We start from the raw sequence: 576,716 nt of genomic DNA, 5'->3' as shown, positions 1-576,716 counted from the left end.
GAGGCAGGTCAGGTGGTCTGGTATTCCCATCTCTTTCAGAATTTTCCACAGTTTGTTGTGATCCACACAGTCAACAGTTTTGGCATAATCAGTAAAGCAAAAGTGGATGTTGTTTCTGGAACTCTCTTGCTTTATCAATGATCCAGTGGATGTTGGCAATTTGAACTCTGGTTCCTTTGCCTTTTCTAAATCCAGCTTGAACATCTGGAAGTTCATGGTACATGTACTGTTGAAGCCTGGCTTGAGAATTTTGAGCATTACTTTGCTAGTGTGTGAGATGAGTGCAATTGTGTGGTAGTTTGAGCATTCTTTGGCATTGCCTTTCTTTGGGACTGGAATGAAAACTGAACTTTTCCAGTCCTTTGGCCACTGGTGAGTTTTCCAAATTTGCTGGCATATTGAGTGCAGCACTTTCACAGCATCATCTTTCAGGATTTGAAATAGGTCAACTGGAATTCCATCACCTCCACTAGATTTGTTCATAGTGATGCAACAAAGGTCTGTCTAGTCAAGGCTATGGTTTTCCAGTGGTCAGGTATGGATGTGAGAGTTGGACTGTGAAGAAAGCACTGAAAAATTGATGCTTTTGAACTGTGGTGTTGGAGAAGACCCTTGAGAGCCCCTTGGACTGCAAGGAGATCCAACCAGTCCATCCTAAAGGAGATCAGTCCTGGGTGTTCATTGGAAGGACTGATGCTGAAGCTGAAACTCCAATACTTTGGCCACCTCATGCGAAGGATTGACTCATTGGAAAAGACCCTGATGCTGGGAGGAATTGGGGATAGGAGGAAAAGGGGACGACAGAGGATGAGATGGCTGGATGGCATCACCGACTTGATAGATATGAGTTTGAGTAAACTCTGGGAGTTGGTGATGGACAGGGAGGCCTGGCGTGCTGTGATTCATGGGGTCGCAAAGAGTCAGACATGACTGAGCAACTGAACTGAACTGAACTGATGCTTCCTAAGGCCCACTTGACTTCTCATTCCTGGATGTCTGGTTCTAGGTGAGTGATCACACCATCGTGATTATCTGGATCATGAAGATCTTTTTTGTGTAGTTCTTGTGTGTATTCTTGTCACCTCTTCTTAATGTCTTCTGCTTCTGTTATGTCCATACCGTTTCTGTCCTTTATTGTGCCCATCTTTGCATGAAATATTCCCTTGGTATCTTTAATTTCCTTAAAGAGATCTCTAGTGTTTCCCATTCTATTGTTTTCCTCTATTTCTTTGCATTGATCACTGATGAAGGCTTTCTTATCTCTTCTTGCTATTCTTTGGAACTCTGCATTCAAATGGGTGTATCTTTCCTTTTCTTCTTTGCCTTTTGCTTCTCTTCTTTTCACAGCTATTTTTAAGGCCTCCTCAGACAACCATTTTGCCTTTTTGCATTTCTGTTTCTTGGTGATAGTTTTAATCACTGCTTTCTGTACAATGACATGAACCTCTGTCCATAATTCTTCAGGCACTCTGAGTCTCAGATCTAACCCCTTGAATCTATTTGTCACTTCCACTGTGTAATAGTAAGGGATTTGATTTAAGTCATACCTGAGTGGTCTAGTGGTTTTCCCTACTTTCTTCAATTTACATCTGAATTTGGCAAAAATGAGTTCATGATCTGAGCCACAGTCAGCTCCTGGTCTTGTTTCTGCTGACTCTATAGAGCTTCTCCATCTTTGGCTGCAAAGAATATAATCAATTTGATTTTGGTATTGACTGTCTGTTGATGTCCACATGTAGAGTCTTCTCTTTTGTTGTTGGAAGAGGGTGTTTGCTATGACCAATGTGTTCTCTTGCCAAAATTCTATTAGCCTTTTCCCTGCTTCATTCTGTACTTCAAGGCCAAATTTGCCTGTTACTCCAGGTATTTCTCTTGACTTCCTACTTTTGCATTCCAGTCCCTATAATGAAAAGGACATCTTTTTTGGATGTTAGTTCTAGAAGGTCTTGTACGTCTTTATATAAATGTTCATCTTCAACTTCTTCAGCATTATTGGTTGGGGCGTAGATTTGGATTACTGTGATATTGAATGGTTTGCCTTGGAAACTGATGGATCATTCTAGTCATTTTTGAGATTGCATCCAAGTATTGCATTTCAGACTCTTTTGTTGATTGTGATGGCTACTCCATTTCTTTGAAGGGATTCTTGCCCACAGCAGTAGATATAATGATCATCTGAGTTAAATTCACCTATTCAGTCCATTTTAGTGCACTGATTCCTAAAGTTTCCAGATTAAAAAAAATTTTTTTAACAACCAAGTTAGAATAATTTGATCTGAAATTTGTCTGAATTTATGGCTTAAGGTCATGTAAAGTCCTGGTTTATAGCCTTTTCCAATTTTCCAAAAGAGTTTGGTATTGGTATAAATACAGTAAAAATATTTAATGACAAAATACCCGATGCATCCCCCCCTAAGAATGGAAACAAAGAAAGGATGTTGTGGCTGGAGGGGTAGTACTACATCTCAGAGTGACAACAGCACCTCTTGAGTTTTGTGAGATGCTGAAGAAATGAATGGAAATGTAGATTCTTGTATATTCATGGGACTGTGTCTCCTTTAGATTCCAAAAGGAAACAGATGACACTACCAAGTTAGGATCATTTGATCAGAAATTTATCTGAATTTTTGGCTTAAGGTCATGTAAAGTCCTGGTTTGTAGCCTTTTCCAATTCTCATGATGTAAATATGAGATGATTTCAAATTAAAAATACCAGAGTTGTTTAGATTCCCCAGAATATAACTTTTTTTTCTACCACGTTCTTTTCCTTTCTAGGAGTTTTGGGCTCTTTGGGATTGGGAGAAGGCTGGAGAAACTAATGGGAATGAGGTCATGAGTGGGTAAGTCTAGTCTTCTGCCCTTTCTTCTTCCATTGCCCCATCTAATCTCTAGGACCTGCTGCTATGTCTGGTACAAGGTGCCAGACTTTCTCTTTCATGTTGATGTATTTTGGGGGCCTCCATGTTCTTATCTTGATGCCTGTCTGGCTTTTCTCACATCTTCTCTCCTCACTGATCCTCTCATATAAGTCTGCATATCAAATGCCCAGTTGTGGACAGAGTTGCAGTTGTTTTCTATGAGTCCAGAGAGCAGGGGCTCTCTTTAGGGTGTCTGAATATTCCATAAAGTTTAAGCAGTTTTCCAGTATTATTTGACAGCCTTACCCAACAAGTGGTTTGAGAAATTCTGAGGTCTAGAGAAAGTGTTGCAAGGAGTTCATGGTATCAAAAGGAGTAATTGTGCCTGCTAACATTTATATTAAAGGTCAACAGATAAGGTAATTGAAAAATATCCCTTTAAAAGTGGACATAGAGTTCTTGTGTATGTAGTTAGAGCATATCATGGAGATCAAATGACTGTGTGTGTGACTCAGTCGCTTAGCCAGACACAGTGAATTGAGTATCAACCACAGCCATGATGGACTTGGCCATCAATCAGCTGTAAATTATTTTTATTCATGGTTATAAGAATAAAGTTATTATTAAGGCTAGATAATTATTTAAGACCATGACATAAGGAACACAGAAACTGCTATATATCAAGTTAATGAAGAACATAAAACATGAATAATTCTTAAATTTTCTTCAATATGAGCTTCACCAAATCTGTAAGCTGCATCCACTTGATCAAAATTCTCATGTAGCACATTAGGAAATATAAGAATAATTTAAAAATCATTATTTAAATGGACAATGTTAGAAAACTTCATGTGTGGGAATAAAGGCTATTTTTAACCACAGGTGTTACTATTAGAATTTGTATAAGCAGACAAATGAAGCAAGATATAAAAATACTAATTGGTTTTTTTTGCACATTAATATAAGAATATCAGGCATCCATAATAAAATAGTTTTGAATCTAGTTTATGCTGTAATTCATAGTTAAATTTAAATTTAATTATATTCTTGGCTTCAAAGTATCAAAATAGCATATTTTAAAAATTACATTGTTTTTTACATAATTAATCTACATTTATGGGCTTCCTAGGTGGCGCTAGTGGTAAAGAACCTGCCTGCCAGTGCAGGAGACAAGAGATACAGGTTCAATCCCTGAATTAGAAAGATCCCCTGGAGGAGGGCATGGCAGCCCACTCCACTATTCTTACCTGGAGAATCCTATGGAGAGAGGAGCCTGGTGGGCTACAGTCCATGGGGTCACAAAGAGCTGGACACGACTGAGTGACTTTCACTTTTAGTCTATATTAATTAGCATGTAAAATGTCAAAACTTGTTTCTCTACATGATGGGTATATATTATATGTAAATGTACAAGTTGTTGGAGATTGCATTTAAATGGAATTTATAATGCAATATATTTTCAACCTAAAATCATATCATTATAACATACAATGCAACAAAATGGCAGACCCACTGTCTAAGGGATTGAAGATGTTCTGCTTCTGGACTGTTGAATGTGGTAGCAACCAGCTGCATGCAGTTACTGCAATTTAAATTAAAGTGAAATAAAAAGTTCAGTTTCCTATTTACACTAGCAACATCCCAACTGCTCAGTAGTGTGTGTAATTGGTGGCTATCATTTTGGATGGTGCAGTTGTATAACATTTGCATCATTGTTCACAGAAAAGTCTGTCTGACAGCTTTGAGCTATATCATTGTGAAAGGAATTTGTTAAATAGTAGGAAAGGCTACTTTATGTGTTAAAGTTATCCTTGCTAATGTCTTTGCCATAATAAGAATTTAGAGAGTAGGATTTTTTTTTTGTCTGACCAGGACTGATTCATGCTGAATGCTAAATACATACAAATACACTTATTGTGGGCTTCCCAGGTGGCACTAGAGGTAAAGAACCCACCTGCCAATGCAGGAGACTAAGAGACGTGGGTTCAGTCCCTGGGTCAGGAAGATACCCTGGAGCAGGGCATGGCAACCCACTCCAATATTCTTGCCTGGAGAATCCCATGGACAGAGGAGCCTGGTAGACTATAGTCCACGGGGTTGCAAAGAGTCGGACACAACTTAGAGACTAAACAACAATGTCTATTGACAGTATTATTAGTTATTGATATTACTAGCTAGTGTTTGTTGAACTCTCAATGAATTATATAATTTATCAGAAACCTCTGATTGTATACTACTTCTGCATTTTCCTATTTTACAGATGAGGAAACTGAGGATTGGGGGAGTGAGGCAACTTGCTCAAAAGTCTGATATTTGAACTCAGGAAATCTGTTATGTTTGTAGGTTAGGGGTTAGTTTCATACTCCAGTTATTCTGCTCTAGCTTTAGAATCTGATACAATATAAGCCCACTTAGTAACCTTGTAGTCCCAATTCAACCATCTTGAAAGAAAATTTAACAACTAGTATTGTGTCAAGTAATCCCACAATATACATTATATTAAATGTAGCCAACCTTGAGATGCTGTGTGCTGATGGCATCTTGATGGGACAGACCGAAGCTATTGATCAGAAGAACAGAAGACTCATGCCTCTTTAGAGTCAGCGTTACGTTTGTTTGCAGCTGAAGACAACTATGGATTTCTGCTACAATGGAGCAGACTGACAATATGCTGTCAGCCAAAGACCTGGAAATCGCGTAATTAAACCAGTCTCAACTTGGCATTGATAAGGAATAAAGCTCCAGCTAAAAGCAGATGCCTCTGGAGCCATGAGTGAGGACCTCCAGGTGTTACATCATTTTCAGCCCAACATTTTTTGGTAATTTGCGTGATTCCAACTCTGTGACAAATGTGAAATAAGTTTTCAGAGTTGGGGCAGAAATGATGCTATACAGATGGAGGGCTGATGCTCACTTTGAAGTATTGTCACGTTTGTGTCAATGGCTGAAAAAGTTTCTGCAAGCAGTCAGAATATGTTGCTGCATATCAATCAGATAAAAACTTGCTGAGTTTCAGTAAAATTCTACTGGCCATGAAGGTGAAAACCATATTGTCAGAGTTTTTTTGTCATCTATAAGACAAATACTGGGTTTCTTAAGAAACCCTGTCTGTGTGTAAGACAGAGAAAGAGAGAGAGAAATAGATCCGTAATGCTGTAAGAAAAATAAATTTTGCAAACAGAGGATCGTAAGTCTGTGGGTATATGTGTGTTTTGGCTGTACTTTCTCAGTGGCAAAAATCAGAAGCAGTTCAGGCTGGTTTTAGCAAGAAGCACACAGTGGAATCTACTGATTCCTATAGCTGGTATTCTCAAGAGGTCAAGCTGTATTTAGGCATGGCTGAATTATGAGGTTAGATTGATATTAAAAAGCTTTCTCTTTTTCTTCTTTTTCTAAATCTACATTCCTCTTCTGAATCCATTCTAAGGAAGCCTCTCTTCATACGGCCACAAAACTGTCCTTAACCATGTCGTCTTAAATGGTTCTTGTTGTTCAGTCGCTCAGTTGTATCTGACTCTTTTCGACTCCATGGACTGCAGTGCACTAGGCTTCCCTGTCCTTCACCATCTCCTGATTCTTAACCTCTAGATGGTTCTTAGCCTCTATAGTAGTTTAGAAGAAGTTCCATGGAGGCCTCTGATTAGTCTGATGTGGGTCATCTGATCATCCTGAATCATATTTGAACTAAATTGGAAGGATGGACATTGAGATTGACCAGGCTCGATCATGTGCTCACCTCTGAAAAGAGAAGGTAGAGATCACCCTCCTCATACCACATACTCTGAGAATAGACGAGAGATGTTTCCTAAAATGAAAAATGGGTTTCTTATAGCAGCTGAATAAACAGATGGTCATGACTTGTGTGTATGTGTTGTGTTGTGTTCTATTGTTTAAGACCAAACTCTAGCCAAAGTTTATCTGTGACATTATGAAATTCAGGTACCATTTATAACTTTGTGAGAAAAAATACAAATATCTTTGTGAATTCACATATGACAGCCACTACTAAAGTAAATTATCGTTCATTTTGTACAGCAGTAACTTAAATTATAATAAAATTTAATATATAAATTTAACATTAACTTAATATAATACAATAATAAAAAGCAGAGACATTACTTTGCCAACAAGGTGTGTCTAGTCAAAGCTATGGTTTTTCCAGTAGTCATGTATGGATATGAGAGTTGGACTATAAAGAAAGCTGAGCACCGAAGAATTGATGCTTTTGAACTGTGGAGTTGAAAAGACTCTTGAGAGTCCCTTGGACTGCAAAGACTCTTGAGAGTCCCTTGGACTGCAAGGAGATCAAACTGGTCAATCCTAAAGGAAATCAGTCCTGAATATTCATTGGAGGGACTGATGCTGAAGCTAAAACTCCAATCCTTTGGCCACCTGATGCAAAGAACTGACTCATTGGAAAAGACCCTACTGGGAAAGATTGAAGGCAGGAAGAGAGGGGGAACGACAGAGGATGAGATGATTGGATGGCATCACCAAGCTGATGGATGTGAGTTTGAGCAAGTTGTGGGAGTTAGTGATGGACAGGGAAGCCTGACATGCTGCAATCCATGGGGTTGCAAAGAGTCGGACATGACTGAGTGACTGAACTGAACTGAACTTAAATTATAATAAATTAGTTAACTTTGATAATATTAACATAAGGCCTAGATGGTCAATATTCTTCAGTAAATATTTGTTGACTTGTGAATGAATATATAAATGAAGTCTATTCAGTTTTTCTCTATTATCTCATGCTCTTAAAAGAATTTGATTTTCTTTGTAAAATACTCAATATATTTGCCAGTGTGAAATAAAACTAGACCAATGATGACTAGATAATAAGTGTATTTTATTTGCCTCCCATAGTCTTTCAGTTATTGAGCTCACGAGAAGAAACACTGCTTTTCCAAATAAGAAAGGAATTCTCAGTGAATAGAATTAGGATTCACTTTAATAATAAGATATGAACAAAGATAACTGATGGTGATCTAAATGTCTAATTTTCCTTGAATAAGGACTTATTTTCCAGCATTCTTCAAACTAAATCCATAAAATTTCATGCTAATTATGCTTGGAATGTGAATTTTGATGTGATTTTAGGAACTACTGCATCTTTATTCTGTATCATGCATCTTTCAAATGGCAATCATAAAACCTTGAGAGATTTTCAATGTAGGATCTTATTTCAGAAATCAATAGTATCCAGAACTATGGCTCATTGGAAAAGAAAATTCATATTATGCTACGATTTAGGTTATTGAATTGGAATGAAATAGTGTTCACTTCCCTATTAGAGAAAATAGTGAGTGCACAGCCATAGAATTGTCTTTTAAAAGTTCCTTGTTAAAAGATCATACCACTGTGACCTTCCACATTCCTTTCTATTTATTGCTTTTGATTGTTAATCATAGGATAATTTGCTCCTCAAATTGTCCTATGATCTTTAGTGAGATGAAGTTGCTACTGTGTAAAATTTGGTATCCCAAATAGTAAGTGAGCTGATAAAATAGGCAAATCTTCCAGAAGGTGGATTACATTTTCCCTCTCAGGCAGCATTCCATAGGAGCACTGCACGACTATTTTATTTAGGCACCTTCAAAGGCTGTCCACAGTATTCTTTCTACCTTGATCCTAGCCTGTCATCACACTTGTATATACAAAATCTCAAAATATCAGCTAGGGCGGCCCAGTTCCTTACATAGAGAGTGCTCTGGAATACCTCCATGGTTCCTGCCTCTGATCCTTTCTGGCCTAGGGTCTAATTGTACAATTGCCTCTCTGATTCCATTCTCTTCATTCTTTTCAATGCTTTGCAGCATGCCACTAAAACTGCAGTGGCAGACAGCAGCCTTTGAAATTTATTGATGTCTTTAGGGTATTAAGTATTTTCATCTTAGGCTATTGTAAGGCTATGTCAAAGGCAAGGCAATCAAGGTGCAAGATCTTGAGATACTTAAAAGCTCAAAATTTAGATTAGAATAATAAAGAACTGACAAGAAATGAGGGGGCAGTGGAAGGAGAAAAAGTTTGTATCACAAACCAGGTTTTACAAGTATTAATTCTTTGGAGACTCTCTGATGGCATGGGCAGAATCTGAGTGAAAGTGTCAGTCGCTCAGCCGTGTCTGACTCTGCAACCCCATGGACCGTAGCCCAATCAGGCCCCTCTGTCCATGGAATTCTCCAGGCAAGAATACTGGAGTGGGTTGTCATGCCCTTCTCCAGAGGATCTTCCTGACCCAGGGATCGAACCCAAGTCTCCTGCATTGCAGGTAGATTCTTTACCATCTGGGAGGACACTTCAATTTGCAAGCTGTGCTGAAAGCCAGTGTCAGGAATTAGCAGACAAATGTGATGGGGGTCCCATTGGAGAAGTGCCAAAGGCCATCAGAGCCAGGATGAACTTGGCTCAGAGTGCCAGCCAGGTCGATGTTGGAACTAAGACTCCATCCCAGTTGGTTATTTTTATTTTTTAAATTTTATTTATGTATATTTATTTATTTGACTGTGCTGTGCATCTTTCTGGGTGTTATTTCGCCAACTAGCAATTGAACCCTGGCCCTTGGCAGTGAAAGTGCAGAGTCATAACCACTGGACTGCCAGGGAATTCCCATTCCAGCTGTTTTTAAACTCTGCATTGCATCCACATGTGGTGCAGCCCTTTCTGCCCTCATCTCTTAAGCAAGTGCATATCTGTTCTTTGACAGTGTGATAATTTAACTAGCAACTAATGTACCCAGTTGCAATGGAAGCCAATTAATACTTCTTTGTTCTGTTCATAAGGATATTCAGTTCAGTTCAGTTTAGTTGCTCAGTTGTGTCCTACTCTTTGCGACCCCGTGAATCACAGCACACCAGGCCTCCCTGTCCATCACAAACTCCCAGAGTTTACTCAGACTCATGCCCATCGAGTCGGTGATGCCATCCAGCCATCTCATCCTCTGTCGTCCCCTTCTCCTCCTGCCCTCAATCCCTCCCAGCATCAGGGTCTTTTCCAATGAGTCAACTCTTCACATGAGGTGGCCAAAGTATTGGAGTTTCAGCTTCAGCATCAGTCCTTCCAGTGAACATCCAGGACTTATCTCCTTCAGGATGGACTGGTTGGATCTCCTTGCAGTCCAAGGGACTCTCAAGAGTCTTCTCCAACACCACAGTTCAAAAGCATCAAGTTTTCGGTGCTCAGCTTTCTTCACAGTTCAACTCTCATGTCCATACATGACCACTGGAAGAACCATAGCCTTGACCAGACGGACCTTTGTTGGCAAAGTAATGTCTCTGCTTTTTATTTATTTATTTTTATTTTTTTAAATTTCATTACTTTTTATTTTATTTATTTTTTTCCATTTATTTTTATTAGTTGGAGGCTAATTACTTCACAATATTGTAGTGATTTTTGCCATACATTGACATGAATCAGCCATGATTTGTCTCTGCTTTTTAATATACTATCTAGGTTGGTCATAACTTTCCTTTAAAGGAGTAAGCCTCTTTTAATTTCATGGCTGCAGTCACCATCTGCAGTGATTTTGGAGCCCAAAAAAATAAAGTCTGCCACTGTTTCCACTGTTTCCCCATCTATTTCCCATGAAGTGATGGGACCAGACGCCATGATCTTAGTTTTCTGAATGTTAAGCTTTAAGCCAACTTTTTCACTCTCCTCTTTCACTTTCATCAAGAGGCTCTTTAGTTCCTCTTCACTTTCTGCCATAAGGGTGGTGTCATCTGCATATCTGAAGTTATTGATATTTCTCCCAGAAATCTTGATATTAGGAGAGGCTTTATCAAATACTCTGCTTATCTCCAGAGAGTCCATGCCTCATGTTATCTAACCCAATGTGTTTACTGGTCAGGATGACTTTTTTTGTGTGGAGAACTGATGTTTGTCTCTAGTGATTGCAATGATCAGTTTTATATTGTTGTGTTCTTCTCTGAATACTGGATTTGTTCCATTGTGTGTGTCCCAGCATCTTTTTTACTCTGTGACTCATGAGAGGTTAGTGGAATCAGCTGATTAGCAAATTCAGTATCCATGAATATAATATATCCAGGCTAGAAGATGTAGGTTAATATAATGCAATTGATGTTTCTTTATGATTTATTTATTTGATTTTATTCATATTAAAAATTGGTCCAAGAAGACAAATGGAATATAGGAGCTAAGAAATTCTAAATTAAAAAAAAATGTCATCCAGCATCACTGTATCATTGAACACATAGTGAGCCTATCATTTCTTTCATCTTTGTACTGGGGAAAAAAAAAGATGAAGGAGAGAACCATACCTTTTGTTGAACTTGTCTTCTTTTCAGGTGTTATCAGGTCGTGGGTCTTTAGTCTACCAGGAAGTTGTTTTGTATATCTGAGCCGCCTTAAAGATAAGTACCACTCAAAGAAGTAACTGAAAGAGAGTGAGAATTGCCTTAGAATCAAGGATATTTTGCTGAACTATCACATGTAAACTTTGTTTCTGGAAAAAAGTGGTAATTTATAAGTCCCACTAAATTTAAAACATTAATTAATTGTTTTGAACAATACAGGTTCCCTGTCTCATCTCTTTCCATTATAAGGTAACTAGAAAATCAGGACCCTTGGCTATGTAATCAGCTACATTAAAATTATTGCTATTTTTTTTATAGAAGTACTGGGGCCATTATTGGTACTTAAAATATATTAATAATTTTTTATTTCTTTTAAAAAATTTGTTTTTTATTAAAATTCCTTTATAGAATTTTGCTGTTTTCTGTCAAACCTCAATGTGAATCAGCCATAGGGATATATATATATCAGCCATAGGGATATATACATATATCCCTTCCCTTTTGAACTTTCCTCCCATCTCCCTCCCCATTCCCCACTTCTAGGTTGATACAGACCCCTGGTTGAGTTTCCTGAGCCATACAGCAAATTCCTGTTGGTTATCTGTTTTACATGATTTTTTATTTCTTAGCCATGAGTCAGTCAGGACTAATTTTGTGAGGAAGAAAAAAAAACCCTCAAAGAAGTTAGATATCTGTGTCTGTGTGACAGAGTTTTACAAATTCTGGAAAACAGATATATAAGGTAAATTGTTTGGAAGTGTTAAAGGGTAATCTGAAGCAGTTCTATACCAATTTAAATCAAATACTTAGCTAGTTCCAAAATTCAGAGAGTTAGAACATTTTAGAAAATCTGGAGAAAGGAAACTCATACTACTAGAGATACTACATTCTCTTCTCTGTCTATAGGGTAAAATATATATGCAAAATACATTATGACATGGAAAGGGTGTGTTTCCTGTTTGTGGAGTGCCAGCTTCCCAGATCACTGTGGCACGTGTTCTCCCCGCTGCCGGGAGTGTAGTGTGTTGATGGCACCCAGCTGCCCCTCCCCTGGAGCTGCCTCAAACACAGCCGTCTTTCTTTTTTTTTTTTTTTTAACTTTTTTTTTTTTTAATTATTTGTTGGAGGCTAATTATTTACAACATTGCAGTGGTTTTTGTCATACATTGAAATGAATTAGCCATGGATTTACATGTATTCCCCATCCCGGTCCCCCCTCCCACCTCCCTCTCCACCCCATCCCTCTGGGTCTTCCCAGTGCACCAGGCCTGAGCACTTGTCTCATGCATCCAACCTGGACTGGTGATCTGCTTCACCCTAGATAATATACATGTTTCGATGCTGTTCTCTTGAAACATCCCGCCCTCGCCTTCTCCCACAGAGTCCACAAGTCTGTTCTATACATCTGAGTCTCTTTTTTCTTTTTTTGCATATAAGGTTATCGTTACCATCTTTCTAGATTCCATATATATGTGTTAGTATACTGTAATGGTCTTTATCTTTCTGCACAGCAGTCTTTCTTAAGGTTGTGTCCTCATAGGGGTAACCCACATCCAATGTAGGGTCGGTCATGTGGAGTTACAAAGCCTGCCCCTTGCCTTGTTTTCAGATAACTTTGATGGGCCATCCTCTCTCCAGAGTTCCCTGCGGGTTTAGTGAAGGCTTTGGCTACACCTGCATTTTGCAGCACAGTACGACTTTTCTTGTTAACCAGTCCTCACAGGTGCCGTTCAGGAAATTTCTCTCCAGAAAGCCTCTTACATGCAAATCTTCACTCCAGACTGTATTATCCGGTAACCAGACCTATAGTAGTACAAGAAGTGGTTTTAGGGAGCTGACTCTATAATGCGGTTTTGGAGATGGATGACTTCATAACCCAGACGGGTAGAGTACCAATAACCTCTGGCAGATCAGTATCCTGCCGTCATTAAAATTTTCACTGGTGGTAAAATGGGATGAGATAATATGGGAAAGGAATGCATTAGCTGGTGCAATCTGTCTGGCACTGAGAATTGTGGGAGAAGTTATTACAGGAATTATGAAATTGAAGGTCTGTTGCTGGGTAATATTGATGGTTCAATTTATTTCAGTTTATTTATTGAACAACAGACTGGTTACAACTTGGGAAAGGAATACATCAAGGCTGTATATTGTCACGGTGCTTATTTAACTTCTATGCAGAGTATATCATGAAAAATGCCAGATTGGATGAAGCACAAGCTGGAATCAAGATTGCAGGGAGAAATATTAATAACCTCAGATAAGGAGATGACACCACCCTTATGGCAGAAAGTGAAGAAGAACTAAAGAGCCTCTTGATGAAAGTGAAAGACGAGAGTGAAAAAGTTGGCTTAAAGCTCAACATTCAGAAAACTAAGATCATGGCATCCAGTCCCATCACTTCATGGCAAATAGATGGGGAAACAATGGAAACAGTGTCAGACTTTATTTTGGGGGCTCCAAAATCACTGCAGATGGTGATTGCAGCCATGAAATTAGAAGATGCTTGCTCCTTGGAAGAAAAACTATGACAAACCTAGACAGCATGTTGAAAGGTAGAGACATTACTTTGCTGACACAGGTTTGTATAATCAAAGCTATGGTTTATCCAGTAGTCATGTATGGATGTGAGAGTTGGACCGTAAAGAAAGCTGAGCGCCAAAGAATTGATGCTTTTGAACTGTGTTGTTGAGAAGACTCTTGAGAGTCCCTTGGACTGCAAGGAGATCCAACCAGTCCATCCTAAAGGAAATCAGTCCTGAATATTCATTGAAGGGACTGATGCTAAAGCTGAATGAAGCTCCAGTACTTTGGCCACCTGATGCAAAGAACTGACTCATTTGAAAAGACCCTGATGCTGGGAAAGATTGAAGGCAGGAGGAGAGGGGGACGACAGAGGATGAGATGGTTGGATGGCGTCACCGACGTGATGGACATGAGTTTGAGCAAGCTCCGGGAGTTGGTGATGGACAGGGAAGACTGGCGTGCTGCAGTCCATGGGGTTGAAAAGAGTCAGACATGACTGAGCAACTGAACTGAACTGAATATTGATGCATTGGAGAAGACAATAAAGGGTTGAAAGTTAAGGCAAAATAGGAATATCAGAGGGCCTCCTTGGCAGTATATAAAGAGACTCTATTTTTCTTAGATCTGAAAGAGCAGAGAATTCTGAGAATCAGATCTAACACTTAATTATAAGAGTAGCAGGACTCCAGAGAAATTTGAATTATCTGCTCTAACAAGTCAGCTCTGCCAGAATCAGGGACCTGACCCAAAAGTTGTGGGACTCTGAGATTTGAATGAGGACATACAAATGACTGTACTCTATAAATTTGAAACCTCCGATCCCACTGCACCTTGTGGGACTGCATAAGTGACCCCTCTTTTCTGTTAATGGTGAAAATTACTCTTGCTTAAAGACAAAGTAGAGGCCTCTGCTTGGCAGCTCAATGCATCCTTGTGAAGACATATCCTCCACCCTCATTCCTGATCACCAGATCCAGAGTTAGTACAGAATCTCAACATTCAACTGGAGAATGGTTGGAAAGGAAGTTCAGTTCAGTTCAGTCACTCAGTCACGTCCGGCTCTTTGCGACCCCATGGATCACAGCATGCCAGGCCTCCCTGTCCATCACCGGCTCCCAGAGTTTACCCAAACTCATGTCCATCGAGTCGGTGATGTCATCCAACCATCTCATCCTCTGTCGTCCCCTTCTCCTCCTGCCTTCAATCTTTCCCAGCATCAGGGTCTTTTCAAAAGAGTCAGTTCTTAGCATCAGGTGGCCAAAGAATTGGAGTTTCAGCTTCAGCATCAGTCCCTCCAATGAATATTCAGGACTGATCTCCTTTAGGATGGGCTGGTTTGATCTTGCAGTCCAGGGCACTCTCAAGAGTCTTCTCCAACACCACAGTTCAAAAACAACAATTCTTTGGCACTCAGCTTTCTTTATAGTCACAACCCTTTATAGTCCAACACATCCATACATGACTTCTGGAAAAACCATAGACTTGACTAGTTGGACCTTTGTTGGCAGAGTAATGCCTCTGCTTTTTAATATGCAGTCTAGGTTGGTCATAACTTTCCTTCCAAGGAGTATGCGCCTTTTAATTTCATGGCTGCAGTCACCATCCACAGTGATTTTGGAGTCCCCCCAAAATAAAGTCAGCCCCTGTTTCCACTGTTTCCCCATCTATTTGCCATGAAATGATAGAATCTGATGCCATGATCTTAGTTTTCTGAATGTTGAGCTTTAAGCCAACTTTTTCACTCTCCTCTTTCACTTTCATCAAGAGGCTCTTCAGTTCTTCTTCACTTTCTGCCATAAGGGTGGTGTCATCTGCATATCTGAGGTTATTGATATTTCTCCCGGCAATCTTGATTCCAGCGTGTGCTTCATCCAGCCCAGCATTTCTCATGATGTATTCTGCATATAAGTTAAATAAGCAGGGTGACAATATACAGCCTTGACATTCTCCTTTCCTGATTTGGAACCAATCTGTCCTTCTATGTCCAGTTCTAACTATTGCTTCCTGACCTGCATACAGATTTCTCAAGAGGCAGATCAGGTGGTCTGGTATTCCCATCTCTTAAAGAATTTTCCACAATTTATTGTGATTCACACAGTCAAAGTCTTTGGCATAGTCAATAAAGCAGAAATAGACGTTTTTCTGGAACTCTCTTGCTTTTTCGATGATTCAGTGGATGTTGGCAATTTGATCTCTGCTTCCTCTGCCTTTTCTAAAACCAGCTTGAACATCTGGAAGTTCGCGGTTCACATATTGTTGAAGCCTGGCTTGGAGGATTTTGAGCATTACTTTACTAGTGTTTGAGATGAGTGCGACTGTGTGGTAGTTTGAGCATTCTTTGGGATTGCCTTTCTTTGGAACTGGAATGAAAACTGACCCTTTCCAGTCCTGTGGCCACTGGTGAGTTTTCCAAATTTGCTGGCATATTGAGTGCAGCACCTTCACAGCATCATCTTTCAGGATTTGAAATAGCTCAACTGGAATTCCATCATCTCCACTAGCTTTGTGGTGATTCTTCCTAAGGCCCACTTGACTTTGCATTCCAGGATGTCTGGCTCTAGGTGAGTGATCACACTATCGTGATTATCTGGGTCATGAAGGTCTTTTTTGTACAGTTCTTCTGGGTATTCTTGCCACCTCTTCTTAATATCTTCTGCTTAGAAGAAAAAGGGATCAAATGCTAAATAAAAAAGATGCAGGCTCTAGACAAAATGTGTCAGGGTATTTAGATAAATCTTATTAACTAGCATATTTGGGGACTTCCCTGATGGTCCCGTAGTTAAGACTTTGCCTGCTAATGCAAGGGATGTGATCCCTGGTCTGGAAGCTAAGTCCCATAGGCCTCCTGGACAAAAAAACAAGAACATAAACAACAGAAGCAATGTTGCAACAAATTTAAAAAGACTTTAAAAATGGTTCACATTAAAAAAAATCTTAAAATATTCAGCTCCTCTATAGCTTTGCTTATTTTTTGTTTGCTTGATCTATAGAAAGCTTTCACTAGTGTCTTTTTTGTTGGTTTTTTAATACATTTACAACTGATTTTTCCTTTAAAACTATTTTGAGGCAGCATTGTTTAGCACATAGTTTTATTGTGGATATATAAATTTCCCCTTATATCAGCAGCTTGGAAATGTTGTACATGACCAGCATAGATCTTCTTGATTTAGGTAAGCAGTGAAATCAGCTTTGTGATTTTTATTTCAGGTATTGAGTCATGATCTCACTCTTTAACAATACTTACCCTGACTCATTGGGTTATTGTTAAAGGTTAAAGTGAAAGTAGTAAACATTCAATAAATATTAGCTATTATTTTTTGCATGCTATGTTACTTAATACGTAAGGGTTTAACATAGCTCGAATCTTCTCAGTACAAGATAGGTATTTTCCCCCTTCAGGGCTTTTAATTTCATTTTTGTCTTATATTAGTATTACAAACCTTCCCTCCTTCCTTCTTTCCATTCTGAAATTTCCTGAACAATGTTTTGAGCTTTGCCAATTTGCTTACCTTTAATCCTTTTGTTATTTCTGATCAGAAGAATCTTTGAGGCAGAGAGTCAATTTGACAATTAATATTTGATTTTAATTGAATATTTTGTTGCCACTAGAAAGAGTTATGTATTGTGTTCATGCTTAACTTTAGGTTCTTCTAGGGAGTTAATTCAGTTCACATCATTATTAAAAATCTTCTATATCTCTAAAGCCAGGACCTCAGTATTTTAACTTAGCTATTTAAAATAGGAGGTGGAAATGGGGAGGTGAGAAGTTGACAGTGAATGGAGTAGGAAGCAGGTGAGAGCTGGTGTAGACTCTATAATTATGTGCATGAATTATAATATTCTATAGACCTGGGACCTCACTGACCAGGGCTTTGGAATTTCTCATGTTTGGTTTGAGACGAAATGGGAATACTTTTATAATCTTTTTACCTGAAAGTCGAATAGACCACCCATCCCATTTTTGCTGCTCAGCAAGTGGAGCCTTTTCTCTGTTAAACAGTCTTGCATATGAAACCAACAGAGCTCTGTTAATTACTTGGTAAGTATACAGACTGTGAAATGAGTTAGATGTGCAGATCAAGGCCTGTATAAATCTATAATCATGGTCCAGTTGGACATGCACCTTTCATCCAGGTTTGTATTAATGACATACCTTCCAAGATTCTCTCCCCCAGTTTTCAGTATTTGAAAGTAATCTCTTTTTTTCTGAGTGATATCAAATGACTTCCTATGTCATTATGTGAGCTTTATATGCCTCTAGTGCCTTATGTCGGAGAAGGCAATGGCACCCCACTCCAGTACTCTTGCTTGGAAAATCCCATGGATGGAGGAGCCTGGTAGGCTGCAGTCCATGGGGTCGCGGAGTCGGACACGACTGAGCGACTTCACTTTCACTTTTCACTTTCATGCATTGAAGAAGGAAATGGCAACCCACTCCAGTGTTCTTGCCTGGAGAATCCCAGGGACGGGGAGCCTGGTGGGCTGCCATCTATGGGGTTGCACAGAGTCGGACACGACTGAAGCGACTTAGCAGCAGCAGTGCCTTATGTGAGCTCTTATTTGATGTCAGTAGAGAGAATACTCTTTGTTTCATAATATATATTTGATAGCTATTTTTTAATTAAAAAAAAAAGATAGGCTAGATAAAGGTTTTTCAGCTTCAGCATTCTTGCAGATTGGGCCAGATAAGTCTTTGTTGTTAGGACTGTGACTTAAACTCCTTAACATCAGTTGCTGTCTTATTTTTTTCTAGCATCTCCCCCAATTTAGGAGAAAAGATGCATGTGGTGATTATGTTATGTGAAGAAGTGTCAGAGATGACAGGAAGATTTACAGAAAAGTACAGGAGTCAAAGATATAGTTACCAATCCTTGGGGTTTTTTCTTTTAAGATTTTTTTTAACATGGATTATTTTTAAAAGTCTTTATTGAATTTATTACAATATTGCTTCTGTTTTATATTTTTTGGCCATGAAGCATTTGGGTGGGGTCTTAGTTCCTTGAAGACACACCACACCTCACATTGGAAGGCACATCCCTTCAATGTGATCAGACTCACACCCCCTGCATTGGAAGGCAAAGTCTTAACCACTAGATCACCAGGGAAGTCCCACCAAACCTTGGTTTTAACCCCAGTTTTGCTGTGTGATGCTGGACAAGTATTTAGATTCTTGGTTCTTTTAGTTTATCATCTGTTACATGGTTGATCTCTAAAGTAGCCTCTAGTGGTGTGAATTTATTCATCTTTATGTCCCTGCCTTTATGCCTCATTGACTTGCCAAGATACATGAAAGAAAACAATAGAATCTATATCCATTCCTTCTTTAATAAGCCTACCATGTTACTTTGTAGTATATAGTGAATGTGTTCCAGAAATTGACCTGTGTACACAATCATTGTTCTGTGAATTGTGTTTAATTTGTTAGGAAACAAAGATATTTTCCTTAGAAAAGTATCCTGCTGCAACTCCTTTTGAAATGGGAGTAGCATGCCCCTGGTTTGTTTTGTCTGAGATTTCAAGTTTGGGCATATGTAGCTTTATAGCATAAATTCTCAGTGTTCTCCATGAGCTAGTAATCCTTTTAGATTTGTATTCACTGTAGACTGAGATAAATATGGCTTCTTGGCCTCCCAATGAATTCTGGGAGAATGGAGTTCTTGGTCCCCAGGACTTTTTGTTATAGATATCAAAGCAAGTCAGTATATCACAATGATTAAGGTTACTGGAAGCAGACTGCCTGGGTTCTTGCTCAGCTCTGGTCTTTACCAGCTGTATGGCATTGGGGAACTCTTAACTTTATTGTATCTTAGTTTCCTCATGCACATAGTGGAGGTAAAAATAGTACCTACCTCAAGTTATTATTGTAAGACTTACAGTGCCTGTGCCTTTTATATGATAAGTGGTAAAAATAATTAATTAATCTCTGAAGCCTATTCTAGCATTGATATGCCTGTAGATTGTAAAGGCAGAGCTAGATGAGGGTGTACAAAAGCCTGGGTTATTTTTTTCAATTTACTCAGAACACTGTTCCCAAAGCAGTTATTTAAAATGGGGCTCTCCGTAGTGTTTTTGAGATTCTCTGGTGTATATTTAATTTATTGCTCTTCCTAAGTGCTTCCAATGCACTTAGATGGCTTCACAGTTGAATTTTTCTCTCATCTGTTGTAGAATTCACTAAAGATAGTGTATAACTATAAATAAGCCTACCCATGCAACTGTAACCATGGCAACCACCAGCCTTCAAATGGGGAGAGAGGGGCTCACAAGGCTGGTCTCAACTTCACAACAGCCTGATATGTCCCCTTATAGATTAGACAGCTCAGAATTGTGCTTTGCACAAAACACAATCATTCATTGCTTTCTACAGGGTGTCCATCATTTACTTTTATCTCATGCAATTCATTTCTGACTCTTACACATTCTTTGAAAGCACTGCACTAGGTTCTGGGGGGATAAAAAATGACTTAAACTAAGTCTTTCCACCCCCATACAGTGGCATCTTCCTAACATTTATATATCTTAGGTTACTCCCTCACTAAAACTTCTTCAGTGGCTCCCTGGTGGATATAGAATTTCACTCTTGCTTTCTTTTTAGCTTCACTTCTCACTCTTTCCCATAGCACTGTAAACTTCAGGCTTTGTCTGAAAATTCTATGCCCTCCAATGCTGTTCTCTCTATATGAAATTTTCTCCCAACTCTCTTATTTGCCTTTAAGATCTTTACTTTTCCCCCATCTCAGCTCAAGTACTTCCCATTGTGAAATTTAAGAGTTCACAAGATTTCACAAGGCCTTAAGATTTATTTACATAGAAGTCAATTAATCTCCCTTGCTCATATGTATGAACCAGTGGGATCAAGCACTTATCTTACTAGGTTCCAGCAAAGGAAAAACCAAACAACAAAAAATTCAAAACCTCGTTTATCAAAAAGGGTGGAAAGGGCAAGTGTTATTTAGGCTAGTGTCAACATATAAGATGCTCTTGATCTGATATTCTTCTATAAATGGATATGGCTGGTGAGAGTTGTGAATGCAGGCATTTGGTAAAAGGTGTTGGATGGGCATTGGTGATAGATACTAAAAAAATGAATTCATAGGATCTGACTGATTATAAATGGGAGACTAAAAGAAAGAGGCATAATATTATAATTAGATACTATATTACACATTAACATAGTATATAATTATAATTAATATGTTATAATTATAATTGTATTATTTGTATATGTATATTAAAATATAATAATCATTATTCTCCTTGTCACCTGGACCTTTTATCTTACCTCTTTTAAAAATTATGATATTTATATTTGTAAGTATAATTATAATAATAGTAGTGATATCTCACATTATTGGAACCGGAAACAGAAAAAGACTATATTTGGGGGTGGAGTTACATTTGAGTTTTGACCCATTGCATTTGAGATACCATTAGAATATACTTGTCTAGTACAAGGTCGGAAATTACTACTTAGATCTCAGGAGAAGTCAGAACTAAAGATATAGATTAGAAAACCATCAATATAGATGGAAGTTTAAGACGGTGGCATGAACAGAACCGCTGAAGGAGGGGGTAGACTAAGAGGAAACTCTACATTCAAGGAGACTCAGAAGGAATCACTAAGAGAGACACACTTGGAGTGCAAGGGCCCGGCCAGGTGAGGAGAAGGAGGCAGTCTGCCTGTGAGCCAGGTGGGAGGGAATGGAATTGCATGAGTGTAAGTATAAATATGGGTTTCCCTGGTGGTGCAGACAGTAAAGGATCTGCCTGCAATGCAGGAGACCTGGGTTCGATCCCTGGGTTGGGAAGATCCCCTGGAAGAGGGCATGGCCACCCATTCCAGTATTCTGGCCTGGAAAATCCCCATGGACAGAGGAGGCTGGTGGGCTACAGTCCATGAGGTCATGAAGACTCAGAAGTGACTGAGCGACTACGCACAGCACAATGTTTGTTTTCTGTCTCTATCCCTCCTTTGATATTGAGTTCCCTGAAGACAGGGATCTTTGTTGTGTTGTGGAGTATCCTAAATGAAAGAACGGTGCTCAGCACATAGTAGGAGTTCAATAAATATTTGTTAACTAAAATTAAGATAACTTAAGAAATGTGGGTCTCAGTGAAGGTACATAATGGGTATTAGTTTTTATTGAACCAGAAGCAGAAAACCCATATGAAAACTTCACTTTTCATGGTTACTTTTTGGATTTAATTTGTGACACATTTCTTAAGTTATGAAATTAAATTATCCCCCTTCCTTTTTCAGACACCCACATCTCTATCTCTTTCCATATATAGTTGTAGTTCTAATCTACTCTGATAGATCACTCACATGGAGAATACAATCCTCTCAATATATTAAAATCTCATACAGTCATTTTGCATTTTAAATTTCTGTCTCTCTCATTTACTGATTAAATTAAGAGAGCTGAGTTGGTTCTAGATATCTAGAAAGTCTCTGAAAGTTGGAGGAGATAATATTTTTGGGTGGTGGTCAGGGAAGGACCATGATTGTAGCATAATTAAAAACTGCCTCTTCTTACCTAGAGGTGAAATGGCCCTGTTTTCTACCACACTTCTCAACAGAGTGCTGATACCATAGAAAAAAGATTCTCAATTTTGCCAAATAAATTTTGAGTAACCAAGTAACTCCATTGCGTGAATCAGTGAACTACTTTCATGTTTCATAGTTATTCTATTCATTTACCTAAAAAGTGACTTTGAGATTGTTAGATAATATAATTTGCTTTTCCCCATATTTGAGAATCTTGTGAAAGTGATCAGAATAACTTGAGATCAAAGCGGGTTTCTTACAACTTGAAAAGAGCAGTGACCTCAAATCAGATTGAGAGCTAAGGACTCCGCTTGGGAGAGCACAGTAGGCTTTCCTGCCCTCTGCCAGCAGCGACAGACTTTTCTTACAAAACTTCCAGATCAAGGGAGATTTACCCTCATTCTCTTCTTTACCCTCACACTTAGGTGTGTCTTTACCATGGGGGTAATCTCTTTCAACTCTCTTCTGCTGCCTGTAATCTTTTTCATAAACATTCCATGAAGATCAGGGGAAATGATTTTGTGGGTGAATGCAGACTTCTCTTGTGTCTGGGACTTTCAGGCATGCTCAACCATCTCACCAGCCACAATATACTCCTTAACATTTAACTAAAATCTCAGATGTTTTCTTGGCCATTTATGTGGTGGCTACCTCCTATCTCTGCTGCTCTGAAAAGATATGAGTTTCATTTCTTCATGGAGAGCACTGCCATCCTTTTGGATTTTAGTTTCGTAGCTTACCTGTGGCATCAGCTCTCTGAGAGGCTCAAACATGATTTTTATAGGATATCTGACTTATTCCTATTGTTAGAGTAGGAGCTATGCTCTCCACTTGGTTTCTATACCTAGATGGAAGATATTTTTAATATCGGAAGAATTATTTGGTTCTTTGCCCAATCTCTTCAGTTATTTCTGAATCTATTTCCTATTCACATTTGGAAGCTTTTCTTTTGTTCTTTAAACATATCAGATATAGCAATTTTATATTTTGTGCCTAGTAATACCATTACCTGGGGTCTATGCAGATCTGATTCTGCTGCCTATTGCTTTTGATGTCTCTCAGGGATGGTTCTTTGTGTTTTTGTATGTTTTGGGATGTTAGACTGTGAGCACATGGTTTATTTGAATGTTATTTGTGGGAATTTTTGAAGCCTGGATTGAAGGTGAGTTCCTTTAGAGAGGATTTGCGTTTACTTCTGCATGGAGCATAGCCAACCATTTCATATTAAATTAGTTGATTGAGGTTTTTCTTACCACACTGGTAGCATGAGAGGTAGTTTGTAGTTATGCATTCTTAGGGTGGGTATCCTTTTTCCACCTGTACCCAGCACCAAAGTCAAGACAGTGTGATGTGTGTATCATGCCGTTTGAGAAGGTGGACTTACTTTTCATTCATTATTTTACTTACAAATCAGCTCCTAGAGGTCCCAGCTTTATTTGGGTGGAGTAAAAGTCCCCTCTTCACTCCACCCAAATAAAGCTGGGACCTCTAGGAAAAGACCCTGATGCTGGGAAGGATTGGGGGCAGGAGGAGAAGGGGATGACAGAGGATGAGATGGCTGGATGGCATCACCGACTCGATGGACATGAGTTTGAGTAAACTCCAGGAGTTGGTGATGGACAGGGAGGCCTGGCGTGCTGCGATTCATGGGGTCACAAAGAGTCGACATGAGTGAGTGACTGAACTGAACTGAACTGAGGAGGTCTGTGACGTTTTCTCTCTCCTCCACAACCTGGATAGCCATAAAATAAGAAGATTAACATCTCCACAGAAACTTAATAAAAAGTAAAAAGTCAGCTTTTTTTTTTTTTTTTTTTTTTGCTTATTTTCCTTTTACGTCTTCATTTGATTTCTGTGGGTTCTTTACTTTGTATCTGTTCTGCAAATGCAGTAATTAAAAATGTCTTTTGTCAGCATTTAATTGTGAGGACCATTTGGATATCTAGCATGCTCTTGTTGTTTTAGTCACTAAGTCATGTCAGACTCTCTGCGACCACGTGGACTATATATAGCCTGCCAGGCTCTTCTGTCTACAGGATTTCCCTGGCAAGGCTACTAGAGTGGGTTGCCATTTCTTTCTCCAGGGGATATTCCTGACCCAGGAATCGAACCCTTGTCTCCTGCTTGGCAGGTGGATTCTTTACCACTGAGCCACCTTGGAAACCCCCATTTAATATGTTACACAGACAGAAACAGAATTCCTCTTTTAAAATTTCTTTATTGCCATGTTAGTGAGATCTTAGAAAAGAGAAAAAAGAATTTCTATTTTCTGTCATGTTTTTTAACTTCAGAAACCAAATACTTCAAGGAACGTAGAGTTATTCAAATGGCCATTTACAGGTTTATTTTAGACCAGATAATGTTATTTATACTGAATCTCCAATTTCTTGTTCTTAGAACATCATTCCCTGTAGGTTATTTTGTTACTGATTATAAGTATATGGCTAATTGACATATTCCCAGGCTGACTATTTTCAGGAGATATAGGATTATCAAAGAAGGAAAATTGTCTTGATCTGTGTCCCTAAATTCTAATCTAATTATTTACGTGAACCTGGGATGATGGTTTTGTTGTTTAGTCGCTAAGTCATGTCTGACTCTTTTGCAAACCCCATGGGCTGTAGCCCGTCAGGCCCCTCAGGAAAAAGAAGATTTGATGTTCTATCTTCCTCTTCTTTGAACAATTCAGCATTCTTCCAGACTTCTGATTTATCATTCAGGTTCTACCAGAAAAGTGATGACTGTTTTCTCAGTTTTCCCAAGGATGGTGAACACCACCATCCTACCTGCATAGGAAAGAAGTTAATTCATTATATACAGTAGGTACCTTAGGCTGGCGTTATGGCTTAATCCTCTCTTGGACTCTCACATGAGGATGACTGCTAGACTCTTCTCTTCCTCTTGCCATTTGTCAGGAGACTCCACTTGCAAAGGAAATAAGAAGCTTGGGTTTTTAGAGGGACTGCAGGGAAAGGGAGGAAAAGAGAAGAGAAGGCCTTTCTCTGTAATTCATTGTAGTATTCCATTGCCTTCCATATTTCATTTCAAAATGGGTAGGAGGATTGAAACTATGTATCAGTTCAGTAAAGAGGATGTGATTTTTCTGAATAAGTGATGGTTTTAGAAGTGTCATTTGTTTCCATGGCTCAAGTAGAGTTTTCTTGAAGAAAAATAAGTGAGTCTAATTTTAAAATGTGAGTTTTCATTCCTGCTGTCACCTTTACTCTGTGTAGGGTGAAATTGTCATGACACCAATCAAAGGCTAGTGAATCACTTCAGTTCTGTTAAAACCTAAATGACTGTTAAATTTGTTTTAAATCTCAAGTTTTTGTACTTTGGGATAACAGCTGTGGTATAAAAGTACCCTAGAGAATTAACTTTGAATTAAACTATAAATACCTAACAGTGTGATCTCCTTTGTAGTAGAATGCCATAGAACAAACCACTGGCCAAAGTGAATTCTTTAAATTATTTTAATTAATCCTAAGCCAGTTATTAATCTTCATTCTATCTGTCCCCCCAGAGGGCCATTATTCTACAATTGATCAGATTCTCTTTCACTCTCATACTTGAAAACATTTAAAAGCTCTCTATTACATGATGAATAAAATGGCAGATTATTATTAGGGAACTTGAGATTCAAAATCGAGCTTTTAGGCTAGACACACTGCATATCCTTTGTATTAACATCTCATACCTTTGCTAAAGCTTTTCTTTTACCTGGAGTACCTTTTTTTATGATTTCTCAAATGCTAAACTCTTGTTAATCCCTCAGCCATCAGCTCAACATTACCTTTACTTTTCTTCAATAATAGGAAAGTGGTGTGATTCTCAAACTTGGTTGTGCATGGAATCACACAGGTAACTTTAAAAAAGGAAAGAAAGAAAGGAGGGAGGGAGGGAGGAAGTGAAAAAGGAAGACCAATTATTTCTGTGTCTGAACTCCAGATATTCTGATTTAGTTGGTCTGAAGTGCATCCTAGGGATCAATATTGTTTTAAAAGGTCCCCAGATGACACTAACATTTAGTCAAGTAGAACCCCTCATGGTGTGATTGGTAGCCCAGATGATGTGACTCTTGATCTTACCACTGTCTTACTTTGTTGCTTAACTTGTATTTATTTCAGTTTTCTCATCTGTAAAATCGCAAAAACTAATCATATTTAATTCTTAGGTTTCTTGTGAACATTAGTTTAGATGATACAGGTAAAGACACAGCCTAAAACCAGCTCTAGTACATTTTGGCCACTACCAGTTGGCAAATTAGCTGTTGCCTTCCGTTCTGTAAACATTCCTGAAACAGAGACTTTTTTGGAGAGTGCTTTCAGTAACACTTTTAAAACAGGCTCAAAAATACGATCTCATTCTCTACAAATTCCTGGACGTCCCTGGTGGCTCAGCTGGTAAAGAATCTGCCTATAATGCAAGAGGTGCAAGAGACGTGGGTTTGATACCTGGGTCGGGAAGATCCCCTGGAGAAGGGAATGGCAACCCACTCCAGTATTCTTGCCTGGAGAATTCAATGGACAGAAGAGCCTGGTAGGCATAGTTCATGGGATCACAAAGAGTCGGACACAACTTAGCAACTATCACTTTCACTTTCAGAAGGAAGTTATAAATATTGAGAAAGTGTCAGACAACAAAAATTTATAAATCATGTTTCAGCTACTATAGGCTAAACTGGAAGAGTTTTTGAAGCTTCAGTATTAATACTCTTTTTTTTGTGTGTGTGATTTTATTTTATTTATTTATTTTTTTATTAGTTGGAGGCTAATTAATTTACATCATTACAGTAGTTTTTGTCATACATTGAAATGAATTAGCCATGGATTTACATGTATTCCCCATCCCGGTCCCCCCTCCCACCTCCCTCTCCACCCGATCCCTCTGGGTCTTCCCAGTGCACCAGGCCCGAGCACTTGTCTCATGCACCCAACCTGGGCTGGTGATCTGTTTCACCCTAGATATTATACATGTTTCAAAGCTGTTCTCTTGAAACATCCCACCCTCGCCTTCTCCCAGAGTCCATAAGTCTGTTCTATACATCTGAGTCTCTTTTTCTGTTTTGCATATAGGGTTATCGTTACCATCTTTCTAAATTCCATATATATGTGTTAGTATACTGTAATGGTCTTTATCTTTCTGGCTTGCTTCACTCTGTATAATGGGCTCCAGTTTCATCCATCTCATTAGAACTGATTCAAATGAATTCTTTTTAATGGCTGAGTAATATTCCATGGTGTATGTGTACCACAGCTTCCTCATCCATTCGTCTGCTGATGGGCATCTGGGTTGCTTCCATGTCCTGGCTATTATAAAGAGTGCTGCGATGAAAGAATAAAATACTTAGGAGTATATCTACCTAAAGAAACAAAAGACCTATACATAGAAAACTATAAAACACTGATGAAAGAAATCAAAGAGGACACAAACAGATGGAGAAATATACCGTGTTTATGGATTGGAAGAATCAATATTGTCAAAATGGCTATACTACCCAAAGCAATCTATAGATTCAATGCAATCCCTATCAAACTACCAACGGTATTTTTCACAGAACTAGAACAAATAATTTCACAATTTGTATGGAAATACAAAAAACCTCGAATAGCCAAAGTAATCCTGAGAAAGAAGAATGGAACTGGAGGAATCAATCTGCCTGACTTCAGACTCTACTACAAAGCCACAGTCATCAAGACAGTATGGCCCTGGCACAAAGACAGAAATATAGATCAATGGAACAGAATAGAAAGCCCAGAGATAAACCCACGAACCTATGGTCACCTTATCTTTGACAAAGTAGGCAAGGATATACAATGGAAAAAAGATAACCTCTTTAACAAGTGGTGCTGGGAAAACTGGTCAACCACCTGTAAAAGAATGAAACTAGAACACTTTCTAACACCATACACAAAAATAAACTCAAAATGGATTAAAGATCTAAATGTAAGACCAGAAACTATCAAACTCCTAGAGGAGAACATAGGCAAAACACTCTCCGACATAAATCACAGCAGGATCCTCTATGACCCACATCCCAGAATTTTAGAAACAAAAGCAAAAATAAACAAATGGGACCTAATGAAACTTAAAAGCTTTTGCACAACAAAGGAAACTATAAGTATTAATACTCTTATAATTTCCTAAACTCTTCAATTTGTTGTTCAGTTGCTAAGTCATGTCCGGCTTTGTGACCCTATGGACTGCAGCACCCCATGGACTGCAATAAAATTTTCTAATTCTCTACCCATTACTTCTCCTTCCCAACTCCTTGCATGTTTGCTATTTACCTAAAAAACTATTATGTCATGTCTCAAGATTGGAACACCATAATTGGGTTAATTTCTTACACACAGTATTGGATCATGGTGTTCCTTGGAAAACAGAAATTTGAGAAGGTAAACAGAGATATTAAATTCTCTCTGCTAGAGTGCTGATGAAGAATGCTTCTGGGAATATAATAATAGCCCTGAAAAGAGATATGACTATATAAAGATGCTGAAAAGAAATCTAAATTTAATCTGTGTATTCTTCATGATTAAATGGAAAATTAAAGCCAGTTTAATAGTCATGCTGTTAAGTGTTTTGTGGCATTTTAATAGCATATTTCAAATTTAGTACCAGACTCATTATGAAATATTTCAAATATCAACATTTTACCATACCACAGGACCATTAGAATGTACATTGTTTTCCTGTGGGAATTATATACCGCTTCTTATTTATTAGCCTTGGGGCATATTTCAGAGTACTTAGTACTGCTATTTATTATCCAAAGGAGACAAAATAAAAGTAAACTACAGTCTCAGTTACTTCTAAAATCTAGGTGATATTGTAAGGTTTTTATACTTCTATTTCTGCCTTTGTTTTCTTTAAAAAGAAACAACAAGTATCTTGTTTCTGTTTAGAGAAATAATGTAGGCTAATTAACATTTTGAAAGCAAATGAAAGCAAAACAAAGTAAATGAAAACCTCTAATAAGCTCATGACATGGTGATGATGACCAATGACATTGTTATTTTATACTTTTAGCCCTTTTTCTATTATATATATATATATATATATGCATTTTCTATGATATATATATATATACTGGCATATTTTATATATATATATATATATATATATATGGAAATATCCTAGAGATATTGTTACAAAGCTGCAAGTTCAAATATTAAAAATGTTTCTGCATCTTAATTTTTACATTCATTGGTTGCTTTAGTGAAAGTTGAGGGGAAAGGTATAAGACATGTATTATTCTAGCACCATCTCATTCAGAAATCTTCTATAATGTTATAAACAGATGAATTGAAAATGAGAAGGAACCAGACTGGCTGCCACATAAAAGCTAGGAATACAGGTGAAGATGAGGGGTCAGGCTGGCTAACATGAGTAAGACTGGAATCAGAAGCAGAAAGAAAGGGGAGACTAAAAGTGAGACCCAGAGGCTGGGACAAAATCAGGGCCAGAAAAGCAAATTCTAGACAGATAGGGGAGTCTGAAGGATCTTACATCTTTTTTTTTATTCTGTCCTATTTGACATTAACTGTAAAACAGAACACAAGAGACAAACTGTCACTCTGTTTCTCTGCATAGATTAAAGTGCAAATACTCTAATCACTCACTCCTCATCTCTACTGTGTCTTTATTTCTGAAGGCAGTTTCATTATTTTGACCTCCAAAGAAATAAAGGGATTGAGCACGGGAGAGTCAAACATCCAATCAGGATTAGGAGGAGGTATGAGCTCCACTAGGGCAACTGATACTTGATGCTCTTGCAACTCTCAGGCAAATTGTTGCCTATTTCTTCCTCTGTGTTAATATCCCATCTAACAAACTAGAAATCCTATAAGCGAACCACCATGAGCCTCATTTACATCCAAGGAAAAGGATGTTCAGAGAAGTTAAATCTTCTTCAAATTAATACCTACAATGATTTAAATTCAGGTCTATTGACCGTGAAGGGTGATGTATGATTTTTAAAAACCTTTGAAATCATGGAGAGGAATTCTGGAATAGTAAAATCATGGGAACTCTGCAGGCTTTAAGTGTGTGAACAAAATCCCTTAGTGGGAAGACATCTTTAAAATCATTTACAGGGAACTCATTTACTCAAGATTTGGTGTTATCTAATATCAGTCTGTTATGACCAACCTAGACAGCATATTAAAAAGCAGACACATTACTTTGCCAACAAAGGTCCGTCTAGTCAAGGCTATGGTTTTTCCAGTGGTCATGTATAGATGTGAGAGTTGGACTGTGAAGAAAGCTGAGCGCCGAAAAATTGATGCTTTTGAACTGTGCTGTTGGAGAAGACTCTTGAGAGTCCCTTGGACTGCAAGGAGATCCAACCAGTCCATCCTAAAAGAGATCAGTCCTGGGTGTTCATTGGAAGGACTGATGCTGAAGCTGAAACTCCAATACTTTGGCCACCTGATGCAAAGAGTTGACTCATTGGAAAAGACCCTGCTGCTGGGAGGGATTGGGAGCAGGAGGAGAAGGGGGCGACAGAGGATGAGATGGCTGGATGGCATCATCGACTCGATGGGCATGAGTTTGAGTAAACTCCGGGAGTTAGTGATGGACAGGGAGGCCTGGCATGCTGCGATTCATGGGGTCGCAAAGAGTCGGACATGACTGAGTGACTGAACTGAACTGAACTGAAGATCAATCTGTTTAAGAAAGATTTTCAGAAGTTTGCCATAGGAGAAGTATAGCCATTTGGATACATTTTCAGCTTCTAAGGCTTTGTGTTCTTAGTAGGGAAAAAAGACATTGTCCTCTCACAAAAGTCTCCGTGAGGCGACAAAGTACACCAGGAAAAATGTGAGCCTTGGAGACAAATGAATTGAGGTCCAAGATTCAATAGCACTGTTAATTATTTTTAGATATTAGGCTTCCCTGGTTGTTCAGATGGTAAGAAATCTGCCTGCAGTGCAGGAGACCCGGGTTCGATCCCTGGGTACAGAAGATTCCCTGGTGAAGGGAATGGCAGCCCACTCCAGTATTCTTACCTGGACAATTCCATGGACAGAGGAGCCTGGTGGTCTACAGTCCATGGAGTCACACAAAGAATCGGACATGACTGAGCAACTAACACTTCACTTTTCATTGGGCACATTAATGTTTCTGAGTCTGAATTTCTATATTTGTATAAGGGAATAATAATTCTCTTTCTCATAATCTTGTTATGCTGATTAAATGAGATTATAGATTGTGGAAAGCTGTCTAGAAACATTGGCTGACAACAACTATTACTATACAGTGAAAAAAAAAATCATTCTTCCCCAAAATGCCAAATGTTATTCTTGGTTGTTTTAAAGTACTAAATGTGATTGCATAGTTGGGTGATTGCTTTGTAAGCCAGGTGTGAAAAGAGGCACTTTTCCAGAGAGTTTCAGTAATCCTATCAGCCAGTTCTAGACCAACTCAAGGTGCCATGTGAACCTGGTATCCACCTGTTGTTTCAGTAAATCTAATTCCTATTTGCAGTTAAACAAAACAGGCAAGAACATCTACCATTGCTTATTCACTGACAATTTGTTTGCTCCCTGTATGATTGTAGCATGTCAGTTAATTGTCTAAATCTCAACTTGGAATAGCCTGAAATGAATTTCTTTAACTTTGGCCAAATATTGAAACAGTTAGTAGAAAATACAGATCTACTTTTACCTAGACATTCAATTAACCTTGTATTATATCTGCCTGAACTTCACCTTCCCTCCTCAAATATTCTTGACCTACAGAATAAAATCTAAACTTTCAAAAGTGCATGTCAAGGCATTCACGAATTAATCTCTGCTATTTCCGTCCCATGTTCCTTGCTTCTGTCCATGCTTTCTGCTTTCTAGTCACAATGGCTTCTCAGAGTCCCCAGCTGCCTCCTGCTTTCTCTTTCTTTACTGGCACACCATCTGCAACAGGTCATCCCCCTATTTTCATCCTGGATAAACATCATACCCCAGTGTAGAACCTGGATTCTTGATCAGCTGTCAAGGGGCCTGCTGAGTCAATGGGGAGTAGGGAACCTTAACTGGTGGAAAAGCGGATAGCTACTTTATTTTCCTTCTTCTTCAGTTCAGTTCAGTCACTCAGTCATGTCCGACTCTTTGCAACCTCATGAACTGCAGCACACCAGGCTTCCCTATCCATCACCAACTGCCAGAGTCTACCCAAACCCATGTCCATTGAGCTGGTGATGCCATCCAACCATCTCATCCTCTGTCGTCCCCTTCTCCTCCTTTTTCTTATTTGTGAACTATTTCTGGGGTGGCTCATCTGAAGAGGAACTGAGGGAATGTATTTGCTGAGTGACATGCTCTGTGTCTTTGCTTGTAAAGCTATTGTTATTATAGTTTATAACATCACCTTGTACCATACCACCCCTTGTTTCCTTTCTTTTTCTTTTTTCTTTTGTTACTTTTATAGTCTTGGGCTTGTACCTACCAAATGAAGCATTAATTCCTACATTCTTATTTTAGGTTCTACCTGTCAAGGGACTCAGGTTAAATACTTGTTCAGTCGCTAAGTCCTTTTGGATTCTTTGTGACTCCATGGACTGCAGCACTCCAGGCTTCCTTGACCTTCACTATCTCCTGGAATTTGCTCAGACTCTGTCCATTGAGTAGATGTTGCCATCCAACCACCTCATCCTCTGCCACCCTCTTCTGCTTTTACCTTCAATCTTTCCCAGCATCAGGGTCTTTTCTAAGGTGTCTGCTCTTCACATAAGGTGGCTAAGTATTGGAGCTTCAGCTTTAGCATCAGTCCTTCCAATGAATATTCAGGGTTGTTTTCCTTTAGGATTGACTGGTTGGATCTCCTTGCAGTCCAAGGGACTCCCAAGAGTTTTCTCCAACACCACAGTTCAAAAGCATCAATGCTCTGGTGCTCAGTTTTCTTTAAAGTCCAACTCTCACATCCATACATGACCACTGGAAAATAGTATCTTTGACTATGCAGACCTTTGTTGGCAAGGTAATGTTTCTGATTTTTAATATGTTGTCTAGGCTTGTCATAGCTTTTCTTCCAAGGAGCAAGTGTCTTTTAATTTCATGGCTATAGTCACTATCCACAGTGATTCTGGAGCTGAAGAAAATAAAGTCTGCCACTGTTTCCACTTTTTCCCTTTCAATTTTCCATGAAGTGATGGGACCGGGTGCCATGATCTTCATTTTTTAAATGTTGAGTTTTAAATCAACTTTTTCCCTCTTCTCTTTCACCTTCATCAAGAGGCTCCTTAGTTCCTCTTTGCTTTCTGCCATTAGGATAGTATCATCTGCATATCTGAGGTTGTTGATGTTTCTCCTGGCAATCTTGATTTCAGCTTGTAATTCATCTAGCTTGATATTTTGCATATAAGTGAAATAAGCAGAGTGAAAATATATGGGCTTGATGTACTCCTTTTTGAATTTTGAAACAGTCCACTGTTCCATGTCCAGGTCTAGCTGTTGCTTCTTGACTCACATACAAGTTTCTCAGGAGGCAGGTAATGTGGTCTGGTATTCCCATCTCCTTAAGAATTTTCTACAGTTTGTTGTGATCCACACAGTCAGAGGCTTTAGTGTGGTCAATGAAGCAGAAGTACATGTTTTTTTTTGGAATCCCCTTGTTTTTTCTATGATCCAGCATATGTTGACAACTTGACCTCTGGTTTCTCTGCCCTTTCTAAATCCAGCCTGTACATCTGGAAGTTTATGTACTGCTAAAGCCTTGCTTGAAAGATTTTGAGCATTACCTTGCTTAGCATGTGAAATGAGCGTAATTGTACAGTAGTCTGAACATTCTTTAGCATTGCCCTTCTTTGAGATTGGAATGAAAATGGACTTTTTCCAGTCCTGTGGCCACTGGTGAGATTTCCACATTTCCTGGCATATTGAGCGCAGCACTTTCACAGCATCATCTTTTAGGATTTGAAATAGCTCAGGTGACATTCCATCACCTCCACTAGCTTAGTTTGTAGTAAATCTTCCTAAGGTCCACTTGACTTCACATTCCAGGATGTCTGGTTCTAGGTGAGTGGCCACACCATCGTGTTTATCTGGGTCATTAGAGCCTTTTTTGTACAGTTCTTCTGTGTATTCTTGCCACCTCTTCTTAATACCTTGGCCTCTTTTAGGTCCTTGCTGTGTCTGTCCTTTATTGTGCCCATCTTTGCGTGATATGTTCCCTTGGTAATCCAATTTTCTTGAAGAGATCTCTAGTCTTGCCGGTTCTGTAGTTTTCCTCTATTTCTTTGCATTGTTCACATAAGAAGACTTTCTCCTGTCTCCTTGCTCTTCTCTAGAACTCTGCATTCAGTTGGGGATATCTTTCCCTCTCTCCTTTGTCTTTTGCTTCTCTTCTTTTCTCCTATTTGTGAGGCCTCAGACAACCATTTTGCCTTCTTGAATTTCTTGTTCTTTGGGCTGGTTTTGGTTACTGCCTCCCGTACTGTGTTACAAACCTCCATCCAGAGTTTTCAGGCACTCTGTCCACCAAGTCTAATCCCTAGAACCTATTTGTCACTTCCACTGTATAATCCTAAGGGCTATAAGGCTAAAGCACTGTCATCCCTCAATCTACCATACTCTTCCACACTTCCATGTTTAGTGCATAATCTGCTTGGAGTGTTCTTCCAGTCTCCATATTTCTTAAAGTTTCGGTTCAGTGGCTGGCATCTCTGTGCTTCCAGGATACCTGGAACCTCTACTACTGCTAAAGAATGTTCAAACTATTTTGTATATATGTAATGGTGGACAAGTTTCCCTTGACAGAGTATAATCTTGTTGAGGACAGGACAAATTGTCTAGTTGTTCTCTGTAATTCAGGCATTTAGAATAGTGCTCGTCACCTGTATGGTGCTCTGTAAAGTTGTATAAAGAATGGGACCAATGCAGTTCTGTGCTTTCTTTGGTTTCTCTTAAGCATTAAGGTTTAATGCTTAGATGTTTTAATACCTTGGGCTTTCCAGGTGATAAAGAATCCACCTGCCAATGCAGGAGACATGGGTTTGATCCCTGGGTTGGGAAAATCCCGTAAAGTATTAAATGGCAACCCACTCTAGTATTCTTGCTTGGAAAATTTCATGGACAGAGGAAACTGGTGGGCTACAGTCCGTGAGGATTACAAAGTGTTGGACACAACTGAGCGACTAAGCGCGCGCGCGCACACACACACACACACACACACACACACACAATGTTGTTTTAATATATTAATGTATTTGACTTAAGGTAAAGTAACCTTGAAGTATTTAACTATTTTAATCTAGTTTCTTTGGACAAATTGGTGAAAATGATCAGCTTATCTCTAGGTAGTGTTACCTAAAATCCTTTGTGTTGTGTGCAGTCTTCTGTAATGTCTGACTTCCTAGGATTCCACAGCTAGTCTTAGGATAATACATGGCATAATTAGATCAATGGCTTCAGATGGATTTATGTGATGGATCTGGAGGATAGAAATTTAAGAAGGCTTCAGTGGCATTGGGAAAATATTTTATGTTACTTAGATAAGTATTATGGGTCTTGAATTACAGAAGCTCTAGAATTGGTTAAAGCCTGCCATCTTGAATTTCCTAATCTAATATACAGTGTTCTCTGATGATACCTCCTACTTCTCCATCTTTTCCTATGTTAATATGTAAAATCTATATAATCTGGGTATTTTCCTGTTGATCCAAATACAGTGGACAGGAGAGAAAGCTCTAGTATTTTCTAGTAAACGTCTTCATGAGCAGATGCTAAAGATATGCCAGTAATTAATGGAAAAATGCAGGACACAAACCCCTTAAGACAAAAGGTGAGGATCCATCTCCTCTGTCTCTACTATTTTCCCTCCGTAGTCCTTCCTCTTCTCCTTGCTGTCTCCTTTTGTCTGACCTTCATTTTGTCTTGTGGGCTTTTATTGCAAAATTCATGTCAAAGTCTTTTCATTTGAGTCAAGTTAGTACAGGGAGCACTCCTCAGCTCCCCTAGTATAAGGTACAGCAGTGTCAAAAACCTCCTAAGATTTTTCCAGCCCAATAGTGTTTACCACTTATAGTTTTATATATGACCCATGACCCCTCAAGGGGCATGGATGCAAATAGGAGTGGATTCTGGTAAATGTTGGAACAGGATTTCAGGAAACACTCATGATTCAGAACCAGGAGGGAGAGAGGTATGAACATTCCTTGATTGCTTAAGCACTATTCTAGGTGTGTTATATATGTAATTTTCCCAGTAGCAATATAGTAAAGTAGGCATTATATCTTCATTTTACATGTGAGGAAACTGAGAACCCAGAAGGTTTTAGTAACTTGAGCAGTGCTACACTACCAAGAAAGTGCTAAATAAAAAGGTTGTCATTTATACACCTGCTGGCATCACCCATTCAGATGTGGTAAGGTGAGGGCTCTCTAGGAAGAAGAAAGTTTTGCATTTTAGATGCATTCACACTCTTGCTGCCATCTGTTTCTACTTTTATTGAAATCCTCATTCTCTATTAAACTATTTCAGGCACAAGACAACTTCCTGCAAAGGGAGCCATTTCTCATATAACTCTTCTGGGTGGCTAAGACTGTGAGGATTTAACAGTGGTAGCTGAGGCTGGCAGTTCAACAGTTAACGCCTGATGGTGTAAAGTGTCCTGTGGAGAGGAACGACAGAGTGAGCATTTCAGCATATTGGACTTTGGCAGGCATAGAGAGCAGCAAATGAGCCTCTTGACATAGGAAGGCACCCCTTTTGATTTGTCATCAGTTGAAAAGCCTAAAGAATGTTCTAAACCTTCCCAATCTCTTCTCCTGCAGAGATAATATCACATCATTTCTGAGGAGAGCAGAAAGTTTATTTTGTGCACTTTTCAAATTGAAGAACTCACACATGAGTTTTTATAATTTCAACAATTCAACAGAATGTTCACATGAAAGGTCATGAAAGCTTTTTCTCCCCTTGTTGTCTCTTTTAGTTATTACCGTTGAGAAACCACTTTAAGAGACTTTTCTTTTCTCTTTTCAAGATAAAGACTCAAGCCCCAAGAATCCACCAAAATAAATTATTTCATGTAACAGTTTATTCCCCAAAGAAGCACACATGAATATTTCTTATGCTTCCACAAAGCTCTCCTGCTCCTATAAAAGAATAAAGTATTAAAATGAAATAATAAAGAGTTGGAGCCCAACACATTGTGATTGCTGAGAGAAAAATACAAAAGCAGAGGTTTTCTCCAGGTGGTTCCATTTCAGAGCTCTCTTTTTAATGGAGTTGTTTTTCGTGTCTAGTCTCATGTATTCAAGAGAAGCCTTTCTCCTTATCTACTACCTGTCTGCCATGTTTTGCTTTCTTTTAAAAGTTAACGTGACTGAAATGGGATGCATCTGCCTTATCTGAAAGCCCACTTTAACTCCTGGCCCTCCACCTATTTTTAAAGTACTGATGATATCCTCATGTAATTCAAAGGGCCATCTTGAAGTCCCCTTTTCTGTGAGATTGCCTTTCCAGATCATTACCCTTCTTAACAGCCACTGTGCTGTCATGAACTTTTGCCTTCCCATTCTCCAAGCCATCATGCTCTTTGAGGCCATTCTCATTTTACACATAAATCACTGCCACGGTCTCTTAGTTGACTTCCCCTCATCTGTTCCAACCTCCGCTATTTCTCATCTTCTCCAACCTTCATGGCTTCTTGTAGATTATCCCAAACTCTAATGTTCATTAACTGACCCTGCTGCCTAGGGATTGATCCCTCATTTCTAGCCAGACAGTTTCATTCATGTTCTTCCCCAAAGCATGAGAATTTCCCAGGCACTATTTTAAGTGCTTTTCACATAGCATCTAATTCAGTTCTTACAAGTATATAGTGGACAAGAGTGCTGGCTCGTTGCATTGGGCCTTGAACTTGGGCGGGTAATGTAACTACTCCATGTGTGTGTTTCTTCATCTGTGGAATGAGGTTAATACTAACACCTACCTTACTGAGTTATTGTAGGGATTTAATGCAGACACCTGTTAACAGTGCCTAGTCCATAAGGCATGTTCACTGGATGTTGGCTGTTAGGATCATATCATATAGGAGACACTGAGGAGCAGACAGTTTAAGCTCTTGTCAAAGGGCTGTAACTGTTAGTTCAGTTGGAGTTTGAATAAATCTGACTTCAGAGTGCACCTAAACATTATGTTGTGCAACTTCTCTTGATACCATTTATACCTGAGGTCTCGCCTCAATCTCTTTCCTTTAAGGCAGGGGTCCCTGACATCTGGGGCCTAATGCCTGATGATCTGAGGTGGAGCTGATGTAATAATAACAGGAAAAAAATACACAATAAATGTAATGATCTTGAACCATCCCGAAACCATCCCATTCCCTTGGTCCATGGAAAAATCATCTTCCGCGGAACCAGTCTCTGGTGCCAAAAAGGGCTGGGGATGACTGTTTTTAGGGATAGATTAGACCTTCAGTACCATTAGTAGTTGCCCACCCTCTGCTCTGAGATGCTATGGGAGCCAGGAAGAGGGAGAAGGTAGCCCCATTTGTGTTTCTAGCCACTTCATCTAGAGTCCTGGCCAGGAAGCTGTGGTCACCATCTGCTGATCCCTCCTGTACTCTGAACACTTTGAATGAAAGTGCCTGCTTTGGGCAGAAAGTATAGGTCTCTCTTGAGTAAGGTGCTGGACTGAGGTTCTTGCTGAGGGAAGCAGATCTCTGCATTATTTTTATGTCACAGAAAAGAGCTGTACCCTGTATTTTAGGATGCCAGAGCCGGTGAGAGATCCCGTGCCTACCTAGGGACCATCCTCTGGTGAAAGGAGTCATTTTCGGTGCCTTGGGCATGTTTATTGGCATGAAGATCTCTGTTATTCACATGACTAGTCAATTACAAACCAAGGAAAACCTCTTGGAATTCATAATTATTAATGTAGGACCAGGTTAAGTGGTTTAGGCAGAGAATGATCCCTAGAGTATTGGAGGAAAGAAAAAAGAGGATGAAACTAATATAAGGTTCTCCTCTGTGCCAGACAGTATTCCATACCTTCTCATATATTCAAGAAATCATGTTTAAAATTTTAGTGAGCCCCTTTTATACATCAGGAAGGCACACAATACTTTCTGGGGCTTTGAGATTAATATGGCAGACATACTTCTTGCCCTCATGGAGCTTATAGTTCAGCAGAAGGAAAGATGTAGAGCGAACATTTATTTATCCTCTTCTTCAAGCCCTGAGAAGCAGAAGTGTATTTCCATTTATAAGTGTGGAAATTGAGGCTCAGAGATGTGATCCATCTTGCTTAATATTGCAGGTCCATTCAGTTGAAAAAATGGCCTCCCAGGTGGTACCGTTCTTTATCATGGAAGTTGTAAAGAATCTGCCTGCCAATGCAGGTTTGACCCCTGGGTCAGGAAGACCCCTCAGAGAAGGAAATCACAAACCACTCCAGTATTCCTACCTGGGAAATCCCATGGACGGAGGAGCTTGGTGAGCTACAGTCCTTGGAGTTGCAAAGAGTCAGACACAACTAAGCATGCACGCATGCTCTAGATTAAAGGGAATTTCATGCCCAGTTCTTTGTAGACATTAATTTTGATATCCTCCCATTTGCCATAGAATCTCTTCTGCTATTAACTTTATGGTTAGCTTTGTAGCCAACATTAGGTTAAACAATAAATTTCAGAGGCAAGCTTTTGACTTATATTGAATTGTCCTTCAGGCAATAAGTCAGATCCTTTCATTCAGCCTACAAAAATTTCTCAGCATCAGAGTTTTGAGTATTGACTCTTTTGCATAAGCACTGGGTGTATTATACATAATTATTTTTGAATAACTCAATAACAATAAAAAACTTTCTACCTAATCCTTTAAAAGGCATATACTGATTTCAAGCAAAATTAGGTCCAGGTTAAAAAGTGGCTCAAATGGTACTATTTAATTCTCCTCCTCTCAGCCCCAGAAAATAGCTTCTCACCGAAATTCCTGAAAAGATATAAAAATAAGAGAACATTTTTATAACCACCCTGGAAAACAGGAAAGAATGTGTGATAATCAGAACAAAGTTGAGAAAGCTTCTCTCATGCTTGTCTGCATGTCTGTCATAACAGAAGTTCCTTCCTCAGTCCTCTTCATTGTGTCTTTATTGGAATCTTATCTTCAGATTGGATTTGCAAATTTTCCGAGCCTTCTTCCTCTGATGCTGTATTTTTTCCTTCCGTGTTTTTTTTTTATTCATAGCTTAAAATAATCACCTGCATTATCTTCGAAAAAGGAGGCAAGGATATACAATGGAAAAAAGACAACCTCTTTAACAAGTGGTGCTGGGAAGACTGGTCAACCACCTGTAAAAGAATGAAACTAGAACACTTTCTAACACCATACACAAAAATAAACTCAAAATGGATTAAAGATCTAAATGTAAGACTAGAAACTATAAAACTCCTAGAGGAGAACATAGGCAAAACACTCTCCGACATAAATCACAGCAGGATCCTCTATGACCCACATCCCAGAATTTCAGAAACAAAAGCAAAAATAAACAAATGGGACCTAATGAAACTTAAAAGCTTTTGCACAACAAAGGAAACTATAAGCAAGGTGAAAAGACAGCCCTCAGATTGGGAGAAAATAATAGCAAACGAAGCAACAGACAAAGGATTAATCTCAAAAATATACAAGCAACTCCTCCAGCTCAACTCCAGAAAAATAAATGACCCAATCAAAAAATGGGCCAAAGAACTCAACAGACATTTCTCCAAGGAAGACATACAGATGGCTAACAAACACATGAAAAGATGCTCAACATCACTCATTATCAGAGAAATGCAAATCAAAACCACAATGAGGTACCATTACACGCCAGTCAGGATGGCTGTTATCCAAAAGTCTACAAGCAATAAATGCTGGAGAGGGTGTGGCGAAAAGGGAACCCTCTTACACTGTTGGTGGGAATGCAAATTAGTACAGCCACTATGCAAAACAGTGTGGAGATTTCTTAAAAAGCTAGAAATAGAACTGCCATATGACCCAGCAATCCCACTTCTGGGCATACACACTGAGGAAACCAGATCTGAAAGAGACACGTGCACCCCAGTGTTCATCACAGCACTGTTTATAATAGCCAGGACATGGAAGCAACCTAGATGCCCATCAGCAGACGAATGGATGAGGAAGCTGTGGTACATATACACCATGGAATATTACTCAGCCATTAAAAAGAATTCATTTGAATCAGTTCTAATGAGATGGATGAAACTGGAGCCCATTATACAGAGTGAAGTAAGCCAGAAAGATAAAGACCATTACAGTATACTAACACATATACATGGAATTTAGAAAGATGGTAATGATAACCCTATATGCAAAACAGAAAAAGAGACACAGATGTATAGAACAGACTTGTGGACTCTGTGGGAGAAGGCGAGGGTGGGATGTTTCAAGAGAACAGCATCGGAACATGTATATTATCTAGGGTGAAACAGATCACCAGCCCAGGTTGGATGCATGAGACAAGTGCTCGGGCCTGGTGCACTGGGAAGACCCAGAGGGATCGGGTGGAGAGGGAGGTGGGAGGGGGGATCGGGATGGGGAATACATGTAAATCCATGGCTAATTCATGTCAATGTATGACAAAATCCACTGCAATGATGTAAAGTAATTAGCCTCCAACTAATAAAAATAAATGGAAAAAAAAATAATCTCCTGCCATACTGTAAGTTTCAGTTCAGGTCAGTTTCGTCGTTCAGTGGTGTCCGATTCTTTGCGACCCCATGGACTGCAGCACGCCAGGCTTCCCTCTCTATTACCAACTTCCGCAGCTTGCTCAAAGTCATGTCCATCGAGTGGGTGATACCATCCAACCATTTCATCCTCTGTCGTCCTCTTCTCCTCCTGCCTTCAATCTTTCCCAGCATCAGGGTCTTTTCCAATAAGTCAGTTCTTCATATCAGATGGCCAAAGTATTGGAGCTTTAGCTTCAGCATCAGTCCTTCCAATGACTATTCAGGACTGCTTTCCTTTAGGATTGACTGGTTTGATCTCCTTACAGCACAAGGGATTCTCAAGAGTCTTCTCCAGCACCACAGTTCAAAAGCATCAATTCTTTGGCACTCAGCTTTCTTTATGGTCCAACTCTCACATCCGTACATGACTACTGGAAAAACCACAGCTTTGACTATATGAACCTTTGTTGGCAAAGTGACCTCTGCTTTTTAATATGCTGTCTAGGTTTGTCATAGCTTTTCTTCCAAGGAGCAAGCATCTTTTAATTTCACGGCTGCAGTCACCATCTGCAGTGATTTTGGAGCCCAAGAAAATAAGGTCTGTGACTGTTTCCATTGTTTTCCCATCTATTTGCCATGGAGTGATGGGACCAGATGCCATGATCTTCATTTTTTGACTGTTGAGTTTTCGGCTGAACGTTTAGCTGTTTTTATCTTATTGTCTATCTTCCTGTTTTGTACCACTAGAACATAACCTCTGTGAAGGAAGAGTTTCTTTGTTTTCCAGTGCTGTGTCCCTCTTGTCTAAGATCCTGGTAAGAGTAGTTATTCAGTGCTTCTTGAATGAAGGAATCCCTGTTTCATTGATGAGGAAACTGAGGTTAGAGAATACTGTTCTCTCATTCTGCCTCATTTTATGTTCATCAGTATATTCCTGAGATCGCTCCATGTTGACATTTATAGATCTAATTAAGTCTTCACACAGTATTACATAATTTGGATATGTCAATCTTAGTTTTATTTTCCCCCATGGATGGGCATTTATGTGTTTCCAAAACTAATATAACAGCTCGGTTATATGTATAGGTTGGTTATATATATGGGTGTTGAGTGTTTCCAATTGGCTAAGAAATGCAGAAATAAGCAAAGACCTAAAGGTAAGGACAAAAGGACCTAAGTCCTCCATATTCTATGTGGACAGGACTGTCAGCCACAGCTGCCACCTTCCTCTTTGCAGGGTTTGCCTCTCTCAACTGGATACAAGAAGAGGCATGGGCGAGACGGGGAGGTGGCTTCTTGGTGAGTATTGTGTTCACAGCAAAGCTCTCTCCTTGTCTACCCTTGTGTGTGTGTGTGTGTGTGTGTGTGGCAGGGGGCATGTGTCCATTTCCTGGATCCCAAGGAAGGAGTTCCAGAGTGCCCAAACTGTCATTTCTGTATTTTGAGCTCTAGAACTTCTTTTTTGAGAACTGCTGATGCCCTGAGATGTTGGAGAAGGGTGCAGGAGGATGAAGACAGATCCAAGAGAAAGAATGCCAGGAAAGCAACTTGGATCTCCTTTACTTGATGTGGCAAATCTATGTGCTTTTTCTGTTTTTTTGGGTGATGGGGACATTTGACAGACATTTGACAGTCTTATTTAAAGATTTGAGTTGAAATTTGGTTGTTTCACTATTGGTCTTTCATCTTTCATCATTGACTTGAAAATTGCTTTCTTTCTTCTTATTTTAACCATATTCTCCTAAAAGCCCAATGTTCCAGACAAAAGGGCTTCTGTTAAATGATTTTATGTGTGGCTATATAACTCTTACTATGAAGATACAATGTCTTTAAAATATAAAACGAGAAAATTGTGCTGTATTTAGGAGTTCCAGTTGGACAGGAATAATTTTTGGTTGTATATAACAAAACAGTTCTATGTGAGGGCTTGAATACCTTAGAGTAGACATCTAAATAGAGTAATTTTTAGATATATTAAGAACAGCTGAAAGCGAAAGTGTTAGTTGCTCAGTCACGTCCAACTCTTTGCCACCCCATGGACTGTAGCCCACCAGGCTCCTCTGTCCGTGGAATTCTCTAGGCAAGAATACTGGAGTGGGTTGCAATGCCCTCCTCCAGGGGATCTTCCCAACCCAGGGATCGAACCCAGGGCTCCCGCACTGCAGGCAGATTCTTTACCATCTGAGCCATCACTTTAAAATATCCTGGGTAGGATATATTTTTATAATTAAAGATGGCACAGTGGTAAAGAATCTCTGCCTGCCAATGCAGGAGACACAAGAGTTGTAGGGTTGAACCTTTAATATATACTTGAAGGTATTAAAATAATCAGATAATAATGCATTGTGAAGTGAAGTCGCTCAGTCATGTCCAACTCTTTGTGACCCCATGGAGTGTAGCCCACCAGGCTCCTCCGTCCTTGGAATTTTCTAGGCAAGAGTACTGGAGTGGGTTGCCATTTCCTTCCTCAGGGGATCTTCCGACCCAGGGATCGAACCTGGGGCTCCCGCATTGCAGACAGACGCTTTACTGTCTGAGCCACCAGGCATTATTTATATATGATATAATTAATAAGACATTTCCCATTAAACTTTATTACATGCCTTCTATATATTGGTGGTGCTGCTTATGATTTGATCATATCTTCTACCCAGGGTCTCTCCATGTAGAATATCTTGTCATGATTACATTTTCCTCTAGTGCTGGGACAGTTACTGTTTGTTAAAACATTGATAATTTTTATTAAAGTTATACTGAACTGAAATCATACATTGAAAGACTCTGACTATTCACCCTATGATTTCTTCTCCCTCTTTTCCAGATCTGCTTATTGCATAGTGTGCTCAAATTGGTTTTCATTGCCAAAGTTTTGATTAAGTAAATGCCATCACTAGAAATTAAATTAGAAGCACTTATCAAATTGCAGCCAAGTGATATCGATCTCTAAATGTAACCTATATATTCATTGCAGTGTGCAGGGCGTGGGCTTGCGATCTGTGAAATGAACTGTAGTAATAAATTGGGCATACTACCGTTCCTCATCATGCTTTTAGCATCCATTAACCAATTACTAAAAAGTGTGAGGGGGATGGGCTACAGAATTTTAAATGTATAATATTAGCAACAAAGAGAGGGCTTTGCACTGTTCACTTCTTTGTACTTCCTTCCCAACAGTTCTTTCCTAAAGTGTTTCTCCGTGGCTCATCATCAGATCATTGGGTGTCTCCAGCTTATGTATGCACTCAGTTCTTCTCTGGAGAAATGCTGCTGTGGGCCAAACTCCTGTTACACTACATCTCTTTGGGAGATTTTGTCCAATCACAAGGCATTAGAGGAGTCGCTGCCCATATTCCTCCACCAACCCTCTGCCCATCGCCTTCAATTAGGGAGAACAGGTGTCCCAACAGACAGCTGTAAGCGTGGAGGGGCCCTCTGCAGCTGTCCATGCCAAGATTCTGTAAATGAATGGCCAGAGTGCTGCCTGAGGGCGCTGAGGTTTAGGATTTCCTGTGCAGGGGCAATTACCTCCAGCTCCGGGGTGAGAAAGGCGAGGCTTTCTTCCTTACAGAAGATGCCAGCACACAGCGAAGCCCTGAATTAATTGGATGTCAGCCCTGACTTTGCTGTCAGGAAGACTGCGATAACTGGGTCATTCTTATTTTAATCCCAGCTAAGGAAATTGGGGGATTAAAATAATTGTCTGGGTATTTCTAGAGCAAACTAGACTAGCAGCTGAGGTTCATGGATAAAGCTGCTCTCTTGGCTAAGTCTCATCTTATTCTCACTTCTTTCTCTCTTCTTCCCTCACCAACTCCACCCTTTGCTCCTTTGCGTGCATGCTAAGTCACTTGAGTTGTGTCCAACTCTTTGCAATGTTATGGACTGTTCAGCCCGCCAGGCTTCTTTGTCTATGGGATTCTCCAGGCAAGAATACTGGAATGGGTTGCTAATCCTCTCTCCAGGGGATCTTCCTGACTCAGGGATCGAACCCTGGTCTCCTGCATTGTGGGCACATTCTTTATTGACTGAGCCACTGGTGAAGTCCTTTGCTCCTTTACTTAACTGAAATTTTGGATGGTAGTGAAAAGAGCTTTAGAGTTTGAAAGATTTGGGTCACATTTCCAGTTTTCTGCTTATTCTTAATAGCTGGTGTAACTTTGAATAAATTACTTTATTTCTTGATCCTCCATTTTCTCATCTGCCAAATGGGTTTTTGTGAGAAATTAAATAGAGAGTTAAATGATGCAAACAGTCTTGCACCCGGTACCTCACTGGCATATCATCAAGACTAGCTCTTTTATTTTTCCCAGTATGATTTCTCCATTTTATTCATACTAGAGATTCACAGCACTAGTCTACAAAGCTTGTGCTAATGCTCTGAAAGTACTACAGTCCTCTGCTCTACCAGCTGAACTATCAAAGGAAACACTGTGCTAATGCTCTGAGAACATCTTAGGTTGTTAGAATAATAATCCACACCAAGCTCTGTTCAATTCCAGGTCAAATTAATTTTCTATGGCTATTAAGTCACTTGTTGACTAATTGGTTGATAGATTCATTCACTGAAAAATTATCTCATAAACAACAATGTATTCTGGATGATGGCTGTATGAGGAGGTGGGGAAAAGAAAGTCTTTTCAAGGAGATAAATGAGAATTAAGCCTGGGAAGTTAGAAAAATTTCTCTTAAAAAAGAGAAATGTGCTATGCATATGCAGTACTTTATTTAAGACAAACCCACTCCAGTATTCTTGGACTTCCCTCGTGGCTCAGCTGGTAAAGAATCTGCCTCCAATATGGGAGACCTGGGTTCAGTCCCTGGGTTGGGAAGATCCCCTGGAGAAGGGAAAGGCTATCCACTCCAGTATTCTGGCCTGGAGAATTCCATGGACTATATAGTCCACGGTGTCACAAAGAGTCAGACACAACTGAGCAACTTTCACTTCATGTGAAATAGCAATAATAAAATTGTGCCCCAAATGATTCATTTGGTACTTTGACATTTTCCTCTCTTTGGCTTTCTCAAGGTAGGTATCTGTCTTCATATAGGGTAAGAGGTTCTGAGCACAGTCACACAGACTCCAGTCTAGAACTAGGCTAAGTCACGTACTGGTTACATGACTGTGACTATGGGTAAGTAACTTAGCCTCTCCATGCCTCAGTTTCCTCATCTGTAAAATGGGATCTGGTAACAGATAGTCACCTGATGGGGTTATTGTGACGATTATATGGGCTAGTATTTGTAAAGTATTCAAAACAGACCAGATATACAGCCCTAGAGTATTGATAGTTAGCCTAGAGTTACCCCTAGAGTACTAATAGTTAGCAGTATCAGTTCAGTTCAGTCGCTCAGTCATGTCCGACTGTTTGCGACCCCATGGACTCCAGCACACCAGGCCTCCGTGTCCGTCACCAACTCCCGGAGTATACTCAAACTCATGTCCATTGAGTCGGTGATGCCATCCAACCATCTCATCCTCTGTTGTCCCCTTTTCCTCCCACCTTCAATCTTTCCCAGCATCAGGGTCTTTTCAAATGAGTCAGTTCTTCCCATCAGGTGTATAAAGCAGTGGTTTTAACCTGTGGTTACATTGCATCTTTTCTGTTGTCTCACTAGTCCAGAAGATTTTGTCCAGATTTGCTTTCTTTGATTTGTATTATAAATCAAGAGGATGTAGAATATTTTCTTCTAAACGTTAAGATCCCTATATACCTGCTCTATCCTTCTGGGCTTCCCTGGTGGCTCAGTGGTAAAGAATCTACTGCAGGTTCAATGCCTGGGTCAGAAAGATCCCCTGGAGATGGAAATGGCAACTCATTCTGTTATTCTTTCCTGAAGAATCCCAGGGACAGAGGAGCCTGGTGGGCTATACAGTCTATGGGGTTGCAAAAAAAGTCAGACATGACTTAATGACTAAACAACAGCTCCTTTCTCTAGCTCTCCTCTATTAAGCATCACAAAATAAAATTAGTCAACAGATAATAAATGTTGGATATTTGGTGGGCTGTGGAGGGTAGTTAGTGATATATCTAAAATCTGTAATGAGATGAAATTGGCTGGATTATTCCTGTAAGAATTTTCCTAGGTTAATGAAATGCAGTGGACCCATTTCCCTCTACAGAACACATCTGGTGCAATTTCCCCTTTGGTCATAAATTTCTGCAGCCACAGACAGCTGAGCAATAAATTCTTTTTTTAATTCCTTGTAGCCCCCTGTTGGAAAGAGGTTCCTTCACTTGATTATACTTGATGTGAAAAAGAAATGACAATGTTCCTATTCAGTTTTAATCAGTTTGTTTCTCTCTGTGTTATATATAATGCTTAGGTTACTTTCACACATTTAAGCATAATGGGATAATTAAATAGAGTTCTAAGGGTTTTGATTCTCCCTATCTCTATAAAATTGTATTTCTTTTAATAATGTCGAGTTTGAGAGAATGAAGGCATATATTTTATGCAGTTATCTATTTTTATGATTTGTATTTATGACATTAGGTAGCTCCAACCGCCAGACTCACACATATGCATTAATCATATCTGCAGGTATAATATTGCTTAGAGTCTGAGGGGGGATTTAACTCCTGTGTTGTAGGCTGTCATGTGTTCTTTGAAGACATTCCAGCAACAGGTTAGAGCTGATGGAGTTAATGTTATTCTCCCAGTTCTCTCTCTTCCTTTATGTAGAATTAAAGCTTCCACTCAAAGGCATTTTTCATCAATTTTATTTCATTTTAATAATTTGAATCTATAATGCCTTAATTTTTACAACTTGTTTCACTTAGAATCCTTTATAGTAAGCATGGCTTCCCTGGTGGCTCAGACGGTAAAGCGTCTGCCTACAATGCGGGAGACCCGGGTTCAATCCCTGTGTTGGGAAGATCTCCTGGTATGGTGTGTGTGAATGTGTTAGTTGCTTAGTCATGTCCAACTCTGCAACCCCATGGTCTGTCCATGGAATTCTCTAGGCAAGAATACTGGAGTGGATTGCCATTCCTTTCTCCAGGGGATCTTCCTGACCCAGGGATTGAACCCAGGTCTCCTGCACTGCAGGCAGATGTTTTACTGTCTGAGCTAAATTTTCACAACTTCCAAGTTTCATTTAGAATTCTTTACAGTAAGCATTGCATGGTAGTGCACCAGTAAATGCATCTCTCAGGGGAAATGCCTCGGTATGCAGTGCATGTCCCCACGATATAAATAATTCCATCATGGCTGATCTCAGGATGTCAACATGACATCACTGAATGTGCAGTTAGGAAGAGATGTGTACACTTGGTGCTCGAGAGCCAATGAGCCAGTTTCAGTACACCACTGTCTTTATAATTAACAGCATATTTTAACCAACAAAGTGAATCAGTATTCCAAAATTATTCTCAACTAGTTTAAAGACATTATATATACATATATATAAATGCTAGTTTGTATGTATATACATATATATATATATATAGGTATTCACATTATATGTGTGTGTATATATATGATATATTTTATATCTCTATATCTCTAAACCTTTTCTTTTGTAGCCAGAATTTTAGGCATTTTGATTTCCTTGGCAACCGGGTATCATGTGATTGCAAGTGAAATCCGTATTACAGCTTTACTCCTTTGGATAAAGCCTAAATGAATAAGGATATTAGGTATAAAAACTCTCTAAAATTGGAGAGTTGCCTTCTTCTCAGGTTGCTTTTCTTATAAGCCAGGTGTTCTCAGACTTAAAGAAAAGACTGAGCATTATTCTGTTAACCTGTTTTTAGTTTAACTCTATTTAAATGAATAAGAGGTCTAATCAAAGAGGCATCTCCCTTTATACTTACTGAAAACAGGCATAGATTGCTGTAAATTTTTATTTTTTCTTTCTTTTTTTTTCTTTTTTCTTTCATCATTCAAGTACTGCTCTCTGGGGAACTTCTCTTAGGCTGACTGAGGTTATTCCTGGGATGGTCTCAGCTTGGGAAGCTCACAAGGACCTTGCCAGTTCTGTCTTTATTATCCTGAATGCACTGGAGTTTGGTAACGAAGTTGTGCAGTTTTGTGTCTGACTGCAGATGGTGACCGCAGCCATGAAATTAAAAGACGCTTCCTCCTTGGAAGGAAAGTTATGACCAACTTAGATAGCATATTAAAAAGCAGAGACATTACATTGCCAACAAAGATCCATCTAGTCAAGGCTATGGTTTTTCCAATAGTTATGCATGAATGTGAGAGTTGGACTGTAAAGAAAGCTGAGCACTGAAGAATTGTTGGTTTTGAACTGTGGTGTTGGAGAAGACTCTTGAGAGTCCCTTGGACTTCAAGGAGATCCAACCAGTCCATCCTAAAGGAGATCAGTCCTGGGTGTTCATTGGAAGGACTGATGTTGAAGCTGAACCTTCAATACTTTTGCCATCTGATGCAAAGAGCTGACTCATTTGAAAAGACCCCGATGCTGGAAAGATTGAAGGCAGGAGGAGAAGGGGACGACAGAGATATGATATGGTTGAATGGCACCATCGACTCGATGGACCTGAGTTTGGGTAGGCTCCGGGAGTTGGTGATGAACAGGGAGGCCTTGTGTGTTGCAGTTCATGGGGTCACAGAGAGTTGGACACGACTGAACAACTGAACTGAATAACCTTCCAGTGTAATGGTCCTGTGGACTTCTCTGAAATACGATTTCCCATGTATGCAACCATAGATATAATGGTTAGAGCAGATAAAGTGGCCTATCTGCCCTGAAAAACTAGATCTGATAAAACACTGAGGCTCACTCTGGTTATCAATAGGGATTATGATGTCAGCAAAGCTGACTGCCTGGTTTATGGGACCTAGGGAAAAGTGAAAATTTGGGGACCCTGTTCACATCGTTAATAACTTCGAGGCAGTGACAGCAGAGGTTAAGGCAAGGGTGGGGCTTTTCCAGGTGTGGGTGAGTGACTGAGCTGGTTGTCCAGCTGAGAGGATGTCAGCATGGGTGGCCGCCATCTTCCCACCATCCCATGGAGTCCCCGTAATGACGGAGCTGGACGGCTTCAGGAGGGGCAGTATGTACCGGGGTTACGGAAGCCTCCATCAACCTGGACAAGAAAGTTTCCAGCCTTTAGATTAAGTTGGGAGTCAGCATTTCCTTCCAGAAGACAGCCTAGGCAGAGAATTACAATACACAGCAGCAGATTCATCAGTCAGAAGACATTCAATTAAAAAGGAGTTGCCACGATGTAAGGTCCAAAGGGTAAAACTTGGGGCTTCCTTGGCCGAAAGGAGTCAGAAACCTGAAACAAAAAGACTCAGTGACGATCTGTGTAGCTCACCCTGTAAGCAAGAAGGACTAAGCAGAAAAAACAGGCTCATTTTCTGCTATGATTTCTGCAAAAATAGCACTAAAACAAGACTATAAAATCTGTAAAACCTGCTGCTAACTGACTTGGTGGAGAATGCTTAATTAGCAACATCCAGAGGTTAAAATACAGTTTAGACTCTCTTTTGTTAAAAAAAAAAAAGGAGTCACATTCTCTTATAGCCAATGTGTTAATATTACATAGATCTATTGGGAATGATTTTTGCCAATATAAAAGGATTCTCCATAGCAGAAGTTTGTCTAAAGCCCCACTGTCACTTAAAAATATAAGGAGTTGACAGTTTTTAATTTTTAATTGGAGGATAATTGCTTTACAATTTCCCTGATGGCTCAGCAGTAAAGAATTTTCCTGCAATGCGGGAGACATGGGTTCCTTCTCTGGGTTGGGAAGATCCTCTGGAGAAGGAAATGGCAACCCACTCCAGTATTCTTGTCCGGAAAATGCCATGCACAGAGGAGCCTGGCAGGCTACAGTCCATGGGGTCTCAAAGAGTTGGACATGACTTAGGGACTAAGCAACAACAGTAATAAAATTGCTTTACTATGTTGTGTTAGTTTCTGAGTTATAGCAACGTGAATGAGCCAGAAGTATGCATATATCATCTCCCTCTTGAGCCTCCCTCCCAATCTTGTCCCTCTAGGTTGAAGAGTTGACAGCTCTTGTTTTTCTCCTTTGATATAAATGACTGACTATTGGGACAGCTCTAGGAAATGGAGAGGCAGGAGACTGTAGCTGGCTGAGTCAGAGTCTGGGTGTCAGGGGAGATAAAGTGTGATGAAGCTCATCCAGAGCTGAATAGGGTGTTAAGAAATAATCAGGTCCACTGCAGGTCTTTAGACCTGCTCACAGATAAACTGAGGCATATTAACATTTTTAACAGTTTATTTGGGCAAAACTCAGGATTGGAATCAGGCAGCGCCAAACCAGAAGTGGTTAGGAGTATGCTGCTGATAGGAGCCAGGAGAAAGGCTTATAAAGAGAAATTGTGGTGGGAAAGAAGTTATTTGATTGGCCATAGCTTGAAAGCTTAGTTGTTTGTCCTCGGGGTTTTGATTTTGTAACCCTGAGGCATTTAAGGGCTTAGATTTTTGTTTGCTTACATAGGCCACCGCAAGTGCCATGTCAGTCTAATGGCCTCCTGGTTTAATTAATTTAAGACTGTATTTATTTCACTACATACCATAAGGAATGTAGGGTCTTCTATGGTTTCAGTTGGGTCTTTGAGGCTGAAGATTTACAAAAGTCTCTAGTGTGTGGCTCTTTTCTGAACTGAGGATTCAGACCTCATCCTCGCATGTCCCCAGTCACACTGCTCTTGTGGGTCTCTCACTTCTCCTTGATGTTCCTTCTGCCTATCCTTCCATCTTGGATATTCACCACCAACATTCCCACCCACTGTCTTTCTAGCTTACTAACTGCTTCACATTCTTCTAGGCTCAGTTCAAATGTGGTTCTTCCTGAAAGCCTACCTCATTTCTCTTTCTGATATTCATGTCCTTCCTTCAGCATCCTTCCCCACATACCATGCTTATGGAAAACTGTGGATTAATTAGTCTTCTTTCCCAGAACTAAAACTCCTTAGAGTCAGGACCAATCTCATCATGTTATTGTTATATTTTCAATTCCTTAAAGGTCCAGTGCCTGAAGCAAAGTGTATGTACAATAATTTTACATGTTGGATGAATGAATGAGTAAATAAATAAATGGACACTGTAATTCCAGAGGGGCAAGTGAAGAAGTGATTCCCATATTCTGGGCCCTTTGTCTAAGAAAAATTGTTCTGAAGTGGTTAGCAGAGGGGTGGGAAATGTAAGCATTACTTGAGAGTGAAAGTGTTAGTTGCTCAGTCCTGTGTGATTCTTTGCAACCTATGAATTGTAGTCCACCAGGCTCCGCTGTCCATGGGCTTCTCCAGACAAAAATACTGGGGTAGGTCGCCATTCCCTTCTCCAGGGGATCTTCCTGAACCAGGGATCAAACCTGGGTCTCCTGCATTGCAGGCAGATTCTTTACCAGCTGAGGCACCAGGGAAGCATTACTTACATGTGGCTTAATTAGCTGGTTGCTACTGAGAACATATTTAGGTAGAGTAAATCTGGAGCTTGTTTTCTCACTGCTTCTGTAAGAGGTGATGGGGAGAATTGTTTCATGTTTATATGCTGGCTGTCTATTAATACGGCCTTTTTTCATTCACTCCCTTGCTCCTTCAAAAGTGTGTCTCTCTGCACAACTTGTGACTGTATTCAGGAAATTTCTGGGGTGGCTGAGGGGGTGGAATGGGCTCTTGCTGTCTGCTCTCACCACTCCCAGGGCCATGACTGGGGCTCTGGCAAGCAGTGAGATTGGTGACTGGTTGGATGCTGCTTGCTCGCCTCTCTCCTTCCCAGCTTGACACTGACTTTGGCCACTTAAATTCCTTTGGATGGCCAGGTCCTCAGTGCTGAGTTGACTTCCCAGTGAAACAGCCCCGGAAAACATGGGACCACCTGCCTCAACTGTGCCGTTGCTCTGAAAGGTTGGACCAAGGGACCAAATAGTGGTAGATAAATGAGAAAGTGATGGGGTGGGTTAATTTAAATGACCCGGGAAATCCAAAGGGTCAGGGTCACCTCCTGTGGGAACTCTGGCTTCTTGGTTTCAGCAAGAATATTGGCGGTGGACTTGCGGGTGATTGACAGGTAAGCATTTCTAATTTTCTGGTGTTCTTCCCACAGTGTGTTAGAAAGAAATACACTTAAAAGGAAATAGATTTGTAAATTCCACAAGTTATTGAAGATGTGGGTTATGAAAGTCCTGTGTTGTAGATCCACCAGTAGCACCAAAAACTGTTAGGATGAGAAAGAAATTTGAAGAAAATCCAACCCTTTGATTTCTTAGATAATCATAGTAATTAGCATTTCTTGAGAACTTGCTGTGTACCAGCATAAGTATTATCTTTCTGTTATCTCTGTTAATCCTCAAAATGACTGTGAGAGGTAGGTTTTAGTATTATCATTTTAAAGATGAAGACATTGATGTTCAGAGAAGTGAAATATGTTACTTGATATCATGTAACTAATGGACAGTAAGCCAGAGTTAAGACCCATAAGACCCTCGATTTTGTATCTATAATGATATTGGCTGCTATTTGTTTTTAATATGATAGATACTGGTATGAGCCCTTTACATGCACAAGGTCATTACATCTTCATAACTTTGAGAGAGAAATGTCGTTATATTGACTAGACAAATTAGGAAACTGAGATTCCAAGAGGTTAAGGGGCCTATTCAGGGTCAAGCAGCAGAAATGGACTAGAAATCAGGACTTCTTTCAGGCAAGTGTGACTTCAGTTCTTTCAGGTCATGTCCATGTCTTTAAATTGATAAGGAATTCTTGACAATTTTATTTTCAGATCATAGGAGGAAAAGTGGGGAAATTTGAAGTGCGGGACTGCCTATTGGTATTTAGCACTTTTTCAGCCCACCTATGTTCTCTCTTAGGTATCCCAGAGGTTGGCCCCTTGGTACTACTTTTCTCAGAATCCTTTGCCAGCATCATTCTATTTATTTAATGGATTTCACCCATGAAAGAAATGTGCAGGTTTGGGAAAGGAAGAGGAGCAGCAGTCATCCTACTTCATATTCCATCTCCTACAACTTCCTGTCCCCTCCTTTACTCCACTCTAACCCTCTCATCCTCTTTGCTGTTTCACAGATATCCCAAATGTGAGTGTGCTCAATCTCTAAGTTGTGACCCCATGGGCTATAGCCTACCAGGCTCCTCTGTCCATGGAATTTTCCAGGCAAGAATACTTGAGTGGGTTTGCCATTTACTCCTCCAGGGGATCTTCCCGACCCAGGGATCCATCCCATATCTTCTGTGTTTCCTGCATTGGCAGGTGGATTCTTTACCACTGTGCCACCTGGTAATGCTCCAAGAATGCTACACTTTTAGGCATTCTGCACTTGATCATTCTTCTACCTGATTGTTCTTTCCTAAGATTCCACATGGCTTCCTCCATCACCTCTTTCAGGTCTTTGTTCAAATGTCCCCTACTTACTGAAATCCTCTCTGAGCACTTCATTTAAAATTGTAAAGTCTGTCCTAGAAAATGCTGTCTCTCATTCCTTGCTTCAGTTTCCTTCTTAGCATTTATAATCATCTGATATCTATTTTACTTTTTAGTTTGTTTCAATCAATTTCCACTAGAAGGTAAGCTCTATAAAGGCAACTATTCATATCTGTTAATTACTGATTTCCTAGTAACATAACTGGTTCAAATTAGGCACTGAATAAATATTTCACAAATGATTGGGAATAAATTCTGCCCTGACGGGTGACTGCAGGTGGTGACTCTGTGCGTGGGGCACTGATGCAATACGGAAGTCAGTTGTAAGAATCTCATTTGTTGTTTTGATCCAGAGCCCACCCTTACTTCTGCCTTTACTTCTGCTCTTTCTTGCTACTCTGATCTGTAAGGGCTTCTGTGTTGGATAAAAGGTCCAATTTTCCATAAAAAATGCAGATGGCATTATCAGGAAGGCTCTGCACAGCGGGAAGTGTCACCCTGCCAAGCATTTCTAAAGTCTTTATTGTGGCAGTCAGTGATGCACTGGAGGGGAGGCAGGAGGGCTGTCTGCCCTGGTGGGAAGGAGTATTTCCTTGTTTAGAGTTGCCAGTGCAATTAATAAATAATAAAAATTGATAGTATAATAAATAGTTTTATTTTTATTATGACAATAAAATTGTGATATCACAATAAAATTGTGATAATAAATTTTGTGATAAAAATTGTGATAATAAAAACCTGACTTTTAGCTTTGCTTATAGTCTTTTGCAGAGAATGTACCCATCATTGCCTTCATTGAAATGGACCACTCCCACTCCCCTACCCTTGGTGCATTACAGATAGCAGCATAAAGGTGGCTGAGGGTCCAAAGCTGACTTCTAGCTGGTGCTCATCACCACAATGATTGGGAGCTCACCATAGTAACACCTCTGCCACTGAACACACTGTTCATTTGCAGGGAAGGTCAGTGTGGGCACTAATGTGTGCATACGTGCTAAGTCACTTCAGTCATGTCTGATTCTTTGCGACCCTATGGACTGTAGCCTGCCTGGCTCTTCTGTCCATGGCATTCTCCAGGCAAGGATAATGGAGTGGGTTGCCATGCCCTCCTCCAGTGGGTATTCCCAATCTAGGGACTGAACCCACATCTGTTATGTCTCCTGCATTGGCAGACGGGTTCTCTACTAATAGCGCCCCCTGGGAAGGTGGACACTAAAACAGATCTTGAATTCATGCAGTTCTGTCACTGCTGCCTGATAGCCCGTTCTAATTTCTGCGTCCTGAATTTCCATGTTGATGTGGAGGCTTCTAGATATATTATCTACTGCTTTATAACAAATCATTCTAAAACTTTATGGCTTGAAACGGGACCAGTTATCTCAGAGTTTCTGTGTGCTAGGAGTCCAGGCATTTTAATTGGATATTCTGTTTCAGGGTCTCTGTGGGTGACGGGCCTTCCTGAGACCTTAATTGTTGGAGCCTTGTTAGGATTGTACTAGGGTTCTCAGGAAATGGTGTGGAGTTACTGATAGCAAATGTGTTAATAGAGCCAGATTATGCTAGGCTGCAATCATGGTGGAGGCAGGTCTGCAGTCTCATCTCAAGGTTCAGCTGGGGAAGCATGCACTTTCAAGCTCCCTCACGTGGTTGTTGGAAGAATTCGGGCCTCAGTTTCTCGATGGTTTGCTGGCCAGAGGTTGCCCTCAGTTCCTTGCAATGTGGGCCTTTTCAGAGAGCATCTCACAACATGGTAGAGTGAGCAAGTTAGAGGGTAACAAGAGCACCAGCAGGAAGGAGAGGACTAGCAAGACGGAAGTCACAGTAACCTTATCTTGGAAATGATATTCCATCATTTTTATTGTATTCTATCAGAAGCAGGGCGGACTTCCCTTGTGTCTCAGACAGTAAATAATCTGCCCACAGTGCAGGAGGCCAAAGTTCCATCCCTGGGTTGGGAAGATCCCCCTGGGGAAGGAAATGGCAACCCACTCTAGTACTCTTGCCTGGGAAATCCCATGGACAGAGGAGCCTGGCAGGCTACAGTCCATGGGGGTGCAAAGAATTGGACATGACTAAACAGCTAACACATACAGAAGCAAGTCAGTAGGCTCAGCACACATACATACATGGGAGGAAATTCCACAGATGTGTGAATATAAAAAAACAGGGATTACTGAGAGCCATTTCAGATACTGCCCACTGCATTGGATTTCTTTTTCAACAGTTAGTCAACATATTTTAAATATTCAGTCACTGGACCTCGAGAGTAGTATTTTCTTAAGCCGGGTTCTGTTTTTGCTGTATCTTGTGTAAATTCCTTGAAATTTCTGGCTGATTAATGGGTTTATTTTCTGGGTTACACTGAGGATGAAATTTTTTTCTGCTTTGAAATTTCCAAGGAATCAAATACTACTTTTATATGGAATTTTTTTTTTTACTATTAAAAAAATATGTGCATGGGCAATACAGTTTTTGAGGTCTTGCACATGAAGATGTCTTGCTGCTGTTGTTCAGTCACTATGTCATGTTTAACTCTTTGCAACTGCAACATGCCTTGCTTTCCTGTCCTTCATTGTCTTCTGGAGTTTGCTCAAACACATGTACATTGAGTTGGTGATGCCATCCAATCATCTCATCCTCTGTCATCCTCTTCTCCTCCTGCCCTCAGTCTTTCCCAGCATCAGGGACTTTTCCAATGAGTTGGCTGTTTGCATAGGTGACCAAAATACTGGGGTTTCTGCTTCAGTATCCATCCTTCCGATGAATATTCAGGACTTATTTCCCTAAGGATGGACTGGTTGGATCTCCTTGCAGTCCAAGGGACTCTCAAGAGTCTTCTCCAACACCACAGTTCAAAACCATCAATTCTTTGGTGCTGAGCTTTCTTTATGGTCCAACTCTCACATCCATACATGACTACTGGAAAAACCATAGCTTTGACTTTATGGACCTTTGTTGGCAAAGTGATGTCTCTGCTTTTTAATACACCATCTAGGCTTATCGTAGCTTTTATTCCAAGGAGCAAGCATCTTTAAATTTCGTGGCTGCAGTCACTGTCCACAGTGATTTTGGAGCCCAAGAAAACCCTGGATTGGGTTGCCATTTTCTACTCCAGGGGATCTTCCCAACCCAGGGATTGAACCCACATATCCTGCATTGGCAAGTGGGTTCCTTACCACGGGGCCACCTGGGAAGCCCAAGTAAATATTAATGAGACATTTTTTTTTGAATGAGAACTCTCACCACCACGTGTATTACAAGGGCATAATAGATTTTGTCTAATTAGTTGAACATGATGTATAAGGTTTTGTGATTTTTGTGTTTTAAACTTTACTTGTAAGGTATGTTATTTTTCTGTTATTGGAATAAAACAGCACCTATGACAAATAGCTTTATAATCTTGCTTTGTGTATGCTATAAATGTCTACCTGAAAATTATTTTTGAGGCAACCACCTCAAGTTTAATCTATCTGCCGATCTTGAGGAATATTGCTGTCAAAAATTATGACGAAGTACTCCAAAGTGTACATATTCATGGCTGTTGCTTCATTTCTGTCCTCAATCAAAATTCATGATTACATCTAACATAGTGACAGAAATGCAGGGCAAAAGATCCAAGAAAGCAGAACGTAAGCCATGCAGAATACGTTCCCCATCTTTATCAGGTGTTAAAAACATCACCCTGAGAGTGATTGATGAGCAGGAGGATATCATAAAACCACAAGCTTCTAAAGGCCTTTTTTGATATGCTGAAAATCAAAAAATATGAAAGCCAGACTTCAGTACTCATGTGCTTTCTCATCTGGAGTTTAAACTTTGGCCCTGACCACCTTTGATTAACAGTAGAACTACTAGACTTCTCATGGTATAAATAAACACACCTGTGGACCAGAGATCAAATGTTGCTTAATCTATCGATGAATAGAAAAATCTGCACATTTGTTTACTTTTGGGAATGCACTGGAACAGCTTTTATTTGTTCCAGAGAACCAAATATGTCAGTCTCTTTCAAACTGCATTCAATGACATCACAATGGTAGCCCGAAACTGATCATGTTGGGAGGATTTATGTCATACAAATTGGCAAATGCTACAGTTAGGGCTTTTTTTCCCTCCAGAGACCCAGTTGTTAAACTTTTATCAGCATACCACTGTTATTATGGCCTTTTTAATCCTTTCTTTCTTGGCAATTACATGATTATATTTAGTTTATTTATATTAAACCTGTCAGCTTTCATTATAGGGACTGAGTGGCAAATGACATTGGATTTGAATTTTCATAAATTTGCTTTTACCACAAGAGCAGAAACCCATATCCAAACAGTGATTTTGTACCTTTTTCATAAGGAATTGTTGGTTGTAGTTAAGAATCACAAAGAGGTGACAACTGTAAGCTAGGTCCTCTCTGATTTTTTTTTATTATCATTAGTCTTTCCACTAAAAGATACATTTCTGTTTCAGTTTTTCTTAAGATTTAATGTCAGTTAGAAGTTGAATGCCTCCAATTATATTAATAATGAACTTAATTTCATCTCCCCTAGGGTGTATTTTATAGATGACTGTTCCTAGCTTAGGGTCCTGCTTCCATTTCTGCTCCATCACCTGGAGCGTGGAGGTCCCACCCCCGAGAGCATCGGGGAAAATTGTCTGAGAGGAGCACCCTGAAAAGTAAGGAAGCAGGGGTTCTAGGAAACTGCTGACCTTGACCCTGCTGTCCCCTCCGTCTCTCTTGACTTCCTCAATAGTTCTTTCTTCCTCAATCTTTCCAATCTCTTTTCATCATAATCGAGTTATTTATTGTACTTACTGGGTTGCATTTATATCACTGACTTTAATTTTAAAAGAGAAACAGTTGATGGGAAAGACAACTGTATAGTCATGTAGGTGACCTGGGTGAGAAAGCAATTTATCATCTCCTTAAACGCACATTTTAAAAATGCACTTTTAATATTTATTTGAGGAAGAGGGTCTGTCCGCTCCTGTTAAGAATCCTTTGTTGTTTCAACATGAAAGCACTCTTCTTGTCTGTTCTGCAGGACCAATTTACATGTGGTTAGCTGTGAAAGGATCTGAGGACCCAGGGTGGAGTTAACTGGTACCTTGTTTTCAAGTTAATTCAGTAATATTTTAATGTTCCTTAGAGAAATACTTCTCGACCAATGATGTGCATATCTCTCACCTGGAAATCTTATTAAAAGCAGCTTCAGAGTTCATTGAATTCTGGTTCAGTTTGAGCCCAGCCCTGACTTTCTGCATTCATAACAAGTTCCCAGCATCACTGGTATTACTGGTCCAGGGCCCACACTTTGGCAGCATCCCCTTTTCTCTGGCTTGGATGGAAGGATCTGTATTTCTCTATGAAAAGTGGGTGGGGAGAACAATAAGCTAGTTTTCAATTTAAAACTCATTTTATTTGTTTATATATTTTTACATATGACTCCTTAAAACATTTTTTGGGAGGTGAGTGGTTTACTGGCCCCTTCCCTTAAAAAAAAAAAAAAAAAAAAAGAAAATCCCTGCTTATTTTAGATATCTTGCCGAAAAAGAGGTTTATACTCTTAGGCGAGAATTATATGATTCTATGATTTTGAAATTTACATTTCAAAGTTCCTACTTAGAACATGAGATATAAAAGCTCTGATAGGCTTATACTGTGACAGTTTTTAAAATGATAAGATTTTGATCTACTCAGTAGGAATCCTTGCAAAGAAAATTCTTTTAAAATGAGTAACAAAGGACATGGAAACTGAAAAACACGAAACATAAAGCCCACCCTTTGTGTGGTGATTTAAAGTGAACACCTAGATAGTGATATTTCCGTAAGAACTGTTGTCATGATAAGCAGGTAAATTTGCATCTTTATGTACGAAGGCATTCTGATCTATCACTCCAGGGACACAAAGCTGCCATCCATCAAGCAGATTCCCCACCCTACATGCAGATTTTAAGTCTGTAAATCTGAGCAGACCACATGCTGCCTGTTTGTGTCCTTGCCAGGCTCATACTAGATGCTCAGTAAATAGCTGTTGGATGAATTGAATCCAGAGGAAACTCACATGTGTAAGTTGCTATGCAACTTACAATGCCTGCATCCTGTAAACAACAGTTGCCACAAGCACATGCTTCAGAAATGATTCCTCCCACGCTGACCTCTTAAGACCTGGGAGATGGGCAGTCTTCTTTTGTTGGGCTTTGTGATCTGATACCAGCTGTGTCTACAAAGGTCCCCTCAATCACTTCAGCCAACATTGAGTTTTTCTCATCCAAACACGAACAACAGTTATCCTAGTTCATATTCCTGTCATTTGTACTTGAAAACACTACATCTCCAAAAACCACTGAAATTTCTTTTCTATTAGGTACCTTTTAAAAAAATTATTTATTTTTTAATTGAAGGATAATTGCTTTACAGAATTTTGTTGTTTTTTTGTCAAACATCAACATGAGTCAGCCATGGGTGTACATACGTCCCCTCCCTCCCTTCTCCCTCCTCATCCCACCCCTCTATGTTGATACAGAGCCCCCGTTTTAGTTCCCTGAGACATAAAGAAAATTCCCATCGGCCTGTGTATTTTATATATGGTAATATAAGATAACATGTTGCGCTCTCCATACATCTCACCCTCTTCTCCTTTCTCCCAGTGTAAGTCTGTTTTCTATGTCTGTTTCTCTATTGTTGCCTTGCAAATAAATTTATCAGTACATCTCTCTAGATTCCATATATATGCGTTAGTATAGGATATTTATCTTTCTCTTTCTGATTTACTTCACTCTGTATAATAGGCTCTGGGTTCATCCACCTCATTAGAACTTACTCAAATGTGTTCCTTTTTATGGCTGAGCAATATTCCATTGTGTATATTTACCACAGCTTCTTTACCCCTTCATCTGTCAGTGGGCATCTAGGTTGCTTCCATGTTCCAGCTATTGTAAATACTGCTGCAATGAACAATGGGATACATGTGTCTTTTCCAATTTTGGTTTCCTCAGGGTATATGCCTAGGAATGTGATTGCTGTGACATATGGTGCTTTTATTCCTAGTTTTTTAAGGAATCTCCATACCATCTTCCATAGTGGCTGTATCAATTTACATTCCCACCAACAGTGCAAGAGGGTTCCCTTTTCTCCACACCCTCTCCAGCATTTACTGTTTGTAGACTTTTTGATGATGGCCATTCTGACTGGTGTGAGGTGATATCTCATTGTAGTTTTGATTTGCATTTCTCTAATAATGAGTGATGTTGAGCATCTTTTCATGTGTGTGTTAGCCATCTGTATGTCTTCTTTGGAGAAATGTCTGTTTAAGTCTTTTCCCCACTTTTTGATTGGGTTGTTTGTTTTTCTGGTATTGAGTTGTATGAGCTGCTTGTATATTTTGGAAATTAATCCTTTGTCAGTTGTTTCATTTGCTATTATTTTCTCCCATTCTGAGCATTGTTTTTTCACCCTTTTTATAGTTTCCTTTGCTCTGCAAAAGCTTTTAAATTTAACTAGGTCCCACTTGTATACTTTTGTTTTTATTTCTATTATACTAGGAGGCAGGTCCACTGAAATTCTGAAAAGTAAAGACAGTGTCATATTATTCTTGTGGGTTCCATTCTTCTATCCAGAGCCGGTATTCAATTAAAATTTTTATTAAATTGATTTTCCTGCTTTGATAGGTGCTTGTTGATGACTCTTTATTTGTTACATAACTCTGTCAAATATTTCAGGCAAGGCTGAACTCTTTTCAGACTCAGCCAAACAAAATGTCATTGCTTTAAGAAATTTTCTTATTACTCGGCCTTTGAAACCTCCATAATATATATCTCGACAAAAAAGGCTTAGGTATGTTTCTCCAAGGCTCAGCAAGGCTGGTGGTCTGTGTATTTCCCCAAGGTGGAGTTGAGGAATATTAATTAATGGTTACATTAATAGTTCCATCAGATATTAATGGTTGATGTTTTCTCTCTATTTTTTTTTAAAGGGTCAACTGAGTATGACCTTGGTATGATTATTTCAACCAATCAATCAATACTCTGAGAAAAGCAACCCAGCTAAATTATGAGGAGACATAGGTAAGTATTTTTAAATGCCTGTAATAGCTGATAATCCTGGAAGTTTAATCTAGACTGTATCTTCTTGTAGGTGCTTCAGTGAAAGAGTACCTTATTTTTGCAGCAGCATAGTGAGTTAAGTAATATATTACTTCTAGGTAGAGCGAGAGACTGAGGCTCAGAGAATTAAAGTCACTTTCCCAGTGTCAAGGGGCATGGAAATACGGAGCTAGGACTTGGTCTCAGGCTGTCTCTAAAACTATGTTGTCCAATATAGTAGCCACTAGCCACATGCAACTATTTAAATATATTGTTACATCCAATTAAAAATCCAATTTCTCAGTGACATTGACCACATTGCAAATCATTGCAGAAGTTCTATTGGACAGCTCAACTCTAGTGCCTGAGCCTGCTGGCAGCCTGCTGGTTATGCTGCCTATTAAGAACCTCTCCACAGAAGGGGGAGGGCAGTGTGTGTGTGTGTGTGTGTGTGTGTGTGTGTGTGTGTGTGTGTGTATGTGTGTGTGTGTAGACCTGAGTGGGCTCAGCAGGCACTGAGGCTTCCATGGAATAGATAGTGGAATATCTACTGTGGGGGAGGACCCCCACCTGATTGTTGGGAAGTCTGGGGAGCTACTGTAAAGGCTAAGTGGCTGGGCTAGAGAGAGAGAAAGAAAAAAAGAGGAAGTCTGCAGATCAGCAGCCGGCAATAACCATCCGCCCCTGCCTGGGCCATGTCTGTCCTTGGGGCCCACCCCCTTGAACAGGACTTCCCCCAGGCCCCCGGGGGATGCTGGAGAAGTATGAAAACACAGCACATAACTTGAGAACCTCTGACTGACTGGCCACTTTAGGTCCACTGGGGCTTGGATGGCCAGACGACTGCAGAGTCGTTCCTGACAGACTCTCAGGAGCGGAATTCTGATTGCTTTACACAAGCTGACTAGCATCTCAGCCCAGACTGACTGTCTCAGATACAATGACCACTCCAGGCACGCACTGAAATAAAAATGACAACTATGGCTTACACTCAGCACGTTCCACATTCCAGTACCACGTCTAGGTGTTTTAAGATAATAAGTATAAGCCGTAGTTATTACTTTTGTTTATTTATATTTTACTTATATATTCTGTCAGTTTTTACAACAATTCTATAAGGTATGGATGTTTGTGTATATTACTGTTAGTGTCGTTCTTATTTTATCATGAGGAAACAGCCGCAGAGACTTGATAACACAGCTACAGAGGGGCAGGGTGGCAGGTGAGCCTCGTCAGCTTGGGCCCTTGTCCACCGTCTTAGTCACCACCCTGAGTTTCTCTGTGGGCCCAGTGTGGATGGCACTCTCAGTTCCAGTTGTCCAAGTGCTTTATCTATATACACAATGGGTCTTCAGTGTGGTGTGGTTTTTGTGGTATTATTCCAGCTACAGACAGATACCCACTGAGCTCTGAGAAACTGCTTATTTTGATTTTATAGATACCAACAGTGGTGATAGACATTTAGTAATTGGCAGAATTTTCATCTCTTTTTACATCAGACAAAGAAGCTTTACTCTGTCTGGTGGTAAATACTTTTTACTCGTGAATTTTATACAATGCTTTAGTTAGCATTTATGAATGTATATATTTTTGAGTTTGTCTTAAGGACTAGAGTTTGATTTCAGTGATTTATTGCTATGGTTTTTGTCATCAACAACTGAGTGTTATTCTCTCAACAGCATAATCATTAAGTTCAGGAAGCATTATCTGAGAAAAATAAAAGTAGTAATTAAAAAAATTAAGTACAGCTATTAATATTCCATTAATTGTTATTAATGTAGGCCTTGTCAGTACCACTAATATAAAACACAAAGGGCTAGTGTTTAGAAAATTAGTGCATACAGTTTTATGAACATAAACTAGAAAAACAAAAACCCAGAGGCTGTGTACTGGCCTTCATTAGATTGGTTGAGAAAGCTGAAAGCTATCGGTTAGTTTACTGCATAAATAACACTTGCCAGCAATGTGTTGAAGACCAAAGTATTTGCAAAATGATTAAAAATTGAAGAATGTCTTTTGAGACTGTGGTAGTCATGGCATCAAGTTCAGTTCAGTTCAGTCTCTCAGTTGTGTCTGACTCTTTGTGACCCCATGGAAAACTCTTTTTTCCATGACTACTGGAAAAACTGTAGCTTTGACTAGATGGACCTTTGTCAGCAAAGTAATGTTTCTGCTTTTTAATATGCTGCCTAGGTTTGTCATAGCTTTTCTTCCAAGGAACAAGTGTCTTTTAATTTGATGACTGCAGTCACCATCCAAAGTGATTTTGGAGCCCAAGAAAATAAAGCCTGTCACTGTTTCCATTGTTTCCCCATCTATTTACCATGAAGTGATGCGACCGGATGCCATGATTTTAGTTGTTTGAATGTTGAGTTTTAAGCCAGCCTTTTCACTCTCCTCTTTCATTTTCACTCAACACCAAACACAAGTCTGTTGAGTGGGGGTATTTCTTATGTCTGAGGTGATTGGGAAACTTAGACAACTCTGGAATGCCACATGGGAGGGATTCAGTTCAGTTCAGTCGCTCAGTTGTGTCCGACTCTGCAACCCCAAAGAGTCGCAAAGGTGTGCTTTGGACTGCAGCATGCCAGGCTTCCCTGTCCATTACCAGCTCCTGGAGCCTACTCAGGTCCATCGTGTTGGTGATGCCATCCAACCATTTCATCCTCTGTGGTCCCCTTCTCCTCCCGCCTTCAATCTTTCCCAGCATGGGAGTCTTTTCCAGTGAGTCAGTTCTTCACATCAGGTGGCCAAAATATTGGAGTTTCAGCTTCAGCATCAGTCCTTCCAATGAGTATTCAGGACTGATTTCCTTTAGGATGGACTGGTTTGATCTCTTTGCAGTCCAAGGGACCTCCCTGCCGGTGGGTTGGTTTGAATAATTTAATCCACCTAGCTAGGATGCCAAACTAAACTATAATTTGGGGGAAGTCTATAATTTTCATGGGAAATAGACAGGGAAACAGTGGAAACAGTGTCAGACTTTTTTTTGGGGGGGGGGCTCCAAAATCACTGCAGATGGTGATTGCAGCCATGAAATTAAAAGACGCTTGCTCCTTGGAAGGAAAGCTATGACCAACCTAGATAGCATATTAAAAAGCAGAGACATTACTTTCCCAACAAAGGTCCGTCTAGTCAAGGCTATGGTTTTTCCAGTGGTCATGTGTAGATGTGAGAGTTGGATGGTGAAGAAAGCTGAGTGCTGAAGAATTGATGCTTTTGAACTGTGGTGTTGGAGAAGACTCTTGAGAGCCCCTTGAACTGCAAGGAGATCCAACCAGTCCATCCTAAAGGAGATAAGTCCTGGGTGTTCACTGGAAGGACTGATGCTGAAGCTGAAACTCCAATACTTTGGCCACCTGATGCAGAGAGCTAACTCATTTGAAAAGACCCTGATGCTGGGAGGGATTGGGGGCAGGAGAAGAAGGGGATGACAGAGGATGAGATGGCTGGATGGCATCACCGACTCGATGGACATGAATTTGAGTAAACTACGGGAGCTTGTGATAGACAGGGAGGCCTGGTGTGCTGCACTTCATGGGGTCGCAAAGAGTTGGACATGACTGAGAGACTGAACTGAACTGATAATTTTCACCACTACAAGGACACAACACAGTTGAAGGAGGCCATGTGTGGGGAATAGATTGCAACCATGATAAACCAGCTTGTGCAGCATGGACTCAGATGGGGCTTATCACGAGCAAGCACGGCACTTAAAAGAGCAGCAGAGTTATAGTTTTGAATGAGGCTATTTTGGGTATATATTACTGGGAGAATTCAAAGGCTGAGGGAAGCCTCTGAAAACAGCACTGGTGTTCACAAAACAAATGCAGTCTTCAGCAGTGGTGATGAATCATATGTGACAGCCACACCCGCATGAGCCTTCAGCCTCATTCCTCAAGGGAGGGTATATGAGCTAAAGATGTATAATGACTCGTTTCAGCCTTAAGCATGTGTAACACTTAATGAGGCTGATGGGGTTTATACCTTCAGAACATTAGTCTTTAAATGTGTCTTTTGAGGTACAAGAAACCTAAATGTCTTGGAGGTTGGTTTGTTTTGTGTTTGTTTATTAAGAATCTGGAGAGGCTTAAAACAAGAATATAAATAAATCATTGTAGAATTTAAATAAAGAACATAGGAAGGCAAGAGTAGGCTAAATATAGGCATGCTGGGAAAGACAACAGTGAGATTGTCTCTAGGCTGATGCATTTGTCTCTGTAGTCCTCATACAGTGCAGACCCACCTCCAGTAAAGCCTGTTTGATATTGACAAAGGGTGGTGGGAATGAGTAGGTCACGTGGGTTGTCATTTTTGACTTGAAAGTTCAGAAATTTAAACAATGCCACCCACAGGAGGCAGTAACCAACACTGAACTGCCACACATTTATTTCTTCTTCTTTTTCAGTCACTAAGTCATGTCCGGCTCTTTGTGATCCCATGGACTGCAGCATGCAAGGCTCCTCTGTCCTTCACTATTTCTCAGAGTTTGCTCAGATTCATGTCCATTGAGTCTGTGATGCTATCTAACCATCTCATCCTCTGCCACCCCCTTCTCCTTTTGCCTTTAGTCTTTCCCATCATCAGAGTCTTTTCCAAATAGAGCCATCTAAAAAGTTGTATGCTTTCATATGACTGATTTTATACATGGTAGAAAAAAGTGGCAATGCAGGAAGGAGCCATTCTAAGAGACACCAGAGTACTCTACTCTTAACAAGGCTTGCCCTCAGGAGAAACCAGTCAATAGAGCTAACTTGTGTAGTTGGGGTATTATCAGAGAGTACTAAGCGGAAGGGAAATTCCCAGTTCCAGCCCACTCTAGCCATCCTGTGCTACCTAAGGGGGGTGGGGAAACCCGAGAAACGAGTGTGATGTTCACAGTCCAGAGGTACAGGCTCACTGCTGCTGCTGCTGCGTCACTTCAGTCGTGTCCGACTCTGTGCGACCCCATAGACGGCAGCCCACCAGACTCCCCCGTCCCTGGGATTCTCCAGGCAAGAACACTGGAGTGGGTTGCCATTTCCTTCTCCACTAGAAGAACCTAAAACTGCTCTTTAAAAAAAGTATAAAAGTAATCAAGTGAGTTGTTCTTTTACTACCCAAACCAGAATCCAGCTTTTTTTCCTTCAAAAGGTAATTAAAAATTCCATTAGCAATAATCTGAAACTGAGGGAGTCAGTGGCTTTTCAAATGAAGCCTTTGGAATCAAAACAATACTTGAATGGTTTCGGAATGGGCAAAATGGGCAGTTTGCTTATTTTGATGAATTTGTAACTTCAGAGCCCTGTTCGGGCTTCCCAGGTGGCGCTAATGGTAAAGAACATGTCTGCCAATGCAGGAGACATAAGACATGGGTTCAATCCCTGGGTTGGGAAGATCCCCTGGAGGAGGGCATGGCAACCCATTCCAGTATTCTTGCCTAGAGAGTCCCATGGACAGAGGAGCCTGGAGGGCTACAGTTCATTGGATCACAAAGAGCCAGACGTGGCTAAAGTGACTTAGCACAGCATGAACCCTGTTAGAAAAACTAATTTGTGAAAAACCCAGTTTTTAATACATAGTTGGGAAAATGGTTTATTCTGGTGTCCTACTTAGTTTTTTACTCACACTCTCAACTATTGGTCTACAGTCTCATCATTTCCGTGGTGGCTGTGGGGCTGGGATGCAGGTCCTGGGGGAGAGACTAGAGAGTACAGACCCTCAGAAGTGGGCAACTGGATATAACCTAGGAGGCTGAAGGCAACTGGACTTGTCTTTCTACTCCAGGGCTTTACAACAGCAGACTGCTGGATGAAGTTGGATTAACAGAATGACAGAGAACACTTTCCTGTTTAGTCTGCTCAGCAGTTGTAGTTTTGCATTTGACTGTCCCAAGGTGGGGAATCTAATGAAAACATCTGGAGAGAAATGCGAGTTGCATTTTCCCCCATCCCTGAGTCCCATTCTTATACTACCTGTTCTCCCTGAAGAAACACCCTGGCTATTCAGTGATATATGAGTTGAGATTGGTCTTGGCAACATGTCTTCATGCTCATCTCTCTTCTGGCTTAATGTGTTATAGGAAAAAAAAACATGGCTTCTTTTAATATGTGACTCAGTGGGGATCTGTTTTCATTTTAGGGTCTTCGCATATCTCTCTGAATTCTCTAATGTTGAACGCCATTGCTTGGGCTGAAGGTGATTGGAGTGCCAGAACATACCAGAATATGAAGGTAGCTCATTCATTAATCTATTTATTCATTCAGCATATGTATATTAAGTGCCCATTCTGTGCCAATCACTGTGTTATAGGCAAACTATTAAAAGAAGAAGCTTGGTTAAAAGGATTCTTTGGGTAGAAGATGAACCCATTGTGAGGAATTGTTAGCCTTATGGGTTGTCCACCTAGGTGATGTTCAGTTATATACCTAGACCCCAGACTTCTCGTTTAGATTTGGCAAGTCCTAGGTATGGTTCGTTATCCTCAGAGGTACATGAGGACCATGGTTATGAACTACCAGATTAGTTCTTCCTCAAAGTTTTTAATGTTTTCACTTGGTTTACCATTATTAAATTTCTTGAACAAAGTGTTTTCAAACAAGAGGTCCTACCTTAGAGTTTTACTCAAATATAACATTAGCACGTGTACAATGTAACTTTAATAATACAGAATGGTATTTAAACTAATCTAACAAACACCCCTTGCTTGTAGCTTTACTGAGAAGTCCCATGCATCTAATTTCAACTAGGAACTCTGCTACAAACCCTTACTACCACCCACTGGACCTGTGTTGGGAAATAGATCTGAAGGCCTAGACCAGGTAGTTAGGCAGAATATACAGATTTCTTTATATAATAATGGTAATAAGGATCGATATCATGTATTGTGTATATGCAAAGTGTCATACATATATTATCTTGCCCATTTTTCAAATTTAGGGAGTATAAAGAAGCCAGGAAGCTTTGCCTGTTTGTCTTTCTGTGTGTAGATTTCTTTGATGGTGACACATAGATCTGCTGAAGCAATGTTGTGTTTGGAAAAATAATAGCCAAAGTATCTCAAGATATGCAATAAATACAGCTCTGTTTCCACTGATCAGGAATTGAAAAAGCTGCATTTATTTATCCCTAGTCATTTGCTGTTGTTACTAGTTTTCTTTTTAAACTGCAAGAACTAAAGGAGAATTCCAAATAAAGATTATTGGGTTTAGCAAATCGTGAAGAGCTGATGAAAACTAGAATTCCTCAATTCAGCCATTCCCCTAATAGGAATACAAACCAGAGCTAGTAGGGCTCCTACAAGGACTCCTTGGAGAGCAGATCAGGAATTTCTGCACACTCAAGTCCTTGAATCTGTAGGCTGGGGATTAGAAATGTCCTTTTTTGTTTGTTCAACAGTACCAGCAAGGTAGTCCTTGGTTCAGTTCAGTTCAGTCGCTCAGTCATGTCCAACTCTTCACGACCCCATGAACCCCAGCACACCAGGCCTCCCTGTCTATCACCAACTCCCAGAGCCTACCCAAACTCATGTTCACTGAGTCGGTGATGCCATTCAACCATCTCATCCTCTGTTGTCCCCTTCCCTTCCTGCCTTCAATCTTTCCCAGCATCAGGGTCTTTTTTTTTTTTTTTTTGGTGTTTATTTTTTTATTTTTTTTTCATTTATTTTTATTAGGTGGAGGCTAATTACTTTACAATATTGTAGTGGTTTTTGCCATACATTGACATGAATCAGCCATGGATTTACTTGTGTTCCCCATCCCGATCCCCCCTCCCACCTCCCTCCCCATCCCATCAGGGTCTTTTCAAATGAGTCAGCTCTTCACATCAGGTGGCCAAAGTATTGGAGGTTCAGTTTCAACATCAATCCTTCCACTGACCACTCAGGACTGATCTCCTTTAGGATGGACTGGTTGGGTCTCCTTGCAGTCCAAGGGACTCTCAAGAGTCTTCTCCAACACCACAGTTCAAAACCATCAATTCTTCAGTGCTCAGCTTTCTTTATAGTCCTACTCTCACATCCATACATGACTCCTGGAAAAACCATAGCCTTGACTAGACAGACCTTTGTTGGCAGAATAGTGTTCCTGCTTTTTAATATGCTATCTAGGTTGGTCATAACTTTCCTGCCAGGGAGTAAGTGTCTGTTAATTTCATGGCTGCAGTCACCATCTGCAGTGATTTTTGAGCTCCCCCAAATAAAATCAGACACTGTTTCCACTGTTTCCCCATTTATCTACCATGAAGTGATGGGACCAGATGCCATGATCTTAGTTTTCTGAATGTTGAGCTTTAAGCCAACTTTTTCACTCTCCTCTTTCACTTTCATCAAGAAGTTCTTTAGTTCTTCTTCACTTTCTGCCATAAGGGTGGTGTCATCTGCATATCTGAGGTTATTGATATTTCTCCTGGCAATCTTGATTCCAGCTTGTGCTTCCTCCAACCTGGTGTTTCTCATGGTGTACTCTGCATAGATGTTAAATAAGCAGGGTGACAATATACAGCCTTGACGTACTCCTTTTCCTATTTGGAACCAGCCTGTTTTTCCATGTCCAGTTCTAACCGTTGCTTCCTGACCTGCATACAGATTTCTCTAGAGGCAGGTCAGGTGGTCTGGTATCCCCATCTCTTTCAGAATTTTCCACAGTTTGTTGTGATTCACACAGTCAAAGGCTTTGGCATAGTCAATAAAGCAGAAATAGATGTTTTTCTGGAACTCTCTTGCTTTTTCAATGATCCAGTGGATGTTGGCAATTTGATCTCTGGTTTTTTGTATAGTTCTTCTGTGTATTCTTGCCACCTCTTCTTAATATCTTCTGCTTCTGTTAGGTCCATACCATTTCTGACTTTTATTGAGCCTATCTTTGCATGAAATGTTCCTTTGGTATCTCTGATTTTCTTGAAGGGATCTCTAGTCTTTCCCATTCTATTGTTTTCCTCTATTTCTTTGCACTAATCACTGAGGAAGGCTTTCTTATCTCTCCTTGCTATTCTTTGAAACTCTGCATTCAAATGGGTATATCTTTCCCTTTCTCCTTTGCTTTTTGCTTCTCTTTTCACAGCTTTTTTAAAGGTCTCCTCAGACAGCCATTTTGCTTTTTTGCATTTCTTTTTCTTGTTCCCTGTCTCCTGTGCAATGTCACAAACCTCCATCCATAGTTCATCACGAAATTTGTCTATCAGATCTAGTCCCTGAAGTCTCTTTCTCACTTCCACTGTATAATCGTTAGGGATTTGATTTAGGTCGTACCTGAATGGTCTAATAGTTTTCCCTACCTTCTTCAATTTAAGTCTGAATTTGGCAATAAGGAGTTCATGATCTGAGCCACAGTCAGCTCCCGGTCTTGTTTTTGCTGACTGTATAGAGCTTTTGCATCTTTGCCTACAAAGAATATAATCTCTCTGATTTCAGTGTTGACCATCTGTTGATGTCCACGTGTAGAGTCTTCTCTTGTGTTGTTGGAAGAGTGTGTTTGCTATGACCATAGAGTATATTGCTAATAGCAAGGCAGTTTTAATAAAAACATCACACCAAGATGAAAATGCTAATGATTACTGAAAGAAGTGTTGTGTGTGTAGCATATCTTCACAAATTTATGTGTTCAACTTGAATACTTGCAAGACTTTCTAACTCCTCTGACTTGAGGAAAGGAAAAATTAAGTATTAAGTGATCTTTGTCACCGAGAAGGGATACACTGCTGTAAAATACAGAAACAAAGAACTTTCTGGCATCCTTTCTAAAAACCTAAAATTGTAGGAATCTGTAGAGAACTGTAGGCATAGAGAAAAGATTTGAGAGTTTGGAGAGAGAGAGAGTTTCCTTCCTTGATCTCCTGAACCAGACTAGACAATGGTTCCTGAGAAGAAATGTTGAGGGTATGGAGGAGGAGTGGAGGGGAAATGAAGGGATAGAGGTATTGAGGGTTTGCAGAGAGTGGGCTTGTGCCTGCTCTCAAGGCGGGTCCTGAAGCTGGGACATTCAGTGGATTCTATCTCCTTTGCCATATGGTTCTGGGGTGATTAAGCAGAGTGAATCTTGAGACTCCTGTGAGTAATTCTGTAACAAAGGCTTATTTTGTTCATACTCTCCTTTTAGAGAGTATGATGAACCATTTTTTCAAAAATTATTTTTAGTTGTTTTTAAAAATAATTTTAAATTATTTTTAATGGCTGCACACTCCAGTATTCTTGCCTGGAGAATTTCATGGACAGGGGAACCTGGCAGGCCACAGTCCAAGGGGTCGCAAAGAGTCGAACAGGACTGAGAGGTTAACACTTTGACTTTCGCACCAATTGCTTTACAGTATTTTGTTGGTTTCTGCCGTATAACAATGTAAATCAACCATAAGTATACACAAATCCTCTCCCTCGTAAACCTTCGTCTCATCCTCCCCAATCCCACCTCTCTAGGTCATCACAGAACACCAGGCTGAGCTCCCTGTATTATACAGAAACTTCCCACTCGCTCTCTGTTTTACACGTGGTAATGCTACTCTCTCAGTTTGTGATGGACCATTTTTGTCAGCGTGAGGGAAGCTGCCTTCAGCCCAAAGCTAACTCTCACAAATCAATGAGGCAAGTTCAGCAAAGTCTTGGAGCCCTGATTGATATCAAGAACTGGTGTGGTAAATTGCATGTGAAGCCCACTCTAGCTTAAAGCTTTTCATCTATATAATATAGCTCCTTTATTATTAATTAAGCCAATCTAAATTAGGTACTCTGTTACTTGGAATCAATAGTGTCTAACCTGGTAAGCCAAGTACTATTTTTATGGACACTTTGTGTCCAAAGTGTTAAATATAAACTCTCCGTGCCACCTGGGAAGTGAACATCATTAGCTGCATTTTACAGATCAGAAAGCCAAGACTCAGAATCGTTGTTGAAGGCGGCATAGCAGGAGTTTGGGTCTGGTCCATCCAGACCCAAAGCCTAAACTCTTTCCTCTTTTGTCTTATTACACCCCAATTATGGAGTCCCAGATCCACCTGCATATGTTTCATTAACGTTCTGGGTTTGGTGAGTCACATGCCTTTTCTGACTTCTGTCTGGAACTACTTCCAACAACCAATGTTTTTGAAGTATAGGCCACACAAAAACCCTCCCCCGCCTTTTTCTTCTTACTACTGAATTCCAGATGAGATTTGGGAAATACAAACCAAAGTTATAATAATTAGAATTTATTTTGAAATTGACCCCAATATTTAAGGAACAGAATTGCATGCACTTCTTTTAAAGCCTGCATGAAATGGTAACAGGAAGTAGCAGAAAGTTTTAGATAGATACTTTGGGGTTAGATAGACATGTGTGAAAATTCCAGCTTTAGGGCATGTGGGTTTACAGGGTGATAGATTAGGTGTGCCTAACAGATATGCCACCCAAATCCAAAAGAATATAAAAAAAAATAACAAAACTAACAGTGGCAATGACAATTAAAGAAGAGATTATAGTTCAGAATCTGACCTGCCTTTTCTTAACTGCATTATAGAAGACAAAGAATTGCGAAGCATTTTCCTAGAAGACATACCACATGTTCTACCTAAAATAGTCCCTCCAGAAGGTATCAAAAAACACTAATTGATCTCCTCTCTATGAACATTCATCAGAAGGACTGATGCTGAAGCTAAAGTGCCAATACTTTGGCCAAAGTCAAAGAGCTGACTCATTGGGAAAGACCCTGATGCTGGGAAAGATTGAGGGCAGGAGAAGAGGGCAACAGAGGATCAGATGGTTGGATGGTATCATCAACTCAATAGACTTGAGCTTGAGCAAACTCAGGGAGGTAGTGAAGGACAGGGAAGCCTGGCATGGTTCCTGAGAAGAAGTGTTGAGGGTATGGAGGAGGAGCGGAGGGGAAATGAAGGGATAGAGGTATTGAGGGTTTGCAGAGAGTGGGCTTGTGCCTGCTCTCAAGGCGGGTCCTGAAGCTGGGACATTCAGTGGATTCTATCTCCTTTGCCATATGGTTCTGGGGTGATAAAGCAGAGTGAATCTTGAGACTCCTGTGAGTAATTCTGTAACAAAGGCTTATTTTGTTCATACTCTCCTTTTAGAGAGTATGATGAACCATTTTTTCAAAAATTATTTTTAGTTTTTAAAAATAATTTTTAATTATTTTTAATGGCTGCACACTCCAGTATTCTTGCCTGGAGAATTTCATGGACAGGGGAACCTGGTAGGCTACAGTCCATGGGGTCGCAAAGAGTTGGACACGACTGAGCAACTGAACAACAACAATAACAACTCTATATACTTACCCACTCCGGGATACTGAAGGGTCACGCAGTCATAAGAACTCAGGGCCACTGTATGATTGTGCATGAAATGTCTTCTAAGCCAGACTAAGCTGGCTCCTTAGCTATTCCCCACTCTGACAGTTTCCCAGTCTGTTAACCTTCAAATGGTGACTCTCTCTTATCTGTGGAGTGTATACAACTCCAAAGGCACAATTCTGCAGGAGGGAGACAAGCCTGGAGAAAAGTGCATTGTATGATGTGCTCTGAGAGAAGTCTGTCATGTGGATGTTTTTTTCAGTCAAAGGAATGGAAACAGAGTCATAAATACAGTGGCTGAGAGAAACTACCAGACTGAGGAAGGGAAGATCCAACCTCAGCCTAGTGGATCGTCACTGCAGGAATATCTGCTCGGAATCATAGGTGATGCTGTGGGCTGTGCACAGGCCTTCATGCCCCATATTTAGATGTGTGAAGGAAAGTGGCACTATCTGGATGGGTAGTTAGGGGAGGAGTGACCATTCAGCAAAGCTGCCTCATGACAAACATTGGACTTGGATTGAAAGATGTTGTTTAGTCATTAGTTATGTCTGACTTTTTGTGACCCCGTGGCCTGTAGCCTGCGAGGCTCCTCTGTTCATGGAATTCTCCAGGCAAGAATACTGGAGTGGGTTGCCATTCCATTCTCCATTTGTGAGGCCTATCATCAAACACACACACACAAAAGCTCTTTACAATTAGAAGCTATTTACAATTAATCTTTCTAACAGAACACACAAACAAACCACAGGAGACAATTTAAAAAATATTGACAAGGGAAGGATACTCCATCAGTGTGTGGTGAGATAACATTTCGGGATATTAACCTATTTCCCCCTGCCTACGCTTCACTGTTTCCTATACCTTCTATCCTTATCCCATGCAAGAAGCTGGCAATCCTGTGCTCTTTGCCTGGGGCAGTGATGGGACAGGACAGAAGAAAAAGGAGTGTTAGGAGTTTGTCTGCAAAAGCCTAGGCCTTTAGGTGACTGGAGAAGACTTTCAGCGTGGCCAAAACTTTAGGGTTAAAGAGAAAGAGGTCTACCCTCTCACTCCATCTAGAGGCAGGGGGTGGATTGTTTCAGGGAGATATCCTGCGATATCTATCCTGCTTTCTGGAGGAAGCTTTGGGTTTGGAGTGAAGATAGGTGTGATGAGTTTAGGGGGAATGGGTCTTGGCCAGCTTAGTAGAGATTTTGGTGTCCTAACATGATAGGGAAAGATTAGAATATATTTTGTGCCCATGACTGAAAGGAAATGGGAGAGCCATCAGACCTGAAGGGGGCAGGTGGAGAGAAGCTTGTGATCTTTCAGTGGTGACCTGTGCAGATTAATGACAAACAGAAGAGGTAATAGCTACCTCAGAAGAAGGTAGGATATTGAAGACCAGACTAGAGTCCTACCCCTTTCATCAGATGTCATGGCACTGTGTAAGTTGCTGAAAACTTAGACACAACTCTAAGGCAAGGGGAGGGAACTTCAAATTAACTGAGATTAACTTTCTGCCATCTTGGTGGAATGGGAGATAGGCATTAGGTCAAGGTATTTGTAACTATTATAAATTTATTTATTTGGACATTTGAGATATAAACTGAGGTACATATTAACTGTACTGGCTATAATTATAATTACTTTCAATATCATAACCTTTACGTGAGTCCATTATTTGCTCAACCAAGACAGTCTTTTAAACTAAGGTAAATAAAAACAAATTTTATTGATAATATTATGCCACTTTTTGAGGTAACTGGAGATTCTGACATAGGTTGTGATTTGCTACATAATAAAGACTTCAGACTTAATCTACTTAATTTAGGTGGTTTAACAGTTTGTTAAAAGGACCCAAGGGCCAGAAGAAAAAGTACAAACTTGACTTCATCTTTTCTCATTTCTGTGAGTCAAGTATGTATGCCCAGTGGTGTAAATGAAATACTCTTTCACGTTAGTTACCTGACCTTTGGCTAAATGAGACCTTGGGCTAAACCAGTAGAAAACTCATTTATATAACTAAAAACCGTCTTTAAGAGCAACTAGCTTTTAAGCCGCCTTTAGATCAAAGTGGGTATTTGGAGAGAAGCTGCTTACAGGTTGCTTGAACACTTTGATGTTGGTCATTTTCTCCTTGAGATTGGAGCTAGCCAGCCTCTGAAACCCCATCCCAGCATCTCTACTGTTTAACTTGCAGGTGAATTTTTCAACTAACTTTGTGAGACCGATAATTCATATGATATGTATGACATTTTTTTTTACTGTCTTCTAAAAATAAAAGAGGAGTATATTTGCTACCACAATTTCCAAATGGCTGAAAAAAAAGAAAAAAAATGTATAATCTGTTTCTGATTTTTATTCCATTGTGCTAAAAGCTTCAGAAGAATTGTGTGCTGATCTTTTAAATTGTCTGTATAAAGTATCATTTTGTGTACTCTGGATAGCTTTTCTCATCCTATTTTTCTTTATAAATCCTCACAAATATTTTGCCTGGAAATGTTTTATACAGTTGTTTTTTTTCATCCTGTTATTCTGAGTGCTTCCTACATGCTATGCAGTGTGTTTTAGGCTGACTTCGTAGCAATACTAAAACACAGTCTTTTTCTTCCTCAAGCAGCTCAGAAGTTCTTGGGGGACACAAATGGGTACACAGATCATTACAATTCTGTGATACAAGAATTTTGATAAGGCCTAGGAGTCAGCACACTTTGTGTGTGGAATGGCTTAATGGGAAAAATCTCAAACCATCAGTGTTGGTGAGGATGTGTCGTGACAGGCAGACCATGGGAAGAGGCAGGCCTCGGCTGCCTGTACCCATTTGTAGCTCTGATGTCCTATCAGAGTTACTCTTCTCTCCCAAAGGGATATTTTTCTCTCTCACCCATTCCAGTAGGGCTGGTAAAGATGTGTGCAGTATGCCCAGGGCAGAAGTCAGGACTCAGAGGTCCCAGCCTGGGAGAAGACAGGCAGAGTCCCTGACAGTGCCAGGCAGCAGAGTGAGAGAAGTCATCGCCAGAACCAGGGAGATTTCTGAGAATTTAACCCAGTGGGAGAAATGACCTTGTGTTTGGTTTTTTATTGCTATTCATCAGCAAGAATTGAAAGGCGTGTGGATTACCACCTTAAGGGGTTAATGAAGGCATAGCATGCCTAAGGCCCTGGCTCTCCTCACTTCCAGAAAAGACCAAAAAGTTTTTAAGTAGTCCTTGATGACAGTATCAAGATGTTTCTGGTGGTAATCAGGGGCTGTTAGGGGAAACAAGAAATAAGGACAGACTCGATGTGTTTCAGACCAGCGGTGCCATGTGGCCGTGAGGAGTGACATCAAGTAACCTCCAAGAGAGGCCGAGCTCTCCATCCCAAACTGGAAGTCCCCTGGATCTCACTTCAGGCTCACGGAAGTCCCCAAGGGAAGAGGAGGAAGGGGGAGAGGGTCCCTGTGTGACCATTATTAGATTTTGCATGAATCTTGACAGGCGACTCTCTGAGTTGGATATAAATCAAACTTTCTTGGCCTTGGAACTACTGACATTGTGGGTGAGATAATTACATTTTGCAGGCATTGTTCTGTGTGTTCTAGGACATTGAAGAAGGCTCAAGTTCAAATGGTATCTTTTCCTCATTTTTTCATATTTATTTAATGATTCTCAACCAAAGAATCCTGAGATATTTTGGGCATTGTCTGGTTACAGCTTTGATTATCACCCTGGCAGAGTGCATGCTGCTGGCATCCCATGGGTAAAGGTTAGAGGTGTCCCAGGCAAGGGAAACCAGGCAGGGATTGAAGTGAGGTCAGAAGGAAACTCAGGAGTTAAAGCGGCTTTGTCTTGGAAAGGAAGGAGGATTACACTCTCTCCTTACCTATCAGAATGCTCCTGAATACCTAGAGCATTTGGTGGGCTTCACGGCAGGGTAAACCACAGGAAAAGCTGACCAGTGAGACTGTGATCAGCTCGGCTTGACTGCAAAGCCTCCTTAGGAACTGGAGGATTCCTGTGGGGTAGCTGATGGACTGTGGGGTGCAGAGTGGCAAAGTAGAAAGGGGCAACTCTCATGCTTCTAGGCCATTTTTTTTTATTTCTTTCTTTCTTTTGGTGGAGCACAATGGATTGTCAATTCTGTTAGGGAAATATATGCTTTTGCAATATAATTTAATGGTTGCTCTCAAATTTCTATAGCTTTCATTTGAGTAGTTGATGAAACAGACTACCTGCTGGTTACTTGTGGCAGGGTTATTTTTCTGCCTGGGGGTGATTTTATTCTTAGGGGAAAAGGATGCTATTTCTGTAAATCTAAAACATTACATGCATCAGAGAACTCAAGGAAAAAGCTTTTATTCTCTTGAGACAAGCACAAATAGCTCTAGTTTCTTCTACTTTTTGTTTAAAGTCACCCCATAAAGTGCTATCACAAACACACTCCAAGGATGAATTGTTTAGTGCTGTAGTTTATTTGTGTGCAAAAACACACATATATTGCATTTACACTCCACATGTAGTTATGCTATACTCTCTAAGAGCACTTTAGAAGACTCAACATAGATTTTATTCCTTGGAAAATAATAAATGCAGACAAATAAGAAAGCCACATGTTAAAATGTAAATAAATGATGGATGTAAAAATTTCTACTAAAAGACTGAAATCTAACCATTTGGTCATGGAATACTGATTTCCTACTTGTGCTGTTTTCCCTCCTTAAACCAGATGGTGTTTCTCAAAATTCAGGTTATAAAGGCATAGCATAGCCTGCATTTTTTTCCTTTTTATGTTAAATGGTAAACTTCATATTGGCAAAATGACACCTCTGATGGCCTTCTTACAGGAGAGACTTCTATCCAGTGTGTGTGACTTTGTGGCCATATTCCCTTGCACAAGGGAATTAGGTCACCTACTTCCATCTCCACTTCAAATACCTTTTGTTAAAAGTCTTCCTCCCAAGTGAACTCTTCTTTATTTTTCCTTCATATTTTCTACATAATCTTCCTTTTGAAAGTCTTACAGCTGGAAGTTAGGATTCCATCAGTATCCCAATGATGGGTGGGGATAGAAGTGAGTTTAGGAGAGTTCAATAGGCCTATAAGACCCAAATTGATCAGCAACTTTAAAACTAAGACACTGAGTGTTTTGCATATTCAGAATTGAACCTCACATGGCTACAGAAAATCTACTTTAAGTTCTAGGCCTTGTCTTATTTTCTCTGCTTTATCTCTAGCCCCTAGGAGAGTATTAGGCAGATAGCAGACTTTCACTAAATAATTCTTAAATAAATAGGTGAAGGATCATTCTGATACCTCCAAGAAACAGGCATTTTCAAAGAAATAGATATATTCAATCAATTGTAGGTGACTGATTTTTGTCAGTTTTGTCCATGTTCCAAAGCAAAACATTCCATTATTTGGCACACACATTCTCTGTTACACACACATGCACGCAGACACACAATGAGAACAGTACACAGGTATTCAGAGCTAATAGCTACAACATAGATGTGTGGGCAATTGTGCAGCATCCTCTGTGTTTCAGAGTAGAGCTGATCTAGCTGATGTCTAGAAATTGGAGTACCAAAGCGAGTCACTCAGTCTTCCTGAGGTCACAAGGATTTTTGTTGTCACAGGTTTAGGTAGACATGGTTATATTCTTGCCTGTTCTATAAAAACAGAAGATGAAACAGTGGAAAAATGGCTACATGTATGTGTAGCTGTCCTGGGGTTTGACCTCACTTCAACCGCTAATGTTTCATGTTATAAAACCCTTATAGGGTAGAGAGTTTTCATGTTGGAAGGCATCTTTTGCAAAGATGAAATCATAACTGCCTGAATTGTAACAGGTGTTAGGATGTATGTAGTCAGTATAGAATTTACAGCCTGGAGTACCCAGCAATGGCAGGGTCACAAAAATAAACAAATCCCTTGAATCAGTTCCTGCATCAGTAAATAATTTAACATTCTTTCACTCATTGTCAAAGCTGTGGGATAAATAATATGAAGACCTGCTCCTTCAGCTGACTGTTCAGTATCTTTTAGGATAAAAATAAGAAATCAGCCACAAAAGTATACTAAGAAAGCCTTATCCACCAGAGTTGTCAAACAAATACTCTAATTATCTACTTCATTTGTCAGTGGACATTTGAAATAGCCTTGCAAATGATTGGTGGTATTCCATGATATGAAGAAGTTACTGGGTAGCATAAAATTTGTGGATTTAATTTTGATTTCGACTACTAGTTTAAATGCCTGCTTTGAGGTAACCATTGTGCCACACCGGACCCTATAATAGTATACTTGCTATAGGGCTTGCTTGGCTGGGCAGCTCTGAGGGGAGTCCCTCTGCTTGTCCCCGCCCCCCCCCCCCCCCAGCAGAAGCTCTGAAGCTGTTTGGAGATTCTCAAAATCTCTTGTAAACTACAGCTAAACTGAGGTCAGTGTTAGAAGTGAGGCAATATAGCCAAATGCATTGCATCAGAGCCCCTTGGGCTATGAGGAACCTTTGTGAGTTGACAAGTTTCAAATGGCAATGAATGTGGCTATTGAACAGTCTGTCTAGTTTATTCCCATTTTATCACCATATCTAAAATGCTGCCTAGTTTATAGTTGCTACATATGTTTGTAACACCTATGTGTTGAGTAAATTAATTCAGAGTTGAGCAAACTACAAGGAACATGCAGAAAAGAAGACAACGACTCATCCATTGCCCAAGTAAGTTTGTTTGTTAAATATTCAATAAAGTTCACAGGTTTCCTTTTTTCTCTGGAGCATCTCACATTTTTAGTATGTATTGTGAATCTTCAGGGAAAGGATTTATTTAGCAAAGCAATTTCCCAAGCTCTTCTTTTTTTTATTTGTTTTTGAGTGTAAAACCCTTTGTTCTCAAAGTACTGATTAGCTTCTCTCTGCAATACTAATGCATTTATAAATAATTATGGTATAATAAGCAAAAAAAAAAAAAAACTGAAATGAATTTTGTTTGCTACTTTTAGAAGAACTATGTGTGCCTGTGTGTGCGTGCACACTGGTCACTTGCTGGGCCTCCATGGCTAGAGAATACATAACATTCTTGAAATATTTGAAAGTATATATGACACCTTTACTCTATTCTGATAATGATTGGAGTTATAAATTATTTTATGAGCTCTGAAGTAACATAAACCCTAATTTAATCTGCTTTACAGTTGTGAAATCAAATTATGTGATCCTGGGATTATATAGGGCTTCCCTGATAGCCCAGTTGGTAAAGAATATGCCTGCAATGCAGGAGACCCTTGTTCGATTCCTGTGTTGGGAAGATCTGCTGGAGAAGGGATAGGCTACCCACTCCAGTATTCTTGGGCTTCCCTTGTGGCTCAGCTGGTAAAGAATCTGCCCACAATGTGGGAGACATGGGTGCGATCCTTAGGTTGGTAAGATCCCCTGGAGAAGGGAAAGGCCACCCACTCCAATATTCTGGCCTGGAGAATTCTATGGACTATCTAGTCCATGGGGGTGGAAATTACAAGTACATGGGAGGGGGTGTTTCTTGTGTATCTGCATCCAAAATACTAGGGGGTTTGTTAATTGTTAACTATCACTGGGCCCCATTTCCTTCTCCTGAGTTTCGGGAGACAGAGGTAGGGAGGCCTAGGAACCTGCATTTCAAAGGATCCTAAATGATTCTAAAGCAATTAGGTCAGTGGATAGCAGTCTGAGTAATATTCATATAGACAGTACCACACTATATCATTATGCTGGTCAGATGTATCGCTTTCCTAATCCAGGGTTTCCCTCTTTTGCCAGTTCATACATTTTAAGCACTTAGATCGTCTCTGGTTTTGGAACAGATGGTAGGACTTCTACAATTATGATGCAGAGCTTTTTAGCCTTACAGAAAAAGAAAAGTCTAACTCAGACTTTTCTCTGATAGTTATTTTTAGTAGTTATATTTATCTGTAAGATCTTGTTTTTGCTGGGATTGTTCTTAGAGATTGAGTTGAAAGCTATAGGAATGGTGGGGAGGGGAGGAATCCCATCCAAGCAAAGGAGATTAGGCAGATCCCCTTTGAAACTGGACTCCTTTATACTTATTAAATTGACAAAATGGCAGAGTTAAGATGGTTTCTGTAAAGGCCATAGACCCATACCTGACATATAGTAAGCAGTTAATATTAGTAGTTGTTATCTTGAGTGGCAGTAGCTTACAGCTCCTCCATAATATTTGCCACTGTAATTGAATCCAGTGATAATGGTGATGCTGTCTTTAAAAATAAAACTATACAGCAGTGCTATGGGCTTCCCATGTAGCATTAGTGGTGAAGAATCTGCCTGCCAATGCAGGAGACACAAGAGATGTGGGTTTGATACCTGGGTCAAGAAGATTCCCTGGAGTAGAAAATGGCACCCAACTCCAATATGCTTGCCTGGAAAATTCCATGAGCAGGAAAGCTTGGTGGGCTACAGTCCATGGGGCCACAGAGTCAGACATGACTGAATGACTGAGCATGCACGCACATGTGTAATCTTGTATGGAGCTAAACAAGTTTGAGATTGAATATTAGCTCCATCCCTCAAATTACAAGTTTTCTGAACTTGAACAAGTGATCTAAATCCCGGGAACCTGCTTCCTCACCAGTAAATAGGGATAGAGTACCTAAAAATAAGTGATGGCTGTCATTGCTATTAACTTTGAATTACATTAAACATTTGGCAATTCATTGTCCTCATGAGATCAATTTAAGTGTTCCTGAGTTTTTCTAAACCTCATTTCATTACGTTGAACTCATTGAGAACATTCCTAGACTTTCCCAACAGAAGTGAGAGAACGCCCAGAGCTCAGGGCCAGCTGGGATTCCAGGATCCACCCCAGTCAAGGAAGTAGGGAGAACAGCAGGCAACTGTGAGATGTGAATGGAGAGGAAACAGATTCTAATCTAAGGCATGGATGAGTTCAGGTAGAAAGAGAAGGTCCAAAGTGTCAAGACTAAAGCGGGAATGAGGAGAGAAATTGGTACCTTGAAGCAAAAGTTTGGAAACAGCCATTAAGCATGGCCAGCTGAGTGTGTCGTAGAGGAAAAGACTGGAAGTATTCTCACAGGCAACTCTCTGTCTTGGGAGGAGCCTCTCAGCAAGTGTTAGATGCAACTCTTGGTGGATAAAGAAACTGGTAAGGGAACCATGGCAGTTTGGATGATGCCGAGTAGTATAAAAATTATCATCATATTCTCCATATTATACTGTGAGTTCCTTGAGACCAGGACCTGTGTCTAATCCCTTTTCAAATCCCTGAATTTCTGGAAGTCAGAGAGTAAATGTTTAATATGAATCAGTTCAAAGAGATCAAGGGTCAACCCTAAGTATTCCATTTCCTTCAACATCTAAGCCACTTTTAAAATATCTAGGACTCCTTAAGCTTGATTATTGGTTTTAGAAAAGTTTTTCATATTTTAGTCAACCCAGTATTCTTTGTAATAAGAACACAAATTTATGTACCCGGGATAGTTATTGGGCCAGAATGTATTTCCTACTTAGTAATAATGTGTATATTGTACAACAACAGAAATCTAGGAGCATTTTGGAAACTTCAGTATTTTCCCTAATTTTTTTTTTTTGTCTAACAGAGGCTAATAAAGATCTATGAAAATAAAAAATAGAGAAAGTAATTTTTACTTTTTCAGATAAATTCTGTACTATTAGTTTGATGTGAATTTGCTAAAGTTAAAATTGGGCCCAAATAAGGAAGTACAGTTTTAGATTGCAGTGGCCATGTTCGAGGATTTCTTATAAGTCAACAGATGTGCCATAGAGTGGCATGTATTTGTAAAGAGTCGGACACGACTAAGCGACTGAACTGAACTGATGGAAAATGAGAAAATATATGATACTTAAAAAGAAAGGCAAATAGGAGAAGACATTTCTTACAATTTCATCATTGTCTTAATTTTCAAAGAAAGTAATCACAGAATAATTTAGGAATATTTACATAAAAATTTAAAGAACTGTATTGTATAACAATATCCTTTTTATTTATTTTTTATTTTTTTAACAATCCCTACTTTTATTATTTTTTCTTTTTTTTTGTTCCATCCTAATAGTTTTTTTTTTTTTTTAATTGTAGTGGTTTTTGTCATACATTGACATGAATCAGCCATGGATATACATGTATTCCCCATCCCAATCCCTCCCACCTCCCTCTCCACCCGATCCCTCTGGGTCTTCCCAGTGCACCAGGCCCGACCACTTGTCTCATGCATCCAACTTGGGCTGGAGATCTGTTTCACCATAGATAATATACATGTTTTGATGCTGTTCTCTTGAAACATCCCACCCTCGCCTTCTCCCACAGAGTCCACAAGTCTGTTCTATACATCTGTGTCTCTTTTTCTGCTTTGCATATAGGGTTATCGTTACCATCTTTCTAAATTCCATATATATGTGTTAGTATACTGTAATGGTCTTTATCTTTCTGACTTACTTCACTCTGTATAATGGGCTCCAGTTTCATCCATCTCATTAGAACTGATTCAAATGAATTCTTTTTAATGGCTGAGTAATATTCCATGGTGTATATGTACCACAGCTTCCTTATCCATTCGTCTGCTGATGGGCATCTAGGTTGCTTCCATGTCCTGGCTATTATAAACAGTGCTGTGATGAACATTGGGGTGCACGTGTCTCTTTCAGATCTGGTTTCCTCGGTGTGTATGCCCAGAAGTGGGATTGCTGGGTCATATGCCAGTTCTATTTCTAGCTTTTTAAGAAATCTCCACACTGTTTTCCATAGTGGCTGTACTAGTTTGCATTCCCACCAACAGTGTAAGAGGGTTCCCTTTTCTCCACACCCTCTCCAGCATTTATTGCTTGTAGACTTTTGGATAGCAGCCATCCTGACTGGCATGTAATGGTACCTCATTGTGGTTTTGATTTGCATTTCTCTGATAATGAGTGATGTTGAGCATCTTTTCATGTGTTTTTGTGCCATCTGTATGTCTTCCTTGGAGAAATGTCTGTTGAGTTCTTTGGCCCATTTTTTGATTGGGTCATTTATTTTTCTGGAGTTGAGCTGGAGGAGTTGCTTGTATATTTTTGAGATTAATCCTTTGTCTGTTGCTTCGTTTGCTATTATTTTCTCCCAATCTGAGGCTGTCTTTTCACCTTGCTTATAGTTTCCTTTGTTGTGCAAAAGCTTTTAAGTTTCATTAGGTCCCATTTGTTTATTTTTGCTTTTGTTTCTAATATTCTGGGATGTGGGTCATAGAGGATCCTGCTGTGATTTATGTTGGAGAGTGTTTTGCCTATGTTCTCCTCTAGGAGTTTTATAGTTTCTGTTCTTACATTTAGATCTTTAATCCATTTTGAGTTTATTTTTGCGTATGGTGTTAGAAAGTGTTCTAGTTTCATTCTTTTACAAGTGGTTGACCAGTCTTCCCAGCACCACTTGTTAAAGAGGTTGTCTTTTTTCCATTGTATATCCTTGCCTCCTTTGTCGAAGATAAGGTGCCCATAGGTTCGTGGATTTATCTCTGGGCTTTCTATTCTGTTCCATTGATCTATATTTCTGTCTTTGTGCCAATACCAGACTGTCTTGATGACTATGGCTTGTAGTAGAGTCTGAAGTCAGGCAGGTTGATTCCTCCAGTTCCATTCTTCTTTCTCAAGATTACTTTGGCTATTCGAGGTTTTTTGTATTTCCATACAAATTGTGAAATTATTTGTTCTAGTTCTGTGAAAAATACCGTTGGTAGTTTGATAGGGATTGCATTGAATCTATAGATTGCTTTGGGTAATATAGCCATTTTGACAATATTGATTCTTCCAATCCATGAACACGGTATATTTCTCCATCTGTTTGTGTCCTCTTTGATATCTTTCATCAGTGATTTATAGTTTTCTATGTATAAGTCTTTTGTTTCTTTAGGTAGATATACTGCTAAGTATTTTATTCTTTTTGTTGCAATGGTGAATGGTATTGTTTCCTTAATTTCTCTTTCTGTTTTCTCATTGTTAGTGTATAGGAATGCAAGGGATTTCTGTGTGTTAATTTTATATCCTGCAACTTTACTATATTCATTGATTAGCTCTAGTAATTTTCTGGTAGAGTCTTTAGGGTTTTCTATGTAGAGGATCATGTCATCTGCAAACAGAGAGAGTTTCACTTCTTCTTTTCCTATCTGGATTCCTTTTACTTCTTTTTCTGCCCTGATTGCTGTGGCCAAAACTTCCAAAACTATGTTGAATAGTAGTGGTGAGAGTGGGCACCCTTGTCTTGTTCCTGATTTCAGGGGAAATGCTTTCAATTTTTCACCATTGAGGGTGATGCTTGCTGTGGGTTTGTCATATATAGCTTTTATTATGTTGAGGTATGTTCCTTCTGTTCCTGCTTTCTGGAGAGTTTTAATCATAAATGGATGTTGAATTTTGTCAAAGGCTTTTTCTGCATCTATTGAGATAATCATATGGTTTTTATCTTTCAATTTGTTAATGTGGTGTATTACATTGATTGATTTGCGGATATTAAAGAATCCTTGCATTCCTGGGATAAAGCCCACTTGGTCATGGTGTATGATTTTTTTAATATGTTATTGGATTCTGTTTGCTAGAATTTTGTTAAGGATTTTTGCATCTATGTTCATCAGTGATATTGGCCTGTAGTTTTCTTTTTTTGTGGCATCTTTGTCTGGTTTTGGAATTAGGGTGATGGTGGCCTCATAGAATGAGTTTGGAAGTTTACCTTCTTCTGCAATTTTCTGGAAGAGTTTGAGTAAGATAGGTGTTAGCTCTTCTCTAAAGTTTTGGTAGAATTCAGCTGTGAAGCCATCTGGTCCTGGGCTTTTGTTTGCTGGAAGATTTCTGATTACAGTTTCGATTTCCTTGCTTGTGATGGGTTTGTTAAGATCTTCTATTTCTTCCTGGTTCAGTTTTGGAAAGTTATACTTCTCTAAGAACTTGTCCATTTCTTCCAAGTTGTCCATTTTATTGGCATAGAGCTGCTGGTAGTAGTCTCTTATGATCCTTTGTATTTCAGTGTTGTCTGTTGTGATCTCTCCATTTTCGTTTCTAATTTTGTTAATTTGGTGCTTCTCCCTTTGTTTCTTAATGAGTCTTGCTAATGGTTTGTCAATTTTGTTTATTTTTTCAAAAAACCAGCTTTTAGCTTTGTTGATTTTTGCTATGGTCTCTTTAGTTTCTTTTGCATTTATTTCTGCCCTAATTTTTAAGATTTCTTTCCTTCATCAACATATTTCACAACCTGCGATATCCTTAATCAAAGATTTGTTTCCTTCTCTTAGTTGGGCTGCTGTTGTTGTTCAGTCACTCAGTCATGTCCGATTTTGTGACCTGCATGAACTGCAGCATGCCAGGCCTCCCTGTCCATCACCAACTCCCAGAGTTTACTCAAACTCATGCCCATTGATTTGGTGATGCCATCCAACAATCTCATCCTCTGCCGTCCCCTTCTCCTCCTGCCTTCAATCTTTCCCAGCATCAGGGTCTTTTCAAATGAGTGGCCAAAGTATTGGAGTTTCAGCTTCAGCATCAGTCCTTCCAATGAACACCCAGGACTGATCTCCTTTTGGATGGACTGGTTGGATCTCCTTGCAGTCCAAGGGACTCTCAAGAGGCTTCTCCAATACTACAGTTCAAAAGCATCAATTCTTTGGCATTCAGCTTTCTTTATGGTCCAACTCTGACATCCATACATGACTACTGGAAAAACCATAGCTTTGATTATATGGACATTTGTCGGTAAATTGACATCTTTGCTTTTTAATATGCTGTCTAGGTTTGTCCTAGCTTTTCTTCCAAGGAGCAGGTGTCTTTTAATTTCATGGCTGCAGGCACCATCTGCAGTGATTTTGGTGCCCAATAATAAATAAGCATCACTTAGATGCAGAGGTTTAACTCTTGATAAAGCAAACACTCAAAGATAGAATCTGTGATTAGGAGGTGTCTGAGTCTTGATTTTGAAGGTCAGTTGCTCTGGGCCCACTGTGTTGTAACTGAGGACAGAGAGTGTTCTTGGTTTTGTGGTCTGTCCATAGAATGGAAAGAACTCTTACCATGGTAGTTGCCAGAATGGAGATTGTTGAAGTCACTGAATATTAAATTCTGATATAAAAAGGATCGCATCTTTCTTTCACTCTGTCTTATATTTTTAGCCCTTCTCTATTTTAGAGTACATCATCACCATTGTCCTTTGTTGTTGATGGTTTTCAGTCACTAAGTTGTGTCTGACCATTTGTGACACCATGGACTGCAGCATGCTAGCATCACTGTCTGCATTGATTTTGGAGTCCCGAAAAATAAAATCTGTCACTGTTTCCATTTTTTCCCATCTATTTGCCATGAAGTTATGAGACCAGATGCCATGATCCTAGTTTTTTGAATGTTGAGTATAAAGCCAGATTCTTCACTCTCTTCTTTCTCCTTCATCAAAAGGCTCCTTAGTTCCTCTTTGCTTTCTGCCATTAGAGTTAATCATCTGCATATCTGAAGTTGTTGATATTTGTTCCAGAAATTTTGACTCCAGCTTTTGATTCATCTAGCCTAGCATTTTGCATGATGTATTCGGCATATAAGTTAAACAAGCAAGGTGACAATATACAGCCTTGATGTACTCCTTTCCCAATTTTGTACTAGTCTGTTGTTCCATGTCCAGTTCTAACTGTTGCTTATTCACCTGCATACAGGTTTCAAAGGTAAGGTGGTCTGGTATTCCCATCTCTTTAAGAATTTTCCACAATTTGATGTGATCCACACACTCAAAGACTTTAGTGTAGTCAATGAAGCAGAAGTAGATGTTTTTCTGGAGTTCCTTTGCTTTCTCTTTCATCCAGTGGATGTTGGTAATTTGATCTCTGGCTCCTCTGCCTTGTCTAAATCCAGCTTGTACATCTGGAAGTTCTCAGTTGATGTACTGCTCAAGCCTAGCTTGAAGAATTTTGAGGTTTACCTTGCTAGCGTGTGAACTGTGTGCAATTGTATGGTAGTTTGAACCTTCTTTGGCTTTGCCCTTCTTTGGGACTGGAATGAAAACTGACCTTTTCCAGTCCTGTGGTCAATGAATTTTCCAAACTTGCTGGCATATTGGGTGCAGCACTTTAACAGCATCATCTTTTAGGATTTAAAGCAGCTCAACTGGAATTCCACCATCTCCATTGGGTTTGTTCTTGTAATGCTTCCTAAGGCCCACTTGACTTTGCACTGCAGGATGTCAGGTTCTAGGTGAGTGACCACACCATGGTGGTTATCTGGGTCATTAAGACATTTTTTGTATAGTTCTGTATATTCTTGCCACTTCTTCTTAATTTTGGGTCTTGTCATTTCCGTCCTTCATTGTGCCCATCCTTGCACAAGATGTTCCCTTGGTAGCTCCAATTTTTTTGAAGAGATCTCTAGTCTTTCCTATTCTATTGTTTTCCTCTATTTTTTTTTTTTTTTTGCATTGTTAACATAAGAAGTCTTTCTTATGTCTCCTTGCTTTCTCTGGAACTCTACATTCAGTTGGGTGTATCTTTCCCTTTCACCTTTGCCTTTCACTTCTGTTCTTTCCTCAGCTATTTGTAGGGCCTTCTCAAACAACCCTTTGCCTTCTTGCATTCCTTTTTCTTGGGACTGGTTTTGGTGGTCACCTGTGCAGTGTTATGCACCTCCATCCATATTTCTTCAGACTCTCTCTCTTTTTTCTTTTCTTTTTTTTTTTTTTTGGTTTGTAAGGGTGCATGTGTGCAGTGCAGGCTTTTTTTTCCATTTATTTTTATTAGTTGGAGGCTAATTACTTTACAGTATTATAGTGTTTTTGCCATACATTGACATGAATCAGCCATGGATTTACATGTGTTCCCCATCCCGATCCCCCCTCCCCGCCTCTCTCCCCATCCCATCCCTCTGGGTCTTCCCAGTGCACCAGCCCTGAGCACTTGTCTCATGCATCCAACCTGGGCTGGCGATCTGTTTCACCCTTGATAGTATACTTGTTTCAATGCTGTTCTCTCTGAACATCCCACCCTCGCCTTCTCCCACAGAGTCTAATAGTTCTGTACATCTGTGTCTCTTTTTCTGTTTTGCATATAGAGTTATTGTTACCATCTTTTAAAATTCCATATATATGTGTTAGTATACTGTAATGGTCTTTATTTTTCTGGCTTACTTCACTCTGTATAATGGGCTCCAGTTTCATCCATCTCATTAGAACTGATTCAAATGAATTCTTTTTAATGGCTGAGTAATATTCCATGGTGTATATGTACCACAGCTTCCTCATCCATTCGTCTGCTGATGGGCATCTAGGTTGCTTCCATGTCCTGGCTATTATAAACAGTGCTGCGATGAACATTGGGGTGCACATGTCTCTTTCAGATCTGGTTTCCTTGGTGTGTATGCCCAGAAGTGGGATTGCTGGGTCATATGGCAGTTCTATTTCCAGTGTTTTAAGGAATCTCCACACTGTTCTCCATAGCAGCTGTACTAGTTTGCATTCCCACCAACAGTGTAAGAGGGTTCCCTTTTCTCCACACCCTCTCCAGCATTTATTGCTTGTAGACTTTTGGATAGCAGCCATTCTGACTGGTGCAAACACACTGTCTCCCAGATCTAATCCCTTGAATCTATTTTTCACCTCCACTGTATAATCGTAAGGGATTTGATTTAGGTCATACCTGAATAGCCTAGTGGTTTTCCCTATTTTCTTCAAGTTAAGCCTGAATATTGCAATAAGGAGCTCATGATCTGAGCTACAATCAGCTCCAAGTCTTTTTTTTTTTTTTGCTGACTATGTAGAGTCTCCATTTTTGGCTGCAAGGAATATAATCAATCTGTATTCAGTATTGCCCATCTGGTGATGTCCATGTGTAAAGTTGTCTCTTGTGTTGCTTGAAGAGGGTGTACCATTGTCCTTAACTCACTAAAAATAGAACCTGTTGTGTGCTGAATTTCTATAGTAGTTAGCCCTCAACTTTAGTTCTACTTTTTTTTTTTGCCATTAACTGTAATAATATATATTTAATGACCACTATCATTTACTGAATATTTATTCTGTCTCGAACCTGGTGTTAAATGGCACAGGTGTATTCACCATCACAATCACCTCTTCTGTAGTTGTTCTAAATGTAAATGATTACTACCTATGGTGAAACTGAAAGTAGACATAATCTTTGTTTCTGACTCGGAAGTTTGACGTTTCTCCAAAGCCTTTCCCCCCTGTTCACTGCCTTGTGGTGGTAGTTGCTGAGACCTCTGAAGATGCTGCAGTCAGTTCTCCAAGCCTCTGGTGTTCCTCATCACCTACCGTTTTCCTCCTACCGGGTTTCTCAAGAAACAGAATATCTCTCTGGAGCTTATTCTTGGATCATACTGTTTTTTTCTCCTTTTAGTGGTATTGGTATAATTTTGTTTCTTGTTTAATGTGACAGTTGGGGAGAAAAATATCATCATCATTTTCAGAATAACCAAATTCTTTTGTCTCTTACTGTTGTTATTTAGTGGCTAAGTTGTGTCCTACTCTTTTACGACCCCATGGACTAGAGCCCGCCAGGCTCCTCTCTGTCCATGGGATATCCCAGGCAAGAATACTGGAATGGATTGCTGTTTCCTTTTCCAGGAGGTCTTCCCAACCCAGGAACTGAACCCAGGCTTTCTCCATTGGTAGGCAGGTTCTTTAATGCTGCTGCTGCTAAGTCACTTCAGTCGTGTCCGACTGACTCTGTATGATCCCATAGACGGCAGCCCACCAGGCTCCCCCATCCCTGGGATTCTTCAGGCAAGAATACTGGAGTGGGTTGCCATTTCCTTCTCCAATGCAGGAAAGTGAAAGGGAAGTCGCTCAGTCATCCGACTCCTAAAGACCCCATGGACTGACTGCAGCCCACCAGGCTCCTCCGTCCATGGGATTTTCCAGGCGAGAGTACTGGAGTGGGTTGCCATTGCCTTCTCCTCTTTGCCACTGAGCCACCAGAAAAGCCCTGTTTATCTCTGCAAGCAGGTTATTTTGTCTTTACATGAATGTCAACTTTTCATCTAGTTATTAGATAAGAATATTAATAGTTCTGGGCAAGTACAAAACTAGTTGAACTTCCATGAATATGATTGAATTTAATACAAGCTTGCCTTGTATTTTGTGTCAGGCAGGTATGTTTGGTGACAGTGTTCCTGCTGCCATCAGAGCTATAGCTGAGCACTGGGCTCTTGGCCTTCCATTCCTTTTCTTCTACCACTCCAAGTTTTAGCATTTAATACTTACAAAGTGCTTTAAAGTCACAGAATTCCCTGACATCACCAGGAGCTGATGACTTTATCCCTGACTTTATCAGGAGACTTTCTTTATGAATGAAGGAGGGAGAGCCACACCTCCAAGGGAGCACGGATGCCTTCAGATTCAGAAACAGTGGACGCAGCACCAGGAACAGTTTGTGCAGTTCATCACTCTGGCTGAGGGGGCAGGTGACCAGGCGCCTCTGGGAAGCTACCTTTGAACAGTGAGATACAGAGGTCACGACTCCGCTAGCAGATCTCAGCTGCCTTTGGAATGCATTGTGACTTTTAACACAAATGAGCACTTTTCAGTGTGGCGGCGCTTGTGCACAGCTGAGTGATAGAAACACAAGAGGTGACTGGCCTTAGACTGGGATGATCACATCTTCCAATCAGCTTCAGGAATCTTTGTTTCAATTCTAGACAGCCTCCCTTGATCCCTCCTTGCCCAGGAGAGATGGCACCTCTGGTTTCTCTTCAGCAGACAGTGCTCCGGGTCCTAGAAAATGAATCCATATATTATTATATATATACATATCCCTATATATGTGGTATGTATGTAAATGCATTGAAAAATGCCTGGGAATTATATCCAAGGAGATCTTAAGAGATCCACACATATATACATATGGCTTCCCCAGTAGCTCAGACAGTAAAGAACCTGCCTGCAATGAGGGAGACCCAGGTTCGATCCCTGGGTGAGGAAGATCCCCTGGAGAAGGGAATGGCAATCCACTCCAGTATTCTTGCCTGGGGAATTCCATGGCCAGAGGACCTTGGCAGGCTACAGTCTATATATAACCATACTTATATTATCTTTGTATAATTGAACCATGAAATGCACACTCCTTTCAATACCCTACAAGAAAGCACAGTTAACTAGTGCTTACTCTGGGAAGAATGGAAGCCCTGTATGTCCTGTATATCTTGTTAGCCTCCCGCAATCACAAATGCCCATTTCTACAGCCTTCCAACATTCTTTCATGGAAGAGGGGAATGTAAAGGTGATAGAACTGTGAGACAAGAGCAAAAGCTTTAAGGTCTAAAGACCTTAAAGAAATGGTCCTTGAGATTTTTAAAACTGTGAGACTAAATGTAGTATTATTTAGTCAGAAACTAAAATTTTACAAATCATTTAATGATACACAATAAATCAATTGTGTCTTTGTAATGGAACCAAGTAGCTTGGGGGCAAAAGTAGAAGAATATTCATGAGTACATTTTCAAATCTTTTGAATTATATGAATATATTATCCACTTTTAATTACAATAAGAAATTAAAAATCTTTCCAAAATCTTTTCTGCCAATTATTTTACATTCCCCTGCCAAATAATTAGTATGTGATGTGCTGTGGGGTGGGGCCTCCAAAGCTGAGATTCAGTGTCAGAGCAAAAATTTTAAAATAGTCCTGTTACTATTTCTATGGAATTTTTGAGGATGTCCCATACGATTTTATAAAATATAAGCATAAAGGACTCAGTAAAAAGAAGGAAACTTGTGAAAGATTGTGCAAGAGTTCTCTCCTCTGGTCCTAGATTTTTCTTTTTCCATATTGAGTTTTAGCCAATCTTTTAAATGGGTTCAATTTCAGTTTCAGTTCAGTTGCTCAGTCATGTCTGACTCTTTGCCACCCCATGGACTACAGCACGCCAGGCTTCCCTGTCCATCACCAACTCCTGCACATTGCTCAAACTCATGTCCATTGAGTTGGTGATGTTATCACACCATCTTATCCTCTGTTGTCCCTTCTCCTCCTGCCTCAGTCTTTACCAGCATCAGGGTCTTTTCCAAATGAGTCAGTGCTTCGCATTAGGTGGCCAAAGTATTGGAGTTTCAGCTTCAGCATCAGTCCTTCCAATGAATATTCAGGACTGATCTTTAGGATGGACTGGTTTGATGTCCTTGCAGTCCAAGGGACTCTCAAGAGTCTTCTCCAACACCACAGTTCAAAAGCATCAATTCTTAGGTGCTCAGCTTTCTTTATAGTCCAACTCTCACATCCATACATGACTACTGGAAAAACCATAGCTTTGACTAGATGGACCTTTGTCAGCAAAGTTATGTCTCTGCTTTTCAATATGCTGTCTAGGTTTGTCATAGTTTTTCTTCCAAGGAGCAAGCATCTTTTAATTTCATGGCTGTAGCCTCCATCTGCAGTGATTTTGGAGCCCCCCAAAATAAAGTCTCTCACTGTTTCCATTGTTTCCCCATCTATTTGCCATGAAGTGATGGGACCAGATGCCATTATCTTAGTTTTCTGAATGTTGAATTTTAAGCCTACTTTTTTACTCTCTTCTTTCACTTTCATCAAGAGGTTCTTCAGTTCTTCTTCGCTTTCTGCTATAAGGGTGGTGTCATCTGCATATCTGAGGTGATTGATATTTCTTCCAGAAATCTTGACTCCAACTTGTGCTTCATCTAGCCGAGCGTTTCTCATGATGTACTCTGCATATAAGCTAAATAAGCTGGGTAAGAATATACAGCCTTAACGTACACCTTTCTAGATTTGGAACCAGTCTGTCATTCCATGTCCAGTTCTAACTTTTGTTTCTTGACCTGCATACAGATTTCTTAGGAGGCAGGTCAAGTGGTCTGGGTTAAATGGGTTATTTCTATGCTAGTTAAACTGTTTCTATTTATGGAAAAAGGTGTTCAATCCATTTTAAAGGCTAATTCTGACATCAAAACATGATGAAGACAGCATAAAAAAGGAAAAATGCCTGCCAATTCCCCCCTTTATTTGAACAGCAGAAGTTTTTCACAGCTTCAGTGCCTCACTCTGTGCTTGCCCACTGTCAGGAATGAAATTCAGGAAGGTCTATCAGAGATGCTGTGTGTTCCTGTCTACAGTTTTTACAGATGAAACTTTAGATGCAGAAGTAACTTTAGAAGCCACAAGGGCTTTCCTTGTGGCTCAGCTGGTAAAGAATCTGCCTGCAATGTGGGAGACCCACATTGGATCCCTGGGTTGGGAAGATCCTCTGGAGAAGGGAACGGCTCCCCACTTCAGTATTCTGGCCTGGAGAATTCCATGGACTATAGTCTATGGGGTCGCAAAGAGTCGGACACGACTGAGCGACTTTCGTTTCATTTAGATGAAGATAGGAAGGAAGAACAAAGAGGGTGGGTAGGGGAACTAGATCATCAGCTCTAGCCAAAGATTTGACTTCAATTTTTTAAAACCACTGTTACAAGCTAGATTCCATGGATTCTTCCCTTCAGTACACGTGAGTGTACACACATGCTATACAGACATCACACCACAAGCAAAACCCACTTCTCTGTTTTATTCATTTCTACTTGTCCACATTTCTGTTGTGGTCTTCAGTATTGGTCCTTGGCTGCTGGTCCACAAAATGCTTCTGGTGGTCCATTTCCCACTACCTCCTCTGTCTGCTATTGTCCTCAAACTCTTACCCTCCAAGCTGGGAGCTTTCTTTCATTTGCTTTCCAGGTATGCTACTTCTCAGTAACCCAGCTCATGTCAGTTTTCAATAGGTTCCATCAGTCTGGTTCATTTAGTGCTATTCTCTCCCAGGGACCCATTCCCATTTTCTTATTTATGGATCCTTTTTGTACATTTCCTTGGGAGATTGGGGAAAGGCAGCCTTTGCTACCACCTTATCTGGAAATATCTTTACAGCACTTAATTAAATAATGTACCTGTATGTTTTACTAAAACTGATCCTTAGAGTCTCTGTCTGAAGCATCCCTCTTATCATGAAATGAGAAAATGAGGGCATGAATTTTATCTTTTTAGTGCTTTTTATTGTGAGAACAATGTGATTTTGCTTTGAATGGAATTTCCTTCTTATAGAATTAGAAATAAAGAGAAATATACAGTTCCTCTATTTCTCCCTCGTGTGTCTTAAGTAATGCTGTCTTATATTTGTCTTCCTCTTGCGGTTCAGGCAATACCATTAACTGCCTCTGTACAATTATTCTTGCTCCTGTATAAAGGATTAGCAGTGATTCCCATGCATTTTTGGAATTCTATTTCTTATCTTTTATACCACACTACTCTCTCATAACCAGTTCTAGCTGCGAATCTATTATGAATTATTTTACGGGCAATTTATTCTTTTCTTTCCAAAGTGTAAGTATGATTTTTTTTTCTCCCCCTTATGACAATGTGACAAGTGTTTCAATTTATAATTTCCCAGGAATTCCTTTAATGTCCAAAGTATCTGATAAAATACACACGGGATCGCAGACTTCCATTTGCTTCAGTACATTTTCAATTATAGATAGTGAAGTGCTTGGACCCTGAGTTCCCAGAACATATATAATCTCCCATAACCGCTGCACATCTCCAGCTGCTTCCTTCATCACTCAAACAGGAGGTCTCAGGTGGGTTGGTGTGCAAAATAGTCCACGTGGGATTTTAAACTGTGTTTGTTTAGAATTTCAGATTGATGCTTGCCACCACTGCTTCACAAACACATTCAAGGAGAATAATAAAAGCCCTAGAAGCCTATTTTATTTTCCCATCCACCCCAACATAACTACTGGAGAGGAGACATCACAGTGAAATGGAAATGTTATAAACTCAGAATCAACAGAACTGGACTGAATGCGGTTTTATCGCTTATTACGTGTCTGACTTCAGACAAGGCACTTGACTTTCCTGAGCCTCAGGAAAATAGGGTTGATATTAGAAGCTCCCTCAGAGGCAGGACTCTCCTGAAGATTGATAAGGTAATGGAGGAGCTTATAAATGAGAGCTTTTGAAATAGGGTGAAGTATGACAAGGCTCTGAATTGTGTCGAAGCTTACATAATCAAGATTCTTATGCCCAGGTTTTAAAGGCTCGTGGTGAGGGCAGCTCCCTCCCTCTTCCCCAGTCCCCGCTCCCATCAATCGCTGTCGGTTTCCACTGCCAGCACCTCTCTGGCTTGTGCTTGAGGACAGATTTCTCCTGCAACAGAAAACACATCAGCGTGCCTAGGTTGAGGCCAGAGGTGGGCTTACCCTCAGCACCGCTCTGCTTGGGCCTTGTTAAATTTCAAGGGAAGAAGTCCAGTGGGCAGTTAGATTTAGAAACTGGAAGCTCAGTAAGCTTTAAGTCAACAGTGAGAACTTGAATCAAGGAAATAATCCCCAATGGAGACTAAGCTTTTTGCATTCCTGTGCGTATTATAGTATTCTTCACAAAAGAAGAAAACAATTAAAGGCCTCCTGAACTGGAGGCCAGCCTCTGATAGAGGATTAATTTAGCACAGAGAAAAATCACTTGATGATATTTTATACAATTTTAATGGTTACACTTATGGATACTTTAAACACTTCAGAAAATAGGCTGCAATGCCTAATAACAAAGCAGAATGAAAAACTAAATATAACATTTGACCTCAGTTATGTAAAAAAAAAAAAAGGAAAAATAGTTCAGGTGAAATACACCAACATGTTAACAGTGATTGTCTCTGGGTTGTGAGTTTAAAGTGATTTTGATTTTCTGAATAATCTATAATTTTAGATCTCTAACCATAGCCATAATTTGTATGCGGAAAGGGTGGCTTTGCTAGAAGACAGGATGCAGCTTTATGAAGGGCATTATCTTAGAGGCTGCCTGATCTCGGTCAACCCTTAGGCTGTCACCTTCCGGTGTTATCAGAAGGTCTCTTGCCTCGCCTCGAGTCCAGCAAATGAAGGTGGCTAGTCTTGAGAGATATTTTATCATGGTTTTGGGGAAAGGCAATAAATCACCCCTCCCCACAGCAGAAATCAGCTCCACCGTGAGCAGAAAGCTCGGGCTCCTTGGCCTGGACAGTGCTGAACAAAACACAGGCAACTTCTGGTCTTAGTATTTCCCCTTTTCTTGCATTATGCTGACCCTACTCTTCACATGCAATTAATTAGATTTCAACATACTGAATAGTATACCAATCCAAATTTGTGTCCCCATGTTTATCCCCAATTCATATCTGCTTCTTTCACATGCATTCTTCTGGCTCACTTCCATCATTGAATATTCATATCCATTGTATGTGAATTTTATTTCTAAATTCTTGAAAAACACTTTAATATCATCCTATTGAACTATTAGTGGCTTACATTCATTTCCATAACTAGAAAATAACTTTTGAAAAGGTGCAGAGTCTGGCTTATTTACTTCTTTTTTAAGCACTCCCGTGAATGTGCTTAGATGTATTTACAAAGCGATCATGATGGGGAGAAATACTATTGTCCGTGCCAAAAGCATTCTTGAGTTTATTCTTCTAGGGTGATCATTTGCCAAACTGTCCACATTCAAAAATGAATTTTGATAGTTTCCAAATTACAAATTGATTCTCACAGATCATAAAAGCTGTTCTGAAAAATCTGCAAGAGACTTTGGAGGCAAGGTCCATAGAGGAGACCCTGAGCCTAGAACTGTACATGCAGTGGTGGTTAAATATGGGCATTCCTCAGCCAGAAATATATGCCTTCCCCAGGGACAGACTATCAAATGTGTCTCTTGGGGGTGGACTAAGAACTATATTTAATTATGGAAAATAGCACTGTAAACATTTTATATATGTGTGTGTTTTATATGTCTATGGAAAATAACACTATAAATAAATATATATATAAAATATGAATTTTTTTACATAAGCATCTTTCTCTCTCTCTCTTAGTCACTAAGTCATGTCTGACTCTTTCAACCCCATGGACGGTAGCCTGCCAGGCTTCTCTGTCAGTGGGATTCTCCGGGCAATAATACTGGAGTGGGCTGCCATTTCCTTCTTCAGGGGATCTTCCCAACCCAGGAATCGAACCTGGGCCTCCTGCATTGCAGGCAGATTCTTTACTGACTGAGCTATGATTGGCAACTGGGGCATATTCCTCTCTCAAGACAGTGTTGAGGAGTTGCTGACAGCTTCTCCAGGAACATTTTACTGCTCTTAGCTTAGCTAGTTAGGCTCTGAGAAGTGAATGAGAGCTGTTGGACAGAGAGTACAGATTATAGACTCAGTCCACTTGTAGCATTGAGCATAATGATTCTGACAATAATGAGTGCAAATTGTGAAAATGTTAATTTTTGTGAATTAGAAATTGATGCAGAATTAGGCCATGAAGGTGAAGAGTTCTCTTTGTTTTTATGGATTGTTTTCCTTTTGTGAGCTAAGGCTAATGTTTCCCCAAAGCATCATGGCTTTCACCTACTCCTTTCTCACTCAATCCTCTCTCACATTCAGCATTTAGCCTCGATACAGGAAGATCCCCTGAGGGAGGAAATGGCAACCCACTCCGTATTCTTGCCTGGAAAATCCCATAGACAGAGGAGCCTGTAAGGGACTTCACTCCCATAAAGGTTTTCTTCTGTTTTCTGTGGTGTAATTCTTCTACAGAGTCTACATTTTCTGTTCTCTGTGGACCTGATACTAGAGTCTTTCCTTAGGCAAACAACTTATTGATCTTACTCAGGGTGTGGCTTAACCAGGGAGACCAGGGTGGCCCCTGGGAGTGTGAAAACAGTGTATTCACAGCGCTTATGTTTCTCTGTGACTCTTATTAGGCCACCCCTTTAGAGTCTCAGTTTAAATAAATTTTTGATTCTGGGTAAACCATGCTACTGAGAAAAAAAGTTACTATATACATTGTCAAGAAACAGGGGCCTGTTGGTTCTGACATTAATAAAGTACAGTGATTTTCCAAATTATTTTTGTTATAACTTCAATGAATTCTATTTATGTAGTTCATAGATTGTACAAAGTACTTGGTGCATAAGTGATATCATTTCATCTTTGCCACCACGTGATTTAGGTATTGTTATGCTCATTTTGCTAGCGAGAAAATTTAAACTAAGAAAGATTATAATTTATTTGTCATCACAGAACCATTAAGAGACAAAGCCAAAAGTAGAACTTGGATCTTGCGCACCCAAATCCTGTGTTCTTTCCTAAAGATCATGCTGCTCTTTTGCATAAAGGCTTTATAGTCAAGTAGACCTTCTGATTTTGTCCAGGACATTTTGAATTAGGCAATAAAATAATAAATTAGTCATTGCAATATGCATATTGCCAAGGAGAGAAAAAAGCTAGATTGATTTATATTTTATGAGATCAGCCATTGTTACTTAGAGGTCCCCAAGAGAACATCGATCAACAGGTTTGGGAACAGAAAATAGCTAGCCTAGGGCTTCAAGGGTTTAACCTTATAGACAGTTTATTAGAAACTTCTGTCTGGCTTCTTTAAATACAGCTGAATGGGTGGTTGTAGAGCCAATAAACAGAGGCTATTTGACTCTGTGTGACTCAAACCAAACTCCATGCTTGGTTTGTTGAACACTGACTGTGGGCCAGGCCTTGTGCTAGCTTTTGGGAAGAAAGCCATTGAAGAGAACTGATCTCTCTGCTTCTGGTTTGTTCTCCACCTTTCCTCAGTCCAGTTTATTCTCCACAGGCTCCATAGAGATCCAGAGTGATCTTAAAATGCAATCCTGACCATGTCGTTCCAATGTCACCAGGCTGTACAGAGACAAAGTTCATATCCCACTAGCAAACTTTTCAGAACTGCCCAATTCTCTCCTATTTCATTCTGCTTTTATGCCATCATAGCATGTACCACATGGTAATTAGATTGCCTATTGTCAGTATGTTTCCTGAAATAGTAACTAGAACACGTCAGGCATTAAGATATCTTTAAGAAGACCACTGAGTGAGTGAATAAATGAAGGAATCCTGGACAGTTTGTCAGGAATTTTGTTTTGTTTGTCCCGTGTCTCCAGCATGTATTAATACTACAGTACATGTCTCATAGTGTTCCTGAACTAGGTCTGGCTGCTCACTCTTCAAAACTCAGTATCCAAGAGGCCGTTATTGGTGGAAGGGAAATTAGTTTTAGTCAAAAAGCCAGCAATCAGGGAGGAGGCAGACTTGTGTCCCCCTGAAACAAAATCTGAAGATTCTGCTTGGCCATGAAATTTTTTTTTTAATTTTTGTTTTTAATGGGAGGGTAATTGCTTTACAATTTTCTGTTGGTTTCTACTGTACAGCAACATGAATCAGACATAAGTATACATATATCCCTTTCCTCTAGAAAGCCTCCCTCCCATTGCCTCCCCTGTCGCACCCGTCTAGATCATCACAGAGCCCCTGGTTGAGCTTCCATTGTCATTACAGCAGCTTCCCACTAGTATGTTTTACATGTGTGTAGCATATGTATGTATCAATGCTACTCTCTCAGTTGGCCCCACCCTTTCCTGACTGTGTCCACAAGTCTGGTCTCTGTGTCTGCATTCATGCCCTGCACATGGGTTCATTAGTACCATTTTTCTGGATTCATATATATGCACTAATATACGGTACTTCTTTCTCTCTTTCTGAGTTACTTAACTCTGTGTAACAGGCTTTGCGTTCACCCACTTTACTACAACTGACTCAGTTTTGTTCCTTTTTATGGCTGAGTAACATTCCATTGTATACATGTACAACAACTTCTTTATCTGTTCATTTGTTGATGGACGTCTAGGTTGCTTCCATGTCCTGGCTATTGTAAATAGTCGGCCATGAAAGTCCTAAAGGGCAAAGGGGAAGTAATTTCAGTTCATCACTGGGATATAGGGGGTCAGAGTCATTGCCATCCCCATCTGCATGCATATTTGTCAAATTCTTGTGGTCTTTCTTTAGATGCTATCTTCTTCACACAGTTTGTTCACCAGATTACTGAAGGGCAAGCTAGGGAAGAGATCTGGTTACCTGTTCATTAGTTATTCTTCATTTTTACTTCTTTGATCTATGAAAAGAATCAACAGGTTAGACAACATATTGTGTGATCAAAAGATTTGAAAAGTGTGCTTGGGCCAGAGGTGAGCAGAGCATGAGGGTGCCTGGGTTTTAGTTTAATTACAATGTAGTTTTGCTAAAGTGACAAGGCAAAGGGGTTTCTTGCTGAGGGCAGTCATAATCTCTGTAAAACCACTCAGGAGTGTGCATCGGATAGTGAGTCTGTGACTCTGTGGTCCTAATCATTCACTGCTTGAGCTTTCTCTTTTTTGACTAGGGAGACCTGGAAGATTTCAGATTTACTACAAACAAGAGGCAGGGGACATGGAGGGACCTTTGTACTTGTGGGGCCCTCCAGGTTCCAATAGTAAGTTTACACTGAAAGTTCCCAAATTAGTGCATTAATTTATGAGTGAGAAACAAGGCTTACCCAGATACACACATACATAGAAATATCAGGACAATTGGGTTTTATATTAGAAGAGTTTGACCCAAGGCCACTCTCACGTGGTTGATTGACACTGCCTATTGAATGCCCACTGAGAGTACATCCTGCCTGGTAATGGACAGTTAGGAAATTATAGTGACCAAGTGTTCTCAATAAAGAAGAATGGCTACCACAGTCATGCATTTAAAACAAATCCCTGACTTATCTTGCAGATACCTTTAAATGGCTTCTTTTTGCCCCAGGATGAAATGCAACCTATTTAGCATGGTTAAAACTCCCCCTGATGCTGGGAGGGATTGGGGGCAGGAGGAGAAGGGGACAACAGAGGATGAGATGGCTGGATGGCATCACCGACTCGATGGGCCTGAGTTTGAGTAAACTCTGGGAGTTGGTGATGGACGGGGAGGCCTGGAGTGCTGCGATTCATGGGGTCGCAAAGAGTCGGACACGACTGAGTGACTGAACTGAATGTGCCTTTATGGGCTCAGTGGCTTCCATTCCCCAAACATCATACCTTCCCTGACAACCATGTGAAATCATATGTGATTCTCCAAGCTCACGCTTCTCCACCAGACCCCAGATTTTCAGGTGATCTTCCTTCTTTCTGAAAGGCCTCTTTTCTGTTCTCTGCTTGGAGAACTTTCTCATTCTTTGTGTACACTATTCTGTCCCAAGCAGTTTGCCACTTTATTTTCCTTGCACCCAGAGTAATTTGTCCAGAGTTCTGTAATTAAACCTCCCAAACAGAGTAATAATTGTGAACATGGATGTCTTCATGACTGGATGGTGAGCATCTTGATTGAAGGGATATTTCCTATTTGTCTTTAGGGTACTCAGACCTCTGCACACTGATAGGCACACAATAAAGGTTAATGTAATAGATAGAAGTAGATCTTAACTTCACACTCTTAGTCTGTCCAGGCTACTATAAGATCATGTGTGGGCTTAGTCACTCAGTCGTGTCTGACTCTTTGCAACCCCATTGACTGTAGCCCACCAGGTTTCCCTGTCCATGGGTATTCTCCAGGTGAGAATACTGGAGTGGGTTGCCATGCCCTCCTCCAGGGGATTTTCCCATCCCAGGGATCGAACCCAGGTCTCCCTCATTGCAGGCAGATTCTCTACCATCTGACCACCAGGGAAGCAGCTAAGTACCAAGATTGGCTTAAACAACAGACATTTATTTCTAACGTTTCTGGAGGCTGGGAGGACCTAGATCGAGGTGTCGGTTGATTTGGTTCACAGTGTGAACCCTCTTCTGGTCTTTGCTGTAACCTCACAAGGTGAAGAGAGGAAGCCCTGAGGTATGAGACACTGTACCTTCCTCTTCTTGTCAGGGCACTAATCCCATGATGGGGCTTCTTTGCTCATGCTCTCATCTAAACCTAATTATTGAAAGTGAAAGTTGCTTGTTCATGTCTGACTCTTCGTGACCCTGTGGACTGTAGCCCGCCAGGCTCCTTTGTCCATGGGATTCTCCAGGCAAGAATACCGGCATGGGTTGCCATTTCCTTCTCTAGGGGATCTTCCCAACACAGCGATAAAACCCAGGTCTCTCACACTGCAGGCAGATTCTTTACCATCTGAGCCACAAGGGAAGCCCTCAACCTAATTATTAATTCCACCTAAAAGCCACTTGGGCTTCCCTGATAGCTCAGTTGGTAAAGAATCTGCCTGCAATGCAGGAGACCCCAGTTTGATTCCTGGGTCAGGAAGATCCGCTGGAGAAGGGATAGGCTACCCACTCCAGTTTTCTTGGGCTTCCCTTGTGGCTCAGCTGGTAAAGAATCCACCTGCAATGCAGGAGACCTGGGTCCTATTCCCTGGGAAGATTCCTTGGAGAAGGGAAAAGCTACCCATTCCAGTATTCTGGGCTGGAGAACTACATGGACTATAGCCCATGGGATTGCGAAGAGTCAGACACGACTGAGCGACTTTCACTTCACCTAAAAGCCCCACCTCCTAATGCCACACTGGGAATTTGGGCTCTAACCTATGAATTTGGGGAAGACACAAACATTTGGTCCCTAATGTACCATATTTTTGTCATATTGTAGTTTAATTTATAATATCTCAATGGATAGATCTTAGTCTTTTTTTTTAGTTTAGGTTTCAAGCACTACATGGAATACTAATAATTTCCTCATTAGTATATATCATATCAATAATTCACTAATTTTTTCAATGACATAAACTGGCATGTGCTTGAATCACATGCTTTGGAACTCTGAAATTTTATAGTGTGCAAAATTTGTGTGACCTAGTACATAATCTATAAAATTACCTACCAGTCCATTTAACAAAAAGTTTTAAGTACAGTGTAGTTGTATAGTTTCTAAGAGAAACTATACAGTCCCCAAAAGGGTCAGATTTCAGCCAACATACATGCTCTTTGATAAGTTCTGAGGTTGTCAGCATATAGGGTACTATGTTATTATGAGTGTTAACTGAAAATAATTCATAAGCATTTTGTTTTGCATCACAATCCTTATTTTTACTCTGGTATTTCCATTGTCTACATGTTTCTTTCCTTAATAAGAATCCTATTCTAATGATGACTAATGGTACCACAGAAGTAGAAAATGGAGACACTGAAGGAGGATATATACATTTTATAGCTGTAAAATTTTCACTGAAAAGTTGAATGCTTGAAATAGAGTGCAAATGTAATTGAAAGCTTAAAACTGAATACAACAATAATTAGTGCTAGAATGGATTTGGTTGCCAAAATATACATTTAGTTTAAAAAGTTTGGGCTAGAAATATTAATTGTTGGTTGTGAATTTAAGAATGCATTTAATTTAATTTAATGCATTTAATTACAAGAATCAAATATAAAAAGTATAGTTCAAATAAGGTATAAAAGTTCTACATGTGAATTGAAAGCAAGTATTTTTGATAATGTTTAATAGTTATGCTATAATCAAAATTAATCAAGAAATAAATAACATTCTTTTACAAAATACATTTAGTTAATGGGGTTTAAGAATAAAGTAGAGTTTAAGGGCAAAATGTAATAATTGCAATTGTGAAGTAGACTTAGAATATGAAAAGGAATATATTTACTGTACATGAACCTAGACTAATTTTGAGCTGCCTGAACTGTACTTATGTTTTCACAGATAACCAGTAGGTTGTATCCTAAATTAACAATTTGAAAAAAAGTAAATGGTTGACCTTTAACAAGGATGAGTCTTCAAATTTGGGAAATTTGAATCATTAATTTTAAAGTTACTTTATATCTCACAGTCTACTGAACAAATAATTGTTCCAGATAAGTAGATCAATGGAACAGAATAGAGAGCTCAGAAATAGACCCACATAAACATAGCCAACTGATATTTGACAAAAGAACAAAGGCGACACAATGGAGCAAAGATAGTCTTTTCAACAAATGGTGCTGGAACATCTGGACATGCATACAACAATATAAATCTAGGCATGAACCTTACACCCTTCACAAAAATTAACTCGAAATGGATCACAGGCCTAAATGTAAGATGCAAAACTATAGAACCCCCAAAAGATAACATGGGTGAAAAGCTTAATTAATGACCTTGACTGTGGTGATGACTTTCTAAATACAACACCAAACACATACACATGATTTATGAAAGAAATAATTGATAGATAAGCTAGATTTCTTTAAAATGAAAACTTCTGCCCTGTGAAAGGCAGTGTTAAGAGAATGAGAAGACAAGTCACAGACTGAAAGAAAATATTTGCAAAAGACACATCTGATAAAGGACTATTATCTGAAATATACAAAACGACTTTTAAAACTCCATAATAAGAAAACACATAACCAAACTAAAAAAAACAGGCCAAAGATCTTAATAGAAGCCAAAGAAGATATACAGATGGCAAATGAGCATATGAAAAAAAAATGCTTGGCATTATATGTTATCAGGTTGATACAAACTGTGATACCGCCACATATTCATTAGAATGAATACCCAAAATCTGAAACACCAACCAAATGCTGGTGAAAATGTGGAGTGACTGAAACTAATTCATTGCTTCTTGGAAATGGAAAATGTTGTAGCCGCTTGGAAGACAGTTTGATGGTTTTTTCCGAAGCTAAACATATTCTTACCATAAAATCGAGAAATTGTGCTCCTTGATTTTTATCCCAAGGAGTTTAAAATTTACATCCACACAGAAACCTCACGTGGATGTTTATAGCAACTTTAGCCATAATTGCCAAAACTTGAAAGCAGCACAGATGTTTTTCATTAGGTGAAATGGATAGATAAACAAACTGGTACATCCAGACAATGGAATATTATTCGGTGCTAAAAAGAAATGAGCTATTCTGCCATGAAAAGACATGAAGTAATCTTAAATGCATATTACTAAGTGAAAGAAAGCAATCTGAAAGACTATATATGATTCCAACTGTATGATGTTCTGGGAAAGGCAGAACTATGGAGACAGTAAAAAGATTGGTGGTTTCCAGGGGTTGGGGGTTTAGGAGGGATGAATAGCTAGAGCACAGAGGACTTTCAGGGCAGTGAAAATAGTATGATACTCTAATGGTGGATTCATGTCATTACATGAATACAAACCCATAGAATGTATGACACCAAGAGTGAGCCCCAAGGTAAACTGTGGTCGTTGGGTGATCCCGATGTGTTGATGTTGGTTCGTCAGTTGTCAAATGTAGCATCCTGGTGGAAGATATTGATAATGGGTTGGTTATAGAAGTGTTAGGGCATGTGGTGTAAGGGAAATCTTCATGCACTCCTCTTCATTTTGCTGTGAACCTATGACTGCTCTGAAAATGAAGTGTCTTAAAGAATTATAATCTTATTCCTATGCTCATCCCTGAGTTCTGGTTCTCTGCTTGCCTTCACCCTCAGTTAATATTCTTGCTGTGCAGTAAAATTCTTGCTTTTTCTTAAAATTAAAAGTCATTTTTTATGTTACTCTGTGTTATAGCACAACTGAAAATATGTTCTTCAGCTGTATCTAGTTCATAAGATTTCTTAATATCAAATTTGCAGTGTAGAAAGGTGAGAGATTTTTGTATGTGATGTTTACTTCCGTGGATTCATCTTAAGTCAGAAAAAGATTGTGGCTCAGTTATCCTCAGATCTGAAATGGTATCTCACACAAATACACTGTGTAACATGACACACTGAATAATAGAAGATCTGATCAATAGTACACCAGATCAATAGTAATAATAGTAACTGTGTTCAGATGTCAAGATACCATTCTAAGTTGATTACATCTGCTGACTCATTTAGTCCTCAGAAGGACCTGATGGGGAAGATGGTATCACAGTTGTCTCCCTCACTGCTTTAAAGCAGAGATGATTAGACAGTATCACTGACTCAATGAAGACATGAATCTGAGTAAACTCTGGGAGATAGTGAAGGATAGGGGAACCTGGCATGCCGCAGTCCATGGGGTTGCAAAGAGTTGGATACGACTTAGCGACTAAACAACAACAACTCCTTTAAAGGTGAGGAAAGGGAGGCACAGGGTAGTTAAGTAAATCTCCCAGGATCACAAAACTACCAAGAGCAGAACTCAGAATTCTAAGCTGAGGTAGTCTAGAACTGTAGTCTTATAGTTCTTATGGGGTCTTAACCTGCATGGTGACTGCACCCCGGGACTTAGTCAACTGCAATCACTAGAGAAGGGTGAGCATCTGTATTGACAGACAGCTCTGTAGTTGACTGTGAGGATAGTTTTTTTAAAAAATTTTATGTATGTATGTATGTATTTTTGGCTGCACCGGGTCTTTGATGCTGCATGGGCTTTTCTCTAGTTCTGGCGAATAGGGTCTACTCTCTCGTTGTGGTGTGTGGGATTCTCATTGCGGTGACTTCTCTTGTTGTAGAGCATGGTCTCTAGGTGTGTGGGCTTTAGTACTTGCACACATGTGGGCCATAAAGCCTGGGCTCAGTAGTTGTGGCACATGGTCTTAGTTACCCCATGCATGTGGGATCTTCCCTGATCAGGGATTGAACCTGTGTACCCTGCTTTGGCAGGTGGATTCTTTACCACTGGGTCACCAGGAAAGTGCATGAGTATATTTTTGAGTTGGATAAATTAGGGCTTGAATTCTGACTCCCATATTAACTGGCTGTATGAAATTGGGCAAGTTGTTTAATCTTGTGGAGTCTCAGTTTTCTTGTTAGTAAAATGGGGGAGAGGGGTATTTACTTTATAGCTTTGTGTAAATTAAATGAGTTATCATATGTGAAGTACTGGCGTGGAATACATGCTTAATGAAGAGAAGGTATTGTTATTTTTCTGGAGAGTTTCCCAAATCTTTTTATGCTTAAGTAACATTCTTTGAGATGCATTCTTTGAAAGGTATGTGAATGTAGTGGGGTGTTTGTCCTTAGCCACTGAGTCGTGTCTGACTATAACCTGCCCCTCTGTCCATGGGGATTCTCTAGGCAAAAACACTGGAGTAGGTTGCCATGCCCCCCTCCAGGGGATCTTCCCAACCCAGAGGTTGAACCCAGGTCTCCCGCATTGCAGGTGCATTCTTTACCATCTGAACCACCAGGGAAGCCCCATGAAGTGGGGGGTGTCATTAAATCTGTAGCTTTTTGTTTGTGGTCTGCTTTGGAATTACTCTTGCTCATTAATTCAAGGAGAAATACATGTATAGTCTATATGTTATTATGACTTCCAATAAGTGCCTTGACATGATTTCAGAAAAACTCTTAAAATAGTATCTCACAGAAATATATTGCTTACTTGACTCACCGGATAATAGAGAAAATGGCTCTCTGCCAGTGAGTCCTGGCTCTCTAGTCCCTGTATGAATGGGATGAAATAGCTTAGTGTGTGAGCAAGTCCTTGAGCAGAAGAGATGAAAATCAGAAGGCTGTCACCTCAGTCTGGGCTTTCTGCCTGTTCAGAAAGACTGCAGAGAGCACTGGCTAGTATCTGGAGATAATATATTGGAATATGGCAGTGCACTCATGTCCTATATATCACCCTTCCCTAGTTCTGCTGAGACACTCATTACTTTGAAAATGGTTGGATTATTATGAAAGAGAAATTGTTTAATTTTTGTCTTCCAAATTTGACTCTTGCAATCCAGTTTAGAGAAATAGCTGTGGAAGGCAAAGCTATTGAGCTGTAAGACCCAGGCTCTTTGAGAGGAGAAAAGCATTTCAGAAATGCAAAGGGAAACCCTGTAAGCAGCTGCGCATAAAGTTAGCCTGCCCGCAGTGAAAATGAGGAAGAGGAGAGATGACCAGTCAGAAGTTCCCACCCTGGGGGTTGAAAGGAGAGCAGGGCTGTGGGTAGCCCAGAGAGTGGAGAGACAAGGGGGACTGGGGTGGAGGCCAGTGGGCTCCATGTTTGGAGCATGTTCATGGAAGCATGGGGTCAATGCAATGGAATGCCCGTTCTCTGCCAGATTGAGACTTTCTGTGACCAGGCTTCAGGGCGTGAGCTTCACCGGCAGACTGTCCTTCACAGTTGGAGTGATGGCAGCTGCTGAGGCGCCATGTTAGCACCCTTATTATACCTGTGAGGGCTCCCTACAGACGTGGCCTTCACCCCTCTGGCAGGAGCGATACAGTTTGCCTTGACACTTCACCTGACCCATCTTAAGTAATTTGTGTGACTAATCCTCCATTTCACAGTACAGGACCCTTAACAACATTCCCTTAAACAGAAGAATGGGATGCTGAATCTTCTCTGGGAGTGTTGCCCCCACCCCCCAACTTCTGACCTAAGAAGTTGAACAGAAAAGGCATTTCTTCCTAATTGGGAAAATAGCCAAGCATACTGTTGTTTTTAAAACATATATACAAATTATAGTCATAACTCCCTGTGAGGAATAAACATGATATATTTTGGAAGAATGATATATGTCCTGTTTTTCACATTAAAGCTGGTCACTTTATTAGCTTATGAGTAAATAGTAGGGAAACCATTGAACAGCAGAGACTGTGTTTAATAAGAGGCAGCTGACTCTTAAGTGGGAGGACAAGCAGACATAATAAAAGGGGAGTTATTTGATTTTTCCATTGCGGAAATTATTTTGAGACAAGTGCTGCTTGCAAGGAGATCATCCTTCCTATTTAACTTAGAAAGTTTATTGGGCTTGGTTGTATGGATCATTCAGCTTCAAAGTACCTTCCTTCATCGGTATCATTCCATTTGCTCCTTTTTACACCCTTGTGAAGGAGGAAAGCAGATATTTGTAAATCCTATTTTACAAAGAACAAAGTAGGATTTGTAAGGTGGGGAAATTGAAGAACAAAGGAACTAAGCGATCTTGGGAAAAGCTATTGTCCTGAATCCCTTTTGATACCAAAAGTGTGGTGTTTACAATCATTTGGTAAATGCTTGTATGAAGAAAATGCATATTGTTCTGAAATGAATGTTTTTAGAGTCTTCTGGAAATGCTGCCAAATTTTAATTTCTCCAGGAAACCATATATATATATATATATATATATACACACACACACACATATACATACAGACACTATTCCCATGCAATTTAGGGACTTTGGTAGGAGAACAGCAGCTTTGATTTTATAATGCTCTTAGTTTCTCATTTTCTGAAGGGACTTCAGGGGGAATTTGAATGGCTCTTTCTTCCCAAATCAAAGCTATTATGGTAAATAATTCTTACCTAATACTTCCTAGCAGTAGTCACCAAGTCATTTTTTTGTGTCTTAGAATATTTTATTTTCACCTTCCTTGGCATAGACAGGTAGAATTTAAGTAATTTATATGTGTCTGATTTGCTAATGTTGAATATTTGGAAATGTCTTAGTGCCAAAAAGCAATGAAAGCCAGGATCCGTCTGGAGACCTTTACATGCTCTTTGCTACAAGAGATTGATGAGCAAAGAAGGCAGGACACTCAGGACAAACATCACTGATGTGGGGGTGAAAGTTACATTAGCAGATTCATTCCTCCGTTATTAACCCCAATGTTTATCAGATTGTAGTTGTGGTGATGCTGGTGGAGGTGAATGGCAGTGTGAAAACTAGACTGGAAAAGATTTTAATGGTTGATGTGGATTTTGTGACACATAGCCTAAGTAAACACACACACACACACACCCACCCATTGTGTCTCATAAAATTCTATGGAATAGGTAGGGAAGGTTTTATTATCTCTATTTTATGAATGAGGAAATTGTGGCTCTGGAGGGTAAAATGACTTGCCCAACACCACATACTCAACCATCCGTATTTCTCCCTGTTGGAGAAAATGTAACATTGCACCCAGCATGAGAGTTCCCCAGGAGATAGGAGGTTTTGGTAATAATGTATCTGTAACTCAGTTTCATTGCATGATTATGGGGGAGGTAATACCTGAGGCTTACTCTAATTGCTGGGGCAGTGGGAGTCTCCAGTGATTTTTTGGATTATGAGTGTAAGCAGGAAGGAACCTCAAACTCAAGGTTAGAGACCTGTGTTGCCTAACATTAATGTTAATCTAACATTAATAGTAAATGACCAGACCTCAGCTGGTGCATTTTGACATCAACACGAACACCTGGAACAGACACACTGGATTGGCTGAGGTCCAGGAGGAATGAGGCTCACCTCTGCAGTTTCTGAGCTTGGAGAGAAAAATGGACTCAGCAGGATTTTAGACAGAATTAGGTACAGGAAATCCTCAGGTCTTTGGTTCATTTCTACATCCATCACCTAGCTGGGCTACCAAAATACTTCTTTTGCAAACTCTCCTGAAATGATTTCTGCAGGATTTGCTGTTATAGTGACTCCCCTTGATTAGGGGATATAGTAGGAGAGACTAAACCTGAGGTTGGCAAAGGCTGGGCCATGGGCCAAATCTAGCCCACTGCTTACAATTGTAAATGCAGTTTTATTGGAACCCACAGTCATCCCCATTTGTTTCCATATAGTCTGTGGTTGCTTTTGTACCAGCAATGCGGAGTTGAGTAGATGCAGCAGAGACCATATGGCACACAAAATTAAAAATATTTATTCTCTGGCTCTTTACAGAAAAAGTTTTCTGATCTTTGTTCTGGACTATTTAATAGCAAAATGCTTTAATCTTGAACGTGAATGAATGTGAAGTCGCTCAGTCGTGTCCGACTCTTTGCGACCCCATGGATTGTAGCCTACCAGGCTCCTCTGTCCATGGGATTTTCCAGGCAAGAGTACTGGAGTGGGTTGCCATTTCCTTCTCCAGGAGATCTTTCCGACCCAGGGATTGAACCCGGGTCTCCCACATTGTAGGCAGACGCTTTCCCATCTGAGCCACCAGGGAAGCCTCATGTCAGCTCTAATTAGTCAGGAGTTACTTCCTGGACTTCTGTGTTGAAAACACTGGGATTGCATCACTGGTCATTGAGGAAGAGTGCTGAGCTCGATTAGCAATGTCTGCTATAGACACAAAAGCCAGGGTGGGTGGTGCTTGTGCCAAGTATTTGTCATTCCCTACTGCAAGCTTTTGTTTTCTCTCATGCCTTGAAGTCTGTCCTTAAAAGAAGACAGAGCAGGTGACTTTCACCTTCCGAATAGATTAAGATAACCAGTGATAGATATGACTTGAATGCCATTACTTTGCTCGGTGCTTTACAAATGATTAGTTATAGTTCTAAAAGGTAGATATTTATCTTTATTTTGTGGCTGAGGAAATTAAGATATAAGGAGATTCAGTGATGTTTAGTGTTGAACCCAAAGAAAGAAAAGAAAATGAAGTCGCTCAGTCCTGTCTGACTCTGTGACCTCATGGATTGTAACCCTCCGTCCGTGGGATTTTCCAGGCAAGAGTACTGGAGTGGGTTGCCATTTCCTTCTCCATTGACCCCAAATATAGTTCCAAAGATAGTAATTTCCTATATCTGTTGCATTGAGTTAAATTTGAAAGAGATCACAATGTCATTAGCAGTCTTTCCTGCTACATAATCAAGAGCTGTGTCTCCAAGGGAAATACTTGAAATCAGAGCTGTGTCTCCAAGAGAAATACTCCTAATATCTAAGAAGCTTAAGCTGCAGGGCATTCACATTTTAACATGTAATATCTCAATAAGATCAATTACCTCTTTTTTTTTAAAAAAAAGCTGTGATTTTGAACATTATATTAGGCTTCCCTAATGTCTCAGATGGTAAAGAATCTGCTCGCAGTGCAGGAGACCTGGGTTTGATCCCTGGCTTGGGAAGATCCCCTGGAGGAGGAAATGGCACCCACATTCCAGTATTCTTGCCTGGAGAATCCCATGGACAGAGGAGCCTGGTAGGCTATAGTCCATGGGGTCACAAAGAGTTGGACACAACTGAGCATCTGAGAACATTATGTACAAAAACAGTAGAAAATATTAACTATATAAAAGTTATGAGCTTAAGGTAAACAAATATAAAATATTCTTGCCAAATTGAGAAAAGATTTTTAGGAAACAATACAGATATATTTTAAAATCCTTGCATTTATGAAGCCCAGAAAAAAATAGAACAATACCAAACAATAGACAAAATTGGCAAAGAAGATGAACAGACATTCTAAAAGATATTATCAATACATGCCCAGAAAAAGCATATCATTATTAAGAATTCATGAATACATAGTAAAATAATAACATGCTCTTTCACTTATCAATTAATAAATGCAAGACTTTTTAAAGATTTAAACTAAATGCAGTGGCAGATATAATTTTAAAAGTATTCTAATATCCTGTTATTGAAATGAAAATCAGTATGACCTTTCTTCAAAATAACTTGGTCACATGATTCAAGATTTTTTAAAATATTCTTATATTTTGGCCTAATAATTCCTAAGTTCTAGGAAACTTAAGCAAAGATGATCACAATGATTTAGATACATAGGTGCTAGTCATAGCATTATTTATAACCAGAAAAGCTTGAAAACAACTAAAATGTATGATTGAGGATTGATTAGATACTATATTTATATGATGAGTGCTTCTTATGAATTAAATGTATTTTTTAATAATACTTAATTACATGGATAATGTTTATGAAGTTTTAAGTATGAAGGAAAATAAAACTGAGACTACGATATCACCAAATATTGCAAAACAACCTATGGGTTTGTGTGTGCTTATATATATATATAGATATATAGATACAGATATATATGTGTGCCTGAAAAAAATTCAAGATATTAAACAATAATTGTTTCTAGACTCTCAGATTATGAATATTTTTTCTTTGTTATATGCTTTTGTTGTTATTGTTGGTAGTCTCTCAGTCCTGTCCTATCTTTTGCAACTCCACGGACTTATTGGGGGTTCCCAGGCAAGAATACTGGATGGGTTGCCATTTCCTACTCCAGAGGATCTTCCCAACCCAGGAACTGAACCTCATATCTCCTTGGTATCCTGCATTGCAGGCAGATTCTTTACTGTCTGAGCCACAGGGGAAGCCCATATTCTTTTGTACTTTTTAATTATTTAAATCTTTATTGTGTATTTTTTGATGTCCAGGAAAGTCATCCAGTAACAAATAACATTAAAAATAAGAATGGATAACAAGGTTTTGCAACAGGAGTCATTTTATTTGGAGGCTCAAATGAGTATTCCATGTGTGCATGATGAGATTTAAGAGGAAATAGAGAAATCAGAAGTTTTTACTGCTGATTTTATTAACCATAACACTTCAGCTAAGCAAGTTTACAACCACAAATGCCAGTAAAAACTGAGTAAATGTTTACAAAACTTTTTCTAAAGACAATTTCTAACTTTTTGACAGAGTGGGGTTACACCAGATTTTCAAAAAGCATATTATAAATAAGTTTGTATTTAAAAATAACAACCCACTTACTATGAATTTCACAGTTATTATAATAAATGGATGCACTGCCCTTCAGTCCTGACTCTATCAGAACAAAAGAAATTCTTTCAGGATTGCCCTCCCTCCTTTTCCTGTGTTTGCAAATTATCAAAGTCTTGTTCCTGGGTTAGTGGTATTTCCTTCTGAAAGTCAGAGAAGTCTTTAATTCTAGTCAGTAATCTACTGAAGTCTGTTCTGTGGTTTAATGAGGGCCTGCATTTACAGGGTTGAGTCTCTTCCATTAGCAGGAAGAATGCTTGTTTCTAATTCTCCTGTAGGAGAAAACGAAGGAAGAAAGGAAGGGAGGGGAGGCGGGAGGGAAGGAAGAAGGGGCCCTTAACCTTTGATGCCTGGTATGAAATTCCTTGGAATATAACCAAAAGCAAATATCTGAAATTGATTTCTCATGGTATAGCGCTTAGTATTTTTTGTTTGTTTGTGTTTTGGTTTGATTTTTAACCTTAATGTCTTGGTCTGAGTTTTCCCTAAGTTACCTGAAGGTGCATTGCCAGGGATGCACTGGAGACAACTGAAGCTGAGCAAGCGATGTGTTCCTTGTTGATTTCTAATATGTCACTAGGAGAAGGGAGGATGCATTTACCTTTAAAGTTTAAACCAGCTTCATCACTCATAGGCTGTTCTCTTCACCCTGGAACTCTCTTGTGATCATGTAGAAAATAAATATTACAGATTTTCTATGTCAGTTCTGGAATGAATGGATAATTAGAGATTAACAGGGATATTTGTCATTCAAATTTAACGCTGTCAAAGAGTAGTTCTCAGTTTTCATTCTGAAATAGTTTAAAAATAAATGTAACTTAAAACATGATAATAATTTACAAATTTCTTCTGCATCTCCTATCAATTATTTTTCTTACTGAACCAGTGAAGTAGGTAAAGTTGTTTTATGATTATCATTCTCATTTTATAGAAGAGGAAAGAAGTTCAGTTTGCATTGCTCAAAGTCACATAGTTGAAACTTAGAAGAAAGGATTCAAAGTCAGGCCTTCTGACTGCTTCCACTGTACAACATTATTTATTGGACACCAGAACATCCAAATGCAATTGTGCAAGTAGAAATATCCACTCTTGTAACTCACTAATGGATTCGACTTAGTGACTGAACAATAATGATAATAGTACCTCTTGTAGAAATAATCCTTTACCGTACCGAATCCCCAGATACCACGTCACAAATCAGTAATTCTTAAGAAAAATTTTAATTTATGCCATGAATTTATGTTGATGCCAGTTTGCATTTTAGTGACTCACTTCACAAACCATGTCATCCCTTTGAATCTGGAAAGCCTAAGAATATTTATGAAAAACACAGCTGCATGAAATCAAGGGAATGGGCCAGTCCTGGGTAACAGCACAATGCAATTCTGTATAACTTTTACTGCTAGTAGACCCTGACCTTTAATTCACTGTTCCTAAATAGAGTCCCAGAATGGGAATATAAATATAAAAATAAGTTTCAAGGTAATACAAAAGACAGGGAAGAACAGGATTGAGAAAGAACCTATTCAGGCTTCACCTCTTAAAAGAGATCCAGTCAAAGAAGTTGAGAAGAAATTTTGTACTTCTCCTTCCTTCTGTCTCCTGAGGTAGCGGGCCAGCAGCGAGGCCAGTGAGTCAGGAGGCTTACCATTGTTCGTGATTATGAGTGCTTCTCTGTGAGATGGCTAAAATACTGTACCCCACGGTTGTACATTTACTCAGAAAAAGTAAAAAGTGAGAGATGTAAGAACCTTAGTCCCAGTAAATGCTTTGGAAGGGATTTTTAAATTCTAAATTTTAAATTCTTTCAGTTCAGCATCAGAAAGAATGAAACAGTTGGGATAGGATATTTTGTATAAATAGGGCAAAGATACATCAGAAGATGATGGAAATTACTGGAAAATTTGGCTTGGAATGCAAACTCTGCCTCATTGTGCCCTCTGCTGCTGCTAAGTCACGTTAGTCGTGTCCGACTATTTGTAACCCCATAGATGGCAGCCCACTAGGCTCCCGTCCCTGGGACTCTCCAGGCAAGAACACTGGAGTGGGCTGCCATTTCCATCTCCAGTGCATGAAAGTGAAGAGTGAAAGTGAAGTCGCTCAGTCATGTACTACTCTTAGCGATCCCATGGACTGTAGCCTACCGGGCTCCTCCGTCCATGGGATTTCCCAGGCGAGAGTACTGGAGTGGGTTGCCATTGCCTTCTCCGACTGTGCTTTCTAGTTGAGGATAAATCTGATTAGCAGATTTGTTGAGTTTTGTGTTTTTTTTTTGAGAAGCAGGGCTAGAAGCAACCAATTTATCAAATCTGGATAGACTTTACCTAGTTAGAAGATAAAGAGATAGAAACAAAACTAAATAAATAGGGGCTGTGGTAAATTAATATAAAATAAGGGGAAATAAATTTTATTTTGAAGAGTCAAGGGTAAGTTTATCTGAGACAGTAATTAACTGTAGGATTCAGAAGAGTGTTTCATAAAACCCATCTTGTTCATTAGAAAGCAAGAAAGCATAGTCCTTAAGAGACAGAGTGCAATAAAGAAAGCTATAAAGAAGCTATAAGCAATAAAGAAATCATAAGGTCAACACAAAAGAAAGAACAAGATATAAAGGAATATGAATAATATAATAAGGATTTGGAGACAACAAAAATGCAATAACAAGCACTAAAAATATGTTTTTGGTTATACTGGGCCAGATTGTTTGGATCAGTCTTCTTGCTGAGAACAACTAGGGAAGCTAGATGAAATATAAATAGTATTTATTTGAAGACATTAGATAGCTACTAAAATAGAAAGGGTTTTCAGGAAACAAGTTCTGGAAAGGAAGCAAATTGCTTTCCTCATCAAACTTGCTGATTCTGAAAGTGTTAGTCTAGAGCTTGAGAAATTGATCAGAGTTTATGGCAGATAAACAGGGCTGGTGATGTGAAAAATGAATTTCATTGTCTGCCCAAGTCAGGAGGCCCTGGTCTACATACTTGACTCCTATAATCTAGGAGTAAGAATAAATCAGAGAGAGAAAGAGAGCTGCTTTTTATATTGGGATCTGCACACTTCTCAGGGCCAGATGATACGTATTTTAGACTTTGTGGGCCATATAGTCTTCATTGTCACTCCACTACTCTTCTACTGTAGCATGAAACAGAGACAATATATAAATGAATGGGTGTGACTGTGGGCTCCTATAACATTGTGTTTACAGAAACAGGCATATAATTTTGTTCTTCCTTAGTGCCTGGGATTATGGGTTAGGTACTGGCCGTGACACCAGGGTCAAGAGAGCAGTTGGAGTTAGCCACCTGCTTCCTGGGTGGGAGGGAAGATAAAGAGGGTTTCAGGTAACCTTTGTCCCAGTGTGGGATTACTTGTGTGGTAGGCAAAATAATGTCCTGGCCAAGGAGGTCCCCTTTCTCATCTTCAGATCCTATGAATATACTTTGTTACTGGTGAAGGAAAGTTAAGGTTGCAGATGGAATTGAGATTGCTAACCAGCTAACCTGAAGATAAGGAGAGGACCTTGAGTTAATCCAGTGTAATCACAGGGGTCTTTCAATGTGGAAAAGAAAGGCAGAAGAGGCAGTCAGAGACATGACTGCAGAAGCAGAAATTGGAATTATGCAACGTGAGAAAGAGTTGATTGGCCAATCTGGCTTTAAAGATGGATGGGGGCCACAAGACAAGGAATTCTGGCAGCCTTTAGAAGTTGGAAGATGTAAGAAATTGTATCCTCTGTTAGGTTCTCCCAAAGGAAGGCTTGATTTTACCCAATGAGACCCATTTTGGATTTCTGATGAAAGGACAGATGTGTGTTGTTTCAAGCTACTAAGCCTGTGGCTTAAAGGGCTTTCCTTGTGGCTCAGCTGGTAAAGAATCTGCCTGTGATGCGGGAGACTTGGGTTTGATCCCTGGGTTGGGAAGAACCCCTGGAGAAGATAAAGGCTACCCACTCCAGTATTCTGGCCTGGAGAATTCCATGGACTGTACAGTCCATGGGTTTGCAAAGAGTTGGACATGACTGAGCAGCTTTCACTTCACTTCACTTCCAAGTCTGTGGCAGTTTGTTACGGCATCAATAGGAAATGAGTACACGTCTCATACCTGGGAATGGGGCTGACAGTGGGGCTGACAATGCAAGTCGGGTGAAAGGAATCCCATATATCAGGAGAAGGAGGAATGCAGAGATGGAGAAGGAAGCTGAGACCAGCGTGGCTCATTTCCTTTGCAGGTGAGTTATGCAAACTGATGATATAGAGTTCTCCAAGCTCTATATTCTAAAAATTAAGATCAGGAACAATTACCCAGCTGTGCATAATCCTTCATGATTTAATGTTTCTTTAAAATGAGCAAGTCCATAATTAACTCAGTTACTTGTTTATCCAGCCCCAGTTATTTTCATCCTGCTGTTTGATTAGAACACAACTGATGAGATTATGACATATAAAATTAAAAAATCAATATTCCTTCTATTTAAGAGTCTGTATGTGTGACCTGAAGCTGGATAAGTATTATGACACATAAATTTATTAAGTAGCTATAGTGGTAGGATTTTACCTTTATAGTTACCAGATGGTGACATGATGGATTAGGAGGGGAAACATGAAGGTTACCTTGTAAAACTCCTTCAAAAAAAGATATTAACTTGGGATGTATCCTCTATAGCTTTTGACCAAGGCATTTAGACAGTAGGTAGTATATTCTGAGGTGAGTGGTTTTATAGAACTTGTTAAACAACTCACATATTGAGACTATAAGAGGGGAAGTTTATTGAAGATTACAGAGAATTTTGTGAAAATTTCTTTGTTTAGACCTGATACTTATCTCACCTATAGGGGTAAGGATGCATGGGAGGACTGTATTTCCCTCACCTCAGGTCTCATGAAGGGGAAGATTCTTGCTTTCACTTAGACACTGTGGACTGATGTCTGCTCCATGCCTGAGAATACCAGCCAGACAGATGCTATCTGAAGCTGCTCATGGAGTCAGAGCAGGGCTGCCTTTGAAAGCAGTGCTGCTCCCTTCAGTAGCAGGGTAAAGATCCCAAGATCCCAGGGAGAAGGATGGATTCATGTCCATCATCAGAATGTTGGCCTGGGGTCATTTAAGAAGACTCTGCCCAAAAGAGTATCTGCCAGATATACGGGGGATCTCAGCCGACAGAAGTTGAGGGTAAACCACTAAACGCAGAAGGGCATTTGTGATGGCCAGCTGATGGAGATCCCCTGCCAGGTCAAGAGAACTGTGGTCAGGAAGGTCCAGCAGTAAGCCATCAATAGGTCAGAAAAGCGCCCCAAGAGCTGGAGTCACTTTTGAAGATTTGCCGGGTCCAAGGGAGGCTTTGTGTCCCCCACATGTCATCCCCTGATTGCTTCTCTTGACTCTCGCTGAACTGAACCCAGAGGCCCATGAGAAGACGAGTGACCGCCCCTTAAATCTGATGAGAGAGTCTTCAGGGGGGCCCACAGAGAGCCCGATGTGGCTGGAGGCCGTGGCTGCCTGAAGCAGGTGAGAGGGGGAGGGAGAGGATAACAGGCCAGGCTGGAGCTGGAGCCATACATCTGAAGGTCATGGGATATAGCTGAGTGCATCGGACTGTACAAGATTCCCCAGGGAACCTTCTCCCTCCCACCCCTCCCCCCAAAATGGAAATACAGAGAATGAATCTGTGAGAAACACCAGTTAAATGGTGGAAATTAGAGTAGGGGGGTCTGTTAAATACTAAGAACAGCTCCTCATTGAGCCCTTTTGGTCTAAGGCCCCCGTTTATGAAATCTCTTCCTGATGTTGGGGCTTCAGTCTGTGATACAAGAGGTTGTGGGTAAAAGGTCACCTAGGAATTAAATCCATAAGCTTTATGTTACCAGTCTGTAGAACTAATGAATAGAGTCATTTATTCAGAGATGTAAGGGGGAATAGAGCTACTATGAAATGAATTTCGGATTATTTATTAGACCTTTGAATCACACTCTTATTTGCTCCTATATATGAATACTAATACTGCCAGTAGTGTCTTCTCAAATGCAAGGAAATGATAATAACTTTAGTAGAAATAACTGCGATTTACTGAGCTACACTTTGCCAGGCCCTGACTAGGCCTTTTCTGTACAATGTTGTTAATCTTCCCTGGAACAAAGAAGGGAAGCTGTATTGGCCAAGGACGTGAATTAGGTCATGGCAGAGAATTCTTATTTCCCATGCATAGCATCAGTGACTGGTTTGTTCCAGTCTATTAATTATTTAAATAGTTATTATCTATGTTTGTCCTTCTTGCTTGAAGTGAAAACTGCTGATCTAAGCTTATCTGCATTAGCATCTTGTAGCAATACAGAGTGTATATGGGATCATTTTTAGCAGGGAGGGTGAATTTACTATGGGCCAGGCCACATGCCAGTCATTTTCACATACGTTGAAAGTAAAAGTGAAGGGAAAGTGTTAGTCACTCAGTTGTGTCCGACTCTTTCTGATCCAATGGATTGTAGCCCACCAAGCTCATCTGTCCATAGAATTCTCCAGGCAAGAATACTGGAGTGGGTGGCCATTTCCTTCTCCAGGGGATCTTCCTGACCCAGGAATCGAACTCAGGTCTTCTGCATGGCAGGCAGATGCTTTAACTTCTGAGCCACCTAGAGATAATTAAATAAATAAGAAAATATGGCTCTGAATTGATGCAGAAAACTGCAGCTCAAAACACACAAGAGAAGGAAGACTCACGTGCTTCTGGGTGTACCCCAAGCTTAGAAAGATTGGGTAAAAAAATTGGAGGAGTCCTGGGTGATTGGGAAACAGCATTCAGAGCTACCTAACAGGTTGGTTCCTGCCCTATCACCAGCTTATGTTGGGCAAGATGTATTTATCCATAGACTCAAGCAGGAAATGGGTATCTGGGCTAGAGGACACTGCATCACTCTGGTAGCCAGGTGAACACAAGAGGGATACTGTTGATACACTGCATCCTGAAGTATATCCTTCCTCTTTAACATCATCACAAGAAGCAGGCACTATATGCCAAGTATCCATAGATGAATAAATAGAGATGATCAATGTGAAGCAAACTAACAAGAATCATCAAACATTTGAAGAGAAAAGTACAGTAAAAGTACAGTACAGTAAAAGTTAGGCACTAAATTCAAACAAAGGAACTACTACCAAAGAAACAACAATGGAGAAAATACTTTTACATATATATAATTAATATTTTCATAGAAATACAAGCACAAATAATTATGAAAAGAGTCCAGTTAGAGATCTTAAAAATCAGTAACATACCAAAATTTAAAAGTTAAATCAAAAGTAAAATCAACAGATTGACTGCAGAATGGATTTAGCTAGAGTAAATTATGGAACTGAAAAAGTTGAAACATTCTCCTAGAATATATTATCAAAAGACAAAAAATAGCATAAGAAAGTTAAGTGAAAGAGAATATCATATAGACTTTATATTGAATTTCTAATATGTACTTATTTGAGACAATAGAATGGAGAAGATCAATCAATCAAATAAAGATAAAAGAGCTTTTTATATAACTAAACAAAACATAGACTTTTAAGTAGAGAGGTGGTATTAAGGGGCAAGTGGTATTAAGAATCACCGCTTGTATTCTGTGATTGTGAATTATAGACCTAGAAAACAGACTTATGATTGATTACCAAAAGGGAAAGGAAGGTGGGAAAGAATAAATTAGGAGTATGGAATTAACAGATACAAACTACTACACATAAAATAGATTATTACTGTATAATATAGGGAACTATATTCAGTATCTTGTAATAACCTGTAAATGAAGATAATCTGAAAATATATGTACATACATAACTGAATCACTTTGCTATACCCCTGAAACTAATATAGTAGTGTAAATCAACTGTACTTCAATAATTTTAAAAAAGAATCGTAGCAGGTCTCAGGGCAATAATTTAAAGAAAATACCAGTTTCTTTTTAATTGCCAGGAAATATATTTCCTACAGAAATTGGGCTTATATCAGACTTTTGAGGTTCCAGAAGCCAATGGAAAGTTTCTTGGACAAAATTATTTTTAACCATGAAATAAGAGAATGTGAACAATTATGTCAGTCAATTTGAAATGATAATGAAGTGATATTTCACTATAAATATTTGACCTACTAAAGTTAACATAATAAGAATTAAAAAGTCTAATCTGCCCTTTTATTGCTTTCTTTAGCTTTTTATTGCTTTCTTTGGAAGTAATGTTTTAGAAATGAATCCTCACTGTACAAATTCCACTCATTAAAATTGACAAAATAAGAAGTAAGAAGCCTGAACTGTCCTTGACTGCCTTCTTTAGGAGTATTGTTTATTTTGGAAATGAATTTTCTGACATTATTCTCTCTATGCATGTAGCAGCTCCACAGAGGGGATGACTACTCCTATGGAACCAAGTATGGTTCTTTACAGTGAAAAATTCAAAGCCTTCTTCCTACATTTTCTTTCAAACTATGTTTAAGAAACTTCCCCATTATGCTGTAATGGTGTTGTTCAGTTGCTAAGTCATGTCCGACTCTTTGCAACCTCATGGATTGTACAACACTATGCTCTTCTGTCCTCCACTATCTTCTAGAGTTTGCCCAAATTCATGTCCATTGAATCGATGATGCTATCTAACCATCTCATCTTCTGTCGTCCTTTCTCCTTTTGTTTTCAATCTTTCCCAGCATCACAGTCATTTCCAGTGAGTTAGCTGTTCACGTCAGGTGGCCAAAGTATTGGGGCATCAAGCTTCAGCATCTGTCCTTCCAATGAATATTCAGGGTTGATTTCCTTTAGAATCGACTGATTTGACCTCCTTGCAGTCCAAGGGACTATCAAGGGTCTTCTCCAGCACTGCAGTTCAAAAGCATCACTTATTCAGCTCTCAGCCTTCTTTATGGTCTAACTCTCACATCCATACATGACTACTGGAAAAACCATAGCCTTGATGATATGGATCTTTGTTGGCAAAGTGATGTGTCTGCTTTTGAATACACTTTCTAGGTTTCTCATAACTTTCCTTCCAAGGAGCAAGTGTCTTTTAATTTCATGACTGAGTCAGTCATTGTCTGCAGTGATTTTTGAGCCCAGGAAAATAAAGTCTGTCACTGTTTCCACTTTTTTCCATTCTATTTGCCATGAAATAATGGGACCAGATGCCATGATCTTATTTTTCCTCATGTTGAGTTTCATGCCAACTTTTTCAGTCTCCTCTTTCATCCTGATCAAGAGGTTCTTTAGTTACTCTTCACTTGTGCCATTAGAGTGGTATTGTCTGCATATCTGAGGTTGTTGATATTTTTCCCAGCTATCTTGACTCCAGCTTGTGATTCATCCAGCCTTGCATTTCACATGATGTACTCTGCATAGAAGTTAAATAAACAAGGTGACAATATACAGCCTTGTCATACTCTTTTCCCTATTTTTAACCAATCCATTGATTCATGTCTGGGTTTAACTGTTGCTTCTTGACCCACATACAGGTTTCTTAGGAGACAGGTAAGGTGGTCTGGTATTTCCTTCTGTTTAAGAATTTTCCACAGTTTCTTATGGTCCACACAGTCAAAGGCTTTAGCATAGTCATACCATAATACCTGTGCATAAAGTGGTCATTAATCCCATCCTGCTCCCTCACCTGCATAAATACAAGCTGATTGCAGTTTGTATCCAAACAGTTATATAAACCTTGGATGGAACAAGAGAGAGGAAACATTCATCCCAATAAATACACAGATGTGGTCTTATTCCCGTTTTTCCACAGATTGACACTAAGGCAAAGTCATGACTTTTGAAACACTTTTACAAAAGGAGATCATAGTGATATTTGGTTTTAAACAAAGAAGTTTATCATTCTCTATACTAACACTAAAAGGACTTCACTGGTGGCTCAGAGGTTAAAGCATCTGCCTCCAATGCAGGAGACCTGGGTTCAATCCCTGGGTTCAATCCCTGGGTCGGGAAGATGCCCTGGAGAAGGAAATGGCAACCCACTCCAGTATTCTTGCCTGGAGAATCCCATGGTTGGAGGAGCCTGGTGGGCTACAGTCCACGGGGTCACAAAGAGTCGGACACGACTGAGAGACTTCACTTCATTTCACATACTAACACTGTGTAAAATGTATTTGGCCTACATTTTTTAGATTTTTGTAAGAGTGCTCCTTATTAAATTAATCAATATAACATTATTGACACTGAACAAGCAACTTACATACCTACTTAGTAGGGCATAGATTATAAAAATTTACTAAGAAATAGCTAAGTCAGCAGAAGGTCATCTTGGGGTGTATGAAATCCATACAGGATGGCATGAACCATGCTTCCCACTGTAAGTAGACACTACTGTTTGGCCATTTATTTGACTGTTCATGTAACCATTATTGTCATACATGTAACAGTAATAAATTACAGAATAATAAAATATCAGCCAAAGCTTTATATCTCTGAGAAACTAGTAGACTTCCTATCTTTTCTTCCTATCTTCCTATCTTTTCGTGATCTTTCCATGTTTTGTTTTCTGTTCAGGCAATCAGGAAACATCCAGAAAAGTTTGAAAAAGTTCTCAGTTCCAGAAAGTTCACTAACCCTTGTATCTAACAGATGCCCTTCCTTCTATCTTTAATATTGGTGTTCTCTTTTTGTTTGTATTTTATTAGCTTTTCCGCACAATAACCATTCTTCATTGGAAGGTCCCTCAACATGAATGCATACATGTGTAACACAATAGTCCAAACTGTGGCATTATGGGAGAAAATTTGTAGTAAGAGTCAAATTATTCCTTTTATTTATCCAGATTCTGCATTATATCCCATGGGCCAAAATCCAATGTATTGTTTGATAGGTGTATTAGTTTGCTAGGACTGCCATAACAAAATACCATAAACTGAATGGCTTAGAACAACAGAAGCTTATTGTGTCACAGTTCTGAGGCCAGAAGTCTGAAATCAAGGTGTTAAAATGGCCATATTATATTCATAGCACCTCTGAAGGCTCCGGGGAGAAATCTGTTTCGGGCTTCTCTCTTCGTTTGTTAGTTCCTTGGCTTGTAGCAGTGTATCTCCTGTCTTTTCACATGGTGTCCTCTGTGTGGGTGTCTCTGTGTTTAAATTGCTCCTTTGTATAAGGATATCAGTTCAGTTCAGTCGCTCATTCATGTCCAACTGTTTGTGACCCTATGGACTGCAGCACGCCAGGCTTCCCTGTCCATCACCAACTCCTGGAGCTTACTCAAACTTATGTCCATTGAGTTGGTGATGCCATCCAACGATCTCATTCTCTGTCAAACCCTTCTCCTCTCGCCTTCAATCTTTCCCACCATCAGGGTCTTTTCCAATGAGTCAGTTCTTAGCATAGGTGGCCAAAGTATTGGAGTTTCAGCTTCTGCATCAGTACTTCCAATGAATATTCAAGACTGATTTCCTTTAGGATTGACTGTTTGATATCCTAGTGGTCCAAGGGACTCTCAAGAGTCTTCTCCAACACCACAGTTCAAAAGCATCAGTTTTTTGATGCTCAGCTTTCTTTATAGTCCAACTCTCACATCCATACATGACCACTGGAAAAACCATAGCCTTGACTAGACGGACCTTTGTTAGCAAAGTGATGTCTCTGCTATTTAATATGCTGTCTAGGTTGGTCATAAGGACATCAGTCATAATTAATTAGGGGCCTGCCCTGTTCTAGTATGACTTTTTTTTTTTTTTTTCTGCAAGTTGCTTAGTCATGTCCAACTCTTTGCAACCCCATGGACTATACAGTCCATGGAATTCTCCAGGCCAGAATACTGGAGTGGGTAGCCTTTCCTTTCTCCAGGGGATCTTCCCAACCCAGGAATCGAACCAGGGTCTCCTGCATTGCAGGTGGATTCTTTAACAGCTGAGCTACCAGAGAAGCCCTTATCTTTATTAATTATAATTAATAAACTATGACCTTATATTTATTAATTACATAAAGTATGTATTATTTGTTTATTAATTTAATAAACATTACTATTTATTAAATAAATTTATTTGTTAAATGAATTAGTTAATTAACTAATTAAAGGGAATGGCAAACCACTTCAGTATTCCTGCCTTGAGAACCCCATGAACAGTATGAAAAGGCAAAAAGATAGGACACTGAAAGATGATGTCCCCAGGTCAGTAGGTACCCAAGATGCTACTGGAGATTAGTGGAGAAATAACTCCAGAAAGAATGAAGAGATGGAGCCAAAACAAAAACAACACCCAGCTGTGGATGTGACTGGTGATGGAAGCAAGGTCTGATGCTGTAAAGAGCAATATTGTATAGGAACCCAGAATGTTAAGTCCATGAATCAGTGCAAATTGGAAGTCATCAAACAGGAGATGGAAAGAGTGAACATTGACATTTCAGGAATCAGCAAACTAAAATGGACTGGAATGGGTGAATTTAACTCAGATGACCATTATATCTACTACTGTGGGCAAGAATCCCTTAGAAGAAATGGAGTAGCCATCATAGTCAATAAAACAATCTGAAAGGCAGTACTTGGATGCAGTCTCAAAAATGACAGAATAATCTCTGTTTTTTTTTCCAAGGCAAACCATTCAATATCACAGAAATCCAAGTCTATGCCCTGACCAGTAATGCTGAAGAAGCTGAAGTTGAATGCTTCTATGAAGACCTATAAGACCTTCTAGAATTAACACCCCCAAAAGATGTCCTTTTCATTATAGGGGAGTGGAATGCAAAAGTAGGAAGTCAAGAAACACCTAGAGTAACAGGCAAATTTGGCCTTGGAATAAAGAATGAAGCAGGGCAAAGGCTAATAGAGCTCTGCCAAGAGAACACACTGGTCATAACAAACACCCTCTTCCAAAACACAAGAGAAGACTCTACACATGGATATCACCAGATGTTCAACACCGAAATCAGATTGATTATATTCTTTGCAGCCAAAGATGGAGAAGCTCTATACAGTCAGCAAAAACAAGACTGGGAGCTGACTGTGGCTCAGATCATGAACTCCTTATTGCAAAATTCAGATTAAAATTGAAGAAAGTAGGGGAAAGCACTAGACCATTTAGATATCACCTAAATCAAATCCTTAACAATTATACAGTGAAAGTGAGAAATAGACTTAAGGGACTAGATCTGATAGACAGAGTGCCTGATGGCACTCTGGATGGAGGTTCGTGACATTGTACAGGAGACAGGGAGCAAGACCATCCCCAAGAAAAAGAAATGCAATAAAGCAAAATGGCTGTCTGAGGAGGCCTTACAAATAGCTGTGAAAGGAGAGAAGTAATAAAGTATGACCTTGTCTTTATTAATTACACCTTCAATGACCCTATTTCCAAGTAAAGTCACATTCTGAGGTACTGGGGTTTAGGGTTTCTACAAATCTGAGAGAACACAATTCAATCCATTACCATAGGTTTCCCCCTATTCTTGGAAAGAAGCCTTCCATTAATATGTTACATTGGAGCCTGTAGCCTCTAAAATGGAAGCATACATTTCAATATTTATCAAAACATAGATGGGAAGAAATCTACTATTTCTCACAAAATAATACCTTATCTTTTCATTGGCAACTCCTATAGCTCTTAGCACTATGAGACACAGTCATTCGTGTGTCTGATGAGAGGCCATAGCAAGTGAACACCAGATCAGTTGTTGCCTGTTGAGCTAGTTTTTTCCGCTTGATGAATCCAGATGGCTGGAAGCCAGTAAGGAATTGTCTGTTGTTTTCATCCTTTATTTGCAGACATTTACATGTGTTGCCCATTTTATGATAGATCATCCATGCACCAGTCATTCAAGTAGACTGGCCTTGAAGACTGACAGGAAGTGTGAGTAAATGCATATTGAAATTGACATGTGGACAGGCTGACAAATTCAGAACTGCTCCACGTAGTCTCCATTTCTTCAACCGGAGTTGATCAGACCCCAGATTCACATCAGACTCCTTTGCAAAATGTCATTAAGTGCTTGTTTCTCCATTTTTAAAAAGATCTTGTGCAGGCGGTGGTGAAGTGAAATATGTCAGCTACAATAAAAAATGGTGATAGCCTAATTTTTCTGCTGAGTTTCCCACTATGGAAAGGACTCTATTATTGGCAAAAAGCACTCTACTGAGGAGGTGCCCTGCTGTTCCTCACCCCCACCCCAGTGGAGAATTCTAATGAGAGAAGCTGTGGAAGGTAGCAGTGCAACTGAATTTTCCAAACTAGCCCTCTCAGGCTAATCTCAGTGACCCTTTCTTCATTAGCAATGTGCAAATCTGACCAACCCACCACTGAAGACTTTTGTGAGGCTCTAACACTCTGTTAGGTGCTATGATATGTATGTGAATTGGAAAGTCTATGCCTGCATGGGGCTTAACTTCAGTAATAGAATATACTATTTGCTACATGCTAGGTGCCAAACACAGCTTATTGAATCCTCTGAACTGTCTTACAACAAACAAACAGTATTCCTCTGACTTCCTTTAGTTTGTAATGGTGTATCACATGGGATTACAAGTATAAATGAAAAGATTCTCTTCTCTACAGTTTAGAAACAACCATTTTCCTGTTTAACTCTGGGTGTTGGTGAGGGAAAATCATTACACTAGAAGAGTGAGACTTGACATCACCACTGCTGCTGATAAGCACCATCACTGGCACAGATGCTAATCTTTGTGACAAAACCAGTACACTGAGCCAATGCCGCAGGTGCCACTGAAGCCCCACTGCCCTTGATGCTGCTGATGGTCATTCATGTAGACATGAGAAGGTGCAGCAGCCACTTGCCACGGGAGGGTACCAGGACCACTGAGGTGCCAAAGCAGGGCTGTGTTCCCTGAGGTTCTGCGCACAGTCACGAAGAACTGTCTGGGTAGTGGGCACAGAGCTAAAAGTGATTTAGTTCAGTAAAGGTGGAGGTGCGATGCTCCAGAGTCAAGAGTTCTTTTCTATTAGACCCAGTAACAAGTGGAGGAAAATAGTGGCAAGAGTCTTCCTGCTTCTTCCGTGTTCAGACCAGCACAACCCACATTCCCTTGAAATCAGGCACTCCTATGGATGAGTAGAAGAAAACAGTAGAATTTTTTTTCCTGCAATGAGATACCCCTTAAGAATCAGGCATCTGCTGATGTAGGGAAGCACAGGTACTCATATGTCAGATATTCGCTCAACAAATCTAAGCTAAGCACCTAATATATACCAGGTAAAAGCCATAATTCCCATCTTCAAGTTTGCTCACAGATTATAAAGGGAGTCGCAAATATGAATGATATGAATGTGTAACTACAGTGTGAGAAGAGATGCCCTAGAGGTCAAGTCACGGCACTCCAAGACACAGCGGGAGAACACTTTACTTCCTCCTTCCTGCCTTGGAAATCCAGAGGAGCTTTCTGGATGAGACAAATTAGGGTTAGGCAGACTCGATGGGGAAAGTCAGAAGAGTATGTAAGAGGTAGTGGGGGGAGACACCTGACATACTTGGAATGGTGAAGTGACAAGAAGATTTGGGTGGATTGTGAATAGCAAGTTTTCAGGCTGATAAATATGAAGTCTGTCAAGACCATGAAGGACCTTGACCATCAGGCCAGGGAAAGCCACTGAACAGTTAAGCCAGTGAGTGGCACAATCAGACTACGTTTTAGGTCACTGGGTGCAGAATAAAACACGAGCCTGGGGTGAAGGACCAATAAGAGTATTCCTCTTTCTCTGGAAAGCTGATGCTTGTGGGGGGCTGTGGGAAATGAGGGAACACCCAGCAAGCCAGTCAGATCAGCCTGGCAGCCGGAGGGGTGACAGCTGTTTTGGGCGCTTTCCCTGACAACCCCTGTGGTGCCGGAGCCTCTGGGATAGGGGCTGCTCCATCCTGCCTTAGTGCCTAGGGACACCTGTCCACCCACACAGAGCTGTGACTGGCACATATACCCACCAGGCACTCAGAGTCTCCAACCCCACCGTCATCTTCTGGAGTCCCGGAGAGCTGACAGCCAGGAGAACTCAGACCCGCCTTAGCTGGATATTGACAGCAGTGGTGCTTGTAGAGAAGGGCTGGGCCTGAGGCCAAATGAGTTGGCAGGGTTCGCCTGGCCTCTGCCTTACCCCCCTTAGCTCCATCTGTCTCACAGTGGATGTCAGCCTTGAAGTGTGTTGGCCTTGGAATCTGGTGATTCAGAAAAGGGGAAGAGGACGCACAAGATGTATGCTCATGGGTGGAAAGCTGCCTGAAATGACCAGAGCTTGAATTCAGTCACGGTGTGGCCAGGAGATATCCTTAAAAATTCTTCCCATCTTTTGCTTACCTCCCCTCTTGTTTGTCATTATTACTTAAAGAGATGCCATAATTCATGTATCCATAAAGACATTTTCAGTGGGGCTAGGGAATGAAAATCTAATTTAGAATGCCTTAAGCAAAAATGCATTATTGATTAAGTGACTGAAAAGTCCAGTGATACTTTAAGACATGGCTAGGTTTAGGAATTAAAAGACATGTGAAGGTCTCTCTCCCGGCATTCCTAGACTTAGAACTTTTTAAGTGTTTAGAATCCCCAGTAAAAGGAGACATTTTTCTTTCTTGTCAGCAGAAGTCCTAGGTCTTAATCTAATTTTCCTGATATGGAAATCACTTGCCATTTGCCATCTCTGAGACATCACAAGGCTCGAGCAGTGGGAGATTCTGATTAACTAGGCTGGGCTTCTATGCTCAGGGTTGAAAGTTGGAAAGGTTTTTCACCCCAAACCCCCACATGGATTAGTAATTGAAGAATGGTGATTTCTTACAAGAAATATGGGTAACATTGCTGATCAAAGGGGCAATACTGCAAGACAAAATAACAGATAGTCAGCATCACTGAATCTTTGCTTTACCAAGCAAAGTAAACTAAAGGTGACATTTGGATGGTGATTATCTGCAGATGCTATTGATGGTGATGTTAATTATCACTGACATTTTCAGAAGATATTTTACAGTTTGTGTATAGTTCAGTGATCTTCCTGAATTTTCATAGTCAGAAGAATGATCTAGGCACTTTTCTGGGTTAATGTATTGTTTACCAGTTATAAGGGCTATAGGATAATCCTATAGGAGGACCAAGAGACATACTCTTAAAAAGTCTCATCAAGTGGCTTTATGTCATAACTCATGCCTATATCATAGTTAGATGGTTAAAATAAAATTTTTATGTGATTGTACTATAATATTCCAGTAAGACCTTGGGATTGTTTTTAACTAAGTCCTTGAGGCATTTCCTTTATACCTTTCATGGAGTTGTTATTTAACAAATACATTTGTAATTTGAAAGTTAACATAAATACACAGAATATTAGGTATAATTTCTTCAGAGCACTATCTAGAATTCTTGACATCAAATTTTCTGATTATATTGGCATCAAACATTTAATACATATTGGTTAAATAAATGTAAGAAAGAGTGAATGACTATCTTACCAGGTATGTTATCCAGGTATACACCTAGTATGACATACCCAGGTGTATCAGTTCAGTTCAGTCACTCAGTCATGTCCGACTTTTTGCAGCCCCATGAATCACAGCACGCCAGGGCCCCCTGTCCATCACCAACTCCCAGAGTTTACTCAAACTCATGTCCATCAAGTCGGTGATGCCATCCAGCCATCTCATCCTCTGTCATCCCCTTCTCTTCCTGCCCCCAATCCCTCCCAGCATCAGGGTCCTTTCCAATGAGTCAACTCTTCGCATGAGGTGGCCAAAGTATTGGAGTTTCAGCTTCAGCATCAGTCCTTCCAATGAACACCCAGGACTGATCTTTAGGATAGACTGGTTGGATCTCCTTGCAGTCCAAGGGACTCTCAAGAGTCTTCTTCAACTCCTTAGTTCAAAAGCATCAATTCTTCGGCTCTCAGCTTTCTTTACACTCCAACTCTCACATCCATACATGACCACTGGAAAAACCATAGCCTTGACTAGACAGACCTTTGTTGGCAAAGTGATGTCTCTGCTTTTTAATATGCTATCTAGATTGGTCATAACTTTCCTTCCAAGGAGTAAGCATCTTTTAATTTCATGGCTGCAGTCACCATCTGCAGTGATTTTGGAGCCCCCCAAAAATAAAGTCTGACACTGTTTCCCCATCTATTTCCCATGAGGTGATGAGACCAGAATCCATGATCTTAGTTTTCTGAATGCTGAGCTTTAAGCCAACTTTTTCACTCTCCTCTTTCACTTTCATCAAGAGGCTTTTTAGTTCCTCTTCACTTTCTGCCATAAGGGTGGTGTCATCTGCATATCTGAGGTTATTGATATTTCTCCCAGCAATCTTGATTCCAGCGTGTGCTTCTTCCAGCCCAGTGTTTATCATGATGTACTCTGCATATAAGTTAAATATATGGAGATCAATGGAGAAATAACTCCAGAAAGAATGAAGGGATGGAGCCAAAGCAAAAACAATACCCAGTTGTGGATGTGACTGGTGATAGAAGCAAGGTCCGATGCTGTAAAGAGCAATATTGCACAGGAACCTGGAATGTTAGGTCCATGAATCAAGGCAAATTGGAAGTGGTCAAACAGGAGATGGCAAGAGTGAATGTCAACATTCTAGGAATCAGCAAACTAAATTGGACTGGAATGGGTGAATTTAACTCAGATGACCATTATATCTACTACTGTGGGCAAGAATCCCTTAGAAGAAATGGAGTAGCCATCACGGTCAACAAGAGTCCGAAATGCAGTACTTGGATGCAATCTCAAAAATGACAGAATGATCTCTGTTTTTTCCAAGGCAAATCATTCAATACCACCGTAATCCAAGTCTATGCCCCAAACAGTAACACTGAAGAAGCTGAAGTCGAACGGTTCTATGAAGACCTACAAGACCTTATAGAACTAACACCCAAAAGGGATGTCCTTTTCATCATAGGGGACTGGAATGCAAAAGTAGGAAGTCAAGAAACACCTGGAGTAACAGGCAAATTTGGCCTTGGAATAAAGAATGAAGCAGGGCAGAGGCTAAAGGAGTTTTGCCAAGAGAATGCACTGGTCATAGCAAACACCCTCTTCCAAACACAAGAGAAGACTCTACACATGGACATCACCAGATGGTCAACACCAAAATCAGATTGATTATATTCTTTTCAGCCAAAGATGGAGAAACTCTATATAGTGAGCAAAAACAAGACTGAGAGCTTACTGTGGCTCAGATCATGAACTCCTTATTGCCAAATTCAGACTTAAACTGAAGAAAGTAGGGAAAACCACTAGACCATTCAGGTATGATGTAAATCAAATCCCTTATGACTATACAGTTGAAGTGAGAAATAGATTTAAGGGACTAGATCTGATAGACAGAGAGCCTGATGAACTATGGATGGAGGTTCGTGACATTGTACAAGAGACAGGGAGCAAGACCATCCCCATGGAAAAGAAATGCAAGAAGGCAAAATGGCTGTCTGAGGAGGCCTTACAAATAGCTGTGAGAAGAAGAGAAACGAAAGGCAAAGGAGCAAAGGAAAGATATACCCATTTGAATGCAGAGTTCCAAAGAATAGCAAGGAGAGATAAGAGAGCCTTCCTCAGTGATCAGTGCAAAGAAATAGAGGAAAACAATAGAATGGGAAAAACTAGAGATCTCTTCAAGAAAATTAGAGATACCAAGGGAACATTTCATGCAAAGATGATCTCAGTAAAGGACAGAAATGGTATGGACCTAACAGAAGCAGAAGATATTAAGAAGAGGTGGCAAGAACATACAGAAGGACTATACAAAAAAGATCTTCATGACCCAGATAATCATGATGGTGTGATAACTCACCTAGAGCCAGACATCCTGGAATGTGAAGTCAGGTGGGCCTTAGAAAGCATCACTATGAACAAAGCTAGTGGAGATGATGGAATTCCAGTTGAGCTGATTTCAAATCCTGAAAGATGATGCTATGAAAGTGCTGCACTCAATATGCCAGCAAATTTGGAAAACTCAGCAGTGGCCACAGGACTGGAAAAGGTCAGTTTTTATTCCAATCCTAAACCCAATCCAATCTCAAACCCGGGTATATACCCGAAATGAAATTGTTGGATCATATAATAATTGATATTTTTAATTTTATGAGGACTTGCCATACTGTTTTTCATAGTGGCTGCACCGTGTTATATTCCCACCAGTAGTGCACAAGAGTTCCAATTTCTCCACATCCTTATCACCGGTTGTTAATTTATGCTTTTTTTTTTTCCTTTTGATAATAGCCATCTTAGTGGGTATGATGTGGTATCTTGTGTTTTTTTCCTCTGTGAAAATCACACTGTATTATCTGTTACTTCTTATAACCATTATCTTTATCATTGTGGTTTTGATTTGCATTGCCCAAGTGATTAGCAATGTTGAGTGCCTTTTCATGGGCATATTGGCATATGAAATATTGGTGCATGGGATATTGAATATCTTTTTGGAAGAAACGTCTGTTCAACTCCTTTGCCCACTCTTGAATTGGGTTGTTTTGTTGTTGTTGAACTGTAGGAGTTCTTTATATGTCCTTAATATTAACCTCTTACCAGGTAGTTTTAGATCTTATGTTAGGTCTCTGATTCATTTTGGATTTATTATATACATAGTATAAGGTAAGGGTCCAACTTTTGCATGTCGCTATTCAGTTTTCCCGACACTCTGTTGAAAAGACCACCCTTCCTCATTGAGTAAAGTAGTCTTGATATCCGTATTGAAATCATTTGACCATACATTTGAGGATTTCTGGGCTCACTGTTCTATGATTACTATAACTTTGTAGTTGGTTTTGAAATCAGTAAGTATGGGACCTCCAACTTTGTTCTTTTTCAAGGTTATTTTGGCTATTTGGTGTCCCTTGAGACTCCATATGAATTTTAGGACACATTTTTCTATACCTGCAAAAAGACCACCAGGATTTTGATAGTGTTCTGGCCTGAATTGTGTCACCTAGAAGTTCACATATTGCAATTCTGACTCAACATCCCCGGACCTCTGAACGTGACTGTATTTAGAGATTGGAGCTTAAAGAAGTAATTAATTTAAAATGAGGTTATTAGGGTGGGCCCAAATCCAATAAGACTGTTATTCTTATAAGAAGAGGAAAGTGGGACACAGAAATGTATAGAAGGAGGACAGTGTGAAGCCAAGGAGAAGATGGCCATCTACAAACCAAGGATAAAGGCCTCAGAAGATACCAACACTGCCTATACCTTGATTTTTTAAAGTGTGAGAAAAGAAATTTCAGTTAACCAAGCCCTCCTCCCCCAGTGTGTAGCCCCAGCAAACTAATACAGATGGGGATTGTATTGAATCTGTAGATTGCTTTGGGGGAGTGAAATTTTTAGATAGGCCGAATGTCGTAACTTTGGGCTGAATGTGTGAAAATACTCAGCCAGTAGCCAGATTTTTATAAATTCAACTTAGTAGAGGCATTGCTTCTGTACTGGGACCTACTTAAGAAGGTATTCTGTTTATTGGGGCTGAGTTTTTATCTTTGGAGAGGCAGTTTTCTTAAGGTGCTAGTCTAGTCATAATTAGAATGTATTTACCTGCCCTATTTTCACGGTCAGGAATATTGTGCTCACACTATTATTTTTTTTTTCATTTTCCTTTAAAATATTCCTCTCATTAAATTTCTAGGGCTGCACAAATCAGTTTTAGGCTAAAAATAGTATAGTTGCTATTGCTGCTGCTGTTCCATGTGGAAAACATAGCCAACTGCTTTACAGAAAAGGAAAAAATAATTTTCTAGTGTGTTCTTAAGATAGTGTGAAAGCCACGCTGACAAGGAGCCCCTCAACTGCCAGTGGACTAAGATTTCCTGCACCAGTTTCATGACTTTTATTATTTTCCTACTGGCAGAGCAAGAAGCAGGATTCTTCAGGTTCCTTCTACCCAACACATTGCTTGCAAAGGGCAGAAAATAAAGCATTACACTCTAGGTTGGCAAACTATATCTTGTGGGCCAAATCAGCACACCACCTGTTTTGTTAAAAAAAAAAAAAAAAAAAGAAAGAAAAAAATTGGAACATAACCATTCTCATTCTTAGCACTGTCTGTGGCTGCAGAATGGAATAGTGGTAGCAGAGATCACATGGCCTTCAGATCCTAAAATATATACTATCTGGTTCTTTTCAGAATAAGTTTGTTGACCCCTGAACTAGGCTATTAATACATGATGACCAAGTAATTTATTCAAACCTCTCATTTTAAAGATGAGAAAAATGAAGATGCTAATATTACTGAGATTTAAGGGGTCCATGTTGGCAGTTTAGGACAGACTGAAGAAGAGACTTGCTGGCAGATTAACCTCGCCTGAGTGGGACAGGGTCAGCAGACAGGAATCACTAGAAGTGGAATCTAGACTTTCTGAAGTATTCAAAGGGAGGCAGAGTCATGATTCTAACAGCTCTTGATGAGGAGTAGATAACAAGGGTGTCACCAGGGGTCAAACCAAAGAGTAGGAGGATCGGCAATAGGCACCTCAGTTCTGCTTGTGAGGACATGGATCCTGGGGGCTGGGCCACATGAGGTAGTAACTCAGAATACAAATCAGTGGTTTGGGGGGGAATAAATCAGAGCTGATGAAGTAGCAGCAAGCATTAGGTTTAATGTGGGGGAGCTGTGCTGTGTGCACGCTTCACACTTCAGTCACTTCAGTTCAGTTCAGTTCAGTCGCTCAGTCGTGTCCGACTCCTTGCAACCCCATGAATTACAGCACGCCAGGCCTCGCCGTCTATCACCAACTCCCGGAGTTTACTCAAACTCATGTCCATCGAGTCGGTGATGCCATCCAGCCATCTCATCCTCTGTCGTCCCCCAAGTCAGTCACTTCAGTCGTGTCCAACTCTGTGTGACTCCATAGACTGTAGCCTGCCAGGCTCCTCTTGCCTTGGAGACACCCAAGGCAATGTGGGTTAGATGAGTCCATAAATAGGAAAACAAATTCTTGAAATCTGTATCAGTCAGGGTCCCAGCAAGAATCAGAGGGAATCCCTTAAATGAAGATAATCCGAGGGGAGTAGCTGGGCTTGGCCGTGTGATGGATAAAGTGATGGCGTGTTGCTTCTGAGACTAGATGGTAAAGGACTGCAGCTTCTGTCTTGGGATCTTTCTTTCTGCCTGAGACCATCCTCAGGAAACTCTTACTGGGTATGTGAATGCAAGAGAAAAAACCACTATGACAGCAATCACCTGGTCTCCTATATTCTTCTACCCCTGGCTCAGGAGGGTTGTGATCAGAGCTGAGACCTTTTATTTATAGTTTAGTCTCCCCCTTCCCCACCTGCTTCCCATCCTTAGATACCTATTTATGAAAACAGAGCCAACTACTTGCTGGTTCCTTTCGCTCAAGATAGTAATGATAGAAGTGCTGGGGATGAGTGCCTGGGGGTGGTCCTTTTCACATTTAAAAAAAACTTTTTATTTTGTATTGGGATATAGCTAACAGTGTTGCCTGTTGACATTTTGAATGATTTCTTTTGAAGAGGAGTTCTAAGCACTATTGCCTCAACTATTTCTTTTTTTTTCATTTATTTTTATTAGTTGGAGGCTAATTACTTTACAATATTGTAGTGGGTTTTGTCATACATTGACATGAATCAGCCATGGATTTACATGTATTCCCCATCCCGATCCCCCCTTCCACCTCCCTCTCCACCCAATCCCTCTGGGTCTTCCCAGTGCACCAGGCCAGAGCACTTGTCTCATGCATCCCACCTGGGCTGGTGATCTGTTTCACCCTAGATAATATACGTTTTGATGCTGTTCTCTCGAAACATCCCACCCTCGCCTTCTCCCACAGAGTCCAAAAGTCTGTTCTGTACATCTGTGTCTCTTTTTCTGTTTTGCATGTAGAGTTATCATTACCATCTTTCTAAATTCCATATATATGTGTTAGTATGCTGTAATGGTCTTTATCTTTCTGGCTTACTTCGCTCTGTATAATGGGCTCCAGTTTCATCCATCTCATTAGAACTGATTCAAATGAATTCTTTTTAATGGCTGAGTAATATTCCATGGTGTATATGTACCACAGTTTCCTTATCCATTTGTCTGCTGATGGGCATCTAGGTTGCTTCCATGTCCTGGCTATTATAAACAGTGCTGCGATGAACATTGGGGTGCACGTGTCTCTTTCAGATCTGGTTTCCTCGGTGTGTATGCCCAGAAGTGGGATTGCTGGGTCACATGCCTCAACTATTTCATCCTACTTAGGGGGAAAGTTAAAGTAGAATATTATTCTGGCTGGATTAAGTTCGTCAGCACGAAGCTATCCTTTGAATAACAATGCACTTTGGGCCAAAAATATATCTGTTTCTGAACCAGAAAAATTAGAATGGACTTGGTGTATTGGGTTGGCCAGTATATGTTTCCAAGGGGATAGAAACTATCTCCAGAAAGCTGTTTTGTCTTTATCATTCAACTTTCATTTTTAGATAATCATATACACAAAATCTTAAAAATTTGTGTCTTTTGACTTCATCATCTATGAGGAGTACCAAGTGGCACAGAACTTGCGAGTCTTTTTCCAAAGTCAACGTTTTAGTCACAGAAATTTATTTTTGGCTGCAATTTTATTCATTCACTCTTTAAACATTTGCTGAACATATACCACTTGCTTACTTTCGTGAGGCATCGGGGCATAGAAAAGAATAAACCTCTGCCCTTGAATGGCTCAAACCAACCTAAGTGGGGGCAAGTCAGACATAAAAAAATGACTTGATGTGTTAAGAGTGACAATAAGAGTACTTGGAAAGGGCTATAGGGATAGTTTTATAATAGTTTTTGATGTTCCCAGAAACATTTTGATTCTTATGATAAGCACTAGTTTAGCCCTTAGAGTCATGGCTTAACATTTTTATTGAACCAAAAAAGATTGCTATAAATATGAAATTTCTACAAGAAGAAAAAATTATAACTCTTTTGTCTCATTATGGTGGCATTTGAAAATAACCAAGATTATAGTTAGAACACTATGCAGATACAAATGCTGTGTCTTGTAATTGTTAGATAATATTCAGAGGTGTAAGTGACAACTTATAAACATATTGCATCACCATAGAATTGTTATATTATTTCAGCAATATCTAACTTGATACAATTACTTTCATATGATTTTCTAAGAACTGAGATATCACTATAGCATCCATAGTTTGGAAAAACTTTATGTTCAAACATTGTTTTATTACTGGCTTTTATTAATTTTGAATTTTTGTGCATGTATGTGCTCAGTTGTATCCAGCTCTTTGCAACGCCATGAACTATAGCCTACCAGGTGCCTCTGTCCAAGGAATTTTCCAGGCAAGAATACTGCAGTGGGTTGCCATTTCCTTCTCTGGGGGCTCTTCCCAACCCAGGGCTTGAATCCACATTTCTTACATCTCCTGCATAGGCAAGCAGATTCTTTACCACTGAGCCACTAGGGAAGCAAATATGCATATGAGAATTCTAATTTTTTTAAATTTATTTTTTGGCTGTGCAGCATCTTAGTTTTCTGACCAGGGATCAAACTCGCGACCCCTGCATTGGAAACTTGGATTCTTAACCAGTGGATATTCTGAAGACCTAGTTCTCTTAAAAATTTAATAGCTAGCTCTCAAAAAAAAAAACAGAAAGAAAGAAAGAAAAAAAACATTGTACAAAGCCAGGCAACAATACTGGGTTATTTTGCTGACATAGGAGGTGAGGCCATTAGACTTGTTTGTTGATGCAGAGAGGTGCAAAGTTTAGGAATCGTCCACTAGGTAGGGAGATGAATGCTAAGTCTAAAATCTGAATTTAAGGAGCACTGAAAATACCTGCTGCCTCTGATATTCTGACCATTATTTCTTTCAAAACCATCTGCAGATGTGTGCATATTAATTGGCTCCGGGCATTCTGTTACCTAGGAGGAGTAACACATTAGATAGCTAAAATTAGAAGGAAGGTTAAAAAAAAAAAAGTGAAAATACAATGCCTGGTGATCCACTGTCCATGGGGCTTTATAGCTAGAGACCCTGACTGCCAAGCAGGAGGGGTCCTTAATCCTTGTGAGGTGTGAATGGCAAAAAGTAATGGCGGGGGGGGGGGGGGGCGGGTGTGTGCCTTATTGTACACCCATGCTGTCTCCCACTTAGACCTGAACCTGAGTGTGGAGGGTGAGGGTTAGGGTTACTCACGATTCACATGGCCACACAGCTGTACATCACACTTTTCGTTTCATGGATTTGAATGCATCGGTGCTCAGGGAGATGTGTGAGGGGGAGAAGGAAGTAAGTCACAAAGAAAATTGCAAGGCATTTGGCTTTCATCTATTCTAGTTGTTTAAGCATGCGGGGGTTGGGGGGACTGCCTCAGCTTTATTAAAAAAAATTCCTAATCATGCAAATGTTAACAATCAATTCATAGCAGTTACAAAGAGTTGCTATGCAGTGGGCACTGTGTTAGTGTCTTAGGTACATCATCTTCCTTAGTGGCCCCAGGGGCTTCCCCCACTCTCCACAAGCAGTAAACATCTCCTGGATTGTACTTCACCCTCCTATAGCCGTACCAGAAGGGATTCCGCCTGATTTGCAATTCCAGACTGATAACGTCTCCTTGACCTTGTTGGAGCTTTGAGGTGGTGATGACAATGACCCTGGGCATCAAGGGGGAGAGGCGTCCCTTTGCTCCGCACCCAAGGCCGGGCTCAGACAAAGGAGACAGAGCTCCTTAGTCAGGCAGCCCTGGACGCTCACCGTTGTTGGCGGGAGGGCCTCCGTGCTCTCTTATTGACAGAGCTGTGGGAGTTGAGACCTGCACCCACCCCCACCCCACCTCTCTGTTCCAGGTGCTTGGATTCAGAGCCCTGGTTCCCCTGGGGCTTACACAAGGCCAAGGCAGGGCCCGTTTTCCTGCCTCGGGTCCCTGCCACTGCCAACACCTTGAAATTCTGGTGAACTATTCACTGTTCTGAAGGGAGAGTGGTAACAAGCAGATCTGGCTTGAATGGTTTCCAAGAAGCTTGGTGCCAAGGGGAAGGCCTGAGAAAAACCAGGCTTGGAAGGAGAAGCTCCTAATTCTTTGAAAGCTTCACCCTAAGGACCATGCTGCTTTTCAGAAGAAGCTGATGTCCCCTATCCGGTGGTTAGAGACTCAGACTCACTGTCGCGGCTTTTCAGAAGAAGCTGATGTCCCCTATCTGGTGGTTAGAGACTCAGACTCACTGTCGCGGCTTTTCAGAAGAAGCTGATCTCCCCTTCATTGTGCTTAGAGACTCAGACTCACTGTTCTTCAGGCAAAGCGATGCTGCAGTTCTGCCCTCTTCAAGGGAGCTATGGAGAGAAGGAACCAGTCACTAACATCCAGGGCACTAACATCCAGGACACTTTCACTTTTTTAAACCTTCCTCTTTCTCAGCCTTATTTCCCTTTTTCTGTGTCTTTTCTCCTAAACTTGGCTTTTGTTGGTGGTATTTAGACATGCTATTTTCTCTCCTCCGGGTGTGCTCTAGGGTGTTATCTAATTTCCCTTCTGTTCTAGTGTCACTTGGCATTATTATTGGGAAGATGAATGGGACAGGGGTCAGAGTTCAGCAGGAAGGCATCTGCGAGCCCAGCACTGCATAGTAGAAGTGCTCAGAGGTGCTCTTTAATGAAAGCTTGGAAAAGATTTGCACAGAGAAGGCAGTCTTCTATCCCTGCAGCACTGGAGTGACCAAAAGGTAGTCTTTTTCTGGAGGGACCAAAGCTGAACAAAAAGGAGGTCATAATATCTTTACAGGGAGTTCCCTGCTTGGGATGGCTTTTCTTCTCTTAGGAGAGAAAATGGGGGGAAAGACAAGGTGATCAAACACGGAGGAGGTTGAAAATGGAAGCTCTGGAAAGGGTCGCTGACCACTGTCCTGTTTTGCTCATAGAACTATCTCACCAGAAAGAGTTTCCACTCTATTCGCAAAGCCTCTCAGCCAGTATTTGCCCTGGCCTCAGGTTACTGCGCCGTCGCCTGCGGGCTCAGGTTCTCTTACTGGACTTTGTTCGCTGTGACAGTCCTTCCACTTTACCAAGCAGCCAGAATTCCCACTTGCGAAGAACTGCTTTGGCATTTGAGGCGAGGGGACAATAGCTCTATTGTTCTTTTGGCCTTCTTCAGTAGAGCAAATGTCTCCTCCATCTAACCCTGTCACCACGGGAGGCTAAGCGTGGAGCCCTCCAAGACTCACCTTCCTTCCACGTCCGCTTTGTTCTGGGAAGAGGGTTTCGTGTACCCCAACCCTCGCCCTCCCCTCCAGCGAACCAGTCCTGGGACCCGAGCGGACAGCTGCCTTTTTCCTGCCCTTCACAGGTTGAAAGTTGGGCGAGGGGGAGAAAAAGATGCAGGGGTCAGGAATCCCGTTTTAGTTCGGGTTCGACCAGCTGCGCGTGGTTCCCCCGACTACACGCAGAGCGGTCCACGGGAACCCCGGGCAAGCTCTAAAAACACACGGAGAGGAGAGCCAGGCGTCGCGAGGACTCGGAGCTGAAGCCGTCTCCTAGGGCGGGTCGGGATCCCGCCGCCGGCTTCCCGCACGGCGTGCTCCAGGGAGTCCCCACGCAGGGCGCATCTTTGCGGTTGGGTTTCCCAGGCGCCTTCTGGGAACCCCGCCGAGCCCCCGGCGGCTCCAGAGACGCAGGCGAGCTCGCCTCCGCCGGCCGCCAGCTTGCTCTTCGCGCTCTGGCTGCGCCGGAGAGTGAGTGCTCAGGGTCCCCCTCTGAGCATGCGCAGCCCGGCGCGCCCCCTCCCTGGCCAGCCTTTTACTTCTGCCTTTCATTAAACAAACAGGAGATCCTGAAACCTGGACCCGGTGCAAGCCGCAGCTCAAGGAGGAGGCGGAGGAGTAGGCAGAGCGTGGGATGGGCGCCGCCGAGGGGGATCGGTGATCCCGCGCTCCCCCACCAACCACCCCCCCCCACCCCCGCGCGCGCGCGCGCGCACTCTCGCTCACACACACACTCGCACAAACACACTCGTACACGCCCGCGCCGCGCGCTCGCTGGTTGGATCTCCCACGCAGGCGGAATGCAGCAGAGCCCGGGGAGCAGCGTGTCTCCAGCTGCCTGAATGTGCCTCGCTCGCGGGAGCCGGAGCCGGACGGCCCAGTAGGGCGCAAGGGAGGAGACTCTGCCGGGAGAGGTGAGTGGGGCGCCCGCAGCCGCGGGGCCGCTTCTGGACGTCCATGGGGGCAGATCAGGTTCCTGCCGGACACAGCGGCGCAGGTGGCCCAAGCCCGGCTTGCGGGCATCAAGGTGCAGATGAAGGCAGCTCTGGGGCGGTGCAGGGGGAGAGGGCGATCCCAGAAAGGGTCGTCTCCTGCGAGGTGTCAGATTGACCCAGTGGAAAGCGACATCGTGGCTGCTCATAAACTTTCGTCCCCTGTCATTTGGGGAACGTGGAGACAAAGGGGGCGTGGAGGCTCCCTCCGTCCCGTTGCATCCTCCTGGCTGCATTCTGGGCTGCGCGGGAGCCGGCATGCGGGCGGGGGCGCCCTGCAGGTAGCTGGTGCCAAGTCTTCCCGCCGGGCGGGGTTGGGATTTCTCACCCCTGCTGTAAGCGTTTGTCTTTGATTTTCCCTCAGGCGTGGGCACCTGTCATCCTTTCCTTCTCCCCCATCCCGCACCCTCGGCGCCTCGTATTTGGGCGCGGGGCGGGGGGTGGGGGGGGGTGCGGGAGAGGGAGGCGGTGTCACCTGGAGAATTGGAGGGGCAGCGTTTGGCTTTCTCGTTCAGCACCAATGCCACCGGCGCCGGGGTGAGGCTCGGGTCAGCGCGGGGATGAATGATGAGTTACTAAAAGGCTTGCGGTAATCACCTCCTGGAAGCGCTGGGCGCGAGGATCTCTCCTCCCCGGGGAGAGTGTCTTCACGCACACCCAGGCGGCGGCGCTGGGAGCCGGGCTGGGCTGCTGTGGTGGGGGCTGCAGGCGGGGGAAGCTGGGGCTTTATTTTTGCCCGGGGGTTTTATGACCCACACATGTGGAGTATGTGGAGGATTCTGGGTTATTTTTCTTTGTGGGGATACCATATTCCCTTTTAACCTCTTTCGTGGGAGAGATTCTCTGCAGCCCTTATATCGAACTGGTGGACAGGAGCCCTTCTAAATAATCCCTCCAGTCCCGGGGAACAGGTCCCAGCGAAGGATTCCCTAAAATGCCATTTCCATTGGGGCGGGGTCTCGGAGGGCAGAGCGCCTGCTGGTACCGGGGAAGAGCCTCAAATCTAGTGGTCCTTGGAAACAGGCGAGACTGGTCAGCACACAAGGGGTCCAGGACTGGGACAAAGGGGTTTGCAAGAGGGACAGATGATGGCTATTTGGGAGAGGAGTGACTAGAGGCAGGAAGAGGTCTCCTGGGAAGCGAAGTACCCCTGCTGTCTTCACTGAATTCCTATACCCCTTCTCTCCTGTGGTTGATGGCTTTTATTCATCTGGTGGGACTCTGGAGATTTCCAGAATGTCACATCTGGAGCATAGGAAACTTGACTGTTCCTTAGCTAACCCTGAGCACAACCACAGATTAATTCTGTAAGTCTAGAAAATGTCATGTGCAGTTCTCTATTTTGACATTTTGTTCATACCTGGAAGATGGGATGGATAGACCGGTATATTGCAGTGGGGCGGAACCTCTACTTCAGAGAGCTTGGATTTGTAGAAGAGTGTGTGTTGCGGGGGGAGCCTGGAAGCCAAGCTGATGCTGATAGAAGAAAACACCAGAAGCTCAGATCTAGTTCCTGTGACTGTGGGTTGCCAGAGAGTTCTCTTCACTTTAAGATGAGTTGTAGAGGCTGTCTCTCTGCTGCTTTGGGGACCTTTTAAAATTTTAAGCATTTTGTAACTTCTTTGAAGTGGGAGAAAGCCTGATATACATGAGGTTAATTAAGGAAGTTCACTTATGAGAGCACCTTGGCTCAAAAGTCAATATTGCCAAAGTTGAACTTTTTGAGAAAGGAGGGGAAAAGAGGAATTGGAAATGGATGTGTATTATTAAAACAGCTTCACTTTTATAATTTTTTAAAAAGCATTCAGTAAGATAGAATTCTGAAGTTTTTTTTTTCTTTTTTCAAACAACTAGTGAAGACCTTTCCAGAAATATTTTCAAGTTGAAATTGACATAGTAGGGGTTTAAATATAATTGTCAGCCTAAGTCCCTTTTTATTTTATGGTGAATATTCACATCATTTACATTGTAAATCTTGGCAAGAAAAATTAAGATTATTATTTTTTTTTTGCTTTATACTAGAGCTCTATTTGCTCCCTTTATGATATATTTCCTGTTTGTACATTTGCAAGTTGAACTCATTTTGATTATATTCAGATTATATTTTCTAGTATTTACTGACCACCTATCCCTTATTTAGCATTGGAGGTTATATAAAAATGTATAACATTGTTCTGGCCCTTAAAGCATTTATAATCTAGTTGTCAATACAAGATTAACACACATGAAGTAATTGGAGAGTAAGGTAGGCTTTTACTGTCCTGTGAGCTCTCAACATGCCTGCCATATACTCCATCCTTCCTCCTGGCTTTTCTCAACATTCAGAAAACACACATCAGCACTTATGTGCAGGAGCCTGCAGGAAGAGAAACACATGGAAGTAAAAAATAGTTCCAGCTTTCAAGGATGGGGAAACAGGTATTTAGCTAACTATGATGCAATCTGATTGACTGTTATAGGGTAAATTAAGTAGTAATAGTATAGACATGCAAGTGACTTTTTTTCTTCCTCTATGGAATTTAACCAGATGGTTTTGGAGATATTTTTGAAAAATGGATAGTCTTTACAAGGTAGGGAAGGATGAAAAGGACATCCTGGCAGAGGAAATGTTTGAGTGTGCCTGATGAGTTAGTGAAACACTGAGCCATCCTGTGTGGCTTGAGCATAGGGTGCTGGAGTGTGGATACAGAGAAGAACAGCAGCTAAGTTACAGTAATTAGCAACTGATGCTGTGGAATAAAGGCTTCCCAGGTGGTGATGGTGGTAAAGAACCTGTCTGTCAAAGCAGGAGATGCAGGAGATATGGGTTCAATCCCCTGGGTCAGACAAACCTTGTTTATGTAGCACAGTGGCTAAGAGCACAGACTCTGGAGCTAGACAGGTTCTATTTGAATTTTGGCTCTGTTGTTGTTCAGTCAATAAGTCGTGTCTGACTTTTTGTGACCCCATGGGCTGTAAGTTCCCCTGTCCTTCACTATCTCCTGGAGTTTGCTCAAACTCATGTCCTTTGAGTCGGTGATGCTCTCCAACCATTTTGTTCTCTGTCATTCCCTTCTCCTCCTGGCTTCAGTCTTTTCCGGCATCAGAGTCTTTTCCAATGAGTTGGCTCTGCATCAAGTAGCCAAATTACTGGAGCTTCAGCTTTAGCATCAGTCCTTCCAATGAATATTCAGGATTGATTTCCTTTTGGATTGACTGGTTGGATCTCCTTGCTGTCCAAGGGACTCTCAAGAGCTTTCTCCAGCAGCACAATTCAAAAGCATCAATTCTTCGGTGCTCAGCCTTCTTTATGGTCCAACTCTCACATCTGTCTGTGACTACTGGAAAAACCATAGCTTTGACTAGACAGACCTTTGTTGGCAAAGTGATGTCTCTGCTTTGGGCACACAGTTTACATCTATATGCCTCAAATTACTCTTGCACTTCAGGTGGAGATAACCATCTTAACCCATCACATAGAATTGTGGGGATTATATGAGTTAATATTTGCTAGTGCTCAATAAATGGTAGGTTTTATGTGTGACAACAGTCAGGTTAAAAACAAAGTTTTGACTTTATACTCAGGACTCCAGAGCCTGAGTGCCACAGTGTTTCTTTAACAAATTATTTTGGTTGGTTTATAACTAGCTGGCTGCAATCCTATTTACCTCTCAGTGTAGGAATTAAATCAGCCAACATGAATGTGGCAGGAGCAGACTAGCTCCTAGGTAGAGTAGGTGTCAGCATGTATGCCTGTAACATTTGCCTAGGTGCCTCCTCCTCATGCCTATCTAGGGAAGGTAGAAGTTTGCTTGCCTTTAGGCTGGTCCTCACATTCTTCAGGCTCATAGGCAGCACACAACAGATACTTAGCTGTTTAGGAAATTGTTTTCAGGGAAGTGACTACATGTATTAATTACAGCACTGCTTTGGTACTGGGGGATGTAAACTAAACATGTCAGATGTGAGGTTTTGCATCATTCTTTGGGAATTAAAAGCCTTTTTTCTTCACAGAAAAGTCTGTACTGTGTTCTAAAATAGAATCTCCAGTGGATGTGGAAGCCCTGTCTTCTAGCTAGTTGGCAACAGGGCCGTGACTAGAACTTAGGTCTGACCGCTGCCTGGTGCCCTTTATGTTGTGGTTGTTGTGCTTGTATTCTGTTTAGTTGTGTCAGGCTCTTTGCAACCCCATAGACTGTAGCCCGCCAGACTCCTCTGTCCTTGGAGTTTTCCAGGCAAGGATACTGGAGTGAGTTGCCATTTTCTATTCCAAGAGATCTTCCCAACTCAGGAATGGAACCTGCGCCTCTTGCCAAATATTGTTTTCACTCCATAATCAGACTGATTTTTGTTTTCCTGTTTCATTCATCCTATTTATGTTTCACTCAGATTAAACTTATAGCAGTCACCCAACTGAGATTTTTCTTTTTCACCATCAGGTCTTTGGCTGTGCTTTTCTCTCTTGCTGGAATTTTCTCCCTTACTTTCCCTGCCTAACTCCTTTGCAAGTTAGGGAAGGTTGTCTTGACCTTTTAGCACTAGAATCGGCTTCCCGTCCTACGTATTTCTCTGGTCCTTACCTTTGTATTTTCAGCACCTCACATAGGGCTTGTCACATAGCAATTGATTGGATTGATTTTAATTCATTTTGGATTGAATGAGTGACAGTGAATGAATCTTCACTTCAGTCATTTCTGATGCCCCAGTAATGCAACTTCATGTTAGAGAAAATGATAAAATTTTCAAGTTCAGCAGTTCGCTGGAAATCTTCTAATCAGACTCTTAAGTGAAACAAGATGACATTGAGAACCGGAGAGTTTCAGTGACTTGCCTGAGCTCAGTAGTGTGAGAACCAGGACTAGAACACTCAGCTCCTGATTTCAGATGCAGCGTCTGCCCAGGTCCTAGATCAGGGTGAGCTGCGGGAGGCAGTCATGTAATTTCAGGGTTTGTTCCTGTTTTTATTTCAAAATTTGCAGTCTTGTTCATTATATATTTTTTGCATTAATTTTTAAAAATATTGCACTAAATATTGTTTGTTTACATTACTGAGTTTTTGGACATCCCTTTAAAATTTGTGCCTTCTGTGAGGACCTTTCTGACCTCACCCTAATTCCAACTCTGTTCTTTCCACTTCTGGGCCTTCATTATTGGTGTAAGAATGCAGTTTCACTGTGGAAAGCACAAAAATATCAAAGGAAACATCATTTAACATGGTGGAATGAGCTTTAACAAACATTTCATGACCTGGCTGATCTGCTTATTAGTAAATGTTACATTTATAGCATAAAAGTAAGGCCGAAAGGAAAAAATAAAAATTGAAAGATTCTCTGTCTATTGAATGTCTATTTATCTGTCTCAGAACCAAGGGACAATGTAGAGATTGTCTTCACTTATAAGTTTATGCATGTGGTTGTTTATATATGTCTATATTTCTGAAGTTTCTGAAGACACAAGATGGAAGAAGAAAATTATTCTACTCATCAACTTGGTGAGTCTTGGCTTATGGCACTGTTGGTCTGTTTTGAAGATTTAAGGTTAAAAGGCTAAAAAATTGGCCATTTCTGTCCCCAAAATAGGGAAGGAAGGAAAAGAAACATTAATGTAAAGGAGAAAAAGAGACATTTTGAGGGAGATATCTGCTAAGTACCACCTATACTACTTTCAAGTGTAGAAGGGACTTTACATATATTATTTCAGTCATTTTGACAGCATGCTAAAATAGGTATTCATGTCTCCATGTGACAGCTAAGCAAACCAAGACTCAGAAAAGTGAGTTAGCGTGTCCAAGCTCTTAAGCTAGAGCTGGATTCAAAACCCAGATGTGAGTTCATTGAAGACACTCATCCCACTTCATCCTGCTTCTCCAGGGCTTGGGGTGACAGTCCCCTTATCACCTCCTATCTTCACCGCAGCCTGAGGTTCAGGGCTTTGGCAGTTCATATGGGTTTGCTGGATGGGAAATCAGCAGTCAGCTCCCATCCCTGCTATTATTTCCTCCTTCTATGGTACATTTATCTTTCCCCATTCATCAATAACAACAGAAAGCAGAGATGCATACACATAGGAAATAAGTACCCATCTTTGTGTGAATATCATAAATTTTTACATGACATGAAAGCACACATTTTATTTTACCTCCATTATGTCAGAGAGGGCTTTTTCTTTGGGTATTACAGCATCAAGTGTTCCAGAAATGCTCCCAGACACAGACTGATGAAAAAAGGTGATCATAATTACTGGAGCACATCTGTCACGATGAGGGGTAATGTATTGCACAGCTGACGGTCAAGGGTTTCTGGGGTGCTTTTCTAATCTGTGTTTCTGATGAGTAGCATGGAGCAGTGACCCTCACCCCCCACATTTTAAATTCAATGAAATCCTCAATCAAGTGGAATCTGATATAATTAACAAGAAATAAAATCTGGTTGAGAGTAATGCTGTTCTGTGCGGAACTCTAGGAGCAGAGCATGCTTTATCATTATTCCCATCTCCCCGTCTGCGCTAGCTATCGCTTCCAGGCAAACTCCCACACTCAAATGCTCTAATAATCAGCCCACAGCCTTTTCTCCCGGGGGTCACAGAAACTGAAAAAAAAACAAAACAAAAAACAAATGTAAGACCTTTTCATTCACACTTACATTAACTGGAAAAGAACATTATCTCTTTGGTTTTTTTCCTCAGTGTAAATGTAAGGCAGTATCTCTGTGTTTGAGAGAATCTTCTGGGTTTAGTGTTTTATGTGGGCTGACTCCTAGCATGTGACACAATTCATGACCAGGTTGTTTTGGAGCAATTAGAGTATTTTAGGAATCAAAAAACTAAACCAATTATATATGTACTGCAATGTTATACAAAATGTAAATGTAATGAAATGCATGATGTAGAAAGTAAAGATCAGTCATATTTCTGCCCCAACCTCTTCCCCAGAAAATCACTGTCAGTTGTTTACTGTATGTTCCTCCATTTTTGGTCCAATTACATTTGTATATGTTACTCTTTTTTTTTAAAAAAAAGAAAGGTAGAGTTATACTTTACATATTCTTTTATATTTACTTTTAATTACAATTTCAAATGAAAGCACTTACTTTAGATTAATAGTAGTAGTAAGTAGTAAATGTCGCTCAGTCGTGTCCGACTCTTTAGGACCCCATGGACTGTAGCATACCAGGTTCCTCCATCCATGGGGTTTTCCAGGCAAAAATACTGGAGGGGGTTGCCATTTCCTTCTCCAGATCTTCCCAACCCAGGGATTGAACCCAGGTCTCCTGCATTGTATGCAGACACTTTACCATCTGAGCCACCGGGGAAGTTCGTATTTGGTAAATATTTCTGTTGTATCATTAGGATAAATGCTGCTTTTCATCCTAAAATAGAGCTCAGCTGATCTATCCTATGGTCCTTTGGCGACCTACGTATGCTAAGTCGCTTCAGTTGTGTCTGACTCTTTACAATCCTGTGGACTGTAGCCCACCAGGCTTCTCTGTCTGTGGGATTCTTCAGGCAAGAAAACTGGACTGATGCCCTCCTCTCGAGGGCATGCCCTCCTCCAGGGGATCTTCCCTGACATAGGGATCAAACCCATGTCTCTCATGTGTGCTGCATTGGCAGGTGGATTCTTTACCACTGTACCACCTGGGAAACCTCTCCTCATATGTAATTTTTAGATACAGTCAATGAGCAAATATTGTCTGAGGTCCTTCTGGGAGCCACCAAATATACTATGTGCTTTTCTGGAGCTCACTGTCTATCTAGCAAGAGATAAGATAATGAGGGGACTTCATTTGAACTTTATGAATGGCAGCAGCTATAAACTCTCCTTGATTCACAGAATTGCTGGAAGGGATAGTCTACTTCAATTGTTTTCAGTTTTTCCTGTTGAGAATGCTGAGGTCCATTGGGGTTAAGGGACTCGTCCAAGATCCCACAGCTGATGACTGGAGAGGCTGGGATGACAGGCTGGTTTGTAGCCTATTAAGCCAGTGCTTAATACCTGACAACATCAGTTGTTGTTCAGTCGCTTAGTCATGTCTGACTCTTTGTGACCCCATGGACTGCAGCACACCAGGCTTCTCTGTCCTTCACCATGTCCTGGAGCTTGCTCAAACTCATGTCCATTGAGTCAGTGATGCCATCCAACCATTTCATACTCTGTCATCCCCTTATCCTCCTGCCTTCAATCTTTCCCAGCATCAGAGTCTTTTCTAATGAGTTGGCTCTTCACATCAGGTGGCCAAAGTCACATCAGACCTGACCGCAAAACAACCCTCCCACTGGAAAAGGGAATGCAGGACCTCACTTCACAAACACTAGCTTGACCAGTGAATCTCTAGTAAATTGAAACTCATGCTTTATGTAAATATTGTCACCCTCAAGCTGCTGCAGATACTGCTTCCCCATCCTCACATCCTGCCTGCCTGTCTAGCCCCTGCCTAAGCTCCATCTTCTCCTCTTCAACAGCCTGATCGTCTCCCATTTTAGTAACACTTTGAAGTTAGGTAGCAATCTGACCATATTGAGATGGTGCCCACATTACCTAAAGAGAGTGTTCTCCTATACACATTTTAGCAGAGGTTTAACTTTTAGTTTTGCTTCTTGCCATCTTGAACTTTAAGGAATGAGTTCCAAAATAAGCGCATTTTAACTGCCAACTTTAATCAAGGTATGAATTCTTCCTTTTATTACCTGATGATTTTTCTCCCTGATGGGGGCATGAATTCTCTAGTTAGCCTTCCCTGCTGTGGAGGCAGGGTCACGTGGTGGGTTAGCAGCTTGGACTATGAGGTCAGAGGGACCTGGGTGTTAGTCCCAGCTCTGCCATTCACCAAAGTTGTGATGTCAGGCCAATCCCTTTGTCTCTGTAAATCTCAGCTCTCTTGTCTGTAAGATGGAAATAATAAAAGTACGCCCTCAAAGAGATTTTGTAAGGAATAAATAAATTGCTTGCTTGAACACAGAGTTTAGAACATACTAAGGACTGAGAAAATTGCAGCTACTATTTTTCATTATTTATGATATACAAGACATGTAACTGACATAGCCTTCAGTTAGATATAAAGCTTTATTGGGTTATCACATAACATTTTAATCTTTTTTTTTAAAAGTAAGACTTAAACCAAGCATTTGAAAATATGACTCATTATGCAAGTAACTCCCTAACATTGTCAAGTCTTTGTCAGACTATTACCTTCTGTGGAATTCTGAAGAATAGCAAGAGGTGGGAAAGTTGAGGGATTTGGTTCATACACTGAAGCCCTGCTTTAAAAAAAAGTGTCAGCCCTCTTTGCATTATTCTACTTTCATGGAAATGCTTGAGGACTGATGAAAATGTATGCCTTTCCCAAACATGAAGACTACATTATTTATCAGTCTTGGTTAACTACATATTTTAAGTCTCACTTTCCTTACTTGTACTGGTAGATTATCTAGATGTCGACATGGCTGAATGCTGCATAGACTCATAGAACCTGAGGTGTGGATGGCAAGAATCCAGTCACTCACTCAGTGTTTGGGTCTCCCATTTCACACCATATGATGAAAAGCTGTCCAGCCTTTGCTTTTCAGCACCAGGTCTCCATTCCTTCCCCATGTTGGTGACCATAATGGATGTACTCAGGATAGAAGCTGATCGGATCTGAGCTGTGGTTGGCCAGGATCCTGAGAGCTGAGGCAGAGAATGTAACCTTAATGCGCGTCAAACCCCCAACATACTTTCATCTCAGGATCTTTGCACTTGCTGTTAGCTCAGTCTGAAATGCCTGCTTTGCAGGCTTTCTCTCTATTTTGTCCACCTGCTCATATGCCATCAAATAAGCCTTTCCTGGTCGATTTGTCTAGAATACCCAGCCCATTCATCTCTAACTCTTTATTCTGCTTTATATCTCTTCGTTAGTATTGATCACCACCTTGCTTTTTGTATGTGTTTACTTGTTCATCTGTTTGTAGTCTGTCTCATACTAGAATGTAAGTGCCACAAGATGAGCCATTCTCTACATTTTGTCTATTTTTATATCCCCAGGAGTGCCTGTGACACTCTATAAATTTAATTGAAATTTATTGAATAAATGAATTAAAATATAAAGAATAATTAGCATCTTGAGAGTGGATCTAAGAAACCAGTAGAAATCACCCAGTCCAAAAGGCAGGAGAGTGATAATAACATCTAAAAATGTGAGATGGTCCCAGAAACCCACACCTGGGCAGATCTGGGAATGTTGGTGGGAAGTGAGGCCCAAGTCTGGGGGTGGTTGCAGAGGATTGCTCTGAATAAGGTGAAGGTGTCACAGTTTCTACCACTGACTTTCAGACACAGGGAGCACATGCCATTAAGCTTACTCCTGCAGCAAAGAGATCATTTCACTGAAGACAACTTGAAACATTAAACAGATTGAGCCAAATTCTGCCTCCCTTTAGCTGCATGGGGCCAGATGGCCAGGCTAAGGGGTAGAGCTCATGTGGAAGAAGATGAAATTAAATGATGCCCAAGAAATCCAGCTTGATTTTACATAGAAGGTCATTTGTGTAATGCTCCAACAAAATGAGCAAGCTGGACCACACATCGTATACTTATCAGGAAAATAAATTTGGAAAACTGCAAACATTTAGCATGTGCACCTTCTTACCTCTATATGTGACCCACTATTGAACAAATGTTACTTTTGTGTAGGAAGTCTTTTTATCTTGGCATCTTTAAATGTGAAGTTACTTCTGACTTCAGAAGTGGATTTGGGTCTGGGTGCAATGCTGACAAGTGTTCTACGTGGATTGTTTCATTTGTGTGATCTGGGGTACAGCAGCCAGAGGCAGCTTCATGAGGGACAGGATTGCCCCAAATTTGACCTGGAGTTCTCCTGGAGAAGCTGTAAATGGTGTGACAGCCTTGCCTGAACACTCCAACCCAGGTCTTGATCTCGGTGGATTTCCTTAGAGAACTATTGTTGGATTTATTTTTTTTTTTATAATTCTTTTGCTTTGAGCAGAAGTTTTCACTCACTTAAATATCAACTATATAGAAGAAGCTCACCAAAACTAATCGAAAGGAAATGGAACATCCTTGGAAAGTTTAACTCTGTGAAAGAGGATGGGCTGCAGTCACTCTTACAGGATGTTCTTGTGTGTGAGTCATCAGCGCAAGTCAGTCTTGAGGCCAGTGATAAAAACCTTAAGTCTATACCTTTATACATGGAAAAAATAGAATTTATAGGGAAAAAAATGAAAGAAGAGAAACCTAAACATTCAGAACTGGGTGAACTGATTGCCTAGTGTTATAAGAAGGATGAAGTCTCTGGAGAATAAATCAGAATTTATCACATCACTGGTACCTTTTCTAACAGGGCATCTGGCAGAGAAAATGTCCCAGTTTTTCACCAAGAGGGGATCTTTCCCCTCTCTTCCTCTCACATCTTGCCTTTGCAATAAATCTCTGTTCCTCTGCCTTTTCCTTGAATTCAAGACTCTTTGTTGTTGGTGGATCCAAGGGGACAATTCATGAGACCAGGGCTTATGTTTCCTATTGTTCCCCCACAAAGCATTTTGGGCCACATTTCTGTCTAGGCATTTTTTTCTGGCCCTTCAATAACAACATCCTTCAAGAACAACAACAAACAATATCTACTCACCAAGTTTTTCTGAGTGCCAAAGAATTGATGCTTTTGAACTGTGGTGCTGGAGAAGATTCTTGAGAGTCCCTTGGACAGCAAGGAGATGAAACCAGTCAATCCTAAAGGAAATCAACTCTGAATTGTCATTGGAAGGACTGATGAAGTTCCAATACTTTGGCCACCTGGTGTGAAGAGTTGACTCATTGGAAAAGACCCTGATGCTGGGAAAGATTGAGGGCAGGAGAGAAGGGAATGGCAGAGGATGAGATTGTTGGATGGCATCACTGACTCAATGGACATGAGTTTGAGCAAACTCCAGGTGATAGTGAAGGACAGGGAAACCTGGTGTGCTGTAGTTCATGAGGTGGCAAAAGAGTCAGACATGACTTAGTGATTGAACAACAAAAATTTTCCTCATTTTTGTTTCCCTGGTGTTAGATCCACTCTGTGTGTGTGTTTGTGCTAAGTCACTTCAGTTGTGTCTGACTCTTTGTGACCCTATGGACTGTAGCCTGCCAGGCTCCTCTGTCCATGGAATTCTCCTAAAAATAATGGTAAGTTACCTTTAAGGTAGATTCAACTTTAAAGTAAACTTGTTTCTGAACATCCAGAACCACAGGAAGAGATGAGAACTTTTCTTTTCCTTCAAAAGAATTCTATCTTGGAACTTCCCTTGTGGTCCAGTGGCCTTTAAGACTCTGCACTCCTGGGTGCAGAGAACCTGGGTTTGATCTCTGGTCAGGGAATTAGGTCCCACATGCCACAACTAAGACCCAGGCAGCCAAAATGAATTAATGAATGAATGATTTCTTGATTTGAGTTTAGGAAATGGTTGTAACTTCAGTGATCAAACTTTTGACCAAAAAGAGTTTTATAAAATTATAATTTCCCAGGTAATATTTTATAAATCAGAATGATTTAAATGTTGTTAAAATGTGAATTAAAAAGAATAATTATTCCATTATTTTAGATGAGACATGAACTTCATCTTAACAGTTCTTCCATATTGACTTCACCTGGGATACTTCCTCCTCTGACTGTTTCCTGACAGTTTCCCAGGCTGTGAGTCGTCTTCTCCAGAGCTACCTTTCCATTACAATTGTCTTGTCTACCACCTTTCCCATTAGAGACAGCCCTTGCTGCAGTCTTTACTGCATGACTCCCACTCCCTTCCCCATTCAGCTTTGCAGCCCACCCCATCCCCAGTGCCTGAGAGGCAACGTAAAGATCATTTGGAAATGGTGGAATGTGGCAGAAAGTATGAGATTTCAATCAAAAGTTCTGAGTTTTTAGCCTTGACTACATGACTTTACTTGCTATATAACCTGAGTTTTCTTAATCTCTCTAGATTTAATTGCTTTAAGTAAGGACAAACATAACTCATAAAGAATTGTTTGGGGATAATTTATGAGAAGGTAAACTAAAAAGTTTTGTAAAAAGTGTTCATTTATTAATACATTATTTCTAATTCAGCTCCATCAGCCATGATTTTATTGGTAATGAAGGGAAATGAAGTAACTCTTCCCAGGATGCAGGGTTCAATTTTTCCTATTCATTTGGCAATTGAAAAATCAAAACAGGTAGTATGAATCAGATGGAAATACATGTGCTGGCTGAGGATATAAATTATCCTAAGATCAGATGTGTTTCTCTTTGGTATGACTCAGAAGTGTTTTATTGTAAACAGAATACACATTTGGCATTCATACAGGGAATCACTTCACCTAGTTTAGTCCTAAATTGCTTCCCTAAAACTATTAAGCTTTATGTTTACTGTGTTCCCATTTTAAAATGCAGTGTGTCTGAGATTATCCAGAAGAGTTGAAAAGGTTCTCATCCTTGATTTTTAAAAAGTAGGTGGCTAGAGGGAGGGGCTACTTTCAGAAAAGAAAAATGGAGAGGATAAGGGAAGAGTGGGTCTGAGCTGATCCAGAAGGAATTGGCTATTTCACATGAACCTAAGATGTGAAGCAGAAGCTTTGCTAGATAAGGCTGTGTGATTTGAAAGAATCAGGTTCAATAACAAAGTAAGGGTCATGTGGCCTTTACCACTATAGAGCTGGAGAAACCAAAATCGTTTTGGTGAAAATCACCAGGAAAATTCAATTGGGTGAATAGGTAAGACCTGGACAGGCTGATTGAGGTTTTGGATAACTGGCAACAGCTGAAACTTAACACATTCCTTTTCTTTTGTAAGTAGATGTGTTTGAGTACACAGTACATATTTGATGAAGGGGTGAATAAAATAGAAGAGTAAGTGAATAAGTGAACCAAAAGAGTTGTGAGTGAATGGGACTACCCTGAGCTGAGAGCTGGAAGCTGTTGTCTAATGGAGCAATTTAGTTGGACGTTGGGAAGAGAAAGGATGAGCCAAAAAGTGTGCTGGGTTAGAGATTCCAAATGATGCTCTTGGGAAAGCATATTTTAGCAAGATAGGGTCAGATAAAAGACTTGCCCCAAAGCTGTGTATGTGGTAAGTGATTATGCCGCTTGATTCTTAAAATGTATGGTATCCTTGTACCGCCCCCAGAGACATAGTTTAGTAATGAGTGGAGCATGAAGTCTGGGGTCCAGTAGATGGTTTTCAGTTCTGCTTTTCTGTCTTTGACATGGACAAGATATTTAACCTCCCTGACATTCAATTTCCTCATCTAAAAATGGGCTAATAATACCTATTTCATATGATTACCAAAAGGAGTATCTGAGCTGTCTGTAAATCTTCTGGCATATTGTTCATTCTCAATAAATGTCAATTGCCTTCTCTTATCCTTATTCTTGGACAAAATAGCAGCAGCTCCCGTCAGATTCTGACAAGTTAAAAATGAATGAAGAATCACAGCTCTTGCAACACTGGTTTACTCCTACAATATCTAACATATACATTCTTAAGCATGTTGGTGTTTATACATGCACAGCGTTGACAGCCTGCTACACTCAGACTTCACCTAATCAGTTGCTCCATATGGACCTCACCCAGGAAAGTTTCTCCTCTGACCTTTTCCTGGTCCTCTGTCCCTTTTCTCTGCTGCTTTTCACACATTTCCTTCTATCTACTTCCTTGCCTATGCTATACAACCGCTGCTGCTGATTCCTGACATATGACTCCCAGTCCTCCCCCAGACAACTCTGAAGTGCCTACCCCCACCCAGGGCAGCAGAAGAACCAAGTTCCATTTTTTGTCTTTTCTCTTATCCACTCATATTCGTCAGCTCTCTTATTTTTCTGTGCTCTGTTGCTCAGGCGTGTCCTACTCTTTGTAAACCCATGAACTGTAGCCAACCAGGCTCCTCTGTCCATGAAATTTTTTTCAGGCAAGAATGGGTTGTCATTTCCTCCTCCAGGGGATCTTCTCAACCCAGGAATCAAACCTGTGTCTCCTGCATTGATCTTCTGCATTGTTAGGCAAATTCTTTACCACAGTGCCACCTGGGAAGCCCTGTCTTATTCTTACCAAAACCAATACCCCACCCCCATTTTCTTCCCTAATTTTTTCAATCCTTAGTTCCCTTAGTTTATCCTTGCTGTTACTTTCTTACAAATCCTTGTAATTATTTTATTTTAATGTGTTTATCTTACATATGCATCCCTTTTCATATATGATCTTCAAAACGGAGCTTCTTGAAAACTTGGATAGTCACCCTGGTGTCTCTAAATGGTGATAACTCACCTTTCTTTCCCAAGCTAAATCATTTATAGTTTTCTGAGTCATATCCTTACTCTTGAGACTCCTCTTCTCTCACATATGTATACCTAGTCCTTTAAACCATTTCTAGAGTTTCAGATTAAGGGATTCTGCTCCTCTCTTCTTTGAGATCCTTAGAGTAGTCTTCCTTGGCGATGGTAAACTCTCATGTTCCCCTTTTGAGGCTATTTCGCTTGCTATGCATCACTGTTGATCAGAATAAGTTAGAGTCCACTTAATGAGCTCCTCCATTTCTTTGAGAAATGACATCACAAAGAGAAGGCTAAGCATGTATCTGAGCACTGGGCCAATCAGGTTGTCTTTTGGGCAGTGTGTGGATATTTGTCTTTCATCCTGCTCTGCCTATCCATGGGGTCCATTCCATGGTTTGTATCAGGAACACACCTTTCCTGTCCTTCATCAGGCTTATCAGTCTCCACTTACTCCTATGATGGTGTCAACTTCAGTTTCACTCTCTGTTCTTTTTTAATTGCCATTGTAGATTGTAGCCAACATGAAGCTGCTCTCAAGTCTGAATATGGGATTCCCTCACCATTCAATGTCCAGTACTTGTGCTTTTAAAAAATATATGTTTGTAATGGTCATGCATCTGCCTGGTCCCAGTTGCATCTGACTCTTTGCAACCCCATGGACTGTAGCCTGCCAGGTTCCTCTGTCCTTGGGATTTCCAGGCAAGAATACTGGAGTGGGTTGCCATTTCCTACTCCAGTGGGGTCTTCCAGACCCAGGAATCAAACCGTGTCTCCTGCATTGCAGGTGAATGCTTTACCTCTGTCATGCTGTATGCTAATTCTGTCTCCAAATACATTTGCACTGTAGTTTGTCTTGAAGATTGTACTATCTCGGAGCAGCCCTGCCACTTGTTTTTCTTCTCACTACTTTTAATGACTCTTGTATGTTTCTTTTTCTAAGGCTCCTGGTTTTGACTAAGATGTTACTAAGATCTTTAGGAAGAGAATCTTTCCTGAAGCTTAGGTGAGTCTTGGTAGGTGGGCACCCAGGCTGTTCCATGGAGGAGACTTAGTTAATATCTGTTGACTGACTGAGTGAATCACCTGTCCCTTCATCTTCTTTGCCATTTTCTTGCTCGGGAAGCCATTTGGCCTAGTTTCACTCATTCTTTTTCTGTTTCTCGAGAACTGTGTTGGGAGAAATGGGCCAGAGAAACAGGTCCATAAATAGATCATTACTCACAGGGAGAAGTGCCAGATAGCCTTGTTCTGTGTCCAAGAAAACATCAGGGCTCCTGAAAAGCAAAGTGAAAAATGACAACCGAGCTTACCATTTCATTGAAAAGACAAAATAAGTAGACATGAGATAGCATGATCCTTGATCTAGTGAGTGTCTGAGGTAAGATGCACCAGGGCTACCCTAAGCTAATGGAAAACTGCAGGGATCCTAGAACCTTTGGGGTACACACTCCTTACTGAGTCTGCTATATTCCTATAAAGCATCGGAGAACACAGTGCTTTGGGATGCAAGGCTGTCCTGCATCCCAATGAGTAATGGGGCTCATGATGAGACAATGAATGAACCAGGTATCCCTTTTCAGGAAAAGGTTTATACTTCTTAAAGTAAAGAACAAAGATGATGTGGTGCTATCTCACTTCAGGGAGGTTCTTAGAAACATTGATTATATGATAGGAAGCATGCATATCTCCTAATGCATTTGCACTGAAAGCTCGTACTTCAGTAGCCACAAATCCTCAGAGGCCAGGAAAGATTTTGATTCAGAACCACTGTCTAAAGAGTCACTTTTCTTTAGTACTTGGATGATAAAACCTCGAAAGACAGGAAAATCCTAGTAGTACATATGGCATACAGTGGATAATAAGCATACAGATAAAGAGCACTACAAAATAATAAGAAATAATAGTAAAATGAGCAAAGGGTACAAAGAAGAAAGTCCTAAAAGACACAATGCAAATGGCCAATAACAATATCAAGGGAAGTTCAGTTTCACTAGTTGATGGAGAAAAGCAAGTAAAAATCAAGACAAGATACAATTTTGAAGCCATCAGACTGGTAAAATTTTTAAATATTGTTTTTATTCAGTGGTGGCAAGTATGTGTGTGTGTGTGTGTGTGTGTGTGTGAAAACACTTTGTACACTGCTGATGGTTGTGTGAATGACTACAACAGTTTTAGAACTTAATTGGTAAATATTCTCAAGACTGAAAATGCACACTCCTTGTCACTCAGTAATCTGACTTTGGAGAAGATATCCTAAGGAGAGAAGGGCATGCATTTTTAAGGGTATGTATGTGCAAAAATATAGCGTTTAGTAGATAAAATACAGAAACACATCTGAATGCTTATCAGTGGGGCCTTGAATAAATTATGGAACACTAAACATATTGGAATATGCCATTTTGCCTCTTTGAAAAATGTGGTTTTATGTTTATTCACCTGGAGTAATAGCCTTTATCCTTTTGCAAATAGAAGAAAAAAATTATTAATATTAGCTAAAACATATATATTGTTTACCGTATGCAAGTTACTATTCTGGGTTGCATGTGTAATTTCATTCAAATGTCCTGGTATCCATTTACAGTTGAGAAAATAAAACAGAGAGAGGTTAAAGGACTTCTAAGACATAAACACTTAGTGATAGAGCTAAGATTTAAACTCTAGTGGGTTGGCTCCAAAGTTGGAAATCTTAGAGACCATGGTGTACTTTTTCTCAAATGATGGGTATTATTAATATAAACCCCAATTTTTGTATTAAAAAAATACCATATGTATATATGTACATATTTATGTATATATATTAAAAAGTGATGCTTCTAGTAAGAGTTTTGATTAAGATGTAAGAGACATGGTTTGATATCTGGCTTGGGAATATCCCCTGGAGAAGGAAATGGCAGCCCACTCAAGTATTCTTGCCTGGAGAATCCCATAGAGAGAGGAACCTGGCAGACTACAGTCCATAGGGTCACAAAGAGTCAGACAGGACTGAAGAGACTTGTTATAGCACACATGTATATATGTTAAAAAGTGATGCTTCTCATAAGAATCTTGATTATTTTAAGAAACAAGAGGTCAGTTTGCCTTTGAGTTTATCACACCCAAACAACCAAAATAAGAGCGTCTTAAAGATTTCAGAAAATTCCAGAAATTCCATGATTTCCAAATTGATTTGAATCCTTTTCAATGTCTTTTTTGGCAAAGGACTCATGTACTGAGAGAATTTATGTCTACTCTGCAAGGTGGAAGAAAGTCACGGATCAGGTTGTATTTTAAACACAGTCAAGTCATGAATTTTTAAGATGAAAACTACATGTATTTGAACTCTCCAAGTAAGACTTGGGTCTCATTTTTTATATCCTGATATGTGTGAGGAAGATATTCCAATTGAGTTGGTGCTGGTTTTCTGGAAGGTTCAAGAAAAAACGAATGTGAAGGGGTAGTGTCAGATGGAGGGTGCTGTGAGAATACTTTGAAGTTTGGTGGAGTGGAGTAGAGGAGGGTCTCAGAATGAAGAGAGAGCACGCAGTGGATCTCGCTTCTCTATTGGTAGTACTAAATCAATACGAACATTATGAGTCAAAATTGGTCCAAACTGATGCTTATGAATGGTGATATTGATTGAGTCTCGACAAATTAGACCAATTGCACTTCTAAAATGTGAAATTCGGAAACACCCGTGTGACCACAGCCTCAACCTTTCATCTCACTGTCCATCCATCTGTTACCACTTTCCTGGATGCTTTAGCCTTCTCTTTGTCAATCGGTTTCACTCAAGCCCTACTGTCACTGTGAATTTACTTTGTCTCCTCCCATGGCTTCCTTTCCTGTCCTTTCCTGATTTGTCCTTTTGTCTCCATGGTTTCTTATTTTCAGCCTCCTTTTTAGCTTATCTTACTCGTGTCTTCCCTTAAATGCTGATGTTGATGAACTTCCTTTCTCCGTTTTACATAGTGCTCCTTGCCTCATTTCTGGTTTTACTGTTGTCCTAATTAGAGCTGTCATTATTTTTGCATATACTTTTTCACTCATATCTTAATTGGCCTCTTATCTCCACTCCCTCTAATTCATTGTAAGTACTCATGTCTGATCTGTTGTATATATAATTCATCTCTAGTCATGTCACCCCGTTCCTCAACTGTTTTCAGTAGCTCATCATGAAATCCAGCCCCTTCATTCTGGAACTCAGTATCCTTCAGGGTTAGGCCTGAACTTCTTCCTCAGCTTATCTCCTGCCTGCTCAAGCTGTGTAAGACTTCCTGCATTTCCACAAGCACGCCCTGCACATCCCTTCTCCATGTGTTCAACCTTTTGTGTCCTATGCCCCTGTCATGTAGAACTTTCTAAAATCTTCCTGAACCTTCTCAGATGCTCCCAATCAGAAACAATCATTCTGTACTTAATGTTCTTGTTTTATTCTCTTCTTAAGTGCTCATTTCATTTTTGTTCTTTTGTTGTTGTTCCCCTGTTTTTTCTTTTTTCTTTTAAGTGTGCGCATCTATTTATTTTTATTTGTGTGGCTGTGTTGGGTCTTAGTTGAGACATGTGGGATCTTCTGTTGTGGCACATGGACTTTCTAGTTTTGGCACGCAGGCTTCTCTCTAGTTGTGATGCGTGAACTCCAGAGTGTGTGGGCTTTATAGTTTGCGGCACATGGACTCTCTAGTTTTGGCACGTGGGATCAGTCGTCGCAGCCAGAGGGCTCAGTTGCCCTGCAGCCCATGGGATCTTAGTTCCCTGAGCAGATAGAACCTGCGTCCCCTGCATTGGAAGATGAATTCTTAAGCACTGGACCATCAGGGAGGTCCTTTTGGTTCTTGCTTTATAGTTATTATATACACGCGTTAGTCTTTTCCATTCACTGTGTACCTCCTTGAAGAGAGGTAGGTGTTTAGTTTTTAATTTAGAGTTACAGAAAGAGTAAAAGTAATTCCAGCACCCAGATGGTGATAACTATGATTCATATTTTGGTGTATGTCCTTGCAGGCTTTCTTTATGCCTACTTACAGTACTCCTTATTCTAAAAAGTAAAACAATATCACAGTATACATATTCTTTTATAACCTGTTTTACTACCTAATGAAAAGTCAGAATTGAATGGCTTGGCTCCAAATGGTTGTTAAGCAGTCATACCAGGAAGAGACTGCCTGAGTTAAATCCCTGGTTCATTACTTACTACCTGGGTGAACTTGGGGATAATATTTAACCTTTCTTTACTTCAATTGCCTAAACTGTAAAATACAATTATTAATAAATCCACTACAATTATTAATAAATCCACTTCTTATGCCTATGGAAAGGATTAAATGACATAATCTATGTAAAATATTTACCCAGTACATATGACATAATATATAAGCATATAATAAATGTTGCTTGCTGTTATTATAAAAAACTGTGTCTTGAATATATCCATATGATGATTAGTATAGTCTAGACAAGTGGTGGTTAGTCTAGTCAAAGGGTAGTGACTTTGCCCCCCAGGGGACATTTAGCAATGTCTGGAAATATTTTTGGCAAATACAACAGGGGGTGGAATGGTGCTAATTGTGTTTAGTTGGGTAGAGGCTAGAATTTCTGCTGAACACTGTACAGTGCTTAGGACAGCCCTGCACAGTAAAGAATGACCTGAGCCCAGTTGTCAGTAGTGGCAGAGCTGAGATGGGTGAGGTGACTTGGTGGCTGGGGCTTCTTTCAACATTGTCATTCTTCCTGTAGGAAACTGACTTAAGCTTGTTCACTTGGTAGTGGAAGGTTTCCCAGCAGTGACAGGGCAAACTCCAATGTGGTGCTGAAAATACTTTTCAGTCCTTGTTTATATCACGTTCTCTAACGTCCCATTGGCCAAAACAAGTTCTATGGCCAATTCCAGCTTCTAGGGGTAGATTCTGCTCTATGATGGGAGGAGTTGCAAACCCTTATGGCTTAAAAATAAATCTACTACATGGATGGATACACTGTTAACTGAGACTCATTCTGCTCAGCAGCCCCCCCTCCCAAGAAGACTGTATCAATTGACTTACCCAACAGTTGTTGGTGTTTTATTATCTCACAAAATAGGTATAAGTTGGTGTTAAAAAGATATTAGCACTTAGAGTCTTTGATCATTCAGGTGAAAGTAAAAGGGCAGGATAGAAACAGAACAAAATAAAAACTTTCTATTAATTCATTTTTGATATTTCCCCTCAGATGAGCCCAGATTCTTGTGTTAAACAGCCTGATGGCATCTCAGCTTGGATGTCACATAGTACTTAAACTAGAAGGTATGAAAGAATGTAGTTTCTCCCAGGAAAACCTGCTTTTCCTACACTGCCCTTTTCAGTTAATGGCATCACTATTATCCAATCACTTGACCTACTTCTCCTCTCAGAACCTCCCTCTCCCTCACTTCCCTGACTTTTTGATCAGTCATCTAGCCCTCCATTACTTTACCCCCTAAATGTCTTTCGAATTGACCCCGTGTTTCCCCATCATCATAGGATTAATTTAGGGTGTGGTTATTTTCCTTGCTTGGATTATTACAATATCCTCTGTGTCCACTATCACTTACCCTACCACACCCCATCCACTCTAATGCCCCTAGAGTTATCTTTCCAAGGTAAAAATCAGACCAAGTCAATTCCACAACAAAAATCCCTTGAATTTTTTATGTACATTGTGGAATCTCCATTTCTTTCTGCAGTTAAGCTGATGTAGCAGATCCCTGCTGTAAGCGAAATAATAACACTCTACCCATTTTACAAGCTTGTTTAGGTAAATAAATGAAATTCTCTGTGCATATTGAATAAATGAATGAGTGTGTGAATCAATAAGTGAATCAATGAATACAAAAGAAGTACTTATATCTGGCTGGGGTAAAAGTTTTGGAAATTGTAGTGAAAAGATGCAGATTAAAGGGTCATGAGGGACTTGATTATAAATGCCTGACCAAGAAGACAGAATTTCATTCTAGAAGAAACCAGAAACATATGACAGCTTCTGCTACTTCAGATAATTTCTAGAAAAGGAAGTATCAAACCCTATTTACATTATGCTTCAATAAAAAAAAAAATATTAGTTTCAATGTTCTCATCCATGTTGAATCAAAATTTCCTGATGAAAGTTAATCCTCCTAGTAGCCTGATTTCTATTACCTGGCTTTCACCAAGTCTTCAGCTTCACAAGGTAATTTCTGGAACCCCTTTTCATGCATTCATTTCTTTGGATATAACCTTTGACCTCTTAGAAAATGGTCCCAGTAGCACTCTGAAGTGTGCTGATGATGTAGTCAGTTGGAACAGAATCGACAATGGGTTTGGTTTACTGGAGTCTGGGGTAATATTTTGATTAGGCCCTCCTACCTGTCTTCAGCTACACTTTGCAGAAACCCAGTAGCCCTCTTTTAGACAGGATTTGTTCTTCACAAAGACTTGCTGCTTATTACCCAGTGCCCTGTGATCTCTGAGGGTATTGAAAATTCATTTCTTCCAATGCCTTTCCCTGGTGCCACTGAAATCCTTGACCATCAGTGGATGGAGAGAATTACAGACAAGCATATAAATAAATATTAGGAGCCTTCTTTGTTCCAACTCTCTGACTTCTGCTATGCTGCAGACCTCTTCGTGCGCATTTGCTGTGTCAGCTCAAAGTGAAGCAGACAGAATGGGCACTGAGGAAGGCCATTAGGAGCTGAAACAGCAGGAACCTGGCCCTGCTGTGAGTCTAACGGTGAGATGGCCTGTGGCGGGAGTAGAGCAGAGGCACTTGCTTCTCTGCTTCTTGGTAACAGCATAGCCATTTCATAAGCAAAAGGCTCCACGTGGACTACTTAACCTGAGCTCATCAGTTCAGTCTAGGATTGGGAGTTCCTTTTAGTTGGAACCAACAATTGGACTAAGTGACTGAACTGAACTGAACTGAACAATTGGATAAAGAGGTTATTATTGGAACGGGTCTTTTCACACTCTGAATACGGTCAAGTGCAATCTCCCTTGAAGGATCTGCATTCTGTTACAAGATCATCTTAACATTAGTTTGCTTTTGAGTTTTTATGCTAATAACGAAAAGATCTAAATTTATTAGTCCTTCCTCTTATGCTAATCCAGGAAGCATCCTTTGAATACCTATCTAATAAAGACAGTCTTTGGAAACCAAATAATAGACCTAAATATGTTAGAAGTTCTTATTTCATTCCAGACAGGTGTTACCTTTAACTCTCCAGTTGAGATGGTTGTGTTTGTCTTTATTTTTTTATTTTTTATTTTTTTCTGCTTTCATGCCTGAGCTACTGTGAAAGAACTGACCCTGTAATTCTTGGGAAATAATACACTTTGTGGGATGTTGCGAAGAGGGGCCACTGGAGGCAGAGTAGGCTCTGTGGAACATGTTTATGCATTCTTTTTTAAAAAACTGATTAGTTAATTTTATTTTTAAATTTCATTTTTATTTGCATTCATGCAATGTCACTTCAGTTGTGTCCAACTCTTTGTGATCCTATGGATTGTAGCCCACCAGACTCCTTTGTCCAAGGGATTCTCCAGGTAAGAATACCAGAGTGGGTTCCCTCCTCCAGGGAATCTTCCTGACCCAGGGATGGAGCCCGCATCTCCTGCATTAGCAGGAGGAGGGTTCTTTAGCACCAGCACCACCTGGGAAGCCCATTTTTATTTATTTAACACCAAAAACATTTGGTACTGGGGAATAGTCAATTAACAACATTGTCATGATTTCAGGTGAATGGTGAAAGGATTCAGCCATACATGTACATGTACATGGAACGTGTTTTGCTCCGCTCTGTCCTCCTGCCTGGCACGTTCTCTGTGATCATGGGCAGCGGTGCCTATGGGTGTATTGCTAAGTGGAGGGAGCAGCTGGTCATGCCAGGAAACTAGCAGAATCAGGGAGGGACATGAGCCAAACCTTTTGCTTTCTTTGTTTGTACCTTCAAACTTTTCCTGTTTTATTTTATTTTAATTTCCATTTATTTTTGTTAGTTGGAGGCTAATTACTTTACATCATTGCAGTGGTTTTTGTCATACATTGAAATGAATTAGCCATGGATTTACATGTATTCCCCATCCCGGTCCCCCCTCCCACCTCCCTCTCCACCCCATCCCTCTGGGTCTTCCCAGTGCACCAGGCACTTGTCTCATGCATCCAACCTGGGCTGGTGATCTGTTTCACCCTAGATAATATACATGTTTCGATGCTGTTCTCTTGAAACATCCCACCCTTGCCTTCTCCCACAGAGTCCACAAGTCTGTTCTATACATCTGAGTCTCTTTTTCTGTTTTGCATATAGGGTTATCGTTACCATCTTTCTAAATTCCATATATATGTGTTAGTATACTGTAATGGTCTTTATCTTTCTGGCTTACTTTGCTCTGTATAATGGGCTCCAGTTTCATCCATCTCATTAGAACTGATTCAAATGAATTCTTTTTAATGGCTGAGTAATATTCCATGGTGTATATGTACCACAGCTTCCTCATCCATTCGTCTGCTGATGGGCATCTAGGTTGCTTCCATGTCCTGGCTATTATAAACAGTGCTGCGATGGACATTGGGGTGCACGTGTCTCTTTCAGATCTTGTTTCCTCAGTGTGTATGCCCAGAAGTGGGATTGCTGGGTCATATGGCAGTTCTATTTCCAGCTTTTTAAGAAATCTCCACACTGTTTTCAATAGCAGCTATACTAGTTTGCATTCCCACCAACAGTGTAAGAGGGTTCCTTTTCTCCACACCCTCTCCAGCATTTATTGCTTGTAGACTTTTGGATAGCAGCCATCCTGACTGGCATGTAAGGGTACCTCATTGTGGTTTTGATTTGCATTTCTCTGATAATGAGTGATGTTGAGCATCTTTTCATGTGTTTTTTAGCCATCTGTATGTCTTCCTTGGAGAAATGTCTGTTTAGTTCTTTGGCCCATTTTTTGATTGGGTCATTTATTTTTCTGGAGTTGAGCTGCAGGAGTTGTTTGTATACTTTTGAGATTAATCCTTTGTCTGTTGCTTCGTTTGCTATTATTTTCTCCCAATCTGAGGGCTGTCTTTTCACCTTGCTTATAGTTTCCTTTGTTGTGCAAAAGCTTTTAAGTTTCATTAGGTCCCATTTGTTTATTTTTGCTTTTGTTTCTAAAATTCTGGGATGTGGGTCATAGAGGATACTGCTGTGATTTATGTCAGAGAGTGTTTTGCCTATGTTCTCCTCTAGGAGTTTTATAGTTTCTGGTCTTACATTTAGATCTTTAATCCATTTTGAGTTTATTTTTGTGTATGGTGTTAGAAAGTGTTCTAGTTTCATTCTCTTACAGGTGGTTGACCAGTCTTCCCAGCACCACTTGTTAAAGAGGTTGTCTTTTTTCCATTGTATATCCTTGCCTCCTTTGTCAAAGATAAGGTGCCCATAGGTTCGTGGATTTATCTCTGGGCTTTCTATTCTGTTCCATTGATCTATATTTCTGTCTTTGTGCCAGTACCATACTGTCTTGATGACTGTGGCTTTGTAGTATAGTCTGAAGTCAGGCAGGTTGATTCCTCCAGTTCCATTCTTCTTTCTCAAGGTTACTTTGGCTATTCGAGGTTTTTGTATTTCCATACAAATTGTGAAATTATTTGTTCTAGTTCTGTGAAAAATACTGTTGGTAGTTTGATAGGGATTGCATTGAATCTATAGATTGCTTTGGGTAGTATAGCCATTTTGACAATATTGATTCTTCCAATCCATGAACACGGTATATTTCTCCATCTGTTTGTGTCCTCTTTGATTTCTTTCATCAGTGTTTTATAGTTTTCTATGTATAGGTCTTTTGTTTCTTTAGGTAGATATACTCCTAAGTATTTTATTCTTTTTGTTGCAATGGTGAATGGTATTGTTTCCTTAATTTCTCTTTCTGTTTTCTCATTGTTAGTGTATAGGAATGCAAGTGATTTCTGCGTGTTAATTTTATATCCTGCAACTTGACTGTATTCGTTGATTAGCTCTAGTAATTTTCTGGTAGAGTCTTTAGGGTTTTCTATGTTGAGGATCATGTCATCTGCAAACAGTGAGAGTTTCACTTCTTCTTTTCCTATCTGGATTCCTTTTACTTCTTTTTCTGCCCTGATTGCTGTGGCCAACACTTCCAAAACTATGTTGAATAGTAGTGGTGAGAGTGGGCACCCTTGTCTTGTTCCTGATTTCAGGGGAAATGCTTTCAATTTTTCACCATTGAGGGTGATGCTTGCTGTGGGTTTGTCATATATAGCTTTTATTATGTTGAGGTATGTTCCTTCTATTCCTGCTTTCTGGAGAGTTTTAATCATAAATGGATGTTGAATTTTGTCAAAGGCTTTTTCTGCATCTATTGAGATAATCATATGGTTTTTATCTTTCAATTTGTTAATGTGGTGTATTACATTGATTGATTTGTGGATATTAAAGAATCCTTGCATTCCTGGGATAAAGCCCGCTTGGTCATGGTGTATGATTTTTTTAATATGTTGTTGGATTCTGTTTGCTAGAATTTTGTTAAGGATTTTTGCATCTATGTTCATCAGTGATATTGGCCTGTAGTTTTCTTTTTTTGTGGCATCTTTGTCTGGTTTTGGAATTAGGGTGATGGTGGCCTCATAGAATGAGTTTGGAAGTTTACCTTCTTCTGCAATTTTCTGGAAGAGTTTGAGTAAGATAGGTGTTAGCTCTTCTCTAAAGTTTTGGTAGAATTCAGCTGTGAAGCCATCTGGTCCTGGGCATTTGTTTGCTGGAAGATTTCTGATTACAGTTTTGATTTCCTTGCTTGTGATGGGTTTGTTAAGATCTTCTATTTCTTCCTGGTTCAGTTTTGGAAAGTTATACTTCTCTAAGAACTTGTCCATTTCTTCCATGTTGTCCATTTTATTGGCATAGAGCTGCTGGTAGTAGTCTCTTATGATCCTTTGTATTTCAGTGTTGTCTGTTGTGATCTCTCCATTTTCATTTCTAATTTTGTTAATTTGGTTCTTCTCCCTTTGTTTCTTAATGAGTCTTGCTAATGGTTTGTCAATTTTATTTTTTCAAAAAACCAGCTTTTAGCTTTGTTGATTTTTGCTATGGTCTCTTTAGTTTCTTTTGCATTTATTTCTGCCCTAATTTTTAAGATTTCTTTCCTTCTCCTAACCCTGGGGTTCTTCATTTCTTCCTCCTCCAGTTGCTTTAGGTGTAGAGTTAGGTTATTTATTTGACTTTTTTCTTGTTTCTTGAGGTAGGCCTGTAATGCTATGAATCTTCCCCTTAGCACTGCTTTTACAGTGTCCCATAGGTTTTGGGTTGTTGTGTTTTCATTTTCATTCATTTCTATGCATATTTTGATTTCTTTTTTGATTTCTTCTATGATTTGTTGGTTATTCAGAAGCGTGTTGTTTAGCCTCCATATGTTTGAATTTTTAATAATTTTTTTCCTGTAATTGAGATCTAATCTTACTGCACTGTGGTCAGAAAGGATGACTGGAATGATTTCAATCTTTTTGAATTTACCAAGACTAGATTTATGGCCCAGGATGTGATCTATTCTGGAGAAGGTTCTGAGTGCACTTGAGAAAAAGGTGAAGTTGATTGTTTTGGGGTGAAACGTCCTATAGATGTCAATTAGGTCTAGCTGGTCCATTGTGTCCTTTAAAGTTTGTGTTTCCTTGTTCATTTTCTGTTTAGTTGATCTATCCATAGTTGTGAGTGGGGTATTAAAGTCTCCTACTATTATTGTGTTACTATTAATTTCCTCTTTCATACTCGTTAGCGTTTGCCTTACATATTATGGTGCTCCTATGTTGGGTGCATATATATTTATAATTGTTATCTCTTCTTCTTGGATTGATCCTTTGATCATTATGTAGTGTCCATCTTTGTCTCTTTTCACAGACTTTATTTGAAAGTCTATTTTATCTGATATGAGTATTGCGACTCCTGCTTTCTTTTGGTCTCCATTTGCGTGGAATATTTTTTTCCAGCCCTTCACTTTTAGTCTGTATGTGTCCCTTGTTTTGAGGTGGGTCTCTTGTAGACAGCATATATAGGGGTCTTGCTTTTGTATCCATTCAGCCAGCCTTTGTCTTTTGGTTGGGGCATTCAACCTATTTACATTTAAGGTAATTATTGATAGGTGTGGTCCCGTTGCCATTTAGTTTGTTGTCTGGGGTTCACTTTTATACCACCTTTCTGTGTTTCCTGTCTAGAGAAAATCCTTAGTATTTGTTGAAGAGCTGGTTTGGTGGTGTTGAATTCTCTCAGCTTTTGCTTGTCTGTAAAGCTTTTGAGTTCTCCTTCATATCTGAATGAGATCCTTGCTGGGTAGAGTAATCTAGGTTGTAGGTTATTCTCTTTCATTACTTTAAGTATGTCCTGCCATTCCCTTCTGGCCTGAAGGGTTTCTATTGATAGATCAGCTGTTATCCTTATGGGAATCCCTTTGTGTGTTATTTGTTGTTTCTCCCTTGCTGCTTTTAATATTTGTTCTTTGTGTTTGATCTTTGTTAATTTGATTAATATGTGTCTTGGGGTGTTTCACCTTGGGTTTATCCTGTTTGGGACTCTCTGGGTTTCTTGGACTTGGGTGGCTATTTCCTTCCCCATTTTAGGGAAGTTTTCAGCTATTATCTCCTCGAGTAACTTCTCATGGCATTTCTTTTTGTCTTCTTCTTCTGGGACTCCTATGATTCGAATGTTGGGGCGTTTCACATTGTCCCAGAGGTCCCTGAGGTTCTCCTCATTTCTTTTGATTCTTCTTTTTTCCTCTCTGCTTCATTTATTTCCACCATTTTATCTTCCACCTCACTTAACCTATCTTCTGTCTCTGTTATTCTACTCATGGTTCCCTCCAGAGTATTTTTGATCTCATTTATTTCATTATTAATTTTTAAATGACTTTTTTAAAATTTCTTCTAGGTCCTTGTTAAACATTTCTTGCATCTTCTCAATCTTTGTCTCCAGGCTATTTATTTGTAACTCCATTTTGTTTTCAAGATTTTGGATCATTTTTATTATCATTATTCTAAATTCTTTTTCAGGTAGATTCCCTATTTCCTCCTCTTTTGTTTGACTTTGTGGGCTTTTTTCATGTTCCTTTACCTGTTGGGTATTTCTCTGCCTTTTCATCTTGTTTAGATTGCTGTGTCTGGAGTGGGCTTTCTGTATTCTTGTGGTCTGTGGTTCCTTTTTATTGTGGAAGTTTCACCCAGTGGGTGGGGTTGGACGATTGGTTTGTCAAGGTTTCCAGGTTAGGGAAGCTTGTGTCAGCGTTCTGGTGCGTGGAATTGGATTTCTTCTCTCTGGAGTGCAATGGAGTGTCCAGTAATGAGTTTTGCGATGGGTCTATGTGTTAGGTGTGACTTTGGACAGCCTGTATGTTAACACTCAGGTCTATGTTCCTGCGTTGCTAAAGAATTTGCTTGGTATGTCTTATACTGGAACTTATTGGCTCTTGGGTGGTGGTTGGTTTTGGTGTAGGTATGGAGGCTTTTGGATGGTCTCTTATTCCTTAATGTTCCATGTAGTCAGGAGTTTTCTGGTTTTCTCAGGTTTTGGGCTTAAGTCTCCTGCCTCTGGATTTCAGTTTTATTCTTCCAATAGTCTCAAGACTTCTCCAACTATACAGCACTTATAATAAAACTTCTAGTTTAATGGTGAAAAGATTCTCCACCGTGAGAGACAACCAGAGAGGTTCACAGAGTTACATGAAGAATAGGAGAGGGAGGAAGGAGATAGAGGTGAGCAGGAGGAGAAAAAGAGGACTCAAGAGGAGAGAGACAGATCTACGCAGTTATCTGTTCCCAAAGTGTTCTCTGTAGCCCAGACACCCACAAAGATTCACAGAGTTGGATTGGGAAGAGAAGGGGAAAGGAGGAAATAGAGGTGTTCTGAGGTAGAAAACAGAGTCAAAAGTGGGAGAGTAATCACCACACTCCTGAATAGAAATGGGAACTGAATATTGGATTCTTAAATGCCCAAAATTTATATAACATACTGAAAAACAAAGATTAAGAATCTAGTGTAGAGGTTAGACTCTTTGAAATACAATATTTAAAAACAAAAACAAAAACACACAAAAAATTTAGAAATGTATATGAAGTTCGGTTTAAAAATAGGGTTTCTCTCTCTCTCTCTTTTTTTTTTTGGCAAGGTTATAGTGAAATGAAAATGAAAATTAAGGAACAATAGAGGAGTATTAGAGGACTTTAAAAGGAAATAGGAGAGAAAAACAAGAAAAAGAAAAAAAAGAAAAAAATTTTTTTCCCTAATTAAAAAAATCGTAAAAATATATGAAAATGAAAGTTGAGGAGTAATAGGGAATTTTAAAAGAAAAGAAAAGAGAAAAAATTAAAAAAAAGGAAAGAAAAAAAAATTTTTTTAATTAAAAAAAAATGTATACATACATATCTAGGAATTTCTCTGGAGTTGTTGCGGTCAGTGTAGGTTCAGTTCAATTTCAGATAGCTCCTCTTTCCAGCTTACACTTCTCGTTATCTATAGGCCCCTTCCGGTGTAGTCGGTGTTACCTTCAGGGATTTTAATCTGTTGCTCCGGTCCTTTCTGAAGCGGTTCCCTTTGTTTATTTGGCTTCTGTTTGCCGTCTCTTCGGTGTCTAATTTCCGCCCTGACACAGGCGGGCGGAGGTGATCTCTTATTTAGGTTCTCTAGTTCAGTTCAGTCCTGCTACGGGGAGGGCGGGGCGCTGCAGACAGACACCACTCTGTGTGGATAGCACTCACCGTGTTCCGGCCACACTGGGTTTGCCCCGCTCACGGGTGTCAGTGCTTTCCCCGTCTACACTGCTCAGGCTCCCGGCTGCTCTATATGGAGCGGGCCCTGTGTTGAGTGCAGTTCCAGTTTTCAGGTACTCCACAAAAACACGGATTCGGTTGCGCCTGCGTTTTGTGCCTTCCCCGGCCTGAGAAGCCCAGGCAGCCAGAGGCTTGGGCGCACTCTCCCCGGGTATGGCGCGCTTTTTCCCTCCGCGGCCCCAGCGCGCGCCGCCAGTCGGGTCTCAGGAAGACTTTAGATAGGAACCGGGGGCCTGTTTGCAGTGTGGGAGGGGGTGGCTTCTCTGGGGCTGAGTTCGCCCTTTTCCCCTCCCCCCTGCCTCCTACCTCCAGCGGGGATGGGCCGGCTCTTCTCTGGAGTTTCTCAGTCTCTTTGTTTTGCGAACCGCCGGCAGTGTGTTTGGGCCCGTTAATTTTGACCCTTGCTATCCCACAGTTTAAAAAAGCTCCCTCCGATTGCTCTCAGGGTCTTCGGGCCGGTCCTTACCCTAAGCAATGCCGCCCGCTCCTCTCCGTTCCGCCCTGCTTGTTCCTGGCGGGTACGGGCGTCTGGGGTACTTTTCTGCTGGGAGTTGCTTTTAGGCACGTAATCTGTGGGCCTTGTTTAATTTTTCCTCCCAGTTAGATTGCCGAAAACTTCCCCCAGTCCCGCCAGTGCGAGGGTTTCCTGGTGATTGGAAACTTCCTCTATTAAGACTCCCTTGCCGGGACGGGTCTCCATCCGTAGCTCTTTTGACTCCTTTTTTATCTTTTATATTTTGTCCTACCTCCCTTCGAAGACAATGGGCTGCTTTTCTGGGCGGCTAATGTCCTCTGCTAGTGATCGGAAGTTGTTTTGTGAAATTTGCTCAGCGTTCAAATGTTCTTTCGATGAATTTGTAGGGGAGAAAGTGGTCTCTCCGTCCTATTCCTCCGCCATCTTGGCTTCTCCCTCACTTTTCCTGTTTTTGTGTTTGTCTTTCTAAAAGTTTGGTCAAGTGTTTCAACTAAATTAGAATATTAGGTAATTCCTTATAGAATTGGGTTAGACACTCTCAATTGGCAACTTTGTGCTTACTTATTGTCTTGAGTGGCCTTAAATATTGTTGCTATCTTCCTGCTCCATTATTTATGTAATCACTAGCCATTGGTCTTCCGCTTCAGGTCATATAAAATCACTTATATATATTTTCAACATGCACACAGCGACCCTTTATGTCATAATCCAATTTGATGGGGATTTTTTTCCCTGCATTACCTCATGTGGGAATTCTTGTCTAAACTCTATTGATCTGTCTGGTTTATTGTGCTGGGCTATATAGTTCCACATCACATGGGCAGGATGGAGAGGTGCAGTGAACAGACTTATTCATTTTGAGTATTCTCTTGCCAATGGACACAATTAACTTCCTTTCTTTTGGGCTGTCAACTTAAAGTTATTGTTTGCTTGATATACACTTGCTTAGAAACAAACATTATGTGGTTATATGATGTAAAAGCTATCTGTGTTCTCCATTTGTAGTGGGCAATGTCTACTTTACGCCAGTTATTAACACAAAGGCAGTAACAGTAATAGCTTTCATTTATCAAATCTTCTTAAAGTGTCAGATTCTGTAAGTGCCTTATATGTTTTATCTCATTAATTCTTCAATATTTGGGGCAAGTATGTGCTGTTATTATCCATAGTCTTCAGATGAGAAAACAGAGGCCCCCAAAAGTTGAGTAACACGACTAGTACATGTTAGACATTAGGATTCAAATCCATGGATTTCTGACCCTCAAAACTATTCTCTTAATCATATTATTATATATGCTCCAAAGGTAACCTGTTCTATTTTTCAGTTATTAAAACATTTTATTTTAAACGTCTGAAATCTTTCTGTCTATAACTTTTACTCATTGGTCTTATTTTGATAGTTTTGGCTAGGGTAAATGGCTTTCAGTTCCCTCTCTGGATTATTTTTTATAGATGAAACATTTCTAATTCCTCTGAAAGTGTGTATTGGGTACTTGACCCACAGGATTATATATTCCCGTAAAAGTGTTAGTCATTCCTCAGAAACATGTGACTTGAGACTGTTTTTAATATCTCTTCTTTATCCTGGTATTTCAAAAGCACTGTCTTGGGTTACTTCTGTTGATAGTTCTTTCTGGTCATGTGTCTGTATCAGACTGGACCAGGCTGTATCCACAGCATCCTCTGTGTCTAAGACAAAGGCATCTTCAAATTGAAGCCATTCCCAGGTCATCTGCAGATTTTGAGGTCAACTTTTAGTGTCAGGAGAACTTGATGGAGGGCCCAGGGAGCCAGTTTGATTTGGGACATCAGGTTCCCTATTTGCCAAGTAGAGCCAAGATCTTATACCCACCCATATGTATCTGAACTTCCCAACTAGGATTAAATTAACAACAAGTCACAATTTCTGTCCATGACTCTAAGGACTATCTGAAATAGATCTATGATAGATCCTTATAGTGCCCTAGTCTCCTTTTGATTTTGAAGATTTCTAAGGCTGGTAAAATTTTACTCTGACAGATGCCTTGGGGCCACTGAAGATCTCGTAATCTTGTCTCTGAGGGGTCATGCAGCTCTTCATTATATGACTCAGTGCCCAGCTGCGAAGCGCCACACTGATGGTGCCCACTGTTGCTTCTGGGCTCAGTTAAGAAGAAACAGAATCTAGTAAATGTCATACCAGACAGGGTCACAGCACTTTTGTCCTTAATCTCTTGTGCTCAGATTATCCCAGAGACAAATATCCAGTTTAATCCCTTCTTCCTTTTCCTCCCTGGTTACTTGTCAGGACATTTAGAAAGAAATTTGAAGGTCCCAGATCTCAAGTTCCCTTTTTGTTTTCCTTTGGGCCATATGCACTCTTGCTCAGTTAACTGAGGAAAAGAGAAAAAGAGAAGAAGCAGAATTATTTAGCTAGAATACAGAAAAGAAGAAAGATTCCAGATACATTAAAAAGACACTTCAGAGGAATAACAACCCCATGTATTACAGTACAAAAGCCTGACCCACTTCACCTCTCCAAGGTGACAATCCCCTCTTCCACTAGCCAGAGTGCCCAGGCCCTGGGGCGAGGGAGATGACAGGGACTGTTGCTTACTTTCTCAGCACTTTTGTTGTATATTCCACACATGTTTTGTGAAGAGGAGAGGTGGAGGAAAACAAGAAGAGCTTTACTGAGGACAGGTCTTTACTCCTTACTCCTCCAAACAGAGTCCAGGTGAAGAATGATAAAGAAAAGATAGGTTTGGGGATACAAGAGCAGAGGCGACCCACCTCTCTTTTTTTCATAAGATCCTGGGAAAGAAATCAATTTCAGGATTCCTCCATGGTGCACAGAGCTTCCAGGAATTGGTTCAGGCCTTGGTGAAAACTTTCTGGGGGTCTCTCCAGCAAGGGCCGCTCAATCCTGTCTGACTCTTTGTGACCCCAATGGACTGTGGGGTCCTCTGTCCATGGGATTCTCCAGGCAAGAATATTGGAGTGGGTTGTCATTCCCTTCTCCAGAGGATCTTCCTGACCCAGGGACTGAAACTGGGTCTCCTGCATTGCAGGCAGATTCTTTACCATCTGAGCTAAAGGAATGAGTTTGTGTGGACATCTAGCATAGGTAGGCTCTGGACTCCCTTCTGACCACTGGTCGTTTGTGTCGGTTTCCCCTTGCCTCACCAGCCTAGGTGTTACAGGAGAGCTGGGTAGGAGAGAGAGAATCCATGTGCCACGTGAAGACAGGAGCTGAAGAGGCATGGTGAGCACACACGCAGTATCTTGTGGGGACCACCAGGCATACTTGAGTGAGACTCTGAGGGTGTGGCTGGTGGCGTTGCTTGCAGTTTCTCCTGAGTAGTCAGGATAGGAACTGCTGAAATTTGGTTTAGTCTACCAACCAGGATCCCATCTCTCGGGGCAGCCTGGCAAAACTCAACCACCTCAAGTTGAAATTACCAAACACCTATTGTTGCCAGAGGAGATGCAAACAGTTGTTCAGTCTATACTGGCAAGAGAAATAAGGCATTTTATTGTTCTTTGTAACGCAGGCAAAATAGCATTTTGTATTTTGCAATATCTACACTGCATAACAGTGAATTTTTCCTTTAATTTTCTACATCATCTATTTCTTACTGATTAATTAGGCAAGGTTCTATTTTATAGGAGACAAAACTGAAGCACAGAAAAAAGCAGTTACTCAATATAATCCTATTAAAACTAACTCAGTCTCAGGTACTATGTTAAGAAAGTTACATGCACTCTTTTTATTTACTTCTTAAAATTACTTTGTGAAATGAGTATTGCTATTATTTCCATATTATTGATGAATAAAGTAAGGCTCAAAAGACCTTAATTAACTTGCTCAAAGTCACACAGCTAACAAGCAGCTGCGTCAGAATTTAAATCCATTTCTCCCTGACCTCACAGTCCATGCTTCTAGCCACTTGCTGTTCTGGGACTGGCAGAACTCAAATTTAGATGTTATGATTAACTGTAAAATAACCATTTTGTTTTACCTGCAAGGGAGTTTTTCATTGCATGAGGTAGATAGCTTCTCAACTATTTTGTGTGCAAGCGTTTCATTAATATGCATCAAATGGAAGCGTATGATTTTCAGATGGATTCATTTCTCATTTCCACTGCTTTCATTAATTTGAATATCAAAGCATTTGCTTGTTTATACACACTGAAGAATGAGCACTCTAAAAAGAGACAAAAGCAACTCTCTTAGAAGGTTTTGGCATGTTTTTATGAGTAAAAAATAGTTTATGTGACTCATTCGGGGTTTGTGTGTATTATACACAATAAACCAAATGAGTGTAACAAGTTAAATTTATGAATTAAAGATCTGGTAATTCATCAGCCACCTTTCTGCAGAAGACTTTTGAATTCAGTGTGTATAAAATGCTTCCTCCAATTACATGGAGGGGATATGCAGTATAACTATAAAGTAATGAGATTTAAAATGGATAAGAATTTAGGTCATCCTTATCACATTTTATTTTATTTAAACTGCATTAAAATTATGGACTGAATACAAGTGCTCCACTCTATAGCAAACTTGGAGGGACCTCACATGTCTCACTGTGTGTTCTCTATAAAATAGTCACTTTAGGGTTTATTATATTTATTCTAATAACACTGTCATTTCTTAAAACATTTTAAGCATTCCCCTGGGTGAATTTCCCCCAGAGTCAGTTTACAGAGTGTAGGAAAGTCATTTTCATCAATTTATAACCAACCTCCCTTCATTACCAAAAAGTGATGATTCTCTATCCCATAACCTCATCTGATTTACCAAACCAGGCTCTGACCTGCTTTTGACTCTTTCTCAAAAGCAACACCAGTATCTCAGTGTCACCATTGAAGAGATACAGAGGACAGTAGAAGAAGTTCCCAAAATGTTGGGTGTAATGTAGGAACTTCCCAAAGTAGGTAATACCCTGATTAAGCCTGCATGCCTTTGAATGGACACATTCAAGTATCCACTTAAAAAAATAGTGTTACTCTGTGGCCTCATATTTATAACTCCATGATCTCATTTTGCCATTCTTGGATCTTGATTCTTCATTGAAACCAGAAGCAGATTTCTAGCCAGTGCAAAGTATTCTTTTGAGCTCTTTACCCTATTAACTTTCAATTAAAACATCTTTTTAAAAGTAACATTTTGATGAAGATATAACTTGTAGCACAGGTTTCGATTTTTTTCTGGGGGAGTCTTTCAGTAATTGGAGATTTTGGCTGCAGGGTATGCTTCTGACACCCGCTTTAAAGAACAGCTCAGTCAGACATCTTGATTATGAAGCACAGGTCACATTTTAAACAGTTGATACAATTAATTATTTTGAGTTCTTCTTTTGGATTTGCAGTAATTCACACAGGCTGGGATGAAGTTTCTTTTTGTATTCTCTGAACTAAAAAAAGAAGGGGAGAGAAGGTGTGTGTATGTTTGTGTGTGTGTACCTTTTTGTGTGATTGTAGTAGATATACTAACTTGTGCAAAGGAATGATTTCTCTTAGGAGTTTTAGAAGGTGTGATCCTAAATAAAAATAATGAAGTAGGTGAATTCTATCACTGATGTCTTCCTCTTTAAACCTTCAGAAGCCCTCTCCTACTTCCTGGAGCCCCTAACATTCCTAGAGTCTAAATCCCACACTGCAATGTTCTCATCTAATCTTCACAACCACATTAGAGCTTATTGTGCCAGAACATTTATAAACAAGTTAATTTCAAAGCAGTAGGATTGTATCAGTGGTATTTCAGGCACTGAGAATATATATAATTGGGGAACAGAGTCACTGTCCAGTTCCAAAACCACAAATCCAGTAGAAAATTCATGTGCAATGCGGGAGACCAGGGTTTGATCCCTGGGCCAGGAAGAATGCCTGGAGAAGGGAATGACCACCCACTTCAATATTTTTGCCCGGGAAATCCCATGGACAGAGGAGCCTGGTGGACTGTAGTTGATGGGGTCACACAAAAATTGGACACGACTTAGTGACTAAACAACAGCAGCAACTGGACATGTGAGGTCTCTTTGCTGCTGTTACAGCAGAAGCAGAATGAGTGACTGAGAACCTGGTAAGCAAGCAAGGTTGAGAGATGAAGGCCACAGATAAGACGTGTCCAATATAGTGCTCAACCTCTCTACTCATCAGGGAATAAATGACATTCCATTTTTCACCTATCAGATTGATAGAAGCCAAATTGATCATTTCTAGGATTGGCAGGGTTGTGGGAGAACTGGTGTTCTCGCAGGGAGTAGCTGGGCACTCACTCTGGAGAGTAAGCAGTGTATTCATACAGAGGGATGCAAGGATATTAAAGGAATGGCTACTGTTCATCTGCCAGTACACTGCATTAAAAAATACTAGTAGTGGAAAAGAGCAAGTGGCAGAATACATGTATTATTTGAATACAAATAAAATATAAGGGAATGAGTAGAAGGTCAAGGCAGTGGGTGTCAGTTACGATCACTGGCTCTTAGAATGAGCTCAATGGAGAAAGAGACCACGGGCAGAAACTTTAAGCTGCTTAGATGACTGGGCCGTAGTGTATGGAGCTGAATGTGAGAGTGGAACCTCCTCCACGCGCTGTCTCAGAAACAGTGACGCGCCCTTGCCTACCAATCAAAGAGCCTAAGGCAGGCTGTGATAACCAGTGAACATAGAGGGCCGGTGGAGAATGGAAAGATTGCATGCAATGCCCCCTAGAGGCTCTTAGAAATATTGAGGGAAGGGTTTCCCCAAGATTGGGGTCTCCAAGTGAACATACTCCAAGCAAAATAGGAGAATTCATGTTAAGATGAATTCATTTGACTACTGAAGCCTGAGGTCATTCAGGCAGAGTTAACTGTCCCTTGTCTGTGTTCCCTAAACATATATTGCATTGTCATAAAGATCATTCTGTTCTCAAGGGTAAGGATAATGTCATATTTATGTAGGGTCCCCAATATCATAACCGGTACATAGTGAAGACAATAATGTTTGTGGATTGGATGAACCAATGATTGGTCAGTGTCTCTAGAAATCAGTTTGAGCTACTTGAGGATGATAATCTTCTCCTAAATGATTGGATGATAGCTCCTCTCACATCTGAATGAAATTTTCAAGTGAGAAGATCAAGAATTACTGTATGGCTGACTTCAGTCTAGATTTATCAGGAGGGATGAGAACTGTCATGTCATTTGGGAATCACTTTAAATGTTTGTGAACAGCTGCATATTTGTCCTTTGGGTCCATGTAATCTCATGGGTCAAAGCTTGAGTGAGTAAAAGCCAAAAATTGTTCATGTACACAGTTCCTAGCTGTCAATCAAATTCTGCCTCTTTCTGGTATTTCTGGAGCACTCACAGTTATGACAAGCTTTGATGTGTGTGTGTTGTGTGTACTTTCCTTCATAAAACTTGAGGATTTCATGTAGATCTCAAAGACCACATTAAAATTTTACCACAATATAACAACAAAAGTCCCTTCAAGCTGACAGATGTTCTCTGAAAGAAGATAATTTAAATATACATATATATTTTTTTCAGATAATGTGTAAATTGGACTTACTGATGCCTGGATTTATTTCAGTTTAGCACTTCTGAGGGCTCATAGAGGCTTAAATTTCTTTAATATTGGTAACCCTGAGTTTTTTGGAATAAGAAGGCTTTCGATAGACTTTACATTTAAGATTTAAATATAAAAAGTGACAAATACTTTGCTAGATGATAGGAATAGTATGTTTTACATATTTTAGACTCTGTGGTTTCAGACTCTGATTTAACCATTCCACTTTGGGAAACATGTTTAGAGTATCTTTTGACAAATTGTAACAGCACATTGGGAGTATTAACTCATGAAAGATAGCAAAAATCATATGAACTTTGTGTTTGACCAAAGATTGTTTCTCAGAAAAGATTCTAATGAAAGTTAGGTCCAGTAGACAGCAATTGTAAGAGAAGGCCAAGAAATAAGAGAGCCTATATTATCATATGACATCATGTTTCTTTGCCTGGATAAACTTGTGCTCAGGCAACTCTTGGTCCTCTGATTCTGTCTCCTTTTCCCCATTACATACCCTCCCAGCCAACTAAGATATTCAGTCTTCTCTGTTCCAACTAGGCTTGTGTTGGGAAGTATCCTTTACTTGAATATTGATTCATCATTGTGTCCACCAGACTTTTTCATTCCTCATAGTGATGGTCATATGTCATATGTGATGGTCATATGCTCATAGTGATGACCATAGTGATGGGTGGGAGTTGGTGATGGACAGGGAAGCCTGGCATGCTGTAGTCCATGGGGTCACAAAGAGTCGGACATGGCTGAGCAACTGAACTGATCTGAACTGAGTGATGGTATCTTAATTTGCTGTAGAGTCTTAGGTCGTACTTAGAGTTTGATTTTAAGAGCAGTAACATGGTTTGGCTTGATACAGATCACACTGTCTCTGTGTGGCCTCAGTCAATCATTTTACACATTATCTCAAGTGGTGAGAAGCCCGATGTAAACTTTCTTTAGCTGGAAAAATGGTATATGAGTAGATTATGTTTTCTAAAACATGTGCTTATTAAGAGTTCCATAAAATCTAAAAGCTGCTAGGTCATGTACAAATCACCCTCTTAAACTGGATGGTGACTCCTTTTCGTTTAAAAGAAATTCTCATTTTCCTGGACCAAGCTGAGAGTTCTCAGATGACAGGACATGAGGTTTCCATGTTTTTACTTGATGTTGACTTCATAATAACCCAACACAGTAGTTTTACTCTTTTGCCTTCCAATTCAATCTCCACAGAGACCAGAGTGCTCTTAATACATAAACCAGGTCATCTCATTACCCTGCATACAATAATGGGTTCTCAGTGCTCGCAGAGTAAAAATCAAATTCCTCAGCATTTCATCCAACCTCTCATGACAAATTCCAGTGGAATCTTGTCTCACTCTGCCTTCTTTCAGTTAAGAGAATACTCACTGCTCTAAAGGTCAAGTCTGGGCTCTCAAGCTTAATACCAGTGGAGATGTATTTACTCGTAAATCCAGTGGGTAGAGAGAGGAAGAGAGGACGGGTCTTTGCTCCATGCAGTCACAGGGCTCAGTTGATAGTAATGTGATATCTTCACATTTGGGTCTCATCAACACCCTGGGTATTACCATCCAACTTGCACTTAAGCAAAGAAGGTGGAGGATTTGAATGGGCCATGATTAGTTGTGGTAGTCCCACCTAAATTCTTTGAACAAGGGACCAGTCATGTGATTATGCTTGCATGCTGGGAGATAAGATTGAAAAATAAAATCTCTTATACAAAAACCACCTCCCCCAAAAAACTCTGCAACACAGAGGGGCATTCTCTGGTGAAACACTTATTTCTTCCACTCTCCTCTTACACATTAAGCTCCAGCCACTCTGACTTTACTCTGGTCCTGGCATATTTCTACCCCAGGGCCTTTGCCCATGGTGTTCCTCTTCCAGGAATATTTCCACTATTCTTAACAGGACCGGTTATTTCCTTACCTTTAGGTTTTATCTTCAATTTCTTTTTATCAGAGAGACTTTTCTTACCCGCCTGTCAAAAGTAGGATTGTCCCATGCACTTTGCTGGTTTTCTTTATAGCACTTATCATAATTGATAGTCATTTATTTATTTACTTGCTTTTGTTTGTTTCTCTCACTAGAGTATAAGCTCTATGAAATCATGTATATGTTTGTCTTTTACATCATTGAATTCCTAATGTCTGCCATTGTGCCTCACATATAATATATGCTTAATTAGTATATATTAGTATATATTACTAATATATTAGTAATATATTAAGCATATTAGAAAATACTTAATAAGTATTTTCTAAATTAGGGTGGAGGCTCTGGGTAATCAGTTAATCATTACATATTAAACTAAAACCCTTTACTTATCCTTAATATAGATTTAGGTATTTATGAGTCTATGGCCAAGTTTGATACAATACTTTATATTAACCCACCTCTTTCTTGAACAATCATTAATTGAATATTCCAGCTAGCTACTGCTATATAATAGATCAGAATTTAGAGAATTAAAACATCAGCAGTAATTTTTACCACCTTTCACACATTCTTGTAGGTCAAAAATTTAGGTCATAACCATTTTACCAAATTATTCTGGCTCAGACTTTCTCATGTGGTTATGGTTAAACAGTGGAGCTAGAATGACAATGGGACCACAGCAGACCTAGAGGCTGAAGGTTTCGAGGTAAAGTATTCTTTGTGAATAAAGCAGAAGTACTGTGGTGTTTATGACCTAGCTTTGGGAGATTGTATCCCTTTCCACTGTATGCTGTTATTTGAAGCATATGGGTTCAAGCTTAGAGAACAAAGAACCCATCTCTGGATAGGAGGCATGCCCATGAATTGGTGGACATATTTTTAAACTACCTCTCTGACCAGAAAGGAATAAATAGAATCCTTGAACTTTGCAGAGTATTTTAAGGCATTATTATTACTAGCCTTTCTCATTCATCCTACTTTTTACACAGGCCACCAAGGAATTCCATGGCACTTAACTTTCTTCCTGCACAGACCTCTTTAAGATATGTATGCATTCAGGACATCCAATTTGAAAAGTGCCTCCTCTGCAGGGTATTGTATCATATTATGAACACACTGACATTGAATTGAGCGCTCGCTGCTTTTTATACCATTAGAATTAGGCTGCACTGATCCTTAATGTTGCTTCAGCACATTTGTGGAAAAGAGCACAATAATTGGTCTTGGATTCCCAGCCTTCATATCTTACATAACACATTTTCTGTTTTCATTAAAAGTTGTTTTTTTTTTAACCCCTAAGCAGTGAGTCAAATATTCTTTATTCTGGTCAAAATTCCACAGGGAAGAATTACCATGAGTTCTAGGATCCTGGTTTATAACCATCTCCCTGAACGTACTCAGTGGGATGTTTTAGAAGGTGGATAATTTGGATTAGGAAACATATAAACTGCTATATTGCGCCAAGCTCCAAAATGCACGTTTATCAATGTAATGTAATCCTTTTACTATGAGAACTTACTTTTAGTTGGAAAAATTATATCATTCCAAGTATAACCTTGAGCAAGGGTTTATTGACCTTTAAAAAGTAAACATTTTATTTAAAGAAGAGTTTTATATTCACAGAAAGGTTGTAAGAATAGTACAGAAAGTTCTTGTATAACTTAATCCAGTTTCCCCTATTGTTAACATGACTTTGGTGTATTTGTCACAGTTGATGACTCAGTCATGGTGCATTGTTGTTATTCAGTTGCTCAGTTGTGTCTGACTCTTTGCGACCCCCTTGATTGTAGCACATTAGGCTTCCCTCTCCTTCACTTTCTCCTGGAGCTTGCTCAAACTCATGTCCATTGAGTCAGTGATGCCATCCAACCATCTCATCCTCTGTTGTCTCCTTCTCTTCCTGCCTTCAATCTTTCCCAGCATCTGGGTCTTTTCCAATGAGTTAGCTCTTCATATCAGGTGGTCAAGGTATTGGAGCTTCAGCTTCAACATCAGTCCTTCCAATGAATATTCAGGGTTGATTTCCCTTAGGATTGACTGGCTTGAACTTGGTGGTACATTATTAGTCACTAAAGTCCATATTTGATATAGATGGCTTCAGTTTTTACTGAATGTCTGTTTTCTGTGCCAGAATTGCACTTTTCATTTGCTTGTCATGTCTCCTTAGACTCTTCTAGACTATTAAAGTTCTCTACACTTACCTTGAATCTTTTTTTTTTTCTAATATGTTTTCTTTTTAAAAAATTTTTTGACTGCATTGGGTCTTTGTTGTTGTGCTGGGCTCTTTGTTGTGGGGCATAGACTTTCTCTACTTGTGGCACATGGCTTCTCTCTTTGCAGAGTACGAGCTCCAGAGCGTGCAGTCTCAGTAGTTGCTTGACACAGGCTCTCTAGTTGCAGCACACAGGTTTACACGCTCCGTGGTGTGTGGGACCCTAGTTCCCTGACCAGGGATCAAACTCGCGTGCCCTGCACTGGAAGGCAGATTCTTAACCACTGGACCACCAGGGGAGTCCCCACTTTGCTTGTTTCTGATGAGCTTGCTAGTTTTGGGTTGAGAATAGTAAAAATGGATAGGGAAGACCAAACATTGTTCTATTAGGAAGCTGAGCATCATGAGTATGAGAACAGACTCAAGGACAGAATAGCCATGTGTGTGAATCCTGTCTCTGGCACATACCAGCTATGTGACTTTAAGTTCCTTAACCTCCTGAGCTTCAGTCTCTTTACTGTTTACATGAGGAATAATAGTACCATCTTTATTTATAGGGTAGCTGGGAGAATTAACTAAGATAAAGCATGCAGTGTGCTTATAGCATAATGCTCTGTGCTTAGAATGTATTAAATTGTTATTTAAAGGTATCTAAAATAGAGGTCAGCCCCCAAAAGCCTTTATAAAGTATAACATACCTGACCTATTTTAATAACAATAATTATAGTTATATTAATGCCAAACAGGTATCTCACATATTGTATACGAGTCACTATTTTAAACACTTAACATACATCAGCTGGATTAATTGTACTACTAATATTACTAAGCCCAACCATATTAATAATATTATTTCCAGGGAAAATAATCCTCACATTTTTGATGTGAGGGAGAGCAAAGGGAACATCCCAATGTGAGTAAAGTCAAGACTGGAGATGTGCACATCCGTGTGTGCATAAAAGCAGAGGAGAGTGAACTGAGCAGATGGGTCTCCGTGTGGGTGTCTTAAACAGGGGTCTTTTGGGGCAGGAAGTTAAACCATTACTGAACGTTTTGACAGACCTAAATTTGTGGTCAAATTTTCCATAACTTTTTTCTCAAAACTTGCTATCCAGGCCTGGTGGCGTGGGGAAGGGCAGAATCTGAGGACTGCCCTCACATTCAGACATTTGCTGTGGGTGAGATTCATCAACAAAATGTAGGGGAAATGCTCTCGCTTCTCAGGGTGCCCGTAGCTCTGAATAAGTGGAAACCTGGCCTCCCTGTCTCCATGATCCCTTCCCCAAACACCAAGAGACAAGTGTTCTCATGACTTACTAATTAGGTGGAACCACTATAATGATTTCATTGCTGTTGCAGTTTCCACCAAGAGAGCATTTGATGCATGTAAGGCAATCGGAACTATAATCCAGTGCTAGCAAACGAAAACAGATAAGAACGTTATTCCTAGTGAGTGTATCAACTTTGCTTACTATCAGCAAGGGTGACAGGGGATAGGAATAAAGAGTCAAAAGCCCGCTTAGGATTCCCATCTGTTATAATGGGCAAATGTTTCATAAAGTAAAACAGTGGTTTCATCCCAGAATAGCTTTGGGAGCTGAGGACAGAGGAGGAAATTAACTACTGGAAAGAGTTCCCCTGATGGCACTTAAGCTGATCCTGGCTTCCCTGGTGGCTGTTGTTATTTTCCATGTGGATGTTCTTCAGGAGGAAAAGCAAGAAGACAAACTAGCATCTTTGTTTTTTAAAAAAAGCTTTAGTGCTGCAAAATCCCATATTTAATATCAACAGCAGCCCCAAGTTACTGGCACCTGCGAAGTGCTGGGTGTAATCACCTTTTTAAATCCTTTAATAGTCCAACATGTTAGATACAGTGATTTTCATTTTAGAGATGAAGAAACTGAAGCTGCAAGAGGTAAAGCATCTTTTTTTCATATTAATCTTTTTCAAAATTTTTACTGGAATATATATAGTTGATTTACAATATTGTGTTAGTTTCTACTGTATATATAGCATGGTGAATCAGCTATACATATATCCACTCTTTTTAAAAAATTTTTTTCCCATAGGAGTCTTTACAGGGTATTGAGTAAAGTTCCTTGTGCTATACAGTAGGTTCTTATTAGTTATCTGTTTTATATATGGTAGTGAATATATGTCAGTCCCAATCTCCCAGTCTATCCCTCCCTCCCCTTTCCTCCTTGGTAACCATAAATTTGTTTTCTACATAATATGCTTCTGCTCAAGGTCAAGTAACAGAGTTGGGTTATGAACCCACACCTGTTATTTCTAGAGCTCATGATCAAAACCACTGTATTACAGACTTGTGTCTAGGATGGCCATGTCTGTGTCTTGCCCAGGCAGTATCAGTGATGCCCTGTCTGCAGAGACCTGGCCAATCGAATGATAGGTTTCTGACTTGGAAGAGATTTTCATGACACCACAGATTCTCAACCTGCTCGCACACTGGACTCACCTGGAGACTTGACAACATACTATTTCCTGAAGCCCAGTCTTAACAATTTCTGATTCAGTTGGTCTAATGTGGCTTTGTTGTGGAGAAGGGAGGTCTTTAAAAGTTCTCCTGGTGGTTCCACTAGGACCCACGACTGAGAACCACCGACCTAGACCCACCCTCCATGACTGGCTCCTCCTGTGGCCCATGATGATCAGCATTAGCACCATCTCTTACAAACCAGGAAGTCTGTTAGAAATGCAGTTTGCCAGGTTCCACATCAGGTGATTTGTATGCACACTGAGGTTTAAAAGAGCCGCAGCGCCCAGCCAACCCCTAAAGCATGAGGAGGAGTTATATAGAGAAAGAGGAAGGGAAGGGCATTCTAGACAGATGGATTCATATGCCCGGAAGAGGAAGAAGGATGCGCTTGGGAACTAGAAGCAGATTATAAGATCAACTTTTTCATACAGACCAGACATGCTTCTGCCCCAGTGCTAGTCATTGGTCACCTTCTCTGTCTGCAAGGCTCTATCACCTCAAATGATCCTCTGTCCCTTTCATTGAGGGCCTGCCTCGATAACCTCATTTAAACTGTAATCTTTCTTGCAAATTTGCACTCCAAGATGCCATTATTTGCTTTATCTTTTTTTTTTTCCCACGGACTTGTAATCATCTAACATGCTAAATGGTATATTTAACTTTCATCTGTATTTACTATCTGATCCACACTGGAATGCAAGCTCAGCAAGTGCCCAGATTTTGTTTGGTGTTTGCTAGAGCATCCTTCAGCACTGAAAACAGTATCTGGCACTTCGAAAAGCTGCTTCCTATATATTTGTTGAGTTGATGCATTAATCAAGCTTTCGAGGTGGCACTAGTGGTAAAGCGTCTGCCTGCCAATGCAGAAAATGCAAGAGACGCAGGTTCCATCCGTGGGTCAGGAATATCCCTGGAGAGGGAAATGGCAACCCACTTCTGTATTCTTGCCTGGAAAATTCCATGGACAGAGGAGCCTGGCAGGCTACAGTCCATGGGAGCCTCAGAAAGTCAAATACAACTGAGTAGCTAAGCAGCAGCAGCAGCAGCAAATTATGAAAGGCTGAGCAGATCATGCTGACTTTAACTAGAACTGGACTGTGAAATGCACAAATATTCTTTTCAGGACTTTAAGTGGATAAAAGACAAGATCTGATTTTCTGTTGATTTTAGAAAGACCACCTGGCCTCTGTTTAGCTAGTGAACGTTGGGTATGGGAAAGTTAAAGACTAAAGACAGAAAAACTGGTTTGGTGACAATGATACCCTGCGCTAAGGGAGCAGAGGCTGGTGAAGAGAGGTCTCTCACATCCTTTCTGTTTGAGAAGGAGACAGTGTTGTAGCAACTTGTGAAAAGATTCAGAGAAGAGGCTCTTGCATCAGTATGAAAGCTATTTATTCTCCTTTGTTTTACTAAAGAAAATAAGTTAACCATCAATGTGTACTGTGAGTGAAAAGTTTAAGAAAGCATGCACCCAAATCTGTGAGGTTTAGGTATTTCGCCTCAGATGGTAAAGAATCTGCCTGTAATGCAGGAAACCCAGATTCGAACCCTGGGTAAGGAAGACCCCCTGGAGAAGGGAATGGCAACCCACTCCAGTATCCTTGCCTGGAGAATTTCATGGACAGAGGAGTCTGGCGGGCTACAGTCCATGAGATCTCAGAGTCGGACACGACTGAGCAACTTTCACTTCACTTCACTTACTGGCTTATTAAAGGATAAACAATGCATGAACACAGTGGGGAAAACCTTTTGCTTATGTCTGTATCTTGACAGATTGTTCTGAGGATTGTGGAGAAAACGTAAGTGATGTACCCAGTACAGCGTTTAGCTCCGGAAAATAAAGGGTAGCTGCTATTATTGTGTGGCTATAACAAAGAGTTAGGGAGGGATGGGTCTAGGTCAGGTGAACTAGACACCAAGTAATAAATCTTAGCATGCTGGTATAGTATGGTGATACTTTACAAGTCTGATTTGCTAGGTTATTTCTCAAAGGGACTTCCAATTCAGTAGTAGCTCACAGTGCAGGAGTCTTAGCTGAAATTTGCTTTGCAGCCGATCTGTTGCACAGATTGAGACAGCTGCGCACAGCATGCATTTCATTTCAATGACTATATCCTGAAGGGTGTTATGCAAAAGGCCACTAATCCGGGAAAAAGCTCTCTTCAGTTGGCAACTTCTCAGGGCCGCTTGCAAAGGAAAATTTGCATGTCTCATTAAGAATGAATCAACCTATTGGTTATATACAACCTGGATCATTTACATTTTTGGTTTTAAAAAAATGCTTAGATATTATTTCCAGTCCTGTGTCTTCCTTCTTAATTCATTAGCCTGAAGAAACTAAGTTCCCTTGGCGGAGAAATTGATTGGAGAACCGTGGGTTTCTTGGGGCTGGTTGTTGCCATGTACCCAGATAGCCTTAATAAGATTAGCCTTGTCTTTTCCTATGGGCTTTGATGATGGCAATCTACCATATTCTCCAATTAAAATCCTTGTCACACTTGACTTTTGTTTGGCTTAATCTTTACAATGTATTCAGCCTGACAAATAAAAGTAGACTGATCTGTTTCACTCCTTCTGACTTACAAGTTGTTCCTTACACAGATTTCCATGCCCTGGCTCATGTTTCGTGGGTCTCCAGACAGTGTATGTAGCAGACGGTGCTAATCTATATGATTCTGATTTATGGAGACAGACAATGAGACCATGAATATTAAAACCCTATTATCATGTGATGGTATTCTAAACACATACACCATAAAAATCTCAAAATATGAAAGGAAATGATCCTGAGGTCACCTGTATAATTTCTGCTCCAAAGAAATGAAACTTGGAAAGATCATGCAAGCAAAGTATGATTCCAGGCCTTGCCCATAGCAATAAACTGTGGCTCTAAGGTTCAAGTCTTTGTTCAGTTGTGAAGTATTAGGTGGTATATTTATGTATCAGGAACTGAACATGACATCCAGTGTCTTCATGGATCAATTAATGTAAGACATTAGCTTGATGCTTTGTGAATGCTCATATTTCAGTTTAGGTGATTAGCTATTATAGAAGTCAAGTATGACATTGGCATATAGCATTTTTCCTTTTACTTGGAAAGAGTTGGAAATGTATCTAGTATTTGGATCTCATTAATCACCTTAACTCTCTAATTTCACCCCCAAGAAAAGTGAGTTCCAGAGAGATGAAGCAGCTTGCCCAAGATGACCCAGCAAATTAATGACTATTTTGCCATATCATATGATAACCCATTGGCAGTAACAGGTCCACAAATGCTCCTTTCTTTGAATAAATATCAGTTCAGTTCAGTCGCTCAGTCATGTCCGACTCTTTGCTTCCCAATGGACTGCAGCACACCAGGCTTCTCTGTCCATCTCCGACTCCCAAAGCTTGCTCAAACTCATGTCCATTGAGTCAGTGAGGCCATCCAACCATCTCATCCTCTGTCATCCCCTTCTCCTCCTGCCTTCAGTCTTTCCCAGCATCAGGGTCTTTTCCAATGAGTCATTTCTTCGCATCAGGTGGCCAAAAGAGTTTCAGCTTCAGCATCAGTCTTTCTAATGAATATTCAGGAATGATTTCCTTTAGGATTGACTGGTTGAATCTCCTTGCAGTCCAAGGGACTCTCAAGAGTTTTCTCCAACACCGCAGTTCAAAAGCATCAATTCTTCGGCACTTAGTTGGAGTAAGTCCAACTCTTACATCCATATATGACTACTGGAAAAACCAAAGCTTTGACTTAGATGGACCGTTGTTGGCAAGGTAATGTCTCTGCTTTTTAATATGCTGTCTAAGTTGGTCATAGCTTTTCTTCCAAGGAGCAAGAGTCTTTTGATTTCATGGCTGCAGTCACCATCTCTAGTGATTTTGGAGCCCCCCAGAATAAAGTCTGTCATTGTTTCCATTGTTTCCCCATCTATTTGCCATGAAGTGATGGGACTTGAATAAATATCAAGGCTCTATTCTTTTTTTTACTTTTTATTTTATATTGGAGTATCATTGATTTACAATGTTTTGATAGTTCCAGGTGTACGGCAAAGTGGTTCAATTATAGACATACATGTTATCTATTTTTCAAAATCATTTCCCATTTAGGTTGTTGCATAATATTGGGCTCAGATGGTTAAGAGTCTGCCTGCAATGTGGAAGACCTAGGTTCGATCCCTGAGTCTGGAAGATCCTCTGGAGAAGGGAATGGCAACCCACTCCAATATTCTTGCCTGGAAAATCCCATGGACATAGGAGCCTGGTGGGCCCCAAACCATGGGGTTGCAAAGAGTTGGACATGACTGAGCGACTAACATACACACTCACACGCAATATGGGGCAGAGTTCCCTGGCTATACAGTAGGTCCTTATTGGTTCTCAGTTTTAAATATAGCAGCACATGCTGTCAATCCCAAACTCCTTGACTATCCCGTCCCCCCAAGGTTATGTCTATTCTTGGCGAAAATATTTTTTCTGAGATCATGGTCATGGTAACAACAGGTTTCCTTTCTCTAAATATGACTTAATTCTCCTGTTCTCTTTGGTTGCTATATTGGTGATTCATTCATTAAGTACCCACTGACTATCGCCATGGTAGGTATTCTGCAACATTTAGCAGGACAGCAAGAGAAGAGTGAGTTATGTTTAGATACTCTGTGGGGCAGGTATTGGGCTAATTATCAAGTAATTACCCAGAAAGAAGTCCACATAATGGAAATGCACTTGTTACAATGACTATGGGGGTGGAGGTTTTCAGACAGAAGTTTATGAAGTGCTGTTAAAAACCCCCAGCAGTGATTTGATTCTAAAGTGCAGTGTTTTCCTTCTCATCCCAACCAAAGAAATTAAGGGAGATCACTTACTGTGAACCACTGAATTTGAAACAAACATTAGCTGTCTCCTAAAGATAATGGTCAACAATTGTGAAAAACCACTCAAATGATGTAAAAATCAAGATTTTAGTAAGAGCCAGGGGAATAGACAGTTGTTAAATAATCCAGTGTCTAAGAGAAATGAAGTTTTATGTTTTTTGTTTAGTTTGACAACTGAATTACTCAAATGGCTCTGAATTTTTTATGTTGAAAATTATTATTTTATTTTCTAGATTCACAGTTTTGGTGATTTGTCAGGAGATAGATGCCTGGGATCAGAGATGTAGCCTCACATCAAAATAAATTTTAGTTTTGTTACATGTTAAAATATGTTTAGTTTGTTTATAATACCTTTCCTCTTTTTATAAAATAGGTTGATTTTTTTTTCTTAGAATAGGGCTAATATTACTGTATTTTGGCTTAGCAGAAATGACATTCCACTAATTTTGTACTAAATTATACCTGGTCCAATTTTATAATTAAAAATGATGTGTGAAATAAATTTTCTAATTACAGATGACATGGTAACAAAAGGTTTTTGGATGAGAGTGTTGGAAAGATACCCCTGATGGAGAGTTGTCAGATGTCTGGCTGACTAGTAGTAAAAGTCTTCTTTGACTAGAAAACTCAAACCACAGGTCTGGTCTCTTTCATAGATTTATTTGTTCATCCAAAAATCACTTATTGTTTGCCTCCAAGTGCTATAGATAAACCAGAAAGTCAAAAGAGGTCCTTGTCCACATAGAACTCACTCTGTGTAGAGAAGACAGGTAATGAGCAAATAATTATCACAAACCTTCAGAGAGAAATGGTTTCCCTGGTGACTTAGATGGTAAAGGGTCTGCCTGCAGTGCGTGAGACCCAGGTTTGATCCCTAGGTTGGGAAGATCCCCTGGGGAAGAAAATGGCAACCCACTGCAGTATTCTTGCCTGGAAAATCCCATGGACAGAGTAGCCTGGCAGACTATAGTCCCTGGTGTGGCAAAGAGTTGGACATGACTGAGAGCCACTTCACTTTCAGATAGAAATAAGTACCAATGACAAGACAGTAAAATAGGACAATGGTGTGGATGGAGAGTGGTAGAGAGTTCCTTTAGCTAAGGTGGTTAAGAAGGCTTTTTTGAGAAGATGAAGATCAAGGAAAGAATGAATTTGGGCAGAGAGAACCATAAGTGCAGATACCTTGACCTGGGTCAAGTATGAGGTGTTGAGGGTCAGAAAGACTGGAGTGGCTGAAGTAAAATATCCAAGAAGGAGAGTATTAAGACATAGAGCTAGAGATTTCGCAGGGAACTGAGCAGGGAGAATTATGGTTCTCAAAGTGTGGTCCCCAGACCAATAGCATTAGTATCACCAGAAAAATCTGTGAGTAATGCAAATTCTCAGGTCCCATCCCAGACCTCTTGCATCAGAACCTGGGGGAAGAGCCTGGCATTCTGAGTTTTAACCAACCCTCCTAGTGATGTGTGCTCAAACCCAGGACCCACCAATCTAGAGCCTTTTTTGCCATGATAAATAATTTGTGTTTTATTCTCCATGGGAGGGTTTTAAGTGGAAGGAAATAATGTGATGTAGCCTTCCCAGGTGACACCAGTGGTAAAGAATCTGCCTGGCAGTGCAGGAGACATGAGAGATGCAGATTCAGTCCCTGGATTGGGAAGATGCCCTGGAGGAAGAAATGGCAACCCACTCCCGTATTTTTGCCTGGAGAATCCCATGGACAGAGGAGCCTCGTGGGCTACAGTCCATAGGATGGCAAAGAGTCGGACACGACTGAAGTGACTTTGCATGCACGCAGGCTTTGAGAAGATAACTTTGGCCTTTGTGAGGAGAATGGACAGATTGGTACTTAACTCTTTTATGTGTCTATTCTGACTAAAAACTAGCTCAGCAGGAAAGAACAATTAGCAGATTCATGCTGAGCTCTGTTTACTTTTATTGTGAAAGATAATTGTGTTCAATCTCATGCCTGAATTCCAGATGTCAGGTACCTGGAAATGCAAATAGTAATTCCCTACTGTGAGATGTCAGATAACGGAAATTCAAACACACTTGCGGAAATGCAAACCCATTATCAGTTGTCTTTGGATACTAATGTCTTAAGTTGGGCAGATTTTCTAGTTGAAACAAACAATTGGCTTTCGCAGTGAAATAGAATTAGAACAGTTGTAAATTAATACATTGTCTGTTTTACTCTGGATACCAGCCCAGATTTGGTAGGGGATGTGTGTGTGTGTAAAACATGCTTCCTAGAATGAGGACTTAACCTTTGTACCATGAAATCCCTCTGAATATTTAGAGAGTCTTCAAGGGATGATCCAAGACTATTCTAGAACAAATCTTTTCAACCACCACTTACATCAGCCATTTTCCCTTCTTTTCTACTCTACTTTCTTTCTTGTGGTATGCTTAGTAAAGTCACATGAGGTTATCTGTGCCATAAATTCTACATGTATACCTATACCGTCTCCCATTACTAGAGGGATGCCTTTAGGAATATGCCTTCTTGGCTCTGACAGCTTCCTAGTTAGACCAGATAAGTCTGCTTCATTGAAGGCATGAATCTCACACACCCTCTTGGTGTCAGTCAGACAGACTAAGCCCCAAGAAGTGCTTCCTCCAAATCTCACAGACATTGTGAGAGAAAGCCATGCTTTCCTTTTCTGCTTGTGTTCCCCCTCTCCTTGAGACTCAGACAGAATGTTGTCCTCTTCTACCTCTCCAAGGACATCTACTTTCCGTGTTTTGGAGTAAATTTCTCCTTGGCACTTTCTTTTTAGGCAAGATTCCCATCTTACATTCTTGCAGAAATCTCTCCTGGAGTCTTCTGACCTATCTCAGTCTGGTCTGGTGACTCTAGACAGGTGGCATGCATTCATCACTGTCATCATTCCTCTCTGTCATCCTGAGCTTTCTCTTTCTCTCATTTCAAATGTTGGACTCAATTTTCCTGTGTAGGACTCCATTTCCTGAATTTCATGACTTACTCTTTCTTACTTTGTTTTGGAGGAGCACACTTCTCACTTCTCAAGAAAGGGTGCATGAGAGGTGAGTTGTTTTTGTTTTTTATTTTCTAGAATTTTCATGTCTGAAATTGTCTTTTATCCTTGCACTGTCTAATGGTAGTTGGACGTTGGATGTTTGAAGATTTCCAGATTAAAAGTCACTATTTCCTTAGCACTTTAAAAGTATTACACCATTGTCTTTTCATTTCCAGTGACATTAGGATTCTTCATTCTTTGTATGCAAACTTTTTTTTCTCTCTGGGAGTCTCAAGCATCTTTTACTTCCACTAGAAATTTCAGAATTCTAGGGGAAGAAAAATTTCACTGTCAAATGCCTAGGTGTGCATATCTTTTCAACCGTTAAGCGGAACCAGTATGCTGGTCAGAACTTCAAATCTGAGATTCATGTCTTTCATATGTAGGGAATTTTCTTGAATTATTTTACTGGTGATTTCGTCTCCATTTTCTCCATTCTATCTGGTGGTTTGGTTTTATTTTAATGTGAATCTATTTGGAAGCTCTGGGCACTAAAAGATATTTGTTGACTCTGGTCTTCACTGTAGGGTAATTGGTTGAACTCCTTTCTTTGGGAACTTCTGATGTCAATGTCTTTAGAATTTTCTTTTTGATTACAGTCCCCAGGAAAGACTCTTCCACTCTCTTACCTGGCTGCCAACCTCTGGGAATTGTGTAGATGTGGAAAAGGACTGAGGTCTGAACATTCAGTAAATCTATGCTCTGTCATTACGCTGTTTTCAGGATGGGACCCAAGTCTCAACTGGGCCTGGTCCCCTAATTCAGGGACCCTCCGTTACCTTTCCTGAGATTAAAGCTCCAGGATTCTGCTAGGATGGAGGAGAAATTGCCAAAAACTTTGGGGAGCCAACTGCTTCTTAAGTATTCTGTTCACAGATCTTCCTGTTGTTAGCCTCATCTTCCCTACCCCTTCCAGAAGTATTTGGTGCCATTGATTCCTGAGCCACTGGGAGTTCTGCCGTGAAAAACAGACTGTTTGCCTTTCTTTGCTGCTGATTTAGAATTGTGCTTTTTTGAGTCTGAGTCAGTTTCCACCTATTCATCTACTTTCTAGCCCTCAACATTTTGTTTTGTCATTTCCTCTCCCATTTTCCTTTGTGAGTTCATGCATTAAAAATATAGTTCTTGAAATTGTATGGGATTTGAGAGGGAGCAGAATTAAATGCCTGTGTTTAATTTACCATTTAAAATCACAAGTGCTTTTAAACTTATTTGCTTTCCTATAGTCTCTGAATTGGATTGGAATGATTGGAGAGTTACATGAATTATGGCACCTCTACCCCTACACTTCCCCATTAGAAAGCAGAAATAGATACAGTATGTTTAGATTAAAAAAAAAATGTTTCCCCTCTGTGTTACATTTGGTCCAAATCTATTTCTGCTTAAGACAAGATGAACAGGAATGTATTTAAATTTCAGAAAGGGGAATGGAGATTAGATAATAAAATCTCCTGAGTGCGTGGGATGTCGAAATGGGTTATCAGGGGAATCCGCTGAAGCTTTCGAGTAGCTGAGTTGACAAAGAACTCCTAGCATAAGCATTGATCTTAACTTGGCTGACGTCCCTTTGTAAGGCGCGGCAATTAGCACGGGAGCAAGCACACTCTTCTCTTTGTCGGGATTAAGAAATATCTGCAGTTTTAACCAAATGCAATGCTCTCATTGATGCATATTTGGATATTGCAGAGTTGGCCCTGAGATCAGGTTGCTTGCATCCAATTAGTACCTGGGCATCATTTTTGAGAGTGGTGGGCATAGCTGCTGCCAGATGGGCAGTGACTCAGTGAGGAGGGTGGAGGGGAGGAGGGGACTCTAGCAGCTGCTGTCAAAAATGCCATGTACAACCTAACAAAATAACACATTTTATAATTTGTTGTTTGAGAAGTGGTTGTGGTTGGAGAGTGGTTGATTACCTCTCTACTTTCACAGAGCCTTGAGGTTTACCTGATCTGCCTTTTATTTTTATTTTTCTGTTATCCTTCCTTTTACTTACAAACATAATTTCATCAGAACATTTTCTGGTGATTTTTCTTTTCTTTCTTACTTTGAGGGTTGGGGTGTGGTGGTGAGCAGGAAAGCTTTTGTTTTTTTCAATGAAAGGATTACAGAGCTTGATTCACCCATGTGAAGTTCCCTTCAGGTGTGTGTGTCCCCATGTACTGTGAAACCAGTGCTTCAGGGAGAAAGCAATCCTAGCTCTGTCCTGAAATTGAGTTGGGTTTATGTTTAGCTGCAGAGTCAAACTCAAGAAAATAAAGTTGTTATTTACTGCTTTGCACTGGAAGCTTGGCCATTCCTTGCCTTTTCTGGTTTTGAATTTGGAAGGCCAGCACTGGTGCAACACTTATTTATTTGGCCAGGATGTTCTGATTCCAAGATTCTAAAGGCAGTATTGTGCAGGAGTAAAGAGTATGGGTTTTGGAGTAAGACGCTGGGTCCAGATGTGTGTGAGTAACTTTGGCCAGACTAGTTAATCTCTCTTAACCTCAGCCTCCTTATTTGTAAAATGAGAATGATGTTTGTGTTTCTCCAAAGACTGCTGTGATGATTAAATGAACAAATGTAAGCAAAGAGCTCCTGTCACTGCCATAATTATTTTCACTGTTACTACTATTCAAAGAAAGACTGGGACCATCATTAGGTGGAAAGGTGAGAAAAGATATTTTAGAAGAGACTTGGGGTGAGCAAAGGCAAGACAGCTCAGCCTGCTTCTCCTGCAGAATCTCGTGAAAGACCTGTGTAAGCGTGGTTCCACAACACAGTGCGTGCTGTCACTTCAGTCATGTCTGACTCTTCGCGACCCCATGGACAGTAGTTCCCCAGGCTCCTCAGTCCATGAGATTCTCCAGGCAAGAATACTGGAGTGGGTTGCCATTTCCTTCTCCATCCACAGCACAGACTAGAAAATAAATCTTGCTTTATGGAGTGTTCACCTAACATTTATCTTATCACACACCAGATCCTTATAAGGCCCATGGAAGAAGCTTGAGGAATCTTCAAAAGTTCAAAGTCCCATTTACAAGACTGCTTCTCTGGTGGCGTAGAAGGTAAAGAATCTGCCTGGAATACAGGAGACCTGGGTTCGATCCCTGGCTTGGGAAGCTCCCCTGGAGAAGGGAATGAAAACCCACTCTAGTATTCTTGCCTAGAGAATTCCATGGACAGAGGACCTGGCAGGTTACAGTCCATGGCGTCTCAAAGAGTTGGACACAACTGAGCAACTAACTTCTTCCTTACCTGTGTCCAATCTCAATAGGCAGTGAACACTGATACTGTTGAGAGAGCAATAAAAATCCTGAAATATATTGTTTTTAATGAAAATATTTTAAAATGTCCAAATATTCACAGGAGTAGTTGTACAAAGTAATAGACACATGGAAAATTATCAGAACTGTCTAGCTGATACATTTTGAGACTTGAAAGGAGTATTTTTTAAAAAAGAGCTAGAAAAATAAATAGGATTCCAAGGGTCTATGATGCAGAACTGGGTTTCCTACATTTAAAAAAAAATTAAAGTAATGCAAAATTGACTGTGTATAGAATAGCACTTAGTAAATGAAAGCTTTTCTTTTTTCCCGTGTATCAAATCAAATGCATTTCATAAAGGAATAGGAACCTCGTAAATACGATGAAGCCGCCTTTAAGCATTTACTCCAGGGACTAACAAAAATCAATTGCCTCCTCAAGGTAGATCTTTAATAAAAGATGGCATCAAAATGGTGTTGGAAGCTACATCCACATTATGAAGAAGTGGCCCCTTAAGACAGCTGATTGCCCAGCATGCAGCATCTTTAGTACAGATGCCATTGTCTTTTTTAAAGGAGACTGTTTGATTGAGGAATGCCATGTTGAATACAAAGGTCTATTCCTTCATCTGTTTGCTTATTAATGATCAGATTCATTATCTTAAATAACAGAGAGAAAGAATATTTCTAAGCCTTGTAATAGCACGAGGGAGTATATTTATGTGTATTTCACAAGAGAACTCCACTCGGCTGATGTCACCTAATTAATCTTTACAGTTGGCCCGTAAGGAAGATGCAGTTTTAATGTCCCCCAATCTGTAGATCTAATAACTAAGGAACATAGATGATAAATTGTGTTTGCCCTGAATAGCTGTTTTAAAGGCATCTCTACAGTGCTGATAATGAAACCCATTTTAAGCTTTGCACACAAGGGGACTTTGACTCAGAGCTTCCTGTATGGGATGCCTGGAGGCTGTTGAAACAGGGAAAATTTGATAGAAATGCTCAGGTCGTCCCAGTTCTTGAAGGAGTAACAGTCTGTGCCTTGCCTTGGGGACCTACTAGGGTCTTTTCTCTTTCCTAAATTTTGGGATTTGGGAGGGTTGGGGATGCTGTGTGCAGTAAAGTACACAGTGACATTTCCTACCTTGGGAGAGAAGGATTAAAACTTAGTCGTATGTCACTTGATCCATTTGGATGGGGCAGTGAAACAGTGAAAGCTGAGTGGCCATAATGATGACAATGGCAATGAGAGCAATGTTAATAACCTATTTTATTAAATGCTACTCTGCATATTAAAAAGCAGAGACATTACTTTGCCAGCAAATGGTTTTTCTAGCAGTCAGGTGTGGATGTGAGAGTTGGACCATAAAGAAAACTGAGCATCAAAGAACTGATGCTTCTGAATGGTGGTGTTGGAGAAGACTCTTGAGAGTCCCTTGGACTGCAAGATCAAACTAGTCAGTTCTGAATATTCATTGGAAGGACTGATGCTGAAGCTGAAGCTCCAATACTTTGGCCACCTAATGCGAAGACTTGACTCATTTGAAAATGCTGGGAAAGATTGAAGGTAGGAGGAGAAGGGGATGACAGTGGATGAGATGGTTGGATGGCATCACTGACATGAGTTTGAGCAAGCTCCAGGAGTTGGTGATGGACAGGGAAGCCTGGTGTGCTGCAGTCCATGGTGTTGCAAAGAGCTGGACATGACTGAGTGACTGAACTGACTCTCTGCAGACCCAGACCAAATAAACACAATATACTATGAGATTGATACTATTATTATTATTATTATTATACCAAGTCTACAGGAAAAATAAAAATCATCTGGCTTACGTTAATAACAAAAATGTAGAAAAATCAGAGCTTCATAGGAGTCATCTTTTGTTTTTTTAATTGAAGTGTAGTTGTTTTATAATATTAGTTTCAGGTGTACAACATGGTGATTCAGTGTTTTTACAGGTTATACTCCACTAAAAGTTATTAAAACATTATGACTATAATTCCCTGTGCTGTACAGTATGTCCTTCTTGTTGCTTATCTGTTTTTTGCATAGTAATTTATATCTCTTAATCCCATACCGCTATCTTGCTCCTCCTCCTCCCTTCCTCTGCCCCACCAGCAGCCACTAGTTTGTTTCCTATTAATGTATCTGTGAGTCTCTTTCCATTTTGCTATATACGTTCATTTGTTTTTTAGATTCCACTTGTAAGTGATATCATCCAGTACTTATCTTTCTTTATCTTACTTCATTAAGCGTAAGATTCTCCAGGTCCATCTACCTTGCTGCATATGGCAGAATTTTATTCTTTTCTATGGCTAAGTAATGTACTGTTGTGTATGTATGTGTGTGTGTTTGTGTGTGTATAGTACATATATATTTATCTCACATCTTCTGTGGCCATTTGTTGTTGGACACTTGGGTTGCTTCCACATGGTCCAGTTAGTTTTCAGTGTAAATTATTCCACAGTAGCTGTGTTTTTGATGTGTTCATGGAGGAGAATGGGTGTCATGTTTTCTTATTCTGCCATTTTGAACATCTCCTTCAGGAAGCTGTTTTTTTCTGCAACTCGCTTTGCAGTGTTCCATTGGCCTCTTTACAAGTTTGCAGTGTTCCATTGGCCTCTTTACAAGTCAGCTCAGTTTTTGATCCAAGAATTTCTTTGAGGTACTATGTCCAGGGATTGGTCTGGGGACTGAGCAAGTGCTTAGTCGCTCAGTCACGTCCAACTCTTGTGATCCCATGGACTGCAGCCTGCTAGGCTCCTATGTCTGAGGATAGGGAGGTGAAAATGGCCCAATGTTTGTCATTAATAAATTCATTCCAAACTGGGCTACCAACTCAATCAATTGGGGAAGCCATGCAGCATGACATCAATGAGTGTGATAGAGGCCAACTGGAGATGTTCAAATTAAAAGCATTAACAACAAAAACTCCTGTCACGTGAGCAGAACCTCTCTCTGGGTTGGATTAGCTCTGGCATTACTTTGCAACTCATGGGCTAGCTATATTCTGATTTCTTGGCCAGTATTATGTTTTGTCTGTGATTTTTCACATTAAAATTAAAACATAGGGTCTTTACCTCTGTGATATGGAAACTTCTGATATGGAGGCTTAGGAACTGCTCGTGACCCTGCTGTGCTTTGCAGGATGCCACTGTCATGAGAATGGCAAGAGACAGCATCATGGAAAGTCCAAATGGCATTCCTATCCCCAGTTTTAATCCTCCCGAAGGCCCAGTGGTACTGTTCCTACAATTTGTTCAATAATTTCTTCAGTTACAGAAATTGATACTCTAGAATATCCTTCCAAGTTATTTCCCTTTCTCTTTTAGCCAGAGGTAGGTTAAGGGATTTCTACCACTTAAGACTAAAAGTGACTTGATTAATTCATTGGGTTTCCTGTGAACCCAGGAAGGGATGGGAAGGACGTAGAAAATCAATGATGAAAGAGTGGAATCCGTCCAGAGAGCACACAGCTGGATAAGGCATCTATGCTCATAAGCTTAAACATAGAGACATGAGTACTCAAAACCAGACAGTCAAGTCAAAATTAAAAGGCAAAAGGATACTATGGGAATTGGAGAAAATTTTTGATAAGAAAAAAAATTCAATTACTGTTTGAAACTGAAGTCAAAGTCATAATTAACGTGCTTTTGCCTGAAAGCTGTTGGGAAATGGATTCTGGTGTTTCTCAGAGGGTCAAAGACAGGACTCTTAAAGGAGGGGAAGCTGGACTAGTTTTTAAAAGGAGGAGATGCTGGACGTACTGGGACAGCCTATAAAGTTGACTCACTTCTTTATTTTTTATTTTTTCAATTAATTTTTATTGGAGTATAGTTTGTTAATAGACAAGCTGTGTTAGTTTCTGCTGTACAACAAAATGAATCAGATTCTTTTCCCATATAGGTCATTACGGCGTATTGAGTAGAGTTCCCTGGGTTCTCCAGTAGGTTCTTATTAGTTACCTGTTTTATATATAATAGTATGTGGACTCACTTCTTTAGATTCTCTCCAGAGCTTACTCTGGCTTCTGAGGGGTCCCCTTCTCTCATTGGAAGTGGACCAGCCTGGCTTTATTGGCTTCATCTTAATCTGGATCTGAACTTGAAGGGCATTATTACCTTCTTAGTATTCAGGGAACATAAAACACATCCTGAACATATCCTGTGAATGTCTTCCATGCTTTATATTGCTAGCTGTGTTCTTTAGAAAAATCTTTATTGAGATGTAATTCATGTGCTAAGCAATTCACCATTCAAAGTATGTAACTCAATGGCTTTTATTGTATTCACAGAGTTGTATAACCACAACCACAATCTATTGTAAAACATTATCACCAACTCTAAAAGAAGCCCTGTCCCTGTGTTAGCAGTTACCCCTCATTTCTCCCACAGTGGTCCCACTCTCTAGGCCTTGGGTTCCTATCTCATTAGATTGGCCTATTCTAGATCCTTTCACATAAATGGGATCATATTATACGTGCCTTTTGTGATTGACTTCTTCCACTAGCATATTTTCAAGGACCATCTATGTTGTAGATACATGAAAAATTCACCTTTATTGCCAAATAATAGCCCATTATATGGATATACCACATTCTATTTTTCTGTTCATCAGCTGATAGATATTTGAATTGTTTCCACATTTTGGCTATTAAGAATAACAGTGCTGTGAACATTCCACGTACAACTTTTTGTGAAGATATATGTTTTCATTTCTCTTGCATATATACCTAGGAATGAATTTGTTGGGTAATGTGGAAACTTTATATTTAACATTTTAAGAAATTTCCAAACTGTTTTATAAAGTAGCCACTTCATTTTACATTACCAGTAGTAAAGTATGAAGGTTCCAGTTTTGCTGTAACCTCACCAGCTCTCGTTTTATGACATGTTTTCCTCATGGTTATGAAGGTGTATCTCATTGTGGGTTTTGTTTGTATTTCCCTTGTGGTTGATAATATTGAGCATCTTTTTATGTACTTATTGGCCATTTAAATATCTTCTTTGTAGAGATACCTATTTAGATTCCTTGTCCATTTGTAAATTGGATGGTCTTTTTATTGGGTTTTCATATTTTCTATTATGTCTCATCAGTTATATTATCTAGAAATATTTTCTTCCATTTTGTAGATTATCTTTTCATTTTCTTTAAAGTCCAAAAGCTTTTAATTTTGAAGATGACTAATTTATTTTTTTCTTTTGCTACTTGTGCTTTTGGTGTTGGGTCCAAGAAATATGGATATTGCTTTGTTCCTACACAGTTTTTTAAAAATACAGTTCTCTTTTCCATGGAATAGTCTTGGCACCTTTGTCAAAAAAGAACTAACCATAAGTGCAAGTGGTTATATCTAGACTTTTAGTTCTAGTCTATTGATCTTTAAGTCCATTTTTATGCCAATACTACACTGTCTTGATTTCTATAGCTTTGTCATAAGATTTGAAATTGGGAAATATGTGTCTTCCAACTTTTTCAATGTTGTTTTGTATATTCTGGGCCCCTTACATTTCCATATAAATTTCAGGATCAGTTTATAAATTTTTGCAAGGCAGTCATCTAGGATTTCGATAGTGATCTCATTATATTATTTTGCTCACTGATTGAATTTTGACAGTGTTTGATAGAGTAATGCTGTATTAACAGCATTACTTTTTAAAAAATTTTTTATTTTAATTGGAGGCTAATTACTTTATAATTATGGTGGTTTTTGCCATACATTGACATGAATCAGCCACAGGTGTACATGTTTCCCCCCATCCTGAAACCCCCTCCCACCTCCCTCCCCATCCCATCCCTCTGGGTTGTCCCAGTGCACCGGCTTTGAGTGCCCTCTTTCATGTATCGAACTTGGACAGCTCATCTATTTCACATATGGTAATATACAAGTATCAATGCTAGTCTCTCAAATCATCCCACCCTCACCTTCTCCCACAGAATCCAAAAGTCTGTTCTGTATATCTGTGTCTGTTTTGCTGTCTCACATATAGGGTTGTTGTTACCATCTTTCTAAATGCCATATATATGTGTTAATATACTATATTGGTATTTTTCTTTCTGACTTCCTTCACTCTGTATAATAGGCTCCAATTTCATCTACCTCATTAGAACTGACTCAAATGTGTTCTTTTTAATAGCTGAGTAATATTCCATTGTGTGTATGCACCACACTTTTCTTATCCATTTGTCTGCTGGTGGACATCTAGGTTGCTTCCATGTCCTAGTTATTGTAAACAGAACAGCATTAATCTTAATATGTTTTCAGATTAACAAATTTTGGAATATCTTTCTATTTATTTACTTCTTTAATTTCTTTCAACAATTTTTTTTTAGTTTTCAGAGTGTAAGTTTTATACTTCTATTACTCTATTATTAAATATTTTATTCTTTTTGATGCTAATAAAAATTATTTTCTTAATTCTAATTTTGGATAGTTCACTACCAGTGTATAGAAATAAAATTTATTTTTGTATATTTCTCTTGTACTCTCTAACTTTGCTGAATCTGCTGATTAGTTTTAATGGTATTTTTGTTGACACCTTAGGGTTTTGTATATACAAAATCATGTCATTTGAAAATAGATATACTTTTATTTCTTTCTCTCTAATCTCAATGTTTTTTTACTTCATTTTCTTGCCTAATTGTCCTGGCTAGACTCTCCAGTATGATATTGTCTAAAAGTAGTGAGAGTATTTGCTTTTCCTGATCTTAAGCAGAAAACTATCAGTCGGTGACCGTGGAGTATGATGTTAGCTATGGATGTTTTATAGATGCCTTTTATCATGTTGAGGAAATTCACTTTTATTTCTATTTTGTTGAGTGTTTTATTATGAAAGAGTGTTAGATTTTTTTTTGAAAGCTGATCATGTGTGATTTGTCTTTTAATCAGTTAATATGGTATATCATATTAATTTGTCTACTTGTTTTCTTGAATACCTGAGAACATTTACATTTGGGTGCTCAATGTATGTCATGGCTTAGATTCTCTGGAAGCAGATATTAAGATCAAATTTGGAGTGTAAGAGATTTATTAGGGATCAACACCTATGAAAGAATTGGGAGAAAGCAAGATTGGACAAGGGGAAAAGGTCAAAAACTGCCATATATGTCTGACAAAGTCTTAGCCAATCCTGCAGGCAAGTCTGAAATAGATATTTCCCTTCAAGTTCTCCTGTAATGGGTCAAAGTGGCTGGGGCTTTTTGCCCCATCTTGCTCAATATCCCGATGTCAGCTTCTCTATGAAGAGTGTGCCCCGGGGCCAGGTAGCTCTCCATAGCTGAAGAGACCCTGAAGGTACTTACAGCTGGAGGTTGTTTGCAAATCACTTGGGCAATAAATCCTCCCTGGAAGGTGATTTGGGCTGTGCATCAGCATGTCAACCGTACTCACTCATAGAAATCTTAGATTCTGACTCAAGAAGGTTTGTTGCTGTTATCAGAGGTTTGAATTGCAGAGTAGATCAGAAGTGTGGATAGCCTTCATACACTTTGGCTAGAGCCACACACAGTAGGCCAGTAGTCACAAATCCCCCAGCAAGTGCCCACACTCCTTCTGGGACTACTTGGCACACACAGAAGTCTGTACCCATAGGGTTCAGAGGCTTTGGTGACGAATTTAAATGGTATCTCATGAAGAACAGGGCTTGTGCAAATTTGGACACATTCAAGAATAGGTTCCTATTATTTATGATGACAGAAAAATCTTAGAAAATCTAGTAAGTGAAGTTTTGCAGGCATACCCTTCATTTGAGAAGGGAAGTTTTAATTGAAAATATAATTTAATATGCCTGTTTTCTTTTATGGTTTTCTTTTTTCATACTATTGGTCTTTTCTTATCCTTATCTTCTTTTTCCTACTAATAATCTCATACATGTAACTCAGGAGACCCAGAAACACAGAAACTATTAGAAAAAAAAAAGGAAAAGAGATTAAAAACTCACATCTGTTTCTATCTCAAGAAGTCTTGCTTGTAAATCTAGAATAAATATTTGTTCTGCTCCAGGTTTCACTTTTATTTACTCTGGCTTTGTGACTTCAGGTCTCTTTTCAGTGGACTTCTAAAATCCACTTAGGCTAGGTTGAATTTACTTGTTCTTTGTTCTCAGAAAATGTGACATAATGAACAGAAAACCACATTTACACTAATGTGGAGTGTCAATACATGTCATGTAAATAATCCTCTAAGGTCTTCCTTACTGGATTGTCTGGGAAGTGGAGAGAGAGAAATTAACCCATCAGTGTTCCTGAACATGGACTAATCTATTCTCCAAGTGAGAGGAACTCTTTGGTATTATTTTTATCAGGATTGTCTAGTTACTGTTCTCTGAGGTAAATCATTCTTCCACAAATGAAATGATTTGTCACTCCTTTTATCTGAAATTTGACTCATCAATAACAGAGTCTGATTCATCTCCGTCTCTGAGAGGCTGACATTAGGCAGAGCGCGCAGCTTATGGCCAAGTCTTTGTCAACTCCGAGTATTTGCCTGGGGATACATATGCCTGGCTTTTCAAGTAAGCCTCAGAAGAGGATCTTTACTGGTAACATTTGAAATGAGAACTGAAGCGTCTAAATTTCCCTGCCTTCAATCCTCCTGTCCTGAACCCCATGGAAATGATTAATGATTAAATTTAGAGATGACAAGAAACTTCAAGGAATTGCTGCTGGAATTCTGCAGATGCAGCCAGTTAAAGAAGGTGACTTTGAGGGCCAATAAAGCATGGATTTGCTTGTGAAATTACTATCTGTTCTCCACTTGTGGGAATCAGATAGGCCTCAGGGTAGGTGCATGAAACAGCCAGGAGGAAAGAGTAAGGAGTGAAAAGAATCCAAATATCTATATCTTGCTTATCACTCACTTTTTTTTTTTAATGAAACACAGCATTTTCTTCTATAACATTGAGCTACTGCTAATTTTCACAATGATTATATCAGACCATCTTAAGTAATCCTGCATATGTGCTCAGTCATGTCCAGCTCTTTGTGACCCTATGGGCAGTAGTCCGCCAGACTCCTCTGTCCCTGGGTTCTCCAGGCAAGAATACTGGAGTGGGTTGCCAGTTCCTTCTTTCCCAACCCAGGTACTGAATCCATGTCTCCTGCATCTGCTTGCATTGGCAGGTGCATTCTTTACCATGGAGCCACCTGGGAAGCCTTCTTAAATAATCAGCAATACACTTTTCCATTGTTGAATTCTGTGTGAGCAAAAAGACACTTCGTATTGCTCTCACCATGTAAATGCTTTGAGGAAGTATAGCAAGGGTTACATGGGAAATGGCTGCAGTGATATTTCTGCTGTCACAGTAATCAAGCATTTGTAACCTGCTTAGCCTTTTATCATTTTTTCTCTAGAAATGTCTTTATGTTGAAATTTTAAATTTTATAGGAAAGTCATAGGGTGAACACAAAAGAACTGCTGAAATTTGCTGTGCTAGCTTACTGATCCCTGAGTGTTAGTATTCAGCTGATGAAACAAATACTTTGATATCTTACAGTGATTCCAAATGGTGAACATTTAAAACCCACAGGGATCTGCCTTTCCTGGAAAGTGGCATAGATCTTTGATTCCTAGTAAACTAATTGTAAGAACCAGGCATTAACATTTATTGATTACTTAGTGTTTGCCAGGCATTGTGCTAATGTGCTTTATATGTATCATCTCTTCAGTCTTTTCAACAACCAAATGAAAAAGTTCTTATTCTTGCTTTACTGGTAATTAAACTGAGGCTTAAAAAGTCAAGGGACTTGTGAAGAACAGGAGCTGAAACATAGATAGAAAGAAAGAATACCATTATTTTTGTTAACCAAATAATTACTATTAAGTATGTTAGCTTAATTACATATGTTTTGAGAGGCACTATTAGTATTTTCATGATTATGTTTACTGTGGAATGATCAGAAAAACATTAAGAAAACAAAAATCACTGTGTTCTTGTAGAGATAAATAATATTCCCTCTACCTTTTTAGGTTCTTGATTGAGCCTCTCCTCCCCACAATGAAAGACAGATTAACAGAAGAAAAAATAAACAGAAGTTTAATAACACCTCCTGTCTACATGGAGATATACAGGAGAACCGAGTAACTCCCTGAAATGGCCCAAGCCATCACCTTCAATACCATTTTCAGCTTAAGACAAAAGAAAGAGGTGGGGGTGGATTGGGGGCTGTTAATGGGGAGAGGGTTTACCAGGAAAGACACAGTAACAAATTTGAGGGGTATGGTGGGCATGCAGATCTAAGTCCTTGCCTTCTCCATTGATAAGAGTCTCTAGAGAGTTAACCACCCTTCTCTTGCTAGTCCTGAGAGGGAGGCATCCTTGCAACTGGATTCCCTTATGGATGTAAAAGTCTCATACAGAAGGGTAACTTCTACTCAGGTTTTAGAGGTTTTCCCATGTCTGCTGTTTCTTAAACCTTAGCAGTCTAAAATAATTCTTCTACCAAAGAAGTGTATTTGGGGGCGGCAAATTCAGTTCTCTTTCTCTCTCCTCTGATGCTCACCATTATCATTCATAATGTACACACGAAGTACAAAGTTGGAGTAATAATGGACCTTATATAGCCTGTTTTTTCATATAAAAATATGTGAAAAACTTTCCATATCATTAGTTTTTTTCTAGAACAGTATTTTAAGTATTTAACACATGGTAATATTTCCAGGTAAGGAACCTATGATTTAGTCAGCCAGTTTCTTATTTTTGACCTAAGTGGTTCCTGATATTCCATTATTATGTGTATTACAATGATCCTTCCTATTAAACAGTATGTCTGATACATATTTCTATACTGCCCTTGGAGAAGATAGTTTGTAAGATGTATTAGCTTGCTGAGGATGCTATAGCAAGGTGACACAAACTGGATGTTTTAGAACAAGAAAAATGTATTTTCTTACAGTACTGGAGACTGGAAGTCCTAAATCAAGGTGTTGGCAGATCCATGCTCATTCTGAAACCTATAGACAAAGGATCCTTTCTTGACTGTTCCAGCTTCTGGTAACCCAGGACATTTCTTGGTTTGTGGCTGTGTAATTCTCCCTGTGTCTCCCTGTATCTCTTCACACGGTCTTCCTTCTGTGTGCCACTGTGTTCAGATGTCCTCTTTTATAAGGACAGCAGTCATTGGATTAGGGCCTATCCTGATTACCTCATCTTAATTTGGTTAAAGCTACAAAGATCCTCTTTCCAAATAAGGTCACATTCTGAGGAAATGGTGGTTAAGACTTGACTCAACTTTTTAATGGAAAGTGAAAGTCTCTCAGTTGTGTCTGACTCTTTGTGACCCCATGGACACAAAGAGTCCATTCCCCTATAGAATCCATGGAATTCTCCAGGCCAGAATACTAGAGTGGGTAGCTGTTCCCTTCTCCAGGGGATCTTCCTAACCCAGGGATCAAGCCCAGGTCTCCCACATTGCAGGCAGATTCTTTACCAGCTGAGCCACAAGGGAAGCCCAGGGGAGACATAATTCAACCCATCACACAAGGTGTACAGTCTTTATGAGTATGATGTAGGAGTCCTTATTCTCCTGCATGTTCACCAGGACTGGGCAAAATTTAACAAATGAAAAGAGATTTCAGGTTTGCCAATTTAAAAGATGAAAAATGATGTGTGTGTATGCTTTGATTTGAGAGTGTGCATTTTCTTATGGGTTGTTACACTCATGTTCAGCCACCCTCAACCCACCACAATCTGGCTTCCACTCCTACCTCTCCTCTGTATCTGCTCTTTCTAGAGTGCTGGTGGCTTCCTTCCCACTGAATTCAGTGTTCATTTCAGTTTTTATTTTCCTTGCCCTGGTAAACAGTAATACATATTTATGTCCCAACTTTCCATCTTGAAATATATTCTAAATCTGCTTTGCATGACAGTGCCTCTCTTATTTTCTTCCGTTCTCATTGGCTGCTCCTTCTCAGCTCCACCTGCTTCTTTCTCTTTCCTGTTCCCTAAATTCTGGAGCTCTTCATGGTTGTGTACTAGGTCTATTTCTTCTTCTTCCTTTTAAAAATTTTTACTCTCACTCCCTAGATGATCACCTGTACATGGCAGGTAAGTTACTACACATGTTAAAGACATATGTAGATGTCAGAATTTAGCTACTCCTGAACTTCTGTCATCTTCATCCAATACAATGTATTCTTTCTTGCCTCCAGGTCTACACTTTTTGTTGTTTTTAGTCTGTAAGTCATGTCCAACTCTTTGAAACCCTATGGGCTATAGGCTTCCAGGCTCCTCTGTCCATGGAATTCTCCAGGCAAGAATTCTGGAGTGGGTAACCATTTTCTTCTCCTGGAAATCTTCCAGACTCAGGGGATTGAACCCACATCTCCTGCACTGGCGGGCAGATTCTTTACCACTGAGCTACCTTGGAAGCACCCAGGTCTGCATAAGAAAGAAAGTGAAAGTGAAGTCGCTCAATCGTGTCTGATTCTTTGCGACCCCATGGACTGTAGCCTACCAGGCTCCTCCGTCCGTGGGATTCTCCAGGCAAGAATACTGGAGTGGGTTGCCATTTCCTTCTCCAGGAGATCTTCCCAACCCTGGGATCAAACCTAGGTCTCCCAAAATGCAGGCCCTTAAAACTGCAATAACAGTTATGTGTTTCAGTTTTCACTTTGCTGAAGTCTACTTTATCTCTCTTTCAGGTCCCACTTAAAACCTTACTTCGTTTAGGAAGTCTTTTGCTGTTCCCCATCCTCTGGATATTATGTGTCCCTACTTCCCTGTATCAGCACATACTATTTTGACATTGTGAGCGTCATATCTATCTTGCTTACCGTCCCTGCTATATTTTTAGTGCCTAGCTGGTGCTTCACATATATTAAATTCTCAATATAAATTTGTTGAGTTTAAAAAAAAATCAATATGGGCCTTTATCAAATAAAGCATCCTTGCTTGGTCCAGCCCTACCTCTTGAAATTCATCCTGCCTCTCTCTCTTCTTTTCTGTGATTCATGCACACTAGCCTCTCAGTTCTGCCAAGGGACCCTGCTCCATCATGCTTCAGGAACAATGCCTATGCTGTACGCTATCCTTGGAATGGATTCCTGTGCCTAGACCTGTCCTTCAGATCTCAGCCCAGGGGTCCCTTCTGCAGGGAAGCTTTTCTTGACTCTCCCTTTTATTGATTAAATGTCTGTGAAGCCTCTCCATCCCTATGTTGAAACTTTAAACTGTGGTGATTGGGCCTTTTTGTGGTAATTAGGTTTTGACAAGTCATAGGGGAGACTTCCCTGGTGGTTCAGAGGGCAAAGCATCTGCCTACAATGTGGAAGACTCAGATTCAATCCCTGGGTCAGGAAGATCTCCTGGAGCAGGAAATGGCAACCCACTCCAGTATTCTTGCCTGGAAAATCCCATGGATGGAGGAGCCTGGTGGGCTATAGTCCAAGGGGTTGCAGCGAGTCGGACATGACTGAGCGACTTCACTTCTTCACTTCACTTCAGGGGGTGGGGCCCATGATGGGATTAGTGTCCTTATGAGAAGAGGAAGAAATCAAGCTGTCTTTCTCTCTGCTTCTTGTGAATACAGTCATCTGCAATCAGGAAGAGAGTCTTCACCAGATACTGAATTGATCTTGAACTCCCAGCCTCCAGAATGTGAGGGTAAAATGTCTGTCACGTAAGCCACCTAGTCTGTGATATTTTTTTATGTTTTATGGCAGTCTAAGATGCACCCCATTCCCCTCTCCCAAACTCTCATGTTATATTTTCTTCAAAAACACTTATATTAGAGCCATTATCTCAGTATATATACATTCATTAGAGGGTATATTTAATTAATGTCCATCTTACTAATAGACTATGTTCCATAAGAATAGAAATTATCTATTTTGACTTATCACTATTCCCATTCAGCCACCAATAAATATTTGTTGAATGAAAAAAAAAAGAATGGATGAATAAATAAATGAATGAATTCCTCTCCTTTTATTCTCTGAGTTTCTTCCTTTTTCCCTCCCTTTCTTCTTTTCTGTACTTTTCACAGTGCGAGCTAGGGCAGCTTACTATAAAAACAGGAAAACAGGAGTACTAAAGAGTTTGTCTACATTAGGATAACTACATAAGACTTTTTTTTTTCCATTTATTTTTATTAGTTGGAGGCTAATTACTTTACAACATTGCAGTGGTTTTTGTCATACATTGAAATGAATTAGCCATGGGTTTACATGTATTCCCCATCCCGGTCCCCCCTCCCACCTCCCTCTCCACCCGATCCCTCTGGGTCTTCCCAGTGCACCAGGCCCGAGCACTTGTCTCATGCATCCAACCTGGGCTGGTGATCTGTTTCACCCTAGATAATATACATGTTTCGATGCTGTTCTCTTGAAACATCCCACCCTCGCCTTCTTCCAGAGTCCACAAGTCTGTTCTGTACATCTGAGTCTCTTTTTCTGTTTTGCATATAGGGTTATCGTTACCATCTTTCTAAATTCCATACATATGTGTTAGTATACTGTAATGTTCTTTATCTTTCTGGCTTACTTCACTCTGTATAATGGGCTCCAGTTTCGTCCATCTCATTAGAACTGATTCAAATGAATTCTTTTTAATGGCTGAGTAATATTCCATGGTGTATATGTACCACAGCGTCCTCATCCATTCATCTGCTGATGGGCATCTGGGTTGCTTCCATGTCCTGGCTATTATAAACAGTGCTGCGATGAACATTGGGGTGCATGTGTCTCTTTCAGATCTGGTTTCCTTGGTGTGTATGCCCAGGAGTGGGATTGCTGGGTCATATGGCAGTTCTATTTCCAGCTTTTTAAGAAATCTCCACACTGTTTTCCATAGTGGCTGTACTAATTTGCATTCCCACCAACAGTGTAAGAGGGTTCCCTTTTCTCCACACCCTCTCCAGCATTTATTGCTTGTAGACTTTTGGATAGCAGCCATCCTGACTGGCATGTAATGCTACCTCATTGTGGTTTTGATTTGCATTTCTCTGATAATGAGTGATGTTGAGCATCTTTTCATGTGTTTTTTAGCCATCTGTATGTCTTCCTTGGAGAAATGTCTGTTGAGTTCTTTGGCCCATTTTTTGATTGGGTCATTTATTTTTCTGGAGTTGAGCTGGAGGAGTTGCTTGTATATTTTTGAGATTAATCCTTTGTCTGTTGCTTCGTTTGCTATTATTTTCTCCCAATCTGAGTGCTGTCTTTTCACCTTGCTTATAGTTTCCTTTGTTGTGCAAAAGCTTTTAAGTTTCATTAGGTTCCATTTGTTTATTTTTGCTTTTGTTTCTAAAATTCTGGGATGTGGGTCATAGAGGATCCTGCTGTGATTTATGTCAGAGAGTGTTTTGCCTATGTTCTCCTCTAGGAGTTTTATAGTTTCTGGTCTTACATTTAGATCTTTAATCCATTTTGAGTTTATTTTTGTGTATGGTGTTAGAAAGTGTTCTAGTTTCATTCTTTTACAGGTGGTTGACCAGTTTTCCCAGCACCGCTTGTTAAAGAGGTTGTCTTTTTTCCATTGTATATCGTTGCCTCCTTTGTTGAAGATAAGGTGCCCATAGGTTCGTGGATTTATCTCTGGGCTTTCTATTCTGTTCCATTGATCTGTATTTCTGTCTTTGTGCCAGTACCATACTGTCTTGATGACTGTGGCTTTGTGGTAGAGTCTGAAGTCAGGCAGATTGATTCCTCCAGTTCCATTCTTCTTTCTCAAGATTACTTTGGCTATTCGAGGTTTTTTGTATTTCCATACAAATTGTGAAATTATTTGTTCTAGTTCTGTGAAAAATACCGTTGGTAGTTTGATAGGGATTGCATTGAATCTATAGATTGCTTTGGGTAGTATAGCCATTTTGACAATATTGATTCTTCCAATCCATGAACACGGTATATTTCTCCATCTGTTTGTGTCCTCTTTGATTTCTTTCATCAGTGTTTTATAGTTTTCTATGTATAGGTCTTTTGTTTCTTTAGGTAGAAAATTACTAGAGCTAATCAACGAATACAGTAAAGTTGCAGGATATAAAATTAACACACAGAAATCTCTTGCATTTCTATACACTGACAATGAGAAAACAGAAAGAGAAATTAAGGAAACAATACCATTCACCATTGCAACAAAAAGAATAAAATACTTAGGAGTATATCTACATAAGACTCTTAAGATCATCTGGACCTGTCTCGATACCAGACAGGAGTTCATTCACCTTCCCTAAGGCTTGGACTGATAACAACAGACTTTTTCAGTCACTAGTAGCTCATGACATTTCAATTTGTTCTGTTTTTCAGCAGTTTTGATTGTTTGAAAACTCTCCATGTACCAAACCAACAACCATCTTCTTAAATTCCTCCCATTTATCCCATCTCAGCCCTCAGCAATACATGATAAAATTATTCTCTCTTTGGAGTGACTCCTTTCATGTAATTATGAGCAGGTATTAGGGATTCTCCTGCCCTGCCCAGGACTCTTGTCTTAGTTCCATTCCTTTCAACAGTTGCCATCCTGTATGTGTTGATGGCTCTTTTGCTTCTTTCTCTATCAACTTCCTTTTCCTACCCTTCCTTCTTCTCCCTGATTTTCCTTTCCTCTTCCCTTCCTCCCCCTCCCTCCTCTCATTTTCTGTTTTCTTTCTTTCCTTCCTCCCTCCTGCTTCCTGTTTCTCTGGTCTTTCTGTTTTCCCACTGCTCTTCCTTTCCCTCCTCCCTTTTCTTCTTCCCTTTTCCTCTCCATCCCTTCCCTTCCCCCACTTCATTTCCCAAATAATATAAAGCAACTAGGTGATCTCTAGTTCTTTTTTTTCTCTTAAATATCAGACCTACTCTGATTATCACAGTGAACAGGGAAGGAAGGAGAGAGGGACAGTCCCAGTCATTTTGATAAGAGTGCCTGTTATGCTTTCCTCCACACTAGATGAAAATGTTAAATAGGATTGAGCTCTGTACCAAAACCTGGGAATGCCACTAAAACTTCCCTTCAAGGTAATACTGATCCATTAATCAACACTTCCAGTTATTAATATGCTGTCTCCAAGCCCATGTGGAAAATGTGAATGGTAATGTAATCACCAGGAAATCTTGAAGCTAGATTTAATATTTCAGAGAAACCCATTCATTGATTTATTCACTCAATTGAGTGCCCACTTAATATGTAGCCCTGACATTTTAAACTGACTATTTTGATCATGGCAGCTATAACAGAGCTTTGAAATTTGAGAATGTCAAGCCTCTGTCCACTCAAATGTCACATAATTACTTTCCTGTCTGTCTTGATACATCTAGGAAGTATACCATAGCCACCAACCAATTTTGTATTCTATCTTAGGTCTATCTGCTTTAACTTTAGAATTTCCATTCATTGACTCATCTGATACGTAAGTGCACTGCTGTGGCGGTGCTTCCATCTTCTTGGCTAAATGAAATGGATATTGTGACCATCTCCTTTCATTAGATCAGCAATGCTGCTTTAGCATCCCGGAAGAAGCTCCAGAAGACCAGTTTTCCCAGCACCACTTGTTAAAGAGGTTGTCTTTTTTCCATTGTATATCCTTGCCTCCTTTGTCAAAGATAAGGTGAGCATAGGTTCGTGGACTTATCTCTGGGCTTTCTATTCTGTTCCATTGATCTATATTTCTGTCTTTGTGCCAGTACCATACTGTCTTGATGACTGTGACTTTGTAGTAGAGTCTGAAGTCAGGCAGGTTGATTCCTCCAGTTCCATTCTTCTTTCTCAAGATTACTTTGGCTATTCGAGGTTTTTTGTATTTCCATACAAATTGTGAAATTATTTGTTCTAGTTCTGTGAAAAATACCGTTGGTAGTTTGATAGGGATTGCATTGAATCTATAGATTGCTTTGGGTAGTATAGCCATTTTGACAATATTGATTCTTCCAATCCATGAACACGTTATATTTCTCCATCTGTTTGTGTCCTCTTTGATTTCTTTCATCAGTGTTTTATAGTTTTCTATGTATAGGTCTTTTGTTTCTTTAGGTAGAAAATTACTAGAGCTAATCAACGAATACAGTAAAGTTGCAGGATATAAAATTAACACACAGAAATCTCTTGCATTCCTATACACTGACAATGAGAAAACAGAAAGAGAAATTAAGGAAACAATACCATTCACCATTGCAACAAAAAGAATAAAATACTTAGGAGTATATCTACATAAGACTCTTAAGATCATCTGGACCTGTCTCGATACCAGACAGGAGTTCATTCACCTTCCCTAAGGCTTGGACTGATAACAACAGACTTTTTCAGTCACTAGTAGCTCATGACATTTCAATTTGTTCTGTTTTTCAGCAGTTTTGATTGTTTGAAAACTCTCCATGTACCAAACCAACAACCATCTTCTTAAATTCCTCCCATTTATCCCATCTCAGCCCTCAGCAATACATGATAAAATTATTCTCTCTTTGGAGTGACTCCTTTCATGTAATTATGAGCAGGTATTAGGGATTCTCCTGCCCTGCCCAGGACTCTTGTCTTAGTTCCATTCCTTTCAACAGTTGCCATCCTGTATGTGTTGATGGCTCTTTTGCTTCTTTCCCTATCAACTTCCTTTTCCTACCCTTCCTTCTTCTCCCTGATTTTCCTTTCCTCTTCCCTTCCTCCCCCTCCCTCCTCTCATTTTCTGTTTTCTTTCTTTCCTTCCTCCCTCCTGCTTCCTGTTTCTCTGGTCTTTCTGTTTTCCCACTGCTCTTCCTTTCCCTCCTCCCTTTTCTTCTTCCCTTTTCCTCTCCATCCCTTCCCTTCCCCCACTTCATTTCCCAAATAATATAAAGCAACTAGGTGATCTCTAGTTCTTTTTTTTCTCTTAAATATCAGACCTACTCTGATTATCACAGTGAACAGGGAAGGAAGGAGAGAGGGACAGTCCCAGTCATTTTGATAAGAGTGCCTGTTATGCTTTCCTCCACACTAGATGAAAATGTTAAATAGGATTGAGCTCTGTACCAAAACCTGGGAATGCCACTAAAACTTCCCTTCAAGGTAATACTGATCCATTAATCAACACTTCCAGTTATTAATATGCTGTCTCCAAGCCCATGTGGAAAATGTGAATGGTAATGTAATCACCAGGAAATCTTGAAGCTAGATTTAATATTTCAGAGAAACCCATTCATTGATTTATTCACTCAATTGAGTGCCCACTTAATATGTAGCCCTGACATTTTAAACTGACTATTTTGATCATGGCAGCTATAACAGAGCTTTGAAATTTGAGAATGTCAAGCCTCTGTCCACTCAAATGTCACATAATTACTTTCCTGTCTGTCTTGATACATCTAGGAAGTATACCATAGCCACCAACCAATTTTGTATTCTATCTTAGGTCTATCTGCTTTAACTTTAGAATTTCCATTCATTGACTCATCTGATACGTAAGTGCACTGCTGTGGCGGTGCTTCCATCTTCTTGGCTAAATGAAATGGATATTGTGACCATCTCCTTTCATTAGATCAGCAATGCTGCTTTAGCATCCCGGAAGAAGCTCCAGTCAGGCTCCAGAATACATGAATGATGGAATCTGAGAATCACTGTCTGTGTTTCTGGATTGTTCACCAAGGGAGAAGCCCTGAACAAAGGCTGGATATCAGAGCAGGTCATTGTTCCATCCGCAGTGGGGCCTTCACTTAAATCTTGCAGTTTTTCTGAATGTGTGATAGGACATCCTTCCTTTCTTTCCAACTCACTGTTCAAGTGATCACCAAATCCCATCATTTTTTCCTGTCTCTCAACTCTCCTTGGTATTTGTCCTCCCATCTCCATCCTTCCTTCTACTTCTTTGTCTAAATCATCATCTTCCATCTGAATTGCAGCGGGAATATTCTAGCAGGACTCTCTTCTCCTGCTTTGCCTCCCTCCAGATGGATGTTTCCAAAAGACAGATCAGCTCAAGTCATTCTGCTGCTCAGAAACCTTCAGTAGCTCCCTGTTTATGAATTTATTTGTAAATACCATTGTGTGTGTGTGAAGTTACTTAAGTCGTGTCTGACTCTGTGAACCTATGGACCAGTAGCCCACCAGGCCCCTCTGTCCATGGGATTCTCCAGGCAAGAATACTGGAGTGGGTTGCCATGCCCTCCTCCAGGGAATCTTCCCAGACCTGGGAAGACCTTGAACCTGCATTTCTTTTGTCTCCTGCACTGGCAGGTGGGTTTTTTACCACTAGTGCCACCTGGGAAACCACTTATACTTACTTATCCTGGAGCATATTACCTATTTAAGGTAATAGGTTTAAGCACACATTACCTACTTAAGGAGTAAATGTGTACAGCCTGGTCACCTTTTTGGTTAATAGGCACTGCTTTGAGACTTAAATGTAATGGAAGTGTGAAGCCCACTCTAGCAGCCCTTCTGTCGCCAGTTTGAACCCCATTTCCTTGCTTCTGTAGTGTTCTCAGCTCACTAAAGACATTCCTGAAGGCTTCAATCTATCTAAATTGTAAAATAATCTGCTATTTCTCTTTCTGACTTACTTCACTCCATATGACAGGCTCTAGGTTCATCTGCCTCACCAGAACTGACTCAAATTAGTTCCTTTTATGGCTGAGTAATAGTCCATAATATCTTCTCTATCCATTCATCTGTCAATGGACATCTAGTTTGTGTCCAGGTCCTGCCTATTGTAAATAGTACTGTAGTGAACATTGAGGTACATGTGTCTTTTTCAATTAAGGTTTTCTCGGGGTATCCTCCAATTAAAGAATCTTCTATTAAGGTAGGAAGTTTCAAGAAGCCCCAGCCCTCCACCCCAATGAGTGGTAGTGTCAGGCCCAAGTACTGACCATGAGTTCCAAGCCATGATGTCAGCGGCTTTACAGCTCATCTGTTCCAGAGTGTGGTGTCTGAACAGATTATGTGGTGTCTATAATCTGTGTTTGGGTTTCCCTAGTGGCTCAGATGGTAAAGAATCCGCCTGCAATGTGGGAGATCTAGGTTCGATCCTTGGGTTGGGAAGATCCCCTGGAGGAGGGCATGGCAACCCATTCCAGTATTCTGACCTGGAGAATCCCCATGGACAGAGGAGCCTGGCAGATTACAGTCCATAGGATAGCAAAGAGTCAGACATGACTGAGTGACTAAGCCCACAGCATAGTCTCTGTTTATTGAGCTTTCTATTCCCTTCTCAGACCTTGAAATTGTCCATTCTAGGCTCATCCACGTGTACCCAATTTGCTAAGCTCGCTATTCCCTCTTCCTCTACCCTCATGTGCCTAAGTCAGTGGGACTAAACTGCTGACCTAGTCCCTATTCCAAGATTTTATTTCAGCAAAACCTAGTATAACTGAGCCTCCTGTGCATCTCCCACTGTCCCAGTGCCCTTGCTAGGAGGTTTATCAGTCTCATAGTCCATCCATAAATATTCCTTGTCTGCTGGCTTCTGAGCATTGTCCTCACAGCTGCCTTCACGGTACCTGGACTGGATCTTTCCTGAGTCTGTGATGGGTTTGCCTATTTAAGTGGAACTCACCTCTCAGCCCCAACCTTACCTACATGTGCCATGGTAACTTCACTGTGGGAAAGCATAATTCTTCCCTTTATTTGACTTACAACACAATCTTTTTTAAAAGCTAACTTTCCTTGATCAAAGGCTACGTGTCAGTCATAAAACCTTCATAAACATCATGATCTTCATCATACAGGTGAGGGAACTACGCCTTTGAAATATTACATGACTCTCTCAAGATCACATAGCCAATAAGTGGCTACTTATTTGAACCAAGATTCAAATTAGTATTCTGATTTCAAGCATAAAATAGCTCTTTCTCTGCAAATTGGAGCAGAAAACACTTCAGACATGTACAGAAATATTTCTGAGCCACTAAAGGAGGTTGAGTTCATGATAAGTGTTCCATCATTACTCTTTGTTTTGAATGTTGAGCTAGTATCACTGCTTTAAGCCTCTCTTATTGATTGTGGCCAAGACAATGATAAAATTATGAAGTGGAACCAATCAAAAGCTCTCTGAAATGAAGGAACTTGGAAAGCCCTGAAGATATTTAATTGGATTGCTAAAGGTGACAGAAGATGTGGTTAAAAGCACATTTTAACCCATTGAAAGGCTGACAGTTGCTGGAACTTTTCCCAAGTTGGTGAGGGTATTTGAATATGAGAATCAGATATAAATACAGTGTAAACAGTGGTGCGCTTGGGCTACCCTGAGATCACAGGGTGATCAAACTCTGAGGCAACTGATCTGGCCAGCAGAGTGTTCACAGGGAGTGACACAGAAACGGCATCAGGAGAGAGGCCAGGTGCCATAGGAGACAAGTAAGTGGAAAACTTTCTAAAGAAGGTACCACCCTCAACATGGGAAGTGGCTAGAGCAGTAGGGCCCCTTCGTCTCTAGCAGGGGTTGGTTAGCAGTGCATACAGGATGTGAGGGCAGTTCCTCAATGAGTGAGCATACAACTGAATGGCTCTATGAACATGTCAGTGAGCATGTGTGAACTGAATAAGCACCTTTAACATCAGAGTGGGCTTGTAAAAGATCTCTGTGCATTGTGAAACATGTATAACCATGTGTAAGATTGGAGTGAATTTGTATATTATTTGAAATAGGGTAGGTGACATCTAAATAAACACATGACTATGGAAGATCAGAATGAATAGTTTAACATATGAAAGATTTAGGTAAATATTTTTTAACAATGCAGTGAACATGTGTGTCATCATAGCAAGCACATGTACTATCATGAGGTTTTGTGATGTCTCAGGTATGACTTTCTGAACTAGCTCATGCATGATCTGAATATCAATGTGTAATGTTTGAACTATTTGCTACTTAAATGAATATGTTTTCTAACAAGCTAATGTGTGTATCATTTTAGTGAAGGTATGTGTCACCTGCATTAGTAAGGATGTGATCTGAGAATGCAAATAGAACATCTGAATGAGGATGCATAACACCTAAATTGACAGGTCTCAAACTGGAGCATATGCCAGGATCATCTGTAGGACAATGTTAAGCTCACATTGCCAGGAACTCGTCCCAAGAATTTCTGAATCAGAAGATCTGGGGTCAGGTCCAAGGATACGCATCCATGTGATCCTGGTGCTGCTGGCCTAGGAAACACATTCTAAGAACTACTGTTTTAATGACATGTAACACTTATGTGTAGCATTTCAGTGAGCTGATTAGTGGTACATGGACACATGACAGATCTAAGTGAACAAATGTGTATAAGGGACATATATATCGCCTGAACAAACACTGTGGCAACTATACGAGCACATGTAGCATATGATATTTAGGGAACATAAGTGAACCTCAATGTATTTGCAAAAACATCTAAATAAACATGTGTAAATATGAGGAATATCTGAATGAATGTGAGTACCATCTGAGTAGATATAACATCTAGAAGATGTGTGTATGTTTTACATCTGAAGGCACTCATATGACTAGAGAGGCATCTGTACAAATAATTACTGTGCATTATGGGAAATACAGCAATGAATGTCCAGGGAATAAAGGTGCACAAGAAACAATAGCTACATTAGTAGCAGAAGCTGCTAGAGGAGAAGGGAGTGGAAGATGACCCGTTAGGTCTGTTTTAAGTGCTGGTTAGGTCTATGGCTATACCACCCAGAATGCGTCCCTTCTCATCTGATCTCAGAAGCTAAGCTGGGTTGGGCTTGGCTAGTGTTCAGATTGGAGACCACGTGGGAATACTTAATACTATAGGCTTTTTTTTTTTTTTTTAACAAAAGCTGATTATGAATTCTCTAGATTAACAAGAGGAGGTAGGTGGTGAAGGTCATTCTGTAAGAGAGCACAGCATAAGAAAAGGCATAAAACAAAATAGCTTGGTGTGTTTGGGGAACCAAAAGTAGTCTGAGATTTCTGGAATAAAATATCACGTGGTTCGCGGGGGCTGAGGCTAGAGGGTTTTCCAAGGGATCAGATCGTGGAGATCCTTATGGTCCATGATATGGAACTTGATGATTTTTTTCTCCCAGTAAGTGATACAAAAACCAATGAATTGGATTTAGATAGATAGTTAATGTGATGGGTTTATGTTCAGGAATAGGACTTTGGAGCCTGAATGGGAGATAGACTGGAAAGGGAGCAGGAAGTCTGCTGCAACATCTATTTGCAACAGACAATAAGGTCTTCAACTATAAAAAAAAAAACATGCAGTGGAAAATAAGGGACAAAATTAGGATCAATTTTAGGAGATGAAAGTCCATAGGACTTGTGGACCTGTGCACAGGTGGGTCATGAGTCTCAGGTGAAATGAATGGGCGAGGCCGGGAATATGGAGAATGGACTGGAAAGAATGATGTATTTGCTATTAGACACCGTCAACGTGGGTGCATCTTCAGCATTCAGAAGTTGATGTTGTACACTTGGGGTTGAAGCTCAGGAGATAATCCAGGTCAAAGATAGAAATTTGGAAATGATTAGTCAGTGCTAACTACACTCATGGGAATGGCCAGGCTTTGGTGAAAAGAGCAAAGAGGCCAGAGAGGGGGCTGCCCAGGATCATCAGCATTTGAGGGGTCGGCAAATGAAGAGACTGAAACAAAAGAAAATCAGGTGGAATACTGGAAAGGTAGAGGGATGCAGAATCATGTGACCCCATGAAACATCAAGTTCTTTTAAAAGTTGGGGAAAATTCATTTCATTTCAATGATTTACAGACAGTCCTGGATTGAGAGTGGGTGGTTCAAGAGAGAGACTCACGTTCCATCCTGACTGTGCTACCAGGTGCTTTTGTGGCTTTGGTTCATGAATTTGAGTCTATGGGCTTCAAAAAATGAAAAATGCTGAGGCAGTCTTGACTGTGAGAGAACAAGAGCTTGGTAGTTTCTGTTTTGCTCTGTGAATGAGAGTTTAAAGACTGTCCTTGAAATGCTTGTTACAAGGGCAGTCTCTGGCATTGCTCAGTCCTGGGTTGAAATCCTGAAGGTGTTGTTTTCTAGTTCTTTGACCCTGGATAAGTTGCTTAATCTCTCTAAGCCTCAATTTCCTATAAAATAAGTCAAACAATAGTAGACTTGTGGGGTGGTTTTGTGTGAGTATTTAAAGAGGCACGCCATGTAAACTGCTTAGCACAGTGCCTGGTACAGGGTAAGTGTTCAAACAGACAAACCCATCAACAGCAACAATAAAACCCTACGAACTCATGATGCTGGAGGAAGTCAAATTATTAGATCATCAGTGAAGTCTTTTCCAGCCCCACATTATTTGTGTTTGCTTCTCTTTTTGTCTGTGATCCTAAAATGAGACACTCAGTAGACATTTATGACCTACACATTGACTAGGAAGAAGGATTTTGTTTCTGACTTCTGACATATATTGCACAGCAAGAAAAAATAATTCTGATGGGGAAAAAAAACCACCATATAATGCAAATACACTAAAAAAAATATGGCTTGCTAGGCAATGCCCCTCCTCTTCTCCCGCCCCGAGGCAGCTGAGGAGCCTGTGCTGCCTGGAATCCAAAGAGCATCTTTTGCTAATGACCTGTAATAAATTGCTTCCTCAATCTAATCACTGGGACGGGTAATTATTTGTTTCTCAAAATATTGCGGTAAAATGAGAAGGAGTCATGAGCTTGGGGGAAATATGGTGGCTGATTACTCCTTTCTCTTTTATCACACCTGGTCAGAGGGTCTCATTTACTTCTTTTATGAGAGTTGCACGGTTAGCATTTTTTCATATGTGCAATGTCTAGAAAAATGTGAGACTGACAAAAAGTGGCTTATTCGATCCCAACTAAATTTAGGACCTAGCAAGGTAGAAAGATAAAGCAGTCTGACTCAAAGTCAATGGCACAGAGCAACTGAGAAGATGAGAAGATCTCACCTTTGTGGTGACAGGGACTATTTTGCAATGCAAAACCATCCTCATCTCCACGCAAAGGCAGGCTAATGAGACTGAGCAGATTAAAGGCAGGACCCTGGAAAGAAGAAAGAGTTAGGTTTTATCTTCTACTCATTTTATTTTTATTTATGAAAAAACATAAGATTGCATTTCAAGCTTTATTTGAGCTTTTCACCTCTGTATAAGTCCTCCACCCTTCAATTCCTCACACTTTGCTCAGCTTATCAGCTTGAAATAAAAACTCATTGCTCTCAAACCCTGAAAACACTACAGTTATTATGGAGATGTATTTTGGAATACACATTTTTGTACACTAGCATTTAGGAAATTTTAAGGAACTATATTGTGATAATACATGGGATGGACTTAAAAGATGGTTTATCAGAGAATTTTCTCTTTGTGTGTGTGTGTGTGTGTGTGTGTGTGTAGTTTTGGTTGTAGCTTACATTTATTGAGCACATTGAGTAACCAGGTGCTTTTCCAAGTTCTTATTTAGCATTTAATCCTCACAGGACTCCATTCTTAAGACTCCTAGTGATACTGATCAAGGTTCTTGGCCTTCCCCATCAATAGAAATTGACTAGAGGCCAGAAAAGAAATTCAGTCAAGGCTTTATTTGGGCCACTGCTGTGGCAAGGAGGGCAAGAAAAAAACAACAGGTTCCCTTGCTTGCTCTCTCCCTGAGGGGGGCACCCTTGTTCCTTATATGTGATGAGGGTAGGGATGTGTCCACAAGTCTGGCCTGAGGGATGGATTAGGTGTTTTGCCCACCCTTCTGGTGGTGTTGAGTGCAAGGGACATGCTCAATATGCTGCTTTTGCTCTCAACACCCTGTTTTTGCTCCTAGCTCTTCTGAAGTAGTAGTAGGGATTTTTTGGTCTTTGTGTCTTTTGTCCAAAAGTTGCCCAACTGCACTACACGCAGTTATTTCCCCTCCCATATAGTTTCTTTCTGTTTTGTTGCTGGAGGAGAGGTTTGTCCAGGTATAAACACTGTGGCGCTGCAGCAAATGGTCCCAGGTCCTGGTCTTCTGTCTCACTAGGATACAGTTAGAACCCACAATTAGGATTATTATTTCACTCATTCTGTAGCTGAGAGAGCTGAATTTAGTGATGCAGAGTAATTCACCCAAAGTCACATAGCTAAATAGTGGTGGAGTAGGGTTTGAACACGGGTCTGCTTGATTCTCAAACCCACCCTTTGAGCCACTGTACAATACTTGTGTGTACAAAAAAGTATGTGCAAGTGAATTCAACCTTAAGAAATGCACATTCTTTTCCCCATTGCTGTCTGTGTTCTGCTTAGCTTGCTGTAGGCACTTTGTGCATCCCTTTATTACATTTACTTATTGCTTTGTATTATTAGTTTATGTTTATTTTTTATCAGTGGCTCTTGATTTTCTTGTGCAGTAAAAGGTGGTGATGGCCATCACGAATCTCTTTGAGGATTTATCAAGGTTAGGACCTCTCTCATGCAAAACGTGTGGGCATGTAGGCTGGACTAATGCTTCAGTGATGATTTAGGTAACATTATACCTTTTCCCCATCAAAATATAATTTGGGTGTTCTTAGATTTTCTAGACATGTTAGATCACTCTTTTATTTAGTATCTCAATACTGAATACTTCATAAAGGAAATCTGGTCTCTTTCAGAAAACATCTCAGTGCTTGCTGTAAATGCTTCTGAGTCTTTGTTGCCACACGTTACCTCTGGGTGCAGCTGCAGACAGCTCCAGAATGAGCTCTGGAGAGTGGTTGATACACTTGGTGAGGATCTTAGCATACCTTGAGGTAATTTAAGGAGGGAAAAGGTGGAAAACTAATAGTTCTTTTACCCCAGATTTCTTATTGGATACTCTGCTTGATATACAGCCATCTTGTTCAATAAATAATAAATGGATGAATGAAAGGATAAATCTACAGACCCTTTAAATATGAATGAACCAGGTGGTTCCAATCCATGCACAAGACTATAAAGTCCTTAAGTTCGAAGTTTTTCCTGTTTTTTTGCCATTCTATGAAAGTGAAAGTGTTAGTTGCTCAGTTGTATCCGACTCTTTGTGACCTCATGGACTGTCAGGCTCCTCTGTTCATGGGATTTTCTAGGCAAGAATACTGGAGTGGGTTGCCATTTCCTTCTCCAGGGGATCTTCCTGATGCAGGGATTGAACCCAGGTCTCCCACATTGCAGGCAGACTCTACCATCTGAGTCACCAGGGAAGCCATTGTATACCTATAAGCTAATGCTAAAAAACTATTTGTTGAATATATTAATGGAGTAAATCCATTAGCTAAATATACTGGTACACTAAAGAGAAAACTAGGGCCTCTTTTTAAAACTTCTTTTAAAACCAGGCCATACCATAGGCTGTTAAAAGAATATTTCCAAATACAAGAGCATTATTTGCCCCAAAGAGAATAACACCATTACCTCTTCAATGCTGTTTATAGAATATCACCCTTTCTCACTTATCACATTTCCAGTTGTGATGGAATTTGGATGGAATTTGATGGAAATTGCCTTTCCCATTATAAAGTGAGCTTATACACTTGATGAAAGTAGGAAAAACTTTTATCTGTATACCACTGTATTTCCAGGTTTTGGATGGAGGCAATAAATATTTGTTGAGGGAGACCTATTTAATTGATGAATGGATGATTAAGTCAATCAGTTGATCCATTCATGGACTATGGGTTGGCTTAGATGATAAACATCTTGCAAATGTTTATTCCTTTTGTATTCCTGACCTAAACTATGGAATCTGGTATGAGTAGGTATTTGATAGATGCTTGTTGAATGAAATAAATACATGTATAAATGAGTCTTCGATAAGCCCTTACTGTCCAACTTGGGACTCTTTGTTAATGAAGGCAGGGGCCATGAGTAATTATGCCAGGGTATCAAGCATAGACCAGAATTTCCCAGACACACTGGGAAGTTCGGTCACCCTATGGATAAAGATGATACCAAAGTAGATTTTTGTTTAGGGGAAATACAAGAAAATATCATTGTAATGCAGTTCCCCTGAACATTTTTTTTTAAAATCCCACCCTATGCCATAAATTAAACAGTTAAGCTACACCTAATATTTACCTTGGAAATCACAAGATCTTTTCTATTTCCTAAAAGTCCTGAAAACTAGAAGACAGGCTCAAAATAGCCTGGAGAGCAATTGGGCTTTTGTCTCCTGGCCTGATACATAAATCATATATCATTACAACAATTTGTGTTTTGTTTCACCAGCCTTTGGGAAGAGAATAAACATCCTCTAGGAATGCTGCTCTCCTAACACTCTTGCTTACTGCAAATGTTCCCAGCCTGCTTTGGTCTGAAGTTTCATCTTAAGGTGTCTCTGGATCATAGCACAGCCTTCACTTCTATCCATCTTAGAACTAGATCCATTTACATAGCTCAGACTATTAGAACTAGCTAATCTCTAGAGCCAGTGATGTTGGGAATGAATGGGGGCCACATTCATTCTGGTTTATGGACTTCTTCTACTGTTTGTGGACTGCAGAATCCTCTTGTCAAGCTAACTTTCAGGCAGTGTGAAAGGGTGACCTCAGAGTTAGAAGACAAGGCTGTGGGCTGAAGTCATAGTTTGCTACTCAGATAGTGATGTGACCCTTTCTGGGCCACTTTTTACTCCTGTGTAAAGAGTCATGTTGTAAAGATCACAATATTAAGGGAACCTTAATGTGAAGGCACTGTATAAACCATAAAGAACAGTACAGAAACTGTGAAGGCCTAAACAGATCAGCATCCTACAGCTGCTCTGGACATCATCCATGATAATATTAGGGTACTTCCAGGTTCTATGACACTGTCTGTGCTTCTCTTTAGAAAACAGTTAATGATGATGTTATTGTTCAGTCACTAAGTCATGCCCGATCCTTTGCAACCCCATGAACTACTGCACACCAGGCTTCCCTGTCCTTCACCATTTCCCAGAAGTGACTCAAACTCATGTCCTTTGAGTCAGTGATGCCATCCAACCATCTCATCCTCTGTCACCTTCTTCTCCTCCTGCGCTCAATCTTTCCCAGCATCATGAGTCAGCTCTTTCCCAGTGAGTCAGCTCTTCTCATCAGATGACCAGATGTCAGTGGAATCTAGTGATCATAAGTAAATTTTGCCTACTTTTTGACACTCTAACTTGCCAGTAATGAAATCATATTGTATATGTTCTTAGACCTTACTTCTTTTTACCATAATATTCCTATAACTTAATTATATTTCATGTTGTTCTGTATGAACAGAATTCATCCATCTTCAATGCTGTTAAGTATTCCATGGCCTTTTCTTTTCTGTTGTTGTTATTACAAACAACAATCCTATGAACATCCTTTTATATGTGTCCTTGTGTGAAAGTGCAAGTATTTAAGGGAAAATTTTGCATTATAAATAATTCACATCTTTAGTTTTACTAGATTATATCTAATTATTTTCTTCAATGGGGAAGATAAATTGACATATCCACTAAGAGCATGTGGATTTTCTAATTCCTACACATCCTAGCCAACACTTGATATTGCTCAACTTTTTAATATTTGCCAATCTAGTGGTTATAAATGGTACTGCATTATGGTTTTAATTTGTATTTTCCTGATTACAAAAGAGGGTAATTTTTATTTAATACATTTATCCACGATTTGGATTCCCTACTCTGAAGTGCCTCATGACATGTTATGCCTATTTTTTTTACTTGATTATCTTTTTCTTATTGATTTGTTGGTACTCGTTATATTTTTTGGATACTAATGAATTGTTAGTACTTTGTGGCAACTATTTTCTCTCAACTTGTGGTTTGAATTTCAGTGCATTTAAAATTTTTTTTATGTTGGAAAAAGCTTTTTTGTTTTTTTTTCCCCTGTAGTCAAATTTAACTCTTCTAATGGTCAACAGTTTGTGTCACATTTAAGAAAACATTTACTACCTTGGCTCATAAAATATTCTCCTGTAATGTCCTCTAAGATATGTAGAATGTTGCCTTTTGCATTTTTCTTTAATTCACTTGGGATTAATTTTGGTATATGATATGAGATAGGACAAATTTAATTTAAATTTCCTATGAATAACTAGTTGTCCCAATGCCTGTTTTTGGAAAGGCCATCCTTTGCTGTATTTGCAGTGTAAACTCAGATTTCCATGTATCCGTGGATCTATATTTCCAAGTAGCATTTTAAAAAAGAGAAGGAATCCACCTCACTAGAGCTTTCATTTATTGAGAGCTTAGTTTGGACTAGGAACTCTGCTAAAAGCTTTTTATATGCATTGTTTTATTTGACCCCCAAATAATCCTGTTGAGATTGATGGGCACTATTCATTTTATCCTGATTTTACTTATGAGTAAACTGAATCACATACATGAATTTCATAAATTAAGTACTCAACATTTCCTAATAAGGAGTGGAGACTGGCAATGAACTCTATATGAAAGACATGTTTATTTTGCAAGGCACCATTTGAGTTTGAGAAACCAGGATGTATCTTTAAAACCCTGAGTTTTTAAAATGCCTTTTTGAAGCTTTAAATTTTATTTCAAATATAGTCTCAGTGGGGGAAATGATGTGAGCACACTTCCTGCTCACCTCTTCTCCTGCCATTCTGTCTCGAAAAGCTTTGTATGGAGTATTTTGCCAGAATCTACTCATTTTATAAGGATTAGTACATTCATTCAACATGAAGCAAAACTGTTTATTATACAGATACTTTAAATGAACGTGCTTCTTAATGCCTGTGTTTGGGTGATCCAGTCAGCTTTATAGGGCTTTACTATTACTTTTAACATAGGTGATGATTTAAAATGTATTTAATGCATTCATTTCAACCTAAGCCTGAGATATTTAGTATAATATATGTCTAAAAACCCCACTGGGCACCAGAATTCTTTTATTATAGAAATTCCATCTGTAAAGGAAATGACTAATCACTAGGATTATTTTCTATGCAGAAAGATCTCATCTGTTTATGAAATGACTAAGGTAAACCCTATACATAAAGTCTGAATATTCACATGCTTTTGTGTACACACACACACAATTCCTGCCTCTGGTTCAGTTTTAGGGCTAATTAACATTTTTTGTACCTTTTATGCACCTTACCCCACCCACACAGACATGTTAGAACAAAATAAAATCTTAGTTGGTCATTAAGTTGGAGATTTGTAATGTATGGATGACTTTCCTTTTCTGAAAGGTCAGATAAATTTTGAGAAAGAGCAAATTCCAGAAGACCAAAGCTTAGAGAAAAATTTCCTGTCTTTGCTATGATTTTGCTCTTAGACCTTAGTTTGCTGTAGTTTTTTTCTGTATTTTTCATTCTGGCATTTTTTAAATGAGGAGAATCATACAGTCATAACATGTCAGAACTGTATGAAACTTTAAAAAACTTCTCATCCATGGATCCATAAGACCTTTGCAAGGTAAAAATCTTTTCTGTAATAATACTAAGATGCTACCTGTCTCTTTACTCTCAGTAGCATTCAGTCAGTTTCCCAGAGGCTACATGGCATGTGTTATTACAACAGATTGAATGTAGACAAAGAAGAGAGAATCCAGCTGTCTTCCACTTACCAGACAGGAAAAAGATATGCAGAAATGCAGGAGAGTTGCTTTTACAATTGTTTTCTGGTTTGGAAAATCTCATTATTTTTCAGTAATATGTTTTTATGTTAACCTGCATTGGTGTTTTTAATGTTACCCGTGAACTAATAAATAGTTTTAAAATTTCTCAGTTTTAATTACTAGCATAGTAAAATTGATTGAGATAACTCACAAAATAAAAGCTCTTTTCGGTCCTTGATAATTTTTTAAGAGTGTAATGGGGTCCTGAGACCAAAAAATTAAAGTTTAGAAACTTTCATCTATTTTAAGTTAATGTCATCATTTTGCAGTAAAGAAATGGTAACCTTGACTTTCTCAAGGGTGTTGTTGTTGCATTTAAATCAACATTTTGTTCTCTTCTCTCTATTGACTTTGCTAATCATTTCTCATGTAGATATGTACTGTGGTGCTGCCATATATACTTCTTGCCTAGAGCATGATCATAGCTTCACAGAAAGTATTCAAATATACTCACTGACTCAATGGTTATTATGAATTTGTAGTAATCCTTCTAGTATGTTCTTCAAAGGGTATACGTAGGAGATTCCAGCACAGAGCACTTGGTGTTGATTTTTTACCATTTCCACAGAAAGATTAAGAGTAATTTAGTAATAGTCAATCCTATTACCCAGGCAAAATCACTGTGAACATTTTGGGGTAATTCTTTTTTTTTGGTGTGGTTTTGCAAATTTGAGTACTACCCAATATTTTAGTGAGTTTTAATCATAATCAGTTAGCCATGGATAATACCTGTAACTGGGTGGTTTGCTTGTGACAGCACTTTCAAAGCTATTTTGAACTCTTGGCACATGCCCGTGGCCATTATGTGCTGCTGAGCAACTCTGCTTTGGGGTAGGACAGGTGGGAAAACTGTCCTGTGATTCTCCCAGCAAAGCATCCCAAACATGTAAACAGTTTGGCCATTGTTAACAGTGCCAAGACACAACAGCTTTTGCTGCTGCTTTAAATTATCATATGTAAAAGCAGGAGACTATGAATGTGAAGGGAAGGACATAAATAACAAAACAGTTTCTTAGCTAGCAAATTAGTTGAAGAACAACAAGGGCAAGATTTTCCCTAGTCTTCAGAATCCATATGATGATTCACTTGAAATTTAGAATTTAAGGTTCAAATTGAATAAGTGATTAATCTCACTCATAATTAAAGCAATACAAATGAAAATACAGTAAAAATAATGCAGTGTCTTAGCTTTTAGCCCAGCAAGGATTAAAAGGTTGCATCATAGTGTTGTTAAGAAATGTAAATAAAAATAACCATTTAGAAAAGGAACTATGATGATGTCTAGCAAAATTAAAAGGCATATATGTATATCCATTTACTGAACAGATCCCTCTGTACTGAAATATCTATGCAGGTTTGCAAAATACATGTACAAGGATGTGGTATCATTGTTTGTAACAGTAAAAATCAAGTGATGGAAATATGCATCAATGGGGACCATTTTTTAGTAAGTTCTATTATATCCAGGCAACCAAATCTAATAAAATCATTCAAAGGATTGAAGAAGAAGCGATATAGGCACTGATCTCCAAGATACGTTGCTAAGATATAACAGGCTTCTGTTTGCGTAACAGCACAGTGTTAGTTGCTTAGTTGTGTCCGACTCTTGGCTCAGTTGTGTTCAACCCCATGGACTGTAGCTCCCCCGGCTTCTCTGTCCACGGGATTCTCCAGGCAAGAATACTGGAGTGGGTTGCCATTCCCTTCTCTAGGGCATCTTCCCGACCCAGGGATTGAACCTGGGTCTCCCACATTGCAGGCAGATTCTTTACCATCTGAGCCATCAGAGGCAGGGTGGATGAGTAAATTGCATGTATTCCTGTGTATGAATATAAAGCTTCTGGAAGAATAAATAAGGAATTGTCTACACTGGTTACATCTGAAGGATAATCTATAGATTGGAGTCAGGGAAGAAGGTAAAAGAGCCTTTTGCTTTTTGATAGATTATGTTCATGTGTTCCTATAATGAAAAACATTTTGATAAAAAGCCTTTAAATTTTTATCTTTTTAGATCCAGGAATACAACTTTATGGAATTAACCTTACAGAAATTGTTATGTATTAGTAACAGCCCTGGTCCTAAGATGGTCTTTTGGCAGTTACTAAATAAAATATTAGAAGCAATGTAAGTGACCAATCATGGAATTAGGTTACATGATTTATAGTATTATTAAAAATGATATTTTGTGAGAATATTTATACTGTATCCTTAGATGGTGCCCCTTAAAGTATGTGCACTATAGCTCAGATATCTGGGATGTTGCTGCTGCTGCTGAGTCGCTTCAGTCGTGTCCGACTCTGTGCAACCCCATTGACGGCAGCCACAAGGCTCCCCCGTCCCTGGGATTCTCCAGGTAAGAACACTGGAGTGGGTTGCCATTTCCTTCAATGCGTGAAAGTGAAAAGTGAAAGTGAAGTCGCTCAGTCATGCCTGACTCTTAGCGACCCCATGGACTGCAGCCTACCGGGCTTCTCCAGCCATGGGATTCTCCAGGCAAGAGTACTGGAGTGGGGTGCCAGTGCCTTCTCCGTATCTGGGATGAGATATACCCAAACATGATTAGTGGTAGACTAATGAGTGATTTTTATTTTCCTTTTTTTAAAAAAATTTGTATTTCCCAAGTGCTCTAAACACACACACACGTACAACCCAGGTTATTAAAAAAAAAAATAAAAGTAAAAGCTAAGATATTTAGATATTACTAAGAGTAAATTAATCTCTTAGCACCATCAGAACATCTGTTTCCATATTTTCATATCCTGACTCCATTTTCTTAGTTTAGTAATGCTACTTACTGCTTGGCTTACATGCCACAGAATTCCCATATAACTGATGCATTCATAAACCTATCTATTCAGCAGTCAATTCCTTTAATAAAAATATGTTGGAGCTTGTGTAGTGAGATATTTGGGGGAAAGTATTTTTCTGTTGTACCTGCATTTGTGTACCTAAGCTATGTTAAGTGGTCTATGCAATTCGATATAGTTTGTCAATATTCTGTTGATGCTACTCTGGCATTTTACATTGTGGTTGTTCAGTTGTTAAGTTGTGTCTGACTCTTTGCTACCACATGGACCTAAGCATTCCAGGCTTCCCTGTCCATCACTATCTCCTGAAGTTTGCTCAAACTCAGGTCCATTGTTTTGGTGGTACCATCCAACCATATCATCCTCTGTCACCCCGTTCTCTTCCTGTTCTCAATCTTTTCCAGCACTGGAGTCTTTTCCAATGAGTTGGCTCTTCGTATCAGGTGGCCAAAGTATTGGAGCTTCAGTTTCAGCATTAGTCCTTCCAATAAATATTTAAAGTTGATTTCCTTTAGGATTGACTGGATTTGATCTCCTTGCAGCCCAAGGAATGGATTTTATTTATTTGGAAAGATAGAAAAACTGTGAAGCACTGTTATTAACTTAATGAAAATTCAGGTACTAGGTGGTAGAACCTTAATTGCACAGTTATAAGAACGTACATCATGACTTTCTGATTTTCCCTGACCACAGAGCGGTGCTAAATGTGTGAGCTGTCCTCTTCTAGGCTGGACTGAACCATGTCATTTAAAAGTGTCTGCCAACCCAACCCAACACTAATAAAGATACATTTAGAAGGACACTCAAATATTAGAAAGTCTTTGTAGTAGGAGAAATGAATAGAACTTATGCTCTCAAACAATGCTTTAAAATACATTCAGCTTTACTTTAACTGCTCCTTTCCAACTTTATAAGGTGCTTTATTTAAACAAATTTAAGCTCAGGAAATAATTTGGCATTTCTCTGCCCCCATGTACACACTCTCTCTATATATTCTGTGATAAGGAGATCATTTCTATTGCAGAATCTCTGGTGGCCATCCTGTCAATTCTCTCTGAGAATGATATTTGCCTTGTGAACTACAGTTTTTGCACAGACATATGAGGTGCAGGCTTCAAGCGTCATATCAACTGAAATCTAATATTCTGCACTTACCATTAGTTTCTACTTAATAAATAGATAATCATACTCAAAGATAAGGCAGTTTTACAGTCCTGTTTGAACACTCTATCTGCATGTTAGCTTAACACTGACTTCATCCCACAAAGGCATTCATGGTGGTAAGGACATTCAAAGGTGGTAAGGACAACTTTTCAGATACTGTTATTTCTATATTATGAAGCATGTGCATATATAGCTTTATTTATATTTACATATACAGGCAACAGTTGTTCCACACATAGAATTTGAAAGTGGGTAATAGGCGGAAATATAAGCCCAATTTTATAAATAACATTTAGCTAAGATTTGCCACTTATGCAGTCCTTATTCATTTAGTATTGGGTTCCATTTCCATAAGATGTAATTTTGGAACTTGGGAGTTTGGCTACTATTCTCATCTAAAAATATCTCAGATGAACAGCTTCAAATACGAACAGTGTTGTTAGCAGTAATTTCAGTGCTTTAGTACAGAAACTCTTCCTGCATTTAATCATTGTCTGCCCCGGCACACAGGAGCCCTGCATCATTACTTGGTCACCCCAAGCAGTGCAGCGCTGAGCTTGACAGTTTCCATATGGTGTGCCACTCTAGGGGAAATAGGGAAGGGGAGAATGCTGAGAGCGCACTTTCTTCCCTCCACATTGAGAAAGGAAATGATGCTGGCAGCTGTCTATCCATAGAACCATCTGAGCAGGTTAAAACTTCATCTTCACACTGTCAAATGCCAGGTGGTGGCACGTGCTTGTTTGTCTGTTTATGGTTTCTGTTGAAAGAAACTCAGTGGGATGAAACCCATGTCAGTTCTCATGGGATGAAGCAGTAAACTGACCTCACCATTCAGACATCTGCCTCCAATATTTGCATATTTACAGTGAACATGGTTTGGGGGCTTGAAAGATGGATCTTTTCCTCCAGTTTTTTACTTCTTTGGAGAATTGACAAATCCTTAGAGATATACCTGTTTGGGGGTGGGAGAGGGTGATTGTATTTGTCTAGAACCTCCAGCTTGATTGCTTTGTTCTTTTAGATTTAGACAGTCAGGTTAGGAGGTGCTAGAATGATAATTGGAAGTGGGACAGGAAGTGATGAGAAGAATTTTATTCTTTTGCTGCATCCTTAAATATTCTAATGCTTCTTACCTTGGAGGATGTTGCAGTAGCCTCCAGTGAGAACCCTCAGTATTGGTTCTGATTTACTCAAATCAAAACTATGCTAAACCAAACCAAGCAAAATGTAAAGAAACCAGGTCAGTATTTTTGTATATTTCTGCCTTCATACGCTCTAAGTGATGTATGTTCTTTCGAGAAGCAACAAGAAAGTGAAATGCATAAGGGATATAGGATGATTGTTTGTTTTTCATTTTCCTGCAGGAAATAGATCATTCATTTTGTTCTAAGATGAACTAGAAAGTGTATCATCCTAAGGTCTTTACAAATCAGAGATCAGATGTACCCGTGGACTCTCAATTTGCATTCTTAATAGGAAATTTTTTACAGCTTCTTAAACATGCCAGTATTCAGTATGATTAGGGGGAAATGTGGTGGTAAGAAAGAACAGCAAAAATAATACTCTTAGGCTGACACTGAGGCTTTTTTACATGCAAAAAAAATAAAACAAAAAGTCAAGCAAGTTTCTGCACTGTTGATAGACAAATGCAATTTTTTTTCCCTACAAAAAACTTAAAGCAACCCTAACCCTAACCCTAACCCTAACCTGCATATTTCTGCAGGAACCTGAGCCCCTGTGGCTCTTTGGACCCTTGGCAGGTTTGTGGAGCGGTGTCTGCCCAGCAGTAAGTGAAGGCAGGCACAGAACAGCGAGTTGCAGAGGCGATAGGGAGAAGAAGAGCTGGAGCCTGGAGGCAGACCTGTCTATAGAAGGGGGGAGGAGACACAGCTGGAGGAGGAAGGAGGGCGGTAAAGTGACATGATAGCAGGGGCAGTTTGGGTGGCCCCACAGGAGATCAAGTAAGCAGTGATGGACGTGTCCTGAAAAGTGGACGGGAGCCTGAAATGGGTCCTAATGGCAAAATCAGCAAGACAAACAGCAGCATCAAAATTGAGGATTGAGAGTCTCGCAATGGCTTCCCATTGCCCATTGGAAAAAAATCCAAAGTCTTACCAGGCGGAAGTCCTTTAAAATCCGCTCTCACTGTCCCCTCCAGCCCCATCATTCTCTCCACTTCCCTGTTGCTTGCTCTGCTCCAGCGAATTCACCTGCTATGGTTCTTCCAACAACTCAAGCTTTTTTCCTCCTCAGGTCCTTTCCACATGCTGTTTCCTCTGCCTGGAATCCTGTTTTTCCCATACTTCACCTCCACTGTCCTCAGCATGGCTGACTCCTACTTCTCCTTCATGTCTCAGCTGCCATGCAACCGTCTTCAGAGAGGTCGTTCCTGACCTTCTAATTTATAGGACTATGACCCTTGCCCAGTTACACTGTGTCACTATCATCTTGAACCTGTCACTTGTGTGAACCAGGTCCTACCATCCTCCCCAACATAAATGCTGCCTGCGACCCGGAGAGGTCAAGTAAGTTGTCCAAACTATGCACTAGCAAAGAGAATATTAGTCAGGATCCCAGCAAGGGAGAGACAGTACACTTGGATTTGCCTGACTTAAGGAACCCTTAAAACTGAAGAGGAAGGAAATAGACACAGCTGTGTGGGAAGGGTCACCTACAAAAGACTGAGACATGGGTGAGGCATGTAACCAGCCCAAGGTGACCCTGCAGAGAGGGAGGCAGGAGTAGGGAAAGCAGACCACACTCTCCTCTCTCCCTGTTTTCCTGCTGGTGCTCCATGCTGGAAAGCAGGCGGGAAAGGGAGCCAGTGATGTGATCTACATCAGCCCCCTAGGGACACAGAACAGGCCTAGGAAGGTCCATGTGGAGGCAAGCAGCAAAGGAATAGGGATTTGAACTTCATGTGGCTTCGTAACAGATGCTCTTAACAATGGTGCGTGTTTCTCTTTCTGATGTGTGTGTGTGTGTGTGTGTGTGTGTTAGTCGCTCAGTTGTGTCTGACTCTTTGCAACCCTGTGGACTGTAACCCGCTAGGCTCCTCTGTCCATGGAGTTCTCCAGGCATGAATAGTAGAGCGGGTAGCCATTCCCTTCTCCAGCAGATCTTCCCGACCCAGAGATTGAACCCACCTCTCCCACATTGCAGGCAGATTGTTTATCATCTGGGCCACCAGGGAAGCCCCTCTCTCTGGTACAAAGTGCTTAACCCAGACTGATCCTACTGTAATGAGGACCTGAAAGATCAGTGAGGAGTTGCTGTTCTTCCTGCGTGCATTGAAAAGCAGAGTAAGGTGAATATTGCTAACCATCCTTCTCTGTAGGGGAGAGCTAAGGACCACTTATTAATTAAGTTGGCTTTTTGAGAGGTGAGGGCGAGGTGGCCTCTTTATTTTTTTCCCTCTTGTAGCTCATTATGTTTCCTAGAATGGGTTGAGTCTTGCAGCTGCTGGAGATGACTCTCCAGGTAATTTCAGACTTGCACTCAGGGGCCAGCCTGTTTAATTTTGCTGGCCTCATTACATTCTGTCCCAGCCCCACAGAATAGGAGGGGCATTCATGTAGGAGAACTCATTCCATTCCCATAGCAGAGCCCCGGTGAGACAGAATGCCCAGCTCTCTCCTAGAAGGTCATTTTCTTCTTTCCTAATGGAGCTTCATTTGAAAAGACCCTGATGCTGGAAAAGATTGCAGGTGGAAGGAGAAGGGGATGACAGAGGATGAGGTGGTTGGATGGTATCACCAACGCAATGGACATAAGTTTGAGTAAACTCTGGGAGTTTGTGATAGACAGGAAGCTCGTGCTGCAGTCCATGGGCTCACAAAGAGTCAGACATGACTGAGAGACTGAACTGACCGAATGGAGCTTCAGGAACATATGGGAAGAGAGGCAGCATAAACATTTAGGTATATCTGTGCCCCAAGGCTGTTCACACAGAGGATCAGCAACCTGCATAAGTTTAGCCTACAAAGGGAGCTGTGATAATTGTGGGAATGGTGACTGATTTCCATTATGCAATTATTTATCAAGAGCTTACCATGGGCCAAACACTTGGGGCTGTTATGATGAATGAAACAGACATGGTGTCATCATACTTTCAGAAGTTCACTTTTAAAAATACAAATTGCCAGTTGAGATGGAAAGATGTGTCTTTCCCTCCCTTGGGCGATATAAGAGAGGGCAAAGAATAGAGTTTAAAAACATCATAGATGTGAGAGATGTAAAAAACCATTTTGCATAATAGCCTTTTAAACAACCATTACATAAAACCTGATGGTTAGATATATATTGATGAGATGCATATGTTCCATATGGCATATGTGCATTGTGCTTTTTATCACACAACTCGAATGTACATTTAGCTGTGTCCTGTCTTAATGAGAGGGATTTCTTGCTTTCTTTATACTCTCAAAATTCCCTCTGATTTAGCTGGGAGAGACGGTAATAGCAACAGTAATAGTAAGTCCCTCCATTAAGGATGATCACTTTTTGCAGAGTTTCACATTATTCTCACTGCCTAGCAGTGACTCTCGGAATTTACACATCTTTCCAGTTTTCCAGACAATGAAAAGAAAGCTTCTCTAGAAGCACAAAGCTTTGAAAATTCTCTGGGAATGACTGCAATTCTCAACCTGACTTTGTGACCAATGTGAGTATCACCTAGACAGTCTAATGGGGCTTCCCTGGTGGCTCATATGGTAAAGAATCTGCCTTCAATGTGGGAGACCTGGGTTCAATCCCTGGATTGGGAAGATCCCCTGGAGGCAGGCATGGCAACCTACTCCAGTATTCTTGCCTGGAGAATCCCCAGGGACAGAGGAGCCTGGTGGGCTACCATCCATGGTGTTGTAAAAAAGTTGGACGCAACCGAGTAACTAAGCACAGACAATCTAATAAACAGCTATGGAGCACTCAGTATCTGTAAGGCAGGCAACGGTGGGGTGGGGGGAACCTGTGGGTTAAGAGTGCAGGCTCTGAAATTAGATGTGTCAAAACCTTAGGCAGACTGTTTAATCTCCAAAGTCTCCATTTCCTTCTCTTTAAGTGGAAATAAGAAGAATATCTCCTTCAAAATTTAGTTGTGAAGATCAGTGACTTACCTAGCATGGTGCCCAGCACACATAAACACTCTGCAGGCATCAGTTAATTCTGCCAGTAGGAAGGTTCTGCTTCCCTCTTCTTAAATAAGTGGGACCCCGGGATACTTATATCCCCCAGGGGATTTCCTGCTCAAGGTTGCCTTTGTCAGATGCCATCAACAGAGGTAAGTTTTATATCAGCAGTAGTTTCAAGGGGAAAAGCATAAAGGAACAATCCAAGAGGTCAGTCAATGGACCAAAAAAATAAAAACCCATAAGATTAGAGGAGAAGGTAGAAGCTGAGTCCAGAGAAATGACCTAAGACACAGTGTTTTAGTGTATCATAAGATTTGATTCATAACTAACATCCTATGACATGAATGTGCAAGAAGCCAATAAAAGCAAGCATGACCTGCCTTGGGCAATAAATAATAGTTGAGAATCTTAAATGCTACCTCACTGATGGGACACAGGCACTGCTCGCTGGGGTTCTGGGGAGCCTGGGCTTAGTGGGACTGGTATGAGAGAGCTAAAGAAAGAACACAACTGTCCGAGAGTGAGTAAGTTTGGAGTCACATCTTAGAGACCAAATTTGCTTTCTTGGAAATAGGATCTAAAAGAGAAAGGTGAATGGAACAAGAGATGGTGTGAAATCAAGGACTGAAGCTCAGAAGATCTAGGACTTGTCCCGTGAACTGCAAACTGGCACTCTCTCTGGATTCTGGCTCCATGTGGCTTGAGATAAAGATGTGACTTCAACTGGAGCAGCAGACATTAGTAAGCCATGAGAGAGGCTCTAGGGCAGGAAGAGGAAAGATTACGAAGCCTGTTCAAGGCATGCCAAGGGGCTTCAGTCCCTTTGACCCCTTCAGAATGAAAGAGAGAAGGACACAAAGATGAGATGCTGATTTGGATGACGTCCCATGAGAAGGTTTCCAGAGACTCCTGAAGGCTTGGGCTTGGGTCAGGTACTAAGTCACCACCCTCCTGCACTAGAATTGGGCCCTGGGAGTGGGCCAGCTGTACCTGGGCCTGCAGCACTGAAAGCCTCCTGAGAGTCCTTTTTCTCTTTTTCATCTGTCTTCTTAGTCTTACCATACACTCGGCACACAGCACTCAATATGTGTCTAATAAGTGAAAAGCTGATACCTCTTCTTGAAGGAAGGCCTTAGGCAGGGCCTTCAGGGTGCTGGTTGCCCTAATGTTGTAGCATCATTGGTGGTGTGATGCTTTGGCCATATGGACGCCCACCTGGTCTCCTGGAAGATGCTTGGAGGAAAACCACTTCACACGGCTCTGCCAACCCTGGCCATCAAGTGCGGCCGGTAGAGGGCAGCAGAGGGCACCAGGCAGGTCCAAATGCTCAAGGGCACGTCCCCCCGAGGCCACTGAACCGCCAGGCGATGTCTCTGGACGGAGGAGTGCAGAGCTGGCAGGGAAGTGTTGTTGAGCAACCAAGAGGAAGTCAGTGGCACCTTGGGAGCAAGTTTGGGCTGCTGTAGAGAAACTGAGGAGCTGCCCCCTTGAGAACTGTGAGCTACGTTGGGGCCCACAGTGGGAAACTAAAAGGCTTAGCTGAGCGCGTGGAGAAGGGCAAAGCTGGCACGGCCTCGCAGTGCCTTTATGTCATGCAGACCACCAAGGTCATGGGTGAGTGGATGAGACCCACTTTCCAGAGGACCTCAGGGGAACCTTACATGGCCTCTAGGCTATTCTGTTGTTTCTTGTTGTTCAGTCACTAAGTTGTGTCCTACTCTTTGTGACCCCATGGACTGCAGCGCACCACTCCCCTGTCCTTCACTGTCTCCTGGAGTTTGTGCAAATTCTTGTCTGTTGAGTCAGTGATGCCATCCAACCATCTCATCCTCTGTCACCCCCTTCTCCACCTGCCCTCAATCTTTCCCAGCACTGGGGGCTTTTCCAATGAGTTGGCTCTTCCCATCAGGTGGCCAACTCTGTGCGACCCCATGGGTTGTACTCCACCAGGCTCCTCTGTCCATGGAATTCTCCAGGGAAGAATGCCGGAGTGGGTAGCCCTTCCCTTCTCCAGGGGGATCTTTCTGATCTAGGGATCGAACCTGGGTCTCCTGCATTGCAGACAGATTCTTTACCATCTGAGCCGCCAGGGAAGCGCCATAGGCTCTTTACTTGCCTGGAGAATGCAGTGGCTCTGGAAAAATCCCCTCCGCATAGTCTTTTCCACATTCCTCCCACCTCAACACCCATTTCTGCCTCATATGTTTGTTCTTTGGCGGGCTGAGGAGGCTAGTCTTACACTAAAGGAAAAATCCAGGTTTTCTTTGGCATCTCAGCAGCCTCTCTAGAGACATCTACCTCATCTACCTAACAGTTAACTGCTGTAACTAGTGGCATTTAGGAGATTTTCCTCCCTTCTTTTGGCCCGTGCGTTACTGAGTTTCTGGCTAGGAGAGAGCTCTGGGTTTTTTCTGGTGACTCACATATCTTCACACCTAAAGTTGTTTTCCTGTCTCTTCTTACTATAGCTTCCCAGAAGAAAAGCTGTCTTTACACACACAAGGATAAAAATAATCATCCAAAAGTCTGAAAGAGAGGGAGTGAGATGTACTCACTCTCTCAAAATTCCTCTTTCCTTTTTTTTTTTGTCTTTTAACCCTATTCGCCCAACAGCCAATGGGATCAATTGTTGTGAATTCCTTTTCTTGCCTTTGATGGTTAGAACTGATGGTAGGCATTGTGACTTATTTAGAGGAGAGGTAATGTCTGAATGTTCTATTTACCAAGTGCATCGGTGGATGTATCTTATCAATGCCTTTGTGTTTTAATCATTTAATATTATTCCTCTTAGAAGCATCATAAATGTCCTTATTGGCTAGAACTTCATTGCCTGGTGAGGTATCTTACTTGTTTCCTTCTTTACATTCTCAGCAACTCAATAGGTGCTACTGAATGAATGGGTGGGTGAATGCCTATTTTATGATAAGTACCATCCCCTGGCATGTTACAGTCCATGCAATCATGAAGAGTCAGACTTGACTTGTGACTGAACAACAACAATCATCCTCTTAGTTTATCCCAGAACCATTCATTTTTAAAAAGCTGAACATAGGGAATAGTTGTGGTGATATTCTTCCGTCTTTAAATAGATAGAAGTGTGGGGTTGTCACCAAAGGAAAAGGTTTGAGGCTTTGTGAGCTCAGCCACCCATCTCACTTGGCTTCGAAAGTTCTGTACCTTGGGAAAGATTATGACCCTATGAGGTCCTTCTCGCTCTCTTACTCCCAGGATTTAGTGGCTCTTCCTTCTCATTGCCACAGTTACATCCTTGGCATTGGACATACTGGAATTATTCTTGGTGGCTTAGATGACAGAATCAGAATCCATCAGTAGACAGTCATTACATAGAAACAAGTATGGACTCAATTTAAATAAACATTTTCTAACAGTTGAACTTCCCAAAGACAGATGAAGCTGATTCACAGGGGATGGATGTCAATCACTGGGGTTTTAAGCAGAGGGTGGAAGGCCAGATGTCGACGCCAGTTCTCTCTGATGCTCAGATTGTGAAGTCTTTTGTAGCCTTCAGGACACGTAAGGATCATGGCCTTCTGGAATGGGTTTCTTATAAGTTCCTATTGATGCCTGAGTCTTAGCCAGTAGAATAGTGCAGTGCATCTTAGAGATAAGATCTAGCTTCTTTTTGGCAAAGAATAAATTTGCATTCATCGAGTTACTATATACTATGTCAAGTACTTTTCTTTTAATCTGCACAACAGCACTGCTAGGCAGGGTTTATTCTTTTCATTCCATAAGTAAGGAAACTGAGATGCAGAGTCTAAGTCACTTGTCCGAGTCCACATCATAGCAGAGCCCAATTCTAGAGCCACATCTGTCTAAAATTGTCTTTTCAACACACCAGGCCTCCTTTAATAAAGAATTGAGAGGTACACTTGCCAAAGCTCTGTCTTTCTGCATATACATGCATTTTAGTCACAAGTAACAACATTTACAACAGTAATTTATGATCAAGGAGAAGTTTGTAATTTTTATAAATGGCTGCAGGGTAAGCAGAGCTCAGCTTCATTCTGTGTGCACCTCAGAACATGTGCATACTCAGTCAGTTTTCCCATTTCCTGTCAGCAAGTACAGTGGATGTGGTGCTCAAGGAAGGTGAAAAATGACTGACTGCCTTCAAATGAAGGGAATTGCGAGATTTTATAGCTGGTTTTGCCATGAGAATTGTGAGTGTGGGCAAGTGAAAACAATGAATTCTTCTAGAAGCTTTCCCCCTTGTTATAATAGCTGAGTCCATCTCTTCTTTTTTAGGTATAAAACATGCACTTGGCAAGCTATATGAGGGCTGATCACACATGTGACCACAACGGTATGGTTAAGCGAGTCCACTAATCTGTGGTTTGCAGAACTAAGAGACCAGAGTCACCCCCAGGAACATGGCTAGAGTGTTTGCCAGTGCTATGAAAGGCTGGAGCCATCCAAGCAATCAGCCTTTTGGTATTTATTTCCTTCATATAAAAACAGACGTTGAATTTGCTTTGTATTCATTTGTTTTCCAGGTTAGTTCTTGGCAATTTTCTTTGAATGTGCAGTGAGGGATTTTTTCAGAGGTAACATTGAACCATAACAGGGAATCTTATCTGGCAGTCTTCCCTGATCTGTCACTGAACGCTAATCTCACCACAGGAACACTGTCATACATCATAAAGATACATACCCTTTCCAGACATTTTAAGACTTGTTCATCTTCCCATTGTTGTGCAAACACTGCCATTGTCGACAACTGTTGGTTTTCATAATGTTACTAGCAGACATTTAATTGCACTTGCTATGTGCCCAGCACTATTCTAAGAACTTTTTTTCTTACAACAACTTTGTGATGATTCTCATTTTACAGATGTAGAAACTGCAGTCATCTGTTTTTTCCTTAATAGATTAGGAAAAAAATTAAAAGTTGAAGTAAAAATCCCTTCCAGCTTTAAAGCAGATATTCAGCTTAAAACACAACTGAACAAAATCAGTTTCAAAGATGTGTATTCTAGCAGTCATTTGTAAAGTTATATTTTTACTATTTACCTTAGTTTCAATTTTATTTAATAATTTATATACTTATAAGATATAATAGATCTACTTTATTAAATATATTTTTGATAGTATCCCTATGGCGGGTGGGGGGGAAGGGGGGGAGCAGGCTTTTTGAAAACAGAAGACCCAGGGTGAATTCTAGATTGGAGTTGTTGCCTTTTAAATACTACTTCCATCTCCATAAGCCCCTAAACCATATTCTTTCAAAGACTGCAGGCTTTCTTTCAGGTTCTCTCTGTAGAAGTCAGGTCAGTCTTCTGTTTTCAGAATTGCAGAGTGACATTTACTATAAACGACTTTATCTCAAGTGCAATGTTTCAGTTCAGTTCAGTTCAGTCACTCAGTTGTGTCTGACTCTTTGTGACCCCATGAATCACAGCACACCAGGCCTCCCTGTCCATCACCAACTCCCGGAGTTTACTCAAACTCATGCCCATCGAGTCGGTGATGCCATCCAGCCATCTCATCCTCTGTCGTCCCCTTCTCCTCCTGCCCCCAATCCCTTCCAGCATCAGGGTCTTTTCCAACGAGTCAACTCTTCGCATGAGGTGGCCAAAGTATTGGAGTTTCAGCTTTAGCATCAGTCCTTCCAATGAACACCCAGGACTTATCTCCTTGAGGATGGACTGGTTGGATCTCCTTGTAGTCCAAGGGACTCTCAAGAGTCTTCTCCAACACCACAGTTCAAAAGCATCAATTTTTCAGCACTCAGCTTTCTTCATAGTCCAACTCTCACATCCACACGTGACCACTGGAAAAACCATAGGCTTGACCAGACAGACCTTTGTTGGCAAAGTAATGTCTCTGCTTTTTAATATGCTGTCTAGGTTGGTCATAACTTTCCTTCCAAGGAGTAAGCGTCTTTTGATTTCATGGTTGCAATCACCATCTGCAGTGATTTTGGAGCCCCCCAAAATAAAATCTGACACTGTTTCCACTGTCTCCCCATCTGTTTCCCATGAGGTGATGGGACCAGAATCCATGATCTTAGTTTTCTGAATGTTGAGCTTTAAGCCAACTTTTTCACTCTCCTCTTTCACTTTCATCAAGAGGCTTTTTAGTTCCTCTTCACTTTCTGCCGTAAGGGTGGTGTCATCTGCATATCTGAGGTTATTGATATTTCTCCCGGCAATCTTGATTCCAACTTGTGCGTCTTCCAGCCCAGCGTTTCTCATGATGTACTCTGCATATAAGTTAAATAAGCAGGGTGACAATATACAGCCTTGACGTACTCCTTTTCCTATTGGGAACCAGTCTGTTGTTCCATGTCCAGTTCTAACTGTTGTTTCCTGACCTGAATACAGGTGCAATGTTTAAGGGCCTCCTAATACCATATTCTCCTTAGACCCGAGTTTAGTTTCAGTACAGTTGATTCTCCTGGGCTTATGCTAAATAATGGGTGTTCCTGCAACCCCTCCAAAACTTTGTTACATGTAATTCCCCTATAATCCAAATCTATATACCTGTAATTTTCTAAAACTCTGAATTAGAGGTCCATGCTTTAAAACTGAGACCTAACACTATAAATCCGAAAGTTCCCCCACATTAGGAAGGTACAATAATAGCTCTGCCTGTCAGTCCACAGTAAGGCTTCTCAGACACTAAGAAATAGACAACCCTCACAGTGAGGCCTCCAGGCTTTGAGATCAGACGGCCTGGGTGGTCTTGCTAGTCAGGGCAAATGTTGGAACCATAAATGCAAAGTGCCCAGTGATGGCTGGCGCTTGGGGGCTGGGTATGGTGGGCTGTGAGTGGAGTGAGAGCAAATAGGTAGTTGGAGGATCATTTCAAGAGGATCTCATAGGGAGGGAGAAGAGGAAAAACTAAACCGCATCAGGCAATGTAGGGGATATTGGCCTGGGATGTGGGTGGAGACTAAGGTTGACAGAATTCCTAGAAAGAGTAGTTCAGGGAGATTTCTGAGGATCTAGGAAAGAAGGGCTTCCCTGGTAGATCAGATGGTAAGGAATCTGCTTGCGATGTGGGAGACCTGGTTCCATCCCAGGATCAGACAGATCCCCTGCAGAAGGGAATGGATACCCTACTCCAGTATTCTTGGGTCTTCCCTGGTGGCTTAGACAAGAGACCCAGGTTCGATCCCTGGGTTGAGAAGATCCCCTGGAGAAGGGAATGACTACCTACTCCAATATTCTTGCCTGGAGAATTCCATGGACAGAGGAGCCTGGTGGACTACAGTCCATGGTAGGTACTTTAGGATGGTGGGAAATTTCTTAGAGAACCTGGGAGCTATGTCTGGAGATACATTCAAGAAAAACCTGGGACTTCTGTTATGGAACAACCAAGAGGTTTGCGGCTCACATTGTATAGTCACCCAAAGCATCCAGCTGTAGAGAAATTCCAAGGAAGAAAAAAATCCTCACTGGAGTCATGATTCATCCCAACATGCTGTTATAGCTTTTTGTTTAAATTCTGCAAAGTTCTTTCCCTAAAAGAATGAATGCTTTCTTTTAAAAGTGAAGCAATCATTTTTCCTTTGAGATGTAATGATGATCTTATTTACTTTTGCCAGATCTTTATATTATTTAAGTCAGTCTGTGGTAGACAGCTTACTGAGTGCCAAATTCAGTTTCCATGGAAAGCCCACACTCCCTTCAAAGCAGTGACTGGACATTTTTTGTTACTCAGTACAGAGCAAGTTTAACATGATGGGAGGGTGGCATTTTTTTCTGTTGATGTGCTCAAGTTAGTGCTCTCTCTCTCAAAATATGTGGGTAATTACTCATTTCTTTGCTTGAGACCATGTAATCTGCAGGATTGACACGCTTCTCTGATGAGAACTTTGGAAGGAGATGATTTCATAGTACTTTGTCTTGTGGTTTATTGTGGATCATTCCCATGATAACCCCTTATGATGGGGATTAGAGAAGTTACATAATTGACCTAAGTTAAATTGGAGAAGGAAATGGCAACCCACTCCAGTGTTCTTGCCTGGAGAATCCCAGGGACGGCAGAGCCTGGTGGACTGCCGTCTATGGGGTCGCACAGAGTCAGACACGACTGAAGCGACTTAGCAGCAGCAGCAGCCAGTCAATAGAGGATTCTGAAACATCATCTTTTTCTTCTAACAATACAAGTCCTATGGTTCTCTCAAGGGTGATACAAAACCTTTTACCAGAAGCTAAACCTGACCAACAATACATAATAATGTTATGTTCTTATTTTGTATTTTCCTTTGAATCCTTTTAATCATATTTTAATATCCTATCATATTAATCCTTTTTATAGATAGATACATAGATCGATATGCAATTATACTAATGATCCTCTAACCACTTCACTGTCTCCCTAGGTAGACTTTGAGCTCCATGGGATAGAGTCCCTTGTCCTCTAAGTCTTTAATCTCTTCATTGCCTCTTGCACAGTGCAGAACACACTATAAATCTTTGTTGAAAATATAGAAGACTGACTAGGCGAAACATTGTCAAATATGTGGAACAACTAAAACTCTAATTCACTGCTGGTGAGACTGTAAGGTGGTGCAACCACTTTAGAAAAGAGTCTGAGAGGTTTTTTTTAAGTTAAACATACACCTATCATTTGATCTAATTGTTTCATTCCTGTTTATTTATTCAAGAGAAATGAAAGCATACATCCACACAAAAATTTATACAAAAATACTCATAGCAGCTTTATTTGCAGTAGCCCCAAACTGGAAACAACCAAAATATATGTCTTTCCATAGGTGAATGAAAAGGCAAATTGTGATATATCCATATAATGGAATACTACTAAGCAATAGAAAGGAATAAACTATTAATATATGTAACATGAATAAGTTTGAAAATTATGTATGTGCACCTAATGCAAAAATGCATCAGCAAAAAAAAGAGTATATTCTATAAAATTCCATTGATATAAAATTCTGGGAAGTGTAAATTGATGTATAATAACAACATAGTGTGAGTGCCTGGGAATGAGAAAACAGGGCAGGGAGATTATAAAGGCAATGAGGAAACTTTTGGGGGTGATGATATATTCATTGTCTAGATTTTGGTGATGGCTTAGTAGACACACACGTATGTCAAAAGTCATCAAATTTACATTCTAGATATGCCTGGCTTATTGTCAGTTATGCCTCAGGAAGCTAAAAGTACTGAAATTACTCAAAGTATTCTACATGTGTCATTTTCCCTTCAGTATCTCACTGCCTCTGTGTTTTTATGGCAGAAGTTTCCTCTTTGAGATCAGCATGCAAGAAGATGTGAAGCAGATCGGGGCATTTAGATCAGACAGAGCTTGTGTGATCAAAACTGTGCTTCTTACAGCTGTATAACCCTGGGCAAGCTTAACAGTGTTCTTAGAGCTCAGCTGCTTCCTCTTCTAGAAAATAGAATTAATAATATTCCAACCTCAGAGGAACATTATAAAAATTAAGTTAGATTAAAGGCCTGGCACCTCATAAATGGTGAAAGTGAAAGGGTGAGTTGTTCAGTCGTGTCCGACTCTTTGCGACCCCATAGATTATAGCCCTCCAGGTTCCTCTGTCAATGGGATTCTCCAGGCAAGAATACTGGAGTGGGTTGCCATTCCCTTCTCCAGGGGATGTTTCTGACCCAGGGATTGAACCCAGGTCTCCGGCATTGCAGGCAGATTCTTTACTGTCTGAGCTACCAGGGTCATTAATGGTAGCTACTATTTATTATATATTGTTAAGAACCTTTTAAAAATAAGACTGGCACATATTTATTGAGATCTTTCTCAGCTTGATTTAATTTTGCTGATTCCTAACCAATTATTAAGAATGAAGCAACTAACAGAAGGCAGACTATGCTTGAATATATAAATAACACGAAATTACTTCTGGACACCTGTCCACTTAATTCTCCATCACTTGTGCTAAGCTGAATTAGCATCATATGTGTAAGTGTGTTCCAAATGGAGAACAGGATAACACAGAAAATGTGAATTGGAGCAGAGTGGGAACTGATAAACTGAAAGGCGTGGAGAGGTACTTGAAAGTGTGTGGGTTTTGCTTTACACAGCCCGACTATAAATGTGAGCTCAGCCACTTACTATTTATATGTGAAGCTGTGGATAGGTTTATTAAACCTCTGTGATCCTCAGTTTATTCATTTGCAAAATGTAGTTAAACAGTTCACACATCACAAATCTGTTGTGGCAATGAATATTTATACAAATATCAGAAATAATTTCAAGATTAAATATATATGTGTAATGGTCCCTGTTCTCCATCTCATTCTGGAATAAGGCCAACTGTTTGTGTACTAATGATAAACACATGATTTAACCTGGCCTTAATGGTATTTTTAAAACAATACATATTAGAAGTCCTTTGTAAACTCATTCTTGGATAATTGTGTGTGTGTGTGTGTGTGTGTGTGTGTGTGTGTGTATGTGTAAATGTGATTACCAGATCTCTTGAATCTGCCACTAATACTTCTTTTATGGAGAGAAGTTTATCACATTAAAACCTTCTCAGTGCAGAAAGGCAACTCAAGCAGCATTTTTGGTTCAGAGCAGTGAGGAGAGGCGCCCAGGCCAAGCCTCTAATTCCCAAGACTGGCCCACGTTCCACGGCCCAGGTGTATCTGAGCGGCACCATCAGGTTTAAAGGAACCACCTGTTTAAAGGAACAGCCCCAGAAGCTCAGTTGGGGAGGTGGAGGCAGAAAGCAGGTCGGAGGAGCCGGGGTGTGGACTCTTCTCCTGGCAGGAACCCCATGGCCTACTCTGGAGTGTCCTTTCTCAGACACCAGCATCTGCTCCTAGGTGTGAAAGGTTTGCCACCATTTACCTTCTATTTCTCAGCTTGCTTTCTACGGGGTCTTGAAAGTTTGAGAAACATATTTTAATCTAATTTTGCAAATGCGGAACCAAGTCCAAGAGAAACAAGTAGTGAGGAACTTTGAAAGAAGTTTTTAGCCAAAGAGATTAAAACTCTAGACTCTATACTCAGATTACCTAGGCTCTATTTTTATCTCTGAAATTTACTAGCTGTGTGATCTGGGACAAGTTACTTAACCTCATTTTGTCTTGGTTTTCCCATGTGTAAAATGGAGAGAGTACCTACCTCATAGGATTGTTGACAGAAGGAGTTAAAAGCAAGGTGCTCAAAATAGTACCTGGCTTATAGGAAGTGCTGCATCGATGTTGGTTATTGTTTTTTGTTTGTTTGTTTGTTTTGGTTTTTTTGTTTGGGGGTTTTTTTTTTTTTGTTGGTTTTTGTTTTTGAACCATTGCTTAGTCAGTTTCATAAGAAAAGATTTGGTATATTGGGATTATTCTGACTTTCCATAACCCTATTCCTTTTGGACCAGTTTTTGAGAACAGACTAGGGCTTAATTAAGACTGTCTTAAGCTTTAATGTCAAATCTCTAGGGTTTCCTCTGGTGGCTCAGTGGTAAAGAATCCGCCTGCCAATGCAGGAGGTGCAGATTTGATCCCTGGGTGGGGAACATCCCCTGGAGAAGAAAATGGTTATCTACTCCAGTATTCTTGCCTGGGAAATCCCGCCGACAGAGGAGACTGGTGGGCTGTAGTCCAGGGGGTCACTAAGAGTCTGACACGAACTAGCAATTAAAGAATAGCAACATCATCTTCAGACCCTGTAGCATTTTAAAGAGAGTTTTGAAAATGAGACAGTTTGGAAACTGAGGACGCTGTACACCAAAAACTCCTGAAAGTCTTGAGATTAAGGTCAATCAGTACCACAGAATCCCTAGCAGTGAGCCAGGCACAGGCCCTAAAGAATGGAAAATGCAGTGGGGAATTCTACTCCTTAGGTGGTCTTTTTCCCCCCACTTTCTCCACCAGCCTCTAGAACTTTTTCATGTCTTGAATGATTAACCAAGGATTATGGTGTGGTGTTATTTCATGTGTAAGTTTGGCCACCAGATAGATTCAATCACACTACAAAACCACATAACTGAACTAGTGTTTTGCTGTGAGATAAATCCCTAGTATCAGAAAAGCTTCACTTAGGAAACTCTGTTACAGAAAGATAAACCTTGAGTAACAATTTTAGGAAGAGTGAAAGTGTTTCTTTATTTTTATGTATATGGATTTTCTCCACCAATACCCTTTATTTCACATGGTACCTGTTTCCTTATATAATACATGGTATTGAAACCTATCTTTATACCATTACCTTTTAAGAAGTATAGTGTTTGCTGCTGGTTAGAACAGATTTAACTGTTTCCCCCTGGTTTTATGTCCATTATTAAAGAATATTTGTATTGTCATATGAGCACTATAACAGATATGAGAAAGCAGGATAGTTTACAGGTTGAATTTGGCTTCTAGTATCTAAAGGGACTAAATTTGAATTCTAACTTCACCATCTAAAAACTTTTGACTTTGGATTAATTATTGAATTTAAACTTAAATTATTTTATCAGTTTTTTAAAAAGAATTATATATGTATCTACTATACATGATATTTACATGATTAGCTTTAGGCAGTCATGTGAGTGCTTATATTCATGCCTGGCATCGAGTGAGCAGCAAATAGTAAGTCACTGTTATTCAATGTTTTCAGCTTAAATAACAAGAAAGTTTCATACTTGAAGCTATTTTATGGCTGGTAATCTTGAGTTTATCCCTTTAGTGAAGTGAAGGAAACTACAGCCAAATAAACTCACACTGCAGCTGTATAGTAGAATTGTATGGAGGTTACAAACTGGATTCAGAATTTAGACAAGCTGATTTCAAGTCTCAGCTCTACCCTTACTGCTCTGTGTGTGCATGCTCCGTCGTATCTGACTCTTTGCGACCCTATGGACTGTAGTCTGCCAGTCTCCTCTGTCCATGGGATTCTCCAGGCAAGAATATTGCAGTGGGTTGCCAGTTTTCTTCTCCAGGGATCTTCCCAACCCAGGGATCAAACCCTCATCTCTTACATCTCCTGCATTGGTAGGTGGGTCCTTTTAAAATTTTTTTTTTAATTTTTAATTGACTGATAATTGCTTTACAGAATTTTGTTATTTTCTGTCAAACCTCAACTTGAATTAGCCATAGGTATACATACATCCTACCTTCCAAGGGAGTGAGCGTCTTTTAATTTCATGGCTGCAGTCACCATCTGCAGTGATTCTGGAGCCCAGAAAGATAAAGTCTGACACTGTTTCCACTGTCTCCCCATCTATTTCCCATGAGGTGATGGGACCAGATGCCATGATCTTAGATTTCTGAATGTTAAGCTTTAAGCCAACTTTTTCACTCTCCGAAGTAAAGTTGGAAAAGACCCTGATGCTGGAAGATACTGGGGGCAGGAGAGAAGGGGGCGACAGAGGATGAGATGGTTGGATGGCATCACTGACTCAATGGGCATGAGTTTGAGTAAACTCCGGAAGTTTGTGATGGACAGGGAGGCCTGGCATGCTGTGATTCATGGGGTCGCAGGGAGTCAGACATGACTGAGCGACTGAACTAAACTGAACTGAAATATACATCCCTACCCTCTTGAACCTCCCTTTCATCTCTCTCCCCATCCCACCCTTCTGGGTTGATATAGAGTCCCTGTTTGAATTTCCTGAGACATATAGCCATAGATAGCCAACGGGAATTTTCTGTATTATAGGTGGGTTCTTTACCACTAGTGCCACCTGGGAAGATTACTGCTCTGGAGGTTTGGGCAAATTGCTTAACCTTCTGTGCTTCCCCTGTCTCCATCTATAAAACCGGGTCAGTGATACTACTTTATTTGGTGGCTGTGAGAATTAAGTGAGATGATACATATAGAACTGGCACATGGAAGACCTTCACAATATTTGAATTACTAATATTCAAGAATAGTCAAGGAAATTGCAGAGTGTAAACAACATAACTAAAGTCAAGTTTAGGTTTGGAGTTCTAGGAATCATGCAATTTTGCTCTGTTCTATGAAAATGAGGTTGGTATCCATCCATAGTTTCTACTTTGTTAAATTAGGTAGACTATATCTCCATTACATCTTTATTGACTATTTATGTACTGTAAAGAATATAGAAGTTGAAGAATTAGGAATTTGTTATATTGTTAAAGAGACAACCCTAAGTCATAGAAGATAATTTGAGGACAGCATCAGATAACATAGTCAAGTGCTAAGTGATATGTTGTGGTCTGTAAGAAAAGGAAAACTGCAAAGCAGGCCAGATATCCGAGCAGCTGAGAATAATTTATGGATGGTAGGGTAAGTGATAAGTGTTTGAAAGGGAGTATGGATGGATTCAAGTTCTAGTTCGAGAACAGCAAAAGCAGAAGGCAGGTGGTAGGTCTGGGCATGGCCGTTTTGGAGGGGAGAAGCAGAGGAATGAGAAACCCCAGAGGGTATCTGTGAGCAAATAGTGAGAAGTGGGTGTGGTGTGCCAGGTGACAAGCCTTCTGAAGAGTCAAGTTTATGGTTTAACATGTATCCCTCATTTATAGATGAGGTGAATGAGGTATAAAGAACACCAGGTCACACTTACTAGTTGGTATAAGACCCCGTCATTCTGGACTCCTTGGCTAACAAATGTGCAACTGTATCACTTTGTCGGGTCAGATGACAGAGATCCTTCAGTTCAGTTGCTCAGTCGTGTCCGACTCTTTGTGACCCCATGAATCACAGCACGCCAGGCCTCCCTGTCCATCACCAACTCCCAGAGTTTACTCAAACTCATGCCCATTGAGTCGATGATGCCATCCAGCCATCTCATCCTCTGTCGTCCCCTTCTCCTCCTGCCCCCAATCCCTCCCAGCATCAGGGTCTTTTCCAATGAGTCAGCTCTTCACATGAGGTGGCCAAAGTATTGGAGTTTCAGCTTCAGCATCAGTCCTTCCAATGAACACCCAGGACTGATCTCCTTTAGGATGGACTGGTTGGATCTCCTTGCAGTCCTTAAGACGACTGAAAAATTCCCTAGACGGTTCTCACATGGTCATGCTTCTAATTTTGTAGATTAAGTGATGCTCTCTTTTGTGTGTGTCCATATTTCCTAAAGTGAAAGAAGCAAACATTAATTCACAGGTCATCGGAACGGGAGCTTCATCAGTCCCCTCTCAGGAACACCCACTGGAGCATTGACTTAGAACCCAGATCTGATTCCCAGGGCAAAGTGCTTTCCACTACAAGCCCCCACTGTATTTATTTACATTGATTTCAAACCCTTTTCTTAAGGATCTCCTTATTTAGATCCTTGTCAGGCTAAATGACTCGGGGTTTCTTTTCCTCTGCGGTGTGTGTTTCATTTTCTCACTTTTACCAACCCCCTTTAGGATCAATGAAATGTTACCATCTACTTATATAGAGCCTCCAGGGTTGCTCTGCCTGTGACTACCTAAAAGCTGCTGATCTGGAGTCTGTATTCTGTGGTTGTGTTCCTGAATCATGTAGGTCATTATATTAGAAACATGTTTTCCTCCTCCTCTGAGTCACCTCTGGCTTAAAGGTTGCAGATCCTACTGCTGCGGGAGTCCTTTCTTGATAAAAGCTGACACATACATCCCCGGGAGATCCCTGTTTTGCTATTACATTCTGGTGGAGTTGTTTTCACCTTCCCATTTTTCAGCCCCCGCCACTGTGTGCCCAGCGGGCACTCAGGTGAGGAAAGGAGAAGCTGGGGACTCGAGTCGGTCCGGGTGTTAACACAGTCATGGTGTGTTTCAGATGGCTGTGTGGGGAAGAGGCAGGCAAGCAGAAACACTGCAGATAAAACACAAAAGGAGGTAGGATGGGCTGTGACTGAGGTTGCCGGGGCTTAGGAAAGTTTCTCTGCTATTTCTTAATCAGCTTCAGTTCCTCTCCTTCACCTCTGAGTGGGTGTAAATTCCTTCAGAGTTCTTTCCCACCCTCACCTCTTCCTCCTCCTCTTCCGCTTCCCTGTGTTTCCTTTCACAGCCTTTAGTGGCAGGTTTGAATCAGAATTAGTGGGGGAATAATTATCTTCTCTTTCACCATTTATCACCAGCCCACTTCCCTTTAAAACCTGAGATACTGCTTGCAAGTTGCCAAGTATCCGCAGCATCCTGAAGAAGCGTCATGTTTATAGGAACAGTTTATACTGTCAGTATTAGAATAAGCGCAGATCTGTTCAGCAAATTGGAGACCTATCTCACTGGATATGCTAAAATCTGGGAACAATAATAACTTGTGGGTCCTCCTTTGCTGATCCTATTTGACACCATTCAATGCATGATTTGCATGACAATGTTCTCTTTTCCTGACATTAAGCTGTGCTTATTGCTCTAGTGAAGATTCCAATTTCTCTACATTTACTTGTTACTGTTGCATCTTTGACTCATAAATCCCTTCCTCCCTATTCAATTTTTAGTCAATTAGGGGTAAGTGTCTAAATGCAACTTTACGAGTTGCATTCATTCTGTTATATTTGCTTTTGAGAGCTTTATGTACTTCTATGTTTAAAAATGAGTTGTGTGGTTATTTGGTTATTTTTGTAATTTCATCAAATTGCATGATGAGGACTTGGATACGGTTACTGGGTTTCTGTGACAGCGCCTGGCTCTCCTGACAGCACTCACTCCTTTAGTCTTTCAGACAGTCCGAGAGGTGACATTCTTTGTCAGACTGGTGGCAGAGAGGATGGAGGGATGTTCTTCAGTCGGGCTTGGGAAACACATAAGGCAAGAAAAGGGACTGGCAGGAGGAGGACCATGTGGGTTTAAATTAGCCATTGGAAGGACTTCCTGGTGAGAAAAGAAATCAGGGAGGAGAGAAAAGTGCACAGGCTGGAAGGAACGGAAGCCGGAGGGACAAGAAATAAGAATTACTTGGACAGAAATAGGCGGAAGATGATTAAAGAAGAACAGTTTAATCAAGGACACTGCTAGCCCATACTCTGCCTTGGGGCAAAATTCGAGAAAGGTGGCTGGTTTCTCTGTGTGAAGGTGGTCCTGTATTTGGGTGCACAACTTGGGGAGCAGAGTAGGCTGTATTATAGTCACTTTCTGCCTCCTTGGTTCAGTGACCTTGGGCAGGACCCAGCCTGCATACTCCCCATGGCAAGTCTGAGTATATTAATCAAAAATATGCTCTAAAAAGCAGTGGCACAAGTTTTAGTATATGTTACCTCTGGAGCGAAAACACTATGCTCTGAAATGGTTGTATTCTAATATTCCTTTCCATAATATAGTAAGACTGACAAAGTTTCTGAGCCTCTGTGCTGCTTTTGATTCCTCCCATGGCACTGAGTATAATGTTATCCCCACTGTGTAGATGAACAGACAGGTTCAAAGAGATCGAGGTCTTCACAGAGGATATATAACATCAAGTAAGTAACAGTCATGATTTAAATCAAACCCCCTGACTGTAAATCCTGAGTTTTTCTGCGGTTTTAGGCCACCCGCATTGACAGCATACAGAATAAATGAGGCTGCATTTGTGAATTACCGTGACCATTCCTCACGCATATGCAGTAATTAAGACAACTCTGTCATTTTGCCTGTACAATAGAGCTGATGGATTCCTGCCACCCAGGTAACTTGGAGAAATGAATTTCTGTGCCTCAGTTTCCTCACATGTAAACTGAGGCCAGTAGTAAATCTATTGTTCAATATTCAGAAACATAATTATGATTAACAACCGAGTGAGTTAATCATAATTATGTTTCTGAATATTAAACACTACAAGACAGGGCTTCTGTCTGTTTCATATACCACTGTGTTTCCAGAAACAAAAACAATACCTGACACAAATAGCTGCCCAATATATATTTGTTGAAAGAATTAATGGACATAACAGTTGACTGCATGCTGGGGGCTAGGATGGGCTAAATGCTTTGTAAACATTACTTATTCCTCACCACAGAGCTGCAGGCTGTATGTGATGACCTGCATTTTACAGATGAGGAAATCAAGGCAGAGAGAGGAGTGAAATAACTCATGAGAGGTCACACAACAGAGCTGGAATTCAAGCACAGACTTGTCTGATCCTAAAGCTGATGCTCACAGCTACTAGAATTGCAAGGACTAAACAAAAGTAGGTGCTGGACCTAGCATAGTTTATAATGCAAATATTTGATTCATGAGAATTTCCTCTTTTATTCCAATTGTAAATCCACAAGTCATGACCACTTTCTAAATGTCTAAAGAATAATATAAGGGTTTTAGTTGATAAATAACTAGAAGCATAACTTCTGAAGCCTGACTAACCAGTTTCTTTCCTCTATCATGCTTCAGTGATGACAACTTCTTGGGACACCGGTTGACAATTTTTTTTTTCTCCTTTCAACATACCCCTCGTTAGCTCTGGTAATGCATGTTCTCACAGGTCTCACAGCACAAGAGACATTGATACTGGCTTTTTTCCAAGGATGTAGAGGAGCAGCCAGGAGTGACTAACATCCCATATGGTGGGGAGCACAGTTCTGTCTTTGTGATGTAGTCATCCCCAAAGACCTCATGGTAAAGCAATTAATATCGCAATGGGTACGGAGTTTTTCACTATTTATTGTGAGATCTGTATTTTTCTTCACCTTTCAGAAACAGGAAAAATAACATTTAGACAATATTAAATAGTTATAATGAAGTCTAATAGAGTTGCCGGAGCCTCCGTCCCCCTGCTTAATATGAAAAGCATATGACTGGGTGCCAGCAATAGAACAAGCACCCAGATGTGGTCACAGTTCACAGAGGCAGCTCTAGTCCGACCAGCCTGCAAAACATGAACTTTTGAAATAACCACATGGGTTCAGATCCCAGCTCCATCGCTTGCTAGCCTTATTGTTCTGGGTGAGGTGTTAACCTCCACGGGGCCTTGGCCTTGCTCTCGTGGGAAGCTGAGAATTCCTGCTTCACAGGCACTCTGTGAGGACTGAAGGAGGCAGCACGGAGCAGACCTAGCCGAGTGCCTGGCGCCCGTGGGAGCTCCGTGAAGATGGATTCTTCCCCCTCAGGCTCGACAGTGTAGCGAGAGGGAGCTGGAGAAGATGAGGGAGGTGATTGCGGGTGAAGTCAGCATGTGGTGCTCGCAGTGGAAGTGGCATCGTTACGTTAATTTTTGTAGACATGGAAATGCAAAATAAAGATTAGGTATCATTCTGGTTGGTTAATAAAATGGTCATCTTGAAGTTAAATATGTGGGTGGGTGTGGGGCCGGCATCAAGGGCTGAAGCCCTGGCTAGATGTGCTGGAGAGCTTTCCCCCCGCCTATGTCTCATCTGCGCCCCAACAAATGGAGACGCGTCTACTGCACACTTGCCGCTTAGTACAGTGAAGGAGGCCAAGCCTGTGGATCTATAGTACCCTCAAATGGGAGCACAGAAGGAGTTGGAAGCGGGTCACTGCCCACTCCTTTTGTCCACGAAAGGGCTAAGTCTATATATATTCTCATAAAAATAACTTTTCCTGAATGAGTTTGACTTTTCCTAGAGACATAAAAGCAAGGTTAGTCAGTAGGAAAGAAGCTGACTCCTTATATAGACTAAAGCTGAGTTTACGTTTCATTCGTTTGAGTGTTTGAGGTCTGCTGTATACCAGAATCCCCATGGAGTATTGCACATAAGAGAAACAGGTATTTGAAACACCAGCAAGAACAAAACAGCACTGGCCCTAATAATGTAGAAATCGTTAGATGTGTAAAAAGTTCTTTGCCTTTTATACACGTTGACAAGTGGATAAAGGTCAGGAGAAGGGTACCTTGCATGTGTACTGAACACAATTTTCCCGCTTTCTCCAGGGACCCCCTTATTTAAATAGCTCCCCTTCCTCATCTGTTGGTGGGATAAATGACTCCTTCTACAGGGTACAACATGACAACTGTTTAATGACATAACAGATGAATCCAACAAGATTGTCATGCCCCATCCGAGAGGAGAATAGGGGTCAGAAGTTAGCAGCCAGTTACCCACAGTAGAATCTGGCCCATGTGTTGTAGGGAGAGGATGGTTCTGATGGACTGTGTAACAAGATGTACTGAACCCTCACAATTAGATGTGTGTCCTCTAGCTAGCTGGACAGCAAGAATAACTCAGCACCAGGATGAGAGACTGAAATAAGCAGCAATACAAGACAGGCAAACCTAAGAAAGAGGTGGGAGTGTGCTCCACAGGTGAGCGGCCTCAAGGCCTGTCAGTAGGTAACACTCTGCTTAGAAGTGTCGCAGTGCTGACAGCTGGCAGGAATCCCATGAGAAAATGATTCATGTATGGAAGTTTCTGTCTGGAAGAAAATGACACTCCTCTGTCCCTGTGTAGAAGTGTCATGAGGAATTGGAAGTCTTTGAAGAGAAAATAAGGATTAATTTCCAGCCACAATGGACATGGTGTCCTGTTAGACATTGGGAGGAGAGACATGTTTCTGAGGAGAACCGATGGGAATCTCCTTTGGCCACAGGGAAGATTCTAGCCTGTGAAAGCATTAGGTGTTGTGTCTCATGTTCTTTAATCATTAGCATCATAAATGTTTTTGCACTATGGAGGTTGAACCTTTTGTGTGAATTACCTTATTTAATTCTCACAATGATTTATGAAGTAAATATTGTCAGTGCCAGTTTTCAGATTAGAAACTTGAGGATTAAAGCAATTAAGTATATTATCAAAAAATCACACCATTAGTGGAAAAATCTCACTACTCCTACTAGATGGAATTAAACTCAGGTCAGAGCCCAAGTTCTTAACCATAACTTGATGGATTTTTCCTAGCACAGAATGAGTGAGAGGATTCTTGGTTGTATATGAATGAACAACTTTAAAACATATTTATTGAATAAGAATTTTTTTTTTAATTATTTTAGGTTGCACTGGGTCTTTGCTGCTACATGTGGGCTTTCTCTAGTTGTGGTGAGCAGAGGCTACTCTTGGTTGCTGGGCCTGGACTTTTCATTGTGGTGGCTTCTCTCGTTGCAGAGCACAGGTTCTGGGCTCATGGGCTTCAGTAGTCGCAGCCCGTGGGGTCAGTAGTCGTGAGACACAGGCTTGGTTGCTCCACGGCATGGGGAATCTTCCTGGATCAGAGATGGAACCTATGTCCCTTGCACTGGCAGGCAGATTCCTGTCTACTGTGCTACCAGGGAAGTCTGAAAAAGAATCTAACCCATGATTTCATTGTAGCTGTTCTTAGAAAGAGACCAAGTAAAAACAGTCAACTTAAAGGTAATTTTCTCGCAATAGGAAGGACATGGGAAAGCCGTGAATAAGTATATAAGTAACTGAAACTGGCAGACTGCATTAGGACACGTATCCTTACCTGGCTCTTGCATTTCTGTCACCAGCACTCTTTATCCCCATGTGCTCTGGAATCTCAGTTCCTCTGCCCACTCTGTGATTCCCCACTTTGGATCAGCCCCAGTGCTGACTTGACTTGCTCCTGTTCTTTGATGGTTAACAGCACACGGCTGGGGGAAAGCATAACCCTGCTAATTGGCTCCAGACATGTGCATTTCAGGCTTCCTGGGTGGCGCTAGTTGTAAAGAATCTCCTGCCAATGCAAGAGATGTAAAAGACATGGGTTCGATTCCTGGGTTGGAAAGATGCCCTGGAGTAGGAAATGGCAACCCGCTCCAGTATTCTTGCCTGGAAAATTCCATGGATAGGGGAGCCTGGTGTCACTACAGTCCATTGAGCTGCAAAGAGTCAGACATGACTGGTCAGGTGAGCGCTGCATAGTTCTCATTCCCTGCCCCAGCTTGTTTCTCCCAATTGGTCAGCAGTTCTGTTATTTATCCTGCCGTGGCTCTTCCAAACATTTACCACATATCTCAATTAACTGTATCTGAACATCCCTCTCACCAGATGCTGCAAACTTCTTCCTTCCAAGAAAATACCCACCTAGAGTTTTTTACTTAGAAGCAAACTGAGGCACAGAAAGCTTAAGTAACTTGCCTCAAGTCTCACTGCTAATATTGGCAGAGCTGAGATTCAAACCTTCTCAGTCCGGCTATACAATTTGCCGTGTTAACCTCTATGCCATATTGCCTCTATGGACATATATTTTGGATGAGTCAGTTAATCAGTGAGTAGATAGATTAAAGGCTGGAGTCTGAAACTTGGTAGCCATAGCAGCCAGGCCAGGCCTGCCTGTACGTATGAAGCTACTGATAAAGTCAACTCATATCAGGACCCACTGAACGGAAGCCACCTTAGTACCAGTCCACGTTACAAAGGTAAACCTAAGCCAGGCTGCACTTACAGGAAATGCCTGTCAAGGAAACCTAACGTACACCAGTCACAGTCCTCCAACTTTAGCTAGCTCACCTTACCCTGGGAAACAGGGCCTACCAGCCTTATAAGGAAACCCCCAACCTCCTAGCCACTTACACCCTGTTTCCGCATGGTCTCTTCTGACCCTCTGTGAAACACTCTTGCCCCAAATCTCTCGGAAAGAATGCTCCACTGCTTCTGAGGCTCTGCACTCCCCCAATCCATGCATTATTTTCTCTTGAATAAAGGACATCAGGCTCCTTACTTCTTTTAGTTTTGTCACTTGATACTAGGCTTGCACTAAACGTGGCCTGAATCCACATGCCTTGGCATTTAGTTTTTCTGGACTGGTCCTTCCCCAGGAACCACAGGAACTACCACCAGGAACTTCCTCCGTGACTTAGTTTTCTCCTTGTCCCAGCATCCTATGTGGCCAGAGTGTCTGCTTCACTGACCCTTCTCTGGTCTCAGCTAGCTTTTCTTCTGTATTCCCTGTCATCCTTGAGGACTGTCTTCCAGATGAGAATCCAGGAATAGTCTGGAATCCTTCCCATACTCTCCTAAAATTTTATTTCTTGACTCTGTCTCCTCTCGTTTTCCATTGTCACTGCTTTGGTTCTTTCACGTAGCACATTCTTTTGGCATTAAGAATACAGTGATGAAGACAACAGACAATTCCCCTGACCTCATTGTAAGGGAGGAGGTAGATTCTGATGAAGATCTAGATTGTGATAAGTGAAAAGAATCAAACATAGGGTAGAGGGCAAAATAGGATGGCCTGATGGTATTGAAGGGTGACGTCAGTACTCATGAATTGATTATGAAACCAGTGATCCTAGTTGAGTGACTCTTTTTCCTCCTGTAACTTGCCTGCTTAGATGAGGTGTGGACAAGATGGATGGATGACTTAATTTCTTCATCTCTTACGCAGATCATTACAAAAGTCTGCTGAATAGTCCCCTAACCTCCAGTTCTCACCCATCTCCTGCTCCATATTGATGCCAACATGTTCTCTTTAAACACAGGGGTGCTATGTCATTGCTCTAATTAGACATCTGTAATGCCCCCTCTGCCTGTAGCAGTGGTTTTCCATCCTTACTGGATCACAGTTGCGTAGAGAGTTAACCACACTGACTGCTGTCTCCTCCCTGTCTCTCATCACCTCCCTCACCCTCATCACCTCCCTACCAAAGTTTCTGATGCCATAGATCTGAGGGTTGGTCTGGGGTGGGGTCTGAGAATTTGCATTTCTGACAAGTTTTCACCATATGCTGATGGTCTGGAGACCACACTTGGAAAACCACTGGCCTGAAGAACAGTTTGCTAACTGCTCCATAAACTAAGCCAGCCTATTTCCAGCTTCACTCCTCCACTTTCTCATTCATGTAGACAGTGTTCTAGTCAGACTCTCTGCAGCATTTTCAATATGCCAAGTACTTCGTCATCTGTTACCTCTGCTCATGCTGTTCCTCTTGCCATGAATGCTCTTTCTTTTCTCTCCTTGGTGAATTCTTATCCTTTGAGTCTCCGCTGAAACACAACTGCCCGTCGGATCCTTCCCTTATCCCACCATTTGAGTAAAGTTAATTACTGCTTCCTCTGGCTTCCATGGCACTTTCTTTATATTGCTTTATTTCTCACAGCTTAATGTGATTCCTTACATGCCTCTTGCTTTGAGAAACCACAGTTTATTTATGCCTGTTACTGCCATCCTACCCACCCAATGACCAGCACAGCCCTGGTACCTAGCAGATGCTCAAGAAATATTTGTTGACAAATGACTGGTTAGATAGTTGGGTGCTTAGGGGTGTCAGAGAAGGCCCCTCAGAGCAGAGTCTTGAATAAAAGAGTAGAAATAATACCTGATAATGTGCCAGTGTTAAGCCTTGTTGGACAGGAGACTATGGAACAGAAAATGAAGTCCCTCGGAAGACTCTACCAGCTACCCCACTCACCAAGCCAGGCCATTTAAGAGAAGAAATCTGTTGATAATGCAAAAAGAAATGTTTGAAACTTCTAGCTAGAATTGCCTAGAAATTATAGAACCCAGGGAAACATCACCAGTGAAGGTACTGCTAAATAACCCAGCAAAGCAATTTCTGAGCTTGAGGCTCCAAAGGACTGAATTCCCTTACTCCCCAGCAGGGGTCTGAGAGCCCTTTAACCAAAGGATCTCTGCCTAATTTTCCCCTCCCCTCAGAACACCTTAAGCTCTGAGCTTTCAGTGATGACAGTCCCTTATATGAGGGTCAGCAGTCAAGATCTGTGCCTCCAAGAAACCTAAAATGCTGCCCGAAACACATGGCCTTAGCATGTGGAGGAGACTCAGAGTTTGTGATTTCAGACCTTGTTTCAATTCCGCACAACATTAAGAATTTAAAGAGAGATCTGTTTCTGGTTTAGCTTGCCTAATAAAAGACCAGGATGTTGTAAGGTCACGTCGCTGGGCAAATGGTCACTTCAGCAGTTCTGACTGTGGTCCCAGCCCACCTGGTAGCCTTAGAACTAAATAGGAGCAGCGTGTGTGGCGGGAGTGGCTCCCATCCTTGCCCTACAAAAGAGGTGCTGAGCCTGGAATTGCCTTTCGGTGATTCAGCGGCCTCGTGTGAACTTCACTCAAACGTAGTTCTGTGGCTCAGAGCAGAGGCCTACCCACTGCCTAGTGGTCTAGGATATTTCCCATGTCTGCATATTTATAATTTGTGAGGAAGGTCTTGTATTCATCCACAGTAAGGTTTTCTGTGAAATTACCACAGTGTTCCTGTCTCTGGGTGGGCTTTAGAAAAACGGTCACTTTCGTCCCCTTGAAGGTGCCCATTTCTTCCTAATATGAGGGGCAGATATTCAGGACTGCTCTGCCAACCAAGGAGGTGAGTGTTTGTGCTATGTGCCACTGGGACGACTCCTGTGTCTTCTTAGTGGTAACGTCCAAGGAAGGAGGAGCAGAATAGTAAAAAGCACAGAGAGACAGACAATTGGATTCAGAAGGAGGAAGAACAAGATGTAGGAGGAGGAAGTGAGAGAATTTCCCAGGAAACAGGACAGAAGAGTGTTCCAGCGAAGGAGAGGGAGAGTGAGAATGGGCAGGAAGAAGACTAAAGACACAGCTTCAGGACTCAGAGGAGACTGCAGGAAACCAGTGGCTGAGGCGGCAGGCACACTGGGCAGGGTGGGGTGAGGTGCACAGGGCACCCGTCTGCTGAGCATTGAAGCCTCTCAGGCCCTTTACCACCCACTGTTATTGTCCTGGGAAACCCCCACAAGAACCCAGTGAGATGTTACTATCCAAGCTAGCTAAGCTAATGTCACCATTTCAGCTAAGTGGCAGAAATGGTATTTGAGCCCAGGTGTGTTTTGATACCAGAGGTGGCATTCCTAAGACAGCCAGATCTGAGGCACTATCTCTGTCCTTTGTTCTCCAGGGCACTCTGCAAACCATTGTCACTGTTGTTGTTCAGTCGCTCAGCCATGTCCAACTCTTTATGACCCCATGGACTGCAGCACACCAGGCTCCCCTGTCCTTCACCATCTCCTGGAGCTTGCTCAGATTCATGTCCATTGAGTTGGTGATGCCATCTAACCACCTCATCCTCTGTTGTCCCCTTTTCCTCTTGCCTTTGATCTTTCCCAGAATTAGGGTCTTTTCCAATGAGTCAGCTCTTCGCATCAGGTGTTCAAAGTATTGGAGCTTCAGCATCAGTCCTTCCAATGAATATTCACGATTGATTTCCTTGTTGTCCAAGGGACTCTCAAGAGTTTTCTCCAGCATGACAGTTTGAAAGCATCAGTTCTTCAGTGCTCATCCTTCTTTATGGTCCAGCTCTCACATCTATACACGACTGCTGGGAAAACCATAGCTTTGACTAGATGGACCTTTGACAGCAAAGTAATGTCTCTGCTTTTCAATACACTGTCTAGGTTTGTCTTTGCTTTTCTTCCAAGGAGCAAGCATCTTTTAATTTCATGCCTGCAGTCACCATCTTTGGTGATTTTGGAGCCCAAGAAAATAAAGTTTGTCAGTGTTTCCATTGTTTCCCCATCTATTTGCCATGAAGTGATGGGACCAGATGCCATGATCTTAGTTTTTTGAATGTTGAGTTTTAAGTAGACTTTTTCATTCTCTTCATTCACCTTCATTAAGAGACTCTTTAGTTCCTCTTTGCTTCCTGCCATAACGGTGGTGTCATCTGAATATCTGAAATTATTGATATTTCTCCTGGCAATCTTGGTTCCAGCTTGAGCTTCATCCAGCCTGGCATTTCACATGATGTACTTTGCATAGAAGTTAAATAAGCAGGGTGACAGCAGGGTGACAATATACAGCCTTGATGTACTCCTTTCCCAATTTGGAACCAGTCCATTCTTCTATGTCCGGTTTTAACTATTGCTTCTTGACCTGCACATAGGTTTCTCAGGAGGCAGGTAAAGTGGACTGGTATTCCCATCTAAAGGCAGTCAGACTTGGATGCCCATTCACCTGGGTGTGTGTTAGGAGAGGGGCCTCCTTACACATAGTTAGGCTGGCAACAACCCACCTCTCAGTCTCCAGGTGGCCTCTGCTCTGAGCGGACAAGCAGAATCCAAGGTCCCTTCCCTGGTGTAACTGCAAAGGGGATGGTGTCTTCCATTCTCTCTCCTCGGGGGTCTTCATATAGCAAATATCCAGATGCCTTCTCCAGTCTCATATTTTATCACCTAGGGATGCTGCTCTAGATTAGAAGCCTCAAGTGTTCCTGATCTGATCGTAGACTCTGACAGGGGCTCACTTGCCTCTTTGATGAAACTGTTTGCATTCACAACTGGAAAACACCCTTAAAGGTTGAGGAAACTGAGAGCAGTTCCCAAGTAACCACTTGGGGTTTGGGTTCGACCCCTATTTTCTTTCATCTGGTGTTTTCATGTTCAGCCCTTTTTCGAATTTAGTTCCCTGCTGCCTCACCCCTGGAATGAATCTCTAACATCTCTCCAGTGCCCCACCTGCACTGTGTCAGGCCAGGTCCTCCCAACACTCTTTTGCTAAACCCTCCATTTGCCATGTAACTGGCCCCTGGCCTGTGCCCTCTCTGTTCATCTTATGAAGTTTCTGCCAGATTCATCCTCCCTAAGTGCAGTAGTGTTGTTCAGTTTCTCAGTCATGGCCAACTCGTTGAGACCCCGTGGACTGCAGCACCCCAGGCTTCCCTATCCACCATCTCCTGGAGTTTGCTCAAACTCATGTCCATTAAGTCAGTGATGCCTTTCAGCCATCTCATCCTCTGTCGTCCCTTTCTCCTCCTGCCTTCAATCATTCCTTGCATCAGGGTCTTTTCCAATGAGTTGACTCTGCATCCAGTGGCCAAAGTATTGGGGCTTGTATGCTGTGCCAAGTTGCTTCAGTTGTGTCCGACTCTTTGCAACCCTGTAGCCCTCTAGGCTTCTCTGTCCATGGGATTCTCCAAGTAAGAATACTGCAGCGGGTTGCCATTTTCTCCTCCAGGGGAGTCTTCCCAACCCAGGGATCAAACCCTCCTCTGCTGTGTCTCCTGCCTTGGCAGATGGGATCTTTACCACTAGCGCCACCTGGTGGTACTATTGGAGCTTTGGAGGTTTATTCACTCAGTCATGCGGCCCCATGGACTGTAGCCCTCCCAGCTCCTCTGTCCATGGGGTTTTCCAGGCGAGAATACTGGAGCGGGTTCCCATTTCCTTTTCCAGGGCATCTTCCCGACCCAGAGATTGAACCCGCATCTCCTGTGTCCCCTGCATCGCTGGCGAATTCTTTCCCAATGAGCTATCGGGGTTTTGCTCTATGTGGACCCAGTAGCACTTCAGTGATCACAGAACGAAACTCCAAGGCTGGTCTGGACTTCAAGGCTCGCCATCGGGTCTTGCAGAGACTCACCCCACCCTGCTTTCTAGGGTCTTCCCACCCAACAGTCTCAATTCCAGCATACATCTAGAACTTCTTCCATTTCTGTGCCTTCATTCCCACAATTGCCCTGCTTGGGATTATTCCCAAAGGTCAAAATCCACCTGTAATGCAAGGCCTGGTTCAAGTACCAGTTACCACAGAGAATTTCTGTTAAAGTCTTCCTCCCCATCCTTCTACCTAAAGTGTTATCTCCTACCACCGAATCCCTATCACAGTGCATTACACCCTCTCAGGGAACTTTGCAGTGTAAAATTTTTGTTAGAAGTATTCAGATGATAAATACCTGTTTTACATACATTTCTAGGGATTTCCTTCATAGAATTAACCAGTTGACATGTGCTTCCTATCTCTCCTCCATACTTCTGAGATAATGGGGAAGCACTCTTCAGAGTTATGATGAAAAGAAGTGATTATTCTAAAGCACTGTTGATCATATATACAAAATAAACTGTGTAGAGTATTGACAGGACTTCCCTGGTAGCTCAGGTGGTAAAGAATCTGCGTGCAGTGCTGGAGAGCTGTGTTTGATTCCTGGATTGGGAAGATCCTCTGGAGAAGGGGTATGGCTACCCACTCCAGTATTCTTGCCTGGAGAATCCCATGGACAGAGGAGCCTGGTGGGCTGCAGTCCACGGGGTCGTGAAGAGTCAGATGTGACTGGGCGACTCACACACAGAGTATTGACACCAGAGACTAACAGAAACTCAATAATTATTGACTAAATGAATGGATAAAAGAAGCAAATTAACATTTCTTAAGCTCAGCTTTTAAATAGAAAAACCCCTGACCTTACTCATAACCGTTACCACTTCATACCCTTCCTGGCCTTATCTGCGAGTCCTCCAGAATTCTAGGCCACACAGTCTTCCAGTTATCTAGGGTGACCTCTTGGTGTATTCAGTCTTGGACCCATGGTGGCCTTGCTTCCCCTACGGTGAATCCCTACCTGTCTCATACTAGAGGCAGCTAGCAAAACAAGAACAATTTGTCTGGTTATGAAATTCTTAGGTCACATTTTCCTTAGAATTTTGCCCATATTATTTCACTATTCCATATTTAATATTGCTAGGAAGAAGTCAGAGCCAACATATTTTTTTTCTGCTTTATTTTTCACAGCTAGGTATCCATAGACTATTTTTTATCTTTGGAGCTCAGCATCTTCCCCAGTACTTGATCAGGTTCTCTTAGGAAGTGGTATGACTTTTTATCTGTAATTTTAAATCTTTAATCCAGGATTGTTTTCTTCTTTTATAACTTTGTTTTTATTCCATTTTTTTCCTGTCCTCTTTTTCAGGAATACCAGTTTTAGGGATGTCAGATTTCCTTTGCCGTATAATCAGGGTTATTCATCATCTTCCTTTTAATCATGATAATACCTTGGTTCTTATCTTGTGTCATTTCAGGCCTCTCCACTAAATTTCTAGATCTGTTTTCAGTTATGTTTATTTTATATTTGTGCTTTTAACAAGACTTTCATTTGTCATACTTCTGCTTTGTTTTTGTATTTTTTCTTGAGCACTGCCAACTTTTTAAATCTTCTATAATCTCAATAATAATTGCCTATTTAAAATCCTGTATTCTTTGAATTCTTTCTCCAGCCCTCTAATATTTTTCTGTCTATTGAGATGCATTTCTCTAAACACTTTTATTGATTTCTGTTTCCATAAAATTGTCTTAATCTCATTATCCCCTCTTTTCCTGTTGTGGGGTTTTAGTGTTTAATTGCTTACCTTAGTTGTGTAGCTTTTATGCATAGGTCTCAAATTGATGCATTTCTGATTATTATCTTTGGGTTATTAGTTTCGGAAGAATATTTCAGAGTGGAGTGAAGGAGAGCTATTAAGTTGGAGCATTCTACAATTTTGGTAGAGGCAGCTAGGAAAACAAGAACAGTTTGGTTGAGATTTGTCACAAATGCCTTTTCACAAAATCTGTTTTGTCTTATACTCAGGGCCCTGGCTTTAACTTTTTGTCATTCAGAAAGCTGGTGTGATTTTCAGCAAAAACTCTTGACAGGCTGAGAGTGTCACAGTCCGAGGACTTCTGCCTCTTGTCCATCCACCACCCTGTTCTTCTCTGATGGTCTCTGTCCAGCAGATGGTTATCCTGTGGGCCACAGAAAGAGCCAGTCAGCTTTGGTTCTTCTCTGGACCCCCTGCTGTGCAGATCAGCAATGATTTGACCTGCCTATGTTCCCACTCTCATTGCTTCAACAAAATAACTTTTCAGCAAGCCTTTAGGGCCATGCCTCTTGCTCCTGGTGAAATCCTCTTCCTGCTTGAGTTTTGAGGATGCGTATTCATCTTTACATATACAGGTTTCACAGTATTGGTGAGCTATGCTTTATAGTTAGAGCAGCATGGCTATTTCCAAGTAAATAGAATTTTTTCCTTGATAGTTTAGTGTGTTTATGTGCACAGTATTTGAGAGAATAGGGTCAAATGGAAACACCTTTACATCTTTAAGCAAAGGTTCAGATAATGTTTTTAAAGACCAAATTAAATGAAAAGAAAGCCATATGTGGCTAATAAAATATTCTATTAATTATGCTATGACATAGATGAAGCTTCAAGAAATCATGCTAGGTAAAATAAGCTAGTCAAAAAGGGACAAATATTGTATGACTCCACTTACATGAGCTATCTAGAGTAGACAAATTCATAGACACAGGAAGAAGAAAGGGCTGAGGGAGGTCAGAATGTTTGCTAAGGGCTGAGGGAGGTCAGAATGGGGAGTTATTGTCTAATGGACATAGTTTCCATTTAGGAAGATGGAGAATGTTCTGGACATGGGTGGTGGTTATGGTCACACAAAAATGAGAATGTACTTAATGCCTCAGAACTTTAACCTTAAAATGGTGAAAAAGGAAATATACATATGATGTATATTTTGCCAAATGTTTAAAAATAAAAGTACACAAACATGGAAAAAAAACATTCTATTAGTTAGATAATGTCAAAGTAATGGGTATTTTTTGCCATATGAGTTGGCTGTGTAATTCTTTGGAACCATTCTCAGATGAAATAATGGATGGGAAAGAATTTTTAAAATATTAGACAGTGTTTCAGTATAACGTAATATTCATTATGGGCTTCCCTGATGGCTCAGTGGTAAAGAACCCACCTACCAAGGCAGGAGACATGGGTTTGATCCCTGGGTCAGGAAGATCCCCTGGAGAAGGAAATGACAACCCACTCCAGTATTCTTGCCTGGGAAATCCCCTGGACAGAGGAGCCCGGTGGGCAACTGTCCATGGGGTTACTAAAGAGTCAGACACAACTTAGCAACTAAACAGCAACAACAACAAATATTCATAGAGTTTATATATGAGTTTATATATAGAGAGAGTTTATATAAAGAGTTTATATAGAATAGAGTTTATATAAATCTGGGTCATTTAAAAAATTTACTGATGGGAATACCCAAAAGTATTTTTTATTGATTTGGCTTCAAATATTTGTACTTATTTTAAAAGGAAACTATGTTAGTGTTCTTTAAGCAGGGGAAGGCATCGGTTCTTACAGGAAGAACAACTTGTTGCTTTAAAATATTATTCAATCAGACCAAATAGCACAGCAGCATCCTAATAAGTAATTAGTTAATTGTCAAGGTTTGCTGACATCCTGGATGAATGCTTGAGCAGGCACTGGTGAAGCCCCTTGTGTGGCTATATTATTTGTTATCCCCTCTCTGGTTTACAAAGGGATTGCAACTATGTAGCATATATGCTCCTGCTTGCCGCCCCCCCCCTCAACGTTTGCTGAGCTCCTGAAGAGTGCTAATTTATCATTTTACACATTACACTGAGATCAGACATAGCCTTAGAACCTTTCCCGTCACAAAAGCATCTACTATGAATTTATTCAGGTTGGCATGACAGAAGCAGCCACCCCTACTCTAACTCACTGCTGGGCTTCTCAATTTGATGATGTTCCCCAAATAATGAGCAGGCAGAATTGTGAAATTAAATGATGAAAATGATGTTTCCTAACTATCAAAAAACAGTCCATAGGCTTTCTTTCTATCATGTTTCGGTAGTGTGACTAAAATGCGGTTCAAAACCTCATGCCTATTCTGGGTGCTGTTTGATCTTGGGTGAGGAGATGAATAAAATATAAGTTCTGTCTTCAAGAAGTTAACCAATTAGCCTAAGTATTTATGAAACACTTCCTCTGGCAGACTCAATGCCTGGTGCTAGGGTTACAGAAGTGAGTAAAACAAGTGCTGACCTTGCCCTCATGGAACATACAGTCTAGAAGAGAAGCTGGGAAATCAAAACAGATAATGGTTAATTAATTACAAGGACATAAAGTGCTTCAGAGTTGTTAAGGGCACTACTATTAGTATGTGACAGGGGCTGTTAGTTTGTCGTGGGTGAAGGGGTTTGTTATCCAGTAATAGAAATAGCCACAGGAGCAAACAAGTGATGCCTGGTATGACACAAACGATAGAAGAGTTATGTACAAAGGACAGAAGCAAAGGCCCAGTGATTCACTCTGCTTTGTAGAGTCAGGGAAGAGCGCGCAGGGAACCCTAGAGGGAGGTTGTGAAGAATAAATAGGGAGTCAGTGGGCATGCACACAACAGAGAGGGAGGCTTGCCAGATGGAGGGAATTGCTGGAATTCAAAAGCAAATGAGAGACACTCCCTAGTTTTTGCAGAAAACCATTAAGTGATTCTGAATGGCACGTGATAGCCTCTAACTTGATCAAGATCCGTTTTTGACATAAACAGAAGCTTATGCTTTATTTTTTTGTACTGATGAGGTTGACATTGACTTGGCCCCACTTATTACAGAAAGATCAGTTGGCGGCAGTGTTGAGGATGGGTTGGTGAGGGAAGTAAAGCCTGGGGATAAGGAACTGAGACTGGAGGTTATGACACCCTGTGGGAGAGCTAATGAGGAATATTATAGTAAAGAATTCAAAATGCCCAAACCCACATGCCTAATCCAATTTACACTTTTTGGTTCCTACTTTACTTTTTCTTTGCTAGTGGAGAAGAAAAGGGGAGAATACATTTGAGAAATATTTAGGAGGTAAAATTCACAGGACTTGTTAATGGTTAGGTCATGAATCCTAGGAGAGATGATGCGTGATTAAACTTATGAAGGTTTCACCAAGTAATATACAAGTTGTAGGAGATCTGAGCTAAAAAATGATCAATTCAGTCTCAGATGTATGACATCTAGATGTCTGTAAATTTAACCAAAGGGATATATGGATCTAAATTCAAGAGTTGTCAATCCTGAAAAATATGGATTTCAGCACTGTTAGCCAGGGGAATAAATGAAATTACCAAGGAAGGCATGTATGATAAAAAGAGAACCTGAGAAGAAAGCCTTGGGGGGGCATCAACATTTAAATAGTTTGTGGAAAAATAGAATCAAAAGCAGTCTTCAAAGGAATAGTCAGAGATATCAGAGGAAAATCAAGAGACTGAGGTCACAAAAATCAAGGGTAATGAAATTTAAAGAAGATGGTTTCTGTAACATAGAGAAGTGAAAGTGTTAGGTTTGGCATTTAGAAGGTCACTGCTGACTTTTTGATGAAAAGAGTTTCAATAGAGATGGATGAAGAAGGCAGATTACAGCTGGTGAGGATGAGAAATTTATAGCATATAGCACACTCTGTAGACTGGTTGATAAAGGGGAGAGGAAGTTCAGATAGTAGCCAGAAGGGGAACGCAAGAGAGTTTTTTCTTAGAGTGAGAGAAAATTGGCTCTTTGGAAGAAGTCATCACTGGAGCAGAGAGCAAGATGGGACATAAGACCAGAACAGGTGAAGGAGCTGGCATTCATTTTAGTGTGGATCTCTCTAGAAACATGCTGAAACATGAGGGCAAGAGCAAGTAGTTTCTTGAGGAGTGCAGGAAATAACAGTAGGAAGGTAGAAAAGTGGGACAGGGAAGGAAGATAGCCAATAAAAGATAAACTCTCAGACCAGCTACCACTTTGGGCCACTGGTGCTTAAATTAACCCCATGGGGAAGGTCTAGGAAACTGTGTGAGGTGTCTGCCACAGTTTTCTCATCCCCATGGGTGAAGCTTGGGCATTTTACTCTGATTACCACCAGACATTGGTTAAGGAGTTGCTATTTTCAGGGGTTTTAATTCCCTGCACTTCCAGCCTGCATTGCAGGTAGAATATCCCCTGGTGAAGAGATGTTGTAGGTGCTGCAGGGTGGGAGTTCGGCTGAAAAGAGTAAAAAGTGAAGTTGCTCAGTCGTGTCCGACTCTTTGCGACCCCACGGACTGTGCCTACCAGGCTTCTCCATCCATGGGATAGGTCAACTGAAATAGTAAGTCACAGGGCGGGTGTGCTGGACCACAACAGTTTTCTTACGGCTTGAAAGATAGACTGTGCTGAGTGAGTTGGAGGCATGGGATTGAGTGGATTTTCCATTACATTTCATGTAATTCGTGTGTGTGTGCTAAATTTGACTAATATCTTCATCATATATCAATTTTAAGAGTGAAAATTATGTTTGAATAGTAATCTATAAGGAAAAAACTTTTTCCCCTGTCTTACATATGTAATTTAAAATCTTGATGTATGACACCATTTTCAATCTATAGAAGGTATTACTTGATTTCTCCTAAGTGATCTTGCAAAAATACCTGGCAAAGGAACTGTACTGTGAAAAATCAAAGTTTGTGACTAAGTACATGGAAATTTACATTCATCAGTGAGGTGGGCTAGATATTTTAGGAGTGTGAAGGTGCAAAAAACCCTACAAAATTCATAACCTTAAATTAAGTCATATAATATTGGGCTCTTATTATAGAGACAAACATAGGTATTAACCTCAAATTTATTTTGAGTTGTCTTGTGAAAGATATGAGTGGTGGTTTAGGCTGTGGTGATGCATGCCTTGTATGTGTAAGTTTCTTCTAGACTTCTCTTAGATTTAGATCAAACTGAAAATGATTTTTACTGTACTTAATACTAATCACTTTATTTGCCCTTTAATGTATGAGTCTAGTTACTAAATATGAAAAGAAACAATTAAAATGTTTCAAAGTGATTGCCTCTCAAAGATGGGGCATCAAGGTGAAAAAAGGCAAAATGGCAGACTGCTAATGGGGTCATAAGTTGGTAGTTTTATTTGATCTTTTAAACTTGCCACATGTATTTATTTTTTCATACAGACTTTAAAAATGTTCTGTGGAACAAAGAAGCTAAGAGAGATGAATGGAAAGCAGTGGTTAACCAGAGCTGTAGTGCAAAAGAACAAAGTTTTGGGAGGCGAGGATGATAACATGGCCTCTTCCACACACAAACACAAAGGAACATGATGCAAAAGACATCCTTGGAGCAGAGAGGGGCTGAGCTGGTTAAACTGAACAGGACTTCTGTTCCAAGCTGTGTGTTGATATTATAAACTTTACATCTCACTTTCCAGACTGTAATTTAAGATTCTTCTGCGAAGAGGGATTATTTTGCTTCTTGTGACATAATGGTACCTAAACAAAATGCAAGGCTTTCTATGTCAAGAAAAATGTGGTGGTGGTTAGGGCTTTACCCTTAAGAAGTTGGAGTGAGAGTGCTAGGTGTCAATGAAAAGGCCTCCTGCGAACCTGCTGAGATTCCTAACGTGTGTAGCTGGGGAGAGCATGAACCTTCTAGAAACAGGCAGAACAAGGACCGAGCCATTGATTCCCCTCTGGGTAGTTGAGAGCTGCCTTTCTCTGTTACAATAGCAGTGTTTTTATGTCAGACGAGTGGCTCAAGACCTGCCTCTGCTCAGTTGCTGCATGATGCTGAATGGGTTACTCAGTCTTTCTGCTCCTTGGTTTCTTTAATAGTAAAATAGATGGTAATCTCCACTTCTAGGGTGGTTATGGGGATCACATGAAGTCATCTATGTGAAAGGCTGCCTGGTGATGATATGATGTGTGCTTTTTTGCTCTTTGCTTTGAGGGCATTTGGTACTTTAGTACTCTTTGATCAGAATGAATGCTTTCACATGAGAAATCCATTTTATCATGGTATTTGGGTCTTCAAACTTTCATCCAAATTTTTTTGTTTCATTTGTTGTAAGAATTATAAATTTCATGATGTACTTTGAATAGCAAATGTGAGAATTTAAAATGTAGCCTTGAAGGATGTTAAAAACAATTGCTTATTTAACATGGACCTAACCAATAACAGCAAAGAGCTCAGGTTTCATGGAGAGCATAAAATTGGACAAATTCCTGGATAAAAGGCTTATAATCCAATTAGCTATCAGGAGTCCATAAATATTTATGCAAAGATCATAGGACTGGAAAGAATTTCAAGTTAAATGCAAATGTGATTTCTACAAAAAAGTCCTTAACTTCCTTTTTCATTCTAACCTTTTATGTGTGTTCAAAATGTCATTGAAATATTAAAAAAATTTTTTTAACCACTTTAGTGTGACAAGTTGTCTGTAGCTAGATGGTTGGCTGGATATAAAATGTTATTCTCCTTCAGCTATTAAAGCTGTCCTTGAATCTCTCTCAATTTCCTTCAAGATCACTTGTGCTTCAATAAATTGCATTAAACCTCTTTACTTTTGGAAATATCACTTTATTAGCATTATTTTTTGCCCTTGACCCTATGGGAGATACAAGTGGGAGGTTCCTATCTGAATTGCATTGTCAATTGAATATAAGTATGATTTTTTTGATCATCAGAGCTGCTTATAAATGGAACAAGCTTTAAGTGTTTTTATTCACTGGAGATGTTCAAATACAGGCTCAATAAGTGGTAGTTAACATGTTAGCTCAGTTGCCCCAAGATGTTCTGACCCTAGGAAACTAGAGAAGTATTTGGACAAAACTTAGATAGAAGAAGGGCTTCCCTGGTGGCTCAGATGGTGAAGAATCCCCCTGCAATGCAGAAGACCTGGGTTTGATCCCTGGATTGGGAAGATCCCCTGGAGAAGGGATAGGCTACCCACTCCAGTATTCTTGCCTGGAGAATTCCATGGACAGAGGAGCCTAGTGAACTGCAGTCCATTGAGTCACAAAGAGTTGGACAGGACTGAGGGACTAACACTTTCACTTTAGATGGAAGAAAGTGTTGGGTTATTGGCCACCTGCCACAAACTTGCAAATAATCACAACTGCCTGCTGATGTCAAGACAGAGAATAGTAGGAAGTCATTAGGTTTACTCCATATTTTACTACGTGTCTCCACATACCTTGAGGACCACATGAATAAACTACATTTGTATCCTTGCACTAAGGCCTACTTGTTGTGTGACTTTGGACAAGCTATGCAATGGTTCTAAGCCTGTTTCTGTATCTGTAAAATGGGGATATTAATGATAGAACTTGCTTTATAAGATTATTGTAGAATTTCTTCTAGAGCCTATTATACAGAGTGAAGTAAGTCAGAAAGAGAAAGAAAAGTATCATATATTGATGTGTATATGTATGGAATTCAAAAAGATGGTACTGATGAATTCATTTTTAGGACAACAATGGAGAAACAGACATAGAGAACAGACCTAAGGACATGAGGGGAGAGGAGAAGGGAAAGGGTGAGATGTATGGAGAGAGTAATATGGAAATTCATAATACCATATGTAAAATAGACAGCCAGTGGGAATTTGCTATATGACTCAGGGAACTCAAAAATGGGCTCTGTGACAATCTAGAAGGGCAGGATAGGAGGGAGGTGGAAGGGAGATCCAGGAGGGAGGGGATATGGGTGTAACTATAGCTGATTTTTGTTGATGTATGATAGAAAACCACAAAATTCTGTAAAGGAAATATCCTTAAGTTAAAAAACTAAGCAGCCAAAAAAAAAAAAAAGATTACTGTGGGGTTTCTTAAGGCAATACTGGAGCTTAGCATGGCCTAACACACAGGAGGCATTCAAAATATGCTATTTATTAAGAGGGGGATAAAAGAGTGTCTCATAAATGGTTTTTCCCAACCCCAAGACTTCTCACCTCTCTGGAAAGTTACTGCCTTGTTTCAAACTGTGTAAAAGTCCTTTTCTGAAATTCTAAGCATAGGCTGGGTTCTTGGACTAGATGACTTATGAGGCAGCTTCCTGCTCTGAGACTGTTATTTTGAGTATTTGATTCATAGTATTCACTATGGCAAACATTTCCATATCTCCCCAAGTATCCTGGGTAAGCACTGTGTAGAATGAGGAGCTAACATGATGAAGTAGATGGAATTCGGTTACCTCTGGACCTTTTGGACCTAGTTTATATCCTAGCTTCTAATACCTGTTAGCTGGGAGCCACATGAGGCAAGTTGCTTAACCTCTCTGAGCCTCAATATTCACAGCTGTAAAATGAGGGTAAAATAATATCCAGGAGGTCTGGACCGAAGATGCAATGAACTAGTCCGTGTTATGTCCTCCAGCACTGGGTATCCAGGAAATGATCTTTCTGTTGGCTGCACATTTCACTTTTTAGCTAGGTGTGTCTGCATGATTTAACACAGCCTGACAGTGTTTTATCCCTACCCCGTAAACAGCAGGAATATCTTCTGCCTGGCCCAAACGTTAGGATGTAAGATTTTTGGATGACACCCAGTTTGTGATCATATAAAAGCCCTAAATAAAATGCTTTGGGTAGAAGCAGTTTTGGCTCATCCTCAAGGCAGTGGCAAAAGTGCCTGGCTCCCCAAGGACAAAGCAAACGATGCTGTGACTGCTTTATTTGCTGAGGGCAGAACTTGTGAAATTCTGTGCTGCAGCTGCCATTCTCATTTCTGCAGCTGTCTCTTCCCATTTTTTTTTTTTGAGCTGTTGTGGCAAAGTCTTCTTAGCATGATGTGCCAAGTTTGAGGGAAGTTAATTTATTAGTTCATTAAGTTTAGGGCATTCTAGCTTCCGCCTCACCATTGCTTTTGATTTTGGAGTTTGGGCTTCTCATATCTTCAGTGTTTGACCTACCACTTTGCCAGCAGTGACCCATCACCAAGTGCTACGTGCTGTGTTTTCACTTCCAGGGTTGCCCAGATGGATTTGCTCTGTGTTGTGGAGAATATGGTTAATTAAGAGCTTCAGGCAGAACCCACAAGTGCTTTTTAATTTTCCTTGCTGTTTGGTTCATCGCTCCCCTTATCTCATTACCCATGTTTCTCCTCCAATCTCAAGAATGAATTTCTTGCTCATAAAGTCCCGCTGGCTGCAATGTAGCCTGTGCCTGGCTATCCGCTCCACTGAACGGTGGTTTCTCTGTGAGGGGAAAATAAAATAGTGAAATTAACTCATACTCAAATCTGAAAGTTTTCTGAAAATAGATGTGAACAAATTAGGCATTCTGGGAATTAGCCAAAGCTCAGTAATTAATAACCTTTTTAGGTCTCGGTGAATAAGAAGAGTGTTTAATAAGTATGGCTAATGTTCTCTACAAACAGTCCATTCTCACTAAGCAGGATAGGAGAGCACTCTTGCCCTAATGGCTGGTATTTGGCCCTGAGGGGCAAAAGCAGAAAAGTGACTGCAAGTGAGGGGTGTAGTGAGATTTCTTTTTAAAAACATTTGTATTTGCTTTTTATTTTATTTTACTGGCCACACCCTGTGGTATGCAAGATCTTAGTTCCCCAACCAGGGGTCGAACCGGTGCCCCCTGCATTTGGAAGCATGGAGTCTTAACCACTGGACCACCAGGGAAGTCCCTGTAGTGATCTTTCATGCCTGGTATGTGCTAACCACTGCACATATCATGTAATTACCCCCTCACACCGATTACTGTAGTACAACCACAATAACACCAAGGAATAGAAAACACAGCAAGTCACGGTGGCTTAATCTAGTTTATGTACTTGGTTCCTTGTGACTGGGGTCCAGATCCAACACCTGTCAGACTCCAAAGCTAGTGTTCAAGGCCTGGAACCTGCCTGGGACTTTGTCATCCAGATGCAGAGTGACATTTACTCATGTGATGAGGGTTAATGCTGTCCCAGGAAGGAAATCCCGGTCCTGGTGGTATTCTAGTGACATCAGGCTGCTGGGGAGGTTGTTCATTAACCTGCCCAGCTTTCATTCCGTAGGTTACACACCAGCAAAATGCAGAGAGAAAGGGGGACACTTGGTGAGAATGCTGGAACAAGGGCGCACTTCATCCCAAAGCTTGTTTATAGACAGCGAATGTCGGTCAGTAAACAGGTGCCTTTGAGGGGCTAAGATTTATCCTTAACTCACTCTGGATTGGACCACAGAATAACATCAAGTCCCTGAAGTTATTTTATGATCCTCTGAAGTGTGGAATTTCAGTGAGATAGAGAAGAGGATGAGAGGTCTCCTAAGTATAGCCATTGAAGGTATCTTGGGCCACAACTTGTGAAAGTTCTTGTAAAACTAGGGAAGAACTCCCCTGGTAGTCCAGAGGTTAAGGATCCACCTTCCAATGCAGAGGACTTGGGTTTGATCCCTGAACAGAGAACTAAGATCTCACACACCAGGAGGCAACTAAGCCAGCACTGCACAAGTGGAGTTGCATGCTGCAACTAAGACCTCACACAGCCAAATAAATTAAAAAAAAATTTTTTTTTAATAAAATCAGGAAAAGCTTGGGGCTTGCATTAGGGGATCACAATCCCTGGATGTCTAATGAAATATAAAAAGAACCAGCATGTTAAAGAGCAAACTGACCCTTAGCTAGCAAGCTGGGACCAGGGATGTAAATTAAGCCCTTTGCTTCCCTTTTCATTTTTCTGGAGAAGAAAATGATACAATTCCTTAGTACACAACTTTAGGATCAGATACCTAGGTTATAAATCCCAGCTTGAAACCTAGTGTCATATGTGATCCTGGGCTCTGCTTAAATTCTCTGTAACTATTTTCTCCCCCAAAAGATCCAACAATGAATTGTATATTTCATATAGTGGTTATAAATAGTAAGTGAATTCTATATATAGTTTGCTATTACTTTCATCCTGACCTTTTGACACCTTTATAAATGTTCCTGTTAAAAATGGGAAGGCAGAAAGGAAGGAAAACTTAGTGGATTTTTAAAGTAATTTTACCAAAAGGACAGGTGACTCTATGGATCTGAAATTGGATCAATAGTTTGAGTTCATTCATTTTCCTCCTAATGTGAAAAAATATTCATGAATTGACTCTGCTTTAATCACAGGGTCTTCGCAGAAGATGTGACATGTTGCTATGGCCAGCATTTTGCTGACTGCCCACTTGACGCCCAGCTGGGCATCTCACATTGGTGACCATAAATACTTTCTGTATATTATCATTTAGCCCTGGCTAGATGCTGTGAGGGAGCTTATAATCTGGAAGAAAAGATAACCCATTTGCCCATGGAAGTTAAATAAAAATTTTGGAGTGAAAGATGAAAATGAGAACACAAAAGGGAACCATGGGCTGGGAAGGGTCTTATCGTTGTTCAGTCACTAAATCATGTCTGACTTTGCAACCCCATGAACTGCAGCACACCAGGCTTCCTTGTCCTTCACTGTCTCCCAGAGTTTGCTTAAACTCATGTGCATTTAGTAGGTGATGCCATCTAGTCATCTCATCCTTTGTTGCCCCCTTCTCCGCCTGCCCTCAGCCTTTCCCAGCATCAGGGTCTTTTCGAATGAGTCAACTCTTTGCATCAGGTGACTAAAGTGTTGGAGCTTCAGCATCAGTCCTTCCAATGAATATTCAGGGTTGATTTCCTCTAGGGTTGACTGGTTTGTTCTCCTTGTAGTCCCACAGACTCTCAAGAGTCTTCTCCAGCACCACAATTCAGAAGTGTCAATTCTTCAGCATTCAGCCTTCTTTATGGTCCAGCTCTCACATCCTAATGTTGCTTGTGATCAAACACCAAATCAATGGTTCACATAGTAAGCATGCACAGCTTATGGGCAGATCAAAGCATGACTGTTGTGAATGACTGACTTATCTAATTGTGTCCTGAAGGATACAGAGGAGTTGGAAAGGCAAAAAGAAAATAAGGAAGGGCATTTGTATATGTTAAAGGATCCCAACTTATTGAAGAAATGGATTTGCAATAAGTTACTGGTTTTGTTTTCTAGCACGGTATATTTTTAATTTATTTTTTAACTGGAATATAATTGCCTTACAATATTGTGTTAGTTTCTACTGTACAACAATATGAATCAGTGTAAGTGTACACGGACTTCCCAGGTGGCACTAGTGGTTAAGAACCCATCTGACAATGACATATAAGATGTGGGTTCGATCCCTGAGTTGGGAAGATCCCCTGGAGGAGGGCATGGTAACCCATTCCAGTGTTCTTGCCTGGAGAATCCCATGGATAGAGGAGCCTGGTGGGCTACAGTCCATTCACAAAGAGTCAGACACGACTGAAGTAAATTAGCACAAATGCATGCACACACATAAGTATGCATATATCACCTCTCTCTCGAGTAAGCACAGTATTTTCCAATGAGATATTGTGAGGTGATTCTCAAGAATTGTCTGTTCCATGCTGTGCCTGATTCTGGGCCAGATGAAGGCTGAGAGGACACAGTTGGGACTCAGGAGGAAACATTGAAGGAGAGGCTGAAGCTGATTTAACAGGAGAGGAAGCAAAGCTATTCATCATCACCCTTGGAGACAGCACAAGTAAGGTAGTACTCAGGATTTAAATTTAAATAGGCATTTAAATATCCCCACCACTCCTATTTTAATCAATAATTAAATGTTATTTGCTCTTCTGATCTTTTGGGTTCACTGACCTGTCTGTGTCTGTTGCCTGAGCCCCAGCTACCTTCTCCTTTTATCTAGAGATAGCAGGATCCTTCCGCTGGTCACCTCACCACAGTCTCTCTTGTCCCACTCTCCCAAACCATTCTCTGTGTTCTGAGCTGTCTTTAGTAAAAGCAAACCGGGGCATGACTGTTTTGTTCCTTAAAGCCTTTCAATAGTTTACTGTTGTTCTTAGAACAAACCTCAGACTTTTTATGTGTCTCCCCAGCCTTGCATCATGAGCCCTTTCATCCCAGCCCTCATCATGTGTCCATTACCGATGCTGTGTGGCCACGCTTTCTCTCCTATCAGGAAGTCCCCCAGTTCTATTCCTTTTGACAGGAATATAGTACAATCTTTTATGCATCCAAGATCACTTCTTTAGGGAAGACTCTCCTGACCCCTATACTATGTTGGGTTCTTCATTAGGTCCTGGAGAGATACAGTATCTCTCACTTGTAATTATTCTTTGTCTTCTTTCCAAAAGACACTTAGGGTACAACTGGTGAACAGAACAGGAGGAGTCATGAAACTTACATCCTGGTCACTGGAAGAAGATGATAAACATAATGAATAAATAAATTATGGTATGTTATATGATGAGTGATATATATAAAAGAGAAAATAGACTTGAGTAAGAAGATGAAATGAGGGAGGCAGGCTGCAATATTGGAAAGAATGGTCAGCATATTTCCATGCCATATGAAAATTAACTCAAGAAATATTGTAGTGTTAAATGTAAAAGTTAAGACCATAACTCTGCATAAAGCCTGGCATGTGTTAGTAAGTTCTTAAAACATATTTATCAAGGAGACTAGCAGACAATATTATCACTGTTATTATACTCATTCAAATTCTAAGTTTGAGTCAGGCACAGAATATGTGCAGCCTTCTCCTGGATGCATAGCAGGCAAACCAAGGCTTACACCAGGGTTGTCTAATCCTTCTCTGAAATCTCCTGTGGTGAAAGGGGATTCCTTTCAATACTTTTTTCTGTCTCCTGAGAGACCCTAACAGGGTCCAACAGAGTTAATTAGGTACCCTGCCATGAGGGCATAGGGACTTCTTGCAGTGATTTCTGAGGGCACCTGAAGATTGAGCAGGCCTATTGATGAAAACAGAATCATTCTGTTCCAGAGAGCTGATGTGCAGATAGATTGGATTATCTAAACTCCTGGATGTTTCTGTCACTTTCTGTCTCTCTCACATACACATGCACACATGCTCTTTCTCTCCTTGTCTTCTCAACAACAAACAGCTTGGCTCCTGGGCAACTTAGCTTTAAATTGGAAAGTGCAGCCTTGCTTGGCAGAACAACAATATCACGGCCTCCCCGTGGCTCAGAACAGCTTGTGACATACATCCCTGCAGGCAAGACCATAAAGGGCTGTCTAATGTCCTGGAACCACCCTCCCCAAAAGGACTCTCCTATGCAGCTTCTTTAGAATTCTGGTCTGCCGGGCATATCTTCTCTTCCCCAGCAGTTTCTCCTGCTGGCCTTGAACTTTTTGCTTCTTTCCTCTCCGTTTAACTAGTGATCTCATCTCTTCGATCATTAGAAAACCACAGTGGCCCTGGAGATGGGAATCAGAACCAAATTCAAAGGGAAATGCAGGAACCAATGACTTGGAAGTCTTAAAAAGCACTCTAGTCCCTCTGACCTTAATAAAATAACACATTCCCTTCTTGGCCACTTTACAGAGGCCCCAGTTCAAACAGGCACTCCTATTTACCCCTCCTCCCTGTGTACCTCAAAATTTTTTTAAAGACTAGATTGAAGCAGTTCTTGCGTGGTTCTGATTGTGTCTTACTTAATGATAGTGGCCACTCTTTCATCATTGTTGTTCAGTTACTAAGTCATATCTGACTCTTTGCGACCCCATGGACTGCAGCATGCCAAGGTCTTCCGTCCTACACTATCTCCTGAAGTTTGCTCAGATTCATGTCCATTGAACTGGTCATGCTATCTAACCATTTATCTCATCCTCTGCTGCCCCCTTCTCCTTTTGCCTTCAATCTTTCCCATCATCAGGGTGTTTTCCAGTGAATTGGCTCTTTGCATCAGGTGCCAAAATATCGGAGCTTCAGCATCAGTCCCTCCAATTAGTATCCAGGGTTGATATCCTTTAGGATTGCTTAGTTTGATCTCCTTGAAGTCCAAGGGACTCTCAAGAGTCTTTCCTAGCCCCACAAATCAAAAGGATCAATTCTTTGGTGCTCAGCCTTCTTTATGGTCCACCTCCCACAACCGTACATGACTACTGGAAAAACTGTAGCCTTCATAAGTCTTGCTGACTCCAGTGTTCACCCACCATCACCTATCTTATATTCTGTAAACAAAAGCCAATGAAAAGAGCCTAAACTCCTTAGCTTGCATTGAACAATCCAGTGCCAGTCTTCTAGAGCTAGAAGAAACTTGCCTAACCATAACTCCATGTCATAGATATGGTCTGGGCTATTCTACTCCATACTTTGCTCCTACCAGTCCTAACACCTAGAAATCCATCTGTCTCCTGAGCATGTTCATAACTTCCTGTCCTCATCAGTTCACCTCAGATATCTTGCATGGAAACATTCTCTCCTTTCTATGAATTTTCATCATTTATATCATTTTATAAGTAGACTCTGCACTTGACTGCATTTGCATTCTCAACTAGGTTGTAAGCAACTGGCTGGCAATGTCTGTTTTACCCATAATTGCATTATTCAAAGCCTAAGACTTTGTACCTAGTAGATACTTAATAAAGCCTCATATAAAGTGAGTGGACAAAATGGCATCTTTTCTCAATGTTTGTCTTCAAAATAATTTAGTGAAAGGTGTTATGGTATTAGGTACATCAGAGCCTTTCTAAAATACAGTCCATTTTAGAACAAGCATAGTGCAAGTTGATGGTAAGTCTGATCGATGGGCAATTTTCTCTGGAATGATGTGAGAGACCACAATAAAACAATCTTTACCTTCAATATAGTCAGTCCTATAACAGATTATAACATCATTACAAATTTCGTTAACTTCAATTGCTTTTGAAATTATATTTGAAATTTAATAACTAGGGCCAGATGCAGGAGAATATAAATACATTCAGTTCCTGACTTAATATGGTTGGATTTAATACTTTTCAACTCTGTAATGGTGTGAAAGCCATTCAGCAGAAAGACTGAAGATCAAACTGTGATCTTTTCCAGGGCTAGCAAACGAGGTATAGTGTCTCCTGATGCTGGGCAAGATCCTGCACTGCATGCAGCTCCCAGTTTGCCATATGATAACAAGGATAAACAAATGATACACTTACAACCAGTTTGTACCCATACAACCATTTTCTTTTCCATACACAGTACAGTATTCAGTAAATTACCTGAGATAGTCAGTACTTGATTGTAAAGCAGGCTTTGTGTTAGATGACTTTGCCCAACTGCTGGCTAACTGTAAGTGTTCTGTAGGCTAGGCTAAGCTGTTTGGTAAGTTAATGTGAATTTAAATGCATTTTCTACTTAGGCTATTTTCGTCTATCAGGATGTAATTCCACCATAAATCAAGGAAGACCTGTACTTAATTATATTTAAAAATCATATTCACTACTTTATAAGAGCAATTCAGCATATTCCCTATCTCTTTTCTTCAGAATTTAAGCTGTGAACACAACATTTGCCTGGAACTTTCCCTATCTTTAAGCCTTTCTGAGGGGGAAGGGTGTGTGTCTGTGTGTCCATCCCAGCCCATGTGTGTGTGCACACACACACACAGACATGCATGCATACTTTTGGTTCTTGCTCCGATGCTTCAAGGTTTCAGTTTAACTGAGCGTCAAAACTTCATTTCCTTCTAGCCTTTGATTTTATTGTAAGAAACATTAACTTTTGCTTTCCCCCAGCTATTTTTTTTTTCTTTTTCCTGGTGGAAAATTAGGGGTAAACAGTATCAACTGAATTGAATTGAAAAAGAAAATTAGGGAATGACCTTCTGATCTGGGCACTGTCTTGCTATCTATTGAGCAGTTCTCCTGGTGGTAGCCCATCAGATGGCCCTGGGTCCTTGTTCCCATCAGCAAGTTTGACATTTGCAAGCTCTCTGTTTTCCTCCAGCTTTCTCAGGTCACATGCTGAGCTTTGTGGTCTGAATCATCCTTGTGCTCTTTGTTTTTAGAAGATCAGTCTATAACAAAGTTGGCTTACTTTTGGATAGATTTGGATTCTTTTTTCCCAATTTAAACTTTTAGATTGAAGGAGTGTACCTTTTTTTTTTCTTTTTTTTATTATTATTTGAAATTTTATTATTTCCTTGTTTATCATTAATATTTTTTTTATTTTATTTTTATTAGTTGGAGGCTAATTACCTTACATCATTACAGTAGTTTTTGTTATACATTGAAATGAATTAGCCATGGGTTTACATGTATTCCCCATCCCAGTCCCCCCTCCCACCTCCCTCTCTACCCGATCCCTCTGGGTCTTTCCAGTGCACCAGGCCCGAGCACTTGTCTCATGTACCCAACCTGAGCTGGTTATCTGTTTCACCCTAGATAATATACATGTTTCAATGCTGTTCTTTTGAAACATCCCACCCTCGCCTTCTCCCAGAGTCCACAAGTCTGTTCTAAACATCTGAGTCTCTTTTTCTGTTTTGCATATAGGGTTATCGTTATCATCTTTCTAAAGTCCATATATATGTGTTAGTATACTGTAATGGTCTTTATCTTTCTGGCTTACTTCGCTCTGTATAATGGGCTCCAGTTTCATCCATCTCATTAGAACTGATTCCCATCAGCAGACGAATGGATGAGGAAGCTGTGGTACATATACACCATGGAATATTACTCAGGAGTGTACCTTTTAATGCAGCCATCTGAAGTAGTTTTGTTTCTTAATACTCAAAAGGACCAGAGGTAGAATCCAGTGTAATGATTTCTCCTTTCAATTTTACATTTTTAAATTGTTCTGGTTTATGTTTTGATTTTTAGGCCTTTCAGACACTTTATTCTTCATTGTTCTTTGGGCCCAAGATATAGCAGGTCTTAGCTAGTTGAGGTGGGTCAAATGGCTTGACCCAAGACCTATTTTAGTACTATACTATTGAGTTCATGCAGGACCTGGAAAGGACTGACCAAGACCCAGATGAGGACTGGGTCAGGACTAAGGAGTGGACCCAGGGCAAATGTGAAATCAAACGACAGAGCTGAGAGGCTTAGGCACACTGTTAGTGTCAACTTTTATTGTGCATTGACTATGTGCCTGGTCTATGCAAATTACTGAAGTTACAGTGCTAAGCAAGGCAAACATTCCTAGAAAAGAGATATTAGGCAATTACACAATACATACTCTGAAGAAACATGATAGTGTTTAATAGAACTGAACCAGTCAAGGCAATTAAGGGAACTTTCCCTTTGAGAATGGTGTTTAACTGCAAATCTGAAGGTGGGGCAAATAATGGAGGAGAAAAAATTCTCCATGCTGTAGTGCATGAGAAAGTCCAGAGGTGAGAAAGAGCTTAGCATGTTGCAGAAACTGAGTGAGTGACTGGAGTACCCAGAGGCTGGGGATGGGCATGAGGTGAAGATTGTTACAAAATGAGACTAGAAAGATTTAACATAGTCAAAAAAATTTAACAAGCTCAGTCATTAGCCAGGCCATCTTCTGCCTCAGTCGTGAGAGGTCCATCATTGGTACTCCTAGGTGTCTGGTAGCAAGGGGCAGTGGCTGTCTTGCAGACTATCCACTCAGGACTAGGGCTAAAGTGTGAGCCAGGTGTAACTTGTAGATTCAAAGGACTCACCTAGATAAATGGGCATCTGAGTCCTAGTTACTGGGTGAAGTTCAGACAGGAGTGTGCAGGCAGACCTGAAAAGAGATTGAGGTATGAGAGAGATTCATCAGATTTAAGCAGCAGGAACAAAGCTTATTCCTGGTCATACAGACCTGGACAATGTTGTATGGGAGCCCAGAGGGAACCTGGAATTATCCCTGGGTCTTAGAAGCCACTCAAGACCAATCTGGGGCCCTGGCATCCTCACAGGACAACCCCCCCACCTCCAAGTTTTTATTTTGTAAAGATTTGACTGAATTCTAGAGTTCCCTGTATTGTAGGTCTCATGTTCATTGTATCTCTGCCTTATGCTGGGCTAGCTCAAGGGCTGGACCATGGATCCAGCTGTGAGACACTGTGGAGGGGAGAGACTGGACAAAGAAAGAGGTGTCAATGCTATTCTCCTTAATGTAGGGTTTTCACTTTGTCATTTTTCACAAGCTTTGAAAAGCATCTTTACAAGCTTTGAAAAGCATCTCTAAAATTGAACAGAGTACAGCATTTCTCTTCAGTCTAAGTAGTACAGTCTTAAATCCCACATCATCTTGTGATGAAATCTCTTTTACACTCATGTACAATCTCATTTGACTTGTTCCTATCTCTTAATGTCTTAGTTGCTTTCAAAAAATGAAGAAAGAAAACATAGTTAGGTTTTCCAGCTTCGAGAAATTAAATGCCTACTGAGATGCTGGTTGGAGATAATGTACTGAATAGAAATGATCCAGAACAGTGAGGGGCAACTCAGAGCCACCAGGGAAGTTAATGCCTATTTAACATGTGTTAAAGATGAGCTGGATTAGGGGATTCTGGCTCATCCTTAGCACAGGAGAACAAAATGAAATGGAACTTGCACAACTCATTTTTTGCCTTTTAATTTTCCCTTTTCTACTCTAATCCCCTCTGCCATACCTCTAATTAAGATGTAGATCATGTAGAAAAAGGTCCTATTTTTCCCCTTGCTAGACATAATCTCATTTCAATCCTACATCAACCCAATTTTGAATAAATCCTAGAAAGTTTCACCACATTGAGTGTTGTAAAACTCACGTCAGAGGTTCCTTTGATGTGACCTGAGTCATGGATATTCTTGCTTCTGGGGCCCCCTGACACTGGGGAAAAGCATGTCATTCAGTGGCCCAGAATCTAGGTAAATTTTCAGTATCCTGTAACAAAGGAAAAAAAACTCTCTAAGGAATACTTGTGGCCCTTGGATAAGGAATGTTTTCATATCTGAGTTATTAGTTAACCTATACTGAAGTCTTCTACCTTCTCTCTGATGAGTTAGGTGTTTTTTCATTTGGGTTGCTGGGAACAGGAAGTATTCTTGGCCTTGCGTGAGCCCTGATGATAATTTCACTCTAATCCTTTTGAATGGTTTCCCTCCCGGCCTTAGCTAGTTTCTCCTGTGCTCATTAGTACTCGCCAAAGATTCACGGAGACCCCCAGCCTTTTTGGCACCAGGGATAGATTTCATGGAAGACAGTTTTTCCACGGACTGGGGCTTGGAGGGTGTGGTTTCAAGATGATTTAAACACATTGCATTTATTATGCACTTTATTACTATTATATCAGCTCCACCTCAGATCACCAGGCATTAGATTCTGGAGGTTGGGGACCCTCAGCAGGGCAACCCAGCTCTCTCTCTGCAGAACCCTCCCCTCTGGTCCTCTACCTTATGAACTCCAGTCACTTGGGCCTCCCCACATTCCCAGTGCTGTCTGCTCAGTTCAGGGAGACCACAGGCCATTCTTCTGGGTTTTCCCCTCTGTATGGAGACGCTCTCCAGGCAGTAAGCGAGGGCAATTGCGGGGCTTGCCTCTGTTTGTTCCCATCTTTCAGGGATCACTGCCCTTCATTGCCTCACAGCCAATGCCTTGAATACCGTCGGCTCATTTATTTTGTCTCTATTTTTCAGTTGTGCCAGGCATGAAATCCAGTCTTAGTTACTTTCGCTTGGCTGAAAGCAGAATCCCTCCAGGGCTATTTTAAGGTTGTTTAAGCTTGTTTTTGACACTCACTTTTTGAGACCTCACTCCATACAAAGATAAACACACAATGAGTGATCTGACAGTACATTTTTATTTTGTGGCAAAATGAAAAGATTTTTATGATTTTTCTTTGGAAATTATTTTTCTGAGTCACTAATTTTACAATTAAAGATTCTTTGCAAAGGAATTTTTAGAATTAAGGATTGTTGCCTATAAATCACTTTCAGATTGTTAACACTAACTTGAGTAATGAAATTGCAAGAATTTTACATTTTTAGGTATACATGTACATATTCATTGGATTTTACAGAGCTTTGGAGCCTTTTTTGTTTATTTCTTATATATTCTCATAGACTGTTAAATAACTCATCAGCCCTAGGATTTGGGCCTAAAGTTCTCAATATATAAAACAGTCCTGCTTTCTTTAGAGGTTCAAAGTGGTAGTAATACCACATACAATAGCTTTATTATCACTCCAGTCATGGTCTCTGACATGAGATGCCCTTTGTTTCCCCCAAATGCTGATAAGACATCTCAGCAATTTTCGTATTTCCCTCTGTTAGGTACTAAGCAGGAATAGGTTTGTCCCCTTGTGCTAAAATGTGGCCTTTATCCTTAGTGAAGCAAGTTCTTCATCAGCTCAAAAATTCTAATGTCCTAGGGTCTCTGCTTTCAATGCTTTAAAATTAATGGTTCTCCCCCAGGTCTGTCTCCATCCCCTGCTCCCTCCCACCTTAGAGGGGAATAGCTGGCAATGTCTTGAGGCATTTTTAGTTGTTAAAATATTTGAGGAGGAGGGTTGCTACCATTGGCATCTTGTGGGTAGAAGCCAGGGATTTAACTAAACATCTAATGATGCTCAGGACAGCCCCTCACAACAAAGAATTATGAAGCCCACAATATCAACAGTGATGGGGTTGAGAAACACTGTCCTGAATCAGTGTGGCCTCAGAGTGCAGAATTCTTGGGGTTACTCATAAAAATACCTTTTTGGTGGCCTTGTTGTTACCTATTTGTTTTTTAGACTTTTGTTTTAGTGAACTCAATTAATTCATCATCCTAACTTTGAAGGGAATCACCATGGCATTTTAACCATATTTTAGCTTAAAATATTCTGTATAAAAAGAGCAAGATCTAGCATCCCTAAAATCATAGACTCTGGCTGCTGAGAAGAACCTCACGCTGTGACTTCGCCCACTGAAAATACTGGATTCACACCAAGGTTGGGCAGAAGGTCCACTGAACCATGGGAACTCTTTCTCAAGGGCATTTTTGTTCCTTGCTGTTGATACTTCATTTGACTGGTCAACTGGAGCTAACTTTGCATAACATAGAAATCGGTGAGGTTTATCCTCATCTATGACTGTGCTCCATCCATAGCAATTCTGAGTCTCACTGAAACAGATTCTTTATAATCAGCCATTATTTGTGCATTTGTCCTGGATTAACTAAGAATTGTTATACTTCTCATGAGCAAAAGGGAATTACATGGAAAATCCAGTGGAAACACATGAGATGTCATTAACTCCTTGATTGGACAGTTCTGATTTATAATGTACTTACTGCCTAGAGATGAAGAGCTCTGAATTAATTAGTAGGAAACAGTAGTCTGTCAATATTCTCTTTTTTCTCCATGCTCCTATCTGATATAGAAATGGACCAACCTTGTATTTCTTATCCTTGAGGCCTTCTAACTTCTGAGTTTGTGCATAAAATTCTACATGTATATAAACAAATCTTGGTAACACCTTGAATGTTTTCATACATTTGAGCTGGTGATGTTTTTAGCTTTGCAAACATATGTTAAGTCAACTTATATCTTTGAAGCCTTAGCTCTTTCTTTTCCCTTTAACTAAAAATACTTCATTTGTCCTCCTCTGATAGGGGAGCAGCTGCCTTTATTTTAAACAACTTAAATAGCCTTCTCCTCTAAGAAACTTTTCCGTAACTTTCTCCCAATGAGGACTATCTCATTACTTTCGTGGACTCTAGGCAATTTTGCCTTTGTGGACCCCTTTCTCTATTAAAATTAAAATTTATATTTTACAGTTGAATTGGTGTAAAACTGAATTTAATAATACGTTAAATATTTTTGTACCTAACCTAAACATTTATTATCTTAAAAGAAGTTAAAACATTTTCATAGGCTCCTAAAAGTATTGTGGGTCCCAAACAGTGAATCTACTATGCCAACTGGATAACTCCCTGACCTCCAGAATTAGAATTGGTCATCCATGCTGCCGTTATCCCTCTTATAACTGATCAGAAAATATACAAACAAGTATAACAGCCTTTTCTTGGTGACTATTAGCCCCTTAAATACGGAGTGTTTGGCTAGTTCATTACTTCTAGTTGTGCCTAATGGGATATCCGGCATGACTTAGGGACTCACAAATAAACAAACAAATGTTGCTATTCTGATATTTTGAAACCTTGGGCACAAAAAGACTCGAATTCATGAGAACACAGCAGGGCTGGGCTACATGAGAACTTTGGTCCCTGCCGTTGTGGTGCTCCTTTAAAAAGACTTCTAACGACTTCTTCTGAAAGGATGGAGTAAGATGTATTTTCCCCATTCCTACCACTAGATCAACCAAAAATCTTGAATGTTACACGTAAAGAGACAAAGCTCAGAGGAAGGAAAAGTGGACTGGTGGAGGCTTCACACAAGAATCAGCACAATATTGAGTTCTCAGGATTTCTTTTTGCCTCATATCTCAGACTGGATATCAGAGAAGCTAGCACACTGGGATACTGGTACTCTCAGATGAAACAGCCCCAAGAAAAGCTGCTGCTTTTCTAGCTAAAACACTGGGGAAAGGGCAGCCTAGTGGTGCGGAAAACTTTTAGAAAATAACCCTTGGACTATATCCAAAACCACAGAGAAAAACGGCACTCCTACCTCTGTCTCTATCAGCAAAGGCTATGCAGAGACCCTGGACTTCTGCCCTTGTCAGGCTACAAGGAGACTCCTCCAAACTTCTGCTGGGTTATATCAGAGAAGGCCAACTGGGAGCCAAGACTTTAATTCATGCTGGCCAATAACGAGTAGGCCCCCACCCCTGTTCCACAGTGTTGGTGGAGGCCATGTAGGGAGCATTAAAGAGGTACCTAACCTTACGACCAACCTAGATAGCATATTAAAAAGCAGAGACATTACTTTGCCAACAAAGGTCCATCTAGTCAAGGCTATGGTTTTTCCAGTGGTCATGTATGGATGTGAGAGTTGGACTGTGAAGAAAGCTGAGTGCAGAAGAATTGATGCTTTTGAACTGTGGTGTTGCTAAAGACTCTTGAGAGTCCCTTGGACAGCAAGGAGATCCAACCAGTCCATCCTGAAGGAGATCAGCCCTGGGTGTTCATTGGAAACACTGATGCTGAAGCTGAAACTCCAGTACTTTGGCCACCTCATGCGAAGAGCTGACTCATTGGAAAAGACCCTGATGCTGGAAGGGATTGGGGGCAGGAGGAGAAGGGGACGACAGAGGATGAGATGGTTGGATGGCATCACTGACTCGATGGACATGAGTTTGTGTAAACTCCAGGAGTTGGTGATGGACAGGGAGGCCTGGCGTGCTGCAGTTCATAGGGTCACAAAGAGTCGGACACGACTGAGCGAGTGATCTGAACCCCCTCCCAGCCCTGGTGGTATCAGTGGGCCTTACTGAGGAGCCTGAACTCTCCTGTTACCTAGTAAAAGGGGCCACTTACCAACTAGCTATCACGGGGGGCCAGGTAGAGAACCTGGACTTCTACCTTCACGTGGCAGTAACAATGTGACATTCCCTGTATCTACTGGAGGAGTGTCAGAAGAGATATAAAAAGACATAAGCTTTCAACAGCATCTTTAGTCTTATAATATAACAACCCAAGGTCAATAAAAAATCACTCTGCATACCAATAACCCAGAAGATGGCAAACTATATAAGAACAGATCATTAACAGACACCTAAAACAAGATGATATAGAATTGTCTGACAGAAATTTAAGTGGCCATCATAAAAATGCTTTAATAAATAATTGTTGACATGCTTGAAACAAATGAAAAAATAGTCTCAGCGAAGAAAGACTTTCAGCAAAGGGATAGAAAATAGAAAGAAAAATCAGATGGAAATTTTAAAGTTAAGAAATATAACAACTAAAACTCAGTGGATGGACTTGGCTCAGCACCATATGGGGATGATAGAGGAAAGAGTCAGTGAACTTGAGAACAGAATAAGAGAAAATACCCCATCTGAACAACAGAAAGTAGATTGGGGTGGGGATGGCGTAATAAGAGTCTCATGGACATGATGGATGGACTGCAACAAAAAATCTAATATTCATGTCACTGGAGTACCAGAAGGAGATGAGAGAGTGGGTTAAAAAGGTATTCCAAGAATAATGGCTGAAAATTTTCCCAGACTTGGGAAAAACCTAAACTGATAGATTTAAGTATTAAGAAATCTCTAAGCAGGATAAACCTAAAGGAATCCATACCAAGGCACATTAATAGTTGGAAGACAAAATATATTCTCGTAAGAGACTTGTGTCCAGAATATACAAAGAATGCTTTTATTTTGAAAATATCCAAATCTTTTGTTTTTTATGATTTGGTTATTTTACAAAAGAAGATAGAATAATGGGCAATAAGCACCTGAAAGGATGTTCAATATCATTTGTTATTTACAAAATGAAAACCACAATGAGATACTATCCCACACCCACTAGAATGACTTTCAGAAATGAAAATAAACACAAGATGTTCTTAGCATCACTGGATAATTATAATATTGGATACAACCTTATGTTGGATACAGCAAAAAATTAGAAACAGCCTACATTTCCACCCATTGGTAAAATCTCTATATCCATACAATGGAATAGATTCAGTAATAAAAAGGAAAAATTACTGATGTGTGCCCTATGACATGAATAAACTTCAAAAATATGCTTTTGTTTTGTACAAGAATCCAGATCAAGAGACCACACATTGTATGATCCTATTTATTTGAAATATCCAGAAAAAGCAAATCTGTAGAGACAGTATAGATTAGTGACTAGCTGGGCTGGAAAGGGGTGAGTGAGGCGATGATGGGAATGAGAATTCTTTGGGGGTGAAGGAAAAAGTGCTAAAATTGTTTTGTGTTTATCATTGTACAACTTGGTAAATTTACTAAAATATTGAATTGTACACTTGAAATGGGTGAATTATATGTGAAAGAAACCTCATTATAGTTATTAATTATGTATAATACACATACATAGATACATATGTGCATGTATATATGTGTGTGTGCATATATTTAGTCTTCATACATGTATAAAAAGCTAGGTTGTATTTTTAACCAGAAGAGTGAAGAGAAAGGTGAATTTTATGTGATATCCCAAAGGTTGTGTTGTATTCTCTATTTCATTGCTATTTTTTATGAATTGTATGGAGAGGCCATCTAAACTACTGGGTGTGTCTGATGCCTGTATTTTTCTGGTGCCCCTACCTACTTCAAGGTGATTAAAAACTTAATATACTTTTCAGATATAAGGCACTATGTTTAGTTGATGCTAACAGTAGGACTCACCTAAATCATAAATACTAACATATCACAACATTATTAATTTGCTATACTCTAATGTAAAATAAAAAGTTAAAAAAATCATAAATACTGATAAATGAATTCTAAGATACTTGGGTTAAGTAAGGGTAAAATGAAACCAATCATTGAGTTGCCAAACCAACTCAAATGTGTTTTACTTATGAGTTTCTTTCTAATTGTAAAAAATATTATTTATTCCTAAATTATGAAATAGAATGGTGAAATAAAAGATTTATTATGAGTATTTTATAACAGATAATATCCAATAGAAAAATTGAAGCTGCCTAAAAATTAAATAATTTAAGCACTATGACTGATGTGGACTTAATATCACACATAATGTTAAATTTGATCAGAGAAGGTTTTAGTCAACAATTGAAAGCTGGTTTTTCATAAAGAGAAAGAAATGTTTTTTTTAAGTTTTATCTTGGAAAAAAATAAGAATGGGCAGGAAAACAGAGTTAAGTTAAAAAACATTCATTCATGACCTTTAAGAAAAAATGCAGTTGGCCAATTGCATGGGCCAGCAGTTTCTATACCACTTTTCTTACCACAGTCCATAAGATCTATTAGGAAGTCTGACACAGAAACAGAACAAACAAAAAATAATTCTCAGGAGCAGTTACCTGAAACATATTCAGTATTGCTTTGAATAGAGAATGAAAGGTTTAGTGGAAAATTCTTTTTATTGGGCCATGGAAGTTTCAGACAAGCCTAGAATCTCTATTTTGTTGTTGTTATTAAGAAGAACCAAAATTAACTGATCTCCTTTTTTTTTTTTAACTGATCTTCTAATACACAACTATTTTCAGTTCAAAGTAGGACAGAAGAGTTCTAACAAATATTTAAAATAATGTGCTGTTGCCCAACTACACCATTCTTATAGGAGAATGTTTATGGTGTCAATGTTTTGTGTTTAGAACATACACACACACAGAAAGAGGGAGACCTGGCTGAGGGAACCCATGTGAGGGATCAGTGAGAGGGATCAGTGATGTATTAATCCAAAGTTGTGAACGGCACTGTAGTCACGGGAGCAAGAGCAAAGAGGGGTCAAGAAAGGAAGTCAGGGATGAGTGCCTCAGTCCTAAATGTCAGCTCCAGAGCAAGAGGCAAAGGCAAAAACGAACAAGTCCTTAGACTGCAAACTGCAAGGGTCATGCACAGAAGAGATTCACGCAGAATGGACAGTGACAAATGTGTTGTAGCAAAAATTGCATTTGTGGCACGAGCACAATCTACTGGGTTCGGCATTGTGCAGCACCAGGCAATTAAAATTCTGTTCACTGGATCTGTGTGCACAGGGGCTCCCTGCTTGGTCATTGAGGCTCAGAGACTGTTTATGGTTTAGTAAACCTTAGTTTCTTTTCTCTGGACTTATTATTAGTCTGATTTGACTGTGCTGTAGATCAGTATTTTGCCTTGTTTGTACACAGCTTGCTTATCTAGACGGTAGCTGATATTTTTATGTGCATACCTAAGGGACTTCTAAACACACTTCTTACACCATGCCATCTATTTCTGTTTCAGCCTGGACAGTTTTAGACGGCACAGCCTTGCTACATGTAAGAAATGGCTGTAGGAAACAACACTCAACGAAGTTATTCCATCATCCCGTGTTTTATATTTGTTGAGGTAGGTGTATTTATTTACCTTTACAGAAAAACTGGAATAATTGTAGCAGTTTTTATGCTGAGAACTTGGATTATTTTATAGAATTATTTAATTGTATGGTTGATAATGAAATTTTTATAGCAGAAACATTGGTAAAGAATAAGTTATGCAATGTGTTTCTTAAATAGGAAGCCATAGAACAAGAAGATTCATCTATGGGGTCCAAAATAATTGTGTCTTACTAGACTTCTTTTGTTTTCAGTGGTGATTTGAATATATTATTAATTATGAATGCAGCATTTTGATTAAATTGTTTCTTTAAAAAATCAATATCATATTTCAAGAATTCAATAAGCAAGGTTTATAGATGATGTTAATGACCTTTGGCCTTGGATCCAATATAAAGAAGAAAATTTCTTAGAGTTAACTATCTTCACTAGGCATATTTTTTTTTTTTACTGGGATATTGAGAACTTATATAGTGTGCAATTTCTTTGGGTTTTAAATGATTTTGTTGAGATGCCCCAACTTTGTGCCAGCAAAGAATTTCTCCAGTGTCTTTTGGTTAAACTTCTCGGCATCCTTTCCCCACTGTACCTCCCTTTCCATAATGTTTGCTACAGAAGAGACAAAGACATGAAAATTTTAGGTAATTTGGAATAATATGATGAAAAAAAAGCTACTCCAGATTTTCACAAAATAAGGTATTGATTTGCCAGAGGTGATATTATTGGGCATCTAACACATTGGTTTTTATCCAGAAAATTGTGTTTAAAATATGATGATGTGAAAAGCTGAAAAGTAAATGTCCAGAGTTTCCTTTCTGGTAACAGCTTGTATAGTCTCTCCATCCTAAGGATCGGCTGTAGTATGTTCTTACATAATCAGGCAGGGGATCTTTTTGGCTCTGAGTATGGGAGGAATATGCATGTTGATCCATTTTATCACCTGTATCACTTGAGTTAAACCATTACTGATGGTAGCAAAAATGTACTTTCAGTGCATGTGTAGTTTAAGCATAGCCTATGAACCAATGAAATAAGTTTGGTTGGTTTTTTTTTTTTATCTTCTAGATCTTGAAATAACTGTAGCTGTCAGTTGAATAATTTTGATAATATTGTCTGGACCAAATAATAATGTTTGGCTGATCCTCAAGTTTCACCTTATAGATATTCCTTGGTAGTTTAGATGGACAAATATTACTTGATGATTTATTTTCTGGTGATATCTGTGAACCTATTTGTATTGCAAAACCAAGTGGAAATAAAATTAAATTGGGACAGAAGTGTTGATATAAGTTAAGATACTCAGACTCAAGCTGTATCTTTGAAAGGGTAAACTAAGAGCTCATCTTTGAAAGGATAAACAAGGAACTCATCTTTAAACACAGCATATATTCTTAATACTCTTAACTTGCCATACAAGGTCAAGAATAACTCCTTTCAGACAATAACTCTATATTATATCTATTGTGGGTTCTGGTTACTGTTGTTCATATTGAAATTGTGATGAATAAAAAGGAGTCCTTTCTCCCACTGATCATGGGAAAAGGATAGAAGAGTTTGACACTATGTTTTTCAATGTTAAAACCCTGACTCTTTTGTCACAACAAAAATGAGATTTTAAAGTGAACTAGAGGAGATTTAGAATAAGTCATCTGTCATCATCCTTATCCTCCTGGTAGCAGTTTTATTTTAAATTTTCTTAAAACTTGAACAGGAACCAAACCTTAAAGTAAGCGACTGAATTAATTGGCTGGAAGCTCTGTGACTAAAGATTGTCGGGCTTCTAGTCTGTGAATGGTGAGCTTGACAAGTAGAGCAAACCACAGAAGACATCGATTAATCTTTCTATGCCTCAACCTGACACAAACATAAAAAGCCTACAAATCTTGGAAAGATAGTTTATTCTTTATCTTGCTGTATTATTGTTCTTACTTTCCATAGAAGTTTAAGACATATCAGTGACTTCTTTGAAACAAGGAGGAGAAAGAAAAAGAGGACATGAAGTATCAATAGAATAAAGTAGAAACTGAAAGAGAAAGAGGTGAAAAGTGGTTTTCATGATTCTCAGTTATTTCATTCATCAAATGCTTTTTGTTATAACCACCCCATGTTTGTTGCTGCACTATTTATAATAATCAAGGTATAGAAACAACCTAAGTGTCTGACAATAGATTAATGGATAATGCAATTGTGGTTTATAGATATGTGTGTGTGTGGTGTATCTATATCTATCTATCTATCTATCTATCTATCTATATATATATATTTCCCCCCAATGGGATATTATTCAGCCATCAAAAAGAATTAAGATACTGTCATTTGTGACAGGGCATTATGCTAAGTGAAACCAGTCAAAGACAAATACTTTATGATTGTTGAATCTAAATATGTGGAATATATATGTGGGATCTAAAAAGGAAAATAAAAGCTCATAAATACAGAGCAGATTTGTGGTTTCCAGATGTGGGGGCACAGTGAGGAGGACAGAAATGGGTGAAGGGAGTCAAAATGTTAAAAAAAATAAGTTTCTTCTGAGATTGGGCAACAAAATTTTGAGGAAGATCCAATGGGAACAAAAGAAATGAAATAAAAGAAAATACTAATTGTTTATCTACCTTATTCCAGGCATTATAACAGGGATATCAGGAAACTTGATCAAAAGTATAACTTGGTAAAAATGTCAACATGATCAATAAGTATCTTTCCATTGTTGTTTTTTTAATTATGAAGTAATTCAAACAGAGAAAATAATATAGCAGACATCACTGTACCTACCATCAAGACCGAATCTTAAAATTTGCTATGTATGCTTCAGGTATTTTTTTCATGGAATGTAAAATATTCCAGATATGCTGAAGTCCTATTGTTCTAGACACAGAAGTAACTACAGTTGACCCTAAACATTGTGGATTTGAACCGTACAATTCCACTTATATGCAGATGCTTTTCAATAATAAATACTACAGTACTAAGAGACAATGGTTGATTGAATCTGTGGATGTGGAGGAACCTTGGATATGGAGGACTGACTACAAGTTATACATGGATTAACCCCTGCATTGCCCAAGGGTCAGTTGTTTGTATGTGAAGTTGGAGGCTTTATTCTCCTGCATAATTCTTATATGTATTTTCATATTTTCCCTACATGTCCACATACTCATAAATTTTACTTTAGGGAGAGTTTAGATAAATTATACCATATTGAACCTACTTTTTGTAACTTACCTTTTCATTCAACATTATGTTTCTGAGTTTATTCAGACTGGCAAGTCATCCTTTTAATTATTGCCTTTTATCCCATTATTTGAATATGTATCAGTACCTACTGAGGGATGGTTTGGTTGATTCTTTCTTATTTTCTTAATGCTTTATACCCTTACAGCTTTTTATTTCTTTGCAGAAATTATCCTTATTTCTATCTCTGTATGCAGGTGTACAAGGGCTTTCCTTGGATTGACACCTAGCAGTGGAATGATGAGAGATGATTACATTTTCCTGTTTTGTTTCTTCATTATAGAAACAATATTGGTATTTTTCTGCCAATTTTCTGGAAAAAAAAATTTGCTAAACTTTATTATTACTTTTACTGGTGTCTGTATATTTTTTAGATTTCTTTCAGACAGTTATATCACCTGAAGGTATTGAACCCAGGCTCCCGGCATTGAGAGTATAGAGTCCTAGCCACTGGACCACCAGGGATGTCCCTGAATTCACTGATATTTAATCCTCTAGTATGTTGAATCTGCTGTCTCTAGCTCATAGTGGATTGTTTCTTTATAATTATTTTTAGCTCATTTTTGACAGAGCTAAAATTCTTCTTCTATATAATTCATGTGGGCCTTAGGTTTTAAGAGTATTTCTTTGGAAAGATTTTGTATGCATGTTTCTCTTGGGTTTATGTTTCTATATTCATTAGTCAAATTTTCATAATTCCACAGTATTATTAATCAAAGCTCATCCAGCAGGTGGATTTACATAGAACACTGTCTCTGAAGTGTCAAAAGCAAGCTTTCAGGAATTCTGGCTTTTACACAGGAGTCTCAGTTCCAACTCAGGTCTTTAGAATGTCTTATCCTCATGGGCATTAAAACCCAAACCTTGTTGCTAAGACTGCCATGTACCCTTTTCTCTATTCCCGTTTAGGTTCACTGTGTCATCAGCTTACTCAGTTACCACTCCTGCTTTCAATACCCTTTTGGATTCAGCTCATCTATGAATTAAAAAGAAAGAAAAAGGCTGACCATTGTTTGTAGGTGTTTGTAGTAGAATCTTTGTGTGATTTTTTTGTTCCATGATTGCATTCACTCATTCAACACTAATATTTTTAGTACTTATTTTTCTTCCCCAAGTCATTATATGTTTTGCCTTTTTTTGCATACTTGACATACTAACTGGGTTTCTGTAACTTGTATCTCATCAAGGTTTTTTGGAGGTCCATGGTTACTGGGCCATGTTTAACATGTGTAGGGGATGGAGGGTGGGGATGAGACACACACAAAGCTCTCAGGTGTATTTTCTTGGTGATTTTAACTCTATGAGCATAAAATTTTATTTGTGGTAGTTGGTGAGAAGAATAGATACCAGCCAGCCTCTAAAATTCAAACTTGCTGATATAGTAGGAGCTTGCTTGAGACCCACCCAGAAGGCTGAAACAGTGGTAGAGAGGCTGACAAGGCAGCATGCAGCAGGAAATATCTCACGGTGGTAACATGTCAGGAGAGCATTGCTTTAAGTAATCCTTGAATGTCACAAACCAAAATGAAGGTTAAGATATCATTAGAGAGAGAGCAAAGTTTGTAGATTAGGAGAGTATCTAGAGAAAGTAATGGGCTGAAAGGAGGGAATTAACCGTGGGAGGACAGCAGAATAGATTGAGAAGTATGATATGCAGTGGGCAATGCAGGTAGTTCCAGAAACCAAGCCCTTGAATGTTAGAAATTCAGAAAAATGTCTCAAGTACATCTTCCAGCTAATCCTTAAAATGTACCTTTCCATGCTGGCTAAAGCCTGTTAAATGGAAAGCCCTTGGCAAGAAAATAATGACTTGATTGACCAGAATACAAACTTTTCTGTCACTAATAAGAGGGAACTTCAGAATCACTAAAATTTGAATATGGTCCACAATAATACTTCTGGCCAGCTTTTGGCTCTTTGCTGATCTTGTTCTACTAGTGCAAGTAGTAGAGCAAATGCTGAGCTAGACAAAAGTTTAGAAAAGTCAGAGGCAGCAGGAAGAGCAGTAGATATTTACCACCCTGTAACATGAGGACAAGGGGGACACCTACTTCCCATCCTCACTTTTATTTCTTGAACTCAATAATATTAATTTTTGGTGAGGATAAATGTACAACAAAGTAGCTTCCAAAAAGTGATCGAAATAATCAAATATTCTTTGTGATTTTTCTTAGTCCCTGTTTCTCTCTCTCCCTCTGCCTTCCCTACCTCCCTCTGCCTTTTAGTCTATTTCTGGTCTCCTTTTCTCTGTCATTTTAGCAATACCTCTTATGCTTGAGGATCTAAAATGGAGAATCTCCCTGAGGGAAAAACACACTCAAATTTGTGACTGAAGTATAATTTTTCCCTAAAAATAAGAACACAAGTTGTTTGAGATCTCCCATGTCCCCCAAATCAACACCTAACTCTATTTTGCAAATTACTTAGGGCTGAAATACCCTTTTTGCAAATCTTTCCAGGTATCAGTGGACACCTCTTGAGATAGTTATACTGCATGCTCTATAAACTTGCGAAAAATTCAGTCAAATCACTTTCAAACATATTTGCGCTAACAGCAAAACTCTAAATGGAACTTAGCTTCCTTGGCAGACAGTATTAAGTATCAGGAGTTGGACATAATGAATGTGATCATTGCTTGATATGTGCAAACGTGACAGTTTCATCATTTTGATGGTTGCTTGTACTTGCAGTTGTTATTGCCTTTTCTTGACAACTCATTTTTCTCAGCTGGAACCTACTAGGTGATTGTCATAAATCCCAGACTGAAGATAAATACTCTTATGAAGTTCGGCAAGAACTTGATTCTGAGTGTCTTTCTCCAGGGCCAGAAGTTAAGGAATTTCCCCTTGTCATTTCTGGACAATGAGTGCCATTTCAATATCTCACTTGTTTCACGTGCCTCCAATTTTAAAGGAAGGGATGGGGAATACATGTAAATCCATGGCTAATTCATTTCAATGTATGACAAAAACCACTGCAATGTTGTAAAGTAATTAGCCTCCAACTAATAAAAATAAATGGAAAAAAAAATAAAGGAAGGGTTGCTTGGCTTTGCTTTCTGCTATTTACTTGCAGGTGCAAAGATTTAGCAGCTGCGATTGCCTTGTTTCTGAGTCTTAAATTGCATTTATATTTAAGTCACATTGAGATATTTTTCTCCTTAAAAAAAAAAAAGTCAAACTGCTGGTTCTTACAAGGAGAAAGTATCAAAAATTATCCTCAAACAGAGTAAAGTAGAACAAGAAAATAACTTGGTGTCAGAAGCAGTGAGTTTGAGTCCTGGCTCTGCCATTTACTGCTTCTATAAACTTGGGTTCCTTCTTTGGTCCTCAGTTGCTTCACCTTTGAAGTGGAAATAAAAATAACTTCTTCCTGAACACTTTTGAGAAATGAGGCAATGCATCTGAAAGTGCTTGTCAAGTAATAAGTGGTTAAAGTGTTAGCACAAAAATAATTTAAAATAATAAGTTCTACCCACTATAAAGCAGAAAACAAAAACAGCAAAGATGAAAAATAAAACTAACCAAAACACACATACACAGACACTAAAACCCTGACAATTAGGGAGGAAGTCTGGCAGTTTAATCCCCAATTATGCAGCATCGCTGGGTTTAGGGGCATAATGTTTTTAGAATATATTGAGATGTTATTGGATGTGGTGTTTTAAAAGCAATGAACAATCCATGGTCTTTTTAACAATTGCAGTGATAAATGCACATTATAAAGTACTTTCCCATGCTTTTCCTTATTTAATCATTATTTTGACTAGTGTTTGCAGTACTGGGGTAAAAGGACAATGCCAATCTTTAGGTATCTATTTTTCATAGTATCAAAATACCAATGTTGATTTTAAAAATTAAATACAGTTACCATCACCCTTTATCCTTGTCATCAGATGCCCTTCCCAATGAATGAAGTCTCCTCTATTCTTCAGCATTGAGTCTCTCCAAGCTGAATATTTTGGGATCAAGGTCCCAGTTAAATCTCCCTGAGGGGAAAAGAAGTTAGGAATAAAAAAATGAATCTGGCTTCAGAGGACATAAGATCAAGAGAGGAAGAAATATAGTTCTGGGGAAACTCAGATGGTCGGGCTCCAAGACCAACTAGGAGTTGGGCCTGGGAACCTCCCAGCCCCTTCTTTCTCTGACCCGCTTTCCATACCCTTCTCCTGTTTTCCTTACTGGTCCACTCCTCCTCCCACCCACCCTTTCAAACTAACGAAAAGCCCTATCTAACTCCAGGGGAGGGGGAGTTATAAATCCCCAAGAAATATAAGAAAAGATGAGCAAACTCACTGGTAATCTAAAAGTGATAATGATAACTATACCATGAAGGAATTTTGAATAGAGCAGTGATGAGGTCAAATGAGAGCAGCTTTGCTCTTGTCAACATTTTAATGAAGTATATAACTCTCTGCATGCATCTCATGATGTAAGTTAGTCAGATTTCAGATTTTTTGAAAATCCCCTAATGTGTTATACTATTGTGCTCAGTTGCTAAGTTTTGTCGGACTCTGTGCAACTCCATGGACTGTAGCTTGCCAAGCTCCTCTGTCCATGGGATTTTCCAGGCTGGAATACTGGAGTGGGTTGCTATTTCCTTCTCCAAGGGATCTTCCTGACTCAAGGATCGAACCCTCATCTTCTCATCTCCTGCATTGGCAGGCTGATTCTTTACCACTGAGCCACCTGGGAAGCCCATTATACCACTAAATATACTTGACATTTGCATGGTGTTCTGTTATAAAACTGGAGTCCTGAAAAACATCAATAGGAAAATACTGACTTTTTTCAATAGAAATATGTCTTTTAAAATTTCAAAATAAAGAAACTGAGATACAGAGAAGTTAATTGGCTTACTCCAGGCCACACAGCCAACAGGTGTTAAACTTGGGATTTTAATTCATCATACCTTCATATCTTATGTTCTTTCCACTGCATATATGTTGGCATGATAATCATTGGCCTCCTGGTCACATGGAAGGAGGGAATTTTCTCCTCTGAAGAAAATAAGGTAGGGTAAGGAAGTCCTTTCAGGGGCCAAAATCCAAACATAGAAATGTTGAAGTGTGAATTTCCCTTTCTACAAGCTTCTGTGCTTTAAGAGCTTAACGCGTATTGTTATGTTTAAATCCAGGTAAATCTCAACTACCTAGAACTCTTTCAAAGTAAGGCATTTAAAAAAACTTGTTATTGGAGTATAGTTGATTTAAAATTTTGTGTTACTTCCTGCTGTATAGCAAAGTGCCACTCAGTGGTGATTATTGCAACTTTGTAAGTGCCATTCAGTCCTGATTACTGAAGCATAGTAACTTTGATAACTTTGTAGAATAGTCTAAAGTCAGGGTGCCTGACTGCTCCAGCTCCATCTTGTTTCTCAGGATTACTTTGACTGTTCAGGGTTTTTGTGATTCCATACAAATTGTGACTTTTTCTGTTCTGAGTCTGTGAAAAATGTCATTGGTAATTTTTTTTCCATTTATTTTTATTAGTTGGAGGCTAATTACTTTACATCATTGCAGTAGTTTTTGTCATACATTGAAATGAATTAGCCATGGATTTACATGTACATGTAAATTCATTGGTAATTTGAAAGGAATTACATTGAATCTGAGGGTTGCTTTGGGTAGTAAAGTCATTTTCACCATATTGATTCCTCCAATCCAAGAGCATGGTATATCCCTCCATCTGTTGTTGTCTTTGATTTCTTTCATCAGTAGCTTATAGTTTTATGTATACAGTTCTTTTGCCTCATTAAGTAGGTTTATTCCTAAATATTTTATTCTTCTTGTTGCAGTGGAACATGAGTTTGTTTCCTTAATTTCTTTTTCTGATCTTTTGTTATTTAGAGTATAGGAATGCAAGAGATTTCTATATATCAATTTTGTATCCTGAAACATTACCAAATTCATTGATGAGCTATAGTAAGTTTTCTGGTTAGCATCTTTAGGATTTTCTGTGTATAGTATTATGTCATCTGCAAACAGTGACAGTTTTACTCATTTTTTTCAAGCTTGAATTTCTTTTATTTTTTTCTTCTTTGATTTTTGTGACTAGGACTTCCAAAACTATGTTGAATAAAAGTGGCAAGAGTGAACACCCTTTCTTTTCCCTGCTCTTAGAGGAAATGTTTTCGTTTTTCACTGTTAAGTATGATGTTTGCTGTGGATTTGTTGTATATGGTCCTTATTATGTTGAGGTAAATTCCATATATGCACACTTTCTGGAGAGTTTTATTATAAATCAGTGTTGAATTTTGTCAAAAGCTTTTCCTGCATCTATCGAGATGATCATCTAGGTTTTGTTCTTCAGTTTATTAATATGACATATCACATTAATTGCTTTGAATAAATTAAAGAATCCTTGCATCCCTGAGATAAATGTCACTTGATCACAGTGTATGATCCTTTTAATGTGTTGTATTCAGTTTGCTAGTATTTTGTTAAGAATGTTTGTGTCTGTGTTCATCAGTGATACTGGCCTGTAATTTTCTGTTTTGTGATACATTTGTCTGGTTTTTGTATCAGAGTGATGGTGGCCTTATAGAATGAGCTTGGGAGTGTTCCTTCCTCTGCAATTTTTTGGAAGAGTTTCAGAAGGGTAGGTGTTAACTCTTCTTTAAATGTTTGATAGAATTCACCTGTGAAGTCATCGTGTCCTGCACTTTTATTTGTTGGAAGTTTTCCATCACAATTTCAATTTCAGTACCTGTGTTTGGTCTGTTCATATTTTCTATTTCTTCCTGGTTCAGTGTTAAAAGGTTATACCTTTCTAAGAATTTGTCCATTTCTCCTAGGTTGTCCCTTTTATTGGTTTGCAGTTGCTTGTAGTAGTCTCTTATTCTTTGAATTTCTGTGGTGTCAGTTGTAATTTCTCCTTTTTCATTTCTAATTTTATTGACTCGAGTCCTCTCTTTTTCTTAATGAGTCTGGCTAAAGATTTATCAATTTTGTTTATCTTCACAAAGAACTGGGTTTTAGTTTCATTGATCCTTGCTATTATTTTCTTCATCTCTGTTTCATTTCTTTCTGCTCTGATCTTTGATTTCTTTCCCTCTGCTCACTTTGGGTTTTGTTTGTTCTTCTTTCTCTAGTTGCTTTAGGTGTAAGGTTATGTTGTTTATTTGGGATTTTTGTAGTAAGATTGTACTGCTATAAACTTCCCTCTTAGAACTGCTTTTGCTGTGTCCCATAAGTTTTGGATCATTATGTTTTCATTGTCATTTGCCTCTAGATATTTTTTTATTTCCTCTTTGATTTCTTCAGTGATCCATTGGTTGTTTAATAATATATTATTTAGCCTCTATGTGTTTCTGCTTTTTACAGATTATTCCTGTAATTTATTTCTAATCTCATAGTGTGTGGTCAGAAAAACTGTTTGATATGATTTCAGTTTTCTTAAATTTACTGAGACTTGGTTTGTGGACCAAGATGTGATCTATCCTGGAGAATTTTTCATGTACACTCAAGCAGAAAGTATTTTCTGCTGCTTTTGGATAAAATGTTCTATAAATATCAATTTAGTCTATCAAGTCTAATGTGTCATTTAAGGCTTGTGTTTCCTTATTATATTCTGTCTGGATGATCTGTCCACTGGTGTAAGTGGAGTGTTAAAGTCCCCCACTAATATTGTGTTACTGTTGATTTCCCCTTTTATGACTGTTAGCATTTGCCTTATGTATTGCTGTGCTCCTATGTTGGGAGCAGGAGCATATATATTTATAGTTGCTATGTCTTCTTGGATTGATCCCTTGATCATTATGTAGTCTCTTTCTTGTCTCTCTCTTATACCAGTCTTTATTTTAAAATCTATTTTGTCTGATTTGAGTACTGATACTCTAGCTTTCTTTTGGTTTCCATTTACATGGAGTATCTTTTTTCCATCCCTTCACAAAGTAGGGCATTTTATTTGGAGGTTCAAGTTAGCTGATAAAAATCAGAAAACCCTTTGACTTTAATAACTGCTGTTAAATAATTTTTTTTAAACTTGTGTTTTGAATGATCAGAAGCATACTCTATATAGTAGAAAATAATATCTTTCAAGTACTCAGCTATATAAAACCTTAAATTCTGGCATTATGTGGTTCAGATTTAAAATAATAAGAAGACGTCACTGATATAGTTGAAGCTCCCATGTACTTTTCCTTTATGGGATCCCATTTTCTACTTTGCCTCTTTAGAGGTAACCGCTAAGCTGAAATTGTTGGACAGAGTTTTCTAAGCTTTGAACACTTTTATAATTGTGTTCACTTTGTGCCTTAGTAAGTTAGAAAGGCTGAACAATTATATTTCTTTTTTAATGTTAAGGTACTTGACCAAATGAGTTGTGTTTACATGATGTTCTATTATAGGTGTAGATATTTAGGAGATTGAACCAAACACATAATGTCCATGGCTTTATATGATAGGTTGGCATTTTAAAATAATCCCAGCTAAAACTGACTCTAACAGTCAGTGTGGGATAGGTTTTGGCACAATAACAGACAGTTATTGTGGTTAACACACAAGCTGATTTCTCACACTGCAGTTTCTTTGCAGTTGGTGGGAGGGTTCTGCTCATCCCAGTCACTGAGACCTTTCCTGTTGGAGGCATCAGCTCAACACATGTTTCCATGATCACTTTGACAAACCAGAGCAAACATGGACATTCACAACACAGACTCCAAAGCTTCATATATATAGTTAATATCAGTCAAGCTTCTTATATATAGTTAATATCAGTCAAGCTTCTTATATATAGTTAATATCGGTCACTTCCACCACAGTTCAGCAGCCCAAGCAACAAAACTGTGGCCATGCCCAAGTTTAAACAGGGTCGGGAAGTACATCCTACAAGTGTATCTAAGGGAGAGAGATGCTTTGTAAGCTAAATGACCACCACACATGCCCTTGTGATTTCTTCCTTCCCACTAAAAGTTATGTTCCAAATCGTTTAGATAATAAGCTTTACTTAGCCATGTTCTATTTGATAGTGACATTTGCATGTGTTTGCTGAGTTCTTTTGTCAAATGATTCATGCAGTTGATGTGGCTGATAGGGACAGTTCCCTGTCACTGGTGTGTTTAAGTAGAGACCGATTTGCCAAGCAGTGGGAGACTGAAGAGGGGACTTCAGTACCACACTGTGTGTGCTTATTCGCTCAGTCATGTCTGACTTTTTGAACCCCATGGACTGTAGCCGCCGGGCTCTTCTGTCCACAGGCATTCCCCAGGCAAGAATACTGGAGTGGGTTGCCATGCCCTCCTCCAGGGGATCGTCCCAACCCAGGGATCAAACCCAGGTCTCCCACATTGCAGGTGGATTCTTTACCATCTGAGCCACCAGGGAAGCCCATGAATACTGGAGGGATAGCCTATCCCTTTTGCAGGGGATCTGCCCAACCCAGGAATCAAACTGGGGTCTCTGGCATTGCAGGTGGATTCCTTACAAGCTGAGCTACTAGGGAAGCCCCTCAGTACCAAACAAGTGACCCTCATTCCCTATGACCCCAAGTTCCTGTCCTAGTGAGACCATCCAAAGATGACAGTCCTAGTGAGACCATCCACACGCAAGTACCATTTCCCAGGTTTTGCCCAAGAATGCTTTCCTTAATTCATCCACCTAAGGTGGAGCTTCCAGACCACCTTATTCCCATATGGTATACCAGGTGGTAACGTGTTCCTTGCCAGCTTCCCTGATAATTGACATAGTACCTTAAACCAAGCATCCTTCATAATGTTGAATGAATGCACCAATACTCTGATCCTCATAGAATTTTATATTCTGCCTCTATAGGTCATGAGCCCAATCAAGCCAGAATAATAGCAGTCTGGAATGAACATGTTATATTTCTTAAGAACTATAAAAGCATCCTGTCCTACTGCAGTGTATTATTTTACACAGGGTACAGGTGAATTCATTCTTGCTTTGTGATGCCTTTTTTCTGTTATAAAATCCTTTAAATATAATTTGAAGCAGTCTAAGCTGTCGTTGAGATGTGTGGCTGGCCAAACTCTTTGCATTTCTCTTGACTCCTAATTGCAAGATTATATCAAGGTTAATTTTTAAGCCAATACAATGTTATGATCATTTATTCTAAAAATAAGGCAAAAATCCTTGAATTTGAATCTATTTCACAGCATATAAAAGTCTAACTTATAGGAATGCTAAAATAGCAATCTGTAGGGAGAAGCAGCTTGGCACTGTGTCCCAAGATCTTCAAGACTTTGTATTCCCCTTTTTACCCCAAAAGCACAATCTGCTTTTTTTTTTTTATTGAAGCACAGTTGATTTACAGGTTGTGTTAATTTCCGCTGCAGAGCAAAGTGATTCAATTGCACATATATACATTCCATTATGGTTTATCACAGGATATTGAATATATTATAGTTCCCTGTGCTATACAGTAGGGCCTTGTATATCCATTCTTTATATGCTAATTTACATCTGCTAACCTCAAACTCCCGCTGCATGCCTTTACCACCCCTCTTCCTGCTTGGCAGTCACAAATCTGTTCTCATTGCCTATTGCTCACACATGCTCATAGAGGATTCCAGCAGCTCCCTAATCTTCCCTGGTTAAGCCTGGAATTGATACCCATGCTCGTGAAGCAGTCTCTGGGCTCTTGTTACCCAGAGAATCAGAGAATTTTGTTGATCAGCTCCAGCCATACATATCTATTTTCTCAAGCAAAGAAGCCACATAAAGGTGCCTCAGCCCTGCCACCGCTGGCTTTGCTGTCATGGGGAATGCTAAAATTTCAGCCACGGGTGGGTGTGGGTGTTAGTTGCTCAGTCATGTCCAACTCTTTGCAACCGCATGGACTGTAGCCCTCTCGGCTCTTTTGTCCATGGATAGGTAGCCATTCTATTCTCTAGGGAATCTTCTCAACCCAGGGTTTGAACCCAGGTCTCCTGCATTGCTGAGAGAGGGCATCAGAGGGCAGACAGACTGAAACCACAATCACAGAAAACTAGTCAATCTGATCACATGGACCACAGCCTTGTCTAACTCAGTGAAACTAAGCCATGCCATGTGGGGCCACCCAAGACAGATGGGTCATGGTGGAGAGGTCTGACAGAATGTGGTCCACTGGAGAAGGGAATGGCAAACCACTTCAGTATTCTTGCCTTGAGAACCCCATGAACAGTATGAAAAGGCAAAAAGATAGGACACTGAAAGATGAACTCCCCAGGACAGTGGGTACCCAATATGCTTCTCAGTGGAGAAATAACTCCTCTTTGAAAAGACCCTGACGCTGGGAAAGATTGAGGGCAGGAGAAGGGGATGACAGAGGATGAGATGGTTGGATGGCATCACCGACTCAATGGACATGAGTTTGGGTAAACTCCGGGAGTTGGTGATGGTGAGGGAGGCCTGGTGTGCTGCAGTTCATGGGGTCGCAGAGTCGGACACAACTGAGTGACTGAACTGAACTGAATTGAACTCCCGCATTGCAGGCAGATTTTTACCATCTGAGCTACCTTTGTCTCTGTGAAGGATAGAAAAGAAATTCTGTTCCCAATTCAATGTCTCACTTTATCACCAGAGCATCAGGAGGCTCTGATGTGTCTTTACAACCTTCTGTTCACAGGACTCAGATGTGAATCTGTGTACTCATGGAAGAACCAATGCCTAAAACAGACACACTTGTCTCCTCTATTTGCATTTTTCCTTCCCCCTTTTCCATGCAAATTAGTTCCAAAAATAACATTTTGTAGGCCATCAGCTGCATTAACTTCTCAGACATGATGGATGTGTTCAGGTCATGGCAGTAGATATTGTAGCCTACAAACCAGATAACCTCTCCATTCAAATTCTGCAGCACAGCTGTAAAATGTGATGCCATTTTGGAAATATGGATATGTAGCTATATAACTAGAAAGAAAAGTGTGTGCAAAAGCCAGTGTTCACCTCTGGATATTGGTAAAAGTACATTTTTTTTGCATAGAACTCAATTACTTTTTCTATATAAAAAAAATAATTTCCTTTTAAGAGTATACTAAGTCACTGATGTGCGTAGTATGAAATATGAAAATACTGTTGTTTAAAGGTAGAACCTGGCTACTACTTCTGTAGCTTGAAAACTCCTTCACAAAAAATCTGAAGTCTCCTTCACTTCTCAATATAGAATTAATTGAAACAATTGTGAAGGTTGCTCTTTCTAATGCTGGATTTTTTTTTTTTACAATACATACTATGTGTTTATCACTAATAAAAGCGTTGGGAGTATCAATGTAAATATTTATAATCATGCTTCAATTGTCAGTTTCATGTAGAAAAACATATTTAAGAAAATATTTGAGTGCTCTGGATTCTTCTCTGGTTATAAATTGGTATATTAGATTATTCATTATATAAGAGAATAATTGTTATTTTTAATTTTACAACTACTGTCTTTTCTACACATATTTGTGGAACTATATTTTTCTACTCAACTGGCAGCTCTGGCCCGAGTGCTTACAGTGGTTGTCTCCTTCGTGGGTGTAATGTGCATGGTGTAAAGAATCCTTGTCCCACTCTTTCCCCTAGACACTTACCAGCATCAAAAACTTCTCTCCTCACAGTTAAGAATAAAGGGTCTTAGTGCTAAATGGGACCCTAGATCATTGTGTAGGTCTCTCTTGTTTCAGATAGAATAATTGAGATCCAGAGAGGTTTAGTGACTTATCAGAACTCACATAGCCGATTATTAACCAAGTTGGCAACCAAAACCTGTAACTCTTGACCCAGTCATAATCAATAGCAAATGAAATTAATTGTTCATAGCCAAATAATTTCAAACGCAGAAATATAAAAAGCATTTCCAAATATGTACATCAAGAACAACTGTATAATATATAATGTATTGTATCTCAGTCTACTTAATGTAATGTTAGGAGGAGCCTTCAAAAGTGTTAGATCCCAAGGCCTACGGAGATTCCGTACCAGCTCTGACTCACCTTCTGAAGGGCCCAGGGAGGCATCGTAGAGGAAGTTCATTTAGAGCAGTACTTGAGGACTAGTGAGTCTTCACTCAAGTGAAGGAGGAGGAGGCGTCTTCCAGGACAGACAGCATGGCATGGGCCAAGAACGAAGGATCTACAGAGAACTTGAAATGCTGCAAGAGTTTTTAGTAAGGCTGGAGCTTAAAGGGTAAAACAGGGATTAGTGACAGAGAAGAGGCCAGCTCATGAATTGCCTTACAGGCCATATTAAGCAATGTATTCAACCTCAAAGCTTTGGGAAATCAGGATGCTCCTGGATATTTTTAAGTTTATGAAAGTGAAAAAATGTATTAGTCTCTCAGTTGTGTCTAGCTCTTTGTGACTCCATGGACTGTAGCCCACCAGGCTCCTCTGTCCATGGAATCTTCCAGGCAAGAATACTAGAGTGGGTAGCCATTCCCATCTTCAGGGGATCTTCCCGACCTAGGGATTGAATGCAATCTCTTGCATCACAGGTGGATTCTTTACCATCTGAGTCAAGTTTATACATTACCCAATAAAATGAGATGTCAGCAAGAAGTGGTGATGAGAACCTGGAGCTGAGGATAGGAGGCATGAGCTCAGGTTTGCACTACATACAGGAGATTCCATCTCTCCCCAGACGGCAGAATATCATTCTTAGAGAGGTGAACAAGTGTCAAGGCCCTAGGGTCCTCATTGCCCACTCTCCATAATATCAGAGAGATGAGAAGAATGTGCAAGGAATGATACTTTATCAAAAAAGTGCTGAGCATAGCAAACTGCTTTTAGAAGTACCATGTCACCTTTTGTCATAACTTGGGAAATTATGAAAAAGATGGTGTCAGCAGTTGGTCTGGGTTTGACGCTTCCCAAAGCCGAACAGGTATATATGCAGGCTTCCTGTAACAAAGGCTTAAAGATTTTTTTCCCTAAGAATCCTGACCAACATATGTAGGTACAATGATTTCATTTTCTGTTTCAATATCCCCTTTTCTTATTTCCTTCCTCCATTCACTCCTGCTCATCACACCATCTTGTTGGAAAAGTATGATCACTCCAGAATAAGGGTATCTGACAATTTTGCTCCTGACCCATGATCAGATGGATGAATCTATATTTAAAGGGATTTTCCAGAATTAGACTTGCAAAGTGCTAACCCATTCACATACTCTCATTACACTCCCTTCATGAGCAACAGCTTATATTTGAGAAAATGAGACATAGGAAAGTAAGATCCATCTGCAGTCATTAGGATTTTTTTCCTCCAAGACACTGGTGAGCACACATGGGGATGAATTCATGGTGTTTGGTGTCACTAGGACAGTGTTTTCACACAGTGGTCCATGGACCACTTGCTCTGAAACAGTTAGATGCTTGTTGAAATTCAGGTTGCTAAGTCCCATCACTGATCTTATTCCATATGGAGGTGGGGGGCTAGAGATATGTATTTTTGTACATTTTTATGTCATTATGCCCAGTAAAGTTGAATAAGTTTTGATTAACTTAGTTCAGTGTGAACACAGTGCAGCAGATGCAGGCAGCACTCTGCTCAGCCCATTTTTCTCAACCTGAGAAAACAGTCCTTGCAAACAGCCCTGAACACACATACAGGTTTTTCTATCTTGTCCCCATAGGCTATTCTCTAGCTGTAGAAATGTGCTAGGCCTAACAAGTTGAGGAGGTCGTGATTGCTGGGGGGTTACACCCAGTTCCCCTTGACCAGTGAAGAAGACATGATGGTGGATAAACTGTCTACCTTCCTCAGTCCTCAGTGGGACTATTCTGAAAGGGGTTTGATATCATCTCTGAGAGGTTCCCAGCAAGATTGAATGCCGGTTGCCCCTAGCAGTAACCTACTCACTAATGCACTGTTATTGTTTTTATCCTCCCTTCCTTGTCTCCCTTCCCCTTCCCTCAGGTGTTTCCCAGATCACTTCACAAATAAATGACTTGAACCCACATCACTGTCCACTTGGAGGGGGGAACCCAGACTAAGGCAGATAATATACTATATGTGGAGTGAAAAAACTTTATTACAGCCAAATTAGGGAATGAGATTTGAAGAATGGAGGGTAAAAATTTTTTAAGAAATTTGATAAAGGAAATTTTATTAAATCCACCCAATCAAAATGGAGTCAGTTCAAGCTGTTGTTTTTTTCACACTGTTTTCTATTATTTCTGTGTGGGTATACAGCCTTCTATGAAGTCTGATGTGTTCAACAACCTTCCCAAGGTATCCTCATTATTTTATATTAAATCCTTCAACTTTTTCTTGAAAATATTCAGAATTTTATGAAGATAAATATTAATTCTGTGTATGCTAGATGGAATTTAGATAACTTAGGAATCAATTTTCCTTTGATAGTAGACAAAAGACTGCTTAGCCAAAAAAAAAAAAAAAAAAGCAGCATTTTAAAGACTCATTTTCCCTGAAACTACATTGTTATTTGACCCAAACAATTGAGGACACGATTGTTCAAACTCATTTTTGCACATCCTAAAGCAAACACTTTGGAGCTGAACTTTGGTATGCTTTTTTTCCAGCCCTAAAGGATGGCAGCATGGTATTTTGGAAGAAGCAAGGGTTTGTGGGTCTGACAAAATAGCTGTAATACCTTACTAATCATCTCCTAGTTGTAGTTTTCCCATTTGTTACAGAGTAGTAATAATAATAATATTAGCAATACCTACTTCATTAGCTTGTTTTGCAGATTACATAGGGTTTTTAAGGTGCCTGGCACGTGGAAGGTAGATGTTTACTACTCATTAGCTCACCAGACAGCCCAGCTAGAACCTCACACCATGAAGAAGCCAGTATTTATCAACTCAGGAATGTCCTCAAGGTTTCTTATCATCTACTTCTATTCAGCTTGCTCTGTTCCATCATTCTTATTCAGTAACTGTCCTGGGCTGAAGGAGGGTTATTTATAGGATTCTGTGTAGCCAGTGTCTGCGGCCTGCAAACATTTGTCTGACTGGCAGAGTCACCAGCTCGAGTGCAAACCCAAATGGCTAACATGTCAAGCTAATGACATACACAAAATTTAACTGTTTAATTTGTTTGCCTTCCATGGACATTAATCTATTTGGACAGAACTGAATGAGAAGACAGATAGTTCTGACACTCTTCAAACACAAGATGCAAAATAGCCAATTAATCTTGTCCAGCCAGTCTGGGGGTCTATGTACCTAGCCTTGTCACTAAAGAACAAGCCTGGGTTGTATGAAATCTTTCTCTTTAGATTGGTCATTCAAGCGTGGATTGTAAGGGATGACAAATTCTGTGAAATGTATTAATGTTTCCAAGTGAAATCAGTACCTTGATTGTTTTTTTGATGTATGTAATTTTACTTCTTAGGTTGTCTGACGCCTTTCTGCCATAGGGTACTTTGTGCTGAGTTCTTAATGGCAAACTCCACTTTTCATTGTGAGAATCTTGCATTAGTGAACATATGTTTATTGTGCGTATCCCCAGTATACTTCCAAAGTAGACTGTTGTTGCTGGTCTTAACTTTTGTGCTTATAATTCCTAGAGGTCTTATCTTTTGAAGGCTAGGATGGTATCTGCTTGCTTTTCATATCTCTGATACCTATTATATAAAAATGACTTGTACAGAGTATAAACGCTTGTTTTAGGTTGGATTCCTCCAGAACAGTCTCTAAAACCAAGACTTGAGGGCAAGTAGTTTGAAAGTACCTGTTACAAATGGGAAAGGATGAAGCTAAGACACAATACATGGAGGGCAGGTGTCCAGGGTGGAGACCGGCTCAGTGCATGCTGGAGACACCTAGGATATGCCTCAGAGTTATCCCAACCAAGGGGCGAGGAAGCTGGTATATTTATCATCTGGTAGCTGCATTGTGGGTCAAGGTTTCCTCCCAGGGGCATTGATTCCTGGGCACTCCAGCCAGCCGTGCACACAGCCAGCACACTCCCGCATCTCAGGAACCCTCAGGCAGAGGGTCACTTTGCGAGAAGATAGCGAGTGCTAAGGGATTGTGAGCAGGGCACCAGCTGCGTCTGCTGTAATGCTTAATAAACTCTTCTTGTACAGAATTGCGTGGAATTTTCCCAGAGCTATAAGAAATGTCAAATGACTCCAAGACCTGAAATCACTGATTTTTACTTACCTCCTGCAGACGTGTGTTTTCAGCAGTATCAACTTTGTCAGGGCTGAACGATTTGGGGGCAATGCCATCTCTAAAAGCAGCAGGAGGGCAGTGTTTATTCTGACTCCATCACACCGGTGGGATGTCTTACATACCCAGGCTGTGTTACAGATAGAGCAATGAAAGTACTTTTTTATGCTTTTAAACTAAGCAGTATGGGATCTCAGTAGAGACTCCAGGGAAGAAAGACTGTATTGTCCTTTGGAAAGAGTACTGGGCCAGGAGTTAGGGGATTTAGGTTTTTTTGTATTCTTTCTCACATGACTTCACGTGGCCTTACAGAAATCACGTTGAACCTTCTAGCCTCATTTGCTGACCTGTAAAATGGATAGGTTGAACACTAAGATTTCTTCCAGTTTTAAGTATGATTGTCCTATGAAATAAGGTAATAGGACTTGTATTATGTGGATCGAGTAGAGATTGGAAGGGAAAAAATACAGACTTACACATATGTACAAATTATGCATATTTATTTCTGTAAGATGTGTGTCTATTCATTCTGTAGTTATTTTTATTCCAAAAATGAGAGAACATATTGTTATGACATTTGGAATATATCCTTTTCTAATAATTTTTTCCCCTGAAAGCAAATGGTTTCTTCTCCCACTTATAAGTGAGAATATATTTTCCATGTAGGATCACAACAGGAAAGGGAATTTGAGAATGAGATCTTTTCTTATGACTGACATGATTAAGTAGTCTATAGAGATGAATGTTGGTTGAAAATTCATGTGAAAATAACCTAAGGTTGCTTCTCCAGGTCATTTAAGTTTCTGTTAATTTCCCATTTGTCTTCATAAACTCAGCAGGATTATACTAGTATGGAAGGATGCCCTACTTTTGAATATTAAAAAAAATCCAACTTTGCAGTTTCTGTTTTGCTGATTTAGCCTTAAGTATTGGCCTCATAACCTAATAAATGTAAGGTTTTATCCTGTTTGTTCCTAAGAGGTAGAGAGTGGTGTGGGAAGGGTGGGAGCAACCAGTTCAAGCCCATTGGTAGGGCTCACTTACCCCAACCCATATCTCTTTGAGGACTTCATATCATACTGTGAATAAGAGAACTCTAGTATTTTATGATAACGATGTACATTAGGTTGTGATGGAGATGTCAAAGAGAGGGAAGTTCACATTCTATGCTAGCACCGTGGCTAATCACTCCTGGCTCCAACCTTCCCACTCGGATCCTTTAAGGGGGTGTGCCTGGGCTTGTCTGGTGCTCAGCTGAGGATTCAGAATGTGATTCACTGGTTTTGAGGCCCAGCCACGTTTATAGACACTCTTAAGCTGCTTCTTCTGTGTACTGGGAAAGCAGAGCCACAGTCAGGCCCTTCTGCTATTGCTTTGCCATGCTGTGGACACCTGTTCATCTCCCCGGGGACCACCCCACTCCAGATTGGGTCTTCAGGCCCTTGGAAGTACAGAATGGGTTTCTAAGATTCTCTGGCTTCTCTAGTGGGGTCGATGTTTTCTTACTGGGCTAATCAGGATGTCTGAAGTCCCAACAGACCTTTGAATCAGAATCAGCTTGGGAACTATTTAATGGTTAGGAATAGTAGAGGAGGCCATGGTCAGCCCAGTTTGTTGTTCAGTTGCTGGTCATGTCCAACTCTTTGCAACCCCATGGACTGCAGCACATAGGCTTCCCTGTCCATCACCAACTCCCAGAGCTTGCTCAAACTCATGTCCACTGAGTTGGTGATGCCATCCAACCATCTCATCCTCTGTCAACCCCTTCTTCTCCCTCCTTCAATCTTTCCTAGCATTCAGAGTCTTTTCCAATGCGTTGACTCTTCGTATCAGGTAGCCAAAGTATTAGAGCTTCAGCTTCAGTATCAGTCCTTCCAATGAATATTTAGGACTGATTTCCTTTAGGATCAACTGGTTTGATCTCCTTGCTGTCCAAGGGACTCTCAAGAGTGTTCTCCAACACCACAGTTCAAAGGCATCAATTCTTTGGTGCTCAGCCTTCTTTATGGTCCAACTCTCACATCCACACATGACCACTGGAAAAACCATTACTTTCACTATACAGATCTTTGTCAGCAAAGTGATGTCTGTGCTTTTTAGTACGCTGTCTAAGTTTGTCATAACTTTTCTTCCAAGGAGCAAGCATCTTTTAATATCATGGCTGCAGTCACCATTCGCAGTGATTGGAGGCCAAGAAAAGAAAATCTGTTACTGTTTCCACTTTTCCCCCTTCTATATTAGCCATGAAGTGATGGGACCATATAACATGATCTTAGTTTCTTGAATATTGAGTTTTAAGCCAGCTTTTTCACTCTCCTCTTTCACCCTCATCAAGAGGCTCTTTAGTTCTTTTTTCCTTTCTGCCATTAGGATAGTATCATCTGCATATCTGAGGTTGTTTATACTTCTCTGGGCAATCTTGATTCCTGCTTGTGCTTCATCCAGCCCAGATTTCACATGATGTACTCTGCATATAAGTTAAATAAGAAGGGTGACAATATACAGCCTTAACATATTCCTTTCCTGATTTGGAACCAGTCCATTGTTCCATGTCCTGTTCTAACTGTTGCTTCTTGGCCTGCATACAGGTTTCTCAGGAGGCAGATAAGGTGGTCTGGTATTTCCATCTCTTTAAGAATTTTCCATAGTTAATTGTGATCCACACTGTCAAAGGATTTAGCATAGTCAATGAAGCAAAAATACATGTTTTTCTGGAATTGTCTTACTTCTTCTATGATCCAACAGATGTTGGCAATTTGATCTCTGGTTCCTCTGTATTTTCTAAATCCAGCTTGTAAATCTGAAGTTCTAGGTTCACATACTGTTGAAGCCTTGCTTGAAGGATTTTGAGCATTACTTTGCTAGCATGTGAGATGAGTGCAATTGTGCAGTAGTTTGAACATTCTTTGGCATTGCCTTTTTTGGGGATTAAAATGAAAGCTGATCTTTTCCTGTCCTGTGGCCCTTGCTGAGTTTTCCAAATTTGCTGGCATATTGAGTACTTTAGCACTTTAGCAGCAGCATCTTTTAGTATTTTAAATAGCTCAGCTGGAATTCTATCACCTCCATTAGCTTTACTCATGCTTCCTAAGGACCACTGACCTCACACTTCAGAATGTCTGGCTATAGGTGAATGACCACACCATTGTTGTGATCTGGATCATTAAGACCTTTTTTTTTGTATAGTTCTTCTGTGTATTCTTAATATCTTCTGCTTCTGTTAGGTCCTTGCCATTTCTGTCCTTTATTGTGCCCATCTTTGCATGAAATATTCCCTAGGTATCTCCAATTTTCTCTAGTCTTCCCCATTCTATTGTTTTCCTTTTTTTCCACTGCATTGTTCACGTAAGAAAGCCTTCTTATCTCTCCTTGCTGTTCTTTGGAACTCTGCATTTAGATGGATATATCTTTTCTTTTCTCCTTTGCCTTTCACTTCTCTTCTCAGCTATCTGTAAGGCCTCCTCAGACATCTCTTTTGCCTTTTTGCATTTCTTTTTCTTTGGGATGGTTTTGGTACACTCCTCCTGTACAATGTTACGAGCCTCCGTCCATAATTCTTCAAGCACTATGTGTATCAGGTCTAATCCCTTGCATCTATTTGTCACTTCTACTGTATAATCATAAGAGATTTGATTTAGGTCATATGTGAATGTTCTAGTGGTTTTGAATGTCCTACACTTCTAGGCTTGTATAAAACACACAAGCTCAGACAAACATAAGTTTTGTTTAAGCTCACTTAGTGCTGCTTGCTTAGTTTTACTCATTTTAGGAATCATAACCTTTCTGTAATCGTGACAGAGACATAGAGGAATGTTCCATGTATCCTGACAGAGAATCTCAACTGATGGTTGGAAAAGGGTGAGATGGCCATTAGGTTGGGAGCTAGAGTGTGCCCACAAGTTACACCAACATATATCCTCAGGGATTTGGGCAGATGTGAAAATTAAAGTCACAGGGACCAAAGGGTTTATAGGAGCTAGACTATTTCTCAAAAGTGAGGCTGGAAAAGGCTTAAACACTACTGACCTATGATTATCTGGAAGCCTTTTTAACTTAGGACTTTGTCAAACAAAAGACTCTGTGAATGTCAGAATCCATACTCTAGAAAGGAAGATAGTGGAACAAACATGACCACACACACACTCTAAACACAGGCAATGTCCAGGCCCACACCCTTAGCCTTCTGATTAGCTTTCTGGAAGTTCACTTTGAGTGTAGACGTTATCCAGTGATTCTCAGGGAAGTAGATCTGAAGATGTTCAGTAAATGCCTGCTGCGTGGACATGCTAACCTGTGACTCCATCTGCTCCAGTCTGCAGCCTGAGCTTTCTCTCAGAGTCTGAGCTCTCTGCCTGGAACAGAACAAACTTTCTTCTGTCCTTTTGAGTTACAAGCACACAGGCATCTCTTGCTCAACAGCAAAGGGACAGAGGTAGAGACAGGAAAAGAGTAGGTTTAAACTTGGATCCTTTGCCAGCAGATTCTCTCCTTGAAAGGTGATGGAAATGAACGTTTATTCAGCTTCCAGCTATGACACCCAGGCTTTTCTGGCGAACTGCTGAATTTATCACTTTCTGTGGGATAATGATATTTTCTCTGGAACTTCCACTGATACCTGGAGTTATAGTCTGTAAGTTGTTTGCTTTTGTGTGTGTCTGATCTTTTAAAATTTGCTTTTTCTCCTGTGTCTTACTAGACTATAAGCTCCATGCATAACAAATAAAGATAATAAATATTGTTTCAGTGGATAAACAGGTAAACCCTCAGGAAAAATATATCCAACCCCCACCCTTCCTCTCACTTGCTCCTTTTCCAAGAAATGAAGGGGAATGAGAGGAAGAAGGAATTGGAAGCATTAGACCGCACTAACCTGCAGGACTAGTATAAAGGCTGCTCTCTATCTTTTAATTGTACCTGGCCTGGAAGAACTATGCAGAATTGTCTTCAAACCCTCTAAATCTTTGATTCAGCTTCCCCCCCGCCCAATAATTTGGTTTTCTCCAGCTGTGGTTTGATAGTTTTCATACTTTAAGAAATTAGGTAAATTGCTTTCTTCCTTGGACCCTACATGCATTTTCAGAATATTGTTCCAGTAGCCTGAGATGGAATGAGGAGGATGAGGAGAAAGTGTGGGGAAGCATGGAGAATGGAACCCAATCTTCTACCCCTTAAGTCATCTTCAGGTTATGTGACATCAAGTCACCCCCCCTCACCACCAATGGCAAATACATTACTAATGGACAGTATCTCAGCATATGAGGTGATCAAAGAATTTCTGATGGAACCATGATCTATCCATCTTAACCTCCAAGAATTAGGGGAAGAATTCTGAACCTATGAAAGAGTTTGAAAATGGAAGGGGTGCTCTTCAAGGAGGGGAGAGAATACATATCTAGTAATCAGTGAGGTAACTAGGAAAACAGGGCTTCTTATAGTCTAAGGAGAGGTCCTGAATGGAAGGATGCCAGCTTCATTCTACCTGCAAACATATTTTGTTTGAGTCACACACTTTTTTTATTGGAGTATAATTGCTTTACACTGCTGTGTCATTTTCTGCTGTACAAAAGGGTAAATTGGCTATACATATCCATATGAAAGGTTGCTGCTATGAGTTGTGAGCAATGCCTGAATTCTTGGCCTCTGGAGGAGAGGAATTCGATCCGGGGCCAGTGACAAGGCTTGATCGCTCAGAGCTTTTTGTGTAATAAAGTTTTATTAAAGTATGAAAGAGAGAAAGCTTCTGACATAGACATCAAAAGGGACAGAAGGAGTGCCCCCTTGCTTGTTTTTAGCAAGGAGTTATATACCTATTAGCAAGCTGCTAATTAGAGAAAGGAAATGCCTCAAAACTGAGAGAGTTGCTCCAGGCCCACAACAGACATTTTGAGATAGCATTGGCACAAGGTGAGTCATCTCAGGCCATAAAACGATTGGCATCAGTCTTAAAAAAAGCAGACTTCCAAGCAAATACATAGTTCATTAACATAGCTTAAGGAAGACATTTCCATGAGAAAAATGCATTGGTTAGCTCAAGGTTTGAGATAAAGTTAAGTTCAGGTGGAACCAGGTGTCATCATGACAACACAGAATTTTAAAAGAAAAAAAAAAATGTCTGCCGCTTGCGATTTTATTTCCTCTTACCCCTTGGGGATTTCTGGCCTCCCTACCAAGGCTATTAGCACTCTCACATATATCCCCTCTTTTTTTAGATTTCCTTCCCATTTAGGTCATCACAGAGAATTGAGGAGAGGTCTCTGTGCTATACAGTAGGTTCTCATTAGTTACCTATTTTATACACAGTAATATATATATATATACACACACACATATATATATATGTCAATCCCAATCTCCCAATTCATCCCACCCTGCACTTTCCCTCTAGTATCCAGATATTTGTTTTTTACATCTGTGACTCTGTTCCTGCTTTGCAAATAGGTTCATCTGTACCATTTTTCTAGATTCCACATATGTGTTAATATACATTTTTCTCTAACTTACTTCACTCTGTATGACAGTCTCTACATCTATCCACATCTCTGCAAATGACACAATTTCATTCCTTTTTATGTCTGAATAATATTCAGTTGTGTTTATGTACCATGTCTTTATTCATTCATCTGTTGATGGACATTTAGATTGCCTTCATGCCCTGGCTGCTGTAAATAGTGCTGATATGAACGTTGGGTTGCATGTATCTTTCTGAACTATGGCTTTCTCTGGGTATATTCCCAGGAGTGGTATTGCTGGGTCATATGGTAGTTCTATTTTTAGTTTTTTAAGGAAGCTCCATACTGTTTTCCATAGTGGCTGTATCAATTTACACTTCTGCCAGCAGTACAGGAGGGTTCCCTTTTCTCCACACCCTCTCCACCATTTATTGTTTGCAGATTTCTTGATGATGGCCATTCTGACTAGTCACACACTATTTTAACAGCTAGGAAACTTTACATGAAATTCCAAGTTCTGATCCCTCTTGGAAAATTGGGAGATCTGGTAACACTGGGATCACATCCCATAATGCAGCAATCTCCTGTGGCTGGGTAAGAATTTCCCATCTAAACAGAACCTAACAGTCTTTGGTTAATCAAGTCTCTTTACTATCTATGGCCTTATATTCTACTTCACTTATATTGGTCCCTGTTGGCTGCAAGATTTCATCTCTGGTCTCTGAAATAGATTTAGGATTTTCAAAGGAACAGTACACCGTGGGTATTTCATTGGCAGAATGGAAGTGAATTGGCAGACACTTCCTGACTCTACCAGAGAGAACCAAAGGCTCCAAGGAGGTGTGTTTATCACTTACATTGAGTTGGCCAGTACGTCCTTAGGAGACACATGTATGGAGAATATCTCTTGAATTCAAGCATCTGTCGGTGGTTGAGAATTTCTAGATGGTGGTGGTGGTGGTGGGTTTTCTGCACCTTTCTGACAGATTTCTTTTTTTTTGTCAGCACAAATTTTAGCTTTGCATTTTAGTCAGTTTGTAACACTTGCTAGTACCTATTTTGGAAATTACAGTCATTCTTTCATCTTTATACCTCAACCTTCATTTGTTCCAAATGGTTGGGTTTCTTCCTACTGGAAAATTTGCTTAGTCTCAGTAAATGTGTGTCTGTTATTAGGCCAGATTAGTTTTGCCAAATCAGTGAATATAATATCCTCAGGGTAGAATAAATTAATACATTTGTAAAGGTAATTCCATTAAGTCATTTTGCCACAGCAGTCAGAAAAAAAGGTTAGAGAAAATTTCTAATGAATCCTTTGGAGTGGTTTTGTGAAAGACTCATGCAAATTCTAATTAGTTGTAAATTGTAATTTGGTAATGTTCACATTTACAATAATAGAACTCTCTGGCCACTGTCATCTTCCTTTATAGTTGCCCCCTTTGGTCTGGCTAAACAAAGAGAAACATCCAGTTTGGGCCTGCTATTTCATCTCTCTGCTTCCTCATTCACTCCCTCATTCACTCCCTAACAATCATCTGTTGAGCAAATCCACTGGAGCCTTGGGTGAGAAAAGAGACCAGCCCTCAGAGTGCTCAGAAACTAATAATCAAGTGAAGAATTAGGCCTGTGGGCAGGCCACAATGTGTAGCCTCAGCATCACACTGAAACTTGTTAGAAGTACAAATTCACAACTCCCACTGGATGTAATGAACCAGAAAGTCAAGGAGTGGGCCCCTTAATCAGTGTGTTAACCAGCCCTCCAGGTGCTTCTGACTTACGTAACTGAGAGCCCAAGTGTCCTGTGTTCCATTCACATAAACTATACCTGGAGTTTCTTCACAAAACTTCTCCAGAAACCAAACAAATAAGCTAAAGCGTGAGGGCCCTGGTCTCCAAAGAGGCAGAATTTTTTCCTTTGTGAGTTCTTCCTCTCTAGTATTGCTGTTGCTCTGTGGCTATTTCAGCAGCCCAGGTGGTGCTAGTGGTAAAGAACCGGCCTGCAAATGCAGGAGACATGGGTTCAAGCCCTGGCTTGGGAAGATCCCCTGGAGAAGTGTCCAGCAACCCACTTGTATTCTTGCCTGGAGAATCCCATGAACAGAGGAGCCTGGCAGGCTATGGTCCACAGGGTCACAGAGAGTCAGATATGACTGAAGCGACTTAGCACTCAGGCACATGTTATAGACAGGACCGACCTTCAAGGTAGTTGTGGAGTGAATGAATCACCTGCTTCCTTGTCTGTCTCTCTGTTTAGGGTCCTTTCTCAGATTTCTTAGGCATCTTTAGTCCACACAATCTCCTTTCCTCTGTCTGTTGATCAGAGAGATAGAATCAACAAATTCACAGTGTGGGACATGTTTGGTCCAAACCATGAGGATGTATAGTATAAAATCAGCAACACATTTTTAGCTGTTGACAGTGTGGTTTTCCTGCTGACCAGGGTATGTGATTTCCACATCAAATAAATGAGAAGACGTCTGACCATGCCAGGATTGTCCACTTTTCAGCTACTGAGATAATCCCTCTAAGGAATATCTGCAAAATGTGGATTATTTTTACCAGTGAGAAGTTTCTGCTTTTTAAATTTTATTGGAGTATAGTTGATTTACACCAGTGAGAAGTTTAAAAATAGCACATCAGCTGTCTTCTGGATCACCGCCTCACTGATCTAATCATGTGTTCCATTCTCAGAGTTAACACTGATTTTTGCAGGCAGTTTGTGCAGTGACTGTTAATCCAGGTTTGAACTCAGGAGCCTTAGATGTAAAGAATGAGCAGTACTTCCTAGAAATACAGGGATTAGTTTTATAATGACTTACATTTCCATCAGGTGTAGAATTTACTATTTTTAGAATTATAAAACCCAACATTATGCACCTTTGCTATGTCCTGACAATTGCTTTAAGCTGTGCTCATCAACTGTGTGGGGCTTCCCAGGTGGTTCAGTGGTAAAGAATATGCCTGCCAACTATAGACATGGGTTCGATCCCTGGGTCAGGAAGATCCCCTGGAGAAGGGCATGGCAACCCACTCCAGTATTCTTGCTGGGAAAATTCCACGGATAGAGAAGTCTGGCAGGCTGCAGCCCATGGTGTTGCAAAGAGTCGGCCGTGACTGTACGACTGATTACGTCCACACAACTGTGCTTGCTAACACCGTGAACAATGGCTAGTACTGCATTCTGTCACAGGCAAAGATTCTGCTGGCTTTGGGGGAGTGGTATTAATGTGACCTGTGTACTTGAGAGCATTGTGAGATCATCTGAGAGAAGATAAAGACATGTAGGTTATAACACAAGTCACTTGGAAGCCTCTGGATGTTGACTCCAGGACCCAGGGGCCCCCTGGGCCCTGGGGGTTTGTGTGGGTAGTGGCCAGTGTTTAGGGACAGACAGGGAAGACGTCTATGCACTCATCCCCACTCCTCCCTCTGGAGGCCCCTGAAGCAGGTCCTTGACTGGTCATCTTTCTTCCTCTCATTCTTTATAATGGGCTTTGAGTATATGAGGATTCATAGTTGCCGATCAATTTTTTTTCCCCAAATTTGGCCTTGTATCCTGTGAATATGATGAAGTGTACCTGTTTCTGTTGGCCAGTTCTGCTTGTAAAAACAGACATTTAAAACCTAGAATTTAAAAGAAGAATGCAATTTTCTTTTTTATTGACCTTCACAATTGAGTTGGACATCCTTCCATTTTTTAATCTTAATTAAATTTAATTTTATATTCATGCTGTAATTACAGTTATGGTTTTATGAGGCCCTGGTTAATTTCAGGATTCAGATGCTGCTGCTGGAAGCAATAACTGAACAGATAGGGCTGGAGATTTCAGAAGGGGTCACCTGCACCAGTCAGAAAGGAGCTTCATTAAGATAGAAAGAGAAAAGAACCCTGACACCCAGGAGCTGGCTTAGTACTTTCAGTGGGTTTGGCATTTGCCTGCTGCACGTATTTTCACAGGACACCATCATCAGACGAGGCCATTCTGTGACTCTGCTGGATCAAGACAAAAATAAGACCACTCTAAATCAATCTGAACACAGGCAAAACCTGAACATTCCAGTCTCTCAGCTAGTAGGAATGATTGCTGTTTCTCTTTCAATTAAAGCTTTAGTTTGTCCTGCCCTCAGATAAGATTCATTAAGGTAATTTAAAAATTATCCCTGCTTTCTATAATTAACCAACAGAGATAAAAGCTTGCTTCCTTGGACTCTCCTCAGAGCAAAAAACCCCAATCCTAAAAGTCCTTGCTAACACCTCCCTTTTTAAAATTTCTTTGTACTTAAAAAAAAAAAGAAAACATTGAAGTCTGATTTATAATGTGTTAATTTTTGCTGTACAGCACAGTGATTCAGTTATATATTCTTTTTCATATTCTTTTATTATCATTAATATTATGCTACATGGATTTAAATTAGACCTGCTTAGATATAAACATATAAGAAAATCTATAGTCAATATACTTCTCAAATTAATTTTTATTGGAGTATAGTTGATTTACAATGTTGTGTTAATTTCTGCTATACGGCAAAGTGAGTCGGTTATACATACACATATATCCACTCTTTAGATTCTTTTCCCATATAGATCTTTACAGAGTTTTAAGTAGAGTTTCCTGTGCTATATAGTAAGTCTTTATTAGTTACCTATCTGACCTATCCCAGTTTCCCAGTTTATCCCCTCTCCTTTCCCCCTAGGTAACCATAAATTTGTTTTCTACATCTATGACTCTGTTCTGTTGTGTAAATAAGTTCATTTGTACCATTTTCTAAGAGTCCAATATGTGATATTATATGATACTTTCGCCATCGGACTTACTTCACTTGGTATGACAGTCTTTAAGTCCATCCCTTGCTGCGGCCAGCACAACAGGTAGGGACCAAAAGTGGTCGACGCACAGTTTGGGAAAAAGAAACTAGAGACAGAATTAAAGTTTTAAAGATGGGACCAGGGGACTCAAGACTTCTTGGATCAAGAGCCCTGTTCCTCAGAGCCATATCACTTTTATTTAGTGTCTCGGTACGCAGAAAGTATCTGTTGTGCTACAAGAAAATCAGCCTCCCGTGTCCCTGGTCATGTCTCCCATTTTATTGATTACTTTGAACTATCTTTGTTATTTTCTTGTACAAGGGTTATCACCCGGCTGGAGGTCATAGACCCACATATGCTTTGGGAAAACATCTTGATGTGTGTACAAGCAATGTTCTGAACTTGCGCTGACCTGGCATTCCAAGGTCCACACTATGTTTTTCCTTAGTTTAGCAGGGCATGACAACCTCAACTAATCAACCTGATGGACTTTTGTTCAGATTATACTGTATTCCTATATTTTTCTTTTGTTCTTTTCTCATGGTGTTTTTCTTATGGCTTAGCCAGAGCAACAGGCAACTGATTATTAACCCCTGCAATCCATGTTGCCCCAAATGACTTTATTTTGTTCTTTTTATTGTGTAACATTCCACCATATATATGTACCACATTCTTTATCCATTCCTCTGGTGATGGACATTTAGATTGCTTCCATGTCCTGGCTATTGTAAGCGGTGCTGCAATGAACACAGGGGTGCATATACCTTCTTTAACTTTTTTATTGGCGTCTAGCTGATTTACAATGTTGTGTTTGGTTTCAAGTGTACAGAAAAGTGAATCAGTTCTATATATACATTTATGCATTCTTTTTTAGATTCTTTTTCTCTACTCATTACAGAGTAGAGTTCCTTGTGATATACACTAGGTCTGTATTAGTGATCCATTTTAGATACAGTAGTGTGTACACATCAGTACCAATCTCCCAATCTATCCCTCCCCACCTTATCTCTTGGTGACCATAAGTTTGTTTTCTAAATCTATCACTCTGTTTCTGTCTTATAGATAAGTTCATTTGTACCTTTTTTCACTTTAGATTCCACATATAGGCGATATCATATGGTATTTGTTATTTGTCTTTCTATGTCTGACTTCACTCAATATGAATCTCTAGGTCCATCCATGTTGCTGCAAATGGCATGATTTCCTTCTTTTTTATGGCTAACATTCCTTTGTGTATATGTACCACATCTTTATTCCTCTGTTAATGAACATTTAGTTTACTTCCATGTCTTGGCTATTGTAAATAGTGCTACAACAAGCATTGGGGTGCATATATCTTTTCAAATTATGGTTTTCTCCAGATACATGCCCAGAGGTGGGATTCCTGGATCGTATGGTAGCTCTATTTTTGGTTTAAGGATCCTCTACACTGTTCTCCATAGTGGCTTACCAACTTAAATTCCCACCAACAGTGTAGGAGGGTTTCCTTTTCTCCAGCATTTATTTGTAGATTTTTTTGATGATGGGTGTTCTGACTGGTGTGAGGTGATCAGTTCAGTTCAGTTCAGTTACTCAGTCGTCTCCAACTCTTTGCGACCCCATGAATCACAGCACGCCAGGCCTCCCTGTCCATCACTAACTCCCGGAGTTTACTCAAACTCATGGCCATCGAGTCGGTGATGCCATCCAGCCACCTCATCCTCTGTCATCCCCTTCTCCTCCTGCCCCCAATCCCTCCCAGCATCAGGGTCTTTTCCAATGAGTCAACTCTTCGCATGAGGTGGCCAAAGTATTGGAGTTTCAGCTTCAGCATCAGTGCTTCCAATGAACACCCAGGACTGATCTCCTATAGGATGGACTGGTTGGATCTCCTTGCAGTCCAAGGGACTCTCAAGAGTCTTCTCCAGCACCACGGTTCAAAAGCATCAATTTTTCGGCGCTCATCTTTCTTTAGAGTCCAACTCTCACATCCATACATGACCACTGGAAAAACCATAGCCTTGACTAGACGGACCTTTGGTGGCAAAGTAATGTCTCTGCTTTTTAATACACTATCTAGATTGGTCATAACTTTCCTTCCAAGGAGTAAGCGTCTTTTAATTTCATGGTTGCAATCACCATCTGCAGTGATTTTGGAGCCCCAAAATGAGGTGATACCTCATTGTAATTTTGATTTGCATTTCTCTAATAATTAGTGAGTTGAACATCTTTTCATGTGCTTTTTGACTATCTGTATGTCTCCTTTAGAGGATGTCTATTTAGATCTTCTGCCCATTTTTTGATTGAATTTTTTGTTTTTATTGAGCTGCATGAGCTGTTTGTACATTTTGGAGATTAATCCTTTGTTAGTTGCTTCATTTGCAAATACTTTCTCCCATTCTGTGGGTTGTCTTTTCATTTTGTCTATGGTTTCGTTTACTGTGAAAAAGCTTTTAAGTTTACTTAGGTATCATTTATTTTGTTTTTATTTTCATTATTCTAGCAGGTGGATCAAAAAGATACTACTGTGTCAGAGAGTGTTCTGTTTTCCTCTAGGAGTTTGATAGCATCCAGCCTTATACTTAGGTCTTTGATCCATTTTGAGTTTATCTTTGTGTATGGTGTTAGAGAATGTTCTAATTTCATTCTTTTGCATGTAGCTATCCAGTTTACCTTCTATGCCTATTTTCTGGAGAGTTTTTACCATAAATGTAACACCTTCTTTCTGAGACAACCCATAATTACCCATGGTGTGCTCTCACTGCAACAAGTAACAAACCCAACTTTTTCAACCACAGGTGTGTTCCTGGTGGTCTTTGGCCAGAGAATATTCTATATGTTGGTTGACTATTTGGTTATGTCCACTCTGGATGATAAATATGAATTGTACCTCCTTAATGCTGGGCATGCTTACTAATGAATGCATCAGCTTTGTCCTTCTCTCACTTCAGGTCTTCTGGGAGATTTCTATTTTTTAACTTTTTATTTTATATTGGAATAGAGCTGATTAACAATGTTGATAGTTTCAAGTGGATAGCAAAGGGACTTAGCCATGTATATACATGTATCCATAATTGGAGATTTGTTCTTAATGGGTTCATATGCTGAAAAGATTTTAATTCTTTGAATGGAGTCACCTTAGAATCCAAACTGAACCACAGTTCAAAATCATCAATAATTCTGTGCTCAGCTTTCTTTTGGAGAAGGCAATGGCAACCCTCTCTAGTACTCTTGCCTGGAAAATTCCATGGATGGGGGAGCCTGGTAGGCTACAGTCCATGGGATCACAAAGAGTTGGACACAACTGAGCGACTTCACTCTCTTTCTTTCTATAGTTCCTATTGGAGAAGGAAATGGTAACCCACTCCAGTGTTCTTGCCTGGAGAATCCCATGGACAGAGGGGCCTGGTGGGGCTACAGTCTATGGAGTTGCAAAGAGTTGGACATGACTAAGCAACTAACACACACACATTTTAAAGTCCAATTCTAACATCCATACATGACTACTGGAAAAACCAGTTTTGACTAGATGGACCTTTGTTGGCAAAGTAATGTCTCTGCTTTTTAATATGCTATCTAGGTTGGTCATAACTTTCTTCCAAGGAGCAAGCGTCTTTTAATTTCATGGCTGCAGTCACCATCTGCAGTGATTTTGGAGCCCAGAAAAATAAAGTCTGTCAGTGTTTCCACTGTTTCCCCATCTAGTTGCCATGACTCCATTTTACAGAGGAAAAACTGAAACACAGGTGAATTAACTTGCCCAATTACACAGCTAACATTCAAATTCAAGTTGTCTAACTCTCCTCTCTTTGAACTTTTACATTTTGCTGCCTTTGCAATACCTCCTCTGTTTCCCAGAATCTAAACAGTAGTAATTCAGAATGCGGTTATCTGGAGGAACACACATAATTCTAGGTAGACATAATAATAATTGTTAAAATGTTGGTACATTGGTAAATATATTACTAGCCTTATTCTCAGCCACAGTAGTTAATGAATCCATGATCAAACTCTTGAGAGAGCCAGATAGTATTATCATACATCAATATAACTACAGGGTTCAGATGTTTTCAGTGCAAATATTGTTAAAAGTGTATTCTTCTTATTTAGGGTCATTGTAAAGTAAAAATATATAGGAAACTCTTCTTTGAATAAGATAAACATATTTGTAGCAAAAGGAATGAGAGATATATGTAACATGAGTACTGAGTACAGGTATATTAAGGTGGCATCAGTTGTTACAAGTGTTTCCCGGGTAATCCTCTTCCTTGTTGGTAATAGCTGAATTGGGTATTTACATCGAGAGGTACTACTAGATTCATTGTACAGTGTTTTATTCTTCTTTTGTCCAATCACTATTTTCAACTTCTTATGTTCTCTGTCCCTCTTAGTCACAGAGAATTTAATTACTCTCATTGTATACTTGATCCGTCCTTTCATGCTAACTTACCATTTCTTTCACCACTTGGTAGAATTTTTGTAATGGTTTAGTCATTTTTACAACTCTTCTGACCTTTAAGCCTTTTGTTAATGTTAGTTAATAAATCAAGAACTTATTTGAATATCCAAAAGAATATAAAATAACTTTGAGTAAGCACTCAAGAAAACATATAATCCATACAAATAATTTGAATAAGTATTGTTTTTGATAGGCATATGTTTAGAAGTTCTAAGGTTAACATTAAAACAGTAAATGTGCAGAAACAAAATTTATAAACAGATACTGCCTTCCTGTCCCTTATCAATGTCAACTATATTAAAGGTCACAGTTTACACATGATTATGGTATACTTTTCTGTCTGTTATCTGGAGCAATCAAGAGAAAACTTGTGACTTTCTGGGTGCGCTTAGTTGTATCCAACTCTTTGTGACCCCATGGAGTGTAGCCCACCAGGCTTTTCTGTCCATGGAATTTTCCAGGCAAGAATACTGGAGTGGGTTGCCATTTCCTTTCAGCATGTGGTAATATAGAATGTTTTTCATCAGTTCCTACCTAATTGTTAGGGTTGCAATTAACTTTCATAGTCCTTCCATTGCGCCTTACAGCTAAACAAATTCTAAGTAAGTCTAATTTAGCTCTGTATCTAAGAAGGGAAACATATTGCAAAGAAACAAAGGAAAAAGTTTAGTTGTAAGCACCTCAAATGCAAATATACCATTTTTTGGAGTATTCACAGAAGGTTAAATACTGACAGAAAAAAGTAATTAAATGTTTCATCAGTATTGCATCTCTTACTCTAAACATCTGACTCTATATATTCACAGAGAAAATCACACATGTGGGTCAGTTTAGAAAGATGTGTTTGTCTACAGTTTTGATCTGAGAAGAGAATGTATAGCTCAGTCACTCTTGAGTACTCTGTGAGGCCTCCAGAAAAATCTCTAAAAGAGATGGATGAGGTGACAAGACAGATCCCGGTAAAAAGGGGTTTAGGGATTGCTATCACTGAAGGACTAAGGATTAGGTCAGAAATACTTTTGTTCAAGTTCATTCAAGAATCAATCATGCTGTTCTGCAGGAATGCTGGGGGAAATTACAATTTGACCTGCTGCAGAGGAACCTTTTACCCGTGATGGCTTCTGAATAGCTCCTTGTACTTCAAGGAGCTTAAGCACATCTTTGTAGTGCCAACATATCCTGGCCTAGCTAGCACAGCAACACTTCACCATGTCACGTTAATATTTGTAGAGGTATTGTATATATGTGTATGTGTGTATATATGTGCACACCCACACAGATATATACATATACTTATGTATATGTATAAAAGCATATGTGTATGTATGCTTAAAAATAGTGAAAAACTTACAGATCTTCATTTTAAATTTTAAATATTTACTTTTAATTCTATCAGCATTCCTTATGAAAATTAGTTTGGAAGTCCAAGCCTATGCTGTATGAACCAAACAAAAATAAAATAAACATTGGAAAGAATCTACAAATTACTTCATGGGTTGAAAACTGAAAGTAGCCAGACAAATTCTACTCAAATTCTGAGTTTTAGTAAAATTGCTTGAGATAAAAAATAGTATCTAGATATAGCTATTTGATAACAAAGAGGTTCCATTTCAGAGCAAGAAACTTGTAAAATACTTAGGAATTAACCTCAGAGATGTTCATGACAAAGTAAGAAAACCAGAAAATTTGACTGGAACTTTAACTTAATAAAGACTTATTTCTAAATAGGAGCTATAATAGAAGGCTGACTGAGAATGTAAGTTAATTTGTAGTACTAGTGCAATTCTGGCCAAAGTCTGAAAAGAATTTTCTTTTTCCTTGTTAGAGGCTATTGTAAAATTTGTAAAAATAAGCATTCAGAAGACCAATTGATACTTTGAAAAGAAGCATAAATGGGGAGGTGACTGGCTGCATGTTGCTATGAAGTGAAGTTGCTCAGTCGTGTCCGACTCTTTGCGACCCCAAGGACTGTGGCAAGAGTACTGGAGTGGGTTGCCATTACTATAAAGCATCAGTAAATATGGTACAAAGCTAAAGTTGCTGTTCAATGGCTCAGCCATGTGTGACTCTTTGCAACCCCACAGACTGCGGCACACCAGGCTTTCCTGTCCTGCACTGTCTAAAAGCTAAAGTAGGGTTTCTCAACTACACAGACATTTGGGCCAGGTAATTCTTTGGGGGCTGTCCTGAAATTGTAAGATGGTTTTTAGCAGCACCACTGGCCTCTCTACTCATTATGTGAGTAGCACCTTCTTCAGTTGTGATAACCAAAAACACCTCTGGATACTGACAGATGTCTCTTGGGGGTCAAAATCATTCCTAGTTGAGGGCCACTGAGCTAAAGAAGAAAAAATCAGAAATTAATGAAGCGGATTTGAGTTCAAAAACTCTAATTATATATAAGAAGTTTACGAAAAGGTAGGCATCAATAGGCAATGAATGAGTTTTTAAAATAGATTTGCATGATCAAGTTTCATATTGTACATTAAAGTTAACACTGTGAGTAGAATTAAATAAAGGAATCATCTCATTAAAAGGAGCTAATAGAAAATAGACTAAACCTATGTATCTGATCTCTGGGGCAGTGACTGTTGAAGGAAACTAAAAATTCTATCATAAAAACAAACATCAATGTTTTGACACAAATGGCATAATTTAAAAAACAAAATTACAGATGGGGATAAACATTTAAGCCCATTATAAGAGATTTAAGATTAATGGGTATACCAGAGGGCAGCAAAGGGCTAGATAGTAAATGTTTCAGACTTTGTGGGGAGGGCCAACTTCATGGGCGTGTGACCTTCAGTTAACCTAATGCTCTGTCATTGACATCTTGAAATCCTTACTGTGGAGCTCCTTGTTAAAAAGTTGTTTTCATTTTCCTACCCTTCAAATTATGTAGCCACTTCTGTTTGCAGGACACATGTTTTCTGTTGAAACTACTGAACTCTGTGGTTGTAGCATAAAAGCCACTATAGACTATATATGAATGTGGTCATGCTTGAATAAAACTTTATTTATAAAAACAGCCAGGTTTGGCCTATAAACATTGTTTACCCTTGTATGTCACAAGAGAGTTGGACATGACCGAGTGACTAAACAACAAATACTATAGAAAGTATATGGAAACAGATAAAGAAAAAGAACCATAAATGAATGTCCCAGTTCTGACATTTTCAAAGAAATAATTATTAACAAGACAACTGTTGAATTAATACAAACTTAATGATTAATTTCCATACCAATGAAATCATAGTAAACCTGGTAGCCTCAGAAAACAGTCACAGGAGCATAACTCAAACTTTGAAGAATGTTTAAAGAATTTTAAGAATTATAAAAAGGCACCTAGCTTTTGACTCAGTACCTTCACTCCTAAGAATTTATCCCAAGAAGCAGGTCAAAATTAGAGAATATTGCATGCATGAAGATATTCACTAGAGATTTATTACTAAAAGAGGGAAACTGATAACAATATAAATCTCTACAATGGAAGTATGCTTAAATAAAGTATGATTCTACTGATTTTTTTAAATTGTATACATACTCTCAATAAAGATGATCCAGCTTGTAAAGTTGAGACAGCAACTTGAGAAGATTTTAGTATTCTGCTATATGAAAAGAACAGACAATCAATGCTGTGTTTGCAGTAAGGCAAAAATTATGAATGGCTAATGAAAAATTCTGGAAGGAGTCAATGAGAAAGAAACCAGATAACAGTCTTTGAGTTCTAGTACTCCACTGGAGTCCTGGGCCTGTGGTGTTCGGCAGGGCCCCATTTGGCATGACTGTGAACAAGTTACTAAACTTCTGAGACTCAATTTCCTTTTCTTCAGAACAGATGTGATAACATTATACTGTCTATATCATGAGGATGTTGTGACTTAAAAGATAGATATGGTATGGCACAGTGCTTTGCACATGGGATGCTTTCAAATGTTAGCTATTATTATTATTAGCAAAGCATGGGAAATTAAAAGTTCATTTCCTTTTTGGTTCAGTTGTTATGATGTTATTTGTGCCGTTAGAAGTTTCTCTAACAGCTGTCTTTTAAAATGTAATGATTAAGACTACAACAATCTCAGTAGGTAGCAAACTAAAACTCCTAAAGCAGGGACAATAAAAAGACTATTTTGGAGATTTCACCAATAGAAAACAGAAAAGAATTGCTGAAATGTCTTACATAAGTTGCTAAGCAAAGTCACAAAGATGATTAGAATGAGCACAGGGAAGGGTAATGAGGGGCGATAATTAAAGCTGCCAGCAGATAAGCATACAGGCAAACTCACACACATCTCTCTGTCCTTTAGGACAGCTGATTAAGGCAGCAGAGGGGCAGGCGAAGGGGTAATTATTAAATCAGTCTTGTCATGAACAGGCTCCTCTACCCAGCTTCTCCCCTAAGGTGAGAGAGGACGAGAAGTCACACCATCACATTACTGCCAGGAATCTTTGTCGTTCACTGCTGGCCCATGCCCTCGTCCACCCCTCTCACTGTGGATGAGTGGGTTTCCAACACCATGTATATAGCTCGATGGTCTGGGAGGCTGACTCAACACGAAATTCACTCTAGTCGTTTGGTTCCAAGAAGGCTCATGAGAAAAGCATTTAACACAGTAAATCTGGGCTTATTCTTCAACCACATGATGATTTTCATTGCCACAGAGGGCCACGTTATGGTTTATAAGACTATCCTACCTTTTTTCCCTTTTACACCTGGGAATATCTGTCAAACTGAAGTAGACAGTGTTCTATTTTGCCCGCTATGCCAGAATTTGCAAACACCCTCAGCGTGTGCACACATATAGCATGTAATGCAAAAGAATATGTTTAAGGAGTTTAAACCAATATATAACCTACAGAAGGTCAGTAGCCGGTTGATGAAAGTAAGATGCCCTATTCCTCCCAGCTCTGAGTTTTCAGCATGTTGACTATGCTTCACCTCACAACACTTAGAGATGGAGGGAGCGCTCCGGTCTAGAACTTTGCCCTGGCCCTGCCCACAGGGACAACATTCATCTTCTTACTGTGGCACCGTCATGAACCCTAGCTGGGCCCCGAGTTTGTACTCCCTGGTGCCACATAACCTCTGCATGGCCTTCAGCTCCCTCGCTCACTCTGAAATCCATCCGTCACAGGTAGAACTGCCGCAGCCTTAGAGCAGGGGCAGGGAGTCCCTCTGTTTTCCCTCCTGGTGCTCCTGTCTTATGTGCTCCTTCTTTTTCCCTCCCTCATTTTACCAAAGTGTTGTGGCAGAAATAATGGAAGTTCAGGCCCGCTTTGAGCCCTCCCCTGACATCAGTAGACATATTTTCCACAACTGAGTTTCTTAACCTTGGCACTTGTGATATTTAGGACTGGGTGGCTCTTTGTTGCAGGGTCTGTGCTGTGAATTGTGACATGTTTAGCAGCATCCCTGGTCTCTACCTTCTAAACACCAGTTGCAGCTCCCATCCACTTATAACAACCAGAAATGCTTTATAGACTTTGCTAAATGTTGCCTGGGCAGGGTGTCTATGTGTGCATGTGTGTGTGAAATCACTCCTACTTAAGAACCACTCTTCTGCTTGGTAATTTTGTATGACCTCCTGATCACTTTTATGTAAAAATGCCCTTTAAATGAGCACAATGATTTAAGTATCATTATTCATCACCTACAATTTATGAGGGAATTATTATTAAACCCATTTTTCAGGTGAGGGAATTGAGGTTCTCTTTGCCAAACATTACACAGTTAATAAGTGGTAATATCTGGATTTGAACATAGGTATAACTAGAACTCTCGACTTTTTTCCTACTATTTAACACTGCAAACCAGAGTATTATCTTGCTGGTTCATAGATAACTTGTATTTTCCCTGTGTCCTCACATGGCAGGCGGAGCAAGAGAGCTTTTATAAGGGCACTAATCCCATTCATGAGGGCTCCTCCATCATGAGCTGATCACCTCCCAAAGGCCCCACCTCTGAATACTATCTTATTGGGAGTTAGGATTTCAACATATGAATTTGGGAGGGACACAGGCCTTCAGTTCATCACAATATACACATAATACATGGAGCAGTATAGTAACCAGAAAAAAAAAAAAAAGCTACATTAGTTTAGCTAATATTACATTATTAAAGTGCCAAATATCTTTTAGAACAAATAATTTTCTTACAATTCTGCCTTCTAGTTAAATGGAAAATAATTTATATTTGAGGGTAATTAGATTCACAGGGTTTTCCCTTCCCCAAGCATATTGGTCTCTCAGTTGAAGTTTTACATTACAGATTTCAAACTGGTTGATTCACATAATGGAAAAATCCAGATATAATACCGACCTCAGGTAAGGCTTGATTCGGGGTTTCAAACACTATTTTCCCTTCATGTTTCAGCTGCTTTTCTTAATGCGAGCTCCACTCTCAGGTTTTACACTTTGGGCCAGCAGATTAAGGCTCCCTCTTCATGGTGGTGGTTCAGGCTTCACAGCTTCATTTTACACCATCTAAAAAGAAGGCGGCAGTCCCACAAGAGAGAGAGAGTTGATATATTTTTCTCTTAAGCCCTAGAAAATATTTGGCTCTTCATCGAGTCATACACCCATCCCTGAACCCCTCAGTTCAGCCAGAGGATTGGCTGTGTAATTTGCTTTAGCTCTTCAAGGCTTACTCTGGACTAGTTCTGGGGTCAATCCCCTTTAACTTATAGATCTAAAATTGAGAAGCAGCGATTCCTCAAGGAAAGTTAGAAATATAATTCCAGAAGATGGGGGAATGGATGCTAGGGGGAATCAAATATGTTTTTAGACCAATTCTGTTAATCTGTGTGCTGCACTTAGTTTTCATTATTTCACAAGTCATCTCCCCACCTCCCACCCCCACATTGCCCCCTGCCATCCCAAGACCTCCCCAGCCAATTTTATCACAGAACTTTTACTATAGCCCTGTTTCCTTTACCTGGTATTACTGAAAACTCTTGACAAGTGCCCAGGTAGACACTGTGGTGAACCAGCACCCACAAAGCAGTCTCAGCCAGGGCCAGGTGTGTGGACAGCCCACTGCTTCTTAGAGAGGGCTCCCAGCCAGTCCCTATCATTCAATCAAAACCTCTGTCGATCATGGGGACTCTAGGGCCAGATTGTTGTCACTGCAAGAAGGTTAGCACTTCATCCTCAAGCCAAGGAAAGGGGCTGTGTTTGAGCACCTCCTGTGTACCAAGCAAATGCCATGTTCATATCATGTCTTCCTACAACCACCTATGAGGTGAGTTTTATTATCCCACTTCAAAGGAAGTGGAAGCTCTGGAAGGTGAAGCAGCTTGCCCCAAGCACACCTCCATAAGAGGCCGAACACATGTTCACTGACACGTCTCATTCCAAAGCCTGTGCTTTGCGTCAGCCAAAGTGAGCCCCCCGGAAAATCAATGAATATGTATTTACTTAAAATCTATTGTACGTCAAGAGATATGCTCAATGTTATTTACATATGAGTAAATATAAAGCATTTCCCCTTTTCCCCAGGAATGAATGAATGGAAGAGGAAGAATGAGAAAGCAGGAAAGGTAAAACCCTTGTGTAATGAGAAGAGCCTTAGTCATCCCAGTGGCCCACACAGTACCTAGAAATCAGCACCAGTGTGTAATAATGAGAGCATCTGCAGGAATGGTGAAAAAGTTAGGGCAAGAGTTCTTTAGGCAATGACACCGAGTCCCCAGAGAAGTAAGTGGTGGCTGGGGCAGCCCTGTGGCAACAGTGGGAATCAAAGCATCATTTGACAACGAAGGTGAGTGGGCAGTGTGCATGCCAGTCCCATCACAGGGGGTCTCGGCTCTGCCTCCAGATTGGTGGACCCTAAAGGAATTCCTGCTAGAGAAAGATGGTGCAGCAATACACATAGGCTTTGCTGAAATTCAAATTCTGCATCTGGAATAGAACAAACAGGAAGAGCATTTGCTCATTCCTGGGTTATCTTGAAAAGCTAACATAGCCCTAACACTTGGGTGTATTCTTCATCTCATAGGGTAGGTACTATGTGGATTTCTTTCAGCTCTGGCAAGAATGTCACCTTTAGGCACATCAAAAATGAGACACACCCTCTACGCACCTCAGTCTCCACCTGTCATCCTAAACCCAGGTAAACTTTGGACAGGTTGTGAGTTAAATCATTCCTTTGCCCATGATCCATAATATATGGCAGGATGACACAAAAGCAAATAGCTAGTTTTCTCTGTTCTGTGTCGAGATGACAGTCAACTGTGTATGATCTGGCTTGTTGTGCAGAAGGCCTAGAGCAGAAGTCCTCAGATTGGGTTCTGCAGAGAACTAGGCCGGAGAGAGGGGCACAAAAGCCACAAAAGAGACCAGGGGGATGCCTGTGTATGCCCCCCTCCCCACCTCTTCTCCCTGGCACCTCCCCTGCACCTGCTTCTACTATTGGAGCTCTATATGAGATTGTATCTGCAAACATTTCACTATGAAAGGTTCACAAGCCATAGTCCTAGATGGAAACACCTATCTCTGCCTCTGAAATGCCTGAGTTATGCTCAGAATGACAGCTCCTAAGACAATATGGAAGTCAACACTCTAGAGCCGCGGTCCCCAACCTTTTTCGGCACCAGGGACTGGTTTCGTAGAAGACAATTTTTCCACAGACAGAGGGATTGGGGGCGCGGGGATAATTCAGGTGATAATGGGAGCAATGGGGAATGGCAGATGAAGCTTTACTGGTTTGCCCACTGCTCACTTCCTGCTATGCAGCCCAGTTCCTAACAGGTCACAGACCAGTACCGGTCCATGGCCCAGGGGTTGGTGACCCCTGCTCTAGAGGACGCCAGCTACTGGGGGCAAGTGCCCCCTGAATTTGCATGGGAATCAGTTGCTTGGTATATAATAGTTTTGTTTGGTATATAATAGTGCTGGGCATGACATCCAGAAAACAGAATTTCCAGAATTTTCGTGAAGCCCGTCCATCTTGTTCTGAGACACCTCCCTCCCCAATTATTCAATCATTTTACTAATTCACCTGCCCCCAACAAGAATCTCTAGTGAGTTCTAAGTAAAGCATCAGGGCCTTAAGCCTTTGGATTGTCCATCCCTGGTAGCTCAGCTGGTAAAGAATCCACCTGCAATGCTGGAGACCTGGGTTCGATCCCTGGGTTGGGAAGATCCCCTGGAGAAGGAAATGGCAACCCACTCCAGTATTCCTGCTTGGAGAATCCCCATGGACAGAGGAGCCTGGTGGGCCACAGTCCATGGGGTCACAAAGAGTCAGACATGACTGAGCACATCCCGACTGGTGGGGCGGCAGATAAAATCTATTTTCCACGTGACCTCCCACCTGCAAGTATTGGAAAATGCATTTAAGACAGAGTGAGAAACTTTTGCTATATTTTGAGGTAATTTCAGCTATTCTGAGAAATGACATGACAGTTCTAAATTTGATTGGATGTAAAGTGAAACACCCAGTTCTATCCATTTAAAGAAAATTATGTATGAATGTCTGAAACATATACATATAATACCTAAATGTATATAACCAAACCAGTACTTCATCATTGGAGAAAACAGCCACTCAGTTTTTAGTTGGTACTTTTACATTTTTTTCAACAACTTACATGATACCCCTCTCTGAATTCCCCTCCTGTTCTTATTAATGTGTGGGAACCTGCAGGTTGATATCTTGGCCTAAATCTCCTCTGGCCTTATAAGGATGAAATAACAAAGCCTCTCACCTCCTTAGGAGAGCTATTTTGAGGTTTGATAAAAAGTTGCTATTGTGCTTTTAGCCTCTGACAATTGACAAATGTAAGAAACTGGACAAAGGAGAAAGATTCTGCAAAAATTTTCTGTACAAATCAGGTGGTAAAATGTCTTTGCTATTGTTGACGGTTAAACACTAACAAGGGTTAAAAATGCTCTGCTAGGAAAATAGAATTCCAGGGCCATATCCAAAAAGATAGAATGTGCTATTGAATTCTAGGCATTCATTATCACTGATGGAGGGAAACATAACTAGAAGCTTCCATTTTGATGACAAGCATTTTCCTTTCTCACTGAGCCCAAAGTTACTAATGTTTAGGCCTCTGTCTCCTGCATCGCAGGCATATTCTTTACCCATTGAGCCACGTGGGAAGCCCCAGGCCTCTGTCACTGAGTCTTTGGGGGAAGGTTTTATTTCTTCTGTATAAAGAGGGTAAAGTGGTGGCAGTTTTACTTGGGGGGAAGAAATGTACGGTGGGCTCTATCCAAGGGCCTGTGGACAGCCTAGGGTGGGCATTTACAGACACCATGGAGAAGATCTGTGGATATAAAAGACTATGTTAGCATGTGGGGCCTGAGTTTGTACCAGTTCAATCATCTGTCTTTTGGAGTCATTTGGGGAATGAATTTTACCAGCAATTCTTCCTTAAGTGAAAAGAATCATTAAATCATTTCCTTTCGAGCACATGGCATCTTTAATGTTTCTTACGGGCCATTTGTGAAGTGAAATATTATCAGTGCTCACACGGTAGTTTTCTGAAAATAGAAGACCCTGTAGACGGATTTACCAAGGGCCATGCCTCACTTGCCTCACTGTGCTGGCCTGATGGGCTCGTTCTGGTCCCACACAACCCACCCCAAAGCAAGAGTTAGCCCTCAACCATACAAGCATTCACCCATCAACTCCTAGGTTTCCAGAACCTCTCATCCCCATTGCAGTCTTTGCCTGTGCACCTCAAATGAGAGAGAGAGCATGTGGTGAAGATACTAGAAGGGGGCAGTAACAGAAGGGCTTGCAGCAGTCAATGGGACTGAGATGCTTTTGACATGAACTCTCTCATGCGGCAGTCACCTTTGGAAGCTTCCCGCACCCCATGGCTCCCTCACTGTCCTCTGTACCCATCTAGCCAAACAATAGAATTTGAGTGCCAAATATTATACACAATGTATTAAGGAGCTTTTATAAAAATGATAGATCCATTCCAGTTACACTACACCAGATGCAAATCTTGGGGCCTGGAGGGCCTTTTGGATCAACCCCTCAAGATCACTTATTTTTGCAACTGGGGAAACTGAGACCCAGAGAAAGAAAGTCAGTTGGCCAGAGTCACACAGGAAGTTTAGTGAGAGAAGTGAGACCCAGCCCCATGGCTCCTAGTCTCCCTCCAGGACCAGAGAGGCTTTTCCTCTCTTACAATCTCATTTCCCAAGTTTACTCTCTGACCTGATGACTTAGACGTTTGTCCTCGGGGCAGGTAAGACGGTAGCTTTTTCTGAAAGTAAACTTCTTGGAAACATGTTGCTGAGGTGGTAGAACAGTGAACTGAGATGTTTTCTCCTTCCTCTCACAAACCCCCTCACCCCGCTCTGTTCCAATCCCACACAAGTAGCCAGGGACTCCGTGTGCTTTGTTAATCACAGGGGCATATGCCAGGGGGAAGGAGCTGAAGCTGCTTAAACTTACTGGCTCTCATCTTTTATCAGAGCTTGTACTCCTTACAGTGATTATGCTAGAAGACCTGGAGGGACTGGGAAGAAGGGAGGTCTTTGAGAGCCAGCAGAGAGACAGATGACAAGGAAGAAAATTCCCCGAGACTGGAAAAGAGAAACAGAATGGGTGGGTCTTTAAACTAGCTAGGGACAAATGTCTTGCTGCATAGCAGGACTTCTGTGAGTTTGCAAGACCTCACAGGTGAGGACCACGTGGGTACACAGGAGGCTGGACCTTGGAGCTCCAAGCCCCGGCAAAGATGCCTGTGCCCTAACGGTGACACAGAAGCAGCAGAGCCCCAGGGCCTAAAGGAACTATATGAGCTGGATACTGTGGGCTTCAGGGCTACCCAGTATAGACCATCACCCACCCCAGAGGCTTATCTGATACACTAAGATCCGATAGGGGAGTCCTCAGTTCAGTTCAGTCGCTCAGTCATGTCCGACTCTTTGCAACCCCGTGAATTCCAGCACGCCAGACCTCCCTGTCCATCACCAACTCCCGGAGTTTACTCAAACTCATGGGCATCAAGTCGGTGATGCCATCCACCATCTCATCCTCTGTCATCCCCTTCTCCTGCCCCCAGCCCCTCACAGCATCAGGGTGTCTTCCAATGAGTCACCTCTTCACATGAGGTGGCCAAAGTACTGGAGTATTGGAGTTTCAGCTTCAGCATCAGTCCTTCCCATGAACACTCAGGACTGATCTCCTTTAGGATGGACTGGTTGGATCTCCTTGCTGTCCAATGAACTCTCAAGAGTCTTCTCCAACACCATAGTTCTAGTAGTTACAAATAAGTTTCCTGTGGCCCAGGGTGATGGTGGCTCAAAATCAGATATTAACAGACTTTTAAAAAAAAGAGATGCGATTTATTTTAACACACTGCAGATGGTGACTGCAGCCATGAAATTAAAAGACACTTACTCCTTGGAAGAAAACCTATGACAAACCTAGACAGGATATTAAAAAGCAGAGACATTACTTTGCTAACAAAGGTCCATCTAGTCAAAGCTGTGGTTTTTCCAGTGGTCATGTATGGATGTGAGAGTGGGACTATAAAGAAAGTTGAGCACTGAAGAATTGATGCTTTTGAACTGTGGTGTTGGAGAAGACTCTCGAGAGTCCCTTGGGCTGCAAGGAGATCCAACCAGTCCATCCTAAAGAAGATCAGTCCTGGGTGTTCATTGGAAGGACTGATGCTGAAGCTCCAATACTTTGGCCACCTAATGTGAAGAGCTAACTCATTGGAAAAGACCCTGATGCTGGGTAAGACTAAAGACAGGAGGGGAAGGGGATGACAGAGGATGAATTGGTTGGATGGCATCACCAATGCGATGGACATGAGTTTGAGCAGGTTCTTGGAGTTGGTGATGGACAGGGAAGCCTGGCGTGCTGCAGTCCATGGGGTCACAAAGAGTGGGACACGACTGAGCAACTGAACTGAGCTCGAGCTATACATAACTTAATTTTGAGATAAAAGAAAAACAAAACACCGCAAACCCATGCGTTCTTCATTTGAGCTGATGAAGACAGGAGCCCCGGGGTTACTTAGAAGCTGTGGCTGTTTCTAGATTTGCAGTTCTGCTGCTGCTTCTGCTCTCAGCTCAGGTCAGGTCAACAGACTCGAGGGGATACTTAGCATGTTTGGGGCACTTTGCTCTGTTCCATGAGAAAGTCTCATGCATACACATGCACACACACATGCTCCCGCAAGGAGCTCCCAGCCTAGTGAAGAGTACAGGCAAAACAAGGTACGTGATGAAAAAAATCATACTACTAATTCTCTTTCCCTCATACCCACTATAGGACCCTCATCCAGGCCTAACATACGCCAATCAGTCAGGTCAGTCCCACATAGTGAGGGGCAGTCATGTGCACTCTGAATTTTGAAAGCAAGGAGCTAGGTTCTAATCCTTTCCTTGGATCTTAGTTTCTTCAATTTTTTCCTAAGTGGATGTCATATTTGAGTTAGAGGTCTGATTGACAATATGCTTATAAATGCAGTGTAAAAAACAGTTTTCAAAAAGTAAAAAATGAGAAAAAACACTGTTCCAAAGAAAGAATAAGTACACAAAACAAGTAATATACAGAATAAGTATATAAAACAGAGAATTGAATGGAGAAGATAGAGAATAAGGAAGTAGAAAGGGAAAATAAAGCCTATTTAGTCAATGAATTTAAACACAAAAGAAGAGAAACTGGACTTGAAATTAACAGTATTAATAAATTCCAGTGGGACTATTGGTGATGTGATAATATTTAGGATATGAAATTATTTAAAAGAAGAACCAATTAAGTTAATCATAAATGCTAGCCAGAAAATGGGCATGTCATCCTCTAGAAGAGTAAAATAGTAAATTCAAGGTAGAGGTAGGTGATTGGACCTAAATCTTTGAGACAGTGAGTTAGTAGGGGAGGAAAGTTAGGAAGTTAACGGACATTTGCAGGGGAGAAGTACTAAATAAGTGAGCTGAAAAAATCATATGCCAACGGATCCCTCCCCCAAAGTCACTATATTATTTACCTAGGAATCAATATAAACTGTTTTGAACTGCAGCCTCTGAGGAGATTCATGTAACAAATAGGTCATTTCCATGATTTGCCTGACAAAATTAGTCAGTTCTTAACTCAGAATGAAAAAATGATTAGATCTGCTTCCAAGAGTTTGGCTTATTTGTTATTGGGTCAGTGGTTTGATATTGGATCAAAGCCACAATTACATATTGATTCTTAAGCATAATTTTGTATTGAAATGAAAACAAAGTGTATCTGCAGTCATTCAGTCAAAAAAAAGTACAGTGTAAGAATCAATTGTTATCTGTGTTTGTTATTTTCCAATGCATCAAATTTGCCAGTCCCAGGATCTTAGGGGAAAAAAGCTAATTCTCCTGTGTAGCTTATTGAATCTTATAGCCCATATTGGGGAACTGATTTAACTGTATGAGAATAATCATATTTTAAGTAATTATTTAAATATTTCTTTTCCATTTATAAAAGCAAAGTATATAAAATACAGAAAAAAAGGAAAAAAAATCACTCATTGGTCAATCATTCAAAGCAACCCACTGCTAATAATGTGATGTATGTCCTAGAATTTTCTATGCATATTTTATTTCATAGTTGGGATCATACTGTTTCATATATGGCTTCACTTATCTTAATAATAAAGAACATTTAAAAATACTTTTTAAAAATAAGATGCCTAAATCTAAAATGCCATGCACTTGAAAGTTTTCATCTCTCCATTTCTGCAGTAAGACTTTAACATAATCTTTAACAGGAAGTAAAATTCAGTATCAAACCTGACTAAAATGAGAGACTAGTTGGAGGGTCTCAGCCAGCAAAATCAGCAGATTCTAAAACCTCTCCAATTTCTGTGCCTTGCCAAGCGGCTGAAGTGGAGAGGCAACTTGACTATTGCCTTCTGACGCTAATTAATGTTTAATACTGAGCAGCAAACGTGCGCTTCCTCTTGTAAGTTCTCATTAAGTTCCTTTTGAATCAGTTAACACTCTGTTTATAAAGATGTGGATATTTTCTCTAATTACTGTAATTTTGGCTACTGCTGTAAAAAATCAGTGCTCCGTGTCACTCTGTCAGAGATCATTACAGATGCGAATGTACTTCTCCCCTCCCTCCCCTGGAAAGGATCCAGTTATCTCTGGAAATTAAATGCCTTAAAAGGTTCAGTAAAGGAAAATCCAGACATAGCATGTCTCTTGTCAAGCCATTCCAGAAGAAAACCAGGATGTATTCATCAGGGTGATGAAATGTGGACTGTTTAAAGAAAAAGGGTATAGATGCCGAGTTCTCTTACTTATAATAAATTTCATTATTGTAAAATCCAATTCATCCTGCCCAACAAGAATAAAATGAGATGATTTATGCTCTCAGAAGCACATTTCCTCCTCCTGGTATTTCCTTCTGTGTGGAGAGCTATCTGTAAGGGTATAAAGTCTGGCCCCTCCTCCCCCTTGGGGTACCCCTGCCCTGGGGTGGAAGTTTCACCATTATTGAGTTTAGAAGATGACCTGGGCATGCATGGTTCAGCTTCTTTCTCCTTCCTTCCCTGTGGGAGCCAGATACCACAAGAAATGTGTGTTCTAGTCTATTCTTTCTTTGTGGGGAAGGACTGAGGTTTTCTAGCTATCTGTGACTGAGTAGGTTAAGTCCACCTAAGTCTATGGTTCAGCAGTAGTGGCTCCAATTAAGCCACATCCTCGAACTCAGCCTTTAGAAGTAACAAAGGACCCTCCATCTCTGACACCTTCTCGCTCTCTTAATCAATTCAGAACACTTGGATGTCTAAAACAGGTGCTATTTACCACTAAACACAAAGAAGCTGGTGATTCAAAAACAAAGTGAAGCAAATACACCACTCTGTTTTAGAGTTGTGCTGTTTTCATTTCAGTTATTATAGGCAGCATCAGAAAGATATACTATAAGGGTTTATTAAATTGAGAAAAATATGTCCGACTAGAAAGACATGTTCCAGGAGTTCAGAGGATGGCCCCAGGGGCCAAGGTAAGTTTTATAGAGTACCACCTAGTCTGTGTCTGACATATACCTAGAGGGGGTTGAATGAAGATGAAAATACGAATGAGCAGTAAGGGCAGGTGGGAATTAGGCAGCTTTCTTATGCTTCAAATAGAGCTGAATCAGAGAAAACCATAGGTATGCACAGGTATGTTTTAATGTATCCTTCCTTTGTGTTATTCCTTAAGATCTCACATTTTAAGTCTCAGAATTCTAAGAGATAAAGCTAAAAGTGTTTTGAGGATAGAGGATCCAGAAAAATGAGATATAAGAAGTTTCTAGAAACTGTAATAATTCATAAGTAATTATATCTGCCACCTAGCATTATGTCATGGTAGATGTGCAAAAATTGCATTTATTTTTATTGGTGTTTAATAATTTCTCTATTCATGACCAAACATGGGGCTTGTGAATGTGTTTGTGTGAAGAAAGGCGGCTCTTTATCTCATCTACTGTGCATTTCAAATCTAAATATTTTCCTTTCCCCCCAATTCCTTTCATAATTACGTGCCTTTGCCTGTGCCAATAAAAGGGGAGAGAGCAAAACAGACAAGTATTTGTTGTATCAGAGTAGTTTCTAACACAGAAAGAACTGTTTCATTTCACTCATTACAGCTAACTGAGAGCTGTAAGCATTAGTGATGCTAGTTCACCATGATGTCAATTCAGCTGTCTTCCCAATTCCCAGGACTTGGAAATGCTGAATCTGCAGCTGCTGTGACAGTTTTTTTTCACCCTCTCTCTCACCAAAAAAAATTTAAGGCCTCCAGCATCTTTATCTTAGAAAAACCAAATATGTACATGCTGTGCTTTTATTTCATTAAGTTCACTTGAAACAGATGACATTTCTGTGGATTTTTCTAAGAAAAATAGTTTCTCTATCTGCTTTGATTTGTGATCATTTTAAAATGCTCAGCATTACCAAGAGCACTTAGTCTCTAAGTCAAGTTCTTCTGCTGACAGAACACCGATGCCCCCTACTGATAAATTTCCCAAAACCTTTCTATGGATAATGAGAACAGAACCCCCTCACTTAAAATAAGCATACTATTCACCGGCCTTGTCTGAAAAGGACAAGTACTTCTCGGATCACCTGTGTCTGCTTTATTAGCCTCTCATTAGAGTAATTTCCTCTATTAGTCTTTACTAAAGCAGCTAGAAGTTATTTCATGCTTGGCTGGCTGTATTAGAAAAACAATTTTAAAGGTATCAGCAGAGCTTTATACCTGATAAAATGTGAACCAGAACTAACATTTGATTATAGTAGTGTAATTCATGTTACATTATGTTTACATTTAATGGGAAAAGTCCTTTTGAATACCTTCTTATTTGTCTTCCTGTGTCTTCAGTATTTATAGAATTCAGGCATAAACATACTTTAATACCTAATGCTCCAGATTTACAGGAATCCCTTCTAATGTCATCTCCATGAAGTAATTGCTTGGTTTTCCCTAGTGATGGAGAACACACTACCTATCAAAACAACCTGTTGCATCTTTGAACAATTCTGGCAGAAAGTTCATGGAAAAACTTTTCAGCTTTCAAAATATCAGGCAATTTCTCCCCTTCCTTTGCAGTAACAACTCTAATTCCTCTTCAATATTTGAACAGAAAGATTATGCCCTTCTTCTGGCATTCTTCTCTTCCTCAGGAAGAGAGATGTCAGCTGTTAGAGAAAAGGCAAATGTTTCTATAAATGTGAAATCAAAGGGGCAAAGATTTAGGACAGGATGCCCAGGTGGCAGAGTGGTTAAGAATCTGCCTGCCAGAGCAGGCAACACAAGAGCCATGGGTTCAATCCCTGGTTTGGGAAGGTCCCCTGGAAGGAAATGACAACCCACTCCAGTATTCAAGCATAAAAAATTCCATGAACATGGGAGACTGGAGGGCTATGGTCAATGGGGTCTCAAATCAGACACAACTGAGCAAGCATGTATGCCAGTAGAGTATAAAATTCCTATTTTCAAATTATGTACTAATTGTTACTTCCTCACTCTCTCTCATACACACCGCTCATGGTTACCACAATACACTTTTTAAATGGTCATCTTTACTCTCTGTGATACGGTCAACAATCTTTTTCCAGGCTCCATACAGCACAGAAATCTTTCCAGAACTTTAAACTGATCACATCTTTATTTTCAGCTCTTTAAAGGATCCTCTTACTATCAAAATAAAGCCTCAAATCCTAGGTCAAAAAAAAAAAAAATCATTTTTGAACTCAGTACAGGAAGCAAGAGGCCAATTCAACTTCTGTGATAGTATGATTTGAATATTTCCAAGAAGATCCAGTCTTAAGGTGACAAATGCCAGTAAATTGTTAGACCTCCCTGCTCAGTCCATGTATTCTTAAGCAAGCAGCGTTAGATGAGGGTTTCCAACAAGGTTGAGAAATCAGTGAACTTAGACTGAGGCTTTTTAAGCAGCAAATGTCTCACAAGACCAACTGGACCTTTGTAAGAAGTCTGTCATCCCATTAAGTTCAGGCCCTTCTCTTCAGGCAGACACAAAATCAAGATTGCTAGTGCTCTCTGTATAACTCCCTTTCTCCCTTTTATTTGCAGCCTTAATTTTGCTGTCTAGGAAGCCAATCATGAAGGGTTTTGCCATCTTTTATTTAATTATAAAACAAGCAAGAAAAGTATCATATATTAACACATAGACATGGAATCTAGAAAAATGGCACTGAGGAACTTTGAACTTACTTGCAGGGCAGGAGAGGGTGGGATGGATTGGAAGATGTGATTGACATTTATGCATTATCTTGTGTACAACAGAGAGCTCAGCTCTGTGCAGGCACCACCAGCACCTTCGTGTGGCCTTTTTATGTGCCCTGGGCTTCTTGATTTGGGGGTGGAAGCATTACAGGAAGAAACACTGAGACAGACCCAGGTAGACGCTGCAAGGTTTCTTCTGACCTAACTGACCTCCCCGTCATCACACTTCTTCCCTGAAACAGGCCAGGAAACACTCATGTGAGAGGTGCTCTTCCTACACCCAGAGAAAAAGAGCATCCTTCTCTCTGAAGACAAGGGCAGCTGAGAAGAATCTTAACAGGTCTTGCTCAGTTTCCCCCAGTTTCCTGCAATCACTTCCTACTACTTAACCTGTCAGATTCCTCTCCAGTTGTGCAGCTCACCGAGCCCTAGCATACAATACTCAAGGCTGTTTCTTTGGGTCTTCATTTCCTTATGAAGGCTCTCATGTCACATTAAACTTATAAGCTGCCCTGGCAGTGTGCATTTTTGAGCCAAACAATTAAAAAAATATCATTTCCCCCCTAAAATACAAAACCACCTTGTAAGCTGGAGCCTCCTTCCAACTTTGAAATGTGCAATAAAAAAATACCTGTGTTTTAAAAAAATAAATAAAATAAACTTATATTAAATAAACCTGTGTCACTTTCTTCTCCTTCTGTTGGTCAAGAAAACTGCCTTCAAGAGCAGGATAATTCAGCTCCATTTCTTAGTGAGAAAAGCAGCAAAGAGTCTGCTGTTACAGTTAATCTGCCATAGCTGTGTTTGGTTAGAGAAGGAATGGCTTGAGGGGGTGGGGGTGGGCAAAAACGGGTGAAGGGGGTCAATAAGCACAAACTTCAGCTGCAAAATAAATAAGTCCTGGGGATGTAATGTACAACATGGAGACTACCATTAACAATTCTGTACTGCATATTTGCAAGTTGCTAAAGGAGTAAATCTTAAAAGTCCTTTTCACAAGAAAAAAAATTTCTAACTACATGTAGTAGAAGATGTGATCGTTTCAGTGTATACAAATATTGAATCGTTATTTATTCACCTAAAACTAATGTCAAATGCCAATTACACTTCAATTTTTTAAAAAACATTTCTTGCTCTCAATTGCTTACTATTGTAATAGGTACTGTTTTCTTTCTGTGGTGCTTCACACAGTTCCCATTTCTTCAATCATTGCCCCTTTGACAAGGTGTTAGATTCCTTATTGTGCTTCTTTTGAAGTTTTTTAATCTATAGCTGCCTTGATGCAAGTGCAGCATTACATCAGAGCAAAATATTCTAAATATGCATTGATCAGCCCAGAGAAAAGCAGCACTGCCGGTGCCTTATAGGGCTCCTCTGGTGGGTCAGTGGTAAAGAACCTGCCTGCCAATGCAGGAGACATGGATTTGATCCCTGGGTTGGAAGATGCCCTGGAAAAGAAATGGCAACCCATTCTCTTGCCTGGAGAATCTCATGAAGAGAGGAACCTGGTGGGTTACACAGTGCATAGGGTTTCAGAGAGTCTGACACGACATTTTGACAGTATACACTGCCTATAAGTTCTAGAATTGTTAAGAGATCCAGGGAAGAACAAATTTGTAGAGATGACTCTATAATCTATCCCATAAACATGAGTTAAGTGTTTACTACATACCAGGAACTATAGGTAAATAGAACTTAGTCACTTCCTTGAGGAACTCACAGTTTAGTGGTAAAGATTGTCATGCAAAACAAGGAATTGCTGCTCTGTTTTACACTACAGATGAGGCTCTAAGAGAATACAGAAGAAAAAGTTTCAAATGCCTCCTACAGGAAACAAGGAATTATGCCGTAAAGAATCTCATCAGGAAAAAAAAAAAAAAGGTAGAAAACAATCAAAGTAAAAAGGAAAACAAATGAATAGGCACAAAAGTACAACAGAAGCAAGATATACGTAGGTAATCTTACTTTTAGTAGAGATGGATGGTTAGTCTGTTGGATACTTGCAGGAAAAACTATGAGATGGGATTGAAAAGACAGGGGAGAGGATTCAGTTCATCGAGAGCTTGGGTGACATGCTAAAGAGTTGGGATTATTATCCTCTAGAAAAGGAAATCAGTAGAATTGAGTTTGAGAAAAAGTGCTGTAGTGGCAGTGTGGTATTAAGGGAATATAACTGACCAGACTTGGAGTCTGCCTGAACATGGAGGAGAAAAGAAAAAGAAGGAAGAATCAGGTGCAGTGCTTCATTTTCTGGCTTGTATGAGGGGTGGTATGATTTTTCAGAGAAGGAAATACTGCAAGAAGAGGTTTCAGGAGGTGGAGGGAGAAGAGTTGTGATCCATATGGAAAACTGAGTATAAGATGCCTAGGAAACATCTAGGCAAAAGTATTGAGTGTGGATATAGAAATAAGGGTTTAGAATTCAAGAGAGAGATCTGGGTTAGAATTTCTGTGAATAGTCAAAGTATAGGTGATAAAAAAAAAAAAACCATTAGAGAAGTTGAGAAGAAACTAAAGTCCAGAGCTCAAGAAAAGGGTGTGCAAGATATAAAAGATCTCAGCATGGAAGAGGCAGTTGAAACTCTGGGAGAAAATAAGACCCTACTGCCTGAAACAATGAGGAGAAAGTACAGAGCCACTGGTAGAATGAGGTGTGTGCTTGAAAAGTAGTGACAAAAGAGACTTGAAATGGAATTCTGAGACCAGGAAAGTCACCACAAAAGAAAGTAAACCTAGGAAAGAGAGAAATTCAAGAATAAAAAACTGACCAGGAGTTTCAAATGCTGCAGAGGGGTACGATTATACCAGTCCTATAAGGTTAGGACTGAAAAGTGTTGAATGAGTGTTTTAATTAGGAAGTCATTGATGATTCAAATGAGGCCAACTTGAGGAGAGTGGCTGGAGCAGATGAAGTTAACCCCTCAGTAGCCCTGCACTGTAGAAAAGTGGAAAGATTGGACGGTAGCGAAAGGCAGTAATACAATGAAGGGAGTTTTGTTTTTTTTGGTCTGTGTTTTTAATGTTTAAGATGTCCTTAGAAGTGGTGAAGATGGAGAGGTTCAGGATGCAGAAAGAGGAAAAATAATGGAGAAGTGTTTTCAAGAAAGACAAATTAGCTAACAGCCACAAGAGGAAAGGCTTCTTTTTCTAAGTCTTGTTCCTTTATTGCAATTCTGTTAAGTTACATTTATGCCTCTCTCATATCCACCACCCAATATTTGAGCAATAGATTATTTTTGACCCAAGTATTAGGGCTCCTGCTTTCTGTTTCTATGACATTTCTTGGAGTTAAATTCGGTCTCTCATTTCAGACCACTGAGTATTTTCCGGCTTTGTTAGAGGAAGCAGACTGACTGAAACCACCCACCCTGGCCAGGCACCATAGTAACCATTTGCACGAGTTATTTTATGACAGGAGGTCCTAGTAAGGAACATGGAACTAACAAACCACTGCCAACTGGAAGAATTTGGAAAAGGTCAAAAGGAGACGCCGTGTGTCCCACCACCTCCCAGAATCCTCGCTGGCATCCATCTTGGCCAATGCATGCACCACCAAGAAAGACCTTGAGTCAGAATGATTGGCCAAAGACTACCCGGAAACTAATCCCGTCACCATAAAACCCTGGACTGTGAGCCACGTGGCAGAGCAGTTCTCCTGGGTTTCCTTACCCTCCTGCTCTCCTCCCGGGAACCCTTTCCCAGTAACGTCTCTTGCTTTGTCAGCATGTGTGTCTCCTCAGACAACTCATTTCCGAGTGTTAGACAAGAATCTACTCTTGGGCCCTGGAAGGGGTCCCCCCGCCTGCAACAGATTCAGATTTTTTTTGTTTCTGTGTGTATGCTATCCCTTCAAAGTTCACATCCATCATTTACAGATTTGGTAAGGCTGACTTCTAACCCATTGACACAAGAATGAGAAATGCACACCCCTAGATTTTTCCATTAATATTACTACTGACTCATTAATAAGCTCATTTAGTTCATCCAATATTCTATATACCTATCATTCAGTACATATTTCTGTTTTGTCCTTCAGATTTCTTAAGGTCAACTTTTGACAGATTCCTGGATGTAGCCTAGACAGGTCATAAATAACTCATATCCCTCCCTCCTATGCCAATCCAGTAACTGCATTAAAGAATGAAGTAAGATCAGCCTAAGATAACCTGACTCATCCTTAATGAACCCATCTGACTCAGGGTGATCAGGTCTTCCTCTTCTAAAAGCAAAGAAAGTTGCCCTGTAACATTCTACAGTCATCCCCCAGGTAACTATAAAATTCAATCATCATCATTAGCAATACTTTTAAGCCTGTTGACTTCATTTTTTGAAATTTGGAAATAATGCTTGCCCATATCTAGCCTTCCTGCTTCTCTTTTACTCTCAGTGATTTCTTAACACTTATTTGCAAGGTTCTCAGTGTCCTGGATGTGATTTCTCTTGTAAAGCATATTTAAACTCATTTAAAACAACTTGATTTTTTCTTCAATCCCACACTACATTTGGGATCAATGCCACTCTCACTTTTTCAATCTAAAGATCTTTTCTCTAGACCAAGAAAACAAATAAATAATTCCGCTTTCTCAGTACCATCCATCAATATCACAATCATTTCTGTCTTGTTACATCAAATCTAATTGTAGCATTTTTTTAACCACCATTTACTTTGGATTTTAGATACCAGAACACACTATAAAAGAGATTGCCTAAAAAATAAATATATATTACCACATATATATGAAATCTAAAAAAATTGTACCTATTTCCAGGGAAGGACTAGAAACACACAGGTATAGAGACATGGTGGGTGGGGGGAAGCAGAGGGTGGGACAAACTGAGAGGGTGGCATTGACATATGTACACTATGATGTGTAAAACTGATAGCTAGCAGGAAGTTGCTATATAGCTGTATAGCTGGGTGCTCTGTAATAACCTAGAGGGGTGGGATGGGTGGGGAACGGGGAGGTTCAAGAGGAAGGGGAGACATACATATATATATCTCTACACACGTGTGACTGATTCATGTTGTTGTACAGCAGAAAATAACACATTGTAATGCAATTATACTCCAATTTTTAAAAAATTAATAAAATGGAAAGAAAACAAAAGAGAGATTCCCTGCCTTACATTGATCTCCATTAGCGCTCCTTCATCTTGTATACATTGCCAAATCTGGCCTCCTCAGAGAGCTCCTGTCAGTTGTTTCTCTTCTTTCTCATCACAACTTCACTTGTGAGAACTTCAGTCATCTAGACTGATTTCTCTTTTAGCTTCTCATGTCTTAGACCCATGTCTGCTTCATCTTGAAATCTTTTCATTTATTTTTATGAGTTCATGTCTGACCAAACTCAACCTTTCCTTTCTTAGATACACTGCACTAAGTTAATGGCAGATTTTTCCTCCTACATTCACTTCGGGTAATTTATTTTTAAATTATTTTTCATGGATTATAGCACATTGATCTGATAGATTACCTATAAATAATCCCATGCCTTATAAGAATATCAAAATTAACTGAAAAGTTGATAAATATTGTGTATGAAATGTGGGACACGTGGAAAATGAAACCCAGGTGCCATAATAGGTACACAAAATCATATTTCTCAACTACTAATATGACTTGAATTAACTATCATAAAGAGGTTATAACCAATAAAGTAATTGCTTTAGAGTACTTTAGATATATGATTGACTAGGACAATTATTTGTACATATCAAATCCCTATAATTTGGAGATAATCTCATTTCTATGTTGACATACAATAAAATGTACCTTTGATGTACTGAAAAACCATACTAAAGAAATACAAAAACCAGGAAATTGTATTCATCAAAAGATGTCAATGGGAGGGAGGTTCAAGAGGGAGTGGACAGTTGTACACCTATAGCTGATGCATGTTGATGTTTGACAGAAAACAACAAAATTCTGTAAAGCAATTATCCTTCAGTTAAAAAATAAATTTTTTAAAAGGTAAAAAGAAATACTGGAGAATATTTTTTATGTGTATCTATCTGATAAGAGATTAGTGTCCAGAGTTTATTAAAAACTACTTCAAGCCAGTAAAATGACACTGCAAAAAGACACATAAATAGGCTGTGTGTGAACATACACACATATGTACCTACCTATAGTTAAGGTACTCCTATAGATGTGCAGAGAAATGAAAAATATAAAATTCAGGTAAGAGTGGCCTCTTTGGGAGATCATCAGGTTGGGGCTGCAATAGGATCCAATAGATTGAAATTAGAGCACATACAGTTGACCCTTCACCAGTACAGGGTTAGGGAGCCAACTCATTTCACGGTTGAAAATCTGTGTGTATATTATAATGGATGCTCCATATCAGCACTTCCTCCATATCTACCACTTTTGAGGATTCAACCTCATGGATCACGTAATGAAAAACATTGGGGTTTAAGTGGACCCATGTAGTTCAAAACCAGATTGTTCAAGGGTCAATTGTATATGGGAAGTGTCTATGGCATTAAGTAATATGCTCACATAATCATGTGTCTAAACTATAATTCAATTAAATATATATATAGTGAATTTACAGTGTTGTGTTAATTTCAGGTGTATTGCAAAGTGATTGAGTTACGAATTTTTTTCAGATTCTTATCCATTATAGGTTATTACAAGATACTGAATATATTCAGTTGTTATCTATGCTATACAATAAGCAGGTCTTTTTTGCTTATCTATTTATGTATAGTAATGTGTATTTTATATATAGTGTGTGTATATTGTTCCCAAACTCTCAATTTTACACATATCAAAAATACCAAACAATAAAAAACAATAAGAACACACCATGCTATGTGCTGATCCAGAGTATTTGGATAACTTATTCTGTTATCTCAAACAAGTTACTTTGCTTCTCTGAGCTTCACGTCCCTCATTGGTAAAGAAACTGGCTAATCTGTAAAGTGTCTTCCAATTCCCACAGTCTCTAATCCCATGATTCAGAGAAATAACAGTATGTAAACCAAAGATCTTCCCCAGTTAGTTTTCAATTTACACATGTTGAAATAGGCTCAAAATATGAGGAAAGAGGCAAAGAATATTAAGCTTCTAAGTTATTTTAAATAAATGAGAAATTCAAACAAGAAAAGACTAAATAAACAAGATTGTATTAGATTATTTGAAACTATAACCATCTTACCCCTGGATCAAATAGCTACTTGTCTACAATCCTCCTAATCACCTCTCCCATATCCCTTTCAAAATTTTAAAAACAAGGAAAACTTTGTAAACACTGAAATCTAGAGGAAAATGACAGTCAGTGACAAAAATCTCAAATACTGCAAATGTGGTACCGATGGACTCAGAAGAAAGAAAAGGAAAGTGAGGCCAGCTTATAAAACCTCTTGCCCATCCAGCAAAACTAGCAGCAGCATGTGAAGCAATAAAACTCATTGAAGAAATGTCTGTTTAATTCTTTGGCCCATTTTTTGATTGGGGCATTTATTTTTCTGGAATTGAGCTGCAGGAATTGCTTGTATATTTTTGAGATTAATCCTTTGTTGCTTCATTTGCTATTATTTTCTCCCAATCTGAGGGCTGTCTTTTCACCTTGCTTATAGTTTCCTTTGTTGTGCAAAAGCTTTTAAGTTTCACTAGGTCCCATTTGTTTATTTTTGCTTTTATTTCCAATAATCTGGGAGGTAGGTCATATAGGATCCTGCTGTGATTCATGTTGGAGAGTGTTTTGCCTATGTTCTTCTCTAGGAGTTTTATAGTTTCTGGTCTTACATTTAGATCTTTAATCCATTTTGAGTTTATTTTTGTGTATGGTGTTAGAAAGTGTTCTAGTTTCATTCTTTTACAAGTGGTTGACCAGTTTTCCCAGCACCACTTGTTAAAGAGGTTGTCTTTTTTCCATTGTATATCCTTGCCTCCTTTGTCGAAGATAAGGTGTCCATAGGTTCGTGGATTTATCTCTGGCTTTCTATTCTGTTCCATTGATCTATATTTCTGTCTTTGTGCCAGTACCATACTGTCTTGATGACTGTGGCTTTGTAGTAGAATCTGAAGTCAGGCAGGTTGATTCCTCCAGTTCCATTCTTCTTTCTCAAGATTACTTTGGCTATTCGAAGTTTTTTGTATTTCCATACAAATTGTGAAATTATTTGTTCTAGTTCTGTGAAAAATACCATTGGTAGCTTGATAGGGATTGCATTGAACCTATAGATTGCTTTGGGTAGTATAGCCATTTTGACAATATTGATTCTTCCAATCCATGAACACGGTATATTTCTCCATCTGTTTGTGTCCTCTTTGATTTCTTTCATCAGTGTTTTATAGTTTTCTATGTATAGGTCTTTTGTTTCTTTAGGTATATATACTCCTAAGTATTTTATTCTTTTTGTTGCAATGGTGAATAGTATTGTTTCCTTAATTTCTCTTTCTGGTTTTCTCATTGTTAGTGTATAGGAATGCAAGGGATTTCTGTGTGTTAATTTTATATCCTGCAACTTTACTATATTCGTTGATTAGCTCTAGTAATTTCTCCAAAGAAGACATACAGATGGCTAACAAACACATGAAAAGATGCTCAACATCACTCATTATCAGAGAAATGCAAATCAAAACCACACTAGTCAGGATGGCTGCTATCCAAAAGTCTATAAGCAATAAATGCTGGAGAGGGTGTGGAGAAAAGGGAACCCTCTTACACTGTTGGTGGGAATGCAAACTAGTACAGCCACTATGGAGAACAGTGTGGAGATTTCTTTAAAAACTGGAAATAGAACTGCCATATGACCCAGCAATCCCACTTCTGGGCATACACACCGAGGAAACCAGATCTGAAAGAGACACATGCACCCCAATGTTCATCACAGCATTGTTTATAATAGCCAGGACATGGAAGCAACCTAGATGCCCATCAGCAGATGAATGGATAAGGAAACTGTGGTACATATACACCATGGAATATTACTCAGCCATTAAAAAGAATTCATTTGAATCAGTTCTAAAGAGATGGATGAAACTGGAGCCCATTATACAGAGTGAAGTAAGCCAGAAAGATAAAGAACATTACAGCATACTAACACATATATATGGAATTTAGAAAGATGGTAATGATAACCCTATATGCAAAACAGAAAAAGACACAGATGTACAGAACAGACTTTTGGACTCTGTGGGAGAAGGCGAGGGTGGGATGTTTCGAGAGAACAGCATCAAAACATGTGTATTATCTATAGTGAATCAGATCACCAGCCCAGGTTGGATGCATGAGACAAGTGCTCGGGTCTGGTGCACTGGGAAGACCCAGAGGAATCGGGTGGAGAGGGAGGTGGGAGGGGGGATCGGGATCGGGAATACATGTAACTCCATGGCTGATTCATGTCAATGTATGACAAAACCCACTTCAATGTTGTAAAGTAATTAGCCTCCAACTAATAAAAATAAATGAAAAAAATAAAAAGAAAAAAGAAAAAAAAATAAAAAGAGCTGCTGAGATCTTGCCCCCCCCCAAAAAAAAAACTCATTGGAAAAACACCAATGATATTCCTTAATTAGGACAGGAGCAGGCTTTCAGACATGCAGGATCAAACTACTTGGTTCTCTTTTCATCAATGCAAGTCAATATAATAGCAAATGATAATAGCACATTTATAGTGTTTACTGTATGTCAGTATATATAATTAGTTCACTGAATCTTCACATCGCACTCTGTTGGTAAATACTTCTGTCTCAATTTTAAAGGTGAAAAAACAGGTATAGATAGTTTATGTGACTGTGCCCAGGGCCAGTGAGTGGCTGAGGAAGGATTTAAATCTGAGCTCTAGGTGGAGAAGGTGTGGAGAAAAAAGGAACCCTTCTACACTGTTAGTGGGAGTGTGAATTGGTACAACCACTATGAAGTACAGTATGGAGCTTCCTTAAAAAAGCTTTAAAAAAAAAAAAACACTAAAAATAGAGCTACCATATGATGTAAGTACCCCACTCCTAGGCATATATCTGGAGAAAACCGTAATTTTAAAGAATGCATGCACCCCAGTGTTCACTGCAGCACTATTTACAATAGCCAGGACATGGAAAGAATCTTAATGTCCATAAACAGAAGAACGGATAAAGATGATGTGGTACATATATACAGTGGAGTATTAGCCATAAAGAAGAACAAAATAGTGCCATCTGCAGAGATGTGGATGGACCTGGAGATTGTCATACAAAATGAAGCAAATCAGAAAGAGAAAAACAAATCTATCACTGATATGTGGAATCTAGAAAAATGGTACAGATGAACTTATTGGCAAAGCAGAAATAGTCACAGATGTAGAGAAAAAATTTGTTTACCAAGTGGGAAATTGGGGGTGGGATGAATCAGGAGACGGGATTGACATATATACACTACTATGTATAAAACAGGTAACTAATGAGAACCTACTGTGTAGCACAGGGAACTCTAATCAGTGTTCTGTAGTGGCCTAAATGGGCAGGAAATCTATAAAGAGTGGATATATGTATAACTGATTCACTTTGCCATATAGCAGAAACTAACACAACATTGTAAAGCAACTATATTCCAGTAAAAACTAATTAAGAAATAAATCCAAGCTCTTGACTTCCAGAGTCTGGTCCACTTATCACTGACCTATATATACTGTCCCTCAACAGCAAAAGAAAGTAGTTGTGTCTAATATCTATTGACACAATAATGATGCATTAAAAATGACTTCACAATTCCTATGGTATATAACATAAGCTCATAAGCTCAGTTTGTGGGATGGCTGTTTAGACCTTACTGGGTGGTTCTGGTCTTGGCTGGGCTCACTCATAAGTCAAAGAGCTGACCAGCTATTGTCTGAGGCTCACACATCCTGGGGTGACTTGGCTTTCCACCAAGCAGTTCCCACGTTCTCCTGGCAGATGTGCATGAACAAAGAGGACACACAGTGCTTTTCACACTTCTGTTTGTAGTCACTCTGCACACATCCCTTGGGCCAAAGTAAGTTACTGTTCTTCAATAAGAGGAACAAGAGAAACAGTGTGGAGACAGGGAGAGATGAATTGGGGCCTTTACTGTCATTCATTTGTCATGGTAACTGCTGAGAGGTTCTGAAAAAGAAGCTTTTGCTGCAGTAACAGCGCTTCCCCCCTTGTGTCAGGACTCTTCCCTGAGGCAGCTCTGAAGGGAGGGAAGGCCCAACAATGTGCCACCTGGAGCCAGGCCCTTCATACAACTGGATTCAGCAATTTGACCTCCAGGGAAGATTCTTCAACAAGACAGGGAAAACTCGAAGAAGCAACCCAAAGGCAACTGCAACTCCCTCTCATTCCTTCGTCTCAGGCTTCTACATGAGCTAACTGGGTGCTTACATCAGACTGTCCTTTACTGGGACCTCTGAGAGGAGGATGTTTACAGCCATCATAGGGAAAGGAAAGGAAAGGAATCTAAAGAGATATTTATGTGAAAAAGTGTCTTCCATTTCTGCCGGGGTTTAGATTTATTACATGGCACTTAACCAAGGCATTGCTTGTTGCTAATGGTTGTCTTGAGGCACTTGAGAGAACTATAGGTGTGGTGGTCTGTGGATCGACACCCATTGGCTGGAGTCTGGATCTCACCATTCTCCTCTGACTTTCATCCATTTGTTGTACAAGGACGCATGGAGCACCTACCACATACCAGGCTCTGGGAGCACAATAGCTGTCCAGTGTTCACAATCCCCACGGACTTTTTAGCCTCCTGCACTGACTCTTCATGGTCTCCCAGACCCAGAGTGCTCATTAGACTATATTCAGGAATTAAAATAGCATGATTACTGCTATTCTGTCTCCCATAACTCTCTCTCCTTATAAGTGAGTATAACCTCTTCTTCAATATATCCAGCTAAAAATATTTTTCCTGATCCCCAGAGAATAGAGACCCTGTCCTACTTTGTAGAAAGCACAGAGCCTGTGCCTAGGAAGGGATGGGGCTAAGCCTGGATTAGCTGATACAGCAGTGCTGATGGAAACTACTTTTGGACACAGTAAGAGGCTGATGATGTGAGGTATAAGGTGTCAGTTGGTGGGGCCCAAACCAGCACCCTGACTGCACACTCTATAGTTATAACATTCTGACCTTCACATTTTTCTGTTGTGAAAATGTGAAGACACCACTGAAATGATCTTTCATATCCTAGATTCACTCCCTTCTACTGGCTGTTTCATGGGGTCAGAAGACAAGCATCAGTCAAGAATGAAAAGCTTATGGTGAACAATTATTAACTACTTAAGAATATAACTAACTTCTTGAACGCTTTCAGCTCAACATGTCTGGCTCAAATCAAATGCTCTAAATGTGTCTTCTAAAGTAATTTCACATCTCATTGAATAAATTTCCATTGACAAGGCATGCTCAGTCATAAGTCCCCTAGTATAATGGCAGAGTATTTAGAGTGCTAAATGATACAGATTATGCATTGTGCCGTGTTCAGAAAGTTTTTAAATGGAACAATCGTTTTCAAAAGGAACAAAAATCAACCCAAGAGGATAAAATTGAGAAAAGGAGGCTTAGATTGCTTCGCAGAACCTCCAGTCAGGCATGGATATCCAGAGAGTGACAGTTTTTCATAAGAACCAGGAGATTAAAAGCTCTGAAAGCCTTTCTCCTATCATGTGTTTTAAAATAATTGTTCCTCTAATTCAAATCTCTAAGCAGCTTAATGCCTGTTCTTATCTTAGTTCAATTTAGAGAGAACATAAGAACAAAAATGCTGTATCTGCTCAGTGTCTGCTTCTCTAGATGAAATTGTTTAAGTAAACTCAAAGCTCTGGGCTTATGTGGTTGACCATGTAACTGGACATTCCTTCCGAAAACAAGGTAAAGAAAGCCTCTCCTAGGCCAAGACTCAAATTGAAAAGTGGTCCTAGGATTGTTAGAGGGGTATAATAACCTCTTCCTAATGAAATATGTTTGGGAACAAATTAACCTAATATTAGAGGGGAGAAAAAAAACAATTTCTGTTCCACTCAATGCTCTAAATTTAGTTGAATCACCATGATTGCATCAGTCAACATTCTAAGCTGACACAACTGGGGTCTTATCTGGGACAAGAGGCAGCCATCTTTACTGAAATTACTGCCTTTCTCCAGAATTCAAAGAAATGATCGATGAGCAAATGTCTGCTGATACCCCATGCTGGATTGCCTGTCATGTACCTCTCCTCTGGACAGGAAACTTTGGAACCAGAGTTTCCTTGTCTCAGGAATGTGGAGTACTTTGAAGGCACACAGACGTCATTCAAGCATGTACTGAAAACCTCATGGCAGTCTAACCTATCTCAGGACCCAAGTCACATATCTGAATAGGTGGTACCCCTTACGACATCAGGGGTAGCCTAGCTCGTCAACTGGTAATGACTGAGTGCTGTGTGGAAAATGATGTGAAGACCCAACTGTGTTCAGTAGGAAAGAGTCCCAAGAATAACTGGTGCTACCAGTCATAATTATGGCACATTTGGCACGATTTTATCATTTCTAGTTCTGCTGACTTGAAACAACTGTTTTCCTCACATTTTCTCATTTCTTTAAAAACACAGGGAAAAGGAAGCCTGGTTGGGGTGGGGGCCGGGGGGTGGGTTTAAGTCCTCTGCATTTTGAATCAAAGATGTTGGTCCTGTATTTGTGTTATTCTCTGACAATTTATTAGGTGCTTGTTATAAAATGGGGCAGGCAGTTCTGAACTACGGTCTCCAACATGGGAGTACTTGGATAAGTGGACCACTGGCCCATTCTGTTGTGGAAACAAGGGGGAGATGCACCTCCTAGAATCCCAAAGAGCAAGAAAAGATTTTGAAATGACCAGGTCTCTTCTCATCATCTGCTAAACAACAGGCACAGCTGTACTTGCGAACTGATGTTTCCTTTCTCTCCCTCCTTTTCCATGTTGGGTACCATAGTGGACATTCAACACCTATTTATTGAGATAAAACAAGGGCAGAATTCATCTTGCCTCGAGATGCCTGCTGCTGCTGCTGCTAAGTCGCTACAGTTGTGTCCAACTCTGTGTGACACTTTAGACGGCAGCCCACCAGGCTCCGCCATCCCTGGGATTCTCCAGGCAAGAATACTGGAGTGGGTTTCCATTTCCTTCTCCAATGCATGAAAGTGAAAAGTGAAAGTGAAGTCTCTCAGTCATGTCCGACTCTTTGCAACCCCATGGATTGCAGCCCACCAGGCTCCTCTGCCCATGGGATTTTCCAGGCAAGAGTACTGGAGTGGGATGTCATTGCCTTCTCCGCTAGAGATGCCTAAAGATGTGCTAAACTGCCACAATTTAGGAAACATTTTTAAAACAGCCACATTCCTGGATTAGCACACAAAGGCTAAAAAAAAAAAAAAACTCACAGCACAATGCAAAGGACCTTTTTCTGTCTCTTCCTGTCTTCTCAATACAGCCCCACAAATCTGCCTCAAAGAACGCTGAGGGTTAATTCTGTCCGGCCCGTTGTCCCTATCTCAACCACAATTAAAAGACAAGGACTCCACATCACCTCTCACCCTCATATGTCCACACGGCTCCTGCCGCTCTCAAGTGATCCCATCACCCACCTTCCTCAACCCCTACATTTCTTCCCCATAGGTCTGTCATCAGTACAATGCTGTATCTTCTTACCCTTGTCTGAACAGTTTCTTCTGTGAACTTGACTTTCTTAGTACAGTTGCTTCTGCAGCCCTCCCCAGTGGCCGTGGGTTATTTCCCACACCCCTTGTGCTGCTGGACTGAGAGGCAGGTCAGGTGTCCTTGGTCCCTGCTGTCTCTTGTAGACTCTTCTTAGAAATCACTCAGCTTGTAATAAATAGGTGCAAGTCAGAACTACAATGAGATACCACCTTGCACCAGTCCGAATGGCCATCATTAAAAAACTACAAATAACAAATGCTGGAGAGGGTGTGGGGAAAAGGGAACCCTCCTACACTACCGGTGGGAATGTATATTGGTGTAGCCACTCTGGAGAACAGTATGGAGGTTCCTCAAAATACTAAAAATATAGTTTATATGATCCAGCAGGCTCAGACAGTAAAGAATCTGCCTGCAATGCGGGAGACCTGGGTTGAATCTCTGGGTTGGGAAGATCCCCTAGAGGAGGGCATAGCCATCCACTCCGGTATTCTTGCCTGGAGAATCCCCATGGACAGAGGAGCCTGGCAGGCTACAGTTCATGAGGTCACAAAGTGTCAGACAGGATTGAGTGACTAAGCACACAGAAGCATATATGATCCTGCAATCCCACTCATGGACATATATCTGGACACAACTATTATTCAAAAAGATGTATGCACCTCTATGTTCACAGCATCTCTATTTACAATAGACAAAACATGGAAACAACCTAAATGTTCATCGACACATGAATGGATAAAGAAGTTTGTGGTACATATGTAAAATGGAATATTCTTCAACCATAAAAGAGAATGAAATAATGCCATTTGCAACTACATGGATGGGCCTAGAGATGATCAGATTAAGCTAAGTAAGTCAGAAAGAGAAAGAAATGCCATATGATATCACTTAACATGTGGAATCTAAAATATGACACAAATAAACCCGTCTATGAAACAGAAGGGGGAAAGGGAGGTGGGATGAACTGGAAGATTGGGATTGACATATATACACTATTGATACTTGTATAAAACAGATAAGTAATGAGGATGTACTGTGTAACACAGGGAACTGTACTCAATGCTCTGTGGTGACCTAAATGGAAATCCAAAACAGATGGGATAAATGTATGTGTATGACTGATTCACTTTGCCATACAGTAGAAACTAACACAATATTGTAAAGCAACTATACTTCAATAAAAGCTTTATAAAAAAAGAAAGTATAGAGAATAGACTGGTGATTGCCAGTGTGGGAGAGGGTTGGATTGAGAATTTGGAATCAGCAGATGCAAACTGCTATATATAGAATGGATAAACAATAAGATCCTACTGTATAGCAAAAAGAACTATATTCTATATCCTATGATAAACCATAATGGAAAAAATATGAAAAGAATGTATTCATATATGTATATATATGCATTCATGCTTAGTCACTTCAGTCATGTCTGATTCTTTTGTGACCCCATGGACTGTAGCCCACCAGGCTCCTTTGTCCATGGGATTCTATAGGCAAGAATACTGGAGTGGGTTGCCATGCCCCCTCCTTGTATATATATGGCTTCCCTGGTGACTCAGATGGTAAAGAATCTGCCTGCAATGCAGGAGACCTGGGTTTGATCCCTGGGTGGGAAAGATCCCCTGGAGAAGGGAATGGCTATATATATATAGCCATATATATATATACACACACACACATACACATATATATATACACATACACACACACACCTGAATTACTTTGCTGTACATCTGAAACTTACACTACATTGTAAATCAACTATACTTCAAGAAAAAAAGAGCCATTTAGCATGGACCCTCATTCTATCAGTCAGTACCACTCATTGCCTCCTTGATGCCCTTAGAAGTCTTGGACCTCCATATCTCCAATATTCTTGTTCTTGGCTCACTGTTACTTTCCCTCCAATCCTACCCTTGTCACCACCTTCTTCATTTGCCTTTGCTCATTCATCACATTTCCTGGACTCTTCTTTCCTCTGTGTATGCTAACTAAGGCTCCCAGGTGGTCCAGTGGTAAAGAATCCACCTGCCAATGCAGGAGATGCAGGGTTGATCCCTGAGTCTGGAAGATCCCTGGAGTAGGAAATGGCAACCCATTCCAGTATTCTTGCCTGGAAAATTCCATGGACAAGGAAGCCTGGCGGGCTATAGTCCATGTGTCAGACACAACTGAGCAACTGATCACTAACTAGATGATCACATACCTTGACTCCCAAAATATTATCTCCAACTTATATAGCTGACTCCCTCCTTGACATTTCTATTGAATGTCTAATAGGCATCTCAAAATTTATATGTTCAAAATGAAACTTATTTTTTCCCAGCCCCCAAATCCACTCTTTTTACTGCCTCCCCCACGTGGACAGAGACTTGATTATGTGCACTGCTATTTCTTTAATACCTATCATGTAGTAGTTTATCTATGAAAGTTTAATGAATGAATTACTTTATATCTTCACAATAGTAGTTAAAAACTTAATTTACAGCAGATAGCATTTTACTCTTATTCCTTTGTGAGGGAGAGTGCTAAATAGGATTTCGTGAGAGCACTACAGTATAACTACAGTATAACTGTAGTGTATAACACTACAGTATAACTCTGAGTACCTGGAAACTGACCTGTAAACTAACCTTTGCACCAACTCTGATTTGTCTGCCAAGGGTCTCTGCTCCAGTCCCATACGGATCCCTGTCAAGGTCGCCTTCTCTTCAGTGACAGGTTTGATGGCACCACTTCTCTGCTCAAAATCCTTCAGTTACTTCAAGTATATGATAAAAGGTTGATTTCCTCTGCCTACCATGCAGAGCTCTCCTCTTTTGAGTTTGTACCTACTTATCCTTTTTTATTCTGGTTCCTGAATACACCTGTCAATCAGAATATATCAGCTCATCTAACTGTAAAGATCTCTATGTACTAAGATAGAGATCTTTATAGTTACAAAGAAATAATAGCTGGCTCAGAGGATAAAGAATCTGCCTGCAATGCAGGAAACCAGGGCTCGATCCCTGGATCAGAGAGATCCCCTCGAGAAAGGAAAGGCAACCCATTCCACTATTCTTGCCTGGAGAGTCCCATGGACAGAGGAGCCTGGCAGGCTGCAGTCCATGGGGTCCCAAAGAGTCGGACATGACTGAACAACTAACACTTTCACTTCAGCTGTAAAGATCTCTATGTACTAAGATAGAAAAATGGTGAAAATAAGTTAAGAGAAATACATGCTGTGGAATAGCATTTATGGTTTGATTCTACTTTATGAATTTTAAAATCTAGAAGAACAAATATAGACCACATATTAATTTCAATAAGTTTTTCAAATTATACCATTATATATTAGAGTGTTTCATTTTTTAAAAGATTCACAAAATCAGAAACAGAGATCAGACTTGTGGCTAACGGGTGGAAGAAGCGGGGAATGAAAATTAGAGGAAGGTGATCAAAAGGTACAAGCTTCCAAATAAAGTAAGTACCAGGAATGTAATGTACCACATGATGACTATACTGTCTGATATAGGAAAATTGTTAAGAGAGTAAATGCTAAGAGCTCCCATCAGAAGGAGAAAGTTTTTTCTTTTTTAATTTCTTCTTTTTATTTTAGTTATATGAGATGATGGACATTAGCTGAGCCTATTGTAATAATTTCACAATATATATAAATCAGTCATCATGATGTATGCCTTAAATTTATACAGTGATGCATGTCAATTATTTCTCAATAAAACTGGAAAAAATTGAAAGGCTCATATTTATGTTTGGCTCATACTTGCACACTGCTAATGCCAAGTTATCATGCACGTTCCAATATAACTACCAGCCATGTGTGGCTACTTAAATTTGTATAAACTGAGGTGAAATTTCAAATTCCATAGCCACATTTTAAGGGCTGGTAGCTACACATCGCTAGTGGCTATCGTATTGAGAGTACAGATATAGAACCTTTCCATCAGTTAAAAACAGTCCCACACTGGGAAACACCTGGTAAGCCAGATGTCCCTAAATGCTCACCTGGTTGTTATCACTAGGATAACTGGCTTCATTTAGTTGCAGCCAGAGTGAAGCAGGTACAGGCCTGAACACCTGTGATCTGACAGCCACCAGGAGTTGGAGTGAGGGTCAGATCAGTGTTCCTTTATGCAAGATTTTCCTAATGTGTCTGGGGAAAGTACTATTATAGAGGCAACATACTCAGTAAATTGAAGGAAAATAATGAGTATCCTAACTGGTAATTTTTAAAGGAAAATGAGAACATCTAAATCTTTTACAATGTAGAAAGAAAAATAACTGGTTGATTTAAAAAAGTGTCTTTCCTTTTCTCATTTGCTTAATTCCCAAATAACATAGCAATCCATGTGGAGAAAGAAGAATCATATTCCTTCTGGTAGGAAAATTAAAATGGTATCTTAACTAGTTCTGTTCAAAATTACTTGAAAGCAAACATAGGAAACAAGCTACCTTGTTTCCTTAATTTTCTTTTTCAGTTGAAGTCTTTAATGTTTGTTGTATGTGGCATGCAGAAAATGCAATGTTAGTTTTGTGTCCATTCTAATTTAATCATAAAATAATTTCTCATGTGACTTTTCCCAAGTCCATAATTTAAAAGCTCATAGTGAGAAAAGGATTCTTATTGTAAATAAAAAATAGGAATTCTCAATATTTTTGAGATACAGTGTGATTTTTAATATTTAAAGAGCAATATATTATATCTCAATCTCTAGTATCCTTTTAAAGCCACAAAACAGTAAGCCCATGAAAATATCATATTTTTAAGAGCAAAATCATTACAACTTTTTTGACCACAGATCTCGTTCCTTCTCTCTGCAAAGCACTTATTAACATCTTCCATACCAGAGAGCACTATTCAGAACATGCTGGTTATATTAAAAACTTTAGTTTTAACCAATATACCAATAAGACATCCCATGGTGTTTTAGGTCATATATTCTTTGAATTATAGTTTTCTCAGGGTATATGCCCAGAATTGAAAGAGACACATGGACCCCAATATTCACTGCAGCACTATTTACAATAGCCAGGACATGGAAGCAACCTAGATGTCCATCAACAAATGAATGGATAAAGTTGTTGTACATATATGCAATGGAATATTACTCAGCCATAAAAAGGAACAAATATGAGTCAGTTGTAGTGAGGTGGATGAATGTAGAGCCTGTTACACAGAGTTAAGTCAGAAAGAAAAACAACTACCATATATTAACGCATAATATATGGAATGCAGAAAAATAGTACTGCTGAACCTTTGTGCAGGGCACAAACAGAGATGCAGACATAGAAACCAGACTTGTAGACACAATCAGGAAGGAGAGGGTGGGACAGACAGAGAGCAGCATTGACATTTATACGTTACCATGTGTAAATCATAGGTAGTGGGAAGCTGCCGTATGGCACAAGGAGCTCAGCCAGGTGCTCCGCGATGATCTGGGTGGGGGGGGTGGGAGGGAGGCTCTTGAGGGAGGGGATATATGTATATATATGGCTAATTCATACTGTTGTACAGCAGAAACCAAGAAAAAAATTGTAAAGCAATTGTCTTCCCCAATTAAAAATAAATAAATAAATAAATACTTCATGGCCAAGCAGAATCTTCAGATTTGGTTTTGGGGGGACATGAATCTGCCTTCTCCCTGATTGGTGGCTTTTTGACTAAAACTAATTTCCTTGCCACCAGTAACTGCCTCTTGGATCCTGAGGCATCCTATACCAAAGTATTCCTCATGATGAAAATCACATTACATGACCTTACCCCTAAAGAAAGAAAAATACAGGATAAGGTGAAGTCCCATAGAACTTAATCCTATTTCAAAAGGGCCCAGAATGACTAGCAAATTTCTTTTGTTGGGCTGAAGTCTTATCCTATTATATTTTCCTTTGATTACATGGATTAAATAGTTGAAGTCCTTCAGTAAGGTAACTTTACTTGGAACATCATACATTAGGATTTTAGTGTGGATATTAGTATAGTGTGGATAGACCAAAGGAAGTAAGAATAAAGTCCTCTTTTTCCTTCAGACTAGGCAGACTGAAAATGATTCTTTAGGTAGAAAATCAAATCAGTCTCCCCAAAGGCAAATCAGTGTTCAGTTAAGCAAAGATTGCAGTAATGATGATTCAAATCCGGCTTCATGTATTCACTTGTGATACCCGGCTTTGTTCACACAGGGGCTGTGCCTGCTGATTAAGACTCTATCTCTTTCACTGAAAATCTCTTTTGATTATTAATGAAAGAAATTTTAAAGATGGCAAGAAAATTGCATTTCCTTTTGAAATTATAGTATAAGTGTAATTTCTTCAACTGGCTCTTTAAAAATTGAGAAGGCCTCATCCTCACAGATTAATGAGATTTTTTCCTTCCCTGTGCCCACTCAAACCCCCTTGGACCTACTGATACACTTAATAAGTCTGCTGCCTATATCTCGGCTGTCAGAAATGACACAGTCTTCATTCTTGTGGAGGACAGCTAACTCTTCTGGATGCTCGGGCAATTGTATTTCTAAAGATTTTCTTCACTGCTTTTGACTAGAGTGGATGGCACACCAGAGGCCCTGTTCTCACATCTATACCCTTCTCCCCTTCCTCCACAAGAGGAAGTGAGGCCTTTGGTGTTAGAGTCTAAAGACTGGCATTCAGATGACCTACTTGTTATTCCTGTAGCTTTTTATCCAATGATATTCAATCCCACAAAGAAATTAGGTGCTGGGAAAGTTGAACCCAAGAGTGTTTGTGGGTTTAGAGCAGAGGTCTCATTCCAGTGCCCTAAAGGACCAACTCTTTTAAGAACAACAGGGTAGGTTGTTTTGATCATGGCTCTTTGGATTCATAGAACAGAAAACCAACTGCATTATGTGAAGCCAAACCTTTTGAAATTAGAGTAACAGTGAATTCACAGAAAACCAGAAAGCGGACAGCCCTCAGCACAAACTAAAAGCAAAAACTGCAAAACCATCAGAACCAAAATTATTCCCTCTGTCCGGGCCTTACGGTCTCTTGGTTTTACATGTCACCTTTACTTTTCCCTCTGAAAAACCACCCGTTAGCTCTCATGGCTTTTCCAGATTCAGGTGGCCACACACCGAGCCCTGTAGCTCCTGGATTTAACATGTCCTGAGCTGGTCAACAAAGACACACAAAGGTGTGTGAATCTCATTTCAAATTCCTTAGAAGCCAATCAGTGAGAGGAAAAGACCAAAAGTCAGGACTTCCTCTCCAAATTATGGGGTTTCTCCCCTCTTTGGATCCTCCTTCGTAACCTCAGAGAGTGCTGACTAAATGTGGAACATCTTGACCAAAGGCACATCCAGCTGCCCTTGGAAATGGCTTCCATTGCCACCTCCCTGATACTCAACTGGGAACACAGTTTGTCCAGTCCTCACTTTCTTCAGTCCTGAAGTCATCTTTGAGAGCCAAGTCACACAGGATCGTGTTTGCTTACCCTTCTCCCACAGGGCAGTGGGGCCATGCATATGGGTAGCACCTTAAGTCTTGTGGTGTTTCTGACTGGTCAGTTGATTTTATGTAACTTTTTTTTATTAGGTTTTCCAGAAACATGCTGCTATTTTTTCTGCCATGAGGAGGCTAAGGAGGGCAAAGAACTCCCCTTTACCAGCAAATACTATAAGCTATGAGCTAAACATTACTTATTACATATTTTATTTTTCACAGTTCAGTGTTAAATAAATCTATTTTAAACATGAGGAAACAGATTTGGAGAGATTCTGTACATTACCTGAAGCCAAGCCTCTCGATGGTGTATCTAGTATTGTATCTGGGTCTTTAAGCTCCAAGGCCATAAACTTCTCCTGTGCCTTATAACCAGCTCAGATGTCATTGTCAGCATAACCCTTCCCCTGTCTCATCACGTGTCTCTCACAGTCATTTTCTCTTCTTGATGTGACATCCATCCATCCATCCATCCTTCCCTCCTTCCATCAATCCATCATCCAATTATAACAAGTAACAAAGAAAATCCTAATAAGGATCTTAACTAGTAGAAAATCTTAACTACCAGGAGGTAGGTCTAGTAGTTCCTTGGTTGCTCCAGTGGCTAAGACTCTGTGCTCCAAATGCAGGGACCCAGATTCAATCCCTGGTTGGGGAACTAGATCCCACATGCCACAGCTAAGGGGTACCATGCCACAACTAAAGATCCTGCATGCTGCAGCTAAGACCTAGCACAGCCAAATAAATAAATATTCTTAAAAAAAGAGAAAAAACTACTAGAGTATTCATCAATTAATTTGTTAATGTTGCAGGATACAATTAATACACAGAAATCTCTTGCATCCCTATACACTAACAATAGAAGATCAGAAAGAGAAATTAAGGAAACAGTCCCATTTACCATCACATCAAAAAGAATAAAATAGGAATAAACCTACCTAAGGAGATAAAAGATCTGTACTCTGAAAACTATAAGATGCTGATAAAAGAAATTGAAAATGACACAAACAGATGGAAAGATATACCATGTTCTTGGATTGGAAGAACCAATTGTCAAACTGACTATACTACCCAAGGCAATATACAGAATCAGTGCAATCCCTATCAAATTACCAGTGGCATTTTTCATAGAACTAAGACAAAATAATTTTAATTTATATAGAAACACAAAAGACCTCCCAAGCAGCCAAAGCAGGCCTGGGGAAGAAAAACAGAGCTGGAGAAATACCCCCTGACTTCAGAATATACTACAAAGCTACAGTAATCAAGACAGTATGGTCCTAGCATAAAAAAAGAAATATAGATCCAAATATATATGGAACAGTATAGAAAGCCCAGAGATAAACCCACAGACCTATGGCCAATTAATTTATGACAAAGGAGGCAAGAATATACAATGGAGACAAGACAGTCTCTTCAGTAAATGGTACTGTGAAAACCAGACAGCTACATGTAAAAGAATGAAATTAGAACATTCTCTAGCAGCATACATAAGAATAAACTCAAAATGGGTCAAAGACCTAAATGTAAGGCCAGACACTATAAAGGCCTTAGAGGAAAACAGGCAGAGCACTCTGCTGCAGCAAAGAGCCTGTGTGCCACAACTAAGACCGAAAACAGCCAAATAAATTAATTAAATACTAGGAAAGGAGAGCTCTGGGTGGGAAGTGATCAGTCAACACCCACTCTTACCCCATGCCCGTTGAAAAGGACAAGTGAATAGAAACCAAAGAATATGAGAAAGGAAGGACTGAGCACTCACTCAGTGCTGAGAACTCATTAGGCTAAGCATTTTACAGACATCATCTCATGATGCTTAAGTGACACCAGGAGTTCAAATCCTACCCCACCATTCACTAGTTCTGTGAGCTTTGATAAATGTACTCTGCTTTAAATGAGTGTAACTCATCATCTCACAGGGTGGCATGAGTATCATGTAACAATATATTTCAAAGCACATACTTAGTTATGTGCTCAGTCAATGAGAGTCATTATTCTCATTCATTTGGGTTTGCTTTTATATCTATCTCCCCCCTAGAAAGCCCCATGAGTCCAAAAATCATGTCTGTTTTATAAGTTTTATTATTTGTTTTTCAGTTTTGTCAACAACTGAAAACCCCCAGTGTCTGTATGTAGTAGGCACTCAATGAATACTGGTTGAATAACTGAACAATCTCATTTCATCTACATCCTTGCCTATGGGGACACCTTTGGTTCTCCTTAAAAAAGGAATGAATTCTCATATATACCCTGGTCAATATATAGTAAGTTTTTAAGTTTTTACATGAGGATGTCATGGTTAACCATAACTTAATTGCCTACTAATTAAAAGATCCTGAACTGAGGGGGAAATGGAGAGTTACTAATCAACAGGTATGAAGATTCAGGGTGCTGAGTTCAGATCCCAGGGATTTAAGCTCTGTTGGCATTATCTAGAAGTGATGTTTTTTCTCCAGAAAAATACCAGAGGATCAGCAGAGACAGATGCAGTCTGTCTCAGTCCCTATGAAAGTTGACAGCAGTGTGACCAGTGGTGTATTTATTTTTTAAACGTTAGAAATGCTGAATCCATCCATTTCCTATGGTATTGATTACCAAAGTACTATACAGCTCAAAAAAAGAGGGGAATAAGCTCTAAAAATCTGCTGTACATTGGACCTATAGTCATCAATAACATAATGGTATTCTTAAATATTTGTTAAGAAGGTAGATCTCATTTTAAGTGTTCTTACCACAATAATGTTTAAAATCTTTCAGAATAAAAAATAGACAATTAAGAATCAAATGCACTGACAAAAGAAGACTGATTGCTTAATATTTTTATCCTGTCATTTCTTAAGAGAAGATATCCTTTGCAAATAGCAAGCTAAGAATAGTTTGACTTTTGAAAATTCCTATTTGTAGAAATAAGATGCTTGTTAAGAAGCATCTTTTCTGTCTTTTGTACACGGAAAAACTAGTTGATCATTCAGTCTTGGCTAATGCAATGATTTTATATTCTCATGTATTTTAATGCGTGTGGTATTGTTTGCTCATTCAGAAAACAATGTATATTCTACTTAGGTTTAACAGTTATTGAGTGCCTACTCAGTGGAGGCATTTTTAATGTATTTTAATGTATCAAATTTACATATGATAAAAATTTACTCTTTTTGATATACATTTCCATGAGTATAGACAGGTAAGTGGTTTTGATATACTAAATCATATAGTTCCCTTACTACTTTCATGAGCATTTCACAGGTGAGGAAACTAAGGCACAGATAGGTTAAGCAATTGGTTCAAAGACATACAGTAGTAATTACTAGATTTGGGATTTGAACTTACATGTCTTAGTCACTGAAGTATAAGGAACTTGCTTATGATGAGCCAGGTATCTAATAAAATCCCATTTTATTGAAAGATTTTAAAAAATATAACTGAAAGAAATAGATATCATTCTCCTTCTGCCTATATGTTGTGTACTCAAAAAAAGTTTCACATAAAAACACTCATCCTTAGGACTGGGAGTTTGGGATTAGCAGGTGCAAACTAGTATATATCAGATGACTAAAAAACAGGGTCCTACTGTATAGCACAGGGAACTATATTCAATATCTTATAATAAACCAAAAGGGGGAACATATGAAAAATAATATACATGTGTATAACTGAGTCACTTTGCTATACAAAAGAAATTAACACAACATTGTAAGTCAAGCATACTTTAATACAAATTTTTAAAGAGACTTGTCTTACTATATGTAAAACTCTCTGATATATTCAATTCTTTTCTGTTCTTTTTCCCTACAAAATTCTGGCTGAACTCCAAACTGTACATTTGTTTCACAATCCACTAATAATTTCATACCTTCAGTTTAGAAACACAGCATAAAAAAGGACATGTTAAGATACAGTATCCCTAAATGAAGCTAATAATGATGAGGGATGTCATTTATTAAGCATGTACTATGTGCCAAAATACTGTCATCAAATTTATGTATAATATCCTCAATTCTTATTACAACCCTGAAAAGTAACGCAGCCTTTCCTCACAGAAGAAACCAGAATGAAAAAAGGTTAAAAGATTTGTCCTACAGAGAGCAGACTGATCAAACATTCCTTCCACTAGTCTACTCTAAAAATAACACTATGGTATCAGTCAGTTCAGTTGCTCAGTCGTGTCCGACTCTTTGTGATCCCATGAACCACAGCAGGCCAGGCCTCCCTGTCCACCACCAGCTCCCAGAGTTCACCCAAACCCATGTCCATTGAGTCGGTGATGCCATCCAACCATCTCATCCTCTGTTTTCCCCTTCTTCTCCTGCCCTCAATCTTTCCCAGCATCAGGGTCTTTTCCAATGAGTCAGCTCTTCGCATGAGGTGGCCAAAGTATTGCAGTTTCAGCTTCAACATCAGTTCTTCCAATGAACACTCAGGACTGATCTTTAGGATGGACTGGTTGGATCTCCTTGCTGTCCAAGGGACTCTCAAGAGTCTTCTCCAATGCCACAGTTCAAAAGCATCAATTCTTCTGTGCTCAGCTTTTTTTAGAGTCCAACTCTCACATCCATACATGACCACTGGAAAAACCATAGCCTTGACTAGATGGACCTTTGCTGACAAAGTAACGTCACTGGTTTTTAATATGCTGTTTAGGTTGGTCATAACTTTCCTTACAAGGAGTAAGCATCTTTTAAGTTCATGGCTGCAATCACCATCTGCAGTGATTTTTGAGCCCAGAAAAATAAAGTCAGCCACTGTTTCCCCATCTATTTGCCATGAAGTGATGGGACCAGATGCCATGATCTTAGTTTTCTGAATGTTGAGTTTTAAGTCAAATTTGTCACTCTCCTCTTTCACTTTCATCAAGAGGCTCTTTAGTTCTTCACTTTCTGCCATAAGGGTGGTGTCATCTGCATATCTGAGGTTATTGATATTTCTCCCAGGAATCTTGATTCCAGCTTGTGCTTCTTCCAGCCCAGCGTTTCTCATGATGTACTCTGCATATAAGTTAAATAAGCAGGGTAACAATATACAGCCTTGACGTACTCCTTTTCCTATTGGGAACCAGTCTGTTGTTCCATGTCCAGTTCTAACTGTTGCTTCCTGAACTGCATACAGGTTTCTCAAGAGGCAGGTCAGGTGGTCTGGTATGCCCATCTTTTTCAGAATTTTCCACAGTTTATTGTGACCCACACAGTCAAAGACTTTGGCATAGTCAATAAAGCAGAAGTAGATGTTTTTCAGGAACTCTCTCGCTTTTTCGATGATCCAGCAAATGTTGGCAATTTGATCTCTGGTTCCTCTGCCTTTTCTAAAACCAGCTTGGACATCTGGAAGTTCACGGTTCACGTATTGTTGAAGCCTGGCTTGGAGAATTTTGAGCATTACTTTACTAGCATGTGCTGATGTGCTCAGTCATGGCCGACTCTTTGCGACCCGAAGGACTGAAGCCCACCAGGTTCCTCTGACCATGGAATTTTCCAGGCAAGAATACTGGAGTGTGTTGCCTTTTCCCTCTCCACGTGAAGAATGCGAGATGAGAACAATTGTGCAGTGGTTTGAGCATTCTTTGGTCAAATAGGAGATGGCAAGAGTGAATGTCAACAGTCTGGGAATCAGCAAGCTAAAATGGACTGGAATGGGTGAATTTAACTCAGATGACCATTATATCTACTACTATGGGCCGGAATCCCTTAGAAGAAATGGATTAGCCATCATAGTCAACTAAAGAGTCCAAAATGCAGTACTTGGATGCAATCTCAAAAATGGCAGAATGATCTCTGTTCATTTCCAAGGCAAACCATTCAATATCACGGCAATCTGAGTCTATGCCCTGACCAGTAATGCTGAAGAAGCTAAAGTTGAATGGTTCTATGAAGACCTACAAGACCTTTTAGAACTAACACCCAAAAAAAGATGTCCTTTTCATATAGGGGAGTGGAATGCAACAGTCGGAAGGCAAGAAACACCTGGAGTAACAGGCAAATTTGGCCTTGGAGTACAGAGTGGAGCAGGGCAAAGGCTAATAGAGTTCTGCCAAGAGAACGCACTGGTCATAGCAAACACCCTCTTTCAACAACACAAGAGAAGACTCTACACATGGACATCACCAGATAGTCAACACTGAAATCAGACTGATTATATTCTTTGCAGCCAAAGATGGAGAAGCTCTATACAGTCAGCAAAAACAAGACCGGGAGCTGACTGTGGCTCAGATCATGAACTCCTTATTGCCAAATTCAGACTTAAATTGAAGAAAGTGGGGAAAACCACTAGACCATTCAGGTATGACCTAAATCAAATCCCTTATGATTATACCATAGAAGTGAGAAATAGATTTAAGGGACTAGATCTGATAGAGTGCCTGATGAACTATGGATGGAGGTTCATGACATTGTAGTATCATTAAACAATGAAATCCATTTTGTAAAAAATATGTGGATCTGTGTTTCACTAGCAGAATACTTATGAAAAGGTAGTATCTAATTTACTGCTACCCTAATTTTTAAATACCTAATCTGAGAGAAACTATAGGAAAGAATGTGGAAGAATACATAGTCTAGGCATTCTTCTAGAACATGCTTACTATTGAGTCAGATATTGCTCTAAATACTACACAGTCCTCATTTAATCTGCACAAAGACCTGAAGAGGTAAGTGCTGCAGTATTACTAGCCCCTTCACTTTATTAATGAAGAAACAGAGGCACAGGAATTTGTCACATTCCTAGAAAGCAGCAGAGTGGGTTTCCAGCCTAGGCAGCCTTAACCTTTCATTGTGCTGTATATCTCTCAAGTTTAACCTACACTGAATCATGACACCCACCTCCTCCCTTCTATCTCACACTATTGTTTTTGTGCTTTTAGCTTAAATGTGATATCACCAACCTATGTTAAGAGTTGATATGAAATCCCATGTAAGGAACAGCACAGTCATTGTCAGCATGGTCACTGTTTATCATGTCACTTGTGAGGACCCAGGATGAATTTCTGTCCAGGCACTCTATCAGAAAGATTCTACTTACCTTTATTTAACCATTGGTTGGTTTTTATCTTATAGTTACTGTGAAATGTCAAACTGACCAGTAATTCCTTATTGTGTTGACTATTAGACAACTTATACTCAAGGATGTAATTCCTGTCTCCATATTTATTTCTTCTGTTCCAACAGCTCATTGATGCTTGCTTACTTTATTTGGTAGAAGTTGGTATAACTTCTTTTTGAAACAAAATGAGAATATATAAACATGCCTCAGGGCATATTTATGAGTTATTATTGACCTTCATACAGATGAAGACATTGATTCCAGGAGATATTTGAATCAAGTACTCAAGCCTGGGGACTTCCCTGGTGATCCAGTGGCTAAGACTTCACACTCCCAATGCAGGGGGCCCAGGTTCGATCCCTAGTCAGGGAACTAGATCCCACATGCCGCAACTAAGACCCAGCACAGTCAAATAAAAATTTTTTAAGTACTCAAGTCTGTAGCACATGGTTTAGCCCTTAATATTATGCTGACTTGTTTCTAACATGATTTTCCCCAGGCTGGCAGAGTTTGTGTGAAGAAATACATCATAATTACAGTAGTAATCGTAGATTCAGCCAAGTTATGTGACCTTATAACATAAGGGCTTCTGTTTCCTCTTCTATAAAATGGAAATAATATGTGTACCATTTTGGTTGGTTGAGCACAGAGAAAAGAGTTGATTTATGTCACGTGCTTAGAACAGTTCCCAAGACGTGCATAGTATAGATCATCACCTTTATCATCACCATCTCCCCCATCTCCTACTCCTTCTGTTTCTCCTTGGCTCTTTCCCCTGTAATTATGGAAGACTTCCTGTTCCTCTCAAAGCATCACTTTTATATCTAAGGGTTCCCAGTGAGGTCTCACGGGGCTCACAGTCCGTTTTCTCAGGTGTTTCCCCTCCAGCTTACTATCTTGTCCATCAGTACCACTTGGGGGTTTCCCACCCCAGTTGTTTTGTGCAGCTACTGACCTTGGTGCCTAACATACTTTGCCAGTACTGAACAACATGCAAATCTTTAATGTGTACTATGCCTTGAGGTTCTAAGACTTTGCTTCTGCATCGCAACCATGCCAGATCTGATCATCTAAGCTCTGATGCAGCGTTCCTTCTGTTCTGAGTATCCTTTATTCTCTCTCTCTATGGAATTGAACATATGTCCCTGGGGCTTAGTCAAAATCTATATCCTGAACACACACCACTCTGCCTTCTCCACCCCCTTGCCCTCTCTCCTCCTCCGCACAGCAGCCCCTTCCCTTGCTCTCCTTCTGTCAACACCCAGCCCTACTAGGTCACCAACCACATATGAACCCCAGCTGGGTATCAACTGACACCCTCCTCCAGATCACTGTCTGTTTCCTATGTTGACGTGTGCTCCTCAGTTGGGTCACAAATGACTTGAGATCAGAGAGCTTATCTGAGAATTCCTCACCTTCACTACACTTAGTTTGGGACAGAATGCAGAGACAATTTTCAGAAACAGTTGTTGGTTGGCTGATTAATTGGCACTGGTCTCAATCACTTCTGGCAAGACCAGAATAAGAAAGCTTTTGGGGGAGGGGAGCATTCATTGCTTCAGGTAGAGTGACTGAGCACCCTAATTTGTTCAAGACACACAAACATCTCCATATTAGCACTGAAAGGTCCCACGTCCCAGGACAGCCCTTGGTCCTGGGCAAACTGAGATGATTGGTCACTTAGCACTAGGATCCCTCACTTCAAAATATGCCCTTTAGGGACTTCCCTGGTATCCAGAAGCCAAGAGTCCAAGCTTCCAATGCAGGAGGCCCAGGTTTGATCCCTGGTCAGGGAACTAGATCCCACATGCTGTAACCAAGACTGACGCAGCCAAATAAATAAATAAAAATAAATCTTAAAATAAAAATATCCCCTTTACACTCCAAACCAGATACCAGTCCTCTCATTTCCACATCATAAGTCTGCCCTTACATCCCTGGACACACACACACACACACACACACACACACACACACACACACACAGTTTCACTCACTCACATGAGTCATACACCACTATCTGTCGCCTGCTCTCCTAGCTTGTATCCTGTTGTATAAATTAGTGGTCCACAATTTCTTCAGACTTTACCGACCAAAGGAAAATGTATCTGTTATCTCAGTCTCTCCTCTCAACTTTGTGACCTTCCCAGTTACCCCTCTGTGACCTTAACTTTTCTCCCATCAGCAGAGGGCTGGGGTAGAAACACAGGACTGTCGACTCCGAGAAGCTGCTTTTCATACACTGCTGGCTGCTGCCTTCTGAATCTTCATAGAATGATCAGGACTTCATGCATCCTCCCATATCGGGTTGTCATTCTTAGGAAGTGACAGCTGAGGAGAATCCCTGGTACGGGAGCTCCTGACACCTTATCTCCCCACAGCCTTAATTGCTCTTTTCACACTGGTATCATCAACCCTGCCACCAGCACTTGGGTCCGGCACAGCCTCGCCATCTGCTCATGTGATGCCAACATTATGGCCACCCTCCAGGCCTCCCTAGCTGGGGCTGGAGAAGGCAGCGCAGACGGCAAGGGTGCCAGCTGGCACGAGTGACACAAACCTAGACAGTGATGAATGTGGCCCAGGATAGGGAAGAGGAAGGGAGGATGCTGACAGCTAACTGTGTGCCATCCGTGCTGTGAGTTTGCCCATGGAAGCAGAATCAACGTGCTTCTCCTGTTCCTGCTCTTCTTTTTAATACATGGTCACGAGAGAAAGCTAGATTCCCTGGTGGCTCAGATGGTGAAGATCTGCCTACAATGTGGGAGACCCGGGTTCGATCCCTAGGTCAGGAAGATCCCCTGGAGAAGGAAATGGAAACCCACTCCAGTATTCAAATCCCATGGATGGAGGAGCCTGGTAGGCTACAGTCCATGGGGTCACCAAGGGTCAGACACGACTGAGTGACTTAATTTTCACTTTCTTTCATGAGAGAACATTCAAGAGAAAAGAAGCCTGTGCTCATGGTAAAGAATCTGCCTGCAATGCGGGAGACCTGGGTTCGATCTCTGGCTTGGGAAGATCCCCTGGAGGAGGGCATGGCAACACACTCCAGTATCCTTGCCTGGGGAATCCCATGGACAAAGGAGCCTGGCAGGCTACAATCCATAGGGTTGCACAGAGTCAGACACGACTAAAGTGACCTAACATGAACACACATACATTATATATGTATAATGTATATGTATATGTATACGTATATAATGTGTATATATATATGATTATATATATACACACACATATATAGGTCATTTGTATATAGATCACATATATATATATATGTGTATATATATATATATATACACACACACAATTTTGCTATCATTTACTTCCCTTTACCTTTTTCTCTTTTAAATGGAAGTGGTAGCACAAATGCATCTAATAAAATATAACATTCCTCCTCAATAGAGGAAGCTAGATGCCATTTATTTATGTTTGTTTTATCCAAAAAGCCCCCATTGATCTGCCTGTTCTCCAAGCACATTTCTCCTAAGTACTAATGAAGCCGAGAGAGAGAAAATGTGTTTCCTGCCACATGGATAAGATAAACAGAAATCAGATCAAGCCTGTGCAGAAAACAGAAACAGAGGCAGAGCCCCCACACTGTTGGAATCCTAGTGTTAGCTCCAAAACATTCAGGTCAGCTGGCCAGCTTCTTTCCCATCCAGTCAATTCAACTGAGCAGGGCAACAGAAGAGAAACAGAGACATCACGGCCTTGACTTTATAAACTAGCTGCTGGCAAGAGCACCATTCACTGGGGCAGCTTGGGAGCACCTATTTCTCATCCTTCTAGGAAACATCTGTATCCAAGTTTGTGTTAAAGAAAGAAAATGCTTGAAACAGTAGAGATGGTGGCGCAAGCACTGGTAATTTACACAGGCCAATAAATAACTTCAGGCACCGAGAAACACATGCAAACGTCTAGAGATTACTGGATGGTCAGAAGTTGGGACAGAAGGTCCACTGGGGAGGAAGGTAGCAAACGTCAGATAATGGAATATAATCCTTATAGAGCCAGAAACATGCTGGGTATGAGAGTGATTGGAAAGTATGATCTGGAGCCTACAGACCTTTATAAGCAGGATGGTTAGGAGTTTGTACTTTGAAGTCAGTGCAGCCAGAGATAATTCAAGGCTTCTGAACCAAAGAGGAAAGGCATTGAATTAGAGAAAATGGAAGACTGTGGAAGATTCTTAATCCAAATGACCCTTAAAGACAATGAGGAGGAGAAATCGCAAAGCTAACTTTCCAGAGGCAGAGACTGTGCCTGATGTGAAAGAGTGGGCAGAGTGTGAGGCTCTGCTCCAGTGTTGCGGCTAAAGAAATGGACATGGATGTGGATAAAGATGACAAACAGTGCCTCTCTGCATGAGAGCTGAGCTACCTTGCCTCCCCCCGTAACTTGTATAGGAGGTGATTTCCACTCCATGACAGGTATTTTGCCCCCTGGAGATCTAAAAATGGGGGTTTCTTGTCCTGGGTCTAACACTAACTAGCTATGTGACCTTGGGTTAGTCACTCCAAGGCTGGAATAAAAACTGGAGACTAAACCCTCAAAGATGACACTTCTTCCTCCCTGCCGCTTATGTACTTCCACACAGAAACAATTTTTAAGCCATAAAAGACACACTGCTGCTTCTAAGTCACTTCAGTCATGTCCGACTCTGTACGACCCCATAAACGGCAGCCCACCAGGCTTCACGGTCCCTGGGATTCTCCAGGCAAGAGCACTGGAGTGGGCTGCCATTTCCTTCTCCAATGCATGAAAGTGAAAAGTGAAAGTGAAGTCGCTCAGTCGTGTCTGACTCTTTGCGACCCCATGGACTATAGCCTACCAGGCTCCTCTGTCCATGGGATTTTCCAGGCAAGAGTACTGGAGTGGGGTGCCATTGCCTTCTACCAAGTTCTAATTTTCCCCAAAATGATTACTTTGATACTTTGAAACAAATCAACATTTAAAAATACTTTTTCTCCATTTCAGTTTCCTTGCTTTGCTGATTGTCAGCATAAGCACATGTTTGGTTTACTTACTGGATAATCCAGCAGGAATTAGTTCTCCTTGCTGGGCCTCTGCTTGCTCATCTATGAAATAAAGGTTTTATATGGGAAGATTTCCAAGGTCTTTTCCAGCTTAGTTTTCTGTAATTTCATAATCTCAAAGACTTCTTTTCTGTCTACCTTTATCACCATCTCATCTTGCCATTTTGGTGTTTCTATTGTGAATGAGGAAAATAATGGTGTTTCTATACTCCCCCAACTCCTCACACCTATTAAAGGCTTCATCTAAACCTCAGTGAGTATCTGGGACATGTCTGAGCTAAACGAAAGGATAAAATTGTGTCCCTTTTTGTGTCCAAACCTTATGAAGTACATATAGAATAAGATGTGATCATCAGCAAAGTCCTTTATTGACTGGTAGAAAGCCTTTATTAAAGGTAGAAAGCCTTACCTTTATTTTTGGAATAAAGGTAATACCTTTTTCGAAAAGGATAAGAGTTATGACTGATATAGGATACCTGTATATTCTTATCCATGCCATTAATTTAGGGTGTGGTTCTGAACATTTCCCTTAACCTTTTCTAGGCATTAGCTTTCCTGATCATTCATTCATTTGTTCATTCATTCATCATTTACCTGCCTCTAATACTTTATAATAAGGTAAGTTTATCTCTAATATTTTCTGAAATTTTCCATGAGCCGATCTCATGCTACATCTGGCCAATTCACATGCCACTGTCCTTTGACTTTTCACCTGTGTCCTGAATAGCAGCATTGCCTTGATTCCCACACATCCTCTGGGAGGGGCGGGGGGGCAGGAGAAGCTGGGTCTCTCTACAAGCGATGCTGTGGTCTGCCTCTCAGATGGGAGCCGTTCTTATTTGCTGGGAGGTTTATATAACAGATGTTACAAGGCAGACAAGTAAGCACACACTCCCTGAGCCCGGCGCACGTGGAGCCAGACACGCACACTCTTGCCAGTCAGTACCAGTACAGGAGAGCCGCCGGGTGATGGAGGGAGTATGCTCGGAGGGGCGGGCGCGGCTCCGAAGCCCTGCTAATGTCTCTGTGTGGCCATGCTGTATTTTCAGCTTGTCATCATGGCTGGGACAGTGCTGCTTGCCTACTACTTCGAATGCACTGACACTTTTCAGGTGCATATCCAAGGATTCTTCTGTCAGGACGGAGACTTAATGAAGCCTTACCCGGGGACAGAGGAGGAAAGCTTCATCACCCCTCTGCTGCTCTATTGCGTGCTGGCTGCCACCCCAACTGCTATTGTAAGTACAGAAAGAGATTTCCTTCTTTCCTGTCGGGTCCTAAACAACATTTTCTGTCTGCTTTTTCTCTTCTTTCCTCTCTCCCTGGGCTTACATCAGCAGCCTTACTAGATGTGTCCTTTTCCGGTCAAAATAGAATGAGTAGAGCCCTGCATAAAATCTCATCTAAGTAGGCCTTGTCTTTTACAGGTGGCTTTTGCTTTCTAGTGCCTGAATTGAAATATATATAATTTTTAAAGTATGCCTGAATATGTAAGTCAATAGTCATGAGTGGCTGCCATGTTAAGTATAGCAATTGTGCTCTTGAAAAAAAAAAAATGCATGGCTTGCTTTGTGTGTTCAGAAGAGGTTGTAAATGTAAATGCTGGCCTCAATATAAAGACTCACGTCAGAGTGGAACAGAATCCTTCCCCGCCCCCCTCCAGCCTGCATCTCCTGTCCTTCTGACTGAACTTCCAGAGAGGCTGGAGATGAGAGAAATCGCTCGACCTGATTTGCCGTGATTCATTCTGGGCAGCTGATTCTGCTCACATTGCTTGACATTCAATTAAGTTGCAACTTTACCTTCATTGATTGCACTCGTCTCTCTCATGAGGGGAAAAAAAAAAAAAGGCCCAACAGTTCTCTAGGGAGAGTGTTTCAAAAGCATAACTCACAGATCTGTATTGTCTAGTAAAGTGATTTAACACTTAGACATCTTAATTTTAACTTAAAAAATGACTTTGTATTTTAAAATAAACATTTTTTTTGTACATGCTATGGGGTCAGATTATTTGGGATGTGATCTCAGTTATCATTTGCCCCTTTCTTCTTCCAAAGCTTCCTCCCCCTCAACTTTCCCTCCTCCCCTCTCTTCTCCCTCATCCCCCACTCCCATCTCTTTGGGACAATAATAAAAATACTCACTGGCATGCTGAGGAATGTACTGATTACTCCGATGTTCAGTTTAAGTATTGTCTTCCATACCAATGTTTTCCTTGCTTTAAGGTGAGAAATGGAATCGAATTTAGAGGAGAATATGCACATAATGAGTACTTTAAGTTCATTTTTATCATTAATTCTAGGCTTGACAAGCTCCCCCTTAAATGATAAAGCTCTGCAGTAGGAATTAAGATCAGCTGTGATAAAACAGAATCTCTCATGGTGGTGAAAAACACAAGCTTTGCAGTCCAACCTACAGGACCTCCTGTCTGTGTGACTTCCGGCAAGTCACTGTACTGTTTCCTCCCCCTCTGCCCCCCAAAACGGAGATAATGTGACTGCCTAGTTCATGGAGTTATCAAGACTTAAGATGCTTCATACAAATACTTGGCACAGTGTCTAGCATGCACTAACTGGTTAGAAGTAGGTGAAACAAAGAAAAACTGGAAACTGATCTTCACCTTCTTCAGGATCACAGATGAACTTCCTCTCCCTGCAGGGGAGACTCCATGGAGACCCTAGTCACACCTCCTGTTTAGAGACTCCATAGAGACCCTGGTGACACCTCCTGTTTAGAGTGATAGGGGATGTGCCCCTCTTAACTTTCCTTTCTCACCAGCCCAGGGACTAAGAGAAAGCATAAAAGCCCCACTTCCAGGCATCTCAAAAGACAACACAATTGGCTCCCCAGGTAAAGCCTAGAGGCTACACTGGGTTCTATCTGGAATGATTTAATGGCGGCTCTAACCAGAGGCACTGGGCTTAGCTGGAATCAGGTCCTGGTTTCTTCCTGTCCCATAAACATACCATTTTCTCATGTTCTCAGACTAGAATCCCTGAGAGATCCATTGCCTTACTAACATTTACCTATCTCCTTGATAGTGCCAGGAAATATCATTGCCTGGGCTCTCCTGCAATTACTTTTTATAATCATAGAGACATTTTTCCTTTAAAAAAAGAGAGAAAAACAAGGAAAGCAAAGGAAGCAGATCAATGAAAATTATGAACAAATCAATGAATCAGAAAACAATAGGATTGATAATTAAAATGTATAATCCCCTTGTTCTAACATAAGAAAGACAAAAGTTAAAAAAAAAGAGAAAAAATATATAAGCAAAAATATATAAATGTTTAAAAGTCTGTACTATAGTTTTATTAAAATTGTATATTCAGCTCTATGCCAATACATGCTTATCTCTCAATAAAATCGATAATATTCTATGAAAATGTAACTTTTTAACAATGCCTTTAATAGAAGTAGAAAACCAAATAGATGAATAACAATAGAGAAAATTTTAAACTGTCTAAAATTTATCTCATTTCATTGGAGACACATAACTATAATATAAATTCCTTCAAAATTTCAAGGCATAGAAAGTCAGTAACTATATAAACTGTTCCAGAGCCTTAAAATAAGCAGAAAGCTTTTCAATGCACATTATAAAGCAAGAAAAATAGGGATTTCAAACACTTAGAAAGTCTACATACACATCCACAAAAGCATTAGGAATGTTAATACAAGCAGATGGAAGAGGACTGATAAGTCTACCTGAAAAATAAGCATTTCTACCAAAATAAAAAGTGAATAAAGACTGCAAAAATATTTTCAGAATATGAGACTCCCATGTAAATATTCTTACTACTTAAAAAGATGAGCTTCCAAAAATAAAAATGGGCAAGGACAAAAATAGACAATTAACAAAAAATTTATATGCACATAAACATTTCTAAACTCATGAATTATCACAGAGAAGTCGTTTTTTTAAAGTCCAGAATTTTCCCCATGTAAAATTGGCAAGTGCTTTAAAGAAGTATAATTGTGTTGTTAAAGGTATAAGTACTTTCATACAATTTGAGTCAAAACATAAACTGAGGGGCTTCCCTGGTAGCTCAGTGGTGGGGAATTCACCTGCCAATGTAGGAGACATGGGTTTCATCCCTGATCCAGGAAGACATCACACACCATGGAGCAGCTAGGCCCTTGCGCCAGCATTATTGAACCCGTGCTCCAGAGGCCCGGAGCCGCAACTACTGAACCCATGTACCCTAGAGCCACGCTACACAGCAAGAGAAGCCTCAACACAGTAGTTCCTGCTCCCCACAACTGGAGAAAGCCCGTGCAGGGCAATGAATACCCAGTGCAGCCAGAAATAAACAAATAATGTTTTTTAAAGAAACTAGCCATTAAAAAATGCAAGCTGACATTTTCTTTTTGAAGAGCAGCTGGTCAAAGATGTGCAAGAGTTTTATAAACTTTGGACCCATTAGTTCCATTCCTTGAATTTATGTTAAGGAGATAACCTGAGTAGGGATGTTCAGTCAGCTTTAAGGGAGGGAGGTGGGAGGTGGGTTCAGGATGGGGAACACATGTAAATCCATGGCTGATTCATGTCATGTGTGGCAAAAACCACTACAATGTTGTAAAGTAATTAGCCTCCAACTAATAAAAATAATTGGTAAAAAAATTTAAAAAAAAGAGTAGAAGGATATTTGGTGGTAGCTAAATACACAGAACTAGAGGATTGTCCAAACTCATTATGAGACTGTGATATTTCTGAAACACCTTTAAGAGAAATGAAGCATGCTTATGATTTAGTGAGAAGATTTTTATGAGGGCTAAAAATTCGTATATAGTATCAGAGGTAAAAGCTTTTTCTCTTTTACAAGAAAATATGAGATTCTCTTAGTTTTCTAGCTCCGTTTTTCCAGAGAAAGAGGGTACATATCAGCTATGTTACTAGGCAGAATTAACCCCTGATTGGTGAATTGCCCCTGGACTCAGAGAACTGAGATTACCCAAGACAGTGCCATGCTATGATTTCCCAGTGCAAGTGACTCTGGAAACTTGGAAGCCATGTCTGTGGAACTGCTGCACCTTTTACTGACTCTGATGGGACGTGATAAGTCTTGTAAGCCAAGGTGGCTCCTGCATCCTCTGATGTGTCTGTGGTCTCTTTGCACCTGAGCTGCCCTGGATCACTGCAAAGAAACAGGCTGAAGAGGAGCAAGTGATGCTGCCCTGTTGATAAGCTATAGTTCCTCCCAAGTGGACCAGTGCCAAATGAGACATGTGGTTGCCTGTGGCTCTGAATATTTAATAGACCCTAAGAAAACACCGTATGTGTATTACAAGTATAATCCCAAATTTATAATTATACATAAAAAAACTGGCAAGAAATAAACTAAAATGTACAGCTATTATCTCTGAGTGCTAATGGAAGTTATTTTTTTCTTCTGTTATAAAATTAAATTCTACATCAATGCAGTATTTTCAAACTGAAAGATATTTTTAAAACATTCTGATTCTTCTGGCATAATTATGAAATGACCAATCTTCAGTAAGATTTAAACAGCAATTCTAATAAACAAAAACACATATGACCAAAAAAACAAAAATAAAACAGAACTTTATGAGGAATTTCTCTTCTCTCTGTGTAAAGATGATAGATTTCATTCTAAGATTTTCAGCAGAAATTCTTCTCAAACTATGAATTTTGATCATTATATTCCTTTTCCCCCAAATGATATGAACTGACATGGGGTCAAATGCCATGATGGGAAGCCAAGGGAGTGTGGACAGTGGACAGTGAACAGAATTTTAAGGATCTAGAGTTCTCTCATTTTCAAGTATGGAACTCTGATTCGGACATTCCATTCCTCCTTCTTGGGGAGAAAAGTGTGACCAATAATGATGGTGGGCCTTCAATATATGTGCTGAGGAATATTCCATAAATGAAGATGGCAAGGATAACTTCTTTAGATTTTCTTGTTTTCTGCAGTCCTTGCCTAATTTATCCTCATAGCATCCCAGAGAAATAGAAAAGAGATATCTCAAAGAGCACAGAGAAAGTGTGTGGTCCAATTTCCTTCATTTTTGACTGAGTCTGTGAGTTCATTTAGGAAGACAGTCATAAGCTATGTTAAATGATTTGCTGAAGGCTGCAGCTAGTTCTCTATGTGACTGGACAGTAACCCACCCATTTGGTTCTACTTTTATTTTCCTCTCAAACAAGGAGCATTGCTAGGACCCAGCACTGATAACAGCTGATGGGTTAATGGCAGAGAGTCCAATGGCCTTGAAACCCTGCTGTGATGCTTGATCTTCCCCCGAAACCTGAAAATAAGTGAGCAGCTGCAGGACAGAGAGTGGACCTCTCCTGATGCTCAGAGACATCTCCTGGGAGCAGGGAGCCGTATTCACTTCTGTCCCTCTTGGAGAGGTACAACGTATCCGAGTGCAGTGTGTATCAGGCCACCTGAACACAGATCCCAAGTGCCAAACTCAGCACACCCCTACCCTCTGAGTGTGCATCCTTCATCCTCACACTGCAGAGTCACCCTGTCTCAGTTCTGCTCTGTCAAGAGAGGGAGGGACGTCAGTTATGGCTTTGTACCCCAGTAATTGTGTGACCTCTGATAAGGCATGTTCCCTCTGTGGGTTGGATTTCTCATCTGTAAAAGATAGGGTTGGGCTAAATGATCTCCAAGATCTTTCTGGTTCTAATATTCCTTAAGAGCTGAACAAAAACCTTATTATTGGAAGGCTCCAAATGTCAGATTCCCAGCTCTTTAGTCTCTCTTGACTTTCTTTCTGGAGTTTAATTTGTGCCTGGCCAAGGGTTACACAGAATGCGACAGCATGTGTGTGTTTCTGTGTGTGCAGGGTTTCTCAGAGTGGTACAGTGTGTGTGTGTGTTTGCTCCTTTTTTAAGCCCATTTCCTATTTTCCCTGGAGTAGAAAGAAGGCAGGGCAACTCTGGGGACTCCGTGGTAAAGAGTCCTCCTGCCAATGCAGGAGACACGGGTTCAATTCCGAGGTTGAGAAGATCCCCTGGAGAAGGAAACGACAACCCACTCCATGGTATTCTTGCTTGGGGAATGCTGGGCAGAGGAACCAGTTCATGGGATCACAAGAGAGTCAGACATGACTTACAGACTAAACAACAAACAATAACAACAAAGAAAGGAGGTGGGACTCCTCAGGGGTGACATGTGACACAAACTAATGGCAGTTCTCTGAGCAGGCACCTCAGCCTGGACTTATCCTTGGTGTTCTGTGTATTCTGTGGTTGATGTGCTAGAGAGCAACCTCGCGCCCTACACTGTGTCTCTAAGAATGGGCACTAATTGCCGGGATGCACAAGAAAAGTCATGAGGGAAAGGACTCTGCTGTGGGTTTGATCTGTCACTTCCCATTTCTCCTTTTGTGCTTCGCTGTCAGAAAGGATCAGCATCATGTGGAGGCAAGGCCACGTGGGAGCAACCGTGCGGGGACTTAGGAAAGGTTAGAGCTTGGAGTATTTATTGCGTCCAGAACCATTTAGCCAAAAGTGTTGGCCCGGGCTTCCAGGAAATCTGCAGGGTGCCTTCTGACCATCGTGGAAACCCTGGCTCACAACTGCCTCAGGGCCCCTGAATAAACTCAGACTCAAAGGCAGAGAGCCGTTTTGGATAAGAGGATTTAACTCGGTGGACAATCTGATTTGCCCGTATTGTATCTCAGCCCCAGCACCACAGGGCATGAGAAGATAGCGAGTAAACCTTTATTGGCCTCACAACAAAGTGATGGGAGTACTTAGAATTGAAACAGCAGAATGTTTGACGCCCAGTCCAGGAGAATCGACCAGCTCGTGGTCTGCATGCATGCGTCCACATGAGCATACATGCATAAGACTCTGCGAGAATTTCCTAGGAAAGGAAGAGACAAGCATAGTTTGATGGAAAGGCCCAATCTGGAGGAAACCGTGACGCTTCATTTGGGGGGTTTCTAGGCCAGAAGCTCTGGGAGTGAATACAAAAGCTCAAAGCACAGCGTGGATCAGAGAGTGGGCCCTGGGTAAAGGCACATCTGTTGCCTGGCTAATGAGGACCGCAGCTGCAGCGGCAGAGACAGTGTCGGCGCCTGAGTGCCTCGTCATCTGCCTCTTCTCGGCTCTGAACAACCTCAGCTATTGAAACCCCTTTTAACACTTCATCATTCACATCTTTTCCCTTTTGTACATTATCACATGATTTCCTTTTTTATTTTTTTATAAGACGCCTGCACTGTTTTTTCACTTTATTTTGACCCAACCATGCAACATGTGGGATCCTAGTTCCCCAACCAGGGATCGAACCCATGTTCCCTGCAGTGGAAACGTGGAGTCTGAACCACTGAACCACCAGGGAAGTCCCTATATTTATTCATCTTTACCATGACTACATTTTCTTTATTGCAAATGTACTTAGTCATTACAATTTACATTCCCCGCCCCCCAGGAAAGAGTTATAAATATCCTCATTAACTGCTGTGGACTTTTTCAAAACCTTGAAGAAGAATATCCATTTCCCTATTTACTATCCTTGTGATAGATGAGTGCTCCAAATTCCTTTACGGACTGTTTTTTACCCAACATCATCTGACAGCGAGATGTCCTTACAACTTGGAGATGGTCCTTACCACCTTTACAATGTCTCTTTTAATGACTGATGATTAGATGATTGTGTTAGGAGTTTTGATAATTTGTTTCTTGAAAAGACTATCATTTGCCTAAAATTATGTGATGATTAGTTGACTTGGTGATCACAATACATTTTACTTTTTACTGAGAGCAGTATTTTAGCTAATTCATTTTTAACTCCCATTTCTCTTATATCCATTGTTCAGAAAGGGGAAAAAAATGTTCAAGAGAACACCCTGCCACCTTGGTGCTACACTTCAGAGCAAGTGTCGATTTCAGAGCCTTCTGAATGGGTACGTGCCACCCCTAGATTAAGACCAGTAAGTGAAAAGTGACAGTGAAAGTCACTCAGTCGTGTCCGACTTATTGCAACCCCATGGACTATACAGTCCATGGAATTCTCTAGGCCAGAATACTGAAGTGAGTAGCCATTCCTTTCTCCAGGGGAATCTTCCCAACGCAGGGATTGAACCCAGGTCTCCCACATTACAGGTGGATTCTTTACCAGCTGAGCCACACAGGAAGCAGTAATGATGACTCTCCAATCCACAAAACACTTATTATCTGAGTTGCTGGATAATTTCCAAAGCCATCATCCAAATGGCCTTGATTCTATCGAAGCCTTCAGCTTTGAAAGGCATAGAAATGTCTACAGCTGAATTCCTTTATTTACACTCAGTGGGATAAAGCAGACGTCAAGAGGTCTTGAACCAAGCATAACTCAGCGGGCCAGAGGACTAGAATCCTCTCTGCAGATCTGAACTGTCACTGGTACTCATCAGGAAAGATTAAACAGAGCATGAAGATGTTGGGCAGCATGGTCAGTACGTTTAAAACCCCCTGGGTCACTTTTAAACAAGATCTACAGGAAAAACCCTGGTGCCTCAGACACTAAAGAATCTGCCTGCAATGCAGGAGACCCAGGTTTGATCCCTGGGCCTGAAAGATCCTCTGGAGAAGGGCATGGCAACCCACTCCAGTGTTCTTGCCTAGAGAATCTCATGGACAGAGGTAGCTGGTGATCTATCAGTCCATGGGGCCACAAAGAGTCAGACACAACTGAGCTACTAACACGTGTGAACACACAACATGCACAGCAAAAACCATGCATGCCTTTCTCAGAAATGCTCACAAGTAAAGAAGCCTCCCAAGGAGGATACTGGAAGCATCTCCAACTCCCTGGGACTGAAAGCTCTCCAGCTACTTAGACATTGGTATTGAGAAGTGTGCAGAGAACCCTCTTCTCTTCCTCAGAGCATGACACGTGCACACCCAGGGAGGGGCTGCCAGCCTCTGCTGTCCTTTAGAAACACAGGTGACAGGTATCAGGCAGTGTGATGACTCTGGAGGAGGCTGTGTCCACTTTGCTCCAAGGGAAGATGATTTCGTGAAGGCAAAGCCTTGTGGGAGTTGAAAAGTGAATGAAGGCTGGAGGAAGAAGAACTGTAAGAAACTACGCTGGCCCTGGAGAGCTTAACCAACAGAAGAGAGACTGAAGCCCAATTATGTGATATCAGGTCCCTTAATCAGTCCTACCTTGTCAGTTTCTATCATAAAAACAAAGATCTTGGAGCTGAAAGAGCAACTTAAAGGTCTCCTACAGAGTTCCCCAACCTCCAGGATCTCATGTCTGATGATCTGAGGTGGAGCTGGTGTAATAGCAATAGAAATAAGGCACAAAATAAATGCAATGAATTTGAATCATCCTGAAACCATTCCCCCTCCCCAGTCCATGGAAAAAATGTCTTCCATGAAACTGCTCCTTGGTGTAAAAGAAAAAAGTTTAGCGACCACTGTTGTCTAACAGATGAGAGATTGACAGAGAAGGAACCAGAGAGGTCAGCCAAGTGGTCCAAGACTCAACACCTGGTTAGGGGCAGAGCAGAGCTTGCATCACACCATGTTTCCTTAATCCAGGACAGTTTTTAAATCAATTTCAACACACATTCTTGCCTAGACCAACCAGTAAGTGAAAGCAACAAACACTCTTTGAGCTTTTCTAGATGCTTTCATATACATTTCTAATAATCAATAATTTTCTGATATAGTTATTACCCCCATGTTTAAAATCATGGGGAACAAAAAGCTTGGAAACATTCAGTTATCTGCCCAAAGTCACCCATCAAGAAGGGAGCGAACTGAGCTTTCAACTCCAGAGCCTACATTCAAGAAACAGGACTATGTGGGAGAAGGAGAGGGTGGGATGATATAAGAGAATAGTACTGAAACATATATTACCATATGCAAAATAGATGACCAGTGCAAGTTTGATGCATGAAGCAGGGCCCTCAAAGCTGTTGCTCTGGGACAACCCAGAGGGATCGGATGGGAAGGGAGTTGGGGGCGGGGTTCAGGATGGGTGGACACATGTACACCCATGGCTGAGTCATGTCAATGTATGGCAAAAACCACCACAATATTGAAAGTAATTAGCTCCCAACTAAAATAGATAAACTAATTTTAAAAAAATAAAATCCTAAACAAACAAAAAAGAAACAGCAATGATTTTGATATACCAAGTATCAGAGCTACAGCTAGCATAATGCAGGAACCCAAAACCTATATTCCAGGATCTCTAGATGCCTTTTGTGATGACAGCCACACAGAACATGCAGTGGATCCCTCTTACAACATGAAATGATAATACATCTTCCAGTGACTTTTTCTGCAGACTTTATATTTTGCAACCTAAAACACTATCTTCTAAATATTTTGCATTTATATCACTTGTGACTTATCAGATCTCCTTAAAACATTGTCAAGACATGAATTCTGAAAGATTTCACCAAACTAATGTATTATATTCCAGGGTTATTTATTTATTTGCAATTTGGGCTTCCATATTTGAAAGACAAATTTATTAAGAGTTACTCACTATGAAGTCAGTCAGAAAGAGAAAGGCAAATCTATATTAACACATATATATAGAATCTAGAAAGATAGTACTGATAATCCTATTTGTAGGGTATCAGAGGAGACATAAAGAACAGAATTTTGGACATGGTGGGGGAAGGAGAGGGTGGGATGATTTGAGAGAATAGCCTTGATACATATACATGACCATGTGTAAAATAAATAGCCGGTGGGAATTTGCTATATGATGCGGGGGACCCAAAGCCAGTGCTGTGACAATCTAGAGGGGTGGGATGGGGAGGGTGGCAGGAAGGGGGATCGAGGAGGAGGGGACATACGTATACCTAAGGCTGATTTATGCTGATGTATGGAAGAAACCATCACAACATTGTAAAGTAATTATCCTCTAATTAAAATTTTAAAAAAGGAGCTACTCACTAAAAGTATAAGTATTGTTAAAAGTTTTAGGTCACTTGCGATAGTAGGCGGCATAAGCTGTGGGGGATGAGAGATGCACCAATGGAATTCACTTGCTTGTTCATGGCCAGGTCTAGAGTTTGGCCTTGATCATTTCTCACCGGAGGGTATTCTCATTTGCTATGAGTGATAGCATGCTTGTTAGTCAACAATCTGAAAGGCCATAATAGATAGGGCAGCCAGGGCCAAACACATGGAGAGACCCACATGTCCTGGCTGCTCTCTGAACAGAGCTCTGGATGGAGACAGAGCGTGCGTGGCAAACAGGCAGATGGAAGAACCCAGTCAGTGCCAGAACCAGACTCATAAATCTGCCAGTGTGAGAGGTGGCTTCCAACATGGGCTGGTGGCCTGGCAGGGAAGCAGAATCTCGCCCGCCTCTTTTCCCAAGCAGAATCAGGCCTGTATGAAACTATAGGACCCAGCGGATGGAGAAACAGTACCCTGTGTATGATCAATGAAATGAACATCCATGAGGCTCATCCACTGGGATCTGAGAGCTGGATTCTTCCATCAGCAACCTTATGTCCATCACAGTCTGGAACATCAGGACTGTTGTCCTACCTTTAACTTATAAAATGACCCCCTTCCTTTCTTCCTTCCTTCCTTCTTTATGTAAACAGTATTGCTTAATATACTAAAAGTATTATATCAGTAACTATATAAGTTATCATATATTCTAGTTCTGATTTTTTTCTATTTCATATCTCAACTCTGACTTGAATATTGTTGACCAATAGTATCAATTCATATACTGCTTATCACTGCTGACACAAGAGTCTTAGGACATTTTACTTATGGATTATTTGAGCCCCATACCCTTTCACATGGCAAGTTTTGTTTGGTGCATCTTGGAGTGATTTTGTTTAGATTTGTGTGTGTGTGCACGCATGCCTCTGTACACATATATGTGCATTTTTTTAAAAAACAAGAATATGTTATGTGTAGATCTTCACTCACATTTTCTATTTTGTCTCTTGTGTGAGTGTGTATGCTCAATCACTCAGTTGTGTCCTACTCTTTGTGACCCCGTGGACTGTAGCTACCAGCTCCTCTGCCCATGGAATTTTCCCAACAGGAATACTGGAGTGGGTTTTGCCATTTCCTCCTCCAGGGGACCTTCCCAACCCAAGGATCAAACCTGTATCTCCTGCATTGGCAGGAGGATTCTTTACCACTGAACCTCCTGGAAAGCTCCAGATGTCAGGATAGAGATCTGTATAATATGTTGTGGGAACAATGATAAGACAGGGTCTCCCTTTTCCTGAGGGGACCTGGCAAAGGTTTGGGGAGAGTCATGACATTTTCACTGAGTCTGGAAGGATAAATACTAAAAATTATTTTCCCTTCCTTATAGTCTACCTCATTAAACCTGTATTCCAAAAAACCTTCATTAATCTGATATGCTTAATTCATTTAACACTGAATAACTGCTATGTGCCTTACACTGGGCTAGGCCCTAGGGATATAACCAGAATAAGACAGGCAGGACATCCTATAACAAGGAATAACAATGATAGTGTGTACTCATTTGTGATAGGAATAGAAAGGAGAAACATAAGGTAAGAGATTCATATACAACAAGAATGCTTAAGCTAGGCTCTGGGAGTAGAGAATGCACCCTCAAGGAAATGCTGTTTCATTACCCGACCATGCATGAATTTATCCCCATCTGTTCACTGAGATGAAGAACAGTAATGCAGTGCCATCATTCCAGTGGGGACAAACAAAGCCTTGTGGCTCCTCCTTTTGAGAGAGATAAGTCAAACGAGAAAAAAAGGGAAAGCTGAGTCCTTAAAGCTATTCAAATATTTTTACCTGAAGGAGCATTAATGCATTAATTCCAAAGGATGTCACAAAATATTCCTAGACATATGCAGATAGCATTGCCAAGGTGATCCATGCTGTCCCATCATGTGCCTGTCTGACCCTGAGCTCAGTCTATTCCTGCCAAATTTTCATCTCATTCTGACTTGGTCATAGTTCTACTACACCAATCTATCTTGTACTTTAATATCATCTAAGGTTTTCAGTGTTTAAAGCATATTGCATTTGTTTTGTTTTCTGTGTCATATATTAAACACAAATTCAACAAGTATTTTACTGGCTCACTGCTGAGTAAAAGTGTAGCATTGAAGACAAAGGACTCCAGAGACAGGTTTCCTGGCTTCAGAACTAAGACTTGTGATGAACTTGGACAAATTATTTAACCCCTCCATGCCTCAGGTGTCTTATCTGTACAAGAGGATAACAGTGTCTACTTGTTGACCACCTGCTAGAGTTGCTTCAGACACTGTTGCTTCAGCCAAATCCCTGAGACTGTCGAGTTTCTTTCTCAGATGAAGGGGGAAACATCTGTAGATGATTCCAGTTTTACAATTCTATCACTTAACTTCCACCATTCATGTGCCATTCATTATGTTGGCATCTTTATCCATCTAAATAGATATTCTATAATGAAAGGAGTAATATAAGGCATTAGTCAGTTCAATTCAGTCGCTCAGTCATGTCCGACTCCTTGCGACCCCATGAGTTGCAGCACACCAGACCTCCCTGTCCATCACCAACTCCCGGAATCTACTCAAACTCATGCCCATCGAGTCAGTGATGCCATCCACCCATCTCATCCTCTGTCATCCCCTTTTCCTCCTGCCCCCAATCCCTCCCAGCATCAGGGTCTTTTCCAATGAGTCAACTCTTCTCATGAGGTGGCCAAAGTACTGGAGTTTCAGCTTCAGTATCAGTCCTTCCAATGAACACCCAGGACTGATCTCCTTGAGGATGGACTGGTTGGATCTCCTTGCAGTCCAAGGGACTCTCAAGAGTCTTCTCCAACACCACAGTTCAAAAGCATCATGCTCAGCTTTCATTATAGTCCAACTCTCACATCCATACATGACCACTGGAAAAACCATAGCCTTGACTAGATGGACCTTTGTTGGCAAAGTAATGTCTCTGCTTTTTAATGTGCTGTCTAGGTTGATCATAAGTTTTCTTCCATGGAGTAAGTGTCTTTTAACTTCATGGCAGTAGTCACCATCTGCAGTGATTTTGGAGCCCCAAAAAATAAAGTCTGTCACTGTCCCCACTGTTATTGCCACATAATGAAGTTAACAATTTATTGCGATGTGTGCATATAATGCCCTGCTGGGCACATTGGCTGTCCCAGTCATTCCTCATCACTGTAATACACACATTCAGTTTAAAATATTCAAGACAGCATGAGTGAGCTTTTTCATTCATTCTCTTATTCAATTTATTATTTCAACTTATGTTTTATATGACTTTAGAATTTAATATTATACCTGAAATCTATCTGAAATTATCAGTTGTCGCTTTCTCTAATCCTTTTAAAGAGTTGTCTGCAAACTGCTATTTAACTCTCCGTCTCTCCAACATAGTTTTTTAATACAATTGTGAAGCCTCAGAGGTTTTCAGTTTTTTTAAGCCACTGGTCTCTATATCAGAAAGCTCTCCAACTTGATAATTCTTTAACATTCCTTCTCCAGATTTTTATTGGTGAGATATCCATGTATTTCATAAAGTCAACCAGAGAATCTCTGATTGCCCAGGAGAAAACAATTCTGACTGGAGAATGCTGTTACCTGAACCCCTTACTCCGAAGGATCATAAGATTCATAGGTGAGTACAAGAGGATGTTGTAAAAGCCCTCACTTATAGGTAAAACTTACTAAAAATGGACATACTTGATAAAATAACCTAAGCAAAGGAAGCACCAACTTTAAAAGCAAAGGTTGTTTTAGAGTTTTTCTAGGAAGTGCAGAAATTGTGCCTGACCATGGTGCCAACTCAAATTTTTCATCCTTAAAGTGAAGCAATACTTACTAAAGTGTTTTACAAAAGATTTCAACTTTTTTCCCACACTATATTTATCTGAGATTCCCTCAGGACATATATTTTAATATTGACTGGATATTGCCATATACTCTTTAGCTGAGTCAGGCAAGGGGGTGGGCCATCAGGGAACACCAATAAAATGAACTTAGAAATAATCAAATTTCCTGAAAAAAAAAAAAGTTTCCTACCTAGTAATTCTGTTATGCAGGGAACTTTTAAAAGTATGGGAAATCACATCCATCAGTTTCTTGAAAATCATGCCTTTCCAAAGTTGGAAAACAAAGAGTTTTACTAGTGTTTATGACAAAGAATAATTAAGACACTTTCTATATCCCTCCTTCTAGGACTTTTATAAAAATTCTGAGGGGATATGGATAATGATCACAGATATAGGAATGAATGTGTATATGGGTAAATGTGGGAATATAGATCTCACAGAGTTCCTACAGAGTGAGTACTCAGTAAATAATTATTAGTGTTCTAATGAGACCTGCAAATTATCTACTGGCCATGTGCTTGTGGGAGCCAAGATAAAACTCTGAACATATCAATATGGTGTTAATACAAGTCATGATACCATTTAGAACATAGAGAACTGACAGCTGAGAAGGTGAGGTCCAGAAGACACATGCTCTCTACTCCTTTGATTAGTCTTAATCCTTTTCTTCCTATGGAAGAAAGGGTTCAATTTCCTCGAGTCATGAGCAAAGGATCACAGCACAATCAAATGTGCCGTAAATTCATGCACCCCTATGTTCACTGTAGCACTATTTATTAATATGATAGCCAAGGCATGAAAACAACCTAAATGTCCATCAACAGAGCAATGGATAAAGGAGGTGTGGTACATATATACAATGGAATATTACTCAGCCATTAAAAAGAATGACATAATGCCAGCAACATGGATGGACCTAGAGGTTATCATACTAAGCCAGAAAGAGAAAGACAAATGCCATGTGGTATCACTTACAAATGGAATCTGAAATACAACACAAATGAAATACCTATGAAACAAAAATAGACTTACAGAAAACGGACTTGTGGTTGCTGATGTGGGGAGGGTGGAGGCAAAGACTGGGAGTTTGGAATTAGCAGATACAAACTATTATACATAGGATGGATAAACAACAAGGTCCTACTGTATAGCACAGGGAACTATAATATATCCAACATCCTGTGATAAACCATAATGGAAGAGAATATGAAAAGAATATATATGTGTGTGTGATATGTGTGTATAAATGAGTCACTTTGCTATACAGCAGAAATTAAACAATAGTATAAATCAACTATACCTTAATAAAATTTAAAAACTATATGCAGTAACTTCTAACATTGGCATGGGAGTGAGGGAAGTAGTAGAGTGGGAGGCCTAAGAAAATCTAAAAGAAGCAACCCTTAACATTCAAATAGTCTTCGGCATTTACTGATATTTGCAGAATGACCTGTGGGAATCTGCAATAGGCTCACTGGGTTTACCCTGATCCATATGATGTCATCACTATTACTCATTCCAAACAATAGTGTCTTTCAAAGACATCCAGAATTTTGTCACTTGTTACTAGAGTGGCTTCAAGGAAAAAAGAGGAGAGGAGAGAATATTTATTATACAGAGCACTGGACTAGTCACTTTATAAAATTTCTTTGATCCACCCAACACTCTTTAAGGTAGATTATAGTTCTAACTGTGCAGACAAAGAAGCTGACATAAAGTGGGATAAAGTCACTGTTCCCAAGGACTATGAGTGTGTGTGTAAGGCTAATAATACCTATACTGTGAGCATGAAAAATATTATGATAAAGAACTTGATATCCAGTTTTTAAAAGATGATGGTAATCATTTACTTTTAACTTTTCATTGCATGACTTTGCTTTCAATGGGTTCAGTTACTCACAGTCAGCCATGGTCCCAAAAGGCTCCAGAAATAATTCCTAAGTTTTAAATCACTCTCCATTCTGAGTACGTTGAAATCTTGCACCGTCCTGCTCTGTCATGAATCTTCCCTCTGTCCAAAGAGTCCCACCTGTCTGTCGGTCACTTAGCGGCCCTCTGGTTATCATTGACATCATTATATCACAGGGCTATATTCAGGTAACACTTACTGTACTTAATAATGGCCTCAAAGTGCAAGAGTAGTGATGCTGGCAATTTGGATATGCCAAAGGGAAGCCATAAAGTACTTTAAGTGAAAAATTAAAGGTTCTCAACTTAATAAGAAGAATCATATGCTGAGGTTGAACAGTAAGAACAGATCTTTTGTTTGTGAAATTATGAAGGAAAAAGGAATATGTGCTAGTCCTGCTGTCACACCTCAAACTGCAGTTACAGCCACAGTATGTGGTAAATACTTAGTTAAGACAGAAAAGGCATTACATTTGTACAGTAAGATATTCTGAGAAAGAGAGACTATATTCACCTAACTTTTATTACTGTAAATGTTCTATTTTGTTATTAGTTGTTAATATCTTAGTGTATCTAATTTATAAATTAAACTTTGTTATAGGTATGTGTGTATCAGAAAAACATGATATAGCATTTGGTATGATCCATGCTTTCAGGCATCTACTGGGGGTCTTGGAATGTATCCCCATGGATAAGGGGGACTCTTGCAATTTGTGATCCCTTGGAGAGGAGGGACTGTATCTTTCTTGCTTTGTATCAATAGCATATTGTAAAATGCCTGTCACATAGTAGGTTTTCCATAATTTTTCTGGAGGGGTAAAGAGCAAAACTAAACTGTGTTAAATCACAGATTTACCTAAAATTGCTTTCATAAATACTGATTCTTAAATATTCATTTGCCACCTGTTTAATTAACTTTTGGGATGTCCTGGGTGGCTCAGATGGTAAAGCGTCTGCCTTTGCGGGAGACCCAGGTTCAATCCCTGGGTCAGGAAGATCCTCTGGAGAAGGAAATGGCAACCCACTCCAGTACTCTTGCCTGGAAAATCCCATGGACGGAGGAGCCTGGTAGGCTACAGTCCACAGGGTCGCAGAGTCAGACATGACTAAGCAACTTCACTTTCACTTTCTAATTAACTTTTTACCTCTCTTAGCTTAGTTCTGAAAAATTAAAGTATATAAATAAGGCAATTTCTAAGAGAAATTCAAAAGTCTATTCTGACTTTTCATATAGGAGAGGTGAACGTGGAGGGAGGGGTTTATCTTGAGATGGGTAACTTTGTCGTAGTATCTGTGGATTTTTTTAATAAGAGTTTTTCTTATTTTCTTATTCAAGCATACTACTTGAAATGAAGATCCTTTAAATGGAGATGTTTCCTTTGAAAAACTTAAAGTATAATGAGGTATTAATCAAAATGTATTAGAAATATTATTGTAAGTTGCTTAACAGTCTTTTCCTCTAGCCCAAGAGCCTGCAAAGTGTATACTATGCAATTGATATTAGAAAATGATAACTATTCCTATAAGCTGAAATGGCATGACTCTGCTCTTGCAGTTTATATAATTATCCTAGAACCCATTACAAATAGTGTTTCCTAACAAGTACAATCAGTTTCACATTGCAAAAATGGCCAATGAACTAGCAAAATATTTTTAAACAAAATAATGCTTTATTCTATCACAGATGAGAAAAAACTTGGGATTCTAGTACATTTCTAGTGAGGGTAAGTCGACCCTTTCTGCACAGCAGTTTGACAGTATATTTCAATAGCCTTAAAATAATCATTCTTTTTAACTCAAAAGTCTATTTTAAATAATCTATCCTAAGGAAATAATTGGAAATATAAATCAATTTTTATGGACTAAAATCATTAAATTTTAAGTGAGAAAATGGCAATGGCCAAGTCAAAGGGAAAACTTTCAAATTAAGCCATCTTGTCCTACAGACAAATGCTCACTGTGTTGACCTTGACAGAAAGGATTGAACTCCTCTGATTCCCAAATCCAACAATAACTTTTTTTCCAGGGTCCTCATTATAAGGAAGATGAAACACCCTCACAGATATAGAAAACTTGTGATTACAAAAAAGGAAATGTCTGGGTATATACCACCATGTATAAAGTAAACAACAAGGATTTACTGAATAGCACAGGGAACCATATTCAATATCTTGTAATAACCTATAACAGAAAAGAACCTGTAAATACATATATATAACTGAAACACACTGCTATACACCTAAAACTAATGCAATATGATACATCAACTCTATTTCAACAAACAAAAAGAAGTCTCCCAGGCTTTAGCTGTAAACCCTCAGAGTTAACTTCTGTACTCATTTCCAAACTACTATATAGTTTCTCACACTGTGTTACATGACGTGGGAAGGGAGAAAAGGAATTGACTGAACGAACAAATTTGACCAACCTTTTATCAAAGCAAATGTTGTCAAATTAATAACACTTATTTAGGCTTCTCCCTTCCATTTTTTCCTCTCCATTGCTTTCCCTTCCTATACCAGTTCTTTTGGTATGCATTAAACTGAACAACAATACACAGGTTTAAGTTCTAAAAAGATATAAACCTCTACATTCTCTTTTCAGAAACAAAAACAAACTAAGGAAGTCATATTTAAATTCCTTTCATTCACAAATATACTTGAGTAAGCATATCTTATAAATATTGATTATTAAATAATAGAGCTTTTTTGTTTAAAACTGAAAAGTATGGATAAAAAATATTAGAATTTGATGAGGGTTTCTGGTTTATTTGCCTTCTTGAATAACTTTCTTTTGGGTTAAAGAAAAAAACTGATCCAAATATACCAAGATTAGATTGTCTATTAGCACCTAAAATAGACTGTCATCCAGAAGCTATTTATTATGGGCTTTTCATTTGGGATCACACAGTTGCTCTGTTATTACTTCTAATAAAACTTTAATTAAATACCAAGTAAGTCTTAGGCCATTTACTTAGGTCATGTCTAAGGATTAGGTAGCCATGGACAGACTGGAAAGTACCATGATAAACAGTTAATTCATGTAACAGTAATTAACTGCCATAAATTAAGTGTGATCTAAATGAAGCATGAATATTTTAAATGCAGCCTCAAAGGTCACAGTGTTTTATGGTTGTAAGAATTGATACCCTGAGACAAGTTTAATGTCAGCCTTTTTGAGAATGAGAAAATCTCAACTGAGACTTAAATTTAAATTTAAATCTCAGTTGAGATTTTCTCAATTTAGAAATTCATTTAGATGTACTTTACCTGAAAGGAAACTCCATTTGATTCCATCACTCCATTTTTATTTGCATTCAGTGTTTGTAATTATAAACAGGGTTCTGATCATATGTTTAATCTTCAACAATTGTTGGTGTCTACCATATGCTAAGCACTGATTAAGGTGTTGAGAACATATCAGTGAACTGAATAGAGATTTATTTGCTCTCATTGAATTTATATTCTAATGGGGGAAGCTAGGCATTAAACTAAGTATATCATAGTATTTGTGTTATGGGGGGAAATAATGTAGAAAAAGGAAATGGGGGGTTGCAAAGGCAAATATGCAATTTTAAGTGGGAAGGAAGAGGCTCTCCTCCAATGAGAATTATCTAGAGTTGGCAGTGACTTCATAGCAGGACAATGACCATCCCGGGAAACTAGGTGCCCAGCGAACTAGCCCAGCTCCATGTGTTGATCATAGAAGTTGAACTTGGCTGGAGAGTTTGAAAGAGAGTATCACTGCCCAGGCACCCAACTTTAGTTCTGAGTCCAGAGTAGACCCTAAAACAAACATGTCAAAGACAAGGTAGGGCATGGGCCTATAAGTAGATGGAGATATTTCTAGAACTCAGCAACAAGAACCAGATTTGAACCCAGGTATATAGCTGAGGAGGCGAAAGCCAGGGTGGATCTTAGGAAACAAGTGGAATCTCAGTTTCTGGACCCCATGAACATCCAGACCGCCAGCCTTTGAGTCAAAGATGTTTGATGCTTCCCTGTAGGGACCAGGATTGACTCTGGATGCAGGAGAGGGAGGCACGCTGAGGTTGAGAGCCTTGGTTGACTGCGGAGGCATAACCAGGAATCAAGCACTGCTCAGGTCTCAAGAAGGTGTGATGAGGCTGCTTTTGGTGGCTCTGTTCAGCGCGGAGAACAAGTCTCGTCCTCCTTGAATGTCAATCCTCACTGAAGCAGAGCATTACAGCCCTGAACAAGACTCCTGACCCAGAACGCTACAAGTTATTCTAATTATCAAGAGGAAAGTGATTTAGTCATGAGACTCAAGTAACTCTTTTCCAAGGACCCTTCCCAGCACCAGTGTTTAGAGACTGGACTCAAATAAAAAGACTAACTGAGTGGCTTAGTGCTAACTAGAAGGACTATGTAAAGATTAATGCTTAAGAATGAACTAAAAGAACTAAGGCTTGCTGCTTTCTTAAGCACTTTGCAATTAACCTGTGCAAATTCATGACACTTCATTGAACTTATGTGCTGCAAAGCAGAGTTTCTCTTCCTCAGCACTGTGGACATCTTGGGCCTGTTAGCTCTTTTCTGTACAGGAGGAGAGGACATCCTACATTGCAGAGTGTAGGATGCACAGAAGTGTCCCTGGCCTCCACCCACCAGCTACCAGTAGCGCCCCCTCCCCCATGAGTGACAATCACAAACGTCTCCAAACATTGCAAAATGCCCCCTGGGGTCAGGATCCCCCTCAGTCAAAATCCACTGCTATAACAAGGATTTCAAAGACTTTTAAAAAGTTTTATGAATATTTATGTTATATAAGATTACACACAACAAAATCAAGCACAGCGAGCTGCAGAAATACTGTCTGATATCAGAAATGAATCCCGGGGCCTCCCTGGTGGCTGTGGTAGAAGAGTCTGCCTGCCAACGCAGGAGACACAGGTTCAATCCCTGAACTGGGAAGATCCCACATGCTGCAGAGCGACTAAGCTCCTGAGCCTGTGCTCTAGAGCCGGGGAGCTGCAACTACTGAGCCCAAGTACCACAAGTACTGCAGCCTTCAGGCCCTAGAGTCTGTGTTTCACAAGAGAAGCCAGCTCAATAAGTACCCTGCCCACTGCAACTAGAGAGTAGCCCCCACTCGCCACAACGAGAGGAAAAGTCCTGGCAGCAAAGACGACCCGGCACAGCCAAAGAAAGAAAGAAATGCCTCCCAACAACTGATAAAGGGCAGTTTCAAAGTTTTCTATGATTAAAAAATAATAAAATAATTTGCAAAATATGCAAATATTAAATCACATTGTATACCTGAAACTAATACAATGCTACATGTCACTCACATCTTAATTTTAAAAAGTATAAGTGCATGTTTTGGAAATGATTTAAATTATTACATTAAAACATCATAAAAGTGAATAAGAAATGCTGATGCAGAGAGCAACAGTACCAGATCAGGATGGCTGGTCACCGATAGGGCTGGCAGCTGCCTGCTGATGGAACTTGAGGCTGGTCAGGTGGTGGGAATAGGGGTGGATTCAGATCAACAGCTTTGGCTTAGAAACGTATAAATATGAATCAGAAAGAGCAGAATTTGAAGGCTGGAAGCCCTCAAGGCTTTCATTTCCTATTTTTAGGTTCCTTGATAGATAAGGAATCTAAAATCTTCCCTCTCCACCTTTAGTTTGTATCTAGGTGTACTTTCTAGTACATCATGCAAAATGCCAGGCTGGATGAATCACAAGCTGGAAATCAAGACTGCCGGGAGAAATATCAACAACCTCAGATATGCAGATGATACCACCCTAATGGCAGAAAGTGAAGAGGAACTAAAGAACCTCTTGATGAAGGTGAAAAAGCTGGCTTAAAACTCAACATTCAAAAAACTAAGATCATGGCACTCACTCCCATCACTTCATGGCAAATAGATGGAATAAAGAGGAAACAGTGACAGATTTTATTTTCCTGGGCTCCAAAATCACTGCAGACATGAAATTAAAGATCTTGCTCCTTGGAAGGAAAGCTATGACAAACTTAGACAGTGTACTAAAAAGCAGAGACATTACTTTGCCACCAAAAGTCTATGTAGCATATTAAAAAGTAGAGACATCACTTTGCTGACAAAGGTCCACATATAGTCAAAGCTATGGTTTTTCCAGTAGTCATGAATGGATGTGAGAGTTGGACCACGAAGAAGGCTGAGTGCCAAAGAACTGATGCTTTTGAACTGTGCTGGAGAAGACTCTTGAGAGTCCCTCAGACTGCAAGGAGATTGAACCAGTCGATCATAAAGGAAATCAAGCCTGAATATTCATTGGAAGGACTGATGCTGAAGTTCTAATACTTTGGACGCCTGAGGTGAAGAGTCAGGGGTGGGCAAAGGATGAAATGATTAGGTAACATCACCAACTCAATGGACATGAATCTGAGCAAACTCCAGGAGATGGTGGAGGACAGAGGAGCCTGGCGTACTGCAGGCCATGGGGTTGCAGAGCCAGGACCACTGTGCACACAGCACACACACAACAGGAGTGAGAGGAAGCAGATCCTGAGAGAGGAAGCCCTGAGGAGCTGTCCTGAGTGAAGAGGAATGTAGTCCCTCTTGTTGAGATAGAACCATCTTCCCAAGAAATTGTGCAACTTTGGGGACTTCCCTGACAGTGTAGTGGTTAAGACCACACACTTCCAGTGCAGAGGGCACAGGTTTGATCCCTGGTTGCGTAACTAAGATCCTACGTGACATGTGGCATGGCCAAAAGTAGACTTTTTTAAAAAATCAGACAACTTTATACTTTGGCGGAGCACAAGTCTATTGGTTTGCTCTTTCATTTATAAAAACATTTGGGAGGTTTTCTGGCTGATAACTCTCCCTCTTCCTTTGCTATGATGCGTAGTTATAGTAACGACAGTGTTGTTTAACCACCACCAGCTCCTCATATTTTAAAGGTGTTTTATTAATACAAAGAATGAATAACAGAGCCAAATATATGCTTGAGTTTGTTAGAATCAGTGTTCTTATCTCCTTCTTCTGTCTTAAAATAACTATAATCAACTTATTTCAAATATCCCTCAGTTATAAAAATAGTCACTAATATATAAATCTCACAATGTACAAAATGTTTTACAACTATTTTCTGTGATTTTTCAATAATAACCCAGTAATTTAAGACTATTTAGAACATCTAAATAAATAAAACCTCTTATACAGATAAAGTAACTGAAGTTCCGATTACTTGATTTACATAAAATTTATTATTTTGATTAAAACCATGACATGAGACAAGTAGACTGCTGTCAGCTTTTCATGTTTCTGTGACTTACATAGGAAAAAGACCCCAGAATCTTTGTTTTGGGAACCCCTGAAATTAACTCTCTAAGGAACTGACATATTCAGTCCTGTTAGACACTTTCTTTCAAGACAATATTTGATGTGTGTAAATCAATTTGCACTGATTGTTTCTGGTATAACAAGAACCCTAAGTCAGATTCATTGCTAAAGTGATGAGAAAAATGTCTCATTCAGTGATGACATGTCTTAGGTATTCTACCATCTTCTTGTTGGAAAATTGTTGGCTAAAAATAGAGGAATTCTTTTTCTGAGTTGACAAGGCAAACATTTCATCAGGGAAATGCTCTAAATCCTTGCCTCTTAGTGCATGAGTGAGAACTAAAGTCCTTTTTTTCACAGCCTAATGCCTATCTCTATATTATATATATTTTTAAGTACATAAAAATATCAGCTTAGAGGGTTGTGAATAAGAGTTTGGATCTAGAGCCATAGGTATTTAGTGTCTAATCCCAGCTGTTCTATTCCCATCACATGGACTTCCCTGGTGACTCAGGGGTAAAGAATTGGCCTGCCAATGCAGGAGACGTGGGTTCGATCCCTGGTCTGGGAAGATCCCCTGGAGAAGGAAATGGCAACCCACTCCAGTATTCTTACCTGGGAAATCCCTTGGACAGAGGAGCCTGGCGGGCTATAGTCCATAGGGTCGCAAAAGTGTCAGACACAACTTAGAGACTAAAAACAAACCCAGCTCTTCTACTTACTAGCTGTGTGAACTTGGTCAAATAAGTTGATCTCTCTGTGCCTCACTTTCCTCATCTGTAAAATGGAGATAATAGTGTCTACCTCAAAGAGTTGTGGTAGGCTGATATTTCCAAGCACTTAGATTAATACTGAGCACATTCTAAGCACCATGTATTAGCTACCTTGTTACCATCATTAGCTCGTATCCATGGCAGTCTTATTTAAACATCTATCTCATCAGCTCAGTACACCTTGCAAGGAAATGAGATGAACATAGTAACTGCAGATAAAATATCTTCATTAGGAATTTTCCAGTTTGAATATAACATGTTAAGGAGAAGAAAACATTTCATTTTCTCTCCTTTTTCTAAAGACATCATTGTTTCCTGAAGGAATGGTCTTCACAGCTGGATGACTTTCTCCACTGAGATTTTCCACTAGGGATCTCCACATGGCAATAGGAGAAGCAAAAAGGAACTACGTACATTTCTTCGTATCTTATATTCCATTTGCAATGGTGCTTTGATGAAAGATGCAATCTAGAATGAAGACCCAGTGATTGCATCAGAATATATTTTGAGGAAAGTTGAACATAAGAATTCCTTAGAGGTCCCCTTTCCACTGTCAAAAATGGCATTGGTGACCCCATTCCTCTTGCTTGTACCTGTGTGTAGGATAAGATTGCCATCAATTTTCCCATGAAAATAAAGGCCAGGAATTGATTTAAGGGTATGTTTCCTTGTTTGTTTGGTTTTTTAACATCATGGTGGGAAAACTAGCACAAAAGATTCACAAAGCTGGTTAACTTCTGAAAGTGAGACAATGTTCAAGCATTCTTAATCGCAAACAGTACGGTGCCTGAGTGTGCTAAGTCACTTCAGTCATGTCCAACTCTTTGCGCCCTGTGGACTGCAGCCTGCCAGGCTCCTCTGTCCATGGGGATTCTCTAGGCAAGATACTGGACTTAGTTGCCATGCCCTCCTCCAGGGGATCTTCCCAACCCAGGGATGAACCCATGTCTCTTACATCTCCTGCATTGGCAGGCAGGTTTTTTTTTTTTTTAATTTTTCATTTATTTTTATTAGTTGGAGGCTAATTACTTTACAATATTGTAGTGGTTTTTGCCATACATTGACATGATCAGCCCTGGATTTACATGTGTTCCCCATCCTGAACCCCCCTCCCACCTCGCTCCCCATCCCATCCCTCTGGGTCATCCCAGTGCACCAGCCCCAAGCAATTGTCTCATGCATCCAACCTGGACTGGCGATCTGTTTCACACTTGATAATATACATGTTTCGATGCTGTTCTCTCAGATCATCCCACCCTCACCTTCTCCCATAGAGTCCAAAAGTCTGTTCTATACATCTGTGTCTCTTTTTCTGTCTTGCATATAGGGTTATCATTACCATCTTTCTAAATTCCATATATATGCATTAGTATACTGTATTGGTGTTTATCTTTCTGGCTTACTTCACTCTGTATAATGGGCTCCAGTTTCATCCATCTCATTAGAACTGATTCAAATGTATTCTTTTTAATGGCAGGCAGGTTCTTTACCACTAGCACCACCTGAGAAGCCCTTTCATTACCTTGATTTGCTAGCATAGACAGAAGAGCCATTCTCTTTTAGAAATGTTTAATAAGAGGTTGAAAACATATGTTGAGGAAGAACTAAGATCCTCTCCCCTTTTCAGAGAGTAGTATTACCACTCTAACCCAGATAACTTGTTTTTATGTCTTTTCCACTATTCTTTCAAAATTCTGTGTGTTAGTTTCTGCACATGAAAAACATATAGGAGTCATGCTTTCATGTGTGCACATGTTGATATTTAAACTGACAACCATCGCACCTTCTCAGAATCAGAAATGGGGCAATGTGGCTCAAAGATGTTCATGTCTACATAAAACTGCCCAAGTGCATCATGACTTCCAGATTTTTTGTGCTTCATAAACATCCACAGGAAGAAATCTCTCCCCTGCATATGTAATGTGGGTCTTCATATTCCAAATTAAGGATATTTTCTCATTCTTGCTGTATTGAAAAGGGAGAGTGATTTGATTTCCAAATTATGATTTACAAGTTTTCTGACTCTTGAGACACTTAGAAAGACCCAGTTTTCAATTCTAAGCAGCTAGCACTCTACTGGATTTTGTGGCATCTATTAAAAAGAGAAATGGTCCCTACCTCTTACATGCTAAGTGGTTTGATCTCAACCCCATGTTCAACAGAGTCAGGGATGTGAGACCCAACAGAAGTGAGACAATTGGACAAGTTTCTATGCTCTTTTACTGTCTTCTCCTGTCAATCTTCTCTGAAATCTCTTCTGCAGTTGATTCATTGATTCCACAAATGTCTATTAAGTGTTTACTGTGTGCCAAGTTTGATGCTAGGTGCTTGGATACAGGATTGAGCAAAAAAAAGATGTGTTCTCTGCTCTTTACAGCGTGCATATTCTAGTTTTAATGGGAGAGATGGACATTATTGAATAATCACATATAAGAGGTACAAAAAAGAAGAACAGTGGTACAGTACTAGTCTAAAATAGTATTTTTACTCACTCACCTAGGGCCAATTAATCTACAACAGAGAGGCAAGAATATACAATGGAGAAAGTGACACTCTTCTGTAAGTGCTGGGAAAGCTGGACAGCTACATGTAACAGAATGAAGTTAGAACATTCTCTAATACCACACACAAAAATAAACTCAAAATGGATTAAAGTCCTAAATGTAACACCAGATACTATAAAACTCCTATAGGAAAACATAGGCAGAACATTTTTGACATACACTGCAGCAATACCTGTCTGGATAGAGGAAAACAAAAATCAGAAATGAACAAATGGCACCTAATAAACTTAAAAGCTTTTGCAGAGCAAAAGAAACTGTAAACAAAATAAAAAGACAACCCACAGAATGGGAGAAAATATTTGAAAATGAAGCAACTGACAAGGTATTAATCTCCAAAATATACAAACAGCTCGTGTGGCTCTATCAAAAATAAATAAATAAATAAGTGGGCAAAGGGGTTTCCCTGGTGGCCCAGTGGTAAGGAATCCGCCCGCCAAAGCAGGAGTCATGGGTTTGATCCCTGATCTGGGAAGATCCCACATGCCATGAACCCGTGCACCACAACTATTAAGCCTGTGTTCTATAGCCTGGGAGCCACAGCTACTTAAGCTCTCACACCCTAGAGTCTATGCTCCACAACAAAAGAGGCCACCTCAATGAGAAGCCTGACCACCGCAATTAGAGAGCAGCCTTCTCTTCCCGCAACTTCGAGAAAAGCTTACGTAGCAGTGAAGACCCAGCACAGCCAAAAAATTTTTTAAATTACTAAATAAATTTTTTAAAATTTAAATGTTTTAAAAAATGGGCAAAGATCTAAGTAGATATTTCTCCAAAGAAGACACACAGATGGCCAAAAAGCACATGAAAAGATGCTCAACATCACTAATTATCAGAGAAATACAAATCACAACTACAGTGAGGTATCATCACACATCAGTCAGAACAGCCATCATCAAAAAGTCTACAAACAGTAAATGCTGGAGATGGTGTGGAGAAAAGGAAACCCTCCCACACTGTTAGTGGGAGTGTAAGTTGATGAAGCCACTATAGAGAATAGTACGGAGTTTTCTTAAAAACCTGAAAATAGAGTCCCCATATAATCCAACAATCCCACTCCTAGGCATATATCCAGAGAAAAATATAATTCAAAGTGATATTGGCACCCCAGTGTTCACAGTAGCAATATTCAGAATAACCAAGACATATGTGCTCAGTTATTCGGCTGTGTCTGAATCTTTGCAACCCCATGGACAGTAGCCCACCAGACTCCTTTGTCCATGGGATATTTTCAAGCAAGGACACTGAAGTGGGTTGCCATTGCCTACTCTAAGACATGGAAGCAATCTAAATGTCCATCAACCGATGAAAGATGTGGTGCATATACACAATGGAATACTACTCAGCCATAGAAAAGAATGAAATACCGCCATTTGCAGCAACATGAATGGATGTAGAGAATATTATGCTAAGTGAAGTAAGCTGGATAAAACAAATATCATATGATATCACTTATATGTGAAATTTAAAAAGAAAAAATGATACAAATGAACTTATTTACAAAACAGGGGACAGACTCACATACTTACAAAATAAATTTATGGTTACCAAGTGGGAAAAGGGGAGATAAATTAGGAGTTTGAGATTAATATATACATACTACTATACATAAAGCAGATAACCAACAAGGTTCTACTTTATAGCACAGGGAGCTATATTCTGTATTTTGTAATAACTTGTAAGGGAAAATAACCTGAAAATATATAACTGAATCACTTTGCTGTACACTTAAAATTAATACAACATTGTAAACTGTACTTCAAAAAAACTTCATAAACCCAAAAAATATGCTTTATATATAGCAGTTGTGAATTTGAGTAACTCAAATATGCAACATTTCATAGTTGTGTTTTTTTTTTTTTACTGAGATGCAATTCGCATACCACAAAATTCACCCTTTAAAGTGATCAGTTTGGTGGTTTTTAGTATATTCACAAAGTTGTACAACTACCAGCACTGTTTAATTCTAGAAAATTTCTTCATCTCTCCCAAAATACCAATACCTATTAGCAGTCACCCACTGTTTTTCCCTTCTCCCCAGACCCTGATGTTCACTATTCTGCTATCTGTGAATTTGCCTGTTTTAGGCACTTCATATAAATTGATCATACAAGGTAAAAAAAAAATAAAAGTAGCTTTTTCCCCAAGATCCCATGTGATATGTGATTATTTCTGCCTCTTCAGTTTTAGGTGGGGCAATATCTATACATTCTGTTTTCCTCAACAGAAAGAACAGAATGACTTGCTCCCAGTCCAACCTTCAGAGCTTACACCTGAGAGCAGGTTGGCACGCACAGCACTGAGTCCAATTCCAAATCAGCAGGTTTCCTACTGGAGCGCCTCAGCTCCACTGAACTGGCATCTCCTCCTACCCCCCAGCGCCATGACAATGCAGTGCACGCAAAGCTATGGCGCCCAGCACATGCTGCTCTCTACCGCATGCAGGTCTAAACCACTCGCAAGCAAGATGCCAGCACCAGGGCCCCTGCCACTGCCTGCCTAGCTGTTGTCCCGGAGCATGTCTCTAAATACATTTAGCAGAACAAGGGGGAAAAGGAACTCGTCCCTGGCAAAGTCACAGAGCAGAACTCATCCAGTGGAGTGACAGCATCCCTGTTTTCTGAGCAATCTAAATCCCAGATCTCTGAGTAGGGGGCAGACAAGAGAGAAAGGAAATCTCCCTAGGTTTTCTCCCATGATGGATCTTCAGAGAGAAGCTAGGGTTTTTCATGAGATAAAACCTTGTGTGTGTGTGTGCACATGTGAGAAAGGGAGAGAGACAGAAATCCTCACTGATTATCCCTTTGAGTTGGCACTCTGAATTTCCATCTTTTTTTCACTGTCATCATGTATATTTTAGTTGAGAAGTGTTCTGTTAGAGTCTGTCAGCAAAGTGCCATTTTAAACTGGAAAATCGCACACTTGCAATTTAATATAGAATAATTGGCCTTCAGTTCAGAGGCTCCACCTCCGGGTCACAGGTTCTTTGTGGCTAAAAGGAAATATTCCTTCCTTTGCTCACCCCATCAGCCCCTGCTAATTATTACTCTGTGGTCTGGGTCTAGGTTTCCTAATGAAGGCCTCCTGTGTGTCTTTCTCAGCAGCGAGCAGTCTGATTTCTGTATTTTGACCAGTTCTTTGTTTGGGAGGCAAAAAGACATCCTGATAGGAGCCCTGTTAGCATTCGCCAGCACCCCAGTTACCTGTGGCCAAGAAGATCAGAAGATCTTTGTTATCTTTGTCATGCATGTTTCCTGCTTACGTCACTGCTTCCCCTACAACCTTCTCAGCTGAATAAAAGGATGGAACCCTGAACTGACCCCATGACAAGAAGCCGGTCACAGAGTTTCACCTCTGTGTCCTCATTTACCAAAGATCCTAATTTGTCCAAAGAATCCAGGTAAAACCCTGAGAGGGAGGAGAAAGGATTTTTAACACTTTCATCTTCCTCTTTCTTCATCCTTTGACTTGCCTGATGGGTGTCAGATTCTTTTAGGCCACAAAGTGGCAGCAAGCTCAGGTTACCATGGTGATCCATGTCATCAAAACAGGGACCACAGACCTCACCAACGATGCCAGTCTCTGTCCTAAAGCCAGGCTGCTTCTACTTCCTGGTCCTCTGAGCATTCTAATGCCCCTCACCCCTGATGGCTTCACAAGTGCCCACCCCATTCTACACCAGAATGTATGGGTCCTGTGGGTACCCTAGGGCTCAACCAATTTGACCCTCATCCATCACTGCTAACACAGGCACCCATAGCCCCGTACCAGGGAGGTGTGGGACTTCTCCGAACGGTGTGCAGGGCTCCTGAGCTACACCCTGGAAGGCACAGGACAGACTTCAACTTGATTTTCAAAAACCATTCTGGAGGTTTCTGTTGCCCTGCCCCTGGGGTTTGACAGCCAGCATGGGCAGGGAAGGGGGCAACCCCTTCACTCCTTCAGCCAGACTAGGTAAGTTTCTAGCCCCTCCTTGGGAGGCATCCTTCCCACATCCCCCCATTCCAGGGTTTATTTTAGAAATTCAATGGTCTTGTCCTCCAGACCATGGCTCTTGGTTTTCCCATCCAATTCGTTTCAGAATTCCAAACGAAACAGTACCTGTCTCAAGCATATAGCTCTGGCAAGCTAAGAGAGTGTTGCTTTTAGACTTCTGTGTCGGCTGTAAATCCATTCAGCAATGTGATCAAGGACTTCCCTGGTGGTCCAGTTGCTAAGACTCAGCACTCCTAATACAGGGAGCCCTATTTAGGGAATTAGATCTCACATGCCACAACCAAAGACCTCACATGCCACAGCTGAGACCTGGAGTAGCCAAATAAATAAATAAAAATATTTTTTGAAAAAAAAAAAAAGAAGTGTGATTAGCTCCCCTGAAGCAAGGAATACTGTTGGGAGCAGAGCCACAAGCTAATAAGTATCAACAGAACCAGCTAGGGAGGGTCATAGGAATGAAAAATGTATCTGTTAAACTTTAAAAAGATTATCACACTTAAAGAATTTTAGACACCGAGGTAGGATACTTCAAAAGCATCTCCTTCAAATCATATATTGCTGTAGAGGAGGCCATAAACAGTGTTCCATCTGACTCTAAGGACAAAACCAACACTTTTTAGCTTCTGAGGCTTGTAACATACACACAAGAAGCTCAGGATTAACAGAGGAATGCCTGGAATGCCTTACAAAAGCCCTGCATGATCTGACATTGTCTGTGAATCACCAGGGTAGGCTCCACCGCACTTTGTTGGCATGGCCTGTGCCAGGCAGGTGGAGTCCTGGGGCTGCCCTTCTGAAGCTACATCAAATACACCAGAATGAGATGTTTGGAAAGCAAATGCTTGTTAAGCCATCAGGAGAAGCAGACATAATCCAGGGGAGGCCAGGGGAAAAAGGGAAAGCAACTTTCAGCAACAGTATCACACGACAACAAAGCAGAAATTTGCCCATCACAGGCCCACTGCGACCACAGATCTGGTATTTCAGATACTCATCTGAGGAACCTAGAAATCCTCAGAAATGTCTCGGAAAGAATTCACCCTAATTGGAAGCACTCCAACAAATAAAATGCCAGGGAAAAGTGCTGTCACTTTTCTCTTTTCAAATCATGAATTATCCTCGTTTCCTGGAAAAGTATGTCTAGACAGACTTATTGCCCCTTGAAAAGGCTAGAGACCTGGTCTTTGAGAATCTTGAAGATATAAAAAAAATTGCTAGCCAGAACCTGGGAGTGAAAGGAATGATCAATGAATGCTTAGTCTCAGAGGTCAGACCCAGGAGTGTCAGTCAGCTGAAGCTATTAAAAGAGCCAGTTCTCATTGTGATAAAGCACATCCTGGCAAAGCCACAGAAAAGAAAATTAAAAGAATCAATACAAGTCAAAATGGAAACCGGATGAAGGTTTCAGCCAAACTTGTCTTCACCTCTGATCTAATGGATTGACTTTTGGGTGCTGAAATCAGCACAATTTGCAGATTCAAGACATTGAATATGGAAGTCAAAATTGGATAGAAATTTAATCAAAACCTATAGCAGATCCTTGAAATTTACAAGGGTCAATGCTGCCTCTCACTCTTGCCAATTCCTCCCACAGCGGAGATGCACTGGCAAAGTCGTCTTTATCTCTTCAAGCAACCTGTGTCTACCCTGGCTCTCCACAGCTGCTCTTGATACATTTAACAGATACTCTATAGATGTATGCATAACCTTTGAAAGAATCCACAGTACAACTTCCTAAAAGGAATTCATATTTTTGTCCAAGCTAATGAGCAATCCTATATTCCTGTGGAATTTACCAGAGAACAGATAAAATCCAGGAAGTATAGCCTACCCACAGGATTCTTAGCCAAATAGATCAAGTCAGCATAGTAGGTAAAATGATGCCTTTCTCACCCCAAAATGTTTATGTCCTAATCCCTGGAAACTGTGGGCATGTTACCTTACATGACAAACAGGAATGACATGTGTGATCAGATTAAGGATTTTGAGATTATCCTGGATTATTCAGAAAGACACAATGTAACCAATGTAACATTATAAGAGAAGCAAGATAGTGAGTCAGGGAAGGAGACGTGAAAACGGCAATAGAGCTCTTATGATACAATTGCTAGAAGCAGGGGCATAAGTCAAGGAATGAAGGTGAGAATCTGGGAAAAGCAAGGAAAAAGTTCTGCTCTGGAGCTTCCAGAAAGAACACAGCCCTGCCAACACTTTGATGTTAGCCCAGTGAAACCTATTTTGGATTTCTGACCTCCAGAACTGTAAAAGGATGCATTCGTGGTGGTTTAACCACTCAGTTGGTAATTCGATACAGTCAACAACATTCTCATTTTCTGTTTCCAACATCAAATGAGACATTCAATTCAATCAGGGTTTCTAGAGCGATCTCTTTCTTTCTTTGAAGGACGACTCCTAACATACTCACTCTCTCTCACCTGCCATAATAACTCCTTTGAGGAATACTCACATCTCCAACAGGACCAGGGAGAAGATATATTCTGCAGAAGGCAAGAGAACCCATGTTGAGTAACTACTGAGTTGACCAAAATGTCTGCTCATGTTTTTCCGTAACACCTCTCAAACTTTTTGGCCAACCCAGTACTTAATGTCAGGCACCCTAGGGGTTATTTTGCACACATTTTATCTTTCCAACTCTTTTCTGAGGTATCATTCCCTGCAACCACGCTGTGATAAGGGTACTAAGATTCAAAGAAGATAGCCTACACTGTGAACAAGTCAACAAAATAGTGCCTAGAGCCCAGCTCTACGTGACTCCAAAATTCAAATTCCTCCTATGAGAACATGCTGCTTCTACTTTATTGATGCAAAACAGTAAAGCGCTACCAGCAGCGTGACTGCATCAATTTGGAAGAAACAGTGGTTTAGGAAGCAGGAAAGAGAAAGGTGAGGGGACAGTTTGACTCCAGGGAGCACCTTTCTGATAGGTTGTCACGAGCTCACACTGCTCTTTTACTCTCAGGGACAAAAACCAATTTATGGTGTATGTCACCATTCCTAATTGCTTTAAATCTCCTCATAGGAGTATTTGCTTTTGGGCTTTTTGCTACTGATATTTTTGTAAACGCCGGACAAGTGGTCACAGGGCACCTGACCCCGTATTTCCTGACGGTGTGCAAGCCCAACTACACCAGTACAGACTGCCGGGCGCATCACCAGTTCATCAACAACGGGAACATCTGCACCGGGGACCTGGAAGTGATAGAGAAGGCGCGGAGGTCCTTTCCCTCCAAACATGCGGCTCTGAGCATTTACTCCGCCCTGTACGCTACGGTGAGTATGACCCAAGTGGAGTTTTGGCTGCGACAGGTGTCTCTGACATCCTCACCCACCACCAACCCCTCCTGTCTTTTTCATTACTTCTTTCATTGCAGTCACTTCTGGTGACTTTTGAAGTCATGTTACAGTGTGCTTCTCCTCCATTACATCATGCCCCCACCCTCAATACCCCAATGTAAGACCTGCCACAGAATGTTAATTCAGGCATGACTGTTGATGATCACTTAGTCACATCCTCCCATTTTACAGATGCAGAAACTGAGGCCCAGAGAATTGTTAAGAGCACACAGTCAGAGCAGAGGCCCAGGCTCCTGGCACTGGGCACAGGGTTCTGTCACTGCCCAGAATAGCACTCTGTGCCAGAGCTCTGGTTGGTTCCAGAACAACATGTATTCCTCACACTTGTCTGTAGATTGCAGATGTAGGCCTCATGCAAAAGCCTGCCCAAAGCAATGTGCAATACCAGATGAAGACAGGGCTTTCCTCTGCTCCTCCTAACACTCTTCAACACTTTGCCAGGACAGATGGGCAATCCTGCAAGACCCCCAAAATCCAACAGTTCACTTCTCACTCTTCTCTAGATCACAAAATCTCTTGACTGCCCCCACTGGGGTATAATAGTCTAAACTTTGTGGCCTCAAAGAGAAAGCACAAAAGTGTGTCTAACAACTTAAAATGGAAGAAATGGTGTCCGTCTATATTTCCTGCTCTTTAATTCCGCCCCACTTTGGAAATGACCTAGGGCTTCCCAGGTGGCACTAGTGGTAAAGAACCCACCTGCCACTGAAGGAGACGTAAGAGACACGGGTTCAATCCCTCGGTTGGGAAGCTTCCCTGGAGGAGGGCATGGCAACCCACTCCAGTATTCTTGCCTGGAGAATCCCATGGACAGAGGAGCCTGACAGGCTACAGTCTGTAGGGTCACAAAGGGTCAGACACGACCAAAGTGACTGAGCATGCATAGAAATGACCTCATTTCACCTTTGCCTGACCTCTGCTTCTTTAGAACCGAATGTGTAGAAGTAGAGAGATCAATGCAAATGTTCCACTGATGGATATCATGTGTATTTACCTGTGGATGAGCGACTATTGGCTAAAAACATCCCTTTTCCTTCAACTTACTTTATATTTAGGGTACTACTAGTCTAGAGATTCTTGGGTGAAAGGTGAGGTAGGGAGAAGGCAGAGCAAAGACCCCTTTCAAGCTCTGCAGTCTTCCTAGAAACTCCCAATGTACCTTCACCCCGGTCCCCGGGAGCACGTTCCCCTCCAGTGACAGTAACCACACTGCCCGCTGCATCTGCTTCTGATGGAAACGTGTCCATGCCATCATCCCAAACATTGTCCTAAATTCAGGGAGGAGTAGAGGTGACTGACTCCAGGTCTGGTCCATTTGGTGTAGTTTAAAAGAAATTGCTGAATCGTCTCTTTAGAACAATGGTTCCTTTGTGTCCAGTTTATAGAATCACATCTATAGGATCAACTTTCCAAAATAAATCTATTTCTTTTAGATTTACTCTTTAACGAATACATGACAAAAATGATTTCAGCTACCCCCACATTAAGGAAACATGAATGTAAACAATACAGCAGCCTTGATTTAAAAACAGACCAGTTTAGCTGTTTAGCTCATTGAAGTTTCTTGACTCACTTTTTCCCCACCCACTAAAAAAAAAAATCTATGCCAGGTATTTTTTAAACAAGGTCTTTTCAGGCATTTGGCATAATTTCCAGCTTTCAAAATATTGTATCAATTGGTATCCTAGATTATCTAGAACTTATCTAGAACCTAAGTTATATGAAACAATGTGGTCTTGCACCCATTCCTGTATTTTTATCAGACTTAAGTCATTGTTGTATGAAATCAATTTTTACAACACCGTTACAAAAACCAATCTGTTACTCATCCTAAGCTACTGTCTCATCAAGTGGAATATAAATTTCTCTTGAGAAGAAAGAAGTATAGTAATCTTACTCAGAATATATGCTGGTAGAGCACATGTTTTCAAGGATTCAGATATAATCCAATTCAAATCATGCCCCACAGACAGACTATAATCAGATAAACCCTGATACAAGATTCCAATTATGTAAACATCTTCTGAGCGCCTATTATATGTGCTTTCAGAAATTACTCAACAAGGATTTCCTAAGTACTAGTTAATACTGTGAAGAATACTAACGAACCATAGGCCCATGTTTTAATAGTTTGTAATCTTGTAAGATTTATAAAGGCTACAATTTAAAAACAATATAGAAGCATAAAACACTAAATTTAAATATACATATAGAATTTAACCCATTATTGACTAGGGGATTTTTGCAAAAACCAATAGTTATGGCCAGTGATTTTTATTTTGGCCAGCCAAAAATTGTTATTTAACTAAGACTTGGTGAGTTACTGCATTTAATAGTTATACTTGACACACCTGTAAGTCTTCTCCAGCACCTTGAGTTTTATCTATCACTTTCTATATCAGAATTGATCACTAAGGTCTAATATTCACACTGTCTGAATCAGAACTATATTCTGAAGAACTATCATCTTTTGACACATTAGTATATATGCCGCTTAGACAATCAGATAAAGTATGTGCATAAAATTCTTCTTCACTCAAAATTTCATGATGTATCATTTTTGAAAATTTTACAGCAATAAACTTGCATTTATAATATACACAGCATTGGAACAAAAATTGAATGGAGGAAAATGTGAATGATAATGATAATTATCATAACATGATAAATATAAGTTATAATAATTATAATCATAAGTTGTGTAATGAACTCTATCAATTTTAAGCTCTAACAATTATGTCTCTGGTCAATAACATTCAGTACCAAAAGACATATTAATACATCTTTGGTCAATAATGTGCTAAATAACATTTCCTACTCAGCCTCAGAATGGTATGATGATATGCTTTAATTTATATAACTCTGATCTAACCACAGTTTTGTAGGATATGTGTTACATATAATAAAGAAAATCCCATCTTCCTGTATTCACACAAATGCTGAAGGATCATCCTAGGAAATTAAGTTTCCACTAAAATATTTTAAAATGCATCTATTTGAACTTATAGGTGTTCAGGCCATAAATCACACTTACTGTAACTTGAGTATTGGCATACTATTTTTCTGAGTCACAAACTCATTTAGCACACTTGTTAAGGTTTCCCTGGTGGTTCAGATGGTAAAGAATCTGCACTGCCGGAGATCCGGGTTTGGTCCCTGGGTCAGGAAGGTCCCCTGGAGAAAGGAATAGCAGCCCACTCCAGTATTCTTGCCTGGAGAATCCCATGGATAGAAGAGCCTGGTGGGCTACAGTCCATGGGGTTGCAGAGTTGGGCAGAATGAGACTGACAGAGACAATAGATCAATTGCGCCCTCTAGTGGTTTCTTAAAACCATTACCAAAGTTTGTGTGACAGTGTGTGTTTCAAAGAGGCATATCTTGCTTAGTCTTAAGTCACCAGGGACATATTTGGAAACCGAGCCTGAATAATATTTAAGTCTTACTCAGCTCCTCACAATGTCATAAAAACAGAGTATGTCTCACGTGTCAAAAATTATATCATCATTTACTAACATCAGGTCTTCCCAACATTTTTTACACCCACATGGAAAATTTTAAAACATGCTCAAGTAAATGAATGAAGAGAACTGATCATAGCCATCCCAAGCAATGTGAGAATCAATTTCCCAGCACAACTGAAACCTATCTGTTACACATTGGTTTGGAAGTCAATGCTTTTATATTCACTGAATGTGTGAAGAAATAGCTAGGATTATGGGGGACACAAAAAATGAAATGTATTGCTACTCCCTTACCTGGTCTTCTCCATAAAATGAATCCTCATAGAAGATTTTCTGGCATCTGAGATTCTTATATGGGTTTATTAACACTCCAAGTGATTCTTCAGTTTGTAGCATAAAAACTGCATGCTCTGGACCTCATTATTATGCAGTCATTCATGTCACTGTAATTCTGTTCCCACGCCCACCAGAATATAAAGCACTGAGATGAGTGTTCATTCATTCATCGTTCATGCTTTGGTGCGGGCCCATCTGTGTGTGTTGGTCTGTGCACCGTGTATATGTGCACCGTGTGCGGAGGCTGCCGGTCACCCCCGATCTCTGTCCTCACCTAGATGTACATCACAAGCACAATCAAGACGAAGAGCAGCCGACTGGCCAAGCCAGTGCTGTGCCTCGGGACCCTCTGCACAGCCTTCCTGACGGGCCTCAACCGGGTCTCCGAGTATCGGAACCACTGCTCTGACGTGATCGCGGGCTTCATCCTGGGCACTGCGGTAGCCCTGTTTCTGGTAGGTCAGCTTCCTCTACTTTTTTTCCGCTCTGGTGCTCTCTAAAACATTGCCCAAGATCCTGGTAAGTCAGGCTCCCCAGACTCCACGGTCTTGGGTTCCAGGTTCCAGCAGCCTCAACCTTGTGAGCTGCAGTTACTCACCAAGTACCCTGCGTCCTTGCTTTCAGAAGTATGACTGCATAGTCCCTCTGCGGGCCAGGAGTATGATCACTCCAGGAAGGATGGCTTGCTCCACTGCTTCCCACCCTGTCCTTGGGGCTGAGGCTGGGCAGACTAGCAAAAATTTAGTGTACCTTCAAGCCTTTAAAGTATTCTTTAAATACTTGCTTAGAGACTGGCAGCATAAGCTAAGTGCCGCTTGGGGGAAGAACAAAGTATTGATGGAAGCAGGCAGCTCCTTCTCCAGCATTTCAAGAAACTCTACTCTGGCCCAGATTTGCAAGTCCCACTCAGAAATAGGAAACCCTCAGCTAATCGCACCCAGGGGACCTCTGTTATTATCTGAACATGCCTCCTGGGCATCTTATTTCCGCTATAAGTGACTTCTCAACCACATAACACTTCCTGAAGAAGGGTTTTGGTTAATTTTTATAGATTTGGGGTATGATAAAGTGCTAGTCACTCAGTCATATCCAACTCTTTTCAATCCCATGGACTGTGGTCCACCAGGCTCCTCTGTTCATGGAATTCTCCAGACAAGAATACTGGAGTGGCTTGCCATTTCTTTCTCCAGGGGATCTTCCCGACCCAGGGATAGAACCTGGGTCTCCTGCATTGCGGGCAGATTCTTAACCATCTGAGTCACCAGGGAAGCTAGGCATACAATAAATGGTACACGAATTGTATAACGTGATCAATTTTGACCTTCAGATACCTCTTTCTCTCCCACCTTCCCCTCCCCCTCATTCTTAAGCAACCACTGATCTTCTGTATTAGGTTACTGTAAGATTTAATGTTAATGGAATTGTACAATACATGTTTTTTTCCTGGCTTCCCTCATTCAGCATAATTATTTTGTGATTCATCCACGTTGTATCAGTAATTCCTTTCTCTTGCTACATAATATTCCATTGCATGGACATACCATGGAAGTACAGTTTTTAAAAATATAGTCCAGGACTGGGCTTCCCAACCTGTGCTCTGCACCAAGATAAACCACTGCAGTAAGAAGCCAGCACAACGCAACTAAAGAGTACCCCCACTTGTCACAACTAGAGAAAAGCCTGAGCAGCAATGAAGCCCAAGCACAGCCAAAAATAAATTTATGTAAATATATATGTATGTATATATGTGTGCATATATATATATATTCAAGGATTTAAAATATACCCAGAAGGGTTTACAGTAAATCACTAGGCTTAAAGATGCTGTGCATGATGAAATCAGTCTCCTAATAACATTCAGCAAGCCTCTCCGAGCAGACAGAAATCATCACAGCCTGCTGTACTTCCTCCCATTCTGCCCTTTCTGGTCCAAGCCACCCATTAAGACTAACATCACATGTAGATGGATTTCACAGGCCTGTGACCTAACTTCTCCTTGTCCTATCCCTTCCATACAGGGATTCTGCATACATGTCCTCCCCAGCATACAAAAGGCACATATGCCTCTCCCAACTTCTAACTCAGAGTTCCCCAACATTTTTACCTGCTCAGACACACAGAGAAAATGCTCACGTTTACTCAGAACACTAACTGGCAAGCTCCACTTGAATTCAAAATTCTTTTTCAGGGAGACTTAAATGCACATTCTCTGTGAAGCGGCAGCAAAAGTGGTGCCAAGTGATCCTGAGATACTGATCTCTCAGAGGGTATTTCCCTTAGGGTGCTTCTTAATAGGGGGAGAGAATACAGATGACTCAGAGAGGGATCAATAGTATGTCAATGAAAGCCCCTTTGAGGGGCTTCCCTGGTGGCTTAGACGGTAAAGCCTCTACCTGCAACGTGGGAGACCCGGGTTCGATCCCTGTGTCAGGAAGATCCCCTGGAGAAGGAAATGGCAACCCACTCCAGTATTCTTGCCTAGAAAACTCCACAGATGGAGGAGCCTGGTGGGCTACAGTCCATGGGGTCGCAAAGGGTCAGATACAACTGAGCGACTTCACTCAGCACTTAAGAAGCCAAATCCTACAGTGGACTGATTTAGAGGCTATGGAGTTTATGTAGCCTTGGGAAAGTTATCTAAATTCTCTGTACCTCCTTATCTAAATTGGAGAGGATAACAGTACCTCCCTTATAAGAATGTTGAGTAGTCAAATGAAATGAAATTAGGTAAAACCCTTCGGACAATGCCAGATACATAAGTGGCCCTCAGTAAATGTTAGCTGTTACTATAAGATGGTTTACATTCGTCATGTCTTTTAAATGTAAATCTACAAGGCAGGTGTTATTCCCATTTTTACAGGTTAGGAAACAAGTTCAGTGGGGGTAGATTGAGCATCCCTGGCCATCTGGTGATCAAACAGATGCTTCCTCAGCACCCCAAATGTGCTCAGCTGTAGACAGCCTGGCCCATGCCCCAGGTCTTTCATGGTCCCTACCCATTGGCTCAAAGGTCACTGTTCAATGACATTCTCAGGGGCAGGCCGGCCACCCACAGCGATAGCCAGGCATTGATGGCTGCAGTCTGACCCTAATCTTTTTTCCCCTCATCCCGCAGGGAATGTGTGTGGTCCATAACTTTAAAGGAACACAAGGATCGCCTTCCAAACCCAAGCCCGAGGACCCCCGTGGAGTACCCCTCATGGCTTTCCCGAGGGTAGAAAGCCCTCTGGAAACCTTAAGCGCACAGGTACAGTACAGTGGTTTCAGCCGACAGAACCTGGAGGCTGCAGGCTCGTTATCTGGGAAGTCAGCTAACCATTCCTCTAGTGGAAACAGGACACAGCTGAATCCACCCAGCGACAATGAAAATCTGGGGACGTCCCTGGCAATCCAGTGGTTAGGACTTCGCCTTCCAATGCAGAAGGGGTGGGTTCAATCCCTGGTCAGGGAACTAAGATCCCACGTGCCTCTCATGGCCAAAAATACCAAAACATAAAACAGAAACAATATTGAAACAAATTCAATAAAGACCCTAAAAATGGTCCACATCAAAAACAAACAAACAAAAAAAAAACCCCACAATAAAAATCTGACATAAAGGCCCTCAAAAACTTCACAGCTTCCCTCAATTAGTCCCATATTCCTTTCAGGGCATGGTCATCACGAATCCTCAGGAGGTTCTTAGTAATGTCTAACTTAAACCCCAGCTGCTTCAGGATATCTTGACCTTCAATGTAATAACACACTTGTGAAACTTAGACCAACTTTTGTGGGAGGCCAATTCAATTTAGTACGTAGGGCAACACTTGGAAAGAAATGCTTTGTTACATTCCATGATAGATGTAAACTGGAAACACATTAAAAAAGGTAACTAAATATCCTTTTGGATCTCTTTTGATGACCATCAAAAATTCAATGCAACAGTACTTAGTGTTTACATTAGGACCTTGTTTACCTTAGGACCTTGCTTCATGCCAGAGATAAAGATGACAACTAGCCACACAGTCTTTATGCTCAAGGAACTTACAGATAATCAGGAAAGGTGTATATAAATGTATGCATGCTCAGTTGAGCCCGACTCCTTGTGACCCCATAGACTGTAGCCCGCCAAGCTCCTCTGTCCATAGAATTCTCTAGGCAAGAATACTGAAGTGGGTTGCCATTTCCTACCCCAGGGGATCTTCCTGACCCTGGGATAGAACTGGCATCTCCTTCATTGGCAGGTAGATTCTTTACCACTATGCCACCTGGGAAGCCCTGTATATAAATGAATAATCATAATATGGCATGCTGAATCAGATGCACAACGTGTTTTGTGAACACAAATGAAGAAAAAATTTATTGTAAGGCAGCAAAAGACAAAGATGTGCCAGCCATAATGAGCCCTGATACATGGTATAAAGCCTGACTTTTGCCTAAGACAATTGCTAAGTGCTTTACAAATATATATATATATATATTTTTAACAAAAACTTACTGAATTGGTAGTGTAATTCCCATTTCACAGAGAGGAATATGAAGATAGCAACATGAAATTACTCACCCAAGACTCATAGCAAGCAAGTGGGAGAGTTGGGGGTGAATAGTTCTTTGAGCAGACAGAGCAGGGATAACTAATAATGAAACAGGGATTTTATTTTCATGTAGCTGAGTCCTGCTAAAATGTTTGTTTTCTGTAATAGTCTGTTTACCTTGAAGTCTTATTGTATTTGGCATCTCCTTACTAAATCATCTTTATAGAGTACAAGAGGAAAGCAAATCTCCCACTGGACTTATCAGATACTTCCTATCAATACAGTAAAAAATATTTCACTAAAGATTATTAACTATCAGACATCTGAGAAACTATCCTATTTCTTTTCACATTTAATGAAGTCCAATTTTATTAATGAACCAGGAAAAAAAATCTATTTCCACCTTGGGAAAAAAATATTTAGGAGTCTCTATTAAACCCAGTGCCAAGTGCTTTGTTTTCCCTTCACCTATATTAAGGTGAAAATTTTGACTTGGTCTAATTAGAAATGACGTGTTGAAAATTTTGTCACTGATTTATTTATATACAGCCAGTTAATGCAGGCCGAATGACAAATTAGCTAAATAATGAAACCTTATAATGAAAAACCCTAGTTTTTCTTCTAACTATGTTCTTAAACCCAGTGAAGTCAAGAGTAGTGAAGTGAAATTGCTCAGTCGTGTCTGACTCTTTTTGACCCCATGGACTGTAGCCTACCAGGCTCCTCCATCCATGGGATGTTCCAGGCAAGAGTACTGGAATGGGGTGCCATTTCCTTCTCCAGGGGATCCTCCCAACCCAGGGATTGAACCCAGCTCTATCCACATTGTAGGTAGACGCTTTACTATCTAAACCACCAGGAAGGTCCCAAAGTTAGAGTGGTTCCCTCTCTTTTTGAGATGAAGCAACTAGTGACAAAGGTGAATCTAAAAAGCAAGCTGAAATGTTTGCCAAGTTCCACAAACATGTAGTCTGTCGTTGTAAATGCTGTTGACCTTGCCCTGAATGTCCTGGTCTAAGAGCACCTTCTTTCCACCTCAGCACTGCTCAAGTGTCACCTTCTGTCTGAAGCCTTCTCCCAACTTCTCTCCTCCTTCAGGACCCATAGTAGTTGACTAAGCCAAGAGACACCCAGGCCATGTTTTGGGGGATTCTGCTTGCATTGAAAAATGTAGTACCATAAAGGGTTTCACAACCCGATATTCGCGATATAGGGACCTCCAGGTGGTGTGGTGGTAAAGAATCTGCCTGCCAATGCAGAAGTAAGAGACATGAGTTGAATCCCTGGGTCAGGAAGATCCCCTGAGAAGGAAATGGCAACCCACTCCAGTATTCTTGCCTGGAGAATTCCATGCACAGAGGAGCCTGTGGGGCTACAACCTATGGGGTTGCAAAGAGTAGGGCATGACCACACAACTGACCAATCCACAATACAGGTTTTTAAAAATCTTTAAATATATGTGTCATTATTCACTACAGGCAGTAACTGAACTTTTGAAATCTGTCCACATGTCTTTATTTCCATGTGTATCACCTTATCTGCACACAGTTTGAGGCCTTTTGTGAATACCAGGCTTCGGCTGAAGGACCCTCGGGGCCCAACGTGTATTTGCCCCTCACAGTTCATGTCAGGAGTGCCCTCAGATCTGCCTCCCCCAGGAACCGAGAGATTAAAGATACAAACCCTATGAACCATGTCCTTCTTACTCTCCGTATTTCCTGGCATTCACTAGGTGTGAAATAAATGTCAGATGAATAGAGATGCAAGCCAGAATCAAAATATGAACTAGGCCCTTTAGTCAAAACCAAGAACCCAAAATTGGACTCCAGTCTATATCCGAACCTCCATGGTCAACAGGTTATGAGTAATGATGAACAGGACTTCTGCAGGCTGGTCACCATGAAGCTACAGGAAGCCAGATGGAAAGTACTGCCTCTTAAGCAATGCCTTCCATGCCACTTGTGCACTGTCCAAGCATCTGCTTTCCACGTGGGTGGTTAGAAGGACATACCCTTTATTTGTGGGTCAAGAAAAGGAAATGAGCATATGGTGCAAGTTATCACATTCAATCTTTACCATAATCTTGCAATTGGCCTTATTCTTCTATTTCATAGATGAAGTAAGGCACAAAGAGTTTAAGGTCACTGAAGGTCACTCAGTAAAGATTAAGACACAGGCCCATCTAATTCTAAAGGCCCTGCTTGCTTCTACACCACACAGCCTGAGGTTTAAGGGAAACTCCATTTTGAAATCTACAGCTCTCAGCACTGAATATGGAGACACGCTAGTGTGTGGGGGCGGAGGTGCGCAGCTCGGGCAGAGTTGACCCTGAACACAGCTCTTCCAGAACAAACAGGCCGTGTGATCTCCCCTGTGGGCCAAAGCTTCCTGCGCGATAGCAGCGCCATGGCCTCTACTAGAAACTGCTGCTCCTTTGTAGTTTGGGGGATAGAGCGGTCTTCCCAGGAGGAGGACTCTGGAGCCCTGAGAGAAGATATGAACCTGTCTTTAGAGCACACATTCTCACATGAGAAATCCATCCCGCCGTTCTGAGCACCTCAAGGAGAAGACCGCCTCGCTGGGGAGGGAACCCCTCACCCTCCCTTTCGTCCCCCCGAGACATACTTTCTCCTTTGCCACACGGAGCCCCAGGGCTGCGGGCTGCCCCAGGTTGCTTCTCTCTTCCCCTCTAAACGATCAGCTCAAATTTAAATACTTGGCCTTCTGTGACTGAGACAGGACATTCTCTAAAATCTTTCCTCAGGACTAAAGAGAAACCAGAAAGTAAAAAACTGTAGAATCCAAATGAAACAAAAATGGTCAAGTTTCCAAACTGTGGTTTTGCGACCCCACAGAGTTGTATCCTGGAGACCTGCTCCGAGCTCTCCTCGCCCTGCAGCCTCATTCCCATTTCCACCTGCGCAATCAAGCTTAATGTTGAGCAAATGTGTTCTTGTTGAACACAGTTTATATTAACGAAGAAATGAGAGAGGAGCCAATGTGTTAACTCACTGTGTGGTATGAATTCTCTTGTGTCTCCTGATGTTTGCAAGGGGGAGATGAGCTATATTTTTCTTTAACAACAGTAAAAACGAAAGGATCCACTCTATCCCAGGACCCACATGCTTATGACCTTATTCTAGTTGATTCTGATTCAGCCATTCTGGGGTGAAAAACCATGTAATAAAATCATCCCACAGGAATTCTAATGCTTATAGACTTCATATCATAAATAGGAGGGGGGAAAAAAAAGACTTGGAGAGTTAAAGAAATCTGTATAAAGTCACCAAGTTAGTTATCTTAGGCTGTTGAACAACTTTATCTTTACCATTCACTCTTAAATGAAATCTTAAAAACATATAAATGACCAAACTATTGATGAAAGTTTTTTTTTAAAGGAAGCATACTATAAAAGCAAAAGCATAAGTTTTTCACATTATAGCAGGAAATGCAAAAACCTCAGTTTTCACAAATATGGTAGATAAAAGTACCTTGAGAAATACGGAATACTCAGTTTCTAAAATTCACATTTGCCCTCTCAAGAACATGACTCTTTAATGTCCTAAAAACAAACAGGAATCTGGAAACCCATAATAATCAATTAGCTCTAAAGCCACCGTTTCTTAAGGTATTATCAGTACCATAAACTGGGAATTTTAAGTTCAAACAAAAGAGAAAGCCTTGGGCCTGAGAAAAGGTGGGATTATAAATGTCATATAAAACAAGAGATAAGGGTTATTATAAACAAAGCACATAAACAAAGATAGCAACTACAAGGAAAAGTGGATAAAATGGCAATCGTAGATTTTAACACTTTCTTCAGTAATAAGCAAACAAAATATAGTAAAAAGTTAATAAGGTCCATCTAAGTCAATATATAATCCTCAAAACACAAACATTTAAAACAAACTACATGTAAGACTATAAAGCCAATCAAGAAACTTTAAAAGCATTCAGTGTTATATTTTCATAATTTAAAAAAATTTGTGTAAAAAAAAAACCATTCGATAGATCACACAGATGCCATTCTCCAGAAAGTCAAAGATACCTTAAACCAAAACCGCTATGCATTTGAAAACATTAAACTCACTGCTCTGAAAATTCATGGCTCAGAATACATCATACAGAAATTTTTCAAAGATTAGAAATGTTCAAAATTAAAACCACAACACTAAAAAAAAAAATGTAGGATGCAGCTAAAACTACTTTGAGATCTTCAAATGTTTCATAGAATATAATTAAGTATAATACAAGACAGATGAGTTTATTTTGGTTGAAAAAATCAGGGAAGGTTTAATAGAAAAGGTAAAAAGTTGAGGGGCCTTGGAAACACACGTCAGGGAGCAGGAACAGACTGTGAACTTGAGACAGGACATCAAGGGGATACTGAGGGAAGTGAGAGTGTGTACATGAGTCAGCTAAGATTGTATCTGCTTATGTTCACAGAATCACTCTGCCTCCATGACCGAAGTTACCTGAAACGGCTGACGTGTCACAAGCTGTTTTTTTTTTTTTAATCACCCTCCAATTCGATACTTCAAGACACAGTTACTTGATATCAAACTGTGAAGACAAGTATTATGTTTATCTAGTTAGAGGCTAATGTTTTGTACATTTTTTGTATGAGGAAGTGATGTAGCTTGCCCTGATTTTTTTTTTTTTTTTTGGTCAGCTTTAATATATTTATGCCAGAATTTTAAACAAAGTTTTCTTCTTGTTCAGGTGTGCATTGAAGAACCACATTTATTCAATGATTGATGTTGTTTTGTGATATTTGTACACAAACCTTCTTTTATCAGTTTTATAGACACTGAAATGAAATATAATAATTCACTTTAATCTTTTATTATCACAGTTGCTGCCTCCTCCAGAATTTTTGGATTTTAAAAAAAACTTAACTTTTGAGTTGCAGGGTAAACAATGTTGGTTAATGGTAAATCTCAAAATCAGTTGTGTAGAAAGAAGTATTACTTTGAAAAAGAACTCTATACTCTGACTTCTTAACATGTGATTGCATCCCAAGTTAAAGTAACATATTAATAAGAAAAAAATCACCTAAGTTACACAAGCAATGGCAGAAATGTTTGAGGATGTTGGTATGATCCTTAGATAATGACCTCTCCTGGTTAAAAAATTCAAGATATTTCTGTAATCATGCCCTTGGGTTGGCAGGAAACACTGCAGCCTTCTTTCCCAATAAAACCAGCCGGTACCAGCATCCCCTGTCACTCAGTTTTGTATATCATATTGTATGGACTTTATATGAAAATGAATATTTTACAGTTTGCACAGTATTATTTTACAGAGAGGGTATCAGAGCATCTACAACCTAGAGCCCCAAAGCAACAGCTTGACTTTGGGGCTTTTAATTGTTCTAGAATTTTAACTGCATCTCATTTTTCTAGCATGGTAATAACTAATGTGTAACTTACTTGAGAGCAGGAGCTCCCTTGTCTGTATCTATCAGAATGTTTTCTCAACACTTCCATGTTGGTTCTTCTGAGCTTTTTTTGTACATATTTTTTTTTTCTAAAGAAAAAAGTTATTCACAAAATGAATTTTGGCTCATGTCCTTTGTTTGATGCTTCATCCCCCGAATATTTGAAGACTCACAATGATGTGACCTCAGCAAGTGTTTATCCTCTTCAGTTCCCTGCCTATTGGCATCAGTCATAATAGAGGCATGACTGATATGTCCTTTCATGAAGAAGTATATGTGTTTAGGCCAAAGAATTTGTGTATTTAAGACACTCAGAAGCATGTTCTGGTTTTCTAGCAAGCTGCCTTTGTCTTCAGTCTGCCCATAGATACTTCTAAGGCATCAGTAAAACTTCAGAGTCATTTTGACTCTGCTAAAACTCATCCTGCATCTCATTCTGGCCTAAACTTATTTGCACTTACATGTATAAACACTCACACCATCTTTTGAGTGACATTAGACTAAAAGTTGGGGAAGTGGGCAAGAAAGGGAAGTGTTGAAAGCCCTACTCATTCCCAATGCTAAACCACAACCATAATCTGGTTGTTCGAAACAGTGAACCCAGACATAGAGAACAGACTTTTGGGCACAGTGGGAAAAAGAGAGGATGGGTTGAATTGAGAGCATAGCATGGAAACACAAAGATTACCATATGTAAAACAGATAGCCAGTGGGAATTTGCTATATGACACAAAACTGGTCTTCTGTGACAACCTAGAGGGGTGCAATGGTCGGGGGGGGAGGGAGGTTCATGAGGCAGGGGACATAATTAAACCTATGGCTGATTCATGTTGATGTATGGCAGAAACCAATACAATATTGTAGAGCAATTATCCTCCAATTAAAAATAAATAACTATACACACATATATAAACAGTGAACCCAAAGAAGCTGCAACGACTCCAAGGTGGTGCTATATACATCAGCAGTAATCCAGGTTTGCCTGACTCCAAATTCCATTCTTTCCACTAGGTTAAAATGTCTCTGAACCAAGTCTGCATCTTTTCAGAGGTTTTTCGACATCATCACCTACTTATGTGGTTCAGGGTGGTATAGGTGACAAAAGCACATCTTGAGAAAGATGCATTCTACTTATGAGAAGGAATGATTTGCAAGCTCTGAGCCTTCCATTCTGGTATAAGCTACCCAAGTATGATGTTGCCCAACTTCAGAGTGATTCATCTTCTAAATATATTTTATAGTTCTTTTAATAACAGCAATGAGAGCCAGTTTCATTGTTCATAAGACACTCTGAAAAATACTGGCACACTCCTGACTCTACATTGCCTATTTCTTATCACAGTAAGAGACCATCTAAATATCAAATGGTATTTCCAAGAACATAAGTTGACCAAGTGAGGGTTACCCTTACACTCTTCACTTTAGTTTCAATCTGGAAGAACCTATTAGAAGTGTTCTGAGGGCTCCAACCACAGACTCCAATTTCTTGGCCTTTGGAAGTTACTGATACAGGACTCAGTGATGTTCCACAGAACACAACACTGGGGCACCTAGAACCAAGGACCATGTCTGGACTCACATCCCCTGGGATCACTGGGTCAGTCTGATTCCTTCCACATGACAAGGCAACCTCAGTGTTACCCCTGATTTAGGCCCACGTCACTTCACAGGCCAAGTCACTTCATTGACCTTTCAAGCCTGCCATCTGAGACTCATTTCTTAAGGCTAGAGACCCCTCCATATGGGCTGTCTACCCAGGATAAAGTCCTCTAAATAGGAGTGGTCACTATCACCTTAGGGTGAAGTCTGCAATGAGCTTTTCTTCTTTTTAAAGAAGCCCAGAGGAGTCTGAGAAGTCTGATTCACTGTGAGAGGGAAGTGAAAAGAAACTAAAGAAAAGCTGATAAAGTGTATGGACATAAACAACCTCATGAGACTATTAGCCCTTGAGGGCTTATTTATGACATTTTCAGTTCTTTGATTCTGCACCCAGAATAGGATCTGACAGAGAAAACTTTGTCAAATAGATGGATGCCAGGGTTCCACTTAATTTGCCTGAAAGAGATTATGCCTAGTTTGGAAATAAAGAGAATTTGCATAGAGCCTTCAGGTAGATGAAACATAAAATATATTTAGATACAGAATTAAGTGTGAAGAAACTGCACTCAGCAGTTATGAACATGTGGGTGACTCTCAATAAATTCTAGAGATCTAATTAAGCTATGATAGAAAGGCTATATGTAGTTCCAGTTAATTAGAATGTAAACAGGCATAATCGCATACACAGGAGGAGGAGTAGACATCACTAGTATGATTTAAAGAGCAGAAGAGTGCCAGGAATAGCATTTTTATTTCTAAAAAATTGCCTTGATTTTTATACTATATGCAATGACCAGAACTTTGAAGGTGTTAAGTATCTTGGAGGCAGACACAAATACCAGATTGCCCTAGTTCGTTTTAAGGAGGTTACATTAAGACTGTTACACTGTTCTTGCCCTGCTGAAGTCAAGGTGTGTACTAGAACTAGCCTGTCATTCACAATCATCCCCTCTACTACCACGGGAATCTTGTAATGAACAGCTAATCTCTTGCTTCCATCCTAGTTCTTGATCCAGATATCCCAGGGTTGAGTGATACGATCATTCACTAGGAATTTAATGAGCATCTGTTATGTGTTAAGAATCATGCCAAGAACTGGGAATATACAAAATTGACCTACTACTCACCCCTGTGGAATTTAGGGTCAAATGGAAGAAAAGGAAAACCACCACAGAATACTCCGTGTTTTGAAGGAAGACCTGATTTAGGTAAGACAAGTGTCATGTCTTCTTTGAAATGACATAGTCATTAGAATGAGTAGGAGATGACTAGACGGAAAAGTAGCAAAAAGCACACGAGGCTAAGGGAACAGTATGTACCAACGTCCTGGGGCAAGAATGAGCTTTATCCATGCGAAGAACTGAAAGTAACCCAGAGAGGTGCCAAGTATCAGTTATCCATTCAAGGAGAAGTTTAGGCCCTGGGGCCCCCTACCTTTTGCCAAGTCCCTCGTGGGGGGTCCTTGATTTGGTCAGCTCTGTGAACCAAATGTGTTAAGGCAGCCGCCAGCGGAGTGGCCTGTTGTCTCATTCTGTTGTTCCTTCTTCCTAAACTTGGGCCCTGCCATTAGGAATTTTGAAGGCAATCTCAACAAGGTGAGACATAGGCATACCCAAAGGCCCTTCCACCTTTTGTACTTTCCTTTGTATGTTAGAGGCACTGATAAAAGTCATGTTAACCATCTTTAAATTCTCTGGGGCCTCAGAGACTGTATCTGTATATGCCTATAGGCTTTAAAGATCCCTTCTAGAAACTCCAAAGGATCTTCACTCAGTTTGTTTCCTTCCTGTGCTTTATTAAAGTATCTTTGTTTCGGCCCCGTTTGGGCCAGGTTTGGGCCCGTCTCCAGCACCACTTCCCAAACAGGACCCACTGTGGGTTCTGCTGCGCTTGCAGCAGCCTGTACTGGGCTGCCAGGGGTTCTGAATGAGGCCCACCTGCCTCCCCAGCTTTATCCAGCACCTTCTATGCTCTTCTGAAGTGAGGAGTATGGGTAATAATCTTGAACATCAGCTCAGCTTGGGCTGTGGGCTGCAAAAAATTGATGAAAATTTTTTTTTCCATTCTCCTTGGGTCATCTCTGTATGTTGACATCTTAAGGGAACAGTACATATTCCCATTAAATAAATCTGAAGTTGAAAATGGAGAATGGACTGGGACCAACTCCCCTGGCTGCCCAGTTTCAGCATTCACACCCCTAGTGGGGACTAGTCCTAAAACAGGGGACCCCGACCCCCCAAGCCACGACTGGTACTGATCTGTGGCCAGAGAGGAACCAGGCCGCACAGCAGGAGGTGAACGGCGGGAGAAACCAAAACCATTCCCCAACTCTACCCCGCCCAGGAAAAACTGTCTTCCACAAAACTGGTCCCCTGTGCCAAAAAGGTTGGGGATCACTGGCTTGAGATATATTGCGCACCTTACAAGATCAAAAAACGAAGTCTCAAGCTTTTAACCCAGGAACGGTAACCTTTCATATTGCCTGCCCACATCCTGCCAGGTGGGCCTCCAACCCACGACCCGTGGGTCCAGATCCCACACAGAACGTGTGCAGATGTGTTTCTTTAACAAGGTTACCCAAAAGGCGTCTTCCAAACCCTCAATCCCCCCCAAACCACTGTTGCGCTGCAACAGGAAACTAAGTGCGGAAGCCTGGAGGCCCCTCACTGGGTCAGCCGCAGGGACCGTTCCTGTAGCAAATGGACCCAGCTACCTGTTGGACTCAGCGCACAGGCTCTCAGCCCCCGGGAGAGACCAAAGAACCAACGGGCAAAATCGTGTTTGGACTTACCTCCTGGTTGACCCACCAAATTTGTTACTGAGCCAGGTTCATTTTTCGGGAGGCAGAGCAAGCCAAAACGCCGAGTCAGCGAGGCTCGCAGCAAAGACAGTTTACTTGCAAGGCGAGGAAATGGGAGAACAAGCCTCAAATCCAAGCCCCAGGAGACAAGGGGGTGGAGTATTCAGGGGATGACCAATGAAGAAGCAGAGGGGAAATGGCTGAGGCGAGAGGGGGCGTGGGGGAAAGGTGATGGGGAAAAGGCGCAAGGCTCATGGTCCTGCACAGGTGTGGCTAATCTCCAAGCATCTCATGTTCAAAAGGTCACCCAGCGGACACCAGCAGGTGCCCAGCCAGAGGGTCGATGGTGCTACCCTGTCCTAACCCGCTCAGCCTGAACTAGATAGAGCTGAGAGTCCAACATCCTGGAAAATAACTCAGGCAAACATCTTGTTTATGCTACATGCCTCTTAGAGGACAAGTAGTCATAAGACATACAAGTCTTAAAACAACCTTGATTAGTGAAGGCAAGTGAAATGGGTTTGACTAATCATTGTATTTGGTTTCAGATAAAACCAGGGGGAAAAAAGAGCAAGGAAATGTGAGGATAAAAGCATGTAAAAACATTTTCAAATATTATCTTTAACACACCATGTGTAAACTCAAGAAACATTTATTAATTGATGGTTGCATCATCACTCATTTGTGTCCAAAAGTTGACATCCCAGGCTTCCCAGGTGGCTCAGTGGTAAAGAACCCACCTGCCAATGCAAGAGCCACAGGTGATGCCGATTTGATCTCTGGGTTGGGAAGATTCCCTGGAGAAGGAAATGGCAACCCACTAAAGTATTCTTGCCTGGAGAATTCCATGGACAAAGGTGTTCTGGCAGGCTACAATCCATGGGGTGCAAAAGAGTCAGACACGACTTGGCAACTCAACAACAATCCATACTTCATCTTGTAACTGAGGTGTCTAGAAACCCATTTTATTAGTTAAAATGTTGCTTGATTAGCGTGAATTTCTTTTTAAAGGTCAATAGTGTATTCTCTGGTGATTCAAATGGTAAAGAGTCTGCCTGCAATGCAGGAGACCCAGGTTCAATCCCTGGGTCAGGAAGAAATGGAGAAAGGAATGGCAACCCACTCCAGCACTCTTGCCTGGAGAATTCCATGGACAGAGGAGCCTGGTGGGCTACTGTCCATGGGGTTGCAAAGAGTCAGACATGACTAAGCAATTATCACTTTCACTTTCATAACTGAATAAGCCATGGGAAAAGCCTGCTGCACAGTCCTGATCCCATGGATAAGATGACTTCTCTGTTGTGAACTCAACTACATTTCCTTTACTGGTGGATTTTCTTCTCTAACCCAGTTTTTTTCATTCAGAGCAATGTGAGACATTCACTAAACCTTTGTCACTGAGGACAGAACATACTTCTGCTTGTCTGAATTTTTCTTTCTGTATATGTGGTATTATCAGTTAAAGTATTGAAAGGTCCTCTGTCATTGGACTAGTCTGTCTTTTAATATAACTAAAAAATTATAAAGACCCTTACCACATCCAACCTCAATTATAGTGGAAGCCATAATACTGGTATAACAGCTAAGAGAAGATTAGATTATTTCATCCCTAGATACTGCAACCTGGGTATCTACTGCTATCAGGCAGGTAAAATGATAGTTACATGAGTTCTGAAAGACTGTAAATTCAATCCTATTATAAATTCACCTATATTTGTGTAAGCTTAGGTAACTTAAGCTCCCCAAGGCTTGGTTTACTCATCGATAAAATGGAAATAATTTAGTGACTATCTATCCTGTGGTGGTTAATTTTATGTATTAACTTGACTGAGCCACTGAAGCCCCAAATATTTGGTCAAACATTATTGTGGGTATATCTGTGAGGGTGTTCTTGGATGAGATTACATGAGATTCAACAGACTGAGTAAAAACATGGATTGCCCTCCCTAACATAGGTGGCCCTCATCCAATTAATGGAAAACTGAATAGAATAAAAAGGCTGACCTTCCTTTAAAAGGAGGGAACTCCTCCTGCCTGTTTGAGCTAAGACATCTGTCTTTTCCTGACTTCAGTCTCATACTGAAACATCAGCTGTCCTTGGATAGCGAGGCGGCCAGCTTTTAGACTGGAGTTCACATTATTAACTCTTGTGGTTCTCAGGCCTTCAGACTTGGACTACAATTACACCATCAGCTCTCTGGGTCTCCAGATTGCAGGTTGTGGACTTGGAGACTTCTCAGCCTCTGTAACCACAAGAGCCAAAGCCTTAAAAAAAAACAAAATTCTGTATTTATCGTATTGGTTCTATTTCTCTTGAGAACTCTGACTGAGATTTTTGTACAGAGAGTGTTTCTAAACAAACAAACAAAGAAAAAGAGTTTTAAGATTTTTTTTGAATTGGCTCTGGTGTTTCTGGAACTGGCTCTTTAATCTGATTAGATTTAAATATGCTAGTTATTCTATTTTGAGTAATAAGGAGAACACTGATAGTCTATGGCATGACTTGGCAATGAAGACAGGAAAAAAAAAGGCACCCCTGAATACTTCTCATCAACCTCTTATAAGAATGAAAGGGCTGGGTAAATTTATATATGATACTTTAGAACATTTTTGGCAAACTGATAAATATAAGATTGGCTTGTTGCTCCTAGTGTTACTGGACAAAGTAGGGAAAGAAGATGAAAGGAATTTAAATTCCCAACTTGTGTACCCTACAGATGATCTGAAAGCTTCTATGTGTGCTCTGAAAAAGATCCTTCTCTCCTGCAATCACAGGACTGAAATTGCTAAAAATCAAACCCAGGATCCTACCCTGTGACCAGCTGAATGACAATGCTAATCCATCTCAGAGCCTCTTGGGATGTCTCCTGTTAAAGCTGCTCTGAAGATTCAATTAGATAACTCAAAAAAACCTTGTGGCAAAGTTTCTGGTATACAGTAAATACTCAATAAGCATTTTGGTCTGTATTTTTTCTATATAGATGGCTTATTTTCAGCTCCCTTCCAATTGGGAAGATGGAGGTGACTCTACTCACCATCAGAGGTTTCACTTCTCCCCACTATTGCATCATCACAAGGAAAAAGTAATACAATCTCCTCCAGCAGCAATACATGGGCCTTGGGACTTCCCTGGCAGTCCAGTGGTTAAGACTTCACCGTCCAATGCAGGAGGCATGGGTTAGTTCTATCCCTGGTTGGGCAGCTAAGATCCCACATGACTTGAGGCCAAAAAAACAGAATATAAAGCAGAAGCAATATTGTAACAAATTCAATAGAGACTTTAAAATTAGTCCAAATCAAAAAAAAAAGCTTTAAAAAAGAATAAAACACAATCCATGCCTCTCAGGTTATGCATATTATATAATCTTATGAAACTTTAAAAGTCTAATAAATGTCATAAAATTCAAGATGGTTATTAATTTTTAATTCATCTTGCAATATTTTCATTTAAAAAATTAGGTTGTGCCGTTTGTTCTTCTACAATGCCTCAGGCCAGATCCAAAAGACGGTTGGCTGCCAAGAGGGAGAAAGATTTGTGACCATGATCGTCTTTAGTAGCAAAGAAGAGAAAAGCCCAAAGTAAGTGGCTTAAACAAATAAGACAGTGTATTGAGTCTATTAACAAGAAATACAAAGATGGAACAAGTATGGCAACAACATAATTAGAGCTCCAGTATTTCTCTGCAACTCATTTGGCTCAGACCTTGGGTGTTGGCTTTGTCCTCAGACCAACTCCCCTCATGGTCTCAGGATACCATCCACCTTAAGATACAACATCCAAATGGAAAACTTCCCTCCAAATTCCAAAGATGTCTCTTTCAGGCAATCTCTATTCTCTTCAGATGTCTCTGACATCTCATTGGCCAGAATTATGCCACATTCTGTGCCTTACACAAATCACTGGATGAGGGAAAAAAGACTACCATGATTGGTCTACACCAATCACCACTCACCTGTGGGGGATGGAGTAAGTCCAGAATCACAGAAGCACCGGGACACATGTGGGTACAATTAAAAAGGAGAAAGGTTATGCAACAAGCCTGTAAGCAGCAGAGATTTTTAAACTGATTAAACTTTATACCAGAAGCAATAGAAATCTGTGAAAACCACATACAAAGGCTGAGAGGAAAATACCTAGTCAAGGTTAAGACACAACAAAGAAACAGTGAAATGGGAAGCCTTAGAGATAAAGAAAATCCAGAGACTAAGAGGCTGCCAGTTTCCAGCATTATAAATTATTTGTGTTCAAGGGCACATAAACCTTTGTCTTTGGGATAGACTGTCTAAACACCCTAGAAAGGGAATGTGATAGAGTGAATGTTAGTAGGATTCATATATACAGATAAGTATTCTACAAATGTTTAAACTAGAAATACTTCTGCAGTCAGCCAAAGGACACAGACACAGAAGGCAATGCTGAGAGTCAAAATGTCTGAACAGGTTAATTGAGGGGTAATCTTTGCCCATTAGTTACAGAAAATACTTGAAATGCATCAAAAATGAGAAGAGCACATCTCCCCCAACCAAATTTTCACTTGTTATTGAAATAATTAGGGGAGATAGTGAAAGCAGGCGGGGCAAACTCTGCTGATTGGCAACTGAATAGCCCTTCCTAATAATGGATCTTATTTTTGTTCACAGTCTACTAAATGGATATGGTTTTCTATGGATGCTGGCCCATCACTGTACCTCTGGGTTAGTCTTGATTGTCTAAGTATGGTGGTCTCATCTCCCTCACCTGTGATCACTTTAGGCATGAACATGTGATACAGGTTCAGCCCAAGGGGCACCAAGCAAAATAAATTAAAATACTAATAATAAGCCCACTCCTAGTCATATCCTGATGGAATTTCAGAACACTAAGAACAAAGAGAAAATTGTAAGAAATTTTCAGAAAAAGAAGAAAAAAATCCCACAAAGTAGCAAGAATCAGATTTCTCATTGGCAACGATGGATGCCAGAATAAAAAGACTAAAGAGAAAAACAAATATTGTGTAATATCGTGTACATGTGGAGTCTAGAAAAATGGTACAGATGAACTTATTTGCAAAGCAGAGAGTCACAGATATAGAGAACTAACTCATGGTTACCAAGCGGGGAAGGAGGAGGGGGATGAATTAGGAGATTGGGATTGACCTTCATACACTACTATGTATAAAATATCAATAGACAACTAATGAGAACCAACTGTATAGCAGAGGGAACTCTACTCAATGCTCTATGGTGACCTAAATGGGAAGAAAATCTAAAAAAGAAGGGATATATGTGTATATACATGTAACTGATCCATTTTGCTATATAGCAGAAACTAATACAGCATTGTAAAGCAACTACACTCCAATGAAAATTAATTTAAAATAATTATTACTGATTGCAAAAAATTAATCTGAAATTAATGAGGTATATCATGGAGAAAAGATGTATGGCATGCTAAAGTGCTTGTCTGTTGGGCAGAAAAATAAATATACCAATTGTATCTTATTTTTTAACTTTCATTATTAAAAATTTGCAAGCATACAAAAAGTAAAGAAAACAAACCTCAGTATATGCATCATCTAGATATAATAATTTCTCACATTTTCCATATGCCTGAGGTATTTTAAAATGATTCCCAGATACTGTGACTCTTCACCTCTAAATTTTTCTTATCCATCTCTAAAAAGTTACTTTTTTACATAACCCCAATACCATTCTTACACCTAACAAGATAACAATTTCATAGTATTGTTTACTATCCAGTCATATTCATATTTCTCTAGTTACCCCTCAAAAATATTTTTACAGTTATTTTGTTCAAACCCGTCCCACACACAGCATTTGGTTGATATGCCTCTCAAGTCCCTTTTAATTGTGAATAATTCCCCAGCTCACTCCAATGCAAAAAGAAAAACAAAATCCTACAAAGTGAAAAATTCCAAAAATTTCCATGCAATTAACTTATGAAAAGAGACCAGGTCAGTTGGTAATTAACTTGTGAAGAGACAAGATCATAGAATGATAGACAATCTATGGCTGTCTCCTTGTAGTACCATTTATCTTTTTCACTAGCTACCACATTAGTAAGAAGTTTGATCTAAGGACTGGATTTAAAGCTTGACATTAAAACTTCAAGCTTAATAGTGTTGTTAGAAGAGTTCTAAGAAGTGCTGGGCACTCCACATTACATCTCATCATGAAACATGTTATTTCAAGTTGACCATTTTTAGAGACACTAAGTTTGATCAGTGGGTTCTGAGGGTGACAATCTGACCCCTCCAATACAAAGTGAGATTCCCTTTTAAAGAACAAGTTAACTACAGGATGATACTTGGTAAAATTACTCTTGGGTTTAAGGGAGGGGCAAGGAGTAAATCACAAACTACTTAGACATTAACAAAATGAGAACACTGTATATCAAAAAGCCAGAAAAACACAAATATGACAGAAAGAATAAACTTATTTCAAAGAAGCAGAAATTGATGAATCAGGGAAAATTAGATTTGACCCATAAACAACCCAACAGCTGTTCTATGAAAAGATCAATAAAATAGACAAATATTTAGCAAGTTGGATTCAAAGTAAAAGGTGAAAGCATGCAAATAAAACGACAGTTGATATGTTAAAAAGAGAGAGAGAGAGAGAAATGTGTTCCAGAAAATAGAGATGAAATTCTTTGAAAATATAAATGACTAGGTTAGTGCCAAAAAATTTTTTAATTTTAAAACCCAAACTAGTCAAGATGAGAAACTGATCTAGTAGAATTAGATGAATAAGAAAAATTAGTGTATCAATGAATACAATTCACCATATTAACAGATAGAAGGAGAAAAGGATTATGGAAATGATAATAGCTAACTCTGATACTGAAATCACTATGTGCCAGGCACTCCTGTAATCACTTTAAATATAACTCATTTAGTCACTAAATGCTCCAGAAGCACATAAGCATTTAATCCCACTCCTGTTTAAAATTTTTTAACAAAATACATTTTAGGAAGAAAAAGAAACATCCTATCCCCCCCCCAAAAAAAGAGTTAAGATATCTACTGGAAATCCATAGCAAGCACTAAACCTGATGGTGGTATCAGAACTTTTCAAATCAAATGTCAAATTCAACTCAAAATAGTTTAAACAGAATATGACTTCACAAGGGACTTCAGAGTTCCAGGAAATTCATCTAGATTGGCAATACCCGGATCCAAGGTCTCCCCAGTCGGGATACAAAAGGTTATTCAATGTTCAAGGGCATCAAAATTTTGAAGGAGCAACGTACCCTGGTGCATATCAACTAGATTCAATTTACAAAAATTTACAAAGCACATACAATTTTATCAGAAATATTTCATATGCATCTGATTCTTTGATTTTGTCCAATTTCCTTCCAGTTGACTCAAGATGACTGTGAATCTAGAGAAATCAAGAGAGCCCCTTTCCTCACCCATAGCCCTCCCTGATTCTTCTTCCTTTTTTTTTTTTTTTCCTGGTCTCCCCACCCCAACATCCCCCTTAGAGTGTGCTTCTGCCCAAAACAAGGTGTTGCCTGAAGAATTTCAGGATCTCTTGCCAGGAGTGCTCCTGGGCCGCAGCGTGGCCCTCAGGCTCCCCGCCCCAGAGCATGGGGAGGAAGAGGCCGCGGCTCCAGGACATATAGCACAAGGGCCCGTAGTGTGGCTCTAGCAGGTGGCCCGCCCCAGGGTAGGCCAGCATCCTTCCGCTGCTTTTCCCGTGCCTCCGCAGCTGGTCCAGCGCCTGCTCAGCGTATTCTTTGCTGTTGAAGCATTCGTCAGCCTCGCCTACAACGAAGAGGATTGGGCCCCGGGCCTTTTCAACAGGAAGCACACTGTGTTGATTCCGTTCATCTCGGGGGTCGCCCTTGAAGTGGCGGATGCGCACAGCGCCCTCGACGTTGACCTGCATGCGCTCTGGGTGCGAGGGGATGGGGGCCATGACCAGATCCTTGTACCTGAGCGGAAATTCATGGATGGCGTTGGTCCCATTGATGCAGACAGTGGCTGCCACCTGCTTGAGGTAGCAGGCCATGGCCAGCCCGATCTCCGCACCTTTGCTCACAGATATCACTCCAATTCCCGGCTTTTGGACCTGAAGGACAAAATGAAGGGAGCCCATTAAGGGCCATTCTCTGAGAAGGAGCTGTCCTACCGGCCAGTGAGCTGGGATGACAGGGAGAGTCAGGAAATGGGGAGTGGGAGTCCCGGCACTAGGGCTTACCAGCTTCTGAGACCAAGAGAGATCATCATCTACTTACACTCCCTAAGCCTTATTGTCTTATGGGGGGAGAGGGGGCGGGTCATAATATTACCTACCTTGCACAACTGTTATGAAGATCAAGTAAAACAATAGACACTAAAATTGCTCATCAAAAGCAGAGTTCTATATAAAGCAAAAAGGGTCTAATGTATCAGCAACATTCAAGCAGAGGCAGGTAAACATTCTGAAGAATCAAATTCTTCTCTCCAGCTAGAAAAGGAGGTGTCCTGGGTTCTTTCAACTACTAGGTAAGTGTAATTCCTATTTAAACGGCATTTTACAGCTACAGAGGATTTGCATATTGGTTAACCTAAAGGCTAATCCTGGAAGCATTGGGAGGGTAAAGATGAAAGACTCGGATTCTATAAACTGGATTTCAGTACCCAGTCCAGTAGGCAAAGCAGGGGTCACAAGAGGGAGTCCTTAATTTTGTGCTGGGCTGAGGGAGCAGTGGGAAGTGAAGAAGTCTGAGAGAAGAATGAAGAAAGGAAGGGCAATCTGGATGAACAATGGCAAATACATAGTAACCCTGTGTATTTACTTTGCTCACAGTTGTATCCCCCACACCTTTCTATCATCAGAATTACCTGGGGGGAGGGGGGGGACTTTAATAATCAGAACTTTCTGAGATCCAGTTTTTTTGAGAGCTAATTTAATAGGTCTGAGTGGCCCCAAGAATCTGGTACTATAAACTATGGCCAAGGAAATCCAGTGTGCAACCACATCTGGGAACAATCCACGTGGAGTGGGAAAAGAGGGCTGTAGCTGACTGATGCACTGTTGCAGAATAACAGGTGAGCAGCAATGAGGGAGTGGACTAGTACATCAGCCAAGAGGGAGAAGAGGCCATAATGTATTGAGAAAGAACCTAAAGCACTTTGGGATGGATTGAGGGTATGGGAAAAGAAAAAGGGAAGAAGCCAGACGGGCACAAGTGATGAGGTGTATTTATTGAGCATTTACTATATGCGAGGCCCTCCATAAGTGCTTTACACATGTCATCTAATTCCTCCCAAGAAAATGGAGATTCAGAAAGTTTAAGTCTTGCTCAAGGTTATGACAGTATCAAGGGGCAGAGGTGGAAATTGAACCTCTTCTGCTGAATTTAACCACAAATTGAATTTTGGCAATTGCCCTTTCTCCTCATAAAGTGTCACAAATAGTTAAATCTTGAAATGAGAAAACAAAAAAAAAATCAGTTGAAAACATTTTATCTGGGATTTAATTCCTTCTAGGCAATCCTTTAAAAAGAGCCAAAATATGCTTAGAAAAAGTCATACATCTATTTGATTATAATGATGATAACACAAAATGGGAGTACTGGTGATGGTCCAATAGGAAACATATCCTGACTCTTCTTGAGAAGAGTCAAGGCTCTCCCAGGGGAGAAAGATACAATTCAGGGAGCCAGAATGACAATGGTTTGGAGCAAAGACATTGCCCGAAGGCTCTGTTGCTAACTGGCTGTGGAGTTTTGGCGTCTTACTCAACTGAGATGGGTAGGCCTTCTCATCTGAAAGATGAGGATCATGTCAAAAGTACTTTCATCTGGTAATTATGAGCATTAAATAAAAGGGTACATATAAAGTATATAGCATAGAGTCTAACAAATAATCACTTAATAAAAATTAGGTGATATGATTGTTCTACCACGTCAGGTTGAACTGTTCTGTTCAGTTCAGTTCAGTCGCTCAGTTGTGTCCGACTCTTTGTGACCCCATGAACCGCAGCACGCCAGGCCTCCCTGTCCATCACCAACTCCCAGAGTCCACCAAAACCCATGTCCATTGAGTCGGTGATGCCACTCAATCATCTCATCCTCTGTGGCCCTCTTCTCCTCCTGCCCTCAATCTTTCCAAGCATCAGGGTCTTTTCAAATGAGTCAGCTCTTCGCATCAGGTGGCCAAAGTATTGCAGTTTCAGCTTCAACATCAGTTCTTTCAATGAGCACCCAGGACTGCTCTCCTTTAGGATGGACTGGTTGGATCTCCTTGCAGTCCAAGGGACTCTCAAGAGTCTTCTCCAACACCACAGTTCAAAAGCATCAATTCTTCTGTGCTCAGCTTTCTTTAGAGTCCAACTCTCACATCCATACATGACCACTGGAAAAACCATAGCCTCAACTAGACAGAACTTTGTTGACAAAGTAATGTCTCTGCTTTTTAATATGCTGTCTAGGTTGGTCATAACTTTCCTTCCAAGGAGTAAGTGTCTTTTAATTTCATGGCTGCAGTCACCATCTGCAGTGATTTTGGAGCCCAGAAAAATAAAGTCGGCCACTGTTTCCCCATCTATTTCCCATGAAGTGATGGGACCAGATGCCATGATCTTAGTTTTCTGAATGTTGAACTTTAAGCCAACTTCTTCACTCTCCTCTTTCACTTTCATCAAGAGACTCTTTAGTTCTTCTTCACTTTCTGCCATAAGGGTGGTGTAATCTGCATATCTGAGGTTATTGATATTTCTCCCAGCAATCTTGATTCCAGCTTGTGCTTCATCCAGCCCAGCGTTTCTCATGATGTACTCTGCATATAAGTTAAATGAGCAGGGTGACAATATACAGCCTTGATGTACTCCCTTTCCTATTTTGAACCAGTCTGTTGTTCCATGTCCAGTTCTAACCTTTGCATACAGATTTCTCAAGCGGCAGGTCAGGTGGTCTGTTATTCCCATCTCTTTCAGAATTTTCTATAGTTTATTATGATCCATACAGTCAAAGGCTTTGGCATAGTCAATAAAGCAGAAGTAGATTTTTTTGGGAACTCTCTTGCTTTTTCAATGATCCAGCAGAGGTTAACAATTTGATCTCTGGTTCCTCTGCCTTTTCTAAAACCATCTTGAACATCTGGAAATTCACAGTTCACGTATAGCTGAAGCCTGGCTTGGAGAATTTTGAGCATTACTTTACTAGCATGTGAGATGAGTGCAATTGTGCAGTAGTTTGAGCATTCTTTGGCATTGCCTTTATTTGGGATTGGAATGAAAACTGACCTTTTCCAGTTCTGTGGCCACTGCTGAGTTTTCCAAATTTGCTGACATATCAAGTGCAGCACTTTCAAGAAATACCTAATATATAAACCTTTTTGAACTAGAAAATGAAGAGGATCATAATATACCCAATATTTATTGTCTTCTCTGTGCCAGTAAGCATTAAGCTGATCCTAATCAGCCCAGCAATCCTACAGGGTTGATATTATTATCCCCAATTTTAACTCAAGTGTGCTGTGCCCCAGTCTAAACAGACTGGTAACGTAGGCAAAACAGACATTTGTGAGATACATATATATATATATATATATATATTTGCTATAATATTGCCAGGTAAAATGAAAAGTATTTTAAGTACCTTGGGATGAGCTAGTAGCAAGTCGGCAGCCTCCTCAAAATATTCCAGGTCCACCTCCTCCAGCTGATTGGGCAGGTCATCATAGGCAAAATATGCTAAAGCCAGCACTGCAAAGCCACGGGCAGCCAAAAGACTGGCCCGATATTCAACAAGACCCCCGATGCCCCCTAACAAATCAAGGAGTCCTGGGAATGGGCCTTCCCCTAAGAGCAGCAAAAAGAGAAGAAAATGAGATCAGAAAGAGTGTCAGAAGGGCTGAGTAGATAACAGCAAAAGTACAAGCTGAGCAGAATGAATTTCACTTTGATACACAACAAAACGGCTTGTTACTTTTAAAAGATTGTGGGAAATCCTAGTTCAACAACTAGATGCCTTTGTTTTTGCTTTTATCCCCACCAGCCGTGTTTTCTAGGTCCCCCGAGATGAGTCTCACCTGGAGGCAGGAACAGGGCTCCTCTCACTCGACCTTCTCGGATGGGCACCCGCTCCAGGTCAGGGCTGGAGAACCAGCGCTGCAGCACCTGGCTGGCCTTGGGCTGAACGTCGCCTACCTTGTGTATGTAAACTGAGTCGTATAGATCCAGAGTGATCCAGAAGGGTGTGTTCATCACATCCCTCTTAATTAGCCTGGCAAAAGGCCTCTCGGATTGCAGGGACCAGATAAGGCCCATCGGATGGACCCCCATGTAGTGGCCCCCCACGGCAGGATCTCGCTTCAGGTCCAGTTCCCCAGCCTCGTTGGCCCTGTAGAAAGCTCGGGACCGGTATAAATTCCCCTTGTCATCCTTCATGGTTGCTATGAGGGTCACCATCTGCAGTGGGGGCAGGCCTGTCGCTTGGATGTGCACAGGCTCATCCGCCAGGGCACTTGCCGGAGTGACTGTCAGCTGGAACATTGGCAGCAGGCAAAGGGACCAAGTGGTGTTTCCTGCAGTGAGAGAGAAGACTTTTGAGTTGGAGATTTTGGTTCCAAGGAAGAGGCTCAGACAAGGCTTACACTGACCCAGACTTCTGGAGATATAGTACAAAATACACAGAACATTTGGAGGAGGGAAAAATAAAGTGTGCAGAGCATACTCATTATTCTCATTTTACATATGAGGAAGGTTAAGTGGCATACCCAAGTGTAAATAATTAATAGGAAATTCAAGCTAGGTCTTAACACTACAGCCTCCTGTCTTAGCCATTACAGAACTGAAGGAAATCTTAGTTTTGTGGTTTTGAGTAAATTGAGCTTCAGTTCTTCAGCTGAGGTCATTCCCAGGTGATGTGTTTCACAGGTGTTTGTTAGGCTCCAAGGGGTAAAGCATGATTAAGGGTTTCCTGGAAGGATCAGTGCTGCTTTTCTTTTCTTTCTTTATTTTTTTTTTCAGTGCTGCTTTTCAATTCCCATATCTACATAAACAAGAAATATGTTAGAGTATTATTTGTTTTTCACTTTTTCAAATTTCCAATCCCTCTCTGCCATTGTAAGACCAACCACCAGCTCTTTTCAGAGTTCCCATTATTTGTTCTTTTTCAGGGAAAATAAAATTTCGTGATCTGCTTCTATGGCTTTCCAGTGGAGTGGTAAATATCAAATGTTGTTTGTAGCAAAGAGAATGAAATATACATTTGGTCAGCTATTTCATACTCTGTCCTTTTATGAGCAAAATTGGGGTATTCTCCTCCCTCACTCTCTTCCTTCTTTCTCTCCTTTCTTATATACCTCATTCACAAAGGATTTGAACCTGTTTATAGGTAACAGAGACATAATAAAATAAAAATAGGGTCTGGGAAAATATGAACTAGAATCAGAAACACTGAATGAATGACAACCAAAGGGAAAAAGGCACCTGTCAGTCGTGTTGTTCTAATTATTCTCATAGAAAGGGTTACCAGTTTATCAACGGAAAGCAAAAAGTGAGGCCTTTCCAATATCTTCCTAAAAGAAATTTCTCACATGAGACTTTGATATAGATATGCATCATTTTCCAACAATATTTTCAGACAAATTGTAGTAATAGGTGTTCCCTCAGAAAGTTTGATTCTCTAAGGGATCCTTGATTTTATTTTATGGAGGAATGCAAAGTGAGGGCTTTAGGCTTTATATTTGTGACCAGAAAAGATTCTGGAGAAAGTAAACAGGGTCTGGCAGTGCAGGGGCGGGAGCGGGGTCTTAATGCTCAGTTTTTCACTGTTGAAAGGGGATCTTCAGAGGAAAGAGAGGGTCAAGGGAAAAAAATGCATTTTGCATTCCTTTTACGAAAAAGTGATTTCCTGGAAAGTCCCTGGTGGTTCAGTGGTTAGAACTCCACTCTCTCAATGCCAAAGGTCTGGGTTCCATCCCTGGTTGGGGAACTAAAATTCCACAAACTTCTCAGCACAGCCAAAAATTTAAAAAGCAAAACAATTTTTAAAAGAAAATAATTTTCCGCAAAGGACACACTCCCTCTCACCTGTTTCCCCATCAACAACCAGTATTACTGACCATTTGAAAACTCATGATCAATAGAATAATTTGGAATAAATAGAAAGCTTGTGAATGTTTTCCTTTAATACCAGCAGAGTTCTACACAGAAGGAGGTTGCATCAATTCAAACCTCCTGGGTCTTTCAGTCATCTTAGGGAGACAGGACATGTAATATGAATAAGAACACCCCATATCCTGTGTGACATTTCAGGGCTGCCTTGGTATTTTCTGATCTGGTCCTTCCTATAACTCTTTGTATCTGTTATTTCTTTCTTCCCAAAAAAGAAATCATTAAGAAGGGGTACTTGAGAGCCTTATTCCACACATTCTTCTTCCTTCTCAAAACTTCCGTATAATAGTGACTCACTACAGATTTTATTTTCAAATAGAATCATTTGAATTACTTAACATAACTACTCTCCTGCATGCATTCTGCATCTGGTCTCATTCTCCCAGGTGGATTGCAAACTCAAGGGTAGCAACCATGTGTTAAAACTTTAGGAAATCTTACTGATACTCATATAGTAAATTATATATTGTACATACTTCAGAGTTATGAAATTCATAATGGGAGCAAGAAAAAAAAAATAGCACCAAACAAGTAATGAAGATACTCTACTTATATAGTGCTTTTGTAATGTAAAATATTAGAATTTCTTTACAAGTCATGGTCTCTCTTTATCTGAGAATTGCCCCCTAAGCCCAGAGATGGACAATCCATAGCTATGTTTATACAATATGACCTCCTTCCTGGGGGTTGTTGCTGACTGGATCAGGACTGGTCACCTGACTCAAGATATGCCTGGAATGTTCCTCCCTTGCCAACTTGGAATTGGGACTCAGAGCTCACCAGTCCCTTTATCAAGATAAAGACTAAAGGTGAAGCAGAGGTAGCAAAGTTGGGTACCAACTTTGGTAGCAGAGTTGACTTGCGTGGCCTTGCCTTTGACATCCTGAAATTTTGCACCCAAGGTGCCCTCTTACCTCACGCTAGTCCTGTCCCTGGACTCTTTCTGTGTGAGTGTATCCATAAAGTGCAGACACTGCACCCAGATTATCACAGAAAACCAGCCTTGGGGTAGAGTATGGACATTTGAGGAAAGAGAGACAGAGACAGAAATTAGTTTGCTCCTATCCTGAGAAGCCCCTGAAGAAAGAAGGTCTGCAATTACAGAAATAAGCGTCAGAGGAAAGAGAGATGCCAGAAAATAGGTTTCAGAAGATTTCAGTCTTTGAAAGGAATCTTTCTTAGAATTTTGTTTTGGGGTCTCAGGACTTAGCTGACTAGGCTTACTGTTTTATCTCCTAGTTTTTTTGGAGCTCCTGTTAAATGTGTAAAGTCATTGATTCTGAATTGTCAGAAATTCCCTGTAATGGTCCTTAGTATTCTAGGTCTAGATTTTGCCATTTACACCAAGGTATATGCAAGGAATTAGATTACAATGATAGTTCCCGTAAGAAGTAGGAATTCTCCCAAGAACACATGAAATAGAGAGAGAGAGAGATCACTCGGTAAGTCAACAATGTGTGCTTGTGAATGGTGTCTCTGATTTCTTGGCCACACACAGAGTAGGAAGTAGCCGCGTGATCAGCAATCCCACAGTCACTGCCTTGTGGGCTAAACAAAGTCGCCTTTCACAGGCTGATGAGGCAGATCTCGGGAAGATCTGGTAGGGATCCAAGGCAAACTTTGACAGATTTCCTTTGCAGAACTTAGTTGTAAACCTCTTGGACCTCAGATTAATCAAACCTCTGTGTCATCTGTTCTTTATATAACACTCTCTTATAAATTCAAGAAACAAGAAAAATCCAAGATTTAAATATTGGGTTGGCAAAAAAGTTTATTTGGGTTTTCCTTAATATCTTACAGAAAACCCAGAATGAAAATTTTGGTCCACCCAATACATACACATGTATACACACACACACACACACACACACACACACACACTTACAAAAGAAGATTTGGGATTCTCAAATCTGGGGTTCTGAGGAACTCTGAGGTTCTGCAAAATGTCATTAGGGTTTCCACAAGAGCTCTTAATTGGAAAAAAAGAGAAACAGTTGGTTGTCTTTTTTTCCATTTATTTATTAGTTGGAGGCTAATTACTTTACAATATTGTAGTGGTTTTTGCCATACATTGACATGAATCAGCCATGGATTTACATGTGTTTTTGAACTCTAAGTATGAGGTGAAGGACGGGGCTAAGCAGTTCCATTCCTGGTTGTTTAGCCTCATAGGGTACTGTGTGAAAGGACCATAGCCAGAGACCATTCTCAGTTTGAGATGCAATTAGCGGGGGCTTGTGAAGGCTAGTGAGCTCAATGTTTAGTGGAGAGGAGGACACTGTGCTGCTGAGTGCCTCTCCTCCTTGAATTACCTCTTCCAAACCCCACTCTGCTCTGTGGACTGAGATAAAGAAGAAAACAAAGTCTATTGGTGTAATATAGAGGGAAATTTGCTGGTAATACAAGTGGTCCTGTTTCACTGGGCATGATCTTTAACAACTAAAAAACGCAGCAGTGACTCCAGGAAAGGGGAAAAGACAAACCGAATATCACAATTATTTGACAAGTAATGGGGCTGGTTATTTTAAGTGGCCTTTGGAATTCAATTCTCCCCTCATTTCCCTTTTTTCTGTAATAGGAAACAATTACTGAGCACTTACTAAAGGCTTGTCACTGGGTAGTAGGAATCTGCATAGTAAAGCCTTTTCACTTTTCAAGACCCTTTTATGTTTATTATTTCTCTTGACCCTCACAAAAAAATCTATGGGAATAAAAAAAAATCATTATTATCCTTAAACTGCAAATTAGAAAATTGAGCTCAGCTAGTTAAATGACTTACCCAAACTTGCCTATGTTGTTAATGGTGAAGTAAGAATTTTAACCAGTGCCATCCTTCCCTACTTACACACCTTACTTATCTTCCCCAAATGAGGATAGACACATGAAAGCTCATTCTTTTCCGGGCCCCTCCCTCTTGCTTTTCTTTCCTACTTCTTTCTTGATTTTAACTTCATCTCTTCCTTTCCCCAACTCTGAAGACTTATGTTAAATATTAATATATATCCTGGTATACCCTCTTTCTTGATTATACCTTTATCTTTCCTGTTCCTTAATTCTAAAGCCCTTTGGTTAAATATTAATATATACCGTGATGTGGCAGAACTAGTAATGGAACAGTAGAATTAAACTTTATAGTCCACAAACCCACATATGCAGGAAATGTAAATTTTTTCTATTTTTCTAGATTCAGAGTAATTTATATTCCCGACCCAGGTATCAAACCCAGGTTTCCAGCATTGCAGACAGATTCTTTACTGTCTGAACCAATGCAGGCCCAATGGGTGGTGCTAGTGGTAGAGAACCTGCCTGCCAATGCAGGAGACTCAAAGAGGTGTGGATTCGATCCCTGAGTTAGGAAGATACCCTGGAGTAGGAAATGAAAACCCACTCCAGTATTCTTGCCTGGAATGTTCCATGGACAGAGGAGCCTGGCAGGCTGTTGTCCATGGGGTCGCAAAGAGTTGGACATGACTGAGTGACCGAGAATGCTCGATGATGAGCTTACTTGATGATGCATTCTTCTAAACCCATTTTACAATGGATGCCAAGGGTTCCATGCCAAGGTATATGGCATCCATATACCTATTGGGGTCAGACAGGTAATATAAATTTATAGATAAAGACCAGAGATGAACAAAATATAAGACTGTAGTGAATCTAAGACTACCAGCCCATCTATAGGCACTCAAATGTATTATATTAAAAAAAAAAAAATACATGCATACAAAACCACCCAACAACCACCAAAGAAACACAAATCAATCCAAGGTGTGGACCAAATGAAACACACCCATTTGTGACTTATGGAATTCAGGTCATCCATTAGGATATTGCACCATAAAGGCCAAGTAAAGATCTTTGTTTTCTCTTCCTGGTGTACTGTCCTTTTCTGAGGCAAAAAGTATCAACTGGCCTCCCTCTGGAGGAAGAAGGAAAACAAGGTAAAATAGAAATACCAAAATATGAGTGACATATCTCAGAGATAGTGTGAAGATAGAACAGAAGACCAGGTGAATTTTTATGGGCTACTTAAGATGCAAAATTCCTCAAAATTCAATGGCACAAAATTTCCACATTTCCTCACTTCCTTGCAGCAGAAGGCAGGACCCTGTATACTAGCAACTGTCAAAGAAACCAAACGTAGAAAGCAACCGGAGAGCAGGAAACAAGAACTCAGCTGCCTCACGTGTGGTTGTAGAGAGGGAGCCCTCAGCAAAATGGAAGCAACCTGATAGGGTCCGAAAGCTGAAACCCACGTTGCTAAGCAGGTTTCACCACCCCCCCACCCCCAGAGTCCCAGGGTGAAGGGTGGGGATCAAGCCTGCACTATTCAAGACCTTGACCTGTTAGAGGAAGGGCAGTCAAGAACTGGCAGGACATCAACACATCAGAAGCAGGAAGCAAAGAGTAAAAGAGAGCAAAGTTCCCATGGAACTTAAAATTACCATCACTAATCAAGAAACAAAGATTCCATTCCCTTTAGAAGCCCGTGGCTTTTCTTTCTTCACCCCAGCACTTCTTCCTCCTAATAAATCCCAGAAAACTATTCCTTGAGTCAAGAAACATCTCTCCGGTAGTCACATTAGGCTGGATCTTGACTTTTGTAGGCAAGTGTGCATTTTGCCTCCAAAGTAAAAGTGAAAGTGTTAGTTGATCAGCTATGTCCCGCTCTTTGTGACCTCATGGACTATATAGCCCACCAGGCTCCTCTGTCCATGAGATTCTCCAGGCAAGAATAGCAAAGTGGGTTTCCATTCCCCTCTCCACGGTATCTTTCCAACCCAGAGATTGAACCTGGGTCTTCTGCATTGCAAGCAGATTCTTTACCGTCTGAGCCACCAGGAAAGCCCTTTTGCCTCCAAGATAGTCTCCTAAACAGTCTTCCAGGTAGCTTGATGTAGCTAGCATCAATCTGCATTTGAACAATAAACCACCTGGGATAGTAATTGCTGGTTTTTCAGAGAACTGAGCTACCCACTGAAGTGAACAAAATACACACAGCAAGATGCAAACAGCCTTCCCGGGTGCCCTGTGGCTGAAATCAGAAAGAAGATCTTTTCTACTTTACTCACCCTGAATTCAGCTGTAGGGAGCAGTCCGGAGTGAGGTGCCTTACTGAGCCAGCGAAGAGCACTAGACACTTGCCTGTTGCTTGCTAATTTAGATCCTTCAAAATACCCCAGCCTACTGGTCAAAGTTGAAACTATCTCCATAGAAACAATCAGCTGACTTCTTTTTTTTTTTAAGTTCTCAGGGGCGGGGTTATCAGCACATGCTGCCACAGGCTCTGGGCAGAGACTCAGTTGAGCTGGCGTGCCTTTCAATCCAAGTGTTTCATAGTGGAGTCTTTCATTTCGTCACATAGGTCTGGTTTCTATGCCTCTTCCCTGAACTTCTCTCAACTCCTAGCTCTCTCCTCCTTTGCTTCAATTCCTTCCCTATCTCCTCCCCTAAGTCAGTAGTCTCTTAGGCAGCACGTTTTTGTTGGTTTTGGAGATGATGAGTCCCAAACATCCATCTTCAGAGTGGTGTGGTTTTCAGACTCATCTGGAGAGTCAGTTAAACACAGACTCAGGGCCCTTTACGTGGAGATTCTGACTTGATGGATTTTGGTTAAGTTTCTGGGATCTGTACTTTTAACAACAGATTCTAAAACATAGGTTCTAAAACAACAGATTCTTCAGGCCTGGTGCACTGGGAAGACCCAGAGGGATCGGGTGGAGAGGGAGGTGGGAGGGGGGACTGGGATGGGGAATACATGTAAATCCATGGCTAATTAATTTCAGTGTATGACAAAAACTACTGTAATGATGTAAAGCAATTAGCCTCCAACTAATAAAAATAAATGGAAAAAAAAATAAAAAAAGGAAAAAAAAAATAATAAAATAGTTTGCAAACCACCCTCCCAAGGCGGGGCTGAAGCCCTGTCCATGCAAAAATGCCTCCTCAGGACAAGAATCCCTGATATCTGTTCCACTGTTAATCCTATTAGTCAATGTCTATTGTCAAAATGTACAAATGAACCAAACTGCAGACTGTGCCTCCAGGTTGTGAGTTCCCTGAGGGAGGGTACCACATCTTCTCATTTTTGCATCTCTTGCAGCCAGTGAAGTGCAGCTAGCCTCTGGAATCACAGACCATGATTGGAACCCTGATTCCTTTACATCTGTTGTTGTGATTGACCTCAGACAACTTACTGACCTTTCCTTGGACTTCAGCTTTCTAACTTGTGAAATGTGAATGGTACGATAAAATATACTGAAAGTGAAATGTAAGCCTTGAGGAGAAGGGGTCAATATTGGGAATCATGAGCAAACTGGACATCTGGAACAAGAGGAGGCTGTTTTGGCACACAGCTCTTACACTGGATGAGAGGTACCTTGGTAGGATAGCAAAGCTCCCAGCTGAGTGACTAAGTCCCAGGACTAGATCCAAGGATGGGGGTTGACTGAGGAGAAACACATAGAAATAGAGTGCTGTTTTTACTCAGACTCCAAGAGAAGCACAAAGACTTCCCCAGTGGTCCAGTGGCTAAGGCTCAGCCTTCCAATGTAGGGTGTGCTGGTTTGATCCCTGGTCAGGGAATGACAATCCCACATGCCTTGGAGTATGGCGAAGAATAAATAAATAAATAAGAAAACCATAACAAACAGGGCTCCAGTTGTTCTTGTTGTTGTTCAGTCACCAGTTCGAATCCGACTCTTTGAGACCCCATGGACTGCCCCATGCCAGGCTCCCCTGTCCTTCACTATCTCCCAGAGTTTGCTCAGATTCATGTCCATTGGGTTGGTAATGCCATCTAACCATCTCATCCTCTGCTGCCCCCAACTACTTTGACCTTCAATCTTTTCCAATATCAGGGTCTTTTCTAAGGAGTCAGCTCTTTGCACTAGGTGGCCAAAGTATTGGAGCTTTGGCATCAGTCCTTCCAATGAATATTCAGGGCTGATTTCCTTTAGGATTGACTGCTTTGACCTCTTTGTAGTCCAAGGGACTCTCAAGGGTCTTCTTCAACACAACAGTTCAAAAGCATCAATTCTTCAGTTCTCAGCTTTCTTTATGGTCCAATTCTCACATCCATACATGACTACTGGAAAAATCTTAGCTCTGACTATATGGACTTTTGTCAGCAAAATGATGCCTCTACTTTTTAATATGCTGTCTAGGTTGGTCATAGCTTTCCTTCCAAGGAGCAAGCATCTTCTAATTTCATGGCTGCAGTCACCATCCACAGTGATTTTGTAGCCAAAGAAAATAAAATATGTCACTGCCTCCACTTTTTCCCATCTATTTGCCATGAAGTGATGGGAGCAATTGCCATGATCTTAGTTTTTTGAATGTTGAGTTTTAAGCCAGTTTTTTCACTCACCACTTTCAAACCCATATCAAGAGGCTCTTTAGTTCCCCTTCACTTCCTGCCATTATAGTGGTTTCATCTGCGTATCTAAGTTGTTTATATTTCTCCCAGCAATCTTGATTCCAGCTTGTGATTCACCTAGTCTGTCATTTTGCCTGATGTACTCTGCATATAAGTTAAATAAGCAGGATGACATACTTGACATACTCCTTTCCAAATTTTGAACCAGTCGACTGTTTCATGACCAGTTCTATTGACCTGCATACAGGTTTCTCATGAGGCAAGTAAGTTGATCTGGTACTTCCATCTCTTTAAGAATTTTCCACAGTTTGTTGTGACCACACAGTCAAGGGCTTTAGTGTAGTCAATGAAGCAGAAGTAGATATTTTTCTGGAATTTCCTTGCTTTCTCTATGTTCCAATGAATGTTGGCAATTTGATCTCTGCTTCTTCTGCCTTTTTAAAGCCAGGCTGTACATTTGGAAGTTCTTAGTTCGTGTACTGCTGAAGCCTAGCTTGAAGGATTTTGAATATAACCTTGCTGGCATGTGAAATGAGTGTAATTGTATGCTAGTTTGAACATTCATTTGGCACTGCCCTTCTTTGGGATTGGAATGAAAACACCTTTTCAAGTCCTGTGCCACTGCTGAGTTTTCCAAATTTGCTGGCATATTGAGTGCAGCACTTGAAAAACATCATTTTTTAGGATTTAAAATAGCTCAGCTGGAACTCTATCACCTCTACTAGCTTCATTCATAGTGATGCTTCCTAAGGCCCACTTGACTTCACATTCCAGGATGTCTGGCTCTATGTGAGTGACCACACCATCATGGTTATCATCCAGATCATTAAGACCTTTTTGTTTAGTTCTTCTGTGTATTCTTGCCACCTCTTCTTAATATCTTCTGCTTCTGTTAAGGTCTTTGCTGTTTCTGTCCTTTATACTGCCCATACTTGCATGAAATATTCCCTTGATATCTCCAGTTTTCTTGAAGAGATCTCTAGTCTTTCACATTCTATTGTTTTCCTCTATTTCTTTGCATTGTTCATTAAGAAACCTTCTTTTATCTCTCCTTGCTATTCTCTGGAACTCTGTATTCAGTCGAGTATATTTTTCCCTTGTCTTTTGCTTCTCTACTTTCCTCAGCTACTTGTAAGGCCTCTTCAGACAACCACTTAGCCCTCTTGCATTTCTTTTTCTTTGGGATGGTTTTTGTCACTGCCTCCTGTGCAATGTTATGGACCTCCATCCATAGTTCTTCAGGTGCTCTGTCTACCAGATCTAATCCCTTGAATCTATTTGTCACCTTCACCATATAATCATAAGGGATTTGAGTTAGGTCACAGCTGAATAGCCTAGTGATTTTTCCCTACTTTCTTCAATTTAAGCCTGAATTTTGCAATAAGGAGCTCATAATTTGAGCCACAGTCAGCTCCAGATCTTATTTTTGCTGACTGTATAGAGTTTCTCCATCTTCAGCTGCAAAGAATATAATCAATCTGATTTCAATATTGACCATTTGGTGATATCTATATGTAGACTCATTTCTTGTGTTTTTGGAAGAGGGTGTTTCCTATGACCTGTGCATTCTCTTGACAAAACTCTGTTATCCTTTGCCCTGCTTCATTTTATAAGCACAGCCAAACTTACCTGTTATTCCAGGTACCCCCTAACTTTCTACTTTTGCATTCCAATCCCCTACAAGGAAAATGACTTTTTTTTTAATGTTAGTTCTACAAGGTATTATAGGTCTTCATTGAACCACTCAGGTTCAGCTTCTTTGGCATCAGTTGGGGCATAGACATGTATTACTGTGATGATGAATGGTTTGCCTGGAAACAAACTGAGATCATTCTGTCGTTTTTGAGGTTGTACCCAGGTACTGCATTTTGGACACTTGTTGATTATAAGGGCTACCCAACAAAGGTCTGTCTAGTCAAAGTTTTGGTTTTTCCAGTAGTCGTGTATGGATGTGAGAGTTGGACTATAAAGAAAGGTGAGCACTGAAGAATTGATGCTTTTGTACTGTGGTGTTGGAGAAGACTCAAGAGTCCCTTGGACTGCAAGGAGATCCAACCAGTCCATCCTAAAGGAATATTCATTGGAAGGACTGATGCTGAAGCTGAAACTCCAATACTTTGGCCACCTGATGTGAAGAGCTGACTCATTGGAAAAGACGCTGATACTGGGAATAATCAAAGGCAGGAGGAAAAGGGGACAACAGAGGATGAGATGGTTGGATGGCATCACTGACTCTATGGACATGAGTTTGAGTAAGCTCTGGGAGTTGGTGATCGGACATAACTGGGCGACTAAACTGAACTGAACTGAACATTTCTTCTAAGGAATTCTTGCCCACAGCAGTAGATATAATGGTCATCTGAATTAAATTCATCCATTTTAGTTCACTGATTCCTAAGATATCAGTGTTCAATCATGCCATCTGCTTGACCATGTCCAGTTTACACTGACTCATGAACCTAACATTCCAGGTTCCTGTGCAATATTGTTCTTTACAACATGGTACTTTCCTTTCACCACCAGACACATCCAGAACTGAGCATTCTTTCCATTTTAGCCCAACCACTTCATTCTTTCTGGAGCTATTAGTAGTTGCCCTGCGCTGTTCCCAGTAGTTTATTGGACACCTTCTGACTTTGGGGGCTCATCTTCCGGTATCATATCTTTTTGCCTTTTCATATTGTTTATGGGGTTCTTGAGGCAAGAATCCTGGAGTGGTTTGCCATTCCCTCCTTCACTGGACCACATTTTTTCAGAACTCTCCACTATGACCCATCTGTCTTGGTTGGCTCTACATGGCATGACTCATAGCTTCCATGAGTTATACAAGCCCCTTCACCACCACATGGCTATGATCCATGCAGTGGACCAGAGACTGAGGTATTGCAGGTCTGGAGATGGATAGTGCTGATGGCAGCACAACAGGGTGAAAGTGCTTAAAGCCACTGTATAATTCAGCATATATTCATCTAAAAATGCTTAAAATGGCAAATTTTATGTTTATCTATTTTCCACAATAAGAAAAAAGCCAGGATCTTCTATAAAGTTTTATTCATATAATTTAAAAAATTAAATAAAATTAATATGGAATTAACTTCTGTTTTAACTCTAGCAACATTAATATGTCAGAATTGGAGGGATTTTTTTGTTTTACTGTATTTTTTAGATTTTATCATATAGTTTAATTTAGTCTTAAATGTTTCTAGTTCTCTGATATGTAAAATGCCAAATATATATGTGTATATATATATATATACACATATGAAAGTAGAAGTGAAAGTCACTCAGTCATGTCCGACTGTTTGCGACCACATGAACTATAGGAATTCTCCAGGCCAGAATACTGGAGTGGGGAGCCATTCTCTTTTCCACAGGAACTTCTCAACCCAGGGATTGATCCTAGGTCTCCCGCATTGCAGGAGAACTCTTTGCCAACTGAGCCACCAGGGAAACCCTTTATATTTATATACACACACATACATATACATGAAGAACTTGTTTGGATTGAAAATATCTCCTATAATATAGACAAGATGCAATATACTAAATATTAATAAAAATCCAGGACATATTTAAAAAATTACCAGGAAAAATGTAATACCCAGGATAGAGCAACTAGATTTTAAAAAGAGATAATTTCTGTCCTAAGTAAACTACTGTAGGCAAGAAGGAAAACTTTTGTATTCTTTTTATGAAATAAGTACAAAATTGACATAATACTTGATCCCCAAAAAGAACCCACAAAAAAAAAAAAATGTTTGATCTTATTTAATGTTAGAATTGGGGTTAGATCTTAGTTCCTCACCAGGGAGCGAACCTGCATCTTCTGAAGTAAAAGCATAGAGTCTCAACCACAGGACCACGAGGAAAGTTCCTAGAGAGGTACTCTGACTGGCCAGGTCTGGGAAATGTGAAAACTTCTATGAGTGAAAGAGGAAGGAGGCTAACAGCCCCACTCATACTGAATGGCATGTTTTTACTCTAAACAGAAGGTATCAAAAGCCAAGAAAATAAAGAGGTTAGGCAGATAAAACTGAAGTGTCCTCATGTTACTTTTATTATTCTATATTGGCTCCCCATCAAACCTAAAAAATGATTCAGAATACTTTCCTACTGATGCCGCTTCACCTTGATTATCCATCATGTAAAAATTATATGAAATCCGAATTTCAGTGTTCACAAATAAAACTTAGTTGGAGCGTGGATACAATCATTCATTGCATCCTATCTAAGGCTGCTTTTGTGCTATAGCAGCAGGACTGAATAATAGTGACAGAGACCTTATGGACTACAGAGTCAAAAATATTTACTACCTAGTACTTTGCTAGAAAGAGTCTTATTGTTGTTCAGTTGCTAAGTCATGTCCAATTCTGCAACCCCATGAACTGCAGCACACCAGGCTTCCCTGTCCTTCACTATCTCTCCTGGAGTCTGCTTAAACTCATGTTCATTGATTCAGTGATGCCATCCAATGATGTCATCCTCTGTTGCCCCCTTCTATGCTGGCCCCCAATCTGGAAGCACATAATCCACACCATCATAACCATCAAAACTACTTTCCGAAACTGAAATTCTGTGAATCTTAGATTGCTCCTCTTGAAAAATGCTATACATCTTTAGACACATAAAAATATTTTCTTTAGCTAGCTTTTGTTAAATTATTGATTATAGGCTGATTCAATGTTACCTCTATAACTGCTTCCATATTGTCTTAATATATTTTTTTACTCACGTCTAGTTTTCCAAACCAACAAAGTAACCATGAGCATATTTTTTCTTTCTTTCTTAAAATACTTATTTATTTATTTGGAAGCTCTGGAACTTAGTTACAGCATGTGGGATCTTCAGTTTTCACTGTGGCATGTACGATCTTTCTACTTGCAGCATGCAAACTTAGTTGCAGCATATGGGATCTAGTTCCCTGACCAGGGAATGAATGCAGGCACCTTGCTTTGGGAGCATGGAGTGTTAGTCACTGGACCACTAGGGAAGTCCCATGAGCATATCTTCAAATATGAGAAAACTAAGTATATTTTAAAATTTATTTTATTCAAGTATAGTTGATTTACAATGTTGTGTTAAAAAGCATATTAATTTGGGTTTTAAGCAATCCATTTGTCGGCACCTGGTTCTATTGTTCCATGAAAATCAAGTGAAGGTCTGGTAAAGCATCCTATTCCTTCTCTATTTCTAGGAATATTTGCTCTTCTCAGAGATGACTGGTCACAACCGGAATAAGGTGTTTCCTGAGAAACTTCTGGATTTCCTTCCAAGAATGTTCATGTCCAGCTGCGTGTGGGAAAAGGCATTGCCTCCTCGGTGCATGGAGAAGTGGAGATTAGAGCTCCTGGAGGCATAGCACAGGGGGGTGGGGGGAGGCTGTATCAGGTGGCCCACTCCAAAGTAAGACAGCAGAGTCCAGTTGTTCCTCCCACGTCTCCTCAGCTGTTCTGTGCTTGCTCTGCATATGTTTTCCTACTGACATTCTTATCTTTTTCTCTCACGATGAAGAGAAAATGTCCCTGGGTCTTTTCAATGGGGAGAAAAGAAGTCTCACTGGCTTCAGCTCTAGTTTCCTCAAATATGTGCTATAACCTTACTAATCCTAAGGCACTGATGGATAGGAGAGGAGGAGAGACTGGCAAGGGCTGATTTATCTGATCATGATGTATCTGGAATGTCAAGAGCAAAGTTGGACTCATTAATAAGCACAGTGGCTGTGACTTATTTTAGGTGAATAGCCATGGAAAGGCCAATCTCTGCTCCTTTCATATGGAGACTACCCCAATGCCTGGCCCAAGGACCTGTAAAAAATTAATACAGAAACCTCAAGTAAATATTAATACAACCCGGAGACCAGTAGGGGGAGCTCTCATTTCTGCAACGATGGCAAACCCAACAAATAGAAAGGCTCCTCTTCTTTCCAGCAAGGACTCAGTCAATGAAAAGTCTTGGGTTCTTGGCTCACTGTAAGCCCTCCCATCTTCCTTTTCCCCTCCAGGAAATCCTTCCCTTGCTGTCAGGGACTTGCATGTGGTTCACCATGGTTCCAGACCCCAACTTGCAATTTCTGCTGATCCTGAATAACCTCATCTTTGCTGGAAGAGCATCTGGCATCCTACTTGTTTTAGGTCAACATTTGGTAGCCCATACAAAGACCAGAGAGCTTCCCCGTGGCTCAGTGGTAAAGAATCTGCCTGCAATGCAAAAGACCTGGGTTCTATCTCTGGGTCAGAAAGATCTCCTGGAGAAGTAAATGGCAATCTGGGAAATCCCATGGACAGAGTAGCCTGACAGGCTACAGTCCATAGGGACATGACTTAGCAACTAATCCACCACCACAAGGACCAGAGGAAACCCCCAAAGACTCTAGGGCTAATGAGCAAAGAAGTGAGGTATCCACAACTGAGCCCTTTATTGCTCATTCCTTTTCTCACTGACCCTGCACATCTTTCTCCTGATTCAAGCCTTTGTAGTCTGTGGACTAAGAATGCTGTCTGCCACATCAGTAGAAAAAGGATGTGGTGGCCATCAACCCATCAGCCACTACAGCCCCTCCTCCAACAGACAGCCCCGAGGGAACTCAGGATGGAAGCAAACAGGATGCTGATCCTAGACAGCTGATGTGTATATCAAAGGAATTATTTCAGTGAACCCAGATTCTTTGACTTCACTTTCACTTTCATGCATTGGAGGAGGAAATGGCAACCCACTCCAGTGTTCTTGCCTGGAGAATCCCAGGGACGGCCGAGCCTGGGGGGCTGCCGTCTATGGGGTCGCACAGAGTCAGACACGACGGAAGCGACTCAGCAGCAGCAGCAGCAGCAGCATGTAGAAAAGTACAAATTCATTAATTTGCGATGACTGGTTTTCTTTAATAAATAGTAATCTTTTGATCAGTAAAACCTGGCTTGCAAAAACCTGGTTTTTGTTGAGAAACTCTTACATATCCTGGCTTCTCCCTTACCTCTAGAGAGCAGTCCCTCAGAGCTATCTGAGAAGCTGCTCCCTCGGCTTAAAAGTCCTCGGTTTGTCCACCAAATAAAACATAATTCTCAGCTTTCAGGTTGTGCTTTTCTTTTCTTTCTTTCAGTTGACCCTGTTGGTACTTGAAGCTCTCCAGGTTGTATTCGGGATCTGTTTTTAGGTTTCACTCTTTCTGGTTAAAGCCTTGCTCTGTATGCAAGTACTCTTTTGGCAGTTCAGTCTTATTCTGAGATCAGACTGCTTCAACTGAATTGGCTGAGAAGCTATCAGCCCAGTTCCTTCAGGTACAGGGGCTGTTTCACTGAAGCAGTCAGTTCACCGGAACTGAACCAGCAGCCTGTACCTTTGGAATGGGCGCGGTTTCACAGGAATTAGCTGAGAAGCCTTCGGCCTGGCTCCTCCAGGACCAAGCTGTTCCCTCAGGACTGGCGGGTATTAGGCCTACAGACGGTTTGAGCTGCGAGCTGTTAAAACTGAGCTGTTTAAGATATAAATTGTTTAAGCTGTTGGAAAACTATTCTTTTACTCTAGAGAAAAAGTCTCTGAGAAATGGTATCCTAGTTATCTATATATCTTGAGGGCACACCACCCCCCTCCACACACACACACTGAGATTCCAGGCAATTTTTTTTTTTTTTAATTTTTATTAGTTGGAGGCTAATTACTTTACATCATTACAGTAGTTTTTGTTATACACTGATATGAATTAGCCATGGATTTACATGTATTCCTCATCCCAGTCCCCCCTCCCACCTCCCTCTCCACCCGATCCCTCTGGGTCTTCCCAGCGCACCAGGCGATTCCAGGCAATTTTACGTTTAAAATCTTTATTTTTCCTCATGCTAATGGACTGACGTAACCAAAGGCAATTCAGAATATCAATGGCCGTTATGTGTAACCTTTGAAATTCCTAAATTTAATTTTCTTAAAACCAAACTGGCAGCCCAGGTTGGGTGCATGAGACAAGTGCTCGGGCCTGGTGCACTGGGAAGACCCAGAGGGATCGGGTGGAGAGGGAGGTGGGAGGGGGGACCGGGATGGGGAACACATGTAGATCCATGGCTAATTCATTTCAATGTATGACAAAAACTACTGTAATGATGTAAAGTAATTAGCCTCCAACTAATAAAAATAAATGGGAAAAAAAAAAAAACCAAACTGGAATACAATAGCGCAAAAATCTTCAGAACTGAATGAAATGCCTATTTTGATTGGTATTTGGGGACGATGGCATAAATTTTAGATATTGCATCCAGACAAGAAAATTAAAGCATAACATACTCCCTGTCAGAGCTGGGCCCTCCCTATGTGCAGTTGGCATCTGCATTATCCATTAACCAGACCGTCCCAAGGCAGGAATGCCCACTTGACTGTAAAAATTAACCTTTTCCCTTCTTCATAGACCAGTAATGTTACTCCTTAAAAGATAACATTCCTTTCCTAGTCCTAGAAGAGATCGTGATGACCCATTGCTGGCTGTGTATAGTGCTTGTCTGGACTGTGTATCTCTGATGAATTTTATATAAAACATCAAAGTGCCACTTTGATGTATGATCTTTTGTTTCAAAAACGTATGTAACTGGGCCTTTGACTTCTAAACAAGAAGAACAGTCTCAGAAATACTGTCTGCTGGGTTATAATCCTCAGGTTGGCTTCAGTAAAATTTTCTGTTTCTCCTGAAGATCAACTGTTGATTAATTTTTCATTCACAGAGACTTCCCAACATTATCAGAAGTCTAAAACTGCCTTTCTGCAAAATAAGATTTTAAGATTAACCGAGGCAAATGAACTATTTTAAAAGGATAAAATGATGCCTGAGACCTCAGGTTCTTCATTGGCTTCTTTGTCTCAGGCTCTGACTCTGATGGGGGCTTCCCAGGTGGTGCTAGTGGTAAAGAACCCACCTGCCAATGCAGGAGATGTCAACACGCAGGTTCGATCCCTGGGACGGTAAGACCCCCTGTAGGAGGGCACAGCAATCCTCTCCAGTATTCCTGCCTGGAGAATCCCATGGACAGAGGAGTGTGTCAGGCTATAGCCCATAGGGTCACAAAGAGTCGGACTTGGCTAAAGTCATGTAGCATGCACAGAAGCTGCCTCTGATGCCATCTTGTCTTCCTCCCTCACCTCCCAGGCTCTGCCCTAGGCACCGCCTTCCTTCTTTCCTTTGATGCCACCTACATTGCCTCTATACCCTCAATTTTTTTATACTAATTCTCTCATTTAATTTTCTTTTTGCCTGAAACCCTACCCACCTTTTCCCTCTAAACTTATTTTAAAGCTCAGTTCAGTTCAGTCACTCAGTTGTGTCTACGACCCCATGGATTGCAGCATGCCAGGCCTTCCTGTCCATCACCGACTCCCGGAGCTTGCTCAAACTCATGTCCATCAAGTTGGTGAAGCCATCCAACCATCTCATCCTCTGTCGTCCCCTTCTCCTGCCTTCAGTTTTTCCCAGCATCAGGGTCTTTTCAAATGAGACAGTTCTTCGCATCAGGAGGCCAAAGTATTGGAGTTTCAGCTTCAGCATCAGTCTGTCCAATGAATATTCAGGGCTGATTTCCTTTAGGATTGAATGGTTGATCTCCTTGCTGTTCAAGGACCTGGTGTCTGGGAAGGGAAACATCTTCCAGGGAGTGTTAATATGGACGTTGTAAGAAGGGAGTCTTTTATCAAAGCTAGTCCCTTTAAAACTAAGCCTTCTGAGGATGCAGAACCTTTATTTATATTTCCTGAACTAAAGCTGAACTGTGAGCCATAGTCAAAGATTTTCCCCAAATAACCGAAGATCCTCACAAATTTTGTGAAAAATTTAACATTGTTATTCAAACTTATCAACCTTGTTTTTCTAACTTACACCTACTACTTTCATATGCTTGTCAGTAAAGGTCAAACCCAGGATTAGATAAAAAAACCCCAAATGGGAAAATCCTGAAATTTCCCCCTGTTGGAGACAATTTTCACACACTGAGGCATAGGGAAGTAATTTTGGCTTATACACAGCAGCCTGAACTTTGTGTGAACTAGAACAGCTTGTTATACACACACAGCACATCTGCTTTAACCATCAAGGTAAAGAATATCTGTTTTGAAGATAAGGGGAAAAACTCCCTTCTTATGACATCCATATTAACACTGCCTGGAAGATGTTTCCCTTCCCAGACACCAGGTCCTACTGTCTCACTCTCTATATACTAAATTTGTCTATTTTGGAAACTTGAAGGAATATCCCCCTGTCATGTTTGATGTATGTTCTTTGTTCTGATAAAGTATATAACTATACTAAAAACCATTTTTCAAGCAAGCAGTTTCTCAGAGTAATCTGACAGGCTGTCTCCTGGGTTATAGTCCTCAGTTTGGCTCAAACAAAACTCTTTTCTATTCCTATTACAAGTAGTTTATTGATTATTTCCATCAACACCTAAGATTACAACACAGAGACCAACCTACTAACTTATATGATCTAACCTGGGCAATTGCTAGGTGACTTTTTCAAAGCCTGTTGATTGGAACAAAATTCAGACTTTTTACATGAAAACCTGATGAATCTGCTCCATGACTATTACAATTAACTTCAGATTATTTTAAAAGAAAATTCTGAGCTTTTAGAGGTTGATTCCACCCAGATAGCTTTAACTCTATGTTTATTAATGGACTAAACCAGAATATTTCCTTCCTAGTAAAAAGAACCAAGATGGAATGGGAGACTAGAATTTTCCATTCCAGAGTTTAGTTAATCTGGCAAACTCTCTCACACTCTAAATGAGTCACCAAAATGAAAGACGTCCAGCAAATGACAGTCCCTAAGTGAAAACCAAAACCCTCTTAGTTTTAAACACCTTCTGCCCTCTAGCCAGTCTTTCCAACGTTCTCCCAGTTCTCAATAATACGGTTTGGGGGGGACTACAGGGGCTCTTTCCCACCTTCCCTCTTAATAGAATGGGAGAAACATTTCCTCAGACTGGGGATGGGTCTCTTCCTGTTCTAAGTAACACCAGAACCACAATCTTGGTGCTCAGCACCACTACTATAAAGCAGCCCCTGCCTCGGAGTACTAAAACAATTCACATATGGGATCTCTAGTGAACCCCAAAGAGCTTCCTGTCTCTGAACCTATTCCCTTTTGTTTAGGCCCTTTGAGAGTTACACACTCTTTTCTCCTTAGCTCCTCTGCCCTTAGCCATTTATTAGGTCGAGACTTCCTAGATAAGCATCATGCCAGAATTTCTTTATCCCAAAAAGGGAAAATTATTCTAGCATTTGACAGTAGTCATCAAAGTAACCAATCACATAAATTAAATGACCCTTGGACATCTTTTCATTGCTTCAGCTCTGAGTCCTAGAGCTGATTCTCAAAACACTGATTATTTGTTCTATTGAATTAGCTACCACTTTCCTATGGACAAAATTCTGTAACTGACACGGGCAAAGTTCACAGCACACCTCCCATCCTGATTCAGATAGGTCCCTCAAAACCTTTTTCTGGAATTAATCAATACCTTTTAAGTAAAGAAGCCCTTAATAGAAGACTGCAAGTCTCAAGACCTCATTATCCCTTGTACTAGTCTTTCTAATATTTCTACTTGACCTGTGAGAAAACCTAGGACCCCAGGATGGATGTTCACCCAGAATCTCCAGGTAGCAACAATACATCCCTCGATGCCCTGTTGTTCCTAACTCTTATATGTTACTAATATCCACTGTCACTAAGTAAACTCTTTACCATAACTGATTTATGCACTGCATTCTCTAGTACTCCAGTTGATGAAGCCACCCATTAACTTTTGCCTTTATTTGGAAAGAAAAAGAATTAACCTGAACACTAATGCCTCAGGTTTTACTAAGAGTCCTTATTTCTCAATTTCTGAAGGCTGGTCTGGATGACAGAATATGTGGATGATTTGCTTCTTTGCTCTTCTTCTCAAGCCTCCTCAAAGAAAGACAGCATACACTTGCTGAAGTATTAGCTTCAAAGGGACATAAAGCCACCAAAATTTCAAAGGAAAATGGCAGTTTGTCCAAACCCAGGTGTATATTTAGGGCATCTGATATGAGAACAGGGACTACACCTAGATCCAGATAGACTTTATAGTGTCCAGAGTTTCCCCAAACCCAAAACTAAACACCACTGTGACAGTTTCTTGCGATAGTTATGCTGAAGTTAGATTCCAAATTTCTCTCTTATGGCCAAATCTCTTTGTGTTTTATTCAAGAATAACAACCCCAGCCCAATTTAAGAGGAAAAACCAGAAGACATAGCTTGTAAGGCCTTAAAGGAGAGCTTGATGAACTCACCTGCCCTGGGGCATTCCAATGATCAGACTCCCTTTTACCTTTTTTGAAAAGGAAGGAGATGCCCTTGGGGTACTCACCCCAAAACACAAGGACCACCACTGACCCTTAGGGTATTCTAGCCAGCAGCTGGATCCTGTGACATAGGGATACCCTCCTTGCCTTAGAGTGATTCAGTTCAGTTCAGACATTCAGCCGTGTCCAACTCTTTGTGACCCCATGGACTGCAGCACTCCAGGCTTCCCTCTCCATCACCTACTCCTGGAGTTTACACAAACTCACACCCATTGAGTCGGTGATGCCATCCAACCATCTCATTCTCTGTCGTCACCTTCTCCTCCCGCTTTCAATCCTTCTCAGCATCAGGGTCTTTTCAAATGAATCAGTTCTTCACATAGGTGGCCAAAGTATTGGAGTTTCAGCCTCAGCATCAATCCTTCCAATGAATATTCAGGACTGATTTCCTTTAGGATGGACTGGTTGGATCTCTCTACTGTTCAAGGGACTCTCAGGAGTCTTTTCCAACACAGTAATACAAAAACATCAATTTTTCCGCACTTGGCCTTCTTTACAGTCCAATTCTGACATCCATACATGACTACTCGAAAAACCATAGCTTTGACTACACAGACCTTTGTTGGCAAAGTAATGTCTCTGCTTTTTAATGTGCTGCCTAGGTTGGTCACAACTTTCCTCCAAAGGGGCACGCAAGTTCTTTTAATTTCGTGGCTGCAGTCACCATCTGCAGTGATTTTGGAGCCCTGAAAAATAAAGTCTGACACTGTTTCCATTGTTTCCCCATCTATTTGCCATGAAGTGATGGAACCAGATGCCATGATCTTAGTTTTCTGAATGTTGAGTTTTAAGCCAAGTTTTTCACTCTCCTCTTTCATTTTCATCAAGAGGCTCTTTAGTTCCTCGCTTTCTGCCATAAGGGTGGTGTCATCTGCATATCTGACGTTATTGAATTTCTCCTGGAAATCTTGACTCCAGCTTGTGCTTCATCCAGTCCAACATTTCTCATGATATACTCTGCATATAAGTTAAATAAGCAGGGTAACAATATACAGCCTTGATGTACTCCTTTCCTGATTTGGAACCAGTCTGTTGTTCCATGACCACTTCTAACTGTTGCTTCTTGACCTGCATACAGATTTCTCAGGAGGCAGGTCAGGTGATCTGGTATTCCCATCCTTTAAATAATTTTCCAGAGTTTGTTGTGATCCACACAGTCAAAGGCTTTGGCATAGTCAATAAAGCAGAAGCAGATGTTTTTCTGGAGCTCTCTTGCTTTTGTAATGATCTAACAGATGTAGGCAATTTGATCTCTGGTTCCTCTGCCTTTTCTAAATCCAGCTTGAACATCTGGAAGTTCATGGTTCATGTACTGTTGAAGCCTGGCTTGGAGAATTTTGAGCATTACTTTGCTGGCATGTGAGATGAGTGCAATTGTGCAGTAGTTTGAGCATTCTTTGGCATTGCCTTTCTTTGGGATTGGAATGCAAACAGATCTTTTCCAGTCCTGTGGCCACTGCTGAGTTTTCCAAATTTGCTGGCATAATGAGTGCAGTACTTTCACAGCATCATCTTTTAGGATTTGAAATAGCTCAACTGGAATTCCATCATCTCCACTAGGTTTGTTTGTAGGGATGCTTCCTAAGGCCCACTTGACTTCGTATTCCAGAATGTCTGGCTCTCCGTGAGTTATCATACCGTTGTAATTATCTGGATTGAGATCTTCTTTGGATAGTTCTTCTGTGTATTCTTGCCACCTCTTCTTAATATCTTCTGCTTCTGTTAGGTCCAAACCATTTCTGTCCTTTATTGTGCCCATCTTTTCATGAAATGTTCCCTTGGTATCTCTAATTTTCATGAAGAGGTCTCTAGTGTTTCCCATTCTATTATTTTCCTCTATTTCATTGCACTGATCACTGAGGAAGGCTTTCTTATCTCTCCTTGCTATTCTTTGGAACTCTGCATTCAAACAGGTATATCTTTCCTTTTCTCCTTTGCCTTTCACTTCTCTTCTTTTCATAGCTATTTGTAAGGCCTCCTCAGACAACCATTTTGCCTTTTTGCATTTCTTTTTCTTGGGGATGGTCTTGATCACTGCTTCCTGTACAATGTCATGACCTCTGTCCATAGTTCATCAGGCACTCTGTCTATCAGATCTAATCCCTTGAATCTATTTCTCACTTCCACTATATAATTGTAAGGGATTTGATCTAGGTCATACCTGAATAGTCTAGTGGTTTTCCCTACTTTCTTCAATTTAAGTCTGTATTTGGCAATAAGGAGTTCACGATCTGTGCCACAGTCAGCTCCTGGTCCTGTTTTTGTTGACTATATAGAGCTCTCCATCTTTGGCCGCAAAGAATATAATCAATCTGATTTCAGTATTGACCATCTGGTGATGTCCATGTGTAGAGTCTTCTCTTGTGCTGTTGAAAGAGGGTGTTTGCTATGACCAGTGCATTCTCTTGGCAAAACTCTATTAGCCTTTGCCCTGCTTCATTCTGTACTCCAAGGCCAAATTTGCCTGTTACTCCAGGTGTTTCTTGACTTCCTACTTTTACATTCCAGTCCCCTATAATGAAAAGAACATCTTTTGGGGGTGTTAGTTCTAGAAGGTCTTGTAAGTCTTCATAGAACTGTTTAACTTCAGCTTCTTCAACATTACTGGTTGGGGCATAGATGTGGATTACTGTAATATTGAATGGTTGCCTTGGAAATGAACAGAGATCACTCTGTCGTTTTTGAGATTGCATCAAGTACTGCATTTCAGACTCTTGTTGACTATGATGGCTACTCTTTCTTCTAAGGGATTCTTGCCCACAGTAGTAGATGTAATGGTCATCTGAGTAAATTCACCCATTCCAGTCCATTTTCGTTCACTAATTCCTAAAATGTCAATGATCACTCTTGTCATCACCTGTTTGACCACTTCCAGTTTGCCTTGATTCATGGACCTAACATTCCATGTTCGTATGCAATATTGCACTTTACAGCATTGGACTTTACTTCCATCACCAGTCACATCCACAACTCGGTGTTGTTTTTGCTTTGGCTCCGTCTCTTCATTCTTTCTGGAGTTATTTCTCCACTATCTCCACTAGCATACTGGGCACCTATTGACCTGAGGAGTTCATCTTTCAGTGTCCTCCTATCATTTTGCCTTTTCATTTGTTTATGGGGTTTTCAAGGCAAGACTACTGAAGTGGTTTGCCATTATCTTCTCCAGTGGACTACATTTTGTCAGAACTCTTCACCATGACCCTTCCATTTTGGGTGGCCCGACAAGGCATGGTTCATAGTTTCATTGAGTTAGACAAGGCTATGTTCCATGTGATCAGATTGGTTAGTTTTCTGTGATTGTGGTTTTCAGCCTGTCTGCCCTCTGATGGAGAAGGATAAGAGGCTTATGGAAGCTTCCTGATGGGAGAGACTGATTGAGGGGGAAACTGGGTCTTGTTCTGATGGGCAGGGTCATACTCAGTAAATCTTTAACCCAATTTTCTGTTGATGAGCAGAGTTGCTCTTTCATTAGGCCCCTGCTCTTTCAGTTAAGACCACTGAGAAAATCATCATGGAATCCCCTTAAACTGCTTTTGTACTTTATGCATTAGAAGCTTTCCTGAATTTTCATCACTCTCAACATTTCTCAGTCAGCCACCTCACCCCCTGTGAAGTCTTTTCTGTTAACTGTTCCTCACATAACTCTTCCACATTGTATTAAGCTTAACCCTGCTACTCTTCACCTCTCCATCACTGAAGAAGTCCCTTTTGACAGCTTAACATTGAGAGATCACCTCCTGACTGGTCCTGATGATCTACAGGCAAACCCTCTGAGTAATACTGACCTTTCATGATTCACTGGTAGTTACTATATAAAAGGTGCTGTGCTGGGTAAGCCACGTCCACTCCTTTTGATGTTGAGGCAGCATCCTTACGTATGGCTACTTTAGCCCAACAGGCTGAATTATACACTATTGCGTGGGCTTGTACTTTAGCCAATGGCAAAACTGGCAGCATTTATACTGATAGCAGATGTGTTGCCAGAGAAGCTCATGATTTTGGAACATTGTAGAAGACCTGGCTTCCATACTTCCAGCCACAACAAAAATTTAAATGGCTTCATTTTTTGGGAATTTTCGCCTGCTGCCTTAGCTATTATTAAGATTCTGTGAACATTCTAAATCTTACTCTCTGAAAGCTAAGGAAATCACCTTGTGATATTTACACACACACACACATACAAAAACCAGTCTGAAAGCAACCAGCAGTAGCTAAAACTTTGTTACAGTCCAAAGTTTTATTTCCCTAAATGATAACTTTAGAAAACTTGTTAGAGAAGCCCAACAATTGACCTCAGAAAAGGAAAAACAAGATTGGAAATTCACCAATTGTTGGTTTGATAAAAAGAGAAAGCTCTGGTTTAAACTAAATGACAACCCATCCTACCAGAGACTCTAAAATTTTCACTCCTCACCACTGTACATGCATTAAACTGTTGATTTACTGACCAAATGATAGCATTCATGAGTCAATATTGGTGGGGAAATATTAACTTAAGCCACAAAAAATGCACACTTCGCTTCTCCCACCTGTCCAAAACACAACCAGTGAAAACCTATTCATACTGCCCCCAGACATTATTAACTGCCTAAGGGACCATCCGAGGTCTGGAAAATGGCTTTCATATAACTTTTTGCATCTCATGGATATAAGTATGTTTTAGTCATTGTCTGTATATTTTCACACTGGACTGCAGCCTTCCCTTAAAGATGAGCTACTGCCTTCTGTGGCTAACATCCTTCCAGAAAAGATTATCCTTACCTTATCCCCACTTGAACTTCATAGTGATCAAGGAACCTATTTTACTGGCCAGGGGCTTTGATAAGTCTGTACTGTTTGGCTGTTTTCATAGATTTTATTGTACTTTCTGCCCTCAATCCTTTGGCTTAGTTGAACACACTAGTGGCATTATTAAGAGTCAATTAGCAAAACTGGTGAAAACCCTGTAAGTACTTTGACCAAAAACGTTGTCATTTGCCCTTCTAAATCTCAGATACATAGCTTTTGGAACCCATAAACTCTTACTCTAGTCAGAGGACATCTAATGAATTTGGCTTCTGCTTCTTTTGACCCACAGCCAATAAAAGAAGAGATATTCCAATATTGCAAAGACCTAATAGATTCTGGGCTTTCCTGGTGGCTCAGATGGTAAAGAACTTGACTCCAATGTAGGAGACCTGAGTTCGACCCTGAAAGGTTGTTTCTGAACCGTGAAAGACACTGGGATTCTTGGCCTCCGGGGGAGAGGAATTCAATCCAGGGCCAGTGACAAGGCTTGATCATGCAGAGCTTTTGTGTAATAAAGTTTTATTAAAGCATAAAAGAGATAGGAAAGCTTCTGACATAGACTTCAGAAGTGGGCAGAAAGAGTGCCCTCCTGCAAGTCTTTAGCCAGATGTTATATAGCTACTAGCAGGCTGCTAATTAGAGAAAGGGAATTCTCAAAACTCAGAGACTGGTACCAGGCCCTCACCCACAACATGCACTTTGAGATAACACTGGCACAAGGTGAGCTCGTCCTGGGCCATAAAGTGATTGACATGAATCTTGAAGAAAGGCAGATTTCCAAGTAAATATATAGTTTAATTAACATAGATTAGGAGAACAATGTATGAGTAAAACATACTGGTTTGTTGAGCCCTTATTGGTTCTGAGTCTTAAGCAGAACTGACTTGAAGAAAGACAGAGTCTAGGGTAAATACATAGTTCATTAACATAGCTTAAGAAAAACATTTCCATAAGAAAAACACATTGGTTAGCTCAAGGTTTGAGAAAAGTTCAGGTGGAACCAGGTGTCATCATGGCAACAGAGAATTTTAAGAGAAACCTCCTTTTAATTTTGTGTAGAGAAGGGAAAAATATCTGACACTTGTAGTTTGTTTCCTCCTGCCACTTAAGAAAGAGATAAAAAAATGTCTGACACTTGCAGCCTATTTCCTCCATTTGGAGACCCCTCACCTTCCTGCCTGTTGCCATCTCAATCCCTGGGTTGGGAGGATCCCCTGGAGAAGGAATGTCAACCCACTCCAATATTCTTGCCTGGAGAATCCCATGGACAGAGGAGCCTGGCAGGCTAGAGTCCAGAGGGTCACAAAGAGTCAGAGGCGACTGAGCAACTAAAGCACACAAATTGCTTCTATTAATAATAATCATATTTTGGTAGAGTAATCTTTTCACTGTGTCATCTTAGGACACAAGGATTTTATGATTCATATTCTGCAACCTGGAGATTTCATCTATTGAAAAAGACCCTTCCAGAAAAAAAGCTCTCTTCAGCCTCACAGGAAGGCCCTTGTGCACCAAACTCCAAGGAAGAGACTCTTGAATTTATGTGACACATATAAAGAAAGTATCAAACCCTGACTAGACCTGCACATCATCTAGTGACCTGAGACTAAAAATTTCCCAGAACCAAAGCAGATGATATCTGATGAGACAGCTTCTCCAAGATATTCAGGCTAGACCTATTGGAAGTTTGCTAACTTTTTTTCAGTCAGTTCAGTCACTCAGTCATGTTCGACTCTCTGTGACCCCATGGACTGCTGCACGCCAATCTTCCCTGTCCATCACCAACTCCTAGAGGCAACACCTACTCAAACTCATGTCCATCGAGTAGGCCATCCAACCATCTCATCCTCCGTCATCCCCTTCTCCTCCTGCCTTCAATCTTTCCCAGCATCAGGGTCTTTTCCAATGAGACAGTTCTTCACATCAGTTGGCCAAAGTATTGGAGTTTCAGCTTCAGCATCAGTCCATCCAATGAATATTCAGGACTGATTTCCTTTAGGATTGACTGGTTGGATCTCCTTGCAATCCAAGGGACTCTATTTTTATGTTTTTGCTTTTTTGTTTTGTTTGGCTGTGCTGTGATACATGTGGGATCTTAGTTCTCCTACCAGAGATCAAACTCATTGCCCACAGCAGTGGAAGGGCAGAGTCTTAACTAGACCATGAGGGAAGTCCCTGGAAGTTTGTCAGCTTTTGGTGATGACATAATGCTTTAGATGATCTCGATAACATACGGATTTTAGATGAAAATACTATATAGTTGTCCCTCCCTGTTACTTGTGTGGGACCTCAACTGGTTTCCAATCTATACACCTGCCCTCCAATGTGAGGCTATACACCTAGGGAAGGTCCTTCTGGGCATTGAAGAACAAGTGGCTGCTTAAATTAGAAAACCTGACTCTTGATCAGTGATGCTTTCAGAGAAAGATCTTGATCTAAAGTGGGAAACGCAAAAAATTAATAAACAAGAAACCTCAATTAAGTAGAATTGGGAGACCAGAAAGGGGAGCTCTCATACCCTGCAACAAAGGCCAGCTGGAGGAAGAAAGTCTCCTTTCTTGGCCAGGATTCAGCCAATGAAAAGCCACAGGGTCTTGTTTACTATAGCTCTTCCCCTCCCAACCCCCAGCTTCCTATTCCCCCCCATAAAAGCACTCCCTTTCCTTTGCTGTGTGGAGACTTGCATGTGGCTCTTCATGGTTGAAACACCAAATTGCAGTTCTCTGCTGATCTTGATTAAACCCACCTTGACAGAGAAATATCTGGAGGTCTATTTGTTTTAGGTAAACAGACCTGAAAATAATATAAATGAGATATTGATTCCATCCATCATTTAGCAAAACCCTACCATCTCTATCAATCAATGAACTTCAGTGGCTAGTGGAAACAAAGCAAGTACTAATCCCACCCACATGCCCAGTTCTAGAGCTTTGGAATACATAACTAATGTCCAAGGAGATGACTCCCTCAAGAGTATGTCAGTCTCTTACTGACTGAATACTATGGATTGTGTTAGATGCTGTTTTAAATTCCCTTAAAAAAACTGTAGAAGGGAAAATAAGAAAAAGACATGATAAAAATATCAAATAATTATGTAGTATACTTGAAACCATAGCACTGTAAATCAACTATACTTCAATTAAAGTGTGTGTGTTACATGAAAAAATAGAAAAAAGGCATGTACTTACTGTAAATAATATTAGCCAGCATCAAATTGATTAATAAACTTTGTTGCACTAATTCTGAGCTATCTACAAGTTCAGAGGAAAGGGTGCTCTGTAGGAAAAGACTGAGTAAAAACAATGAGTTCAGTAGAATAGAACATGGAAATTTGCATAGAGGATTGTAGACTTGCTTTGATTTCTCCAAAAGGTTTCTCCACTGGAAAAGATTTCAGAAAAAAGGCTTGAATTAGCTTCCTCTTTCATTGTTAGTCATCAAACCTAGCAAGCACTTTAGATCATCTACCCTGTACAGGCACTGGGGGGACACAGAGAAAAAAAGGCATAATCTCTTTTTATCAAGGCACTCACCACCAAATGAAGAGATAGGAGGAAAGAAGCAGACAATTAGAGTATCTCATAAATTCTACGATAAAATAATGCACATAGGCAAGCCTGCCAACCCACAAGGCAGAATCAGACATAACTATGTGTAAAATAAATAACGAAAAAGAACCTGTTGTATAGCATAGGGAATACTACTCAATACTGCACAGTGGCCTAAATGGGAAAAGAATCTGAAAAAAAAGTGTGTATATGTATACGCATAACTGATTCACTTTGCTATGTTTTCTGAAACTAACACAACACTGCAAATTAACTCCAATAAAAATTAAGGGAAAAAAAAGATTCTCAGAAGAAATGGGCTATAAGTTGAGTCTTTGTGTTAAAAAAAATTAAAGCAAACAAGAAGAAATAGCATTCTAGGCTGAGTATAGTAGACATTGTTAGCTGCCTATACAGGGGCCAGTCTCCACAGTTTTAAAGTTAACATGGCCTTGCTTTTTTAGGGCATAGCAATGTATCTAGTCTCAAAAGATAGATTCTGGTGGATGTGAATCCATTCACCTTTGCTACATCCTTTTCAAGCCTCTCCTGGAAAGCCAGTAAATTTTACCTCTGATCTTGGCTTTTTCCCCTGACATAGAATAGAATCATGAGGAGAAAACCAAGTTTCCTGACCATCTTTTCCTGCTTATAATGCTGGCATATTGATTTAATGCCTGAAATGCCACAGCCATCTTGTGACCTTGAGGAGAAAGCCAGGAAATTACAGAAATGTCAGTCTAGTCTCCTTGTTCAGAAACTCCTCTGAGTCTCCAAACTAAAGCTGGAAACACCTATCTCCAGGTCTGTTACATGAGAAAATAAAATGCCTTATGTTGATGCTGCTTAAGCCACCCTCAGTGACTTTTCTGAAAACATAGGCAAAGCATTCCTAGTGGATTCACCATGGGAAGAACACCTGCTAAAACTCAGGAGCGGTGCATTCAGGGGACCACAGTAGTTCTGTATTACTTGAGTTTAAGGTATAAAACAGGAAGTAGTAAAATAAGGCTGGAACGGAAAACAGCAGCTTGACAGGGAATGACTTGGAAGAAAATGCTAATAAGCAGCTTTGACTCGCTTCCTTACACAGAGGAAAATCAGGAGAAATTTTAAAGAGAAGCGTAAGATAAGGTATAAATGGTAAAGAATCCACTTGCAATGCAGGAGGCCCTGGGTTGATTCCTGGGTTGGGAAGATCCCCTGGAGAAGGGACAGGCTACCCACTCCAGTATTCTTGGGCTTCCCTGGTGGCTCAGGTAGTAAAGAATGCCTGCAAGGCAGGAGACCTGGGTTCAATCCCAGGGTGGGGAAGATCCCCTGGAGGAGGGCATGGCAACTCACTCCAGTATTCCTGCCTGGAGAATCCCATGGACAGAGGAGCCTGGAGGGCTAAAGTCCATGGGGTTGCAAAGAGTCAGACACGACTGAGCAACTAAGCGTACACACACACATACATAAATCAGATTATGAAAAACTTTATTAAAGATGCTAGGAATCCTGACCTTTATCCTGTAGTAAATTGAGAGACTGTTAAGCAAATGAGTAAAATAATTATGCTCTAGAAAAACCTAGTCTTGTAACTCTGACTTGCAAAAATGGAGGCAGAAAAGTCAAGCCTACTGCAATGGTGCAGGCAAGAAAGAAGGTGCCTTTTTTATTACTGGTGGTGATAAAAAGGAAACATGTCCGTGAGCTATTTATAAGAGTATAATATACAACTCCTAGTTACCAACTTTGTATGGGAGAGCAAAAAAAAAAAAGGAAGAAGGAGTTAAAGATCTTTTTTTAAAAAAAATAGTGCAAAATAAAGCCTTCATTCTCCTTGAGCACTGACCCCATGCAAGGATAGATTCAGGGAGTCACATCTCTTCTAAAGCCATATTGATTCCCTAGATATTCTTAGAAAAAAAATTTTTATTAAGTAATGTTTGGATTTTTTCTTATTATTTAGAAAAATATGAATGAATGTACCACTTGTATCTAGCTGACAGAAATGTGAGAAGTTCTTACAGCAAAGGAAAAAATGAAACAAATTGAGTGACTCACATGTACTCTCCATTTTCTACCCTGCATAGTAAGAGAAGTAGCTTGAACTTCCACCCTCACCCCTAATTTGGTTTAAAAGAACCTTTCAAGTTCTGAAATTCTGTCAATATAAAATATACAGAGTCACAGGTGTGGCAGGAGAGATGAGAACTCAGAATGGATGTGGCCACGGAAAATAAAGTAAAGCCAGAGTATCATGGATAAGCAACAACAACAAAATGGTGACTCAGATATATATGCAGGCTTTATTTAATTTGTTTCTGGCCTTTGGCAGAACACTAACTCTTACTACAACTTCTGCCACCAAATTTTGGATCAGGGAATTTAGAGACCTTTGGAAGACACTTCAAATCAACAGATGGAGAAATAAGACTTCTAAGGAATTGAAATATCTGAGGTCTAGCCTTCTGCAGAACAGACAGTGTGAAGCAGGTTTAATGGAAATACTTAGAGCCTAGGAAAGAAATCTGGTTTCCAGGCCTGGCTTAGTCACTAACTAACTAGCTATGTAAATCGGTAGAAACAATGACAGAAAAGTCACCAGCACCTAAAAGCAGACCCAGGCTAAAAGAGTGAGAAACAGAATTGCATAACCTCTTAAATTCTTATGTAAGCCAACAAGAGGACTAGCACAATGATAACAATGCCTATTTGATAATTCAAGGACAATTCCATTATATTCATCAAAAATAGCTATTTAAAAAGTCAACGCATCAGTAGATTGTCAGCAACTGTTGCTCATCTTACAATAGCAATTCTGATCATATTTTGATGATCCTTATGTGAAAAAAGATGTAATACAGAGTCTTAATTACTTAGGTTAATTCTTATTAAGAAAAAAATATTAACAATAAATAAGGGCTAACATTCATCAACTCTATTGCAGCAGCAAAGCTCATTGTAAAATTTTAAGAAGTTACGTGGGTTAGAAAGCACTACAGCATTATGTTTAAGATGTCTCATGTAACTAAAAATTCAGACCCTCTCTTCAAAGAAATACAGATTTTCTACGTGGTTAAGTATGGTGATTTAATAATTATCAGAGAAGGTGATAATAATAATAATTGATCAGATTTATTGAGTGTTTAGTGTTGTCAGTTACTCTAATAAGACTTGGCTTTTCATATTCCCTTTAATTCTCACAATAACCTTGTAAAGTAGTGACATTGCAATATTTTTTAACAGATGAAGAAACTGAGAATTAGAGGTTCTTAGCAATTTGCCCAAATTCCCACAACCAGATGGTATGGAGCCAGAAGTGAAAGCCATTTATGTCTGAATCCAAAGCCAATGCCTTTGATTCCATGAAGGACATAGACCAACTATGCATTTCAGCTTTCTGAGCTAAAGACATAAGATGCAAAATAAATCATGTGAATAGAATTTCATGTAGTAGAATTTCAAGTTCACTGAGGGTGAATCACACTTGGAAGTTAAAAAAAAAGTCATAGAATATCATGGTTATTGAAAACTAGGGACTGAAACCGACTAAAAAGACAAAATTTACCTTAGGATGTCTCAGGACAAAGTTGGCAGCTTCCTCAAAATATTCCAAATCTACTTTCTCCAGTCAGAAAGGCAGGTTTTCATAGGCAGGTCTTCTTTATAATAGGCCAAGGCCATGGCACCAAAGCCATGACTGGCCAGGAGACTGGCCTGGATTTCAATCAGTCCATCAATACCACCAAACCAATCAATTACGCCTGGGAAACAACCCTCTCCTGAAAACAAGACAAAAACAAAACCCACAGAACTGAGTATGAAGGGAAGGTGAGAAAAACAGAAGACAAATACTGATAACACAAAGGAGAAATGCACCACAAATTTTAGAATTTAAGTATAAAATTTCAGTAGAATCTCCACATTTTCAGCCTTGTATCTGGGGCAGAATTAAAGCTGATTAAATATATAATGGAGCATAATATTCAGAAGTTTCATGGAAACCATGTTTGCTGACAATGTTCAGTCTCTACAATCAAAGAGACCTGAGGACTCACAATGAATCATTTCTATAGTGTTGGAGTAAAGGAAGCCATAGAAATTAGGCCACAGCTTCTTAACCTATAAAGAGATAGACAAATAGGCATCAGGAAATCAGTGCTGGTCCTGAAATTATGTGCAAGACTATATATATTTATATGTACATTTTACTGATGAGCATGCCCACAGATTTAATTGGGTTCTCAAAGAAGTATATGGCTTTAAAAAGAAAAAAATGTATTGAAATGATTATATTATCTAAAATCCTGACCTAATATTGCTCTGTTATACTCATCTGAATATACAGTGATGACATTTTACACTAAAATAGGGATGGTCAGGGTATCTTTCTATACTTAGTAGGCAGCTTGCTTCCAAAAAAGTAAAGCCCACATCTTGAAAGTAATTTACTATGCCCTTATTAGTTCAGTTCAGTAGCTCAGTCATGTCCGACTCTGCAATCCCATGAACTGCAGCATGCCAGGCCTCCCTGGTCCATCACCAACTCCTGGAGTTTACTCAAACTCATGTCCATTGAGTCAGTGATACCATCTAACCATCTCATCCTCTGTCATCCCCTTCTCCTCCTGCCCTCAATCTTTCCCAACATCAAGGTCTTCTCAAATGAGTCAGCTCTTCACATCAGGTGGCCAAAATATCGGAGTTTCAGCTTCAACATCAGTCCTTCCACTGAACACCCAGGACTGATCTCCTTTAGGATGGACTGGTTGGATCTCCTTGCAGTCCAAGATACTCTCAAGAGCCTTTTCCAATACTACAGTTCAAAAGCATCAATTCTTCAGCACTCAGCTTTCTTTAGAGTCCAACTCTCATATCCATACATGACTACTGAAAAACCATAGCCTTGACTAGACGGACCTTTGTTGACAAAGTAATGTCTCTGCTTTTTAATATGCTATCTAGGTTGGTCATGACTTTCCTTCCAAGGAGTAAGCATCTTTTAATTTCATGGCTGCAATCACCATCTGCAGTGATTTTAGAGCCCAGAAAAATAAAGTCAGCCACTGTTTCCACTGTTTCCCCATCTGTTTGCCATGAAGTGATGGGACCGGATACCGTGATCTTAGTTATCTGAATGTTTAGCTTTAAGCCAACTTTTCCACTCTCCTCTTTCACTTTCATCAAGAGGCTCTTTAGTTCTTCTTCACTTTCTGCCATGAGGGTGGTGTAATCTGCGTATCTGAGGTTATTGATATTTCTCCCGGCAATCTTGATTCCAGCATGTGTTTCATCCAGGCACATTCTTGTTCTGTTTGAAAGTTAACTCTGATTCTAAGTCAGGAAAGGAATCCTCTTTATATATCCATTTTAAAGACAAACTTCTTGGAGGAGAAGGGATTCAAAAGAGGGGGACAAAGGATGACAATAATTCTATTGTAATTCTATTCGACTGGAGGGAGAAAGCAGGCTACCTGAAGGCAGCCTTCTTTGACTAGGATCTGGGTGACACCAGGTATTACACACCACCTCTCCAAAATCATACTGACATTTGGAGTAGTGATGGCAATGGGTTACCATTATGTCTGAATCATAAAGTTTTAATTGGACCTGCAAAGTGTTATTCATCACATCTCTTTTCAACAGTCTAATTAATATCTTCTCAGGTTTCAGGGACCAAAGGAGACCCATGTTGTGGACCTGCACATAATAACCTGCAGGAAAAGGTGCTTGCTCACCAACTTCATTGGCCTTATAGTTGGCTTGAGAATGAAACAGGTTCCCCTTTTCATCCTCCAGTGATTCTCAAAGAAGCTCTATCTGAAATGGAGTCAGGCCTGTATCTTGGATATGTACTGGCTCCTCAATATGAGCACTTGCTTGGGTAGCTGTCAGCTGAACCACTGCTACAGTGTGGCATCTTGGATGATTCTCCAGTAATGCCTTCAGTAAACCTCAACACAGAAAGAAATACAGGAGAATGAAATAAGGCAGTGATAGGGTTAATGAGAAGTAAGCTGGACCAGGAATCAGGCTGCTGGGGTTTCAGCTCTAACTCTTCAGTTGGTTAGCATATATCCTGATGTAATCTTCTAGTTCAAGATCCCTAGGAGTGTTCAACAAATCTCTAGAAACTATAAAGCAAGGTGGTAAGTTTCATAATAATAATGAACCAAGGTTGAGGAAGTAGCAGTCAAAATATGCATGAATGACATTAACACATCTAAGGAAGACATCACCATCTGCTACTTAGAGCCCTTGAAAAATCAAGTGCAATGGAGAATAGGAGTGAGAGGTGGGGATGAAAACAGGGAGAATTGATGAACATCTTTCTGTAAGGAACAGATGACTTCACAGTTAATCCCCTCTCTGAGTCCTGCAAACAGAATGCCTTGGCATCTAAAACTGTACCTCAAAAGAACACGAAAAAAATCTAAGGATTTTTTCAAAAGAATGAGAATAAAGTGCAAAGGGAGAACAAGGAGACTGATATATATTGCTCCCTAGAAAAAAATTACTCATAGCTTCATAGTTAGGATTTACTCAGTCCTAAGCAAAACTAGAAACTGACAAACCCTTCAGGTGGACGGAAGTGTTTTTTGTTTTCTTTTGTTTTTTTAAACACATCAGATTGCCAAGAACACAAAGAATCTAAATGAATTAAACTCTAGCAAGAGACAAGCTCCTCTTAGAAGATATTTTCACTCCTACACAGTGACTTTCAGTCACAGCAAAGCAACAACAACAACAAATGCATAGGGGAAAAAGAGAGAATTCCACAGAAAATTTAATGCACTTTTAATGGATGTGCGTAGGCTGGCTTAGTAGATTAGAATTCTGAGAAACTCCAGCGACAGAGTAAAGTCCCTCTCCAACTGCCAACCCTTCCTATAGGACTTGACAATGTGCTCAGGGACAATACATCAGAGTCAGAGCACGGACTTGGCTGAGAGAAATCCCCCTGAGACTTTGCAGGCCTTTATATAAAGTAAGGCAGCTGCCTTCCAAAAGATGGAGGCAGAGTAGCAAAAGAGAGAGATATCCCCTGGTTCAGAAAGCCAGGAGTAGAATGACAGAGCAAAGACATTTCCTTAGTTACCCTCCTTCCACAAGGATTGTAAATCAGAGAGATATATTCCACAGTTAGAAAAGCTAGCGACATGACAATAACATACAAAAAAAATATCTCCAGAAGCTCACTGATGTTGAAACCCTAGGCTCTTCTAATGAGAAGGGCCTAATCCCCCAAATATTAGAAGCCAGTGGTGCACTGAATCATAAAGCCCCAACAAAGCCCATACCTAGCTCAACTACAAATCAGATTGATTCAGCCCCTAATTCTAACATTTTGATAGGAGTATGCTCTTTTCTTGAGGCAAATATTATTTATTTTAGCTATTGCTTTTATTTTATACAAAATATCCAGGATCCAAAAAAAAAAAGAGAAAAAAAACAATTACAGGCACAAAAGAAGCAGGAAAATTGACCCTTGTCATGAGAGGAAACATTCATTAGGAGGAGACACAGAAATATTCCAAAGGTTGGACTAATTAGATAGGGAATTATTTTTTTTTGGTAGAGATGGAGAAAGATCTTTTCTTTTTTAAATTGGAGTATAATTGGCATGCTGCAGTACATCAGGTCCCAAAGAGTCAGACACAACTTAGCAACTAAACTACAACAACATAATTGTTTTACAATAGTGTGTTAACTTCTGCTGTACAACATGAGTCAGCTCTAAGTATACATATATCCCCTCCGTCTTAAGCCTCCCTGTAGCCCATCTCACCCCTCTAGGTCGTCAGGGATGCTGAGCTAAGCTCCCTGCGCTATCCAGCAGCTTCCCATCAACCACATATTTTACACATAGACGTGTATATATCGGCTCCCTGGAGGCTCAAGGTGACTTAGTGACTAAACACCAACAAACAAGTGTACATATCAGGCAGGAACTTTGATACAATAGAATGCTATTCAGCGATTTTTTAAAAAAAAAATATTGTATTATTGATATATGTAATGTGTATGAATTACAAGGGAATGACATGAATTTTAAAAAGCCAATCCTAAATGGCTACATACTGTATGATTTCATTTATATGACACTCTTGAGATGACAGAATTATGGAGAACAGGTTAGTGGTTGCCTAGGTTCAGGGACTGGGATGAGGGGAGATGGCTATAAAGGGTACTAGGAGAGAATACTGTGGTGGTACAAATAGTCTATTTCTTGATTGTGTCAATGTCAATATTCGTGTTGTGATGTTGTTCCACAATTTTAGAAGATTTCATCACGGGGAAACTGGGTAAAGGGTCATGTGTTCACTCTATATTTCTTACAACTGATATGAATCTACCATTGTCTCAAAGAAAAAGGCTAATTTTAAAAATAACTATGCTAAAAATGCTAAAGGATCTACTGGGAAGGCAGACAAAATACATGAAGAGATTGAGAATTTCATCTGAGCACAGAAGCTATAAACAAAAAATAACCAAACAGTTAAGTCAGAAATAAAAATAAAATATCAGAAATGAAGAATTCACTAGATAGACATAATAGAAGACAGGAAACCGTTGAGTAAAGGACCATAAACTTAAGGACATTTCCATTGAAAATACCCAAGCTGGACTTCCCTGGTGATCCATCTTTCAGGGCAGGGAATGAAGGTTTAATCCCTGGTCGGGGAACCAAGATTGCACATACTGCAAAGCAACTAAGCCTGAGCACCTCAGTGAAAGATCCCACCTGATGCAACAAAGATCCCTTGTGCTACAACTAAGACCCAAGAAGCCAAATAAATAAATATTTTTTAAATTTTTTTTTTAAAAAACAGAAACAACCCAAATTAAACCCCCAAAAGATAAAAGGGTATAAAAGAACAGTGCACTTGAGATGTGTAGGACAATAGCAAATGCTCTAATATATGTGTAGCTGGTGCCTTAGAGAGAGAGGAGGGAGACAGGCACAGAAGATGTGTTTAAAAAAAATAATGCCTGAAATTTTGCCCAAATCATTGAAAAACACCATGCCACAATTGCAAGAATCTCAGCAAACTACAAAGAAAACAATCCTAAGAAAACCACAACTGTGGCAGTATAGTCAAACTGTTAATAATAAAATATAAACACAAAATCTTAAAAAGCAACCAGAGGAAAATGGAAACATGACTTATAGGTGAAAAACAACACAAATAACATTTGACTTACCATCACAAACAACAGAAGCCAGAAGACAATAAAATGAATCTCTAAAATGTTTAAAGGAAAAAAAAATTAAATTCTTTAACAAAAATACACTTCAAAAATGAAGGCAAAATAAAGACATTTCCAGGGAAAAAAGAACATAAACATAAACCTGAGGAATATGTCTGCTGCAGACCAGCACTATAAGAAATGCTAAAATGTTAAGGGGAAATGATACTAGCTGGACAACTCGATCTGTAGGAAAGGATGGAGAACACAAAAAAAAGAAAATTATAAAAGCCCTTAAAAAAATCTTTACTATGTATGCATACACATGTGTGTATTTAAATATAATTAAGACTGTTTAACAAAAATAATAAAAATGCACTGTGGAACCTGTGAATACATAGAAACAAAATGTGACAGAAAGATGGGAATGAAATATAGAATTATATTGTTGAAAGATTATTGTATTACTATTTTTCAAGTAACAAAAGGTTATTTGTAAGCAAATTAAAATAACCTAAAGTTACTGTCAGAAGGTCAGCTGAGCTGGAGGAAACAGACAGCTGAGCTGCCAGTCCAGAGTGGCTGATTAAAGTGACAAGCCAAAAACCAGAGTTACCCCTTTGATCACTTACCATGATGGGAGCAAGTGCTGAGACAAGACAGGGATCAAGGAGGGTTGATGGATCAGCCAGATGTGGAAGTGATCTCACAGCTGAGGGAACCCCAAAGGATTCAGCAATTTGGAGTCAGAAGAGAACAGGGGAAAGTGAAAAAAGACTGAAAAAAAAAACTGAATTCCTTCCTCCATGCATAAAGAGGCCTCAGTAGAGATGCCTGAAGACATTATACCTTGAACAAAGGCCTGAGAGAAAGATTAAGAAATAATGACTCCTAACCTTATTTATTTAAATTACATGCAGAGTATATCATGCAAAGTGCCAGGCTAGTGCCGGGAGCCAGCTCATGAGATCCCACCCATGACAAGGTCATGAGGAGAAAACCTGACAGGCAAGGTGGATCAGGTTTTGAGGGATTCCGAAAAGCTGTCCCCCGCGCTCACCTTAAAGATGATATCTGTCTTTCTGATGCTTGCTTCAAAAGACTACTCCCTAATTTCTGTGACACAGGCAGAAGGCCTTCCCCGATCTCTTTCCACATAAGAATCAATTTAGAACTTTAATCAATAAGTTTCCTGGGTGGTGGTATTTTATGAGATTATCCAGGGTGAAAGGAGTGTTTTGATTTAAACTCCTTTGCGGGTATTTTTGTTTGTTTGGCAAATGCGTCTATGCCTTTGGTACTAATATGCATGACTACTCATAATACCCTAATCATAAAACAGCATAAAGAACCTGATCATATAAAGGCCCTAATAGACATAGAGCCCTTCAGGGAGTGAGGAAGCCCTATTAGAAAACCCAAGAAAAATTATTCTAAAAGTGGCTATTAGGTTAACATTTGCTTGCTGTGTTTTTGCTCTTAATATGCTAAGGTTGTGTTATGGAAACCATTGTTAATATAGTTAAAGATCTAGAAAAATAAGGACTTAGCCCTAGTGTGGTAACAATGAGATGGTTGTTAATCGTCAGCCAGGAGTGCTAGGCAGAGGCTGCCTCACTGAAGCCACACAGTCTGTGTGGGGTAAACCTCTTAGATAAATTGAACTGACAACTTCTGCAGAAGAATTGACTTTGATGTTAACAAGGTTATACTTCTACTATGTTGTGACATGCTGTACTGTTGAGACAGTAACTTTTCTGTTAAGATCACCACAGAAATGGAAAATAGGTTTACATTCACCTGACTTGCATAAAATATTAATAGGCCCCAAGGACAGAAGATAATGTACAAGACCCTCATAAACAAAGAAGTATGCAGAAAACACCCTGGTTTCTTGAAGGACAAGCTGATGTAATGTTAAACTATCTTACCCTTAGAAATGTACTAACTTAGGGTATAAAAGCTATGGCAAAAAATAAAGCATTGCCAGACTCTGCTGCACACTCCGCCTGGTCTCTCTCTCTCTCTCTCTCTCTCTCTCTCTCGCCGACGCCGTTCATCCTGAGGGTACCCCTGGATCCTGCCGGGGTTGGACCCTGGTAGGCTAGATGAAGCACAAGCTGGAATCAAGATTGCCAGGTGAAATATCAATAACTTCAGATATGCAGATGACACCACCATTATGGCAGAAAGCAAAGAGGAACTAAAGAGTCTCTTGATGAAAGTGAAAGAGGAGAGTGAAAAACTTGGCTTAAAACTCAACATTCAAAAAGCTAAGATCATGGCATCTGGTCCCATCACTTCATGGCAAAAAATGGGGAAACAATGCAAACAGTGACAGACTTTTTTTTCTTGGGCTCCAAAATCACTGCAGTGGTGACTGCAGCCATGAAATTCAAAGACGCTTGCTTCTTGGGGAAAAAAAGCTACGACAAACCTAGACAGCATATTAAGAAGCAGATACATTACTTTGTCAACAAAGGCATGTCTAGTCAAAGTTATGGCTTTTCCAGTCATCATGTAGGATATGAGAGTTGGACCATAAAGAAAGCTGAGTGCCAAAGAATTGATGCTTTTGAACTGTGGTGTTGAAGAAGACTGTTGAGAGTCCCTTGGACTGCAAGGAGATCCAACCAGTCCATCCTAAAGGAAGTCAGTTCTGACTATTCACTGGAAGGACTGATGCTGAAACTGAAACTCCAATACTTTGGCTACCTGATGAGAAGAACTGATCCATAGGAAAAGACCCTGATGCTGGGAAAGATTGAAGGTGGGAGGAGAAGGGGACGACAGAGGATGAGATGGTTGGATAGCATCACCAACTCAATGGATGTGAGTTTGAGCAGGCTCCAGGAGTTGGTGATGGATGGGGAAGACTGGCATGTTGCATTCCACAGGGTTGCAAAGAGTTGGACATGACTGACTGACTGAAATGAACTGAACTGAACTGAACGAAAATGTGGTACACATATACAAAGGAATATTTCCTCAGCCGGTAAAAAGAATGAAGTCATGGCACTTGCAGCAACATGGATGGGCCTGGAGATTATCGTAATAAGTGAAGTCAGAAAGAAAAAGACAAATATATGACAACTGCTTATATGTGGAATCTAAAAAAATGAACTTATTTATAAAACAGAAACAGACTCAAAGACTTAGGAAGCACACTTACAGTTACCAAAGGGCACAGGTTGGTGGGGGGCAGGGATAAACTGGGCGTTTGGAATTGAAATATACACACTATGATATTTAAAACAGAGCCATGCAAATGCTAAACTATTTTCCATGCATAGTTTAGTTGCTAATCCTATATCTATTCTGTGAACTTTTGCCTCTGTTGGCTGGAGCAGTGAGGATGGAGTTGGACTCTCCCTTCCCTGTATCCATGGTGTTCAATGTGGGTGTGAATGAATGAATTCTTCAGAAGTAAAATGTAAAATAAAACACCAAGGGCCTACTGTATATTCTGTAATAATGTAAATGGGAAATGAATGTGAAAAACAATAAATATGTGTATATATATAACTAAATCACTTTGCTGTACACTTGAAACTAATACAACATTGTTAATCAACTATAGTCCACTGCAAAAAAAAAAAAAAAAAAAGACTCCTGGTCAAGGAAGGCAAATATGAGAAGAGTAGGATGAACCAGAGCAATCTGAGTCCTCAATTGCAACTTTCGTCAGTGTCATGTACCGCAGTACCTCAAATCTGATGTAGGGAGAGCAGCTTTCCTCCATGAAGACTGCCAGTTAAAGACTTCGTAATTGCCTGCGGTCAAGCCTGAAAAATCACACATAGGCTTTTAACCAGGAGCTGGACTCCTCTGGTACTTATTGTAATCTCTAAAGAAAGTACGTGCATGCACACATACCCAAACACATGCACACATTGATTGTCGTTCTGTCACTAAGTCGTGTTCGACTCTTTGCAACCCCATGAACTGCAGCATGCTAGGCCTCCCTGTCCTTCACTATTTCCTGAAGTTTGCTCAAACTCATGTTCATTGAGTTGATGATGCCATCCAACCATCTCATCCTCTGTCACTCACATCTCCTCCTGCCCTCAATCTTTCCCAGCATCAGGGTCTTTTCCAATGAGTTGGCTCTTCACATCAAGTGGCCAAAGTATTGGAGCTTCAGCTTCAGCATCAGTCCTTCTGGTGAATATTCAGGACTGATTTCCTTTAGGATGGACTGGTTGGATCTCCTTGCATTCCAAAGGACTTTTAAGAGTCTTCGCCAGCACCACAGTTCAAAAGCATCAATTCTTCAGTGCTCCGCCTTCTTTATAGTCCAACTCTGACATCCATACATGACTACTGGAAAAACGATAGCTTTGACTAGATGGACCTTTGTTGGCAAAATGTATCTCTACTTTTTAATATGCTGTCTAGGTTTGTCATAGCTTTTCTTTCAAGGAGCAAGCATTTTCTAATTTTGTGGCAGAAGTCACCATCCATAGTGACTTGGAGCCCCCCTCAAAAGTAAGTCACTGTTTCCACTTTTTCCCCATCTATTTGTCATCAAGTGATGGGACCAGATGCCATGATCTTAGTTTTTGAATGTTGAGTTTTAAGCCAGATTTTTCACTCTCCTCTTTCACCTTTATCAAGAGGCTCTTTGGTTCCTCTTCACTTTCTGATATTAGGATATGTCATCTGTATATCTAAGGTTATTGATATTTCTCCCAGCAATCTTGATTCCAGCTTGTGAGTCATCCAGTCCAGCATTTCACACAATGTACTCTGTATATAAGTTAAATAAGTAGGGTAACAATATACAGCCTTGACATAATCCTTTCCTAATTTGGAACCAGTCTGTTGTTCCATGTCTGGTTCTAACTGTTGCTTCTTGACCTGCATATAGATTTCTCAAGAGGCAGGTAAAATGGTCTGGTATTCCCATCTCTTTAAGAATTTCCCAGTTTGTTTTGATCCACACAGTCAAAGGCTTTAGTGTAGTCAATGAAGCAGAAATAGATTTTATTTCCCTTGTTTTTTCTATGATCCAACAGATGTTGGCTTAAACCCAAATGAGACATATGTTCCAATTACTATGACTATGTAACAAATTACTCCAAAATTTAGAGGTATGCAACAGTTATTTATTATGTTCATATATCCTGTAGGTCAGGAATTAAGACAGGGCTCACTCAATGGGGTCATCTTGTCTCCAAACCATGATGTCTGGTATTTCAAATGGAAGATCAAAGGCAGGGGGATAAAATCATCTGAAGCCTTATTCTTTCACACATCTGAGAGTTGATGCTGGCTCTCACTGGGGGCATCACTTTCCATGCATGTGGGCCTCTGTGGTCTTTCTGCATGGGCTAGTCTGGGATTCCTAACAGCATGATGGATGGATTCTGAGCATGAGCATTCCAAGAGGGATAGAGCCAGGTAGAGGCTATATCCTTTTTATATCCTAGCCTTGGAAGTCATACGACATTTCTGCCATTTTATATTGTATAACAATATACAAGTCCTCATGAGAATTCAAGTGGAAAGAATATAGACCCTTCCTCACAGTGGGATAAATATTAAGTCATGTTAGAAACAAATAACATGTGAGATTGGGCATGTGTGTGTGTAAATGTGTGTCTGTATAGCTACCTTTGAGAAATACAATCTATCACAACATGAAACAAGGAATAAATAAAATAAATAATAAATAGGATGAATAAAAAATATAACAAGGTGAGAGGCTTAGGAAAATTATTATTGCTGGGGGCAGGAAAAAACAAAAACAAACCTCTACCCTGGGAGGACAGGAAACTATCCTGGACTCAAATAATTAAAGATCTCCCCATTGCTGGGAGAGGGCAGGATCACTGAGTAATCTCCATCCCCAGACAGAGGGGCATAGCCACTCTGTCAAGGACCAAAGCTTATCTAGGATAAGCTTGTCAAAGACCAAGGCTTCTTTAAGGTGACAGAAAACTATCATGGCTTCCCCAACACCAGGCTAGTCGGCACCAAGTAACAAGCAGCAAGTCTATCATTTAGGGTGTGCAAAATCATGGAAAGAGACACGTTCTAACATGCAAGCACACAGAGAAGTCCTGAAGTTGATGGTGGAAATTGAAAGCTGAAAAAAATCCTCTAGCAAACCTACTTTCTTTCCAAACACAAAGTAACACCAAAAGATTTTGAAGTTGATGATTATAGTGAACAAAGCCATAACAATGATAACAACAACGAGCTCAATCCTTGACTAAATTTACTCCACTAACAGACCAGCAGAAGGGCTATTTCTTTTTTAAGAGGTAAATACTCATACATTAAGCCCCTACATATGAACAAGTTCTGTTCCAAGAGCATGTTCGTAAGTCCAATTTGTTCATAAGTCCAGCAAAGTTAGCCTAGGTAAGCAACTAATACAATTGGCTATATAGTATTGTGCTATAATAGGTTTATAGCACTTTCCACAAAAAATACATAAAAAACACAAATCATAAACATTTTTAATCTTACAGTAAAGAATCTTGAAAAATACAATGGTACTGTACAACAGGTGGCATACAGGGGCTAGCTTTGAGTGAATAAGCAAGAAGAGTTACCAACTGGAGGAGGGAGAGGAAGTGGGAGTGGTAGAAGGATCGTCAGCTGAAGGATCATCAGCAATGGGAGATGAAGGACAAGCTGCGATTTCACTTACGCCTGCCATTGATTGCACAGGTTCTGGTTCCTTGCTGAATTCAATTCTATCTACCCTCTTGAAAAAAATGATAGTGATGTCTGGGTAGTAGCTCTATTTTTCCTGTCACAGATGACAGAGTTAACACTGGATTGTGTTGTGAATGACTGCTGCAACCTTCACGTACTGTTCAGGTCCTGGGCCTCCTCAAAGGAAATCCCCTTGCCATTTCCTGCGTTGTGAACCTCTTTGGTTCTTCAGTTACTTCTTCTTCGTCTTGTCTCTCTTCATCCTTTCTCTGGACCTCCAATTTCAAGAGGTCTTCATTAATAAACTCCTGACACACAGCAGCAAGTTCAACGAAGTCGTTCTCTTGCAGATCTAGCTCTGAAGAGGACAGCTGAATTATTCAAGAATGAGGAGAGAAACAGGGTGGCAGCTGAAAGGGTCAAGGAGGAGTCTGCTTTGTGTCCTACTTTGTGATCCTCCAGAAGCCTTCTCTGAGGCAAGAACTCAGGAGAAAGTAGTTTATTTTGAGGAGGTTCTAGGAAACGTGAGTGGAGAAGAGCAATGAGAAATATCTAATAAATGGTTGGTTGAGGGTTGCTCCTGGTAGTGCTGGTGGGAGGTGTGCATTAATTTCTTACCACTTCTAACCTGACATGTGGGAAGGCAAAGCTCTAAATCCAAGTTTTGAATGTTCTGAGTCAGACCTCTGCACTAATCACAAATACAGGTAGAGTAAGGCAATAAAAGTATCTGCTAACTTTGTATTTTGCTTTTAATGACTGTGTAGGAGTGTGCATTCAGAGAGAAACAGAGACAGAGAGAGAAGGGTAGTTATGAGATGAGGTAGAAACAGGCATGAATACATGCTGATGAGAATCTGCCTAGAGAGAGAAAAGCACGGAGAATGAGAATGTGATGGTAAATAACATACTGTCTCATCAGAAGCTTAAAAACAAGTAATTTATAGCCCTGAAGTGTAATTCTTTACTTGCAAAAATATTCAAGAAACTGAGTATTTAAGGTCACACAGAGACACGTGGCAGAGCTAGGAACAGAATTCATATCTCCAACTTTGAGTCATAACCAATTGGAAGCTCATCAAGAATTTATCAAGGGTCCATATGTGATATTCACTAGGAAATTACATACTGTCTTTGCCCTAAATAAATCTAAAGGTGTATTATTCCTTCCATATATTATCAATTAAGCATCTATTTAAGTATCACATGCATCAACCAGCATACCCATTAAGAAATGAAAGTCATTAACTTTAGTTCAAATAACACTTCTTTTCAAATGTCATCACTTTCCCCCTCATTTCTGAATTGCATAAATATGACATATAGTCAACCTTCAAGAAATATTTTCACAGAATGTAATTCTAACATATCATTAGTCTTAATTAAAAGAAAATCATCCTTCAAACAGAATAAAAATAGGACAGTTTCTTCTGTAATTTTCTAGGAAATAGTCTTTAAAATAAGGGAGAAGTATAAATCCCAGTGGGGTGGGGGGGATAGAATAAAGAAAAGTTAATAATTTCAGATAGCCTTTCATTTTCCCTCAGAAATACAAATTCTGGCTTGATGTCCTCATAATTACAAGTCTCTACTGATACCCTTTCTGAACAAAATCTGAGAAGATATACCTTTATCTGAAGACTCTTGAATTCCACAGCTCTCCAAGTAAAAGGACTATTTGTCCTCATGAACTACTGAATTCCAAACACTGGAGTCAATAATCAGATTTACTTCTCATTAAAGAGGCAATTTTAACCCAACTCCAATTAGCCCAAAAGAGACAGCTCTGACTACAGGACAAAGTACCTGACATCTTCTTGAGCCCTTCTTTCTAACAGCCAAGGAAGAATGACACAACCTAGAGCTGTCCTGGTCAAAACTCAAATATGTCTTTTGAGGTTAACTGAGGTAGTATTAGTGAAATAGCAGACTACTGCCCTCTTCTCGCTCTAATTTCCTATTAACTTTCGAGCATTCCTTTGCTGGCGTGTGAGATGAGTGCAATTGTGGTAGTCTGAATGTTCTTTGGCATTGCCTTTCCTTGGGATTGGAATGAAAACTGACCTTTTCCAGTCTTGTGGCCTTCCTGGGGAAGGTTGAGTCTATAACGAAATTAGATAATGTCTTGGCTTGCTGCCCTGGGGCCTAGCACAAATGACTTCATTTTGAGCCTGTCTCCTTTTTAACAGTAGTATATGTTTGAAGCAGCATTAAAAGAAACTTCTCCCTCTCTTCTTTTTGCTTTTTTTTTTGACTGCACTGGGTCTTTATTGTGGTGCACAGGCTTAGTTGCCCTTGGGCATGTGGGAACTTAGCTCCCAGACTGGGAATCAAACTCTACTGATTGAGTTCCTGCCATCCCATCCATTGGAAGGCAGATTCTTAACTACTGGACCACCAGGGAAGTCCCCCTGTAACTACTTTTGAAATGCTTTGTACATCACCTCAAATAAATAAGGGCTCATAGTTTTATGGAAATAGTGCTTTTATTTTCTTGTCATGTAAAATCCCACTAATGCTCCATTCTGTAGGTATTTCAAGAACTCTTATGACTTAGTTGAGAGGGGAAGGGAATTGATGGGAAATTTGGTGTTGGCCAAGTTCCAAAAGTAGAAATTGTGCCCACGAAAAAGTATTTTGTTGGTTACTGTGACCACATTTGTAATTCTTGGCTAGTTCAGAATGCTTTGGTAGCAGGTCAAAGCCTTTGACTTCTTTCTTTATTAAAAAAAGAGATATGTCCAATGGAAATTCCATCTGTTAATTTTAAAAAACTTCCAGATGTTCCAGCTGGATTTAAAAAAGGCAGAGAAACCAGGGATCAAATTGCCAACATCCATTGGATCACTGAAAAACCAAGAGAGTTCCAGAAAAACATCTACTTCTGCTTTACTGACTATGCCAAAGCCTTTGACTGTGTGTATCACAACAAACTGTGGGAAATTAAGAGATGGGAATACCAGACCACCTGCCCTGCCTCCTGAGAAACCTGTATGTAGGTCAAGAAGCAACAGTTAGAACCAGGCATGGAACAATGGACTGGTTTCAAATTGGGAAAGGAGTACATCAAGGCTATATGTTGTCACCCTGCTTATTTAACTTATATGCAGAGTACATCATGTGAAATGCCAGGCTGGATGAAGCACAAGCTGGAATCAAGATTGCCAGGAGAAATATCAATAATCTCAGATATGCAGATGACACCACTTATGACAGAAAGCGAAGAACTAGAGCCTCTTGATGAAGGTGTAGAGTGAAAAAGTAGGCTTAAAACTCAACATTCTGAAAACTAAGTTCATGGCATCTGATCCCATTACTTCACAGCAAATAGATGGGGAAACAATGGAAACAGTGACAAACTTTACTTTTGGGGGCTCCAAAATCACCGCAGATAGTGACTGCAGCCACGAAATTAAAATATGCTTGCTCCTTGGAAGAAAAGCTATGACCAACCTAGACAGCATATTAAAAAGCAAAGACATTACTTTGCCAACAAAGGTCCATCTAATCACAGGTATGGTTTTTCTAGTAATGTATGGATGTGAGAGATGGACTACAAAAAGTGTGCTGAAGAATTGATGTTTTTGAACTGTGGTGTTGGAGAAGACTCTTGAAAGTCCCTTGGACTGCAAGGAGATCCTACCAGTCAATCCTAAAGGAAATCAGTCCTGAATATTCACTGGAAGGACTGAGGCTGAAGCTGAAGCTCCAATACTTTGGCTACCTGATGAAAACTGACTCTTTGGAAAAGACTTTAATGCTGGGAAAGACTGAAGGCAGGAGGAGGGGATGACAGAGGATGAGATGGTTGGATGGCATCACTGATTCAACGGACATAAGTCTGAGCAAGCTCCGGGAGTTGGTGATGAACAGGGAACCCTGGCATGCTGCAGTCCATGGGTCGCCAAGAGTCAGACATGACTGAGTGACTGAAATAACCTCCCCGGAAGTGTGACCTTTACCCAGCTAATCTTGAATTTCCTGGTTGGCACAAGTAAGAAATCCATTGATAGACCCTATCCATTCCCCTTAAGGAGAATGCCTAAAATAATACATTTTTTTGCTAGTAATTTCCTCTATTCTGCTCCCTTTCTGCCTTAAAAACCTTTCCTTTTCTGAAGCTCAACAGAGCACCTCTCTGTTGCTGGATGGGATGCTGCCTGATTCCTAAATCATTTAATAAAGCCAATTAGAATCACTAATCAATTGAATCTTTGTTATTTAGCACTGGCACTGTTTATGTAAGATCATTCTATTAATCCTGAATCTTAATTTTACAGTTTTTATATAAACATTCATAGTGAGCTCAACAGCTCAACAAAGTAAAATTGCTAACTTTTATATAGCCATCATTTAATTTTTAAAAATGCAAACCTTTTATAATTATAGCACGTCTTTTTTAGTGAACAAGTTAGCAAACCTAATTTAATCTTTCCACAAAAACTAAAAGTCATTATTCTGGTATATTATATTGGGCAATAAATCAGGGATGCCCTCTAGAGTTATTGGTGAATGTGCAGTTTATCTTTCCTGGTTAGCTAAACATTCCAGGACTACTGTTTCAGGGGGCAGTATTTGTAATTGAAGGTCTTCTTCAATGAACAATGCAAAAAAGTAGAGGAAAACAACAGAATGGGAAAGACTAGAGATCTCTTCAAGAAAACTGGAGCTGACAGGGAACATTTCCTGCAAGGATAGGCATGATAAAGGATAAAAATGGTAAGGACCCAACAGAGGCAGAGAGATTAAGAAGTGGCAAGAATACACTGAAGAACCACACAAAAAAAGATCTTAATAACTGGGATAACCATGATGGTGTGGCTATCACTCACCTAGAACCAGATATCCTGAGTCTGAAGTCAAGTGGGCCTTATGAAACATTAATACAAATAAAGCTAGTGGAGATGATAGAACTCCAGCAGTTATTTCAAATCCTAACAGATGATGCTGTTAAAGTGCTACACTCAATATGTCAGCAAATTTGGAAAGCTCAGCAGTGGCCAGAGCTTTCAGAAAACTGAAAGGTCAGTTTTCATTAGAATCCCAAAGAAGGGCATGCCAAAGAATGTTCAAACTACCACACAACTGCACTCATTTCACATGCTAGTAAGGTTATGCTCAAAATCCTATAAGCTAGGCTTCAACAGTATAAAACCAAGAATTTCCAGATGTACAAGTTGGGTTTAGAAAAGGCAGAGGAACCAGAGACCAAATTGCCAACATTTGTTGGACCATAGAGAAAGCAAACGAATTCCAGAAGAAACATCTACTTCTGCTTCACTGAATAAAAACTGTGAATATTCTTAAAGAGTTTCACTGGAAGGACTGATGCTTAAGCTTGGGAAAATGGCATCGAAACATGTATATTATCATATGTGAAACGGATCACCAGTCCAGGTTTGATGCATGAGAGAGGATGCTTGCAGCTGGTACACTGGGATGACCCTGAGGGATGGGATGGGGAGGGAGGTGGGAGGAGGGTTCAGGATGGGGAACACATGTACACCCGGGGCGGATTCACATCAGTGTATGGCAAAACCACTTCAATATTGTAAAGTAATTAGCCTCCAATTAAAATAAATAAATTTATTTTAAAAAAAAAGCTCCAATGCTTTGGCCACCTGATGCAAGGCCAACTGATTGGAAAAGATCCTGATGCTGGGAAAGATTGAAGGCAGAGAAGAGGGAAGCAGAGGATGAGACAGTTAGATAGCATCACTTGACTCTATGGACATGAATTTGAGCAAACTTCGGAGAGTGAAGAACAGGGAAGCCTGGCATATTGCATGATCCATGGGGTCACCAAGAGTGTGAAAGGACTAAGCGACTGAACAAGGACAACTGCTACCAAGTCCAAGCTTGCTCTGCTCGCCGCACGATAGGCCAATGAATCCGAGATGAGGTGTGGAGGCAAAGAAGAGACTTTAATCGGGAAGCCGGCAGACCGAGAAGATGGCAGGCTAGCACCTCAAAATAACCATCTTATGGGGTCTGGACGTTAGGTTCTTTTATAGATCAGAGATGAGGAGCAGTGAGGAAGCAAAGTAAAAAGGCTGTTAACCTTACAAACATCTCCTCAGGCAGGGAATGTGTTCATTTCTTCCTTCCTACCATCCATAGGGAGACAAGGTTCTGAACAAAGGCACTTTAGTTTAACGGTTAGGCAGAGGGGCAGGATTCTCTGAGGCAAACCATTCTGTATGACATAAGAACAAAAGCAATGAAAAGCAAGTCAGAGAAACAGTTCCAACATGGAGTCAGAATTGGCTTCCTCCCTGCAACACAACTTGTCTCCCACTTCAATACCAGTGTCTAGGATGGCACTAGTGGTTAAAAAAAAAAAAAAAAAAAAAAGACGCGGCTGCCAACGCAGGAGACCTAAGAAACGCGGGTTCGATCCCTGGGTCAGAAAGACTTCCTGGAACAGGAAATGGCAACCCACTCCAGTATTCTTGTCTGGAGAATCCCATAGACAGAGGAGGCTGGCAGGCTACTGTCCATGGGGTCGCAGAGTCAGAAACAACTGAAGTGACTTAGCACAACACAGCACACACAGGGTCATGGTACTCAAAATGTAACCTAGGAGTTTTTTAAACAAGCTCAGGACCCACTATCGACCTAGAGAATCAGAATCTGTATTTTAAAAAGATGCCAAGTGATTCATAAGCACATTAAATTTTGAGAAACTACTCCAATCTACAAGAGTAATTCTCTAGTCATATTTACATGAAGTCTGGCAGTTCATGGGGTCACAAAGAGTTGGACATAACTTAGCAACTGAGCGACAACAAAGCTGAAACCAAGTGTTTGCCACACTGCCCATTCCTTGCTTCCATCTTGCCCTCTGCACATTTTTCTTTACCTCCAGATCAGACATAAAAGTTGTGCGGGAAATGAGATAATCAAATCCTGTACATAAAATCCAAATGTTTCCACCCTGAGCCCATTCCACATGGAAGCAGAAGGGATACAACAGCTCGAATCTTTAAGTCCCAGGGCTCTAGACATTTTGGCACTGCAGAAACTTCTGAAGCTCTTCAATGTAGTGTGAAAGTCACTCAGCTGTGTCTGACTCTTCAATCCCATGGACTGTACCCCGCCAGGCTCCTCTGTCCATGGAATTCACCAGACAAGAATACTCGAGTGGGTAGACATCACCTTCTCCAGCGGATCTTCCTTACCTGGGGATTGAGCCCAGTTCTCCTGCACTGCAGGAAGATTCTTTACTGTCTGAGCCCCAGGGAATCTTCAGTGTAGAGGTTACTGAAAATCTGATTATCCACTGATGGTATTTATATGGCATAACTGTACTGTAACTTATTTTTCTAATAAACATGCCAGAATTTATATAACCAACTAATTTTTGCCCTCTTCAAAGGAGTCACCCTAGGAAAAAAATAAATGCAAATTCCTGTTTAAAAACTTGTCACTTTTCTTTCAGAATTATTAGACAAAATATGACATTCCTTCTCCTCATGTCATTACTCTTTAGCACCTCTAAAGTCTGAACAATAATAATTCCTAGTTTAATCACCTTATCATTTTTATCATTTAGAACCATCTGGTTAGCTATATGAGTAATTTCCACAAATTAAAGTACATGAGTCTGCAAAGATAAACTCTAGTGGATACTCATAAAGCATTCAAGGCCACCTTTTAAAAAAGGTTTAAAATAAACATCATCTCCTTTGAAGAGAATATCCATTCCAATACAGAATCTGGTATATATCTGACCAAAAGATTATATCTCTTAACAGAAGTGAAAGTCGCTCAGTCGTGTCCGACTCTTTGCAGCTGCATGGACTGCACAGTCCATGGAATTCTCCAGGCCAGAACACTGGAGTGGGCAGCCTTTCCCTTCTCCAGATCTTCCCAACCCAGAAATGGAACCCAGGTCTCCCGCACTGCAGGCAGATTCTTCAGCAGCTGAGCCACAGGGAAGCCCAAGAATACTGGAGTGGGCAGCCCATCCCTTCTCCAGGGCATCTTCCCGAACCAGGAATCGAACCGACCCCGGTCTCCTGCATTTCAGGCAGATTCTTTACCAGCAAAGCTACCAGGGAAGCCCACAGCTCTTAATAGTTGGCACATACTCTTCTCCACTTATAATATTGAAGAAAATGACAGGCTTCCCAGATGGCTCAGTGGTAAAGAATCTACTTGCAACGCAGGAGATCTGGGTTTAATCCTAGCGTCGGGAAGACCGCTGGAGAAGGAAATGGCAACCCACTCCAGTATTCTTGCCTGGGAAATCCCATGGACAGAGGAGTCTGGTGGGTCACAGTCCATAGGGTCACAAGAGTAGGACACAACTTAGCAACTGAACAACAATAACAAGAAAATGATGAGGCAGAAAAGCAAATTTCACCTTAAATAAAACAAAAACATCCTTGAAATCTACTTTAATTCCAAGAGATTTATCTAGATTGAACAGTATTATTTTCTACTATTTCTAGTTGTACAGTAAAGCAAATAGTGAAACAACTTTCATAATATACAACTTTTATCTTTTACAAATGTTACTTTATCTGTATAAGTAATATATATTTTCATAAATTATGAATGACCTGGTTCCATTAAAAGTTTCTGCAAATGTGGAAAAATCTTATTTGTCAATTAATGACAAAAAAAAAATTAATAACTTCCTTCCACAGAGAAAAGTGGGTGTAGAGACCAGTTCTGACAGCATTTCACAAGGTAAAGTACCAAAAAGTCAATAAACAGCCCTCTTTTCAGGGAAAATAAAAAGATTTCAATGGGTTCTTTCTTTGAACTGTTCAGTAACCCCAGGTGATTTTTAAATTGGGAGGCAGATTACTGGCAATAAGTTCATCAAATTTAGATCTATCCTGAACAGGCACAGTATAGAAATCAAGAACATCTCTAACCCTGCACATCTGGTGAAGCCTGGAGTTAGGCACTGCATGGCCCAAGTCATCAGCTAAACGTGCTAAGAAGCTGAACTTCATATGAACATCTTCCAGGGAGATCTCCTGCCAACTGGTAGGAACAGATGAACCAAAAACTTCTTTGACATGAGATTCCAAACGACTCTGGAGATCTTCAGGTGGTAAGTATGCTTGGCTTCGTAAGGGTGGACACACCAAGACAGGTTCTTTCTTCACCTCTTCTACTGTCTCAGCTTCCATTGGCTGTTTCTCTTTTCTGGAGGGATCAAAAGCAAGCAAGTTGAATCTTCAGTTCACTGCATTAATGAAGTTGACATATTGACCAACACCAGACCTAATTTTGCCCATCAATCGAAATCAATATACTGCACACTTACTACTTATACTTAACTCTCTCTGGGCACTGTTCAGAGAATTAAATAGGTCTCCGCACTTATAAATTCACAGTTGAACTCAACTGGCACAAGAAGAAAACAGAAACTAACTTCAGATTTTACATGCCCTAAGAATTTCCAAGAATGGATGAAGATGGTAAATCCTCTGGAATTTCTGGTCCTCCCAGATCCAAACCCCATCTACCTAACCTCATCTCGCACTAACATCTTATATGCATTCTATGCCCTACTCAAACTGAACTACCTTCTGTTTCCCACTCTTCTGATATCACGTGAGCTCAAGTTATATCCTACCTGAAGTATCTATCTTTCACCTCCAATTACAGAATTCTTAATCCATCCTTTAAGTCCTAGGACAAAACTCTTCTCTCAAGCTTTACTTGATTTCCTCAATCAAATATAACTGTAAGCTCCTCTGATTTCTCATAGCACTTTTTAAAAAAGTGAAGTATAATTGACTTACATGTTGTGTTAGTTTCAAGTGTACAGCAGTGATTCAGTTTTGAATAGATATGTGTGTGTATTGTAGTGTGTATACGTTAATCCCAAACTTCTAATTTATCCCTCCCCTCCTTTCCCTTTTGGTAACCATAAGTTTGCTTTCTATGTCTGTGAGTCTGTTTCTGCTTTGTAAGTAAGTTCCTCTTTTTTTTTTTTTTTTAAGATCCCACATATATCACAGTACTTAATATTGTTCTCAGAGCACACCTCATTCCACCTGAGTTTTAATTTTATTTATACTCTACTTCTCTTACTAGATCAGGATTTCTCAGTGCAAACATTACTGACATTTTGGACCAGATAATTTTTTATTTTGGGAGGCTGTCCTGTTCACCATGGCTTGCTCAGCAGCACCCCTGGCCTCTAGCCACTAGATTCCAGTAGCACTCCTGTCCTCCAGTCATAATAACCAAAAGACACTGTCAAATGTTCCTGGTGGACAAAACTGTCCCCAGTTAAGAATCACTGTGTCAGATTATAAACTTGAATACAGAGATGTGTTTAGGAGTCCTTTAAAACAGCTTGTGTAACTATTACACATGGGCCAATGTGAGGGAGTCTGTCTTTACACATTATTTCAGTGCTTAATATCTGTTCATAAACTAACTCCTGCTTCCTATGGAGCTGCCCGGATTGGGATCGGTCATCCATACAGAAATTGGAGAGTATCAGAAACGGACATCAGTCAAGGAAATGATTTGTATTGCTATTCCTCTGTGTCTATTAAAGACTCTTTCAGTTACTTATTCCTCTTTCTACATCAATTCTTTATCAATTTCTTCCTATCTACTATTCTCAAGACATACAAATATGTGTGTTTATATTATTTCCCATCTTTAAAGGAAATAATCTCCAAATTCCATGTTCCACTCCAGCTGCCTTTACAACAAAACTTCTCAAGAGTTGCCTACACAACTTCTGTACCTCCTGATCTCCCATTTTCTATTGAAACTACTCCAGTTTCACAACCCATCGCAATGAAGTGTAATCTATTCCCTTCATCTCAGTAATCTCTTATACAAGCATACCTCATCTTATAGCACTTCATAGATACTGTGTTTTTTCCCAAATTGAAGGTCTGTGACAACCCTGCAACCATCAAGTCTATGGTCACCATTATTCCAACAGCATTTGCTCACTTAGTGTCTGTCACTTCTTCAGAATTCTCACAACACTTCAAACTTTTTCAATATTTTATTTGTTATGTGATGACCGGTGATCTTTACTATTGTAATTGTTTTGGGGTGTCACAAACCATGCTCCTACAGACAACAAACTTAACTGACAAATATTGTGCATGTTCTCACTGCTCCACCAACTGCTCTCTCCCTCTTCTTGGACCACCCTATTCTCTGAGATACAATACTGAAATTAGGTCAATTAACCCCACAAGAGCCTATAAGTGTCCAAGTGAATGGAAGACTTGCCCATTTTTTACTTTAAATCAAAAGCTAGAATGATTAAGCTGAGTGAAAGCATGTCAAAAGCCAAGCTAGGGTGAAAACTTCCGGCTAAACAGTTAGCCAAGTCGTGAATGGAAAGAAAAAGCTCCTGAAGGAAATTAAAAGTATGACTCCAGTGAACACACAAATGTTCAAAAGCAAAACAGCTTTATCCCTGATGTGGAAAAAGTTTTAAGAACAGAAGATCAAACCAGCCACAATATTTCCTTAAGTCAAAGTCTAGTCCAGATCAGGGCCCCAACACTATTCAATTCTATGAAGGCTGAAAAAGGTGAGGAAGCCGTAAGTAGAAGCAGTGACAGATTTCATTTTCTTGGGCTCCAAAATCACTGTGGACGGTGACTGCAGCCATGAAAGTTAACACTTGCTCCTTGGAAGTAAAGCTATGACAAAACTAGACAGGATATTAAAAAGCAGAGACACTTCGCTGACAAAGGTCAAAGCTATATAGTTTTTCCAGTAGTCATGTATGGATGTGAAAGCTGGACCATAAAGAAGGCTGAGCACTGAAGAACTGATGCTTTCAAATGGTGGTGTTGGAGAAGACTCTTGAATAGTCCCTTGGACTGCAAGGAGATCAAACTAGTTAATCCTAAAGGAAATCAACCTTGAATATTCATTGGAAGGACTGCTGCTGAAGCTAAAGCTTCAATACTTTGGCCACCTGATGCAAAGAGCCACCTCATTGGAAAAGACCCTGATCCTGGGAAAGACTGAAGGCAAAAGGTGAAGGGGGTGGCAGAGGATGAGATGGTTAGATAGTATCACCGACTCAATGGACATGAATCTCAGCAAACTCTGGAAGAAAGTGAAGGATGGGGGAGTTTGCATGCTGCAGTCCATGGGGTAGCAAAGAGTGGGCCAGGACTTAGTGACTGAACAACAGCAGAGGTTGGTTCACGAGGTTTAAGGAAAGAAGCTGTCCCTATAACATAAAAGTGCAGGGTGAAACAACAACTACAAGTTGCACCAAGTTATCCAGAAAATTTAGCTAAGGTAATGAAGGTGACTATACTAAACAATTGATTTTCCATGTAGACAAAACAGCCTTCTTTTGAAGAATGCCATCTAGAACTTTTATAGATATAGAGAAGAAAGTCAATGCCTGGCTTCAAAGGACAGGCTTACTCTGCTAGAGGCTAACATAGCTGGTGACCTATGGTTAAAAATCAAAGCTCATTTACCATTCTGAATATCCTAGGACCCTTAAGAATTATGCTAAATCTACCATGCTTGTGTTCTGTAAATGCAACAACAAAGCCTAGAAGACAGAACATCTGCTTACAACAAGTTTTATTGTATATCTGAAGTCCACAGTTGAGACCTACCACTCAGAAAAAGATTCCTTCCAAAATATTACTGCTCATTTAACAACACACCTGGTCACTTAAGTAAGCTCCCTGATGCAGATGTACAAAATTAATGTTTTCATGCGTGCCAACACAACATCCACTCTGCAGTCCATGGAGCAAGGAATGAGCTTTACTTTCAAGTTTTATTATTTAAGAAACACATTTTGTAAGGCTATAGCTGCCATAGACAATGATTTCTCTAATGAATCTGGGCAAAGTCAGGTGAAAATGTTCTAAAAATAATTCATCAATCTAGATGCCATTGAGAATATTCATGATTCATGAAAGTGAAAGTCGCTCAGTTGTGTCCAACTCTGCAACCTCAGACTGTACAGTGCATGGAATTCTCCAGGCCAGAATACTGGAGTGGGTAGCCGTTCCCTCCTCCAGGGTATCTTCCCAACCCAGGGATCAAAACTAGGTCTCCGGCATTGCAGGCAGATTCTTAACCAGCTGAGCCACCAGAGAAGCCCATTCATGATTCATGGGAAGAGATCAAAATAGCAACAGAAACAGAAATTTGGAAGAAACCAATTCTAACCCTCATGAATGACTTTCAGGGGTTCAAGATATCGGTGAAGAAGTAATTGCAAATATAAAAGAAATAGCAAGAGAACTAGAATTAGAAGTGGACCCTCAGACGTAACTGAATTGCTGCAATCTCTGGTGGCTCAGATGGTAATGCGGGAGGCACAGGTTCCATCCCTGAGTTGGGAAGATACCCCAGAGAAGGGAATGGCTACCCCTCCAATATTCTTGCCTGGAGAATTCCACAGACAGAGGAGCCTGGCAGGCTACAGTCCACTGGGTTGCAGAGTCGGACACAACTGAGGAACTAACACTTTCAGTTTCAGGATAAAACTTCATCACTAAAGAGTTCTTCCTTAGGAATGAGTGAAGAAAAGTTTCTTGAGATAGAATCTACTCCTGGTAAACACACTGTGAAGGTTGTTGAAAAGACAACAAAGGACTGAGAACATTACACCAACTTAGTTGATAAATAAGGGGCAGTGTATGAGAGAACTGATTTTAATACTGAAAGAAGTTCTACTGTGGGTAAAATGCTATCAAACAGCATTGCATGCTACAGAGAAATCACTCATGAGAGGAAGAGTCAATCAATGCTGCAAACTTCCTTTTTGTCTTATATTAAGAAATTACCAGACACGCCACCCTTCAGCAACCAACACCTTGAACTATCCTTCGCCATTAACATCAAAGCAAGACCCTCCACTATCAAAAAGATTATAACTCTCTGAAGGCTCAGATGATAGTTAGCAATTTTTAGCAATAAACTATTTTTCAAGATATGTTTATTGTTTTCTTAGACATAATGCTATTGCACATTAAACACTACAGTATGGTGTAAGCATAACTTTAAATGCACTGGAAAACCCCAAAATCTGTATAACATGCTGAGATACTTGCTTTATCACAGCAATCTGGAAACAAACTTCAATAACTCCAAGGTATGCCTATACTGCTCTAGTTTTCTTCATAATTTACCACTTTTTGAAATTATATTTGTTCACTTTTCCCGCCACCAAAACATGCTTTATGAGGACAAAGATTTGGTTTATCTTATTAACAACTGCATTCCTCACATCTAGACATCTGGTATATAGTAGACACTCTAGAAATACTTGTTAAATGAGTCAGTGAAACAAACTTGAAGGAGATTTAAGAGATAATAATAAATACTAACCAAAATAGAGGGAAAACAAGGACTCCCCTGGCGGTGCAGTGGATAGGAATCCACCTGCCAATGCACACCGGGTTAGATCCCTGGTATGGAAATATCCCACATGCCGAGAAACTAAACCCATGCACCACAATTATTGAGCCTATGCCCTAAAGCCCAGGAGTTACAACCACTGAGCCTATATGCTACAACTCCTGAAGCCCCAGCACCTAGTCTGTGCTCTACGAGAAGCCACCACAATGAGAAGCCCGCACAAGGGAGAGAAGAGTAGCCCCCACTCGCCGTGATTACAGAAGTCTGAAAGCAGCAAGGAAGACACAGTGCAACCAAAAATTAAATAAACAAATCACATATTAAAAAAGAATCAAAACAAAATGGAACAGAAGGAAAGCTAATAAAACATGAGCTGATGAGAAAAATCCCTTTGGATTGAAGAGGTTTTTGTTGGAAACTCAAGAGGGTATTCACTATTTCTTGAGGTTCCTACAAATCTTCATGTCCTAACACTAAGTCACAGACTTACTTTCACAAAATTCCACTTGGCCCTGCAGAAAAAGCAGCAGATGGGGGAGTTAAGAGACTGGGATTCCAGATCCAGCCCTGTCATTAACTTGCTTTCTGACTTTTAGCAAAATATTGCTATTTCCTTCCGGTGCCGACTCGGTTCCCTCTTGCCAGAGTACTCACGCTCTGAGAAGGGACTCTTGTTTAGCTGCTGCATCCTACATAAAGAAATGCTGGGCCTGGGCAGTTGTTTAATAACTATTTGAGTAAATCAACGAGCGGACAAAATGAGGACGCTGCACTCTGAATCTTTCTTGTGAATAAATTCACTCCAAATGAATTTAGTTCAGCGAACACTTTCATATTCGTGTCCTGAGTTGCCTGTCCTAAAAAAGTCATTTGTTTCCCGACACCACACTATACTCCGCGTCTGGAACACGTGGTCTGTAAGTATGGTTTGCCTAATAAATTAACAGGTGAAATGGAAGGAGAAGGGGGCGGTATTTCGGTTCTAAAATGAGTAAACTGAGGACAAACGAAGTAACTGCACCCCACCACTCGCGGAAACAGGAGCTGAAGCTCCTGAACTCAGAACCCTCACGCACTTTCTCGTCCTTTCCCTGGTAAGGCTCAGGGCCACGGTCCCGTCTTAAGTTCATCATTCTCAGTTCCTCTCCTTACTTTCTATGAGCATGACCCACGGTCTAACCTTCCGCTTTACCTGAATCGAGACCAAAATTCTCTGCGTGGCGCCCCTGCAGCTACTGTGAGGCTTTTTCTGGCAACACCGGCCACCCAGAGCGCCGCCATCTTCGGGGAGAGCTTGGTGACAGAGCTCCACCCCCAGCCGGCAGCGGCACGCGAAGATCAGCCAATAAAATGTAAGCTTAGTGGCATGTGTCTTTTTCCGGTTGAGACTAACCCAGGCTCCCTCGCGTTTTGCACTCCGGGAAGCGTAGTTCGGTAGCCATGGCCGTGGCAGGCTGGACCCCAGCGCTCTCTCAGAGCATGACGGGAGTTGTAGTTGAGGGGCGTCCCGGGAAGGTTCCCGGTGACGCCTTCTGGTCCGGGGGCGGGCGGTCACAGCGCTCTTTGGCTGAAAGCAGCAGGAACTGGCGACCGGGAGGAGGCTCTAGCGAGGCCTGGAAGGCTGCACAGCCAGGCAGGGGAGGGGGTGCGGGGTGGGGGCGGCCGAGTAGCGCGTCTGACAGGCTGCTGAGGTCGTGACCGCTCGGGGCAGGACCTGGCCAGATCCAGCCTAAAGGCCTCGCTTTCTTCAGGCCTAATATTCAGCGGCCGGGTAGGCCTTGCCAGAGCCTCCTTTTCGTGCGGCCACCCGGGACTCCTGCCCTGATTTTCTGTCTGAGAGATGGCCTCGCCGAGTCCCCCGCCAGAGCCAAAGGTAAGTCGCCTCTCCGAGTATCCCCGTTCTCTCGCCTTTACCTAGCTCGCTAGGCCGCGCCACCGCCCCCACCCCCCTTCTCGGGTCTTTGGGGCCAGCGCGGTGCAATGAAGTACCCCCTAATGTACTGGGGAGCCCTTCGCCATCTCACTGCCCAGTGGCTCCTTTTTTCAAGAGCGACTTGATAAATCTAAAGAAAATTAGTAATGCTCCAAACTAGCGTTTTCATTTATGAGTTTTTCCAGGTGAAGTTAGCTTTGTTCATCCTTCCTGTGTCTTCTACACCTGCCCCATGCCTGGACCCAAAGTAGACGCTTAGAAAAATTAACATAATTGAGTTGAAAAGAGCCATAATTGAGTTGGAACGGGGCGAGGAGGTGCAGGAAACTTGGGAAGGCCTTAGTGCAGCTTATTAAAATTAAAACTATTAGGGCATACGGGTAAACCATATCCTCAGGCTCCTCAGTACAGAGGACAGAGATCCAGCTGTGTTTTCCTCTTATTTGAGGTGTCCGAATTCTGTCGGTTCCCGGAATTGAGCCCCATTTGTAACTCTTAGTTATCATGTTCCTCCTAGCCTACCCGGCCCTGATAAGTGGTTGTTTCTGCTACTTTCAGTGGTAGAATTGTCCTTGAGACAACAAGAACTGACTGCAGAAATCATACTATTTCAGGGCTTGCTGACATTTGAGGATGTGGCTGTGTTTTTTACCCAGGAGGAGTGGGATTATCTGGATCCAGCTCAGAGAAGCCTGTATAAAGATGTCATGATGGAGAATTATGGAAACCTGGTCTCACTGGGTAAGAATCTGCTGTTTCTTGGATCAAAATAGCTAAGAAACTGTAAGAAAGCAGAACACATGAGCTAGTACCATACCAGATTGCTTTGTTCCAAGGCTCCAATTCAGACCTTTCAGCCATGAATTGTTTCCATGGCTCTCATCCCTACCGTCCTTGCAGTGACCAAAATACAAGCTTTTCTGGCTTCCATCCACTTACTCTCATTCCCATATTGCTCTGTACTTTTCCCTCCTAGCTTATCCTCCTACTGCTTTCCTCCCACCCTTTTCACTCTGCCTTCTGGAGCCCCTGTTTCTCTTCACATGGTGTTCCCTACCCCTCCTGGCCTTAACTGAAACCTGGCAATTTCCCAAGGACACTACTTCTCTGGCAGAGGCGGCTTATTCTCCCACATCCTCTTCCTTCCCCATCCTTTGTCTCGGGGCTGAAAGGGAAAAATAATTGTTCTCCTAACTTTTCAGTACTGTTCCCAAAGCATTAGTTTTCCATTTTCAAATGTAATTTCTCTTTTAAGGTCTCAGCTGTCTTGCTCTACCCTCTTAATTTCTTTTCACTATCATCTGTCAATTTGTGTGTGTGTGTGTCTCACACATGGATTTTGTCACATTTCGGAATCTTCTCTTTGTTAACCCACACCATCCATCATACAGTCATTACTTCTGCCTCACTTTATCTTCAAGGACCCTGATTTTCCATTCTTATTAAGCACCTCACATCAATGATCACACCCTCAATTTTGTTATAACAGGCAAATTTTAAACCCCCGTATCTTGTATTTTGACTAATACCTTATTCTTTCTCAGTCAGTAGATGTTTATTGACTATAACTAAACAAGTCAACAAAACAGACATGATCCCTGCTATGTCTGCTAAGCTCCATGTGGAGCTTACTGTAACTTCCTACCTGTCTACCTCTTCTCTTCCTTTCCTACTGAACCTATTTATTCTTAATCTTTCCTGTTCCTTGACTTCCTTTCTCCCCCACCCCCCCAGGCCCTTAGTTCCCTCCTGCTTCACCTTCTCATCTAACCCATAGCTGCTGCTGCTGCTAAATCACTTCAGTCGTGTCCAACTCTGTGCGACCCCACAGACGGCAGTCCACCAGGCTCCCCTGTCCCTGGGATTCTCCAGGCAAGAATACTGGAGTGGGTTGCCATTTCCCTCTCCAATGCATGAAAGTGAAAAGTGAAAGTGAAGTTGCTCAGTCGTGTCTGACTCCTAGCGACCCCATGGACTGCAGCCCACCAGGCTCCTCCGTCCATGGGATTTTCCAAGCAAGAGTACTGGAGTGGGTTGCCATTGCCTTCTCCGCTAACTCATAGACCTATACATAAAATGATCACCAGCATGCTTTCTTGCTACTCTGTCATCATGTTCTACCCATTCTACATCTTGAAGTCCTCTACTGGTTATAAAATCTGCCTTTTTCTCTTACCTGATTTGCTGAACACAACAAGAGAAGTTCTGTAACTGAAAGAATTGATGCCCTGCATATATACAGGTGGTTTCCTTCTGGATATAAAAACCACTGGGTTTATATAGCTCAGCAAATTTTTTATCATTGATTTGCTCCTACCCCTGTTACTTTTAGTGACTATTTCAGAAACTTTGAGTTTTCCTTGGGTTCATCACTCAGTGGTGGACCTTACCTTCTGTTTCACGGAGAAGATAAGAGACTACCACACATGAACTCTCAAGTTTTCTACCCCTCATTGCACATGTAAGATTGCACATTCTCCAAGAACTTATCAGTCTCCCCGCCCCCCCCCCACCCCACCCCCATGTAATTTTAGTCTCTGTTCTTTCTACCCTGGTACCTTTATTCTGATGATGGGTATGTTCATGGCGCCAGAGCTCTCCTTTGAGCCAGAGTCCTTCTTGCTGCTCCTGTAACCTACTACTTGTTTGCTTCACAGCCAGATTTTTTAAGAGTGGTTAATATATATTCTCTACTTCTTTACTTCCATTATCTCTAAGCTGCTTTCTGTACCTCTGCCACTTACCTTCAGTTGTTTAACATTTGTCAATAATGGCCCAGTTGTCAAATACAGTAGATTCTTTTGGGAATATATTTAATTTCATTTCTTTATAGATATTTGAAACTCTTTATTGCTTCCTTCTATTTCTTTGCATTCTCAGACTTTTCTCAGTCTATAAACCTACCTTAGCAGATCTTATTTACATTCAGGTCATCAAGAATGTGATGATAAGTCTCAAATCTTTATCTCTACTTAAGTAGAGAGAAAATATGGAGCTTAACTGCCTTAAAAAAATCCCAATTCTACTACTTAAAAGACTTGTGACCATGGGTGAATTACTTAACCTTTCTGTGCCTGTTTTCTTTTTTTATATAAAAATGGAAATAATAATAGTACTTACCTCTTAGGATTATTGTGAGCATTAACTCAGTTAATACATGTAAAGTATTTAGGACACTGACAAGCACGTATTAAGTAGAATGTATGAATGTCAATTGTTACCTTCATCATCATTGTCATTATCTTCTCTGTTGAACTCCAACTTCTTAGTCATCTCCTTTGAAGACCACATAAGTAACTCACATCTGGCAGATCTCAAATTATCTACTAAGATATAAGGGCTTCCTCTTCAGAATTCAGTACTCCATTCTCTGTGCTGTCTGTTATACACTTCCATTATTGAATTTATTATAGTGTTCCATAATCATTATGTTATTTCTCTAAGCAGAGTGATCTTCAGGAGGATAGTAACTGTATTCTTTCATTTGATTTCTCCAGGACTTAGCATAGAGCCAGGCATATATTATATGCTTCTTAAATATTTGGGTGACTGAGTGAGTATACTTAAGACTCAGTATCTTTTGACAAGATGATTGCACTAGCTCGTAATCGAGCCCCTTGGCCTCCAGTCTCCCTTTCTTCTAATATATTCTCTTTATTGCTACCAAAGTGATTTTGTGTTAGTTAATTGCTTACAACTTCTGGTGATTTCTGACACCTTAAAGGATAAAAAAAAAAAAAAAAACACTGAATTTCTTGTCCTGTATACTAGAACCACCTTATGTAGCTCCTGTGTAGCTTTCTAGCCTCATCTGTTGTTTTCAGTCTCCAGCCATATCAGATGCTAGGTTTTTTTTTTCCATTATGCTATGATATCTCTGAGTCACTGACAGCTTTTTCCACCCATATGGTGTCCTGGTTGATAATATCAGGCGAATGCCCAGCCTTGCCTATGCCTGGTACTGTAAAATGGCAGTGAGCCCATCTGTGATCTCCTGCTTTCAGGCTCTCTTCTTTATTTTAGCTGAAATAACAGCTTTTCATGAGTTATTATTTCTTCCTCCACAATCTTTTCATCTTCCTGTATAAATTCTGTATCCACCCCCTTGATTTGTGCTCCCTTGATGAGAGACTATGATTACTCAACTATTCCAGTGTAGTGTTTTCTGGTATTTCATTCTGTTACTCTACTTAACACAACTTGTCTAGCTTTGTAATTTTGCCTCTTCAGTCATACCTGTCCTTTCCATGCTGATTTTTCTTTAAAAACTGCAATAACTACGTTGATGACAGCTTGATCTCTCAGTTCTTGACCTTTCAGTTCTTTCAATTGAAATAGACTTCTTCAGTTTTGATAACTTCTCTCCAGACTGCTAGAGCCAGATTGGACCTTAGTATCTTTCCAAGTATTTATTCAACTGCTCATTCATTCAATAAATAATTATAAAGCATTGTGCTTGGCCTAAAAATGCAAGTCCTTCCCCATTCTCTCATTGTTTTGTTTTGTTTTTTTCCTAGAAAACTGAGAGAACTGCACTTTGAGGCACCTGTTTACTCTAGAAAAATTAGCTATGACCAGAGGATGGGAACATGCAGTACAAGCATGGCAGGTACCTCAGAAGGTGGTTGTAGCTCCCAAGCCCAGGTCTAACGGCTTGTCCTTTCCAGGCTGCTCTGTTTGGAAGCCTAGATTCACTTGTTTTACATGTCTCTCTGTTTGACCTATTTGTTTCCATGCTAGTGCCTCTGTGTTTTATTTACTTTAGCAATATATCATATTTCATGTCTGGTAAGATAAAGTCACTCTTACGTTCTCTTTCAAGTTATACAGTTGACCCTTGAACAATATTGGTTTGAAATGTGAGAGTCCACTTGTTCATGAATTTTTTTCACTAAATACATACTAGAGTACTACACAATCTGCAATCAACTGAATCCGTAGGTGCAAAACCATGGATATGGAGGGCCAACTATAAAGTTATATGTACATCTTCAACAGAGTGGAGGATCAGTGCCCCTAACCTTCATGTTGTTCAAGGGTCAGTTGTACTTAACTAGTTTTCTGCATTCTTCCAGTTGAAATTTAGATTCATTGGGGTTTTTTAATTGGTTCATGGGATTTTGGTTTGGATAGTTAAGTTGTTAGTTGGTTTGGGAAGAAGTAAGAGCCTTATAATGTTGACTCTCTTTGGCAATTGGTTGATTCTAGTTAACTGTCTTATGTCCTTTGGATTCTTTTATGAATCTTGCATTTCTTGTTAGATATATTCCTAGGCTTTGTAGTTTTTAATATCATGAAGAGCATATTTCTTTTCTTATATATTTATTAACTTGTTATTCTTGGTAGTAAGAACCAATATTTGTTTCATATCTTAGTCCTTTCATAGCTATTATATTTCATTTAATTCCTTTAGGAATTTTGGGTAGGGGGTCATTGTTGTTCAGTAGCTAAATTGTGTCTGTTTATGCAACCCCATGGACTGAAGCATGCCAGGCTTCCCTGTCCTTCACTGTCTCCTAGAATTTGCTCAGATTCATGTCCATTGAGTTGGTAATGTCATCTAACCATCTCGTCCTCTGCCACCCATTTTCTCAGAATTCTCCACTGTGACTTGTCTGTCTTGGGTGGCCCTGCATGGCATAGCTCATAGCTGCATTGAGTTATGCAAGCCCCTTTGCCACAACATAGGTGTGCTCTGTGAAGGGGAGGCAGTCATATCATCTGCAAATAATGTAATTGTATTACTCCTTTGAGTAAAACCCTGGAACATATCCACTGAGTAAATATTATGAAGAGACTTTAACACAAAGTCTCAGAAAGAACTTGTAATCCAATGGAAAATACAAACTGAAGTACAGTGTAATAATAGCTATAGTGCAGTTATGGACAAGGGATGGTCATCAAAAACAGAACATTTAAATCATCTAGTGGATTAAGCAAAGGCTTTATAGAGGAACTATTGCATTGCATTTAATTTTAAAAAGAAACCAAGAGATTCCCAAGTAAACAATGTCAGTGGATATTTCTTAAATGAGATATGCAAAGAACTATCATAAATGACTAAAGCATAAGCAATTTACCCACTTAAAGTGTGAGAGCATGGGAAGGAGAGTGAGTTGAAGCTTAGAGACCTCAAGAAGTACCGAGTATCATAGTATAGAGAGATTTGGTTTGATTTTAGAGATAATAGGATCTGTAGGTGGTGACGTGATTAGAATTCCATTTCATGACAGTATCTCTGGATTCAATGAAATAGATGCAACCTAAAGACCAGAGCCAAAGATTATTAGATATCTTTTGCAATAATCTATGGAAAACAGAGAGGGCAAATGCTGAAGAGTAGAATCATTGATTTTGGTGATTGATTAATAGTAAGAAAAAGGGAGAAATCTAGAATGATTTCCTGCTGTGGGACTGTAGGGTGATGGACAGTTAATGCTTCCTAAAGGAACATGATTAAAGGTGGAGATAGACAGGACAACAAATGATGATGGTCATGTTATTTGTGAGACCTTTTTGAGACAGCTTAGTGGCAATATTCAGAGAGTGTGTATATAGAGCAAGATGAGGATATAAACATGGATAAAATATCCTTAAACAGTGAGGAGAAGAGACATGCATGTGGGAAATGTATTAGAAAAGGCCAAATAAGAAGTAGGAAGAGAACTAGAATACAATAGCATAAAAACCGAAAATAGTATAAAGAAATGGGAGTAGTCAACAATATCACATGCTGCAAGTAAAATAAGGACTAAAAAATGTCCATTGCATTTGTTACTTGAAAGTCATTGGTGATTTAATGAGAAGTTTCTCTAGATACTAGAAACAGAAACCAGATTTTATAATAGATTATTGAGTAGGTTGAATGGGAAGAGATTGAGTGTGGAAAACTTAGTTAGAAAATGGAGAGGTACAGTGTTAATATTTTTTTTTCAAAGCTTGGATTTCATCTAGAAAAGGATTTCGGGTTCAAGATAAAGTTGGGTATAATTTGTATGTTGGTAAGAAGGTGTATGTAGAATTCTATGGAGAATACAGATTGAAGAAAGAGAAAGAAATGGTAATTGAACAAGTGCCCAGAGGCAAGTGGGATCGAGAGAGTAGATGACTTAGCCTTGGATAAGAATGGGATATATCTTCATGTAGCAGTGCAGGTAATTTTAGGTAGGAGGCAAATTGGTGAGGCAGTTCTCATCCTTTTTCTTTGAGTGAAAGAAAACACTGTCTACTGAAAATGAATTTGAGAGACTGCACTGTAAGTAACCTTAAGTAAAAATAAAGTTTCTTAGGGAAATGAGAGGTTTTTTTTTTTTTTTTTTTTGAATAAAATAATGACTGGTTTGAAGTAAGTGAAAAGAAAATTCAAAGATGACGCCACAGTTAGAATATTATAAAACTGAAAGAAAAAAGGAAGTATAAAAAAGGAAAAATTGTTAGGGTCAAATAAGAATTTAGTGGTGATTGAATCTTCTCTTGGAGTTATCCACCAGGCAGCAAGAGATAGAAAATCAGGAAAGAAGTCAGAGGCATACTTAAGTGTTACATATGCTGCTCTGTTTTATTATAGACCATTATGTTATCTTTCTTCCAGTGCATGCAAGTTTATCATTTCTCAGATGTCATGTAGACTCCCAGTTGGAAATGGATAGTTCCAACGCGGGTCTTATATCTTTAGAGGAATGAGACTCATCTATATTTGAAGAATGTGGTATCTGTGGTAGGTGAAGTCATGAACTACCACAGACTATTCTTTTTCCTAGTTTCTTCCATTAGCTCTAAACATGTTCTTTTTTTTCCCCCTGTTTTTCTATATAATAGAGTCCATGTCACTTCAACTCAGTTTTTTAAAGCCATTTATCTCCATATAAGAACTATTTTACTTAATATCTTCTTTGTCATATTCTATTCTTTCCCTGTTTGTACTTATTAGCTATTCCACTTGGTAAGAGGCTTCTTGCCTTATCTCTAAATTCTAATTCATTATATTAATACAATGCCTGGAATGCTTTTATTTGCAATAAATTCTTATTAATGAATGAATTGTTGTTTCCTCTGGTTTTTGTCTGTTTTCCTTCAGCATCATTTTATGTGTTCTTTTCTGTTGTTATTTGGCTTATTCACATTACAGTAATGCTACTTCATCCTAAGTTTTTCTGAACCTACTGTTTTCTTTCCACATTGTCCTTTCTTTCCTGATAGCTAGTTTATCCTACCATTACTTAATTTCTTTGTTACCCTTTCTTTAAGAAAAGCATTTCATTTTATCAGAAAACTAACAATAAGTAATATTTACATAGCTTGTACTGTTTGCCAGGTAGTTTTAAATACTTTATGTGTTTGAACTAATGTAATCACAAAGGTGCTATGATATAGTGAACTACATTTTATGTACATAGTAGATTAATTTAATTATCTTATGACAGTTTCTTCTTTCTGGCAAAGAACTAGGCTGACATTTCTTTCTTCCATTTATTCCAGATGTTTTGAACAGAGATAAGGATGAGGAGCCAACTGTGAAACAAGAAATTGAGGAAATTGAGGAAGAAATGGAACCACAGGGTATAATAGTTACAAGAATCAAAAGTGAAATTGACCAGGATCCCATGCATAGAGAAACCTTTGAACTTGTTGGTAGGTTAGATAAACAAAGAGGAATCTTCTTATGGGAAATACCAAGGGAATCTTTGACCCAGGAACAAAGAATGTTCAGAGGAAACACTAACATTATCCGTAAGAGACCAAATTCAGAAGAGAAATGTCATAAATGTGAAGAATGTGGAAAGGGTTTTGTCCGCAAAGCTCATTTCATTCAACATCAAAGGGTCCATACTGGAGAGAAACCTTTCCAATGTAATGAATGTGGGAAAAGTTTTAGTCGCAGTTCATTTGTTATTGAACATCAGAGAATTCATACCGGGGAAAGGCCCTATGAGTGTAATTACTGTGGAAAAACCTTTAGTGTGAGCTCAACCCTTATTAGACATCAGAGAATCCACACTGGAGAGAGACCTTATCAGTGTAATCACTGTAAACAGAGCTTCAGCCAGCGAAGAAGCCTTGTTAAACATCAAAGGATTCACACAGGTGAGAAACCCCATAAATGTAGTGACTGTGGCAAAGCCTTCAGTTGGAAGTCACACCTGATTGAACATCAGAGGACACACACTGGTGAGAAACCCTATCACTGTACCAAATGTAAGAAAAGCTTTAGTAGAAATTCATTACTTGTTGAACATCAGAGAATTCACACTGGGGAAAGACCCCATAAATGTGGTGAATGTGGGAAAGCCTTTAGATTAAGTACATATCTTATACAACACCAAAAAATCCACACTGGTGAGAAACCTTTTCTTTGTATTGAATGCGGAAAAAGCTTCAGTCGGAGCTCATTCCTTATCGAACATCAGAGGATCCATACAGGTGAAAGACCTTATCAGTGCAAAGAGTGCGGGAAAAGCTTCAGTCAACTTTGCAACCTTACTCGTCATCAGAGAATTCACACAGGGGACAAACCCCATAAATGTGAGGAATGTGGAAAAGCCTTTAGTAGAAGCTCAGGTCTTATTCAGCACCAGAGAATCCACACCAGGGAGAAGACTTATGCATACACTGAAACCAAGGAAAGTTTTGACCCAAATGGTGGTCTTGTTATACAACAGGAAGTCTACCCTAAGGAAAAATCTTATAAATGTGATGAATGTGGGAAAACTTTCAGTGTCAGTGCTCATCTTGTGCAACATCAAAGAATCCACACTGGTGAAAAGCCCTACTTATGTACTGTATGTGGGAAAAGCTTCAGTCGGAGCTCATTTCTTATTGAACACCAGAGAATCCACACTGGTGAGAGACCCTATCTGTGCAGACAGTGTGGCAAAAGTTTTAGTCAACTTTGTAATCTTATTCGACATCAGGGCGTTCACACAGGTAATAAACCCCATAAATGTGATGAATGTGGGAAGGCCTTTAGCCGGAACTCCGGCCTGATTCAGCATCAGAGAATACATACAGGAGAAAAACCTTATAAGTGTGAGAAGTGTGACAAAAGTTTTAGTCAGCAGCGCAGCCTTGTCAACCATCAGAAGATCCATGCAGAGGTGAAAATTCAAGAAACCCATGAATGTGATGCTTGTGGTGAAGCCTTCAATTGCCGCATTTCTCTTATTCAGCATCAAAAATTGCATGCTACATGGATGCAGTAAATGTGGAGAAATACTTAAGTTCAGTTTGACTTTAGATCAGGTACCCAAGTGCAGTTTCAGTATGGCTCAATGTGAGTCACACTTAGTGATCAAAGCAGATGCTCTTTGGCCTCAGGCACATGGTTTCTAAAGATTCTGTGAATAATGGGTAGCTGCCCACAAGCAGTTGAAGACTTCATTACTCTTCATTTTGATCAGAGAAAGACTCAGTAATTTAAGCTGCCTTCCCCCTCCCCCGCCCCCAGATCTCTCAGTGGAGAGGTTAAAGCCAAGTTCAGAGCACTTAATTATAATTAATAAAAGAGAGAAGAACAAAGTTGCATATGCCTACAGGAGTTGGAAGCAGCTGATGTTAGAAAACTTAGTCCTCTGGCACCGAAATATATGGTGGTTCTTTCAGTTCCACAATATGTTTGGCTGTGTATGCCAAAGTTCAGTGGTTAAGCATATGATTATGTTTTCAAGGAAACAAAGCCCCCATTTTTTTTTTAAAGAACGGACATCCAAAGCTGTTGTCCTTGTTAAAGCCAGTTTGGCATGTGGGTTAAAGGCAGTTCCAATGCCATGTGGTTCCCAGATCTGTGAAATGAGTGGACCATTAATTTTATATGTAAAGATTATGTAACAAACAGCAAAGGTGTTACCAAGGAACCTTTGGGAGTGCCTTTTTTTTCCCCTAAGATGGGCCCAAAAAGGTGGAGGAAGACACTGTTCTTTTTATGCCCTCCATTCTGTGAAAGAGATTTGTAGTCCTAGACAGATCTTATTCCTCTACTACCAGTAGCATGTGAAAGTGTAAATATTTTGATTACCAAGAGTTGGAAATAAAAAGACCTAGAGTCTATGCTAGGAAACAGATATTTTGGTATTGCTTTGGTTTTTATGGTAACTAGACTTTGCATGCAATCTTTATTTCTGGTTCTAGGGCTTCCTTTAGTTAATGGTTATTATAAACCTATTAATTCATCTGTTCTAATCATTAAATCTGTTTTGTTTTTTGCTTTGTAAGAGTTTATTACTCCATTGTAAAATCTATCCTGTCAAATGCATTACTGCATTTAAAAATTAGAATCAAGAATTTAAATTGCTCTCATTTGTTCTACTTCTGACTAGTTACCTTTTCTGGGATAGTTCAATTGAGGTTAAATCTTTCATTCCTAATTCCAAATCACTAGCACACTATTATTCCAGATTTCTTAATAGTTTTAAGCAGAAGACCTCATTTTCTCCTATAACCTAGACATTCTTGACATCACCTCTAAATTTTCATCTTCCCACCTCTGAATATGCGTGTGTGTGTGTATGTGTGTGTGCACATGTAAGTGTGGATGTTATGGTGTGTGTAAAAATACACCTTTTTGTGCACTTCCTTATTCAAGTACTCATAGTTACCATACAGTTAACTGAACCATTGACTATAGTTAACTGTTTGTACAAGTAAAAAGTAGAAAACAACTGATAATGCATTGTTCAGTAAAATTATCCTCCTACCCTAAATCGTCCCATTTTACTTTTTCTGCACCAGTAGTTCCCCAGCCCAGGTTCCCAACTAATAATGAGGTTCTTAGACCTGTTCTCTGTTTTGAAAACCTAATGCAAAGTGTATTTTTGCTGCATGCACACTAAACATTTTCTCTGATTTTTGCTGAAGTTGCATTGTTTCATGTATGGTTATCTAGCTGAGCAGAAGTTCTGGCTGTCGACTTCACTGTAATTTGGGGCCATGGTGGTATGAAATATTCCCACTAAAAGTACATAATTTTTAACATACTTGAATATGAATCTTGAATCTTAGCTCCAAATTTTAGTAACAGAAATGGTTCTTATGTGTTCAGTTCATTGGCTACAAAAAAGCATAGCCAGAAAGGTTTTTGTTTTTAAGCAAGTCCACTGCAGTATACACTGCTTTTTTCAAAGAAAACGATAGAAATAGGCAGGGGAGTTTAGAGAGGGATATGAAGTTCGTAGAAGACCGGGAAGGAAAAAGTTGAATCTTCCAGGAGGAAATGATGCCTAAGATGAGACAAAGTAGAGTACTAGAAAAGGTGAATACTGTCTGAAGACAGAGTTGTGAGAGGATCTGGTAGCTACAGAGTGAACTCGTGATAGAAATGTGACAAGAGGCAAGACTGCCCATAAACAAGCATCATGCTTAAGAGACAGGACTTGATTTCTGCCTAAAATCCCGTGGTAATGTTTTCCTTCTATTTATGATATGTTGAGTAAGGACACATTTTAAGAATACAGCTCAGTGAGTTTTCACAAGTAAACCCCTAAGTAACTGGTACTCTGCTTAAGAAGTATTACGGATACCCAAGATTCTTGTGTACCTTTTCAAATATACACACAACACATCTTGTGGTGCCTTCATTTTAACTCGAGGTGATGTGGAAATGAATAGGAGAGAAAAGAAAAGACTGGTTCTTGACCTTTCTTACATCTGGGGATCTTAACCTCAGAAAATTGCACAAAGTAAGGGTTTAAGGGCCTGTTGTTTCCATGTTAATTTCAAGAGTCTCCTAAGAGTAGTACTGTTGAGACATTGTGGTGTCTTGAAGGCCGGATGAAAGAAGGATATGAACTTTAAAAATGTAGAGTAAAACTTGATTGCTAGTTGAATGAGAAAGGCTGAAGAAGAGTAAAGATTCAAGGTGGGTTTGGGTGGTTGGTACTTGGTCATGGGGGGGGGGGGGCGCGGGGGAGGAAGGTCACCTGGTGTGGAATGAGGAGATTAATTACCGAAGTTTTTGAGCATGTAATGTTTGGTCTATCTGTGAGAGATGTCTAAAGGTAATTGGAGACGTAGATATGGTGCATAGGGAAGATCTGGATTAGAATTTGATTTAGGAATTCACCAGTGCTCAGACACAGATATGAGTTAAGATTTAAGGAGAAAATAAGAAATCCAGAGCGGAATCCTGAAGTCCAGCCTTGTTTAGTGACTGGGAAAGAGTCAAAGGAGACAGAAACAGCCAGAAGCGTGGAAAACCCAGAGTGTGCATGCTCAGTCACTTCAGTCGTGTCCAACTCTTTGCGACCCTATGGCCCATAGCCTGCCAGGCTCCTCTGTCCATGGGCTTCTCCAAGCAAGAATACTGGAGTGGGTTGCTATGCCCTCCTCCGGGGAATCCCCAATCCCAGGATCAAACCCAAGTCTCACACCTTCTGCGTTGGCAGGTGGGTTCTTGACCACTAGCGCCACCTGGGAAACCCAGGATAGAGTGATAGTTGGTACGGGGAAGTGACCTGGAAGAGTGCTGCAGAGATGTCAAAGGAGGGTTGACGGGTGTCCTTTAGATTGGACAATTAGAAAGTCGTTAATGCATTCTGTAAGAGCAGCTTCTGAAATAGAGGAGAGCCAGTTTTCAGGGGCTTAAATAGTGTCTGAAGAGTACATCAATTCTCAAATGCTGTAAATTCATGGTGAAAAGGTAACTGTTCTACATTCTAATGGTAAAACAAGGACAATATAATGTCTTTGTAAAAAAGCTAAATTGATTCAAGACCTTAACCTTATTCTGAAATAATGCCCCTTTTTAAAAAAGTCCTTTCATGAAATAATAGTAATTTTGGTCTGTGACTATATGTCTTTAGTTTAAAAAAATGACAACCCTTTTTTGATTATTATTTTACTTGTCTGTAAAAGGTAACAAAAAGAAGGGAAATTTTTTAAAGAGAAAAATTGAGTATTTTTCCATTCTGAATAGATAACCAGTTGAGGGAGAAACTGAAGATGAGAGCAGCTGAAAACTGAATTATTAGATAAACAAAGATGAATTTTAGCACTAATGGAAGGATTTACTATAGCAGCTTTCTTCCTCCCAATTGGGAGAAAGGGAAAGAGTACAGATTTAGGGTCTGGCTGAGGGGAAGAGAGGGCTTCTCTGGTGGCTCAGCTGGTAAAGAATCTGCGTGCAATGCAGGAGACCTGGGTTCAATCCCTGGGCTAGGAAGATCTGGAGAAGGGAATGGCTACCGACTCCAGTATTCTGGCCTAGAGAACTCCATGGACTGTATATAGTCCATGGGGTCGCAAAGAGTTGGACACCACTGAGCAACTTTCACTTTGAGGGAAGAGAAAGAAATGGAATACACTTGAGATGACCCATTTTCCAAAAATAGTACAATCCATGAGAGGGAAGGAAGAGGGGTGACTACCATGAGGAGTGGGGAAACTTGTCAATGGTGAAAGTTTTGAGTAGCCATTAGGGACAGTGGGAAAGACCCAATCAAAAACTTGGGGAGGGCTTTTGGGGTTCGTTTAGGGCCCAGCTGAAGTAAAAGGCTGACTTTTAATGTGTGTGCTCAGTCACTCAGTCTTGTCCACTTCCGGGACCCCGTGGACTCTAGTCCTCCAGGCTCCTCTGTCCATGGAGTTTCCCAGGCTAGGATACTGGAGCAGGTGCCGTTTCCTACTCCAGGGACTCTTCCCAACCCGGGGACTGAGCCGCGTCTCTCGTGTCTCCTGCACTGGCTTTCATGACATCATTCAGATTCCTGTGGGAATTCACACATGGAACAGTCAGAAAATTAGGGTTAAAGCAGATGAGGCAAAATATTAGATGTTTTGGGGTTCTCCAGAGAAAACCAATAGGATAGATAAGGGCTTCCCTGGTGACTCAGCAATAAAGAATCTAGCTGCAATGCAGGAGGTGTGGAGATGCAGGTTTAAACCCTGGGTCAGGAAGATCCCCTGGAGAAGGAAATGGCAACCCACTCCAGTATTTTTGCCTGGGAAATTACATGGAGAGAGGAGCCTGGCGGGCTACAGTTCATGGGGTTGCAAAGAGTCAGACACAGCTGAGCAACTAAACAACAAGAGAATGATAGATTACAGGAACTGGGCTCCCAGGTGGTACAGTGGTAAAGAATCCGCCTGCCAATGCAGGAGATGCAAGATACGCAGCTTCAATCCCTGGGTTGGGAAGATCCCCTGGAGTAGGAAATACAGTATAAAAACTAATTTTCAGCAATACTCTTGTATTATGTTATTCCCTGATCAAAGATTACTCACAGGTCCCCATTTCTTGTTAGTTTAAGGCAAAACTTTTCCTAATATCCCTGCCCAGTCTTGCCCTCCCACCCCACTGTGCCGCTCCCCTTGGCCTCACCATTTTAATCTAATTTCTCACCATTTTAATCTAATTTCCCACAACTTCCTCAAAATAAACAATCTGTACTCTAATCAGGACACAGTTAATTCATCTTCACTTCCATTCAACTGCCTTTACCATTCTTTAAGAGCCAACTGACAGAGAAAAAATAAAATATTTATTCACGACTTATATATCTGACACTTTACAAAAAATATTGCTAATCTAACAGCAAACCTGTTTTTACAGATGGGAAAACTGAGACTCAAGATCCAAAGATCATACAACTAGCAATAAACTGTCTGCAATTCATACCACCTCTTATTTCAGCACCTTACCTATACCAGTGTAATTTAGCACATTATTGTATACCATTTTGTTTCCTAACTGTATCCTTGCCTTCCTCATCTCAGTGGTAAGCACACAAGGACAATATAGTATTTTTCCAGCACCAAGCATGCAGTAGTGCTAAATGAATACTTGCTGACTGATTTTATATATGTCCACATATAGTGACACCCAGTACTGAGTGTCAGACTATTTCAGGAGCCTTAGGACAGAGTACGTTACAGCCAGAAAACCACATTCGAGTGATGAAAATAGAGCTGTAACTGACTGTTGAGCTTTGCTGTTACTCCTGTCTCTTAATTTATCTTCTGTAGAAAATATGCTTAGAGAATTCATAGCATTACATGAGCCTTTGGGACTCTAGGGCATGGAAAATTCAGCTGTTATTCTAGAAGTATGGCAGATATTGTTCTAAAAAACAGGCTCACAACTCTATCTGAGAGCTTTGAGAACACATATGTTTCACAAATCAGATTTTTTATATCTTAGAGAGCAAATATATGTTTATGCTATATATTTCATCATCCCCTCTACAGGGTCCGAGTCAGCACCCATCATCAGACACATCACTGCTTCCCATGAAGTGGAATCAAGATCACATTCTTGAGTTAGGGTTTGCCACCAAATAATTTACTGTAAACTTCTGGGAAAATTTTTGGTTTTTAAAGCTTTTTAGATTTCACAGTTGTGGATAAGAGATTCTGAATGTGTCATTGAGATGTACTGACTCATTTAATCTCTCAATAATTTGTGATACTGTTATTTTGGAGAGGAAGAAACTGAACCACGGAAAGGTTGTATAAGGTTTCCAAGGTCACATGACTAGGAAGCGCAGAGCCAGCACTGGGACCTAGACTGTCGGACTCCAGAACCTGTGCTTCCCTGTGAGTACTGCCTTCCCAGAGGACTTTGCAAATCACACCAGCCTAAGTCTCACTACAGGTTATGTGACCTTGAACAATTCCCTAGCACACTGGATGCCAGTTTCCTCCACTGTTGCTGTGAATGAAATGTCAGTGTCAGCTGGAGATTCTCATCCCAGCACAGCTAGACCATATGGTCTTGAAGTCCCATTCCTGATTTGCCCAAAGCCTGCTCCAAGATTTCTGCAAGTTTCTAGAAGCATATATTCTCATTGTTAGAGTTGGCTTCTGCTAAATCAATTCACATTATGAATCATGTCAGCATCTTGGTTTTGTAAAGGATGATGTGGACTCATAGGTGAAACTCAGCCCTTCCTCTCAAGAAGACAAATATGTTCAGATTGGTTGATATTTCTCTCTTTCTCAAAAGTCTTTTAGACCTCCCCACAATTCCACATTGCCCTGGCTTCTTCCTGCCTTCTCTTTCCCCTCTCTCATTTCCCTGCCTCTTACCTCACTTCTCTCCCTCTTCCTTTTCACAGCAAAACCAAATTCCTTTTTATTATTCCTTCCAGCATTCAGTAATTATTTTGTGGCCTGAGCTTTTGCTACTTATGCCTTCGAAGTCCCATCTCCTCCCAGTGAATTATTCAAATATTTCCTCATACAAAGGCAGTTCCTTTTCTGAGAGTGCCTTTGCTTTTGCCATCCTGTGATGTCCAAACTAAATGTCACCTCCTCCCTTCTGCACCCAGCCATATTGATAGACTCTCCTCCCCACTTCCCAACCCACAGTCAGTGGCATTTGTGTTTCTGGCTTAGCTACTCAAATTTAATTGCTTGGTATGCAAATATCATAGCTACTCTAAAGCTGGAACTTCTCTTACTTTCACTGCCTAGTATCAGGTTTTATTTTTAGTAGACTTTCAGTAACTCCTAGAATAAATCTGACAGTGTACCAAAAACTAGGACACAACTAATACATTCACTCAGTGACCACACAGTTAATAGGAACTGAAGTTTGTAACACTTGTCTTCATATTACTGTGAGTGAAGGAAACTACTGGGGCTAAGATTTCAAAGACAACTGTAGTCAGGAAAATAAATCAGATAGCAGGGGAAATTCATTATATAAATCCTCACCCACAGTGAAAGGTAATTCAGCCTTGACCAAAAGACATAAAGAGCTCAACCTTGATTATAAATTTATACCCAACCATAAATGGGAATCTGAGAGGTATCTTTACAACTTAGGGTCAGTGATGCTGAATAAATGAAAATGTTAGTCACTCAGTCATGTTTGACTCTTTGCAGTCCCATGAACTGTAGCCTGCCAGGCTCCTCTGTCCTGGCAAGAACACTGGAGTGGGTAGTGACTTCCTTCTCCAGTCGATTTTTCCAACACCAGGATCAAACCCATGTCTCCTGCACTGCAAGCAGATTCTTTACTGTCTGAGCCACTAGAGAAGCTGAATAAACTCTAGATAAAAAATTTGTGGCAGGGAAGCTTTGTCACATAAGTGTTACCAGCATTTAGGACAGTTTAGCATATCAACTACTTGCTGATTGAGTAGATGAATGCAAAAAGAAATCTAAAAGATCTATAGTGCTGGTGGCAGAGGTACTGAACACAGCCTGTTGCCCTGCCCTTACCTTCCTCCCTGACTGTGTGTCCATTATAGGAGAAAAAGACCTAAATTCTAATCTCTCAGCTTTACCCTAAACCCCTAAATGTATGACTGTCTCAAGTAATTTAATTTCTCTAGACTCGGTTTTATCATCTGTAAAATGAGAGCCTTGGATTAAATAACCTCTAAGTAGGTTTGAATTGTTTATATGAACATAGTAATTGTTTTTAGAAAAGTAATACAGCCACATGGAAAGAAACACTCAAACGCTGTAGAAGCACATAAGTAAACATCTTCCCTGTGTCCCATTCCCAAGTCTTTTTCCTCAGAAGTCCCTTTGAATTAATTCTGTCTTATTCCACTAAATCATATGTTTATGCCTCTACTTCATAATTTATCTACTCTTAAGTAATATTTGGAAAACTTTGTCTTCAAGACAAAGAATTTAGTTTACCACCTTCTTCTATTTTTGTTATAGGTAGGAATATTTTAATGACTAAATCCATTTCCCTTGTTATTTTAATAGACTTAAAGCACTTTCTTTTTTTTTCAAAGCACTACTTCTTAATCTATCAATTTCAAGTAGTAGCCTGACTCCCCATTAAGTAAGTTACTGTTTTCTTTGCTTTCCTCCACGTCTTCTCCCCCTTGAATTTCTCAGCTCCTCTCAGTTAAAACATTACTTTTTTTTCACCAAAATCATTACTTTTATATTGTCCAAAGTTATAATTAAATTCTCTCTTGTAACTATGGTTGTCTTTAATGCTTTTATAGGTTAATTCTGAAAATCAGAAGCCAACAAGCATGTGAATATTACTTCCTGCAAAACTACGTGGTATGCTTGGATGTGCAGAGGAAGATGCAGTCCTGTGTCACCAAACCTGTGCCATTTGTTGAGGAGTGTTCCAAGCCATCAACGTCACAGTGATTGCTTTATTACACTCCATATGTTGCCTGGAATCGTTTTACAATGTAGCTTGCTTCACATTATGAATAGCCTTCATTTCTAAATACCCTCAAACTTGAAATCTAGCTTGATAGTTCTCAAACTTGGCTGGAGCGTGGCCTGAGCATCCTGGGTGTTTTAATTTTGCCAGGTTAGTCCAATGAGTAACCAACACTGAGGAACCTGAGGCTAATGGCAGTCAGGTCTGTAGAGTCAAAGGTAATGAAATGTATCAAGTCCTTCGGAAGCAAGAGCACAAAGTAAAACCTGATACAAACAGAAGGTTTGTAGAACACTTTATTTCTTTTTTTGGTTGCAGCTGTCTCCTTCATAACCCACCACTGCTAAGACTGTTTAATAAGATGTGCTTCTCTGCACTCGGCTTGGGAGGTGTTTCATCTGGTGATCTGGATGGAGAGCTGGTTCTGCTTTAAAGTCTGTTCTTTTCTGAGATAGACACTTTGGGGTGTGGGGAACTAGAAGTGTTGTAAGGAAACCACTGGGTGAGATTCCATCAGATCCCTGATATTCAGACTCATGTTTCCATAACTGATTTTTTTCCACATGTGTCTAAGAATTTAACATGTGTTGTGTTTCCAGTAGTTTCCAACCTAATTTCATCTGATTTCCAGGGTCAGTCGGAAAGTCGTTTCCTTTCAGCCCTCCTACCAAGACACCTAGAGTGCCAGAGCCAAGCTGGTGAGCCTTGGGTTCTAGTAGGTATAGCTGGCAGTGAAGAGCGACTGGGTGGAAGCGGAGCCAGAAGAACCCGTGTGAACATACTGTCCTTTGGCTGCCTGGCTGTTAGCCTAAAACACAAGTGTGAGAGAGGAGACCGAGTTAGAGCAAGCTGAGCTTGACCCTCCTTGCTTCTCATTTGAAAGCAGCTACACCTTCATGTAGATTTTTCTTCCATGCAGTGGTTTTGCTAAATATTGCTGCTGATACCATTCCTTTTCTTTTATGCTGATACCTTACTTCCTTTTTAAAATCCCAGTTTTCTGAGCATTTCTCAGGCAAGCCTGAACTCTGTGTAACTAAGAAGGTTTCTTTTTAGTACCAGCAATACTGCAACAACCGTCCTAGAAATTAAAGCTGAGAAACTTCTCACTCGTACAGTGATAAGGAAATGGAAATCTCAGTTTCAATTTGGGAACCTTGGAATAGTTGTTGAGTAGTCTGCTAGGAAACTGACCAGACATATTGCCAAACATCAGGCAAGTGTAGCTGAAGCTTCACTATAGCAAAAAGAAAAAAAAGTTTTATTAAGTTTTACATTTTCTACATGTATTTGTCCATAAGAATACATACTTTTTATGTAGTTGTTATTGTAACATCATTGGATACCCTGTGTAAATTCCAATTAAAGTTGACTTCAGAATTATGAAACCCGTCATAACACTCAAATGCCACTTAACAGTACCTGTCTTCAAGTCACTGTTGCCATTTTCTGATCTCTCCAGGACTTATTTCTACATCTACAATGATTTTTGAAGTTAGGTTTCATGGGCCTAATAACTAAGCACTTGTTAGAAATGGAAAGTCTCCAGCTTGACCCCAGACCTTCTGAATCAGAAACTCAGTGGCTGGGTTCAGCCACCTGCATTTTAACACACCCTTCAGGTGATTTAGATGCATGCTCAAGCTTGAGAACCACTGTTCTAGATGAGAAGCTTAGCATCCCTTCTTTTGTGTAGATAACCCTTACTTGCATAATCCCTTCATCATATTTGTTGTATCTTCCCACCTCATCAGCCACACACCAGCAGAGCCACACCCATCATCATCAAAAGGTAAAGCTGCTGCTGCTGCTAAGTCGCTTCAGTCATGTCGGACTCGGTGCGACCCCATAGACCGCAGCCCACTGGACTCCCCATCCCTGGGATTCTCCAGGCAAGAACAGTGGAGTGGGTAAAAGGTAAAGCACCACCTATAAAATCTCACACCTCTCTTACACCTCTGAGATGATGCTTTTAGCTTCTCTGTAGCCTTCCTTTCCTTTAGCGCCTTATCATCAAACTTTTTGCTACGCCTGATTCTTTGCCCAGGCTCCCCTCTCATCATCAGCAGCAAGCTGGATAAGGCTATCACTCAAATTTGTTCCATCTCCCTGTTAAACTCTGATTCTTCAACCCTGCTCGTTCCCATTTAGCCTCATCTGAATCATCCTACATACTTAAGAGAGCTGTCAGGAACATTTGGGATCTAATTTAATGTACCAAACAAATTCATTTCAATTGCATCTTGCTTGATGCTTGGCCATAACCTCTGGTCAATTTCCTAGCAACCACTTCAACAACTATTCCAAGTTCCGCACTGTGAAGACCGAAATCTCCATTCCCTTATCACTCTCAACAGATGCTGTCACCTGTAATCAGTGCTCAACCACTGCATCTCCCCACCTCTACAGACTTGCTTCCAAACTCATTCTGTTTCTTTTTCGCTATCTCTTCCCTCCTTTCTAAGACCAACTCTGCCTCCTGTATTTAACATTTTGTCTCATGTAGCACTGTTTCCTCTAAGTCTCTGTCCTTTCCTAATCTTTAATCTCTCCTTTGGTTCCTTCTGCTTTATATTTAAACATTCCAAGCTCTTTCCTATTTGGCTAAACTCTTAAATCCCCTGAAGGCACTGGCGGTGTCTGCTTTGTTCACCCCAATCCTTGGTTCATAGACACTCAAAAAGGAATGTTAGTAGTTGAATAAGACCCTTCTTTGTCCTTGTTGTTCCTGGTAAACTTTCTGTGTCTTCTCCTGACAAGCATCTTGAATGGGTACCTTTTCTTTATTGAGCCCATTTTGTTGAGGGTCATTCATATGTCCTTCAATGCCAGTATGTCCAAAGTTTTTTCCCACCTTTATTTTTACCCTCTTTGTAGGGTGCTGTTAGTGACCCTTTGAAACTTCGTTCTGTTTGTTCCTAGAATCCTTAGTTCATCTTAATACATACTATCTGCTTGTCTTGGTGGCTTCTCCTCTTCATCTTCCCAAACGAAAACTATCCCATGTTATTCCTTGGCCCTCTCACTGTCCCTCTAAAGTGTCTCTGTGGAAACTGTCCTTCAATCTGCTAACATCAATTATACTCTCTGTGTGGAGAGTTCAAAACTCTCTCCAGCCTTGACTTTCCTACTAACCTCTAATGCCACAATTTCAAATGCCTGGTAGACACTCTCTGGAGTGCATCATGGCCTGAAGAAAGCAATGAGAGCCAGGTCCCAAGTATCCACTTGATTAAGTACATAAGAAGCAGTGTCTTACCAGGGCCCGCTTCATAAAGGCCTCCTGTGTTGCCTTCTTGTTTTCAGCCTTGCCACCCCATGCAGCCAATGCACTGGCCTGCAGGGCCCGTCCGTAAGAGAAACTTAGCTTCCAGGGCTTTGGTAGAGGGCAGAGGTTGATAGCATTGAGGTTGAGAGTAGCATCCTCTTCACTCATGCCACCAGACAAAAAGCAGATGCCTGGAAGGAGAGAAGCCATTCCACTCCACTAATCCTGGCTGTGTACCCTGCTTGAGAAAGCAAGCAAGCAAGGAGCCTAAAAGAAATGTCATGTCTCAATCTTTTCCCCACTTGATTTGCACGGGACTAGGATGGAGAGATTAGCTTGCCTTTGCTGAGGCTAGCTGGGCTGAGGAGAGAAGGGATTTAGTAAATAAAAGGGCAGTGAAATGTCGAGGAAATCAATGGATTGAATGTATTTTGATGGACTCGGGATAAGTGGCATCATGGAGTTTGAGGGGGAAGTGTTGGCTACCTGTGAGATAGCAGAGATCTGCTTCACGGCTGGAAGGAGAGTCCTGGACACATGCAGATGCTTCTGGCACTCCTTCAAAGAATGAGGACTAAGATCTCAAGTTAGAGAAGAAAGAAAATCTTACCAGGAACAGCTGCAGGAACAGTACGGTGGAGAGCTGTAACCGTGGCCATCGCCACCTGCTCTGGAGCATACTTCTTGGTGCAGGCATGTCCAGCAGTCACCATGTTGGGCTTCAACAGGGTGCCCTCCAAGTAAACGTGATGGTCATTCAAGGCCTTGTAGACAGCAGCCAGGACCTGACGGACAAAAGATCCACACAGGTGAAACCCAGAGTCAGCCGTAGAGGCACCTGACCATGGTGCTTCCACCCTGCAGGGAAGGAGGATGAAGGAATTCCCACACATTGCTTGGCTGAAGCTTCCCAACCAGCCCTTAGGCTCAGTCAGGGTGATGCCTGCAAACCACAGCCAAGCCAGCCTGGCCCTGCTGCCCCTCCCCTAACTGCTCACTGCAGGGGCTACCGGATGGCTCTGCTTCCCAGAAGCCCCTCACTCCTTCCTTCCCATTACTCCCTTTGGTCAATTGAGTCTGCCGTGATTTAATTTGCTGGGGACATCCAAATCAGCCTCCATTCTCTATCCCCATAGAAGCTGAATGATCACAAAAATATGAATTTTAGAGACAGGAGTGCTTTCAGAGATCATTTCAGTCCACCTTATTTTGCAAGTGGAGAAACTGAGGACTCTCCTGCTTTCTTACAGATGTACAAATTTAGAAATTCGTATGTGTGCCATGCTTTTTGTCTGGTGGCATTTGTAGAATGTGGCGAATTTAGAAAGTCATGTGAAAAAAATCACCTTCTAATTACATTTTCTCATGGAAGCCTCATCTTATTTTAAAATTTCTTAAACATAATGGAAATGAGGCCCCCAAAGATAATATGACTTGCCCCAGGACCCACAACTGGGAACATGGGTGCTTAAACCCTAGTGTTGATAGTGCAGATCTTGTGCTTCTTTACAAGGAGTATACCATGTGTCCCCGAAGTGAAAAGTTTGATAATACCTCCTTACCTTCTCAAAACTACATAATGATTCTAACTGTAGAATATTTCACCTGTAACAGCTGATACATAACAACTGTCATTTAAAAACAGATTTTGTAACTGGCATTGGAACCTTTATGTTTAAGACTTACCTTCTCAGTAACATACTGGCAGTGTTCCATGTCATGGCTGCCATCAGGAATTACCTCCGGTTCAACAATGGGCACCAGACCATTCTAAAGAGAAAGTGGAGGGGACAGAATGAAGCTCTGTTCACTGGGATCTTTTCCTTAAGATAGTTAACATTCCAACTGGTACAGGGTGAAGCCCTTATGGAGAAATATCATATAAATGACTTAAAGTCAATGAAAATAAATTTAATGGAATATGTAGTGAGCATCTGTGGTTTAGCCAAAAAAGAACAGTGAGGGGGGAAGAAAGTTTCACTGGAAATGGGGTACAGTAAATACAAACTCTATTTCTGTATCTCATTCTAGAGACTATTCTATTACCTCAGAGCCTATATGTCATCCTTTCAGGGCAGGCAAGCTTAAATCACCAGTAAAGGTGGCTCTCGTATGGTTTAATTAAGGAATTCAAGCAATGTTTTCAGTTCTGATTGATTGGGAAGCTCCAAGTGCCCACAATTCTGGTAATCCCAGTACTGTACCCACACAAGCAAATCAGACTTAAGTTGGATCCCAGAGGCACTTCGCAACAGGTTGGAAACTTTAGCATCAAGCTACCATCCTCCAACAAATTATTTGAATTGGAACCAGATCAAGGCTGTCACCCTTGAGCTAGGGATTAAGAGGATCATGTCCTTGGCCACAGTGGGGCATAAACATGCGAATGCCCTGACCTCAAGAGATGATTGCCATCAAGACTCAGCTTACAGTGCTTTGGTAGAAGGCCAAACTTGATGATGTTTGCCTTTTGGATTCATAGCTGACTTATGGAACCAAATCTTACTCTACTACACCTAGTATAAGTATTAAAAAAAAAATGCCATCAGGATATAGTGGTGAGAGAAAAGGAAGGATCATGTATGGTTACAGTAAAATTAGACAGTTGGGCTTTGAAGAAAACTCTCGCCTACTGTATTTGAGGCCAAGGGTAAGGACGAGCACCTGCTGACAGATGCTGGCATAGCGGGCGAGGGTGTTGGCGTTTTCCTGGATAGCGAGATGGGATGGACACTGGTTGTCAATCTTCAGCACAGCACGCCACTTCCCAAAGTCAGCACCATCTTTCTTATACTGAGCACAGCGTTCAGAAAGGCCATCAAGCCCTGCAAGTCATGAGAGAGAAGCTACTGATAAAGTGAAGGAGTTGCCCTTTTGCTTAGCTTTCAGTCACAGAGCTTGAGGTCCCGAAACATCCAGCAAAGAAACAAACATTCCAGTGCTAAGTCAAAAGATCTGTGTTTAATAAATTTAATTTTGATATACATATTATACACTCTATAAGACGAGTAAAGAAAATTAATATTTTAGTACTTACTGTGTTCCAAGGCATGATTAAAAATATTTTGCACATCTTATTTCATTTAATAATCATAACAACTCTAATAGTTGTTATACTGTTATAGCCATATAACTCATAGTTGTATATTCATTTTACAGATTCAAAAACTGAGGCTCTGAGAGGTAAGGTAACTTCAAGTTTGAATAGCTAAAGGGAGACAGAGCTGAGATTTAGTCTGCTTAGCTAACCCAATGCTATGGTTTACACCTATCTCTTGGGCAGTAATAAACCTTGCAAAATTATCTAGTGAGTGATGGAAGCAGCATCCAGACACAAGTGTGTCTGATCCCATAGCTTGGGATCTTTCCTCTTTACTGATGCTAGATTTTTCTAAAATAATATTCCAAAGTATAAAGTATCTTCTCTGTCCAGGGCACTGTGATAAGCATTTTATGTGCAGTGTCTACTTTAATCCCCACAACTATTCTGCAAAGTAAATATTGCTATCCCACTTTAATGGAGACTCAGAATATTTAAGTGACTAGCCTGAGGGCATACAGTTATGAAGTAGAGTAGCTAGGGCTGAAGAACAGGTGTGTGGCTCTAAAACTTGTGTGATATTCACAGTTTGTTTCCCCCCATCACTTCTTCGCTTGTCTTCATTTCTGGTATATACTGGCATGATTCATATCAGTGGGCAAAATCCTCACCTTGAACGGTGGTTTCTTTGTTTGTTCCTGCAAGCGGAGCAACTCCTTGGTCTAACTGTGAATATAAATAATTAACAATTAGCAGGTGTCAGGTGTCCCTGGAAAATACAAGCAGAGCCCTGGTGCTAAATGGTAGTTCTCATCTTTCACAAACCAAGGAGTTGTCATTGAGGGGACACGATTCAGCCCACAGGAGAAGTGAAGTTATCTGGAAAGGACAGTCTAAGAGTATCAACCCTAAGAGGATGGAAAGTATGGGAAGCACAGGCCTGAGCTTGAGAAGCAAGAAGTGATCTGATAGCACCTGAGATGAAGCGGTGCCTGTATAAGAGCCACTTCCTTTAAATGACTCATTCATTTACTCAAGAGACATTTATCGAGCACTGCACATATCAAGCCCTATGCTATTACAGGAGCTGAGAGGAATAGGGATGCAGCCTCCACTGTCAACATATCAGAGGCTAAGGTCATGAGCCCAAGAGGCAGCAGTCTGGGTTTGAACTGGCTCCAATTTTGCCTTGCTGTGGACAAGTTATACTACTCCCTGTAATTCTGTTTTCTTGCCTCATCTATAAAATAGGGATAATAATTGAGTCTATCTCTAGAGGTTGTGAGGAGGAGTAAATGAGCGCCTGGGGTTGTAAGCACTCAACAAATACGAATGATCACTCTTGAGAAGTTCATGACGTTTTGGAAGACCTAGTTACAGTAGAACAGTAAGTGTTTTAGTGGTAATAACTATCATGAACTAAATAATAATGGTGTGACAGGCACTGTTTTACAAGCTTACTTTATTTTTATAAGAACTTTGTGAGGAAGGTACTATTATTCCCATTTTAGAAATAATAAAGTGGAGACACAAAGAGATTAAGTTCTTTGTAGGAAAATGGTTGAAAGAAGAAGGTACTGGAAAGGTCTAGAAGAGGATCTGTTTCTCAGTGGGATGGTGAGGATGGGAAGGAGTGAGAAGAGCAATTAGATGATGAGAGTGCTCCTCATGTTGGCCCTGTCCCAGCCTCTGTGTTGTGAGTGTGGCTGAGGTGAGATGGGAGCGAGATGTATTCACCTTGATTCCCACCACGATCCCTTTCTCCTTGAGGATGTCTCTGAACAGCTTTCCCTGGCCGTCCTTCTGGTAGAGGGTCTCATGGAAGAGGATCACACCTCCGATGGTCTGGCTGACGGAGCTGTCCACAGTGAAGAGGAGTTCTCGGAACTGCCGGCGGTTCTCTTCTGTGTTCTCCACCTTGATCCTTTGCAGGCGGTTCCCCATGGTGCCTACGTGGGCGGGTGAAGGCAGCATAAGGAGCAGGCTGGTGCTTCCCTGCCAAACCCCTCCATACCAACCACTGATCCCCACCAGGATGGGCAGCAATGCTCTTTTTTATTCAGATCTTCAGAGCTCCTAACAATCTCATGGACAGAGGAGCCTGGTGGACTGCAGTCCATGGGGTCCCAAAGAGTTGGGCATGACTGAGTGACTCAGAGCTCCTCTTTCTTTTTTTGTCTCCCCAGGGAAAGACTTAGCTGCTGTCGTGATGCTGGTGAGGAAGCACATGTGCTGGGCGTGTCACCAAGGTATATGCCACCACTGGGTACAAATGGGGCTGCAAGGCCCTCAGGCCTCTTTAGCTCCCCTGGTTCAGCCCTGATCTGACCAGATGTATAGACAGTGGAAGGAGGGGTTAGGCAGGCTCTTGACTCCTCTGACTCATGTCACTTTATCGGGGGACCATCCCTTGTGCCATCCTGAGCTGCTCTCAGCCACAAGCTCTGCCCCACTCCTGATGCTGACACTTTGCTGCTCTCACCACCCATCCTTGGCTGGCTTTACACTGACTTCTCATCAGCGGCAGAGGCCTCATCCTGCTTACTGAGTTCCTGGCCTTGCTACAGCTTGGATGTAGGACTTGAGCCTGTTCACTTGGTTTTCAGAAATCTGCCTTCTGGGATGACAAGCACAAAGGTCTGTGCTTACTGAGTCTTCTGTTCCCCCTCCTGTGTACATAAGCCTTTATTTCCTCTGAGAGGAGAGAGCATATGATCAAGCTGCCTTTGCTAAGTGGAGAATCAGGACTGTGTTTGTAGTATGATGTTTCCTACACTCACCTACGGACTCATCTGCAGCCAGGATCCCCTTCCCATTGGCAACAATGCGCCGGGCAGTTTCTGAGAGTGCCTTCTTCTGTTCTGAAGTGAGGGCTGGAAACTGGTGAGCCATGGTGACAGGTCTGGAAAAGAGTGTAGGACAGTTAGTTGTGAATAGAACTGTGGGTCTTTCACATGGATTCATGCCCAAGACAGCAGGTGTGCAGAAAAGCCCCATAGGCCCCTCTGACATTTCTGGCCCATTTCTACAACTGGCTAAACAAATAAGGTCTGTTCTGTTTTGAAGCCTAAGTAGTTGCAATTAGCCATAATGGATGAAGGTGGAATGCCAAATGTCAGGGTGATCCTAAACAGAAAGTCTTTCAGGAAATCACTGGGATGACTGATCTTAAAACTCAACCAACTAGTGAGTGATCTGCTCAAATCTAACAAACAGGGGTCATGGCAGTAACTGATTGTCTCTCTATTCTCTGGATTCCTGGTGCCATCAGGGGCCCTGGCTGACTTTGAGGCCAGGATAGTGAAGCTTTCTGCCTCTGTGGCCATTCCTCACTTACTCTGTTCCCCTGCAGTCCCACCAGAGTATTGTCTAGGCAGCAAGCTTGAGAGGAGAAATTGCCACTTGGCCTTGAATTTAACCTCCCTTCAGCTTTGGGACATAGAGGGTGGAGTGTGTCTCCTTTTTCTTATCTTCAACCACCTGTGAGACTATCTGGGGCAGACAGGGAGGATTTTTCCTAACCTCTGGGCTGGATGTTCCCATTAGCTCCAAGGATGCCAACATCATGTGATGATTCCTGCTGCAGTAATTCTCAGCTTCACTGCTTTGGCAAGGACAGACTCTGGCTCAAAAATCCCCTACTCAAGCAACTTCTCAGTCGTGGTCATCGGAAGGGGATCATTGCTCCTATTTGCTGCCACTTAGGGCTAGTCTTGAAAATGCAAACTCACAGGATTCTCATCTTGGATGTTAGAATAGGTTGGATTATCAAAGAAAAAAATGGTAGTGAAGATTACCCTGTGGTCTTCTCCTTCCCCAGTCTCCTGTCCCCTCATATACTCACACACAGGGTAGATGCCCTGTGCTTTCTACTTCCTGGAAACTAACGGACCCCTCAGTTCTCATTCCATCCATTCAACAATGAGACAACAAGGACAAGTATTATCTTCATTAATTAATGAACAAGCTAAGATTCGGAGAAGCTAACTGACTTGTCCAAGGTCCCACGTGGGATGAGGCAGAGTCCCCACCCAGTTGTCCTTCTCATGGCAAATCGATCTTGATATTTTGTGTCTGTTCAAAGCAAGCTGTCAGTATTCTATCCCTTGATAGAGAAGTCAGTGGTTACTGAACTAATTCCTGACAAGGTATGACTGATGCCACTCACTGTGGCTACTCTCACTTCAACACTTAACCCCAAGAATAGAACCACGATGCTGTCCCTGGGGTACCAGGACAGGTTAGTGGGCAATGATCGCAGAGAAGATAATTTTCCAATGCCCTTTACATCTCAGCCACCCGAAGATGGTGCTCCCCTTGTTTGTATATTAGTTCCTACATTGCAGTCAGGGACTGTTAGCTTTGGACCTGATCTCCAGATCTTCATGTCAGATTTAAGCCAACCTGAGGTTGCTGAACTTCAAGCCAAAGTACAAAATTTCTCTCTCAGTTTAGATTTCTCCTCTAAAGTTTTCCCCTGTCATGAAAGAGTTGAAAAATACCAAAAAATAATGTTTCCTTAATAAAACAAAAGAAAAACATAGCCCAATAATAGCAAATGCTATTTATTGCCAGGCACTCTGCTAATTGCTTTACATGCACTATAAAGTGCACTCCTCACAATAATCTCCAGGGGAGCCAGGCTTCCCCCTTCTCCACACCCTCTGCCATATAATAGATAAGGAAAGAATGTAAGATAGTTTAATTATTTGTCCAAGGACAAATAGCTAATGAGGCACATGTTGGGATAAGGAGGAATACTCCTTCTTCCACGTAAACAGTGAGACTGAAGAAAGGAACTGGCCTTTGGGTGACTCTAATGTCCTTGGTGATTCCCCCCAGAGTACCGAAAATCCTTGAGCTATGTGTCACTAACCCCACACCACATGACCAATTCATAAATATCTGACACGTTTACACAGAAGTAGATCAGACAGACCTGGGTTCAAGGACCAGCTCTGCCTCCTTCTCACTAGGACCATGGGCAAATCGATAACTTCTCTGAGTCTCAGCTTACTGTGGGTTAAATGGCTGTAATGTCTGTTCTGGTTGTCTCACTGCCAGATGGATCACTGTGACCTGTGAGCAACCTACTCATTGTAGTTGCTAGAATGTATTTCTGGAATCACATAATAAACATGAGGATGCTTTTTATAAGGCTTTATGAAAATGTCTGGAATCAGTATGTCTCACTTTTTTCATTAAAAAAATAATTCCCTGAGGGACGTCCATATTTCTGTTTACTACTGAGTGATTTTCTTCAGTCTGAGTGTGCTGACTCAACTAGGAAAAAAAAAAAACAGAGAAAAGGTCAAATCGAACCAATACTGTTTATGAGAAGTTAAACTTCTACAGAGGGATTAAAGTTCTGTACCACATCAGCACAAATATTGCTTCTCTGTTAATCATAAAACAGGGTTACAGGCTAATGTTCACCACTGGATGAGAGGAGGCCAGCTGGAAGTGGGTAATGATAGAGAATGATTTCTCTGCTTACTGGGGTCTCATGCCAACTTTTTATTTTTTTTTTTTAATGCTAACTTTTTAAAAAGTGTGATAGGAAGTTGTTTACATTATATGATTAAGAAAAAATAAAAGCAAGTTTCAGAAAAGTATGCAATACATAATGTTAGTCTTTTTTAAATTAAATAAAAATGGTATGCACACATACTGTTTATGGGTCTATATAAGCAGAGAATAACCACACTGAGCTTACTCCTGGGGAATGAAATAGGGTGGGGTGACTCTCATAGTTCACTTTATGGGTTTTTTTAAATGTTTTATTTCTCAGTGAATAAGTTTATATATTACATTATTTACTAAACATAATATATTAACAAGTGTAAGTGAAAGTGTTACTTGCTCAGTCATGTCTGACTTTTAGTGAACCCATGGGCTGTACCTCTGTGGAATTCTTCATGCAGGAATACTATAGTGGGTTGCCATTCCCTTCTCTAGGGGATCTTCCTGACCCAGGGACCAAACCCCAGGTCTCCTGCATTGCAGGCAGGCTCTTTACCATCTGGGTCACCAGGAAAACCCCATATTATCAGGTAACACATGTGCAAATCTGGGAGAAGGTTGCGAACACAAACACACATGAATAGAAGGTAACTACAGAAACCAGAGCTACAAGTGAACTCAGAGGTATCTGTATCAACCTTGCTAACTTTAGAGATGAGGAAATTCAGACCCAGGAAGAATGTGTCTGATACCCCTTCTAAGTTGTGATGTTTTAGGACTGTAATTCACATTCTACTGGCTTATGACTTAGAATTCTTTTTCCAATCCTTCTTCAGCAGAATAACAGATGAAACCCTGTAGTATAGTTTTTTCTGCCTTCTTTAAAGAGACTCTCTGAAAATATAATAACGTATAAAATATCAATATTTAACTCCTGGAGAATATAAGGGTGTAGAGAATTCATTTGCTTCTCCATGTACAAGGCAGGTGGATTTTCAAGAAGACATGAGGGGCTTGTTCACTGGAAGCCCATGATTGTCAGGCACTGCATGTAGCACTTCCACATACAGATGCAGGAACATGCCCACAGCTTTGTTATGTATCTGATTCCCTGGTGACAACTCCAGTGAGATGCGCTAAAGCAGCCTGATCCCTGGTGCCTTTGAACACATGTAGAGCAGCTTAAAGAGCCCCGAGTGTTGCTCTTTCCTCTAAACTGGCACCTAAACCAAAGGAACCCTATATTTACAGCAGCTACACTCTGTTCCCTAACCCAGCACCTCAGATCCAGCCTGGGCCTGGATTGGCTGCAGATGAACCTTGCTTCAAGTGATGGTGGCCCCAGATCAGGAGCCCCTGCTGGACCCACATCAGCTAAAGAAACTCTAGGTACCTATAATCTCCTAGACCCAAGGATGGAACCTGGGTCTCCTGCATTGTATGTAGATTCTTTACCATCGGAGTGACCAGGAAAGCCCCAACTCTTTAAAGAGAAGTTTATTTTAAAAGGCAACATATCCTCACAACATGCCTAGTCTTCAGATAGTAGAGCAAATGTGGCAAGACACATCAGCAGCTTTCGATTTTAAATATCTTAAGCTGTAGGACTTTCACAGATTTTCTGTAGTAGGAAGTGCTATAGGAAGTATCCAGTAAGGGAAATGCCTGACGATTCATAATCAAAGGACGACTATGCTCTGTGATGCCTGGTCCGTTTTCTCGGTTGAGCCGTGGGTGCAGACGAAGGGAACAACAAGCCAAGAGTTCATTTCTATGACAAAGAAACTTCAGTGCAAGTACTAAGAGGTGTGGGAAGGGAATGTAGAAAATGACACAGGGAGATAGATATGTAAATAAGTCATTGGAATAAGCAGTTGTTATGCAGGGAGCAGAAACGAGCAGGCATTTCAAAAACTAAGTAGAATCTAACCAAACAGGACTATTCACACTGTTTCCCCTAAGCCAAAGACTCAAAAGAGCCCTCTTATAGGGACTGCTGGTAACTCAATCGGTCTGGATCTACCAGGATGGGTAGAGAGGAAAACAATCATTTCAACAGATCACCACGCTTTCAGCCACCATCACACTTTTCCTGAAAACAAAAGCCAACAAACAGTTTCTGTCTGTGCTTAATACTATCACTAACCTCTGACTCCCTGGTATTCTCCAGGTAGACAAAGGAGGTTCTTTACTTACAGTTTGAGAGAGGAGAGTCCTCTTAGATCTATCAGAAGCTGTGGATGAGGCAGCAGCTGCCAAATAGGATGAACCTTCGGCAACACCCAGTTTTTATAGACTTCTCACCCAAGTTGGTTTGCTTTTTTTTCCTGTCTAACTTTTACCCTCTCCTTCCCACCTTGGCCCGGTAGAGAGGTGTTTAACCAATAACTCTGATTGGCTCATAAACGGCCAGTCCTTCTAATCCTGCTCACACACCCTCTGTACTTACAGTGTTAACGCTATAAGAGCCATCTGGAGACCTCGTAGTTCTCAATCCAGATTCTCCATGTTACAAATGAGGAAACACAGATAAAAGATGAGGAGCAGTCATGCAGTGGTAGATGACTGGGCTCTGGAGTCCACCAAGGAAAACTGAGAAGCATGTTAGCTCAGCTCCAGCACTTACTACACACATGATCTTGGTCAAGGTTATTTTCACTTCTCTGAGCCCAAATTTCCTCCTCTGTAAAGTGGGATCTGAACTTCACAAGAGCATTAAGTGAGTTTGTAAAGTGCCTGCATACAGGAGACACTCAAAGATCCTTTCCAGCCCCTCAAACCAAGCTGGGCTCCCTGTTGCTTTTAATGTCAGAACACGTCTCTTTACTGTAGTCTCATTCTCTCTCAACCTTTATATTTTTGTCTTTAAAGTTGGTAAAAACTACAATAAAACTCAAGGTGATTGATGTAAGCCATCAGCTCCCCTAGTTATAGCACTGTCTGAGGACTAGTTCATTCTACAGGGTTTTTTTCTCTGAGCATTAAACCCAAATCTAATCCAAGAGAAAGCAAATAAAAACAATGTATGCTTCCTAAGACAAATAATGAAAGAGGCAAAATTTGTGGAGAAATCTAAAAATAATGCAATGACCATGATCACAGGAAAGCATAATTCTCAGAAACATTCTTCTTTGAAATAACTCATAACATAGGAGGAAAAAACCCTCAAAACCAAAGTGCTCTATGGTATACAGTACAATACTATAGTGAGTGAAATATCAAAGAAGTGAAGGGAAAAGAAGCAAAGCCCTGGATTTAGAGTTGAGGCTCAGACAGCTTCTAAAAGTGGAAAGTGTTACATACTGAATGTGACTATTGAAGGAAACTGAAATGTTTGAAACACAAATTTGAGGCTCATTTGTCTAGGGAAGTTTGGCCAAGGCCTGTCCCAAGGATAACCGAGGGTTAAACCAGGCAAAGTTCCCATCAGCTCTCCTGACTTAACCTGCCTCCCCAAGGCACACTTTCTGGTGCTCATTCAAACACCTGGTGCTTGACTTATCAGACTAGGATGATTGATCTGGAGACATATGAAGTTTCATCAAATTTGACTTTTGTCAAAGGAGAAAGAAATAAGAGGTGGATGGTGAGGAAAGAACAGAGAATGGGGTTAGTAATAGCTGTTGGGCGTCAGGGCTGGGGTGGGCAGAACTGTGACTGGAACATTTTACCCACTGAGAAATTTATGGTAGAAATAATTTTCCACAGGCTACTAGTACTAATTATTTTTGTTGTAATACTGACAACAATAATAATAGCTCTTTTTTGAAGTTTTATGATGCACTTGATTCTTTCGATGTATGATCTCTAATCTAGCACCTCTCTGAGGAAAGGTTTATTAGCCCCGCTTTCTGGACAAAGAAACTCTGGCTCAGAGAGGTTAAGTAGCTTGCCTTAAGTCACAGGAAAGGTACATGGAGTACCTGTCTCACTCCAAGTCAGAGAGAGCTGCTCACGTTTGGGTGACCTCAAACTGCAGAGATTCGCTCTCTCCCTCTCCACCTCCCAGCAGTTTGTAACCTTGGACATTAAATCTGCATTAATCAGGGAAGAGTGACTTGCGTCTGCAGACCAAGGTGGCCCTGATCTGCTGAGCATCACTTCACGTGAACAGCAGACTGGCCGGGCATGTCGGAGGTGCAGGAGTTCATCTGCCCCTGGGTGGTGCCGCCTGCTGCTGCTCCGTGGCATCAGCATTTGGCCACCTCCATGGTCTGACGTGCAACTGAAGCTCAAAGTTGAGGAAAGCAAGAGTGACGCTTACTGGATCTTAAAGAACTAGCAACTCCTGAGCAACACAGACTGCTTACAGTTTTTTTAAGTCTCTTAACTCAGTAAAATATTAAAATTGAGATGTCATGATATGTGAACTTGGAGGCTGTGGAACATTGTGGAATCTCCCAACCTTGTTAGTCCTCAGTTTCACCATCTGTAAAATGAGCTGGTAATGCGTCCATCAGAAACTGATTATGAAGATGAATGAAATAGCATACAACTAGGAATTTAGTAATGCTATTTCACTAAATAACTGGATCTGAATGCATAATTCTGATTTAGAGGCCTCTGACTGCAGACTCTTCTCATAGGCAATAATAAGATGGCATCATTCCAGATCATTACTTTCAAAACCTCCAACTGCCTAATTTCTTTCACTCTTTGCCCCACTCTGGATACTTCTAGCCTGAATAGAATTTTACATGAGTTAAATGAGTTCATGCATAGTATGAGGTCTGGGTCTACAAACTTGCACTTGCAAATAAATCTCGTGTTTCTCAGCTTATACTCACTGTAGGATTAGTAATGTTATGGAAAAAGAGCTTTCATAAAATGGGGCCAAATCTTCATAATGCAAGGGAGAACCGGGGATGGATCAACATGATTTTTTTTTAAATTTGTCTGGCCAGATGTTAGTTGCGGCATGAGGGAACTTTAGCTGCAGCACTCAAACTCTTAGGTGCAGCATGTGGGATCCAGCTCCTCGACCAGGGATCAAACCTGGGCCCTTGCATTGGGAGTGCGAAGTCCCAGTCACTGGACCGCCAGGGAAGTCCCTCAACATAATTTAAAACATCTTTCCTAATTTGTAGGACAGACATTTCCTTGTGTATTACAACATGCTTTGGTGGCTGGGATGGTTTCAGGACCCTGAAAGCAGCAGTCACTATTTTGGTCACAGTGATGGGGCTAGTGTTACCTCAGCATAGATCACAAAATTGTTATGGAGCTTCTGGGTGAATAGCACTTTGTCCGCTATAGGGACTTTTTGTAGAGGATACACTTTTGTAGCAAATATAAAATGAATAAGACTGGCCTGTTCTCAAGAAACTTATAATCTAAGAGGTGGGAGGAGTAGGTTGAGGTCAGAATCAAATCAAACCAAGTAGTAAGAAAATGTATATGAAAGTATCAAGAGATAGTTGTAGTGCTGGCTGTTACCACAGTGTTCATGAAAGACTCTATAAAATACACGAATGAAAATCCTAGACATTCTGGACTTTTACAAGTCATGTTCCATATCAATTGATTCAGCCCATCAGACTGTAGAACCTATGTGGGTTGGGGCAGTGATACCTTGCCACTGTCTTCCCAGCAATTGGCACCATGCCTAAAGCACAGTAGGCACACACTCAATGTTTGTGAGTAAATGAATTAATAAATATGAATCCTTTCTTATCAATGTCAGAAAAGTCTAGAGTAACTGTCTTTTAATTCCTATCTCTGAGAACTTTGAAATCATTAAAGGGTAGAACATGGCCGTTACTTTCTTCTAAAACTATATCAGATTTTGAAAGTTCTTCTATCATTGTTTACTGGAATTTCACAGGCAACCAGGCTGCAGCTCCCCTTAAACAGTACACATGAACCACAGCCCCGTTTCCCTTTTTAAAAAATTGTGGTAAAACACATAATATAAAATATAGCATCTTAACCATTTTTAAGTGTTCATTAGGAGAAGACCCTGATGCTGGGAGGGATTGGGGCAGGAGGAGAAGGGGACGACAGAGGATGAGATGGCTGGATGGCATCACCACCTCGATGGACATGGGTTTGAGTAAACTCCAGGAGTCGGTGATGGACAGGGAGGCCTGGCGTGCTGTGGTTCATGGGGTTGCAAAGAGTCATGACACCAGCGACTGAACTGAACTAAACTAAACTGAGTGCTCATTAGTGTTTGATACATTCACACTGCTGTGCATCCAACCTATAGAACTCTTCTCATCTTACAAAACTAATACTTTGTATCCTTTAGACAACCATTCTCCACTTTTGCCTCTTCAGCTTCTGGAAACTATCTATCTACCTCCTGGCTCTGAATTTGACTACTCTAGGTATCTTAGACGAGTGGAATGATTTAGTTTTGTATTTTTTTGACTGGCTTATTCACTTAGCATAATACCCTCAAGTATCATCCATGTTGTAGCACAGGTCACATTTTCCTTCTTTTTAAAGGCTGCATAGGACTTCCCTGGTGGTTCAGTGGTTGAGAGTCTGTCTGCCAATGCAGAGGATATGGGTTCAATCCCTGCTCCAGTAAGATTCCACATACCAAAAGGCAACTAACTCCGTGTTCCACAATTACTGAACCCACGCACCGCAACTACTGAAGACCTGAGGCTCTAGAGTCCATGCTCTGTGACAAGAGAAGCCACTGCAAAGAGAAGCCCAGAAACTGCAATGAGAGAGCAGCCCCTGCTCTCTGCAATTAGAGAAAGCCTGCACACAGTAACAAAGGCCCAACACAGCCAAAAAAATTGTTTTTTAATTTTAAAGGCTGTGTAATATTCATGTGTGTATACATATCATACAACACATTTATAGATACAGATTATAAATATAGACATAGATAAGTATAGATATCACATTTTGCTATTCTATTCATTGGTCTCTGGACACTTGGGCTGCTTTCACCTTTTGGCTATTTTGAATAATGCTGCTATAAAAATGGGTGTGCACATATCTAAAATTGTGCTTTCAATTCTTTTATGGTACCTTTATTAATGTAACAACTTGATTGAAAGAGAATTCACATGCCATACAACTCACCTGTTTAAAGTATACAATCCAATGATATTTGGTATATTCACAGAGTATTACAGGTCAGCTTGTGAGAGGCATGTGGTAGGTTCTCAAAAAGATCAGAATCTGAGGGTATAAACTTAGAGCACCAGAATGAAGCCCAGGGTTAACAGCCATTGGATGCAGCAGATGTGGGGATGGAAGAGGCCGGGATCATCTTTCATTTTTCTCATGGTGAATTTTCTCTGTATCATTATCATGTTTGAACTCTGTGTATTTTAGGAAGACTGGAGTACCTGTGTATGTTCATATATCCCAGATGAATAAATTTAAAGCAATCCAAATTCTAGGGTTTAGAATACCTTTACCTTGAGACTAGAGAGTAAAACTGAAACTGAAATGTGATTTTTTTTAAAAGGTTTTCAGTTTTCTTGTCTGAAGAAGAGTGTTTGTGCAGTTAGGATGCTATAGAGGCAGAGTGAGTTGGAAAGAATGTGCTGGAGAATTTCAGGACTGCTGAGTAACCAGTACTTATCTGACAGGAACATTACTCTTTGGTCAGCAGTGACCACCAGTGTTACTCTTCCCCAGTCCCTCATGGTGGGTTGTTTACTGCTTTGTCAGTGTTTTCTCTTGGTCTTTTGCTCAATCATCTCAAAGTCCATTTTTTCTCTCACTATCTAATCAGAATTATCAGTTACTTATGTCATCTATGACCTCCAGCTTAGTATTTCTTTCACTCTTGCTTTTCTCTTTAGTAATACCCGGTGGTCTAACTGTGCCCCTGACTAGCCATGGGGCTGAAGGAAATCACGTTCTCCCAGTCTCCCTTCCCTGATGTGCAAAGTGGATCTAGTGATACTATCCCTGTCTACCAACTTTACCATTCTGTTGAACTGATTGAACAATATCATCTAAATAAGTGCTTGGAATATTATAAAGCCTAATAGAATTACAAAGGGTAGTAAATCATGTCACTTCATGGAAGTAGACATTACACTGCTCAGCAGCATGTATATATAAACACACACACAGGAGAATCAGAAAACAAGGTAGGCCTTAGCTCTATCCTGAATAGATGACTAACATGACCCAAGAAAGGGCACAGGCAGGACCTTTTCTAGGCACTTCAGGTAGAGCACTTCATTTAATCCCCAATGCATCCATCACCAGGGTAGGCAGTGTTTTAGAGGAGAGAGTTGATCCTGTCTCTGGCTAAAGAGTTATTACACCATTAGTAAAGCATCAGGGAAAGGACTGAGATATAGATCTGTGACTCTACAGTCATCCTGGGATCGTGAGCTCATGATCTGCACAGTGAAGGAGGGGGTTGGTTGCTTCTAGCTCTAATATTCTGAGGTCTTGTCCCCTGAAATTGTATGTGTTTTACACACACAGTTGTCCTAAAACAAAGGAAATGGTTTTAAACAGCAATATGAGAAACTTGAATAAGACCATAGGAAGTTTTCTTTGGGGAAGTATTGTTGAAATGGGTTATTTATTGACTAGAGTTTCTCAAAATACTGCTGTGTATGAAAGAAACTGGTTGGTTCTAACCCTTTGTCTCTTATTCCCCTGCTCTTTGGGCTTGTTTTATCCCACCTCAGCACTCTTGTGGAATGAAAAGTGCCAGGCTGACCAGATCCAGAATCACACTTTCCATGAAAGCTGAACAAAAGGCCCAGACACTGAGGGGCAGGCAGCCAACCAGCATATGCAGACGGCAGGCCAGTCAGTGGCTTAGGGGTCACCTCAGTGCCACCTGCCCTCTCACAAAAAAGAAGAAGAGGGTCCCTGAGCCTCCCAGGTAATAAATCTAGTCACTTAGAAGCTCAACATTCTGCCTTTCTGAAGGTCCAGTCATACATTTTCTTGGCGAGTCAATATAATTTAGTCATTATGAATTTGAGCTCTGAAGTCAGCTAGAACTTGCACTGAATTTCACAGCTTCCTGGCTGTGTTACCTTGGGCAAGTTCTCTAACTTTGCTGAGCCTTGATTTCCTCAGCAGTAAATGGATAATAAAACAGCCTACAACATTGTTGGAGGAGTGGATTGAATAATGAACAAAAGGAGCTAAGTATAATGCCTAACAAAAATTAAGTACTGGATAAATAGCAGATATTGCTATCAGCATAATCATTCTTTCTCCTCCCCACATTCTCCAAATTCCCTTCTCTCTTTCTGTCACCAAAGAGGAGTTGTTCCAAAATTTTTGCTCCCACAGCACTCAATGTCATCATCTCCTGTGCCTTTCATCCTGAACTCTTCCTTCTCACTCCCACTCTCACAAGCTTTCTGCATTTACTATGCAGAAAAATTAAGCTGGATGCTGAGTCCATCTCAAAAGTTGCATACCTACACCCAAGAAGAGGTACCCTCTCAGAAAGTGGTGGAGAGCTGCAGATGAGGAATAACTTTTTTCACCCATTATGCAATGGAAAGAAGAATGACTTACCCCATTGGAAAAGATGAAGAGAGGTTGAAACAGGCGAGAGGACCCTGAAGAAAATGGCAATATTATGTGTGGAAAGTATAATGGGGAATTAAGGAGACAAGACAAAAAGAGAAGGCTATGCCCCCAGGCTTCCAGACTTAGAAGAGACTGGGTGGCAGGAAGGGTCCACCCCACCAGGCAGGCAGAGAAGCTGACTTCATTAGCACTCCTGGGCTGCACCATTCACCATACTTGACTGGCCTGCCTCGTGGCCACTGCATGCCTATCCTCTGTGGCACAGCTGACTCTTAAACATGCTAGGACCCACTGGGCTGCCAGCTGAAGGTGTAAATAATAGACTGGAACATGTTGTCTCCATGGCAGGGAGCCCAGGGAGATCCTCATCCAAAGACTGGAACCCCAGCAGAGGAGGCTGCGTGCCAAATGATCGTGACCAGGCAGTGGATGCCCTGGTTTCCTTGTAGGGGGGAATAAGGGGAGTATTCACTCTTTATAAAATCTGTTTCCTGCCCTGGGCCTACCCTCTTCTGTCTTTCATTTTATTGCCTCTCCTTTGGTCATCTGCCAAGTGAGAACAGATCTTTGATCCCAGGGATGACTGTTAAAGCTGTCACTTAAAAAACTAGGAAGAAAAAAGGCAGTCACTTATTACAAATAATTATATTCTAGAATGCCATGGTTAGAGAAAACACAAATTACCTCCTGCTAGTGCTCTTGTTCACATGTGTGTAGGTAAAGTTACCACTTTTCCCATGTCCTTTCCTCTCCCCAACCACTAAGGCACTTGTCTCTAGGGTCTTTTTTCCCTTATAACTTCTCCCATATCCATCTCAGACCTAAGAGGTTAGCTGCCTATAGTGGTTCTGCAAAAGAGAAGGTCCCTTTAGGATCTAGTAGGAAAGAGAAAGCAAGACAACAAATAGATATATATAACTCAGATCTCAGCTCTGTGCACTTTTTTTTTTTGGTGGTGGTGGTGATGGGGTTGGGGGTGGGGTTTGTATTGCCCAGCATGCAGGACTAGTTCCCCAACCAGGGATTGAACTCTTGCCCCCTATACTGGAAACACAGAGTTTTAACCATTGGCTGCCAGGGAAGTCCTTCTCCTTGCCTTTTTAGATCCACATATGCTTGGCTCAAACCTCCATTCTATAACCTCCAAAAAGCCCAATGCCTTCCTCCAATTTGAGGAAATTTCCCACAGGAGCTCTTGGAAATTATTAAGGTCACTCTGGTTCAGAGCTTCTCCTTTCACTGATAGTTCAGCCAAGCACAGAAGTCATTCTTCCAGCCCCAGGATACCAGTTCTGTTCAAGCCTTGGCAACCCAGAAGGGAAATTCCACTCCTTCATTAGACTCCCATAAAAAAGCAAAAAAAGACACAGAGTTCACTCGCACAAAGTTCTTTGGTAATGTCAAAAGATAAACTGAGGAATATTAAAAATGCGGGAATTTACTCGAGCAATGCCAACTGATTAGAAGCGCTCCGTAGAAGGAAGCTGGGGAACAGCTTTTATAGAGAACAGGTGGAAGCCAAGTAAGTTGTCTCATGGCCTCCTTGTTGAATTCACTTAACAGCAGACATCACTGAAGGCTTGTGGAAAGGGGAATTTACATGGTGGCCACAGAACAATTTAAAATTGAGCATTAGACATCCCTCGTTCCAAGAGCCTTATGAAATACCCACCAGATGTAAGATGCCACAGTGTCCATTCACCCACCTCCCATGCTCCTCCCCTCTTCTTCCCTCACAGACTGCCCTTGGAAGTGTGGATTGTTTCTACTCTACCAACTGAAGCAGGGCCCCCTCAACTCACCTCGAAACATTGTATCTCCAAACAAATCCACTTGCGCTATCGACGCGCCATCTACTCTGCTCGTGAGGCGCGCTCAGGAACCCCGAGACTTCCTCTTATATGGTGCACCTTCCTTAAAGGAACCTTCCTTAAAACACCTTCCTTCACACAATTTTGAGTTCTCACTTAAGGCTATTCCAAGGGTGTGTGGTGTGGGGCACGAGACCGGCAAGCCCTTGCTGGCGAGTTCAAAGGAATCTTCTCTCTCTGAGAGAAGAACCGAAACAGCGCATGCAGGTCAGAGTTGGGTCTGTGCTGTCTCCAGCTCTGACACAGAACTTCCGGTGTGTCGCGGATGTGCGAACAACGTGGGCGCCGGGTTGAGATGAGAAGCAATCTTTGCGGGGTCCGTTCTCCCCTCCTCCCCCGCCGGCCTTCTTCCCTGTGACTGGCAGTGAAACAGAATCAGAAAACGCCAGGGAAGAATTAACAAAGGACAAGCGTGCCTTTGGATCCAGATGATGTAAATTCATTTTCTTGAGCTAGACGTGACCAGGACGGATGGTGGTTCTGTGAGCTAATCATGCCAGGAAGAAAAGCAAGGGAAGATATGGATGATTCTGAACCTTAGGTTAGTATTTTTTTTTTTATAGACTTTCACCTCCTTTAAACTGCGTGTAAAAATTTGCCCACACAGGGTTGACCTTCCTCCACATTTGCCTGTTAAACCCAGGAAGAGCAATATTTTAAGTTAGGTTTGTATCAGTGGAATTTTACTCTTGGCCAAGTAGGGAGTCTAGCCAGATTAGAACTACATATCCATTAACATACAGACTGCACTCCAGGCACCTATTTAAGGGGCTTCCCAGGTGGTGCTAGTGGTAAAGAATCTGCCTGTCAATGCAAAAGAGGTAAGAGTTCTATCCCTGGGTAAGGAAGATCCCCTGGAGGAGGGTATAATAACCCACTCTGGGGGGCTACAGTGCGTGGGGTTGCAAAGAGTTCAACAGGATAAAGCGAGTTAGCATACTTGCATCCATTTAAAATGAACAGAACCGTTTTTGTATTTGCTTCCATACCTGTGGTTCTAGGCTGAATAAAGATTGGGCTATTTAGGCCCACAGATTCCTCAACTTTCACCAGGACCAGTGCCAGAGGCCAACAGGTGCTGTGCTTCACATTCAAGAAAGACCTCAAATTTCCTTGACATGTTATCTCCACATGAGTTACACAACAGTTATTTCTTTGTATATGTGTCCAAAACATTAATTTACTGAATGTATGCATTCAGATTACACCACAGATTTGGTAACTCTAGCTTTGCCATTTCTACATTTTCAATATATTTACTGGAACCGTAAAATTATGGAAATAGCCTTGGCCACTGAGAGACAATATCCTACACCTACCTTGATTGTTTATATACACAATAAAGGAGTATAAATTTGGACTCAAGTCCCCTAATTATTTATCAAAAGATCACCTGAAAGAAATATTAGGAAGAGATTCTTTGACGAATATGTAGTCTATCTAGTTTGATGATATCAGAGGTACATTTCACACCCAGTCCTATTGCTTTGCTTCTGGAGTTGTTCTGGGTAAACAGCATTAGTCTGCTTTCCATGTAATGCCATGTGACTTGCCTGAGGGCCATCATCAAAAATAGTTCTGTGTAACTCACTCTCTGGTTATCGTCCAATAAAATCTTATCACAGACTGTGTTCATTATGAAGTTCAGACAGAAATTCTTGTCTGATCTGAGACCCTAAGAATATTTAGTTCTTCTCCTGAGTGATGAGTTTAATTTTATCTTATAATGTTCTGAAGTTGTTTAACTAGCCAGGTTTCCATTTCTCATTGTCTGGTAGTTCATTCACAGACACATTTTTGATCTACCCATACAAAGTGGTAGACCATTGTGGTTAGTTAAATCTAATTTGTTCACTACTTCTTTTCATTTTTATCTCTGGGGTTTTGTTTTTGGTGTTTGTTTTTTTAATTTTGGTTTTTAATATTTTAATTCTTAATCCAGGTGTATTTTATTTTTGTGAATGGCATGAGGCAGGGGTGTAAATATATTTTTCCCCAAATAGTAAATTGTGAGCCGTGCATGTTCTTAAATTGCAAATAACAGATTCTACTTGTCTTAACTTGAGTTGCAATAACAATAGCATAGGTTAAATAGCTTAAATAGCAACAAACATTTTTCTCACAGTTCTGGAGGCTGAGAAGTCCAAGATAAAGGTAGATCCAGGCAGATCCAAGGTCTGCAGAGGACCCACTTCCCAGTTTGCAGATGAGTATCTTCTCATTGCATTCCGACATGGCAGACAGCAGAGAGGTGAAACAAGCCCTCTCCCGTCTTTTTATAAAGACATTGATCCTATTCATTGAAGGCTCTACCCTTAAGACCTAATCACCTCCCAGGGTCCCCACCTCCTAAGACTGTCACATTGAAGGTTAGGATTTCAACATTTGGATTTTGGGTAATTCACAGACCTCTGAGAGAGCCAGAGAACTAGACTTTGTAGGCCACACAGCCTAGAACAAGACAAGCCTGGTCAATACATCCAGAAGAAATACCTGACCACACCACAGGATAGTTCTGGCAAAAAAACAAAACCAAACCAAAAAACAAGCAAATGAAAACCTTAAAAAAAAAAAAAAAAAAAGATTCAATGGGACACTTGCAACTCTGACATGGTGCTCTGAAAAAGCAAACATTTTTGACACCACACTTGCCAGATGGTCTCTGAATATGCCCCCTTCTACATCATGGTTCCTTTCTACCTCAGATGTCAGTGGTGGGAGGAGTAATAGAATTGAAGTCATATGCCTGATTTATGGATTCTCTTGGAAAAGCAGGACTTGCTTACGTTGTGAGACATGATTAGAATGTCAGAAGGGTATTCAAAAGATACCGGGCAGCTATAATGCAGAATTCCACTACATTAATCAGTTATCTCAATACTGTCTCTAAAACAATTCAGCATTCTTTTGAAATACTGCCCATAAAACATTGATTAATATATAAATTGTAGATGCATCCACAGCATTAACACACACACAAATGTGTTATGCTTTCTATGTTTCCATTGATGCATTTTTGTTTATCTTGTACTACTTAACACTGTTTTAACTATTATAGATTATGACACATTTAAATATCTAAAAGAATATGTCCCTACAATCTTCAAGACTTCTTGCCTCTTCTTACCTTTTAATTTTCCAAACAAACTTTAGACTGGTTTCATGAAATCCTCAATCTGGCATCCTGATTGCAATTATACTAACATTATAAACAAATAGGGAAGTAATTGGTGGTTGTTAAAGTTTACCATAAAGAAAAGCAATATGCCACTCCATTTACACCTTAATTTTTGTAATTCACTAAAATTTTGAAGTTCTTTTGATAATTGGACCTTTGCATTTCCTGTTCAGTTTGTCCTAGGAATTTTTGTTGTTGTTTCTATCAGTGGAACATTTTTCATTATATTTTATTAATGGTGTTAGAAAATCTATATATTATAGAAAAGTTTTCTTCAGTAACTCACCTCCTTTTTGACATCCATAACTAGTTCTAATTGTTTTTCAGTTGATTGTCTTTGCTTGAAAAAATCTAAAATAAGAGAAATTATATTGTGTAGAAATGATTAACAGTTGTTATATTCATTTTCAGCTTCTTACTTTTACATTGGTTATGACTTACAGAAAAAGGTTAAAATTTTGTGGTAATAGTATTATTTTTCATGGTAAAGTTATCAGTGTTTCATTAAGTATAATATTGCTTTTTTAGTTTGAGATATGAGATATTCGTTCTTTAGAAAATTGTATACTTAATATGCATTAAAATGATAAAGAGAGAAAAACAAATATTGTAAATTAACACATATATGGAATCTAGAAAAATGGTGATGAACCTATTTGCAGGGCGGGGATGGAGACGCAGAGATAGAGAATGGACTTATGGACATAATGGGAGGAGAGGATGGGGCGAATTCAGAGACTAGCACTGATATACTGTACACTACTATGTATAAAAGAGACGGATAGTGGGAGGCTGGTGTATAACAGGGACCCCAACCTGGCTGCTCTGTGAGGACCTAAAGGGGTGGAGTGGGATGGAGGGAAGACTCAAGAGGGAGATAAATATATATAGTTGTGACTGATTCACCTTGTTGTAGGGCAGAAACTAACACAACATGGTAAAGCAAGTATCCTCCAAATTTAAAAAATGATAAAGAACACTGAAGCAGATGCTTTCAGCAGCCTCTGGCCACAGGGCATCTGCAGGAGGTGCTGCCTGGGATGGATTAGTGACAAAGTTGTCACAGGCAACTTTGCCCGAGTGGGCACGGAGTGCAGGGCCAGGTCTTGATTTTGTGGTGGTAGAGGCTGTCGCTGGGCCTGGCGGAATCGGGGCGAAGGGGCAATAAAGAGGGGCAAAGCGTGTAGAGATCCGTCATTCCGCACGCAGCACGCTGACCCTGAACGCGTCGGGAGCCCGCGCAAAGCTGGCCGAGCGGCCACTAGGCGGCGCACGAGGATGCGGGGGCCCAGGCGCCGGCCCAGGATGGGGTGTTGGATTTTAGAGGCGGCAAGCACCACCTCTTGCAGGACATCAGCAAATGGAGCCCCTTGACCATTTGGCCTTGGAATCAAACGCATGTGGCCTTCTCAAGGGCAGAAAATATTTTCTTAATCAAATCTCAGATGGATGTGCAAGAAAAGAGGATGAGTAACCATATAATCCACGTGTCTCCAGGCAGCTTCCTAAAAAGTATAGTTAATGAAAGTGTTAGTCGCTCAGTCGTGTCCCACTGGGGTAACCATAATTCTAGGCACGAGCACAGTCAGCTGAATTAACCTTAGAAGTGCAATAAAATGTGTGACCATAGCAGAATATTACAGGTAAAGAACAAATGCTGGGAGAGATCCTTGGATATAGATATAAAATATATATAGATAAAAATATAGATATGTACCATCTCACACTTCCAAAATAAACTGAAGATATGCAGGCACTTTTGAGTAACAGAAGAGTAGGGGCGTGTGGATGTAGTCAAGTATCTAATAAGACGTTAACAAAAGAAATGGAAAACCCCTTTGTACAAGTAAGATATAGAAGTGCCTCTGCACCACCCCCACCCCCATCTGATAGAAGGAAATTAAAAATCCTTTCCTGAAATAAGACAACTTCATTTTAGGCTCCAAGTTTTTTCCACACATAATGTTTCAAATACAATATCTAACACACCTTAAAAGATAAGCAGACAAGTGAACTGAAAATATTTTAACTAAATAATGGAAATAATTTATACTAAAGATTTTCAGAGGCAACTGAAGTAGCACTTTTTTTTTTACCTGAAGTACTTATACTAGAATAGCAGAAAGACTAAGCTAAAGTAAAAAAAAAAGAAACCTGAATAAATCTAAAGAAAGGCTATGAGTAGAAACAAATAAAACAAATGACTTTCCTGATAGCTCAGACAGTAAAGAATCTGCCTGCAATGCAGGAGACCCAGGTTCGATCCCTGGGTCAGGAAGATCCCCTGGAGAGGGGAATGGCAACCCACTCCAGTATTCTTGCCTTGAGAAGTCCATGGACTGAGGAGCCTGGTGGGCTACAGTCCATGGCATCCCAAAGAGTTGGACATAACTGAGTGACTAACACAGAAACAAATGAAACAAGATAAGCTTATTCTTTGAAAAGACAAAATGACAAACCTTCTGCCAAGATGATTTGTTTTGCCTTCTCCTTGTCTTCACCAAGGTTAAGAATTTTCAAAAGGGTATGAAAAAGACAACAAGGATATCAAGAAACTTCTGGCCCACATATTTGAAAACCTAACTAAAGTGGACAATTACTGGAATGATAACAAAATTGACTCAAGAAGAGATAGACCAACACAATTCTGTAAAGCAATTATTCTTCAATTAAAAACAAATAAATTTGAAATTAAAAAAAGAAGAAATAGAAAAACCATTAAAGAAATAGAAAATGAAGTTGCTCTTAGCACATGGAAAAAATTCAAGGGCCACAGTTTTATTGATTTGTTTTAACCATGGAACAAATGCTTCTGGTTTTACTCAATACTATTCCAAACTGCAGAAAGGGTGGACACTTCCAACTTATTTATGAGACTCATAAGAGCCTGAAAGTGAAACCTAAAAAGATAGTTTGAAAGAAAAATTACAGTTAGTCTCTTTGGTGGGCATATGGTGGTGTGGTGTGGGTGCGTGCTCAGTTGTGTTCAACTTTTTGCAACCCCATGGACTGTGGCCCACTAGGCTCCTCTTTCCATAGAATTTCCCAAGCAAGAATACTAGAGTGGGTTACCATTTCCTACCCCAGGGAATCTTCTCCACCCAGGGATTAAACCAATGTCTCTTAAGTCTCCTGCCTTGGCAGGCATGTTCTTTACCTCTAGGACCACCTGGGAAGCCCTTAGTGAAAACATAGATGGAAAAATTCTACAGAATATCTTAGTCAGTTGAATACAGTAACTTATAATAGTGACTATGACATGGATTTATCACAGGGGTGCAAATGTACTTTATCATAGGAAGATACAATGATATAAGTAATTACATTATCAGATTACAGGGGGAAGTAATCATCTCATAGTGAAAACGTATTAGAAAAAACTGTGATTTTTAATCAATAAAAGGAACTGTCTTTAACCTGATAAAAGTATCCATGGAAAACCTGTATCCTAGTTAATGGTGAAATATTAGAAGCATTTTGCTTAGGATAAGGAATAAGTCAAGGGTATCCAATATCACCATGTCTGTTCAACATTGCCCTAGCCAATGAAATAAATGGTTTAAGACAAGAAAGATAATAAAAAGTATAAAGTTTAGAAATGAAGAAACAAAATTTTCATTATTTGGAGGTGATAAGATTATCTACCTGATGGAATAATTATTAGAATTAATCATAGTTTAGAAAAGTTGTGTGTGTGTCCTCAGTCACACAGTAGTGCCAGAATCTTCCTGGCCCCATGGACTGTAACACGCCAGGCTCTTCTGCCCATGGAATTCTCCAGCAAGAATACTGGAGTGGGTTGCTATGCCCTCCTCTAGGGGATCTTCCTAACCCAGGGATCATACCTGTGTCTCTTGCACCTCCTGGATTGGCAAGCAGATTCTTTACCACTAATGCCACCTAGGAAGTCCTTAGGTACAAAATCAGTTTACAAAGATCAACTATCTTTTCAAATACATCACAAACAGAAAATATATCTTAATTTTGAAAAGCATAAAACAATATAAAATAGAAATAAACCTAACAAATAGGTAAGATCTCTATGGGAAAGTTAGAAAACTTTATAAATTAAAATGTTAAAACTTAAATATAGAAGGGGGGATCAGGATGGGGAACACATGTAAATCCATGGATGATTCATGTCAATGTATGGCAAAAACCACTACAATATTGTAAAGTAATTAGCCTCCCAACTAATAAAAATAAATGGAAAAAAAATAATGAACGTATTGCTAATGAACCCAAGAAAATAGAAACTTTGTATCCAAAAAGAAAAAAACCAGGTAAAGGAGAAAATTTCATTTGTATTCTACTATATTCGTTCTCTCATTGATGATGTAATTTCTTTAGACAAAGTCTTTTAAATCTTCAACTTCTTGGATAAAAAGAGATAATAATAAAAAAAACTATCTCTCAACCGAATCACTTTGCTGTACTGCAGAAATTAACACAACATTGTAAGTCAACTATACTTCAATTTTTAAAATTTTAATAAAAATTTTTTAAAATTTGAAAAAAAAACTTAAATATAGTTAAAAATTTTGTTTCCTAGTTACTCTAATCTCATTTTAAGTGCTTAACAGTCACATATGACTAGTGGCTACAATATTGGGCCTTATGATTATAAAAAACTAAGCAAGTTTAGCAAGTTTTAATAGTTTGTTGCAGAGAGAAGGATGATGTAGTGCTCAATATGACTTTCAAGCCTAAGAAATATACTATTTATAATTATATTTAGTTAGAATTCTGTGAGGAAAAAGGACAATAAACATGTTCTGAACAATTACATGTGTTTTTCTTTAAAGAATGATGTGTACGTGCATGAGTGCTTAGTCATGTCCAACTCTTTGCAGCCCCCAAGGACTGTATCTTGCCAGGCACTTCTGTTCATAGAATTATCTAGGCAAGAATTGTCTGGAGGGTTTTGCTATTTCCTCCTCCAGGGGATCTTCCACATTCACGGATCGAACCCCTGCCTCTTGTGTCGCCTGCGTTAGCAGGCAGATTCTTTACCACTGAGCCACCTGGAAAGCTTTAAAGAATGATGGTGAATATTTAATCATTATAGTATTTTAGATCCCTTTGTATGTATTTAAAACAGTGACCAACGTTAAAGCATTGGATATTATATACTTTGGAACTCTTTAAATTGTATGTTAATATAAAGTGCAAGAGTGTACATAGTTCCTGAAAATTATTTGTGGAAACACACGGGCATAGTTTGAAGACAACTATCTTAAGAGTTACTATGAATTTTTCTTCAATGCATACACACACACACACACACACACACACACACACATATATAAAACTTATCTTTCACAAAATAAAAGCAAATCTTGAATTATTACCCAAGTCTGATGCTTTTATAAAAATGAGTTATTACAGTTGGTATAGTGTAGATTTTAAAATCATTAATTACTTTTGTATATTGTGTATCCCTGGATTGCTCCAGGGTCCTATCAAGGTCCCAAAACCAAAAGCTATTAAAAATAATTCAGATTTATTCATGTTTCTCAAGGGAGATTAATGAAGACCAGGCTTATAACTACAGCAACCCTTCTTTAAATATCCTTTTGTTTTCACCTTATACCCATGAGCTTTCGAGTCACAGTCACAAACTCTCCGTCTTCACTCTCCTCCAAAGCTCTCCCACACACCTCTCGAGGCAGAAACTTCTCTGTCCCCCTTCCCTTGGGTGTGTGTGCTCAGCTTGCAACTCCATGGACTGTAACTTGCCAGGCTCTTCTGTCCATGGAATATTCCTTGTGCCCCTCCACATTTCTTCCCCACAGGAAATGGAAGTCAAAACTTCTGTTCTTGATCACCTGCTATAGGACTCTAGAAAATGGCTGGAGGACATAGGGGCTTTTTGCCTGTTTCTCAGTAATTCTTTACAGAATAGAGTGCTTTGAAAAATGTGGTTGTTTTCACAGTCTGGCTTGTTTTCTTGAAAAATCCTCATGGAGAGTTCTTTAAGAATAAATGTTCAACTTTATTATTGGACTGAAATTTTCTTGGTTATGCTGTAGAATCATTAAATACAATGATGTAATATATTGCCCTTAGGAAGGACACTCACACATAGTATGAGACTGAGGGGGGGCGTTGCATATATATGTCACATTATTATATGTTCTCATAAGTAAATAAACTTGCCTTCTTGATGTACGTATTTATCTTATGATTCTGGTTAAAATGTCTCATTCTGAGAGACAAATCTGTCCCGAGTCTGTAAACAAAATCCAGTTTCTGATCCTGAGGGGGTGTGGTTCAAACATATGCTGGGAGAAATTTACTCTGTGAGGTCTGTAGTCTTGTTCCCTTAACCCCTGTGATAAACCCAGACATACCCATCTAGCTGAAAAAGTGCTTCTAAATAGTATTATCTGTAGAGTTGTGCATTTTGCTTTTCTCATGTACCATTGCATCTTGAGCATTTTCCTATAACATTGAATATCTTTGAGAACACAATTTTAATGGGTGTTTAATTTTCCAGAATATAGATATGTCTTTATTTATTTAACCAATTTTTCTGCTTTGGAAATCTGGGTTGTTTCTAATTTATTTGCCATAATTATAAAAAGAGATGCAATGAATATCCTTATACTTAAAAGTTTTTTTTTATATATTTCTGTTATTTCTTTAATTCCTAGGACCGGAAATATTAGAATCAAACTGGATGAATACTGTGGTCAACTTCACATTGTTTCCAATACCCATTTCCCCCTTCTTCTAAAATAATAGATTATCAGCTGAGTAAAAGGCCTGCTTGGCTAAAGATATTTCCCAGTCAGCCTCATAGCTAGATGTGGCTGTATGACTAAGTTCTGGCTGATGGGATTTGAGTTTAGTGATGAAGGCCCATAAAATTGTGCTTCCAGGACCTTCCTGGTGGTCCGGTGGCTAAGATTCCACATGCCCAATGCAGGGGGCTCAAGTCTGATACCTGGTTAGGGAACTAGATCCCACATACTGCAATTAAGATTTCCCATGCTGCAACTAAAGATCCTGCATGCCTCAATTAAGACCTAGTCCAGCCAAATAAATGAATAAATGTTAAGAAAGAAAGAAAGATTTGTGCTTCACTTTCCTGGTCTTTCTCCAGCTCTTCACCTGCTAGAAGATGAAAGACACTGAAGCAGCCAAATTGAACCCACAAGTGGAAGTCATGTGTTGAAGACAGCAGCAGGGCCGGCTACAGTTTGTGGGGCCCAATGAAAAATGAAACTTCAAGCCTTCTTGTTCGAAAAAAACAAAAGGCGGGGGGATTGCCATTAAATGTAGTAAAATTCATAGTTTTCTTGTCTTTCCATGTTCTTTCTTCCAGCATTTTTTTTTGCTATTTAATTTTCTGCTAAATAAACTTAAAACTTAGATCATTAACATGAATTTTACCATTCATTATATTGTGCAATGTCCATTTATAAATGCAAATATAAGAACATTTAACTCATGTGCAGAATCACCAAAATTACGTGATTTGCATTTTGTAATTCATGCAAGCATATATATCTCATTCTTAACAGAAGAGTATAAATGCTGCACAAAACTAATTTAAATGTTTTTGTTTCACTTCTTCATACATATTCTATCAACACTCTAGGTAAGCTATCATTTTCAAGGTAAGTGACTTGTTAATACAGGGAAATAATGCAATTATGGAAAGATGTGATAAGGTTCCTTGTTGTTTGTGTTTCTTAGAGTATCATTGTCTTCTTTCTGGATTAGTAGTAAGTTCTAGTTTAAATGGAAAGCATGTCCTCCCAGGACTCCCAGGGCTGTCAGTCCCCTTCCTCACCTCCTTTCTTAGTCATCAGCATAACATACTTGTACTCACTTTGAGTTTCTCTGAACTCCCATGCACTGTGGGCCCACTGGAATTCTGGGTTCATGGAGCACTGCCAACATGACATGCAAATAGAATGCAGAAATGGCAGACACGGATTGTGTATTCCTCTGCTTACTTGCATGTTCCACTGTTCCCCTGGACTTCACTTTTAAAACACAAGTTCAAAGATAAAATGAGTAAGACTTTCAAGATGGTAACAGCAGCCCATTAAAGCAAGCTCTGGGCCCTTCTGAGCATGGGGCTCTGTGGAACTGCACAGATCAAATTGTCATTAAGCCAGACCTGGACTGCCCACCTGCTGGATGTTGAGACTGAAGCACACTTCTACCCAGTTTAAGCTGTTGCATTTTGGGATCTCTTTGTTACACCTTGTACCCTGACTCATGCAAACACTTTTAGTTCTCAAAAATATCCCTTCCTACAATCTGGGGACTATGTGCTATAATGAGTACTCTAAGTCATGCTTTTAATGTTTTTGAAACGAATGAATCTTATAATAAGCGTACTTTTAATATATTTATTTTACTTTTCCCCCATAAAAACATCATTAAAAGCTAGAGATTTAGTGTTTTATAATAGAGGACATCTTCAAATCAAAGAGAGAGTATATGCATGTAACTCATTAATAGAACTTTAGATTCATAAAATATTTTAGCATTAAAGATCAGATGATCCAGAAGATTCTAAAGACAGTTTTTTCCCTTAAACTGGTCATTTTTTGAAATAACTCTTTAGAGAGACTATATATAGTTGTTGTTCAGTTGCTAAGTTGTGTTTGACCCTTTGCAACCCTATGGACTGCATCACACCAGGCTCCCCTGTCCTTCATTCTCTCCTGGAGTTTGTTCAAATCTATGTCCACTGAAACTATATATAGACAGATAAAAGTGCAGTGGAATGATAGGCAACCCAGAACATCCACCCTCCTCTCTGCTGACCTACAGTAAAAGGAACCTTTAGAGAGCAGTCTGAAACACAATGAAAAGACACCAAGCCAATCCTTTCATCTTTCGCTGGTACAAAGCACTAAGCAAATCTTCTAAAAATAATGACTTTATTGAGATATAATTGACTTATAATAAACTTCACATTTGTAAAGTATAACAGTTGATGTCTTGACATATGATTACACCCATATGTTTTCACACATATGAAAACATCACTGCAATCAAGATATTGAATGTATGTTTACATTACCCCTGAAAGTTAATTTTTAAAATTTTATAAGCCCCACCCCATCTCCAGGCAAAACTTATTTGCTTCCTGTCACTATTGAGATTAATTTGCATTTTCTAAAGTTTTACATAAATGGCATCATTCAATATGTACCAATTTTTTTTTGGTCTAGCTTCTTTCTTTCAGCATAATTATTTCAAAATTCATCCATATTCATCCTTTTCATTGCTGAATAGTATTCCATGTGCTGCTGATGGACATCTGAGTGGCTTCCGGCTTTTAACTACTGCAAAATAAAGCTTTATAAATATTCATGTATAGGTCTTAAAGTAAATGTATGTTTTTCATTTTTCTTGGAATAAATACCTAGGAGTGGAATGGCTAGATCTGATCAAATAGTATGTATATATAACTTTTTAGGAAACTTCCCACTTGTTTTTCAAAATGACTATAGCATTTTATATTCCCAAAATGAGTACATGAGAGGCTAGTTGCTCTGTGTCCTCACCAACACTTGGTATAATTATTAAAAAAATTTTTAGCTATTGGGTGTGTGACAGTATCTCATTGTAGTTTTAATTTGTATTTATCCAATGACTAATAATGTTGAGCATCTTTGTTGTGTTTGCCATCTTCTGTGGTGGGAGTACCTGTACCACGACTTATAAGTCTTTCAACTGTTTCAGTTTTTGTTTTTTTTTAAATTTATACTCCTTATAAAGTTTCTGCCATAATGAGAATGCTTTGAGGCAGTTTACACTCTGTCTATTCTAAAATTTTGTTGATAAAACTATTAAACAGCACTATTAGTTAGAAACAAAGAAGATCTGTGTTAACAGAGAACTATCCAAATGGGCTGATATTTATGGCATCCACAGAGATGATTCATACTTATGCAAGCTGGCAGAAGTGAAAGTGAGTGGGGGAAATGATGGCATAGAATTGGGAGAGAGTGGGAAAGGCTGAGAGGAATAGGCTGGACAGGGCAAGACTGATTTTGCTCCATCCAAAGTCTCTACTCCCACATGTGCCCCAAACTATTTATATCATGGTCAGCTCTTTGAAGTCCTTCCCCCTGCCTCCCAATTTTTTTTTTTTTCATTATTATGGATGAACCTTTGTTCCTTTATAGCAAATATGTTGAGATGGGAACCCTAGTTCAGCAGGGGAAACTAGCTACAGGCTATCCTTTGTGGTAAGGCTGCCAAGAATTTTCAACAGTGGGCCACTTGATCAGAAACCCATGTGTAAGCAAAAGAAAGCTTATTCATATGTCAGTGTTAACATATAGCAAGTTTTGTATTTAAAAAAAAAAATGACTTCATAAAAAGCACAGTGATAAGCCCAGAGTTTGAACTTGTCTCTCTAGCAAGCAGGTAGGGTGAGAACACTGACCTAGACTACAGTCCTGGATACTTTGTAACGGAGTGTAGTGGGTGTGACTAGGGGTAAAGGACCGAAGGACCCGGGCAGAGGTGGAAGTGAAGATAACAATCACGGTGAACAGGAGAGAAGGGCTAGTCACGTAAGAGAGGAAGAGGAGATAGGCAACTCTCAGCCAACTCTCCTCCTGTTTCCACCTCGGCCTGTAGGAGAGAGGGCACTTTTGCTGCTCCCATACCCTCTGTCTATCCTTCTGACTAGATTCTTTCTGAGGGAGGAAGAATTCCACAAATGCTCAAAGCACAGGGCAATTACCAAACCACATTTAATGAGAGGATGGAGTCTCTAAGCTGGTGTTCCCTCATCTGCAATTACACTCCCCTATTCCAGTGTCTATTTCAGGGTCTGTCCATTCTCTCTTCTACACGTGGGCTCTGCATCAATTGCCTCTGGTCTGTTCCAAACCTTTCCACCAGCCCTGAGTGATGGAAATGATGGAAGCTTCTTTAGGATTCTAGGCCTAAGCAGCATAATCTGATTGGGCTTGACAAAGATCTCTGTACTGGGAGACAACTGGGTGCCTATCAGGTCATAAAGGTTATTTTGGGACTTTCCTGGTAGTCCAGTGGTTAAGGACCACTGTGGTTAAGGACTCCACTGCAGCAGAGTGCAGGCTCAATCCCTGGTCAGGGAACTAATTTCCCACATGCCATGCAGCATGGCCCAAAAAGTGTTATTTTATTTTCCATTTGGTTATTGTTCTCATGGGCATATTCCTCAATTAGGAATTCCTGAAGAGGTTTGAGTGGTAGGATTTCAGCCCTTAAACTGTAACTGACATTTCCATAATTAATCCTCAAGAAAGTCCCCACCCAAGTGGGGCCCAAAAAGAGCAAAATAGTACCTGCGACAAAAGAACTACAACAAGGGTCAAGGTGACAGGGTAAATAAAGTGGAAAGAGACATGTTTATATATAACCAAATCATTTTGCTGTATAACTGAAACTAACACAACATTGTTAATCAACTATACTCCAACACAAAATAAAATAAAAAGTAATTTAACGGGGGCCGGGGGTGGGGCAAGAAAATGGAAACAGGCTCCTTTGAGCTTCATCTGTGGGTAGAGAAGAAATCATCACTCGGCCATCCACCTACCTACCCACCCATCCATCCACTCATCAACACATTTCTGAGTTCTAGGCACCAAGCTGGGACATTATGATATATCAGCAAACAAGTTGAACACTGTCTGAGGAAGAATTAGGGGAAAAGGTGGGAGAATGTATGTGAATTTGTCATAAAAGAAAAAAAAAGTCAGAATGAGAGATCTCACAGCATTGCCCCCACAATCTTGGACTTGTTGAAGCTCCTGTAGAAAGAGAAATTAGAACTAAACAGTGGAGCTTATACTCATGAGCTCATTTTGGAGACTCTGGGTGTAAGTACTGATTTGAGGATCAGGTGACAAAACAACATAGAACTGGAGAAGGGTCATTGTTTCCATGTTTTCCAAGAATCCAGCACTGACCCGTAAAGCAGATATTCCTAGCATTCACCAAAATCTGTTCTCTTCCCTTTTCTATATTGATATAGAAGACCTCTCTGCACTTTCTGGGCCTCTTGCAGTCGAGTGGCTCAGGCCATATGCAGTCTACAGCAGTGAGTAGCCAGTCAGCCCTTTATCTGGTGAGTATCCCTGTAAGCCTGCATGGTTGATCAGAGAGGTTTCTGGCTCCTAATGGAGCAGCTACAGGACTGTGAAGCCCTCAATCTACATCGCTAGGTTTCTATAAGTGAAATAGCTCCTCTAAAGGGTGTCCAGATCTTGATTAGATTTTGTGGTATTGAGAAATAAAACCCTTGTCATAGCAAGCCACTGACTGAGACATTGCTTTTGTCCTTGCTATGCCAGTTTAGCCTCGCCTGGAAAACTGAGAGTTTGCTGAACGCTAAGAAATAGTAACCTTAGCACAGGTATTGATGTTCTCAAAATGGTTATCATGAG

The 576,716-nt window shown here is 40.3% G+C and overlaps 5 protein-coding genes, 1 long non-coding RNA gene and 1 pseudogene across 13 annotated transcripts; 3 read left to right on the top strand and 4 right to left on the bottom strand.

Moving 5' to 3' along the window:
* Window positions 1–145,302: 145,302 nt before the first annotated feature.
* Window positions 145,303–440,305, top strand: PLPPR1 (phospholipid phosphatase related 1). Of its 4 annotated transcripts, none has more exons than XM_070459367.1 (8): window positions 145,303–145,793; window positions 301,817–301,921; window positions 391,859–391,984; window positions 406,185–406,317; window positions 426,106–426,356; window positions 430,516–430,692; window positions 433,353–433,484; window positions 439,198–440,305. In XM_070459367.1, the coding sequence occupies exons 2-8, from the start codon at window positions 301,859–301,861 to the stop codon at window positions 439,228–439,230; spliced, it is 915 nt and encodes a 304-aa protein (XP_070315468.1). In that variant the 5' UTR covers window positions 145,303–145,793; window positions 301,817–301,858; the 3' UTR covers window positions 439,231–440,305. The 4 variants fall into 4 exon arrangements, with proteins under 4 accessions (XP_070315468.1, XP_070315466.1, XP_070315469.1 ...); XM_070459365.1 differs by having other exon boundaries at window positions 391,796–391,984; XM_070459366.1 differs by lacking the exon at window positions 145,303–145,793 and adding an exon at window positions 146,356–146,408 and having other exon boundaries at window positions 391,796–391,984.
* Window positions 440,306–448,174: 7,869 nt separating this feature from the next.
* On the bottom strand, window positions 448,175–463,888 carry LOC110124879 (acyl-coenzyme A amino acid N-acyltransferase 2-like). The gene is made up of 4 exons (XM_070459363.1): window positions 463,778–463,888; window positions 456,617–457,111; window positions 456,184–456,386; window positions 448,175–452,669 (listed from the first exon to the last, which is right to left on the bottom strand). The coding sequence occupies exons 2-4, from the start codon at window positions 457,077–457,079 to the stop codon at window positions 452,076–452,078; spliced, it is 1,260 nt and encodes a 419-aa protein (XP_070315464.1). The 5' UTR covers window positions 457,080–457,111; window positions 463,778–463,888; the 3' UTR covers window positions 448,175–452,075.
* Window positions 463,889–471,117: 7,229 nt separating this feature from the next.
* LOC110124642 (bile acid-CoA:amino acid N-acyltransferase-like) lies at window positions 471,118–504,435 on the bottom strand (annotated as a pseudogene).
* A 6,574-nt stretch (window positions 504,436–511,009) lies between these two features.
* MRPL50 (mitochondrial ribosomal protein L50) lies at window positions 511,010–518,304 on the bottom strand. Its single transcript, XM_020877623.2, has 2 exons — window positions 518,170–518,304; window positions 511,010–511,787 (listed from the first exon to the last, which is right to left on the bottom strand). Exons 1-2 carry the CDS (start codon window positions 518,256–518,258, stop codon window positions 511,400–511,402), a joined length of 477 nt encoding a protein of 158 aa, XP_020733282.2. The 5' UTR covers window positions 518,259–518,304; the 3' UTR covers window positions 511,010–511,399.
* A 143-nt stretch (window positions 518,305–518,447) lies between these two features.
* ZNF189 (zinc finger protein 189) lies at window positions 518,448–530,117 on the top strand. Of its 4 annotated transcripts, none has more exons than XM_020877619.2 (3): window positions 518,448–518,850; window positions 519,525–519,651; window positions 527,389–530,117. In XM_020877619.2, the coding sequence occupies exons 1-3, from the start codon at window positions 518,818–518,820 to the stop codon at window positions 529,107–529,109; spliced, it is 1,881 nt and encodes a 626-aa protein (XP_020733278.1). In that variant the 5' UTR covers window positions 518,448–518,817; the 3' UTR covers window positions 529,110–530,117. The 4 variants fall into 4 exon arrangements, with proteins under 4 accessions (XP_020733278.1, XP_020733279.1, XP_020733280.1 ...); XM_020877620.2 differs by having other exon boundaries at window positions 518,450–518,850; window positions 519,567–519,651; XM_020877621.2 differs by lacking the exon at window positions 518,448–518,850 and adding an exon at window positions 523,428–523,519 and having other exon boundaries at window positions 519,565–519,651.
* Window positions 530,118–531,831: 1,714 nt separating this feature from the next.
* LOC110127426 (uncharacterized) lies at window positions 531,832–571,593 on the top strand. The gene is made up of 3 exons (XR_002310775.2): window positions 531,832–538,270; window positions 546,483–546,545; window positions 571,406–571,593. It is a non-coding gene; the product is annotated as an uncharacterized lncRNA (long non-coding RNA).
* Window positions 538,267–552,227, bottom strand: ALDOB (aldolase, fructose-bisphosphate B). Of its 2 annotated transcripts, none has more exons than XM_070459364.1 (9): window positions 552,209–552,227; window positions 547,077–547,198; window positions 546,034–546,245; window positions 544,968–545,022; window positions 543,921–544,081; window positions 542,943–543,026; window positions 541,867–542,041; window positions 541,248–541,447; window positions 538,267–538,796 (listed from the first exon to the last, which is right to left on the bottom strand). In XM_070459364.1, the coding sequence occupies exons 2-9, from the start codon at window positions 547,186–547,188 to the stop codon at window positions 538,701–538,703; spliced, it is 1,095 nt and encodes a 364-aa protein (XP_070315465.1). In that variant the 5' UTR covers window positions 547,189–547,198; window positions 552,209–552,227; the 3' UTR covers window positions 538,267–538,700. The 2 variants fall into 2 exon arrangements, with proteins under 2 accessions (XP_070315465.1, XP_020733294.1); XM_020877635.2 differs by lacking the exon at window positions 552,209–552,227 and adding an exon at window positions 551,956–552,065.
* Window positions 571,594–576,716: the final 5,123 nt, after the last annotated feature.

This window comes from Odocoileus virginianus, chromosome 31 (genome assembly GCF_023699985.2).
Source record: "Odocoileus virginianus isolate 20LAN1187 ecotype Illinois chromosome 31, Ovbor_1.2, whole genome shotgun sequence".
NCBI classification, from domain to species: Eukaryota; Metazoa; Chordata; class Mammalia; order Artiodactyla; family Cervidae; genus Odocoileus; species Odocoileus virginianus.
This window is presented reverse-complemented; position numbering and strand designations above follow the sequence as displayed.

What these genes read in the sequence shown, in the direction of transcription:
- PLPPR1 (XM_070459365.1), top strand. Translation starts at nt 301,859, where the DNA reads ATGGCTGTAGGAAACAACACTCAACGAAGTTATTCCATCATCCCGTGT. An exon ending in ACTCCGCCCTGTACGCTACG is followed by an intron (nt 426,357 to 430,515) that starts GTGAGTATGACC and finishes GTCCTCACCTAG; the next exon opens with ATGTACATCACAAGCACAAT. An exon ending in CTGCGGTAGCCCTGTTTCTG is followed by an intron (nt 430,693 to 433,352) that starts GTAGGTCAGCTT and finishes CTCATCCCGCAG; the next exon opens with GGAATGTGTGTGGTCCATAA.
- LOC110124879 (XM_070459363.1), bottom strand. Translation starts at nt 457,079, where the DNA reads ATGTTCCAGCTGACAGTCACTCCGGCAAGTGCCCTGGCGGATGAGCCT. An exon ending in AGCCCTGTTCCTGCCTCCAG is followed by an intron (nt 456,387 to 456,616) that starts GTGAGACTCATC and finishes TGCTGCTCTTAG; the next exon opens with GGGAAGGCCCATTCCCAGGA. An exon ending in TGCTACTAGCTCATCCCAAG is followed by an intron (nt 452,670 to 456,183) that starts GTACTTAAAATA and finishes TTTGTCCTTCAG; the next exon opens with GTCCAAAAGCCGGGAATTGG.
- MRPL50 (XM_020877623.2), bottom strand. Translation starts at nt 518,258, where the DNA reads ATGGCGGCGCTCTGGGTGGCCGGTGTTGCCAGAAAAAGCCTCACAGTA. An exon ending in GAATTTTGGTCTCGATTCAG is followed by an intron (nt 511,788 to 518,169) that starts GTAAAGCGGAAG and finishes TGATCCCTCCAG; the next exon opens with AAAAGAGAAACAGCCAATGG.
- ZNF189 (XM_020877619.2), top strand. Translation starts at nt 518,818, where the DNA reads ATGGCCTCGCCGAGTCCCCCGCCAGAGCCAAAG. An exon ending in GTCCCCCGCCAGAGCCAAAG is followed by an intron (nt 518,851 to 519,524) that starts GTAAGTCGCCTC and finishes ATACTATTTCAG; the next exon opens with GGCTTGCTGACATTTGAGGA. An exon ending in TGGAAACCTGGTCTCACTGG is followed by an intron (nt 519,652 to 527,388) that starts GTAAGAATCTGC and finishes CATTTATTCCAG; the next exon opens with ATGTTTTGAACAGAGATAAG.
- ALDOB (XM_070459364.1), bottom strand. Translation starts at nt 547,188, where the DNA reads ATGGCTCACCAGTTTCCAGCCCTCACTTCAGAACAGAAGAAGGCACTC. An exon ending in CAAAGAAACCACCGTTCAAG is followed by an intron (nt 544,082 to 544,967) that starts GTGAGGATTTTG and finishes CATGACTTGCAG; the next exon opens with GGCTTGATGGCCTTTCTGAA. An exon ending in TGTTCCTGCAGCTGTTCCTG is followed by an intron (nt 541,448 to 541,866) that starts GTAAGATTTTCT and finishes CTCTCCTTCCAG; the next exon opens with GCATCTGCTTTTTGTCTGGT.